General features: G+C 40.8%; 2 protein-coding genes across 2 annotated transcripts; one reads left to right on the top strand and one right to left on the bottom strand.

Moving 5' to 3' along the window:
• Positions 1 to 286,607: 286,607 nt before the first annotated feature.
• KCNN2 (potassium calcium-activated channel subfamily N member 2) lies at positions 286,608 to 573,751 on the bottom strand. Its single transcript, XM_082243717.1, has 8 exons — positions 572,692 to 573,751; positions 570,166 to 570,261; positions 526,627 to 527,045; positions 363,626 to 363,767; positions 317,884 to 317,994; positions 307,336 to 307,463; positions 296,168 to 296,237; positions 286,608 to 287,515 (listed from the first exon to the last, which is right to left on the bottom strand). The coding sequence occupies exons 1-8, from the start codon at positions 573,715 to 573,717 to the stop codon at positions 287,228 to 287,230; spliced, it is 2,280 nt and encodes a 759-aa protein (XP_082099843.1). The 5' UTR covers positions 573,718 to 573,751; the 3' UTR covers positions 286,608 to 287,227.
• Positions 311,014 to 311,823, top strand: LOC309555938 (high affinity copper uptake protein 1-like). Its single transcript, XM_082258147.1, has 2 exons — positions 311,014 to 311,032; positions 311,082 to 311,823. The coding sequence occupies exon 2, from the start codon at positions 311,135 to 311,137 to the stop codon at positions 311,693 to 311,695; it is 561 nt and encodes a 186-aa protein (XP_082114273.1). The 5' UTR covers positions 311,014 to 311,032; positions 311,082 to 311,134; the 3' UTR covers positions 311,696 to 311,823.
• Positions 573,752 to 576,716: the final 2,965 nt, after the last annotated feature.

Genomic DNA, 576,716 nt, shown 5'->3' with positions numbered 1-576,716 from the left:
ACTTTTTTATGCGTGAAACACATTTTGTCTGATGATGCATATTTTGTGGTCTGTAAGAGCGCTGCACATTTTTGTTTTCATTTGTGTATTGTATGTAAGTGAAACACATTACCGTGCTTATTGTCTATTTATGCTGAGGGATAAAAGCACTATATATTATACTGTAATTGCAAGTGTGTGTTATCACAGAAGAGACTGCCACAAATCAACAGCAGAAATGACCAGATGTAAGTGGCTACACTCAGGAAATTGGGACCAGACTATGTGTGCTTTAAGTTAAATTTATTTACAGTGAAACAAATTTCTTCCAAACACCAGCACACAGCAAACATGAAAATAACAAACAGAAGTCTAACTAACAACTAACTTTATACAATATATACAAAATGGGGAACACAGAATAGCAGGGGGAATCTGAAGGTGCTGGGAGCAGAAGGAAAGGGGAAACAAAACTGGGATTAGAGTAGGTACAAGGCAGCAGGATACAGGGTCTAGTGAACAGGGCAGGAGCAGGAACAGTAACAGGATAATGGCTAGCAGTATCTGGCAGCAAGCAAAACACTGGAGCGAGAGGCACTTAGTAGGGGATAACCTAAATATCCTCCCAGCAGCCAGCATTAAAATGAACATCTTTGTAGTATTGGAAGACATGACTAGGCTCATCACCTAAGTACATGGAGAAAACCTGCTGGACTGGGAGTGGTTATGTACCTGGGATAGGGCCAGTTACTGTTTCTCTGTGAGTGTCAGTGTTCATTCACCTGTAGGTGGCAGTGTATAACCCAGCAGTAATGGTTAGAAAGCCCTGTGTTCTTTGATATATAATATAACATACTGTATATAAGATTTCAGCTTTAATCTGCTGTTTTTTTTCTATACATTCTTAGAGGAAATAAAAAAAAATATATATGCTCCAGTCACTCAGATGAATGCTACCTTTGATGTTGGAGCTAAAGCATAGATGTATGGGAAAAGTTTCTAGGACCTTTGTCTCAGAATAGCATTTATACATTCAGAAATGCCTACTGTGGTGGTTCATTTTGAGCAATTTTTATATGCAAAATGTGAAAAAGCTAAAATATATCAATCGGAAATAGAGTATTATTAGTACATAAAGAGGAACTGTGGTTGTCCACCATTTTGCTTTGTTAAAAACACGAACAAACACACAGCATTTTTTTTCTCTTTCATTCAATGTGTTTAAGTATATGTAATTGAATTATTCATCGCTTTTGTTAAAAATTACAATAGCTGCACCAACTGTATTATACAAGAGACATCTTTTCAGTCATATTGGTTAAGTAACAATTAAAATGTCATTTTGACTAATGTGTGGGTAGAAAATTTTCCATGGAATTTAAAGTGCCCAGCAAAGGCAGAATCGTCACTTCTTTATAAAGCAAAATTAAGCCAAAATAAAATAGTATGAGACAATACAAATCTAAATAATTAAGGGAAAAAAATTGCAATGTAAAAGAAGCCATACTTACCTTTTCACTTATTAAGCAGAATTTAAGCCAAAATAACAAGATAAAAATAAATAGTCAATTAAAAGATACAATAACAAAACCAGCTTTTAAAGCAATATTCAGCTTCCATCAGAATTTTCATTTGCAGTATTTTTTCTGCCACTAAATGCCCTCAGTCCGATGGCCATCATCATTCAACCCATTTCCTCTGATCCCAGGTTGTCTTGAACCTGTCTCAATCTGTTACTAGACAGTTCAACCCCATTTACACCGACTGTACTGGACTGAGCTTTTTATCCGTGGGGCCATATAATTGCGTATCTCCCTTTGTGCTGGTAGGTGCTGGGTCACCTGATTGCTGTGATAGCCTCTGATTGGCTATCACAGTGATTGATCACTGTGAAGCCTGCCCCCATGTTTTCTGTTTCTGTGAATGGATGAGACAGATACATTGTATCTTTCTCTGTCCTTGCAGAGATAGAGAAAAAAAGTGTGTGCAGAAAAAAATAAAATAAATAATAATAATAAATAAATAAATACCTAGATCAAGGTATAATTTAGGTCAGCCCCAGGGTTAGTGTTTGGGTCAAGGTCAGGGTCAAAGGTCAAGGTCAGAGTCAAAGGTGAGGGGGTTAGTATTTTAAATTAGTATCAGTTAGCGTCAGTGTGTTTTAAGCAGAATAGAAAAAAAAGCAAAATGCGCACTATTGTTTCTGGGCTGTATTACGGGTACAAACAACAACTAACATACACATAGGGCTGGCCCAAGGCATCGTGCTGCCTGGGTCCAAGAATAAAATGCTGCCCCCCCCCCCACAAAAAAAAATAAAAAACAAATAAATCACGCCAACCAAAATGTGTGAGACTATTACACAGCCTGGCCAGTTACAGAGGCCCAACATGCAAGGAGCACCAGCATGTGTAATAGGAGCATAAATTACACATATAATTTCCTGACTACCTATTACATTTTTGAAGGCCCTGGAGCACCAGGACAATGAAAACGCTCACAAAATGACCCCATTTTGTAATATAAACACCCCAACATGTATTCTAGGAGGCATAATGAGTCTTTTGAACATGTCATTTTTTCCACAAGTTTTTGGAAAATGTGGAAAGAAAATGAAAACGCATTTTAATGCCTTTTTACACATTTTTACAGCACTGGCGGGCGCTGATGAGGATCAACTGATAGGGTGGCACTGATGAGCATTTACTGATGTGCATGGTAGTGACACTGATGGCACTGTGGTGGCACCGATGGGGCACTGATTAGCACTATAGTGACGCTGATGGCACTGATGGGGCACTGTGATGGCACTGTGATTGCACTGATGGGGCACTGTATTGCCACTGATGGGGCACAATGATGACACTGATGGGTCACTGTAATAACACTGATGGGCACTGTGATGGCGCACTGTATTGCCACTGATGGGACACTGTGATGACACTGTTGGCACTGTGATGGCACTGATGGAGCACTGTATTGACACTGATGGGGCACTGTGATTGCACTGATGGAACTCTGATTGCACTGTTGGTACTGTGATGGCGCACGTTATTGCCACTTATGGGTCACTGTGATGACACTGATGGGGCACTGTGATGGGGCACTGAATTGCCAATGATGGGGCACTGTGATGACACACATGGGGCACTGTGATGACACTAATGGGGCACTGATGAAGCACTGTATTGACACTGATGGAACTCCGATTGCACTGACGAGGCACTGTATTGACACTGAGATCACACTTAATGGCACTGTAGGAGCACTGATGGCACAAAGGATCGTGCCAGCTCCTGCTGCTGCAGGGGGTTTCTCTCTCCTCTCACACAGATGCAACGTGAGAGGAGAGAGACACCGCAGCAGCGTGAGCTGAACCAGCAATTACGCTGGTTTGTTGAAAAGTGACCGCTCCATCAGTGGACGGAGCGATCATGCGACTGTGATCGCTTGTCAAGAAACTGGCATCATTGCCAGTTCAGCTCACGCTGCTGCGGTGTCTCTCTCTCCTCTCGTGCTGCATTGGTGGTAAAGGGCCGCTGTCATTGCCCTCTACCTGGATTCGTGATGCGCTAGGTCCTGCAGACCCAGCCATCACGGACACTTCCACGCGCATGAACGGGGGGCCGGGCCGCTATATGATGGCAATTTCCTCAAATCACAATATTTTCCTCAAATCACAATATTTCCCTCACATCACAATATTTTCCTCACATCACAATATTGCCTCATTATTAATTAGTGGCGTGAGTGGTTTTTATCATTTAATTTATCTATTACACTCACCAGCAAAGTCTTTCCTTCTTACAGCACTGTGGTAACTGGTAAGCGGGTTCTTGTGCTGTGCTGCTGCCTGCCTCCTGCCTAGAAAGCTGCTCCGCTCTCTTGCTCTGGCTCCGCCCCACAAGCCCGCCCACAGCCTGCCCACCCACACTGCTCCAAACAAATTATTAGATAATAAAAATAAAATAAATCAGGAGATATCCATTACCATTTACCACCAAATGAAAATGCCCAATTTGTCCTGAACAAAAACAAGGCATAATCCACCTAAATTCACAAAGTAGTGATGATATGTAGAGGTTTACTAACACATGTCAAAGTTGCAGAATTGGGCTTAGGCATTAAGATTTATTTTACCCTTAGGTGCAAAGGGGTTAAGAAGACAGATGAGTGACTTTTTGAAACAAAGGATTATAACTTGAAATTTTATCTAGTAATGTGTTTTATTGGAATGCTAAATATAAATAGTTAGGGAAAATAATTTTTACTAGCATCTCTGGTTGGCATTATAGAAGAACTATCCACAGAGTAAACACAGAAAGAATAGGAAAGCATATACTGTGAGAAAAGATCATCCCCCTTTTATTTACTCATTAATGGCTGGCTTTTAGTACAGAACTGTGCTTTCACATTTTACACCATGCTACATTTTATTATTGTCAAACATGGCGCTGACAGAGCTTGAGCTCAGTGATTGACAAGTATGCAGAGTTACAGTGTGTAATTACTAATTTTAGAGGTACTCCTGAGAAAACACATAGCTCCAACCATTAAAAATTTCCTCAGCAAGCTACGAAGAGTGTTACAGATTTTATACACTCAATCTCTTTAATAACTGAATACTCCTTTAAACTTAAATAATCAGGGTGATCTGGGGAGAAGCTGGATTGTGCAAATTGGTCTGCTCATCTCAAATAAATAGCAACTTACAGTAGTCGCATCAATAAACCGACAGATAGCACAGCTATGCTACAAAAAATGAAACATACATGGTTATCAGATCAATAAAGACATTAGAGAGACTGGATTAGGTAGTTTGTGTTACACTGACCTATAAGACCCAGCTATAGCATTACATTTACCTGATACAATTTTCACATAATAGATTCCCTTTAAATCAAGCTAGCTGTCAGGAACAGTTGTTTGTTTTGTGTTATGTGTACCTACCAATATAAGTCTTCTTGTTTCCCATAGGCATTAATCTGCTTTTAAGATTAGAATTCGCTGGGCTTTATCTGTATGATTGTTTTCTTTTGTCAATTGATGAATCTGCTGCCTATTAATTAGTCTCTGGAGGAGAGGATATTCTACTGATAAAGTCATGTATGGTGAACTATAGCACACTAATCTATTATATAGGTGGTCCTAAACACCATGGTAAAAAGTACATCCAACATGCAAACTATTTAAATGTGACAAAAAGCTGTCATTTACCTTTTTGTGAAAAATGTTCTCCCTAAACAAGTGACAAACATTCAGAATCAGAATTGGTGGAATTAAGCAAAACGATATCACCCAAAAGTCCTGTGGCTAAAGCAGACACAAGTCGGTGTCTACAGTTCAGTAGGGCCTGCTGATATGATCCCAGGCAGAGGCCCTTTAGAAGCATTTACCTTGGCCAACACATATTTATTTTCTTTGTTAATAGACAGGGTAGACAAAGACATTTATTGGGGACAATACTGATAACCCACCCACTTCCTACATTCTCATGCACCATTGTAGTGCAGGATGACAATGCTTCCACTAACTTGACAGCAGTAGCAGGAGTGTTGTCACCCTGACAAAGAACATGAGAAATCAATTGATCAAATGGCAGAATAACTAGGTATTAAAAAATATTGCAATGGGGGCATTCAAAAACAAATGTGCTTCAGTAATGTTTTGCATTAACTGCAACATACATGAAACTTTGAATTTGGACCAATCTTACTTTAAATTTTGCTTTAAAGTTTTTAAAGAAGTACCCTAAATTTGTCTCCAAATTCACACATCTGGAGAAGACTTAGAATGTGTTTTGTTATCTTCAGGTGATCCCAGTAATTCAAGGCCCATGTATGGTTTGAAGTTCTGTATATCTGAACTCAATCAATAAAATCATATTGTGCACCTTTCAATGAAATAATACCTGGAAGGCCATGTGTATCTATCTCCATAATATACCCTTCTTTGAACAAACTAAAGGCATACTAATTAGAAAAATTAAATATAAAGAAATGGGCACTGGACTTCCCAACTGAAAATAGAGTTAAGTTACGATACCATACTATCTGCCGAGTCTTTATTATTGAATCATGGAGAGAAATTCAGTACAAAATTTTACAAAATTTCATTCCAACTACAGCAACCAGATTTAGACTCGGAAAACTCTTGCCTTAAGTATAAGAAATTTTAAGATTTGTGCCTGAGTAGGTTGTAATGCATTTTACTCCATTTACTAAGCTAAAAGAACATTTCAAATCGGAAATGTCCCTTAAATTTGCCCCACTGACTCATAACAGGTATCTAATTTCTTCTGTACCAGAGTACCATAGTATACTGCATAATCCAATATATCATCGAAATGTGGGGCTACACCATACCTTGTTATTCATATTTATTGAGAGTATATCCAAAAATTAACATAAAAAGGACTGGGTACACATTTGCCTTTTAACAGCCAGAGTTGCATAATACAAGAATGGCTCTCTCCTGGCCCTCTGGCCCTCCAACAATAGCGAAAATACAACATGATCTTAAAAATCTGCTTTACTCCCAAAAAGCTAGCAATGGAGGGAGGTATAAATACTCTCAAACTAAACTATGGCAATGGTTTATTGACAGAACATTCCAGTCTTCAGAAAAACAAACAATTCTCTCAAAGTTCAGGTACACTGGTCAATAAGCAAAACAAGTCCTAAAGGGAACTATAACTTTCTTTTAAATTTCAGAGATATACAAGAAAATCATCTCCTCTGGTTTTGCCAGGGCAACACAATTGAGTCACTCAAAAATCATCTAATGTTTCATTACTTCATTGTTACTGTTAATGAGCTAACATTGCTTATTGTAAATTATTTGAGGTCTTACCTTCTACTTTTTGCTTCATTAATGGAATAAACTTAATGAAATGTTTGAAAAAAAATAATTCCACACAATCAAATTCTTGACCTTGATCGCTCTCTGCTTTCTCTCTGACTAAGCAGATCATGTATTGGCAAGAAGCATGCTGATAGCAAGAGAAAGCAGAGTGACAGAGAGATGATCTCATCACTGTGATGCTGTGGGGTGTGCCACGTCCTGTACGGTGAGGCTGCCGTTACTATTGGTATTATTGCCCAGAACGGACTTCCGGGAGCCAATCGTCATCCGCCGATGACGTCATCTGTCACCGCCGCTCAGGACATCTGAAGCGAGGAGACGCCGTTGTGCTGTGGACTTGCGGCCGGTTCGGTTCACGGGGGGTTGTGCTTGCTCCCCCCCCCTTCCTTACCCTCAGGCTCCGTCATCCCTCTTGTGCAGCTGCCCCTGAGGCTCCTTTACCATCAGAGAAGCTGGAGAGACGTTTCCACTTATTCCCTTGGCTCCCACAACAGGTACTGCCTCACTGCTTGGATGCACCCTGCTCAACAGTGTTTTTACCAATTTTAATAAATGTGACATTCATCTATTGTGATCATCGATTTTTCATCTGTGACCTCAGTGCCCTCCGGTCATTACTTTGGGGAGCGCTTACTAACCCATCTATTTGTTGTGTCATGCCTAGGGAGGCATGTCAAGTGATCTGCAGCTATGTGAGAGGCCCTCCACTATCAGAATCAGCATGTGGGCAGCTGGACTGGAGCCTAATTGCACATAGCTTCTCCTGAAGACTCGGCTTCTGTAGGGATTCCCACCTCTAGTGCTACTAGAGTACTTCAGTTTAATTGGGGGAGGTTCTTTACCCTTAGGCCTTGGATCCCTCTAGCTGTTCATCTGTGTTATTAGAGCTACAGTGGACGTCATTGTGAGGGGTGCTTTTTATAAGGAAAATTACAAGTTGCTGTGCTCTGACCTGTTTTATCAAAATGATTCTCAGATTGACTCTATTATTATAGAGTCTCATGGAGACTATACTAAGCAGCCACATGTTACACTGAATGAGTCACAGAGACATTGTTGTATAGTGTCCATTTTCTTTGCCATCCCAAACCTTTTTTTCATGATTCTGAAATGTATGCATGTTCTTGAATTGTACCTACGTTAATGAATTAACCAATTGTGCTAGCAAAAGTCTTGCTTTTTTAAATTCCCTAGCATATGACTAGTAATTCAAAGTTAATACCTATTTTACAGGGCTTTTTTTCAGCTGGAATGTGCTAGACCTCTGTACTGGCACCACCTGCCATCTGCCATCTACCTGAGCAACATTGAGCTATAACAGAAAGGCTGGCCAGCCAATTACATGCAAGCAGCCAGACCAGCCAAGGGCAGTGGAGCAGGGGGAGCAACCTTTGTGTTGAGAGAGCTGTTACTATATTGGAAATGATTGAGGAAAGGGGAAAGATAGTGCTGGACCCATGTAGTTATCATAATGGTATTATTGTTATCCTAAGGTGTTGATGTTGGTGAAAAAGATCTGATTCTTCAGCAGACAGCTTCTACACCTCTCAGGATCTCCACAGCAGTGGCGGAGCCAGAGGGTTAGCTGGGGTGGCAATTGTCACCCCAGAAGAAGTCCTTGCCACCCCTGTTGCCACCCCAATCCTGGGCGGGTGGCCGGGTGCATGGCAGCGGAGGAATCACAGGGCAGGGGATCGCCGTACGGCCGGGAGCTGCGGAGGGAGGCGGATGGAGAGCAGGGAAGACCGGACTCCTGCTACTTACACAGCCAGTGGTGTCGGCAGGGGGGGCTGAACGGAGCTTCAGCCCCGAGTGTGCCAACCAAAAAGTCCCGGGTCTCGTGTGTGGATCGTCATCGTTTTAAGTTATTTGCCTGCCCCCGCCCCGAGTGTCAAATATGCCATTGCATTGCTCCTACTTTCTTCGGCTCTCAGCTGAGCTGAGCAGCGCTGCATCCAGAAGACGGAGGGGGTGGAGGCGGAGCCAATGCTAGGCGGCAAGGAGAGGAATTTGAAATCCTCCTCCGCTCCGAGAACCTCTTCTGCTGTCACATGACGAGCGGAGGAGGATTTCAAATTCCTCCCCTTGCCGCCTAGCATTGGCTCCGCCTCCACCCCCTCCATCTTCTTCTGGCCGCAGCGCTGCTCAGCTCAGCTGAGAGCCGAAGGAAGAAGAATGTGAGTGCCCGAGGGGGGGGGGGGGGAATGTGAGTGCCTGAGGGGGAGGGAGGAGGAAGAATGTGAGTGCCCGAGGGGGGGGGGGAGAATGTGAGTGCCTGAGGGGGAGGGAGGAGGAAGAAGGTGAGTGCCCGAGGGGGGGGAGGAAGAAAGTGAGTGCCTGATGGGGGGGGGAGGAAGAAGAAGAAGGTGAGTGCCTGATGGGGGGGAGGAAGAAGAAGGTGAGTGCCTGATGGGGGGGGGAGGAGTAAGAAGGTGAGTGCCTGAGAGGGGGGGGAAGAAGAAGGTGAGTGCCCGAGGGGGGGGGGAAGGAGGAGGAAGAAGGTTAGTGCCTGAGGGGGGGGGCGGAAGAAGGTTAGTGCCTGAGGGGGGAGGAGGAAGAAGGTTAGTGCCTGAGGGGGGCGCAGGGGTGCCGCCCCCCCATCCATGCGTCCAGCCCCCTAATCTGCATGCAGGGGCGTTCAATGGGATTTTTTTTTTTTTGCATCACCTGATTAGAGCCAGAGGCTCTAATAGGGCGATGCAAAGGGTGGACCTGGGGCGCAGAGCAGTGCATCCCGAGCCCACCCATTGCGTGACAATAGCGAATGAATATTCGCTATTGTCACACCGATCCAACTCCTGGCCAATCAGGAAGCGCTTCCGATACGCGCTCCTTGATTGGCCACAAGACAAACCCCTTGCCATTAGCCGAGGAGGAGGCGGAAGGACTCGTGGAGACGCGCCGCCGGTCACCGGTACTCAGAAGAAGCCGCTGCTGCTGGAAGGACTCGTGGAGACGCACCGCCGGTCACCGGGACTGAGAAGAAGCCGCCCGCTGCCGCTCCAGGTAGGTAAGGGGGCACGCACGCTGATCTCTGCATTGGGGGCATGTACGCTGGTCACTGCATTGGGGGCATGTATGCTGGTCACTGCATTGGGGGCATGTATGCTGGTCTCTGCATTGGGGGCATGTACGCTGATCTCTGCATTGAAGGGGGAATGTACGCTGGTCACTGCATTGAAGGGGGCATGTACGCTGGTAACTGCATTGAAGGGGGAATGTACGCTGGTCACTGCATTGAAGGGGGCATGTACGCTGATCTCTGCATTGAAGGGGGCATGTACGCTGATCTCTGCATTGAAGGGGGCATGTACGCTGATCTCTGCATTGAAGGGGGAATGTACGCTGGTCACTGCATTGAAGGGGGCATGTACGCTGGTCACTGCATTGGGGGCATGTATGCTGGTCTCTGCATTGGGGGCATGTATGCTGGTCACTGCATTCAGGGCATGTATGCTGATCTCTGCATTGAAGGGGGCATATACACTGATCTCTGCATTGAAGGGGGCATATACGCTGATCTCTGCATTGAAGGGGGCATGTACGCTGGTCTCTGCATTGAAGGGGGCATGTACGCTGGTCACTGCATTGAAGGGGGCATGTACGCTGGTCACTGCATTGAAGGGGGCATGTACGCTGGTCACTGCATTGAAGGGGGCATGTACGCTGGTCACTGCATTGAAGGGGGCATGTACGCTGGTCACTGCATTGAAGGGGGCATGTACGCTGGTCACTGCATTGAAGGGGGCATGTACGCTGGTCACTGCATTGAAGGGGGCACGCTGGTCACTCTGCATTGAAGGGGGCACGCTGGTCACTCTGCATTGAAGGGGGCACATACCTTAATTACTGAAGGCCCGTTTCTCACTTTAGCGACCTCAAAGTCACGCAATTTTTTACAGCGTTTTTTGCCGCAAAGCAATGCCTATTACATTTTTCTGTTTGCGCCCCCCTAACATTTTTGAGCACCAGCCGCCACTGTCCCCAATATACCTAGAACATTGTGCACATATTAATCTGCAAGTGTTCACAGATATTTATAGGTCAGAGTGTTTAACTGACAAAGAATGATGTGCCATAGAACTGCTGATGTGGATGTATTTTTCTGCTCTGTATCTAATAAATGCATACTTTACACCCCCCCTTTCCAGTACCCCCCAGAGCTCTTCAGGCCCCCCCCCCACCAGTGCTCTTTAGTCCCCCCCCCTCCCCCAGGACTCTTCAGCTCCCCACAGTGCTTTAGAGCCCCCCCCTATTTTCATAGATTTAGGCTAATATGTATTCTGCCACATATTTTTTGTAAAAGTGTATTTTGATTGGTTTGCAAAAAAGTTATTACATCTACAAACTGGAACTTTTTATTTTTTAATTGTTTTTACTAGTAATGGCAGCGATCAGCGATTATTAGAGGGACTGCGACATTGCGGTGGACAAATCTGACACTAAATGACACTTTATATATTGACCCCCCAAAATAATACCTTGCCCCCCCTTTGCCACCCCTGTTTTAAAAGTCTAGCTCCGCCACTGCTCCACAGTCTCATTGGCTTGTAGTGTAATTAAAACCAAATAGTCAGTCATAAAGGGATTGTCAAAATTAATATACCAAAATGAGAACTCGAGTGCAGAACTATATCATTTAAAAAAAGAAAGAAGAGGAGAGAAAAAATAATAATAACAATAATTATCACTATTATTAAAATTATACATTATGGGTGCGATGTTAACCTAATCAGAATAATAAAAAAAAAGGATAAAATATATCTCAAAACAGCTATATGTATAACTTCAACCCTACATTATATAATCTGATTGTACAATTGAAAAAAAAAATAATAATAATAATAACATAATCATATTGTTAATAATCATATTCACTATTATTAAACTTACACATTCTCAGTAAGAAATCAACTTAATAAGAATAAATGTAAAAAAAATGAATAAAATGTTATATGTATACCTTGAACCATACATCATAAAATCAGATTGTACAATTGTAAAAAAAATAAAAAAAAAATAACAATAATAATAGCAATAATAATCACTATCATAAAATTGATACATCCTCAATAAAAACTGACCTAAATCCTAACATATTAAATGTATTAAATAAGAGTAAAATGTGTATACATTGAACCATACATTATACAATCTGTACAATCATAAAAAGATGCAAAAAAAAATACAATACAATAAAGATACAAAAAAAAATAATATTAATAATACTAGTGATAATAATAATAATAATAATAATAATAATAATGATACTTATTCTAAAATAATACATTCAGTTTAGAATTTTTGACCTAGTGAGAACTGTGCAACCATATTATCCACACTGTGCACCCACATTACCATGTACCAACACTATCCACACCAAATACCCACGCTACTTTCAGCATGTACTCGTACTACCCACACCATGCACCCACACTACTCACATTGTGCACTTGTACTGCATTTTCTAAGTTATACATTATAAATTACCATTGCACTATATACTCTATGTTGTACATTATGCCCCTGACCCCTGAAATGCATTTGCTATATTGTACATTATACTCTTGATCCCCGCACTATATATACAATATTGTACATTTTTCTTCTGACCCTGCACTGTATACGCTATGTTGTACATTATACTCCTGACCTCTGCAGTTTATATTTTGTTGCATATTATACTCCTGACCACTGCAGTGCATCCTGTCCCTTGCACTGTACACGCTGTGTTGTGCAATATACCGCTGTCCCTTGCACTGTTGCACTTGCAAAATTGTATATGTTGTACTTTATGCTCCTTAACCCTGCACTCTATACACTATGGTATATATGTATAGTAACTCCTTTACGACCGCCCGCCGCAGATGTACTGCGGCAGGCAGCCGCTCCTGGGCGAATCGCCGTACATGTACGGCGCTCGCTCACGAAAGTCTAGGGGGCGAGCGCGCTCCCACTCCCGCTCGTCAGTGGGGAAGCCGATGCCTGTGTCAGGTGGCTCTGATTGCCGCCTGACACCCGCGATCATTCCCTGCTGAGAGAGAAGGACGGTGGACTGTTGTAAACACAGCCGACCGTCCTTCTCCCTGGGAAGATCGCAGAGCCCATGTGATCCTGCTATATAGGATCACATGTCTCTATGGTCATCTCAGAAGCCACACTCCCCCACAGTTAGAATCACTACCCTAGGGTCACATTTAACCCCTTGATCACCTATACTGTTAACCCCTTCCCTGCCAGTGTCATTATTACAGTAACAGTGCATATTTTTAGCACTGATTACTGTAGTAATATCACTGGTACCCCCAAAAGTGTCAAAAATGTCAGTTAGGGGTCCGATCTGTCCACTGCAATGTCGCACTCCTGCAAAAATCGCAGATCCCCGCTTTTACTAGTAAAAAAAAAAACAATAAAAATGACATAAATCTTTCCCGTAGTTAGTAGATGTGATAACTTTTTTGCAAACCAATCGAAAAAATTTTTTTGGAATGTCATATAGCAGAATGTGAAAAATATTGTTTTATTTTCAAAATTGTCGCTCTTTTTTTGTTTATAGCGCAAAAAATAAAAATCGCACCGGTGATCAAATACCACCAAAAGAAAGCTCTATTTGTGGGAAAAAAAGTACGTAAATTTTGTTTGGGTACAGCGTCGCACGACCGCGTAATTGTCCATTAAATTAACGCAGTGCCGAATCACAATTCCTGGTCAGGAAGGGGGTAAAATCGCCTGGGGCTGAAGTGGTTAAGCTGGACAACAGACTCCTAACTATTTTTTTTACACAAGATTTTTGTCACTTACAAAAACCTTCAACCCATCTGCAGTACTGGCATTGCAATACCCAGCAGAACAGTGAGACAGACACCCAGACTGTACAGACTAAAGCCCCGTACACACGTACCGATTGTCGGCCGAACGATCGGCCGTCTTTTGTCCGGTGCTGTCCTGTCGGTTGAAAAGTGCTAAAGACTGCACACGAATTTTGTCGGCCAACAACAGCCGACTGCAGAAGTGATATCATGTGATGGTTAACTTTCCGTGTGTTTTTTCTTCTCTGAGCATGCCCAGTCTTGCTCATCTGCTGTTTGTCAGCCAAATTCTGTACTGACTGAGGAACAATCGGCCGTTCTGGTGTTGGCCAACAAACATTTTATAGCCTGCACACCAGATTCTGTTCAGCCGAAAATTCGCAGTCGGTTGTCGGAAGCATCATACTAACAAGCCGAAAATCGGCCGAATATTTACAGCTGACAATCGCTACGTGTGTACAGGCCTTATAAGTTGCATCTAGCTAAACAAATATCTTCTTGGCTGTGTTATTGTCCTTAATATGATAAATCCCCCAGTGCCAGGTGAGATTATTATCAAAGTGGATGCAGGTACATATTTAACCACTTTAGCCCTGGAGATTTTGGCTGCTCAAAGACCAGGCCCTATTTTGCGATTCGGCACTGCGTGAATTTAACTGACAATTGCACGGTCGTGCAATGCTGTACCCAAATGAAATTGATGTCCTTTTTTTCCCACAAACAGAACTTTCTTTTAGAGATATTTGATCACCTGTGCGATTTTTATTTTTCGCGCTATAATCAAAAAAAGATCGACAATTTTGGAAAAATAACAATATTTTTCACATTTTTTATATGAAATTTAAAAAAAAAATATAAAAATTCTAAATTTTTTAACATTTTAGGCCAATTTGTTTTCTGCTACATATTTTTGGTAAAAAAAATCACAATAAGCGTATTTTGATTGGTTTGCGCAAAAGTTATTGCGTTTACTAAATACGGGAAAAATTTATGCAATTTTTATTGTTTTTTTTTGTTTTAACTAGTAATGGCGGTGATCTGCGATTTTTTTTGCAGGATTGCAACATTGCGGCGGACATATCGGACCCCTGACTGACATTTCTGACACTTTTGGGGGTACCAATGACATTACTAGAGTAATCAGTGCTATAAATATGCACTGTTACTGTAAAAATGACACTGGCAGGGAAGGGATTAACCTTATTGGTGATCAAGGGGTTAAGTGTGTCCCTAGGGGCGTGATTATAACTGTTAGGGGGCGTGGCTAGTGAAGTAATCACAGAGACATACGATCCTACATAGCAGGATCGCATAGCCTCTGTCGTTACTTCAGGGAGAATGACAGACGGCTGTGTTTACATCAGCCGTCTGTCTTTCTCTCTCTCCTGCAGAAGATCGCGAGTGGCCGGCGGACATCAGTCACTCGCGCTAGGTCCCCAGGGAACAAGCGGGGGCGGGAGCGCACCGCCGGCGGCGCACACTCGCCCCCTACAGGCTCGTGGGCGAGCGACATAGGTCTACGTCGCTTTGCCCAGCAGCGGCAGACTGCTGCAGTAAATCCATGTTTGGCGGTCGGCAAGTGGTTAAACCACATCCCCACAATTGTGCCCACTTTTATGCTATGCTTATGCTATGCTATGAATGTCGAATTTCACCCCCTAAAGTTTTTCGTACTTTATCAAGTTCAAAGATTGAGAGATATGTGTGTGTGTGTATCCAGCCTGTAGTCACTACCACTGTAAACATACATCATTCACTAATTTTTGAAATGTATAACTAAACTACTTTGTTCTCTTCACACTTTATTCAAATGGATGATTCGCTCAGTAAATTTGCTGAAAGTGAAAATATACTCCATATTCATGGCTCCCAAGTGTCCCTGATATCGAGGGACTGTGCCTGATTCGAAAAAATGTCCCTCTGTCCCTATTTTCCCCTTATTAGTCCCTCATTTTGGTCTGATCTATTTAATTTTACATAAAATGCACTATTTATCTTTCAAAAAGCGTTTCCCAGTGCTAAACCTTTCATCAAATTTATAAATTGCTGCATTTGTAAATTTCAAAAGCCAACATAAAGTATCAGTAGTGATAAAAAAAAAAAACACGTGTGGGTTTAACTAATCATTGTTTTTTTTTGTATAATTCTCCTTTAATAGGGTGTGGCAGGGGTTGTGTCTTATGCCTATATACTTTTGCTAATAGGTGTCCCTCAATCCCATCTCGAAAAGTTGGGAGGTATGCCATATTTGTACTGTGGCCATTTCATAGTATTGCACAATTTTCATAGTGTGCTTTGTAGTGACCAATCTGTATTTTCTGTCTTACAATGCTGTATTGTAAAAGGGACATTTTAAAACAGCTTATGAGCAAGGTGCTTTTTCCCTTTAGTGTCTCTTTTGTATTAACACCTGCATATTAATTTGAATCCTTTTCTTTAAAAAAAAAAAAAAAAAAAAAGTGGACACTACTAAGCAGTCCAGTTCACAACAATGGGTTGCAGTGCACTGTCTTTGAAAAAAGTATTTTGTGCACATTGCCCCAAAATGTGTCTTTCATGCAGGTCAGGATTGCATTGGTAACATGATAATAGTTTAATTGAATGGATTTATTCATATTGTTATGCCTGTCCTCTTCAATGTCTTGACTCAGAAATTGTAATGGACAGATCTTCATTTTGTTATTTTGTATGTCATGTTCAATAAAACAATATGCACATTACATCACAAATATAATATCATATGACTTAATTTGTAATTGCACAATCATGTTAAACTTGTTTCTTTATTTCTTCTCAAATAAAGGGTGAAGAAAAAAACTGTATATTAATTAAAACAGATGTCAATGTAATGTGCATTAGTAATTGCATTTTAGCAATATTGCAGCCTACGATTTTCTAAAAGAAAATTTAATATTTGTTTCATTTTGAATGGGAAAATTAGATTTTTGAGTGCACAATGAACTGGTGCAAAAACCTTCTAGAATCTAGAGCATTGTTTCTTAAAACCAAGTTGGGACTAGAACATGTGTGTGGTGGGTCCCTGCATGACTGTGTATTAAATGTAGTCTAGTTTGTCCCAGTGGAAAATGCAGCGGTGAGTGATATAGCACACTTCTATGGTTTAAAACGTAACTCCACTTTTGTTGAGAAAAAAATATTCCCCTCTGGGTGATCCATGTACATTGCAGAGATTTTAACAAACTTTGTTGCAGATTCCAACCTTTTGTTATGCTGAAGAAATCCCTGTTTGTTCCTCTGTGCCTCTGTGCTGAGTGGGTTAAATGGGAGTGGTTTCATAATTATATATCAGCTGTGGCAGCTGCAGGGCTCTAATGAGGAAAGCCGCTGGGCCTGCATCCCTTTAGACGTGTTCCTATTGGGAGTATCTCACCAAAAATTTAGTTTTTGTTGCAGGGGATGCCTGAAATCTGACTTGTATCTTAAGCAGACTTCTGGGAAAATTTGTGAGCCAATCACACAAGCAGAAAATTATGTTTCTAGGGTGTGGTCAGTACACATTCTGTGTACAGAATAGCTCCAGGTAACCATATTGCATTGTATTTTCACAAAATTACAACAGCTTCAGATTGAAAAGGAAAGGTCATTTTTAATAACATTCAATTACAATATGATTTGTGTCGCAGTTGTATACGCTATATTGTTTTTTCTTTATTTGCTGATTTTTTTCCCCACAAAAGTGGCGTTACCCATTAGATGATATACTCCCACATACTGAGACATTGCCTTAGGTCGTGTTTGTTTCTATGGAATGAAAACATAATAAATATTCTCATGCACAACACCATCATCTAAAAACCTGTAAAACAATAAAACTCATATGGTTAACACAATTTGGGGACTACAGGGTATGCGTTGTAGGTGTAGGATATAGAAAATTACAAAATTGTGAGGGTTAGAAGGAACATTCGTTGAAAAAAAAAATATATATATATATATATATATATATATATATATATATATATGTGTGTATATATACTGCTCCAAAAAAAGAAAACACCACATCAGATCTCAATGGGTAAAAATATCGTGCTGGATATCTATACTGATATGGACTGGGTAATGTGTTAGGAACTAAAGGATGCCACATCGTTTGATGGAAATGAAAATGATCAATCTACAGAGGGCTGAATTCAAAGACACCCCAAAATCAAAGTGAAAAAATTATTCAGCAGGCTAGTCCATTTTTCTGAAATTTAATCCAGCATCTCTCAATGGTACTCAGTAGTTTGAACAGCCCCCATGTGCTTGTATGTATGCCTGACAACGTCGGGGCATGCTTCTAATGAGACGGAGGATGGTGTCCTGGGGTATTTCCTCCCAGATCTGGACAGGGCATAACTGAGCTCCTGAACAGACTGAGGAGCAACCTGGTGGCGTTGGATTGACCAAAACATAATGTCCCAGAGGTGTCCTATTGGATTTAGGTCAGCTGAGTGTGGGGGCTATTAAATGGTATCAATTCCTTCATCCTCCACAAACTACCTACATACTCTTGCCACATGAGGCCGGGCATTTTCTTGCACTGGGAGGAACCCAGGACCCACTGCACCAGCATAGGGTGTGACAATGGGTCCAAGAATTTTATTCTGATACCTAATGGCAGTCAGGGTGCCATTGTCTAGCCTGTAGAGGTCCCTCCAGGGATATGCCACCCCAGACCATCACTGACCCACCACCAAACCGGTCATGCTAAACAATGTTACAGGCAGCACAGCGTTCTCCATGGCTTCTCCGGACCCTTCCACGTCTGTCACAAGTGCTCAGGGTAAACCTGCTCTCATCTGTGAAAAGCACAGGGTGCAGGTGGCGGACCTGCCAATTCTGGTGTTTAATGGCAAATGCCAATCAAGCTCCATGGTCCCAGGCAGTGGGCACAGGGCCCACTAGAGGATATGGGGCCCTCAGGCCACCGTCATGAGATCTGTTTCAGATTGTTTGGTCAAAGACATTCACACCAGTGGCCCACTGGAGGTAATTTTGTAAGGCTCTGGCAGTGCTCATCCTGTTCCTCCTTGCGTAAAGGAGCAGATACTGTATTGATCCTGCTGATGGATTAAGGACCTTCTACGGCCCTGTCCAGCTCTCCTAGAGTAACTGCCAGTCTCCTGGAATCTTCTGGAATGACCCTAGCCAAATGCAAAACTAATGAAAAACAGTCATAAAAGCGAAGTAGGGAAAAAAATGTCATTGACCTCCACCCGTGAAATCATTCCTGTTTTGGAGGTCATCCCATTGTTGCCCATCTAGTGCACCTGTTGTTAATTTAATTAATCACCAAAGCAGCTGAAACTGATTAACAACCCCCTCTGCTACTTAACTGATCAGCTCAATATCCCAGGAGTTCAATTGACTTGATGCTATACTCTGATCAAATAGTGTTACTTTCGTTTTTTTGAGCTGTTTCAGTGCTGTGAAAAAGCATTTGCCCCCTTCCTGATTTTTTTATTTTATTGCATATTTGTTGCACTTAAATGATTCAGATTATCAAAATTATTTTAATATTACACAAAGATAATATAAAGAAAATACAAAATGCAGTTTTTAAATAATACTTTAATTTATTAGGGTGAAAAGCTGTCCAAACCTGCCTGGCCCTATCAGAAAAAGTACTTGCCCCGAAACCTAATAACTGCTTGTGCGATCAAGCGTTTGAGATAACTGCCAATTAGTCTTTTCCATCGATGTGGAAGAATTTTGGCACACTCTGCAGAATTGTTTTAATTCAGTCACATTGAAGGTTTTCTAGCATATACGGCCTTTTTAAGGTCATGCCACAGCATCTCAATCAGATTTAGGTCCAGACTTTGACTCGGCCACTCCAAAACCTTTTTTTTCTTTCAGGGAGGGACCTGTTGGTATGTTTTGTATCGTTTTCTTGCTGCATAACCAAAGCGTGCTTGAGCTTGAGGTCACAAACTGATGGCCGGACATTCTCCTTCAGGATTTTCTGGTAGAGCACAGAATTCATGGTTCCATCAATTATGGCAAGTCGTCCAGGTCCTGAAGCTGCAAAGCAGCCCCAGACCATCATACTACCAACACCATGTTTGACTGTAGGTATGATGTTCTTTTTTTGAAATGTTGTGTTAGTTTTACGCTAGATGTGACAAAACGCACACTCCTGGGAAGATTCATCACAGTACAAAGCTTTCTACATTTGTGGATAATGGCTCTCACAATGGTACGTTGGAGTCCCAAAGCCTTATAAATGTATTTGTTACCCTTTCTAGACTATTCTAGACTTATTCATGTTTCTCATATGTCCTTGAATTTTTTTAGATGATGTGTTGCTTTTTTAGAACATTTAGTGTGTTTTACCTTGTCAGGCAGCTTCTATTTAAGTGATTTCTTGGTTAAACAGGTCTGGCAGTAGTCAGGCCTGGGTGTGGCAAGTGAAATGTAATTCTGCTTTCCAAAAAATGTGGTTAATTACAGTGATTGGCCCTGTCTGTACTATGAGATCACTGTGACCAATCACAGTGATCAACACAATAGTACACAATGAATGTCTATGAATGGAAACCATTTATTGTGTACAATTGTCATGTGATCTGCCGTGATTGGTCACTGCAATCACATGGTACTGGAAGTGGCCGGTACACTGATCTGTCATATGCTGTGTCTGGCTGGTGAGAGATCCTGAGCCACAGCCTGGGAGGATGTCATATGATGTCCACCCAGGATGGTAGAGCTCCCACTTGGCTGTCATTTTACAATAGGTCAGGTAGGAAGTAGGTAAAAGAAAACAAATATTAGTTTTGGTTTTTGCTTCATTGTCATGTGATGGCACCCAATTCTAAATGAATAGGCTCCATAACCCATTGTATATTACCACTGCAGCAGAAAAACACAGTGTGAAGGAGGCCTTAACTACCTTGTTTTCTTTTTAGCTGCTTTATTAATTTCCATTTATTTATACTTTTAGAACACCATGTAGCTGCTGCATTGGTGTGAATAAGACAAAAGTCTGGCAAGGCATGCTGGAAATTGCCAGTGATCAATATTATTCCAGAAGAAATTCTAAGCCGGTGTATACCTGACATTTCTTTTTATGTATCATTTAGTTGCTTCATCAAACACTACACATCTTGCAAAAAGAAACTAAATGTGTGTGATAACTCAAAGTATGCTATGTCCAAATCCTCTGGCAGAAAAACAGATGGTGCAATTACAAGATAAATCGTTTGCATCTTGGCTTTAAGCAAAGCATTAGGTTTCTGAAGAAGGGACATAGAACAGTGTCAAATTAGTGTTGGCTTAGTTTTTAACATACATCTTTGCCACGTGCATTATGTTTAACAGGGACTTGGCTTGTCCGGCATCAGCAAGAAAAATTGTGTTTGTAAATGACAAATAGAAAAATGTATTTCAGTGCAAATTCAAACCCAGCACAATATGAATTTAAATACAATGCATCAAAGTAATAAAGGTGGCTCAAATATTACAGTTTACATGAATTACTGTTCCTAACAGCTTTGTTTTCATGATTTAAAAGGTAAATAACTTATAGCAGTCAACTTTTTAAAAACCATAAATGCTGGTCAAAACTTTGTTTTTAAATTTATACCTGTAAAATAGATTCGATTTATTATTTTTTTTAATTAATAGGTTGCAAAATACAACTCTTATTGGAGTGCATATGCGGCACACCGTAGTGTGAACCCCAGCAAGGCTGTGTTCTAAAACATGCTTACATCACTGTCAAACCCCTTAAAGGCTAAGTTCACCATTTTTTTAACTAAAATTCAGGTCCCCTATGTATCATTTTACTATTTATGTACCTTGGTTGCAGAAAAATAAAAGCTTTCTTTGATTTTGAGAACAAGGCCTTACCTTAGCCCTTGCTGTATTTCGTAGAAAGCTTCATCACTGCGATCTGAGCCCACCCAGTTGTGTGACAATAGCGAATGAGTATTCGCTATTATCACACTGATTCTCCTCCTGGCCTATCAGGAAGCGGTCCTGAGACCTGTTTCCCAATTGGCCGAAAGGAGAAGGCATCCTATTGGCCAAGAAGGAGGGACGAGACAGCTGCCAAGAGGGAACATGGAGAGTGAGGGGTAGCCACCCCCGCTGCTTGTCAGTCCCGTGGAGCAAGGTAGGTAAACTGGCACGAAGGGGGATATGATGGTGTGGGCTGGAGTGATTGGGGGGGTCCGTCTGCCGCCCGCCCCCCCCTGACTGATGGAGCCCCAGGCGCCACTGATTGCCATGTTTTTCAGAAACGCTGCAAATGTGCATCATACTTGTGTTGTCATTACATGTTAAAGGCTCCCCAAATGCAGCAAATGCACCAAAAACTGTCGCAACGAACCATGCTCCACTCCCAAAAAAGTTCTGGAGCTTCTCTGGGGCAATTTTCATGCGTAGGGCTTTTATAAAGATGGCCATACACTATGCAATCTGATTGTACAATCTCTGTACAGTTTCCTTTAGATTTACCAGAGCTATGGAATAGGAGGACCCACGTGACCAATACATTCAATTTGTTTCAAATCAGGCAGGCCCTTGTATTACATAGTTGATGGGCAATCTAAATGAGATTGTGCAATCAGATTGTATAGGAAGTAGGTGGAAGGTGATATTGTAATGTGGAAGGTGTGGTCCAGAGTGGTGAACACACCCTATCACACCTTCCTCTGTGATGCAACAAGGGAGTGAAGGCTTCTGGACGATGACCTACATGAAGTGAATGCTGAGAAAGTGATGGAATCTGAAAATCCTTTTAAAAATGTAAATAAACTGACAAGATTTTAAACCTCCTGTGGATAAGGTAAGTGAGAGAAAAAATTTATGACAGTTTGAGGTTGACATAGAAAAAGCCTCAAGTTAAATGTTTGGAAGATGCATTTGTCAAGTATGTTCTCATGAATAGCATCAGCAACCCCATATTCTGGAGTCACATTATGTGCATATGTGTATCATATTTTTTTAACATTTACATTATTCCTTGACTTACATTCAGCAGTTTGGAAAAAAAAAGTAATTTTAGGTACTTTTTGCTGCAACACCTTATTTTTAATCTAGCAGTAATAGGCCAGAAAAAGGTAGTGTAGAAAGCAGACACAAAAGATCCACAAGCTATTGGAAGGTTTACACTTACAAAAAAAAAAAAAAAAAAATTAAGCTTAAGCCCTCAATGTCACACCAATTTCCAGTGGCAAACATTTTCTTACCATTATCTTCTTTTTGTGTAATACCAGACTGTTTTGTCTACTTATAAAATGTCAATACAGGGGTATGTGGTGTGGCAGAGCATGGGATGAGATGTAACCCTTCCCTTTATCCTGAGGCTTTCATCCCATTCCAAAAGCAATACCTTGAATTATCTGAGTGATTTTCTTCATCCATGACCCTTCATATTGCCTCCAAAGTATGCTTATGTAGTCTCTGGCCAGAAGGACATTCACCGTCACTGGAAGTGAAAAACAGATACTTAATGGTTTGAATTGCTTCAGAGTGGACAGTAATATTTGTCAGCAATATCTTCATATAGAAATATGAAGATTTATTCCCACTTTACACTGAGAGACTTAAACTGTTATAAACCATTGCCATGAAGTCTGCCTCCTAGATAATGTGTATTCTGTGTGCTTGTCTGTGAGACACACAGACTGTCATTTGCAGACTTCCCTATTGTTTGTGTATTGAAATGGAATGTGGATTGTGCCTGTCCCATTGTTAAATGTTAATGACCTCACATTGTTATGTCCAGATGGCTAGATAATTCGTTTAGGTTAATTCTGTTCCTGTATACACTTTCATCTGCATATAATACTGTAATCAGCCAGAGGGGGGGGGGGGGGTTGTTTACACTATATGGGAATGACTGAGTGTAAAACCCTGTTTCTATTGGATTGTGAATGTCATGTCCTGTCCCCAACATGGTCCACCTGGGCGGTAACCTTGTGGGGAAAACTGTATAAAAGAGCAGCTGTACCACTGTACCACCTCAATCCTAGAGTCCTGTCTCTCATTGGAGGAAGCTGCTACAAGGAATTGCTATGCTCTTCATACTCCCTTGGATAATCACTAAGCTCTTGTAAGAGCTTGTGTAAGAGCTTTTTCCTGCTTCACTCTCGGGGGAAAGAGAGGGTGTAAGAAGAGGTTTGCTGTTCACATGCAAAGACATGCTCCTGTTAGAACTCGCAGAGACTTGGCGAAGGCAAATGCGCATGCGCGAACTCGCGCACATACGTTCGCGAGTACGAAACGTGCGATAGATTCTGGCGCCAAATGGGCTATTTAAACCCAGTCTGTGCTCAGCTCCAGTGCTGCATTGTCTTCAGCCTTGGTTCCTGTTACCTGCAAACCTGTATCCTGTTTCCAAGTTCCAGACCCGGCTTGTCCTGACCATCCTCTGCTCTCCGCCTGCCCGGAATCTCGGCTTGTCCTGTGACCTCTGCATCTGTCAGCTCCCACTGGCTCCTATATTACCGATTGGCTCCTGACCTGCCTTGTCTTACCACGCTCTTGTCTTCCCCAGATCCGTCCATCCTGCCTAAGAAGGTTCACCCAGCTTCTCCTGTTATTCTGACTACAGTCTCCAGCACCCACTGCCTGCTCATCATCCTGCTCATCGGACTCCCCTGGCAATCCCTGCCTGTGGCCACCTGTCCGCTTCCAGAAACCTTCAGGCTACTCTCCACTCCAGGGCCTCCTGTCTGCACTATCAGGGACCCTGAGTCAGAAGCGTAAGAGAGGCCTTCCTCACCATATCAGACTCACCTCCAGGTACAGTACATGATAGAGGGTCACCCATGGGAACCTGGAGCCTTGTTGTAGATCCAGGGTGGGTATGAGATGGTGAGACCCCAACCAAGCTGCGGCGGTTTGTGGGGTCTGAGGTGGTTATGGTGTCTGGTGGAGTGCTTGGAGCCCTGGGGGAGCACTAGGAGCATCCATCAATGGAGGTACCCAGTCAGGGTGCCAGTTGATCCATTACATTGGTGGGGTGGCGTCCTAGTGCGAGGAGAAGCAGCTTTTGGAGACACCGGTAACGTTATGGAGTGAGCTAACACCTGTGCAGTGTCCCCATATGAGGAGGAGATTCTCTGGAGGTTGCAGCAACACTTGGCCCAACAGGATGGGCCTGTATCAGAGGAAGGCATACTGGACTGGAGAGATGTCACTCGAAAGGAAATGTGGTATGAGGCCTAAGAGGATGTGCATTGGAGGCAGAGAGAGAGCCTTCCCAATGAAGAACAGCGGTTCCAGGTATACGTTGCCCTGCGGTTAACTTTCCTAGGAGAGCAACCCCTGGATGAGTGGGAGATGGAGCTGTGGGACCTGATTTGGAAGGAGATGTGGCTGGATGAAGCGTACTGGATACTGAAGTGGTACGCCACCCGGCGTGACCACTGGATGGCTGACGACAATGTGCCGGAAGGTGAGGACTATAGTGGCCCGGGCTTGCTGTGGGAGGCCTTTGAGGAGAGCAATGACTTTGGATGTCCAGCAGAGTTTTGGCGCTGGGAAATCCATGACACCAGGGAAGCCCTACTGGGTCTCCCAAGAGCAAATGACCTGGGGTCAGACCTGATTCATCTGGTCAGAATGGAGTGGGAACTGGGGAAGGACTACCAACGCCTGCTCTGCTCCATTCCGCCCCAATCTACCCTGCAAGCAGAGCCAGAGTGCTGCATGGCAGATCCAGACCTACAATCCTTCAGTTGGAGAGACATTACAGGCTGGTGGTACTGAGAAGACCCACCGATGGCAGGTGGAGATGGGACCGAGGTCTCTCTACCGGCCCCACAGGGAGGCTGGGCAGCCAGCCCAGATCCCCAGCTAAAGCAGGAGTTACTGGGAATAGAGACAGTCGGTTCTACTCCCCAGCGGCAGACAGAGTCAAAGGGAGCCGAAGGTATCAACCTTCCTCACCAGCGGCAGTATGTGTTACAGGGAACTGAAGGAGTCGTCCTTCCTCCCCAGTGGCAGTGTACCTTCCACGGAGAGGGGACAACTGATCCTTCTCCCCAACCACATGGAGACAACAGCCCTGACTCCAATGGCGCAGATGGGACCGCAGTCTCTGCACCAGACCTACAGGGATGCTGGATGGCCGGTCCAGATCCCCTACCTACCCCGCAGGAATACCAGGAGGAGGAGGTAGGCGATCCTTCCTCTCTACAGCAGACCCCCAACCAGGTCCTGGGGGTAGTATTCACCGACCCCAACCCAGCAGAAGTGCTGGCAACAGGCAGAGCGCTACCAACCTCTGCCCAGCACCCGCAAAAGCTACAGAGTTCCAGGAAACTGGGGAAATCGGCCCCTTGCCCCAGCAACAAGCTGATGAAGTAAAGCTTCTACACCCAGCTGAAGCACTGGCAGCTGGACCGAGAGTCAACGACCTCTGCCCCACACCTGTGGCAGTTCCGGAGGCCCAGGGTGAGAAGGGAGAGGAGGTTGCTAGCCTCCTTCCCCAACAGTCAGTCAGAGCGGAGGAAACTATCTTCCCTCCCCAGCCAGGATCTGTGCATCTGGGAGACAGTACCAGAGAAAGGTTGTCCCAGCCGCCAGATGAGGGTAGGGAAGATGGAGCAGCTGACTACCCTTACCAGCAGCAGTTTGTGCCCCAAAAGGATGACACCAACTCAGCGGAAGAGCTGGCAACAGAGCAGAGTGTGGTTGGCCTCTGCCCTCAACGTACAAAAGATGGAGTTCCTGTGGTAGTGGATGGGACTGCAGTCTTCACGTTTATATCCCAGGGATGCTGGACAGTCAGCCTAGATCCCCAATGGCCTGATGAAGTGAGCCCCACCACCCTGTCTTCTCTCCAGCGGCTGAAAGGACTCCAAGGAGGAGGGCCAGTCACGCTTATCCCCAGTGGCGGGTATGTTCTACGAGAGAGGCAGAGGTTGGCTGGGTGAGTAACGCTGTTTTCTGGATGGTTTGTTTGGGGTACTGGGTGGGTGCAGACATTAGGACCACTAGGCCCCTCTTATGTCTAAGTCACCCTGTGTCTATTAGGGACACAGGGTGCCCAAGAAGCCCAGTCTGGCATGCCCAAACCAGATTTCCACAGACTGATCGGCTATGAGAGCTCCATGCGCCTTGCCAGGACAAACTTGCAAACTATGTGGAACTTTGTCAAGGAAGCCGCCATGATGGATTGACTCTTTGGGACTTGTTACCCGACTAACTCAGGCACAGACCAGGTGACCCACCAGGGATATAGACATTATACCTTTTCAAAACACCACTGTGGCAGTTTTTCAAGACTTCTGTACAGAAACAAACAAGCAAGGAGCTAAATATAGTGAGACCAAACAAAACAAAATCAATGTCAAAAGTCCAATACTGTACTCTGCCCAGATGTGGGTCACTGATGGTGACAATACACTTTTTTTTTACACTCTGGGATGTATTTAACTGATACAAGCATCGATAGGCTGGCTCCTGAATGATTTATGCTTATAATACTGAAAGATGAGACATTAGGAGTAGAGTTAACATGATCTCTTCTCCCCTTTTTTCCTGTACCTTCTTTTCTCCTGATCTTGGGCTGCCATCTACTGGTTGACCATTCCCTGGTATTACTCGCTCTTCCTGCTCATTACTTGCATAGGTTTACTCCTAGATGGTTTAATCTCTTACTTTGTCTTCATTGCTCATATCATTCACACTCACATTCTAGAAACGAGACAGTTGCTATGCTGCAATAAAAAATACTGTGTCATATTTCAGAGACAATACCCCGATATACTGTATAGCGCAGTGTCTGGAGAGAATGTAAGCAGCTTGTTTCAGCTGCAATATAAGAGGGAGAGACAAGACAGTTTTATCAAGAAATAAAAAATAGGTACATGATTTTAGAGAAAGCAACCAAATTTTACAGACTTGCTGCATATTACCTAAGCAGTTTTTCTAGGTCAGAATGTAAGATGGAGAGACAAGACACATTTTATTGTGAAATAAAGATGTTATTTATGAGACAAAGGTCAGTAATATTTTACAAACTTCATAGTCAGCATTGGAGCAGTCTGAAGCAGTTAAAGTTGATACAGCAGCATTTTAGACATAAAGCATTCAGTTTTTCATCCCAAAAATCCGCATGCATGTGTATATAATGTATATCACAGAAAATCAAAGAAAAATATCAAAAGAACATCAAAGAAAAATCATACAGACAATAAAGACAACATTGCAGCAGTTGGAGTGTGGTGACATTTAAAACTGATACAATGCATGCAGCTGTTTAGGCCACATATTATAAACATTTTTATACAAAAAAAGGAAGACATTTTATGTGCACTGCATAGGCATTTTTTCTACAATTTCCTGTGGGACTGAACCACCTGCGTTATTTAGCTTTTGAGGACTACAAATGAAAGGTTATTTCCAGATTGAAGTAGAAGTGTCAGGGTAGTGGCTGCACTTACGTGGGTCCTCTAGCTACACTGTAAAGGATAGCCATAGACAGATTTAGCCAAGAAGCAGCCTGCTTTATTTACATAAGCAAGTGGCTCTCCTGTCAGTTTCTGTGAAGATTGTGGGAGGCCGGCGGCAATGGTGCCCACTCCTTCCATGGTCTGGCTCCCACTGTGCCTAAGCCGCATGCACATAATCACATAGCTCTACGTGATTATGCGCAGCCGAGCCACCCTGCCGAAGTAAATCTGTGTGGGGCAGTTAGCAAGTGGTTAAATAGACAAGGCAAGAGATGAACGTCTTCCTAATTGGCTGTAGCCCAACAGAAGGAGAAGAGTGCCACTCTGATTGACTGTAGTGTGACTAAGACCTGACAGCTGAGCCTGGAGTAGCCGTATAGATGAATATATTCATGTAGGGATCCACTGCCCTACTTTTAGCTGCTAATGTCACAGTTTTATGTATAATTATTTACTTTACATCCTGCCCCTGTTGTCATAGCTTGGAAACCAGTAAGTAGGAAGTAAAGGGCGAGAGAGAACATGTCTGGTCCATGCTAATCCTGGACAAGGAGAGACTATTATACACTACTATGTAGGGACTAAAGTGCAGAGTTGATAGACTGACTCTGATGCCCCATACACACGTGCAGATTATCTGCAGACTTTTGTCTGCAGACTTACCAAAACCATATAATATGAGGTCAAACCTAAACACTTTCAATTTGTATGCAATCCGGCAGGCCCTTGCACTACATAAAAAAGGTACGTCTGCAGACAAAAGTCTGCAGATAATCTGCACGTGTGTATGGGGCATGAGTTACAGTGCCACAACATAGTTTCTGCTGATTAGAAATTCCTTTCCAACCTGGTAAGACAACAGTTCAGGGATACATCTTTGACCACTGCTTCATTCTCAGGGGCCATTTACAATAGGACTTTGCTGCAACTTTCATTTGGATAAATCTCTTTTTTACCTGGGTATATGGGCCAAAATCTGTTTGTATATTGGATGTATGTACTATTATTAATCTCTTCCTATATAAAGCTTGTATTATTTTTGTCTGCGTGGGCATCTACATGCTTATAGTTAATGTTATATGCTGGTTTCAGTAGTTCCTCAAGCTACTATTTAGATTACTGGCTAATTTCCCAGGAAGGGGACCCTCTCTGTTTACAGGGGCCCTGTCCTGTGTGAAGGCACTCCCAACTGTATTATTAGTCTTACTCTTCCACTTAGTGAAGGTTTGGTTCTCCAAGTTACCTACAGGTTTGGTACAATATCCTATTTGGAGAGGGCCACTTCTAATAACCCCACACCACAAGAGGATTACATTAATTAGCAGGTGATACTGGCTGATGCCTAAAGCACTCAATCATGTGCAGGAACAAAGTAAGAGAAGAACACATGTTTAAAGAATTACAAGAATCTGAAGAGCTTTTCATATTTGACCTGTGAAACTACAAGTAGCATATCTACTTACATTCTGGTCTGTAGAACTACATGTAATAGCTTGCCTGTGGAAGCACATGTAACAGATTGTAAAAAATGAGTGGGGGGTGACCAGCGCTATGAAGTGATAAGAAAATGTTTTTGCAGGTATAGAAGCTGCCACCAACCAACCCCTAAGGATTAGGAGCCAGAGATGTGTAGGAAAGAATAAAACGCTTGGAATCCGCGCTACCTGGTATATATAATGTTCCAAGGTACTATAAAGTAAATGTATTCCCAAATCGCAAATCAATATATAAATGTATAGAATAAGTACAGGCTAAAGTGAAAGTGCAAAAGTGCAAAATGGCAAAGACAGTATCTGGGCTAAATGTATAAGCCCTGTGAAGTGCTTAAAGTGCTATAAAAGATATGCAAACTGATAACACAAAGTACGGATAAATAATTTATTGTGAGGTGCAAGAAATAAATACCTTTAAAAATGTGCACCAGGATCTCAAAAAACCTGAGTGGTAAAAAAATATGAAACCAGTGACAGAGAGATATATGGTGATGTAAAAAAAGGGGGGAGATCCCCTGTACGGACAACTGTGCTTGAATAAATGTCCATAATGGGTGAGATAAAATAAAGGTGAGTAAGGTGGAACACAGGTGCCTGTACCTATAGTGTCCACTAGATGTCACACTCACCCTTTTCCTCCACTTTAGAATCACAATGCAATAAAATCACAGTGGATGGAATTCCAAATGGGTAAATGGGGTCCGATCTGTGACTGTTGAGCCAGGTTCCAGATAATCCTCACGGATAAGCGGGTCACATCTAGGTGCTCAAACACAGAGACACCCCCATGGTGTAGTATATACTGTGAACATTTTATAACAGATAGTAGTGACTCACGGTTCAGGCTGATCGATTCAGTGTGTAAGCTGCAGCGCCGGCATGCTTCCGCGTTCCAACAACGGCAAACTGCAAACCGGAAGTGACGTTGACTCAGAGTACCGCCCTACGCATTTCATCATTGGACATCTACTGAATTGATCAGCCTGAACCGTGAGTCACTACTATCTGTTATAAAATGTTCACAGTATATACTACACCATGCGGATGTCTCGGTGTTTGAGCACCTAGATGGGACCCGTTTATCCGTGAGGATTATCTGGAACCTGGCTCAACAGTCACAGATCGGACCCCATTCACCCATTTGGAATTCCATCCACTTTGATTATATTGCATTGTGATTCTAAAGTGGAGGAAAAGGGTGAGTGCGACATCTAGTGGACACTATAGTTACAGGCACCTGTGTTCCACCTTACTCACCTTTATTTTATCTCACCCATTACGGACATTTATTCAAGCACAGTTGTCTGTACAGGGGATCTCCCCCCTTTTTTACATCACCATATATCTCTCTGTCACTGGTTTCATATTTTTTTACCACTCAGGTTTTTTAAGATCCTGGTGCACATTTTTAAAGGTATTTATTTCTTGCACCTCACAATAAATTATTTATCTGCACTTTGTGTTATCAGTTTGCATATCTTTTATAGCACTTTAAGCACTTCACAGGGCTTATACATTTAGCCCAGATACTATCTTTGACATTTTGCACTTTCACTTTAGCCTGCACTTTATCTATACATTTATATATTGATTTGCGATTTGGGAATACATTTACTCTATAGTACCTTGGAACATTATATATACCAGGTAGCACCGATTCCAAGCGTTTTATTCTTTCCTACACATGTAACAGATTAGCAGCAGTTTTTTGGGCTAAACCACAACCCTAATTTAGTTTTAAAAACCAAAAATTAAATTACATTTTATATTTTTCAGATAGAAATTGAAGTAATATGATGCACACAACATATAGTATTTTTACAATTTATTGTAGGCCAAAATGGCTAAACAGCATTTCTCATTTATCTATGGATTTCAAAGAAAACAAAAAGGATTATTTTTTTCAGATTAACTACTTGAAGACCAGGCTAATATAAAAAAAAAAATTTCCATGTAAAAATCTATATTTTTTTGCTAGAAATGTACTTAGAACCCCCAAACATTATAAATATATTTGTTAGCAGAGGCCCTAGAGAATAAAATGGTATTTGCGCAGAGATTTGTCAAATGCAATTAAATAAAAAATAAAAAATACACTTTAATACATTTTAATGCAAAAAAAACAGAATATATAACTAAATTTTCTGGTAATCTATAAAATATGATTTTACACCAAGTAAATAGATACCTAACATGTCAAGCTTTAAAATTGTGCACGTTCGTGGAATAGTGACAAACCACAATACTTAAAAATCTCCACAGGCGAAGCTTTATATTTTTTTTACTGTGCACTCAAACCATAACCTTAGTCATTAAATCACTACATGAAGCCATTAAGGAAGAGGTGACTGATCTGCCATCATCATCAAGTTTCAGGACACAGGACTCCCAGGGTATGTTCCATCCTGCATCCTTGCTGTCTGCAAATTTACAAAGTGGCCATAAAAGAAATGTAACGTCCCTGCCCATGCTTGCTGAACCATGTGTCTGTGGTCATGTAGACCCTGTTGCTGACTGGAGGGTCCAGCAACATGGATATATCACCTTCCACAAGCTAGTGGAGGGCAGGAACAGCCTTCTGGGTAAAACATGGTTGCTGATAACCAGTCTCTGTGTTGCAACACAAGCTACAAAGCTGTGGAAGGTGACAAATTCCATCAGCTGGAATTGGGGCAGCTGTAAAGTCTGCAATTTTGCAAAACTGTAAATATGATACTCTGGGTAGGAGTGATTTGGTGACTTTTTTTTATTTTGTTCCAGTAGCACGGGAGGAAACAGCTGGGGAAGGTTGGGTGGATTAGAAGACCTATGGAGAGGTTGAAGTCTACATTGGGCTAAACTCTGCATGGCCACATGCTGACACACTTCCCTGAATATATAACCTGCTTGCCCATCACTAGCTGCATGTGAAGGCTCTTTGCCTCTCCCTTTAGGCCTTCCAGCATGAATACAAGAGATTTCATAATTTTATTAGCAGCTATGACAATAGGGGGATTGAGGATGTAGTGCTTGGGTGCGTTTCACAACGTGGTGATTTGATGCACTTAGCTGTACCACACTGGTATATGATAATGTGAAGCTAACAAAGTGCAGCTTTACCCATATCAGCACCGTGTTTACACTGCTTACCACAAAAAAATACATTAAGGGTCCTTTCACATGGCCGCTCCGTGTGTCCGCAAATCATCCTATTTTTTTGCGGATGATTTGCGGACATAATGTAAGTGAATGGCACTGCGGATGTCAGCGGAATACCATCCGCTGACATCCGATTTTCCTCCTTTCAGTTCTGTTCCGTTTTTTCGAATGGAACAGAACCCTATTTTTTCTTCCGTGTAAAAAACGGAAAGGAAGGAAAATCGGATGTCAGCGGTGTCATCCGCTGACATCCGCAGTGCCATATACTTTATGTCCGCATATCATCCGCAAACGGATGGGATGATATGCGGGCACACGGAGCGGATGACAGAAATGTCATCCGCTCCGTGGAAAAAAAAAAAAAAGTCCCGCAGCGGACCTTTCACACGGCGGCTGTGTGAAAGAAGCCTTAAATTAAAAGGCCCTAGCAAAATGATATAGAAATAAACTATACCTCCTTTAAAAACATATACCTAAAACACTAAGCCCCAAACAACAGCCCTACAACACTAAAACTCAAAACTACATATTATAGATCAGAATCAACAAAACATCCTAAAAAATGCAAAAGGACCCAACAGCTAAACAGCAGTTGAGCTGCAGTTTGTTGCCAACACCCATAAAACGGTAGTCCTTAAAAGGACTGTAGGATTGAATAACTGTAAATACAAAGTGATAATATGTAACCAGCAACAATGCAATTAACAGTAATGTAGCTGTCAGGATCTGGGTCTTAACCTGCGACTTCTGCCTGTGACTATTTTTTGGACAACTGTGCCAAATATATAATTAGAATTGTAGTGCACACACAAGAGAACTGTTTTTCAGAGGGTATCGAAAATTTATAAGTCATACTACTATTCCATTGTAAATGTGTCTCAAACAACTTCAAACAACTCTCTCAAGTTGGTAAAATTTTTAAGGGGTTTTTCTTTTTAGTTTTTTTTTTGCATTCAAACTCCCTGTTTAATTTTTCCACTTGACTATATTGCTATGTACCACAGCACTTCCCCTTGTTATGCTCTGCTTTCTAAATGCTTCTGGCACCTCCTGTCTCTCATTCTTTTGAGTATTACGTGTTAATTACTATCAGAATATTCATCACAGACAATGTAGATGTGCGTGTATATTTTCCAGCCCTAAATTCTCTCCTGAACAGTCAATTTATTAATTCCCATTGGAAAAAGCAGGGATAGACCATGCTAATGCCAGGACATTAATCATCCCATTTAGCTTGGGGTAGAGTAGCAAGTTTACCAAGTTTGGGTATAGATGGAATGGGTACTACGTGATCTGCTAGTGTGACTTTGTATTTCCAGTGAATGGTCCCTCCTAAAACATTTGTAAGATTTCTGTAAAAACACTGTACATTGCTTGAGGGGTTAAATCATTGCCATGGGTCAAACATATTGCATTTCTAATAATAGATGAAATAAGTAAAGGTTGTTATTTCTCTGCTTTCTGTTGCCAGGTCGCTGCAATCTGCTCATTTGCCACAGCATTCAGTAAATTCAGCAACCACTATCCAAGGAAAAGGTCTCTTCAGATCTGATACATACTGACATGATCTGCCCAGATGATCATATGATTTGCTTATATGTGACAGATGTTTTCCTAATTTGTTATTTTCATTTCTGAGAGCTGAACTTCAAATTAACGTTTTACCCTGTGGTATCACTGCAAGTTTGTCACTAATTAGAAACCTAATATGACTGCAATGTTCATAATGACCAGCATTGCAAATATAGGGCACTAATATAATCTTTTTATAATAGGGGTATTTTTTCAAAGCGACATTTCAAAAATGTGAATGATGTATTCTATGAAGTCCAACAGAATGTGTTCTTGGCGGAGGAAAGCTGCCTTCTGTCTGTACGGATTTTATTTATAAAGGGAATTTACGCTGTCTCCTTTCCTGACATTGCTTGTAAAGTGTAAAAACTACAAGTGGGTTTTATAAAGCTGATCTTATGCGTGTAGGTTTATGTGCATTCGGTTTATGCAAGGGGATGGGATGTGGTAAAATCACTGACCAAATATGGACATGACAATGTTTGATCTATGACCATGGCTATATTTTTTCAGTGATGTCACCACCACCCCTCCATTTTGCATACATGGCTGGGAATCCCAGGGGCCATTGATTCCACTGATTGTTAAGGACTTAGCAGGGCCAGCACCTGCCGGAATCCTTAAAAGCCATTGACAGCAAGAAGCTGCCCTGGTAGTCCTTTAGTCTCTGCTTGCCTTTTTTGGCATAGTTTCCTCAGTACAGGTCCTCTTTTAAATTTGGACATACACCCCCAGTGCAAATCTACCTGGCAAAGTAAATGTATCACTCCACATGGGTTTATATAATTCGTCTTTTCTTTTTTAATGTAGATAGAAATTGGTTAAATAGAACTTTTTGAACTTTTATCAGTTAGTAATAGTAGGTTGTTAAGTTAATTCATTTTTGAACAGACTATTTGTATCAATTATTATGGAATATGAATGACTGGTTGAACTCTGCACCAACCACCATCATTATTTAAAAATCACTAAATGCGATAATAATTGCTGCACAAAGCATTGTCTTTGAGCCTACTAATGTTAGCAGGCTAATGATCTGATCATTCCCAAATGTGATTATGCGGTAAAATATACAAAGAAAGGTTCAGGGACATATCCTAGGTCTAAATATCATTCTAGTCCCTTGATCAATGGCAGAGGCACAGCAGAGGTGATGATATTTTCAAAGTGAACTATATTGAACAAAAGCTTGTTCAGATTAAAAGTACGCATAAGTGATTTTCGAACAATCTCCTTCTAAATGGGAAAATTACTTCTCAATGTCTGATAAGTAACACATCTCATGTTTTAAATATCCAAGATGGAAAGTAAGTTAATAACACAATGACATCTATCAGTATACTTGTTTTTTAAACCGTTTCTTCTGTAGAATGTGCTAAATAACTGACGACTGAAAATAATATTTCTATTAATGTATTTTCAGTATCAAAATCTAACCAATTCATATAGTTAGTTAGTTAGTCAGGTTGAAAAAAGACACAAGTCCATGCGGTTCAACCAAAAAAAAAAAAACAGTATTGAAAACCCAAACATATAATCCAATATACACAATCCTATACCCGCTGTTGGTCCAGAAGAAGGCGAAAATAAACCCCAGCAAAGCATGATTCAATTTGCTACAGCAGGGGAAAAAAATTCCTTCCTGATCCCCCGAGAGGCAATCGGATATTCCCTGGATAAACTTTACCTAAAAAAATTTTTAGTACCCATTTATATTATGTACACCTAGGAAAGAATCCAGGCCTTTTTTTTAAAGCAATCTAGTGAGATAGCCAGAACCACCTCTGGAGGGAGTCTATTCCACATTTTCACAGCTCTTACGGTGAAGAAACCTTTCCGTATTTGGAGACTAAATCTGTTTTCCTCTAGACGTAAAGAGTGCCCTCTTGTCCTCTGTGTTGACCTTAAATGGACCCCTATGTATTTATACATATTGATCATATCCCCCCTTAATCTCCTCTTCTCAAGAGGGAATAAATTCAGTTCCTATAATCTTTTCTTATAGCTGAGGTCCTCCATGCCTCTTATCAGTTTGGTTGCTCTTCTCTGCCCTTTCTCCAGTTCCCCGATATCCTTTTTAAGAATTGGTGCCCAAAACTGAACTGCATATTCCAGATGAGGTTTTAATAATGATTTGTACAGGGGCAAAATGATATCTCTCTCTCTGGAGTCCATGCCTCTGTTAATACAAGAAAGGACTTTGCTTGCTTTGGAAACAGCAGCTTGGCATTGCATGCTATTATTAAGCTTATGATCTACCAGAACATGAGATCCTTCTCCGCTATGGATTCCCCCAGTTCTACTCCACCTAGTATGTATGATGCATGCATATTCTTAGCCTCCAAGTGCATAACTTTGCATTTATCAACATTAAACCTCATTTGTCATATTTTTGCCCAATGAAACATGTGCATTGAGGTCAGCTTGTAAGTTGGAGACATCCTGTAAAGAAGTTATTCCACTGCAAAGCTTGGTGTCATCTGCAAAGACTGAAATGCCACTTTTAATCCCAGACCCTATATCATTTATAAAGTACACCAGCGATAACTTTAGACCATTCAGAGTAAGAATCATTAACCACTACTCTCTGAATTCTATCTTTTAGCCAATTTTCTATCCAATTACAAACCGATCTTTCCAAGCCAGAAGACTTTACCTTACACATTAGCCATGTGTGGGGAACTATGTCAAAAGCTTTTGCAAAATCCAAGTATACTACGTCCATAGCCTCCCCTCTGTCCAAGGTTTTACTTACCTCCTCATAAAAAGAAATCAGGTTTTTTTTTACAACTTCTGTCTCTTATGAATCCATGCTGTCTGTTGCTTAAAATATTTTTTTCCAGCAAAAACTCATCTATGTGGTCTTTTATTAAACTCTCCAATATCTTCCCAACTATAGAAGTTAAACTAACAGGTCTATAGTTACTTGGCAAAGACTTTAATCCCTTTTTAAATATAGGCACCACATTGGTCCTACACCAATCCAGTGGTACTATTCCAGTCCTTAACGAGTCCCTAAGAATTAGAAACAAAGGCTTAGAAATTACAGTGCTCAATTATTTTAGGATGCGTGGGTGGCCATCTGGTCCAGGCGCTTTATCCACCCTTATTCTGTCTAAATATTTCTGGACCATATCACTTTTGAGCCATTGTGGATCATTTGGGGCTGTGTCAATACCGTCTTCATTATGGTCATGAGCTCCCCCCCCATGCTCCTTTGTATATACAGAGCTGAAGAAAGTATTTAATAAATTTAAAATGTCCATATAAGTGTCCATATAATGAATTTTTTTTGTTTTTTTTCATGAATCTCAATGTACCATGGTCCTCTGAGAGTCTTCATTGCACTTCGTTTGAGGCTTCCAGGCTTTCATCTCCATTGGGACATCTTGAATTCTATTGGCACTATTAACGTAGCTTTTTGGTAAGCCCATTACCATAGGGATTCCAGCGTGGACATCTTTACTCAATTTTAATTTTTCACTTGAATTTAACACTATTATATGGACACTTATATGGACATTTAATTTAGTTCATTTGTCATACTTTTTTAGCACGACTTAATTTACATATATTGCTTCTGGGTGCGGTCACACTTGAAGTTACTGCTATTTTTTCACTAGCGCAGTTATTCTTCTGGTTTTTTCTATTTAATAAATTTGCCTTCTCTTTGTCCCCAGTCACCCACTCCAGATTATTTTGTAAAGGGCCTACATGCTCAGACCTAACCTTTTTACTGTTAAAATATTTGAAGTATTTTTGGGGGTTTGTCCTACTATCTTTTTCAATCTGTCGTTCATTTTGAATTTTTGCGTCCCTGATTTCCTTTTTACATATTCTGTTATATTCTTTGTAACAATTAAACAATGATAGTGTTCCCTCATTTTTATATTTTTCAAAAGCTCTTTTCTTTTTATCTATAGCTTTTTTAACTTTTGCCGTGAGCCACATAGGTTTTATTTTTAGCCTTTTAAACTTATTAACCATGGGAATATACTTTGCAGTGAGTTTGTATTAAGTCTTTTTGAAAAATTCCCATTTCTGTTCTGTACTTATCGATGCCAAGATTCCCTCCCAGTCTAAATCCTGGAGAGCAGCCCTCATTCTTAGAAAATTTGCGCTAAAGTTAAGTGTTTTTGTATTTCCTTTATCCGTTTTTTGCTTACAGCTAACATTAAATTAAATCATGGTATGGTCACTGCTACCCAGATGTTCTTTTATATGAACATTGTTAATAAGCTCTGCATGGTTTGAGATTACCAGGTCCAACAGCTCATCATTTCTAGTGGGGGCCTCAATAAACTGCACCATAAAATTGTCTTGTAATAGGTTTATAAATTGTTGCCCTTTAACTGTTCCAGCAGTGCCATTACTCCAGTCAATGTCTGGGTAGTTAAAATCCCCCATTATTAACACTGTCCCATCCCTTGCAGCCCTTTCTATCTGTGCCAGGAGCTGAGGCTCCACCTCCTCATTAATACTGGGAGGTCTATAACAAACTCCAATGATAATCTTTGTTTTACGCACACCTAAGTACATTTCAACCCATACTGCTTCAATTTCAGCATACTCTCCATCAACTAGGTCATCTTTTACACTCACTTTGAGATCACTTCTCACTTAGAGACAAACACCACCACCCCTCCGTTTTACCCTGTCTTTCCGAAAGAGAGCATAGCCAGGAATATTAATAGCCCAGTCATATGAAGAATGAAGCCAAGATTCAGCAATACCAATTAAGTCATAGTTCTCCTCGTGCACCAGAGCTTCCAGCTCACCTATTTTGCTTGGCAGACTTCTGGCATTGGTGAACAAACACTTTAAATCATTGTCCCATTTTGCACACTTATTTTGAAGGTTTTAATTTTGGTACAAATAGTACCATTTCCAATGGTTGTTTGTAACATGGGAACCTTCTTATCCTCTGCCATAACTCTCCCCCCATCTTTTTCCATTCCACCCACCAATAGGGGCTGACCCCTGTCTGCCCCATTATAATCTAATTCACCCTCCCTCCTCAATCCTAGTTTAAAAACTCCTCCAGCCTTCCCATAAAACTCTCCCCCAACACAACAGACCCCCTTCCATTTAGGTGCAAACCATCTTTAGCATATAGGTTGCACCCCAATGAAAAGTTAGCCCAGTGCTCTAAAAAACCAAATCCCTCCTTCTAGGTATCAGGTATTTAGCCATGCATTCAGCTCTCTAATCTCCCCCTGCCTTTCCTGTGTTGCGCATGGCACAGGCAATATTTCAGAGAATATCACCTTGGAGGTCCTTCCCTTCAACTTGCAGCCTAGTTCATTAAATTGGTAATATTCTGTCATTGGTTCCAATGTGGACCAAGACAGCTGGGTCATGCCCAGCCCCTCCCAGTAATTTATCAACCCGGTCCACCACATGCCGAACCCTGGCACCAGGCAGACAGCAAACCATTCAGTTGAGGTGATCCTGACGACAAATTATTCTATCAGTCCTTCTGATTATAGAATCCCCAATTACCACCAACTGTCTATGCCTACCTACAGTCCCCTCACCACCTCTACTAGACGGACTGCTCTCCCGGCAGTTAGGGACAGCAGTGACATCTAGGGCTGCTACCTCTGAGTTTGCCACCCCCACATCTTCACGAACATGGCAAATCTGTTAGGGTGCTCAAACCCAGGTCTGGCCTTCCTTTTCTGTGAGCCCCTACCACTCCCTCTGACTGTATTAACCCATCTTCCTACCTGATAAACCGGACTTACCCCTCCACCCGCCCCATTAACCCCACTAGCCACCTGCTCAGTGAGCAGAGGACCCCCTTCAAGGTTGTCAGTTCTGCCCAGTGTTTCAATTTTCTCCTCCAGATCTCTAATGCGAGCTTCCAGAAGGACAACCTGCTCATATCTGTTGCAGCGGTATCCATCCTGGAGCGGTTGCTCCGTTATTGTATACATGCGGCACACTTTGCACTGCCCAAAACCTTCAATCTTGCTAGCACACATTTTCCCAGTTACAACAATAATACAACTAACAGAAAATTTCAAATGTTACCTACAGGTCTAAAGACTCCTGTTCAAATCTCCTGTTTTAAACTCTGGTTTTTAACTCACCACTTAGTCAAGTTCCACTTGTCAGAGTTCCAGCAAGCAAAAAGGTGACAAGCTAAAGGACACACTTATATAAAGTACTCGAAACCCATACTTGAGTAAAAGTACAAGTGCTCAATCAAAAAGTGACTTGAGTAGAAGTGGAAGTGCGCTATAAAAAAGTGACTTGAGTAGAATTACTTAAGTATTCAACATTTTTTGTACTTTGACGCAGTAGTGGGCTTGAGCACGATATGGCCATATGGTGGGACCAAACCCCCATTTTTATTTATGGACTCTCTTCAGATTTGGTATTAATTTCTTTTGCATTTGCGCGCTATTCTTTTTTAATATACATGTCTTTTGGTTCATAGCTGCAGCAGCTTTGGAAATACATGGGTATGCTCCCCCAAATTTTTTGCCTGTTTATTATGTATTCGGTCTGACCAGACTATCGAGGTTGAGCAGCCCTCCCCACCCCCCACATACACCTGTACTCAATCAGTGTCCACCATCAAGTGGATATAGGAGGAGTCCCCTGTAGTGCATTTGCACATTTTTCCCAGCAAGGAGTATTATCTCCAAGGGTTAGAAAGGCTGGATTCATCTCTTTTTCATGGATAGTGTAGGACCCACTGATAATGGGGTACTTTGACGCAGTAGTGGGCTTGAGCACGATATGGCCATATGGTGGGACCAAACCACCATTTTTATTTATGGACTCTCTTCAGATTTGGTATTAATTTCTTTTGCATTTGCGCGCTATTCTTTTTTAATATACATGTCTTTTGGTTCATAGCTGCAGCAGCTTTGGAAATACATGGGTATGCTCCCCCAAATTTTTTGCCTGTTTATTATGTATTCGGTCTGACCAGACTATCGAGGTTGAGCAGCCCTCCCCACCCCCCACATACACCTGTACTCAATCAGTGTCCACCATCAAGTGGATATAGGAGGAGTCCCCTGTAGTGCATTTGCACATTTTTCCCAGCAAGGAGTATTATCTCCAAGGGTTAGAAAGGCTGGATTCATCTCTTTTTCATGGATAGTGTAGGACCCACTGATAATGGGGTACTTTGACGCAGTAGTGGGCTTGAGCACGATAAGGCCATATGGTGGGACCAAACCCCCATTTTTATTTATGGACTCTCTTCAGATTTGGTATTAATTTCTTTTGCATTTGCGCGCTATTCTTTTTTAATATACATGTCTTTTGGTTCATAGCTGCAGCAGCTTTGGAAATACATGGGTATGCTCCCCCAAATTTTTTGCCTGTTTATTATGTATTCGGTCTGACCAGACTATCGAGGTTGAGCAGCCCTCCCCACCCCCCACATACACCTGTACTCAATCAGTGTCCACCATCAAGTGGATATAGGAGGAGTCCCCTGTAGTGCATTTGCACATTTTTCCCAGCAAGGAGTATTATCTCCAAGGGTTAGAAAGGCTGGATTCATCTCTTTTTCATGGATAGTGTAGGACCCACTGATAATGGGGTACTTTGACGCAGTAGTGGGCTTGAGCACAATATGGCCATATGGTGGGACCAAACCCCCATTTTTATTTATGGATTCTCTTCAGATTTGGTATTAATTTCTTTTGCATTTGCGCGCTATTCTTTTTTAATATACATGTCTTTTGGTTCATAGCTGCAGCAGCTTTGGAAATACATGGGTATGCTCCCCCAAATTTTTTGCCTGTTTATTATGTATTCGGTCTGACCAGACTATCGAGGTTGAGCAGCCCTCCCCACCCCCCACATACACCTGTACTCAATCAGTGTCCACCATCAAGTGGATATAGGAGGAGTCCCCTGTAGTGCATTTGCACATTTTTCCCAGCAAGGAGTATTATCTCCAAGGGTTAGAAAGGCTGGATTCATCTCTTTTTCATGGATAGTGTAGGACCCACTGATAATGGGGTACTTTGACGCAGTAGTGGGCTTGAGCACAATATGGCCATATGGTGGGACCAAACCCCCATTTTTATTTATGGACTCTCTTCAGATTTGGTATTAATTTCTTTTGCATTTGCGCGCTATTCTTTTTTAATATACATGTCTTTTGGTTCATAGCTGCAGCAGCTTTGGAAATACATGGTATGCTCCCCCAAATTTTTTGCCTGTTTATTATGTATTCGGTCTGACCAGACTATCGGGGTTGAGCAGCCCTCCCCACCCCCCACATACACCTGTACTCAATCAGTGTCCACCATCAAGTGGATATAGGAGGAGTCCCCTGTAGTGCATTTGCACATTTTTCCCAGCAAGGAGTATTATCTCCAAGGGTTAGAAAGGCTGGATTCATCTCTTTTTCATGGATAGTGTAGGACCCACTGATAATGGGGTACTTTGACGCAGTAGTGGGCTTGAGCACGATATGGCCATATGGTGGGACCAAACCCCCATTTTTATTTATGGACTCTCTTCAGATTTGGTATTAATTTCTTTTGCATTTGCGCGCTATTCTTTTTTAATATACATGTCTTTTGGTTCATAGCTGCAGCAGCTTTGGAAATACATGGGTATGCTCCCCCAAATTTTTTGCCTGTTTATTATGTATTCGGTCTGACCAGACTATCGAGGTTGAGCAGCCCTCCCCACCCCCCACATACACCTGTACTCAATCAGTGTCCACCATCAAGTGGATATAGGAGGAGTCCCCTGTAGTGCATTTGCACATTTTTCCCAGCAAGGAGTATTATCTCCAAGGGTTAGAAAGGCTGGATTCATCTCTTTTTCATGGATAGTGTAGGACCCACTGATAATGGGGTACTTTGACGCAGTAGTGGGCTTGAGCACGATATGGCCATATGGTGGGACCAAACCCCCATTTTTATTTATGGACTCTCTTCAGATTTGGTATTAATTTCTTTTGCATTTGCGCGCTATTCTTTTTTAATATACATGTCTTTTGGTTCATAGCTGCAGCAGCTTTGGAAATACATGGGTATGCTCCCCCAAATTTTTTGCCTGTTTATTATGTATTCGGTCTGACCAGACTATCGGGGTTGAGCAGCCCTCCCCACCCCCCACATACACCTGTACTCAATCAGTGTCCACCATCAAGTGGATATAGGAGGAGTCCCCTGTAGTGCATTTGCACATTTTTCCCAGCAAGGAGTATTATCTCCAAGGGTTAGAAAGGCTGGATTCATCTCTTTTTCATGGATAGTGTAGGACCCACTGATAATGGGGTACTTTGACGCAGTAGTGGGCTTGAGCACGATATGGCCATATGGTGGGACCAAACCCCCATTTTTATTTATGGACTCTCTTCAGATTTGGTATTAATTTCTTTTGCATTTGCGCGCTATTCTTTTTTAATATACATGTCTTTTGATTCATAGCTGCAGCAGCTTTGGAAATACATGGGTATGCTCCCCCAAATTTTTTGCCTGTTTATTATGTATTCGGTCTGACCAGACTATCAGGGTTGAGCAGCCCTCCCCACCCCCCACATACACCTGTACTCAATCAGTGTCCACCATCAAGTGGATATAGGAGGAGTCCCCTGTAGTGCATTTGCACATTTTTCCCAGCAAGGAGTATTATCTCCAAGGGTTAGAAAGGCTGGATTCATCTCTTTTTCATGGATAGTGTAGGACCCACTGATAATGGAGTACTTTGACGCAGTAGTGGGCTTGAGCACGATATGGCCATATGGTGGGACCAAACCCCCATTTTTATTTATGGACTCTCTTCAGATTTGGTATTAATTTCTTTTGCATTTGCGCGCTATTCTTTTTTAATATACATGTCTTTTGGTTCATAGCTGCAGCAGCTTTGGAAATACATGGGTATGCTCCCCCAAATTTTTTGCCTGTTTATTCAACATTTTTTGTACTTAAGTATTGCAAGTAGTTTTTTTTTTACATTTTGCCACTCAAGTACTGAAAGTAAAAGTACCAGTAGTTTTTTAAAAAATTGCTACTCAAGTACTGAAAGTAAAAGTACAAGTACTGTGTTATGTAGTTATTAAAGAAAGAAGTCAAAAGTTTGAACATCATATTGTTTTTTATTATTTCAAATGATTAACCTAAAGGACAATCACAATTCCTTTGGCTGTAACTTTTTGTAAACAAAAACAGATAAAGTATGTCCCTCCCTTTCTCCTTTAAAGCATCCCTCCTTCTCTTCCCTGCATGTTTTTTTTTTTCTCCACAGCTGATTGTTGCGCAAAATCATATATAAACCAATGTGATATACAACAATATATTCCAATAATGAAATAAAGGAAGAGTGTATGAAATCAAAGTCAATAAACAAGTCCATATATATAATGCCATAATGCCATAATACCATATATATGTGACAAAACAAGATGAATATATTTTCAAAGGTGCAGGAATCAAACAGGTGCTATTCCACATAATAGGTGCAGGCTTCCACCACCTTGTGGATTTCCCCCTTACCCGGCGGATGAAGGTAAGTGCAAAATAACATCCAAATAGACTCTTCCAACCTGTGCTCTCAACTTCCAGTGAAAAAAGCAAAATCAGCCTCTTACCAGAAAAAAGGTCTATGTACACTTGTGACTCTCCTTGGTTGGGGGAGGTTCTCTTTCCCCTTAACAGCAGATATGTAGACCATTTTATTTATACATATAGTAGCATTTATTTTCGTATGCGCTGATTTACACATGACATTATACACATTTTTTTGAACTTCATGAAACCTGCCATCTACTGTTCTGGCAGTGGTAATTTTTATAATTGTAACGAGTAACTATGCAGCACAAAAAACAATTTCAGAGTAGAAGTATTGAAATCTTCGAAAAAATTAAGTGAAGTAAAAGTGGAAGTAGGAGAAAAAAATTCTACTCCAGGAAAGTACAGATACCGCCTTTCGGTACTTAAGTACAGTAGTGTAGTAGTTCTACTTAGTTACTATACATCTCAAATGAGTCCAGCAGAAATTCAAATAGCACCTGAAGCACCTGTGACCAATAACGACTCCCCTTAATTAGTAGTCTGAAGGAAGGAAAGAAAGTAAGAGAAAAATAAAAAAGGCTATTTAAAAAAAGTGACAGAAAAAAAAAAGAGTAACAAAAAAAGGGAAAAAAAAAACAAAAAACTGCAAGGAAAGAGCCCCTTAAAATGCAAACAGTCACCAGCAGTCAAAATCAAAACTGTTTATCACTCTCCACTCAAATTTCCCACTCTTCAGCCTCCAAACAGCAAATCCGCTAATTCAGAATAGCTTTTAAAGCAACTTTCAGTAAGCGTTTTATAGCATTTTAAAAAAATATTTACATATGCAAATGTCTTCATCATGAAGAAAATTTGCACCTGAAATGACCACTAGCTTCTAGCTGAGAAAACATAGTCAGACATTTAGCTCATGACTCCTGGGAAGTGTTTCACCTAAACAAGAGCTTTCTTGTTGTATAAGAGCCCTTGTTTAACTATGGAGAAAAACCCTCATAATGGGACTTTTAACAGCAACAAATACTGTAGTCTTGCACAGAAAATTGTGACCTTGAGTGTAATATTGAAAATCATACAAAATCTTTATTGTTATTAAAAAAATATAAAAGGTATATACATTACTCAGTATTAAAATAATTATTGCCAAATTCCTAGATATTTTATAGTACACTCGAATTTCCAGTTGATATCACCAATGATGAACACACAACACGTTTCAAAATTGTATTTATTTTTCTTTTCCTCTTCAGGGGTGTATGACGCATATTAGGAAAATTAGTTACTTTCTAAAATAAGAACATAACAATTAGAGATATTACATACAGTATATATATATATATATACAGTGCCTTGCGAAAGTATTCGGCCCCCTTGAACTTTGCGACCTTTTGCCACATTTCAGGCTTCAAACATAAAGATATAAAACTGTAATTTTTTGTGAAGAATCAACAACAAGTGGGACACAATCATGAAGTGGAACGAAATTTCTTGGATATTTCAAAATTTTTTAACAAAAAAACTGAAAAATTGGGTGTGCTAAATTATTCAGCCCCCTTAAGTTAATACTTTGTAGCGCCACTTTTTGATGCGATTACAGCTGTAAGTCGCTTGGGGTATATCTCTATCAGTTTTGCACACGAGAGACTGAATTTTTTGCCCATTCCTCCTTGCAAAACAGCTTGAGCTCAGTGAGGTTGGATGGAGAGCGTTTGTGAACAGCAGTTTTCAGTTCATTCCACAGATTCTTGATTGGATTCAGGTCTGGACTTTGACTTGGCCATTCTAACACCTGGATATGTTTATTTGTGAACCATTCCATTGTAGATTTTGCTTTATGTTTTGGATCATTGTCTTGTTGGAAGACAAATCTCCGTCCCAGTCTCAGGTCTTTTGCAGACTCCATCAGGTTTTCTTCCAGAATGGTCCTGTATTTGGCTCCATCCATCTTCCCATCAATTTTAACCATCTTCCCTGTCCCTGCTGAAGAAAAGCAGGCCCAAACCACGATGCTGCCACCAACATGTTTGACAGTGGGGATGGTGTGTTTAGGGTGATGAGCTGTGTTGCTTTTACGCCAAACATAACGTTTTGCATTGTTGCCAAAAAGTTTGATTTTGGTTTCATCTGACTAGAGCACCTTCTTCCACATGTTTGGTGTGTCTCCCAGGTGGCTTGTGGCAAACTTTAAACGACACTTTTTATGGATATCTTTAAGAAATGGCTTTCTTTATGCCACTCTTCCATAAAGGCCAGATTTGTACAGTATACGACTGATTGTTGTCCTATGGACAGAGTCTCCCACCTCAGCTGTAGATCTCTGCAGTTCATCCAGAGTGATCATGGTCCTCTTGGCTGCATCTCTGATCAGTCTTCTCCTTGTATGAGCTGAAAGTTAAGAGGGACGGCCAGGTCTTCGTAGATTTGCAGTGGTCTGATACTCCTTCCATTTCAATATTATCGCTTGCACAGTGCTCCTTGGGATGTTTAAAGCTTGGGAAATAATTTTGTATCCAAATCCGGCTTTAAACTTCTCCACAACAGTATCTCAGACCTGCCTGGTGTGTTCCTTGTTCTTCATGATGCTCTCTGTGCTTTAAATGGACCTCTGAGACTATGACAGTGCAGGTGCATTTATACGGAGACTTGATTACACACAGGTGGATTCTATTTATCATCATTAGTCATTTAGGTCAACATTGGATCATTCAGAGATCCTCACTGGACTTCTGGAGAGAGTTTGCTGCACTGAAAGTAAAGGGGCTGAATAATTTTGCACGCCCAATTTTTCAGTTTTTTATTTGTTAACAAAGTTTGAAATATCCAATAAATTTCGTTCCACTTCATGATTGTGTCCCACTTGTTGTTGATTCTTCACAAAATGATGTGTGTGTGTGACCGGGAATCCAATACACTTGAAGGTGACAGATGTTGAAGATTCTTCTCTAGCAGTAGCTCTTCAACAGGACAGGTACATTGTATGTCTTTTCTTTGCAGTGTAATGTTTGGGGGTTATTTAGCTGATTGTAGAGCCTACCAGTGAGCAGAGTGCTTGCCAGTTGTGCCGTTTAACCGCTTGCCGACCGCCGCAAGTAGATTTACTGCGGCGGTCAGCCCCTGCCAGGCAGAGTGACGTTAATTAATGTCACTAGCCTGGGAGGGTCTGGGGAGCGAGCGCGTGCCCGCGGAGGCGCGCTCCCGTTCCCGCGCAGTCACGGACCCCCCCCCCGTGCGTGTGACTGGCGGACCCGATGTCCGCCGGTCACTCGGCGATCGTCGGGGGAGAGGGAGAAAGTCAGGCGGCTTGTGTAAACAAGCTGCCTGTCATTCTCCTCGGTGTAAAAACACTGATCACACGGATCTACTATGTAGATCCGTTGATCAGTGTCCTTACAGCTCAAGCCACAGCCAATCACAGTAGAAAGCACGCCCCTAGGGACACACACAGCCCCTCCCTCCCAAATAAAGTTAACCCCTTCACTACCAGTGTATTTTTACAGTAACAGTGCATATGTATAGCACTGATTACTGTAGAAATGTCACTGGCAACCCCAAAAGTTTCAAAAATGTCAGTCAAGGGTCCGATCTGTCCGCCCCAATGTCGCAGTACCGCAAAGAAATCGCAGATCGCCGCCATTACGCGTTAAAAAAAAAACAACAAAAATGACAAAAATCTTTCCCTTTGTTAGTAAACGCGATAACTTTTGCGCAAACCAATCAAAATACGCTTTTTGCGATTTTTTTTACCAAACATAGGTAGCATAAAACAAATTGGCTGAAAATGTTAAAAAATTTTGATTTTTACATTTTTTTGGGGGGGAATTTCATATTAAAAAATGTGAAAAAATATTGCTATTTTTGCAAAATTGACGCTCTTTTTTTGTTTATAGCGCGTGATCAAAAAATCGCACAGGTGATCAAATACCACCAAAAGAAAGCTCTGTTTGTGGGAAAAAAAGGACATCAAATTCGTTAAGGTACAGCGTCTCACGACCGCGCAATTGTCCGTTAAAGTCACGCAGTGCCGAATCGCAAAATACCCCCTGGTCTTTTAGCAGGCAAATTCTCCGGGGCTTAAGTGGTTAAGGGCTTATCGGCCTATTTTTATTAAAGGAAAATAAAAACAAGTCAAATAACTAACAGAACAGTTCATTCAGGATTCCCACGCAGGGGTTTCAACACAACAATAATGTTAACTAAAAAATATAAAGCCACCTGGTTCTCTGGTCAGCACTCCTTCTCAGGCTTTGGCCTCTGTCCTCTTGACCCTGTAAGAGAGTCCCTGTTCTGTACACACTCGGTACCTCTGCTGTCACTCTCTTACAGCTTCCTTGCTGCTCCAGCCCACAGGCTTGGACCCTCTGTCTGCTGTCAGAATGTACCATGCAGACATGCACGCTTCTTCCTTGTACACCAGGACTCCTCGGGAGTGTAGAGCCCAGAACCCTGGTCCTGACTCTGCCATTAGCCTAGGACCCACCTGCTCAATCAAACTCCTGGTTGTTCCCAAAACCCAGTCCCAGGATTGGAGATTTCCTCCCACCCAGATCACTGCGAAATCTCCAGGCTCCAGGTCCCCAACAGGACTTTACAAACCACAGAGGAAACTGAACACACAGTCTCCTCCAAATTAAACAATAGTCCTGGAGCCCCTCAACCTGCCTGGTTAAAAATCCTGTGTGAAATACCCCATGACAGGGAACCGTACTGCCACAGCAGGCATAACTTTAAAAAACAAAAGGGATGGGGGAATCTGTCTAATAGGAACACAGGGAGCAATAAAACAGTGACAAAGGTACTAAAACATTCTCCTTTCTCGATAACATTTTTTTTTTTCTGTTCATGTACTCATGCAAAATTTCTCCTCATTTTCAGTTTTTTCTGACACCCATCAAACTAATATAAAGTGAGGGAAAAGTCTCCCAAATGTTGAAACAAACATCAATACAACATAGAAAGAAGTTTATACGCTTTCATAAACTATCCAAAACAGAAAACAAGTTTAAACTGGAGTAGGGCTTTAACCACTTTACCACTAGAGTATTTTACTGTCTTACGTCTGGGCCACTTTTTGCGATTCGGCGCTGTGCGACTTTAACTGGCAATTGCGCAGTCGTGCGACGCAATACCCAAATGAAATGTACGTCCTTTTTTTCCCACAAACAGAGCTTTCTTTTGGTGGTATTTGATCACCTGTGCGATTTTTACTTTTTGCGCTATAAACAAAAAAAGAGCGTAAATTTTGAAAAAACAACAATATTTTTCACATTTTTTATATGAAATTCTGTAAAAATCAAATTTTTTTTAAATTTTTGGCCAATTTGTTTTCTGCTACCTATGTTTGGTAAAAAAATTCACAATAAGCGTATTTTGATTGGTTTGCGCAAAAGTTATTGCGTTTACTAACAAAGGGAAAGATTTTTACCGCGTAATGGCAGCGATCTGCGATTTTTTTTGCGGGACTGCGACATTGCGGCGGACAGATCGGACCCTTAACTGACATTTTTGACAATTTTGGGGGTACCAGTGACATTACTGCAGTAATCAGTGCTATATATATGCACTGTTACTGTAAAAATGACACTGGCAGGGAAGGGGTTAATTTTATTGGAGAGGGAGGGGTTAATGTATGCCTGGTGCTTACTGACGTGTGTGGGGGGAGGTGACTGAGTGACACAAGGACAGATCCAGGGTTCAGCTGAACCCTGCAATCTGACCCTGCCTGTCACTTGGGAGATCCGCCCGCTTGTGTTTACACAAGCAGGCGGATCTCCACACTAGATCCCCGATGATCGGGGAAGAGCGGCGGCGATCGCCGCTGCTCCTCCCCTGGCCCGACTCCCGCTGTGACTAAATACAGCAGGAGCGAGCCTCCGCGAGGGGAGTGTCTGACGACGTAGTACTACGTTGTCAGACGATAACGAGCCACTTTGCCGCAGTAGTACTACGGTACTCAGACGGCAAGTGGTTAAAGTGGAATTTTAGGCTGAAAATGTAGTCCCGCTAGACCACCTATGGCTGGTCCCTTTTGCACGTGTAGCTATGTAAAACATTAAAAATAAGTGCATATACTGTTTAAAATCCAGTAAAACATTGAATCACCCAGAATTACTGTTGCTTGTGGGCTCTGGGCTTCAGCAGAATGGCAGCCTGCAGCAAGAAGAAATTGAGAATGTATGTTCCTTGTTCAAGCACATTACTTTTTATCAAGTTGTTATGGGTAAAGTTCTGCTTTAATATAACAGATCATAGGGAGTTGGCATAGGCATCCACAGAACTTTTTTCAGGAAAGGCATTATTTTAAAGTCACCCATGCTCTGCCCCTTTTTGCCCCTTTAGAGCAGGCCATGGTCCCCCGTAGATCCCCATTTGAGCAGGGTCCCCATAGATTCCCCTTTAGAGCAGGCCAGGCAAGGGTCCCCCATAGATCCCCCTTTAGAGCAGGGTCCCCATAGATTCCTCTCTTAGAGCAGGCCAGCAAATTTCCAGGGGGGGGCACTTGCCCCCCTTGCGGAAGCCCATGGGAGTGAGCTTACCTTGGTTATCCTCATTCAATGCAAAAAGTGCCCAGGATATCAAATCAGGTCATATGGCTAAGTACTGGTAATGCATGGAAAGTGCCTAAACATCTGGACTATAGCTTCATGCACAAATTAAATCTGAATGTATCTGTTCACACTCTAAATCACAATAGCTGCTTTTTTTGTATTGTCCTAAAATCTATCAGTGAAAGTGCCCACTTTAGTCTCAACTACACACACTTTAAAACAGAAAAGTACAGTCCTGCATTGCCTTTGAAAAACACTGTACATTTTTGAATAATTCAGCGGTTAAGAATTAATGATACAGTGGCCATGTAGAGTGGGATTCCCAAAATGCATTAACGGTTCACCAGTTCATTTTAATTCATGCATGGTGTTGTTAACAGGTGTCTGATTGGACAGCTATCCACAGCATTTACATCATGTATGGTTTGAAAATGAATATCTTCAAGAATGTAGATAAAATAACAGGTGCACTGTGTTTTCAAATGTTTCTAATCTAGGGTTAAATGTGCAAGAGGAATGTCCCAAATCACAATTACATAATGAAATTAAGCTCCTGCATTGTTTTCTAGGATGGATTAATGCCTTAGAATTTCTAAGGTAATTAAAAATGAACATAATGTCAATTAGCACAATTCCCCACTGCTCTGAAATTCTGTAGAGGATGAATGTATAGAGGTAGGGAAAGCTGTAGGCCACCAAAGGAAATGTGGGATTATTGTGAGCACAGTAGGTGCCTGAGTGAATTATACAAATACAAAGATTTCAGCTGCTCAGCGTTAATGATCCATAAATTCAAGGATTTAGCAGAAATACAGTACAAGGATATACGTATATAAGAAAAGCAGTATTATTTATGTGCAGTAATGTAAAGACATGTAAACACTAGATAGACAGAGAATAGGCTTGGCAATTAGGTTATTAATCAGACATACGGTATGGCTATGTTTTTTTCATTATTCAATCAGAGACACAGGGTAGAAGTAATTCTGGGAATTTTGGTTTATTTTACCTACTAGAGAGTAGTCACTGGCAAACAAAGCTGTTAGTCAGTCAGGATAACCCCTACCACTCCATACCATCATGCCTCAGATTTTGCTTGTGTCCTAGGAGAATGGATATCTTCTATCCTCAGAGAAAAGCAAACAATTTCAGTAGACATTTTTTCCTGTTTTTAATAATATATTTTCTTCAATTAGGCTTCTTCATATACTAGAGAGCCAAGAGTGCTCTTTAATGTATTTTTTTCCTAGATAGGGCAGTACTGGATTCTTGTCTGGACATTTTCTATTTCTTATTCCATCACAAACACTGGGGTTGTTTAACCACTTGCCGACCGCTTACTATATATATATACAGCGGCAGGGTGGCTCTTACAGGCAAAACAACGTATGGATACGTTGTTTGCTTGGTGGCAACTAGGGGGTGAGCGCGCAACGCGACGTGCTCCCGCCCCGATCGTCAGCGGGGAAGCTGATGCATGTGTCAGGCAGCTCCGATTGCTGCCTGACACCCGCAATCCCCGTTGAGAGAGAAGGACGGTCGGCTGTTGTAAACACAACCGACCGTTCTTCTCCCTGGAATGGTCATAGAGCCCATGTTATCCTTCTATATATAGGATCACGTGCCTCTATGGTCATTTCAGAAGTGACGCCCCGCCCACAGTTATAATCACTCCCCTAGGCTCACATTTAACCCCTTGATCACCCACAGGGTTAACCCCTTCCCTGCCAGTGTCATTATTACAGTAACAGTGCATATTTTTAGCACTGATTACTGTAGTAATGTCACTGGTACCCCCAAAAGTGTCAAAAATGTCAGTTAGGGGTCTGATCTGTCTGCCGCAATGTTGCAGTCCCACAAAAAATCACAGATTTAAAATTATTAGGGCGGAACAGTGGTGTAGTGGTTAGCACTTTCACCTAGCAGCAAGAGGGTCGCTGGTTCGAATCCCAACCACGACACTGCCTGCCTGGAGTTTGCATGTTCTCCTGTGCCTGCGTGGGTTTCCTCCGGGTACTCTGGTTTCCTCCCACACTCCAAAGACATGCTGGTAGGTTAATTGGATCCTGTATAAAAAAAATTGGCCCTACTATGTATGTATGTATGAATGTGAGTTAGGGACCTTAGATTGTAAGCTCCGTGAGGGTAGGGACTGATGTGAATGTGCAATGTATATGTAAAGCGCTGCATAAATTGACAGCGCTATATAAGTACCTGAAATAAATATATATATATATATATATATATATATATAAAAATGACATAAATCTTTCCCGTAGTTAGTAGACGCAAAAACTTTTGCACAAACCAATCAAAATACGCTTATTGCAATTTTTTTTACCAAAAATATGTAGCAGAAAACAAATTGGCCTAAAATGTTAAAAATTTAGATTTTTAATTGTTCGCTCTTTTTTTGTTTATAGTGTAAAAAATAAAAATCGCCCAGGTGATCAAATACCACCAAAAGAAAGCTCTATTTGTGGTAAAAAAAAGACGTCAATTTTATTTGTGTACAGAGTCGCACGACTGCGCAATTGTCCGTTAAATTAATGCAGTGCCGAATCGCAAAATAGGGCCTGGTCATTAAGGGGGCAAACACTTCCGGTCTTAAAGTGGTTAATAAAATGGGAGAGTGCAAAACCTGGTGCAGCTGTGCATGGTAGCCAATCAGCTTCTAACCTCACCTTGTTCAATTAAGCTTTGACAATAAAAAACCTGTAAACTGATTGGTGTGATGAGCTGAACACCCCCCCCCCCCCCCCCGGTACGGTTCGCACTAGAACACCGCAAACAGAATAAAAGTTTGGTCGAACAAACCCTATTGAAGTCTATGGGACTCGAACCTCGAAAATCAAATGGCCTCATTTTGAATGCTTAAATGCAATTTTTGCCCCAAAAAAGGGTATGGGGATCCGGGTACTGACCTGGGGAACATATAGCAATGAAAAAAATAAATAAAAACAATCGTTTTTAAAGGAGCAGTGATTTACTGATTTTAATGAGGCTTAAATGTAACTATAAAAATAAAAAAATCCTTAAAATATCGTGCCTGGGGGGTCCCCTGAATGTTTCTGTAAAGTAGTGCATCTCTACGATGTATGTAGCCTGCTGCAGCAATACTGACATTTCTAAAGCAAAAAATGTCATATACAAATATACATACAAATTTCAAAGGGCATGTACTTAACATACAGGTGCAGAAAAATTGGTCCTTGTTTGTTGGTGGTGCCTGAACACCGTAACCCCTCACAGTTACTCTTGCTGGGCGCAGGAACAGGCCCTGCTGATAAAAAAATCCATACAAATTTGAAATCGCATGTACTTGTCATACAGGTGCAGAAAAACTGGGCTTTGTTTGTTGGTGGTGCCTGAACACCTCAACCCCTCGCAGTTACTCTTGCTGGGCGCAGGAATGGGACCTGCTGGTAAGAATTCCATACAAATTTGAAAATGCATGTACTTGTCAGTTGTCATAGAGGTGCAGAAAAATTGGGGCTTGGGTGTTAGTGGAGCCTGAACACCACAACCCTCACAGTTACTCTTTCTGGGCGCAGGAATGGGCCCTGCTGGTAAAAATTCCATACCAATTTGAAATTGGCAAAGATCACGTGTTGTATTTGTTCTTATCTGTGATCTACTGGTGGCACTGTGTTGTCATCTGACCTGGCCAAGGTTGGGTGGCGGCTATGCAAACTGGCTGGAGCGATGGGGACCTGGAAGGTTAGTATTGGCAGGAACTAAAAACTGAAATTGGGCCTTGGTTGTTTGTGGTGCCTGAACACCGCAACCCCTTGCAGTTACTATTGCTGGGCACAGGAATGGGACACGCTGGTAAGTCATACAGGTGCCAAAAACTGGGCCTTTGCTGTTGGTGTTGTTTGAACACTGTAACCTCTCACAGTTACTCTTTCTGTGCGCAGGAACGGTACCTGCTGGTAAGAATTCCATACAAATTTTAAATTGCATGTACTGTACAGGTGCCAAAAATTGGGCCTTTGGTGTTGGTGGTGCCTGAACACCTTAATCAACCCCTGACAGTTACTCTTGCTGTTCGCAGGAATGGGACCTGCTGGTAAGAATTCCATACAAATTTGAAATCCAATGTACTTACATACAGGTGCAAAAATATTGGGCCTTTGGTGTTGGTGGTGCCTGAACACCCTAACCCCTCACAGTTAGCAGGGCACAGGGACAGGGACTGCTGTTAAAAATTACATATGAAATTTAAATTGTATGCACCTGTCATACAAGTGCAGAAAAGTTAGGCCTCGGGGGTTTGTAATGACCTTAACCAAAAACATTGTTGGAAGCTAGCAGAATCAAGGTAGAGGAATAGGATAGGCAGCATATGCAGTCTTCAAGGGTAGGCAGACCCCTAGCAAATTCAATCAGTTACATCAGTATCAGGGGCTTATTAGCTCTTATTGATCCACGACTGGTTCATTTTGATAAAAGTCAGCTGGTCAACAGAGTCTGTGGACTGACGCACTCTTTTTGTCCATCACAAAACCTCCAGCATCACTGAATGTCCATTCGGAAAGCACACTGGAAGCAGGACAGGCCAGTAGCTCCATTGGATATTGAGCAAGTTCTGGCCAGTGGTCCATCCTCAAGACCCAGTAAGCCAGTGGATGCTCAGCTGGAATGGGTCTCCAAGTCTGCTGTTGTGCCTAGATAATCATACTTGCACCATATGATGGAGACGCTGACGATGGTTGCCTAAACCTAACAGCCCTGGGTGCTGCTGAGAACTGTTTAAAGGCATTGGTCAGCCGGCCACCTTCTCCACCGCTCCTCCTTTGGCTAAACAATGCCTCGTCAACACGTCCAGTGTCTGGAAAGGTGGTACACAAATTTTTTTAAGGCCTCCTCAAAATGTTTCATCCTCTGCTCCCTCTGCAAAGGCAGGATGAGCTCTGCAACTTTACCCTTGTAACGTGGATCAAGAAGGGTTGCCAAACAGTAATTATCTCTCTCCTTGATGGAACAAATCCTCGGGTCCTTTTGAAGGCTTCACAGAATCAGGAAGCCCATGCAACGTAAGTTGGAGGAGGCATGAGCTTCTGAGTCCTCTGGGTCACTAAGGATGACATTGTCAGGACCAACCTCTCTCCAACCACGTGCAACTCCTGGGGTTTCTGGGGAATCAAAACCATCCCCCTGAAGACTGCTATATGCTATCCTTTACATCCATGCTGCCGAAATCCTCCTCTTCCTTTTCCTCCTGTGTGTTTTGTGGCCCTACAGGAATGATATTTGCATAAAGGGGGCCTTGTGAGAAAAGGAAGTCCTCCTCTTCCTCCCACTGTTCTGCCTCAAGTGCCCTGTCCATGATTCAACACAGCGTGCGCTCCAGAAAGTAGACTAGAGGGATAGTGTCACTGATGCATGCATCGTCCCGGCTCACCATACTTGTTGCCTCCTCAAATGGTGACAGGACAGTACATGCATCCTTTATCAAAAGCCACTGGCGTTGCAAAAAAAAAAAAAGCCAAGCTCCCCTGACCCTGTCCTTGTGCCATACTCACACAGGTACTTATTGATGGTCCTCTTCTTTGTATGCAGCCCCTGCAGCATTGCCAACATTGAGTTCCACCTGGTGGGCATGTCACAAATGAGGCGGTTGGTGGGCAGGTTGAATTCCCGTTGAATGTCAGATAAGTAATAACTGGCATTGTACGAATGGCAGAAATGGCCACAGACTTTTCTGGCCTGCCTCAGAAAATCTTGGAAGCCCGGGTATCTGGTCAAGAAATGCTGCACCACCAGATTCAGAACATGTGCCAAGCATGGAACATGTGTCAAGTGTCCCTGTTGGAGGGCGGAGAAAAGGTTGGTGCCATTGTCGCATACAACCATTCCTGGCTCAAGCTGTCATGGCGTCAACCATCTCTGAGCTTGCCCCTGCAAAGCTGACAGAATCCTCTAGACAGACCAATTGAAGCACGGCATGGCATCTTTTAGCCTGACTGCTTGCATAGCCCCTTGAACGCTTAGGGAGCACTGCTGCTTCAGAGGACAATTGAGCAGAAGAGGACATGGAGGAGTAGGAGGAGAAGGAAGAGGTGATGGTGGAGTAGCCAGATGTGGCAAAACCAGCACCAGCTTTTTGGAGGCATGGTGGCAAAACAAGCTGCAACACCGAACCCTGTCCTGCATTCTTCTCAGCTGCCAGCAGAGTTACCCAGTGTGCCGTGAATGAAGTGTAACCTCCCTGTCCATGCCTGCTGGACCAAAGAGTCAGCAGCAATGTGCACCTTCCTGCTGATTGATCTGTCCAACGAGGCCAAAACACTACCTTCCACATGACGGTAGAGAGCCGGAATGGCCTTATGTGAAAAGAAATGCCTGGGACAGTATTTCTTTCTACAGTTCAGCAACTGGGCTAGTGAAATTTGCCTGCTGCTCAAATCAAGCGGTGGTGTACTGCTAGCAGATTGGGTGCAAGTTTTTGTGGCACTCATTGCTATACTATCATCCCTCTCAATGCTTGTATTTGAAAAGGCATGAGGTATAGTAGGGTTAGAGATCACAGATGAGGAGTAAGGTGATGTATGCTTGTTTTGATCTGGTGGCTCTTTCAGGTGCTGTTGCCAATGGACTGCATGGCAGGTCGCCATATGCCTTGTCAAGCATGTGGTGCCCAAGCGGCTGGTGTTCTGGCCACGCTTCAGACATATGTTGCAAACAGCAGTGCTGCGGTCTACTGCACATTTGCTGAAAAAAGCCCACACTAGTGAACTTTTGTGAGTCCGTGGGGAGTTTGCAGCTCCCTGCACCTGTGGAGCTCCGTGCTGTGACGCAATAGGTTAGGTACTTCTATGCCGGCCCCTGGAGAACTGACACTATGATCGAATAGTTCAGATGACTCCTCCGTGCATAATGGTGGGGCGACATAAGGATTAGCTATGGTAAAGGAGCCTGTGGAACGGGCCGCTTTGGCAGCTGCAGTGGAAGGAAAACTACTGAGTGTGGGTGTCAGATGAGGACGGCTTATTTATCCACTCCACCAACTCTTCCACATGTTGTTGCTGAATAAGACTGGCAGCATCAGAAATAAAGGACGGACGTGCCCCGCCTGCAGAGGATGCACTATGTCGACTGTGACCACTACTTTTCACAGTGGACACAGAGGCTATTTGACCTCTTTTCGTGGCCTGTGATCATCCACCTCTCCTTGTCGGCCTTTCGGACATGATGTTGATAGAGATCAATATAGGGTATATGCAAGTGACGATAGATACTCAATCACCTGATATGATGTAATCGGTAGCCCTATATATAGATAGAGATGTGATGGATATAGGGTCTACGCAAGTGACCGATAAAGTACTCAATCAATCGATATGATGTAATCGATAGCCTTATATATATATATAGATAGAGATGTGCTGGGTATAGGGTATACGTAAGTGACCGATAAAGTACTTAATCTCCTGATATGATGTAATCAATGGCCCTATATATAGATAGAGATGTGATGAGTATAGGGTATACACAAGTGACCGATAAAGTACTTAATCTCCTGATATGATGTAATCGATAGCCCTATATATAGATAGAGATGTGATGGGTATAGGGTATACGCAAGTGACCAATAAAGTACTTAATCACCTGATATGATGTAATCGATAGCTCAATATATAGATAGAGATGTGTTGGGTATAGGGTATACGCAAGTGACCGATAAAGTACTTAATCACCTGATATGATGTAATCGATAGCCCTATATATAGATAGAGATGCGATGGATATACAGTATACGCAAGTGACCGATAAAATACGCATTGACCTGATATGATGTAATCAATAGCCCTATACATGGATAGGGATGTGATGGATATACAGTATACGCAAGTGACCGATAAAGTACGCAATGACCTGATATGATGTAATCGATAGCCCTATATATAGATAGAGATCTATGTATGGTATATGGTGTATAGTAAGTACTACTGAATATACTTCACTATCTGATCTCTGAACTTGTAAAAAGCACACATCTCTCTCCCTCCCTACACTGCTAGCAAATGTCTCACTGCACTGTTTGACAAACTGCAAAAAAACAATTCTCTCCCTGCCTCAAACACGTTCCTCTCCCTACACTGCTGGGAATGTCTCACTGCACTGTCTGACAAACTGCAAAGAAACGATTCTCTCTCTGCCTCAAACACGTTCCAATCCCTCCCTGCAAGGAATGTCTCACTGAACTGTTTGACAAATTGCAAAGAAATGGTTCTCTCCCTGCCTCAAACACGTTCCTTTCCCTCCTTGCTAGGAGTGTCTCCCTGCACTGTCTGACACACTTCAAAAAACCTATTCTTTCCCTGCCTCAAACACGTTCCTCTCCCTGTCTCCTCGCCCGCACAATCACACTACACACTGCGGCTGTGCTAGCAGCCTTTATGTAGTGTGGGGCATGTACTTAGCCCCTGAGCCATGATTGGCTAAAGGCAGCCTGCCTTTTGTCCAATCATGGCAGAAATCATTTGATTGGCCAAAGCATGAGGTCAGGGTGCATGCTTTGGCCAATCTCATAACGTGCTGCATGCGCCGCTCGCGCAGTGCATTATGGGATTTCGAATTTCCAGCGAAGAAGCACATTTGATCGTCATTCGAGGAACGATCGAACGATCGATGTTCGAGTCAAATTTAGCTTCGACTCAAACTCGAAGCTCATCCCTATTGATGGGTTTCTTTGCAGAGCTACGCCAGATTTTGCACTCCCCAGTATTAGTAAATCAACCACATTGTGCCCTGTGTTAGTTAGCTGCAGAGCACTTTACAAGTCCATGCCCATGACTCTGGTCTGGCCACATCTGCAGTATTCAGTCCAGTTCTGGGCACCGGTCATCAGAAAGGATGTGCTGGAACTGGAGAGAGTCCAGAGAAGGGCAACAAAAAAAATTAGGGGAATGGAGGACATCAGCTATGAGGAAAGACTACAAGCACTGAACGTATTCTCTCTGGAGAAGAGACGCTTGAGGATATGATATCAATGTACAAATACAGTACTGGTGATGACCCTAGCACAAGGAACAACATTTTCAGAGAAAGGGAATACAATAAGACACATTGCCAGTGCCACTCACTAAAACTAGAGGAAAAAGGGTTTAACCTTAAAATACGTAAGGGGTTCTTTACTGTCAGAGCAGTAAGGGTGTGGAATTCTCTTCCACAAGCAGTAGTATCAGCAGGGAGCATCGATAGTTTCAAAAAACTATTAGATGGGCACCTTAACCACTTGCCTACAGTGCACTTTCATCCCCTTCCTGCCCAGACCGATTTTCAGCTTTCAGCGCTCTCACACTTTGACTGAGAATTACTCAGTCATGCAACACTGTACCCATACAAAAATTGTGTCCTTTTTTTCACACAAATAGAGCTTTCTTTTGATGGTATTTGATCAATACTGGGTTTTTTATTTTTTGTGCTATAAATAAAAAAAGAGTGAAAATATTGTGAAAAAACACATTTTTGTTTGTTTCGGTCATAAAATTTTGCAAATTAGTCATTTTTCTTCACAAATTTTGGCCAAAATGTATACTGCTACTTATCTTTGGTAAAAATAACCCAAGTAAGTGTATATTATTTGGTCTTTGTGAAAGTTATGGTGCGAATCATTGAAAATTGATCACACTTGATCACACCTGATGTACTGAAGGCCTATCTCATTTCTTGAGACACTAAAAAGTCAGGAAAGTACAAATACCCCCCAAATGACCCCTTTTTGGAAAGTAGACATTCCAAGGTATTTAATAAGGGGCATGGTGAGTTTTTTGAAGTTGTAATTTTTTCCCACAATGCTTTGCAAAATGAATATTTTTTTTTTTTTTTTTTTACAAATTGCCGTATTAACAGGTTATTTCTCTCACACAGCACATGTATACTTGCAACTACACCCCAAAACACATTCTACTACTCCTCCTGAGTATGGCGATACCACATGTGTGAGACTTTTTCACAGCCTGGCCACATACAGAGGCCTAACATCCAAGTAGCAGCGTCCGGCATTCCAGGAGCACAAATTACACATATAATTTCCTGACAACCTATCGCACTTTTGAAGGCCCTGGAGCACCAGGACAATGGAAACCCCCATAAAATGACCCCATTTTGGAAAGCAAACAGCCCAACGTATAATTTTTGAGGCATAATGAGTCTTTTGAATATGTCATTTTTTTCCACAAGTTTTTGGAAAATGTGGAAAGAAAATGAAAACACATTTTTTTTACACAAAGCTGTCCATTTATGCAATATTTCTAACACATAGCATGTACATAGCAAAAATTGCACCCCAAAATACATTCTGCTATTCCTCCTGAGTATGGCGATACCACATGTGTAACACTTTTACACAGCCTAGCCACATACATAGGCCTAACATCCAAGTAGCGCTTTACACAAAGTTGTCCATTTATCCACTTTAAGACTGGGCCTATTTTTGACACTTGGTGTTTACAAGCTAAAATAATTTATTTTGCTAGAAAACTACTTGGAACCCCCAAACATTATATATTTTTTTTTTAGCAGAGACCCTAGAGAATAAAATGGAGATCATTGCAATATTTTTTATCACACCATACCCAATTTTTTTCCATAATGTGAAAGATAATGTTACGCCGAGTAATTAGATACCCAACATGTCATGCTTCAAAATTGCGCATGCTCACACAATGGCGCCAAACATTGGTACTTAAAAATCCCCATAGGCAACATTTTAAAAATTTCTGCAGGTTACTAGCTTAGAGTTACAGAGGAGGTCTAGGCGATACCTCACATGTATGGTTTGAACACCGTTTACATATGTGGGCGGGACTTGCGTATGCGTTTGCTTCTGCGCGCGAGCTAACGGGGACAGGGCGCTTTAATTTTTAATTTTTTTTCCTATTTATTTTATTTATTATTTTTTTATTTTTACACAGTTTAAAAAAAAAATGTTTTGATCATTTTTATTCCTATTACAAGGAATGTAAACATCCCTTGTAATAGAAATAGGCATGACAGGTCCTCTTTATTGTGAGATCTGGGGTCAAAAAGACCTCACACCTCACAACTACACTAAAAAAGAAAAAAAAAATTGTTGAAAGAGGAAAAAAAAAAAGAAAAAAAAAAAAGCGGCCCTTTAAACCGGTTGCTAGGCAACGTCTTTTGACGTAGCTCCGGTCCTCCAAGACCATAGAGTCGAGTGAGGGCCATCTTGCCCTCACTCGACTTCCTGTCTCTGAGGATCCGGGACCGGATAGTTTTCCCCGCTGCCGGCGGGTCCGGTAAGCTGGGAAAACGTCTGGGACGCGTCAGGAGGGGGAGGGGCACCTCTTCCCCTGCACCGTAAGGGTAATTCCGCGGCAAATCCGCCACTGGGACCACCCTTATGTGAAAGCTGACCACCCGCCGTTTCAAAAAATACCGGGGTTATGGGGGCTATCTGCTGCCATAACCCCAGTATTTAGCTTTTAATGGCCGACGCATATAGTCGTTAGGCGGTCAGTAAGTGATTGCATGCATATGGCAAACAGGTGACGATGACTGATGGGGTGACAGGTGACGATGACTGATGGGGTGACAGGTGACAATGACTGATGGGGTGACAGGTGACGATGACTGATGGGGTGACAGGTGACGATGACTGATGGGGTGACAGGTGACGATGATTGATGAGGTGACAGGTGACGATGATTGATGAGGTGACAGGTGATGATGATTGATGAGGTGACAGGTGACGATGATTGATGAGGTGACAAGTGACGATGATTGATGGGGTGACAGATGACAATCACTGACGGGGTGACATGTGACGATGATTGATGGGGTGACAAGTGACGATCACTGATGGGGTGTCAAGTGACGATGATTGATAGGGTGACAGATGACGATGACTGATGGGGTGACAGGTGACGGTGATTGATGGGGTGACAGGTGACGGGCGATGGTCACTGATGGGTGACAGGTGACGGGCGATGGTGCACGGCGGTACTGATGGCAGTCTCTGGTGACCGGTGAACTTTAGGCTACGTTCACATGAGAGCGTAGCGATCATGGGCAGAATCACTGCGATTCTGCCCGCAATCCAGAAATCATTGCAAATTGGGGGGCGCCTGTGCGTTGCCTGTGATTTGCAATAGCACCCCAAAAGCTGTGCAATGTTGCTGCGATTTCCGCCTGCCGAATCGCGGTAACATCGCGCAAACAAGGCATGACGCCCCAAAGAAACTCTTGTACCTTTTTTGGGCGTCATGCGTTGTTTGCGCGATGTTACCGCAATTCGGCAGGTGGAAATGGCGGAAACATCGCACAGTGTTTGGGGTGCTATTGCAAATCACGGGCAACGCACAGGCGTCCCGTGATTTGCAATGATTTCCGGATCGCGGGCAGAATCGCGGTGATTCTGCCCACGATCGCTGCGCTCACATGTGAATGTTATGGGTGTCAATTTCTGGGCACTGATGAGGTGACTGTTGGGTGACAGGTGACATTGGGGGGGGGGCTGAGGACTGTGTGGGGACATTTATTTCTGTGCTTTTACTTTTTACAGGTGTACAGAGCAGTAACTCACTGTTTCTAGCTCTGCTCTCCTCACACTGAAAGCTGTATGAGGAGAGAAGAGCTAGTAACAGTCAGTTACTGCTCTTTGTTTACATTTTGTGATCGGCTGTGAATGGATTCACATCCGATCACATAGTAAACAGTCACTGTCAGTGACTGTTTACTACCGCCGGTGACAGCTGTGTTCCTACGGAACACAGTGCCACCGACATGACCGCGCTGCGCGCTCCCGATCGCGCATGCGCGGTCATCTTGCGATCGCGCGCCTGCCCTGCTTAAAGTGCCGCCATCATATGACGGCGGCCCAGGATAATGGTCGCTCCGCCGTCATATGACAACATAAAGGGGTATACAATGTACGGTTAACAGCGAACACACACACATTATAGGTTGAACTGGATGGACTGATGTCTTTTTTCAACCTCACAAACTATGTAACTATGTAACATGATACATCTGCTAGTGGAATCCTGTCCCTGAAGACTACTTTGAGAGTATGACCAGAGGAGAAAAGCTGTCTGGTATGTACATGTTTCATTAGGTCCTGCTTAGGCACTTTCTTGTACTAGGAGAGAAAGATCAACCCCACGCCTAGGTACAAAGTATGTGACAAATAAAATTGTGTGTGACAACAAAAATTAGTGATATTACAGCAGAAGCTATAGGAAAGGGTAAGATATCAGAAAAAATAGTCGAAAAGGACTATCTACAGCGCTTGCTGATGGCCTAAATATGATAAATAAATATAAATATATACTTGTTGTAAATAAATGGAAATATAGAAGTATTAATAAGTACTAGTGCAGTAAAAGTACATCAAGGTTAAATTGGTGATAATGGTAGTAATAAATAAATAAGCAATAGTGCAAAATTAATGTGTAAACATTAAGTTCATCAAAGTGACAAGAAAAAGTATTTTTCAAGATCTAAATCAAAGTGCAGGTGCTTTGTGCTCAAATATCCAAAAGTTTGTGACTTTTCGTGGCGTGGGTTCCTTTTCCAGTGAATGTGGTAAAGGTGGATCACTTACCAGAGATATTGGGTCTTATGTGCTGTATAGCACTAAGACCACACTCGCTTGTGGGCCTGCCAGGCCGGAGGTACTGGGTTCCCTGTGTACTCCTAGTGGGGGTGATGATGGTTGGATTCCTCCTCACCTACTCTCCACTCCTCGGGGTATAGGGGCCAGGTTTATGTAAAAAAGCAAATGCTCCAAAATAGTGTAGAAGGTTTTTAAAAAATGTATTTCCGGCATGGGGTAAAAACATATCCAATTGTAAACTCTAAATGACGAACAGCCACTGACATGCAGAGTGGCGAGCGGAGTGTTCCGGCTTGCTTTTCAATGTGCGATGCATCACGATATGCGTTCCAATAACTGACGCGTTTCATCACTTCCTGTGACACTATCATAGGTAGGAAGGCACTATGGACTGGGCTTGCATATATGACATAGACGCCGCCCCTCACTCCGCCCTAATTAAAATCTTGGTACTCATAGACTACAAGTGTGTTGTCGTAACAAAAACAAACAACCTACTATGAGTCCCCATTATTACCTCATATGCTCCATATTATTTAAATATTTAAATATTCAATGTATGGGTTTTCAGCATTACAGTAGTACATATATAAACATGTATAAAACGTATAGTCACAAATTCATTCTAAATCGTTCTAATGATAATAAGAGCCTTAAACATATCACGAGGGTATATTATAGATTAAAAATATGTACAATTTTATTAAATTCCTAATATCATATCTTTTTTAAAAAATATTTTTAAAATTACCCCTTGGTTATTCTAGTGGACCTATTTAAATAAATAAATGTGGAATATCCATGATTAATTTAATTGGTGAGTAAAACTGTTATTATTAATAACCGAGAGTAAAATGTATATAAATTAAAATTAATTGTGTATAGTAAATCTATATGTAGTGAGTCACTCCTAATATTGCGAACTGCAGAGTAGTGTTAAATTCTTATCAAGTGAAAAAAAATGACAGTGATTTATTATGTCATAGTGGATCACTTTTTATAGTATTACACTTCAGAGGGGAAAAAAAATTATTATTTATGTTTAAAATTATTTTTATTTTTATATTTTTAACTTTTGTCCTACAAAAAGGTTATGTATGTGGGAAAACTAGCAAAATGTTTGGGTAAGTATATTCTATTAGTGTAAACCTTTGCTCCAGTATAGGCCCCGATAAATACTACATTAGTGTCATGGATTGGATATAAAGCAATTCATGTCCATGTCTATATTCATTTCCCTAGGTTGGAGGGTCGAGAGTTCATACATCCACCTGGATTCATTCTTTGAAACTGCGATTCGCATATTCTTTCCCCTCCAATTTGGTTCAATTTTATCAATTACCGCAGAAACACATCTGGCTGGCATCTCTGTTGTGCATCAATCAGAAATGGTTAGATAAACTATGGTATTTAAAACCTTTTTTGATATTATCGATATGTTCACCCAAACGGGTTCTAAGTTGTCTCGTGGTACGTCCTTCATATTGTAGGTTGCAAGGGCAGGTTAAAAGATACACTAGTGTGTGCTTTGGCACGTTATCAAACGTTTTATCTTATATGTTTTCCCAGTTGTGTTGGATTGAAAATCCAGAGTTTTCCGTTTCCTATTTCTCGTGGTCCTACATAATTTACACCTACCACACGTGTAAAAACCTTTCTGGTCCAAAAAAGTAGATCGTTTTTGTGGGGGGTCTGGAATGTTTTTAACTAACTTATCTCTAAGGTTTGGTCCCCGCCGGTATACAAATTTTGGGCGATCTGGTAAAAGTTCTTTCAGTTGTTTATCCCTGAGGAAGATAGGCCAATGTTTTTGTACAATACGATCAATGTCTTTATATCGGGTGTTAAAAATGGAGATAAATGTTAAAATCTGTTCTTTATATCATGTTCGAGAAGAGATTTAAATGTATCCACAAAGTGATTTGTGCTGCATTTTGTATTGAAGACTGATTTGTTTCGCAGCCCACTATGTTTGTATTCATTATCTGGTTGCGTATTTACAGGATTATGGAACAAACATGAAGTGAATTTTTTGGACCTTACTGTCCAACAAACAAGTACAGGCCTATCCACTAAAACCCATTTCAAAAACACTGATAGAAATAGCTACATTCCTACCCTCAATGGCCATCATCCAAATTGGATTAAGGGGATACCCAAAGGCCAATTGATGCGTATCAAACGAAACTGCAGCAACCAAGAGACATTTGAAACACAAAGTAGCATCTTGATAAAAAGGTTCCAGGACAAGGGATACAAACCTAGAATATTGGAAAAAGTGAAGGAAGAGGTACAGAACATGGATAGGAAGAAACTGCTGGAAGAAAAACAAAAAGAAAATAAAGAACAGATTTTAACAGTTATCTCAATTTTTAACACCCAAAATAAATACATTGAACATATTGTACAAAAACATTGGCCTATCTTACTCAGGGATGAACAACTGAAAGAACTTTTACCAGATCGCCCAAAATTTGTATACCGGCGGGGACCCAACCTTAGAGATAAGTTAGTTAAAAACATTCGAGACCCCCCACAAAAACGATCTACTTTTTTGGACCAGAAAGGTTTTTACACGTGTGGTAGGTGTAAACCATGTAGGACCACGAGAAATAGTAAATGAAAAACTATGGATTTTCAATCCAACACAACTGGGAAAACATATAAGATAAAAAGTTTGATAACGTGCCAAAGCACACACGTAACGTATCTTTTAACCTGCCCTTGCAACCTACGATATGTAGGACGTACCACGAGACAACTTATTTGGGTGAACATATCGATAATATCAAAAAAAGGTTTTAAATACCATAGTTTATCTAACCATTTCCGATTGATGCACAACAGAGATGCCAGCCTGATGTCTTTCTGCGGAATTGATAAAATTGAACCCAATTGGAGGGGAAAGAATATGCGAATTGCAGTTTCAAAGAATGAATCCAGGTGGATTTATGAACTCTCGACCCTCCAACTTAGGGGAATGAATATAGACATGGACATAAATTGCTTTATATCCAATCCATGACACTAATGTAGTATTTATCGGGGCCTATACTGGAGCGAAGGTTTACACTAATAGAATATACTTCCCCAAACATTTTGCTAGTTTTCAACATACATAATCTTTTTGTAGGACAAAAGATGAAAATATAAAAATAAAAATAATTTTAAACATAAATAATAATTTTTTTCCCCTGTGAAGTGTAATACTATGACAAGCATCCACTATGACATAATATATCACTGTAATTTTTTTTCACTTGATAAGAATTTAACAGTACTCTGTAGTTCGCAATATTAGGAGTGACTCACTACATATAGATTTACTATACACAATTAATTTTAATTTATATACATTTTACTCTTGGTTATTAATAATAATAATTTTACTCACCAATTAAATTAATCTTGGATATTCCACATTTATTTATTTAAATAGGTCCACTAGAATAAACAAGGGGTGATTTTACAAATATTTTTTAAAAAAGATATGATATTAGGAATTTAATAAAATTGTACATATTTTTAATCTATAATATATCCTCATGATATGTTTAAGGCTCTTATTATCGTTAGAACGTTTTAGAATGAATTTGTGACTATACGTTTTATACATGTACTACTGTAACGCTGAAAACCCATACATTGAATATTTAAATATATAAATAATATGGAGCATACAAGGTAATAATGGGGACTCATAGTAGGTTGTTTGTTTTTTACGGCAAAACACTTATAGTCTATGAGTACCAAGATTGTAATTAGGGCGGAGTGAGGGGCGGCATCTACCGCATATATGCGAGCCAAGTCCATAGTGCCTTCCTACCTTTGAAAACGTCACAGGAAGTGACGAAACGCATCAGTATTGGAACGCACGTCGTGATGCACCGCGCATTGAAATGCAAGCCGGAACACTCCGCTCACCACTCTGCATGTCAGCGGCTGTTTGTCATTTGGAGTTTACCTTTGGATATGTTTTTACCCCATGCAGGAAATAAATTTTAAATACCTTCTACACTATTTTGGAGCATTTGCTTTTTTACATAAACATGGCCCCTATACCCCGAGGAGTGGAGAGTAGGTGAGGAGGAATCCAGCCATCACCACCCCCACTAGGAGTACACAGGGAACCCAGTACCTCCGGCCTGGCAGGCCTACAAGCGAGTGTGGTCTTAGTGCTATAGAGCACATAAGACCCAATATCTCTGGTAAGTGATCCACCTTTACCACATTCACTGGAAAAGGAACCCACGCCATGAAAAGTCACAAACTTTTGATTATTTGAGCACAAAGCACCTGCACTTTGATTTAGATCTTGAAAAATACTTTTTCTTGTCACTTTAATGGACTTCATGTTTACACATTCATTTTGCACTATTGGTTATTTAGTTATTACTACCATTATCACCAATTTAACCTTGATGTACTTTTACTGCACTAGTACTTATTAATACTTCTATATTTCCATTTATTTACAACAAGTATATATTTATATTTATTTATCATATTTAGGCCATCAGCAAGAGCTGTAGATAGTCCTTTTCGACAATTTTTTCTACTTTATTGTACTGTTTGTCTCCTACAGGATGACATCCAGACCATCACTGGGGAAAATAGGGCTTTGCTATGTCTCTCTTCAGGCTTAACTTGGAGCCCTATGAGCTACCACACATTCACGTGCAAGGAAAGCAGTCCTGTGGATCTTTCCATCTCATGAACCACTTGCAGTCCCAGAGTGGCTTTAGTGTTCCTCCTAAAGGGCTTGACACCAATAGCTCAGATTACTGTTTCCTGCTTGAGTCCCCATGTTCCATGGAATCTAGATTAGCTCCCCGAGATTAAGCTCTCTCCTCTTATTTACCCAGGGGGTAATTTTTCTCCAATGTTTCAGGATTTGTGCAATTTGAGCAAAATCTCACCTAAGATAGCTGATTCAGAACAAGTGTATTTATACAGGAGTTACAAGCGTATTTATACACCTTCTCCTTCAGAGTCCATCTTTGATTTTCCTACAATTGCAGCTACTTCTGTAAAACCAGCTGAGAATGAATATGTACCTAAGAAGATTCAGTCAGCTGACATAACTCATAAGCTTAATGATACTATCTTGGTTCTTATACGTGCAGTGCACACATTTCTAATACTGGAACAACCTGTTTCTAAATTCACTACAATTACCAGTCTTGGATCCCTTAAAAGCCCCCAATCTGTTAAAACTTTTCAAGTGCACTTGCTACCGCAACCTGTTTTGGTGACTCGTCTAATTCAAACAAACTATTTACTCCAACCAAGCATTTTGCTCAGCAATACACTGTTGAGGAGGAGTTCCTTATTAAGATAGCTTTTACTGTTGTGGATCCAGCCATTTCCTCTCTTAACACAACAATGACTGTTTGTTTTGGGAACATCCCAGTGTTTAAAAACCTTGTGAATTAAGTTCTTTCCAGGGCTTTCCTCTTCCTAGCAGGGCCTGCTGTCACCAAAGCTGTTTAAAAACCTTGTGGATTAGGTTCTTTCCATGGCTTTCCTCTTCCTAGCAGAGCCTACTATCACCAAAGCTGTTTAAAAACCTTGTGGATTAAGTTCTTTTCAGGGCTTTCCTCTTCCTAGCAGGCCCTGCCATCACCAAAGCTGTACTTTGGTGGCATGGTCCAAGGATATGTCTAGTACTCTCGGATTAATCCTAACTGATCATTTATTTCTCGAACAACTGATAAATCATGCCTGTTGCCTTGAAATAGTGTGTTGACAGGCTTGTGAATACCATACATACACTTGATATCCTGAATGGGTCTCCTATCTGTACACATGTGAAGGAATTTTTGTCATAAATGCTGGTATGCAGAACTTCAATGCAATAATCCTTTTTGCTTATGTCCCTTGATAGTGGATGCTTCTTTGATGCATACTAAAAATAAAAATAAGTCTGCACTAATAGTTAAAAGAGGAAGACAGCTAACAGATCAATACATACAATCCTAATAATAATAAATATAATAATAATAATAATATTTAAATGGTAGTACCGTATATATTTCTGATGACAAAGTGCAAAGTACTAACTGCAAGAAACTTCAAACTTAATTGTGCAAAAAGCACAACCATTAATGGATCACTGAACAAATACTGACAAAGTGCTCAATCTGTAAACATGCAAAAAAAAAAAAAAAAATATATATATATATATATATATATATATATATATATATAGCAAATGTCCTTCACATATAAGTTGTAAATCCCAGTGAAGTGCTTTTCAAATAGCACTGCTTCACCACAGTGTGCTGAGCCTAGGTTATTCTAGGCTGAATCAGCAAGAGTTCATTAACAATTAACAATGGGACAGACAGGCTTAACAGAATACACATCGTACCTCAATACACAGGCAATAGGAAGGGACCACCAGTGACAGCCTGTCCGTCTCTGACATTGAAGTACAATACACATTATCAGAAGTGTAAACACAGAACCCCCAGTAGATAACAGGTAAGTAAATCAGCATATTCAACAATGTGTAGAAGACAGGTGGTTGAGCTGATGATATTAGCATCTGATATGAGTCTAACTGTGTGAAGCAGTCTTCACATGTTTATTGAGATACATGGTTGGCAAATATCACTGTCCCATTTGAAGCAATCCAAACCATATTCTCATTGTCCATTAGGTATCTGTCTTTCACTCCCAGTGATGGTGAGTACCATCACAGAGCCGATGACGAAGCTCTTTACCCATGTGATCAGCTGTGTCCAATCACACGTGTAAACAAGCAAATGCCAGTTATCGGCTTTCCTCTCCTCACATTGACAGTGAATGATAAGCGGAATTTTCGAACAGGGGAGACTGGCACAAATAATCAGGGCACCAATCATCAGTGCAGCCTATCAGTGCCCATCAGTGCAGCCTCCTCAGTGTACATCAGTGAAGGAGAAAAATTACTTATTTACAACATTTTCCAACGGTAACTAAGAAAACCTTTTTTTTTTTCAAAATTTTCGGTGATTTTTAGTTTTTTTTTGTTGCAAAAAATAAAAAACCCAGTGGTGATTAAATGACACCAAAAGAAAGCTCTATATGTCTAAAAAATGATAAAAATGTAATTTGGGTACAGAGTTGCATGACCACGCAATTGTCATTCAAAGTGCAACAGCGCTGAAAGCTGAAAATTGGCCTGGGCAGGAAAGGGGTGCCTAGTATTGAAGTTGTTAAACCATGCAGTCTTTGTTGATCAAGGGCTGCAGCTTATTATGATGCTCCAATCTTCAAATGTATTTTTAAAGCAATGTTAATATACTAATTTCATTTATATATTTAAACATGGGTTTAATTAGTTTTGAGGACTGTGGGGAGACTGTTTAATCCCTTCTCATCTATATGAAAGAAAGTGTTTGCTATAATTTTTATATTTTACCCCTGAGATAGCTAAGAAAAAAAACTTTGCCTCATTCTTTGTTTACTGTATACATAAAAAGGGTATTTTGTATCATTATATCCAGCCAGGCTGAGATTAGAAGTTGATCAAGGCCTTTTGTTATCCTTTGATACTTCATCCTTCACATGTATTTATAAAGCAATGGTAATATTCTAATGAATAGAGTTATACTTTTTAATATGTTTGGAGAACGTGGCGAGGCTGTGTTCTGCTATTAAGACTGGAAATTCTGAGTTACGGTATCTCACAAAAGTGAGTACACCCCTCACTTTTTTGTAAATATTTTATTATAGCTTTTCATGTGACAGCACTGAAGAAATTACACTTTGCTACAATGTAAAGTAGTGAGTGTACAGCTTGTATAACAGTGTACATTTGCTGTCCCCTCAAAATAACTCAGCACACAGCCATTAATGTCTAAAACTTTGGCAACAAAAGCGAGTACACCCCTAAGTGACAATGTCCAGTTTGGGCCCAAAGTGTCAGTATTTTGTGTGGCCACCATTATTTTCAAGCACTGTCTTAACCTCTTGGGCATGGAGTTCACCAGAGCTTCACAGGTTGCCACTGGAGTCCTCTTCCACTCCTCCATGACGACATCCCAGAGCTGGTGGATTTTAGAGACCTTTCTCCACCTTCTGTTTTAGAATGGCCCACAGATGCTCAAAAGGGTTTGGTTTGGAGATATGCTTGGCCAGTCCATCACCTTTACCCTCAGCTTCTTCAGCAAGGCAGTGGTCGTCTTGGAGGTGTGTTTGGGGTCATTATCATGTTGGAATACTGCCCTGCGGCCCAGACTCCAAAGGGAGGGGATCATGCCCTGCTTCAGTTTGTCACCATACATGTTGGCATTAATGTTTCCCTCAATTAACTGTAGCTCCCCAGTGCCGACAGCCCCAGACCGTGACACTCCCACCACCATGCTTGACTGTAGGCAAGACACACTTGTCTTTGTACTCCTCACCTGGTTGCCGCCACACACGCTTGACACCATCTGAACCAAATACGTTTATCTTGGTCTCATCAGACCCCAGGACATGGTTCCAGTAATCCATGTCCTTAGTCTGCTTGTCTTCAGCAAACTGTTTGCAGGCTTTCTTGTGCATCATCTTTAGAAGAGGCTTCCTTCTGGGATGACAGCCATGCAGACAAATTTGATGCAGTGTGCGGCATATGGTCTGAGCACTGACAGCCTGACCCCCCACCCCTTCAACCTCTGCAGCTATGCTGGCAGCACTCACACGTCTATTTCCCAAAAACAACCTCTGGATTTGACGCTGAGTACATGCACTCGACTTCTTTGCTCGACCATGATGAGACCTGTTCTGAGTGGAACCTGTCCTGTTAAGCCGCTATATGGTCTTGGCCACCGTGCTGCAGCTCAGTTTCAGGGTCTTGGCAATCTTCTTATAGCCTAGGCCATCTTTATGTAGAGCAACAATTCTTTTTTTCAGATCCTCAGAGAGTTCTTTGCCATGAGGTGCCATGTTGAACTGCCAGTGACCAGTATGAGAGAGTGAGAGCGATAACACCAAATTTAACACACTTTCTCCACATTCACACCTGAGACCTCGTAACACTAACGTGTCACATGACATCGGGGAGGGAAAATGGCTAATTGGGCCCACTTTGGACATTGTCACTTAGGGGTGTACTCACTTTTGTTGCCAGCGGTTTAGACATTAATGGCTGTGTGTTGAGTTATTTTGAGGGTACAGCAAATTTACACTGTTATACATATACTTATAGCAAAGTGTAATTTCTTCAGTGTTGTCACATGAAAAGATATAATAAAATATAAACAAAAATGTGAGGGGTGTTCTGACTTTTGTGAGATACTGTATATTAGGAGAATTGAGATTGAAGATTAATGTACTTGGAAGCTGAAAAGAGATTCAGATGGTTTCTTGATATGATTTATTTGTCAAAAAAGATATGTTGTCTTTTCTTTGCATAGGCGAGTAGATATACTACACATATTTAAGATTCACTAATTGATATTGAGATGAACTTTATATCTAAATATATGTGGACACCTCCCCAAGTCTAAGAGTTCAGCTGTTTTGACTGAAGTTTTCTCTTTACCGGTATTTCAATTTTGGAAGCAAAATTTGAGAAAACCCCTCTGTGTATGTTATTTGTTCCATTCATAAGGCATACTAAGAAAAAATAAAAAATAAAAGTCTTACATTTTAGATGTTTATAAAAAGAGTAGGAGCCATGGCTGATTCTAACAATTTCTGGAAATCTTAAGCTGGCCATAGATGCATTGAAAATCGACTGGTTCAGCTAGAACTGGCTGATGTTTGATTCATTTTTTGCTCTTCCTGCTGAAGAGAAGTCAATTTAACAATCGACTTCTATCAAATGGAAATGTTGGAAGTTTTTCAATTAATTAGTGCTACAGCCATTTAGCTCACCTCAGTGTATTCTGACAGTGGAGGAGTCCCTGCTGTCAGAATACAATAGCACGATAGCACAGTGAGAATGATTCCTTCATCGAAATTTCTTGTGTGAATAGAGGTATCGGTTCAGTTTGTATTTATTTTTTTTAACAAGCCCATCGGCTAATAAAAAAAATAAATAAATAAAAAAAAAATTGTCTCTGTGGCCAGCTTTACATACAGACTAGACTATACCTTATTAACATACAATGCAGGAGTGAGGTGTCTAAATTTTGAACCCTTTGTTGGGACAGACAATGCTTAGATCTACTTTACAGCTGATAATGAAGAACTGCAAACACAATACAGGATTATTATGTTAAACATTATTCCTCAGCCCCATTCTAATGCCTGGTACACACCACCATTTTTTTTTTTTTCCTTCAATCCAGCGGGTTGAAGGGAAAAAAACTGACAGCTACATTCGGAGCCATTGTACCAATGATCTGAAGTTAGTACATCGATCTACCCTGCTTTTCTCTTGTGTTCTGACAGGGAGAATGCCCCCCCCCCCCACCATAACACTTCTGATCGGGTGTCGGTCAGCAGCTGGTTTGCCAGCGTGCTCGTCCGACAGAAGCCGGCCAAACGGCCAGCTTCTGTGGGACCAGCTGCCTTACACATGGGCCGAATGTTGGCTGGTTTTTATTGAACCGGCCAATGTTGTCCGACATTCAGCTCATATGTACAGGGCTTAAACCTTACAAAGCAGGGAGAGCATCTAAGGATCAAACCTTTCAATACATCAAGGGGACATTTCCTCAAATTGGAGGAAAGTTCAAAACTAATCTTAGAAAGTATTAATTTATTGAAAGGGTGCTTGGAATAAACTACCAGCAGTGGTAGTGAAACAGTCAACAGTAAATGGCCCTAAAACATGCTTGGGACAAACACTGAACTATACTCAGACAATAACATACCAGACATAACAGTCAAGAGTCACGAAACAAAAAAAAGGCACGCTGGATGGACTACTTGGTCTTTTTCTGCCATCACCTTTCTATGTTTCTATGAGACTGCTCATGCTCTTGAGACTGTGCTGGGAGACACAGCAAACCTTCTGGCAATGGCACATAGTGCCATCCTGGAGGAGTTGGACTGCATGTGCAACCTCTATAGGGTCCAGGTATTGCCTCATGCTACCAGTAGTGACAGTGACCCTAGCCAAATGCAAAACTAGTGAAAAACAGTCAGAAAAGATTAGGGGAAAAAAAATGTCAGTGGCCTCCACGTGTAAAACCATTCCTGTTTTGTTGTTGTCACATTGTTGCCCATCTAGTGCACCGGTTGTTATTTATTAAAGAAAAAATGTACAATGTTTTTATTGTTTTCAAAAATAAATCAGACAGACAATGCAAAACATTTTAACATTCAAAATTACATTCAGAGGATGGTTACATGAAATATGAAGAAGATTCTGTAAATGACGGTACCTAGGTGGAAAAATGTACAAAAGGTCAGATCTATTGTACACAAGGAGTATAAGGAAATTGCATTTTGATATATGTTATCATAAGACGTTGACGTAATATTTACTGTCCGTCCAGGATTTCCACAACTTGTTGAATTTTACACTTTGTGATATCGTATAGGAATACATTTTTCATAGAAGAACTGTGTGTTTTTTGGGGGCTATTACTTCTGAATAGTTGGGTGTTGAAGCACTAGTCCAGTGTCTTGCTATCACTGTTTTAAGTGCTACTAAAATGTGTATTATTACTGTTCGCAGACTGTGATGTATGTTGTCTATCACCTGTTGTTAATTTCATTAACACCAAAGCAGCTAAACCTGATTAGCAACCCCCTCTGCTACTTACTTGACCAGATCAATATCCCAGGAGTTTAATTGACTTGATGCTATGCGCTGAATAAAAAGTGTTCCTTTAACTTTTTTGAACAGTGTAAATTAGGTGTTTTTAGCTTTGGAAATACTCAAAGACATTTTAGACCATTGTGCACTTCTACTCTTGCTAACCTTGCCAATCATGGAAATAGTTTTAGCGTGACTGCGCACAAAGCCAGCAGCTTTAAACCAATAGCCAATAGCCAACACAGCTTTATACCAATTGATACAGACTTTCTAAAATTGATGTTTAAATAAAGGTTTCTATTGTACTTAACCTAAATTAGTTTTAGTCCTTTTTCAGAACCAATAATATGAAATGTGATTAAACACCATCCTTGAATAAAGGTTCCTAATCCTGATGGGCTAACTTAAAATTTATGAGACACCATTGAATGAGTTTATGCTTTTAAGCTGTTAGCTTAATTCTTTTTTCATGTTAGATGAGCCTTTTGCAAATGATTTTAGATCAGGCTTTCATTTATATGATTCCTGTCGGAAAAAAATTCCAACTGCTGCCAATTTAACATATGGTTTCACTTTTTAACTGCAATAATAAAATCATAACAGGTATTCCTGACAGTAACCTTACAGTAGATGTAAAATCAATGATTAAAATCTCATATAATCTTTCATATTCAGTTAATACCAAAAATAATTTGCAATCTTTTGACTTTGCAGATTTTATTAAAATGATACCTGATGGTCCTGTCACAAACAGGAAGTGCAATGTTCAGGCATTTCCTGTTATAGGGTGACAATGCTCTGTCCCATTCTCACAATTGCTCTACTGCATTGTCACCCTGTCACATGTGCTTTTAGTGAAAATTAAATAGGTAGTTGTGCTAATGCTCAATACAAATACATGTTCTGCAGTTGTGACCATCATTAAATCCTCCAAGAACAATGACATGCAGTTGCTCTGTAACATATGTGTGTTAACAGGAAGTAGCTTCAAAGAGGACATAAGAGATCAGCAGCACTGAGATGCAAAAACAAAAGATGGAAAAAAAGTGAAAACAATTATTTGATGATTTCTGTGAAGCTAATCAGATATGGAGCTTTGGTAATTGCACAATTTAGATATTTCCTCACTGTCATCTTTGCATCTGTTGGCCTATTGGTGCACAGTACTCACATATCCACAGTCATCACCACAAACAGCTTACATACAGTATCTCACAAAAGTTAGTACACCCCTCTTTTTTTTTGTAAATATTTTATTATATCTTTTCATGTGACAACACTGAAGATATTACACTTTGCTACAATGTAAAGTAGTAAATGTACAGCTTGTATAACAGTGTAAATTTGCTGTCCCCTTAAAATAATTCAACACACAGTCATTAATGTCTAAATCACTGGCAACAAAAATGAGTACACCAATAAGTGAAAATGTCCTAATCGGCACAATTAGACATTTACCCTCTCCAGTGTCATGTGACTCGTTAGGGTTACAAGGTCTCAGGTGTGAATGGGGGGTAGGTGTGTTAAATTTGGTGTTATCACTCTCACTCTCTCATACTGGTCACTGGAAATTCAACATGGCTCCTCATGGCAAAGAACTCTCTAAGGATCTGTAAAAAAGGAATTGTTGCTCTACATAAAGATGGCCTAGGATATAAGAAGATTGCCAAGACACTGAAACTGAGATGCAGCACGGTGGCCGAGACCATACAGCGGTTTAACAGGACAGGTTCCACTCAGAACAGGCCACGCCATGATCAACCAAAGGAATTGAGTGTACGTGCTCAGCGTCAGATCCAGAGGTTGTCTTTGGTAAATAGACGTATGAGTGTATGAGTGCTGCCAGCATTGCTGCAGAAATTGAAGGGGTGGGGGGTCAGCCTTTCAGTGCTCAGACCATACGCCGCACACTGCATCAAATTGGTCTGCGTGGCTGTCGACCCAGAAGGAAGCCGCTTCTAAAGATGATGCACAAGAATGCCCCAAACATTTGCTGAAGACAAGCAGACTAAGGACATGGATTACTGGAACCATGTCATATGGTCTGATGAGACCAAGATAAACGTATTTGGTTCAGATGGTTTCAAGCGTGTGTGGCGGCAACCAGGTGAGGAGTACAAAGACAAGTGTGTCTTGCCTACAGTCAAGCATGGTGGAGGGAGTGTCATTGTCTGGGGCTGCATGAGTGCTGCTGGCACTGGGGAGCTACAGTTCATTGAGGGAACCATGAATGCAAACATGTAATGTGGCATACTAAAGCAGAGCATGATCCCCTCCTTTCGGAGACTGGGCCGCAGGGCAGTATTCCAACATGATAGCAAACCCAAACACACCTCCAAGATGACCACTGACTTCCTAAAGAAGCTGAGGGTAAAGGTGATGGACTGGCCAAGCATGTCTCCAGACCTAAACCCTATTGAACATCTGTGGGGCATCCTCAAACGGAAGGTGGAGGAGCGCAAGGTCTCTAACATCCACCAGCTCTGTGATGTCGTCATGGAGGAGTGGAAGAAGACTCTAGTGGCATCCTGTGAAGCTCTGGTGAACTTCATTCCCAAGATGGTTAAGGCAGTGCTGGAAAATAATGGTGACCACACAAAATATTGACACTTTGGGCCCAATTTGGACATTTTTTAACTTGGAGATGTGAAACTCGCTTTTGTTGCCAGTGCTTTAGACATTAATGACTATGTGTTGAGTTATTTTGAGGGGTTATACAAGCTGTATACTCACTACTTTACATTGAAGCAAAGTGTGATTTCTTCAGTGTTGTCACATGAAAAGGTTTAATAAAATATTTACAAAAATATGAGGTGTTTACTCACTTTTGTGAAATACTGTATGTTAGTGAATTACCTTTGGAGCAATACATTCTGCCACCAGGAAAGAAATAGCAATTTCTTAAATCACCTGGTGCCGACTGAAGTGTTAAGCCCCGTACATACGCACCGATTGTCGGCCGAACGATCGGCCGTCTTTTGTCCAGTGCTGTCGTGTTGGTTGAAAAGTGCTCAAGACTGCACACGAATTTTGTCGGCCAACAACAGCCAACTTCAGAAGTGATGCCATGTGATGGTTAACTTTCTGTGTTTTTTCTTCTCTGAGCATGCCCAATCTTGCTCATCTGGCTTTTGTCGGCCGAAATCTGTACTGACTGACGAACAATCGGCCGTTCTTTGTTGGCCAACAAAAATTTTATAGCCTGCACACCATATTTTGTTCTGCCTGAAAAGTCGCAGTTGGTTGTCAGAAGCATCATACTAACAAGCCGACAATCGGCCGATCAGACGTTGGCTGAATATTTACGGCTGACAATCTGTACGTGTGTACGGGCCTTTAGAGGACAACTTACACAAGTTGTCTATATTTATTGCATATCAATGCCACTATTTGTAGATGCGATATGAATATGGCTGCATTACTTTTCTTTCGACCCTTGTATTCTCATTTTTTTAATAAATTGCATTTAATCCTTTTGTGAGACAGTTTTGAATAATTCAAAGGTCTCAAACAGACTAATAAGCTAAACTAGCAGTGGCGGCTGGTGAAGTTTTAAGATGGGGGGGCGCAAGACCCCGCCCTTCTATTTTGACCCCTCCCATTTCTCAGAAGCCCCACCCCTTATAGACGCCACCCGTTTTGTCCCCTGTATTTTGCTTGTGTGAACAAATTCTCCCAATATATCACATATTAAGGGGTCTCTCCGTACTAGTATATCCCATAATAGGGAGCAGGGGCCCTATTATGGGATATACTGTGAGAGACACCCTATTATGGGATACACTGACTGAGAGTGGCACAAACCCCACAGTACAGACCCCCTAGCACAAACCCCACAGTACAGACCCCCTAGCACAAACACCACAGTACAGGCCCCCTAGCACTAATCCCACAGTACAGGCCCCCTAGCACTAATCCCACAGTACAGGCCCCCTAGCACAAACCCCACAGTACAGACCCCCTAGCACAAACCCCACAGTACAGGCCCCCTAGCACAAATCCCACAGTACAGGCCCCCTAGCACAAACCCCACAGTACAGACCCCCTAGCACAAACCCCACAGTACAGACCCCCTAGCACAAACCCCACAGTACAGACCCCCTAGCACAAACCCCAGAGTACAGACACCCTAGCACAAACCCCACAGTACAGGCCCCCTAGCACTAATCCCACAGTACAGCCCCCCTAGCACAAACCCCACAGTACAGATCCCCTAGCACAAACCCCACAGTACAGGCCCCCTAGCACAAACCCCACAGTACAGACCCCCTAGCACTAATCCCACAGTACAGGCCCCCTTTCAATGCAGTGACCAGCGTACATGCCCCCTTTCAATGCATTGACTAGCATACATGCCCCCTTTCAATGTAGTGACCAGCGTACATGCCCCCTTTCAATGTAGTGACCAGCGTACATGCCCCCTTTCAATGCAGTGACAAGCGTACAGACCCCCTTTCAATGCAGTGAGCAGCGTACAGGCCCCCTTTCAATGTAGTGACCAGCGTACATGCCCCCTTTCAATGCAGTGACAAGCGTACAGGCCCCCTTTCAATGTAGTGACCAGCGTACATGCCCCCTTTCAATGTAGTGACCAGCGTACATGCCCCCTTTCAATGTAGTGACCAGCGTACATGCCCCCTTTCAATGTAGTGACAAGCGTACAGGCCCCCTTTCAATGCAGTGACAAGCGTACAGGCCCCCTTTCAATGCAGGGACCAGCGTACATGCCCCCTTTCAATGCAGTGAACAGCGTACATGCCCCCTTTCAATGTAGTGACCAGCGTACATGCCCCCTTTCAATGTAGTGACAAGCGTACATGCCCCTTTCAATGTAGTGACCAGCGTACAGGCACCCTTTCAATGTAGTGACCAGCATACATGCCCCTTTCATCCATCCATCCATCCATGATGATATATATAATGATATCTGCACACTCTGGTCTGGGCCCGGCCTGGGTAACTTGATATTATTCTTGCACCGTGACCTGCCTGTACCTACCTGTTCTGGCCTGGCCTGGGTCCATCCATCCATCATGGATGGATGGACCCAGGCCAGACCAGAGCAGGTAGGTACAGGCAGGTCACGGTGCAAGATTTATCAAGTTACCCAGGCCGGGCCCAGACCAGAGTGCAGATATCATTATCATCATGGATGGATGGATGGACCCAGGCCAGGGGAAAACAGGTAGGTACAGGCAGGTGAGGTCACGGTGCAAGAATAATATCAAGTTACCCAGGCTGGGCCCAGACCACAGTGTGCAGATATCATTATATATATCATCATGGATGGATGGATGGATGATCCATCCATCCATGATGATATATATAATGATATCTGCACACTCTGGTCTGGGCCCGGCCTGGGTAACTTGATAAATCTTGCACCGTAACCTGCCTATACCTACCTGTTCTGGCCTGGCCTGGGTCCATCCATCCATGATGGATGGATGGATAGACCCAGGCCAGGACAGAACAGGTAGGTACAGGCAGGTCACGGTGCAAGATTTATTAAGATACCCAGGCCGGGCCCAGACCACCAGACTAGTGCTGCTGTGCTTCAGATGAGATGGCATGGCAAATTGGCAATGGCTGCCCAGCATTTTTTTTGGGGACGGAGGCCTGAGGACTGGAGGAGAGGAGGACTGACAGCCTGGAGGACTCACTTACCGTTACCGGGCTGCTTCTGCTGCACACAGAGCTGGAGTCTGGACTCACTTGTCTCGTCTCTCTTCCGAGACCCGACCGTGACCCGCCGACTGGTTCCAGATGACCTCCGCTCCTCCTTACCTCACGCTGCGCGGCCCGTCTGGATCCGGATGGATGCGGTCTCTCTGCAGTCAGTGCCGCCGACGCCGTCCCGTGTAGGCTCGCCGCTGCCCCATCCGACTCGCCGACAGTCCTGGTCTCCGGCTCTCCGCTGTCTCCTCCTGCTCCAGGCTCCTGGACTGGTCCTCCTGGTGGTGAGTGGTGACTCGAGTTGGTCTGCCCAGTGCGGAGTGCAGAGCTGCGGATGGGACATTTTCTCCAACGGCTGCTGCGCGACACACTCGGGCGGGAAGGAAGTTGGAAGGCGTAAGCGGTGATCGTGGCGCCAGGGGGCGGTGCACCGCCCCACGTGTCACGTCCCCAGATGATGTCCTACTGTGATTGGTCTAGGCTGGAGTCTGGACCAATCACAGCCCGGACATCAGAAAAGTTGGGGGTGTCGGGGCGCATTGCTCTGCGCCCCGATGACCCCCTGAAGAGCACCATTCGGCGCCCCTGCTGGCCGAGGGTGGGGTCAAAAACCCCACCCCCCCCCATACCCAGGACACAGTCCAGCGCCCCTAGTGGGCGAAAATTTGACTTTTTTTTTTAATCTTTCTTCTTTCTTTTTTTTTTTGGGGGGGCGGCGCCCCTGCGCCCCCTATCGGCCGGCCGCCACTGTAAACTAGAATAATGTTCCTGTGTGGTAAATATACAGGCATTTCATATCAGATTAGAGGGTAGTGTCCGAGAGTCTCTCCTCATAATCACAATAATCTCTGCCAGTAAGTTCCCCCCAGGATCCAAAATAGCTCTGGCTCACTTTTAACCAGGCGGTATTAATAACCATGAAAAAGTTTAGAAAGTGCTGTGGGCTGAGGATGAAAGGGATGCTGTTTGTCCCAATTGGCCCCCCATTCACAGGGCCCTTGTGTGGATTGGTAGATTATTCTTTAGAACACCACAGCGGCATCCCCTTTTCTCCCCCTTGCTACATGGTTTTGGTGGGAGAGATGAAACATGACTGGGCCTGAGATATCTTCATTGTGTATCAGTCTGGGCTCTCATGATTTCCGTAAAGAGAATAGTTCATATTGACAATATGTTGCTTCTTCATGTTAAGAAGTTTTGCATTCTGATATACAAGTAATGTACACTATTTGTAGTCAATGTACCTGTTGAGTTTTACAATTTTACCAAAAACTTTTACAGAAAACTATTAGAAAAAAAAAAACAGTTTGAAAGGACTTTTTTAAAAGTTCACGTATCAACGTGTAGGTTGAGAATACCAAACTTAGGAATTGAAACGTAGCCTATGCCAGTCTGACTTAACTGCACTGTGCATTTGATGAGATTCACACATTTCTAGGTGTCACTGATTTAGGATGATGCATTTTCAAAATCTAAGATTTACAAGACATTAGAATAGCACCATAGCAATATATGTTTACTGTAAAGTGCTGTAGGCCATATACCTCCTTTTGACCCTTGTCTATTTGTGTCTTTCATGTATTTTTATGGTTTCTAGACTCTGGTATGTGCGGCTTTCATTCTATGGTGTCATGCTATCTTCTTTGCTTTACTATACATATCTCTTGGGAACCTGTAGACTTTATGAGGTCCACCAGGGGTCATTTACAACAGGCAGATGGAGTATCCCAATTTAAATTTTGTAAAATCATGTTTTTACACACTAAGGAGCATATATATATATACAGTGGGTACGGAAAGTATTCAGACCCCCTTAAATTTTTCACTCTTTGTTATATTGCAGCCATTTGCTAAAATCATTTAGGTTCATTCTTCTTCCTCATGAATGTACACATAGCACCCCATACTGACAGAAAAACACAGAATTGTTGACATTGTTGCAGATTTATTAAAAAAGAAAAACTGAAATATCACATGGTCCTAAGTATTCAGACCCTTTGCTCAGTATTTAGTAGAAGCCCCCTTTTGATCTAATACAGCCAGGAGTCTTTTTGGGAAAGATGCAACAAGTCTTTCACACCTGGATTTGGGGATCCTCTGCCATTCCTCCTTGCAGATCCTCTCCAGTTCTGTCAGGTTGGATGGTAAACGTTGGTGGACAGCCATTTTTAGGTCTCTCCAGAGATGCTCAATTGGGTTTAAGTCAGGGCTCTGGCTGGGCCATTCAAGAACAGTCATTGAGTTGTTGTGAAGCCACTCCTTTGTTATTTTAGCTGTGTGCTTAGGGTCACTGTCTTGTTGGAAGGTAAACCTTCGGCCCAGTCTGAGGTCCAGAGCACTCTGGAGAAGTTTTTTGTCCAGGATATCCCTGTACTTGGCCGCATTCATCTTTCCCTCGATTGCAACCAGTCGTCCTGTCCCTGCAGCTGAAAAACACCCCCACAGCATGATGCTGCCACCACCATGCTTCACTGTTGGGACTGTATTGGACAGGTGATGAGCAGTGCCTGGTTTTCTCCACACATACCGCTTAGAATTAAGGCCAAAAAGTTCTATTTTGGTCTCATCGGACCAGAGAATCTTATTTCTCACCATATTGGAGTCCTTCAGGTGTTTTTTAGCAAACTCCATGTGGGCTTTCATGTGTCTTACACTGAGGAGAGGCTTCCATCGGGCCACTCTGCCATAAAGGGCTGCAGTGATGGTTGACTTTCTACAACTTTCTCCCATCTCCTGACTGCATCTCTGGAGCTCAGCCACAGTGATCTTTGGGTTCTTCTTTACCTCTCTCACCAAGGCTCTTCTTCCCCGATAGCTCAGTTTGGCCGGACGGCCAGCTCTAGGAAGGGTTCTGGTCGTCCCAAACGTCTTCCATTTGAGGATTATGGAGGCCAATGTGCTCTTAGGAACCTTAAGTGCAGCATAAATCTTTTTGTAACCTTGGCCAGATCTGTGCCTTGCCACAATTCTGTCTCTGAGCTCTTCAGGCAGTTCCTTTGACCTCATGATTCTCATTTGCTCTGACATGCATTGTGATCTGGAAGGTCTTATATAGACAGGTGTGTGGCTTTCCTAATCAAGTCCAATCAGTATAATCAAACACAGCTGGACTCAAATGAAGGTGTAGAACCATCTCAAGGATGATCAGAAGAAATGGAAAGCACCTGAGTTAAATATATGAGTGTCACAGCAAAGGGTCTGAATACTTAGGACCATGTGATATTTCAGTTTTTCTTTTTTAATAAATCTGCAACAATGTCAACAATTCTGTGTTTTTCTGTCAGTATGGGGTGCTATGTGTACATTCATGAGGAAGAAGAATGAACCTAAATGATTTTAGCAAATGGCTGCAATATAACAAAGAGTGAAAAATTTAAGGGGGTCTGAATACTTTCTGTACCCACTGTATATATATATATATATATATATATATATATATATATATATATATATATATATATATATATAAAGAATTTAATCTGACATTTACCAATTAAAATTTAGAACAATAATGTACTTCGTGAAGCAATGTCTACTTTTTATACGTAGAATATTTAACTGTGTAGTACATACTAAACTACAGAGAACCTCAAATATGTAAAGCCTTCCTCAACCTACTATACCTGCAGTTGAAAATAAATATCCATGACATAGTATTATGTGCAGAAAATATGTGCTAGCATCTGTTTATTAAGGGTTTTATGGGACATTCAATGTAACTATGTTATTAATGGTGCCCACAAAACAAAAGTAATTTTGCTACCTCCTTCCACTGATGGCATTATACTTTACCCCTTTTGACAGATTTAGTTATCAGACTGCTTTGCAACCTAGTATTCATTGACTGTGGAACGCCTGATGACTCTATTCAATGCATCACCAACAAACACACTCATCATAAAATTGCATTTCATGCTGGTGACCTTTATTCTGTTATGTTTTCAACCTGTATCAGTCCCACTTCTATTTGAGGTATTGGAAATTTAGTTATTTTAGGATCAACAACAATATATCTGAAATTTTGAATGTCAACAAGTCTCACCCTCCCCCCCTCCCAAAACACCTTTAGAAATCTTCCCTCTTACAGGTTTATTTCCTGTAAATTGGCAATTATCCTTCATCAAATATCTGGGTAATCAAATCTCTTCCAAACTTTTATTTGTAAAGAAAAAAGCTTCTTAGTGTAGCACTGTCCCCATAGGTCTTGCTGTGTGATGACTTCTCAGACCTCCTCTGATTACCTGCAGACAGTTACTGAGGGACAGTTCATGCATCCATCCCATAATGATACTCAAACTTGGTGACCCCACATCAATGGCCCCTGCCTCCCCCTCACTGGACGAACTGGAGAACTTCAACTTCTGGGACCATTGATGCCTCTCTGCCTCTGTAAATGCTGCTCAGCTCTTACGACTTTTGTGCATGGCACTGACTCTTCTAGCTAAAGGGATGGCCCTCTCAGAACAGGCCCCATGACACAGATCTGTATTCACTGTAGGCAGAATCAGATCCTTTCCAGTGTCTCCTTTCCAGTCAGCTTTGCAGGACCTCTGCGTTTTAGCTCCTCTCTGACTCTCAGGAAATCAGCTGCATTACTACTAACCCCTGCACTGTGCATGGCGCAACATATTTCTACTCAGAGTATCAAAATGGGTGGGGGGTTATGGGTGTGGTTAAAATATGGTAACCTTAGCCTATTGGCAAAACCATAAAATAGTTTGGCTGAGATTTGTTAATGTCTTAAAAATGGACATACAGCATTACCTAACCTTTATATTTATTATAAATAGGGCCAGTTCACTTACATAAATTTACTGATACACCTGATGTAAAATCTCATCCACCATCCTGTCCATCACAGATGTAATTACATTCAATTATAAGATTGAATAAAGTAATCAGGGTAATTTTTAAGATGATGTGCATCTATAGTACCATGAATATAATATAAGGAATCCAAACATTTTTAAAAATATTTTTTCCTTGACTACTTCTTGCAAATTATATGGTTTACAACAGCTATCTGCATTGACCTTAGTTCACCCAACCCAAAACTATGGCCACGTACTGTGCCACTGTTCAGGGAGGGATGCAGCTGTGTGTGCAGCTATGGTATGTTGGTTATTTCGTAGGCAACCAGGAGAGACAGCGCTATGCGGATGTTGGTGTTATCATGGCAGTTCTCAAAGGATGAACAAGCCAGATTATACAATGAACAGTTTATTGAAACAACAAGAAGGGTAACAGTGAATGAAGTAATAAAAGTAAATTGCAAATTCAATGAATTTGCTGATACGATACCGGGCTGGCCTTAATCCAATGGGGATCGGTTAATGGCTGATGGGTCCACTATATGGAACAAACCGGGCTGCTGTGGAAGAATATGTACTCAGAGAAGCCGTGAACAAACAGGAGGCAGGCCAGGCCCGCCGGCACTCCCGCGTGATGTCACTGCGGCTAAAAACCACAGGGCGGAAGTGTCGTTCCCGGAAGCACCAGCCTGGAACGCATGAAGAGAGCATTGTCCACAGCTTCTCTGACTCTGAGTACATCTTCTTCCATCTCATCACCATCAGTCTGCAGAGTGGTCTGAAAGCAAGGCTCAAAGCGCTCGTGGAGAGTAGCGTGGAAGAGATGACGTCGATAGCGGTGAGCAGGATGGTCTACTCTATGTGGACAGCTTTACCCCAGATGCCTGCATACCTAGATGTGCCTGTTTTAATCATTAACCATGTGAATTGCTTAATGTTGTACCCTCACCATATTGCTTCACTTAGAGGCACCTCTCTTCTCTTTTATACTCAGTTGTGACATGATGCTAATTGTATATCAAGACGTCGCTTGTTTATCAAGTCAAAATGTATAAAATATTTTGCTTGTCTAGCAAAATACTCTTACACCAAGTTACTCTCAGTACAAGGTTTTACTGTACAATTAATTACTTAAAGCTATATTATTCAACCAGAATGTATTAATCCCAATTAATGTGAGTGAAGACCTATAGGAAGCTAACATCAGGGCAAAAACGGTGCAATAGAACAGAGCAATGGGCTTCCAAGGGGCCAGTTAGGAAGCCCAGGGGCGACCAATTGGGGAAGTGCAAACTATCCGACTTGTAGAGCCTGTAAATATAATACAATTAATGTAATATATAAAAGAAATATTGTAGGTACAAAGTGTGGCCATATTCTATGAGGCTAATCAGAATAGTAATCTGCATTGAATTCTAATAAATTACTACTAGATACCTGGATTCCAAAAGATTTAAAGAAGGTAAACATAGTAGCCACCTGACAAGGTGCATGTACAATCCACTCCAAACCATCCACCAACTGACCTGCTAATCAGAGACAAATATCGCCAAAATTGCTACACATGTCATCCAAGTTTAACATAACATTATCCAACATCAGGAAAGCACATTATCTGACCCATACACAAGAAGCAGCAATTTACCTCAGTTTGGTAAAAGGAAAGGCAATCCTCACAGCACCTGAACAAGAGATAACATAGCTAGCCCAAGCTTGTGGGATGTATATGACTGCAGGATGGCCGATCCTCCCTGCCCCATGCCAGTTCCCAGAAAATCAAAGTCCAGGACCAGCTGTGTAGATGAATGTGCCACTGTACAAGTTCCGTAATCAATGGCACATGTGCAGTGGTGGTGGGGGTGTGCGAAAGAGCCACCTAAAACTGTCCAGACTTATTTTTTTCCACAGATTGATGCATTGGTATTCTATTAAAAAAAAAATGGATAATGGATATTCTGGCCAATTGCTGTCTGGGCATAAAATAGGCTAGTACTGTGTTGCTGCAACTATTTAATGGTTGAAATAGAGGCTAAGCTGTATGGGTTCAATTGTTTAAAGAGGTAGGTCTGATTAAACATTACTTCCATTTCTTACATATCAAACTTGGCAACTTTTCTGTTGGTGGAGCTCACAAAAATTACCCACTTTGCTGGAGAATCCCTGGAAGTAACATGAACTACTGCCATTGATTTTGCATACTTGTCATTAGTCATATTGCCTAAATGGTTATATCATTTTCAGGACAGTGACATTATTTCTTACAAAATATCTCACTAGTTCACTTGGGTAAGATGAATTATCTAGTACACTAATGCTGTGCCTACTTTCTTTAAGTGATCCATAATTTATTAATAAGGATACATTAAGTATTAGCTCTTTATTCACTTAGCGAGTCAGTAATTTTCCATTCTAATTTAATGTTGCTTGTTAGTACCCATTTACATTTTTTACTGGTTGAAAGTTATTGTTAACTCTGAATTACTTCATATTTCTGAACTAAATACCACTACCTCACTGTGCATACATAGTATAATAATTATCTTTATATCTAACACATTTAATATATTGAAAACTGGTACTATGCTTTAATCAATAAGACTTTTTCAATCTCAAATTATGCATTTACTTTTTCACAGTGCATTTAACCTGGTCAGATTGCTTATGATCTGCAATGACAATTGATCTAAGATGCTAATCAACCCTAGATACTCACTCAGCTAGCAACACCAGGACTTGCAAAACATAAAAAAACACTCACAGGGAATTGAAGTCAATGGGGTTGATTTACTAAAATTGAAGCCTGCAAAATCTGGTGCAGCTATGCATAGAAATCAATCAGCTTTCAGGTTTTTTTTTTTTTTTTGTCAAAGCTTAGCTAAACAAGTTGAAGTTAGCAGCTGATTGGCTAACTGCACCAGATTTTGCACTTTCCAGTTTTAGTAATTCAACCCCAATATGTATAATACTGAGCTGTAAGTGTAAAACACATATAAAAAGTGCAATGCTTTCTGAATGTACTATGAATAATATCGCAACATCAAAAAATCAGCAAAAGGGGGGTGGAGTGACCGCTTATCTATTATGGCCTCATAGAGACTCAGCTCCGCCTGCACTCCGGAGGAATCGCACATTCACAAGCGCCCAGCACCAACATCTCTACTGCACAGGCTTTCTAATACATCCCCGACCCTGCAGTAATGACCAGATGCTGCAAGGATTCGCCAGCCCTCCAGAAATTGTCAGGTTTCTTCCCGATGAAGCCACGCAAGCTACAAAAAAATGTCAGCAGGAACCTGCCTGGAGCAGCCGCCGCTGAACATCTAGTGGATGCTTCCCCACCGCTCTCTGCTAGATGTCTGCTGGACATCTAGTCCGATGCTTCCCCATTGCCAATCTCCTCTCCAAGCTCTGGAAGCCCAGTGAAATCCAGACCCAGGAGAGACTCTGATTCTGCCCCAGTGATGAGACTAGGCATGGAGGTCAGTGCCTCAGAGGGAGAGACAGCCTGTCCAGACCCCTTTGATTCTTTCAAAACCACAGGTCAGCCAGTATCTGACAAAGTCCTCAAAGATATGCTGTGGTCATTAAGTGCATCCCTGCAGTCAGATAAGCTTGCTTTCACAAATGCACAGCAGAGATCTAAGATTTGGGTGACATAGCTAGCCACCTAGAGGATAGTATGAGTTCTTGTGTGACGTCCTTTAACACTATGGTAAATGCTCACGATAAGCATAGCAAAGAGATAGATTGGCTGAAATTTAAAGTAGCTGACCATGAAGACTGCTCAAGGCGTTATAACATAAAAATCAGGGTTATCTCGGAGTCTGTCCTCCGGTCCCTACTACCCCACTATGTCCCACTGAAGATCTTACTATAGTTAGAATCCACAGGGTTCCCAAACCTGCCTTCTTACCACAAGAAATACCCAGAAAGGAAGTGCCGCAGGTCCACTTCTTTCAAGTCAAGGAACGCGATTAGGTGGCATTCCGCAAAAAAAAAAAAAAAAATTGCCAGAACAAGCTGTCCCACTCCAGGTTCTCCCAGATCTGTCAACCCATACTCTACAGAGGTGCAAGAACTTAGCATGTATTACGAAACCCCTATGTGATCATGACATTTCCTATCAAAGAAAATACCTTGCTACACTGAAGATCAATTGAGATGGCCACACTTCCATCCTTAGCTCCATTGGGGACTGTATCAACCCGCTCAAATCATGGAATATAATCCTTGAACATCCGTCTCAAGTGTGGAAAGTGAAGGAGATGCCCCACAGTCAACAAGAATGGCATAAAGTCTCTCACAAGAAATCATCACATCTACAGGCGGTGATGGACCCCTTATTGCTTCATGTGCTCTACATTCCTCCAGAAGAGCCGAAGTCCTGAGTAAGATATTCTGCTTTTGATTACCCCACCATACCAGCAGCTGTACTTCTCCTGGTTCTACATTGAACCTCTACTTTTTAGGTTCCTCTGTGCCCTTTCTTGGAGGCGCGCTCTGTTTTTGTTCCTCCATATGTTGTTCAGACACATCACCTATCGAACACAACATTTACAGCTCATAACCATAGATCCAGGCTACATGCCTACTCATCTCATTTTGGTCCCAAACGCAGTCTACGTAACTATCATGGCAGATACCTTATATATATCTGCGTTTACCTTCTGTTGTCATGACCCTTACAATTGTATCACTGAATACCTGTGGACTTAACCACCCAGCCAAAAGATTCTCTCTATGGAAAAAAGCTATCTCCTCTAAGACGGATGTTCTCATGGCACAGGAAACACATTTTCAAGCCTCTGCAGCCCAGAAATGTCTCCATAAGAACTTCCCCCATATGTTTTCAGCAAACTACCCCTCAAAGAAAAGAGGGGTTCTTATTGCAATAAAAAACTCAGTGTCTTCCCTACACTCTTCAATCATTGATGTTGAAGGTAGATATATTATACTAGTGTGTGATACTAATGGTAACCGCTATACCATCGCTGGTGTTTGTGCTCCTAATACTGACCAGGGAAGGTTTTTCCGTAAGTTGTTTGCTCGTTTACACAAGACCAGAAGTGGTAATCTTATAGTATGTGGTGATTTTAATTTGGTTGTGGATCCGACCCAACCAGCGCTCAATTTAGCTATACAAATAAAAAGTCCCCCCCCCTCCCCTCCCCAAGGTGAATGAAGGCAAAGCCTACATTCTTAGGATGCAATTGCCGATCAAGGGATATTAAGCCCAGCTGTAGTAAAAGACGTTCCCCATCATGAAATGAAGAGAAGCCATGCATTTTGTTCTTGAAAATGAAGGAGAGACAGAAAGGAAAGGACCCCCAGTACTTAATAGACTTCTGGGAAAGAATCTGGAGCACAGGTTTGAGTGCCGTCCTCTTCTGGATAGTGTATGGGGAAAACTTGAACTGGGTAACCTTGGATGGACAGTTGGTCTCTGGTTATGCGCATGACATCCTCCTTCACTCGGTAAAAGTGAGGCTTGACCACTATGTCCCTGGGGAAACCATCAGCCTGGGGTTGCTGGAGTGCTCTGTGAGCCCTGTCCAGCTTCAGGCGATGCTCTGGTAAATCTGGCATGAAATCCTTAATAAACGAGCGAGCTATTAATGGAACATCTTTGAATGACTCAGGGAGTCCTCTGATGCAGAAGTTGTATCACCGAGAACGATTTTCCAAATCGTCTATTTTGGATATAGCTATGTCTTGGTGATCCTGTAGCTCTTGTATACGATCCGTGTTTTGATTGGTTCTGGAAACTGTTCCACTTTATTCTCTATAGCTTCAATTCTGGAGCCTAGATTTTGAATGTCTGCTTGTAAAGTAGTGGTAATTTGGGAAGCTGTTTGCGCTAACCCCATCGATAGCATCTTGAAGAAAGTGTTCATCATAGTGGAGAAGTCCATAGGGGTAGTTGGTGAGGTTTGGCCCAAGATGGCCAACATAGCAGGGCTTGCTGCAGGGTCCCTCTTAGAGGTGAACAGGAGCTTGTCCAGCGTTCTCTCTAAGAGAGATTTAGTGGAGGCTGGGGAGAGTATTGTGGGAAGGAGAGTACTCACAGGGTTAATGTTGATGTCGGACTCGAGAGCTGTCTGTAAAGCTCCTTCTGTGCTTTCCGCGAGAGAGGTCCCTACGGACCGACCCTGATGACATGGGGTTGATCCCGGGTGTCCCAGTGATCAATGTAAGTTGGGGGGGGGGGCTCAGATGAGCTCAGGCTGTTTGAGGCAGTGGGGCTGGACTGGCCGGACAAGGACGGGGCTCCGAGGCTACGCAGCCATACTCAGGAGCTCTGCACAAGTGCCTGCAAATTTAAAACTTTTCTATGAGTTTGTTGAAACTCACATTCAAACTTTTAAACTGATGTTTTGTGTAGCTTTTGTACGATAATATATATACAATCTTTCCTTTACGTATACATAGTTAATACATGACAGGGATTTCCCAGAGCACTGGTTTATCTTAAAGTGGTTGTAAATCTCAGACATGAAATATGAACAAAGTATATCATTCTATGGCGTGAATTTGTCTCAAACCAGGACACTAAATGGGATTTATGTCTGCTGCTTCATTCATCTGCTATCTGCATGAGTGACTTCTGACAGGTTTTCCTCACACCAGGAGAAAAAAAAAAGGGGGGGGAGCTTCAGCACACAGCCTGTGATTAACAGCATTATCTCTGTTCCTGTGTGACAATCTCTATAAATTCTTCACTTTGAATGGCTATACGGAGGAGAATATTGCAGATAAACAGATAACACTGTGACAGGAGTCACTTTGGGCATGGGGGTTGTGGACCCCAAATTCCTTTAAAGAGGTTGGGAGGCACTATGTCCAGCCTTGTGTGGCTTTCTTATGTTTAAGTCACCCTGCATCTGTTATGGATGCAGGGTGACCAGGAGGGTGGTGAACACTGAAAATATGGTTTGGACCACTACAAATGGGACAGTCATATTCAGGGATAATGTCTCCCTTGTAATATGAAGATTTTTGTTCCCATTTGCCATGAGGTCTCTGAACAGGAAGTCAACTCCTAATATGGTCATTACAGGAAGTTCAATGTGGAGACGGGCTGTCTAAACAATGTTGCTTTTGGTCTGAGGTGGCTTTCCATTCACCTATTGTCAGGTGTGCTAATGACCTCACCTGTTGTCTACTAAGGCTAAGTGTCTATTGACACTCAGAGTAATGTGTATTGAGGGCTCGTTAGGGAACCATTGTTCGGTGTCTGACTATTGTGTACATTGATTGCCCCCTGGGGCTTCTGTCTCCTTGCACATGGCAGTCCTTCTGGTCAAGCTATCTGACCAATCACTGCTGACCCATTTTCAAGCCCTCATTTGCATGGCTGGAGAGGACCTTATGGTGAACTGCAGGTACTGTGCAATTGACCAATAAGAAAGCGGTTGTTGGGGGAAGGATGTTCCAAATTCTGTATAAAAGTGTGCTGTGTTCTTCCAATAAATGTTTTTCCTGTTTTACCCTCAACTCGGAGCTTTGTCTCGTTTTTGGAGGGGGATTTATTATACAGAAAGCCGTTCGATTGTTTGGGGCCCTCTTTGGATGATTATTCGTATGCTGGTGTGCTACAGGGGTAATTCGTACATGCTGCAAAGGTGGTACATCCACTAAACGGCGGTTTCATTCCTTTTTACGCGGAGGTTCGTAACAAACACATATGCAGGAGGGCTTGTTTCAACTCACCCAAGGATAGTATTTTAACTGGGTATATGTAAGGGTTTACAACTACTTTAAGAGACATCAAAGTGTCAATGCTTCCTTTTACTGAAATCTTGGACAAAGGCATTTCGATGGAGGGGGGAGAGGGGGTGATGAGTCACTGCGCTGACTGATTTACTTGTGTGTGTACATTTCAGCTTGTGTTACTGCGCTCTGTAAACAGGTCTTTTGGTAAGCAGCTAAACAGAATCTGAAAAAATGATTTATGCTTAGACTTGACCGCCTAGATTACCCTATGTATAACATGATTTGTCTTTGATTTTCTGCCTGGTGCTTTTACTATGGCTGTCACTCAACATTACAGTTTAACACTTGAGGGTCAATTTACCAAAGCTAAAACATCAGGCCAAGTATAACTATCTTCAAAAACATGACAGTTATTTTCATCAATGTGCAATGAGATTTCAAATTTACAGCCACATGGCTAAATTAGGGAGACTTTTCCCTGTGTTAAAGTTTTGTGAGTATAGCCTTTGGTATTATGTGCTGCCTTTCACCTGTCAATACTGTGGCAACCACAAAGGCTGTCATCCAGGAGCTGCCATATAGCCAAGCAGAAAGCAATAACAAAGGTTGGCCACTCCTGAGACTCTGCATCTTTGTGAGAACCATATCATTGGCAAGACAGGAATGATCTTTATCTGTGACACTATTTCAAACTATTTCTGCAATCCGATATATTCCTTTCTAAACAAAGCCGTCATCTCAGAGAGGTCAGCTGTGCAAGAAAACATTGTTAAGCCTAGTACACACAGGCCAAATATCAGGTGTCATCGGCTGGTTCAGTAAAAAAACAAAACGGCATTCGTCCTGCCTGTATGGCAGCTGGTCTGGAAGAAGCTGGTGAGCATCTGTCAGATGAGCATGCTGGAAAACCAGCAGCGACTGGCTCCTCCCAATTAGCACTGAGAGTGCTGACCAGAGTGTTCTGGTGGGGGGGTCGCCCCTCTGTCAGAACACAGTAGCTCAGCAGGGGAGATCGCTGTACTAACATCGCATTGTTAGTACAGTGGCTCCAACTTGAGCTGTCAGGTTTTTTTTCAGTTTAACTCACTAAAAAAAACTAGTGGTGTGTACTAGGCTTTTGGGTGACCATAAAGTACTAGATCCATGCAAGTAATGTCCCAGTTTCACACACTACATAAGTGAGTGCTTCTGACCGCTGGATGTTCTTGTTATCAAACAAATAGATTTTCCAACTTGCTGGGTATGTTCTATGTAATTGGGTGCTGACCCATGTATTGCCACAACACATGCATTACCATTACACAAATCAAGTCCAATCGAGTCAAAAAGCCCACAACAAGGAGGCCCCTAAAAATCTAATGTCATATTTTCTAATGTCATATTTAAAGATATTTATCTACTGTTGTTCTATATAAAAAAGGTTTTTCTTAGGTTTTTACACTTTACTAAATATATCAAAATCCTTAGATATGAATCAAGCCTAATAAGCTGCAGGAAGTAATGTATATCGCTTGGACAAATTTAATGCATAAATGTATCCTTTACATTTCATTTCATATGGTAATGTCAATGAAATAGAAACAGAATTAGAAACGGGGCCCTCTTCACATATGCATTGCTGCTTGACAAAACAACATGGTGTGAAGACATTATTTTTCAAATGCTTGCCACCTGCAGAGACAGCTGCTTTAATGGTAAGTCGTTTAATCCATATAACAGGAATCGAGATTACTCAGCCATGCTGTCATAGGGTTACTCTTACATCCTGCACCGGCTGATATCTACTAAGGAGTGGAAACATTCAATCTCTGTTGCTCAGTGTGTACTAAATTCATAACTATGTGCTTTGACCTTTTGTGTTTTTATGTAGGAGTTGGTGTCCCAGCAGATGTATTGATGTAGCTGCATTTACTGTTTAAATAAGAACCCCAGTCATAGAAATGATCAGAAAACCTTTATAATTAAAGGCTGTGTGCACTTGTCATTTCTTCTCCTGACTGTAAGGATCAGACATATTGTTCCCTGAAAACTGCAAATCCCTTTAGGACACCCTATCCACTAATGTAGGCACATGGATGTGTCAGCTTTATAGAAAATAAGGTGAGGGAACAGACACATGAGGAATCAAACTTCATTGCCAGTAATAGATAGCATGATGCTCAGAAGCCATATATCCAGAATTCTGCCTGGGAAAGCCTTAAACACATTGGGGGGGATTTACTAAAACTGGTGTACACAGAATCTGGTGCAGCTGTGTATTAGTAACCAATCAGCTTCTAATTCTTATTGTCAATGCCTAATTGAATAAGTTGAAGTTAGAAGCTGACTGGTTACTATGCAAAGTTGCACCATATTCTGTGTGCACCAGGTTTAGAAAATCAACCCCAATGTATACTTCCAAAGTTTTTATTGCTTTAACTAGGTATTAGTGTTGTTATATTCATTCACCTAGCTTGTCCCTATTTGTTGTTTTATTTAAAAAACTTTTTGTTCATGCAGTGCCCAATCCATGCCTCTCTACTTCCTCTTTGTTGCCTTACAAATGTGGGAATGCTAATGCAATGAAACACATCTCTTCCCTTCATTGTTCTGTCTGCTTGTCTCTCTTCCAGAATTAAATACAATGCAGTTTTCACCTGCAGAACACTAGATTGAGAGACCCAGGAAATGTGGGGTATATATTTTTTCACAGGAAGTGTCCTTTCTCAGACTACAGACAGCTGCCATGCACTAATCTGTGCTGCAAGGAACTTAAAAATGTTCCCTGCTAAAGGCTGTGCCTACAGGGCAAAAAGGACGCCATGAAACTACATGATCAATGTACATCTTATGCAGGTGAAAAACAAGATGCAGGTAGGAAAGTTTTTAATGTTTTTAATTTTCTTTCAACAAGCAATACAATCTGCCTACTTTAGTGCCCATAATGAGCACTTATGGTAATCAAATAGATACAGTGAAGTTTTGGAAGCCGCTAGGGTGCTACAGTCAGCAGAGCCTGATGAAGGACTCCCTTAGTGGCTCTGAAGCATCACTGTCTCTTTGTGATTAATTAACACACTTATTAAACATTATAGTCTGCTGGTGTCATCGCTTGCTAATCTCATTATGTCATAACTACGCCATCCATTGCTTGGCCACTTCAGAATGTCACCACACCATCGTTCATGGCCATCTGGCCTTAACATACATGATATTAGCTAAATTTAGCTAAATTTACTAATAAAGGCAAAAATTTTATGGAACATTGTTTTTCTTTCTAAGAAAAAAGCAAATGTAGTTTAACAGCTTATCACAAGAAATTAAAATTACAACTGGGTGTTCCAGATTAGGTGCAAAAGATCTTAGAAAGAAGGATGTGGATGATTATGTGATCAACAACGTTCACTAAGTTAAGTGGAAAAGATTTTAAACCACTGCTAATTTTTACGAAACTGGCGGCCCACCGAGTTCCGCCCAATCATTTGATACTAAAAGAAGACTCCAAGAACCCACACTTTTCATTGTGAGATCCACAGGTAACACTTACAACAGTTAGTGTCAAAGTGCATGCATCTATAATCATAAAAATATTGCACTAATTAAACTTGCATAGGAAGTGTGCCTAAAGAAAGCCTTTACTATCCAAAATGAACTTTACAGCAAGACTACAGTTTGCCATTGTTTGCCAAACATCAGGCCTTCTGGAACAATGTGCTGTGGACTAATGAATCAAAGACAGATTTGTTTGGCCATAATTACAGTCGATATTTTTGGCGCAAAATGAATCTCATACCAACTGTGAAGCAAGGTTTTAAGAAATATTATGATTTGGGGTTGCATCACTCCACTAAAATTCTATCGGCTAGGGGGTGTTGTAAAAGGGGCAGTTCATCCAAGGAAATCGACAAGCACTGGTCATTTGAAAGAATTTTGCATTAAGAAGTGATCAAAAATCTCAAAGCTCACAAAATCGATATTAAAGACTGGTGGGCAGTTGTGCAAGGTGCTTGCATTAAGTCAGTTCTTTTAAAAGGGGCTTTATTAGCTACTTAGTCTGAGGGTATGCTTACTTTTTCCACAGTACACCACTGCCTCTATTTATATTTTTGATAAATACATTTTTTCAAGTATATCACTTTAAAGCGGATCTTCACTGCACCAGAGTACAACAAACAGCTCTTTTGGATCTCATATTGAGAGTTGACAGCAACAGATTCCAAATGCAAATAGCACACTTAAAATTAACTCTGGACTTTTTTCTGCTCCTTGTAAATGGGATAATGAGGGAATAACACACACCTGGCCATACATAAAAAAGCTGAGTAGCCAATTGTCCCATTACTTTTGGTCCCTTAAAAAGTGGGAGGCACATAAACAAACTGTTGTAATTCCTACACCTTTCACCTGATTTGGATGTAAATACCCTCAAATTAAAGCTGAAAGTCTGCAGTTAAAGCACATCTTGTTTGTTTCATTTCAAATCCATTGTGGTGGTGTATAGAGCCAAAAAGATTAGAATTGTGTCGATGTCCCAATATTTATGGACCTGGCAGTATATATACCTTGGGTATGTGTATGTGTGTATGTATATATATATATATATATATATATATATATATATATATATATATATACTGTATACAGCTCAGTTTGTCTGAAGTGTTTCACACTGGTCCAATAATAGGGAGGCATATTGGTTAGTGGGAGGAAACCTAACAAATGAGTGCACAGGCATTTAGTACAGCCCTGGTGATTGGCAGAGGAATGTGCCTCGGTGCATGCTAGGATACTGTATAAATGTCAAGGGCACACGTGATCAGGGCCTTTCAGCTGAAGAGTGGGGTCCCTGAGGGAGGGGGTGGCTGCCCATCCTCTGTAGAAGTTGCTATGCAGCCTCAGGTGGTCGACCTGAGGGCCTGAGAGTCAGAGATGAGCTGAACCCAGAGTTCCTGCAGAGCTGGTTGGAAGGGAGACACTGGGCAGGATCTAATTCTGCCTACAGTGAGTACAGATCTGTGTCATGGGGCCTGTCCTGAGAGGGCCATCCCTTCAGCTAGAAGAGTCAGTGTATGGGTGCCAGTCAAGGGGATGCTGGAGAGGGTCCCGAAGATAATGTAGTTGCATCAAGTCTGCTGCTAGAGAGAGCAGGAAGACCTAATTCTTCCATACAAGTGGCAGTATGGTTAAAGCAGTCTGTCTGCTTCCACAAGTAACCTGGTGAGGCAAAGTGAGAGTTGTCCTTATCAACTGTAAATAGTTCAAGTTGGAGTATCCCACTCTTCTCTTCTCCCATCCAAGTTCCACAATAAATATAAAACCAAAACCCCTGGACTGTTTACTGAGTATCGAGCCACTGAGAGTAAGGATGGATATGTGAACTGTCCCTAAGTGACTGTCTGCAGGTAATCAGAGGAGGCCCAAGAAGTCAACACACAGCAAGCCCTACGGGGACAGTGCTACATAAGTAAAAATGCTTTTTCCATCCCCTAGACCAGGGCTTCCCAAACTTTTTTGGGCCGAGACCCACTTCTGAATACAGTTATTTTTCGGGACCCACTTGCTTGTAATCGAATATTGTAAAGCGCTACAGAATTTGTTGGCGCTATATAAATGCAAATAATAATGTATATTTTAAAGGGAGGGGGATGTTAAATTAAAAATATCAAATTTACTACTTTTTCAATTTATTATTGAATACACTTGCCAGATGTTCTAGGTGAGGGGTCAGAAACCTGTGGCATATTATCAGAGTTATAAGTAATCAGCACCCTCATAGACAGTATAAGGCAGGCAGAGGACCAAAATCAACCACCCCAGGACAGTGATCAGGCTATATGGAACTCACCCTCCTTCCTCTTCCAGCGGTCCACAGTGAAGGTGAAGCCCTGGTTTGCCCTCTCTAGGGCCCAGCACACCTCACCATGTCCATGATGAGGAGCTCTATGCTGGTCTTGGTGTCCTGGCTCTTCTCCTTCAGATCCTCTACTGGGGTCACAAAAGCTGCCATGAACTCCTGACACCGTCGGGTAATCTGGTCCTCCTATGTCACCGAGGCTGCCATCTCTGCCCGCTATAGCTGAGAGAATCCCGCTGCCAGTCTAGCCACCACCACTGCCGCCAGCAGGACCGAGGAGCTGGCTCTCACCCCATGAACATATGCTACATAATAGCCCACATACGTATTCACTGATGCGAGTATCCTCCTCGTGGGAAATGCAGACCAGCCTCCATAAACTGCGTGGGCGGGGTCCTGAATCTATCTCAATTTGACTACTCTGGCTCTCTCTAATTTGCGCGGGCTCGCACAGCACAATTTAAGCTGGCCCGCTCTCAGTGATTTCTGGCTCAGCACGACCCACTCAAACGCAGCTCGCTACCCACCAGTGGGTCCCGACCCACAGTTTGGGAACTCCTGCCCTAGACTAAACAGACATTCTGTACAACCGTTGCAGCATGGGCACAGCCCCACCGCAAGGAAGAACTTGTAGGTGTTCCATTTCAATTGTTGCAGTACATCCACAGATGGTCAACAGCTACCCTCAAGTTCTTTGCCATGAGGTGCCATGTTGAACTTCCAGTAACAAATATGAGAGAGTGAGAGTGATAACACCAAATTTAACACATCTGCTCCCCAGTCACACCCAGGACCTTGTAACACTAACGAGTCACATTACATCAGGGAGGGAAAATTGTTAATTGGGCTCATTTTGGACCCACTACTTTACATTGTAGCAAAGTGTAATTTCTTCAGTGTTGTCACATGAAAAGATATAATAAAATATTTACAAAAATGTGAGGGATGTACTCGCTTTTGTGAGATACTGTATATAAACTCACTGGCCACTTTATTAGGTACACCTGTTCAATTGCTTGGTAATACAAATTGCTAATCAGCCAATCACATGGCAGCAACTCAATGCATTTAGGCATCTAGACATGGTGAAGACGACTTGCTGAAGTTCAAGCCGAGCATCAGAATGGGGAAAAAAGGGGATTTAAGTGACTTTGAACGTAGCATGGTTGTTAATGCCAGACGGGATGGTCTGAGTATTTCCAAAACTGCTGATCTGCTGAGATTTTCACGCACACGACTGTCTCTAGGGTTTACAGAGAATGATCCGAAAAAGAGGAAATATCTAGTGAGCGGCAGTTGTGTGGACAAATATGCCTTGTTGATGTCACATGAGAATGGGCAGACTGGTTCAAGATGATAGAAAGACAACAGTAACACAAATAACCACTTGTTACAACCAAGGTATGCATAATACCATCTCTGAACGCGCAACACATCCAACCTTTTAGCAGATGGGTAACAGCAGCAGAAGACCACACTAGGTGCCACTCCTGTCAGATAAGAACAGGAAACTGAGGCTACAATTCGCACAGGCTCACCAAAATTGGGCAATAGGATTTTGGAAAAAACGTTGGCTGGTTTGATGAGTCTTGATTTCAGCTGTGACATTCAGATGGGGTCAGAATTTGGCACAAACAACATTAAAGCATGGATCCATCCTTCTTTGTATCAGGAGTTCAGGCTGGTGGTGTAATGGTGTGGGGGATATTTTCTTGGCACACTATGGGCCCCTTAGTACCAAGTGAGCATGGTTTAAATGCTGTGGCCTACCTGACTGTTGTTGCTGACCATCCCTTTATGACTACAGTGTACCCATCTTCTGATGGCTCCTTCCAGCAGGATAATGTACCATTTCACAAAGCTCAAATCATCTTAAAATGGTTTCTTGGACATGAAAAGGAGTTCACTATACTCCAATGGTCTCCTTAGTCACCAGATTTTAATCCAATAGAGCATCTTTGGGATGTGGTGTAACGGAAGATTCATGGATATGCAGCCGACAATTCTGCAGCAAGAAAGGAGTGCTTAAAGAGATTCTCAAAGGCACCCATCTAATTAATAAAAGCCATGTGTCTCTGCGTCCACTTTCCCTGTGTCCGTGGAAATGCGCTACTGCGCATGTGCCGCACGGACAGCCATTGGGACGCAGAGCCTGGTGCTGGGTGGGCGTGTATATGAGCGGATCCCCGCCCACCTTTCAACATCTGCCTCAGTATTGGAAAGAAACGTACCTATGTGGTGGAGAAGACCACGGCTCCGGTATGGAGAAGACCGCGGCTTCTGTCTGATGTCTGGGGATCTGGATAGAGCCGCTAGAGGCCATGACTGGCCACACACACAATCCGCACACCGACCGACCAAACTCACTGACAACTCCGAGTCCGGGCAAAGAGCAGCAAGACTACAACTACGGAGAGTGGCCTGAGACAAATCATCTCCGCCTGAGGAAACCGTCGCCATCTACTGGCCAACTGTGAGTATTACAACTGGGAATTCACCTCACAGGGCTGAGGACAGAAATCACCTCATCATATATTGTGATATCCTACATACTATACACCCCAATATAATCACCTCATCATGTACTATACACCCCAGTATCATCAGGATATCTGATGAGGTGATGATACTGGGGTGTATAGTATATGATGAGGTGATTATATTGGGGTGTATAGTATATGATGAGATGATAATACTGGGGTGTATGTAGGATATCACAAGATCGCGTGGTTTCCTCAGGCGGAGATGATTTGTCTCCGGCCGCTCTCCGTAGTTGTAGTCTTGCTGCTCTTTGCCCGGACTCGGAGCTGTCAGTGAGTTTGGTCGGTCGGTGTGCGGATTGTGTGTGTGGCCGGTCATGGTCTCTAGCGGGTCTATCCAGATCCCTCGGCGCCTGCCTCTTCTCCTGACCCATGATGGGTGCTCCTGCCCGGCTCCAGCATGCGGGTGAGTGTAGACTTTCCGGGGAATATGGATCTGGTCCGGAGCCACCTGCTCAGAGGAACTTCCCTGAAGAGCACCATTATCTGGGTGACCCCCAACACCCGGGACCCGGCCTCCGACACCGAGGAGCTTCCCATCCTACACAGGTCAGTGTGACATACTTCTGGGGCCCCTGACATGGTGCCCGCCCCCAGTCCCAACCGCTGTCCGTGGGGCACATGCGCAGTAGCGCAATCCCACGGACACAGGGAAAGCGGACACAGAGACACTTGCATATTATTAATATAGATCGATATCCTACATACACCCCAGTCGGGCAGCCGGCCAAAACTCTTCAAGCGGAGGGTGTGTGCGGGCACGTGGCGGGTACGCGCTCGCACGCGAGAGCCGCTCGGTCAGCTCTGCGCGTGTCTCTGTTGCTAGGGCAACAGGGACGCTATGCGCAGAGCTGGCTACGTCATGCGGCTCTCGCGTTGTTAGAAATAAAAGAGATAAGCGAGAGCTGCTCAGTCAGCCATATGTTCTAGCGCCCGTTAATTTAACGGGCTTAATGTCTAGTGTATAATAAACAAGAAGCAAGAAATGCTCTCAAATTGTAAGAGAGCTAGGAATTCTGCAGCAACTGCGTCATGCTATCATGTCAATATGAACCAAAATCTCTGAGGAATGTTTACAACACCTTGTTGAATCAATGCCATGAAGAATTAAGGCATTTCTGAAGGCAAAAGGGGGTCTAACCCGGTACTAGCAAGGTGTACCTAAAAAAGTGGCCGGTGAGTGTATCTGTAATGCTGGAATACAGATACGTATACAATATGTTTGGCAAGGTCTTGCCTTGAGTATAAAGACAACTGAGCCTTGTACCTGACAATCCCTTGGATTAATACACCTGTTGGATTTTTTTGGAATAAAGAAGAGCTTTGAGTGTGCAGTGCAGGTGGATTGATTCTACTAACTTCATCTTTCTTACCAGCTTAAGTATTTACATTTTTTTGTGGTGGGGACATTGGCAGTACCTCCGCCACATTCATCATCTATCAATTCTCCTTTTCGGTAGAATCATAATTAGCAATATTCTGTGTTTGAAAACTAGAATGCATATTTTGCTGACAAACATGGTACTTAACCTCCCTGGCGGTATGATTCTTTGCGATTTTAGGTGCTGAAAGCGGTACAATTATTTTGCTAGTAATTCTTAAGGACGAGCAGCCCAAACCAACTATTTATATATGAGTTTTTTTTTACTGTGCGTTCTTCTTTATAACATCATGGGTATGATAAAGTTTGAAACACAAAATCAAAAATTATAATATAATAAATAACTATAAATAAGTTAAAGTATACACATATATATATATATATATATATATATATATATATATAAATATATATGTGTGTGTATATATATATATATATATATATATATATATAGATATACGTGTGTATATATATATATATACATATATATATATGTACATACACACATTTATATATATTTATACTATATATATATATATATATATATATATATATATATATATATATATATATATATATAGTACAGTAAAACTGCAGGAAAGAGCACTGGGGGGCAAACTAATATCAATTTATTTTATTTTGTAATGAAATCAGTGTGTTTGTGTTTTTTAATTTTCAAATTTGCCGCCAGTTCCACCCCCCTGCAAGCATCATGTCGCAGGAGACGGGGCACGGAGCATCGGCCGGAAGATCCGGCCGCCGTATGCCGAAGGGACACATCGCTGGATCCCGGCGACAAGGTAAGTACCCTCTACAAGGATCCAGCCATGCTCCCTGGCGGTACCCCGAGTGGAATACCACCAGGGGGGTTCAACAGTCAAGACCTAATTTTCCCTCAGATAATATTAGGAAGTCTTTATTAGTCTGACAGTGGAAATAAATTGCCCGTTCCTATGTTCAGCAAGAGTATATTTAACAAGGAAAGCCTCATTTGTTGTTTAAGAAAGTGTAAACAGTTGCCTGACTGTGCAAACTGGTTGTTAGCTTTTCAAAAAGAACAGTATTAAGGTTTTTTAGCACTTCCTCTAATTTTGTGAAATCCTCTTTGTGACAAGGGAGCATCATCCTGCTGGAAGGAGCCATCAGAAGATGAGTACACTGTAGTCATAAAGGGATGGACATGGTCAACAATAATACTCAGGTAGGCGGTGGCATTTAGATGATGCTCAATTGGTACTAAGGGGTCCAAAATGTGCCATGAAAATATCCCCCAAAACATTACACCACCAGTCTGAACCATTGATACAAGGCAGGATGGATTGATTGTTTAATGTTGTTTACGCCAAATTCTGACCTTACAATCTTAATGTCACACGTGAAATCGAGACTCATTAGACCAGGCAACCATTTTTTCAATCTTCTATTGTCCAATTTTGTAGAATTGTAGCCTCAATTTCCTGTTCTTAGCTGACAGGAGTGCTTCAAGGTTCGATGTGTTGTGCATTCAGAGATGGTATTCTGCAAACCTTGGTTGTAACGAGTGTTTTTTTGACTTACTTTATATAATCTCAAACCAGTCTGTCTATTCTCCTCTGACCTCTGACATCAACAAGGCATTTTCATCCACACAACTGCCGCTCACTGGATATTTTCCCTTTTTCTAAACATTCTCTGTAAACCCTAGAGATGGTTGTGTGTGAAAATCCCAGCAGATCAACAGTTTTTTCAATACTCAGAACAGCCTGTCTGGCACCAACAACCATGCCACATTCAAAGCCACTTAAATCTCCTTTTTTCCCTCTTCTGCTCGGTTTGAACTTCAGCCATGTCTAGATGCCTAATTGCATTGTGTTGCTGCAATGCGATTGGCCGATTAGCAATTTGCGTTACCAAGCAATTGAATGGGTGTACCTAATAAAGTGATTGGTGAGTGTATATGGAATATACAGTATATACAGTATTTCTTGTTTTGGAGAGATCTATTTACCATTCAGCAGCACTATTCCTCTACTATCGTCTACCACACACAAACATACAAATATCCTGTTTGTTCCTAAAGTTCTAATTGAACAACTTAGTCAAATTGAGCTGGCTGCACAAAGAGAGAAAAATTTGATTTTTTTTTTCTGAAATACTTTCAGAAAAAAATGTGATTACCAAAACTCACTCCACCAGAAAATTCTTGCCCTCAAGCTGCCCACTGTAGCAAAGTTTTATTTTCAGTTTGATAAAGCATTAACCACTTGGCGCCCATGCTAAAGCCAAAAGACGACTACAGCACGGGCTTAAAATGCCGGGAGGGCATACATGGACATCCTTCTGTTCTCACGCTCCTTTGGACTCGGCTGATAAACAGATCGGGGTAAAGGGCCAATCACAGCGGGCCCTTTACCATGTGACAGCTGTCAGCCAATGACAGCTGATCACAGAAGTAAAAAGAAGCCCGTCATCTGCTTTTTTTTTACCCTCATGCTGTCAGTGTGAAGAAAAGAAGAAAGCCATTAACGGACTTCTGTTAGAGGGACATCAGTCCCCTTAGTGCCCACCAGTGCTGCTAATCAGTGCCCCCCAGTGCTGCTAAATCAGTGCCCACCAGTGCCATCTATCAGTGCCCATCAGTACTGCTAATCAGTGCCCACTAGTGTCACCTATTAGTGCCCATCAGTGCTGCAAACCAGTGCCCATCAGTGCCTCATCATCAGTGTCACTTATCAGTGCTGCCTGTCAGTGCCACCTACCAGTGTCTTTCAGTGCCCCTCAGTGCCACCCATCAGTGCTGCCTATCAGTGCCACTTCTCTGTGCCACCTATCGATACCCATCAATGCCATTAATCAGTGCAGCTTTTTTTGGACACAGATTTTACTATAATATTCACATTTATCGGACTTGTTATTGTTTGAGCGCGGTCTCCCCTTCCTTTTTTTATATCAGCCTCTTCAGTGCCCATCAGAGCTGCCTCATCAGTGCCAATTAGTACAGCCTATCAGTGCCCATCAGTGCCACTATCAGTGAAGCCTCATCAATGCCCACCAGTGTCATCTCATTAGTGCCCATCAGTGCCACCTATCAGTGCCTATTAGTGCCACCTATCAGTGCCCATCAGTGCCATCTACCAGTGCCCATCAGTGCCAATCAGTGCAGCCTATCAGTGTGACAGCACTGAAAGTTGAAAATTGGCCTGGTCAGGAAGGGGGTATAAGTGCCCAGTAAGCAAATGGTTAAGTTAAACAACAAAATAGCATATGCCATACAAAAAGCTCTTAAATGCAGTTACGTATTTATGTAATGGATTTTGAATGTAGCTTGTATAAATGCATGAAATAAACTTGATTTCAGTCTCTTGCAATCCTTTATACAGAATTTAGTCTGACACAAGGAGGGGCAGCATTTTGAGCCAATCAAGCATCCTACATTCACATGTAATGACAAGAAACATGATGACGGGAGCAGAGAGCTGGGAGATGATCTAATCATTATGTCACTGCCTCTTCACTGTCCAAGGTGACCTAGCCGTATTGCTTATCGGCAGAACAGCAAAGTCAGAATGTCTGCTCTGTGGCAGGGCTGTGAAAACAACAGCAGCACATGAAAATCCAAATCCTCTGGTATATACTATATATATATATTATTTTTGTGTTTAGCTATTGCCTTAGAGTTAGCTAGTTTGCTGATTTGTGTCATAAAATGTTGCCAGCTGGGTGGGTTTTGCAAGTAACGACCCACAATTTTATCAGTATTTGCTAATTTCTATTCTTCAGCAAATTAAAAAAAAAATGATTTATTTATCTTGTGTACATTGTAAAGTCAGCATCACATTGGCTCGACTAAGCTGTGCAATGTCTTAATAAACATGTAGAAACATCCATTTGAACAAAATTTTATTGTTTATGTGTGTTGTGGTTCCAATATATAATGCATACAGCTCAGCATTATGCATTAACGAGTTTTGACTATATATCCTACATTTTTTATGTTACAAATGGGTTTTCTTGTCCTGAGGAACACATAATGTGATTTGATAGAATGAAAACCATGGCAGCGGAAAAGAAATTAGAGTGTCAAACTGTATGCAAAAAAATGCTTTAAAACCACAGAAAATATGTGCTCAAACTGTTCTGTGTATCGTTGTGGACTTTATAGTTTTTGGTAGCTGGGACAGGCAAAATATTTATCATTGTTCACTAGCTGCACACTATCACAGTGAAAAATATTCTCTCATAAACCTTGACCACCAATTGCAGAACTGTGCAATCTCTTGGTACTGGGTCCTTGTGATTAGAATGTATTGCTTTACTCCAGGGATCCTCAAACTACGGCCCTCCAGCTGTTGCGGAACTTCACATCCAATGAGGCACTGTAAAACTCTGACATTCACAGACATGACTAGGCATGATGGGAATTACAGTTCCCGAACAACCTGAGGGCCATAGTTTGAAAAACCCTGCTTTACTCATTAAAGCATTTGCCTTAAGCTCCAACTCCTTTCCATAAGGAAGTATAAATTATGAATCAAGGTAGCCAAACATGGCTTGGTTTTTCTCCAGTTCAGCTCATTGACTGAACAAAATAAAATCAATCGATTTCCCCATCCATGCTGTTCGATTCTCTAATGCAGGCAATCGTATTCAGGCAGCCGACGCACCTGTCGTCTAGCAGGTTGCAGCATCTAATAGGATGCAGGGACTGTTTGGCCTATCGTTTTCCACCTGGATCAGTCCATTTTTGAAATGACTTTTGTCAAGCTGGGTGATGCTTGCGAGACCACCCACAGCTGGAATTTTCTTCGGATTTTGGAGGAATCTGCATCAATTTGAACCATTTATAATCAGCCTTAGTTTGCTCTACAATATTGAATTCTTCTTTTCAAGGCTGGGAAATGGCAGATATTACAGCTGGTAACTAGCAGTGCGTTGGGGATGTATTGAATTTATGGGAATGCAAAGCACCTGTCACTGCTCTGGCAATTTGACAGTTTTCATCTGTAAGAGCTTATTCACTCTAATGCACGGTGGTAACACACAGTAATATATATATATATATATATATATATATATATATATATATATATATATATATATATATATATTTTTGGCATGCTTTACTGCAATACATGTGGATTCTTATTACAAAAACCCAACCAGAAAAAAAGTCCTGGGGATGAAAATACCCACTTAGACCTCACACCCAATTCAAGTGAAGTGCATCCAAAATAACAAACATATAGGGGGGCATGGCCTGGCGCGGCATGTAAGAGGACGTGTGTGAGTGGAGCTCCGCCTGACCGATCTCCTATACCGCTGATCCTGTAGCCCAACGGGCACGATAATCCTCCCTATACCTCCCGCACATCCGTGACACTTACCTCCTCATGTCCCCGCCGAAGAAAGGCTCCGAGGCCGCGGCAAAACTGGCTGCATTCCGGCGACAGGAGAAGGAGGCCTCAATCCAAGTTGGCGCCGACTCGACTCCGGAGGTGGGGACAGCTGAGTGCCCTGCAACATCCAGGGTTTTGGAGGCAATTTCTACATGTTAGACCACGCTGACATCCAAAATCGAGGAGGTAAAGGTTGATATTTCTTTAATGAGGCAGGATATGCAGAAGCTGAGGGACACGGTTGCTGAAACTGAACACAGGATCAGTGAGGTGGAAGACTCCCTCCCTCCCTTGCAAAACTCCTCAGACAGGCTGCAGCACCAAGTGAACCTTATACTCCAAAAACAGGATGACATGGAAAATAGGTTGCGCTGCTGTAACCTGCGGTTTATTGGCCTCCCAGAGGGTTCCGAAGGCACAGACCCTTCATCCTATTTGGAGCAATTACTCATTCAGGCATATGGCAGAGAATCCTTTTCACCCCCTTTCGTGGTGGAACAAACATATAGAAAAAGACCCCACCAGGATAAGGCACCTCAAAGGCTACTATTTGGAGTAAAAAATATATTTATTGGACATCAAAAGTACAAAAAACTATAGACCAGGTAAGTCAGCCACCCCAGGCAGGGGGATCCCAAACCCAAACCAGCCCCCCCATAAACATCCCATCAAAGAAACGCCCAACCCAGAGGACCCGCCCCCCCCCCACATCAATATCCCAAATGATGCTCTATCACCTAAACCTCCCTCACAAACCCACTACTCCCCTCCACCGGCCAGTGGAAACCACCATTATAAGTCACTCTAATAGAGGGGCAATATTACCCAAAAACCTGGCCAGGCTAAAAATTTAAAATTTAAAAATAAGCAGACTGATGATAAAGAAAGTGTCATTCATGCAAAAATTATCCAGATCCGCATGGACCGACAATTAATGTGTATTCTTACTTGAAGCTCAATGTGCTTTGTGTATTTCTTCCACTGCTGCTCTTTCTCCTTGGACACCATGAATAGTATTGTATCCACCCCTCTCCTTTGGTTTTCTGCAGGCAGCTTGTAGTGGGTGAACCTTCTGGTTCCCACCCACAGCTTGGTCTTTGTACAGGCTGTGTACAGCACAGTGATGATGTCACTATTACTTTAATAAGGACATAACTGGGTTTGAAAAGACATTTGGTGTACTTATAGGAGATTTATATATTTTGTGACTGAACTTTAGCTTTAAATACATTGTAGTGTTATGGCAGCTTATTCATAAATGAGCTAAAACGGCATATTTAGCATGTGTGGGTTAACACAAGACACTAGGGTCAATGGGCCCTTATCCATAAAAATAATTTTGCTTTATTTTGTTTGTTTCACTTTTTTTTTTTCAAAAGAAGGGTTATATATATTATTCCATATACTGAATATTGCTTTATAAATAATAGGCCAATATATTAGTAGGGTATTGTAATCACACAGAAGCTGCATTCTTGTTATTGTTCAGAAGCTTTTCCTAGCCTGTATCTGGAGATATTCTCCTGTCACATTTACTCTCTGCTTCAAACCAAATGTGTTTTTCTGAACAGTGGAATGAAGCAAAAGCAATGATTTAGCTCCTGTTGTATTGCTACAGGCTAATATAAATAATGCACATAATTCATTCCAGATGGTAAATTTTGCTCATTCTTTTATATCAACATTAGGAATAATCAGCTCCTGCAGAGAACAATAGAAAATAATGTTAATAGGACCACTGCTGCAACTCTTACATCAGACCACATTGTGTTTATTTCATTAGGAACATTAAAATAAGGTAGAATCTAAGGATTAAAATTTCAATAAACAAAAAGAAAATACTATTCATTAAAGGGCATTCAGGATGTCAGACATAGGATTCAGCAATACAAGAAACACACCCTATAATCCGAACATTAACCACTTCTACCCAGGAGGTTTTACCCCCTTAATGACCAGGCCATTTTTTGCGATACGGCACTGCGTTATTTGAACTGACAATTGCGCAGTCGTGCGACGTTGTACCTAAATGGAATTGATGTCCTTTTTTTCCCACAAATAGAGCTTTCTTTTGGTGGTATTTGATCACCTCTGCGGTTTTTATTTTTTGCGCTATAAACAAAAAAAATAGCGACAGTTTTGAAAAAAAAACAATATTTTTTACTTTCTGCTATAAAACAAATCCAATAAAACAATGTAAAAAATCAAGTTTCTTCATCAATTTTGGCCAATATGTATTCTGCTACATATTTACGGTTAAAAAAATCTCAATAAGCGTATATTGATTGGTTTGCACAAAAGTTATCGCGTCTACAAATTTTGGGATATTTTTATGGCATTTTTATTTTTTTTTTTTTTTTACTAGTAATGGCGGAGATCAGCGATTTGTTAGCGGGACTGCGGTGGACAAATCTGACACCTAACTGACACTTTTGACACTTTTTTGGGAACCAGTTGTCAGAATGTTTATACTGCTCTGAATATAACAGTGTCTATTTATGTCAATAAGCAAAGATCTGTGCGGTAGGAGAATCTCCACTTATTTCCACAAATCAATATGTAGCGAATTCTTTTTATTGATTAATTTCTTTTTAAAAGCATATACCAATCTTAGTGAAAACAGTCTACAGTATGGAATATGTAAGAATATTTATTCACGAGACATGTATTCACGATAAATGATCAAACTTGAGATGACACAAAAAGATAACTTTACATAAAATATGAACTTCAAACAATAAATGCAATGTGATGTGTAGCTCAATAATGAAAGTAAAAATAAAGCAAGATTACGTTTTCTCCAGGTATAGTAGAAACCATATTTAAATGTTCTATATAATCAGACCACAATTGTCTGCGCAATGCACAGCCTGATAGTCACTCCACTGCAGATGAAGCGAGAATAGGCTATGCAAAACGTGAGACTAATACGCCAATATGCGCTAAATCTGATATTCATAAAAAATTTATAAAAAGCAAAAATCATCTCTTAGAGAAAAATCTACATATGGTTAATACGGCTGGGATTGTAATCTTGTTACCCTTAAATATGAAATGTAAAACATTTAGGGAGGAAATAAATGATAGTAAATAATATCAAATAAACAGCAAGTATATTTACCATATTTAAAATGGCTGCTAGCTTAAAATGGTCGTTACCAGAGTCCTTAAGATGGCTGCCTTTCCAAGATGATGGCCAGGTAGGGAGGAGTTTCGTTTGGCGTCCCTCAAAGTTTCAGATACATGATGGAGCAAAATGGAGTCTGTGTAGATGAGTCTATGCATGGCTATAGTAGCGTGTGTGTTGTATATGTAAGGTATGTTGTGCAAATGTCTTGTGTCTGTCTCTCATCTGTGTTTTCCTTTTTATATGGTATAGAACAAAGGACTATTCAAATTACCATAAGTTAAACCCAGAAGGAGTGACATTATCCCCATTGGTTGGGACATCTTATTCATTAACTGGTGATGTCATTGGGTGACACCTCTTGGTTGACCAGTATATTGAATATTAAAACTATAGGATTTCTCCATTTAAGAATATCATAAAACAACATAAAATGTATCCATACTCTCATCTATTACATGTCCATTTAATATTCATCATGTATCTAAATAAAGATTAAATCTGGTAACACCATTTTAATATTTAATATATCTTATTTAATATATATATCTATATATATTGGAAATTACTTTTTAACCAAAGACTTCAATTAGTAGTAGTCAGTCACCAGAGATGGCAGTATTGTGTTGCTCTTAGGTTCAGTATGACAGCATTATTTACCTACAAATAAACTTTGAACCTTATATTGACAAAGAGCTTACCATCTCAGACTTTCTAGAGTCTGGCAAGGTTAGAAAAGTTTTATGATTAATTTTTACAGCTTACAAAGGTTTAACATGAAGTCTTTCTAAACAGGCAGTGATGAGTCATCAAAATCAGTTTAACTTTCTTTTAGCAAGGATGAAACAATTATAATATATAACGGTTTTCTACATATCTATGTATGTTAGTTATATATATATTTCATTCTTAATATTCTGTTACATATAAGATTATAACGTATCTGTAAATCTTATTTTTAAATGTATCTAAACACAGAAAATACTGACTAAGGTTTATGGTCCCACACACAGATAAGATTACCTTGGTATAGCGTCTTAGACTTATATCTAAGGAAAGTCAACAGACTATTTATTTATTACCTTAGGTCAACACAGCATGATTGGATTAACCTGTTTAAGAATTTCCTGCTTGAAGGAATTTCCTGCTTGAAGGCAATCTCTCAATAAGTCCTCCGAGCCCTCACAGAGTACAAAGATGTCACCTATAGAGCAGTACCACATAAGTATGTGGTCCACAAATATAGAGAAGCAATTGACCCCAAAAAAGGGTGCATTCCCACTCCCCCAGGTACAGATTGGCGTAGTCCGGGCACAACACGTGCCCATAGCTAAGCCCTGTACCTGAAGGTAGTGGGAAACTGCAAAGGAGAACATGTGTTTCAACATGTATTCCAAAGCTGACAAAATAAACTCATTAAAGGGATGTTCGCGACTGTTTGTCTGGGAAAGTGTAATTTTATTGTCATCAAACCAAGGTCATGGGGTATTGAGCTGTATAATGCTTCCACGTCAATAGTGGTATATATAGTATTAGTAGATACATGTACTCCATCCAACATTTGCACCAGATGAATCCTGCCGTGGACGTAGTATGGTAGACTAACAACAAAGGGCCTCAGATCTTCATCAATGACCCAACTGAGGTTCTCTGTGATAGCTCCATTACCTGAGACAATGGGTCTGCCAGGAAGGTTTTGAATATTTTTGTGGATTTTTGGTAAAGCATAGATCAGAGTAGCTGATAAAAAGAGAAGAACCACCATCTGCTTCTCCAAAAGCCCAGATAAAATTATATGGGACCCAGAAGGCCATTATGTCTTAGTCTAAGGCACACTGGATGGCAGAACAGTCACATTTATTTTTTATTATGCACCCAACCTGGGACAACTACTGTTTTTTTTTATTTTTGTACATTATTCTTTTTTTCAAATTCTTTATAAATAGCAGCAAGGTTGCATACATGTGAGGAGCAAATCAGAATAAGGAATATACAGGGAACATTTAAGACTGACATCAGGCATACATAAGACATATTATTACTTTATGTGGTTGTGTTGCCATAGAACTGAGGTAAGTGGGTGGAGCTTGAATGTAATAATATCAGATGGAGCTTATCAGTTCTCTGACAAAGACAATCTTGTTGATTTAATTTTTCCAATAAACGTAGAGCAAATTAGTTACTTACATTGGAGGGAACAAGACTCTTCTAATTGGACAGGAAAAAGGGAAAATTGGTCTGGAGTGGATTTCTCATTTACATTATAAGTAGCAAAAGTACAAACATACAGTATTCTGTTATTTATTCTAACATACTGAACGAATAGTCCTGACTGTGGGATTACAATAAGTCAATGAGGCCAAAATTTCACCATGCTGTACCAAAGGAAGCGTCTACGTGTTCTTTAAAATCACACTGCACCATGTTGCATTGATTTGAACAGACACTATAGAGATTAATGATTAAATCAATTTCCATTGTCATGCACTGTAGCATCTCTCCGCACTCCATAGTCCTTCTTTTTCATAACCCTGTGTTTCCCCCTAAGGACTCCAACCTCAGCTATTAAAGTAGCAGTTGGAAAAGGGCCTATGTTGTATAGTAAACTTTCTCGACAACAGAGGGATTCCAACTCCGGATATTTTTATTCAAAGATACAAAATGTCCCCCTCAGAGACGTACAGTATCACATGCATAAAAACGTATAATTTCTGAATACTATCAAAAAAGAGTCAGCACACAGCAAGATGAGAATAGACATGTGCAGTTGTTTCATTTTGAATAAATATTAGGTCAAATTTTTCATTATTCCGATATTTTGGAATCCCTTAATTACAGTACAAATTAAATTTACTGAATTCTCAGAATTACTAAACAAAATTTGTCCGAATTTCCAAATTTCAAATTGAAATTCAACTTGAATTTTACATTGAATTCAATTCAAATTCGAATTCGAAGACTGTCTGTGTTATTAGTGTACCATTTCAAAATAATGCAGTTTTTGTTAAGCCAAAGGTGATTTAAAGTCATTGTAATCATTTGATGAGGTTTTTCTTTTGTTCGTTTACTTTGCAAGTGTAAAACTGATAAAAAGAAACCAGTAAAATATAAATATTTAAATGCATTTGTACTTGGCGTTATTTTTTCTCAGCTGGCTAAAACTTCTGTACAGTATTGTGCATAGTAAAATATTGAAAGTAAGATAGTATTTTTATTAATTAGAACACTTGGCATATTTTGAATAAACGTATTATTGATACAAACAAGATCAATGTTGACCAATTGGAAATGTATTGATTTAAATGTTTCAAATCAAGAAAAAAAAAAATTAAATTCACAAAAAAATTGCAAAAATACATAGAAAGAATTCCAAATACAAATTCCAAATATGAATCCTGAATACAAATTGAACGAATCAACCAAATCTAACAAACAAAATAACTAGATTAACAAATCTAAACTAAACAAATTTTTTCGTCATGCACATGTCATGTATGAGAACTGTTTTTGAAAACAGATGCATGCTGGGGTTCAACCAAAATGGTGACATATCTGTATTATATAGAATGCTCTCCACTACCTCCAAAAAATTGCCATATAGGCAAGACTGGATCTCACGTAGAGCTAGGATACACAAAGGTATACAAAATCTGACTCTTGTAGAGGCTAAATACAAGGACCTTTCCTGCTGGTACCTGATACTTACCAGGATTGCCAAGATGTAACCCGAGGCCGATTCTGGCTTGTTTTAGGCTGTAGATGATTGGGAACAGTGCTCCAGTGCCCCAAAATCATATGATATTAAACAAAATAACACACATTGATTTATTTTATTATCAATATCAATATTTCCAAGACTGTTTGCAGAGCCTACTTGAACGAACCAGTTCCTGACATCCTCAGACACTTTTAGACACATTTTGTACATGCTTTTGGCAGTGAAAATGCCCATCGCTAGAGCTCGGGAATCTTCTGTGGCAGATTTTGATATGAAAACTAAGGGAGAAACAGAAGTGAGACAGGCATCTAGCCATTGGAGCCTGAGCACTTAAGTATAAATAGTCATCAAAGTCAAATCTTAGAATCGCAGATGTGACTGTGATTCGAGCAGCGCAAGATTCCTTTAAACCATAAAGTGAATATGTGCTATTGATTGACATAAATAATATACATATTGTGCTAAATATTCACATATACTAATTGTGCCAGATAAAATATTTCATATACAATTAATTGAAATAAAGTGCATATAAATGTAAATGTAAATATTGTGCAAATTAATTGTGCTTTCAGTACTCGTGCAACCTGTAAAACCGTGACCGTTTACTGCAAATAGTGTACACGGCTGGGCAGATCGCTTTATACAGTTTGTATGTACAGCATTTATTCAGCTGGATGATATAAGTATGGTGAAAACTATACTATCAGCACATTGTAAATAACAGGCAGCCATCCAGGAGGTGGCATGCTTCCCTTAAGATATATCTGTTTGTAACCCAACTCATTTTTGAAAGAATATTTTTTTTCCCCTAGAGTTCTTCTTTAGCATTTTAGTGAGGTTTTTTTCCCATAAAGTCTATATCACTGAAAATAAGTATGTATTTTCTTTTGCTGCACCAATAGCCAAGTAGTGATTCTTTGATTCTTGTCCCTTTGAGTTATAGTGATTTCTGTTAAAAGCCAACAAAATGCAACGCTAAACATGTAAAGCCTATAGAAAAGTTTAATGTAGATTCAAACCCTGCCCAATTGCAATTTGTTTCTAAACCTCTGCATATCATAAAGAGTTGTCATTGATAAAAATCAAAAAAAGGCTGATCTCCAAATAATTCACATTAAAAAGACAATGGTAATTCAGATATGATAAAAATCATGAATAAATACACAATAAAAACCATAGTGAATAAAATGGGTCTATAAAATATAAAATATGTAGATATGGGAGCAAAGATAAGAGAGACTGGTCACAGTAAAAAAGAGGGCCATGAATATATGCAGCAAAATGGATGGATATATAAAATAAAAAGATATATATAAAAATATACATATATATTTTGCAAAAAAATATATATATATCCAAAAAATTAAAAGCGGAGTGGTTAACTAGAAGATAAATGGATGAAAGATAATACATTTATTAATAATCTGAGATAAAGCAATTCAAGTCAAACTCGATATTTAATCCTGATGGCGTAAGAGTCTATAGCTCGAAAATCCAACGAGATTCGGCCTGACTCAAAGTTTTAATTTTGTTGCTCCCTCTCCAGTGTGGTTTGTATTTTTCAATTCCTCAAAATAAGAGGGATGAGGGATCTTTTTGATGTACTTCCGTATAATGTTTAGAAACACTATGTTTTGGGAATCCTTTTTGAATGTTTTGTATATGCTCTCTTAATCGTTTCCATAGGGGTCTTTTGGTCCTACATATTGAATGTGGCATGGACATTCTAGCAAATAAACTGCCCCCTCTGTCTTGCAGGATATAAAATCTTTAATAATGTACGATTTTCCCGTCTTAGTTGATTTAAATTCTTCCTTTTGTCTTTCTATTTAATAATGTTCTTTTACAAGCGGAACAATTCTTACATGGATAAAATCCTTTGCCTTCAAAAAAAACTCAATTTATTCTTTTTATGTTGATCTACAATATTTTTAGCTATTAAATTTCTCAGTATTTTACTTCTATAAGTAAAATTGGGATGTTGTGGTAAAAATTCGGCCAAACTTTTATCTGCTAAAATAATTTTCCAGTGTTTTCTTACAATGGTTTCCAATTTTTGTGTTGCATGATGTTGTTGAAAATTAAAGAAGGATTTTGATATCTAGACTCGTGTTTTTCTTTTTTATTAATGTTTTGTAAAAGTTTGTTTCTGTGGATGTTTCCCACTTCCTTTATTTTTTATTTTATAAAAGTATCCTTGTATCCTTTATTTATAAAACAGACTCCTAAAACTTCAGCCTGTTCTTCATAGTCCTTTTTGTCGGTGCAGTTACGTCTTATCCTCATGAGCTGTCCTTTTGGGATATTAACTAACCAGGGCTTGTAATGACAACTGTTCATAGGCAAATAACTACCGGTATTTCTGTCCACTGGTTTGAAAAGGTCTTTGTTTTCAGTATATTGTTTTCTTGTCTTATTTCAAGGTCCAGGAATGTGATTTTTTTCTTCGCTCATTTCCCAAGACAAAACAGTATTTCTATCATTTTGGGATAATGATTCTTCAGGCTCTCTTTGGTTCATGCCCAAAGGATGATAATGTCATCTATAAACCTCTTATACATAAGCAGTTGGTCAGGTTTATTTTCATATATGGATTTCTCTTCCAAAACCAGGGAACTTGCTGGAATTCACTCAGGTGTAGCGCACCCCATGTAGGAGCCACAACTAGAATGGAATCCCCCACCCTGCACAACCAGGCATGGCAAATTTCCACAGGTACATTTGAGACAGGAAACAGTCCAGCACTGTTTTTTGTACTTTATTGAGGCGTTAAAACTTGGATACGGAGTAGGACTATTATGGGCTGCCCACTTGACTTCAAACAAAACTCTTCAGGAACAACTCTTCCTATATACAGCTACATACTGTACACTTTTCCTCCAGCACTAACTTGCTTGCAGAACACCACTGGCACACTTGAAAAAGATGATCCTGCAGATCCTAGAGTCACAGCCTGCAAAAAGGCAGAAATTTGAGGCCCCTTTAAATTTGTAGCAAAAAGTCAGTGTCCACCTTCCATTCCTGTTACTACTGATCCCAGCACCACAGGCACTGCCAGCCTGCCTGGCTGCAAGTGCCCATCTCACTAGCCATCCTAGCTACTTCTCCACATTCCTCCCAAACTGCTTATCACCAGCCCACTCAGCTTTCTCCACTGAAGAACTCCTTGACATGCTGATCTGCTCCTGCTGCCCTCTCCTTGCTTCTGTGCCTACTGGAAGAATTTCCTCTGTGTGTTGTAGAGGGTACCTCCAGCACCCAAGCCCCAGGCATGAGATCGACTCCCCCAGACAGCCTCCTCAGCACACCTTCTCCATCTTCCAACCCACTGTCCCTGCTGGCATGAACAATAAATATTTATGAGGTCCTGTCCCCTGCCAGCACTCTCCACTAGGGATTGCCTGGAGCCGTCATCAATACTCCAAGCAGCTCCTCCTATACTCTACCTTCTGCTTCTGGAAGCTTCTCCAGGGTTCCAGAAAAGCAAGGAGAGTCATCAGAAATGTTTGATCAGTAATCCAGCCTCCCTGAGTCACTCAGCTCTGACCCAGATTCAACAAAGGGCTTGGAATGCCTGAATTTTGTTCATGCTGAGTCATTACCACATCTGTCAAAATCTCTGGGTCGGCCTGTCTGGGAATACTCATAAACAAAACATGCTTGTCAGTCTGCCTGTATTTGCTACCATCTGGAGAGAAAAGAGAAGGAGGGAGGAGAGGAATGAGCAGTGAGCTAAGCACTGAGGGGTGTGGTGTAGTAAGCTGGGAACAGAAGTGGAGGCGGAGCATACAAGGTGATGCAATATGCTTATTGGAAAGACTATAACTGAGCATAATGAGAGGCTTAAGTAGCGATCAGAGCAGTGGAATGCAATGACAAATGTATTTTAGGAGACTTTATAATCTTTCTATTTGGTCTTTTACTTTACAAAATCTATGCTTAGACTAGACTCTTACATAAATATAGGAACTTAAGAAGTTCACTTATGAATTTGCGGTTTATTTTTTTGTAACATTTACAAAATTGCATTCAGATATCAGTTTTATAAGTACATATTCAGTCTGGAAAATAAATGGTAGAGGGAATTATTAGATTTGTGGTTGTCAGGAGTTATAGCTCTGCATTAAGTCCCATGATCGGTATTAATAAAGCAGTGTTATATTCTTATGAGTAGTAAACCTGTGTTCACACTAGCAATAACCTAGAATATGTAGTCAGGTGTGTTATAAATCCTTTCACCTTGCCAGAAGTTCAGCAGTCACAATGAGGTGCCCAAGACTTTATTGAAGTATGGTCTAATGATTTAATAAGGACAGCCAATCTGTCTCATCTGAGACATACCATGAGTCAGTAAGGACAGCAGTTTATTACTCCCATATTGTCATTTACTCAGTTGTTGCCTTTGCATATTTGTAGTTCAAACATTGTCAGAAATTCCTTTTTTTATAAGCAGAACATATTCTATACAATACCATTTTTATACCATTGCTTCCATGCTGGTGCAGAGTACACTGCATGTCGCTATTGGCCCTCCCCTTTTAACACCCCCAACCCTACCCTATCTCATGGTCCACCGACTTTTGAAAGTTTTTTGAAAGTAAGGTATGTTAATGGTATGTTATGTTGATGGGAGCACAGACTGCCACTTTAAAAAAGTTGCTAGCAGGCTTCAATAACCCTCAATCAATAGTAGCAACAATCAATGGGAACCTACTAGCAACTCTTCAAAAATAACAGTTACATCTGCAGGCTAAGCTTTCTCTCTTCCATCCATCCCTCTCTCCCTCACCCCCCATTCACCAACTTAAAAAAAATTACCTTCTGAAGCATCCTGTTTACTCACCCATCTCAGTTATCCATGGCTCTCCCCAGAGCCACTCCTGGGAATGATGGTGGATCTAGTGTGTTGTACAGTATGTGCCCACCCTGACCAATCACCTTTTCGGATACTATCATGTTGCAAATTCTGAGAGGACCTTGTGCCTCTGGATAGCCAATAGGAAGTCACCCAGGTACTGACCTGAATACCCAAAAAAAAAGACAATCCTCCTCTGCAGTGAAGAAGATAGAGGACATAGTACTTGCGGCATCACCTGACTATGAATTTAGCTTTTGGCATTTAGCTTGTGCTGTTTGTGGAAGTAAGAGAGGGGGGGCTATGCTTGGAGTTTAGCTTTAAAAGCTTGAACACAGCTGCTTGAAGCTGGCTGAAAGTTTACCAAGTTCTTTGTAAAAGCTTGCTGTACACTGTTTTATACAAGTTAAAGCCCATGTTTACCAGACGTTACAGGAGTACCTGTACCTTCACAACCGGATCTTTGGGCATTATTTTGTTGAAAGCTAGATATTTCAAAATATTGAAAACTACTTTTAAAATAAAATGAATTTGTTAAAGCATGTACACTATGAGATTTTAGTGATTAGAATTACTTTCACAATCACAGACTGTGTTAATAAACATATTTCTGTTTTTAGACTGTTTGTACATTCAGTTCTTAGTGTTTTCTCTTGCAATACATCTATGATCTTGAAAACCTATGAAAATGAGACACTTAGAGAGCTGAATTGAATCTAAGACAAGCTTCAGCTTTTTTAAGCACTCCATCAACCTAAGAGCTGCATTCTCAGACAAAGAAAACAGTTGATCAGTACTGTACCAGCAGGGCAGCCCCTGTCATTCCTCATCAGCACGCAAGTGAAGTGGTTTTCCATTTTATTAGTACAAGTGGAAAGCACCTCTAAATTTTTCAAAGTATGGAGCCTGCAGGTTTTTGTCTCTTGCTTCTGGATATGATAATCTAAATTCCTAATTCCTATGCCTATGTTAGCTGATGTGTTGTAATGTGCATCTATTAGGTTACAAAAAAAAAAAAAAACAGGATAAGGAATAGTAATAAGGATAAGTAATGAGGGTAAAGTGTAAAAAATCATACCAACCAAATCATAACAACCAACCAATCAGTATAGGTTGGATTCTGTTTGATTGTTGTGAGGTTACTGTGTTCTGCCCCTAGCATTTTGCTCCTTTTTTTATATCAGTGCAACAAAAGCCCTGTGTTGTTATCTTCTACAGAAAGTTAGAAGCACACTCGATTTCTGAAGGATCAGGAAATATTTTTTTTTTGTACTTGCAGAACTTACAGAGTTTTATAGTGTATTGCAAAGATATATTGCATTTTTTTGTTCTTTATTTTGACCTGACATACACTTTAGAAAAAAAAGCAAAAAAAAAAAAATGTTATGGGGTCCCCCCCCTAAAATCCACACCAGAACCTTATTCAAGCATGTGGCGAGTTTAAGGGCGCTGATAAGTGTTGACTAAAACCAATGTGTATCAAATAATAATGTGAAAGGCACCAAATATTCAATAAAATACTAAAAAAATTAATCACAATAAACCATTAAAATATAATCACAATATACATGGGAAGATATGTGAAATAATATGGTGAAGTGACTGTGCAATACCAGTGCTAAAACAAATTATTGCATGACAATGCATGTGCAATACCAGTGCTAAATCAAATTATTGCATGACAAATAAGCAAAATAAAGTGCTGGGTGCAAAATTCAAGTGGAGTAAAATTATGATACTAAAAAGATGGACTGGTTAAAAAGTATTAGTGCAAAATACCCAATGCTAGTGACACTTGTGATCATATGCTAGTGCCTATAAGTGGCTGGTGCAGTTGATCAACATTATAGTGACTATCTAGCGTGCAAGGGGTCACTCAAGTGACATTTCAGTCCATGTAGTGAAGTATCTGAAATGGATAAACAAAATATCCAAGTGGGGATACAAAATATCTGGGTGTTTCCAGCGTGTGATCCTTTTTGAGCTAGGTGACAATATTAAATGCTCACCAGAGGTAGGTGGGTCACACAGACCCGATGGGCTTTTTGGTATATAGAGGTATGGCCACTCCTTCTCCTCCTTCCTCAATTGGAGTTTCTGGATCTTATACTTGGAAATTCCTTAGAGCTTCAGGGGGTTAAAACTTCACTTAATTCCTCCTGGGTCAGTATCTCCAAAAAGGGGGGATCTATACCAGCATCACTATATTGGAGGTATAAGAGACAGGAAGTCAGAAATAGTATAATACCGTTTTATTAAAGTATTGAAAAGCAAGTTTAAAAATGGATCTTTACATTTGGTGGTGCTATCCAAGCACAGATAAGAAGGCTCGATATGCTGTGTGAAAGCCGCTAAGTCTGCCTGCCGACAGAAAAGTTTTTTAGGGCTTCACAATAATTGGAGATGTAGCTGTGGTCGGCGTGCGTTCCAACGTGCATTCCACCGATATCCGGATGGGACGTCGTAGGGTCAGGAAATGAGGCTTAGACCACAATGCATTTTGCAATCAAGTGTGCAAATTGTATTCATTATTATTCAGTAGTGGAATGAAAGTGTTGAGTAGTTCCCTTGGGCCATCCCATAGTGCGAGAATATCATTGATGTACCTGTGCCACTCCCTGCACCTGAAGGTAGTGGGAACCATCTAACAGAAAAAAAAATGGTTTCATAGAATGAATTCCAAGAGTATCAAAACAAACTCAAACTCATTCTACTATTTTTAATTAGTCCTCCTTTCCTGTAAAAATGTGTTAATGACCGAAATTGCTTTGCTGTGTGGTATTTCGCCATATAGTGCCTCCATGTCACTTAATTTCTTGTATTTTCTTTCCTTTTGTTTCATTAGATATTACCGAGCACTGTAACCAGAGCTCATATTTTTAATCCCATGTGGAATAATAACTATTAATGAATTGTTTAATAAAATAATATACTTTTTTACAATAAATGTCCTTTATAGTTATTTGCTGCAAAAAAAACCCCTGGGGGATTTTTTCCTTTTTTCTTCATAAATTATTTTTTCCTTTACTGTCCTTTTTCTAGTATTAGTTGGCACGTCACAGAAAACACTGCTGCAATTTTATATGTTCCACTGAACCAATTTTATATAAAACATTAGTAAAACCTATTGTTCCCTAAACAAAAAACCTAGAACCTCAATTTAAGGACTTTAACGGTACCACCAGAACATAAGTATAAAAATTGAAAATTTTTTAGTGAATTGTTTAATAAAATAATATACTTTTTTCAAAAAAATTCCTTTATAGTTTTTCTGCTGCTAAAAACCCCCCTAGGGGAAATTTGCATTTGTTTCCAAATATAGTTTTGGGGTGTGCAGTCCCTTCTTCTCCAAATGTATTTTTCTATTTTATAAATAATTTATGAAAACCTCTGCCAACCTGGGGATGGCCATCTTTTAGCTTTGGCAACTATCAGATGAATTGGTGCTGGTAAACATATCTTTAGGTTGCACTGCCTACTTCTAAACTGATAGTGGAACAGTGTTAACTGTGGTGCAATAATGAATAATATTAGCAAAAGAAAAGCAAAGAGATAATATGTTAACCACTATCACCTTTGTAGTTAGTGCCAACTTTCCCAATAATGGTCTACTGGCAACTCTACCAAATTCCATAACTGGCTGACTATCCTGAACATAAGTGTGGAATGCTCAGTCTTTGTAACACATCCGGTTTTAATAAAACAGGTTCTCTACAACATGTGAAATGATTCCACTTGGCTTCCTTTTTTTAATATCTTTATTGATTTCTGAATAGTGTAATACAGCTTATGCATTATATATTCACCTGAACCATTGTTATTAAGCCTGAGGCATTGTTATCAATAGGCCAACAGCTATCCAGTAAATTGAATACAACAGTGTTACAGTTATAAGCTATTGACGTTTGTTCTGTGTCTATTATCCTTACATCTCTGTCATTCAAGTCCTATTTTGGTTTTCAATAAAGCTTAGTCATTAAAGTGTTACTAAACCCAGGATCATATAAGGAAAGAAAGGTGCCTGTAAGTGCATTATTAAAAAGATTTATTATTTGGTACAAGGGATTAAAAACACTTACACGATGGTGGAGATAAAAGGCATGTAATAACTGTCCTCTTTTGGTGAAATAAGTTCTTTCTAAATAAATACCACTCCGCACACATCTCACCACGAGGCCTAAGAATACTTAAAGATTGTTCATTCCGGGACATGTCACATGAAAAAGAATGGCTCTCCATTGCAAAATTCTGCACCCAGAAATGGATCCAAATCATTATTTTTTTTTCCAAGATTATTGATCAGAGACAGATCAGTTATGACACCATGATACATCAAGTACAAATCCTTTCAAAGAGATTCTAAGCCTCACAAACCGACTACCGCACCGATGGCTCACTACTTTAAAGAAAAACACCAAATATCTAGAAGTCAAACTCATTAAAACCAAATTGGGAAAATTCAGGTGTGACCTAGATGACTATTACAACAACAAAATCTTCTCCTGGAAACACAGTAATCACGCTACAATATCCTCACTCTTAGATATCAACACTTCTGTCATAACTACTTCTGAGCCCCCCATGCCCACCCATGAAAAACCAACCATCTACCAACCATAACCTCCTACAAAATAAGAACCACCCAGTCTTATCTAAGGCTCACAATTTTGTAACAAAAAAACACGTAACTATAGACCTCCCAATAACAAACGGAATAATATCTCTGCAACAAACCAAAACCTCAACCACAATCCGGTGTATACAGATACTAGTCATTCCAAGCAGATTAGACCACAATCTCCCACTATGGGTCCCCATGTCCCCCATACAGCCACATATCAGAAACCAGATACCCCCACCCAAGACACACTTGACAACCATACCTTTCCACCTGCTATCAAACCCACGAACAACATCCACGCTACCTCCATACCCAATTACCCATCTCCAACAACAGAGAATTCTACAAAGGATAACTCATCCGCAGTGTCTTTTGTAGGACCCAAACTCCTCCAAGCCAGACTCCCCAAAAGAAAACACATCGTAGAGGGTGCATGGGAAGAAGAGGGAAACCCAAATCAATACCAGAAAGCTTGACTACAGTAAATATTTTCAGCGTGTCATCCCACACACTCATCCCACAGGAGACTGCTTTACTTACACGCGGCCTAATGTTCGCACCTACCATACAACGCAACACTTTTTGGCTGTTAAAATATTTAAACAAATTCCTCCGAAATCTAACAACAAACCGCGTATATTAAATATACAAACCACGTATATTCCGCTCCTGCAGAAACCAATATTGCCACCCCCACATGCAACCTTATTATAGAAAAAAAATCACACTGGAGATACTAGACAAGCTCTACCAAGAAGGGACAAGACCCTTTCTCAATCTAGATGACCCAGAACTAGATGCCCTCCTCTTCACCCAACACTTGATCTTCCCCCTCCAGTACAGCATACTACCCTTCAAGCCTCATCTAACTTTTATCCAACACAATCCAAATTGCCATGCTTAGAAACCTTCTACCACATGGTCTATACAGACTTACTTCAGATGTGCCATCACCACCATTACAGACACAACCTTACACAGCCCGAAAGACAAGCTCTTAACCTTCTCAAAACCAACTCCATTACTATAAAACCTGCTAAAAAAAGGTGGTGGCATTGTACTCCAAGATATGAGCGACTATATCAAGGAGGCAGAAAGAATGCTGGGTGACACACACATATCTCAAACTAACTAATGCCCATTACTGGATTTCACCAAGGAAGCGATGTCTCGGTTAAGCAAGCACTCATAGACCACATCATTACCAAAAGGGAAGCGTCATTCCTAGTCAAAAAATATCACTACACACCATACCTCTATCATTCGAAAAAAGTACATAAAAGCACTATCAATCCCCCGGGAAGGCCGATAGTAGCCTCAGTCAAAAGCATTGCCAGTGGGTTCTCTCAGTATGTGGACCATTTCCTACAATGGTTTGTTTTAAATTTACAATCCTACATAAGAGGCGGAATACATCTACTCGAGCTGTTAAGCCCATATCCATGGGAATGCTCATATACTTGGCTTTCCCTAGACATTCAATCCTTGTACACCTCTATCCTTTATGATGTCGGTATGCAGGCCTTACAACATTTCTTGATGGAAGACACATCCATCCATCCCAACCAAATCCAGTTCATTCTAGACGCCACATTATTCTGTTTAACACATAATTACTTCCAGTTCCAAGATCACTACTATCTTCAAACCTATGGCACAGCTATGTTACCAGTTTTGCCCCCTTTATGCGAATCTGTACATGGGTCACTGGGAGTCGCAATACATATGGGCGAACAACCCCTTTCTGCCCAACATCATCTTTTACGGTCACTACATGATGTCATCATCATCTGGGATGGAGACACCAAAGACATAGACAAGTTCGTCTCCCACTGCAATAACAACAATATGAGCCTAACCTTCAATTCTGTACAAGATAACACACACTGATCATTCTTGAATTTAGATCTATATCATGAAAATAGCCTTATCCATGCCAAAAATTACAACAAACCAACCGCAGGAAACTCCTTCTTACATTACAAAAGCTGCCACCATCCTCGCTGGCCCAACAATATTCCCAAGAGCCAATTCTTTTGCCTCAGACATAATTGCAAAAAACAATCTGACTACCAGAGTCAGAGCAAAACACTCAAAAAAAAATTTCTAGAAAAAAGGATACCCATTGCCAATTATTGAAAAAGCATACACTACATATCTAGACCCAGACACCTCAGTTAACAAAAATGAGAAAGTATCCAAAGTCATCTGTTTCACCACCCAGTTCCACAACAAACATAAAAATATGGAACACATAGTAAATAAGCTCTGGCCCACACTAATGCAAGAACCCCATCTGAAAGATAGTATACCCACAAAACTCTAATTTGCCTATAGAAAAGCATATAACAAAAAAGGGAAAATAGACCTAGTAAATTGAAGGTCACCAAGCACCAATCCTCATCTTTAAAATTCTTCTCCATTGTTGGCATGTGTCAGTGTCGCTAACCTTTGTGCCTCACATGCAGTTTTGTCCATCACGGACAAAAATAATTCAGTCAAAAGAAAACATACAAAATACAAGAGCTCTATACGTGATCCACAGAATACGTGATCTACTGCTTATTATGCTCCTGCGACTTATAATATGTGGGCAGAACAATACGTGCCCTATGTAAATGTTTCAGGGAACACACAGGTTCATCAAAGCCAGCAAAGACTGAAACAGTGTCCCCTGAAACTTCGCAGAACATCATCATAAATCCACCACTGGCCTAAAAGTATGGGTCATTGAATATATCCCTGCCAGTTTATCCAAGGCTAAGAGATTCCAATGTCTCTGCCAAAGAAAAACATATTGGATATATGCCTTAGATGTACTCTCTCCAGAGGGTTTGAAATCAACACCATACTTTAGAACTGGACACCGCCCATACACTATATCAACTCAGATATCATCCATTCAATCGTCTTCAAACACATGTACATGCCTTCTATTATTACTCCTAACCCAGCATTAGGTGCACTCTGATCACACATATATGCGTGCTATGATCTCCTCATATATGTATACCATACATCCATATCGTATCTGTACCATCCTCAACAACCTCATATTTAGTTACCTAAAATCTGATCATATGTTTCCCCCATACTCCTCTTATATATTATATATATATATTGTTTCATATTCTCGATATATAATTATTTTCTTTATATCTTGATATCCCTGAGATTCCCTAAGATTCCATGTATCTTTAACAATCTCACCTACCGTGCTACACTTTAATACGACCTGTCATATATACTATCCACGTTACCACAACAATATCTTATTGTGTTGCCCATATCACTACGATGGAACGATCGTATATGTATGCCTGCCTACAGCTGTTTCCAATACGATCCCCATGGTATGACCGTATGTGCATGCCTGCTTACAGCTGTTTTTAATACGATCCTCAGGCAATACACCTCCACAATTATATATGAGCAAGCCCGCTCCCCTCCCCCTTTTCTTGCATTTCCACATACCCTTGTCCCCTTTCTTCTATTTCCGTATACCCTTTTTTTTTTCATCATATCAGTGCCATGGTACGATTGTATGTGTGTTCCTGACAATACACTCCCGTCTCGAGGAAAGATAGAAAGGGGTAAATCTATGCGCTACCACTATGAAAAAGAGGAGGGAATAGAAGAAGCTGGTATACGAAATGGAGCACCCGGACTTTGCTGCTAATTCCTAAGTGTCACCACATAGAAGATATATTAAAATAAAAAGAAGAACCAGCGCAAAAAGTCCCTACTGGATGAACCAAATAAGAAGATAAATACCACAAAAATATCAAATATAAGTGCTCAATGAACTGAGTGATAAACGATGATGTATAATAAAAGGAAATAATGGAAATTGAGAGTGATGTGAAAATTCCAAAATAACGTGCCCGCTGAAGAGTGAACCCTTGTGTCCGCTCTTCAGTAGAAAGTAATAAATAACGTGCCCTCTGACAAGTGGACCCCTTAGAATTAGATAACACTGTGAAAGTGAAATAATAAATAAAGAAATTAAGTGACTGGTCAAGTTGAACGAAGATGAGGGACAATGTCCTCTGAAAAGTGAACCCCTGTCAACGGCGAATGAAAAAGGCGGTGAAGAATAAAAATTGGAATTACTGCCCACCGCCCTCACCTGATGTCACATCGGCCGCGTGCGTTCCAGCTTAGTTCCCGGAACCCAGGCCGCCATTTGCCTCTCTGCTTCCTCGTTCTTCCATGTCACCAGGAAATTCAGACAGCTGCAAGACGGCTCTCTTATCCTCCCCTACCCAGCAGACAGAGGACACACCAAACAAAAAGAGGACAGTTCTTACATGCCCGTTATCTCTGCCATCTTGTAAGTGTTTTAATCCCCTGTACCAAATAGTAAATCCTTTCAATACTGCGCTTAGAGGCACCTTTCTTTCCTTATATGATTCTATAGAGCTGCTTCTTCTCACACAAGTGATGCCCTCAGTGCAACCTCTCCACCGCAAAAAAAGGACCAGACAGCGCCCTCATCTCTCCCTTACTAAACCCAGGAGCCTGCATTCACTATATCTGGTTTCCCACAGTGCACAGAACATGGAAATGCAACAGTTTTAGTAAATATAAACCGCTAAATACCTTTTCTCATCAGCAGTATATGGCAGTCTTGTCAATATCAAGAAAACCAGGTGCTGCTCCTATACTTGATATATGCATTTCTGTGTTCTCTCCATTAAATCAAATGTGTCAATTAAACTCAATAATAAATAAACTAACTCATAAAGTGTCTATATATATATATATACTGTGTCATAGAGAGGCGACCCTGGGTGTTGTGTGTTAGCAATGTACACCTGGTTTTGGTAAAGACAGGCCTGCTAATTGCACATCTGTGGGCTGGGTTTATATTATTCCCAGGGTTAGCACTCAGAGCTCCCACTTGGAGACAGTTGCACCTGGGCAGACAGGAGGTCTGGCCCAGGAGTCAGGAGGACTCCAACCGACAGACACGAGGTCTGTGTATGGGAGTCAGGAGGGCTCCCACCTTCCCTTAGAGAGAGAGAGAGAGGCCACAGTTGGCAGCCAGAATGTACAGGTCTGCAGGAGGCAGATGTATTCCGCAACGATGCAGTATGAAGCAGATCCCAAAGAAGCTACAAGGGAGCTTGACCAAAGGATACTTGTGTTGATCTGAGGATCAGACCTAAGGCCTAGGCGTGAGGCCTGAAGCAGCCGTGTGGCATGTGAGTAAGCCAGGAGGCTGAATTTCACATATATACAGTAATGGGGGAACCCCTGCGAGGGAAAATTGATGTTTTGTGAGCTTTCTTTATGCCTTTAAATAAAAGTGGGTTGCCATGCCCTTAACCACTTAAGCCCCGGAAGATTTTACCCCCTTCCTGACCGATTTTTTACTGCGTGACTTTAACGGACAATTGCACGGTTGTGCGACGCTGTACCTAAACTAATTTGACTTCCTTTTTTTCCCACAAACAGAGCTTTATTTTGGTGGTATTTGATCACCTGTGCGATTTTTTGATCATGCGCTATAAACAAAAAAAGAGCGTAAATTTTGCAAAAATAACAATATTTTTCACATTTTTTTATATGAAATTACCCCCAAAAAAATGTAAAAATCAAAACTTTTTAACATTTTCGGCCAATTTGTTTTATGCTTCATATGTTTGGTAAAAGAAATCACAAAAAGCATATTTTGATTGGTTTGCGCAAAAGTTATCGCGTTTACTAACAAAGGGAAAGATTTTTGTCATTTTTGGTGTTTTTTTTTAACGAGTAATGGCGGAGATCTGCGATTTTTTTGCGGGACTGCAACATTGCGGCGGACAGATCGGACCCTTGACTGACATTTTTGACACTTTTGGGGTTACCAGTGACATTACTGCAGTAATCAGTGCTATACATATGCACTGTTACTGTAAAAATGACACTGGCAGGGAAGGGGTTAACTGTGTTGGAGAGGGAGGGGTTAAGTGTGTCCTAGGGGCATGTTTCTAACTGTGATGGGACATGGCTACTACTGTAAAAACAGAGATCAACGGTCCTACATAGTAGAACCGTCTGATCTCCATTTTTACACAGGGGAGAATGACAGACGGCTTGTTTACATTAGCCGCCTGCCTTTCTCCCTTCCCGGCGAACGATCGCGAGTGACCAGCGGACATCGGGTCCGCCGGTAACACGCACTGACTTCTTAGGGAACAAGCCAGGGCGGGCGCGCGCCTCAGCGGGCGCGCGCTCGCCCGCTATTGGCTCACAAGCCGGTGATAGGCTAGTGACAATGATTTCAATACTTCTACTCCAATATTTTTTTTTTTGTGCTGCATAGTTACTCGTTAAAATTATAAAAAATTACCACTGCCAGAACAGTAGATGGCAGGTTTCATGAAGCTCAAAACATGTGTATGATCAGCACATACGAAAATAAATGCTACTGTATGTATAAATAAAAGCTGCATTTGAAATAATAAAAAACAATATGATGTTCAAACTTTGACTTCTTTCTTTAATAACTACATAACACAGTACTTGTACTTTTACTTTCAGTACTTGAGTAGCAATTTTTTTTCAAAACTACTGGTACTTTTCTTTCAGTACTTGAGTAGCAAAATTTAAAAAAAATACTTGCAATACTTAAGTTCAAAAAATGTTGAATACTTTAGTACTTCTACTCAAGTCACTTTTTGATCGAGCACTTCCACTTCTACTCAAGTCACTTTTTGATCGAGCACTTGTACTTTTACTCAAGTATGGGTTTTGAGTACTTTATACAACTCTGCCGGTACGTCACTTTGCCTGGCCGGGGCTGACCGCCACAGTATATGTACTTGCGGCGGTCAGCAAGTGGTTAAAAATGCAGTCTGTACTGACACTATTTCTTCAAATCACATGCACCACTTGCGCTGAATCGCCCCAAATCGTTACAATATATACATATACAACAAACATTGTGACTTAAAGTGCCAGTGCAACAATTTAAATTCATAAAGTCCATAAGTGCAAATCAAAGGTGCAGATGAATCTTTCAAGTGGGAATTCACTGTGCCCTGCTCCCTGCCTGTATTCCCTACTCAGTATTTTATGAGTGTTATGATTAAGTTGTTATGATGTCTTTTGTGTGGTTTCATATTACATTACATTTTTATATATGTTTTATAAAATAGTTTTTTTTGAATGGTGTTGTGCTGCACCTTTTATTTTAGAATATCTGTCTGGTTTTACATTTCTGTGACAGGGTGTGGCAAGCACAAGAAGTAATAGAATATCTCCCTGATGGGGCAGAGACAGCAACAAAAACATATTTATTTTGAAGAGTGGAATGGATCAAAACATTTGTCATGTTTTGGTGCTCTCAGTGTCTTTCTGCCCTAGTGACACTTGCAGTAGCTTATTTTTTCTCCTAGTGTCATTGGAATTGAAGGTGAGGGTGCATTTTCCAATTGATACAACAATAAAATCTGTAATAATGCACCGCATTGCTTTCGTGTGCTGCCCTTGTACACTTTCTTATTTTTGCTAGTTATAAATTGGTCTCAGTGGCTGTTATTTTTTTTTTTTTTTTTGCTTTATAATTCATGTAAACCCTAAAAATTTACAATATGTTGGGTAAATATACAACTGAAAGTGTTCTGATGTATTTTTCAACATACAAAAGTAATGTGTTAATAGTGCAAAAAATCTTATACGCTGATAACATCCTGTGCTGATTGATACAATGTTTCCATGATATATTGTTTCCAATTCTCACTGTAGACTACAAGGTTATGAAGAAGTGGAGAGGGAGAGGTGTTCTGCAGTCCTGCCCTAAGGTGAAAATGCTGCTTGAAGGATCCCTTTGCTGCTCATGTTCTGTCAAGGGTGCAGTCTAACTTTCTTCCTCTAGGGGGTCTCCATTGTACTCCTAGCTGCAATTACAAAATAGGGGGGCCTGTGGAGCCCAGAGAGTCGGTATTAGTAGTGGGAGAAAGAAGTTATCATTGTGGTGGGAAAGCATTAGGGCCCTCTTGCGAGTACCAGGACCTACACAAAACTGAGAATGTTATTGTCTGTGGAGCAGCCTTTCCCTTTGGGAAAACATTGCCTGTTCTTGTCCTTTTGTCGGATATGCCAAGGAGCTGGAGTACTCTTTGAGAGAATACTCTATGTGGGCAAAGAGATATCAACTAAATGCTATGCAGAATGCTAAACCATGTTATTGTGGAACACTAGAGTCCATGCTCTGGTTGCCTATTGCATAAGTATATGTAAAGTTCCAAAAAGAAGCACACTGAGTCTCTTTTTCAGTAGGGTGATTGTTAAAGTATACCTGGGAACAAGAAATAAGTGTACAGACTGGCTCAGTCAAGGCACTGGTGGTGGTGGTGAAGAAGGAAAGCCAGTCTGCATTATGGTGGTGACAGATATGGACCAGATGGTTGGAAACTCCTGGTGCATTTGGGTGTGTGGTGCAGACCACGATGGACCCAATCTGCAACAATAAGACTGGGGCCCACTTCAGTTGTGAAGTAATTGTGTTGTCCTCCTGACAAAGGCCTGGTGAGGAATGGAGTGTAAACTGGAGCACAGGTCATAGATTTGCAACCAACTTTGCTCAAATGAATTCATGTAATCCCCTAGAATAGGATCTGACTTACCAACTGCCACTAGGGGGGCACTACATGCACCTCCATAGATACAGTACAGCGAGTGAGTGTTTTAACACTAGAATAGAAAGTGTGTTATTGGCAGGACCACCAGGTGAAAATAAAGGGCAAAAAAACATGAAAAAAAAAAAGAAAACGAATGCAGCTACAACATGCAAGAACTGGTAAGCTGCGATATAGTAAATTTGTGATCTTAGCTTTAGATACACTTTAACGATAAAATCCTGACAATCGTTATCTAACCCTATCCCCTCTGTACAAAACTATAAGAGTCTGGTTGGGTTTTATGTGAGATTTCTCCATGTCTTATCAGCCGCTGTTTCTGTGGCTCTTTTGGTACTTCCTCTCTTTAAGCCTGGCTAATTTTGAGACGTGTACAAGTACTGATACCCATGTACTTCAAAGAGAGTCGTGATCTTTATGGCATCATGTTTACATTCTACGGCTTTAAGCACAGAATGTGCAAGAGCTCCTAAGAACAAAAAGAAGCTTAACAATATACTTTGCAATTCATGAATTCAACTAAGCTAAATATTTTCAGACATCTATAAGAATATCATGGAGCAATGTTTTATTCCCAGTTTAAAACCCTACTAAACAATGAGATTAATTATGGTAAATGCTGAGAATGAGATGAGGGCATAATGAAAAATGCATGGAGCATACATAAAAATTGTGAAAAAAACACCACATGTGGTTTTAAATAAAACAAGTGTCAATAGCTCAGAGGGAGACATCAGTAGATGTCAGGAATAGGAATTCTTCTTTGTTGAGATGCAGCAGCTGCTATAGAGTATATATTTAAAAAATGATCATGAAATGTGAGACAACATAGCATTTAACCAAGAAGCAGAATAGCCGGAAAAGAGCAGCTGTGGCTGAGCTCACCATGTCAGCAACAAAATCTCTATATGACACACATTCAAAGAACTAGCACGCAGCATCACAAGTGATTATCTCAACATGTCAGCATGCTTTAAAGGAAACCTGTGTTGAGAGTTACACAGAAGCTGCTATTGCTAACCTATTGAAAATGCTCACCACCTGGCTGTCACACTGATCCTTTGACTTTTTCTGGCTTTAAATGAGTTTGCAGCCAGTGAAGTCAAATGGTTTGACCTGCTTACTTGAAGTGGTTGAGAAGTCAGAAAGCTTTCTATCTTAATGTATTCCATGCATTAAGATAAAACCCTTTCTGTGTGCAGCAGCCCCTAATACTTACCTGAGACCATCTCGATCGAAAAATGTTGCAGGAGAGACTCAGCTACCCGGGACTCTCCCTTCTCATTGGCTGAGACAGCAATGTGGCGCCATTGGCTCTCGCTGCTGTCAATCAAAGTCAATGAGCCAATGAAGAAAAAGAGGGGACAGGATCGAGCCAAGGCTTTGTGTCTGAATGGACACACAGAGCTGTGGCTCAGCTCAGGTGCCCCCATAGCAAACTGCTTGCTGTGGGGGCACTTGGCAGGAGGGAGGGGCTAGGAGCACTGAAGAGGGACCTGAGAAGAGGAAGATCTGGGCTGCACAGAGCAGGTATAACATGTTTGTTATTTTTAAATGAATAAAACTGAAACTGTAGTATCACTTTAAAGGATAAGTTCACCTTTTGTAACACCATATTCAGGGTGTAACATGTTACAAATGCACTGCACCCCCCCCCCCTCGAGTCCCCATTTTGACAGCTAGTGGGGGGATCTTCTCCCCCCCGATGGCTGTCACACACTAAAAAAAAAAATGCCCACCCGGCCGTGTCATTCATTGAAAGTATTCCGTGAATGGGAAAATAATAAGTCTTGACAGACTTTGTGGTTGTCAGCTTGTAGTTCTTAATTTACTACCAGAGCTCTGGTAGTTCATTGAGCTTCCTCTCAGTGTGTAACTGCCTGCCCGTATTGAAAGTACAGTCAGACATCTAGAAAAAAAACAGGACCATGGTCTTATTATCTGCTGATCGTGGGTGCAATGCTTTACAGATCCCTAACAAAAAAATTATAAATGCATATTTTTTACCTGCAAAAAATGTTTATTTTTTTTTGTAAAAGTGAACTTTTTCTTTTATCCTGGTCAGTGACTTGTAAATTACTAAATTGTTTAACACTATGGTAGCCAGGAAGCTAGCCTCATCAAAAGAAGAGCCCAACAGAGGCCGCCAACATGTAGTGGGCCTGGATTGCACAGCAATTTATGCCATGCTGCCTCCTGGTCCTGCCCTGCAACTTCTTAGATAGAGCCACCAGATGTCAGGCTTGGATCCGCCATCTCTACACATTCCTCCCAGCCATAGGCCTGGTCACGACATCCCTGGTGTTTTGTTTAGTAGTAAAATTTCACCTATACTTTTTCTTTTTCTGCTTTTTGGCACACGATTAAATATTTTTACTCTGCTCAGCAAGGAAAGCAATGGTATTAGGCAAACTTTTTTGTCAAAAACCTAAAGCGTTTGTTACCCCAACATTTCATATTCCTGTTATTTGCCTGCTGTACCATGTACTTGTATGAGAAAGTATCCTGTTCTTTGTATTGCTTCCTTTCTGTGAAATCCCTGGTGTTCCTCCCAGTCCCTCTGCTTTCTTGTTAAAAAACTAACCACACTAAGCAGGAGAACACACTGTGGTCAGTTCTCTGGCTATGCTGGGAACTCGGCCTGCTCTCCTCCTTCGAACAGACCTGTCCTGTCATGCCCCCCTGCACAGCCTTTCACTGGAATGCTCAGTGTGCTGCTGCTTCTCCTCCCCCCAGCTCTTATGCAGCTGGGAACAGAGGAAATACGATCACTTATAAAAAAGGTATTTATAATGTTTTTTTTTATTATATGTATATACTGTATATATATATATATATATACATATATATAAATATTTTACAAGGTGATCGTTAACAATCACTTTAAGTTTAATTTGCCTTCTTTGCTTCATCCTTAGCCCATTCATCAAAACCTTTCTGTTTTCGTTACATACCTTATTTTAGATGTAGTGGTGTCATCACTGGGTCTCTGCGCTTTTTTGTGCAATGTTGGCAGATCATGGCTGGTGGGAGGGGCTGAAAATAGTGGACCAATCAATGTAAAGCCCATATGTGATGCTGACTCTTCAGGACTGACATAATAAAAATAGAATAATTGAAAGGGGCAGGTCAGAGACAGTTCCACTGAGGAGTAAAGGACTCCATGTCTGCTATGTATCTTGGGGGTCCTTTGAAAAGCGCTATGTGCCATTTTTTTTTAAAGAAGCAAGCAAGAAAATGTAATTTGCCAATAATTTAACCACTTCCCGCAATAAGAAGTACTGCCTTGGGTTTCAGTGATTATATCAAGATCATGACTGCAACTCTCGCAGAACTCTGATCGAACTGAGACCAGGGCAGTTTGGCTTATCCATAATCATAATCAATTTTTGAGACATATTGTCCTGACTTAATTATAGCCAATACAGAATCTCCTTTTAGACTTTTTTATGCATTTTGTAGCTCTTCTGTACATGACCAATAAAATAATTTTCACAAAATCAAGTCAGAACTGAAAGGCATATATGGTATTCTATATTGTATATCATATCTTGTAACTAAAAGGAATACACTCATTAGCCAAAGGTGAAAACACAGCCTTTGTGCAGTTATTTCATCCAACAAAACATTTTGGCGCAATAATCTTAAAGATATCTGGAGCAGAGAGTATGGTGGCATATTATAACCTATAATGATTTTGCTTGACATGTACTGAACCAAATTTGTACATGTCAAGGAAAAAGTGAATCATCCAAGAGCCTAGAAAGAAGCACCTGTGTAAGGATATCTTTACTTAAACTACCACTGGCTGTCAACATAGCTTTCTCATTGCAAGGCAGAAGGTGGTAGTGCATGATGACAAGCCAATTAATGACCCGGAAGCTACTTCTGTGTAATATGAGCTGGTTGCCCTTTAAGTAAAGGCTGTCACCTTATCTCATGTGAATGTGACGCTTGTGGCTATTTTAGTCTATAAGGAAAGCTGTGCCTCTTCTTTAAATTATCTTTTTTTATGTGTCTTCCCTATGACATTATGCCACAGAGATTAGCATTTGTAATAAAATTAAAGAGCTGGGTTCATATCCAGGTTCAGTGTAATTGGCATCCACGAATGACTAAAGTCTAAATAATTTGTGACATCCATAAACACCAAAGGGAGCAATTGTCTCTGCAGTGGACACGTTCATCCACTGCCTCTAAGAACACTTAGAGCATACCCACTCATAGCCACTGATGGAGGGGGGGGGGGAGGAGGGGGTCTGGAATTTGGTGTGAACCATTTTATAAGTGTTTGTAAGCCTAATGGATCACTGGTAGCATTTAGGTCAATAGTTGCCAGTTTTACAGTGATCCAGTTGGGTAGAAATTACCCTAGAGAATTAAAGCTTAGTTTATTTTTTTTTATTTAGCATAACGATAAGTGGGCACAACTCAAGGGCCCACGGCATGGGATTGTGGCTGCCACAGACTTTACCGTTTTTTAGGTTAGTATAGCTTTAAATCTTGAGGTGCTGGTCACATGTATTTGAAGCGAGAAACAGGTTTCCTTCCGGAATATTTCTGCATGTGTATCTGGGGGGCTACATATGGCCTGCATGACTGAATCTCCCTACAGTTGTCCTGGATCGGCTTAGGGAGCTCCACTAGCTATAATACAAGAGCTATAATACAGGAGCTCACTAGCTGTGACAGGACATGAAGACGCTTGTGAGGAAGGTCCTGGAGAAGTCGGCGTCGGAAGGAGGGGAAGAGTGGCTGCGGCGGTGCCATGGACATGGAAGAATATCGGGTCCCCCCTGAAAGAGTAGAGCTGCAGCCCGAGCAACCCCAAAGTGCAGCACCTACTGCGGTCCAGCATTCCCCAGTGCGCAGGCTTCAGTGGAGCCTCCTGTCGGAACGTCGGGGGGTCCTCTGCAGTGTCAAGTCAGAGGGAAAGGACGCGCCCACCAGAGGAGGAAGAAAGCATCATCAGAGGGGCCTAGTGCGCTGGTGGGCAGCTCATAAAGAGGAGGCAGGATTTCTCGCCATCCCCGATTCACAGCTGTGTGGGACGTGGGCGGCTTCGGTGCTCCCCGCCCTCGGATAGATTGGCTCCTCCTTCTGCAGAGACAGGCTCCAGGCAAGCTTCCCTGGTTTCCATGGCGGTGTCAGCACAGGTATCCAGGCCATCCAGGCTGGATACAGTGGTGTCTCTTCAGCCTTCAGCATCCCCAGCGAGGTCTGCAGTCGGAAATCCGCCCACACAGGGGGAAAACATTCTAGTCATTGCTATCCACTTGGAGCCTATGCAGGCGGGTGAGTCTTCTCAAGGTTTATTAATTACTCAATTGATTAAGTCCTTGACTAAATTTACGGAATCCTTGTCTGCTCAGCAGTTATTGTGTGTCTTCTCCTGCAAATGTGGGGTCTGCTTAGTCTATCCCTGTCTCAGTCTCTAATACTAATCAGATAGTCGAATCAATTAACACTCCGGTTGCTGTTTGTGTTTCTTCTGTCCCTGAGGTCTGTTACAAAGAGGTTTTGCCTTGTGAGATGACCCCATTGGGTTTTCACTTGGCTACCTCTATTAAAGAAAAGATTTGGAAGGGGGAATTTTAGATTTGTTATCATTTCTCCCTAATTCAATAAAAATGATAAAAGAGCTGATGACGGTGCTGAAGAGAATAGGCGCCGTCCGATCACTAGATCTTTTTATAACTGGTTGCAGGCTTTCTGCATCTTTTCAGCAGTCATAGGTGAGAAACACTCTGAAAAATGTAGTGGTCTTCTTGAGGCTTATATTTTGGCAGATTTGGTTGGTTCAATTATGATGAATCCTTCCGCCAAAAAATTGTGATCTATCCCAATCTTAAATGGGGGATGAAGAATGTGTGGTTGTGGTTAAACCTCATCATCCCTCAGAAATCTGTCTTTTCAAAACAGCCAAGGGTAACAAATCCTAATTTTACATCAGTTTATAAAAAGGGTGTATGTTACGCCTATAATGAAACTCAATGTAAATGGTCAACTTCATGCCATTATTGGCATGAATGTTCTTTTTGTTTTGGCACTCGTTCCATATCCAAGTGTTTTTTAAAAGGACTTCACATAATCAAAACCCGAGAGACAATTCCAAAAGCCTGCACACCAGTGAGGCTGGAAAAAAAAATTCCCACAGGTAATGCTATACCCAGACAAGGAGAAGGCCCAGCTTTTAATTAAAGGATTTTCCACAGGTTTTAAGCTTCCTGTTTTTTCTGGTCCTGATTGTAATATGGTCAAGAATTTAAAATCTAATCATAATTGACGGGATAATTCATTATCTGAATGACTTCCTTTTTATTGGTTCTCCGGATTCTCCTATTCCCCTTGCCATGGATAAAACAGTCTTTCCTTTTCCAGTTATTGAATTTTTGGGGATTACCATTGATACTTCTTTGTTCCAGTACCAGCTTCCTTCACTTAGAATTGCTAGGCTGCAACCATTGGTTGCCTTTTTTCTGCAAAGAAGGAAAGTTTTATTGAAAGAGATTAAATCTTTTTAGGTCTCCTGGCTTTTGCAACATGGATAATGCCAATGGGCAGAATTTTTTTAACCACTTAAGCCGCGGAGGATTTGGCTGCTCAAAGACCAGAGCCTATTTTGCGATTCACACTGCGTGACTTTAGCAGGCAATTGCGCGGTTGTGCGACGCTGTACCCAAATGAAATTGACGTCCTTTTTTTCCCACAAACATAGCTTTCTTTTGGTGCTATTTGATCACCTGTGCAATTTTTACTTTTTGGGCTATAAACAAAAAAAAATAAAAATTTTTGAAAAAATAACAATATTTTTCACATTTTTTATATGAAATTCCCCCCCAAAAAATTTAAAAATCGAAATTTTTTAACATTTTAGGCCAATTTGTTTTCTGCTACATATTTTCGGTACAAAAATGGCAATAAGCGTATTTTGATTGGTTTGCGCAAAAGTTATTGCGTTTACTAACTAAGGGAAAGATTTATGTCATTTTTATTGTTTTTTTTAACGAGTAATGGCGGTGATCTGCAATTTTTTTGCGGGACTGCGACATTGCAGTGGACATATCGGACCCCTGACTGACATTTTTGACACTTTTGGGGGTACCAGTGACATTACTACAGTAACCAGTGCTATACATATGCACTGTTACTGTAAAAATTACACTGGCAGGGAATTATTAGTGATCAAGGGGTTAAGTGTGTCCCTAGGGGCGTGTTTCTAACTGTAAAGGGGTGTGGCTTTTGATGTAACCACAGAGACATACGATCCTACGTAGCAGGATCGTATGATCTCTGCTGTTACACCAGGGAGAATGACAGGCGGCTTTTCTTTCTGCCTTTCTCCCTCTCCACCGGGAGATCGCGAGTGACCGGCGGACATCAGGCCCGCTGGTCTCACGCGTGGGAATGCAGGGGAACGAGTGGGGGCGGGAGCGCGCCTCTGGCGGTGCGCGCTCACCCCCTGCAGGCTCCAGGTACTACGTCACTTTGCCCAGGAGGGGCTGACTGCCGCAGTAAATATACTGTGGGCGGTCGGCAAGTGGTTAAGGAGATTGTCATTGGCCATGTCCAGGCATAAATCCCCTTTTTTCGTATATTTGCTATACTTCTGACCTTAAAGACGACCTGTTGGTATGGTCACAATTTTTATCCAATTGCAACGGTCAGTCATTTTTTCAGGAAGACTTTGTTTTTTCTGCAGACCTTGATTTATATACAGATGCCGCCAGATCCTTTGGTTTTGCGGACATTTTTAGTACTCATTGGTGTTGTGGTACGTGGCCTCCAGCCTAACAAAGCCATGAAGAACATAGTTCTGTTAGAGCTTTTCCAGTTGTTAAAGCTTTTGAAAAATTGGGGGGGGAGGGGGAATTATTTTTCAAGTAAAGGGGCTATTATTAATTTAGATAATAAGGGTGTGATTTTTGCCCTGAATTTACTATCTTCCAAATCTATATTCGTTATTAAGCTTTTGCGTCATCTGGATTTGTTATGTTTAAGAATAAATATTTGGGTTAAAGCTAAATTTGTACCAGGGAAGCAGAATTATCGCTGATGCATAATCTCGCTTCCAGAGGGTCTGTTTCAGACAACTTTTGCCAGATGCAGAGACATGGTCGGGTAAAGCCCCGTACACACGTACTGATCGTCGGCCGAACGATCGGCCGTCTTTTGTCCAGGGCTGTCGTGTCTGTTGAAAACTGCAAAAGACTGCACATGAATTTTGTCGGCCAACAACAGCCGACTGCAGAAGTGATATCATGTGATGGTTAACTTTCCTTGTCTTTTTTCTTTTCTGAGCATGCCCAGTCTTGCTAATCTGCTGTCTGTCGGCCGAAATCTGTACTGACTGGTGAACAATCGGCCGTTCTGGTGTTGGCCAACAAAAATTTTAATGCCTGCACGACAGATTCTGTTATGCCGAAAATGCGCTGTTGGCTGTCGGAAGCATCATACTAACAAGCCCATAATCGGCTAATCGGTCGTTGGCCGAATATTTACGGTGGACAATCGGTACGTGTGTACGGGGCTTTAGTCCTTTGTGGAACCTGATCTAATACCAGTTATATCTGCTATAAAAAAATTCATTTGCTCCTAGAACATGGAATGATTATTCAGTTGCATGGCAGAGGTGGCTTATATTTAATAAATATTTAGGCCTTTCCAGTTAGTCACCTACCAAACAATCGATTTTAGCTTTGCTTTGTTCCCTCATGCTACTGCAAATTTTTTTTTATCACAATAATAAAACTTTAGCAGGGGTCTCTTTATTTCCTTAAACTTCATAATTTACCTGCCTGTAAACATTTTTTACAGGCAGTAAAAAATGGTTAGGTAGGCTCTTAAGGGCTGTAAAAAAAGTGAAAGCCAGATGTGCGCAAGCGGATATCCTTTCAGAATATGAAACGTTGCTATTTCATTCAGCTTTTGTTTTGATTTTCTTTGTTGCGCTTCGTATTTCTGAAATGATGCCAAATAAGAGTCGGCCAGATTTAAGGTATGATAAGGTTTTAACTTATGATGATAGGGTTCCTTTTTTTGATTAGGAGATCAAAAACTGATAAAACTGGAAAAGATTATTGGCTTACTTTAAATGCTTGTGGCGACTCCATTATTTGCCCCCTTTCGTTGTTTAAAAAATATCTTTCTTTTAGGCTGTCATGTTTAGGTAATTTTTTAGTACTTTAAGATTTTTCGCCTCTTACAAAATTTTAATTTTCTGCAGTCTTTAAATGCTGTTTCTCTTATTGTAAATATTCCCCTCAATCGTTTCACATTGGAGCCTCCACTAAAGATGCTAATTTGGCCTTGATGATGCTATCACTATGAGGTTAGGTAGATGGGAGTCTCAAAGATGTAATCTTGATGGATGTTCCAACCTATTCTGTCTGATTTTCTAGGTGTCAAGTCTTACATTTGGATAGTTGGACATTCCTATGTCTATTGGGCTCACAAACAAGCTTCTCAGCGTTGTTACGCTTCTAATCTATTCTTACCATCAGATAATTTTCAAGTCTTGTGGAAAGGTATACAGGGTCTACAGTGGACTAATCATTTCTTTCACATTTCTAGTTTTTTTCAGTCATGGCCATCCCCATCTATCTTGATAATTCACTTAGGTGGGAATGACGTGGGTAGACTAAAAACACTAGATTTCATTTTTCTTATCAAAGAGGATTTTCAGCATCCAAAACTCTCTTTTCCCAACACTCGTATTGTATTCTCCAGGATTTTACAAAAAAAAAAAGTTTTGGAGACAAAACTCACTTAATTGTGGCTCCACATTCCTGCAACTATTGTGTACCAATGAAAAAAGAGAAGGATAGTGGTACTTTAGAGGTAGCCACTCATAGACCCCAGGAGAAATAAACTCAAGTGTTTATATGAAAAATATACATTTTATTAGAAAATTGTTAAAAACGTTTAAAATCAATACAAAATGAATACAATATCTCCTAGTGATGCATATAGCAACAGGCTCTCCCCTATATCAAAAGGGAGAGGCCCATGGGGATACCCGTACGGTAGATAATGATAATGATCATATAATTGAAAGTATATTCTCTAAATTCCAGGGGTATCTCCAAAACACACTTGTAGTTTTTTCAGGGGATCCTGTCAACACTAGGGGATGTGATTACATAGGACAATAATTGTCATCATTTTTACAGCTTGAAAACGCCTATGCAACTTACTGCTCCTAAACGCCTATGTGTGCATGAGGCCATAGAATAACATGGAGGAGCGTTTTTAAGCTGCAAAAAAAAATTGTCTGACGCTCCTAAAAGCAGCTGTAAACACACCCTGTGTACATGAGGCTTTAGTGTCCTGTAGCTTTATAAGCATGCCATTGGGATGTTTGTAGTATGGTATGCTGGTGAAAATATTTGCCTGTTATATAGCTACATCTAACGAGCTCCCATTTGCATTTAGAGCTAACAACCAATTCCCAATCCATATACATGCACTCCTAGCTAACCCCTTAGGTTCCACAGTGAGCATAACCAGCATGCTTTACTGCACATACATACATACTGATGTTACTGTTGTGGGTTTAGTAACACTTTAACAGCTTTCCCTGTATGACCTTGAACCACTTGCTAATCATTATGTGTTGTGCAGCTGCCTTCCCTGAGAAATGATCTGTTTTACAATAGTTCTTGCAGACTGCAGGGAGGGTGAAGCATATGATTCATTTCTTTCTAAGTACCGGGTGAATCAAAACAAAAGGTGTGCAATTCTGTTTCTTTAGAAAAAAACAAGAACCTGAGTAAAAAAAAAATAACCCTTGCTCACTCTGTGAAAATCTACAGCACAGTAATCAGCAACATTTACTCCTTGCTGATTGGAGAGCTCTGACTCAGCAGGGGGCATGTCAGAGCTCTGCATAGAGACTACTGCTTCCGCACAGAAAGAAAGCATCCTTCTCTGCAGCATGCTGGCAAGGGACAGTTTTTTTTTTTCTACTTTTGGCTGCAAAGAAGAACTGTAAGGCCTGGTTCATACTTGTGTGATTTCTGATTCCACATGTGTCGCACAGATTCACATGACAATGGAAATCACAATATTCTCTATGGTGCCTGTTCACATCAGTGCAACACAGCATGGCATGTTTTTGTTAAAACTTCCTTAGAATTCAATGGTAAAGAACCAAAAATGCATGTATACCCAGCGTTTTGAGTTAGTTGTTGGGAGCAGGCACCTGAAAGTGAGAGGCCAATTAGAAGGCATCAATGTTATCACATAGGCAAGAAGGAATGAGTCGCATGCACAACTATACCCATGCTCCTAGCAGCTGGAGAGCTTTGTAAGACCAAAGAAAAGGTGAGCGTATTGAAGCATTTTGACTTCTTTCTGGGTTTCTCGATCTGTATACTTGTTCCAGGTCAGTGAAATAGATGAGCAAAATTTAAAGTTTTTTTTATTTCACTGAACATTTTGTAAAAGTTGCGAGATTTTATCGTCTAAGCTAAATATATTACAGTCAAGGAAAAAAGTAAAAGTAGGATTTAAAAAAATATATATTTAAGGTGCAAGGGGCTTTAATAACCAGTAAAGCTTGTCAAATACATACATTTATTTTTTGTTCAGCTCGTGGGCTGAAAGACAAAAAAAATAAAAAATAAAATTTCTCTATGTTCTGCTGCAGCTATTGTATTCTGATAGCTGATGCTGCTAGTTGTCAAAATCCATAAATAGTGCTTGTATCTAATTGGATGGATGCAGACACTGTTCAGCTGACAAATTTGCTTCAGCTCTGATGTCTGGTAGGCAGGCAGGACCACGCACAGAGCGAGTTTCGCCCATTTCACCATGAAGCGACCAAATTTTGTTCTGTGCATGGCCAGTACCTTCTTTTAACTGTCCCAAATGTTCATGCACCCAAAAAAAAAAAACAGTTCCTCATTAGCCTCATTATTTAATTTTTTTATTCCACGGATAAAACAGCACAAAAAAGCAAGATAAAAACTTTAAGTGATAGTATATAAATAACAAAATATACACAAAAAGGAAAAAAAACACAAATACTAAGAATATTAAATTAAGCAAACATATCCTATATACCCCTGCTTCTAGAAAAAAAAAACACTCTCTCTAAATAAAAAAAAAAGATTACACCTAAACAGGTTAATGAGTGATTTAACAGGTTTCTGTTTCGACAAAGGCTCAAAATCTATTTTGCCGAGATTACTCCACTCGTCTGAATTTAATGACACAGAAAGTATTGAAGCTAGAGACTGACAATGTACTTTCACTTCCAGGTCAAGGTCAACAATGGCAGTTGACAAATATCAAAATTCTCTCAATACAAGCGGTCCCCGGGTTACAAACATTCTGACATACAAACGACTCAAACTTACAAACAAAAGGGAGTAAACAGGAAGTGAGGAGAAATCTACCTCTAGGAAGGGAAATTCAATCCTGTAAGAGCTCTCATGGGAAAAAGGTGTCTCCACTGAAGCTTTATCACCAATCCTTGTTTCCATAACAACCCAAAAATTTCAAAATCCAATTGTCACAGGGACAGAAAGTGAGGTGAAATTTTCAGAACAGGGGCACAGACAGCAAAACAAACATAACTTCCCTATGCTATCCATAAACAGTAAAAATTATTATTATTTTTTTTCCCCCCAAAAAAATAAATATATATTTTTTTATATTGAGCTACACTTAAAAAATGTACCTATTCCGACTTACAAACAAATTCAACTTACCGTATATACTCGAGTATAAGCCGACTTTTTCAGCACATTTTTTATGCTGAAAAAGCACCCTTTTGGCTTATACTCGAGTGAGCAAAAAAATGAAAGTGGAGAAATGCCAGGAACGTTTAGGAATGACCGGGAATAACTGTGTATCTCACCCCGACCCTCCCGCCCCGCATCCGCCGCCGTTAATATGATAATTCTGTATGCCGGAAAGACATGACGCGCCGCTTGACTCCTCTGTAGCAGAGGAGCGGAGGAGACAGTCAGCGGAGAGTCAGTGGACGAGCTGCGCCCGCACGTCACACCGTGGGAGGAGCCAGTGCTGGCAGCCGCGCTGCTGAAGAAGTGAAGAAGATGCCCGGGCCGGGAGCGGGAGGCACAGAGGGAACCGTTACCCACACCTGCCACCATCTGCAGATCAGCAGCATCCACCACCCCAAGGTTCCTCAATAATTATATTTATTGGTTTATTTTACAGTATAGATTTTTATTTATTACCGGTACTTATGGTTGACCTGGGTTGAGGGGGGGAGGCCTAATGTGCTGTAATGTACAGTGTAATGTGCTGTGATGTACAGTGTAATGTGCTGTGATGTACAGTGTAATGTGCTGTAATGTACAGTGTAATGTGCTGTGATGTACAGTGTAATGTGCTGTGATGTACAGTGTAATGTGCTGTAATGTGCTGTAATGTACTTTGTAATGTGCCAGTAGCTGCTGCATTTCCCACCCTAGGCTTATACTCGAGTCAATCATTTTTCCCATTTTTTTGTGGTAAAATTAGGGGCCTCGGCTTATATTCGGGTCGGCTTATACTCGAGTATATACGGTAAGCACAAACCTACAGACCCTTTCTTGTTTGTAACCCGGGGACCGCCTGGTACAGGTTTCCTTTAGGAAGTAGAAGGATTATGGAGATGGCAACAGCAACAAATAATAAGCTGGCAGAAGGATAGCCAACGACTCTGAATCAGAATTGGTATAAGCATTGTCACCCTTGTTGCACCATACATGCACACAGCATAGCAGAGATGGTCTGGCCACCAAAGTATATGTTATCTATTACACATTTTATTTTGTAAGTAAAACATTTTATATTCCTGCTTCAAATATTTATTTGGCTGATTGGCTGGATTTGCTCTTTGGATTTAAAGTGAGATCATGTTATACATTTTACTTAGCTGAAGTTGCTGTAGGATCAAATGATGGTAAATTAGAAAGTCTGCCTCTAAAATTATTGCACATCTTTCCCCACTGGGAAAGACAATGACAAAGATACGTGTAAATTAGATAGTACTACTCGGTAACTGTATTGTCATTCTGCAGAGAGAGACAGAAAGGCACCAAATCACAAGAGCTTAATTTACAAGGGAGGGTGACAGCGCGATCAGTCACACAGCACATCACAAGGACATGAGTGTCAATTTACTTCTGTTTCTGCTAATTCCACATCAGATTTTATAACTGGCAGTCACTGAAACACATATGTAAAAAATGTAAACATATTTCTTCCTGGTTTTATTTGTCAGCAGTGACAAGTATTTCCGTTGGCGTGCATATTCATAAATAACCTTGGCACCGCAGACGTCGCTTCCGAGGAATACATTGCTAGTCATAAAAGCTGCCCCTCCAGGCCAACTGCTCTGTAATGTACGGTTGTTTTTGTTTTTCAAAGTACAATGACATCATAACAAAGGCACATTCTGCCTTTACTGCCACAGTGAATATGAAATATAAACATTACAAACACGTAACTCTCATTTTCATCCTTCCAATTTAGTTCTAGCATTCCTGGGAGCATCCTTGAAATGTTACATAGTGCTTGACATGTTGAGAATTTTACAAATATTTGTATTTTAAACTAACCTATTAAAATTGTTTACTAACTTAGGACCTAAAGGGGTTGTAAAGTCAGAAGGTTTTTTTATCTTAATGCTCTTTATGCATTAACCACTTGCCGACCACACGCCATCTGGCGAAGTCCCGTGCATATACGGCGCTCGCCTGGGAGGAGCTAGGGGGCGATCGCGCGCCGCCAGAGGCGCGCTCCCACCTCCGCTCATCAGCGGGGAAGCTAGTGCATGTGACAGGCGGCTCCGATGGCCGCAGGCCCCTCGCGATCTCCCGCCGCTGACAGAGAAGGACAGACGGCTGATGTAAACACAACCGTCCGTACTTCTCCCTGAAGTGATCACAGATGTCATGTGATCCTGCTATATAGGATCACGTGTCTTTGTGATGACTTCACAAGCCACGCCCCCCACAGTTAGAATCATACCCTAGGGTCACATTTAACCCCTTGATCACCCATACTGTTAACCCCTTCCCTGCCAGTGTCATTTTTACAGTAACAGTGCATATTTTAGCACTGATTACTGTAGTAATGTCACTGGTACCCCCAAAAGTTTCAAAAATGTCAGTTAGGGGTCCGATCTGTCGCAGTTCCGCAAAAAATCGCAGATCGCCGCCATTGCTATTAAAAAAAAAAGAAAAATAATAAAAATGTCAAAAATCTTTCCCGCAGTTAGTAAACGCAATAACTTTTGCTCAAACCAATCAAAATACGCTTATTTTTACCAAAAATATGTAGCAGGAAACAAATTGGCCTAAAATGTTAAAAAATTTAGATTTTTACATTTTTATTTTTTGAGAATTTCATATAAAAGAATGTGAAAAATATTGTTATTTTTTCAAAATTGTTGTTCTTTTTTTGTTTTTTTAGCGCAAAAAAAAATATTGCACATGATCAAATACCACCAAAAGAAAGCTATATTTGTGGGTAAAAAAGGACCTCAATTTTGTTTGGGTACAGCATCGCACAACCGCACAATTGTCTGTTAAATTCACGCAGTGCCGAATCGCAAAATAGGGCCTGGTCATTGAGCAGCCAAATCCTCCTGTCTGAAAGTGGTTAAGATACAAAGCCTTCAGTGTGCAGCAGCCCCCCTCAGCCCCCCTAATACTTATCTATTTCCCTTCTCTATCCAGCGATGTCCACAATGTCCTCAGCCATGCGGGACTCTCTCTCCTGATTGGCTGAGACACAGCAGTGGCGCCATTAGCAGCTGCTTATGTCAATCAAAATTGGTTAGCCAATCAGTTGGGCGAGCAGAACAGCAGCCCTTGTCTGAATGGATACACTGAGCTGTAGGTCAGCTCTGGTGCCCCTATAATATGCTGTTTGCTGTGGGGGCAATTTACAGGAGGGAGGAGCCAGGTGTGCAAAAGAGGGGACTCGAGAAGAGGAGGATCTGAGCTGCTCTGTGCAAAACCACTGCACAGAGCAGGTACTGTACGCATAACATATTTGTTATTTTAATAAAAAAAAATGAAACTTTACAATCACTTTAAGTCTGGTACACACTATAATTTTTGTTCATTCAACCCAGCAGGGGTGAATGAAAAAAAACTGACAGCTCAGGAGGAGCCACTGTACTAAGTTTCTCCTCTACTGTGCTATTGTGTTTTGATGACAGAATACCCCCCCCCCCCCCCCACCAGAACACAACAGTCAGCATCAGGAGCCGATCGGCAGACTTTTTTCCAGTCATGCCCCTTCAACAGAAGGCAGCTGGTCAAACCAGCTACAGTACACACATGCTGAATGTCGGCCGATTTCTATTGAACCGGCCAACGCCACCTGACATTCAGCCTGTGTGTACTAGGCTTTAGGCCTCATGCACACAAGGTATTTCCTTTTCTGCTTTCCACCAGTTTTGTGCTGATGGCACTGCTGGGCATTTTCTGATGTCAAAGGGAAGTAAACATGATAGGTCTTTCTTCTGCTACATTAGGTTTCCTTGGCTTACCACTGTGTCTATGGTCCTCAACGATGCTGTATATCTGTGCTTCTTCAAAAGAGCTTGAACAGCACATCTTTAAATTCCAGTCTGCTTTGAAATGTTTGTCTGGGATATTGCTGATGTAGTATAACTACCTTGTGTCTTATTGCTGTGCTCATTCTTGCCTGTGATATTAAATTGTCCTCCACAACCTCACCTTAGTAGCAGAGTTTAGCTGTTCCTCACCCAATTTCAAGCCTCCTACACAGCTGTTTATGTTTCAGATAATGACTGTGTTTCAACCTACACATGGAATTGATGATTTCTTCACAGCCAGATTAACAAATAACGTTCTGTTTTCTTAACAAACATCCGTTTTCTTGTGAAAACATTTCTCAGACACATACCAATTGTTAAATCAAACAGTGTTTGCATAAGTCACAAATTTAGTACAATAGGAAATAGTTTACAATAGGAAAATAGATAATGTTGTAGTATAAGTGGGCAATGTAAACCATTGGTCAAGAAAGTCATAATTTTTAGCTATTCTCATTGGTTTAGAAGAGCTCTTGTCAAACACTAGACCCAAGTTTAAGTATAGTTCTGTGAGTACAAATCAATAAGAGCCTGACCTTTTGACATTTATGGTACTAGACTGCCATTTGGAGTTCAGAGACAGAAACTCATAGAAACCTTTGTAGGAGCCCAATTTAGAAGGGCTTGACTAAGTGGGTATGACTAACACATTTTCCAATATAAAATTCCAGCTAAAAGGAGGAGTCTACTGAGGGACAACACTAAAATTCACAGTACAAAAGAAAGAAAGACTGCCAAGTCCAAGAAAATAACCCATTTACCTGCAATTTCTTGGAATTTCTGGAGTCCAGTTTCTATGAGAATCATGGACCAGGTATAACTGACTCCAAGTGACTTTTAGTGTATATCTTTTGCATACAGACAGTAGATAGAGCAAGAAATGGATTGGTAGTGTGTGCATGTGTGTATGTATTCATGTGTAGCACGATTTAGCAAAACACAAACACAGTTTGCATGTAAAGACACATCTGTCCTTCCAATGTCACTGTCTACTGTATATATCTGAGGCTAATTCATGAGCCGCAGCATGTCCTCTGAAGAGCAGGACAGTTCTGGGCTGTCTTTTTAAGTTAAGCAGTGGGTGGTTGGTTGCTAGGATGCAGAGTAGGCCTAGCAACCAACCTTAAACAGGTTAACAGGAAAATTTGTGCAGCATTTGTGCTCCATTCAGAACTGTACTGCCTCCCGATGTCAGCTCTAGACCTGCTGTACCTCCGGTCCTCCATCCTGTGTAGAGTAGGACAGGCAAGAGGGCTATGTCACTGCTGTGAGGGATGGAGAGAAAGCCAGGGATGTGAAGAGAGGCTAAAGACAAAAATGTAATGTGGGGGAGATATGATGGGGCAGAAGACAGGAATATAAAAGGGATGCTTTGAAGAGGGGCTGAGGACCAAATTTGAAAAGATGTAGGGGGGGTATATGAAGGGGGGCTGAGGACAGTAATGTGAAGGGAGGTGATATGAAGGGGGTGCGAGGACAAGAATGTGAAGAGGAGCTGAGGACAGGAATGTAAAGGGGTATATAATGAAGGGGGGCTGAGAACTAGAATGTAAAAGGAGTGATATGAAGGGGGGGTTGAGGACAGGAATGTGAACATGGTTGAAGACACTGCTGTGAATGAAGAGGAAGTAATGTGAAGGGGGGGTGAAGACAGTACTGTGGGGGGTGTGATGTGATAGGAGAACATTGATGTGAAGTGGGGGACTGTGATGTAAAAGGGAGAACTAAATGTGAAGCGGGATGTGATGTAAAGGGGGGTTGCGATGTGCAGGGGGACTGAGAACACTGATGTAATAACATGATTGTGATGTGAAGGATCTGGGGCTAGATTTACATCATTGCATCCTGCATTCTGTATGTAGGCCCATTCATTTCAATGCACCGAGCCGCATGGTTTGTTGATACGCAGAGGTGAATCAAACATGCGATTCAGACCTATGCTGGAAGAAAATTTTACTGAATGAACCTCTGTGGAGTTTAATTAAATACCACTGACTTAGAGTTTTGGAAATTAGACAATTGAGAAGAAAATAATTTTATGGTAAGCTTGCTCTAAGCCTTGGTAAACAAATGCATTTATATTCCTTTCTAAAGCCCCGTACACACTGGCAGAATGGCTGGCTTCTGTCAGACATGCATGCTGGAAAACCAACAGCCGACCGACTTCTGATCAGCGATCTCAGCCATTGGCGCTGATTGGAGTGTTCTGGCTGTGGGGCGGGCTCTCCCTGTAGGAACATTACATCTCAGTGGGGGGGGGGGGGGGAATTGCTGGACTAACCTTAGTATAGCAGCTCCCAAGCGAAGCTGTCAGGGGTTGCACAAAAAAAGTGGTAGTGTGTACCAGGCTTTAGAGAAGGAAAAATCCTCACACAATGAATTACTTTTAAGGGATTCAATTAACCCTCCTCATTGTTCCTTTGTTTGCACACCATGTTCCATTCTTGGATGTCAGCAGGAGGGATGTACCTGGATTGGATGTGATGCATAGGAATAGAACTTCCACATCCATCAATTAATCTGTTGCAGTGAAAGTATAAATCTGTAAAGGCATAGGGTAGAGGTAGTCCAGTGGTTGAGTCCCCCAGAGATACTGTATAGGAAGCTGGTGGAGAATGATTCTGCACATAGACCCATATCTTTTTTTTTGCATTAATAAACTACAGGGCAGCAGCACATTAGACATAATTAAACTCTCTATGGAGAACCAATGTAAGCAGCATAGGCATCTATGAAAAATGCCAATGTAATGAAGAGGTAAAGAAAAATTCTGTTCTCTGCTTTCTTGTCTTTTTAACAAAATCCATGTTGTGTATTACATCAGAATTCGCCTAACCATACCACTCACACTGTATTAATATTATTATTATTATTATTATTATTATTATTATTATTATCATCATCATCGGCAGCAATAGGATGGAGAAAATTCTGATAAAGATTATGATGTTGATAATGATGTGGGAGAATGCTGTCATTATTGTGCATCAGCTTTTATTATCATCTGTCAATCATCATTATCTTTGAACTCATATACAGTACTGTAAGTCAGAACCATTTCACTGTGTGGTCCAAGAGTGCAATTATTACTCAGGTCAGGAAAAGGTTTAATTGTGTCTTGGCTAAGGTATACCATTTATTTTCTTCTTAAAACCTGTGGAGTGTGCAATTTGTTCAAATGCTTAACATTCCTATTGTTGACTTCCAAATGACACACTAGCACTATCTATTCAGGGTCCACTTTGCTGTTGTATAATTGTACTGTGTGGGTTGCTTTCTTCCTGTTATTGATATCTAGCTTCTAAAATAATCACATTTTTTAAATGGTCCTTTAAATGTTTTTTAGAACAAAAACATTTAAAGGGAAGCACATGTCAAGACTTCTACCATATGCAATTCCTACTTATGCATTCTCTGAAACAGTGCATAATGTTGAAAGGGCCCTTTTTCAAATATAGTTCTCAATCCCCCTTAATATAATATATGCAAAATCAACTTAATTCTAAATACTTCAATTTGTCACATTAAATTGATGGAAAGTGCATTGCATTGTACATGTATATTATTGTGTTCTCATGCAGCATTACGCCCACATAGTAACCTTACTCTGTGTTAAGGTTCTTTGTTGTGGAAAGAAAGGATCTCCCTTTCAGCAGTCTGTCACATATTGGCAAAATGCATGATTAGCTAGTGTTAAAGAATTTCAAGGACAAAACACAATAATAATGCACAGACATCCAGGCGTCTGCAGTCAAATGATTCATGCTGTTTGGAAACCTGCTGGGAGGAATCAGTGCCAATGGTGCCCATCTGTGTCGTAGGAAGAAAAATACTAAAAAAATGGCAATGAAAAAATGGGTAGACCCCAGCGCAACAGATAATAAAGCATTTCTTTTTTGAGATACACAGGTGCTGCTTTGTGTTCATCATGTGTCTCCCTGCAGTGCACATACTGTACAGTGCCTTCACTATGTGCAAATGCTATGATGTTCTCTATGGAAAGAAAATACAACTAGAAGTGTTTCAAGTTCTAGATTTTTGACTACAGATTTCAGCAGGCCCTGCTGGTTGTTGTCTAGCTTCAGAGCAACAATTGAAATTTTCTTTGGCAAAAAGAGATTATTACACACAGTCAAGTCATTCCACTCCCCCATACTTTACATAGAAAACAAAATCACTTTCTAAAAATATTTATGATTTTTTTTTTTTAAATATGACAGAATATGTCACACTCTATACACTTGCATATTTCCCATATTTTACAGGTGTATACCCCGGTATTGTCTTTCTTTTTAAAGATTTGTTGGGCAACACTGCTTGAAATGTAGGAGCACCCCTGGAGTTTAAAAATCAGTTGCCAAGACTTTCTTAGTCACGATCAGTGCCTGTTCATTATACCAGTACTGGCTGTTTACAGAACACCTTGACAAATGATACACAGTTTTCAGGTTCAGTTCACCCAAAAGTAACAGATGTACTCTAATGAACTGCTAACATCTTATATCTTTTGATATATCTAGTGGCAACATCCACCCTTTCATATTTCCTGGCACTGTTCTCACCCATCACTTTAAAGTGGAGTTCCAGCCTAATTTGCAACTTTAGTGATTCCTGGAGTGCTCGCTATAGTGATCAACAATTGGGCATTTTCAATTTTTTTCGGGGGTCCCTTACCTTCTTTTCAGGGCATTTTTGATTGTACTTCCTCCTTCTCCCCCCTCCGTGGCCATGGCCACCGACATCACTTCCGCCTTAGCATTGCATCCTGGGAGCTGTTTGTCATCACTCCCAGGAGGCTGGAATCAGCAAGAACTCCCAGAACACTCCCTGGAATCAGGAAGGACACAGCAGATTACACTGCGGCTTCAGATGCCCACGTCTAAGATGGCCACGCCCAGAAAGCTTTTTTTAAAAGGAAGATTTTGACTAAAATCCAATACTGTACACCTTGTAAGTATGAGAATAGCGGTTTTGTAAAGGGCGATGGATTAGTATTATAGGGATATTTTTAGTTAGAAAAGGTATTTGAGGCCGGAACTCCGCTTTAAGGTCACCCATGCTACGCCCCTTTTTGAAATTGTCATGAATGCGACGTCAGTCACTGTGCGAGCCGTGACTCGCGAGTATTTATTTTTAAAGGGTTAACAGCAGAATTTATTTTTAAAGCGTTTGTTAACCTAAAAAAAATATATTTATCCTGTTCCCTTAAAGGATGTTATACAGCACAGTGCTTGTGCTGTGTAATTTGGCCCCTTCTGTCACCTAAAATACCTGGCTGATCCTGCCTGGCTATGTCCAGCCCCCCTGTAAACTGACCACGAAATACCATGGCTGCTGAGCCCTAAAACCGTGGTCAGTCTACGTGCCTCCATCATCCGCAGCACTCCTGTCCTCCTCTATCCTCTCTCCCCCCTCCCTCCCTCCCTGCCTGTCTGTTACTGTGTCAGTGCCTGCCCCCTCCCCTCCTTCTACTGTAGTTTCATTTAAAGTTTCATCCTGTCTACAGTATAATCCTGTGTGCCCCTGTGTCTGTGTTTTATAAAAATAAGCCATTCTTTACCAGTTTTCAGAGCGCCGATCGCCGCTCACGTGACCAGCCACCTCTCTCCTTCTCTGCCTCTCCTCCTCCCCTCCTTCTCCCCTCTCAACTGATGTCAGCGGGGAATTCTCGGCCCCACCCACTGCAGGGAGCTGTCAGACAGGGTCTAAAATGCCAGAAAACTCAACACCAGATGGGGGAGTTGACTCACATATTTCTTCTCAAAGATAGGATTTTAAATGCTGTGAGGTTGTCATTGATAAGAAAATAACATAATTGTTAAAATACCATCTTTATTTGTTTATCAAAAATAAAAACACAGTATATAAAAAAGTTTTACAACCATAGTTTGGGTATAACTGCCACATCCGTACAATATAGATACAGTGCTCATAGGTCCAAATGGGGCAGCACTTACATGAAGAGGGGCCAATCCAACAAAGGAAAATGGTGGCAGGACCTCAGGCATCAAACATTATATATAAAAGGTAAGTAAATACTTACAAAATATGCCGCTAGTCTGGAACAGAATGGTGGCCCGACCTCAACCGGTGAATAAAGGTAAAACTTAAACAGCTTTTTTGGGAGTTCAGGAGTATAAAGTTTTACATGCAGTAAAAAGCAGTGATTTATATAGCAAAACAAATCATATGTAACACATTTCCGGGGTCAGCTCAGATACAGAACGTCACTTTCAGTCTGGGAGTGACGTCATATCCTGTTTGGCACCATCTTAAGGAAAGGAAAGTTCTATTCATCATATAGGGCCTAATTCAGTATAAGTTTGGAGTAGAGCTGCTCACTTCTCCAGAAATAACTCCAGCCTAAACTCATTGCATCCTAATTAGGTAAGTGGCTGGAGTTAAACCATCAACTAGATGCTTTAATGAATTCGGAATTGGAGTTAACTTAGACTGAATTCGGGTTTGGAGTTAACTTAGGCTGAATTTGAGTTTGGAGTTAACCAAATTCCCTTTGTGTTTTTCATAAAAGGAAATTTGTCTATTCTGAATCACTATTACACAGCAATGTCATTTATTATGGTTTATTTTAATTTTAAGGTATAGTTATGTATCTTATGTGTTTTAACCTTTAGATTTTCTAATAGCAGACTACACAGCTGTCTAATTAGCAGTCTTCATTGCTGAAGACTGCTGATTGTATTCAGCACTTTGGTGTAGTGGGCTAAGCTCACAGCTAAAGATTGCTAGGTCATGAGTTCAAGGCCAGACCATGATAACACCCTGTGTGCCATAATTTTTTTTTGGCCACATAGTAATACATTGGCTACATCACCTAAAATTGCATGTCAATGGCCATGTATATTCAAGAAACAAACATGCATATGTGCAGGGTGCAATTATGCATTTGCCAAGTTTCAGTATTTATTTATAGCTGTCTAAAATTTAAGAAGGTGATGGCACACTTGGGATTTGAACTCATGCTCTCAGTGTTTATAGCCAAAAAAACACTAACCACTAAACCATTGAGCTGAGCATGATTACCCCTGGAATATTTATTCCCATGTTTCAATAGTTAACCACTTCCTTACAGGGCAGTTACACCCCTTCCTGCCCAGGCCAATTTTCAGCTTTTTATACTGTTGCATTTTGAATGACAATTGCGCGGTCATGCAACCCTGTACCTAACACAAATGTATCACAGTATTTTCATAAAAAATAGTGCTTTCTTTTGGTGGTATTTGATCACTGCAAGGTTTTTTTTCTATTGGCAAAAAGAACACCTAAATGTTTGACCCCTAAAATAATGTGTTTTTGTTTATGTAATAAAATTTGGTAAATCAATATGTTTTTTGTTGCACTGACGAGCATTGAAGAGGCTGTGCTGGCAGGCACTGATGAGACACTAATAATATGCAGCACTGATAGACAGATAGGTGGCACTGATATGCAGCATTGATGGGCATTGATAGGTGGCACTGATGGGCACTGGTGGGCAGCACTGAAAGATGGTAATGATGGGCAGCATTGATGAGGAGGGCACTAACAGGTTCCCTGAGCACTGATTGGCATCAATGGTGGCATGGGTGGGCATCCCTGGTGGCATCCCCCAAGGGTCTGCACTGGTAATCAATGCTCTGATTACAAGCACAGACCCCCCCCACACACACACACACACACTTACTTTGCATATGAATGCCATTTCTTCACAGCTGAAAGCGGCCCTCACCATGATTAGCCAGTTGATTGTGACCACTTGCTGGAATGTGTGCAAGCCAATTTCGGTGTCATTTCTGGTCCAGGGCGAACGCCAATGTGCCATTTGCAATTTATTGTAAAGAGATTTTGCTTTATTTTAAAAATGGCGCACACAGACAACTAAAATGTATTGGAAATGTTTTACCTAGGCCAGTGATGGTAACCCTTAACCCCCCCCCCCCCCAAGATGTTTTTGCCCTACATTTCCCAAAATGCTCATGTACTCTGCAGTGTAGGTGAGCATCATGGGAAATGTTACAAAACACCTGTGTTGCCAAGGTTCATCATCACTGACCTAAGCCAACTAAAAAGGCGAGTGAGCGCTGTAGCAATCTTTTATTTAGTAATCATTTTTAGTGATTTTTTTTATTAAATGTTTTGGTTACATTCATCCACAGCGACTGAATGAAAATTTTGTATTATTCCTTAATTTATATATTTTTAGCTAAATATATACATAAACACTTTAATTTTTTCTTACAATTTAGCCCCCCCCACACACCCCCCCCCACACACACACACACCCCCCCCCCCACACACACACACACACACACACCCCCCCCCCCACACACACACACACACACACACACACACCCCCCCCCACACACACCCCCCCCCACACCCCCCCCCACACACACACACACCCCCCACACACACACACACACACACACACACCCCCCCCACACACACACACACACACACACACACACACACACACACCCCCCACACACACACACACACACACCCCCCCCCCACACACACACCCCCCCACACACACACACACACACCCCCCCACACACACACCCCCCCACACACACACACACACCCCCCCCCCACACACACACACACACACACACACACCCCCCCCACACACACACACACCCCCCCCCACACACACACACACACACACACACACACACCCACACACACCCCCCCCACACCCCCCACACACCCCCGCCCATACACACCCATACACACTTCGCTGGAGTAAAGGGAGAAACCCTACCCATGTTCATACTGTACTGCCATTGCACACACACACAAAAAAAAATACAAGAAATGGATTACATTCAATAGACACAAAAAGGTATCTGAATTACATCTAGACAAATATGAAGAAAAGAAAACAAAAAACCAGGAGCTGTGTACAAATGAATAAGCTTTATTGAACATGTATAAAACATCAGTAATCACTCAAGCAAGCATGTGAAATGTGAAATGTCCCCCCCCCCAAAACCCCCAAATCAAGTAATTTTTATTCAAATTACAGTGCAAAAAGATACAACATATGATGGATAGATAGAGCTTACAATATCCAAAAAAGTCAAGCAAAATAAGTTGTAGACACCTTAGTATTAAGTAGTGTTGAGCGAACACGGACTGTATTATTCATGTTCGTACCGAATAATTGGATTTTTTTTACCCGAACACGGACACGGACACTTTACTGTATGTTCGGGTAAAAATCCGTGTTCGGTCGTTTTATTTCCGGGTTTTGCATGCTTTGGCACTCTTTTCATGGCGGGCTTTCAACAGCCAATCAACAATCGTTTAACTGGTGTGCCTTAAGCCATCCCAGCCATGCCTGCAAATGTCTTAGTAGCTGTGATTGGCCGTCTGAAGCATGTGACCAAGTCTTTATAAGTTCGAGGCAGCCGCCGCAGCAGCGTCATTCTGCTGCTTAGCTAAGGGACAGAGCACACATCAATGTGCTGGCTGCTGATTAGGGAAAGATAGGCAGGAAAAAACCATTTGTGTCCGGATAGAATTGAGGGACAGGTCGGAGTGTTTAGGCAGGGCGAGTTGTAGGCATTTTAGGGATAGAGTCTGCTGAATTATAGGGTCAGTGTCTTCTACAAACTACAATCGATATTGCTGTGTGGGGGGTGGGGTGAATCTGCACTCAATCCTGATCTACGATCTCTTCTCAATCCTGTTAGGGACAGAGTCTGCTGAATTTTAGGGAAACTGTGTTCTACAAACTACAATCGATATTGCTGTGTGGTGTGGGATTGGAGATAGGCAGGTGTCAGTGATCCACATCCATTTTTCTGTGTGTGAGCTGCAGTGAACACAATCTTTTTGGGCTGCAGTGAACACAATCTTTTTGGGCTGCAGTGAACACAATCTTTTTGGGCTGCAGTGAACACAATCTTTTTGGGGTGCAGTGAACAAAATCTTTTTGGGGTGCAGTGAACACAATCCTTTTTGGTGTGCAGTGAACACAATCTTTGTGGGGTGCAGTGAACAAAATCCTTTGTGGGGTGCAGTGAACACAATCTTTTTGGGGTGCAGTGAACAAAATCCTTTTTGGGGTGCAGTGAACAACATCCTTTTTGGGGTGCAGTGAACACAATCTTTTTGGGGTGCAGTGAACAAAATCCTTTGTGGGGTGCAGTGAACACAATCTTTTTGGGGTGCAGTGAACACAATCTTTTTGGGGTGGAGTGAACAACATCCTTTTTGGGGTGCAGTGAACAAAATCCTTTTTGGGGTGCAGTGAACAAAATCATTTTTGGGGTGCAGTGAACACAATCTTTTTGGGGTGCAGTGAACACAATCTTTGTGGGGTGCAGTGAACACAATCTTTTTGGGGTGGAGTGAACAACATCCTTTTTGGGGTGCAGTGAACAACATCCTTTTTGGGGTGCAGTGAACACAATCTTTTTGGGGTGCAGTGAACACAATCTTTGTGGGGTACAGTGAACAGAATCTTTGTGGGGTGCAGTGAACACAATCTTTGGGGGGTACAGTGAACACAATCTTTTTGGGGTGCAGTGAACACAATCTTTGTGGGGTGCAGTGAACACAATCTTTTTGGGGTGGAGTGAACAAAATCATTTTTGGGGTGCAGTGAACAACATCCTTTTTGGGGTGCAGTGATCAAAATCCTTTTTGGGGTGCAGTGAACACAATCTTTTTGGGGTGCAGTGAACAAAATCCTTTGTGGGGTGCAGTGAACAGAATCTTTGTGGGGTGCAGTGAACACAATCTTTGGGGGGGTACAGTGAACACAATCTTTTTGGGGTGCAGTGAACACAATCTTTGTGGGGTACAGTGAACAGAATCTTTGTGGGGTGCAGTGAACACAATCTTTGGGGGGTACAGTGAACACAATCTTTTTGGGGTGCAGTGAACACAATCTTTGGGGGGTACAGTGAACACAATCTTTTTGGGGTGCAGTGAACACAATCTTTGTGGGGTGCAGTGAACACAATCTTTGGGGGGGTACAGTGAACACAATCTTTTTGGGGTGCAGTGAACAACATCCTTTTAGGGTGCAGTGAACACAATCTTTGTGGGGTGCAGTGAACAACATCCTTTTAGGGTGCAGTGAACACAATCTTTGTGGGGTACAGTGAACAGAATCTTTGTGGGGTGCAGTGAACACAATCTTTGGGGGGTACAGTGAACACAATCTTTGTGAGGTGCAGTGAACACAATCTTTGTGGGGTGCAGTGAACACAATCATTGTGGGGTGCAGTGAACTCAATCTTTGTGGGGTACAGTGAACACAATCTCATACTTCTGAAGATTTGAGGGTGCTGCCTGTTCCATACTCCCCCTACTCCTCATCTAGCCTTTTAGGGGTACAAACAATAGTAATTGGGGCCTAGTGTGGTTGTGTACGTGTGATATACATACACTTTTTTTGGATCATATTTTCTATTCCGCTATTTAATCAAAAACCTTTGGGGATCAGTTAAATTGGGGGATAGTCTGTGTTGGTACGTGTGAGAGAGATCCACCTTTCCAAGTTGTTGGGGTTCATCTCATACTTCTGAAGGTTTGAGGGTGCTGCCTGTTCCATACTCCCCCTACTCCTAGCCTTTTAGGGGTACAAACAATAGTAATTGGGGCCTAGTGTGGTTGTGTACGTGTGATATACATACACTTTTTTTGGATCATATTTTCTATTCCGCTATTTAATCAAAAACCTTTGGGGATCAGTTAAATTGGGGGATAGTCTGTGTTGGTACGTGTGAGAGAGATCCACCTTTCCAAGTTGTTGGGGTTCATCTCATACTTCTGAAGGTTTGAGGGTGCTGCCTGTTCCATACCCCCCCTACTCCTCATCTAGCCTTTTAGGGGTACAAACAATAGTAATTGGGGCCTAGTGTGGTTGTGTACGTGTGATATACATACACTTTTTTTGGATCATATTTTCTATTCCGCTATTTAATCAAAAACCTTTGGGGATCAGTTAAATTGGGGGATAGTCTGTGTTGGTACGTGTGAGAGAGATCCACCTTTCCAAGTTGTTGGGGTTCATCTCATACTTCTGAAGGTTTGAGGGTGCTGCCTGTTCCATACCCCCCCTACTCCTCATCTAGCCTTTTAGGGGTACAAACAATAGTAATTGGGGCCTAGTGTGGTTGTGTACGTGTGATATACATACACTTTTTTTGGATCATATTTTCTATTCCGCTATTTAATCAAAAACCTTTGGGGATCAGTTAAATTGGGGGATAGTCTGTGTTGGTACGTGTGAGAGAGATCCACCTTTCCAAGTTGTTGGGGTTCATCTCATACTTCTGAAGGTTTGAGGGTGCTGCCTGTTCCATACCCCCCCTACTCCTCATCTAGCCTTTTAGGGGTACAAACAATAGTAATTGGGGCCTAGTGTGGTTGTGTACGTGTGATATACATACACTTTTTTTGGATCATATTTTCTATTCCGCTATTTAATCAAAAACCTTTGGGGATCAGTTAAATTGGGGGATAGTCTGTGTTGGTACGTGTGAGAGAGATCCACCTTTCCAAGTTGTTGGGGTTCATCTCATACTTCTGAAGGTTTGAGGGTGCTGCCTGTTCCATACCCCCCCCTACTCCTCATCTAGCCTTTTAGGGGTACAAACAATAGTAATTGGGGCCTAGTGTGGTTGTGTACGTGTGATATACATACACTTTTTTTGGATCATATTTTCTATTCCGCTATTTAATCAAAAACCTTTGGGGATCAGTTAAATTGGGGGATAGTCTGTGTTGGTACGTGTGAGAGAGATCCACCTTTCCAAGTTGTTGGGGTTCATCTCATACTTCTGAAGGTTTGAGGGTGCTGCCTGTTCCATACTCCCCCTACTCCTCATCTAGCCTTTTAGGGGTACAAACAATAGTAATTGGGGCCCAGTGTGGTTGTGTACGTGTGATATACATACACTTTTTTTGGATCATATTTTCTATTCCGCTATTTAATCAAAAACCTTTGGGGATCAGTTAAATTGGGGGATAGTCTGTGTTGGTACGTGTGAGAGGGATCCACCTTTCCAAGTTGTTGGGGTTCATCTCATACTTCTGAAGGTTTGAGGGTGCTGCCTGTTCCATACTCCCCCTACTCCTAGCCTTTTAGGGGTACAAACAATAGTAATTGGGGCCTAGTGTGGTTGTGTACGTGTGATATACATACACTTTTTTTGGATCATATTTTCTATTCCGCTATTTAATCAAAAACCTTTGGGGATCAGTTAAATTGGGGGATAGTCTGTGTTGGTACGTGTGAGAGAGATCCACCTTTCCAAGTTGTTGGGGTTCATCTCATACTTCTGAAGGTTTGAGGGTGCTGCCTGTTCCATACTCCCCCTACTCCTAGCCTTTTAGGGGTACAAACAATAGTAATTGGGGCCTAGTGTGGTTGTGTACGTGTGATATACATACACTTTTTTTGGATCATATTTTCTATTCCGCTATTTAATCAAAAACCTTTGGGGATCAGTTAAATTGGGGGATAGTCTGTGTTGGTACGTGTGAGAGAGATCCACCTTTCCAAGTTGTTGGGGTTCATCTCATACTTCTGAAGGTTTGAGGGTGCTGCCTGTTCCATACCCCCCCTACTCCTCATCTAGCCTTTTAGGGGTACAAACAATAGTAATTGGGGCCTAGTGTGGTTGTGTACGTGTGATATACATACACTTTTTTTGGATCATATTTTCTATTCCGCTATTTAATCAAAAACCTTTGGGGATCAGTTAAATTGGGGGATAGTCTGTGTTGGTACGTGTGAGAGAGATCCACCTTTCCAAGTTGTTGGGGTTCATCTCATACTTCTGAAGGTTTGAGGGTGCTGCCTGTTCCATACCCCCCCTACTCCTCATCTAGCCTTTTAGGGGTACAAACAATAGTAATTGGGGCCTAGTGTGGTTGTGTACGTGTGATATACATACACTTTTTTTGGATCATATTTTCTATTCCGCTATTTAATCAAAAACCTTTGGGGATCAGTTAAATTGGGGGATAGTCTGTGTTGGTACGTGTGAGAGAGATCCACCTTTCCAAGTTGTTGGGGTTCATCTCATACTTCTGAAGGTTTGAGGGTGCTGCCTGTTCCATACTCCCCCTACTCCTCATCTAGCCTTTTAGGGGTACAAACAATAGTAATTGGGGCCCAGTGTGGTTGTGTACGTGTGATATACATACACTTTTTTTGGATCATATTTTCTATTCCGCTATTTAATCAAAAACCTTTGGGGATCAGTTAAATTGGGGGATAGTCTGTGTTGGTACGTGTGAGAGAGATCCACCTTTCCAAGTTGTTGGGGTTCATCTCATACTTCTGAAGGTTTGAGGGTGCTGCCTGTTCCATACTCCCCCTACTCCTAGCCTTTTAGGGGTACAAACAATAGTAATTGGGGCCTAGTGTGGTTGTGTACGTGTGATATACATACACTTTTTTTGGATCATATTTTCTATTCCGCTATTTAATCAAAAACCTTTGGGGATCAGTTAAATTGGGGGATAGTCTGTGTTGGTACGTGTGAGAGAGATCCACCTTTCCAAGTTGTTGGGGTTCATCTCATACTTCTGAAGGTTTGAGGGTGCTGCCTGTTCCATACTCCCCCTACTCCTAGCCTTTTAGGGGTACAAACAATAGTAATTGGGGCCTAGTGTGGTTGTGTACTTGTGATATACATACACTTTTTTTGGATCATATTTTCTATTCCGCTATTTAATCAAAAACCTTTGGGGATCAGTTAAATTGGGGGATAGTCTGTGTTGGTACGTGTGAGAGAGATCCACCTTTCCAAGTTGTTGGGGTTCATCTCATACTTCTGAAGGTTTGAGGGTGCTGCCTGTTCCATACCCCCCCTACTCCTCATCTAGCCTTTTAGGGGTACAAACAATAGTAATTGGGGCCTAGTGTGGTTGTGTACGTGTGATATACATACACTTTTTTTGGATCATATTTTCTATTCCGCTATTTAATCAAAAACCTTTGGGGATCAGTTAAATTGGGGGATAGTCTGTGTTGGTACGTGTGAGAGAGATCCACCTTTCCAAGTTGTTGGGGTTCATCTCATACTTCTGAAGGTTTGAGGGTGCTGCCTGTTCCATACCCCCCCTACTCCTCATCTAGCCTTTTAGGGGTACAAACAATAGTAATTGGGGCCTAGTGTGGTTGTGTACGTGTGATATACATACACTTTTTTTGGATCATATTTTCTATTCCGCTATTTAATCAAAAACCTTTGGGGATCAGTTAAATTGGGGGATAGTCTGTGTTGGTACGTGTGAGAGAGATCCACCTTTCCAAGTTGTTGGGGTTCATCTCATACTTCTGAAGGTTTGAGGGTGCTGCCTGTTCCATACTCCCCCTACTCCTCATCTAGCCTTTTAGGGGTACAAACAATAGTAATTGGGGCCCAGTGTGGTTGTGTACGTGTGATATACATACACTTTTTTTGGATCATATTTTCTATTCCGCTATTTAATTTAACTGGGCCTCCATGCGAGACCTGTGTGCCTTGTTGCGCTGTTTTGAGTACTCCACCAACATGGCCAGTGGCAATGACGCCGTTCTCAGCTTAACTATCCCACTTCTATGCCTCCTTGAAAAAACAATTCGGGCGATGATGGAAGAGGATGTGGCACAGGATGAGGAGGAGGAGGAGGATGAAGAGGTAACATTTCCAAGGCTTTCAGGGCAGTCATTCGCAAGGGGCTCCGAGGGTGGGTTCCTGCACACGCAAACGCCAGGGACGCAATTGTCCAGCAGGGGCACAGTTCTGGAGGATGAGGAGGATGAGGAGGAGGAGGAGCTGGAGGAGGAGATGGAACCATGTTCACAGCAGGGTGGCACCCAGGCCAGCTCATGGCCATCACTGGTGCGTGGCTGGGGGGATACAGAGGACACGGACGATACACCTCCCACAGAGGACAGCCTTTCGTTGCCTCTGGGCAGCCTGGCACACATGAGCGATTACATGCTGCAGTGTCTCCACAACGACCGCCGAGTTGCCCACATTCTAACTTGTGCTGATTACTGGGTGGCCACGCTGCTGGATCCCCGTTACAAGGACAACGTACCGTCCTTAATTCACTCACTGGAGCGCGATCGCAAGATGCGCGAGTACAAGCGCACGCTGGTAGACGCCATGCTGCTGGCATTCCCATCTGACAGCGGGGCCACAGTGGAAGCACAAGGCAGAGGAGGAGGAGGAGGAGGTCGCCAACGCAACCAGGGCACCGCCAGCACCTCAGAAGGCAGGGTTAGCATGGCCGAAATGTGGAAAAGCTTTGTCAGCACGCCACAACAAACAGCAGCACCAGCAGCTCAGATGGAACGTCTTAGCAGGAGGCAGCATTTTACCAACATGGTGGAGCAGTATGTGTGCACACGCCTACATGTAGTGAATGACGGGTCTGCCCCCTTCAACTTCTGGGTCTCCAAATTGGGCACATGGCCTGAGCTTGCCCTTTACGCCTTGGAGGTGCTGGCGTGCCCTGCAGCCAGTGTATTATCTTAAAGGGTATTTAGCACGGCTGGGGGCGTTATAACAGACAAGCGCAGCCGCCTGTCCAGAGACAATGTGGACAAGCTCACGTTCATTAAAATGAACCAGGCATGGATCCCACGGGACTTTTCCGTACCTTATGCAGAATAGCAATGGATACCGACCTTACCCACCCATTGTTCCATTTTTGCTCTTTCTCACTCTTTTGGGGTGTACCCTCATTTAAAATTTTTGAAAAGAAGCAGTGTTGGCTACCTCGTCCTCCTCCTCAGGGCCAGATTAATGTAGGGGCTATTGGAGCTGCAGCTCCAGGCCCCTACCTTTTATATAGGCCCCGGGTTGGCCATATTCACTGTTACCGCTCTTCTGTCACTTGTAAACACAGAAGTCTGGCTTCTATGCTCGCTTCCCCAGGCAGCACCCTCAGAACCTCCCCACACAGCGTGAAGGCCGGACAAGGAGGGACAGTTGGCGATGCATGGATGTGTTTATGGGCTTCAGAGACAGCATCCCATGTTGAATTAGGCATGCATGGCTGCACCCTTCCTCCTCTGGGTGCATGGCAAGGCACGGCCCTTAAGGCCCTTCAAAATCCTCAGCACCAAGCCCATGATGCTGTTAATCCGGCCCTGGTCCTCCTCCACCGCCGCTTCCACCTACACCGCCCATAGGTGTGCGCAGCCTATTGCATTAAGGTGTGCACCCCAAAGTTGAAATACACATGCATGTGTTTGCCAGCAGGGAGAGTAATGTATCGGGGCCATGTACCTGTAGGCAAGGAGAAATAGAGCAGAGCAGGTCCCAGGGAGATCTTTCCCATCTCCTCACTGGCAATGCTATGTGCCCTAGGTGATTAGGGTGTGCCCAGGCACACCCAGCACACCCTGTGCGCACGCCTATGTCACCGCCACATCCACCACCACCTCAACCTCCCTCCTACTCCATATGGGCCTCGTCCTTCAGAGATGAAGAAGAACATTGTTTTATTTTTCTGTTTTTTTTTGTTGTTTTAAGTTATTTCCCTATCCACATTTGTTTGCAGAGCACTTGCCATGCTCTTAATTACGTTTTGCTGCCATTTGCAGCACTCTAGCCCTTTCCTTTGGTGTTTTAGAGCCATTTTAGTGCCTTAAAGTTCGGGTCCCCATTGACTTCAATGGGGTTCGGTGTCCGGGAAAAGTTCGGTAAAAGTCCGGGACACGGACCCGGACTTTTTTTTTAAAGTTCGGCCGAACCCGTCGAACACGGACATCTAGGTGTCCGCTCAACCCTAGTATTAAGCATAAAACATACCCAACATACTTTTATGTTAATTGTTTGCATGAGCCTGCCTTTTCATTTAAATACCATCAAATCAGTAGAACATACAGCTACACAGAGGCATGAAAATAAAAAAAAAACATGTATAGAGTACATAAAGACACACTTTGCAAAAACTATACCAAACAGTTAGAGCATGAAAAGTATTCATCCAACAGAATACACTTACTGCAATATGGATCATTAGGCATGCCAGCAAACCCCCCCCCCACCCCCAAAAGCAAATTCGGACATAAAGACCTGTGGCCCTTCCACAGGCCAAATGATATGATCTCATACATCCCTTTATATAACCTTGGTTAAACTACAGACCACCCAGTATAAGAAACGCCCAGCAAAGTAATTAATTGGGTCTGTTGGTTCCTAAACCAAAATCACCAGTTCACTAATGAATGAGTGTTTGGCTGGCCATCCATGATCCAAGTTTCTTACAAGTCAACACACATAAGAAATGCTTTCAATAATCTCAGCATGAGCACAAAGTGGCTTTTTCATTTAGACTAATGCCTCGTACACACGTACCGATCGTCGGCCGACCGATCGGCCGTCTTTTGTCCAGGGCTGTCCTGTCTGTTGAAAACTGCAAAAGACTGCACACGAATTTTGTCGGCCAACAACAGACGACTGCAGAAGTGATTTCATGTGATGGTTAACTTTCCGTGTGTTTTTTCTTTTCTGAGCATGCCCAGTCTTGCAAATCTGCTGATTGTCGGCCGAATTCTGTACTGACTGGCGAACAATCGACCACTGGTATAGCCCCTGGTGATATTTATTCCCCGCTGTGCGCCAGCTATTTTATTTTTGCCTTGCACTACATAGAAAAGGTAAATCTGAAGGAAAAAGTCTTCAGAAAACCTTATAGTGTGTATGGCCATACATGATCCAATTTTCTTACAATTTTCTGTCCAATTTTCTTGAAATTTACCTTCAAGTATGTAGTACAAAGGCCTGCCTAATTGGATACAAGTGAATGTGTTTTTTAGCTTTGACCTCACATTATGTGGTTTGTGGTAGATCTACCAGAAAATTGTACAACAAAAGTTGAACATGTATGGCCAGCTTAATGGGCCATACACACTATAATGCCTCGTACACACGTACCGACCTTCGGCCGTAAATATTCGGCCGACGACCGATCGGCCGATTGTAGGCGTGTTAGTATGATGCTTCCGACAGCCGACAGCGCATTTTCGGCCGAACAGAATCTGTCGTGCAGGCATTACAATTTTTATTGGCCAACACCAGAACGGCCGATTGTTCGCCAGTCAGTACAGAATTCGGCCGACAATCGGCTGATTTGCAAGACTGGGCATGCTCAGAAAAGAAAAAACACAGGGAAAGTTAACCATCACATGACATCACTTCTGCAGTCGTCTGTTGTTGGCCGACAAAATTCGTGTGCAGTCTTTTGCAGTTTTCAACAGACAGGACAGCCCTGGACAAAAGACAGCTGATCGTTCGGCCGATGATCAGTACGTGTGTACGGGGCTTAAGATTTTCTGAAGACTTTTTCCTTTAGATTTACCAAAACCAGATAATGTGAGGTCAAACCTAAACACTTTCAATTTGTATGCAATCTTGCAGGCCCTTGCACTACATAGAAAAGGTAAATCTGAAGGAAAAAGTCTTCGGAAAATCTTATAGTGTGTATGGCCATACATGTTAAATTTTTGTTGTACAATTTTCTGATAGATTAACCACAAACCACATAATGTGATGTCAAAGCTAAACAACACTTTCACTTGTATCCAATTAGGCAGGCCTTTGTACTACATACTTGAAGGTAAATTTCAAGAAAATTGGACAGAAAATTGTAAGAAAATTGGATCATGTATGGCCATACACACTATAAGGTTTTCTGAAGACTTTTTCCTTCAGATTTACCTTTTCTATGTAGTGCAAGGCAAAAATAAAATAGCTGGCGCACAGCGGGGAATAAATATCACCAGGGGCTATACCAGTGGTACTAGACACACAAATAACCAGAGTGAATGATAATCAGTAAGAAGGACAAATTAAAAAATCCATGTATGGCAAAGTCCATGGAAAAGTCCATAAAAGTCCATAAAAAGCTCAAGGTGCACTCCTGAGGCAGCTCTAGTGACAAGTAGAAGATATGCTTGGGGCCAACTAGAAGAAAACACAGGCGCCACTCTAAGTGCAGTAACTTGAAACTTTTTTATTGTATAAACCGCTAGATAGGGGGGTACTCACAAAAGGGATGAATAAAACAGCTCATAAAACACACTCCGGTAAGGATCAGGATGGCTCGAGCGGTGACAGGTAGACAGGCTGTAGCGGTGACTGCCGCACTTCCTCGTCACGGGGACACTCAGATGACCGTCTGTCGTCACTTCCGCGAGCGTGATTACGTCATGGCGCCGGCGACGTGTTCTCGGAGCATGCGCTCCTTCCTCAGGCCGATATCGCGCCATTTTGGATGTGGGCTTAAGTAGAGAGGGAGCCAGAGTCTGCCCGGTCCTAGTGCCCGCCTTTAATTCAAATGTTGCGGCGGGTTGTGCTATTCTGATACATATAGCAGCATCTGACTGATATGACTGGAAGATTTTGTATATTAGCAGCAATTCACAAAATGATGATGAAAATTTAAGCAGTGGTTAGAGCCAACAAAGCACAATATTACAGCAACTTTAAGGCAAAAAATCAAAATAAAAAATGAAGTTAAATTAAACAAACAATATGCTTATAATGAGCAATATCATTGACTGTAGAAAATTGTTTTGAACAAATGGAAATTATTGGATTCGAAAAATAAAAATGACAATAAATGAAAAATGAAAAATAAAAAATAAAAATAAAAATAAAAATAAAAATAGATAAAGAAAATATAAATATAATATAGTAAAATAATATATAAATAATGAGGAATATATAAATATAAATAAAAAAACCATGGATTTCCTGATATGATATATGTAAAAAAAAAAAAAATTATTATTATGTGTATGCACATGATATCAATATGATCTTCATGCACATAAAAGCCGCCATGAATAATAAATAGATACAAATATATATTATAATTAAATTTATATTAAAATGTATAGAACAAGGGAATGTGCTAAAAACAACTACATAAATAAAAATACATATACACTCTCTTGTGGTAGTCCATAAATAGGATGTCAACAAGGAAAATTAAAATAAGGGGTGTAGATCCAGTACGCCTCCCTTTGACACAACCGCTTAAAACGCTCAGCTGGTGCAAAGGTGGCTGGTATGGACTCTATGATCCATACTCTCAAGCCAAGGGATGATTGATCATGAAACAGCAGAAAGTGACGTGGAACACTATGCTTATCCTCCCCTGCTTCTACAAATCTGCGGTGTTCCCCAAATCTCTTCCTCAAGGGACGAATAGTTCTTCCTACATAGAACTGTCCACAAGGACATGTCAAACAATATATGACATAGTCCGTGTTCAATGGGGACCCGAACTTTAAGGCACTAAAATGGCTCTAAAACACCAATGGAAAGGGCTAGAGTGCTGCAAATGGCAGCAAAACGTAGTTAAGAGCATGGCAAGTGCTCTGCAAACAAATGTGGATAGGGAAATAACTTAAAACAACAATAAAAAACAGAAAAATAAAACAATGTTCTTCATCTCTGAAGGACGAGGCCCATATGGAGTAGGAGGGAGGTTGAGGTGGTGGTGGATGTGGCGGTGTCATAGGCGTGCGCACAGGGTGTGCCTGGTGTACCTGGGCACACCCTAATCACCTAGGGCACATAGCATTATCGCTCTGTTTGCCAGTGAGGAGATGGGAAAGATCTCCCTCGCACCTGCTCTGCTCTATTTCTCTTTGCCAGCAGGGAGAGTAATGTATCGGGGCCATGTACATGTAGGCAAACACATGCATGTGTATTTCAACTTTGGGGTGCACACCCTAATGCAATAGGCTGCGCACACCTATGGGCGGTGTAGGTGGAAGCGGCGGTGGAGGAGGACCAGGGCCGGATTAAGAGCATCATGGTCTTGGTGCTGAGGATTTTGAAGGGCCTTAAGGGCCGTGCCTTGGCATGCACCCAGAGGAGGAAGGGTGCAGCCATGCATGCCTAATTCAACATGGGATGCTGTCTCTGAAGCCCATAAACACATCCATGCATCGGCAACTGTCCCTCCTTGTCCGGCCTTCGCGCTGTGTGGGGAGGTTCTGAGGGTGCTGCCTGGGGAAGCGAGCATAGAAGCCAGACTTCTGTGTTTACAAGTGACAGAAGAGCGGTCACAGTGAATATGGCCAACCCGGGGCCTATATAAAAGGTAGGGGCCTGCATGGAGCTGCAGCTCCAATAGCCCCTACGTTAATCTGGCCCTGAGGAGGAGGACGAGGTAGCCAACACTGCTTCTTTTCACAAATTTTAAATGAGGGTACACCCCAAAAGAGTGAGAAAGAGCAAAAATGGAACAATGGCTGGGTAAGGTCGGTATCCATTGCTATTCTGCACAAGGTACGGAAAAGTCCTGTGGGATCCATGCCTGGTTCATTTTAATGAACGTGAGCTTGTCCACATTGTCTCTGGACAGGCGGCTGCGCTTGTCTGTTATAACACCCCCAGCCGTGCTAAATACCCGTTCAGATAATACACTGGCTGCAGGGCACGCCAGCACCTCCAAGGCGTAAAGGGCAAGCTCAGGCCATGTGCCCAATTTGGAGACCCATAAGTTGAAGGGGGCAGACCCCTCATTCACTACATGTAGGCATGTGCACACATACTGCTCCACCATGTTGGTAAAATGCTGCCTCCTGCTAAGACGTTCCATCTGAGCTGCTGGTGCTGCTGTTTGTTGTGGCGTGCTGACAAAGCTTTTCCACATTTCGGCCATGCTAACCCTGCCTTCTGAGGTGCTGGCGGTGCCCTGGTTGAGTTGGCGACCTCCTCCTCCTCTGCCTTGTGCTTCCACTGTGGCCCCGCTGTCAGATGGGAATGCCAGCAGCATCGCGTCTACCAGCGTGCGCTTGTACTCGCGCATCTTGCGATCGCGCTCCAGTGAGTGAATTAAGGACGGTACGTTGTCCTTGTAACGGGGATCCAGCAGCGTGGCCACCCAGTAATCAGCACAAGTTAGAATGTGGGCAACTCGGCGGTCGTTGTGGAGACACTGCAGCATGTAATCGCTCATGTGTGCCAGGCTGCCCAGAGGCGACGAAAGGCTGTCCTCTGTGGGAGGTGTATCGTCCGTGTCCTCTGTATCCCCCCAGCCACGCACCAGTGATGGCCATGAGCTGGCCTGGGTGCCACCCTGCTGTGAACATGGTTCCATCTCCTCCTCCAGCTCCTCCTCCTCCTCATCCTCCAGAACTGTGCCCCTGCTGGACAATTGTGTCCCTGGCGTTTGTGTGTGCAGGAACCCACCCTCGGAGCCCCTTGCGAATGACTGCCCTGAAAGCCTTTGAAATGTTACCTCTTCATCCTCCTCCTCCTCATCCTGTGCCACATCCTCTTCCATCATCGCCCGAATTGCTTTTTCAAGGAGGCATAGAAGTGGGATAGTTAAGCTGAGAACGGCGTCATTGCCACTGGCCATGTTGGTGGAGTACTCAAAACAGCGCAACAAGGCACAATATATGCAAATGTCAAATATGCAAACTATGCCGCAATTTAATGTTTTTTACACCAAAAGGGTGTGTATTGAATAGCGGAATAGGATAAAAAACTGTGTATCTCACACGTACAAACACAGACTAGGCCCGATTAAATTTTTTCCTACCCTAAAGGGAGGATGAGGAAGAGGAGTATGGAACAGGCAGCACCCTCAAATCTTCAGAAGTATGAGATGAACCCCAAAAACTTGGAAAGGTGGATCTCACACGTACCGACACAGACTATTCCGCAATTTAATTGAGCCACAAAGGTTTTTATTGAATAGCGGAATAGGAAATATGATCAAAAAAAAGTGTATGTTTTTCACACGTACAGAAGCACACTAGGCCCCAATTACTATTGTTTGTACACCTAAAAGGATGGATGAGGAGGAGGAGGAGGAGGAGTATAGAACAGGCAGCACCCTCAAAGCTTCAGAAGTATGAGATGAACCCCAAAAACTTGGAAAGGTGGATCTCACACGTACCGACACAGACTATTCCGCAATTTAATTGAGCCACAAAGGTTTTTATTGAATAGCGGAATAGGAAATATGATCAAAAAAAAGTGTATGTTTTTCACACGTACAGAAGCACACTAGGCCCCAATTACTATTGTTTGTACACCTAAAAGGATGGATGAGGAGGAGGAGGAGGAGGAGTATAGAACAGGCAGCACCCTCAAAGCTTCAGAAGTATGAGATGAACCCCAAAAACTTGGAAAGGTGGATCTCACACGTACCGACACAGACTATTCCGCAATTTAATTGAGCCCCAAAGGTTTTTATTGAATAGCGGAATAGGAAATATGATAAAAAAAAAGTGTATGTTTTTCACACGTACAGAAGCACACTAGGCCCCAATTACTATTGTTTGTACACCTAAAAGGATGGATGAGGAAGAGGAGGAGGAGGAGTATAGAACAGGCAGCACCCTCAAAGCTTCAGAAGTATGAGATGAACCCCAAAAACTTGGAAAGGTGGATCTCACACGTACCGACACAGACTATTCCGCAATTTAATTGAGCCCCAAAGGTTTTTATTGAATAGCGGAATAGGAAATATGATCAAAAAAAAGTGTATGTTTTTCACACGTACAGAAGCACACTAGGACCCAATTACTATTGCTTGTACACCTAAAAGGATGGATGAGGAGGAGGAGGAGGAGGAGTATAGAACAGGCAGCACCCTCAAAGCTTCAGAAGTATGAGATGAACCCCAAAAACTTGGAAAGGTGCATCTCACACGTACAGACACAGACTATTCCGCAATTTAATTGAGCCCCAAAGGTTTTTATTGAATAGCGGAATAGGAAATATGATAAAAAAAAAGTGTATGTTTTTCACACGTACAGAAGCACACTAGGCCCCAATTACTATTGTTTGTACACCTAAAAGGATGGATGAGGAGGAGGAGGAGGAGGAGGAGTATAGAACAGGCAGCACCCTCAAAGCTTCAGAAGTATGAGATGAACCCCAAAAACTTGGAAAGGTGGATCTCACACGTACCGACACAGACTATTCCGCAATTTAATTGAGCCCCAAAGGTTTTTATTGAATAGCGGAATAGGAAATATGATCAAAAAAAAGTGTATGTTTTTCACACGTACAGAAGCACACTAGGCCCCAATTACTATTGTTTGTACACCTAAAAGGATGGATGAGGAAGAGGAGGAGGAGGAGTATAGAACAGGCAGCACCCTCAAAGCTTCAGAAGTATGAGATGAACCCCAAAAACTTGGAAAGGTGGATCTCACACGTACCGACACAGACTATTCCGCAATTTAATTGAGCCCCAAAGGTTTTTATTGAATAACGGAATAGGAAATATGATCAAAAAAAGTGTATGTTTTTCACACGTACAGAAGCACACTAGGCCCCAATTACTATTGTTTGTACACCTAAAAGGATGGATGAGGAGGAGGAGGAGGAGTATAGAACAGGCAGCACCCTCAAAGCTTCAGAAGTATGAGATTGTGTTCACTGTACCCCACAAAGATTGTGTTCACTGTACCCCACAAAGATTGTGTTCACTGTACCCCACAAAGGTTTTGTTCACTGCACCCCACAAAGATTGTGTTCACTGTACCCCACAAAGGTTTTGTTCACTGCACCCCACAAAGATTGTGTTCACTGTACCCCACAAAGATTGTGTTCACTGCACCCCAAAAGGATTGTCTTCTCTGCACCCCACAAAGATTGTGTTCACTGTACCCCACAAAGGTTTTGTTCACTGCACCCCACAAAGATTGTGTTCACTGCACCCCACAAAGATTGTGTTCACTGTACCCCACAAAGATTGTGTTCACTGCACTCCAAAAGGATTGTCTTCACTGCACCCCACAAAGATTGTGTTCACTGTACCCCACAAAGGTTTTGTTCACTGCACCCCACAAAGATTGTGTTCACTGTACCTCACAAAGGTTTTTTTCACTGCACCCCACAAAGATTGTGTTCACTGTACCCCCCAAAGATTTTGTTCACTGCACCCCACAAGGATTGTCTTCACTGCACCCCACAAGGATTGTCTTTACTGCACCCCACAAGGATTGTCTTCACTGCACCCCACAAAGATTGTGTTCACTGTACCCCACAAAGATTTTGTTCACTGCACCCCACAAAGATTGTGTTCACTGTACCCCACAAAGATTTTGTTCACTGCACTCCAAAAGGATTGTCTTCACTGCACCCCACAAAGATTGTGTTCACTGTACCCCACAAAGGTTTTGTTCACTGCACCCCACAAAGATTGTGTTCACTGTACCCCACAAAGGTTTTGTTCACTGCACCCCACAAAGATTGTGTTCACTGTAGCCCACAAAGATTGTGTTCACTGTACCCCACAAAGGTTTTGTTCACTGCACCCCACAAAGATTGTGTTCACTGTACCCCACAAAGGTTGTGTTCACTGCACCCCACAAAGGTTTTGTTCACTGCACCCCACAAAGATTGTGTTCACTGCACCCCACAAAGATTGTGTTCACTGTACCCCACAAAGGTTTTGTTCACTGCACCCCACAAAGATTGTGTTCACTGTACCCCACAAAGATTGTGTTCACTGCACTCCAAAAGGATTGTCTTCACTGCACCCCACAAAGATTGTGTTCACTGTACCCCACAAAGGTTTTGTTCACTGCACCCCACAAAGATTGTGTTCACTGCACCCCACAAAGGTTTTGTTCACTGCACCCCACAAAGATTGTGTTCACTGTACCCCCCCAAAGATTTTGTTCACTGCACCCCACAAGGATTGTCTTCTCTGCACCCCACAAAGATTGTGTTCACTGTACCCCCCAAAGATTTTGTTCACTGCACCCCACAAGGATTGTCTTCACTGCACCCCACAAGGATTGTCTTCACTGCACCCCACAAAGATTGTGTTCACTGTACCCCCACAAAGGTTTTGTTCACTGCACCCCACAAAGATTGTGTTCACTGTACCCACCAAAGGTTTTTTTCACTGCACCCCACAAAGATTGTGTTCACTGTACCCCCCAAAGATTTTGTTCACTGCACCCCACAAGGATTGTCTTCACTGCACCCCACAAGGATTGTCTTTACTGCACCCCACAAGGATTGTCTTCACTGCACCCCACAAAGATTGTGTTCACTGTACCCCACAAAGATTTTGTTCACTGCACCCCACAAAGATTGTGTTCACTGTACCCCACAAAGATTTTGTTCACTGCACTCCAAAAGGATTGTCTTCACTGCACCCCACAAAGATTGTGTTCACTGCAGCCCACACACAGAAAAATGGATGTGGATCACTGACACCTGCCTATCTCCTATCCCACACCACACAGCAATATCGATTGTAGTTTGTAGAACACACTTTCCCTAAAATTCAGCAGACTCTGTCCCTAACAGGATTGAGAAGAGATCGTAGATCAGGAGAACTAAGTGCAGACCCCACCCCACACAGCAATATCGATTGTAGTTTGTAGAACACACTGACCCTATAATTCAGCAGACTCTATCCCTAAAATGCCTACAACTCGCCCTGCCTAAACACTCCGACCTGTCCCTCAATTCTATCCGGACACAAATGGTTTTTTCCTGCCTATCTTTCCCTAATCAGCAGCCAGCACGTTGATGTGTGCTCTGTCCCTGATCTAAGCAGCATAATGACGCCGCTGCGGCTGCCTCGAACTTATAAAGACTTGGTCACATGCTTCAGACGGCCAATCACAGCTACTGAGACATTTGCAGGCATGGCTGGGATGGCTTAAGGCACACCAGTTAAACGATTGTTGATTGGCTGTTGAAAGCCCGCCATGAAAAGAGCGCCAAAGCATGCAAAACCCGGAAATAAAACAACCGAACACGGATTTTTACCCGAATATACAGTAAAGTGTCCGTGTTCGTGTTCGGGTAACAAAAATCCAATTATTCGGTACGAACACGAATAATACAGTCCGTGTTCGCTCAACACTAGTGCTAACCACTTAGATATTTTGGTCAGTTTATTTAATCAAGCTCAAGCTCAATACATATTTGCAACATTTTTGCAAAACACAATTTACACAAACATAATCACTTTGTTACATTTATTTCATAATATATGCCACTGATAGTTTCTTAGCCTATCAATTTAAGTTTAAAATACGAATTTTTCACAGAAATAAATGTTTTAAACACCTATATATAATTTCCAGCATGCAGGATTATTTTTAAAAATTTGTTGATTTTATACAGTTTCACTAAACTAGGTTAATTATATGGGAATTGTGGTCTCTGAGGTTTTTTTGTTTCTTGTTATCTTTATACCAAGCATACATGCACTGGCACCTTAAGAGCCCATTCACATTGAGGCGACACGACTTCGGGGGGGTGACCTGTGAAGTCGCGTGCACCGCTGTGCACTGCGACTTGCAGAGACTTCACATACTGGAAGTCTATGCAAGTCGCTCCGAGGTCGCCCCAAAGTGGTACAGGACCCTTTTTCTAAGTCGGAGTGACTTGTGTCGCTCCTATTAGAACGGGTCCTGTACTACTCAATGGACCGCGACATACCGCGACTTGTCAGGCTGACAAGTTGCCTGACAAGTCGCGCTAATGTGAATGGGCTCTAAAAATTAATATAGTTTGATTCAATTAGTCCATCAAAAAATTTTAATAAATAAAAATTATTTGAGCTTGAATTGGGTCTAAATAGAATATATATATATATATATATATATATATATATATATATATATATATATATATATATTTTTTTTTTTAAAGTACAAATCACACATGCTTTGAAAAAAATGTCATTAGCTTTAGGTAGTTAAGTGGTTAGCACCGCTGCCTTGCAACAGTGTATTTGGGTGTTCGAATCCCTGAACTACCTACAACTGTATGTTGTTATATATGACAAGCAACACTAATATGGCTTCTCCCCAAAAATGAAACATTGTATATGTGTGAAATTAATATATTTTTGGGGTTGGTTAGATATAGGAAGTAACAATAATATATAGTTTTTTGCATATATATATATATATATATATATATATATACACATATGCAAAAAAACATATATTATTGTTACATTCTATATCTAACCAACCCAAGAATATATTAATTTCACACATATACAATGTTTAATTTTTGGGGAGGAGCCGTGTTAGTGTTCCTTTTCATATATATATATATATATATACACATAGGCAAATCAATAAATAAAACATATATATATATATATATATACATATAATTATTTCTGGGTATCTATCTATCTATCTATCTATCTATCTATCTATCTATCTATCTATCTATCTATCTATATATATACATATATATGTGTGTGTGTTTATATATATATATATATATATATATATATATATATATATATATATATATATATATATATATACACACACATATATATATATATATATTTATGTATAGATATATATTTTTTTGTGATTCATATATATATATATATACATATATATATATATAGACATACATAGATATGTGCAAAAAAAAAATTAAAAAAAAAAAATTTATTAGCGCCGGAATAGCGCCGTTTTACCGCGAATTTGCGGCGGTATTTGCCGCAAATTCAATAAAACTCCCACTTACGTTTTCAAAAACGTTATTTTCAGCCTTGTTTTTGGTTTGGAGCATGCTCACATGGGCTATCTGCCAGAAATTGACTCTGGAGCTATATTTGCATTTTACACTTTTATTAATATCTTTTTTTCTACTTAACATTTTCACACAGTTTAAAAGCAGTTTAGCTCAAAATCATATAACACATCTTTCCCACACATTTTTTATTTTTTTCCTGACATATTTTGTGATTTTGAAAAAATTAGTCCACCTTTTAGCTGGACTGTTTTTAAGTCCAGTCCTGACATTAGTTGATCTTAATGAATCTCACAGTTGGCGTTATTTTCCGCCCGCCGTTCTTTGAATACCAATTTCAGACTTAAAAATTTGCCGGTTCGCAAAATCCCGCTGAAACGCCAATTCGCCGTACTATGAATCAGGCCCATAGTGTCTGACTAAATGGGCACATTTTGGTCCCTTAGGGATCTGGAACATCACTTTTCATTGGGAATGATGTCGTTTCTGGCCCAGTGCCATCTTAAGAAAGGGAAATCCATGGTTATCCAATGGAGAATATCCAAATGGGCAAAATGTAATCAACATAAGCACTGGAACGTCACTTTCGGCCCAGGGATGAAGCCATTTCCAGGTAATCATCATCTTAAAAAAGAGCAATGTCTTGTTTCCTAGACATGGGGAAGAAGGATCTTCTTTTAGAGAGAGTGAAAACAAGGTTTGACATGTAAGTTTATGATGACATTTCATTCAAGAGGAGCAAGAAGTCCCCTACAAACTTTACCTATGGCCCCCCAGGCTTTAAAGGGGATTCTACTGTATGTAAAAAGACAGATTTTTTTGCGGTAATCTGATATGCTTATTACTGTTGCCATACCTTAAAGAAGAATAGCTGAACCCAGGTAGGTACACATGGATAGCAGTATTGAGTGCTGATCACTTTCTGTACTGTTCATGTATTTAAAAAATGACAAGTTTTAATTACCACTTTACTTTTTTTTAAACTTTATACAGTTGCACATCATTAGAACTTCACAAGCACATACGCAAAGGTTCTGGTCTAATTTCCTCTTGTACATTGACATATCCCTTGGGAATTTACTTCTTACACCACTGAGTGTTTGCAATCACATCATTGCTTTGCTGACAAAAATAAATAAATAAACAAGTTGGCAAGGAAAGTTGACCTGCTAAATGGCTTGGCAGTTATGCAGACCTGGGAACAGGTTTGGCCACTAGAGACTTTGGGTGTGATTTATCAAGCTGCAAAATCACTTTTCACATTCTAAAAGTGTTGTATAATGCAATATTAACACACCATAACTGCCCAACTTCTGCAATTAAAGCCTACAACTGGAAACAGGCAGAAATTTATGACTCTGTAAGTCCTTTCCGCTATAAACCCTTTTTCACTTCCTGCTATCATTTTTTTTTTAATAAGTTTGATTGTAGCACATGATTGATGTAGCACTGATTGTAGCACATGAGTACTTCATCTCTTAAATGCTAAGTGTAAAACCTGAGCGCTGGGATATCCATAGCTGACCAATGGAGAGGACTGGCTGAAGACAGAAGATGATCTAGAAGACAGAAGATGAAGACTGAAGACAGAAGACTGAAGACAGAAGATGATCTCCAAAAGGAGACTAGAAGAAGATGACAGCAACAATGACATAGTAAGGAAGGGGAGGGCAGACTTTGCAGCACTCGAGGAGAGCACTCTTGAGGACTGCTATAACACTGTGCATACTTGCACATTTTGAAAAGAGATTTGGAGACCTGCAGCAGCACAGTTTCACTTTAAAGTGTATGTAAAGTTTTTGGTGGTGCCCCATAACAAAATATTTTTGGAACTCCGTAGTGCATTATGCTACCACATACCTGGTAAACTACTTACCTCTAACTTCCAAATGGGCTCTTTTTGGCCTTAATAATTTCACAGGCATTAAAATCTCAAGGGGCTGCAAGCAACTGCTTACTATCATAGCCCTTGTGGCATGGAAGACTATTTCACATAACTGCATCTACCCAGAACCCTCTACTATTTCTTTATTTATAGCTAAAGTATTCTATGTTTTTCACATGGCATGGGTGCAGGCCTCCGTGTATAAGGAATTAAAGGTTCAAAATGTCTTCAACATTTGGGAATCCTTCATTCAAAACTTGTTCATAGAAACTCAACAATCTATAATGCAGAGCTTTCAACATACTCAATGGTATCTACTCAGATTTCTAGACAATGATCCTCCATTTGACATTTCACACCTCTCCTAAATTGAATTACACATGTTATTTTAAAAATTGAGGCCTTACCCTCTCCCCTTTGCTTGCTATTTACGTCCATCCATTCAAATATTTCTTAATGTATATCACAGGACCTAGCACTGCTAGGTCTCTCAACTTATATTAACATACTGTATATTGTCCTTGTTGCAGCCATTGTATTGTTAATTGCATTCTCATAATAAAATGTAATTGAAATAAAAAAAAAAGTTTATGTAAAACCATCTTTTTTTTCTAATAAAAATAGAGTAGTAGTAGAATAGAGTAGGAATGGTTAAGATTTCTTGTACCACAGACAACTGTCATTAGGACCAATAGTGAAGGTAAGACTTCCCAGCAGGGACACTTACAGCAATAAAAACCTGTAAAGGCTTCTAACCCTTCCAGAAAAAAATTACATATATGTTAAAGTCCACCAGAAATAATTGTATTTATTACTGTAATGCAACTAGGCATCGTATACAGTAATGAATATGCTCTTCTTTCTGTGCATTTATATACTAACTGTTGCAGCAAGGGTGAAAATACCCCATGTTGGTAGCACTCTGGAGAGTCAGACGTCTGCTCTCCCAAACAGGCAGTAGCCTGGGTTTTAGACTTGACACTCCCCTTGCACACAGATCCAATCACCAGTGCTCTAGCTCCCTGAGAAGCACTGTTCATTGGAGCAGTGTACTGGGGAGAGTGGTGCTGGAGACTCCGGACATTACTTGAGAGCAACGGTCCAACTCTTCAGCGGCCACTTAGTATTTTACCCTTGCTGCAGCACGAGAGTATGTAGAAATACACAGAATAGATCAGGCATGTCCAACCTGGCCAGGGGGGCCCGGAACCGCAGACAATGCGGCCCACTGCCCCCTGACATTTTTTTTTGCTGGGGAGGAAGGAAGTCGAGTCGGGGCACGGCCCCAGCGGCTTCCAACTAACTGTAGGCAGAGGCTTCCTCGGAGGGGATCAATCCACTAATTGTGTTAAATTAGTGCTGGGGGGGGGGTGGCGCAGCAGTGCGGGACGGGCGTGGTTGCGTTTTTTTACTTATATACCTTAACTAAAGTATATAATTTATATGCGGCCCGAGAAAATTTCTCTACACTCAATGTGGCCCAGAGAAGCCAAAAGGTTGGACACCCATGGAATAGACAGTATTGTATTACTGTATATACAACCTGACTACAAAAATAAGGTGTCGATTGGACTTTAAGGGAGAGCAACATTGCAGACCTCACATTCAGAAAGAACAGACCCGGTAGTCATACAGATCCTCTTATTTCAATATTTGCTTCCCCTGACCTGGAATACGTACACCGATAGGATGACCTTACTCATTTGCTTACATACTGTATATGTCGACCATTCAATTGTATGTGATCATTTTTTTAATCTAGAGCTGAATGAAAGCTTTTAAAATTGTCAAACAAAAATTACCAAAGCATTATTCTCAAATAAGATTTACAGATGAAATTGACCATAGTGCCAGAGACCTGCTATTATCTGCTTGGAATTATACAGATGCTATTTATATGAAGGGCACAGTAAACAGTGCCACCAAGGACATTATTATCTGTTTCTCAATGAAAATTAGGGAGACAGTTGGTCACACGTTGTTGAATAAGCTAGTACTGTTAAGCCTTGCAGAAAGAATACTAGAAGTGTACTCTAAACATAATGAAACATTTCTTTGCCAGATTGTAGAGAAATTCTTTCTGTATAATCAGTATATATGCCATCTGAGTGTTTTTGGCAACATGAAAGAAATTCATCTATATAGTGATATAAATGTGTAGAGGAAGTATCAGCTGTCTCATAAGCAGGATTACAGGCGTGATTACTTGTCAACTCAGCCGAACAATTTAGCTCTTTTCAATATCCTCACTTGTGTTTTTGGATGATGCATGCAACTAGAAACCAGCTTGAACTTTTTTTTTTTTTTTTTGAATTTGATAAGTAGTTTAATCACACGGTTAGAATGATTCCCCACTGAAGCCTGTTAAATGATGTTGTCTGCATTTTTAATATTCAGTGGATTGTAACAAAGTACATTGTGGGGGTAATTATTTAAAATGAATCCAGAAACAAGTAAAAATATTATTATTGCAAAGTAAAATATGAACCAGCAACCACAGATGCAGGCAAAACAGTGACAATGTGTATAGGATTTATTTGCTATATATCCAGAATGAGATATAGGGGTTGATTTACTAGAGACAAATAGGCTGCTCACTTTTCAAGGAACTTTTCCCATGAGTTAAGTGAATGAGGTGAAGCTTTCATGACTCCCATCTTCCAATAATGTGAAAGCAAAAAAAAAAATGTTTTTTCTATTTTGCTTGCATGTAAGTGAGATTTCACCACATGCACTAGGCTCTGGCAAAATTCTCTTGCAAAGTGCAACTTCCTTTGCAAAGTGAACAGTATATATGCCTTTAGCAAATCAACCCAAATCAACAGTTAAAGTACATATACAATGTTTATTGTTCTGCCTCTGCCACACTATACAAAGAGTCACCCTTTCTTTTTCCTGAATCAACTTTACTCCTTTTTTTATCACTGTGCAGATATCTGAATGTACAGTGGGGAAAATAATAATTTAATCCCCTGCAGAATTTGTAAGTTTGCACACTTACAAAGAAATGAAGGGTGTATAATTGTCATCATAGGTGTATTTTAAATTAAAGAGACAGAATGTCAACCAAAAATCACTAAAAAAACACACAATACAAATGTTATAAATTGAGTTGCAGTTCAGTGAGTAAAATAAATATTTGATCCCCAAGCAAAACGTGACTTAGTATTTGGTGAAGAAACCCTTTTTGGCAAGCACAGAGGTAAGACATTTCTTGTAGCAGGTTAACAGGTTTGCACACATCTCAGGAGGGATTTTGGTCCAGCCTTCTTTACAGATCTTCTCTAAATCCTTAAAGTTTTTTGGCTGTCGCTTAGTAAGTCGAAGTTTCAGCTCCCTCCATAAATGTTCTCTAGGATTAAGATCTAGAGACTGCTGGCTGGAGTGACCCTAATGTGCTTCTTCTTGAGCCACTCCTTTGTTGCCTTGGCGGTATGTTTTGTGTCATTGTCTTGCTGGAAGACCCATTCAGAACCCATCTTCTGTGTTCTGGCTGAGAGAAGAAGGTTCTCATCCAAGATTTTACAATACATGGCCCCGTCCATTGGCCCCTCAATGCAGCAAAGTTGGCCAGTACCTTTAGCAGAAAAATAGCCCCAAAGCATAATGTTTCCACCTCCATTCTTAGGGTCATAGTCAGCATTTTTCTTCCTCCAAACATATCAAGTCGAGTTAATGCCAAAGAGCTTAATTTTGGTCTCATCTGACCACAGCACTTTCTCCAAATCCTTCTCTGAATCATTTAGATGTTCATTGGTAAACTTCAGACGGGCCTGTACATGTACCTTCTTGAGGAGGAGGACCTTGCAGGTACTGCAGAATTTCAATCTATGGCAGCTTATTGCGTTACCAATGGTTTGTTTGGTGACTGTGGTCCCAACTGCCTTTAGATCATTCACAAGCTCCTCTTGTGTAGTTCTGGGCTGATCCATCACTTTTAATTTGAATGTTTTTATTCATTTTTTTTAAATAAAATAAAAACATACAAGAAAGGAGATACATATTTGTGGTTGCTGAACATTGACATTGCAATAATATATATATATATACAAAGAAAAAACTAAACATATGCATGTGAAATGAGAAATATCAAACATGTGATTGCAAGCTATATTAAACCTCTATGGGATGAACATCCTAACAGAGGAAGAAAGGGAAGAATTATTAAGAGCCTACTTGGTAGACTTTTGGAACCAATTAATCAAAGGTGCCCAATTTTTGTTGGCAGAGGCTAGATGGCCTTCAGCCGTAGCAAACATAAGTTTATATGACCCATGGGTGTGTACTAAGCATATCATTTCATCTCTAGAAATATGATCAGTAGATTTCCAATGACGGACAATAGTTAGTTTCGCCGCTAGCAGAACGTGAATGGTTATGCAGCGGAGTTGGTAAGGAAGGTTATTTATTCTAATGCTAAGCAAGGCAAATTCTGGAGTTGTGGAGTTGGGTGTATGGGAAAACCAGTGACCTCTGTTAATATATGGAACACTTCTTCTTTTCTCTGGCTATTTTGGTGCATTCCCAAAGCGTGTGATATAAAGTCCCAGAAAATCCACAAATTCTCCAACATGTGGGCTGTATGGATGCATCATATAAATTGAGTTGGGATGGGGTAATATACTATCTGAGGTTAAATTTATAAGTGAGTTCCCACAGGTTGGAGGAATGTGTTGCTTTGTCGTTGAAAAGTAATGCCTCTTGCCATTGGCGGTCAGTGAAAGAACAACCCAGGTCCCTTTCCTATTTTGCCATGGATTGAAGTTTGTCGAAAGAGGATTTGTCTTTTATTAAATTATAAAAAAAGTGAGATGCCTTTGGAGGAGGATTTGCTTTTTGATAGGAATTGCCACACTTTTTCAGGTATAACTTTATGGAATAAGCAATTTGGATGCATTTACCTTACCTTATAGTAAGAGACAGTGCTAAATTCATCTAGTATCTTTTGTACTGAAGCCAGGGAAGAGGCAGGGTTGGTCAGCATGAGGATGACAAAATTTGTGAAAAGGTTGATTTTGTGCTCTGTGGAGCCAATGATGAAGGCTGAAATGTTGAGCTGGGACCTAATTTTTTCATCAAGGAGCTCCATCATCAAGTTAAAGATTAAGGGTTATAAAAGGCATCCCTGTCTCGTGCCTTTCGTTATGTTAAAGGATGTAGAGAGCATGGAGGAACAATATACTTGGGCTGATGGGCATAAGTATAAGGCCATTATTGCTGAGAGGATATGGCCCTGATATCCAAATTTCTCCAAGGTCATAGCCAGGTAGCGACAATGAACCCTGTCAAATGCCTTCTCTGCATCCAGGGAAATAAGCAGAGAAGGCATTCTATGGCTTCCAGCATGATGAATAACATTGATCATCCAGCAGGTAGCGTCGGATGTTTGGTGACCTTTGGTAAAACCAGATTGGTCAGAGTGAATCAGCAGCGGGAGTAAGTCAAGCAATCTATTTGCAATTACTTTGGCGCATAGTTTTGCATCATGGTTGAGCAAAGAGATAGGACCGAAGTTTTGGGGTGAGGTCGTGGCCTCCTTCCCTGGTTTCGGTAGAGTTATAATCAAAGCAGTTAGCATTTTTTGAGAAAAGGAGGCCAAGGAAGCAGCAGCATTGAAGAGGAGTGTAATGTGATCAGCTAGAACGTGTTTAAATTGTTTGAAATACTCTCCTACAAAGCCATCACGGCCTGGAGCTTTATTGTTTGGCATGGTGTTGATGGCTCTACCAACTTCCACTGAAGTGAATGGAGCATTGAGATCCTCTACTCCGGAGTTAGGTGAGTAAAATGGACCGAGTCTAAAAAGGAATGGATATCAGAAACTTTAGATCTGATAGTGGAAATCTCATCTTTTAGGTTGTATAGGGTGCTATAATATTCTATGAACGCATCTGCTATTTCTTGTGGATTGGTCTTTTTGGAATTGGTAATAGGGTGGTAGATAAGGGGGATAGAGGCTTTGGCTTAATAGCCTTTGATTTGGTGGGTAAGCAATTTACCTGCCTTGTTACCAGAGGCATAGAATTGCATTTTAAGACATTTCTGATATTTGTCATAGTTTTCTAGAAGGAGGGATCTTAATTCTAGGCAAAGTGAGAGTAATTTCGGATTTAAGATCAATGTTTAGTTGTTTAAGAGAATTTTCTGCTTCCTTTTGTCCCTAGCTCCCATTTGTATAAAAAGGCCTCTCATAAATGCCTTATGCACAGCCCATACTGTGCTTGGGTAAGTGAAAAATAATTCTCCAGACTGTTGCGGAGAGATTGAGAGAAGGATTCAGATTGTAAAATCCTGGTGTTCAGTCTCCATAGGAATGTAGGGGCAGATTTTGAGTAGGGGAGTGGTCGGACCAGGTAGTGGGGAGAATGGTGGAGGAAGATTCTTTTTGCAGTCCCTATTGGTCTAAAAAAAAAAAAAAAAAAAATCCGCTAATATGAATTGTGGCAAGAGGAGGAAAACGTGTAATCTCGCTCATCAGTGTGTTGGCATCTTCACACATCATACAAGCGGAACGTGTGTCTACCTTTTTTGAGATGAGAGGTGGAATCCAAGATAGGGTAAGGGGTAATTTTCAAATACCCACACAATTTTGTTGATCCTTGCTGTAGCATGTTAACTTTTTTATGCAATTTATGCAGAAAACGTGATTGATGAACATTTGGAACATAGAGTGTTACAATGGTGTATGGTGCATTATTGCTGTTGCAGATTAGGATGAGGTACTGGCCTTCAGGGTCCTTTATGCACTGTTTAAGTTGAAAAGATAGGGAGTTGTTGGTAGGGATCAAAATGCCCCCTTTTTTTTTTTTTTTTTTGCTGGGGCATTGGCTGTGAAGATATTATTAAAGTTCTTGTTGGTGCAGGTGGGAGGGTTAGTTTCTTTGAAGTTTGTATCTTGTGCACATAGGATGTCACAGTGAGTTTGTTTGGCTAGGTTCCACAAGGATGCTCTCTTCGTCGGTTGGTTAAGACCCTTGGCGTTGATGGATATTATGTTGATTGTCATAGTAATGTGTAGACAGCTGGTAGAATCTTTGGAAGGTGTGAAGGATGTAAATTTCACTTACGGTTAGGTGAGGCCTGGGTTTCTGTCAGTTAGGTGTTACAGATGACTTAGCAGGAAGGGTTGCTAGACGATATCAGGAGGGTTGATGTCAGTAATTCAGGGAACCACGTCTTATGTGGCAGCTTAAACAAGAGGGAAAAAATAAAAAAAATAAGGAGAAACAAACAAAGACAGAAACAGACAAAAGTCCTGGAACATTTTCCTAGAAATTTGGCACAACTTGTACCCAGGAAAAAGAACAATGGGGTAGAAAGTTCCAACGGCTGATAAAGGCAACTCACTAGAGGGGTTGACATGAGGTGCTGTTTCCTGTAACAGCTTGTGAATGAGGCCGAAGCTTGTTGGTGCGCTGTGGTAATGGGTGAATTTGATGATTCTCTCCCACACTCTGCTCCATTTGAATAGGTGTAGATGTATCTGGAATATTTTTCCATCTTTGCAGGAGGTTCAGGCCATCTTGGAGTGCAGACACCACTTATTTAGTGCCATTATGTGTAATCAACATTTTCGCAGGTGCAACCCATTGATATTGCATGTGGTGATTGTGTTGAGCTGTCTGCGGCGTTGCAGTGTATGCTGGGAGGGGTCCGCAAAAAAATGTGGTGTGTTTCTGGTGGCCTGCTGTTAAAGGAGAATTCCACCTCTTACAAAGAACGAATATATGTATCCATTTTACCAAAACCGTTCCTCCGGTCTCTGGTTCATACCTAGTATCAATGGACTACAAGTGCAATGATGTCAGTACCCCTGTGCTCCATTGGGAACTACAGTCCTCTGACGCAGAGGCAGATGGGATTTGTTCTTCTTGAATTAACAACTTCATGTGAATGAATGACATGGCACAACCACACAGATTTCAGGTTTCAATCCCATGATCTTTTAAAAAGGGGGAAGTGGTTTGGGCATGGGGGACTGTGCATGCTAATCATCGTTCTTATTATACCCTAAATATGGACGTAGCATAAAACATGGTTAAAAGGGAGGAGTTATCTTTCAAATCTGTAAAATGAGCCAGTATCATTACCTACATTAGGGAAAAGAAATATTTGATCCCCTGCAGGTTTTGTACGTTTGCCCACTATCAAAGAAATTAAGGGTCTATAATTTTTATCATAGTTGTGTTTTAAATGATAGAGACATAATATCAACCAAAAATCCATAAAAAAAACACATGATACAAATGTTATTAATTTAGTTGCAGTAATATAATTTTTTTGATCCCCTACCAACCAACAGTAATTCTGGCTCCCACAGACTGGCTACAGTATGTGCTCATGTGATACACAGATTAGTCCTTTCAATTTAAGAAAGTGCTCCTAACGACAATGACTTTCTTACATTGAAATCACCATTATGGGCAAGCCCAAAGAGCTGTCAAAGGACCTCAGGGGGCAATACTGTAGACCTGCACAAGGCTAGAATGGGCTACATGACCATCAGCAAGAAGCTTGGTGAGAAGAAGACAACTGTGAGAGCGATTATTCTCAAATGGAAGAAATACAAAATAACCATCAATCACCCTTTGTCTGGAGCTCCATGCAAGATTTCACCTCATGGGTAAGGATAATCATGAGAAAAGTGAGGGATCGGGGGGGGGGGGGGGGTTGGCTGGCCAAACAAAAGGGACGTGTAGGTCACAGGCTCCTTCTCGCTGGAAATACAGCATTGTGTCTCTCTGCCTTCCCGGGACCCGTCTGACACATCCAAAACCCGCCCGCATACCCTCTCCTTTCACAGCAGCATGTCACTTAGGAGAAAGAGAGAACACCCTCCCCGAAAGCTGACAGCCTTCATGTTTCAGCCGGCCGGGCAGCGCAATCAAGATGGCACCGAGGCCGCCACAACTGCAGGGACACCAGCGGCTCTCCCTTCCCCAATGCCTGATCTGAGGGCACCCTCTCCTCATGGATCTACGGCTCCTCCACAACCTAGCTCTGGACTCTCATAATTTCCTCCAGGGAAACTATAAATGTCAGCCCAGCTAAAGCAAGGATTAGACTTGATTACCCAGCCTCAGAAAGCCATTAGGGGAGCCAGCAGTTCCTCTTACAGAGCCTCCCAGGGGATCACTCAGACCCCATAAACTCCTATCCCACAATGGGGCAGCCTGTAATGGACACAACTTTAAAGGAGATGCTCATGTCTCTGAGAAGTTCGCTTCAAGCAGACATGCTCTCATTAATGCAAAAGTTTGGGCACAATATCAATGCACTGGAAAATGAAGTATCGCATGTTGAAGGCAATTTAGGAGATAAAGCCACCACAGTCAATGACCTCGTTGATGCCCATGATGATCAGGTAGAAGATCAGAAAAGGATCAAAGAGAAATTAGCGGACATAGAAGATAGATCTCGCTGCAGCAATGTTAAGATCTGCAGTGTCCTTAGAATCCATACAGGCTCCTAAACTACCCGCTTATGTCAGATTCATGTAATTAGATGGATATATTGCGCAGCCAATACAGCAGCAAATAAGGGCGCAATAGTGTTAGAGAACAATGTGCCACATCCTAATTTGTATATCGTACATTGAGAAGAATTAAATGGTGGCTTATCCCCATCCGGGGGAATCGGTCTGCTGTTCATTTGAGTCTACTGCTGTGATGCTTCTCTTCTGAGGGACCCCTCACACTTTGGACATACCTGTGCCATATTTACTTGGCTTTCTGTCTCCAATTGGTTACAGCCATCTGTATCTGTCTTAATTAAACATGTATCTAATTTATCCTGTCTGTAGTGGCACCAGCTGACAGACTCATCCCAGCAGACCCCCCCCCCCCCCGTTATGATTTATATACCTCTCTATTTGACCTGTCTATTGCCCAATACATTGGGCGTAAGGCCATTGTGAATTATTACTCGCCTTCACAAGGAGTCTGTATACCAGTAGCTCCAGAAGAAGCTTGATTCCTCAAGCGAAACATGTAGGGCATCTGGCTACATGAACTATCCCTTACTTTAGGGCCGTATTAACCACACTCGAGGATGTCAATAGCTTTATTTTCCGGCATCGTCTTCGAGCTATGTAGGATGTAATGTATAGTATTCTTACACCACCACGTCTCATGTGTTATGCAATCATTTACTTTACCACTGATGTACATTTATGTCTTACCGCTAAGGTACATTCCGGTGTTTTTTATGTATGTATTGCATGTATAAATAATTATTCCCCTGTGTTAGGGGTTTTCCCCTTGTTTTTATATGTCAATCAATAAAAAAAGTTTTTTACTTCACCCCTATTTGTGCCTATAAAGTCCATTTAATTCTTCTCAATGTCCGAATTGTCAGATTCATGATTAAGGCATTACTCCCAGAACTGAAGAATATAGAATTGGTCATTGATCTAACACATAGACTTCCCAAACTGCTATTTCTGACTGATTCAGCATCAAGGGATGTAATCCTTTGCATTCATTTATTTCACGTGAAAGAAGCAAAAAGCGAGATTTATAGGGAACCTGCCTGACCCATACTCCACACTAAATCCCTCCCCCCGATCCCTCACTTTTCTCATGATTATCCTTACCCATGAGATGAAATGTTGCATGGAGCTCCAGACAAAGGGTGATTGATGGTTATTTTATATTTCTTCCATTTGAGAATAATCGCTCTAACAGTTGTCTTCTTCTCACCAAGCTTCTTGCTGATGGTCATGTAGCCCATTCCAGCCTTGTACAGGTCTAAAGTATTGCCTCTGAGGTCCTTTGACAGCTCTTTGGTCTTGCCTATAATGGTGATTTCAATGTAAAAAAGTGTTTGTCGTCAGGAGCACTTTCCTAAATTGACAGGACTAATCTGTGTGTCACATGAGCACATACTGTAGCCAGTCTGTGGGAGCCAGAATTACTGTTGGTGGTTGGTAGGGGATCAAAAAATTATATTACTGCAACTAAATTAATAACATTTGTATCATGTGTTTTTTTTTTTTATGGATTTTTGGTTGATATTATGTCTCTATCATTTAAAACACAACTATGATAAAAATTATAGACCCTTCATTTCTTTGATAGTGGGCAAACTTACAAAACCTGCAGGGGATCAAATATCTATATTCCCCAATGTAGGTAATGATACTGACTCCTTTGACAGATTTGAAAGATAACTCCTCCCTTTTAACCATGTTTTATGCTACGTCCATATTTAGGGTATAATAGGAACCATGATTAACATGCACAGTCCCCTATGCCCAAACCACTTCCCCCTTTTTAAAAGGTTGAAACCTGAAATCTGTGTGGTTGTGCCATGTCATTCATTCACATGAAGTTGTTAATTCAAGAAGAACAAGTCCCATCTGCCTCTGCGTCAGAGGACTGTATTAGTTTTTTGGTGGAATTCTCCTTTAACAGCAGGACCCCAGAAAATTAAGTAAGCTACTTCTTTTACATGCTAGCTTTGCTTTATTCTCTCACTTTGAAACATTTCACCAAATCCATAAAAAGAATAAATCAAGAAATGTGAGATCCAAAGAGATGGGAAGAGATGAATGGTATTAGATTCCAGAGTTTCCAGGAAAAATGGAAATATCCTCTTTTATTCTAGGAACATTATCACTGTATCTAATCTAGCTACTGATGACTGAAACTGATCTGCTGTTACATTATGTAGCAAATTGCTCAGAGAATTTTGCTGATGTAGTTTCCAAATTCGATAGAGAACTCAGTGCCTAAGTCAATTAAAAAGTTTGAAACTCCAGGTCAGATTGTTCTCATCATTCGAGAATCACCATGAGCTGCAATAAAAAAATTATCCATTTATTTCTGCCAAAAGTAAATAGAACTTTCTTTTATTGGTAACATTGAATATAAATAAAGCGGGCCAATCCAGAAATAATGTGTGCAATTATGACGACATACTGTATATGAATACATAATGGAGGGGATTTACTAACACTGAAGGTATTGTTGTCAAAGCTTAATTGAACAAGCTGAAGTTAGTAGTTACATAGTTACATAGTTAGTCAGGTTGAAAAAAGACACAAGTCCATCTGGTTCAACCAAAAAAAAAAAAAACAGTATTGAAAACCCAACCATACAATCCCATATACACAATTCTATACACGTTATTGATCCAGAGGAAGGCAAAAATAAACCCCAGCAAAGCATGATCCAATTTGCTACAGCAGGGGAAAATTAATTCCTGATCCCCGGAGAGGCAATTGGATATTCCCTGGATCAACTTTACCTAAAAAAAAAATGTTAATACCCATTTATATTATGTACACCTAGGAAAGAATCGAGACCTTTTTAAAGCAATCTAGTGAGCTAGCCAGAACCACCTCTGGAGGGAGTCTATTTCACATTTTCACAGCTCTTACGGTGAAGAAACCTTTCCGTATTTGGAGACTAAATCTGTTTTCCTCTAGACATAAAGAGTGCCCCCTTGTCCTCTGTGTTGACCTTAAAGTGAACAACTCAACACCAAGTTCACTATATGGACCCCTTATGTATTTATACATGTTGATCATATCCCCCCTTAATCTCCTCTTCTCAAGAGAGAATACATTCAGTTCCTCTAATCTTTTCACATAGCTGAGGTCCTCCATGCCTCTTATCAGTTTGGTTGCCCTTCTCTGCACTTTCTCCAGTTCCCCGACATCCTTTTTAAGAACTGGTGCCCAAAACTCTCTCTCTGGAGTCCATGCCTCTGTTAATACAAGAAAGGACTTTGCTTGCTTTGGAAACAGCAGCTTGGCATTGCATGCTATTATTAAGCTTATGATCTACCAGAACACCCAGATCCTTCTCCGCTATGGATTCCACCAGTTCTACTCCACCTAGTATGTATGATGCATGCATATTCTTAGCCCCCAAGTGCATAACTTTACATTTATCAACATTAAACCTCATTTTTCACATGTTGCCCAATGAAACAGTGCATTGAGGTAAGCCTGTAAGGTGGAGACACCCTGTAAAGAAGTTATTCCACTCCAAAGCTTGGTGTCATCTGCAAAGACTGAAATGCTACTTTTAATCCTAGGCCCTATATCATTTATAAAGATATTAAAAAGTAAGGGTCCCAACACTGAACCTTGGGGTACAACACTGAAAACTTTAGACCATTCAGAGTAAGAATCATTAACCACTACTCTCTGAATCCTATCTTTTAGCCAATTTTCTATCCAATTACAAACTGATCTTTCCAAGCCAGTAGACTTTACCTTACACATTAGCCGTGTGTGGGGAACTGTATCGAACGCTTTTGCAAAATCCAAGTATACTACGTCCACAGCCACCCCTCTGTCCAAGGTTTTACTTACCTCCTCATAAAAAAAATCAGGTTTGTTTGACAACTTCTGTCTCTCATGAATCCATGCTGTCTGTTGCTTAAAATATTTTTTTCCAGCAAGAACTCATCTATGTGGTCTTTTATTAAACTCTCCAATATCTTCCCGACTATAGAAGTTAAACTAACAGGTCTATAGTTACTTGGCAAAGACTTTGATCCCTTTTTAAATATAGGCACCACATTGGCCCTACGCCAATCCAGTGGTACTATTCCAGTCCTTAACGAGTCCCTAAAAATTAGAAACAAAGGCTTAGAAATTACAGCGCTCAGTTCTTTTAGGATGGGTGGGTGGATGCCATCTGGTCCAGGCGCTTTATCCACCCTTATTCTGTCTAAATATTTCTGGACCATATCACTTTTGAGCCATTGTGGATCATTTGGGGCTGTGTCAATACCGTCCTCATTATGGTCATGAGCTCCCCTATGCTCCTTTGTATATACCTTCTCTTTGTCCCCAGTCACCCACTCCTGATTATTTTGTAAAGGGCCTACATGCTCAGACCTAACCTTTTTATTGTTAATATATTTTAAGAAATTTTTGGAGTTTGTCCTACTATCTTTTGCAATCTGTCGTTCATTTTGGATTTTTGCGTCCTTGATTTCCTTTTTACATATTCTGTTATATTCTTTGTAACAATTAAACAATGATAGTGTTCCCTCATTTTTATATTTTTTAAAAGCTCCTTTCTTTTTATCTATAGTTTTTTAACTTTTGCCGTGAGCCACATAGGTTTTATTTTTAGCCTTTTAAACTTATTACCCATGGGAATATACTTTACAGTGAGTTTGCATAAAGTCTTTTTGAAAAATTCCCATTTCTGTTCTGTGCTTATCGATGCCAATATTCCCTCCCAGTCTAAATCCTGGAGAGCAGCCCTCATCCTTGAAAAATTTGCTCTCTTAAAGTTAAGTGTTTTTGTATTTCCTGTATGCATTTTTTGCTTACAGCTAACATTAAATGAAATCATGCTATGGTCACTGCTACCCAAATGTCAGGACCCAGACTTGAACCTGGGACCTCCATGGTGTCTGGCAATGACTCTACTCGCTGAGCTACCTGGAATGCTGGAGAGCTCCCCGGAGAAATCCTTGAATGATTCTGCTGTGAATCTTTATTGCCTTAAACCTTGAACCCTTTGCTCCTCCCATGAACTTCCTGTTACAAGCCATGTCTTTGCACTTCCTGGTTGCCAGAATATTGTGCCTTCAACAGCCGATATCTCGCTTGTCTCTCCTACTGCCGTCCGTATCTTTGCTACCATCCGTTATCGACACTTGGCTTGTTCCTTGAATACTCTTCTGCTTGATCCCAACCTGCAACTACTGGTTACCGACCTTTGGCTACTCCTTGACTACGCTTCAGCTTAATCCCTATCTGCTACTGGACTCACTTTCTCACCTCCTGGTGGGGCGATCTTGAGGACTGCGACCTGGTGCTAACACGCAGCAAAATCCATCTCCACCTTCAGGAGCGCTGGTGAAGACCGGTTAGTACTTAGACCCCGCACCTCAGGTGAGCCTGCGTCATTTGCCTGGGTGACCTGCCAGTGTTCCTATCCTGCTGGTTCCTTTGTGACCTGCGACTGCTATAGCTACTGGTCTTCGAGCCTGACCCCGGATCATGACATGTTCTTTTATATGAACATTGTTAATAAGCTCTGCATGGTTTGAGATTACCAGGTCCAACAGAGCATCATTTCTAGTGGGGGCCTCACTAAACTGTATCATAAAATTGTCTTGTAATAGGTTTATAAATGTGTGCCCTTTAACTGTTCCAGCAGTGCCATTACTCCAGTCAATGTCTGGGTAGTTAAAATCCCCCATTATTAACACTATACCAGCCGTTGCAGCCCTTCTATCTGTCCCAGGAGCTGAGTCTCCACCTCCTCATTAATACTGAGAGGCCTATAACAAACTCCAATGATAATCTTTGTTTTATGCACACCCATGTACATTTCAACCCATACTGCTTCAGATTCAGCACACTCTCCATCAACTAGATCCTCTTTAACACTCACTTTGAGATTACTTCTCACATAGAGACAAACACCGCCACCCCTCCGTTTTACCCTGTGTTTCCGAAAGAGAACATAGCCAGGAATATTAACCACTTGCCGACTGCCGCACGACTATTTACGTCGGCAGTCAGCCCCTCACAGGCAGAGCGACGTAGCACTACGTGGCTAGCCTGTGAGGGTCTAGGGAGCGAGCGAGCGCCCCCAGAGGCGCGCTCCCTCTCCCGCGCGGTCACGGACCCCCCCGCGCGTCACTCGGCGATCGTTGGTGCAGAGGGAGAAAGGCAGGCGGCTGATGTAAACAAGCCGCCTGTCATTCTCCCCTGTGTAGGAATAGTGATCATACGGTTCTACTATGTAGGACCGTTGATCACTGTTCCTACACCTCAAGCCACAGCCAATCACAGTTAGAATCATGCCCCTAGGGACACACATAACCCCTCCCTCTCAAAAAAAGTTAACCCCTTCACTGCCAGTGTAATGTTACAGTAACAGTGCATATGTATAGCACTGATTACTGTAGAAATGTCACTGGTAACCCCAAAAGTTTCAAAAATGTCAGTCAAGGGTCCGATCTGTCTGCCGCAATGACGCAGTACCGCAAAAAAATCGCAGATCGTCGCCATTACGCGTTAAAAAAAACAACAAAAATGACAAAAATCTTTCCCTTTGTTAGTAAACGCGATAACTTTTGCGCAAACCAATCAAAATTCGCTTTTTGCGATTTTTTTTTTTACCAAACATATGTAGCATAAAAAAAATTGGCCGAAATTGTTTAAAAAATTTTGATTTTTAAATTTTTTGGGGGGGGAATTTCATATAAAAAAATGTGAAAAATATTGTTATTTTTGCAAAATTGACGCTCTTTTTTTGTTTATAGCGCATGATCAAAAAAGCGCACAGGTGATCAAATACCACAAAAAGAAAGCTCTGTTTGTGGGAAAAAAGGACATCAATTTCATTTGGGCACAGCGGCGCACGACCGCGCAATTGTCCGTTAAAATCACGCAGTGCCGAATCGCAAAATAGGCCCTGGTCAGGAAGGGGGTAAAATCTTCCGGGGCTTAAGTGGTTAATAACCCAGTCATGTGAAGAATAAAGCCAAGATTCAGCAATACCAATTAAGTCATAGTTCTCCTCATGATTGGCTACCATGCACTGTTTCACCAGATTTTGATTGCACCAGTTTTAATTTATCTCAGCCACTGTTTTCTGTGTAGGAAGAGAGGTAGCAAGAAATCATACGGCTCTAAAACTTAGAGCTGTTAAGAAAAGTCAGATTGCATGTATGTATCCATTTACTGGGACATTAGTTTAAAACTTGAACTACACAAGAGATTATCAGTCACTCAATAAATTGAAATATACTTCTTCTTGACAGTCATTTCATTCGCAATATAGGGATTTCAGTATGCTGCAAATGAGACATCTGTCAACAAGGAGATATTGACAAGATAAATACTACAAATCTGTGTGGTTCAAGGTTAAAGGAATTTTCTCATTCTAAAATAAAATGGCTGGCACTCATTCCATTTAAGTGTCTTCTCCAGCACCGATCCCTCTTTTTTATATACTGAATATATAGTGTCAGTGGGCCCCAGAAGGCTTTCGTGTCTTTTAGTCAATGCAATGAGTGAGTTTTAGCTCCTCTCCAACACTGATCTCTCTTTCTTATATATTGGGTTTCTCTTCTTCAGTTGTTATCCATCACCCAGCTAATGTGACCCTAAAACTGATGGAGAGAGGCAGGGGTGGGTCAAACAAGCATGCTATGCAAGCAACTGACATCCTTCTTATTAACTGATGATGTCCTTGGTCGTTAGCTGGTTGGCAGCTAGAAGGTCAAAATGGTTCACAATGGAAATCTGTGGCTTTGTGTAACTAAAAGGCAGGCTTCATCCACCCACCGCCTTGTATACATTTTTTGGGTAATATTTAGCTATTTTGCTGAGGCACTCCTGAAGTATCCTCAAGGCCCCCTGGTTGAAAAAGGCTGGTCTAAACTATGAAGGCATTACCTTGACATGGTCCTCTTTAGCATTAAACTTCCTCCCTATATCCTAGGTTTCCTGTGTTCCTGGGTCCTAGAGGCTTACATACCGATAATCTCTTGTACGGACCCAGGTCTGAACCTGCAAACTTTGCTCTGGCTGGCAACATCTCTTCTTGCTGAGCCACCTAGGATGCTGGACAGCTCCCTGCGCAATTCCTTGAATGATCGTGCCTTAAACCCTGTTTTTCTTGATCCTTGATCTCTTTGCTCCTCCCATGAACTTCTTGATTTAGGACAAGCTTATGCTTATCCCTACCTGCTATGTATGCTACTGGACCCCCGCTTGCCCACCTCCTGGCGGGGTGATCCTGAGGACCGTGACCAGGTACTAAAACTCAGCAAAACTCATCTCCACCACCAGGAGTTCTGGTGAACACCGGTTAATCTCTGCACCTCAGATGAGCCTATGTCATCTGCCAGGGTGATCTGCTTCTGTGCTTATCTAGTTGGCCAGTTGGTGCCTATCTACATCTATAGGTACTGGCCTCCAAACCCGACTCCAGACTGTAGCAAAATAATCCTGCCCAAACATGAAGGCCGCTATAGCAAATGCTGTGGCTCCTCACAGGCAGCAAACTGCAGAGCTGCAAAGGTTTGGTGTTCCCTATCAAGACGAATTTGTCAAACTGGAAAGGAAGATGAAAGGGCAACAGCAAGAAATTCATGCTCCGCAAAAACAATTGTTTATCTTTTGCTCCCGAGTTGATGGTAACACACATATGACTCCACCACTCAAATTCAATGGAGACTATCGCCATTACAGAGGTTTCCTTAATCAGCATCACATATATTTCAAAATGGAAACCAGCTGCATTTACTTCATATTGAAAATTTTCTCTTACAAAATTGCTTTAAAGGTATACAGTTTTTAAAGAAAAATGCTATTCAACTGCAAACGAAAAGCAGTAACCTTGGAAATTGCCAATTGCTGCGACTGATGTTATAGTGCCTGAACAAATAAACTCCATTACCCAGTCTATATCCATAAAGAAAATAAAGTTAGTTCTATCCTGTCTCTTTTTAACATCCCTATTAACCACTTCTGGACCCAAAGGTTTTACCCCCTTAATGACCAGGCCATTTTTTGCGATAGGGCACAATTGCGCAGTCATGCGAGGCTGTACCTAAATAAAATTGATGTCCTTTTTTGTACAAAATAGAGCTTGCTGGTATTTGATCACCTCTGCGGTTTTTATGTTTTGTACTATAAACAAAAAAAGAGCGACAATACTGAAAAAAAAAATATATTTTTTACTTTCTGCTATAAGACACAGACAATAAAAAAAATTAAAAAATAAAATTTTTTCATCAGTTTAGGCCAATGTGTATTCTGCCACATATTTTTGGTAAAAAAATCCCAATACGTGTATATTGATTGGTTTGCGCAAAAGTCATTGCGTTTACAAACTAGGGGATAGATTTATGTCATTTTGATTTATTTATTTTTTACTAATAATGGTGGGGATCAGCGATTTTTAGCAGGACTGCGACATTTCGGGTTGACAGATCAGACACCTAACTGACACTTTTGACACTTTTGAGGGGACCAGTGATATTACTACAGTAATCAGAGCTAAAAATATTCACTGTTACTGTACTAATGACACTGGCAGGGAAGGGGTTAACACCAGGGACGATCAAAGGATTAAGTGCGTCCCTAGGGGATGCTTTCTAACTGTGTGGGGGTTGTACTTACTAGATGAACATAGAGATCCGTGTTCCTAAATAGCAGGAACACAGGATTCCTGTGTTCACCTCCGACAGAACGGAGGTCTGCTTTGTTTTCATAGGCAGACCACCGTTATGTCTTGATGGGGAGCAATCGTGGATGGCCAGGGGACACTGTGTCCGACGGACCCTCTGGTTGGCTCCCCCTCTGGCCAATCAGTGCGCACACGCCCCCCCCCCCGGCTATTACACAAAACTATGTACAGGAACGTCGTTTGGCGTAATAGAGTCGACCTGCCGCATTAAAAGTGTGGTGGCTGGTCGGCAAGTGGTTAAACATATCATTGAAGGGCATGAAATTTCATGCTCTGCTATGCTGGACTCTGGGGGCATGGGGGAACTTAATGGAAATAGAATTCGCCCAAAGCAATACCATCCAAAAAAGAAATAGATCTGTCCCTATTGAGATGGAGACAGTTGATGGTTCACCTTTATCACCAGGACTTGTTATCCATGAAACAGTTCCTCTGGTACTTCAATCTGAGGCTGACCATCATGAGATTATTAACATTCAGCTGATTATGTCACCAGAGTTTTCTTATCATCTTGGGTATTCCTTGGTTTCCAACTTATAATCCCTCTATCAACTTGGGAACACAGACCATCAGCTTTGCATCCCCCCATTACGGGAAACATTTCAGGAAATCTTCCTAGTTCTCCATCGATCAGGGAATCACAAGTGGATGTGGTAACTGCCCAGTCATATGACAGCCTGCCTCCACAATACCATGAGTTCCGGGATGTCTGTGATAAAAAGAATGCTGATCATTTACCTCCTCATCGCCCATATAATTGTCCCATTGAATTGCTTCCAGGGGCAGAAATACCTTTTGGTCGCCTTTACAATCTGCCAGAACCTGAATTAAAGGTGCTCAGGGAATAGCTTGATGAGAATTTAAAAAAAGGCTTCATCGGACATTCAATGTCATCTGCAGGGGCAACTCTGTTCTTTGTTGAAAAGAAGGATTCCACCATGCACCATTGCATCGTTTACAGGGATTTGAATAAAATCACTATTAAAAACCATTATCCACTTCCCTTAATTGCTGAAATGTTAGAAAGACTCCATTCTGCCAAAGTCTTTACAAAACTAGACTTACAGGGGGCATATAACCTTTTCCGCAATCATCTAGGAGATAAATGGAAGACTGCCTTCAGAACCAGATATATGCATTTTGAGTTCCTGGTTATGCCTTTTGGCCATTGCAATGCACCTGGACCTTTTCAATACTTCCTTATTGGCATTTTTTAAGAACTGTTGGACCAGTTTATGACTGCATATCTGGATGACATCTTTTCAGACAATTTGGAGGAACATTGCAAGCATGTTTGCCCTGTCTTTGAAAGATTAAGGAAGAACCTACGTTACATCAAACTGGAGAAATTTAGGTTTGAACTAACTCAGTTCCAGTTCTTTGGATATATTGTTTCTTCAGAAGGAGTTAACATGGATCCCGAGAAGATCAAAGCAGTGGTGGATTGGCTTGCCCTTAGAACTGTTAAGGAAATGCAACAATTTTTAAGATTTGCCAATTTCTACTGGAAATGTATAAGGAACTTCTCTAAGGTGATAGCACCAATTACATAGCTGACAAAGAAAGCAATGCCCTTTAGTAAGCTAAAGACTCTTTTCACTTCTCCACCAATATTGGTACATCCCGATCCTGAACTACCGATTCTGCCGTGGGAGCTATCATTTCTCAACGAAAAGGAGAAAAAACACAGCTTCAACCTTGTGCGTATTTCTCTTGCCTAATGTCTTCAACTGAAAAGATTTATGACTTTGGGAATAAGGAGTTGCTGGCAATTAAGGAAGCTTTTCCCAAATGGAAGCATCTGCTGGAAGGGGCTAATCATCCAGTAACTGTTCTCACTGATCATAAAATTATAGAGTTTATTCATTCTGCCAAGAGATTGTCTTCTAGACAAGCATGTTGGTCACTTTTCCTTTTTACAAGTTACATTTTATTATCTTGTATTGACCTGGGTCAAGGGATGGTAAGGCTGATGCCCTATCAAGGATGTTGTCGGCGCTTCTCTGGGGAAATAACTCTGAATACATGATTCTCCCTCAAAAGAACTTCCTAGGGGTTACAAGTTGTAAGGCATTATTGAATCTCCTCAAAGAGGGGTATAATAATGACCCACTTCTCAATTATCCACCTCAGAACATTAACCTGGCTTAACAGAACAGCTTTTGTATTCAAGCACATTGACTCTTTGTACCTGAATCTGCTTGGGTTAAAGCCCCCAGATTGGTTCCTTAATCCAAACTTGCTGGGCATTTTGGGGTTTCAAAGGCAGAAGAACTTTTATCACGTTCCGTTTGGTGGCCTGGTTACAAGAAAGATGTCAAACGCTATGTGGCCTTGTGTCTAACCTGTGCATGCAATAAAACACCCCAAGCTTCTCCTTTAGGGTTGCTCCAGACACTCCTTTTCCATCAAGACCATGGAAGTAAATTTTTATGGACTTTGTTGTCACATTCTATCTGTTAAATTTGGGCAAAAGTTTGTGGGACCTTTCCAGATTTCTGCTCAAATCAAACCGGTCACCTTTCCCTTAAAACTTCCTGACAGTATGAAGATTCACCCAGTTTTTCATGTATCACTACTCAAACCATTTAACGAAGAAGCTTTTTCTGGAAGAATTCTTCCACCATCTCCACCTGTTGAGGTACAGGGTGAAGAAGAATGTGTGATAGAGAAAATTCTTGATTCCAGGATCTTTAGGAACAAATTACAAAGTCTGGTTCAATTGGAAGGAAATGGGCCAGAAGAAAATTCTTGGGAGCCCAAGGGGAAAAATTGTCCCTAGATTAACAAGTGAATTCCACCAGAGGTTCTCTCACAAACCTGGCCCTAAGACATTCAGGGGACATCCTGGGAGGAGGGGAGTACTGTCAGCACCTGTGAGCTCTACTGTGTCTGGCGATGTCTCTTCTTGCTAAGCCAATCGGGATGCTGGACAGCTCCCTGGAAAATTCCCTGGGATCTTGTCTTGAACCCTGTTTTTCTTAAACCTTGAACTCTTTGCTCTTCCCATGTACTTCCTAATTTAAGAATAAAAATAATGATTCAGCGCTGAAATAAATATACAAATAAAAACGTTCTCAAATAAACAATATATGTTGTAAAACGTCTCTGATGGTCAAAGTTCAATAATTGATGTGACGATATTCAGTGGGTGTGATCCAGTGAACAAATGGAAACAACGATGAAAAGGAAAATGATTTCTCCACCACCAAAAGCGAGTGAAGTGCAAACTCACCAGAGCCAGATGCTGTTTAGGGTATAGGACAGCAATCAAGTGTTGTGCGACCAGTCTCAAGATCTTTAGGACATCAATAAGGTCAGCAACCTCCGGCCTCGTGGATAACCTCCAGTGCGTTGATTGACTCAGCACGTCATGAAAGGGTTAAATTTGCAAAAAAATAGGAGAGGCTCATGGTGTAGTATGAAGTAAAATCAATTTAATAAAAATAAATAAATAAATATAAATAAGTGTGTATCACTGATAACATACAGTGTACATAAAGTGATATAAAAGCAAATATCGGTAAAAAAGAACTCACATATAAAGACACCACTAAAAGGAAAAAGTGATGGCTAAGACCTTAGGTGTTTGAGATAACAAGCTCTACAGCCGTTTCGCGTCCAACGCGTCCTCAGGAGCATAACACTTGATTACTGTCCTATAACCTAGACAGCATTTGGCTCTGGTGAGTTTGCACTTCACTCGCTTTTGGTGGTGGAGAAATCATTTTCCTTTTCATCGTTGTTTTCATTTGTTCACTGGATCACACCCACTGAATATCGTCACATCAATTATTGAACTTTGACCATCAGAGACGTTTTACAACATATATTGTTTATTTGAGAACGTTTTTATTTGTATATTTATTTCAGCGTTGCATCATTCTTTTTATTCTTAAATTAGAAAGTACATGGGAAGAGCAAAGAGTCCAAGGTTTAAGAAAAACAGGATTCAAGGCAAGATCCCAGGGAATTTTCCAGGGAGCTGTCCAGCATCCTAAGTTGCTTAGCAAGAAAAGACATCGCCGTCACATCAATTATTGAACTTTGACCATCAGAGACGTTTTACAACATATATTGTTTATTTGAGAACGTTTTTATTTGTATATTTATTTCAGCGCTGAATCATTCTTTTTATTCTTATACTCTTGTGTATGTATATTTTACATTTCTTTGCTAGCCTCTGTTTTTTATCTTAAGCGCTGATTCACTTTTTTATTATTTAACTTCCTAATTTAAGACATTTCTCTGCACTTCCTGTTCGTCAGATTATTGTGCTCTCTCCAGCAAATATCTCACTCTTGTCACTCCTGCTGCCGTCCATATCTTCGCTACCACTTGTTGCCGACCTTTGGTTTGTTCCTTGACTGTGCTTCTGCTTGATCCCAACCTGAAACCACTTGTTACAAACCTTTGGCTTGCCTAATGACTACACTTCTGCTTATCCCTATCTGACATATCTACTACTGGACCCTGGCTTGCTCAGCTTCTGGTGGGACAATCCTGAGGACCACAACCTGGAACTAACACATAGCAAAACTCATCTCCACCATCAGGAGCTCTGATGAACACCAGTTAGTACTTAGACTCCGCACCTCAGATGAGCCTGCGTCACCTGCCAGGGTGGACTGTTTCTCTACTTATCCAGCTGGTCTTTGTGCCTCACTCCGGATTGTGAAATCCCAACTTTGAATACATTACTTTGAGGTGTCTACTACAGTTCTGATCTTCCTCCTTATATTTTAAGTTTTTTTGACACTGGGCTCCAGAGACTTCTAGGTGTATATTCTTAACTATGAATACTTTTCATTGAGGAGCCTCACCAGCACTGATATCTCTTCCTCTAATTTCATTTGCAGGTTCTCTCTGACCTTGAGCCCTTGAGCATTTATAGCTAAAAATAGTTTTAGCTATTAATGTATTCCATTATGGGGTCCTCTCCAGCACTGATCTTTCAGCCCAAATCGTGGGTCCCCAGTGCTCCTGCGCCCCAGAGGCCTACTATAACTATAAGTCCAACTATAAATGCATTTTAATGAGAGTTCTATTTAGTAGGTTTAAGGGATTCTTTTGTAAAGTCGATACATGGCTATTTTGCAGGAAAATCAAGTTATTAGGTAAAAATGTAAAAAAGATGTATGCAGTTTTTTAAACCCTATTAAATGTTTGCATCACAGCGGTACAAGACTACTTTAATATTTTATCAGTTCTTATATTATTAAGTATTTTGTAATGCAGAGGATTAAACTAAGTTTCTGTGAGCAATGACATTTTTCATGACCTTGATAATAATTTTTTGCTTGGTCAAGAAGAAAAAGTTTAAAAGTGTTTGACACCAAAATAATGTGACTGGAGGAAACTGATTAAAGATTGCCAATCATGATGTCTGTGCTAGGTAAGATATAGGAATCAATTAAAAAAGGTGTGAAGGTCATGCTATAATTAAGTCTAACCGGTATAGCTACTTATCTCTTTTGACTTTTAGAGCACACTTGCAAGTCCTTTATGTTGTCTCATTTTTTTGTTTACTGTGATCCTTTTGTTCATATTAATCATATTTAGTTTTTTTCTCTATTTTATTATCTCATTAAAGCTGAACTCCAGTCATTTAACCACTATTTAAAATAGCTGATTTCCATCTCAATATTAGCTTTCTATAAACCCTTTTAATGGAGAGGGCCAGCCATTCGGGGCTCTTTTGGTTTGCATAATACTGTTGGTCTAACATACTTACAGGAGGGGAAACCCCACCTAATCACTGTGCTGCTCCCACCTTCATTTTCCAGTCGGTGAGGTACAGGCAGGTTTTTGAACAATTTATATGTCTTATGTATACTCAAGACCAAGAACCAGGCTATGTGAATTGGCAAATTGTGAGTGTGTTTTTATGGAGTGCTATTAAATAGCACAACTCATCCAAAGCACCAGTGGAACATTGCTTTTAATATGCAGAATAACATACAGTAAAAAAAAAAAAAGATCAGAGACAGAACACTATTGGATGAGGAGGAGGGGGGTATATTACAGAAGAATGGCATTAGTAATCATCAGCAGATGATAACCAAGGGCCTTTGAGACTAGCTGTTAAATGAGGGCAGAGGCCATATATACTGTTTATAGAAGGATGGGGGAACTGGACAGCACACTCCACATTTTTAATTTAGTGCAGCACAATATGCACCATAAATACACGCACTGCTCCACACTTTTTTCTTCATTACACTTAGCGCAATGCAACATACATCCTATATAGAGTCTGTTACATCTAGCACACCATATCATGCTCCCATAGCACACTCACCACAGTATTAAGGTATATTTCAGCCAAATCTTCCTCATTTTAAATCCCTCATTACAATTGCCCTGCTACTAGCCAATTTTATACTTACATATCCATTGTTTCTCAATGAGAGTTTGATAGAAATTGGCCAGTGGCAGGAGTGTTTTCCATAAACAGGAACAGCCTCACTGAACTAAGAGCAATTTATAACTGCCTGTCAAAACAGGTCTATTACCAATTGATGAAAATCATTTGTTGATGCTAAACAATCTTGGATCAAAGCAGGCACCATGACATTATACATCACTAAGGGGTCAATGGACCCCTGAAGTCTCATGAGCAATTAAATATTAACTGATGGTATAGTGATTAATGTACAAGTGCTTAACTTTGGTTGTGTAGAAAAACACTGTGCCTGCCAGCTCTTTCTCTGCCAACAGACTGATTTTTGCTTAAGCAGAGCTCTGTTACTCCCAATAACTTCTGCTGTGATTGTGCACACCTTTAGCCCCAATAACAAAGGATACTGTTCCAAACTTTCTGATCCTGTGACTATAGTGCTGTCAAATGTCACATTCAAATTCACATCTGCCGGGTAATAAAGGTTGGTCTCCTCTGTGTATTCTCTTTTGGTGCTGGGAACTGGACAATTGTGCCGATATGTATTTACCAGAAATGAGAGTTATCACAGGAGACTGTTCCTTGTGGATGTGAGTTTGTGCAGCTGTCAGCAATGGGAAAGACTACTTGTTCAGCTGCTGGGGCACTTCAGCGGGTCTTCTCCAGTGACAATGGCTTTCATGCTTTATGCATTCCTCTCTGCTATCACATCAGGGGCTCTAACCTTGATACAAATTGGGCAGGCACATAGTCTTCTCTATGCTTTCACTTAGGCTGCATTCACATCTGCTGGTTCTCGGAATGTGTGAAAAATGTGTGAAAAATGCATATCGCACTTGCAAAGCCATTAACATCACATGGTTGCTTTAACATTTCTTAATGATGTAAAAAGCAAATTTCAACTAAAATATGACAGGGTATACAATGGCACACAACTAAAATATGACAGGGTATACAATGGCACAGGTGGAATTGCAACTTATTTTGCTCATTTAGACAGAGATCTAGTGGTATCACTAAGGCACTTGTTCAGACAAGCAAAGTTGTGTAAACTCACTGGCTGCTGTGTGCACAATGATTGCTTTCTTGGAGAGGGCATCACTGGTGTAGGGCACTCGGAGTCTCCAGGAGTGCTGGTGGCAGGCCAGATGCAATATTAGGCAGCTTAAAGTGCAGCTCCACCCAAAAAGGTAGGCTCCACTCGCTTGCTTCCTCCCCCCATCTGCTGCCACATTTGACACCTTTCCGGGGGAGAGGGGGGCGTGTACCTGTTTTAGACAGGTACCTGCTCCCACTTCCTAGGAACTTTGCTGTTTTGAGGTCACCCAGGAGTTTGGCCCCCCTACTCTTTCCCCCACTCTGGGCCATTCACAAAGTGCAGTGTGATTCGCGCATACGCAGTACGGAACCAGCTATGGATGACTGCAAGAAATGGCAGTGGCAGCACCCGAGAGCTTATTAAAAAATCAGCTGGGGTGCCAACATTGTAGGATCCCTGGACAGGTGTCCTAATATTAAAAGTCTGCAGCTTCAGTATTTGTAGATGCTGACGTTTAAGTTTTCGGTGGGGGGCTGGAGCTCTGCTTTAATAACCTGTCAGCTGTCAGACAGGAGTGCCCTGTAAAAGGTAAACCTTCAATCTCCCTACTTACAGGGTACTTAGCCTTAACAATACTCCTGCTCACTTTCTATCAAGCATTGCTGCCAACTTGTAGTTTATTGATTATTTTATTTTAATGGACTGTGCTTATTTTTCTTCTACTTTGCAATCATCCATTCTTTAACTGTGAGTAAAAAAGGGGAAAAATGTTCTCTTCTTTACACCATTACAGCAATACTGATGTGCTGGAACAATCACCACTTTTGTTTTGTAGCTCTGGGATCAGGGTTCCAGTCCCACCATGGGTACTACTGGCATTAAGTCTATCTTATTACACAGTTTGCTACAGTTTTCTGTGGATGCTCCTGCCCCCTCCTACATAAGATATTGGTAATTTGATTAGCTTTTGACAATTGCCCAAATGTTCCCCAACACAGAACAGAATAAATTATTCCAGATTCATCATCTCCCTGCCTATTGCTATTCCCAGATGTCTGCACTGGAATTAAAATCAAATTAGAGGGTCAAACCTAGACTCAAGCTCTTGATGACTATTATGTTGAACCTACTAGTGTATGGCTTTCATCCGAATACCTCTATGTGTCATTATCTTTATTTTGTAAACTTCAGTAAAAACCTATTGAAATGTAAATCAAATTGTAGGAATCTTGTTCTGTTTTAGAGTATTGCGTGGGTGGCAATATATTTTAGTTTTCTGAATATTTGGTGAGATGCTCTCAATATCTATACATTTTGTTAGGTTTCTTGTAATGGGTATTTTTGAAATAGAGGTAATTGTTTTTTCTTTTAAAACTGAAGTTTCACCTTAAATTAATTAGAATACATAATATGTGCGTGTATTTATTGCTATGCAGTTAGCAGAGTAGAAAAAAGGGCTGCTGCTCTCCTTTTTCTTACTAAGGGCTTTCTGATGACAGTGTTAGTATACCACTGATGTAAATATAAAAGGTCATTGCAGTATATTTTGGGCTTTTTACTGAGACAGAGAATAATGATGACCTACAACTTTGCTCACAATGTTAACATATAAAATTAGTTTTATCTCTGTGATAGGTTGATTGGATATTTAAAGTAAATTGCTAAATACAGAAATGAGAAAAGTAGACTCCTTATGAAAATGCTATACAAATCTATCCATCGTACTTCCTTTATGGGCACTGTGTGCAGGGAGATCCAAGTTGCTGGGTAATCAAAAAAACAAAACCACATTTTTTATTTTAGTTGTTAATGAGAAAAAAATATGATTTTATAGAAATTGTGCTTTTTCTCTTCACCAGATACATACAGAGCTGTATTAGGGAAATATATTATACTGTCCATCTATTTTGTTTATTTATGGGGTCTATGTATAAAAACTTTGCTGGATGAATGTCATAAGCATATGATTGAAGAGGTAGGGTCATTCCTGTAAAATCATACCCCAACAAGTTCATTGCTGGGTGTTATGGCTTTTTTCAGTACCCCCTGTAACTCCCTCTTCTCCACCACAATGAACATAGATTTTTATTATAGATTTAACTACAAATGTCTTGAGGTGGTCATCTAAGATTATTATTTTCCAACTGCTGACCCTACTCTGCTGCACAAGTGATCAATAAATGCCTTTTATCCTGTAATTGCCTGAGTAAATGATGAGAGGGCAAACAGAAAATATGATGTAGCTAAACTTTTAATCATTTAGTCCTCTGAGGCTTATACAAGGGGTCCGGGGACACTGGCAGCTTAATTCAATAATTAAGTGCTCATTGTTAAGTGCATTAACCCTGCTTAGCCAAACAGAATTATTCTTCTACACGTCTGACTTAGGAGAAAGTGAATTTTGAGCTAGGAATCATGGAGCCCCATGACATAACTGTGATGGGGTCCACAGCCAACTCTCTCTGTAGCTACTCTGTAGCTCTATCTATCAACTGTGATCAGTATAATTGATCCTAACATAAAGTAGTCCTAATTAAGGAAAGGTAGAAGGAAAGCTGTCAGCCTAGTAAGTACACTACTGGGGACCAGTGTCTTGGATAAAAGTAGTGGTAGTAGTAATAATAATACCATAATTATAGTTTATTTTTTAAAACATTTTGAATGTTTTTGCACATAATTGCTCTATAACCCTAATACAAACCTCTTTATTTACACCCAAGTTTCGTTAACCTCCCTGGCGGTATAATTCTGTCAGGAATTCTGTTCCAAAAGCGGTACAATTCTTTTCATGGAAATTTGGCGTTATGCATTATAGGCCTACAATTCTTAGTAATTACTGACTTAAACCTGACCAAAACAAGTCTCTAGTAGACATCCCAGATGTGATAAATTTGAAACACAAACAAGTGAATTATAATCGAATCAATAATATTATTTTATTATTTAATATATAATATATATAATAAAATTATATTATTGATTAGATTATAATTCATGCGTTATATATTATATATATATATGTGTGTGTATATATATATATATATATATATATATGTGTGTATATAGATATATATATATATGTGTGTGTGTGTATATATATAACACATGAATTATAATCGAATCAATAATATATATATATATATATATATATATATATATATATATATATGTGTGTGTGTGTATATAGGTATATATATATATATATATATATATATATATATATACACATATATACATATGCATATATATATATATATGCATATATATATATATATATATATATATATATATATATATATATATATATATATATGCATATATATATATATATATATATATATATATATATATATATGCATATATATATATATATATATATATATATATATATATATATATATATATATATATGCATATATATATATATATATATATGCATATATATAATATAAAATGTGTTGTGTTTTGTGCAACGTTTTTTTTTTTTTTTTTTAATTTCCCTCCCTAGTTCCGCTCCCACGCAGCATTGCTGCTGCAGGGAACGGAACTAGGAAGTCCTCCTACCGACAGACGAGCGGCGGAGATCTCACTGGCGGTCACAGCAATGAGAGCTCATCGCTGGATCGCCAGGATAAGGTAAGAGAAGCTCCGCTGCGCTGTCTGCACGCTCTGCCCATTGACCCCGAGCGTGACTCGGGGATACCGCTAATAGCAGAAAATTCCTACCCCGAGTCACGCTCGGGGATACCGCTAAGGCGGTTAAACATTTTTTTAGAATTTCAAACCTAAGATGTTCTTAAAGGTTTCAGCAGCTCTTGACTTTGTATGACTGCATTAGGCATACAGGATTGATTTCAGACTGTAGCATATGTTCAGAGGGCAATAATCCTACACTGGTAAGACAGATAAGCACAGAGTAGGTTCTTTGACTAGCGAGGATCCTGAAGTCTAATTTCAGCCCATCTATACTGGAAGCTTTACAATTTAGTTTTCCATAAAAATGTTCCTTAAAGCGGTAATAAAGTCTCCTTTGTAATTTTTACATACAGGTAAGTCTATAAAAAGACTTACCTGTAGGTAAAATGAATACCTACCAAGTGCACCGTTTAGGAGATATTCACCCTGCATGCAGCCAGTGACGTCACCAGTGCATGCGCTCTGAAGAGCTTTGTCCCGGAGCCAAGGGCTCCCGAGTGCATGTGCGGGAGTGATGTCACCACGACTCCGGTCACTCATACAGCTGGAGCCGGCGAACCTGTAAGAAAGACTGGGGCAAGATGGAAGCCCTGTCAGTGCTGACAGCATGCCACTGGAGGCCTTCGTTCTAAGGTAAGTATTTTATAATGTGCTAGTATGTGATGCATAAGTTATGCAATTTCCTTACAGATGTTTTTGTTTTGTTTTTTAACTGTAGCAGTTTACTACCTTTTTAATGGGCCCCCTCTTCTATCCCAAGCCCCATAGCAGCTGTGTGGACTTCTATAGCTATTGTTATGCCACTAGCTAGCATGACACTGATGAAAAAATATTCTTGGTACTGAGAACATTTTGTTGGCTGTCATCTCACATGCTGTACACTGAAATGAAGATAATGCTAATGAGATAACTGTCAGCAAGTGCTTAAATCTCTTACAATCTCCTAAAATCTTGTATCAGAAAGATATAGTCCCCTGTATAGCTTTAGGCTTTAGCATTTAAGCATTAGCATTTAAGAATTAGGAACTCTTTATTTAATAAGGCCAACAAACAAGTGTAGTTGTTCATACACCCTGGGGCATTTATTGGGGGGGGGATATGGTGGTCCAAACCATCACAGAGCATCTGCAGTACAGACGCAGCAGCTACACTAGAAAGCCACCGCAAGCAGATCTACATTTTTTTAGGTTTTTCTCAAATAATTGAAGTAGCTAAGGAGAAAAAGGACTGGGCTGTTGCTCAGCGATCCTAAGTTCTCTTTTCAGATGAAAGTAAATTTTGCATGTCATTTGGAAATCAAGATCCCAGAGTCTGGAGGAAGAGTGCAGAGGCACAGAATCCAAGTTGCATGAAGTCCAATGTGAAGTTTCCACAGTCAGTGATGATTTGGGGAGCCATGTCATCTGCTGGTATCGGTCCACTGTGTTTTTTAAGTCCAAAGTCAGCGCAGCCCTCTACCAGGAAATTCTAGAGCACTCCATGCTTCCCTCTGCTGACCAGCTTTATGGAGATGATGATTTCACTTTCCAGCAGCACTTGGCACCTGCCCACACTGCAAAAAGTACCAATACCAGGTATCACTGTGCTTGATTGGCCAGCAAACTCACCTGACCTAAACCCCATAGAGAATCTGTGGGTGTCAAGTGGAAGATGAGAGACACCAGACCCAACAATGCAGACAAGCTAAAGCCCACTATCATAGCAACCTGGGCTTCCATAACACCTCAGCAGTGCCACAGGCCGATCGCATCCATGCCACGCCATATTGATGCAGTAATTCATGCAAAAGAGCCCCGACCAAGTATGCATACTCTACTGTACGTAGATATACTTTTCAGTGAGCCAACATTACTGTATGAAAAATTCTTTTTTTTTATTGTTCTTACGTAACATTCTAATTTTATGAGATACTGAATTTTGGGGTTTCACTAGCTGTAAGCCATATTCATCAAACTTAAAAGAAAGAATTGGTTGAAATGTATCACTCTGTGTGTAATGAATCTATATAAAATATATGAGTTTCACTTTTTGATTGAATTACTGAAATAAATTAACTTTTTAATGATATTCTCAACTCAAGTCCACTCTTGTCACAATATATTTTAATTATTTTTATTTTGGAATATATGAAATTTATGAAATGTAAGTGTTTATATAGCACATATTAAAATCTGGAAAACCATTAGCCTCTACAGATGCAATTACTACATACACGAGGGTCCTCTACAAATTACCAGTTTGTGGGGGTTTTGGCCTCCTTATTTGCATACTTCAAACCAATAATTAGCTGTTATAAAGCGTTTATGAGCATTTTGTGATTATTTTTTTCTGCTGGGAAAACACTCTCAAAAATTCTACAAAAACAATTTTTTTTTGCTCCAAAACGCTACAGCTTGAAAAATGTGTGCATGGACACATAGGATAACACTATTAGCTTCTTAGCAGAAAAAACAATATGCTTGTATTAGCTTCTAGGCTTCTTAGCTTCTAGGAGCTTACAAAAGCACTAGTGTGGGTGGAGCCTGAAGATTCTACTCCTTAGCTGTTTTGACAATTTTCTTTTTTTTTATTTATTTAAAGCGACAAATTATATTAAAATTAAACAAAACAATTACATTCCTGAATAAAAAAAGAATGCTCATTTATCCAAATATACAATAGATATCTCATGTATACAATATGATTATTGCATTAAAGTGTTACTAAACCTACAACAGTAAAATCAGTTTGTATATGCAGTATGCTTGTTATACTCACTGTGGAACCTAAGGGGTTAATCCTCCTCATTGTGCGCATTGTGTAAAAAGGTTTTTTGATCCTGGCTTCTCTGATCCTCCTCTCCTTACACTGTCCCCTGATAATTTCCTGATAACATAGAGTCTATAGAGTCAGGCTGCACTTGCTCAGTTTGGTGTGTATTGCTAGAGAGGTTTTTTTTTTTTCTTGGGAAGGTGCATGTGATCAGCACAGGGCCAATCAGCACTGTCCAGACAGAGGGTCAGGGGTCTTGCAGTCTCATAGGATAGTCATAAAACTCCTCCTACAAGCTTTAACCAGTGCTTGGTTGGACACTGATAGAAGTCACAAGACTGCTCTAACCACTGTTGAGAAAAGGTATTTATCAGTTTATATTTACTAAAACAATTGCATTTCCATGTTCTGTGTATTGTGGGAGACCAGACATAGTGAATGCAGGCTCCTGGGTTTAGCAACACTTTAATGCATTATTATTACATAATATCAAAAAAATAAAAAATAAAAGATAAAGCAAATGAAGGTATTTATCCAGTGAGTCTGCTCAGTTCAACACCTTAGAACACTTTACAGATGAAAACTGCCATATTTAATTATATTCAGTAGTATAAGGTGTATGTAGCAGGGAGGAATGCAATTGCAGAGCCCCTCAAAAAGTTTTTTCTTCTTTTTTTTTAAGAAGGCACTTAAGAGGGATTAAAGACGGTGTGGAGGGAAAGACAGGGGTGGAGATGGAAGACGGGGGAGGGGTGGAGATGGAAGATGGGGGAGAGGTGGGGGATGGATGAAAGGAGAAAAAAAGAGGAAAAAAAAGTAAAGTTGAATTCAAGGACAAGTCCAAAAAATATGATAGAGTGTTCTTTTGTTTTCCCCACATTGCCAACAGGTGGCGTTGACAGGAGGAAACGCTCTGTGTAGTCTCTATACCATCTAGTCAGGAGTTTATATCCTGATTCCTGCAGTCTCAAAGAAATAGAAGATTTATGTAAAAAATAAAAAACAAACTCTCTTTGGTCCGCAGATAATGTCATGTTTAGATTTATTTCCCATACTGTAACAAAAGCAGGAAAAAAAGGAGTTTGAAAGGGCAATCAAAGCAACGTATGCACTAGGTAATGCCTTAATTGAATAATTTGCCATAACAGAAGGGGTAGTGAGATCATGGATTGAATATCAGCTATAGTTTTCTAACCACCCTCTTCCCTAAAATCTTGCACTCTAAACTTCCCTGCTTCTATAAATTGTAAAAATATAGGATCATGTAGCCCTGGTGGAAAAATCTGGATTTCCAATCACCTGTATCATAGGTGATGGTGACAAGGAATTTTTCACCCTGGGACTATTCCTAAGAGCAATTTTTTAAGTAGTGCCAAGGATAGGCTGATCTTTTACCTGGGCGGGACATCCTATAAGAAGCCATGAAAGAGCCCTAAGTGGTATAGGGGACATATGCTGTTCCAAAGAAATCCAACTCTTTGCCTGATTTTGGTTACACCAATCCAAGATCTGTGCTAAATGTGTGACCTGATTATACCATACTGGATCAGGGAATCCTATGTCCCCACAACATATAGGCAGCATGAGAATATGCACCTTAATCCTGGATGGACAGTCTGCCCATAAAAACTGTAAAAACTGGCCTAGAACGTATTCACCCCAGTATGCGAACAGTGACAATACACATTCTAGTGGCTGCCAAAATAGTGTTAGCAAGACACTGGACTCATGCCCCCTCACCTAATCACTCAGAAGTACTGAATCTCATTAACACACAGTTCTCCTATGAGAAAATGTACTCTTATTCTATTTCACAAAGTGTACAGTTCTACAAACGGTGGAAACCATGGATGGACAGTAGATATTACGCCAAAGTCTTATGATAATTCATGACCCCATACCTTCTGACTAGCTATATACTCAATTAACGCTCTGCCTTTATGTCGGTTCTGAGTTTATTATGTTATCACTACATAGGAACTCTGTTTGAACTGAATGTAGGAATCTTGTAATTGTGGTACAAATGTATACTTGCTTCGCATGTTACTGCTATATGATCCAGCTGTTATTTTCTCCTGTTTGAAAACCAATAAAAATGTATTAAAAAAAAACAAAAAAAACTGTAAAAACGTACATTTAATTTGACGCAAAAATCACTGCTTTTGCCACTGGTATAGTTTGAAGTGGATATAGTAATTGGGGAAGTACATTCATTTTTAAGATGCTATTTCTACCCAACCAGTTATGTGTAAGATGTCGCCAACGCTGGAGATCTCATCTAATACTAGAAAGAAAATGACTCTGGAATATGTCCTCTAAGGCAGCTTTTTTCAACCAGGGTGACCAGGCACCCTAGGGTGCCTTTAGGTTTCTTCAGAGGTGCCCTTTTCAAAATGTCTAAAAATTGCCCAAAAATTGTATACAAGCCAGCAGGTGGACTAAGTCTGCCTTTTAGTTACAAAAAGTCACAGATTTTCATTGCGCACAATTACAACCTTCCAGCCGTCAGTGTCCTAACAATTAATTAAATCATGAATTGATCAGGAGGATATCAGGTGCCTGCATGACAACTTTGTTTGCCCCTCTCCTGTCCCTCTCAATCAGCAATGGGGACACATTAGCTGGGTGAGGGAGAGTAACATTGCAATACTAGTCAGTACCAGTGTGAAAAGACGTATATGCTTTGGAAGAATAAATTACGCTGGGTGTCCTGCATCTTGCTATCTTAAGTAAAACTATTAGTTTAATTTTTTGCATTTTAGAAATGGGGTGCCTCAAGATTGTACATAATTTTAAAGGGTAATATATCAAGTAGTGAAGAAGTGTCCATATAAACTATTAATGGTCAACTAAATGTCCCAAACTCAGAAAATCTTCCAAAATCTTCTACTTGAAATATGAGCCACCAGATGAGTGATCTCCTTACCAGATGGATAAAGAAAAATAGCCCTCAGAACACCAGATGAAGTGGATCTGCAGCCTCGAATCCCAAATTGAATCGGTTCCCGGATATTGTTTGCATGTGGAGAGAAATTAAATATCCATAGCGTGACACTGTATGACAATCTCTCAAACACCCAAAAAGTGAACCTTCATTATGAAAATGAAAGGAATGGCCACCACACCAGTGCAATCAACACTGCCAACGGCCAGGTGATAAGTGAATGAGACAACCCAATAGCCACCAAGAGGATAAGAACCACCACCAAATTCACTGCCTCTTACCAGAGTCTGATTAATACAGGCCAAACAAGCAATCAAAGACTTCGGTATGTGCCAAACACCATATGGAAATGGATGCAGAAATGTGAGGAGACACTCAGAGGTCTGATGATCTAGACCAAAATCACTGCCGCTTACCAGACTGTGACAGGTGACAAGCTAAGGGTCTCAAACAATCCTCTGGATAACGATATCAATTGCTCCAAGTCCAGCCGACCAAACCAGAAAGGGAGACAAAAAGGCACTCCATAGTGTAAAACCAAACAAACTTTAATTCAAAAAAAGGAAAGCAACTTACAAAAATGTAGATGGAAAAAGCGTAGATAGGATGCGAGCCGCCGGCCGGTCGGCTCCTTCGCCCGTCCTCAAACTCAAAGCAGTGACGTCAGCACGCCGCGACCGACGCACGTTTCGTCAGATATGACGTTTTCAAGGTGACCACCTTTTTTTGAATTAAAGGTAAGAGGCAGTGAATTTGGTGGTGGTTCTTATCCTCTGGCTATTGGGTTGTCTCATTCACTTATCACCTGGCCGTTGGCAGTGTTGATTGCACTGGTGTGGTGGCCATTCCTTTCATTTTCATAATGAAGGTTCACTTTTTGGGTGTTTGAGAGATTGTCATACAGTGTCACGCTATGGATATTTAATTTCTCTCCACATGCAAACAATATCCGGGAACCGATTCAATTTGGGATTCGAGGCTGCAGATCCACTTCATCTGGTGTTCTGAGGGCTATTTTTCTTTATCCATCTGGTAAGGAGATCACTCATCTGGTGGCTCATATTTCAAGTAGAAGATTTTGGAAGATTTTCTGAGTTTGGGACATTTAGTTGACCATTAATAGTTTATATGGACACTTCTTCACGATTTATAAGATTTGACATTTATGTAAATATTTGACAACATCATTCATTAGCGCGACTTACCCATTCCATGCTTTTTTGATTGTTTGTCGCAATTTAAGTCGCTGCTTGAACATAATAGTTAGCGCAGTTATATTCTATACCTTATCTAATATATCAAGTAGAAAAAGTGGGGACAAGGAAAAAAGGAGGATAAAAATCCTAAATAGTGGAATGTTTTCTCTGCAATGCCTTCACAAATTTAGTGGGGATCAGCCTAATCAGACAAAACACCATCAAAAAATATTTCCCACCTAAGAGTGGGAAAGAAAGAAGGTTTTTGGCTATACCCTAGATTTAGGCAGAGAGTAATTCTAGGGTATAGCCAAAAACCTTCTTTCTTTCCCATAATTTTAAAGGGTGCCTTGACTGACAAAATGTTCAGAAACACTGCTCTAAGGAATGTGTAAGAAAAAATACTAAGTACTTAAAGAGTAACTCCACTTTCATGGGAAAAAATTGCAAATAAACAAATAATAATAATATGGCTTATACAATTGCGACACAAGTAATTTTCTGATTGAATATTTTTTAACCACTTCTGGACCAGAAGGATTCGCCCCTTTAATGACCAGGCCAGTTTTTGCAATGTGGCACTGCATGACTTTAACTGACAGTTACGCGGTCATGCAATGCTTTTTTTGCCTTTTTTTCCCACAAATAGAGCTTTCTTTCGGCGGTATTTGATCACCTCTGCGGTTTATATTTTTCTGATATAAACAAAAAACGAGCGAACATTTTAAGAAAAAATTACATTTTGAACTTTTTCTTATTAAAAAAAATTCAATAAACTCAATTTTTGTCATACATTTAGGCCAAAATGTATTCAGCCACATGTCTTTGACAAAAAAAATCTCAATGAAGTGTATTTTCATTGGTTTTCGCAAAAGTTATAGTGTCTACAAACTATGGTGTATATACTGGAATTTACACAGCTTTTACTTTCTGACTGCCTATCTCATTTCTTGAAGTGCTAAAATGGCAGGGCAGTACAACCCCCCCCCCAAATTAAGCCTTTTTGGAAAGTAGACACCCCAAGGATTTTCCTGAGAGGCATGTTGAGCCTATTGAATATTTTTTTTTTTTCACAGGTGTTTGAAAAATGACAAAAAAAAAGCAATTTTTTTTCTTTACATAAAGCTGTCATTGAAATGATATATTGCTCATGCATGCCATGGGTATATGTTAAATGACACCCCTGAGTATGGGGATGTCCCATGTGTGAGCCTTTTTTTTTGCAGTCTAGCCACGTACAGGACCCCGAAAACCAATCACCGTCTTCAGGCTTTCTAAGGGTGTAAATTGTTGATTTCATTCCTCACCACCTATCACAGTTTCAGAAGCCATGAAATGGCAAGAAAGCACACTCCCCGCCCCCAAATTACCCCTTTTCGGAAAGTAAACACCCTAAGATATTTGTTGAGAGGCATGTTAAGTCCATAGAATATTTTATATTTCACCACAAGTGTCGAAAAAATGACAATAGGTTTTTTTTGGTTTTTTTTTTACACAAAGATGTCATTTAAATGGTATATTGCTCACACATGTCATGGCTATGTCAGGAGAAGTAGCAGAATGTATTTTGGGGTATAATTTCAAATATATTCATGGCATGTGTGAGCAAACTATCATTTAGTGACAACTTTGTATAAAAAAATTAATAATAATTTTCCCAAAACTTGTGGCAAAATATAAAATATTCTGTGGGCTCACCATGCCTCTCAGCAAATAGCTTGAAGTGTCTACTTTGCAAAATAGGGTCATTTGGGGGGGTTTTGGGCTATCTTGAAATTTCAGGGCCTCCAAAACTGTGATAGGTAGTGAGGAAGTAAAATAAGCAATTTACGCCCTTAGAAAAAGTGAAGGTGGTGATTGGTGTTCAGGGTCCTGTACACAGCTAGGCTACCAAAAAGTCTCACACATGTGGTATCCCTGTACTCAGAAAAAGCAGCAGACTGTATTTTGGGGTGTCATTTCACATATACCCATGGCATGTGTGAGCAATATATCATTTAGTGACAATTTTGTGTAAAAAACAAAACAAAAAAAAAATTGTCTTTTTCCCGAAACTTGTGGCAAAATATAAAATACTCCATGGACACAACATGCCTCTCAGCAAATAGCTTGGGGTGTCCAATTTCCAAAAAGGGGTCATTTGGGGGGTGTTTGGACTGTCCTGATATTTTATGCTCACACATCCTGGCATTTTATGCCACCCATCACCCCCTCTTCTAACCACTTGAAGACCAAGCCTTTTCTGTGACTTTTTGTTTACATGAAAAAACATTTTTTTTTACTAGAAAATTACTTTGAATCCACTTTGAGTACATAGATACCAAACATGACATGCTTTAAAATTGCGCACGCCCATGCAGCAGCAACAAACTACGGAGGGAGGGGGGTGAGTCCCCTCCCACTGTTTTTAAAAGCAATCTAGCGCTTATTATCCCCTAGGATTGCTTTTACATGTAAGCCGACCGCAGGCTGTAAAAAACGATACCAAGACGATGCCTAAATCTGCAGGCATCATCCTGGTATGACCACTCAAAGTCCAGCGACATACCAGTACGTTGCTGGTCCTTGTTGGGCATATATTGTAGGGTTCTTTTTTTCATGCAGCCTATGGGCTGAACGAAAAAAAGAGAAACGAACAGATTCTTCCATTCTCATCAATCGATGTGGATGAAGAAATCTCTGCCAGAAATAGTGTGGTATGCCCACCATTAGACCTCCCAACATCCACCCATTTCTAATGATGGGCATACATGCAATGTTATTTTTTTTCATGCAGCTCATGGGCTGAAGGAAAAAAAGAAAATAGCAGATTCCTCCATTTGCATCGATCGACATGGATGAAGAAATCTCTGCCAAGAAACGTGCTAAAAATATATAAGGCGAAGCATAGGAGAGATCTTCCCTCTGTGCCCACACCCCATCCCTATGCTTCACAATATATGCTTTTTTTAACTGCAGTGATTAATTCACCTCCTATGGCGCTGCCATCATAGATTTCCATATATGCTGAGAGCAAACGCTGTTGCTGTCAGAATATATAAATTAGTGTGGCAGCTGATGGGCGTACCTGCAAGGCAAACAATGGTTAACAATAAAACAGTAACAATAAAACATTACATTATATTAGCAAAGAATGTTGATATCTGAAAAGCAAAAATGGTTAACCACTTTCAGACCGGAGGATTTGGCTGCTCAATGACCATGCCCTATTTTGCAATTCGGCACTGCGTGACTTTAATGGAGAATTGCGCGGTTGTGCGACACTGTACCAAAACGAAATTGGAGTCCTTTTTTCCCACAAATAGAGCTTTCTTTTGGTGGTATTTGATCACCTGTGCGATTTTTATTTTTTGCTCTATAAACAAAAAAAGAGCGACAATTTTGAAAAAATAGCAATATTTTTCACATTCTTTTACATGAAATTAAAAAAAAATGTAAAAATCAACATTTTTTAACATTTTAGGCCAATTTGTTTTCCGCTACATATTTTTGGTAAAAAAAATTGCAATAAGCGTATTTTGATCGTTTTGCACATAAGTTATTGCGTTTACTAACTACGGGAAAGATTTATGTAATTTCTATTGTTTTTTTTTTTTACTAGTAATGGCGGCGATCTGTGATTTTTTGCGGGACTGCGACATTGCGGTGGACAGATCGGACCCCTAACTGACATTTTTTACAGTTTTGGGGGTACCAGTAACATTACTACAGTAATCAGTGCTAAAAATATGCACTGTCACTGTAAAAATTACACTGGCAGGGAAGGGGTTAACAGTACTGGTGATTAAGGGGTTAAATGTGACCCTAGGGGCGTGATTCTAATTGTGGTGGGGCGTGGCTTGTGAAGTCATCACAGAGACATGTGATCCTATATAGCAGGATCACATGACATCTGTGACAACTTCAGTGAGAAGTATGGACGGCTGTGTTTACATCAACCGCCTGTCCTTCTCTGTCAAGGGCGGGAGATCGCGAGTGGCCAGCGGCCATTGGAGCCACCTGCCACATGCACTGGCTTCCTCTCTGACGAGCGGGGGCAGGAGCGCGCCTCCGGCGGTGTGCGATCGCCCCCTAGCTCCTCCTAGGCGAGCACCGTACATGTATGGCGGTTTGCCTGGGAGCGCCAGCCTGCCACAGTACATCTGCGTCGGCTGGGGCTAAAGTGGTTAACAATGAAAAATAGTAGCAATAAAACATTACAGTATTACGCTATATTGTAAAGTACAGTAAAAGTAGAAAGAGTAGAAAAGTAGAGTAAGAACAGAAAATTAACTCGATAAAATGAGAACTATTTTTGGCTTTTTTATTTTATTTATTTTTTTGTAATTTTTTTTTTTTACACTTTTTTTTTGTAACTTCAAAATGTTCCAAGTTAGGGTCTCTCAAAATGCTATCGCCATCTAACATCTTTTGAGACCCTGTGTAAGTGTGCCCTAGACTGTGCCATGCTGTACCCTATACTAAAATTCCACTAGTGTGTGGTAGTGACGGAAACAGTCCCAGATGCAGAGACCAGGTTGGCTAGGACAGGAGGGACAAATAAAGTGGGTGTCACGCCTATATCCGCATTTTTGACAGACCCAACATCTTCTTTGCGGGTGTCTTTGGGTATGGGTACTCCGGAGGATATCCGAAAAATGCCTCTCATGCAGCCGGCTCATTGCATCTGGATTGTGAATTTGGGCCAAAGCACCTCCTGGAAACAGAAGGGCTATGATTATCTCCTCCTTGAATTTCAGGAAGGATCCACTTCATCCTGATGCTTTGTATAGAACATAAGCGTTCAGCAGAGCCAATTGAAATAAGTATACAGGCACTTTTTTGTACCAGCGTCTGGCTTACGGGCAATTAAGTACAACGCCATCATCTGGTCGTTGATATTTTTATGTATATTTTATTTCCTTTTGGTTCCTTTCTCGTACTTTTACTACTACTATGAAAGCATATTTTGTTCTGCTTAATTTTGAAAAACCAATAAAAATAATGCTTAAAATAAATACCTTTCCTTTTCAATCTGCAGCATTGAATTTTCTGTAAATCCAATCCAATATGGCTACCTGGAGGTTTTTTGTATACATAAACATAATTTCCTGCTTGTGTGATTGGCTTACTGATTTTCCCAGAAATCTGCACTAAGACACAAGTCAGATTTCAGGCATCCCCTGCAACAAAAAATGTCATTTTTGGTGAGATACTCCCAGTAGGAAATAACATCTAAAGGGATGCAGACCAAGCAGTTTTCCTCATTAGAGCCCTGCAGGTGCCACAGCTGATTGATAATTATGAAACCACTCCTTTTAGATTCACTTACCACATGGACACAGACAAACACAAAGGGATTTCTTCAGAGTAACAAAAGGTAGAAATCTGCAACAAAGTTTGTTAAAATCCTTGCATTCTACATACGTAGATCACCCAGAGGTGAATGTTTTTTTCTCAATAAAAGTGGAGTTACTTTTTTAAGCTTCCCCATCGCCCACTTGAACGGGAAGCTCAATTTCAAAATAGGTACACTGGTCGCAGGGACTGTGAGATTCAGTACTTCAGATTTAGCAAAGTTTATTTTAGAAATTGACAATTGTGAATAAAAATCCAGTTGTTGGATTACATTGGGTATCAATGTTTCTGGACTGTTAACAAAAAAAAAAAAAAAAACAAGTCACCTGCATATGCAGATACTTTGTTAGAAGTCTTTCCCACTCGTATACCTGTAATGTCTGGATTAAGTCTTATGTGGCATAACAGCGACTCTAGAGTGAGCATAAATATGAAAGATGAAAAACATCCCTGAGGGCAACTGTGACTGTGTAATTAAATCATGTTGTATTCACAAAGTGTATATAAAAGTCTGAAAGTTGGTTCAATAAACTGTTCATTCTGGTTTCACTCCAAAACTTGTACTGTCGAGTTATTGGGGTAACTATAGCCAGAATCACGGATCCCGTGTTCCAGAGCTTAGGAAGCAGGTTACTGGCGGAGATACCCAGTCAGTGGTGTCCTGTTCCGTCACATTGGTGGCAGCAGTGGGATGCTTCCTGCAGTCTGGGACATCCAAACCTCCACCGGGATCCAAGATCGGGATAGCAGACTTTGGTCGCTACAACGGAGATATGGACCTGGCATCAGAGTTCGAAGGGGTGCTGCGGATCACCCTTTCAGTATACCCCAGGACAGTATCTGCAGATCAATACCTGGAGCTCAGGCAGCAGATTCGAGTGGGGCTCTGGATTGGAGCCCTCCAGCTTGCTGGTATATACCAGGGAAAGTGCTTTCCAACCCCAGGGGAACGGGCCAGTGATCAACGGAAGTTGCGGATGGCATTCCTGGGAGAGCGGCCCCAGGAGCAATTGGTATCTGATTTGGACAGGCTGGTCCAGCAGGAGATAGAGCTGGACAATCAGTATCGGGCTCTGCAATGGCACGCAGAGCAGAAATATTTAGGAGAGACATCAGAATGCTCTCCGGAGGGATATGACTTTGGTGGCCCTGGATTGCTGTGGGAGAGCCTTACAGATGCGTTTGTGTTTGGGGATGAAGGGGAACCTACCCTTGAGAACCTGCGAGAATACAGAGAGGCTATGCTCTGTCTTACAGGGGTCTCAGAGCTTGAACCTGATCTAGAACACTTGCTAAGGAAAGAACAGCTTCTGGAAAGGGCATACAGGAAACTGCTAGGACACGTTCAGCAGCATGCCTATGAGTCGGCAGTGGAAACTCTGGAGATTGCTGTTCCCAAAGCTAAAGTGCTGACAACAGGGCAGAGCTCTGCTAGCCTCTGCCCAGCACCAGTAACATCTTCTGGATTCCACAGAAAGGAGATGGTGAACCTCGATCACCAGACACCACCAGAGACTGGGGATTTAATAGACTTTTCTATTGAGGAGGAAAAACCCGGTGAGACTCCTGCATAACAGCTCACTTCAGAGCATTGCGCTGTGGACCCCTGCATACAACAATCAGTGGCCCTGAAGGATTTGTGCAAGGTCACCGATGTTTCAATTTACTTCCCAGTGGAACAGCTGGCAGCTGGGCAGAACGCTACTGGCCTCTGCCCACAACAGTCTCCCCTTGGTTGGAGAGACAGTACAGACTGGGGGTACTGTGAAGACCCACCGATGGCAGGTGGAGATGGGACCGAGGTCTCTCTATCGGCCCTACAGGGAGGCTGGGCAGCCGGCCCAGGTCCCCAGCTACAGCAGGAGTTACAGGGAGCCGAAGGTGTCGTCCTTCCTTCCCAGCAGCAGTGTACCTTCCAGGGAGAGGAGACAACTAATTCTTCTCCCCAACCACAGGGAGACAACAGACCTGACCCCAATGGTGTAGATGGGACCGCGGTCTCTGCACCAGACCTACAGGGATGCTGGAAGGCCGGTCCAGATCCCCAACCTACCCCGCAGGAATACCAAGAGGAGGAGGTAAGCGATCCCTCCTCTCTACAGCAGACCCCCAACCAGGTTCTGGGGGTAGTATTCACCAACCCCAACCCAGCAGAAGGGCTGGCAACAGAGCAGAGCGCTGCTGGCCTCTGCCCTCAACTTACAAAGGATGGATTTCCTACAATTCCCACCTGTATACCCCAGGAATGCTGGGCAGTCGGCCCAGATCCCCAACAGCATGAGGAAGTGAGCCCAGCCACCCTGTCCTCTCTCCAGCAGCTGAAAAGAATCCTGGGAGAAGGGCCAGTTTGTGCTTCTTCCCCACGGAGGGGATGTTCTACAAGAGTGACAGAGGTTGGCTGGGTGAGTGACGTTCTGTCCCGGACAATTTGTTTGGGGTAATTTGTGGGTGCAGACATTGGAGGACTGGAACTACGGACTAACTTTGAAGTAAACCCGTTTGGGGTCTCCTTCTGTGTTAGTCTCCTGCCGAAATGGGAGAAATGTGACAGAAGTCACTTTGGGCATGGGGGTTGTGGACTCCAAATTCCTTTAGAGAGGTTGGGGGGCACAATGCCCAGCCTTATGTGGCTCTCTTATGTTTAAGTCACCCTGCGCCTATTATGGATGCAGGGTGACCAAGAGGGTGGTGAACACTGAGAATATGGTTTGACTACTTCAAATGGGACAATAATATGCATTAACCATATCTCTCAGGAAATATGGAGATCTATCTTATTTCTTTACACTGTCAGGCACAGGAAGTGCAGCTCCTAATTTTGGCGTCCAGGAACTAGGAGAGACATCATGTCTGCTAATCATTGAAGTGCTTTTGTCTAAAATAGGGTCTGAGACAGCTTTTCCATTCACCTATTGTTAAGTGTGCTAATGAGCCCACCTGTCTGTCTGCTAGGGGATTTAATTACATAGAGTAATGTGTATTGGGGATCGTATAGAAACTATTGTGTGATGTGGTGGGTGGATCTGTGTAATTAAATCATGTTGTATTCTCAAAGTGTATATAAAAGTCTGAAAGTTGGTTCAATAAACTGTTCATTCTGGTTTCACTCCGAAACTTGTACTGTCGAGTTATTGGGGTAACTATAGCCAGAATCACGGATCCCGTGTTCCAGAGCTTAGGAAGCAGGTTACTGGCGGAGATACCCAGTCGGTGGTGTCCTGTTCCGTCACAGGAACCATTTGGTAGGATGATATTGGTAGATAGAACACCATTGGCCTTAACAGCTGCTGGGTAGCGCCGCTATCTACTTTGTCGCATTTACGCCAATCCCAAAATGTTGAATTTTGGAAAGAGTACACCTCATAAATCTCCAACTCACCTTATCAAATGCTTTCTCAGCATCTGTAGATAAGAGAAGTACAGGAAGTTAGGTAGATTTGCAAAACTGAGTAAGGTTGAGGATTCTGGTAGTATTATCCTTTGCTTCTCTGCCCGGCATAAAACCAGACTGATTCAGGTGGATAACTTTTTCTAAGTAAGATCAAGACCACATTTAGGAGAGAGATAGGCCTATAGGTGGCGCAAAGTGAAGGATCTTTCCAAGGTTTTGGCAAAACAGTGATATGAACATGTGAAGTGTCCATAGTTCGTGGGTGCCCCTGCAATATGGAAATAAAGGCAGATTCAATTTTATGTGCCAAAATGTGTCGAAATGTCTTATAATAAAGTAATATAAAACCATCAGGGCCTGGCACTTTGCCTAATGGCATATTTTGAGCACCAATTCAAATTCTTCCTCGGAAACAGGTTTATTAAGCATTGTTCTTTTGGCCCCCAATATTTTGGTAAAGTGGAGTCAACGAGGTATTTACCTATGAGATCATCATTTTGAATCAAAGTGAGATGAGACATTGGATCCTAGAGATTATATAACAGACCTGTGAGGCTGGAAAACGAAGAGCTCACGCAAGAAGTCGCCCTGCCTTACTTCCAAATTCATAAAACAGACACCTACTATAAATTAATTTAGTTTTAGCTTTAGATAAAAGAAGATAGTTGGCCTGTTCCCATAGAATGGCCAACTCCACTGCTAACTGCACCACCTGATACTTTTTTATGTTGGGCTTTAATAAAGCGAATACGTGAAATTACTTTTCACGATGCTCCTTTTTTTTTTTTTTTTTTGTCTAGAGCCCAACCTAATAAAAATACCCCGTTTAAAGCACTTGTGTGGTTCCCAAACTAAAAGCGGCCCAATGTCCGTGGACTCATTAAGTTGAGAAAAAAGATGAGAGTTCTGCCTGGAGCTCTGCCTGGGAGCCCTACTCCTGTAGGATGCTCTAAATGAGGCGCCATTGTTTATGTTGAATAGATTGTGAGGAAAAAAGGAGAGACAAAAGTAATAGGGACATGGTCAGAAACTACCATAGGCTCATTAGTAGTCTCCACTACTTCCTCAAGAAATGCATGAGAAACTAAGAAATAATCAATCCTCGAGTAGGATTGATGTACCGAAGAAAAGTATGTCTAATCCCGTGCATTATGATGTTGAAAACGCCATACATCTGCTAGTTGGGCCTCATGTAAATATTTAATGAATCTCCTTAAATAAGGAAATGAAAAATATTTTTTAGACATTTTGTTCCTTCATGTTCACTTTGTTACCCCGTTAGTAAGATACTTCCTGTTCAATACTTACTGCCATGCACATCTATGTAGAGAAGCATTGTCACCTTAGGCCACTTGCTCCCAATTTGGATTAATGGTTAATGTGTCGCTACTTGTATGGTTAGCTTGTGTCCATAGACTATGTTTAAGATGGAGCAGATCCTATGTCATTTGAAGGGAAAGTGCATGCAAAGAATGCTTGTGCATAAACAGGAAGCAGGTTAATAATCAATATGCGGTAAAGTATTAAACCTTAGCCAATAATTTTTTGCTTCCAGTATACTTTAAGGCAAAACAATGTATGCCTGTGATCCAATTGTTTTAATTTTCCTCACCTAATCCATCAGTGGCAACCAGTATCCAGTGGTGGAAACTAACTTTGGAGGAGCTTACATGTGGCTCTGCAAAGAGTTACATGCCACAGTTACAACTTTTTTAGACATATAGTAAAAGAAACAATATTTATAGAATCTCTAAGTCTACCAGCCAATATGTTTAGCAACTCACACCTCAAAAGCAGTAATGTTTTTTCAGGTAATTGGACACATTAATACCCTGTAATAAAATACAAAGTATTTAAGTAATGTCCAGTAAGAAGATGGCATCAATTGCATTAATTACTATGAAGTCACGAGAAAAAAATAACTGCTAAAACTTGGACTTTTCGGAGCAGGTATTAATTCTGGAAATATAATCACTGATGTCCACACTAATGTTTACTGCTTGTTGTCATTTTTTAAATCTAAAATTAAGCCCACTGATGGTGGAAGCTTATTAGCCAATATGCTGTCAGGTAGATGCTATCTTTTTCAGCCTGGACTTTATTTATTATATCAATGTCAATGCTTACGTATTGGTAGTGGCCTGTGTGCAGTTGCCTAAGAAAAGGGAAGTAGTCAAATAAAGCCATGTTTTTAATACTATTTCTAATAATGAGAAATGTAGCTTCAACACACTTGCAGAATTGAATGCAAAATTAAAGCAGAACTAAACTGAATCGGAGCACTACAAACTGAAAACACTATTAAATTCATTTGTAATATAATGCCCCGTACACGCGTGCAGATTATCTGCAGACTTTTGTCTGCAGACTTACCTTTTCTATGTAGTGCAAGGGCCTGCCGGATTGCATACAAATTGAAAGTGTTTAGGTTTGACCTCATATTATATGGTTTTGGTAAGTCTGCAGACAAAAGTCTGCAGATAATCTGCACGTGTGTATGGGGCATTAAAAAGCAAACTCAACCCATCCATTTATGTCTCCACTTTGAAAAACACCCCTCCAGCATTTCTGGCTGTGGCCATCTTAAGTAAGGGCAAGTGATTCAAGTAGCGGTTACTCCCTGAAATCCATCTGCCAGTCCTAGATGGGTGTGCTTAGCTGAGAAATCCCCTCCTCTCCTCCTGAAGACTCTTGGGGTGTGTGAACTCATTTTGCCTAGGTGTGGAAACCAGAAAGTAACTGAAGAAACAAAAAAAAAATAAATAAACTGTTTAAAATAAGTAACTATGATATACTTTCCTATCTATTTACCAGTGCTTGCAACATAAGGATTATTGTGGTTTGAGAGATTTCGCTTTAATGCTGCCATGAACATCAATCAAGGTAAGAGATAATTTTATATTGATGATATATATATATATATATCTGTTTATTCTAAATACATCTTATAATGCTTATTAACCACTTGCCGACCGCCAGCAGTACATATACTGCAGCAGGTCGGTTCTGTCCCGCGAATGTAGTGCAAGGGCTTATCTGATTGGATAGATGGCGTGTCCTCCTTATATAGTTTAGGAAACCTAAAGGAGATCATACAGAGATTGTATAGTGTATGGCCACCTTTATACACCTAAAATTAACTAGTTGCACTTTCGGCCATAAATTGTCAAAGGCACCCCAAATGCAGAAGCAAACAAACATTTTGTCACATAAAAGAACAAGCAACAAACGTAGCAAAGAGCACAGTAGAAAATTTGCAAACTGCAACAAGCCAAAATGTTCCATGAGCTACTTTGCCATGCATAGGACAGCCAATTCCAAACACACAGAAAGCCACAAAGAAAACAAATGCTTTGCAACGTGTTTTTCAAACACACTTGCAATTAAATGTTAATGGCACCCCAACCACGGGTAGCAGGCATGCATTTGCCACAGATACGCAGCCAATGCATCAAAAAGGATTGTAAAAAATGCAAACGCTCTGCTCTAAAAAAAAAAAAGTGGTGGAGCTTCTTTGGGGGGAGTGATACACATAGGGCAGCCCATTCAAGTAAAGCAAAAATGCTCCAAAACACCCCCCCCCCCCAAAAAAAAAATATGTGTGAAGAAATGTGGGTTATGTAGAGATGTAAACAGGGCCTGACAGCTGTGTCTCCATCCACTCCCTCTTATGTACTTGTATAAGGATGACAATACACTATGCAATCCAAATGTACAATTTCTTTTAGATTTACAAAAACTTTGGAATAGAAGGACAGACCTGAACAATCCATTCAATTTTTATCAAATCGTGCAGGCCCTTGCAGTACATCTCTGATGGTAGATCTAAAGGAGATTGTACAATCAGATTGTACAGAAGGTGGGAAGAAATAAAATAAGAGGTGGTATAGTAATGAGGGGAGTGTGGTCCAGAGTGGTACTACGCCCTCTTCTGTGATGTAGCAAGCCAGTGCATGATGGGATTCAAAGCTTCCTGGAAGTCACATGATCTTCAGGAAGTGATAGAAGCAAAAAGCATTTTAAAAACTGAAATAGACAGATGAAATTTCAAAGCTGCTATAAATTAGCTGCTTCTATTTATTATAAAAAGTGAAATTCTGCCCGAAAAGACGAACTTAGCCTTTAACACCATTGCAGTAAAGTTGTTTTTGACATACAGTGTATCAAATACTAATAATAACCATTACCACTTATTTAATTGTATTTTTGTAAACTGCCTTTATATCTGTCTGGGGTTTAGTTTCAATGCCCATGTGTATCAAATTTGCCGATTGTACGGTAACAACAATCTGAATAGTCATACACATAAGAGGCAGATATTAGGTTCATCTTCAGACATAAAGAAATAAATACATTACTATGAAATTGTAAAGCAAGACATAGAATATAATCACAGACGTGTATGGCACGTGTGTGGAAGTAACTGTTTTTGACAAACATATATAAAATAAATAGATTGTATTGTGACTAGCAGTCTCGTAGTAAGGGATAGCATGGCCACTGGAACAAACAAGTCTCTTGCACTATAGTCTTAGCATTTCCCCAGATTCTTGCTTTGTTTCACTGGCTACCACCCCCTGCAGCATTCTATTTCTGTTAAATTAAACCTGTCCTGCTCTTGACCACGTGAATTCAGGTAGCTAAACTAAGACATCTCCTCTCACTACCCTGATTAGAGACCTAGTTGTCATTCAGAATATCGGAGTATATTATGCATATCTTAATACTAGAAAGAGGTGCTGGTCAGCACTTTCAGTCTGCACATAAGAGAAGGAATTGGAATATGGCCATCAGACCCCTGCATTAGTAGTTTGATAGTAACTTTTAACAAATTAGGTAGAGAGTTTTGACACCAATTTCAAAATGGAACATCCAGCAGCACAATACGCCAAGAAACCTAGAACCTCCAGAAAAATGGGTTTAATGTCAGTACTGCACCTTCAACAAAATTACTAAAATATAGTAGTAAAAAGTGGTGATTGATTTTGGTGTGAGCACTTTTGTACAGTTTTCCTGGTCACTGTTAACTAGTTCTTAAGTGTGCATGTTGGTGGATAACTGGACTAGAGAGAAGTCATTTGGATATTGGATATTTTAGTAATAAACAAAATGTGTTTAAAATATTTTTCTACTGAGTATTAATATTATTACTATCAGAACTGACTTACAAGACTAGTGTCTGAATACCAATATAAAAAAAGTAAATATCAATCAATATTGATCACCAAATGGTATAAATACCGTAAGTGGAGCAATTCACATCCTATGAAAAAAAATTAAAAGAATTTCTCAGCATTTAATTCTACTTGCTTGCAAAAGTACCTATTTTAAACCTGATCCAACAATAAAAAAAAACAAGTCTGTGTTGCATCTATATGAAAAAACTATGGTACTATCAGCACTAGGACACGTATCGCAAAAAATAAATTGAGACCAACCCTTTCGGCAGATGACTCCATCCATCATGAATGAACAGAATCCCATAAGAGTTCCCATGTTTTTTACAAAGAACAGAGTAGTACCAAACTTTGCAGATACCGTGACATGGCTTATCATGCCTTCCACATTTATTTGCAAATGTATGTAATGATAACCTTGCTTTTGTATTTAAATGTTAGGAACAGGTCTTAATTAGGCCCCAATGGCTGGTTAGCAGGATGGAGTTATTGGAATTTTTTTTGCACTGTTCATTTTTTGTTAATACAACCATAAGCAATTTTATTGATCATGCTTTTGAGAAAGGGATATGTGAAGGCTTTACACTAGTGACTACATTATTTTATAGGTTCAACTGCAAGACTGAACTCAGTTTAAATACATCAATATCCCATAGACTCTATTTACAGATATTTAAATTGTTTGGGAATTCAAGCTATTCATTTATTTATTTAAATGGACAGGGCAGACAACAGTTGCATGCTTATTGACTCCAAGGGTCAAGGTGAGTCAAAGAGTTAAAGCAGATTTAATGTATCTGTTGAGCTAATGAGCTGGAAAGATGATGGAAAATATCTACCAAACAGTCCTTAAATCAAGTTCCAGTCATTGACTATTTACGTCAGCACGGTGGAGTTATTCCTTTAGAAGTCTCAGGCTGGTGGGTAGCTAACACAATTCAAGCTGATTGAACTGAAATATCAATAAGAAGTAATGAGTACCACTAAAAATCAATGCTCATTTTAACAGAGGATTTCAGCCTATTTCTGCTGTTCCAGAGTGAACCTTTTAGTCTTAAACATTATTACATTGTCAGATGAATGCTAACATAGTGTGGATTCTATTCATATGGCTTCTGTAGTCATTTTATGACATTATTGGTGTGTTTGGAAAAATATAGAAAGCTACATGTCAAAGTTAAAGTCAAACATGCTTTTCTTCATGCCAAAGCACTTCACTTTAAAGTGGAGTTCCACCCTAAATTTATACTTACCTCCATCTTCTCGCTCCGGGTCACCTGAAAAACAAATGGATAATCGCAATTTTTTTTTTTTTTACTTACCTCGTATAGAAGAAAATATACTTACCTTACTTCCTTCTTCCTCCCCTTGGCGGCCACGGCCCGTCGTCACTTCCTGGCTTTGCAATGATTCCTGGGAGCTGAACGTCATCGCTCCCAGGAATCAATGCGCCTGCACCGGCCCCGATGTCAGTTCCGGTGCGCGCGTCATTCCCTTCTAAACAGCTTCTGGGCATGCCCAGAAGCTGTGGAGAGATGACGCGCGCACCGGAAGTGACGGCGGGGCCGGTGCAGTGCATCGTGGGACCGAAGAAGACGGAAGAGGACGCAGAAGAGGATCGCGCTGGCTTCAAGCTGCCCACACCTGAGATGGCAGCGCTGGACAATACTTTTTCAAGGTAAGTATTTCTCCTAAAAGGTAAGTGCAACCCGGGACAGATCAGAGGCTAGCCATTGTGGAATGTACTAGCCCTGACTGTCCCGGGGGTATTTTTATTTAAAAAAGTGGACGACGGGCCGTGGCCGCCGAGGGGAGGAAGAAGGAAGTAAGGTAAGTATATTTTCTTCTATATGAGGTAAGTAAAAAAAAAAAAAATTGCGATTATCCATTTGTTTTTCAGGTGACCCGGAGCAAGAAGATGGAGGTAAGTATAAATTTAGGGTGGAACTCCACTTTAACATTACGGCTTGTATATTGTACATAAAGTAGGTCTTAAAGAAACAGAGTGGGAGCCCTCTTTGAAATCTAAGTGCAACATCAGCCTTATTCCATAATGAGTGCTCAGACTTGAGAGTAGTAACCCATAACAACCAATGATAATTTTTATGGGACCGTAGGCAGAACATTTACTTAACTATATTATTAAATAAATTCATTACTGACACCAAGCCTGGATCGAAAATGCCGCAGCTCTTTATTATAGGCTATAGTGAAAAAAAAATAACTTAATATATTAAATATATATACTGTATAATACCACTTTTACATACATAACCAGCTTCAACTTTTACATATCAATATTAACTCAGCTAACCAAGCTTGAGTTATTAGCAAAATATACAATTCCATCCAAACACCAGGCTCATTCACAATGAGCCTGGCACCCCCACCCGAAGTGCGGCCATCTTGATACAAGACTGAAGATCTAAATACATCCAAGGCAATATTGGACAAATGAACATTGTCAGACTGACAAAAACCTGAGATGCCACCCTCTAAATCTATATGACGGAAAGACAGATCATTCAAAGAAAGCATAAACTTGGCCAAAGCCCTATTAATCCTGTTTTGTATTTTTTTTATGTTTTTTTTTTTTTCTTCTGTATGTTTAAATTCAGGTGAGATAAGCCAACTTAAGCGTGGAACTAAACATGGATCCCACATGAAAATACTGAATTAAGACATAAAATATCTAGTTTCTTCTGTGAAAGAAGATTAATAGTCTTACAATGGCCAATATCATTGCCAGCTAAGTGCAGAACAATAACCTGAGGCGAGGGCCATGACAAACACAGTAAAGATAACGTTTCTCTCAAGTCCAACAATTTCATGCCCCATTTACCATACCACCCAGTGTGATAGTCTGACAATTGGATACCTAAGTTTTGACTATAAACACCTCATTGGTGGTGGGCCCAAAAATAGATTCAGAAAATCACAACTTTGCCGCCTCTGTAGCAGCGCCAATTGGAAAGGAGTGAGATGAAATACAAAGGTGACCAAGATCCAGAAAACATAAACTTTTACACAAGACAGATTGAAACTGATATATTGTCAAAGGAGAACCAGAACCATGCATAAGCAATGCATAAGCCGAACAGACACTAAAGAAACAACACAAATGACAGAATTAGTAACCCACCGAAATGTAATCCATCTGCCTTGGTCCAATTGATCCCTTTTATTGCGATGAAGTAGAAGTTGAAGATAATCAAGTCCCAACAAAGGGTCAGAAAATATTTAACCTGAGGCATCTGTTACATTACGTGGAAGTAATTCTGAAATCTGAAAGGCTCCAAAAAACAGGCTAAAGGCAGTTTTAAACAACAATGATTCATAGGAGAAAAAGCAAACAGATTCTGCTGCCAAATAAATGCAATGTAAAAGATGAGAAGAAATCGTAAGTCTGGAATATGCTGCAAAATGACCCTTACGATAGACTTTCAAGGTTTGTTGAACAGAAAAAAAAACTCTGGCGGGAAGGAAGACCCCTCTAATGCAGAAAAAAAGAAACGCCAGATAAAGTTTTCTGAACATGTGAATATGAATAATTTTTTGACAATAGGAAATTCAAAAATAATAAAACCAGTTCTTCCAAAAAAGAAAGCTGATAAAAGGCCATTATACTTGAGAAAGCAGTACCATAATGACCACACGGCTTTGTAGCTTGCCCACGTGGAAAGGGGCTATTGAATTCCTAATAGCAGAACGTATCAGAGTCAAATGAGGTCGCACAAGAATGTCAGGCAAGAGATATTATCTGGGTCTGCATCTGGCCCCAATGCATGAAACTGATCCATCTTTGAGAGCGACAAAGAGTCAGCAATGATGTTCAATGAACCAGGAACATACTTTCAACTATACATTCAATTCTAAACACTTAAAAAAGAAATGCCGCTAAACAGCAATAACAAGCAAGGACTTTAGAGACAAACAATTAATGTTTTAGACTACACCTTTGTTGTCTGAATGAAGCAGGATGCGATGATTGCAAAATGCCAGACCCCATAATTCAATGGCTATCAATACTGGGAACAGTTCCAATAAAACAATGTTAATAGTGAATCCCTTAGCATTCCATTAACTCGCGGCCATTTACCCGCAGACCAGTGCCCTTGCCAAAATACACCATAACCAAATGCCCCAGAAGCAACAGTATGCAAATTTAGAGCATTAGCCACGCAAAAGGTGCTTTCCATAATGGACAGCCATTAAAAGAATCAAGAAAATCTTTCCAAACAAGCAAGTCTTCACGAATAGCTGCCTTTATATGCAAAAAAAATGCCATGGAGAGGATATGCCTGCAATAGCAAGATACAATCTTTTTGAGAAAACGCTACACATGGGTATACCCTAGATGTAAATGCAAAAAGACCCAATAAGGATTGTATCGTTTTTTTAAACAAACTTTATGTTTGGAATAGATAAAGACACCAAAAAATCAATAGAGGTGAGAGACACCTAAACATTCTAAGCAAGAAGTCAGAGAGACTAATTTTTCAGGCACGAAAGGAACACCAAAAGTTCAGCAGACAACCTGAAATTCTGTAAACATATAGAGGCAATCATCAATTTTCCCTTTTCCAGTAAATAAAAAAATCTTCCAAAAAATGTAATAAATTGTCAGATCCAGTTTGATAGCTAGCAATTCCAAAAAAGTAGAGAAAAACTGAAAATATCGACAGGACAAAGAGCAACCCATGGGCAGACTTTGTTGAAATAAAAAACACCTTAACCTCTTCCATACAGAGCAGTTAGACACCCTTCCTGCCCAGACCAATTTTCAGCTTTCAGCACTCTCACACTTTGAATGACAATTGCTCAGTCATGCTACACTATAACCAAACAAAATTTTTATCATTTTTTTCACACAAATAGAGCTTTCTTTTGGTGGTATTTGATCACAACTGGGGTTTTTTTTTTCGTGATATATGCAAAAAAAAGAGCAATTTTGAAAAAAAAACACTTTTTTTTAGTTTCAATTATGAAATTTTGCAAAAAATACATTTTTCTTCATACATTTGGGCCAAAATGTTTACTGCTACATGTCTCTGGTAAAATTAACCCAAATTAGTGTATATTATTTAGTCTGTGTGAAAGTTATTGAGTCTAGAAGCTATGGTACCAATTACTGAAAATTGATCACACCAGATGTACTGACTGCCTATCTCCTTTCTTGAGGCCCTGAAATGTCAGGACAGTACAAATACCGACCAAATGACCCCTTTTTGTAAAGTAGACAGTCCAAGGTATTTAGTAAGAGGCATGGTGAGTTTTTTGAAGTTGTAATTTTTTCCCACAATTCTTGGGAAAATGAAGAAAAAAATTTTTTTTTCTTTTTTTTCCCACAAAGTTGTCAATTTATAAGCTATTTCTAACACATAGCATGTACACAGCAAAAATTACACCCAAAAATACATTCTGCTACTCCTTCCGAGTATGGCGATACCACATGTGTGAGACTTTTACACAGCCTGGCCACAAAAAGAGACTCCACGTCCAAGAAGCACATTCAGGCGTTCTACGAGCATAAATACACATAAAACTTTCTTACTACCTATCACACTTTTCAAGGCCCTAGAGCACCAATACAATGGAAAAGTCCACAAAATGACCCCATTTTGGAAAGCAAACACTCCAACGTATATTATGGGTCGTTTGAACATATCATTTTTTTCCACAGGTTTTTGGAAAATGTGGGAAAAAAATGAAAACTTTTTTTTTTTACACAAAGTTGTCAATTTATAGGATATTCCTAACACATAGCATGTACACAGCAAAAATGACACCCCAAAATACATTCTGCCACTCCTCCTGAGTATGGCAATACCACACGTGTGAGACTTTTTCACAGCCTAGCCATATAGAGGGGCCTAAACATCCAAGGAGCATCATCATGCATCCTAGCCACTTGCCTAGGCCTATTTTTGACATTTGGTGTTTACAAGCTAAAATCAGTTGTTTTGCTAGAAAACTGCTTAGAACCCCCAAACATTATATATTTTTTTTAGCAGAGACCCTAGAGAATAAAATGGAGATTATTGCAATATTTTTTATCACACCGTATTTGCGTAGCGGTCTTCCAAACGCAATTTTTTTGGAAAAAATTCACTTTTTTTAATTAAAAAATAAGAAACCAGTAAAGTTAGCCCAATTTTTTTCCACAATGTGAAAGATAATGTTACGCCGAGTAAATAGATACCCAACATGTCATGTTTCAAAATTGCGCACGCTCACGGAATGGTGACAAACTTTGGTACTTAAAAATCCCCATAGGCGACAATTTAAAAATTTCTACAGGTTGCCATCTTTGAGTTACAGAGGAGGTCTAGGGCTCAAATTATTCCCCTTGCTCTAACGATCGCGGCGATACCTCACATGTGTGGTTTGAACACCGTTTACATATGTGGGCGGGGTTTCTGTATGCATTCGCTTCTGCGCGCGAGCTAACGGGGACAGGGCGCTTTAATTTTTTTTTTTTTTTTTTTACTATTTATTTTATTTATTATTTTTTATTTTTACACCGTTTAAAAAAAAAAAAAAAAATTGATCATTTTTATTTCTATTAAAAGAAATGTAAATATTCCTCGTAATAGAAATAGGCACGACAGGACCTCTTTTTTGTGAGATCTGGGGTCAAAAAGTCCTCAGATCTCACAAGTACACTAAAAGATAGAAAAAAAAAAAATAATAATTATAATATAAAATGAAAAAAAAAAGAAAAAGGACCTTTAAACCGGTTGCTAGGCAACAACATTTTCCGTAGCTCCGGTCCTCCAAGACCATAGAGTCAAGTGAGGGCAAGCTTGCCCTCACTCGACATCCTGTCTGTGAGGATTCGGGACCAGATCGTTTTCCCCGCTGCCGGCGGGTCCGGTAAGCGGGGAAAAGGACCGGAACGCGTCGGGAGGGGGGGGGGCGCCTCTTCCGCCATCCCGGAAGGGTGATCCCATGGCGAATCCGCCGCTGGGACCACCCTTATCGGAAAGCCAACCGTCCACCGTTTAAAAAAATACCAGGGTTATGGCAGCTATCTGCTGCCATAACACCGGTATTTAGGTTTAAACGGACGACGTATATAAACCTTTTTGGACTTGGACATGGTGGCTGTATGAAGGGTGACAGGTACTCGGGTACTTTGTTGGGCAGGTGACAGGTACTCTGGTACTGATGAGCAGGTGGCAGGTACTCGGGTACTCCGATAGGCAGGTGACAGGTACTCGGGTACTCTGATGGGCAGGTGACAGGCAGGTGATAGGTACTGATGAGTATCACTCACTGACTGATAGGTGATAGGTGATACTGTACTGATGGGTACTGATGATCAGTACTGATACGTGATAGGTACTGATGAGTACTGATGAGTAGTGATGGGTACTGATGAGCAGGCGGCAAGTACTTGGGTACTTCAGGCGTCAGGTACTCTGATGAGCAGGTGGAAGGTACTCGGGTACTCTGATGGGTAGGTGACAGGTACTCAGGTACTCTGATGACGGGTACTCCGTTGACAGGTACTCAAAGTACCCGAGTACCTGTCATCAGAGTACCCGAGTACCTGTCATCAGAGTACCCGAGTACCCGTCATCAGAGTACCCGAGTACCTGTCATCAGAGTACCCGAGTACCTGTCAGAGTACCCGAGTACCCGTCATCAGAGTACCCGAGTACCCGTCATCAGAGTACTCGAGTACCTGTCATCAGAGTACCCGAGTACCCGTCATCAGAGTACCCGAGTACCTGTCATCAGAGTACCCGAGTACCTGTCATCAGAGTACCCGAGTACCTGTCATCAGAGTACCCGAGTACCTGTCATCAGAGTATCCGTCATCAGAGTACCTGAGTACCTGTCATCAGAGTACCCGAATACCTGTCACCAGCCCATCAGAGTACCCGAGTACCTGTCATCTGAGTATCTGATGACAGGTACTCGGGTACTTTGATGGGCTAGTGACAGGTGCTCTTTATTGGGGGGGGGGGGCAATCAGTGTGTTTAGGGTGCACTGTAGTTGGTAACTAGCTGTTACCACAATCTCCTCCTCACACAGGATCAGTGTGTGAGGAGGAGAACACGGTGACAGCTAGTTACCGTGTTCTCTGTTGACATTTGTGACCGGCTGTGATTGGACACAGCCGGTCACGTGGTAAAGAGCCAATTTCATTGGCTCTTTACCTAGATCGGGGATCGACTCTGTCCGAGGGACGAGCCTCGTCCCCGATCGCTGCTCTGCGCGCCCCCGGGGGTGCGCATTGCAGAGAGAACGAGCGGCTCGTGCTGGAGCCGCTCATGTGATCGGCTGTGATTGACACAGCCGATCACGTGGTAAACAGCCAATTTCTATTGGCTGTTTACCTTGATCAGTGATGGGCTATGTCCGAGGGACGAGCCTCATCCCTGATCGCGCCGCTGCGCGCTGCCGGGGGCGCGCAGTAGCAGCTAGAACGGGCCGACGTCATTGACGGCGGCCCGGATCTAGACAACCACTTTGCCGACGTCATTTTACATGACTCGGTATGGAAGTGGTTAAAATAGATGCCTAAAGTAGTTGGATGAATGAGCAATAAGTGAAATGTAGATTTAACATCTGCTTTTGCCAAAAGGACTAGATCACCTACTTGACAAATTTTAACCAAGGAATCATCGAAAGAAGAATAACACACCAAACACAAGTCAGGGTCAATGTTATCATTCAACAAAAGACCTTCTAGGTAAGACAAGTGATGAATTAATCAAAAAGAATAATTCCCAAAGGAGAGATTCTAATAATCTTAGAATGGAAGATAGACAAAAGGGCCTTCCATTCTCCCTTTCGGAAACCTCCTTCATGAGTTTTCACCAAATCACTATGAACAGCAACTGATGATAAATTATCACAAATAGTGCAAGCTTTACCAGAAAAAGATGGCAATGGAAAACCATCTAAAAAACCTCTCATTAAGAATTCACCTATTGATTGGTTTGGGTAAATTTGAAACCAGGGACGCATGCTTTACAGGCTCATGGGTGTCACTGCTTTTAACTTTTGTTTGCACAGCAATACTAGAAGCCAATTTCTTAAAACATCTAGAAGCTGGGTGTGCCCCAGAACAATAAGCACACTCATGTTTATATTTGCAAGTAGATGGCCACTTTAACAGACCATCAAACTAAAGCATAGGCCTTTACGAAACAAACTTTGACCTGCAGACGGGGGTTTTGAAAACTTTTTCTGTAGCAACAGCAAGTTTAATTACAAGCCAACATCTTTAATTTCCTATTTCAGCGATTGATGGACTGATAATTTCTGACTAAATAATTTGTCATAGTAAAACCAGGCCAGCCCATGAAAAGTTTTATAGGCCTTCAATATAATTTCAACGTGCTGAAATAGTATTTTCCACACAAAATGCTCACATTGAGTCAAAAGGCTTGTAGCCAATTATTGATCAAGCGAGGCACTGATTTCTGTTTATCTTTTTCACACTTGCAATCTTTTTTTTTTTGAAACGATTCTGTTTCACCAATGGAAGCAAAGAGTGAATATCAATTTATTCTCCCCTCCAAATGTTTTCTTTACTGGTAGAACTAAGATGAAATCACAAGGATGAGATGGAAAAGACATAGAAGCAGAGACATTGGTATCCAGGGATTGAGTCTGTGAGGCTTTTGAAGAATCAACTCGCTACACAGACTCAATACCATCAGCAGCTGAAAACCAAAGAAGAAGATTTCGAATTTTGCTACTAGCAAAGAAAATTACTGAGCTAAATCACAGTGCATTGCAATATCATCAGACTCACCTGACGCACCTGCAATTGCAAATGTAACAGCCTGCACAGCACGAGGAAACAAAGCCTGCACAGCCGGGACAGGACAAGCACTCTCTTTGGTAGCAACAACATTTACAGCATCATCATTAATATCTGTTTCAGCAAAGTTATTTACCTTTACACTGGCTAAAGGAGACTCCACATGCAAGATGGCAGTGTTTTTTTTCTGAAAGCAGAGCTCCTAGAAACCCTCACCTTATTTCTTTCTCCAAATCCCGAAGAGGAGACCGGGATTCGCCCGCAAACACTTCGGGAATGGGTGCCAAGGCCGAACAGGTGCTGAAGCTGGATGACTGATAGCCGAAGGAGGAAGAGGCTGGTCCAACATGGAAGTAGACGGATAGGGCTCACCCAAAGGAGAAAACAGAGGCATGGAAGGGCCGAGGAAAATACCTAGAGATGCGCCTGAAGATACAGCAGGAACCAGAGGAGTAATATTAGAAACGGTGACTGTAGTCTGTGATCCGGATGGCAAGGAAATTCACTTCTTAATCCATTCATCACCATTTTCTGCTCTGGCCCACTCCATGATCTGGCGCAATAAGGATTTAAATTTCTGCAGCAGCAACAACCTTCTTCTTCCCCAGTCTGCGCCAGCTGTCAACTCTGTGATTCTTCGCTTTTAAACTCTCAAGCACGAGCTTCAGCCATTGAAATGATATGTGACAACTTTAAAATCCAACCAAAAGGTATCTATGCAAATTATAACTTTATGCTAATTAACTACATTTCTAGAAACTTCTTTTGGTCAGTCCCATAGATGGGCAAGCAGGACAGTTTGCCCTACCTCCCACTGTCAGGAAGGGCATGCCTGTAGACAACATGATTCCTCTTCACAGACAACCTGGTTGCTCTTCACAGGCTAATTCATGCTTCCTCTCATAGACATAGGAATTTGGCTAATACTTATGTACATGCCCGCATGCATATTGGCACGTGCATAGGTGCGTGTACATGTGTGCATCAGCATGCTCACGTGCACTTGTGACAGATGTTGGCGCCAAATAAGATATTTAAACTGTGTCAGTGCTCAAATTCAGTGCTGCTTTGTCTTTCAGCCTTGCCCCTATCCTGTAACCCTGTGATTAAGCATTCCTGATTCCAGTTGATGACCCAGCGTGTCTTACCACTCTCTGAACTCCACCTGCACCGACCCTGGCTTGTCCTTGACCTACGCTTCTGTCTGCTCCATTTGCTTTTCTTCCCTGATTGGCTCCTGACCTGGCTTGTACCCAGACCATGCTCTTGCCTGCTCCTCTGTACCTGATCCATCCTGCCAGTGTATGACCAGGCCTGCCTGACTCTAATCTTCCCAAGGTTTCCAGTACTTGCCTTACATCCTGCTGTGCCTGCTGTTCTACTACCAGTGCATGCCTCTCCGCCCGCTGTCACCAGTACCAGCATGCGTCAGTCTGCCATCCATTAGCTGTCTACCATCCGACCTGCCTCACTGAAGATAACTTATGACCTCTCCTGACTGGCATGGATACCTGCTTTGCTACTGGCCAGACCTACAAACACTTGTACCATTCTGCACGCTTGTGCCTTCTGTTCACACTACCAGGAGCCCCAAGTCAGAGGTGCAAGAAAGGCCTTCCTCATCATTTCAGGCTCTGCTACCAGGTACATGATACCCACCTTTTATTCCTATCAAGAATTATATCTAGTGCAGAACAATCTAGGGAATTTGTGTATATCATTTCAGAAAGTCCTCAAAGCATTCAAAAAATAAAGCCACAAAATTATTGTGCATGTGTTTTAGAACTGAATCCAGCATTTTCTAACATGAATCAACCACTTTGAACATCACAGTGTTCTTCAGGTGTGCCCTCACCTCCTTTGATGGACCTCAGTGTTACAGCATAAGTTAAAACCAGACCCCAAAGGACTCATCCACAGTAGCCACATCAACCTCATGTAATTGTTCTCCTTTATCACTGGAAATAGTATAACTCATAGAGGAATACATAGAAAACTCATAGTGATTACTGCTTATTTTATAAAAAAAAATAATTTAATTTAAAATGACACTCACAATTATAGATAGGTAGTAGCAATCTAAAACTAACTGTGTAAGTCACAGTGCATCCTGTGGTTGTCCCGCCCATCTGGTTTAAAAAAATATTGAATGCAGTTCTTTTTATTAGTTAAATGTTTTTTTATTAGAATTTTCACAAGTACAAGTAATGGAACATATTCCGAAGACAATGTACAGAAATCAGAAATAGAGGCAACTACTGTACATCAAATGGATAATTATGGGTAACATATGAAGGTGATATCGGGGGAGAGCATTGTGGACAATTGCTAGTTGACTTTTAGCAAATAAGCAGTAGAGGACATAGGGTTTGTCCAACTTAGGGGTTGTCAGACACCCCATCTGGGAACAAACTGTGCCTGGGGAATAAAACAATCCATTCTATTATACATAGTATTTCCCCCGAATCTTGATGGTTTTACTAGAGCATAAGTAGTAATATTTAACTAAGTTACTAAAGTAGAATCTTAGTGAACCATATTATATACAAAGCAGTACAGTAAACCAACATAATTGTATATTCTATTAAATAACAGCAGGGGAATCTTAGCTAAATGAGGGGTCCTTTCTATTTTGCCATATACCGCATACCTTACTGCATTTTTCGCTTGTCATACTTATTAATGCTATCATGCGTTCAAAGTGATGATTTTGTTCAACCATTCTTTCTACCTCTGAGATATTAGGGATGAGGGATATTTCAAATTTCTTAGGTTTAAGAAGTGTACTGCTCGTAGTATGGGAGAGGTAACTGTCCTTTGCCATTATGGGAAGCAGGATTGGGTTTAGTTATGATTCCAGTAAAGTAGGAAATTAAGCAGAATACCTGGTTCCAGAAGCTAGTAAGGTTAGGGCAGGACCATAGGGAGTGAAGAAGGTTTCTGACTAACCCACAATTGCACCAACACAGAGGGGACTGGGAGGTGGACATTTTAGCTAGCCTATATGGAGTGTAGTACCAGCGATTTGTAATTTTTATAGACAGTTCTCTATGCCCTGAGCAATGAGAAGCCAGGGATACTGAGCGGAATGATGCCTTCCATTGTTCAGGCAAGAAGGATTCTTTGAGGTCTTTTTCCCACCTAAGCATAGTATCTGATTTGCTAAAAAATTTTTTGTTTTGCAACAGGTTATAGAACAGGGAGATAACCTTGGGTTTAAGCTTGGGTGAGAGGAAGAACTCCCATGCTTAAGTGTGTAATTCGAATTTGGGTATGTGGTGTTTCTTCAAGAAATGCAGCAATCTTAAGCAAGAGAATTGCATTTGGGTGGATAGTTGGTATTTGGTGGTCAGTTCTTCCAGACTAAGAGGTGAATTTCCATCTGAAACATCTTCTAGACTAAGAATGCCTTGTGCGGTTAGTGCTTTAGTTGATAAAATAGGAATCAGGTTTATAAAAATTTTGATTTTAGGGGATGTCAGATAAGTGGTGCTGTGGGGAGATCTTAATTTATTGATGTGTCTCCATGCTAGCATAGAGGCCTGGGTAGGGAGTGAGATGTCTTTAAGGGTAGGTTGTTTCCACATGTCAGATAGTAACAGCATGTTTAAATCTCGGCCTGGAACCAGGGCTTCTTCCAACCTTACCCATAGAGGAGAACCAATGTTTAAATTTGTCCAGATGAGCTGCCCAATAATATTTTTTAAGTCTTGTATGCCTGTGCCGCCTAGAGTGGGAACATCTGGTTCACTTGCCTTTTCATAGAAATTTCTTAAGGCCACTTAACAAGGATGTTATATAATAGTTTGGTATGGGGATGGGCAGGAATCTGAAGACATACAGGATTTGTGGAAGGATGAACATTTTAAAAGCAGCAAGTGTACCATACGAACATATCTCATGACGGGTTAGCTGGTCCAGTTCCTTTGTTATCTTGGAGAGGAGAGGTTTGAAGTTAGCCAAGGCTATTGAGTAGGGGGAGGTTGTTAGGGTTATGCCTAGATATGGGATACCGTCATTGCTCCATGAGAAAGGTAAGAGTTTTTTCAGGGAGGATTTTATGTTCTTTCTGACCCCCAAGTTGAGAATTAGAGATTTCGTTGCGTTGACCTTGTAAAATGAAATATTGCCAAACTGAGTTAATGTTTGATGGGCCGGTGGATGACTGGGGATTAGTCAGGAAAAGGTTAATGTCATCGGCAAAAAGGTTAATGTCAACGACCATGCTGCATTACCGTTATTGCAGCATGGTAAGACCAAGTAATGTCCTGGATAGAGGAGGAGGAAATTTTTTTGTAGTAGCCATTTGTCCACCACAAATAAGTCAGTGCGAGAGTATACATGGTGTCTGGAGGAGAAGAAATTTTAGTCTCGCTCGTCAGCATGTTGACACCTCCAAACATTGTACACCTCTTCAGCATGAAACAAACCTTTTAGCGTTTGTGGTCACCTTGGAGTTGGCGAGCTAGTGTCCAGAGTTGGATAAACAATAAAGGTAGAGTCCCCACAAATCAATAACCTTCTATACTTGACCTGAGCGATAAGCTTGGAGAGTCGCCGCAGGAATCACGATTGATGAGCGTTCGGAGCATAAACTGATACCAAAGTATAGGGAGTGTTGTTTAAGTTCCCTGTGATTATGATGTAGCAGCCCTCTTCATCTAGGTAGGAGTTTTTCAGCTGAAAGTTGACTGATTTTCCAATAGCCACCAGAACTCCACGTTTCTTCTCTAGTGCGCTAGCCAGAAATATGTGAGGATAGTCCCTGTGGGAGGTTTTGGGTGTTCTAGCTTCGTGGAAGTGCGCTTCTTGTGCGCAAAAAATATCCGCTTTTGATCTTGACTTTCTTTCCATAATGAAAAGCATTTGGCAGGATGGTATAGACCCTTAACATTAATGGAGATACACTTCAATAACATACTGATAGTTGTGGAGGTTGTAGGCTGTGGGGGATGCAGGTATCAGCATATGTATTCAAAATGGTGACATTCCGTTGGTTCTCCATATGAGGTTGTGGGCAGGAGGTTGTAGTTGGGATATAAGCACTAAGGTGGAACTTTGTATATAGAATCAGGGTTGTACTCTTGGTTGTAATTGTACTGCAGATCTTGGAAGGTATAACGGTAGCTGAATAAAAATAAATTAATATAAATTCACGCTTAAAAAGGAAGAAAACCCATATAGACTCTGCAGTTCAAAAGGACTTCAAGCAGCCAGCTACAATGTATTGACGACACACATTAAAAATAAAAAGTTCAAAAGCAGCGCTTTATAGGAAGATTCCTCCACCACCCTTAGTGTAAAGGCTAGCCCACACCACTGCAATGTAATCTCCCAATCACCTTACCAAAAAGAAGGTAATAAGAGGCTAATAGCATGTGCAGGCAGAGGATCCTCCAAAGTTCAAAGCAATCCCAAATGTAGCATCGTACGATCATCAGGGGTTAAACACTCAAACAGATTCCTCCAGCTCTCCACTCAGGCAACAGTCAAGAGGAAGAAAAGAAATCTCATGTGCAGTATTTCTTAATAGCATCCAGAAATTATTAAAATCGTACTTACAAGAAGCAGATAAAAAACAGACAGTGTGTACTTCAAACTCCCCGGTCATTCAGCATGTGTGTGTCAGCGTGGTCACCTAACCCCTGATGATCGTATGATGCTACTTTTGGGATCGATTTGAACTTTGGAGGATCCTCTGCCTGCACATGCTATATGCCTCTTATTGCCTTCTTTTTGGTAAGGAGATTGGGAGATCACATAACGGTAGCTGAACCATATGAACAAAAACAAAGAACTAATAAAAAGGTGTTCTCCGAAGAGAGACGGGCACAGCAAAGCTGCGTTAAGGACAGATTAGGGAACAACTGGGTAGGAAGCCACATCTAGGCCCCAAGATTAGTTGGACATTTGTAGGTTGTGTCCCGAGCCTCCAGATTGAGATGAGGATTTCTTAGAAGACCTCTTTCTTGAGACCATTTGCTACTCTTGTTCCAGCAGATCTGGGTGGGGAGGAAAAAAGGGCTTTGGCGGTAAATCACAAATTATCCCCCATTGATGAAGGACGGATAGACCCTCTTCCATTGTGAGTGATGAATAAAGTGGCTGGGTGCCTCCATTTGTGACTAATGTTGTGATTGGCCTTCTTTATTGTGGCCAGGTTTCTTCGTATTTGCAGAGTGTGACATGAGAAGTCTGGGAGTAATTGCAAAGCAGAATAGCACTCTGGGAGACGTTCGGTTTGGCGGAAAGCGGTCATGATTCTCTCTTTGTCTGGAAGAAATGCACTCGTAGTAGGACATCTATGGGAGCAACTGCTGAGATGAACAAGGGTTTAGGCAGTCTGTGAATCCTGTAAAAAATGTAAACCCCTTGCTTTTATACCTGCGCACCCTGGATTATTTAAAAAATCACTGTGAAACTTAATTGATACAAAGTGAAGACAAAATGAATACAAAATTAATGAATTAAATAAAAATTTAAACAAAGTGAAGCAGCTGATTTAAAAGCCATATTGGGCCAGCATAAGTGGAAATTGAATATTATTTTTTTATAAACCGCGCTCTCAAACACTGATACTGAATAATTGTTTTCTAAAATTATATGTTATTAATAAAATTAAGAATTTTAGAAAAACATTCAAAAAAAGGGAAAAAAATTGTAAATCAACACCAAAGTGCTCCAAAATGGTGACGTAATCTTAAATAATACTCCAAGTCCTCCAAGGAACCATGAGCAGTGATAAGTGTTCTTCCACCACCAGCAAATTAAATGCCTACTCACCAGAAGTAGAATTTAATCCCTTATCCAATCAATAAGAGGTCTCCCTCATGTCAATAGATACTTCCCACTAGTAGCACTACTCCAGTTGGACTCCCAAGATTTTTACCATAAAGTATAGAGAAGAATAAAAGGCCCTTCATAGTGTAGTATTTCCCGGCTTTTTACTTGCGCATAATAATTAAAAGCACTTACAAGACAGTAGATCCACAAGAACTGATCGTACAGCGGGGATGCCATTCCGCGTTCCACCTGTGTTCCAGAGTAGAGGAAATTACATGTCACGTTGTATTACCCTACACGCGTTTCGTAAATGTGTCCGACGTCATCAGGGGTCACATGACCGAACACTTCGCTTTTTCTATTCATATTAGCACAAAGCCAGGATATCCAATCTCTTGCAATTCTCATAAAACTTTATTAAAAACAATACCATTCAACCACCTGATTGGATTTCCACTTCAAAGGTATATTCTACTGCACATATTGATTAGTACTAAAAACCAATTTAAACCTCAATCCGCTCCCTCTAGAGGTGGCCAAGAGTAAATAAACCTATGGCATATTACATTAATATAATAATCTCACAGAGATTCACCAATAATAATAGCACCACCTAGTGGTTACAATCGATCAATACATGTATATATGGAATTATAATTACAATGGAACCATATATAATATACTGTAATAGCACATAGCATAAAAAAATATATAATATAATGTGGGGTTGATTAGCTCGGTGGCGGGTATGGATGACCCCTTGAGGGGGTTTGTTACACAGGGAGATAGCCGAGAAGTGGTTGCAAACAGTTTGGTTTATTCATGCAATTTTCTTCACCAGACTGCAAGTGTCAAAAACATCAAAATAAAATAAAACACAAAATAAATCCTTGCCACTGTGGGCGGCTACCTTCTCACATACAGGAACCTACCTACAGAGTCTGTCTCCAACCTACTGTTGGGCAAACTTTGCTGATCCTACAGCAGACACTCAATAGTCCATTTATTTTCTCTTCACATAACAAATGTCCATTGAACATGTCCCTTTTCCTCTTCACATTGAACATGTCCCTTTGTTTGTCTCTTCACATAGCAACCATTCCTTTGCTTGTCTCTTCACATAGCAAGCAGTTCATTTATTTCTTCCACATAGAAACAATCCCAGACCTCACCTTGAGTAGTCTTCACACTTTTTACCCTCCTCAGCGCACATCGCTCCAGGAGGTCTTCTCCCATGCTCACACAGGGTCGGGAGGCACACATCTGACTGTCCTCCTCTCCCCAGCTTCACACAGCGTCAGGAGGCAGCAATCCTTCTCCCAGGCTTCACACAGCGTCGGGAGGCACACATCTGACTGTCCTCCTCTCCCCAGCTCACACAGCGTCAGGAGGCAGCAATCCATAGACTTCCTCTGGACAAATTATAGAGGCCTTAACTTCCTCATTCTGAACAGTTGAATGGTTTTCAACTTCTTTACACCTTCCTGCTGCCTTTGCAGCCGACACCCTATAGTAATTGGTGAATTTTCTAAACCAGGTGGAAATGTATCTCCTGTCTGTGACTACATCCACATATTTACCTGACTTCCTGTCACATACACCCCCCCCTCTTGTTTCAACCCTAGGGTTGGGACACAGATTTCCAGGCACGCATGTGTCAGGCACTGCTCTTGACTCTCACTGATAAGCCTCTTAGTATCTTCAAGCTTCAGGATGAAACTGTTTCTGTCATTTTCATTGACAGATTTCTCATAAATGCCACACAGTTTGTCTCTTATCTCATATACATCTTCTTCAACTGCATTTTTGCCATTTCGCTCCTTCTCAAGTTTGTCCTGCATAACCGTCTGTCCTATCCGCCATGGAGGTCCGTGATCCATAGGCAACTCAATTGTGCTAGTCTTTAAGTCTTCAACATTCTTGAGCCGCGTCTCTCTGCAATCAATCAATGATTTCCACAAAACTTTGAGAACCTCTGCTTCACTTGGCTTTGTTCCAAGAAATGCCTTCTTGAGCTTGGCTTGCTCTAAGATGCTGTGCAGAAGGCCTTCCATTTGCGACAACAGGCTGTCACACATTTCTTCCAAGTGACCCCTGTTCATTTTTCCAGCGACCTCATCAACTTTCCTTCCACCATCATATGGGTCAAAGGCAACAACACAGTCTATTACAGGTTTCTTCAATGCACTTTCTACTATTGCACTACTTTTCCCTTGTAGCTCCTTTAGTATTTACTTGCTTTGGTTGAATTGCATCTCTGCTGAACTATTTGACCGCTCATGGTCACCTAGTTCCTTTTCTTTATCTGAACTCCACATGGAATGTATCTCAAGATCACGATCAAACTTCTGCCACCTGTCTTTCACCAGTTCCATTTTGGAAATATTCCCTGAAAGGCACTTATTCATTTGCTTCACGTTTTCACCAACAGCCTTAGTTTTCTCCACTCGGTGGCGTTTGCTTTTTTCTCCAAGCTTTATATCACTTGCTTTAGTTTTCTCCACTAGGTTTTCAGCCTGAACAGAGAAATCATCACATTTCTTACACAACTCCTTTGTTTGCTGAAGTTCTAATGATACATTTTCCAGTGCTTGAAGTTTTTGAAGGAACTGTTTATTCCAGAGGGGTGATTCAAACAACATGTCATCAAATTTCTGATGCTCACTCAGGACAGACCCGAAAACACTGATCCTTTTAAAAACTGCATCAGGCACACTATCCCCTCTTTGGGAAAGATCCTCTTCAAGTTCTTCCAGCTGAATCTTCATTTCTTCTACTTGCTGTTCTACGGCTCGCTTAGACTTTTCTAGCTCCTGAACGCTTTTCCCAACATCATCCTTGGAGCTGACCAAATCTTCTATTTCTGTAAACAGCTGTTTGTTAACTCTTTCTAGTTCAACCTTACACTCTAGAGCTTCCTCCAAAGAGCGAGCCAAGAACAGGGCTTTGCTCTCTTTATCACGCGCCTCCACTTCTGCACGGTCGCGTTCTTCTGCATATTTTGCAGACACAGTCTTCTCCTCACCAAGCATCTGATCAAACTTCTTTTTCACATCTTCAACACTCTCTAATGAACCAACGCTTTCTTTCATGTGTTTTTTCATATCCGCTATCTGAGCTTGCAATGTTGCGACTTGCTCTGATAGGTTGTTCTTTGCTTCCTCCTCCTCTTTTAATTTTTCCAGGACGCCATTTTTCTCATCTTCCATTTGTTTGAGCTTTGTGCTAAAATTCAGCCTTTGACACCTCTCTTCCTGTAAGAGTTCCTGAGTGTCTTGCAGCTGCTATTCCAAGATAGAGAAATCTTTGGCAATTTCTCTAGATTTGCTGTCTGCTTGAGAAAGCTGATTTGTGACATTGTCCAACTCAACCTGCAGTCGGTTTGCCTTCTCTGCCAGCTTAGCACACAATCGGTCACCTTCTGACACCTTGACTTGCGATTCCTGCAGCTGTGCCTCTACTTTTTTTCTCTTGTGTTCAGAATCTCCTTTTCCCTGCATAAGAGCCTTCACCTCATTGGCTAGTTTCTGGGAATGAGAATGTAATTCTGCCACACAGGCTTCTTTCTTCTTTAGCTGCTGCTGGACACGTTGGGCTTCCTCTTTCCAACTTTCACAGTCCATACGTAATTCATCTACCACATTGCTCAAAGTGGTGAGCTCATACACAGTACTCATGCAATTTTCTTCACCAGACTGCAAGCGTCAAAAACATCAAAATAAAATAAAACACAAAATAAATCCTTGCCACTGTGGGCGGCTACCTTCTCACATACAGGAACCTACCTACGGAGTCTGTCTCCAACCTACTGTTGGGCAAACTTTGCTGATCCTACAGTAGACACTCAATAGTCCATCTATTTTCTCTTCACATAACAAATGTCCATTGAACATATCCCTTTTCCTCTTCACATTGAACATGTCCCTTTGTTTGTCTCTTCACATAGCAACAATTCATTTGCTTGTCTCTTTACATAACAAACAGTTCATTTATTTCTTCCACATAGAAACAATCCCAGACCTCACCTTGAGTAGTCTTCACACTTTTTACCCTCCTCAGCGCACATCGCTCCAGGAGGTCTTCTCCCATGCTCACACAGCGTCGGGAGGCACACATCTGACTGTCCTCCTCTCCCCAGCTTCACACAGCATCAGGAGGCAGCAATCCTTCTCCCAGGCTTCACACAGCGTCGGGAGGCACACATCTGACTGTCCTCCTCTCCCCAGCTCACACAGCGTCAGGAGGCAGCAATCCATAGACTTCCTCTGGACAAATTATAGAGGCCTTAACTTCCTCATTCTGAACAGCTGAATGGTTTTCAACTTCTTTACACCTTCCTGCTGCCTTTGCAGCCGACACCCTATAGTAATTGGTGAATTTTCTAAACCAGGTGGAAATGTATCTCCTGTCTGTGACTACATCCACAGATTTACCTGACTTCCTGTCACAATAATAATTAACAAATAAAACTAATTTAAACCACATTTAAAACATATGCATATGGGTAGGTTTGGAAGAAGTTGGAACACCTACACATTAATAATTGGAAATAAAACAATTTAAATGAATATCCACATTCATTCCTGTCAGGCTCAAAGTATACAACTCAAATATCCATTCTGTTTTCCTAGACATTTTCTGTTTCATATTCCCTCCTCTCCAATGGGGTTCAATCTTATCTATCTCATCTATTCCCATAGAAACTTTCTAAACTGGGATCTCTATTATGGTGGATCCCAAAATGATTGGAGAGGCTGTGTTTTGGAAACCACTTTCTGATGTTATTCAAATGCTCATTTAATTCTAGTGGCTAATTTCATAGTTGTTCGCCCTTCATATTGTAACCCACATGGACATTTGATGACATATGTCACATATGTGGAGTCACAAGATATACTCTTAATTTTATATTCTTTCCGTGTTACAAACAACGTAAATTTCTCTATTTTCTTTCTTCCAATTTTAGTAGTTTTACATGCTTTGCACCTCTTACAGTGGTGAAAGCCCTTACTATCCAAAAATGTTACATTATTTTTGGCTGGGTCATAGATATTAGGTGCTATTTTTTCCGGAGATTGGGAGTTTTCTGGTATATTAACCTTGGGACTTTAGGGAATAAGCTGGATAGCGATTTATCCCTTAGCAATACTGGCCAATGTTTATTCACAGTATTTTCAAAGGCCCTACAGTCGGTCAGTTGGTCAGGAAGGATATATCCTCTTTATTAACCTTATATCTAGGTTTATTCTCTAGAAAATCATTCCATCCACCTAGCCCTGCCCCAGATGTGGAAGCGATTGAGTGCACCGATGCACTTATGTCTCAAGATGAGTACATGGGAGGACCATCGCAGCACGTCTCGGATGATGACGAAGCACAGGTGCCAACTGCTGCGGAATTCCGAATTGTGGAGACCGATAAGGAGGGCAGGGGTGAAGACTGGGTGGAAGATGATGTGGAGGACGATGAGGTCCTCGACCCCACATGGAATGAACGTCATGCAGGTGACCTGAGTGGTTTGGAGGAAGAGGCGGTGGTCGCACAGAGCCACCAGCACAGCAGAAGAGGGAGCAGGGTGCCAAAGTGGAGTGGCTGTGCCCTAGACACTACGCCTGCTACTGCCCAATGCAGCAAGGGACCGAGCACACCAAAGCCAGCTCAAAGGAGTTCCCTAGCATGGCAGTTCTTCAGACAATGTGATGATGACAGGACATGAGTGGTTTGCACGCTGTGCAATCACAGCCTGAAGCGAGGCATAAACCTTCTCAACCTGAGCACAACCTGCATGACCAGGCATCTAAGTGCAAAGCACGAGCTGCAGTGGAGTTGACACCTCAAAAACCAAGAAAGGTCTCTGGCTCCTCCTGCTTCCTCTTCTGCTGCTGCAGTCTCGGCCTCTTCATCCACTTCTGTAGTGACAGTGGCACCTGCCACCCCGCAAACAGAGGATCTGCCAGCAACACCACCACCTGGGTCACCAACAACCATCTCCACAATGTCCCGTAGAAGCGTTCAGCTTTCCATCTCCCAAACACAGGAGTGGAAGAGGAAGTACCCACCTACCCACCCGCGATCCCTGGCCCTGAATGCCAGCATTTCAAAATTCCTGGCCTTTGAAATGCTGTCATTCCTTCTGGTGGAGACACAGAGTTTTAAAAGCCTTATGGCGGTTGCTGTCCCACAGTACATCGTGCCCAGCCGCCACTACTTTTCCAGGCAAGCCATCCCTTCCCTGCACAACCAAGTGGGTGACAAAATCAGGTGTGCACTGCGCAATGCCATCTGTGGCAAGGTCCACCTAACTACGGATATGTGGACCAGTAAGCACGGTCAGGGACCTTATATGTCCCTAACAGCACACTGGGTAAATGCAGTGGCGGCTGGGCCTGAGGCGGATAGCAGTTTGGCGCATGTCCTTCCACCACAGAGGATTGCAGGACGCTTCAAATTGCCTCCTGTTCCTAACTCCTCCTACTCCGCTTCCTCATCCTCTACCCCCTCCTCATCCGGTCAGTGTAACACCTTCACCACCAACTTCAGCACAGCCAGGGGTAAACGACAGCAGGCAGTTTTAAAACTTGCCTGTTTGGGGGAAAAAAAACCCACACCGCGCAGGAGTTGTGGAGGAGCATGGAACAGCAGACCGATGAGTGGTTGGTGCTAGTGAGCCTCAAGCCCGGCCTGGTGGTGTGCGTTAATGGGCGAAATCTCGTAGCAGCTCTGGGCCTAGCCGGTTTGACGCACATCCCTTGCCTGATGCATGTGCTGAATTTGGTGGTACAGAGCTTCCTTAAAAAATACCCTGCTATGTAAGAGCTGCTGCAGAAAGTGAGGGCTGTCTGTGCGCACTTTCGGCGTTCTCACCCTGCTGCTTGCCTGTCAGCGCTGCAGCATAACTTCGGCCTTCAGCTCACCGCCTCATATGTGACGTGCCCTCAAGGTGCAACTCCACCTTGCACATGCTGGCCAGACTTGATTGACTTATTTATTGATAAGCAGAATAGAACAACAGTATCCAATGGGTGTATCTCACTGTAACATATGCAGACTAGCCCGCAATTAATTTTTTTTCCCCTAAATGGGTTTTTATTGATAAGCGGAATAGAACAACAGTATCCAATGGGTGTATCTCACTGTAACATATGCAGACTAGCCCGCAATTTTTTTTCCCCCTAAATGGGTTTTTATTGATAAGCGGAATATAACAACAGTATCCAATGGGTGTATCTCACTGTAACATATGCAGACTAGCCCGCAATTAAATTTTTTCCCCCTAAATGGGTTTTTATTGATAAGCGGAATAGAACAACAGTATCCAATGGGTGTATCTCACTGTAACATATGCAGACTAGCCTGCAATTTTTTTTCCCCCTAAATGGGTTTTTATTGATAAGCGGAATATAACAACAGTATCCAATGGGTGTATCTCACTGTAACATATGCAGACTAGCCCGCAATTAATTTTTTTCCCCTAAATGGGTTTTTATTGATAAGCGGAATACAACAACAGTATCCAATGGGTGTATCTCACTGTAATATATGCAGACTAGCCCGCAATTAATTTTTTTCCCCTAAATGGGTTTTTATTGATAAGCGGAATAGAACAACAGTATCCAATGGATGTATCTCACTGTAACATATGCAGACTAGCCCGCAATTTTTTTCCCCCTAAATGGGTTTTTATTGATAAGCGGAATATAACAACAGTATCCAATGGGTGTATCTCACTGTAACATATGCAGACTAGCCCGCAATTAATTTTTTTCCCCCTAAATGGGTTTTTATTGATAAGCGGAATAGAACAACAGTATCCAATGTGTGTATCTCACTGTAACATATGCAGACTAGGCTGCAATTTATTTTTTTCCCCTAACTGGGTTTTTAATGATAAGCGGAATACAACAGCAGTATCCAATGGGTGTATCTCACTGTATCGTATGAATGAAAATTTTTTATTTTCCCCTTTAATTGGTGATTTTTGAAGAGCAGATTTGAACAGCAGTGTCTAAACGCTATATGACAGTGTCACAGTAAAATATGAATGAAAAACTGAAAAATAATTGTCCCCTTAATTGGTGCTTGTTGAATAGCAGATTAGAACTGCAGTGTCTAAACGCTGTAAGTCAGAGTAAAATATAAAGGAAGAAAGTTTTTTTTTTTAAAATCCAGATTAAGCAAACACATATGCACTGAGCTTGCATTACATGGCTGCTACACGCCGCACGCCTAACAGGTTGGATACTGTTGTTGTTCTATTCCGCTATTGAATAAAAAAAAAAACATTTGAATGAAAAACTGAAAAATATTTTTTTTCCCAAAAAACTGAAAAAAAATATTTTCCCCTTAAATTGGTGCCTTTTGAAGAGCAGATTAGAAAATCCAGATTAAGCAGACACATATGCACCGAGCTTGCATTACATGGCCGCTGCACGCCGCACGCCACCCACATAACAGACTGATAAAAGTTTTTTTCTCCCTCCTCCTCACTGGGCTCAGGTCAGGGCAAAAAGATTGTGCACTGCACCCCCACACAATAAAATCAATGTAGATCGCTGTCTGATTAAAGAAGATTCTTCCTATTCTTTTCCTGAAAGCAATCTTCAACCTGCCCCTACAATATTCTCCTATCTCTCCCTCAGCAGCATCAGGAACCTCTCCCTACAGTAGTTAGAGCAGAGTGACGTACTGCGGTATGTGACTCCAGCTTATATAGAGGCTGGGTCACATGCTGCAATGGCCAATCACAGCCATGCCATTAGTAGGCATGGCTGTGATGGCTTCTAAGGGCACACTAGTTAAACGCTTGCTGATTGGCTGCCTTGCAGCTGTTAAAAACCGCGCCAAAACATTTAAACCGTGCCAAAACATGAAATAACATTACCGAATAAGGGACTGTATCCCGAATCCCGAAAATACAGTGAAATGTTTGGGTCCGTGTCCAGGTACCGAATACCCAAAAGTCCGGTACGATCCCGAACAATACAGTCCGGGTTCACTCAACCCTATTAATGAGCATTCAAATAACATCAGAAAGGGGTTTCCTAAACACAGCCTCTCCAATCATTTTGGGATCCACCATAATAGAGATCCCAGTTTAGCAATTTTCTATGGAATAGATGAGGTTAAACTGCATTAGAGAGAAGGGAATATGAAACAGAAAGTGTCTAGGAATTAAACGAAATTGATATTTGAGTTGTGTGCTTTGAGTCTTTGAGTCTGACAGGAATGAATGTGGCTATTGATTTCTAATTATTATGTAAAGGTGTTCCAACTGCTTCCAATTCTACCCATATGCATATGTTTTAAATATGTTTTAAATTTGTTTATTTGTTAATTTTTATTATACATATTTTTTTATGATATGTGCTAATATTACAGCATAATATCTTATATATGGCTTCATTGTAATTATATATATTTACATGTATTGATTGATTGTAACCACTAGGTGGTTCTAATATTATTAGTGAATCTCTATAAGATTGGTATATTAATGTAATATGCCATAGGTGTATTTACTCTTGGCCACCTCTAGAGGGAGCAGACAGTAGAATATACCTTTGAAGTGGAAATCCAATCAGGTGGTTGAATGGTATTGTTTTTAATAAAGTTTTATGGGGATTGCAAGAAATTGGCTATCCTGGCTCGGTGCTAGTATAATTAGAGGAAGCGACGTGTCCGGTCATGTGACCCCTGATGAAGTTGGACACACTCACGAAACACGCATAGGGTAATACAATGTGACACGTCATTTCCTCTACTCTGGAACACAGGTGGAATGTGGAACAGCATTCCTGCTGTACGATCAGTTCTTGTGGATCTACTGTTTTGTAAGCGCAAATAATAAAACAGTGAAATACTACACTATGAAGGGCCTTTTATTCTTCTTTATACTTTATGGTAAAAATCTTGGAGTCCAACTGGAGTAGTGCTACTAGTGGGGAGTATCTATTGGCATGAGGGAGACGTGATTAAATTCTACTTCTGGTGAGTAGGCATTTAATTTACTGGTGGTGGAAGAACACTTATCACTGCTCATGGTTCCTTGGAGGAGTTGGAGTATTATTTATGATTACGTCACCATTTTGAAGCACTTTGGTGTTGATGGACAATGTTTTCCCTTTTTTCTCATTTTTCTCTACATTTTTTAATTTTTATAATACTTTTTATATACACATATAATATTAGAACACAATTATTCAGTATCAGTGTTTGAGAGTGCGGTTTATTAAATAGTAATATTCACTTTTCACTTAGAGCCGGTTTACACATATGCGATGACAGACATCGCATGTGATTCGCAGCGCTCTGCTCTGCAAATCACATGCGATGTCTGTGTGATGCAAATTCAGCCATACAAATACTATGGCTGAATTTGCATTGCATTCAGACACAACTCGCACAAGACCCTTTTTTGGGTCCACACCAAAATCGGATTACATGGGTGCGCGGTTTAGATTTCACGGGACTTCTAGATGAGGAAGAGGAGCTTCCTGAGTATTCCCCACAGCCTGATGGGCTTGCTTGGTGCTGTTGTGGCATTCCACTGGGGCCTTGGAGAGGAACGGGTCCCGCCGCTCGTGTAGGCCGCGTCTCCCAGCTGCAGCCATTTTGTTGGAGACCGCAGCCTATAGGCTTGAAAAAGCCACTAATTTTGCGAGGTATCGGCGGGTCATTCTTTCGGCATGTCATCCATCTTAGTCCCCGGCTCTGATGGGGAGAAGATTGAGGTCCTTTGGGCTGTAATCGACTGGGATGGAGGAGGATTATCTTGGGGCCTGATGGGGCCTCCTCAGAATTTGGCCATCCACGCTTTCGGTCCCCACGCTCCCCCTGGATGCAGTTCTAAGACACACGCACAACTAATTTGGGGATTTTATTCTTTGAGTGCTTAGCAGTGTTAGCTGCTCTGCATTAGATTTTTTTTTTTTTTTTCATTTTTGTTAAGGGTAGTGTGGTTATATCTTACACTATCTAATCCTTCTGCATTCTAAAACTAAATAAAAAGATTTTAAACTTTAACTTTAAAATTTTGAATGCTTGTTACATTATTAAACAAGAGCAGGAAGTATATATTCTAGATAGATGGTGATGTTTCATTCTCACAAACGTTATACAAGGCAGCAGATGGAAAGTCACATGTTCCTTCCTCTACAAGCCACCAGATTAACCAACGGGTCAAACAAAAAAGACCTCTACAAAAAAACGCAGTGATTATTTAGCCCAAAAGTTGAATTAATGTATTTAGGAAGGAGACAACACTTAGGCGACTTGCCAAGTATTGTACTTTTCAGCTTAGCTAAAGAATCCTTTCCTCTACAGTAGTTAAGCCTTGCTGTTCTTTTTTTCTTTTTCTCTGTATGTAGGCCATATATTCCTAAATATTATTACCCACAGCTAAAGGAACACGATCCATCTGCGCATACCATTACTTGATGTGCTTGAAACCCTCAATGTTTCTTTTACAAAAACCTACAAGGGCTTTAGCTTTCTTGAAGTTAATTCCGATCAACAATTTTATTAGAGAAAAGCAGCAGAGATTATATTGCTTCAGCAAAGATCAAGCAACATAATTCTCCGCAAGAAAAAAAAGATTAGTTATGATGCATTGCCAGAGTGAAATCAGAACAAATGTGAGGATTAAATTGATCTGATAACTAAGGAAAGCAAAATATATTGCTTCATTCCATTAAGCCGATTTGAGTGAGTATTTTTACCTCCTGCTGCAGAAATAGGAATTGTTAACAGAGATGTTACAGTACAATCAAAAGAAAATAAAAGTAACAATTACATGAATGATCAGGAAGAAAGAAATGAGAGAAAAAGTAAAAGAAAGAAACTCATTTTCATAACACAACACAGCACATTACAGCGTATACCAAAGAAAATAAGAATGAATCTATAAATGATATGGCCATGATAAGCTACACATATAAAGTATTTTTAGTGTCCAAAAATGTTCATTCTGTGATAGACCTTCTTCCTTCAAAAGTACTCCATGCTCATAAAATAATCAGAAAGTGCTTGAGTGCTTAAAAACATCACAAAGTGAAATGTGGCCCACCCCCCTCTCTTATCCTTACTCACCATGTAAAATGGACCCCAAGCCACTAGGCTTGAAAGTTTAAGAGGCTTGTTCTGGTGAGGGTGTGATTTTTTTCCTCCTGGATATCCCCCCGGACCGATGCAGCTAGCCAATAGTGATATCGTTTTTATAGGGCAATGCACACCATTTCTTGTAATTCCTGCTGCAGGAGTGAACAGGGAAAATGGGTTCCCATTCGCAAGAAAGAATCAACTGCTCCCTGAACAAGCATATTAGACTCTCAAGACTAGCAGCTGGGGGCTCATTTTATCTCGTGAGTAAGGATATGAGAGGGGTGTGGGCTACACTTAACTTTGTATTATTTTGAGCATTCAAGCACGTTCTGATTAATTTATGAGCACAGAACACTTTTTAAGCAAGAAGGTCTATCACGGAATGAACATTTTTGGACACTAAAATAACTTTATATGTGTAGCCAATCATGGCCATATCATTTATAGATTAATTCTTATTTTCTTTGATCTACACTGTAATGCACTGTATTGTATTATGACTGAGCTTTGAGCAGCAGCAACAGTTGTAGTAGTTCACATTTTACAATTTGACTCCTAGCGCAAATTTTTTTATATTGAAAGTAACTGGTAGAAAGAAATGAGACATTAACTTAAATTAATTATTTTAAAAGCCTTTCAAGAATTGTATTTAAATTATACATGGATGCTGGTGGGCTTAATGCCTTGCCAATTTTGTTACATAACTTAGCAGTGATGGCAAACCTTGGCACCCCAGATGTTTTGGAACTACATTTCCCATGATGCTCATGCACTCTGCAGTGTAGTTAGGAATCATGGGAAATGTAGTTCCAAAACACCTGGGGTGCCAAGGTTCGCCATCACTACTACCTTAGGGGTTCCAGTGGCATTATCTCAGCAATAGAGTTTATGGCTCTGCCCTCCCAGTCTTAGACCTCACTCATCCTGTTCTTTTCTGTACTATGTGGTAATTCAAAACTCCAACAGAGAATTTTGGACAACTGTTGAGTAGAGTGCTTACTGTCGATATTATTAATTCTGCTGTTGTCAGCACTAAAGCAGGAACTTAGTTCACAAATCTAGATAGGCCAAATTTGCCTATTTTTTTTATACGTAGAGGGTATTTTGGGGTGCATTTTTAGTCATTTATTTCTTTCATATAGTGTTCTATGCATGTTTTTATTAATTTGTATACTCCCTTTCTTTATTAACTTTCCTTTTTTTAAGTGCTATGTTTTTTTCTTTGACAAAAGTGTAAAATGAGACAATAATGAAGGAACATTTGTCAGCACAAGAAAAGATCCAAGATTCACTGAAAAACCATTTAAAGCTCAATGCATATTTATCCACTTGGGAATTTTAAATGTAAGAGATGGGTTCCAAAAAAACTTAAAATATAACTATAGGCAAAACAGTTTTTTTCATTTTGGATAGGGAAAGAGAGGGTTATAACCCCTGGCAGTTTCCCTTGCCATCCGTGTTCCATTAGGGAGATTTACCTTCACTTCCTGTCCCATGGCCAAAACAGGAAGTGAGAGAAAATCCTTTAGGGCCCCCCAGGTCACCAGAACTAGTGTCCTATTGGAAGATTTGCCCTCTATCACTTTTCTGGGGACAATTCAAACTTTGGGATTTTCAATGACTTTCACTTTCAATGATAATGATAAACAGAACAAATACAGAGGAGGAACCTCCCTAACAAGGGCACAGACAGTAATAAAAAACTAATAGCTACCCAATTTTTTTTGCATTTAGTTATACCTTAACCACTTGCCTACAGTGCACTTTCACCCCCTTCCTGCCCAGACCGATTTTCACCTTTCAGCGCTCTCACAAGTCCACAAGCTATGGTGCTATTCATTGAAAATGGATCACACCTGATGTACTGAAGGCCTATCTCATTTCTTGAGACACTAAAAGGTCAGGAAAGTACAAATACCCCCCAAATGACCCCTTTTTGGAAAGTAGACATTCCAAGGTATTTAATAAGAGGCATGGTGAGTTTTTTCCCACAATTCTTTGCAAAATGAAGATTTTTCTTTTTTTTTTTACAAATTGACGTATTAACGGGTTATTTCTCTCACACAGCATATGTATACTTGGAACTACACCCCAAAACACATTCTACTACTCCTCCTGAGTATGGTGATACCCCATGTGTGAGACTTTTTCACAGCCTGGCCACATACAGAGACCTAACATCCAAGTACTACTGTCCGGCATTCTAGGAGCATAAATTACACATATAATTTCCTGACAACCTATCGCAATTTTGAAGGCCCTGGAGCACCAGGACAATGGAAACCCCCATAAAATGACCCAATTTTGGAAAGCAAACACCCCAACGTATAATTTTTGAGGCATAATGAGTCTTTTGAACGTTTCATTTTTTTCCACAAGTTTTTGGAAAATGTGGAAAGAAAATGAAAATGCATTTTTTTTTACACAAAGTTGTCGATTTATGAAATATTTCCAACACATAGCATGTACATATCAAAAATTGCACCCCAAAATACATTCTGCTATTCCTCCTGAGTATGGCGATACCACATGTGTAACACTTTTACACAGCCTAGCCACATACAGAGTCCTAACATCCAAGTAGCACTTTACATAAAGTTGTCCATTTATCCACTTTAAGACTGGGCCTATTTTTGACACTTGGTGTTTACAAGCTAAAATCATTTTTTTTGCTAGAAAACTACTTAGAACCCCCAAACATTATATATATATTTTTTTTAGCAGAGACCCTAGAGAATAAAATGGAGATCGTTGTAATATTTTTTATCATACCATATTTGCGCAGCAGTCCTCCAAATGCAATTTTTTTGAAAAATATTCACTTTTTTGAATTAAAATATAAGAAAACAGTAAATTTAGCCCAATTTTTTTCCATAATGTGAAAGATAATGTTACGTCGAGTAATTAGATACCCAACATGTCATGCTTCAAAATTGCGCACGCTCACGGAATGGCGCCAAACATTGGTACTTAAAAATCCCCATAGGCAACATTTTAAAAATTTCTACAGGTTACTAACTTAGAGTTACAGAGGAGGTCTAGGGCTCAAATGATTGCTCTCGCTCTAACGATCTCGGCGATACCTCAAATGTGTGGTTTGAACACCGTTTACATATGTGGGCGGGACTTGCATATGCATTCGCTTCTGCGCGCGAGCAAACGGGGACAGGGCGCTTTCATTTTTTTTTCCTATTTATTTTATTTATTTTTTTATTTTACACAGTTTTAAAAAAAAAAATGTTTTGATCATTTTTATTCCTATTACAAGGAATGTAAACATCCCTTGTAATAGAAATAGGCATGACAGGTCCTCTTTATTGTGAGATCTGGGGTCAAAAAGACCTCACACCTCACAACTACACTAAAAAAGAAAAAAAAATTGTTGAAAAAAAAAAAAGCGGCCCTTTAAACCGGTTGCTAGGCAATGACTTTTGACGTAGCTCCGGTCTTCCAAGACCATAGAGTCGAGTGAGGGCCATCTTGCCCTCACTCGACTTCCTGTCTCTGAGGATCCGGGACCGGATAGTTTTCCCCGCTGCCGGAGGGTCCGGTAAGCTGGGAAAACGTCTGGGACGCGGCGGGAGGGGGTACACCTCTTCCCCTGCACCGTAAGGGTAATTCCGCGGCGAATCTGCCACTGGGACCACCCTTATCTGAAAGCCAACCGCCCGCCGTTTAAAAAAATACCAGGGTTATGGCAGCGGTCGGTAAGTGGTTGCATGTATATAGCAAAAATTGCACCCCAAAATACATTCTATAAAGGAAAGTGTACAGGAATAGTCTGAGTCCATCTCCGATGCGCTACTATTAGCCATTTCAAATTCCGAATCGGATTCGGAATTGGATTTGGATACTGATGAGAGCTCCCCGGTGCTCTCATCAGTAATGGAGAGGGCCTGAAGGGCCTCCTCGCTGCTGTACATCCTTTTTGACATGCTGGCTGTGATGGGCTGTGCGACGGGTGACGGTTGACTGCGGATGATCACTGATGGGTGGCAGGTGACTGATAGGTGGCAGGTGACGGCCACTGATGGGTTGACAGTTGACGATGACTGATGGGTTGACAGGTGACGATGACTGATGGGTTGACAGGTGACGATGACTGATAGGGTGACAGGTGACGATGACTGATGGGGTGACAGGTGATGATGACTGATGGGGTGACAGGTGACGATGACTGACGGGGTGACAGGCGACGATGATTGATGGGTTGACAGATGGCGATCACTGATGGGGTGACAGGTGACGATGATTGATGGGGTGAGAGATGACGATCACTGATGGGGTGACAAGTGACGATGATTGATGGGGTGACAGATGACGATCACTGATGGGGTGACAGGTGGCGATGACTGATGGGGTGACAAGTGATGATCACTGATGGGGTGACAGGTGACGATGACTGATGGGGTGACAGGTGACGATGACTGATGGGGTGACAGGTGACGGTGATTGATGGGGTGACAGGTGACGGGTGATGGTCACCGATGGGTGACAGGTGACGGGCGATGGTGCACGGCGGTACTGATGGCAGTCTCTGGTGACAGGTGCACTTTAGGCTATGTTCACATGTGAGAGTAGCGATCATGGGCAGAATCACCGCGATTTTGCCCGCGATCCGGAAATCATTGCAAATCGCGGGGCGCCTGTGCATTGCCCGTGATTTGCAATAGCACCCCAAACGCTGTGCGATGTTGCCGCGATTTCCGCCTGCTGAATCGCGGTAACATCGCGCAAACAACGCATGATGCCCCAAAGAAACTCTTGTACCTTTTTTGGGCGTCATGCGTTGTTTGCGCGATGTTACCGCGATTCGGCAGGATTCAGAATCGCTGTGATTCTGCCCGCGATCGCTACGCTCACATGTGAACGTAGCCTTATGGGTGGCAATTTCTGGGCACTGATGAGGTGACTGTTGGGTGACAGGTGCAATTGGGGGGGGGCTAAGGACTGTGTGGGGACATTTATTTTTGTGATTTTACTTTGTGACAGGTACACAGAGCAGTAACTCACTGTTTCTGGCTCTGCTCTCCTTACACTGGAAACTGTGTGTGAGGGGAGAAGAGCTAGTAACAGTGAGTTACTGCTCTGTGTTTACATTTTGTGATCACATAGTAAACAGTCACTGTCAGTGACTGTTTACTACCGCCGGTGACTAGCTGTGTTCCTAGGGAACACAGAGCCACTGACATGACCGCGCTGCACGCTCCTGATCGCGCATGCGCGGTCATCTTCTGGGCTCCTCTATTGTGATCGGCTGTGTCATTGGAACACAGCCGATCACGTGGGAAACAGCCATGCCCATTGGCTGTTTCCCCCCTGACGGTGATGGGCTGTGTCCCGGGGACACGCCGACACCGGCAGTGCAGGGCGGCGCGCACACGATCGCGCGCCTGCCCTGCCTGAATGTGCCGCCGTCATATGACGGCGGCCCAGAACAATGGTCGCACCGCTCCGCCGTAATATGACGGCGGGCGGGCGGCAAGTGGTTAAGCACAGTTTCCTTTTTTTTTTAAATCAAGAAAAGCTTTATTGAGAAAAATTCACACCATTACATTCAATAAAAGAGACACTATCGGATGGCAGCATCAAACCATAAACATAACATAGTCCACACCATGCCACAGTCAAGCACAGTTTCTAGGATTCAGCTCTTACATCCTGCTCCTCTTTCCCTTCTTTTGCTTCCTACAAGCCACTATAAACTGTAATCACTGGCAGTCAGAATGACAGCAGGGAATTGCTTCATATTTCATAGTAAGAGCACCTGTCAAAATGCAGCCAATCCTCTGTAAAATAACACTTGCAGATAGTTGGCAAATGTCATTGAGTTAATAAAACGTAACAATGCATTGTTGTCTTGTTTTTACTATCTCATTCACATGTGGATCAAATGTCTGACCTTTAATCTGCAGAAGACTTCACTTAAAGAAAGCATACAAGTATAAACCACCTTAATTTTGTCATCACTATTGACTTTAAAGCATTTTGCCAACATCTCCCAATTTTAACCAAAATTTCAGGGAAATTTTCAGTTGTGCTCAAATCTGTTTTATATTCTTTTGATTTAGATGCAGCAAGTGGGTAAATGAGCCATGGGCCATACCTGAGCCATCAATGGATCTTAAAATGTATATAATACTTGTCTAGCCAAAATGATACAATAGAATGATAATTATATGAAAAATGACTTTTCCTGTTTCTGACATTGGCAGCAAAGTGCTCAGGTCTTTAGAGCAGTCATTTCCCTCTGCTAAAGCAAGAATTGACTTGACTTGCTGTCTAATTGACCCAAAGGAATATGCAGGCTGCTTCTAAAATGTTTCTGTGCAGCAAATTAAAGATTTCCATTTAAAACACCATTATCAAGTCAAACTTCCTCATGATGTATTCAAAGAAAAGACCAGTTGAGAAAAGTCTAAAAAAAAAAAAAAAAAAGTAATTTAACATGCTTATGGCACTGATGAGATTTGATGCTTATAAAAGTTAAACAAAATGGGTAAAGCAATTTATATTTTATAAATGTGGTAAATGTAGAACATCTGTGCGGAGATTGATGTAACATGATAAATAATTTCTTCAGTGGAAATTAAGTTAAAAATAGAAAGAACGTCTATAATCTTTTACAGATGAACACAGACTGAGGTAGGTAGACCTTGCCAAGGTTTGGAATAGTGATAAGCGAAATTGAGAGTGTTGATTTCCCTGCAGTTTCAGTGAAACTTGAAGGGTTTCATTGCAATTTTGCCATTGTGGTTAAATGCATTGAAGTTAAAGGTGTAACGAAGGTAGGTTTTAAGAGTGCAACGGGCTTTGAATTGCCCCTGAGCCCCTTTATTTATTTTTTTTTTATTGTTGTTTTATAAACAATACAAAGACAAAAATAAAACAGATATTCAAAATAGCCTGAACTGAGCGACTATTAAAATAACAAACAAAGCTTCAGCACAAAGGCACACAGTACAGCTCAAGGGTTACATGTGAGTAAAGGAACAATACATCTTTCCCATCTTTTATAGGTTTGTATGACATAAATATACTCTGTAATTCCTTATCCTGACATCAGTGGTCTTCTTAAAAAAACGCCAGAATTTTATTCTTTTAAAGTCAGGACAAGGGGACACTTTTTTAACTGGAAGAAAAGTGATTTAACTTTAGCATAAAGAAAATGGAAAATTGGATGAAATACTTACCATAATTTTCCATTCCTGGTACCTACCCATGGCAACATACCAGAGCTCTGCCTCTAACCACTTCCTCAGGACCAGTTAACAGCATAAAAAAACTGGTTAAGGCTTTCAGTAGTCTCTATAACGCCAAAGGTGGGTCTGTATGCTGTCATTGATAGACACCAGGAAAGGAAAAGTATTTGATACAATTTTACATGCAGCATACCTGTGATAAATAACTAGCTGACATAACTAGCTGACAGGGTTGGTAGATGTACCAAAAAGGATGAGACCAAAGCTTGGACAGTTCCCTTTCAAAAATCCCCCGTTGTCTGGACTCCTGGATCCACTTTGTAATTTTGCATTTTTAATGTTTTAATTTAAGCAATACTGAAATCACTGCTCCCCACCTAACAGAATTATGTATTTATTTATTTTGCTTTGATTTATGTTCCCCTAGGACAGTGTCTAGCCTCCCATACCATTTGTTTGACAATCCTCCACCTACAGTATAAGACTATATATTGGCCATTACTGTTTTTTAGCATTCAAATTCCTTTGACTTCAATGGGGTTTGGATTTGACACCTGAACTATTGTGATGCTTGCTAAACCCACCTCGAACCAAGCCCAGATTTACTGTATTTGGCTCATTACAAGAAATCAGCATGCTTTGAAGTCTTTCACTACTCACCCTAAATCCAAACTTTTCCATTTTAAAACACTGTAATCCTTTTATCCGTTGCAATTGTTTTCACATAAGCCCAGTATATCAGGCTGTTAAGATGTATTTGATTATTTTATTTATTTGGTTTATGATTGCTTGTCTTTCTGTTGATTCATGAGATTGTGTTTTTTTTTTTTTAGAAAAAGAGCCAGTGTTGTGCATTTTTGTTTCCTAATGATTCTAAATATGAAAATATTTTTTTTATGGTGCTTACCAGTGAATTAATAAGATAATTGGCTGCAGTTAAAGTAATTGTTATATTGTTTATAATGATTATTACTTTGTTGTTTATAATGAATATGACTTCAATCATGACTCCACAATCATATGTTATGTAATTAATGTGAATAATGAAATATGTAGTTGATAATTAATCTAAATATCTAAATGTATTCCTAAATCAATCTACAATCCTCTCTAAATATATTGAACCATTCATGCCTTAGACACCTAATAGTCATATTTTCAGACAACACAAGATTTGATAGAGGGTGTCCCTAATCTCCCTTTTCAGCAAATAATATGATGGTGATACAAGAAACAGGGTGTTTAACTAGAAACCAGGTTTGGATGATGTTCTGTAACTGTATTATGTTTTTATGATTTATTTATTTATTACAGGTACTTATAAGTGACCAACAATTTACACAGTGCTTTACATATACAGTATATTGTATATTCACATCAGTCCCTGCCCTCAAGGAGCTGCAATCTAAGGGCCGACTGTGCTATAGCCGAATGACAGCTACAGCGTGGCCAGTTAGTTCTGGGAGGGTGTCTATTAATGTCCTCCCATGCACTCGCTTCACACGCACCTCCATGGGACCCAGCACATCACAGATCAGAGTAAAGGGCCAATCACACCGGGTAATGGACCAATTTACATCAGAGTGCACATCAGTACCATTGGAGTGCCACATCAGTGCTATCAGAGTGCCCATCAGTGTCACATCAGTACCATCAGAGTACCCATCAGTGCCATAACAGTGCCACATCAGTGCCCCTACAGTGCCATTAGTGTCACTTCAGTGCCCTACAGTGCCACTATAGTTCCATCAAAGCCACATCACTGCCTTACAGTGCCATCAGTGCTCTACAGTGCCATTAGTGCCACTACAGTGCCATCAGTGCCCTACGGTTCCACGAAAGGGCCCTATTAGTGCTCATCAGTGCCACTACAGTGTCCTATTAGTGCTTATCAGATCCCAATGGTGCTCATCAGTGCCCATCAGATAGTGCTCATCAGTGCCAACATATCAGTGGATTCTCATCAGTGCCCAACAGTGGCTTAAAAATGTGTAAACAATGTGTAAAAAATGCGTAAATGCGTAATGTGTTTTCATTTTCTTTCCGCAATTTCCAAAAACTTGTGAGAGCATGTTCAAAAGACATGTTGTCAAGATTAAAACAGCACTAGCATAAATACAATTCAAAATTAAAATAATGAAATATATAGTGCAAATAAATCATTTAAATCACATGAGTGTATATATGAAGTCCTTTCATTATAGTGATCAAATTCCAAAGTGCTCCCGTGCAAAAAAAACATATAAGGTGCTCCAGGTGATGGTGACCCCTCTCGGTTCCCCACTCACCGCAACAGCAGATAAATATAGCCTGAAATTAATGAAATATTGCACCGAGACTTCTCCTAAGGAATGCCACGTGTTATCAGGTGTTTTCTTAGGTAAAGCTGGTCCGAGTCTCCTCCATGGACCCCAAATTAAAAACAGAAGGACCGCATATGGTGAAGTATGTTTTGAACAATTTATTTCCCAAATGAAGAAAGAAACATACTCACAAGCAAAGATATAAAATAAGCGGTATACAGGTAACAAGTTGTAGTGGACGCCGCTCTTAGCGTGCGTTCCACGGCCGATTCAGGAAGTGCAACCGGAAATGACGATGCGTCAGAGCCGTACCGGAAGTGCGTCAACGCGTTTCGCCCGCCTACTGGGCGTTTTCCCAGTTTATATTTTGGGCCATAAAGCGCAGGTTTTAATTTATATTTTCACATGTTAAAAAGACACATTATGCCACAAAGAATATACATTGGGGTGTATGCTTTCCAAAATGGGGTCATTTTGTGGGCATTTCCATTGTTGTGGTGCTCCAGGGCCTTCAAAAGTGTGATAGGTAGTCAAGAAATTAGATGTGTAAATTATACTCCTAGAACATCTGATGGTGCTCCTTGCATGTTGGACCTCTGTATGTGGCCAGGCTGTGTAAAATTTAATATTTCAATTTTGTGGAAAAAAATCCTAATTTTTCAAAAACTGTGGGAAAAAGTTACAACTTGAAAAAAAACTCACAATGCCTCTTACTAAATACCTTGGAATTTTTACTTTCCAAAAAGGGGTAATTTGGTGTGTTTTTGTATTTTCCTGGCTTGTTAGTGTCTCAAGAAACAAGATAGGCCTTCAGTACATCAGGTGTAATCAAGTGTGATTCGTTTTTAATGATTGGCACCATAGCTTGTAGATTCTATATCCTTCACAAAGAACAAATAATATGCACTGAATTTGGTTATTTTTACCAAAGATATGTAAAAGTATAACTTTTGGCCAAAAATGTTAAAGAACAATTAGTAATTTGCAAAATTATATAAAGAGAAACAAAGAAAAATGCATTGGTGATTAAGTACCACCAAAAGAAAGCTCTATTTGTGTGAAAAAAAAATGACAAAAATGTCATATGGGTACAGCATTGCATGACTGAGTAATTGTTATTCAAAGTGTGAGAGCACTGAAAGCTGAAAATCGGCCTGGTTAGGAAGAAGCACCCAGTGGGCAAGTGGTTAACCCATCAGCATGTCTTTGCAGTGTGGGAGAAAACAGCACAGGGAGAACAAGCAGACTCCAGGCAGGGAGTGACATGGTTGGGCTTAGAACCGATGACCCTAGTGCTGCCAGTTGGAAGTGCTAATCACTTAGCTAAAGCACTTAGATAAAGCAATGCTGTGATGTAACCCATGACAACCAATCTCTTGTTAACTTTCTGCAGATAAAGCAATGGTGTGATGTAACAAATGACAACCAGTCTCTTAAAAGCATTCAGCAGTTATGTGTAGTCCTGCAAATAGAAGCAGGTTTTTAACTGGTTGCCATGGGTTACTGCACATCACTACTCTTTAAAGATTTCAAGAAAAACTGAACAACTCTTTTTTCAAAAGTACCAGTGGAAACAAAATCACCAGAATGTATGTAATTTAAAAACAATATTGTATAAGTGGTATGCCTACGCTGAGAACATTAATATAGGGAACAGGATTTTTTGGACACTATTCAAACTTAATTGAGATTAAGATATAGCATAAACTTCACAAGCAGACCCTTATACGAATTATGAATTCTTAAACATTTTTTTTTTTTTTAAGCCGGTCGCAAGATTGTAGGCTTTAGGAACCCCCAGTAAAAAATAATAGAACTACTACTACATCAAAAACCCCCCAAAAAAATCATAAAAAAAAGCATTTTGAGGAGAGATTCAAAGAAAAATACCCCCAATCAAGTAATGAAGTTATAATATTGTGAATCTCTTTCTGAGAGAGAAAAAGATGCTAAATACGCTAAATGACAATACACTGGGCACTCGTTTCTAGCTTGGGAATACATATAAATGTTTAGAAATGCACTTTACATCTGTTTAAACATTAGTGCTCTGGGCATGTTATCCCTACCATATGGTCAATTATATTTTATCAGGAAAGAAATTGGCTCTTTATTAGTGTATAATGTGACAACATGTCCTCAGCTATATTTTCCTAAAGCCTTTGGATCTAGAGCTGCACTGGAACCAAAGTGTTTGTATGCACACTTTTGAAAGTCTATGTACTGTTTACCTACCTGTGACTATACTGAGATCACAATAGTCCAACTACATGTCCTATATGAGCTTGCCAGGTATTCTGCCCATGGTCAAGGGACATCCTCCAAAAAGTGAGATGATATACAGTAGGTATACAATTTCTACAGTATCATACATTTTTATGTATTTTTAAGTATTGAGGATTCAGCCATTGCTTCTGATAAGTGTTTAGTGCATGAGCAATAAAAAAAAAAGTAATAAGAATCCTTTTAACTAATATACAATCTAGGGGCATGGCTAGCAAGGGTATGTGAGCGGTCACACTTTCACGAGGCTTCCACATCTCACCCTACAGCGATCCTTCCCTCCAGCTGTGACCGGAGACTCACTGCTCCTGCCTGCAGCCCTGTGCTCTGCGAAGCCTCAGGCAGTGTCTCCAGCTCTCCACCACCGCTATGTTGACCCGCAAAGGCAAGTAGATTGCCGTGGCCTCTGCGATTCCCGACAGCCAAGATGGCACCCAGCAGCCTCTTCAGCAACGGATACTCAGTGGAGGAGGAGAAAAGGGGAAGAGTTAGTGGCACTCCTAAACCCCCTAAACATCTTGGGAAAGACCCCCAGAGGGACATTTTATACTATGCACAAAAACTGTCTGCCCCTGCAGGTCAGGCAGCTCAGGAGGACTGTATGCCCCCTCCTTCCCCAGCTCCTGTGCATTACACTGGGGCACCAATGAGTGGGGAGGATGAAATCCTAGGGGGCATGCTGGATTTGGCCCCTGATTAGGAGGAGGTGGGTGCTGAATATCCCCCTTAACCCTCTCTTAGTGATATCCTGCAGACTGTACATAAATGCACGGCATCAGTGGAGGATTTAAAGGAACGGTTCGGTGGTTTGCTCGAGGACTTGCAAAAAATAAGAAAATGCACAACTGCGGCTGAGGGCAGAATTAGTGAAATGAAAGATCAAATTCCACCCTTGCCCGAGATGCCAAAATGGTAGCTCAATAGGTCGCTGCTACCAACAATAAAGCTGATGACATCGAAAACCGTCTCTGCCGCAATAACATGTCCATTGTGGGGCTGTCTGAGAAAGTGGAGGTGTGGTATCCCGCTGCCTTTGTTGAAAATTTACTGCTGGAGCTCTTTGGTAAGGAAGCCTTCCCTCCTGCCTTTGCAGTGGAAAGGCACACTGTACTCCACCTGAGCCTTTACCCCCCTCCCCCCCCCCCCCCGAGAATCAACCTCGCTCCATGCTTGCACATATGTTGAATTACAGGGACCGCAAGATTATTCTGCGGCTGGCCAGATAATAAGCAAATAACCAGTACAATGGTGTGTAGGTTTCCTTCTATCCAGATTTCTTGGCGGAGGTGCAATGCAGGAGGGTGAAATTCCAAGATGTTAAAAAGCAGCTAATACGCCTTCAACTCCCCTACGCCATGTTATATCCTGTGAGGCTGAGAGTTACTGATAGGGCCAGACCCATTTCTTCGAATCTGCTCCTGATGCTGCCTCCTAGTTGAATCAAAATGAACAGAGCTGGAGGAGATGAAGGCTGACATACTATACCCTACTTTGATAAATTAATATACAATCTAATCTAAATAAGTCAGTATTGCATAAAAGATGTCTATAAAAGCTCAGGTGCATAATTGAAACACATCAGGCACAGGTCCCAGGTGGGGACTGTTCACTTTGTCTAAGACAATAAAAATTGTCTGAATTTGAATTCTTCAGACTGCAGCTGGCTTTCTTCTTTTTTGGTCATGTTCAGACTTCTTCTGGCAAATGTAGTAACTAGAATTTCATTTGTTGTAAGCCATTATAGACAAATAATCTAGCGAAATGAGACAAAGCATCTCTCACGCACTATAACAAATAAGCCAATATTGTTTAATCCTGAAGAAAGCAATCATGGCTAAGCCAGGAAAGGTTGGACCCTGGTATCAAAATGAAAGTTAATCAGAAATGTGTGAGAAGCTTTTCTGGCTTCTGCTATGTGCTCTCAGGTGATACCAGCTGCAGTTGCTCCTTTGGTCTTTCTCCAGATTCACAGATCAACAGTTTCCAAGCAATGCCTTCTCCACTTCTTTTGGTCAGTGGAAGCAATCTTATTGGGTGACATCCTTGTTGCTAGGCATTGGGTTGGCTCCATCTGGCTAGACTTCTCCTTTAATTGGCTGGCGGCAATGTGGCGCTATATTTAAACATCACAAGCCCAGGTTTCTGGATTGGTTGTTCCTGTCTGCCCTGACTTTTGCCTGGATAACTAATGCACGACTGATTGTGAATATAGCATTGCACCTCACGTTCTGAGGGCATCTGGTACTGGTAGGCATACCAGCCTCAAGAGAAAGATAGCTGCTATAAGCAAAACTGTGTAAAAGGCTCACTATTTTTGCAGAAAAGAACGTGAATAGGTAAACTTTACATTATCACAAGCCCCACACTGTGGGGAGGAATTATTCACAGGTCGAGTTATTCTCAGGTGAACTCTGCAAACTGATCTGCCAGGTTCATGCACTCTCAGTCCAGTGTTCTCAATTGCACCCAACCCCTTCTTTGATGGCATCTGTGGCCCCTCAATCTAACCTTTAGTAAACTGTTTTGGTAATTACTGGTACTTTTCTAACTTCAAAAACTCTCATAAGTTGAATTTTCTAACTTCACTCCAGGTTGTCAAGTTCCAAACAACAACAATTTAAGACAACAATTTAAGACTGTAATATCACAATTCCGGGGCCTTCATTTTACCATCTCACATCCTGCCCTGGCTTCTGTGGACACATTCTTCAGTGTTTTATGTCAGTTTGTCCATTCCTCTTCAGTTCTGACTCAAAGTCACATGATGCCAATGATAAACTTAAGCAACACCTTAAATAAAAGTCTTGACAAGACAGTGCAAAGCCAAAAGTTTCTGGAATAGAATGAATATAGTAGAAACCTTCCCCTTCAGAGTATTTGGAGCTAGATGCTGTTCTAGACCAGACTGGAGGAAGGCCAGGATGAGAAGAATTGAATATTCCCAGGCGTTGAGGTGTCTGCTTTCGTACCAGCCAAAGTAGGTCCTCTAGACATGATTGTAGATCTTGTGAGAGGTAGATTTTCTCACTTTGAGCAAGGGGAGAATGACAGCTTCAGCAATGCCCTTATTCCTTAGAACCTGGGTTTCAACAGCCAGTGACTGAGAAGCAAGGTAGAACAGAGTGTCTGTGACAGGGGGTCTGGCCTGTCTGGAAGTGGCCAGGGCTTATTCCCTAGAAGTCTGTGTATGTTTGTGTATTAAATTCTCCAGATCCAGATCTGATGTTCCCTATTTCTGACAAAGCATCAGGAGCACTGTAGGGTGTAGGAACCACTCCGCCAAGACCACGTGTTGGCAATTCAAGAAGTTCGCAGGCCAGTTTTCAGTGCCCAGTATGGGAATAGCAGGGATAGTTAGAGTATTCACTCAGAATCAGGCTTGCTTCCTTCAGGGCCGCCCCAACTTTTGGTACTCTTTGGATGGTTTATGTATGGTTTATGTATGTTATAACTATGGCATTGTTCAAGTATACAGCAGCAGAAGAAGAGATCTGTTTTTCCCACATTGTGCATATGTGAATGTTGGAGGACAAAACCGTGTCTGAGCAATGTTTCAGCAAAAGGTTACTTTGGTATCCAGTGACCTGGATGCCCTGAGATCTGAGCAAGGGTAGGAGCTGAGCAAGGCTAGGAGCTGAGAAAGAACTTTTATGAAGACTCTTGGAGCAGAGGAAAATCTAAATACAGGGTGACAAACTGAAATTGCTGGGTTCCCACAGCAAAGCATAGAAAGCTTTGGTGAAGGCGAAAGATGAGTATGTGAAGATAGGCCAATTGGATGTCCACTGATGGCAGACATTTCTTTGATCTGAGAGAAGCGATGAAAGACTCTACACAAAATTAGGGGACACAAAGATTTATGTTTAGGGATTTTAATTCCGAAATTGGGCAAATTGAATAGGTTCAAGTAAACCCTTTGAACTTTTCCTCTGCAAGAACTGGTATTACCACTCTTTGTGCCTGAAGTTGACTCAGAGCGACCCACAAACTTGCCTGTATTTGAGGTGAAGCTGGCGAAATGGGGGGTTAGGAATTGAGTTGAGGGCAGGGATAGAATTTCTATTTTGTACTTCCAAAAAATGACAGATTAGTCCCAGAAGTTTGTGACATATATACTCATAAATACCTACAGATATTGCCCACTCCTCATTGTTAGGAGAGCTTCTGGGTAGGCATGGCAGATTTTTGGGTCCAAGACTTCTGACAAAAAAGATGGGCCCACATTTGACTTGTAAAAGTACTCCTTTCAGTTAGAAGGGGTAGTAGCCCTTTATAGTAGTAGTAAGCTTCAGCTGTCTATAGAGGGGTAAAAGTACTTTCCCACCAGTAACTTCCTTGATACATTTAACAAGGGATTCACCAAGCATGAAAGATTTAATTTGCAAGCAGGTTCAGCAGACTTTAACCACAAAATGCTGGACACATGCACAGAAAGTAGTGTCATCCTAGAGAACTGGCAAAGTACAGGGAATCTAGGGAATCAGCAAAAAACAGCAGTGCCAAAAGGCATGAGCTGCAATTGTTCCAGCATAACAGGGTCCCCAAAGACATGATTGTGTTCTCTATTCATTTATTGAGTCCAGTTAGGAACAGTCTGACAAATGGACATAACTGCAATGGTCAGTTGTAAAGCAGGGCTAGCGAGAGCAAAGGTGCCTTCAATAGGATTTCAAAGCTTCTATCAACAGAATACTAAAAGGTGATGACATCTTCACAGACAACAGTGGGATGTTTTGTTGAGAACAAAAATGGCAGGATTCTCTACCGGGACACACCATTTTTTACTCTGCAAGATGTTTTAAAGGAATGAATACCTTTTTTTTCTCAGTGAAATCTATAGCATGGGTGCTCTTCAACCCTTTGTTTCTAAGTCCCTCTTTGCCTTGCCCCTACTATTGCTGAGTGAGGGGGTCCCCTGTGGGGTATTCATGATATGGATGTGGAATAAGAGGGTATTAGCATGTCCAGGAACGGAGCCATAATAACCAAACCAAAGTCTCTGGAACTAAACACAGCCAGGAGACCAGCAGACATGCTTTCTGCATTCTCAGTGGAAATGGCATGTGAAAGTGCATTAGCCCCAAGGGCATAGAATTATATTATCACCTAGGCAGCAACACCGTTTTAGAAAACCCGCCATATTTAAAAAGGAAAATGTTATAATAATGTTACCTACTGTTAATGTAGTAGAGACATTTAGACAGTAAAAACAGGTCCCGGTCACAATAAAGGAAAACCCGATCTTACCTGCAGGTTCCTGGAGGGGGTCCGAGTACAGTTCCCAAGATTTACATTAGAGTAACTGATCTGGAAACTGCTAGTAAGCCCTGAGGCAATAAGACAGTTGGATCTTGATAGAAATTTAAATTGAAGTCATAAAGAAAAATAAAAAGAATGGTTTAGAAAACTTCTCAATAGGAGATGTCCTTCACCTAATGACACTAACAAAAAAATGGAATCCCACAGAAAGGCTGGGCTATATGAAAACTCACTGTGTCCAATCACCGGAAGGTAGCAGCATATAACCCAAGGTCTATGACTTCCTGTCCTGCATCGTGTTCAGTTTGCGTCTGATTAGTTTCTTTAAGAGCAATTCAGATGAGACAGATCTTCATTCAGAGGCTGCTACCTTTGGAAAAAAAACTTACAGATTAAGTCTCCTGTGGTAATTATGTATATAACTCCTTTACAAGCAGAAAACCAAGTCACACTTCCCTTCAGTATCTTTCACATTCAAGCACAGGTACTTATGAACTGCATATCAGATTTAAAAGTTAACATTACCATATCTTACCTTGTTCACAGTGTTGGTTTTGTGTTTAGATACAATAATGAGAAATATAAAGTTGGCCACACATTTACTAGTCTGGTCATCAAAAAAAACAATAGTTTCAATATCTTAATGGAATCTTGCAACCATCATTTTTTATGATTATTTCAGTTTTTTTCAGTACAGGGCAAAATTATTTCATAATTTTGGTTTACTTTTTCCAATAAACGAATTGGGCTGCAGCAGGTGAATTTACTATTTGCACTGCATTAACTCTATGGTGCATGGTATTTAAACTTACTCAGAAATCACAGCCTACCTTCTTAGATGTATGTTACTAAAACATTTTAGAAGCTTTAGCATATTAATGAAAATTCAAAACAATTGTAATCTTTTTCAGTTAGCAACTTTTGGTACACCTGTTGATCCTACCATGAAGATCTTTGTTTAGGCAACTTCCTGGTATGGACTGACAACTTTCCACCAACTGTGCTTCTGTGTTGCCTCTCTGTTACATGTGCTCCTCCTGGCGGAAACTTCAGGCAGCTGTGCCAAATACACAGCACAGACATGGACCACTATTGTCTACTGTCAGGAAGCTGGTGCAGAACAATGATGTGCAGCTTACACTAGAAGGACAGAAAGTGGCCTAAAGAGGCGAAGGAAGATCAGCAACACTAATACGTAAAAAAGGATTAACCTCCCTGGCGGTATGATTATGTCTGGAATTACATACCAAAAGCGGTACAATTCTTTTCATGGAAATTTGGCGTTATGTATTATAGGCCTACAATTCTTAGTAATTACTGACTTAAACCTGACCAAAACAAGACTCTAGTAGACATCCCAGATGTGATAAATTTGAAACAATAATATTATTTTATTATTTAATATATAATATATATAATAAAATTATATTATTGATTAGATTATAATTCATGCATTATATATTATATATAGATATGTGTGTGTGTGTGTGTATAAATATATATATATATATATATACATATATATATATATATATATATATATATATACACACACACATATATATATATATATATAATATATAACGCATGAATTATAATTGAATCAATAATATAATTTTATATATATGTGTGTGTGTGTGCATATTATATATATATATATATATATATATATATATATATATATATATATGCATGTGTATATATATATATATATCTATATATATATATATATATATATATATGCATATATATATGCATATATATATATATATATATATATATATATGCATATATATATATATAATATAATATAAAGTGTGTTTTGTGTAACGTTTTTTTTTTTTTTTTTGAATTTCCCTCCCTAGTTCCGCTCCCATGCAGCATTGCTGCTGCAGGGAACGGAACTAGGAAGTGATCGTACCGACGGAGGGACGGAGGAGCGGCGGGACTCTCGGCTGGCGGTCACAGCAATGAGAGATCATCGCTGGATCGCCAGGATAAGGTAAGAGAAGCTCCGCTGCGCTCTCTGCAATCCACCCCGAGCGTGACTCGGGGTTACCGCTCCTGCAATGAAAAATCAACCCCGAGTCACGCTCGGGATTACCGCTAAGGCGGTTAAGAAGGTGAAAACAGTAATTTATGGGAAAAATGGCAATTGTTTATAATACACTGTTGTTTATACCTAAATATCGTCTGTTTAGATTTCATATCTACTTAAAGATTTCCTCTTGGCATTCACCTTGGTACACTGACTGACTCACTAAGCTCTTGTGTTCGGGGCCTAGAACGCTAAGGTTTCAAGAAGAAGAAAACCTTTTTCTTAGTCGTAAAATATTTTGGCCCTTTATGAGCATATCAGCAGAAGACAAAAATATATTTTCATTTATACAGTTAATAATTCTTTTATAAAAGGTGTTGAGAAATAAGCAACCTTTGGTCATGGAGCAGCGTATTTAAGAAGTCTAGGATTATGCATAACTGGAAATTCCAGTACAATAGAATTTATCTGGATAATACTGTATGTATTTCATGACCTCTTTAACATTAGACAATTAACACACAGGTTTATATCATTTAGGCATTTATATACCCTCCTGCCCTCAAAGAAAGAAACCCACATAAGCCCGGGAGAACATGCAAACTTCATGCAGACAGTGTACTATCCAGGATTCGAACAAGGACGCCACTGCTGCAAGGCAGAAGTGCTAACCACTAAACCAGTTGTTTTATTTGTTGCAGCTAAAGCTTGACTTGAAGTTCTCAAAGTACCTTAGTAATGCTGTTTACCTTATGTTCACAAATATTGAACACAAACACATTAATTGGATGCGACCTGACTCTGGAGGTATTCTAGTCAAATTTTAGCTAAGACTGAGTTCACACCTAATGTGGATGCGGTTCACAGCAGGGGTCTGGTGCATCCCTGTTCTCCATTTCAGGAACGAATCAGGCCCACATTTTTGCCTGAATTTAGACCTGAAACTGAGGCAACGACGCACAGGAGCCCTGTGCAATCCGCTCCGCAGCAGCCACGGAGATGTGTGAATCGGCTCCATTGAGAGCTGGTCACAATCTTCTGTCTTGCGAAATTGGATGCAGGTTTTCCTGTGTGAACCCAGCCCTAAAGTGGTATTAAACCCAAAATGAAAGACTTATTATATTGCAGCCTATAAATTCTTAGATGTGATTTTTGCAGTAGTTTTCTTTTTCAGGCTTTCTTTTCTTTGTTTTCATGTGGTGATCCTGCCAGTGTGGCTGTTGCTTTTCAACAGAACAAGCTCTTCTACAAAGGTAGCAGTTAGGGTGTGAAGACAAACTGTTTACCACTGAGAGGGGTGCTTACAATGGTCAGCTTTTATTTTATTGCTAAAAATTCTTTATCCTAAAAGAAAAAAAACATCTGTTGCTGTAAATGTTTGTGTAACTCCAGTGTGAGCTGTTAATACATGTGTTAGTGTTTCTAAATCTTCTAGTATATCTAACACTCCCCCCCAAGACTGAAAATGCTGCTGTCCAAAGGTGCCCCTGTGTTCCTTCATCCAGAGTGGGGGCACTCTAATACAGCAGGTGTGTTACTGGCCAGATCAGCAGGTGAAATCAGGGGGGGGGGAGCCTAAAAAAGAAAACTATTACAGCCACCACATCTAAGGATTGGTACACTGCAATATAATACATATTTGGTTTTGGTTTTAATACAGCTCTAAGCTGGCCATGACATACACACATATAGATTTTTCTGTTCAGCCTAACAGATTCCTCCATTCACACTACTGCAGGTAGACAATTCTCCCCTTCTAGTGCTATTGTATTCTGATGGATGGGCACGTCAGCTGTCAAAATACCTAAACAGTGACTGCAACTGATTCAATACAGGCACTGTTCAGCTGACAATTTTCCACCCTGAACTTTTAGTTTTTCAATAGGGGGGTTTCGAGGCAGGGTCACCCACTGAGAGAATTTCAGCTAGTTCATCAGGAACCAGCCAAAATTCACTCTGAGTATGGCCAGCTTTACTGTGCTGTCCAGATGTGCGTTTCAAATGGCTCACTCCCTAACTAAACAGAAAAAAGCTTCCTAGTATGCTTCTTTGTCCGTGGTAGAAACAGTGAAACAAACCCTGTAGTGGAACCTAAAATCATGGACAAGGTGGAGGAAATGGAACAGTGAGGTTGATTTACTACAACTGGTGCACACAGAATTTGGTGCAACTGTGCATAGTAACCAATCAGCTTCTAGGTTTCATTGGCAAAGCTTAATTGAACAAGCTGATGTTAGAAGCTGATTGGTTACTATGCACAGTTGCACCAAATTCTGCATACACCAGTTTTAGTAAATCACCCCCAGTGTGTTCAAGTCTTTCAGAATGTTGTACTATGTTAAATACAAGAGTTTCTATTGCTGACTTCTCCTATTGAATTTTATAGTTGTCTGGCTGTCATGTTAATCAAATTAAAAATGTGTACTAATACTGCACTATGGATGTATGATGTTTACCCTCAATACAGAATGCTGCTGTTCAAAAGTAATAAAAAATTGACAAAAAAGGACACACAGCGCAAATTGGAATATATAGAGTGACTGGTGACAAAATTATTGTGTAGGTGGGTAAAAACTGTGCAATATTGCAAATAAATAAATGAATAGTAAATTAATATATTAAATAATTCATCCTAATCTGAATCATACAGTGCTGTGAAATCAAGTGCAAATACATATGCGTGATAGAAGGCAAACCAATATACCATACAATGGTGCATAAATAATTTAAATATGAATAAATGAATAAATAAATAAATAAATAAAGTTCCAAAAAAGTCCTTAAGCAAGTAGGCAGTGAAGGTGCAATGTGCTTAAGTTCTCTTTATTGTACAAACTGGTGACAATCCGTGCCAAAAAGATAAGGTGCAATGGTGGGTGGGTCCACTCCCCGTGGATAATTCCACTTACCAGACTGCCAGGACCCCTTAGCAATATTGCATGTGGGTCAAACGCACTTAGTCCGTGTGGGTCTTTTCTTTTCCTTTGAGACTAGTCTTGTGGACTCTAATACCAAATCTTTCCTCAATAAGCCCAAGAATGTGGGACCATAGGAGGGAAAAACTCAAGATAGTGTAATCCCGTTTCATTAGCTTTATTAAATAATGCAGAAAAAACTCACATTTCAGGAGTGATAACAAGCCTTCAGTGAAGATACAATCTCCTATGCAGAAAGGACTTCCGGACTTGTGGTGACTGCACGGGTTGCGCTGGTCCTGGCTAGCGTTCCACTGAGACCAGAAGCTTCAAACGTAAGCCGGAAATTTCGTCAACTTTTTTGGAACTTTATTTATTTATTTATTCATATTTAAATTATTTATGCACCATTGTGTGGTATATTGATTTGCCTTCTATCACGCATATGTATTTGCACTTGATTTCACAGCATTATATGATTCAGATTAGGATGAATTATTTAATTTATTAATTTACTATTCGTATATTTATTTGCAATATTGCACAGTTTTCACCCACCAACACAAGAATTTTGGGCACCAGTCACTTTATATATTCCGATTTGCGCTGTGAGTCCTTTTTTGACATGTTAATCAAATTGTTTAAATATTTTCTGAATCCCAACAGCTTTGCAGATCAGATGTCCAGGGCAGTTTCTTAGTATCTGTGTTTTACTCAGTATATACTGAAGACAGAAACAGCCAGGTAAAGAAAGCATTTTGGAAGGTGCACAGCAATGGCAGCTTACATATTTTCCTCAATACAGTTTTTTCTTTTTTTTTACACTCCTCTCTTTGTAATTTAAAGTGTATCTAAAGCCCAAGTTTCATATTTTTAATATGGCTAGAGCATGGAAAGGCTAGAACCCCTTTCAGGGTTCTACTGCTGTGCCACCCCACTGTGGAGATTCACATCTTTATCTGTCCTAGTGAAAAATAGCTGTCACCAGGATTCATTTTCCAAAAGCAAAACTTGTTTGGTGACATCTAAGAAATAATTTCCTTTACTAATAATTTCAGAAACACCAAAAAAGAGAAAATGTCTCTTTAAAGTAAAGTAAAACCTTTTAAAATGGGGCACAAATTGCAAAAAAAGTTCTTTACATTCAACAAGTTGTGAGGTTCTTGGATATTAAAGGTAAACAAGCTCAATATCTTTGTAGACTTTGTAGTTGATTTACCAAAAGCCAAATAGGTTGTTCACTTTGCAAGGGAATTCTTAGCTTTGTGAGTGTGGGGAAAAATATATTTTGCAAAGAATAACGCAATCAAGGAAAAAAAAAATGCTTTTTTGGTTGTACGTGTTTGAATGAAGGAAGTCAGAGCTTCCCTTCCCTTCAAGCTAAGGGCTAAAAATGTCCTTGCAAAGCGAACAATCTATTTGCCTTTCGAAAATGAACCCCTTTGATGTAAACTTTCATTTTCTTATTGAGTGTGTACAAGTTCAAGGACAGTGGGGGATGTGTTCACATGACAGAGAATAAGGTGAAGAGCCCAGCATTAGACTACAGCCTGAGATTTGAATATTACATGAAAGGTCTTTTGTTGGTAAGCTTAATAGCACATCACTTACTGTTAAATACGATACAGAGGAACAAAGACAAAATTAGATAGAAAGGCAATAGCCAACATATCAACTTTATTAAAAAAGGAATAAAAGAAAGAAAAAAGTTGAAAAACATAAGCTTTTATTCGAGCCTGGATAAATCTACAACTGGTAACTATGCTATAATTCTTAAGGCAAAGTCTCATGTTAATATTATATATTTATGCATATATTATATCTGTTCTATATGTATAATTAAAAAAATAACCAAGACCTGGTGGCTGTTTTAATAAGGGTACATACTCACAAGACCTGGGACAACTACGTCTGGAAGCTGTGAGGCCATTTTACATTTAGTACCTTTGGCTCAAGGTGTATGAAATTGCCCAAGCTGGCCATAAAGTAGTTGATGACACTTTGATCAGAGCTGTACAACTTTCTATGTGTATCTAATAGTGACCAAGGTTTGCACTGACAGGCATATCAGTTATCTCTGCAATGGACAATTTCACACACTGGAACTGTAAGTGCTAAACACAGACTTTTTTGGGCATCTCTAGATGCAAAGTCAGAGGATTTGTGAATATAACCCATTTTTCATTTTTAAATTAACAACTAAATAATTTTATAAAAATCACATTGGTACATATCACTCAGTTATTTTCAATAAACTTGCCTAATGTAAGCAGAACCCATTGTATGAACAGAAGTGACCATACAATTATGTTCAGAAATTAAAATTTTATTATACTATATATTAGTAGTAAAGTTTCTTTGAAGTGCATGAATAAAAAGTGAAACAGGAGAAACAATCTATATAGCAATGATAGGTGCATTCACTGTGCATCTGAGAGAAATAAAAGATAGTTCTCAGTCTATTTGGCCTAAAACTTTGTGTTCAGGTTTCCAAGATTCTGATATCAGAACCCAGATAACACTGATTAGAACCATAGGGCTTTACAATAAAAGCTAAAATATTGACCATATGATGGCAAAAAAGTCTTTTTTATTGTTTTTTGGTTAACTTATTTCCTTCTAGCTACTTTCCGATGAAGTTGGAGGTGCTGTGGATGAAGACCGCCGCCTTCTTGACACAGACCGTGATCGCTCGATGCTATACGCAACATGCTTGTCATAATTTTGCAGCTGAGCTTCGATCAAGTCCCTTTGTTGTTGGCTTATTGTCTGACTAATCAGTCCAGGGAGAGCTTGAATGCTACCAATTAATGTCTCTAGCTTCGTCTCTAAGACAACAATCCTCTTCTCAAAGTCTTCACTTCTTTCATTTAGATCCGAGATCATGTCATACATAATGTTTTGAGTCTGGGAGGAAAAGGGAAAAAAATTACAATTTTTTTATATCATTGTGTGTAGTGTCTGAAAGCTATTACCTGACACAATACATAGAGCAAACTTAAAGTATATCTAAACCTGAAAACGAAAATATATATTACAGCTTATAAGCTATTACATGCACTAAGATGCAGCATACTTTTTAATTTTTTTTTTTTTTACAGCTGAGTACCTTTTCTGGAAGAAGAGAAAATGTAGGAATTTTAACATACTGTACCTGTAAATTCCATATCTTGGAGTACAGTACAGGGCACAGGTGTTGATTCCAAGACCATGGGACATCACCAAGCAAAAAATCAAGGGGTAGAACACAAAACAGCAACAATTGCAGCAACAAGCCCACAGGAAGAAAAAGAAGGGTCAACAGACTGCAAGAGATGTTAGCAGAAGACGTTTTTAGCCAAAGCAGGGATCAGCGGGACCTCAAACAACCAACTATCAAGAAACTATTTTAAAAATGTGAATAGAAGAACAGGCTGTGGCCCTGTGACTCTTGAGAAGGACTGATGCTAGATGCTGTAAAGAACCCAAGAACCCCAACCTCTATGGGGAATTGGTGCAGACAGGGATAGAGGGACTTCATTTGAGGACAAAAGCCCTAAAGAAAAGTAAATTAATTACCCATCTGGGTGGAAGAGAAAGGAGGAATCCCATAGAGCAGTGGTCCTCAACCCTGGTCCTCAGGGCCCACTAACAGGCCAGGTTTGCAAGATAACTGAAATACATCACAGGTGATATCGTTTGCTGCTCAGTGATTGCAGTACTCTAGTCTGCATCTCCCCAAGGTAATACTTAAAATCTGGCCTGTTAGTGGGCCCTGAGGACCGGAGTTGAGGACCACTGCCATAGAGGACCGCCCTGTGAGAAATGAAAGAGGGGTCAGTTGACATGGTAGGAAGCCATAAATAATGATCCTGACCCCATCCATAAGACGTATGGTAAGTTTTTGACATTTTCCCACTGAAGTTGACAAAAATACCCCTAAGAAAGAAGGACAGGTTTCCAGGATACTTTGTTCACAATAAAAGGAATGGGATCCCAGGTAGAACACTGGGAGAGCAAAAGCAGGAGTAATGCTGTTGTAGTGGAATTCCAGCTTAAGCCTAACTAGCCTTAAAACTTCCCCCCATCCCCCGGTAACAACTATGTTAACTAACCTGTGTAAGAAAGATGTATTAACTTACCTATTTTCAGGCCCCTCTGTCACATATTCCTTGCACCAGCCAGCACAGATTCCAAAGAGAAAAGAGAATGCTGACAATGAATGGGCCACTGAAGCCTATGGATGAAACCACCACTCCAGGCTTTACTAGCTGTTGTCAGAATGCTCTCTCGGGCAGCTGCTGCTATCTGACACAAGGGAGATCCCATGACAGGACCAGAGTGGCCTGAAAATAGGGAAGTATTGTATATACATCTTTCTTACACAGGCTAGTTAGCATAGGTGTTAGGAGGGGAAGGGAAAAGTTCTTAGGGTAACAGAGAGAAGAATATCCCATTCTTGCTGAGGCCCTTTAATAAGGGATTAGCCACTTTTATCACAAGGGGAGGGCTCTGCATTGGCAAGAATATCTCAGGAAGATCCCACAGGGGCACAGAAAGTTGCAAGGGAGATGAAGAAGAGAAACTTCTTGAAAAAGAGAGTGCACAAGGACAAGGACCCAAAATCTTTTCCAGGGGATATGCAAGGTCCAAACAAGACCTGCTAGGTACCAAGGGCTAGGCATCTTTCATGCTCAACAGAAGAAGTTGCAGAATGAGGAAGGATCAGGTTCTCTATCAACACACCAGGTGAGAACTACTTCACACAAAGTTAGGAGGGAAGTGATCTGCATGCCTCTGGAAGGAATGGCATCCAATTTTAAGATTGCCTCACTGACCAATATATGGGGATTCGAGATGCTAAGAGATCTCTAGGCAAGAGTTTGTGGAGCTGTCACATAATCTAATATGTTTTGTGAGACGGGCAGACAAATATCGAGGTACCTACAACCCCGCATGTGGAGGGAAACAAGCACATAAAGTGGGTACTGAGGATAGGGTCAATGGGAATAGGCTACAGCCCTGGAGCTGTAGAGTACCCTGATACTAACTCACTAGTTGACACAAAAACAAGACATCCAGAATTTGTAACTCACTAGTTGACTTACATGCCAACATGAGTATGGAAGACAAGATCCAGTGCCTGAAGCAACCATTATAGGCCTTCTGTAACAGTGTCCGGGTACAGTTTCCAAGATGTATATCAAGGGAACCTATGCGGAAACTATTAGTGAGCCATAAGGTGATAAGCAGTCAGATCTTGATAGAAGTGTCAGTCAAAAAAGAATGAAAACTGGTGAAAAGAAGAAAAAAAATCGTTTTTTGAATAGAAGAAAGGGCCCAGCACCTAGGGAAACTAGCAAAAAACTGGAGCCTCCTGTAGTGGGTAGGGTTATATAGGTACACTGTATGGTGGTTCCCACCAAAGATTTTGCCAGTGTGCACTCATCTGAATGTAGCAAGATATAACACATGCTCTAAAAATCAACTTCTGTGTCCTGTACTGTACCATTAAGATATACCTTTTTTAAACCAGTCAGAAATCATGTACTCTGTACAGAGATGAACAGAAGTGGTTGTGTATGCTGTCCAAATAAGAATAGCAGACAACAGTGAAAAAACTGCTCCTCCATAGATACAGTGCTCTAAATATGGGTTGTCATCCCTGAAGAGCCTTTGTGTTATTGGCAGAATCGCCAAGTGAAAAAAAAAGCCAAAAGAAAAAAAATCGAATGCAGTCACTGCTATTTTGGACTGATAAACTGCAGTATATAAATATTTGTTCTAGGGTTTAGATAGGCTTTAACACTTTATGACTTTTGAAGGTACATGAACCTCTAGTAAAATGGCAATTAATATTAACACAACAACGTAAAATCCTTCACATTCACTGCACAAAAATTACAGTGTACATTATTCACAAGTGTGTACACATGTGGGTAGAATGGATAACCCCATGTGTTGTTGAATGCATACAAGCTAAGCTTAAATATTTACCCTAAACTGGTTCACACTATTAATGTCTATGATTTTTGTTGACTTTTGAGAAGCAGCCAGGTCATTAAACTCTGTACCGTTTCCAGCTTGTGGAAAGCTGGTGTTCAGGTCATTAGGATCAGTCTACGTAGTGCACTCCTAGTCATCAGAAAGAAATTATTGATGCACCTGCCACCATTGTTGTGTACTAAAAGCTTTACTGGATGTCTGCACACATCTGGTCTATTCAGAGGTCTTCTCAAACCTATTAATATTGTTTTAGTGAACTGAGCAGATGTCCCCTGGTTAGCATTAACAGTCACCAACTAATTTTTATTAACACTGGTTTGATTTTAAAAACAGATCATGTTTGCATACCTTGATAATGTTAACTAGTTTGTCCTTTTAAAACAACAATTTGAACTGTTCTAAAAAAAAAAAAAAAAAAAAAAAAGAATATACAATAAAGACAGCTCCTAAAATGGCCCTCATAAATTATTTAAATAGCTGATCAAATACGTTGACAAAAACACTTTAAAATAGACTTTACTTAAAGTGATTGTAAAGTCTCCTTTTTTCCTATAAAAATAGCAAAAATGTTATACTTACGTGCTATGTTGCAGTGGATTTGCACAGAGCAGCTCAGATCCGTCTCTTCTCGGTAACTCTTCTGGTCCCTCCCTCCTGCTGAGTGCCCCCACAGCAAGCAGCTTGCTATGGGGACACCCGAGCCGAGTCACAGCTCCCTGTGTTCATTTAGACATGGAGCCTTGTCCCAGCCCCACCCCTCTCTCTCCTGATTGGCGCTGCTGTGTCTCAGCCAATCAGGAGGGAGAATCTCGGACGGCTGAGACATTCCTGGACATTGCTGGACAGAGGGAGACCTCAGGTAAGTGTTAGGGGAGCTGCTGCACACAGAAGGCTTTTTATCTTAATGTATCGAATGCATTAAAATAGAAAAACCTTCTGACTTTAAAACCCCTTTAATATAGGTCCCTGTGAGCTATACAGCACAAAATTCTGGGCCTACAATGCTTACGGTTGTGAGGAGATTCAAGGCAGGCATTACATTTTGTACTTTAAGATTGTGATGTTTAAATAAATAGGCCTTTTGTAATGTTAAGGTACAGAGGGACCAAAACAGGAGTGCTGTTCATTAGAAGAACATGAAAGTGCTATAAGGGCATGGAAGTGATGTTAGAAAGAAGGATATGTGAGTGCTTTAGTCAGAAGGACATAGGGGTGCTGTTAAAAAATATGCCTGAGTGCTGTTAGAAGGACATGTGAGAACTGTTATTTAGCATGGCAATAATGTTAGATAGTTGTTGCTGTACCTTTATCCACTTCAATACCGGGCACTTTCACCCCCTTCCTGCCCAAGCCAATTTCCAGCTTTCAGCGCTGTCGCGCTTTGAATGAAAATTGTGAAGTCAGCAACACTGTACCCATATGAATTTTTTATAATTTTTTGTTCACACAAATAGAGCTTTCTTTTGGTGGTATTTATTAACCACTGGGTTATTTATGTATTGCTTTTTTGTTTGTTTCTGTTATAAGATTTATGCAGGCAAATAATGTTTCTTCATAAATTTAGACCAAACTGTACTCTGCTCCATTTCTTTGGTGAAAATAACCCAAATCCGTGTACATTGTAGTAAGGTTAAAGAGTCCTCAAACTATGGTATATATTTCTGAAAATTGATCAATACTGATGTACTGAGGCCCCAAACCACCACGACAGTACAAATATCCCCCAAATTACCCATTTTTGGAAAGTAGATTGTCCAAGCTATTTAGTAAGAGACATGGCAAGTTTTTTGAAGTTCTAATTTTTTGTGACAATTTTTTGTAAAATTAGGAAATGTAAAAAAAGATATATATAAATTCACAATTTTATTTTTTAGATACTGTTAACAGTATGGCGTCATCATATAACCAGGGTGGTGTTGTTCAGGGACATTGACTGGAGACAGTATATGAAAAAAAAATTCACATTTATTACAATTTTTTATTTTGTTTTGCAATTTTTTTTTTACACACTGTAACCAGAGCAATACAGTGTTACCATAGTACCATTGTCCTACTCTGGGGAAGTGGTCAGGATTTTTTTTCTTTTTTATACATTATGATTGCCTATACCAGTGTGATTGACCCTGCCTTTACCATGTGAACACTGTGACCAATCACAGCTAAAAACACAATTGTACACAATAAATGGCATGCATCAAAATCATTTATTGCTTATAATTGTCATGTGACCTGCTGTGATTGGTCCGGTGGACACAGCCAGTGACAGAATGCGCTGCAGCATTCGATGTCCACCGAGAACGACAAAGGTCACGCCCAGCCTATTGTTAAATGATGGCTGGGCAGGACCTTTGTTGTTCTGGGTGAAGGTCATATGAGGTTAAGAAGGAAAGAGCTGCCTTCAAGTAAGCCTGTTCTCTGTTTGTACATTGCTATATATGCCCCAGAGTTGGAAAACTAAGATAGTTTAGAGCTAAGGCTGGTACACATAGGCCGCATATCGACCGGTAATGGCTGCTTCAACAGAAACAGGCCAATATTTGGCCTGTGTGTGGAGTTCCTTGTCCAACAGAAGTTGGTCTCACAACTGGCTTCTGACAAATGAGCATGCTGGAAAACCAGCATCTATCAGCCCTCACAACCAATGGCTGCGAGCGATGATCGGTGTGTTCTGGTTTGGGGGAAATCCACAACACAATAGCACAGCAGGGAGTTCGCCACACTAACATCGGTAGTGTTAGTACGGCGACCTCTCAGTTTTTTTCCGTTCAGCCCACTGGGTTGAAGAAAAAAAAGCTTATTGTGTGTACCTAGCTTTAGGGACCACACTTATCAGAGGTAACTTGACAGCATGGCTTCCACATGTATTTGCAAGGGTATGCAACTAAAACCTCTGATTTTACATGAAATGCTTTTATTTATAAGGATATGGCAGTGCTGTTAGTTAGATAGACATGGGAATGCTGTTATTTAGATGGGCGTAGGAATGATGTTAGTCAAGTGACATGGGTGTGCTGTTAGATAGATGGGCATAGGAGTGATCTTACTTAGAAGGACATTGGTGTGCTGTTAGAAAGACATGGAAGTACTGTTAGAAGGACATGGTAATGCTGTAAGTCAAAAGAACATGAGAGTGCTGTTAAAAGGATGATGGACTGCTGTTAGTTAAAATGACATAGGAATACCTGTTGTGTAATCACCAGTGTTTAAGCAAATATCAAATGTTCAGCACTCTTCTTAATAGCAACCCAATCGCACCACGATTTTGCCACCATTGTCATGTGATAAATCGTGCAGCACTCTATGCAAATCACAAAACATGTGACTCTGCTGTACAAAATACACTCCTGCTTCTTTTTGAGCGACAAGGACATAGAAGTGATATTAACTGGAAGTGCATTGGAGTGATGCTAGTTAAGCAGAGATGGTTGCGCTGTTAGTTAGGTGGATATGGGTGTGCTGGTAACTAGATAGGCTGTTAGTTAGAAGGATATGGCAGTGCTGTTAGTTGGATAGACATGGGAATTCTGTTAGTTGGATGGACATGGGAATTCTGTTAGTTGGATGGACATGGGAATGCTGGTAGTTAGATGGACATGGGATGCTGTTAGTTAAAAGGGTATGGCAGTGCTGTTAGTTGGATAGAAATGGGAATGCTGTTAGTTGGATGGACATGGGAACGCTGGTGGTTAGATGGACATGGGATGCTGTTAGAAGGATATGCCAGAGCTGTTAGTTGGATGGACATGGGAATGCTGGTAGTTAGATGGACATGCGATGCTGTTAGTTAGAAGGATATGGCAATGCTTTTAGTTGGATAGACATGGGAATTCTGTTAGTTGGATGAACATGGGAATGCTGGTAGTTAGATGGACATGGGATGCTGTTAGTTAGAAGGATATGGCAGTGCTGTTAGTTGGATAGACATGGGAATGCTGTTAGTTGGATAGAAATGGGAACGCTGGTAGTTAGATGGACATGGGATGCTGTTAGTTAGAAGGATATGGCAGTGCTGTTAGTTGGATAGACATGGGAATGCTGTTAGTTGGATAGAAATGGGAACGCTGGTAGTTAGATGGACATGGGATGCTGTTAGTTAGAAGGATATGGCAGTGCTGTTAGTTGGATAGACACGGGAATGCTGTTAGGTGGATAGACATGGGAACGCAGGTAGTTAGATGGACATGGGATGCTGTTAGATAGAAGGGTATGGCAGTGCTGTTAGTTAGATAGACATGGGAGTGCTGTTAGTTGGATTGACATGGGAACGCTGGTAGTTAGATGGAGATGGGATGCTGTTAGTTAGAAGGATATGGCAGTGCTGTTAGTTGGATAGACATGGGAATGCTGTTATTTAGATGGGCATAGGAATGCTGTTAGTCAAATGACATGGGTGTGCTGTTAGATAGATGGGCATAGGAGTGCTCTTACTTAGGTGTGATGCTAGAAATACATGGAAGTGCTGTTAGTTAGAAGGACATGGTAATGCTGCTAGTCAAAAGAACATGGGAATGCTGTTAGAAGGATGTCAGAGAGCTGTTAGTTGGAGTGATATAGGAGAACTGTGAATTAGAAGGAAATGAAAATGGAAATGACATTATTTACACATGTAAGTGCTGTTAGTTAGAAGAACATATGAGTGCTGTGAGTTACAATAAAAAAAAATAATTTTATTTAGAAGAATAGGCAGAATTATGAGAAGGAAAAATAAGTAATGTTAATTAGAAAGACCCGGTGGTGCTGTTTGCTAGAAAAACAAGGAAGTGCTATTAATTAAGAGGAGATTTTAGTGATATTAAATGCAAAAAATATTCTTTCTTAATAATTTAATGGGAGCAATGGTAATTACAGACAAATATATATATTTGAAATTGCAAAAAAAAAGTAAAAGAACAGTGAACATCAAACAGAACATAAGGGGGGGGGGGGGGGAGTCCCCACTGTAGAACAAAATTGCAATATAAATAACACATGGAGTAGGGTTAACGTTGCAATACATAGAAAAGAACATCTCAGCTCGAAAACCTGGGTACTCCAAGCTAAAAGAGCAATGGTAATTAGATAGACATGGAAGAGCTGTTAGAACCTTAAAGTGGTTGTAAACTATTACATATACCCAGTGAAGTAACTCGGAGATGAAACAAATTCTCTTACAAAAGTTGTACCTGCTTAACTGTAGTCTTCTCTTCTCTACATCCATTCAATATGCAGGATTTAGAAAGCTTGCCTGAGCTGTCAGAAAAGGTGGGCAGAGAGCTGAAGTTACACTCTGCCGAGCACATTGAGAAGAGCTCTGAGAGCTGATTGGAGGGAAGGGACACATCCTCCTTCACACAGGAACAGAGCTGAGGCTGTCAATTAGCTGGAGGTCCCTCCCCTGTCACCAGTTTTCTCTTGGTGTCAGGTAAACCTGTCAGAAGTGACTCATGCAGATAGCAGTGGAATGAAGCATCAGACAGAAATGGCACTTAGTGCTCTTAATTAAGGCAAGTACACACTATAGAAGGATATGTTTTGTTTATATTTCTTGTCTGAGGTTTACAACCACTTAAAACCTCTTCCACGGTTTCTACTCACCTTTGCTAAATCCACTAAGGTGTTAGCTTGATCATTCAACTTCCTCTGTTCCATTTTAACACTTCGTAACCTGCGAAAGGAGAGTAGCATAAGTATTTTTTACATAACCATAAAAACTCAAGTTAGCATGCATCAGCAGATCATAGGGTATGAGAGATGCCTTGAGAAGTTTGACTGATCAGTTTAGTTATGTGTCTATAGAATGAAATGCATGCTTCTTCAACACAGCAAAGCAGAAAGCAAGGAAGTGTGATGCCCCCAGAGTCATCATGGTTCTAACTGATTACATAATAAAAGAATAAACTATACTCCATGGAATAGAGAAGCAGCAAAGTATCATGACAAACAGACACTGGAAAAACAGCTGCAGTGCAGGGAAGACATTAGCGTGTTATTCCCAGTATCTGCGTGTGCTGATACAGTATTAGGCCTTTTTAGTTTGAGATGGATTGGGTTAGGTGTGTTGATACCTGATGAAAATACAGTGATAAGTGAGAGATTTCACTAAATTCAAACTTTTACTTGACCAGCAGCTAAAAACGATATTATTTTTGGCAAATAAGATCAATGTAAGGTCAGCCAGTTTATTTTGTTTAAAGCAAACTAACTTCATATTTTTCTGCAGTTTCCATAATGACCTCTGTGCCATTTTTATTTAATATAGCCAGCCTTTTAAACAGCTAGTACTGGTACAATCCTTACTTAGCATACCTATCCACTATTCAGTACATGTTGGGTACTCTGCAGGGTTTAAACAAATATCAAACATGCAGCACTCATAGTATAATCCTTAAGAAAGAAATCAAATAATGTGAAATTATAATCTTACCCTATCTACATAAATATCACAAATAAAATCATAACACTAAATTACTCCCTTAAATGCAAACATATAAAACATGATATTGTGCTAAATCACAAATAAATAAATATATGCACAGTATATAGATAGATATCTATATAGATGTCTATCTATATCGATACAGATATATATATCTATAATTAAAGAAACACTTTTTAATCAGAGTAAGGCCCCTTTCACACATGCTGTCCGTTTGTCCGTTTTTCATCCATCCGTTGACAGGTGAAAAACGGACATCAATGTCTCTCTATGTAAAAACAGATGACAACGGATGATCATCAGTTAACATCTGTTTTCATCCGCTTACGTCAATGTCCGTTTTTTTGAACGTATGAATGACCTATTTTTCATCCGTCAAAAAAACGGATCGGACGAAAAACGGATGACAACGGATGAAAAACGGATGACAACGGATGAAAAACGGATGACAACGGATGAAAAACAGATAACTGACGAAAAATGGATGAAAAACGGATAACAACTGACGAAAAACGGATGAAAAACGGATAACAACTGACGAAAAACGGATGAAAAACGGATAACAACTGACGAAAAACGGATGACAACGGATGAAAAACGGATGAAAAACTGATACATTTTGACGTGACTGAACTGATGAACTGAACGGATCGTATGTGTGAAAGGGGCCTTAAGCATCAAGTCAATTAAACTCCTGGGATATTGATCTGGCCAGTTAAGTAGCAGAGGGATTGTTAATCAGTTTCAGCTGCTTTGGTGTTAATGAAATTAACAACAGGTGCACTAGATAGGCAACAATGAGAGATGTTGGGGGAGACAACAATGTTAGTAGTCGGGGAGTGAATGTAGTCCGGCATTCTGGGAGGATATAACGGCGACATGAGCACCCATCTCCTACTTCTTAGTTCTCTATAGCTGGACGGTTACCTGAGCTGGCCATGTCCTCATCCGACAACAGCCGAGAGGGCTATGGATGCTAAACCGAGTGCAAGTGTCAGGAGAAACCTTTCCATCACTTCAAGTACAGGGAAAAAGGAATGATTTAAAACGCTCTTCATTTCTTTATATCCGGTAAGAGGCTGCCTGTTAACTTGGTGGAGGTATTACTGATTCACCCTGAGTTTTGGAGGTGTCATCAGAGATTTCTTGGAAATGATTATCACATATATGCCCTTTTTATCTTTCACTTTGGTAAGAAGTACATTCAAGAGGTGGTGGGAAACTGTCATATCTTGCTGGAATCACTTCATCACCAGTTTTATTTGTCACTATTTCTACACTTTAATTCCCTTTGGAAAGAGATTGGAATTTGTTCAGCACTTCTTTTTGGACACTAATATTTTTATATTTGTTCAGCACTTGTATGGACACTGACCACTTTTTGTTCAGCATTTGTATTCACTTGGTGGATAACATATTTATTGCTTTGTTTACATGTTAATGTTTATTATTATTTATGTAAACATCAGAACACATTGTAGCGCACCAAATTAATATCACAACAATGAGACAACCTCCAAAACAGGAAAGTTTTTACAGGGTGAGGCCAATGACATTTTTTTCCCTACTCATCTTTTCTGACTGGTTTTGGCTAGGGTCTGTGTTACTACTGGTAGCATGAGGCGATACCTGGACCCTATAGAGGTTGCACAGGCAGTGCGAATCCTCCAAGATGGCACATCAATACGTGTCATTGCCAGAAGGTTTGCTGTTTCTCCCAGCACAGGCTCAAGAGCATGGAGGAGATTACAGGTAACAGGCACTTACTCTAGGAGAGCTGGACAGGGCCGTAGAATGTCCTTAACCCATCAGCAGGATCCATACAGTATCAGCTCCTTTGTGCAAGTAGGAACAGGATGAGCACTGCCAGAGCCTTACAAAATGACCTCCAGCAAGACACTGGTGTAAATGCCTCGGACCAATCAGAAACAGACTTCATGAGGGTGGCTTGAGGGCCCGACGTCCTCTAGTGGGCCATGTGATTACTACCCAGCACAATGGAGCTCAATTGGCATTTGCCATTAAACACAAGAATTGTCAGGTCTGCCACTGGTACCCTGTGCTTTTCACAGACGAGAGCAGGTTCACCCTGAGCACATGTGACAGACGTGAAAGGGTCTGGAGAAGCAGTGGAGAATGTTATGCTGCCTGTAACATCATTCAGCATGACTGGTTTGGTGGCGGGTCAGCGATGGCCTGGGGAGGCATATTCATGGAAGGATGCACAGTCCTCTACAGGCTAGACAATGGCACCCTGACTGCCATTTGGTAACGGGATAAAATCCTTAGACCTATTGTCAGACCCTACACTGGTGCAGTGGTTCCTGGGTTCCTCCTGGTGCACGACAATGCCTGGCCTCATGTGGTGAGAGTATGCAGCTAGTTTCTGGAGGATGAAGGAATTTATACCATTTAATGGCTCGCCTGACCTAAACCCACGCCGCCAGGTTGCACCTCAATCTGTACAGGAGCTCAGTGGAATGCCCTGGTCCAGATCTGGGAGGAAATACTCTAGAACACCATCCGTTGTATCATTAGGAGCATGCCCCGACATTGTCAGGCATGCATACAAGCAGGTGGGGGCCATACAAACTAATGAGAACCATTTTGAGCTGCTGCAATGACATTTCAGAAAAATGGACTAGCCTGTTGCATCCTTGAGATGTCTTTGAATTCAGCCCTCTGTAGGTTGATCATTTTCATTTTCACCAAACGATGTGGCATCCTTTAGTTCCTAACACATTACCCAGTCCATATCAGTATAGATATCCAGCATGATAATTTTCCCCATTGAGATCTGATGTGTTTTCAAAGTGTTCCTTTAATTTTTTTGAGCAGTGTGTAAATATATATATATATATATATACTGTATATATATATTATATAGTTTTGATAAATGAAATTTACTGAGATTTAGCACAAAATCACATATGTTATATGTTTGCACTGGAGAGTATATTTGTGATATTTATGTAGATGGAGTACAATTATAATTTCGCTTTATTTGAATTCTCTCTTGAGGTTTATAGGGTGAGTGCTCCACATTTGATATTTATTTAACTTTGTATGTCGGTAAAACACATAATTGGCGCTAACATGCTTTTAGGTAGGGATTTAATTGCCGTACAGTGACATCTTTTTTATTTTTTCTAGTCCACAAGATTTATTCTGGTGACCAGAAATCTATAGGTACAACTGTTTGCACCTCAAACATTGTTAAATTGCAGCAAGAATATTTACAATATAGCATGCAAAATGTGCTGCTGTTGGTTACCTTAAGCCAGCACACGCACCACACACTGCTTCTTAACTGGGCGACTGTGGCTTGCTATTGATGCAAATGTAACAGTGTTCATAATTGGACCAGAAATAATAAGAAGCAATGTAAGCCTAGGGGGAAAACACAATACTGTAACAAACTTGGCAAAAGTGCTCCAACAACTGTACCTGTGTTTGAAAATGAAAAGGCAAGCCTCCCTGCCTTTAGTCAGGGTGAGCGTTTTTAGATATTTAAGGGTGAAAATTCCTTGTTCTCCTGCTGACTATATTGCCCGTTACTATTAAACTCTTGTTTACTTTGACTAAAACTATAACTCAGGCATGGAGCTGCCTCCCCCTAGGGGTAATGGGAAGAATCTAATTAAAATTATTCTACTGCCAAAAAAACTGTACCTCTTGTGGCATGCCCCAGTCTATATCCCACTTACATGCTTTCAACTTATGGACTCTCTTCCTAACCCCTTTGTATGGAGATCCAGTCATCCCAGCTCTCTCACCACTTTTACTTAGATAAGCAAGACAAACAGCGGTACCTAGCCTTGGTTTGCCACCCTTTGCAGGTTATACTATGTGGGGCGTGGGGTACACGGGAACACTATGACAGTTCTAACATAGTCTGCCATAACCTGAAAATCTGGGATGTTATGGTACACATGACCAGGGCACCTTCTTTCCATGCTATATGCCTCTACAGTGTCACTCTGTTACCTGAACTCTTAAAGATACCGTACCACCTCCTTTGGAATTCAAGGGGCATCCTATATTTATGTCAGGGTCTCACTGGAGCTGGAATAAAATCCTTTCAAGAGCTTAAAAATGAGTTTTCCCTTCCCAATTCTATACTCTTCTGATATTTACAACTACGGCATGCCCTAAGCACCCAATTTCCTGGTCCCCCTCCCCAGTTACCGGTCCTCCCCTTCCTGGATGCAATACTAGGCACAGATCCTAACTATTGATTTCAATAGTTTACAATGAACGTCTCACCCCCTCGGCCACTAAGTTTGCCTACCAGCTTAAATCTAGATGCCTGTGGGATATTGGGGATGTGGAGGATGAGGATTGGGACGAAATACTGGATGCTAGTAAAAAGCTGTCTCCTAAGGTCTTAGATTGCCTTACACAGCTTTACATTCTACATAGAGTATACCTGACCTCAGTACAAATTGCCAGATATCACCCCTACATGTCGCAGATGTTCTGACCCCCAGAGGACTTTTTTCCATATGCCGTGGTATTGTCCGGTTAACAACAACTGCTGGTCTCAAGTGGTTCAATTCCTTCATGATAAGACTGGCTCACCTTGACAGTCGACCCAAAGCTCTGTCTGTTAGGTCTCTTATCTAACTCAGAAGATGATAGGTTTGTGATACTTTTTTTTACAGGAAGTGCTTTTTATCAATAGGAACCATTGGATGCAGGCACTTCCTCCCACAGCTCATGCCTGGAGTCATGAAGTCACTTCTTTTTTACCTTATAAGAACTTAGCTATGTACATAGAGGTTGCCCAACCAAGGACAACAAAATCTGGGACCAATTATTGGCTGTCGCGGGTACCTGCCTATAATCACATGTTAATACCAAATGGTGTTTGTTCGTTTTGCTAATCCTTCATGTGGGTTTAAATATGCCTTGCAGTGTGGCCTATGAGGTTCTTTCATTGCTTATATTGTGTAGTTTGTTTTATCACATGATTAATTCTACAGAGCACTCTTGGATCGATGTCTATGCATAATTCAACTGTGACCTTGTCATATTGTACCTATCTATCACAATTGCTTTTGAAAGTAAAAAAAAAAGTAAATAGATGAAGAGGCATTACCCTGATATATGTAGGTTTCATTCTTTGGATGGCATTGGACTTCTGTGTGTCCCAATTTTTAAATTTAATATTTGAAAACATAAGTGCAAAAAGCAAAATAAGTTTATGAATTCACCAAACTAAATATCCAGTTTGGTGAATTCATTGATTATTTTGTGTTTGTTCAAAGTAGCAGCAATTAAGTTTCAAAGTAGCAGCAATTAAGTTTACTTCTATCATTTATTTCTAGTAGATTTATATATCTTCAGTCATTTTTACGTATACTTTTTCTTCCCATTTATGTACAGTGTGTTTTCTGTGGCGCAAAGGCAGGATTGGTGATTTATTCTTCACAAGTCACTTTTTCTTTTTAACAGTACAATAAGTTTGCCTGAAGAAATATTTCTCACCCTACAGTATTCTACTTGGTCATTACAGTTTAGCTGCATTGGTCAACATAAAAGAACATTTTGATAAATTCTATTACACAAAAATCCACAAATGCATTATAATATATATCCCTCAAATGGTAATAAGATTATCTGAAAAAGATTATATTTGGAATCTAAAACCACATAAGCAGCTCTCAACTAAAGGTTGGTGCCCAGTTATGCAACGACAGTGTACAGAAACCAGTTCCTTCATATACAGTATAACGTTTTTGTGTCAGGAAGTGTCTAACAATGCAGAAAACACATTTGATGTGATCCAATGTCTACAAAAAAAAAAACACTCACATTTGCAGCACAAAAGATAAACCACTAATCTTATTATGTATGTATTTATTAGAAAATGTAGTTCCTGGATGATAACTACTAAAATGTGTACCATCCATAAAGTAAAGTAAACCTGTACTTTGGAAGAGGTTTGTTTAAAATGTGTCTCTATGCAAAGTCCTTAGTTTTGGATAGACTTGAAAAGAGTTAGATCTTCTGTGAAGTTTTTATAGTTGCTTGTATCCCCATTTGGAGATGTACTCCCCCTATTTGTATTGGAAAGTGAAGAAAAATCCCAAATTTTAGAGCTGTGTTCAGAGCATGAGATAAAAATAACTCTTCTAATAGGGACACCTGTTACGAGAACAGCTAAGATGGAAATTTGGGATTTCCTCTAACTTCCTGTAGTGTTTCTAGGATAAAGATGAAGCAAAAACTCTTCAGTGGTACACAGACAGCAAAAAAAAAAAAAAAAAAAAATCCCAGTGGGGGTTTTTACCTGTCCTACTGTTTTCAAAATGAAAAACAATTTTGGCTATACATGCCCCGATCTCCAAAACGTTATACATATGTTTCCTTCACTCTCCTGCTGCTCCATTAAGTGCCACTAGCCACAAAAAACTCCTGGTATTTCTAGGTATGGAGGACCTACCTATGTAATAGTGTTGGGCCAATTAGCATTTTCACAGGGGAGTCATCATCTTGTAGGGGCTACTACACCAGTGACTTGTATCTTACCCATTGCTTTCTCTAAAGGTGACTGCAATGTGTGATGGGGAGAATAAAAAGGTAAGTATATGTGTACGTGGAGGTCTACATTCAGTTGAGAATTTAAACCCTCACAAAGTTTATCTGCATACACCAGGAATACCTACATCAGACATTAGTATCTGTTAGATATATGTTCTAGGTGATAGGTTAAGTTGGCAGTAAACAGGATGGTGGTCAAATGCATGGGAAAGATCCAACCTTTGTTTTTTTGTTTTTTTAACTCATTGGTGTATGGTAATTTACACATATCACCTGAGGGAGCACGTTCAAGCCATAGACAGGGAATACATAACACTCCTGGCACAAGCCTTACCTAGCAGAAACAGCAATGATCAACTAAAACAAATCCCAAAGGGTGATAAATCCAGGGTGCCTATAAAATGGATTTCATCTATATTTCAATGAAATTATCTTGGGAGGCAATCAGTTCTACTCAATGTCTAACATTAATGAAACTATTTAAATGAATGCATCAAAAGCAGAACTTCAATTAAAAGCCCTTTCTTAGTTTTAGGAGTTTTAGGAGATGAGAGAAACCTATCAATGGAAACACCTGTTCCAGCAACAACAACAACCCAGGGGGGGTTAACCCCTCATTTTGGGGATATTTCCTCTCACTTCCAGTTGTTCCCTTAGCATAGGGAAAGGGACACACAAGGGGAAGTCGAGTTCCAAACAGAGAGCGGCAGAAAAATTCCACCACTTTTTTCACATAATCTAAGCACCATTTAAGGGATATGAATTAAGAAATGTGGACTTTCAACCTCAGAATTTCACTTATCACAGGTTACAATCATGACTTCGGTTAAGTTTCCATGACAGCAATCATATCAGTAATTGGTATGTGATTGACAGGACAGCAGCCCATCTTGAAGAACTGGCATCCCTTCAAGCATTAAAGAGAAATAATCAGTCCTTGGCATGCAGTAGTAAAGATTCTTCACAAGGTTTTAAATAACAGCCGATACAGTGTGACTTACTTCCGAGCTCTATTTTCATTTGGGTGAACAAAGGAAAACAAAACAAAGGAAAGCCTGTTTAAAAAATACTGTAAAGAGGTATACATGTTATGGGAAATTGAATAAATACACTTTGTTCTTTTGGAAACTGCAACTTTTTTTTATTTTATTGTTAAATGACTATTTCAAAGTTTGAGGTCCTTTATTTCAGCAATTCCATTTAACTGCACTTGTTTTTCATTCTTGCTCATCATAGCAATTGCTAAATGCTTGTGAAATGTTATTACCGAAAGCATGCAACCATTTTTTACGGTCAAAAGAAATTCAATCACTTGTAAACAAAGCCTTATAATTGCACTGTGGTATCTGTACCAAAATAAAAATGTTTTCCATCTCTAAACATACAATATATATTTTAAAGATCATAGTGTAAAAAAACTTAAGGTATTTTATGCCACTTCAATAATTATAGCGCAGAAAATGCTTGGGACATTTTCTCACTTGCTTTTCATTATCTGTTTATCTGAATATTGAGCACATATGTATACAATTCAAAAGCAAAATTCTGCAAGAATTAGAAACACACAGAATTCAGCTTTAATTATGTAAATAAACAGGAAAATTGAGTTTTACATTTACTAGCTCAAGTCCTATTAAACAAAACTTCCCATTTCGACCTCCCCCTTCTAGTTGGCTCTACTATATTCTGACCCTGGAAATCTATAAACAAACATAAACTTCATATACCACTTTTTGTTAGCGAAAAATACTAAATTTTCTTGTGTTCTACCTGGTCCTTCTTATGGGGCAGTGCTTAGGATGAGCAGACAGAATGAGCTACTACTAGGAGGTGGGGGGGAACAGTGAGTCTTTTCATGATGGACCAGGCTCACTGATGCAGTTGTGAACAACTAGTAACCCACATAGGGGAAAGTATCTGACACCAGTGGTAGACCTAATTTAACCACTTTAAGGCTGGAAGGATTTTCCCCCTTAATGACCAGTCCATATTTTGCGATTCGGCACTGCGTTACTTTAATGGACAATTGCACGGTCGTGCGACGTTGTACCTAAATAAAATTGATGTCCTTTTTTCCCACAAATAGTGCTTTCTTTTGGTGGTATTTGATCACCTGTGCAATTTTAATTTTTTTGCGCTATAAACAAAAAAAGAGTGACAATTTTGAAACAAAAAAACATATTTTTCACATTCTGCTATATGACATTCCCCCCCAAAAAAAAAAAATCAACATTTTTTAACATTTTAAGCCAATTGGTTTCTGCTACATATTTTTGGTAAAAAAAATCACAATACGTGTATTTTGATTGGTTTGCGCAAAAGTTATTGTGTCTACTAACTACGGGAAAGATTTATGTCATTTTTATTGTGTTTTTTTTTTTTTTTACTTGTAGTGGCGATTTTTTGCGGGGCTGCGACCTTGCAGCGGACAGATTGGACCCCTGACTGACATTTTTGACACTTTTGGGGGTGCCAGTGACATTACTACAGTAATCAGTGCTAATAATATGCACTGTTACTGTAATAATGCCATTGGCAGGGAAGGGGTTAACCCTGTGGGTGATCAATTGGTTAAATATGAGCCTAGGGGAGTGATTCTAACTTTGGGGGGGGCGTGGCTTCTGAAATGACCATATAGACATGTGATCCTATATAGAAGGATCACATGGGGCTCTATGATCATTCCAGGGAGAAGAACGGTCAGCGGGGAACAATCGCGGGTGTCAGGCGGCAATTGGAGCTGCCTGCCCGCTACTTTGGCTTCTCTGCTGATGAGTGGGGGTGGGAGCACTTGACCCATAGCCTCCTGCTCGCGACCGACGTATACCTACGTTGGTTTGCCCAGGAGCGGCTGCCTGCCGCAGTATCGCTGCGTCGGGCGGTCATAAAAGGTTAACGATAAAGCAGTGGTCACACCTGATTCTGGAAGTAGCACTACCAAAAAAATAAAGCGGCTTTTTGCAGCAAAAGCAACACCAAAAAAATGGAGAGGCAGATTGCAGGCAGTTAGTGTTAAAGTGATCCACTAATAAATAAATCTTTGTGTCTGAAACAATAACAGTTAGGCCCATCTTCAGCTGACATTTGTTTAATGCTAGCTAGTTTAATTATTCACTGGCCTCTTGCACGTCCTGAGGGAACAGTATTGGGAATACAACAGGGCTTCTTGGCCAACAGTTGAAAGAGATTGTTTTTCTCATACTGGGAAGAGCCAGAGACATTGGTAGACTGATCTCCTCATCAAGGTTTCTGCCGAATAAACTAGCTTTATTGGATAATCATGGTTGCAGAATCCTAGTCATTCTTACAGTTCTAAAATACATGATTGGTTAATAGACCTATCACCAAAATAGTCTTGAGTAGTGTCTTTGTTTCTGCTGTAGAAGAAGTTTTAGAGTAAAGACTCCATGTGGTTAGGGGCCAAGTATTTAAAGTTGTGTGTAAAGTTCTGCCTTACATACATTAATGCATAAAACCATCTTTTTAATGTATTTATATCCTTCAGACTTCACTCCCTGGACAAAGGTATACAAAGTCCCTTTCCTCAAGTTACTTTAAATGAACAAAGACTTCTGTTAGTATTTGACCTCAATTACAGATTTCTCCAAACTCATGCTAACAAACAAACAAAGCCATAATTGCTTGCATTGTTGCTTTTGACATAAATGCAGGTAAATGAACAAACACACTACAACCTACTTCACAGAAAATGAACAAATTTTATTGAGATTACTGTAGAAAAAATAATGTTATGTATTGAGTTCCAAAATGTAATACTTACTGATGGATAGCCTGCAAGAATTTGCGCTGATGTTTTCTCACTTTCGCATGGTCTATCTTTTTCACCAGTTTTGTATTTTTATAAATTAACCATGTTTCCCTGAGAACATTAGCTGCTGCATTTTTCACCTGTGGAGAGAATAATTACAACACTAAGTAAAACCCTAAAAGATGTTATAACACACCAACCATTCCTAATATACCCCACTCCAGTCACTGGATACTACAAAACCTCCTATGCCTTCAAAAGATTGACAATATACAGTAGACACCCTTTTTGCAGTCAGTATGGCATGGTGCCTTCTCTTAGCAGCAATAGACCCTTTCACTCTTTTGGAAAGACTTTCCAAAGGATTTTGCAGTCAAGCCTTTACTAAATATATTTTTTTAAAGCCCTGATAACATGTGCTAATTCAGACACTGATACTGGACAATAAGCCTTGCTCACTTTTGGGGTTCTATTTTTTTTTTAAAGGTGTTATTAAGTGTTGTGGACAGGGATATGTGCAGGCCAATCAAGTTTCTACACACAAAACTTGTCACGTCATGTCTTTATGGACCTGGATTTATACACACACACACACAAATACAACACACAACATCCAGGCACACAGATAAAGGTCCAGATGGATTTATTATAAATAACACCAAAGTAAGGACTGCTCTACTCACTCAGTTGAACATTATGAGAATAGTTTATCAGTCGCCAGAATGGGAGAGCTCAGAATCATCAGAACTGGGTGAAAAATAACTTAAAGCCCAGAAGTGATAGGATAAAACATAACATAGTTTTGTCACATAAAAAAAAACTATTTAAAACACGTACAGTGCCAAGGCAGATTGCATTTGGTATAGCTCTGGGCAGGTGGGGTATGTGGGCAGGTCTAGCAGATAACAAATTCCTGAGACCAGTTTGTTAGAATAGGAACAAATACCTTCAGGTACTATAGGATGACGCAATGAATTCATATGTGTATATACAGTATCTCACAAAAGTGAGTACACCCCTCACATTTTTGTAAATATGTTATTATATCTTTTCATGTGACAACACTGAAGAAATGACACTTTGCTACAATGTAAAGTAGTGAGTGTACAGCTTGTATTACAGTATAAATTTGCTGTCCCCTCAAAATAACTCAGCACACAGCCATTAATGTCTAAACCGCTAGCAACAAAAGTGAGTACACCCCTAAGTTAAAATGTCCAAATTGGCCCCAAAGTGTCAATATTTTGTATGGCCACCAATATTTTCCAGCACGGCCTTAACGCTCTTGGGCATGGAGTTTACCAGAGCTTCACAGGTTGCCATTGGAGTCCTCTTCCACTCCTCCATGACGACATCATGGAGCTGGTGTATGTTAGAGACCTTGCGCTCCTCCACCTTCCGTTTGAGGATGGCCCACAGATGCTCAATAGGGTTTAGGTCTGGAGACATTCTTGGCCAGTCCATCACCTTTACCCTCAGCTTCTTTAGCAAGGCAGTGGTCATCTTAGAGGTGTGTTTGGAGTCGTTATGTTGGAATACTGCCCTGCAGCCCAGTCTCCAAAGGAAGGGGATCATACTCTGCTTCAGTATGTCACAGTACATGTTGGCACTCACGGTTGCCTCAATGAACTGTAGCTCTCCAGTGGCGGCAGCACTCATGCAGCCCCAGACCATGACACTCCCACCACCATGCTTAACTGTAGGCAAGACACACTTTTCTTTGTACTCCTCACCTGGTTGCTGCCACACGCTTGACACCATCTGAACCAAATAAGTTTATCTTAGTCTCAGCAAACTGTTTGCGTGCTTTCTTGTGCATCATCTTTAGAAGAGGCTTCCTTCTGGGAAGACAGCCATGCAGACCAATATGATGCAGTGTGCGGCATAAAGTCTGAGCACTGACAGGCTGACCCCCACCCCTTCAACCTCTGCAGCATTGCTGGCAGCACTCATATGTCTATTTCCCAAAGACAACCTCTGGATATGACGCTGAGCATGTGCACTCAATTTCTTTGGTCAACCATGGCGAGGCCTGTTCTGAGTGGAACCTGTCCTGTTAAACCGCTGTATGATCTTGGCCAACATGCTGCAGCTCAGTTTCAGGGTCTTGGCAATCTTCCTATAGCCTAGGCCATCTTTATGTAGAGCAACAATTATTTTTTTCAAATCCTCAGAGAGTTCTTTGCCATGAGGTACCATGCTGAACTTCCAGTGACCAGTATGAGAGAGCGAGAGTGATAACACCAAATTTAACACACCTGCTCCCCATTCACTCCTGAGACCTTGTAACACTAGACACCGGGGAGGGAAAATGGCTAATTGGGCCCAATTTGGACACTTTAACTTAGGGGTGTACTCACTTTTGTTGCCAGCGGTTTAGACATTAATGGCTGTGTGTTGAGTTATTTTGAGGGGACAGCAAATTTACACTGTTTTACAAGCTGTATACTCACTATACATTGTAGCAAAGTGTCATTTCTTTTGTCTTGTCACACGAAAAGATATAATGAAATAATTGCAAAAATGTGAGGGGTGTACTCACTTTTGTGGGATACTGTATTACACATGCAATAGTTTGTTTATAAAAGTTTTGCACCATACTTTGTGTTAAAACTGCCAACTGTAGTCCCTATTTGAACTGCGGGTGACAACAAAAATGAAGTGTCTCATCTAGGATCCTGCTGAAAACCATCACAAGAGTGCAGAACGAACTTTACTCCTGTGATCCACAGAAGTCTAGCCATACAAGATTTGGCTGTACTTCTCCTTTAACACATTAGAGCTTAAATAAGATTTCAATGATTGGGTTTACATCAGCATACAATATTTTGTGGAGTATTATTATCTGCCTTCTGCCTTAATATAAAAATGTGTTTGCCACTTTCTTATAGTGTGCATACTGCACAATTATTTCTATTTAGGTTTGTTTTCTGATGCACTTACAAACATTTTGGAACATTATAAAGTTCATCATATAATACAGTAAGCCTGCTCTTTCTTTCTATATACTGTCTTTCAAAACAGGTTTGCATGCTATATTTCTCAACATTTATAAAAGGTTCAACTGTACAGGAAACTATCAATCTTCTTATACAATCATAGGATATATATATATATTTATTTTTTTTACCAAAATCTTATATCTAAGAGGTCAATAAAGACAAGAAAGAAATAAATAACTAAAATACCTTTGCAAATTTAGGATTGAAAAATATCCTCCAATAGTCACAGTGAGAAGTACTACTATCAACTCAACTTACCCACATAGCAGCTGCTGACAATTGTAAATACAGTATATTTGGGGTCAATTTATATAGAAGGCTGCCAGCTATGGAAATATATAAACACGTAGCAGGGTGTTAAAAGAAAAACTACATTTTAATATTTTTTTTAGGTCTATAAGCTCAGCTGATGTTTTAGCACTCTATTTTATGCATATAAAATGTTTACTTTGCAACCCTGCTGCCTGGAAATTGTAAATAGTGAATATTAATTTCAAATATTTAATACTTACAGTACCTGATGAAAAAACAGGATAACAAATATTTTTAAATGGCATTTTTTTAGTATTGAACATAATAGAGAAAGAAAACATATAAACATAGATTATATTGTACATTTCTTTTAGGTATAATAGTATTTAAAGGTGGGTAGGCGAAGGGGCGGTGCCTATCCCGGCGGATGTGTCAGCAGGAGTCAGTGTGTGTGTGTGCAGACTAGAGCTCCGAGGTGACAGCGGGCAGAGAGTGGGCATAGAGCGGGCGGAAGAGAGTAGAGTTTGCTTGGAATAGCTGTCCTGACCCATTCCACAATGGACCACGTTCATCATATGACCACATCTGATCCTCATGCGGGTCACCATCACCCAACCACAGCTGGACATGACCATGGAGGAGGAGGAGGAGGCGGCTCTTCAATGCATATGATGCATATGAGTTTTTACTTTGGATATGAAAACGTAGAAGTTCTGTTCACCGGATTGGTGATTAATTCAGCAGGAGAAATGGCTGGAGCTTTTGTGGCAGTATTTCTGATGGCCATATTGTATGAGGGGCTTAAAATTGCACGGGAGGCCTTGCTCAGGAGGTCGCAAGTCAGTATCCGTTATAACTCCATGCCAGTGCCAGGACCCAATGGTACCACCCTGATGGAGACTCACAAAACTGTCGGACAGCAGATGCTAAGCTTGCCTCACCTCTTCCAGACTTTCCTTCACATCATCCAGGTGGTAGTCAGCTACTTCCTCATGTTAATATTCATGACGTACAACGCCTACCTGTGCATCGCTGTGGCTGCCGGAGCCGGAACTGGCTACTTCCTCTTCAGCTGGAAAAAGGCTGTGGTGGTCGACATAACTGAACACTGCCATTAATGACTCCTCCCAGGGTTTATGCAATGGGACATCTAGTGGCGCTGAATAATCTCTTATTACTCCTCTTCTTTTTAGGATAAATATTTTTGTAATAAACTCCCATATTGCCTTTTTTTCCTGCCTTTTAAGTAACGTAGTTTGATGTCTGCAACACTGAGAATGTTGCTTTACTCAATGGTTCATTCCTAATCCAGGTACCCAACTCTTGATTACCTACAGGACTTTTTTAAGGTGGTCCTCTGCCACTGTCCCCTAGAATACCAGCTGCCAGACAGGAACTGCATCTGGTTTACATTCCCCACTGGTTGGGGTCTGTATACTGGAGGATATTTACAATCAAATGAATCTAAAAACATAAAAGCAGAACTGGTAGTGTCAAAAGTCATCATGAAATCTGTCACATAAAGGTTCAGACCACCAAAAATGATTAAAGTTTTAGATATATACTGACAATTCTATATATTGGCTTCCAATATAATTTATTGGCTCTTCCACAAGAATCTCTGTGTATTAAATTGGGCTCATTAAAACTCAGGAACTCTGCCGTGTTTGCAGAACCATTAACCTAGTATAGCCAGTATGATGGGCATTGGCATTAAAGGAGAGAAGGAAATTCCAGCAGAGAGATCTAACTGCTGTTGTATCTCACAGATAATAAAAAAAGCCAGTAATTCATTACATTTAAGAGCATCTACCAGTAACTAAAATATTCGCTTTCAGTAGATTGATCCTTCAAAAGATCCGTTGCACCCTGTGATCCTGTTTAGTCATAAATTTGTGCAATCTCTTTTTTCGTTTACTTAAATTGTACATTCACCCATGCTAGCAAGGTCCTCTCTCTCTTTGGCTGGGTTTACATCTGTGCGGGCTGCGTTTTGTCTAGGCACGGCAACCCATTCTTTTGAATGGACTGCCATGCCTTTCTGAAACACAGGGAAAAGGTCCCTGCAGCATTTAAAAAATCGCAGCCCATATGGGAACCGCAATTGCGTATTTCTGTGCAGGTGGTTGCGGCTGTGGAACCGGGTGCGTTTCTGTAGCCGCATTCACCTGCACAGATGTGAACCTAGTCTTACACATTTGCATCAATCCCAAAGTTCCTCACCCTCTTACACACTGGCAGAACTCCCCGACCCTCTTACACACTGGCAGAGCTCCCCCTCTCTCTTACACACTGGCAGGACTCCCCCTCCCTCTTACACATTTGCAGAACGCCCCCTCCCTCTTACACATTTGCAGAACGCCCCCTCCCTCTTACACATTTGCAGAACGCCCCCTCCCTCTTACACATTTGCAAAACTCCCCCTCCCTCTTACACATTTGCAGAACGTCCCCTCCCTCTTACACATTGCCAGAACTCCCCTTCCCTCTAACACTTTTGCAGTACTCCCCCTCCCTCTTACACATTGGCAGAACGCCCCCTCCCTCTTACACACTGGCAGAACTCCCCTTCCCTCTAACACTTTTGCAGTACTCCCCCTCCCTCTTACACATTGGCAGAACGCCCCCTCCCTCTTACACATTGGCAGAACGCCTCCTCCCTCTTACACATTGGCAGAGCTCCCCCTCCCTCTTACACATTGGCAGAGCTCCCCCTCCCTCTTACACATTTGCAGAACTCCCCCTCCCTCTTACACATTGGCAGAACTCCTCCTCCCTCTTACACATTGGCAGAATTCCTCCTCCCTCTTACACATTGGCAGAACTCCACCTCCCTCTTGCACATTGGCAGAACTCCTCCTCCCTCTTACACATTTGTAAAAAAAAAAATGTAAAAAGTAAAAACTTTTCAATTACATTTTTTTTATTTTTTTTTTATTGCTAAATCTTCACCCAAGTGAGGAAGTTGTGGGCCCCCGCACATGTGCAGACAGCATTGGGTCTCGATTTTGAGACAGGGACAAGTATTAAGGATTTTAATTTTCTGGGGGATTAGGTAGGGTAAAGTACCTTCATTTGGGTGCAGTTACCCTCTATTGTAGCTTCCCCCAGCCCTATTCTTGAGGAAAAAGAACATAAATGGAATTTGCTAAACTAAGCAACATCTTTGTCAGTTTATTTGATCATAGTTAGATGTAATTGAAAGAAATCATGATCATATAGTTTAAGGTGTAATAAGTGAAATGTACGGCTTTTTCTACACAGTTGCAGACATGACAATTGCAGCAGGCTTGTCTCTGGAAACAGATGGGAGAGGTGGTCTCTTAAGAGCATACATGGTGAAAACTCCCTTTGGCGATCTGTCGGGGGCAGTTAGACATTTACCAGAATTACAGGAAAAGGGGCTCTGGCAGCCGGAAAAGGGAGAACTTGCACTTGTTTCCATAAATTGTTCAGCTTTAGGCAAAAGAAAACTGCAACTGAAGAGACAATCTGTATAAGTTAATTGTGTAGCTGTTAGCAACAAGTGAAGCAAACCGTTTTCAACTTAAGTTTATTCGTGGACTGCTGTGGGATTTGAGATATACGACCCAAAGAGTGCTTCAGTGCCTCAGAGTCTCAGTCAAGATGACTGTAATTGACCAGAGACCTAGATGCAGTATTCCAATAATCATCTAAATGACGAATTAATATAGATTGCATACATCTCCATTTTTTTTTTCACTTTTTTTATTTAAAATCTTTTCTCTATTTTTAGTTAATTAATGTTAAGCTTTTATGAACTGTATGATTTTTTTTTTTTTTTCAATAGTTAAAAATATGAAGGAAAAAAAAAAGTCAATCTTTTAAATAAAAAAATTGACTGGGAAAAAAAAAAAAAAAAAATAATAGTATTTAAAAATAAATAATGATAATAATACATGGATTGATTGAAAGTGCCTTTATCATGCATGCATGCCTTTCTGCAATGACATATTTGATTATCTCAGGATGGATGGCAATCAGAAAGAACATTCAAAATTGCTCTTCAGGCCACTCCACAGTTACTTAATGAGATGTGATGCATGATTAAACAGGGTCATACCCAAACTCTGCATGGGATTCAACTGTAAGTAAACTCATTATACTTTACCAAGAGAAGGTAGTAATTACCTATTAGTCACTAAGGTTTTTTTCTAATTTTCCTAATTTTGAATGGCAGTCAATAAAACTGCAATGTTTAGAAGCAAAATGTGAGGATAGTATACAGTAGGGATAGACTGATATGTTTTTTCAGGGCTGATACCGATACTGATAATTTGGTCACAACGTATCGGTATCAACCGATAGGGGCCAATATTTTGTACATTTAAAGTTTTGAAAAATAAAGACAATTTTTGACACAAATCTGGTACTGAACATGTTAATTTTTGTTTAATGCTTAATGGCTGGCTGGCACCCTGTGGTGGGTGGCTGGATATCTGGCACCCTGTGGTGGGTGGCTGGCTGTCTGGCACCCTGTGGTGGGTGGGTGGCTGGCTGGCACCCTGTGGTAGGTGCCTGGCTGGCACAGGGGCTGTGGGTGGCTGGCTGGTACAGTGCCTGTGGCTGGCTGGCTGTCTGGCACCCTGTGGTGGGTGGCTGGCTGGCACCCTGTGGTGGCTGGCTGGTAAAGGGCCTGTGGGTGGCTGGCTGGTTGGTACAGGGCCTGTGGATGTGGGTGGCTGGCTGGCACCGGGCTGCTGTGGGTGGGTGTATGGCTGTGAAACACTCCCGTGAGACTAGTCCCGACTCCAGACGAGGCTGTCCAAGGCGAGGGAGGCGGCCTAAGAAGGCAGAATGACGTCACAAAAATATTGGCAATATCGGCCACCGATATTTCGGCCTTGCCGATAATCAGTCTATCCCTAGTATACAGGTATACTGTTGATAGGTATTATTACATCACCCTTGTTTAGATCACAGTGGCTACCCATGGGGATTTGGACTGCAAAAATAGTCTCAGAATTTTAGGATCTGGAAAGTCTTAGATCGGATAGTATATTGAATAGATGTTTTTGGGAATTTATATTTATGAGGATTTCAAAGCAATGACAAGCATAGTGGAGAGTCCCTGAAAATGTGTGTTGATGACCCCTAAGAGATATGGGCAGCAGAGTACATGCACATGATTCCTTTATAATGGTCCATGTAAAGTGTGTAAAATTACTTTTTAAGCCAAATTTGTATTGGCCAGCACACCAGTCATATGAATAGGAAACTATATACTGTATATAAACCACATATACAGTATACCTCAAATAGCTGCTGTAGTGGGCCACTGACACCAAGATTTTTAGGTAGCTACATTAACACCTCTGAACAGCTGAACATAACACCTTAAAAAGGCATCTCACACAAAATGTAGATTACTAGCTGCATACTTGTAGTGTGAGATCATCTAAGGCACTTTGCCTCTTACTACTAGTCCCATCAGCTGCCGGATAAGATTTGATGATGTTACTACTGTGCTGCACACTCTTTTCCTTTCTGGAGAAAATGTAGTACCTATGGCCAGACTAAATGGGGCAGGCCAATTTGCATCTTCAATGCCCCCCTTGGCGCCCTTAGGGGGATTTCCTTGTTTTTTGCTGGGTGAAGATGTCTGGTTTTTCTGCTCCTGGGGGATTGATGGAGATACCTGCTGTGCAAAATGTGCCCCTTGGGATAAACTATCGACCCTTGATGTCCTTCAATCCCTTAATGGAATGTTCCCACTAGCAGACTGAAGATATTGCCAGCTGGCAGACTTTTTTAATAGGCTTGGGCGTGACTCCTTGTCCCCATTTGAATCACTGTGGATGAAGCGCCCAGATTCTAGGAATATCTTCTCCCACATGTACAAGCTTGTATTGAGTGGGCAATCAGTGTCCACTCCCTATTATGTGAGAGAATGGGAAAGGGAGCTGGGTTTGGAGTTTACTTCTTTTCAAATCCAGAAAATGGTTCAGCTGATGCATACCGCCTCCATTAGTACTTGTACTCAGGAATCTTCTTACAAATTCATCACCAGATGGTAAAGAACCCCTTCCCGTGTGGCACAGATATTCCCTGCTATACTGGCCATCGTTGTTGGCAGTGCTGTTACCAGAGGGTCACATTCTTATAGCTTTGGTGGTCATGCCCGAAGAATAAGGCCTTTTGGGAATAAAATAATAAACTAAATAGACTAATAAACTAAATTCTACACCAATAACTGGTACCCCCTTGCAATTTCTTTTCCATAAAAACCTCCTCATCTGTTAAATCCTGTATGAAAAGTGTTATGCCCCACTTGCTTAATGCAGCAAAATCTTTTATTCCATGTTTTTGGAAACAAGCCACCTGTACCTTTTTACTAGATTGGGAGAGAGGTGGATAAGATTATGAAAGCAAAACACTGGGTGTACTTGGTTAAAAACTAGCAGCATGGATTCAAGGATACTTGGGCAGGTTGGATATCAAACTCCACTGAGATACCTGATATCTAAATGTTTATTTGATATGACAGAACCCCATGCTTAATATCCCCACAGACCATTATTGCGGATCTCTAGTAGCACACCCCCCCCCCCCCCGGATTTATTCCTAGTGTAGGTTTTAGTTTCTTAGGATAGGTCTCTTTTGTTGCTTTCTTTTCATTTTCTGGGTGTCACAATACATCCTATATACCTTGCTACTGTCATTACTTTGGCTGCATTGATGACTATGCTCTACTGACAGCATTAATGTTACAATATAATTGATAATGCAGATTGTGTTCTAAGGCAGTGGTCCTCAATCCTGGCCTACAGGGCCCACTAACAGGCCAGATTTGCAAGATAACTGAAATACATCCCAGGTGATATAATTTGCTGCTCAGTGATTGCAGTACTCTAGTCTGCATCTCCCCAAGGTAATACCTAAAATCTGGCCTGTTAGTGGGCCTTTAGGCCAGGGTTGAGGACCACTGTTCTAAGGAACCCTTTATCTCTAGTTGCATACAGCCTACTTCTCACATATGTGACTTCTATGATATTTTGTTTTTTCTCTTTTGTATTGTACAACTTTAATAAAAACTTGAATATAAAAAAAAGAAAACAGAAGTGAAAAATCTAAAGAAAAGAAAACAAATGCAAGTAAGTTGCAATATAACATATTTTTGGTTGTGGTGTAATACTGCTTTTACTAGCAGGCTCAACAGGTATTTGTGGGACTTTGCAGGGGAACGAAGAGAAGTCTGTAGGTGTAGATGAACTTATATTTAAGTGCTGGAAGCACATATTTTTTTTAATATAAACTATTGTTTACGTTGTATATTATACACTTACTCTTTTAGTGAGCTGTGTATCCATCATGAAGTTATGAACATGTTTCTCTGCTTTGGTAAGTTCTAGCTTTCTTGCGACCACAGCTACAACGAGGGCAGTGCAGCCAGCACCCTGCAAACAATAAGAAGAAGAGGTTTTCATACTATGGTTATATAATAAAGAGAATATGTCACAAAAGAGTCTCTGGACTAATAATTTTATAAAATACTAAATATGGTAAAAATCTATCCAAGTATCTCCCATACTGAGGCACATGGAAGGTTAGGTGTAGGAGCCCTTAAAAAAATTCTGAACATTAAGGGCTCTTTCACACATGGAGTCCGTCGGACGGACTCCGTTTTTCTCAGCGGGGGATCGATCCGCCGATCCCCCACTATGCAGGAGGATGACAGCTGTTCTCCGTGCTATGTGCGGAGACACAGCTGTCAGGTCCCCATGCATCTCTAAGGGGGAATCGGTTGGGAACAGACCGTCTGTCCGTTCTCATCCGATCCAATCCGCTGGACGGATGGAAAATAGGGTTTCCATCCATCCAGATTTGACGGATTGGATCGGATCGGATGTCAGAGGACATGTCTCTGCTGACATCTGATGCCCCATAGAGATGTATGGGGTGACCGTTCAGATCCGCCAAAAAAACTGACAGGCGGATCTGAATGGTCCGCCTGTGTGAAAGGGGCCATAGATAAAAGACAGAAACGGGGCAAATTTCCACTGTAAATTACACAGCAATGGCAACATGATTTTAAAAATTGAAAGCAGTTTCTGCAGTGTGTCACTCCCATCCGCGGTTGCCTCTCATGTGGTAGCCTTGCTGAAAAATGACCAAAGAAATTAAACAAGGTACACAAGTTAAAAATAACGAGGCTTTATATTACTGTTTTGCATGGTAAAAAAAAGAAAAAAAAACACAATAAATATAAATATATACATATATATATGTAATCAAAGTGGATGCCAGTCAATAGAGGCAGGTCTTTTCAATGTGTGCCCGGCATTAGGAACTCACTCACTACCCCAGCATGCAGCAAGATCCCTGCTTGGTTCTAAATGTTCTCATTTATTTTAAGGGGCTCTCTAATGTTCTTTTAGATGTATATATAAAATAAATCAGCTTTATGCTAATATTTTTCATGCATACTTCTACGTTTGAAGTGCTTGATACACAAAGATGATACATACATTGTACATGTTTATCTACAGCACTCTCTCCTCTACAGTTGTTCAAAGTACAGAATTCACACGGCAGTTCTCAGTTTTCAAGGTCAGGGGGTGGGGATCTGATGTCACACACTGCACAGCATAGAGCAGGGAGCTGAGTGTAATCTGACACCTGAGTGGTGGGAAAGGACACATCCACCCAGCTGAGGCTGTCAATCGCTGTCTGTGTGCTGGGAGGAAGGGGGGGCATCTCCCAGGATTATTTGGCGTTAGTATATTCTATCAGAAATGACTCATACAGAGGAATGAGAGAGCAGACAGAAATCACACTAGTTGCTTTGAGACAAGTACACACTATAGAAGGATATGCTATGTTTTGTGTTTATCATTTTGAGAGTGTATAACCACTTTCATTTGCAATTAAATTATTAATTAATTATTAGTTATATATAAAAATTTAATTATTATGAATTGGCAATTTTATTTTCTGTTTTCACACACTGGAACGCTGTGAGGTGGACCACCTATTAACCGCTTACCGACCACCCGCCGTAGTTTTACTGCGGCAGGTCGGCTTTGTCCTGCGAAAACGACGTACCTGTATGTCACTTCACAGACACGCTAGCAGGGGCGCGTGTGTGCCACCGGAGTTGTAAACATGGCAGACCGCTTTTCTGTCAGTTATGAACATAGGGATCCTGTGTTCCTCTTATTTAGGAACACAGATCTCTGTGTTCATGCAGGAAGCCCATCCCCCTACAGTTAGAAATTACCCCCTTGGGACACATTTAACCCTTTGAGCGCCCCTGGTTGTTAACTACTTCCCAGCCAGTGTAATTACTACAGATTACTGTAGTAATGTCACTGGTCCCCCAAAAGTCTTAATAATGTCAGTTAGGCGTCTGATCTATCCGTCGCAATGTCACAGTCCCACTAAAAATCGCTGATCACTGCTATTACTAGTAAAAAATAAATAAATAAAAATGACATAAATCTTTCCCCTAGTTTGTAGCCACGATAACTTTTGCACAAACCAATCAATATACACTTACTGGGATTTGTTTTACCAAAAATATGTAGCAGAACACACATTGGCCAAAAATGATGAAAAAATATGATTTTGAATTTTTTTTTATTGGGAATGTTATATAGCAGAAAGTAAAAAATATATATTTTTTTTCAGAATTGTCGTTTCTTTTTTTTTTTTTTGCTTATAGAGCAAAAAATAAAAATCGCACAGGTGATCAAATACCACAAAAATAATGCTCTATTTTTGGGGAAAAAGGACATCAATTTTATTTGGGTACAGTGTCGCAATCACAAAAAATGGTCTGATCATTAAGGGGGTAAATCCTAATCCAGAAGTGGTTAAAAACAATGCACGTCCCGTGTGGCTGATATGTTTTCTCAGCATCTGTTCAGGAAACTGGTACTGAGCAAAATAAGCAAATTGCCACAACTGACTTAAGCTAGCCATAGACAGATCAAGGTTTGTCCAGTTCAGCAGGGACCAGCCAAATTTGTTTTACTGTGTGGCTGTTCCTGTTCAACAGTGTTCAGCTGCTGATCAGCGCCAGATCTTGTTGCTAAAATGCAGTGTCCCAGGGTTTTTTTTGGAGGGGGGGGGGGTATTCTTCCATCCATCACATTTGTGTGGATGAAGTAATCTATTAGGTTTTTTTTTTTTTTCATTCAGCCAGCATGGCATCCTTCCATTGCAAGCTTTACTAATGGAAATGGCTTTACTCTGGTTTATGATACTTTCTGTTTCACTAGCTCAGAAAAAAAACATCCAATGAGTGAAATCAGAATGCTTGATCTACATACATTATATGGCCAAAAGTTTGTGGACACCCCTCCAAATGATTGAGTTCAGGTGTTTCCAGTGAAGGATACTTCAGCGCACAATGACATTTTAGATAATTGTAGGCTTTCAACTTTGTGGCAACAGTTTGAGGAAGACCCTTTCCTGTTTCAGTATTACTGTGCCCTGAAGTCAGGGCCATATTGACATGGTTTGATGAGTTTTAGGTGGGGGAATTTGAGTGGCCTGTACAACGTTCCAATGTCAACCTTCATGAACACCTTTGGGAAGAACTGGAACACTAATTTTGAGCCAGGACATCGTGTCCAACATCAGTATTTGACCTCACAAATGCTCTTGTTGCTGAATGGGAACACATTTTCAGAGAGACACTCTATGTGTGACAAGACTTCTATAAAGAGTGAAGGCTGCAATGGCCAAAAAGGGAGAAAGATGGATTATGGGGAGGCATGACTCCATATTATGGTGTATAGAAGGTACCCCCGCGCTATCATACAAGGGTAGCCAAGGTCTTAGGTGTTGTCCTGGACTCTGAACTCTCCTTCAAACCCCACATCCAATCGCTGTCCAAATCTTGCCGCCTCAGCCTCCGCAACATCTCCAAAATACGCCCCTTTCTAACCAAAGACACAACAAAACTCCTAGTTCACTCCCTGGTCATCTCGCGCCTCGACTACTGCAATTCCCTTCTCATTGGCTTACCTCTACACAGGCTATCCCCCCTTCAATCCATCATGAATGCTGCCGCCAGACTCATCCACCTCACCAATCGCTCAGTGTCCGCCGCTCCTCTCTGTCAAGCCCTCCACTGGCTTCCGCTCACCCAACGAATTAAATTCAAAATACTTACAACATCTTACAAAGCAATCCACAGCCTAGCCCCCAGCTACATCACCAGCCTCATCTCAAAATACCAAACTAATCGCTCTCTTCGTTCTTCTCAAAACCTCCTGCTCTCTAGCTCACTCATCACCTCCTCCCATGCTCGCCTCCAGGACTTTTCCAGAGCCTCTCCAATCCTATGGAACTCCTTACCCTTATCTGTCCGATTATCCCCCACTCTATTAGCTTTTAGGCGATCTCTGAAAACCCTCCTCTTCAGAGAAGCCTATCCTACCAACCCCTAACAAATGTACCTCCTTTTTCTCCATCAACCCATCCCCCACAGTTATTGCCTTTTGTTTCACTTGACCCTCCCTTCTAGATTGTAAGCTCTAACGAGCAGGGCCCTCTAGTTCCTCCTGTTTTGAACTGTATTGTAACTGTATTGTCTTCCTTCACATTGTAAAGTGCTGCGCAAACTGTTGGCGCTATATAAATCCTGTATAATAATAATAATAATAATAATAATAGTCAGATAGTCAACTGCCACATGCACTGATCAGCAGATCTTAAGCTGAAACACAACATATATTAAAGTAATAGTGCTGCGCTGTTGAATGATAACTAATATAGGTTTAAGAAGAATAAATGCAATAGTACATTTAATGGTACAGGAGTGTAAAAACAATTAATGAAAGTAAGTGAACATCAAATAGTATACATCAAAATATATAACGTGCACTAATTGAGTGCAATAAATCAAACAAGGCAATAATGGCAAAAGCGCTTCTGATTCGAGTGATTCTGAATGGCCAGAACTGACACAGAGGGGTTGATTTACCAAAACCACAGAGTGCAAAATTAGGTGCAGCTGTGCATGATAGCCAATCAGCTTCTAACTTCAGCTTGTTCAATTAAGCTTTAAAAATAAAACCTGGATGATGATTGGTTTCTATGCAGAGCTGCACCAGATTTTGCACTCTCCAATTTTAGTAAATCAACCCCAGAGTATCGCTGTGATCTATCCCTGAAGCTCTGTAAAAAGTGGGAGAAGAGCAGGGATTTCAAAGTACCCCCCCCCCCCCCACTATAAGCATAAAATCTGCTATGTCAGGTTAAATAATATTTAAGCTGGAAAATTCAGACTGTCTTACTCATTAATCTCCCTTGTGGTGGATTGGACACGATCAAAGAGAGGTTGTCTATTACATACCTGTCAAATGCTGGGACTACTGTTTGTACTTCTGAGGGCTGCTGTTGGTGTTGAAGTGTCTGGGCTATTCTGTTTAAGAGTATAATAAGAGCAACTGAAGAGACCAAGGGAGCTGTACCTGGCTGGTGTTTTTGAATAAACATAGTTGTGACACCTGATTCTGATGTTGAAAACACTGGGCGATTCCTTAAGTGTAAACTGAAAATAGAGCTGGGGACAATACACAGCGCTTAAACCCCCCTAGGAAGGCCTGCAAGAAGCAAAAACTTACAGGGTCTGCGGGCATAAAAAAATAGTGACAATAGCGGGGAAGGCAGAGAACTGAATTTATAATAATAAACTGGAAATTGAAACATAAACCTCAGACACTGCCGTGTCTAAACCCTGACGGACCAGAGATAAAGGCAAATAGAAAATGAAAAACAAATCAGCAAAAGACGGGGGAGGGAAACTGCCAAAATTAGGTGCAAGCCCAGCATCTATCAAAAAATACATGACCGCGGAGGTCGCAGTAGAAAATAGCGAAAAGCAAATATCAACAAAACCAAAACACAGTAATGAAAGCAACATGAAAACCCGTAACCAGAAAACAGCAGAGAGGGGTGAAGGAAGCAGCCTTGATCAGATAAAAGACAATGTACAGATGGATAAAGGACAGATGGATAAAAACCCTGATTTTTGTGGAGAGGAGGAACGAAGGGATAAAAACCAACTGATTAAGATTTAGGAGTGATCCCACGCAATGGAAGAAAAAAAGGGGGGTTGTATGTAACCAAAACAAGTTTGCTGCCTACCCAGAAACTTTTCACCAGAGTGAGAAGCCAGAATGAGTGTAATATAATGGTATGGGTAAATGGCGCTACTCTGTAAGATATATGCAAATGTAGTGTATATAATATATTCAATTCAGGTGTAAATATAGTATAGTATAAATATGTAAAAATATAAATATACAATATATAAGAAATATAAAAATATAAAACAAAGTGCTAATGTCCACTCGTGACTTAAAAGATTACAGTATATGAACCAGTAAAGTGACATGTGCATCAATGAACTTAGAGCCGTATGAAAGCAAATCAATATGTCAATATATTAACAGTGCAATATAGGTGCAAAGTGCATAAATGATGCCGTATTTTAAAAACGTACCAAATAGTGCAAATAGTGCAAGGAAAACAAGATAAAAATGAATCAAATAAGTGATTATGAAAGTTAAATACTCTCCATCCTGTAGGCCATAATATTGACATAGATTTGAACTGTTTCATTAGCAATCCCTGATACCATCTTGTAAATTCCACCTTCCTCCAATATTTAATACATTTTTAAAAAATGTTTTTATATAATTTTATTGATCTTATTTATGTTTAAATATCCTCTCCCTATATCATAACACACCTTGTTTATAATCTTATCCATCCAAATCACACAGGCTATACTTCCACTCACCTAATATTGGGTTAAATGCAATTTTAGCCCAATGCCATTTTTTAATGTATATGGTTTACATCCTTAATGGTTCCGTATTTATATAAAAAGGTTTTAGGTTTATATAAAAGATATATATTTTTATATATTTTTTATATAATTTTATATACACATATTTTACATCTTTCATAAATATGTCTAAATATATGGACATAGTTTATATCGTATTATGCCCTACATCTTAAAGGCAGATTCCCCCTGATATAATATGCACCTCATAGATTACAAAGACTTCATGAGGAATAAAGTACAGTCTGTATCCCCTTTGTACCCTTACCAATTTTTATAATTTTTACATATTATTTTTTTTTTATATTAATTAAACATATTCTATTTGTATTTTATATGTATTTTCATGTATTTATATAAATTTTTACCTAAATATAGTTATAATTTTTTATATATATATAATGTAATATGCTGGAAATGCAGACTTTGACCAATATACACAGCATCCATAAACTAACCAATCTAGGTTCGATATTTGAGGCTGAACATCCTGAGACTCTTATTAACCACTTCTCCCTGGGTGGACGTCATATGACGTCCGTAAACTTTGCGGGGGTATACCGGGATGATGCCTCTAGCTAGAGGCATCATCCCGGTACCGTGGTTTAGAGCCGACGGTTGGCTTTCCGTCGGTACTGACCGATGCGATCGTTACCCGGGGGGACGGGAGGGGACTTCCCCCCCTCCCGCCGCCTTCCGTGGCTTTTACCGGGGCTCCCGTGCCACCGGGAGCCCCGAGCACCCAGCCGGCGCATCCGCCGGCTGGATGGAGTCCCGATCAATGCCGGAAACGGCTTTGATCGGGTCTCCGATGACGTAACCCGAAGGCGGCATCCATGATGTCACTTCCGGGTTAGTGTGCTGCAAAAAGGCGGCAAATTTGAAAAACGGCTGTATGCAAAAATGCCGTTTTCGGCGTTTTGCATACAGGGAAGTGTATTGGAGGGGTCTAGGGTCTTTTAGACCCTCGATTCCTCCATAAAGTGTACCTGTCACTGCATATTGCTGTCACAAGGGATGTTTACATTGCTTGTGACAGCAATAAAAGTGATCAGATTTTTTTTTTTTAAAAAACTGTAATAAAGTTAAAAAATAAATAAAATAATTGGGAAAAAAAAATTAGCCGCCCCGTCACCGTTAGCTCGCGCACAAAAAAAACGTATACGGAAGTCGAGCCGCAAATTAAATTGCTATTCAAACCACACATGTGAGGTATCGCCGCGATCGCCAGAGCGTGAGCAATAATTAAAAAAAAAGAGCTACACTCTAACTCTATACTGGTAACCGTTAAATAAATTTAAAGCGTCGCCTATTGAGATCTCTATTGACCGTAGTTTGTCGCCATCCCACTGGGGGGCGCAATTTTAAACCGTAACATGTTGGGTATCTATTTACTTGGCGTGACATCATTTTTCACAATATACAAAAAAAAATGGGCTAACTTTACTGTTTAGTATTTTTTAAATGCAGTGAAATGTGATTTTTCAAAATTTTTCCAAAAAAATGGCGTTTTAAAGACCGCTGCGCAAATACCGCGTGACAAAAAATATTGCAATGACCGCCATTTTATTCTCCAGAGTCTTTGCTAAAAAAATATATATAATGTTTGGGGGTTCTAAGTAGTTTTCTAGGAAAAAATACTGATTTTAACTTGTAAACAAAAAGTGTACGAAATAGGCCTGGTGGGTAAGTGGTTAATAAGGCGGGACTTAGGGCAGACACCAAAGTAACTAAACTAAACAATTGGATGATAGACGAGGCTGATCATAGAGGCCGCCTGGAGGATCTGTATATAAATAGCGGAGAGCATACGGAGTGACATAGCTCCTGATGACATCAGCATTGACGAAACCGGTAGGGCTGGACTTCTTGTCGCTCCATCACTTCCGCTAGGTGGTCACAGTCGGCTGGAACGCATCCACACCCAGACATCTGGCGTGGACGCTATACCACCAACGCTTGATTGGAAACTTAAATGTGAGTGGATATAAATTTTCTTGAAATAAATGCTTATACATACTGCACAATGGAATGTCTACCTTGTGTGTTTGGGGCCATTTGATGACCATCCCGAGGCTTTGAGGGCACGCATCTCCTATCACCTGGCAGGACATAACGGACCCAGAGGGAACCCGCAGGACCACCAATTTGGTGTGCAGGCTTGATACCCCTTTTGGGGAGGGCATTGCGGTGAGTGCGTTTCTTAAGGGGCACGATACACCGCACCGAGCACAGCAAAGGCCAAGTATTAATACCACATCAGATACATCACCTGATCTTCACCACATTTCCCCTGCATTTGCATGGGACTTCACGGATTGCACGGATTGGCACTTGCACAGTAGCACTTCTTCAAGTGCTTTGTATAAAGACTGGTTTCACCACACTGATATACTGAAGTATATTTTATAACCAGCATTTATTCCGGATTTTTTAACTTTCATAATCACCTATTTGATTCATTTTTATCTTGTTTTCCTTGCACTATTTGGTACTTTTTTAAAATACTGCATCATTTATGCACTTTGCACCTATATTGCACTGTTAATATATTGACATATTGATTTGCTTTCATACGGCTCTAAGTTCATTGATGCACATGTCACTTTACTGGTTCATATAAACTTTTAAGTCACGAGTGGACATTAGTACATTGTTTTATATTTTTATATTTCTTATAAATTGTATATTTATATTTTTACATATTTATACTATATTTACACCTGGGTTGAATATATTATATACACTACATTTGCATATATCTTACAGAGTAGCGCCATTTACCCATACCATTATATTACACTCATAAAAACCAACTGCCCACAAGAGAGGAAATGAAAGAAATGTTTTCTAACCTGGAACAGTCTATCAAAAAAGACATGGCAATCCTACATGGGGACCTAGGGCATATGGTAAGGAGAGTAGAAGAAGTAGAGGAGATAACGCAACACCAAGGAAAATAATTAAAGACACTTAAAGATGAAATGAAAAGAATGTAAATCGCACAAAGAAATCTACTCTACAAACTAGAGGATCAAGAAAATAGGGACAGAAGGAAAAATCTAAGAATCCGTGGACTCCCAGAAAAGGGACAAGATGAAAATCTAGAAGAAATGTTAGAAATTATTTTTAATCCATTACTAGGAAGAGAAACAACAACAAAATTGGAAATTGAAAGATCTCACAGAATAAGGAAGCCACAAAACGCAGCAAAAGAATCCTCAAGAGATACTATTGTGAGATTTCACAGATATGAAACAAGATCCCAGATCTGGAAAAAATTTAAATGTCGCCCCCTAATAAAATATGAAGGAACAGAGATACAAGTGTATGCCAACTTGTCACAGGAGACATTGGCAAGGAAACAGAAACTTAAACCAATGATTGAAGTGTTGAAACAACACAATATCCAATACTTCTGGGGATACCCAGCATGCTTAGGAGTCAGAAGAGAAGGGAGGACATTAAGATTAAGATTCCCGGAAGAACTGGAGGATTTCTGTGAGAGCCTAAAAATTCCAATACCTGAAATCCCTGGATGGATAGCCATAATGAGAAAAAGAGATGAAGAAAAAGATCAAGAGTGGAATCTGAAGACCAAGAAAAAACCTGATAGAGGCGCGTCGGCGGGAGGGGAGTCGGCGGGAGTTGGCGTGGGGGAGGAGGTATAGGAAAGAGAGAGAAATGAGAGACCCAGAGGGGACACTGGAGGATTGAGCGACTCTTCTCAAATACAGCTCCAGGGGAAGGGGAGAGGAGCTGGGCGTTCAGGCGCAGAGCCCCACCCTAGGGGTAAAGTCGATACAAGGAGGGAGGAAGTTGATTGACAGTAGGGGCCCTAAAGGAAGGGGTCTGATAACCCACCACAATGCAAACAGGGGGTTGTAGGGGGGGTGGGGGGAGGAGGGGGGCATGTGGGGGGGAGGGGATGGAGAGGGGGGGAAGGGTAAACTACAATCTAGTGTATCCACTCCATTGTTACTTGAGACTATTCGGGATAAGTCTGATGGGTAGAGCAAATTACAATTCAAGGTTTTCACTCCATCCCTTCTTTTGTTTTCTTCTCTCCTCTGTGGGCAAGATGGACTTCCCTTTGTTCTCTGGGGAAGAATGCAATGCCTCTCTTTTTTTATAAATGATGACAGAGATTAGTTATGTAACGTATAATATAAGAGGACTAAATTCCCCCGAGAAGAGACAAAAAATCCTGAAGGAGATTAAGAATATGGGAGCTGAAGTAGTTTTCCTACAGGAAACTCACATCCTACATTCCTCTAATATTAGATTGTATTCAAAAGACCATCCCACATGGTATTATTCTGATTCCACAACAAAAAAATCAAAAGGGGTGCCTATTGGGTTCGCCAGAGGAATTCATTTTGTATTAGAGGAAAGGATGGTAGACTACGAGGGAAGATTCCTTTTCCTGAAAGGGAAACTTCATTCCAAGGATGTGACTCTGGTAAACGTGTATTGCCCTAATGACAAACCTATGGGATACCTAGGGAGAATTTTAGATAAGCTAATAGAATTTAGAAAAGGGAGAGTGATATTAGTGGGCGATTTCAATTTTTGTCTTGATCCAGAAATTGACTGTACATCGGCTGTACAGAGGAGTAGAGCAACACATCTGAAAATGATTTAAAAAAAAAGCTATTCCAATGCCAATTACAGGACATTTGGAGGGTGCTCCATCCGAAAGAACGAGATTATACATTCTACTCCTCTGTACATAAAATACACTCGAGGATCAATTATATCATGATAGATCATAGAGGGGTAGAACTAGTGACATAGGCTAAAATAGGGATTAAAACCTGGTCGGATCATGCACCTGTATAGACAAAGCTGAAAATAATAGGGGGATCATTTAAAACAAATACCTGGAGATTAAATGAGGAACTGCTCAGGGAAAAAGATGGGTAGAAGAAATTATAAAAGAATTAGAATTATACTTCCACATGAACGAAAATGAAGAAACCTCAAAAAATATACTCTGGGAGGCGCAAAAAACATACATGAGGGGGATATTAATTTCTAAAGGATCAAAAAGGAAAAAAGAGAGATTAGAACATAGAGAAAAACTGATAAAAGAGATTTATGAGCTAGAACAAAGCCACAAAAATATTCAGTCGGTTGAAACCCAACACCAATTAGTAATAAAAAGAGAAGAACTAAAAGAATTAATAGAACAAGAAATCAGACAGGAAATTAGGAAAGCAACTAAAGATAATTTATTATTTATTAGGGAAAATTATTAAAAAAGAATGAAAGCGATAAATTATATAGAGAAAATGAAAGATACTAAGGGGGAAACGGCATATTCAAAGGCCGATATAGCAAAAGTATTTCAGGAGTACTACGGGAAACTTTATAATATCAAAGAAACAGGAGAAGAGAGGGACCCAACTAAAAGGGAAAAAAATTATAATAATAATATAAAAATAATAATATAAAAATAATAATAATAAATAATATAAATAAATATAAATATTTAAAATAAATAATAATAATAATAAACAATATCTCTGAGAGGTCGAAATTACCTAAAACACAACAAGATAAAATAGATGAACTAGAAACCCAAATCACAGAAGAAGAGATAAGTACAGCCCTTAAAACTACACCTTCAGGAAAGAGTCCCAGACCAGGTGGGTTCTCGGTAAGCTACTATAAAAGACATAAGGATTTGTTGATACCCAACTTAAAAGATTACTTTAATGGCTTGGGGCAAGAATACGGGATGAGCAAGGAAGCCCTCTTGGCATCAATTACGATAATCCTGAAGGAAGGGAAGGATGCGACCATATGTCCAAGCTATAGACCCATCTCGCTTTTAAACATCGATACGAAACTTTTCGCAAAAGTGTTGGCAACTAGAATGAAAAACTTGATGGAAGAATGGGTCCACAGAGATCAAACAGGATTTATAAGAAAACAACAAGAGAAGGGCGCACCGACCTTGTGCGTTACCACTTAAAAGTTTATTAAAATCAAAGAAGGGTAGCGTACAATATACTCACAAACGTAGCATATGAACAAGCATATAGGAAATGGGCACCGCTCGCTTCCAGGACACTTCTCTACTGCTGGATAGCGTGATGGCGTCCTCAAAACCTGATGAGGCTTACGCGTTTCGAGGGAGGACCCTCTTCCTCAGAGCCAAAATCGAGTGGCGATTTTGGCTCTCAGGAAGAGGGTCCTCCCTCGAAACGCGTAAGCCACATCAGGTTTTGAGGATGCCATCACGCTATCCAGCAGTAGAGAAGTGTCCTGGAAGCGAGCGGTGCCCATTTCCTATATGCTTGTTCATATGCTACGTTTGTGAGTATATTGTACGCTACCCTTCTTTGATTTTAATAAACTTTTAAGTGGTAATGCACAAGGTCGGTGCGCCCTTCTCTTGTTGTTTTCTTGTAGTGCCTTTTGGATACCCTTGGTCCTGAGGGGGGCAGCAAGACCACTTCTTTTGTGTCATAAAACCGCCTAGAAGTTTCACCTTCCCGCATACCACTTGAGCTCAGGAGAGATATTGTTGTTTTTTGCAAACAGGATTTATACCTGGGAGACAGGGCTGTGATAACGGTGTAAGAACAATTCTGTTGATGCGGAAGATGGCTAGGAGTGGATCCCAAGGGCTGATTCTGTCGATAGATGCTGAGAAAGCATTCGACAAGGTTAGCTGGGATTTTATGATGGGAACCCTGGAGGAACTGGGAATTGGAAGAAAAATGATGGCATGGATAAAAACACTCTATGGCCAGCCCACTGCCAGGGTGAAAGTCAATGGGGCCCACTCTGAGCCATTTGGGATGTCTAACGGAACAAGGCAGGGATGCCCGTTGTCCCTGTTACTGTTTGTACTTTCATTAGAACCCTTATTAGCGACAATTAGGGAGAACCCAGATGTGAAAGGAATAGAGGTGGGAGATGTGGAGCATAAGATTGCGGATGATCTGTTACTGTACATCACCAGACCGAGGATAACCCTACCAAATGTTTTAGAAAGCTTGAAAAAATACGGAAAACTATCTAACCTAAAAATTAACCATACTAAGTCAGAGATATTAAATACCAATGTAAAAAAACAAGAAGAAAAACTAAAATTGGAATTCCCCTTGGGAAAAAGCTAGGATTAAAATATTTAGCAATCATTCTAACAAAAAAATTCGAAGGACTGTATAAAGAAAATTATATCCCGCTGAATGAAATAAAAAAGAGCTTAACAGGATATCACATAGGCCGCTATCATGGATAGGGAGAATAAATATAATAAAAATGGCAATTCTACCAAAAATAACCTATAAATTTCAAATGTTACCTATTTCGATCCCTCAGACTTGAACTTGAAATCTTTAATAAACAGATTTATCTGGAAAAGATGTAAACCTAGAATACAACATGCAGTATTGATCAAGGGTAAAAATCAAGGGGGCCTAGCAGTACCAGACTTTAAAAAATATTATGATGCAACTATTCTCTAACGAGTGATGAAATGGGGGAAAATAAAAAGTGAAAAAAAACTGGGTAAAAATAGAATGCACAATGAGTCACACCCACTTAGGAAAAATCATATGGATACCTGCACAACACAGAAATTTAAACTTTAATATACACCCAGTCACAACTCAAGCACTTAAAATTTGGGATTTAATTCACAAAAGAAACAAATGGCAATATAATTCACCGTTAATTCCTTTAAAAGACAGTAATTATTTCCCACCAGGGCAAGAAAAAATGGGAGGAAAGTGGATAGGAGATGAGGATGCACGTTTGAGAGACATTATGGACAATGACCAAATATACACATATGAGGAATTAAAACAAAAAAGGAAAGATTGGAGACTCGATGAGTGGCGGTATTGCCAGTTGAGGCACTTTGTGACTTCCTTGCCAAAACTGCTGAGAAGGGGAGAAGATTTGCTCCCTTTTGAGTGGATATGCTCCTCCGAGAAATACGATAATAAAATATCAAATATATATAAAATCCTAGTGGACTTGACGGGACCGGCGGTCCCGCCATTCATCGACAAATGGGAGAGGGAACAGGGCACACGAAGTAGAGACTTTCACTTAGGAAAAATTTTAAAACTAATACATAGTTCCACAGTTGATATAAAAACAGTTGAAATTAATTACAAATGCATTGCAAGATGGTACATTACCCCCGATAAAGCTCATAATTATCAAAAAGAAAAACCAAAAAACTGCTGGAGGGGTTGTTTAGAGGTAGGCACAATGGCGCATTTATGGTGGGACTGCCCAAAGATCAAAAAGTACTGGAAGGAAATTTTGGACCTAATAAAATAATTACGAAAATAGAGATCCCGGAAGATCCCTGGTACTGCCTATTTCACGGTATTAAAAATTCCATTAGGCAATATAAAACAACATTAATACCCCATCTGATGAATGCAGCAAAAGGATTAATCCCGTTATTTTGGCAAAAGGAAGAGGCCCAGACCATGGGAGACTGGGTACAGAGAGTTGAGAGAACAAGAACATTGGAATACATGAGAGATTGGGAAGAAGACGATACAGAGGAATGGGGTGATATATGGGAAAATGTGAGAGAGTTTAAGACAACGAGAGAATACGCTAAATGGAGTGGAGAAAAAGAGAAAGACAATTAGCAACGGATAAGGGGGGGGGGAACAATAGAGGGAAAATAAGGGAAGAGAGAAGTTATATCACTGGAAATTGAAGTTTTTAATGTATGAAATGTATCTGTATGCTCCTTTCTTTTTGAAAACAATAAATAAATTTATAAAAAAAAAAAAAAAAAAGAAGAAGAGTTCACTACACCAAAATGAGGCACAGCATACAGTTTTAAAGGTGAAAAACAAAAAGGTGCAGTTTGTTTACACTATTTACAAAAAAACATATATGGCAACAAAACAGAAAATCAAGAAAACACGAAAATATACCCTTGCCAATTTGGCCACTCACTACACTGGATGTTTCCCTAGCTAGCCACTAGGTGCAGCCTTGTGCTGCCCCTAGCACCTATCTCCCTGTCTATGAGGTCTGCCACACAGGCTGTCTTAATGCACAAGTAGGTCTCAAGCTCCCCAGTTTACACAGGCAACAAACTGGTTCCAGGATGAAGCTCATCTCTAGACATGCTGGGAGTTTTTGTAAAGAACCTAATGAGCCAACTCACCTCAGTTGGCCTCATTAGGCTCTACCACTTGAGAACTCAGTACTTCCTCTTAGTGGAACAACTCCACATACAGTCTAAAACTAGGACATACATATATCCCATCCTGGATGCAACCAGGCGATTTTACCTGTCTGCTGTCACTATATATATATATATATATATATATATATATATATATATATATATATATATATTAATATATATTATATATGTATAAAATATACAGTATATGTGCACAAAGTGTGGATGGTAATACAAGCCCTGAAGGCAGAATTGCATACATAAGTCTGTGGCCACTGTGTGTGTGTAGTAGTAGCACCAGGGTGCATTGATACCCAATGGTACTTCTATTGTACTATGGTACTCTTAAGGTTCAGCTTCTGAGGTCATAGAACAGAGCAGCATAGGATGACAGGAGTTGTATATGCAGCCAGTCAGCAGCGTGGGATAGCAGGACTACTGTATGTTATTAGTTATGGAGTTAATATATTGTTTTCTCATTGTTCTGTGTCCTAATTCCCTGTCAGCTATTGATTTGTCTCCCTTTTCAGCATATGCACTGTTTGCATATCCAGGATACGTATGTTTTGCTATGCTCCAGATATAGCATGTTACATTGCTTGATTGGCAGCTCTTGGGTATTGATGGCAATACAATTGCTTCATATTTGACACTTTTTCTATGTGGATTATAACAGTATTATATTCTGTATATATTTGGTTTCATGGATTCAGATGTCATGATAAAACCTGTATAGGTCTGATGATACCATTGCATGTGATCAGTAAGGTGGACTTATTTAGGGGTCCATATTTTGTGCAGTTAAATTAATTTTTCTTCATAGATAAATCCAGGTAACCACAAATAGTTTCATGTGTCATGTTCACACTAGAAAAAAAATCACATATGATGTGTCTCTGTGTTCCAGAGCTGTGTGATATTATGCAACTTGTTTCCATAGTATCGCACCTCTCTGAATGGCCCTGTATGTATATGCACAGCAAGCGCAGTGCACCGCACTTCAGTGCAGTGACATGAATTAAGTGTCGCTTTGTGTACTTCACATAAAGTTAAAAAAAAAGGGATCTCTGTAATGCGATAAAACACATCACGCCACCCCTTGCCGCACAGAACCGCAGCCCAAAACAGTTGCTTTCCACACCCTAAACAGTTTAGTGTGTGGGTAAGTGTGAATGGGCCCTGAGTATAATATGAGCCTTAAAGTGAAATGTAAGAGATAAAAGGTGAATGTTTTCCTGTCTAATGGGGACTATCTAGAATTCTTAATTGTGCATAACCCGTGAAAAATGTACCTTTTATGTGGAATTTTTCCTGAAAAATATTAGTGCACTTCTTGTGCCATAAAGCTCAAAGCAGGTATATCTAGTCTAGTGTGAATTCATTATATCTTTGCACTGTGCACCAATGAAGAGAGGGTTTTGCACCAAATACTAATGCAGAGTGGGTTTTGCTCTAAAAAACAATGCAAAATGGGTTTGCACTGAAAATCAGTGTAGAGTTGGTTTCACACTTACCCCCAATTCAGCGGTTTGTACTGAGCATGAGCACTAATGCAGAGTGGGTTTTGGACTGAACACCAGTGCAGAATTCTGCCTCCGGCACAATGCTGCTTGGAAACACTCACATTTCTTCTGATTGTAATTGTATCAATAGTACAATGTTGGACCCCATAAAAGTCAGCCTTTACAATAAAAGTTACCTATCCATGGGTTTTACATAGACTGGCCCATTGTGCCTTCTCTGTGGCAAACAACTTTCAAATACAGAAATGGCTCCAACAAAATTGAAAAGACACTTCACTACAAACCACATCTTTCTGGCATCTAAAGGTGCTGATTTTTTTAAACAGCTAGTGGAATGTAAAAACAAGCAAAATACAGCATCTGTTAAAAAAGTAACAGGAAGCTGTTTGGTGGTAGAACTTATTGCCCGAAAAGGAAGGTAGGTGGTGAGAGAATGGTGGCTGCAGGGGTGGTGGGTGGTGAGAGAAGGGTGTTGTAGGTGGCTTACTCAGTGTGTGTTAAGAGATGGGAATGTAGTGTGGTAGTGGAGCGGTGAAAGAATGAAGGTGCAGAAGTAGCGATTTTAAGAGAAATGGGGTACAGGCATGTTTGGGGGGGGGGGGTAAGAGCAGGGAGAGTGCAAGTTTGGTGCCTCATGGAATACCTAATATGCAAGAAGTGCAGTTATAAGGTATAAGTCCATAGTAAGTCCAAAAAAGTCTGAGGCACTAGGGTAGGCTTCTTGGTGGAGTTTAGCAGACTCAGGATATACAAAAACAAAAACAAAAGCAGACAAGCCCCTCTAAGTGCAGTAAGATTACATATTTTATTAAACCCCACAACAGGGCTACTTACAAAAGATAGATAAAAAAATAGGCAAATCAATAAGTGTAGGTCCGGATCGCCAGTTGGAGCGGGCCGCGGGAGCTTCTGGTACCTCCAGGTAGATTTCTGTGCGGAAGGAGATAGCCGGCCGAAGTCCTTCCTGAAGCGGGTGAAGCACAGCATGGAATGCAGCGTCCTGGGCGCCCAGAGGTGGGATGACGCGGGCAGGGCTCAGGACCAGAATGCCACATGTTTCGGAGCATGCGCTGTATCACATAAAGGCATACGCGCTCCCTTCTCAAGCAAATTTCAAGACCTAATGATGTGGTATATATACACACACCAGCAAGCCAGAAGTTTCCTGCCAGCTCGTGGAGAGAACTGAGCAAGGCATGTACAAAAAAATGTAAAACATTGGTAACTCTTTATAATGTAACACATATAAATACTTAATAGATGATAAAGGATATATTAGATAGACATATGTGAATGATAATACCAAGAAATCATTACTTGATAGACATTTTATGGGATAAAAAAAATAAAAACATAAAACTGGACCTTTGTGAAGGGAAGGGAAGAGGGGTTAGACCAGAGAGGGGAAGGTAGAGGTTATATGTAGATATATAAAAAAATATGCTGTGTTCTGGGGCTAAGACCACCCCCAAATGGATAGGGATTACCTATAAATAATTGGACCAACTGTTAATTATTGCTTCAAAGGTGGTAAATACATATTAAAGCTAAGGCAACATCCATGACTGTATCCTATGTAGATTCCATATATGTAGGGAGATGTGATAGTGTCCCCATGTGCATACAATTCTGGGAAACAAGTTTGATGAGCAACAGAGCAGAGGAGCAAAAAACAGGAGAGGGAAGAGGAAAAAAGGACTATGTTATAGGATGGTACTGACATCCAATTCCTCATTGAGACCCCCAGGCGAGAGAGTGTTGAGGATGAATATCCAGTAGGTCTCCCATTGGCAGAGCTGCTGGAAAGTTCTGCCTCAGGGAGACCCCTAGACATAGCTTCAATGATCCCCACTTGCAGACCCTCCGTAGACTGATCATAAAATTCCTGAAAATGAAGATGTTTCCACCTTTGAAGCAATAATTAACAGTGGGTCCAATTAATTAAAGGTAATCCCTATCCATTTGGGGATGGTCCTATTCCCAAAACACCCCATATCTTTATATATATATATTTTTTTTATATAATTATATATATACTTCCTTTCCCTTCCCCCTCCAGTCTAACCCCTCCCCCTTCCCTTCATAAAGGTCCAGTTTTATGTTTTTATTTTTTACCCTATATAATGCCTATCAGGTAATGATTTCTTTGTGTTATTGTTCACACATGCCTATCAAATATATTCTTTATAATTTATTATGTATTTATATGTGTAACACTGTAAAGATTTACCAGTGTTTTTAATGACTATGTACATGCCACTTCAGGAAGGACTTGGGTCGGCTTTCTCCTTCACACAGGGACTCCTGTCACATTCCACCTGGCAGGACCAGCAGCTCCCGCGGCCTGCTCCAACTGGCTTCCGGACCTACACTTATTGATGTGCCTGTTTTTTACCTATCTATTGTAAGTAGCCCTGTTGTGGGGTGTATTAACCACTTGCCGACCGCTCACATTGAGCGTACTGCGGCAAAGTGGCTCATTATCGTCCAACGACGTAGACCTATGTCACTGGACTCCTCCCCTTGTGGGCGGAGCGCACGCCGCCGAAGGCTCGCTCCCACTGTATTCAGACACAGCGGGAGTTGGGCCAGGGGAGGAGAGGCGGTGATCACCGCCACTCTTTCCCGATCGTTGGGGATCGAGTGAGGAGATGTGGTTACACAAGCGGGCGGATCTCCTATGTGACAGGCAGGGACAGATTACAGGATTCAGCATAGCTGAACCTGCAATCTGTGCCTGTGTCACACAGTCCCCCCCCCCCACACGTCAGTAAGCACCAGGCATATATTTAACCCCTTCCCTGCCAGTGTCATTATTACAGTAACAGTGCATATTTACAGCACTGATTACTATAGTAATGTCATTGGTACCCCCAAAAGTGTTAAAAATATCAGTTAGGGGTCCTATCTGTCCGCTGCAATGTCGCAGTCCTGCAAAAAAAATCGCAGATCGCCGCCAGATCGCCGACATTACTAGTTAAAAAAAAAACAATAAAAATTACATAAATTTCCTGTAGTTAGTAGCTGCGATAACTTTTGCGCAAACCAATCAAAATACGCTTATTGCTATTTTTTTTTACCAAACATATGTAGCAGAAAACAAATTGGCCTAAAATGTTAAAAAATTTTGATTTTTACATTTTTTTGGGGGGGAATTTCATATACAAAATGTGAAAAATATTGTTATTTTTTTCAAAATTGTCGCTCTTTTTATGTTTATAGCGCAAAAAGTAAAAATCGCACAGATGATCAAATACCACCAAAAGAAAGCTCTATTTATGGGGAAAAAAAGTACATAAATTTTAGTTTGGGTACAGCGTCGCACGACTGCGCAATTGTCCGCCAAAATAACGCAGTGCCGAATTGCAAAATATGGCCTGGTCAGGAATGGGGTAAAATATTCCGGTCTTAAAGTGGTTAAAAATACGCTCATCGAGAATTTTTTTGTCAAAGATATGTAGCTAAATACATTTTGGCCTAAATATATGACAAACATTTAATATATTGGATATTTTTTAACTGTCAAAGTAGAAAAATATTTTTATTTTTTCAAAATTGAAAATTGGCACTCAAGCACAGCGTTCCATCGGTCGGTTCATATCACAGTCCATAAATGTATCCCATAGTTTGTAGATGCTATAACTTTTGTGCAAACCAATCAATATACACTTATTAGGATTTTTTTACCAAAAATATGTAGCAGAATAAATATTGGCCTAAAAAAAAATGTGATTTTTTTAACTTTTTTATTGGGTATGTTTTATAGCAGAAAGTAAAAAATATTGTTTTTTTTTTTTTTTTTCAAAATTGTGGTTGTTTTTTTGCTGATGGCGCAAAAAATAAAAACGGCAGAGAGGATCAAATACCACTAAAAGAAAGCTGCATTTGTGGGAAAAAAAAGGTATCAATTTTATTTGGGTAAAGCATTGCACAACTGCACAATTGTCAGTTAAAGCAACGCAGTGCCGTATCGCAAAAAAAATGGCCTGGTCAGGAAGGGGGTAAAACCTTCCAGGGCTGAAGTGGTTAAAATGGCCAGAATTTAGCATCAAGATTCCCCAACCCCCAGACTTCAATAGGATTTGAAGCTAAGTTGAAGTTTTGCAAATTTCAAATAGGATTTGATGAACAGGCCACATATCAAACCCATGCAAATTTGTTAATCCTTAGCATCAAGCAGAGTTTTGAGATTTTCCTGTAAAAATCTCGTCGAAGAGGTTATTTCTGTTGTTTGCAAACTTGCTTTTTTTGCTGCTATGCCTTAGATGTATATATAGTATCTTTGTATATAACTTATTGATTGATTGATTATTAAAGACTAAACTAAAAACATACAATTTAAAAAATATATTTTAGTCAGGTAAATCTGAAATATTGGATATTTCATTATTTTCATTCTTACTAGGTGGAACACTAGGATTTTTTCACATATACAAGACTAGTCTTATTTACTTTTCAGAAAAAAAGCATGTTGTTTACAGATCTCTGTAGCTCAAGTTGAACAATGCTTTGCTCCCCCTTCCTTCTACCTCATGCCTGCTCTGTTTAGATTAAGCTTATGAAGTTTCAGTCAGAGAGCTTCTGCTGTGTTCACCCTGTATAAAACCCATAATCCCTTGCAAAACCTGTGTAATGGTTGCAAAGCTATATTTCAAATTTATTTGTAACACGAATACAAAACACAATTGATCTAATGTCATTATACTTTCCCTGTAACAAATAAAATACAACAGATTTAAAAGTTTAAAATTTTAAGTTTTTCTAGGCCATTCACTTTGTTACACTTATTTATATTTTTGAGATTCAGTTTTGTTAAGGATACCGTGGATGCCATGGATGGTATGGAAATACATTAGGAAGAACCCAGTCCACAGAACAGTGGATTTTTCTTCACAACACCCCCAAGACCTTAGCTGGTCCTGTATCGCAGCTGCCTGTGTAGGTACTGTACATGACAAACTCTGACTGACAATTCTTCTGTTTTACCCTTCCTTGCTCTCTTCATAAAGGAAAAGCAGATCTGACCCCAGATAGTACTGCTAAGAATGTCCAAAGAAGCGAGCATGCTTAGAAAAAAAAAAGTTTTTAATGTTTGCAAATTGTTCACTCAGTACTTCTGACAGGGTGCTGTAGAAAGCAAAAGATAATGAACTTCGGTAAAAAATATAAACAGAGCTTAGAGAAAAGTAAAGTTTCTAATCTCAGCTCTTTCTATTTGGATGCATTTATTTTGTAGTTAGACTTATATAAAGACTTGGGGAAGGTGACAGAGGGGCTCTGTAAATAATCTGTTGAATTTAAATACACATCTTGTAACTAAACTGAGCCAACCGCTCTAAGAAGGAAATAGAAGAACGGAAACATTTCTTTTATTTAATTTCGGATAGATTCCCTATGTTACTAATTTTGTTTCGTTGATTCCTTTCAGAATTTGTTTAGTTTATTAATATTCAATTTTGTTTTGTTTATTTGTTTTCTAAAAAATTCCAAATTTTCAGAACAATTCAGTTTCAAATTAATTGAAAAATGATCGACCGATTTATTAAGAATAGCTGGTTGTTAGTTCAATCTTATTTTATTGAAAGAGAAGGGTTTTACAGAGTTAGGGGAGAAGCATGGAGCATGAAACATACAGTAAAATAAGTTGTTCAGGAATGACATAAAGTAAACCGTGAGTAAGTGCATACAACAATCAACATCAATAAGTGCCAATATGGAACCTAAATCGCCAGGTCCATTAGAACCTGGCAGCAGCACAAGAACAAAATAACAGCAACTTGGGGTGTCAGGTGTTAACATAAATAAGAGAAAAATCAAAAGGCCAACACCGGTATAAACACTTTCATGGCTGGCGTCACTAGGGAAGAATGTGGAAAGTGTGGTAGGCATTGTTAAATATCTCGGTTATAGCTGGTTGTTAAAGAGCGGCTGGGAAGCTATTAACAACTGATGACTCATCATGAAAAAAAAAAAAAACCTCCAGCCTCGTCAAAGGCTTCCCGCCGACTGCCTGATCCTCTGTCTGACTTTTCTTAAAGCTAAGGGCAGAGTAACCCGATTACGGGGCATGCTGGGTAGGCAACGTCACAAGGGGGCAGTGTAACCTGTTGGCATTATCGGATAACTCCACCCTTAGCTACTTTAGAAATGTCAGATGGAGGAACAGGCAGTCTGCGGGGAGACTTTGACATATCCTACTATGTACCCCTACTCATTCACATGGGAGGGGCAGGATCTCGGGGCCCCATGTTAAAGGGGGCCCGCAGACCCCCACAACCACAGGGAAGAGGCCCTTATCCCCATTAACATGGGGACAAGGTGCTTTGGGGTAGGGGGCAGACCCCCCTGCCCCAAAGCACCCCCCCATGTTGAGGGCATGTGGCTTAATATGGTTAAGGGGGAGCGTTCCCTCCCCCCCTTCCTAGCCTGCAGGGCTGCATGTTTAAAAAAGAGTCTGGTATGGATATTGGGGGTGGGACCCCATGCCAGTTTGTTTTTACATTTTGTTATGGGGTTCCCTTTAAAATTCATACCAGACCCTAAGGACCCCAGGCTGTTTTTTTCCTGAATTATCTATTGCCAGCATTTTTTTGTTTACATTTCAGCTCTCAGCGGGGAAGGCCACTGACAGTCAATGAGTCATCAGTTGCTAAGGATGCAGTGGACGGCTTCCCAGCCCACGCCTTAACAACCAGCTATTCTTAACACGTTGATCATTTTTCAACTAATCTGAATTCAAATTATTCTGAAAATTTGGAATGTGTTAAAAAACGAATAAGTGAAACCAAATTAAACAAATTTCAATTAAATTTGTTACTATTTCATTCAGAGATTCAGATATATCCAATTTCCGAATAACTAAAAATCTGTTCGAAATTACATGTGGACCAAAACGAACTGCACGTGTATAGATGTGACTGCTGACAAGCAATGAACATGCAGTAAGCAAAGAGACCACATTCTACCGATGTACTGCTCATTTCTTCAGAATAAAAACCACTAACAGCATAGCAATACCTACTGCCTAGAATAAATTGAGAATGGTGCTTCTTCTGTGGTAAACAAAATAAAAAAAAACTCATTTAACAACAGACATAATTCACAGCATGTCCTAGTGGGATGTAAAAGTACAGAATTCATAAGGCTATGTCATTTTAGTGGGATTTAGGTTAAAGTGTTATATAATGTATATTAGATAGCTTGGCAGTAAAAACAACAGAGCAATAAGATATAAAAAACAAAAAAAAAAAAATGTGCAAACTAAGCGACACACCAGAAGTATGATGCACTCTGTTCACATATTGTGCTAGCCATACTGCATAATATACATATTGCTGAATTTATATTGCCAGGCTTTTAAGCTTGGTACTTGAGTATCTCACTTTCACAATTTTGTCAATCATGCTTATTAATCTTTGAATTTTGTTCTCAAATCAAAATGAAATGATTTCCAATTGTTCATACCTTTAGGTATAAACAGATCTTTGCGCATGAGTGGCTGCATGTCCAGGATGTTAAATGACAAAGGATGGCTTTGGTAGGATGAAGGGATAAAATGGTCATGTTTCACAGTGGCATGCTTTGCGTAATGCAATTATTCTTTTCCCTAGTGCCCTAGGGTGCCACAGAGCAATTACATTTCTAGAAATGCCTCATGGCTGGCATTATCATTAACATTTGACAATAAATATCGCATATTCTTTCTTAACAGTTACCATTAATTAAATACATTTGTCACCTTAAAGGCCCTTTCACACCAAATTCAGTTGGCTGCAGTTGGACGCATTTTGAACTGCACTCCAACTGCATAGACGACCCAAAATCAAGGTAATCCTATGGGCATAGTTCACATCATTGCAATGCAGTTCAGCTCAGTTAAAAAGAAATAAAGCATGCTGCATTTTTCCACACCGCTAAACGCAGCGCAAAACGAATGCAAAATTCATTCAAGAGTGTGTCAAGCGCGTGTAAACATGCAGTCAAAAATGCGCAGTTATGTGCAGTTTTTGGTGTGAATGGGCCCTTGGAGTTTGAAAATTGATCTACTCTGTGCAATTATGATTGACAACTGTTGCATTACTTATTTGCACTTCTGTTCTTAGTGTCACAATAAACAGCTTCATTATGGCAACTGCTTCTGCTATTATTGAAATATGAGGGTTTCCAAGTCTAGAGACGCCTTAGGAAAAACAAGTCACATGAACTCCAAACACTTTTAAAGGCCTAAAGTTGATCTAACCTCAAACTGGATGAGGTTTGCTAAAGCGCGATGTGCCATTAACAATTGTAATTTTTTTCATAAAATATTGTTTTCACCTTTCATACTTTTATGGATCTCAGTTCTGATTTCCTCCAGATTTTTCCACCACTTTCTTTCTACATGCACTTGCTCTATCAATGGCTACAAATGTTTGCTCTAACCTGGTTTACTGACAGTGATCAAGGTGGGCAATGTGAATAATGCCTGCAAAATGTGTCAGAACATCTGTTCATAGTCTCATTTAGGGCTATATGTGACATCCTGACAACACAGGAGCACATTTGGGAGACAGTTGTCACCCTGTTATGGGAAGTACCTGAACAAAGACCTTCATGGCAGGATCACCAGTAAAAATGAATACTGTATAACTGAGGAATTATTCTGATTTACAGTGGGTACGGAAAGTATTCAGACCCCCTTAAATTTTTCACTCTTTGTTATATTGCAGCCATTTGCCAAAATCATTTAAGTTCATTCTTCTTCCTCATGAATGTACACATAGCACCCCATACTGACAGAAAAACACAGAATTGTTGACATTGTTGCAGATTTATTAAAAAAGAAAAACTGAAATATCACATGGTCCTTAGTATTCAGACCCTTTGCTGTGACACTCATATATTTAACTCAGGTGCTTTCCATTTCTTCTGATCATCCTTGAGATGGTTCTACACCTTCATTTGAGTCCAGCTGTGTTTGATTATACTGATTGGACTTGATTAGGAAAGCCACACACCTGTCTAAATAAGACCTTCCAGATCACAATGCATGTCAGAGCAAATGAGAATCATGAGGTCAAAGGAACTGCCTGAAGAGCTCACAGACAGAATTGTGGCAAGGCACAGATCTGGCCAAGGTTACAAAAAGATTTCTGCTGCACTAAAGGTTCCTAAGAGCACAGTGGCCTCCATAATCCTCAAATGGAAGATGTTTGGGACGACCAGAACCCTTCCTAGAGCTGGCCGTCCGGCCAAACTGAGCTATCGGGGGAGAAGAGCCTTGGTGAGAGAGGTAAAGAAGAACCCAAAGATCACTGTGGCTCAGCTCCAGAGATGCAGTCAGGAGATGGGAGAAAGTTGTAGAAAGTCAACCATCACTGCAGCCCTCCACCAGTCGGGGCTTTATGGCAGAGTGGCCCGACGGAAGCCTCTCCTCAGTGTAAGACACATGAAAGCCCGCATGGAGTTTGCTAAAAAACACCTGAATGACTCCAAGATGGTGAGAAATAAGATTCTCTGGTCTGACGAGACCAAAATAGAACTTTTTGGCCTTAATTCTAAGCGGTATGTGTGGAGAAAACCAGGCACTGCTCATGACCTGTCCAATACAGTCCCAACAGTGAAGCATGGTGGTGGCAGCATCATGCTGTGGGGGTGTTTTTCAGCTGCAGGGACAGGACGACTGGTTGCAATCGAGGGAAAGATGAATGCGGCCAAGTACAGGGATATCCTGGACAAAAACCTTCTCCAGAGTGCTCTGGACCTCAGACTGGGCCGAAGGTTTACCTTCCAACAAGACAATGACCCTAAGCACACAGCTAAAATAACGAAGGAGTGGCTTCACAACAACTCCGTGACTGTTCTTGAATGGCCCAGCCAGAGCCCTGACTTAAACCCAATTGAGCATCTCTGGAGAGACCTAAAAATGGCTGTCCACCAACGTTTACCATCCAACCTGACAGAACTGGAGAGGATCTGCAAGGAGGAATGGCAGAGGATCCCCAAATCCAGGTGTGAAAGACTTGTTGCATCTTTCCCAAAAAGACTCCTGGCTGTATTAGATCAAAAGGGGGCTTCTACTAAATACTGAGCAAAGGGTCTGAATACTTAGGACCATGTGATATTTCAGTTTTTCTTTTTTAATAAATCTGCAACAATGTCAACAATTCTGTGTTTTTCTGTCAGTATGGGGTGCTATGTGTACATTCATGAGGAAGAAGAATGAACTTAAATGATTTTAGCAAATGGCTGCAATATAACAAAGAGTGAAAAATTTAAGGGGGTCTGAATACTTTCCGTACCCACTGTACCTACATTATCAGTATCCAGTGAAAAACAATTTAACATTTATCTTATTTCAGTTATTATGCTCTCAAATGTATTGCTAATAGCCATATGAGCAATCTACAAAACAACTAAAGCCTGCATTTTATGCAGATTTATTTGTATAAAAGCTTAGTTTTAAAACTACATGCCAGGGTAGGAGCTCCAAAACTAAAGTAACAGTAACTAATGTTTTTAAGTAATAAAACTGTGAAAGAAAAAAAAATATATTTGAATCTGATGTTAGAGACTAGGAAGTGCATAATTACATGTATTAAATATTCAGAGCAGGTTCCTATATAAATGAACACACTATTAACTATTCTAGAGAAACCACAAGGTGTCACACTCCACTGATCAGGCTATTAACATTAGTTATCTATACAAATAGCCATAAGAACCCTGCCACTTTCTACATATCCATTTTAAAGGCACACTCCTCTACATTAACAGAATATAATATTTAAATACTTGGAGATATTACCATATATAAATAAATGAAATATTTATTTATTGCTGTTATTATTTCTATAACACCAATATTCTCAGAAAACACCTATCCCATTGAATTATATAAGTACATTGCATATGTAATGATAACCCAGCAGGTAGGGTTTTTTTTTGGGTCAGTTGTGACCAAAAAGGTCCAGATTCAATGTTCAACCTTTCATCTAAAGCACATCATTTCTGTTCCCTCTAACAATGCAATTTCAACATTTAGGATCTAAGGGACAGGCACAATCATAACTGTTTTAGTCTATCGCTGCTTGGATTAATGCAGAAGTGGCATGAAGTAATTAGTTCACTATCAGTAACTTCTACAGGAGCAAGCAATATGGTTGAAAGAATGGCTTTATCTTTGCAACCTGACAAAAACACACCAAAAAAAATAGCAGTCACCTAACCTAATTTTCTTATAAAATTCTATTTTTTTCATAGAAAATGTTTTTTACCAAAGACCAAAGTAAAAATATTAAAGCAATAAAACGCAATTGGCATGAAACAAGTTTTATGCGGTTGACCAGCGCTTACCATTGCTTACAAATTGGTAAAAGATCTATAGTGTGTAAAGAAATTAAAAACACTTTAAGGAGAGGAGACTTGATGCCCTTTGATGCCCAATGTCACATCTTAGGGAGGACTGGCAGCCTTTAAATTGTTTTTTGCACATGGTAATACTACTGGTAAGCGTAAAACCCCCAATGAAGGCTGAAATGATCAGGGAAACAGTAAAAGGCTTCACATGCACAATTATTTGATGCGCAGATGCCCTTGGCATATGAAAATAAATGAACCCTTTACTAGACCCCAAGACATGATAGAGCTCAATTTCCAGTTCAAATAAATCTTCCTCAACGGTATTGGCCTATCTGAGCAAAGATCTCCCTCTAATAATCCCAAGCATTATTGGAGCTTGTAACTGTGCTCCTGAAATTTACAAATTGGCCAACCCTGATACTGCAACAAGCCCAAAAACCACTCTGAGAAGCATTTTGTTTAAATTATATTGATGTGTTATAACAAATGTAGACAAAAGAGACCTCACATTATTTTTAAAGAGATTGCAGCAGATGGGATGGTACTAAATTTCCATCAAAATAAGTTAAAGCCCACACTGTGGGGCTGGTTTACTAAAATTGGAGAGTGCAAAATCTGGTGCAGCTCTTCACAGAAACCAATCAGCTTCCAGATTTTTTTTTTCGAAGCTTAATTGAACAAGCTGAAGGTAGAAGCTGATTGGCTACCATGCACAGCTGCACCAGATTTTGCACTCACTAGTTTTAGTAAATCAACCCCACAGTGAATAAATACATACAAACAAGACCGTATACTGTAACAATCATACAACAGTTTTACACATCAACTTTTAATCTTTTATATTTTCTTATAAAGGAGGGTTGTGCTGGCTTTTAATATCGGATGACAGAGTTTATAGTCATCTCTGTAACAAATGGTCATATGGGTTTAAGGCAGATGTTATTTCCCTGATGATCCTCTGTCTATACTTTGTATACCTTCTGCTGTCGTGATTTAGATGCCCTTCATTGGGCGGGTGTTGAAATTTGGAGCTCGGAGCTGTCTGCAGTTTGTTTGTATTTAGACATGTTGATTAGTGTTACAGTCCAGAGAGTTCACAGGTTCTAGAATGACTAAAAGCTATAGGAAATATGATAAGGTTGTTTTATGAATACTTGATCTGGGGAGTAAAAAATATCTATCAACACACGATGCGCGTACCATCTCCGCTCTGCTTTCACTATCATTTCCTCTACTTTTCATCCTGCAGCCACATTCTGTAATCCTTATCCTATCTTACACTGCCTGCAATCAACAATGAATGCTTCACTTGTTTCTAATCATATTCTTTTCCTTCCGTCTGGTATAGAGGAATTTCCCAATCAGTACACCAGTATTGTATTTCCCATGAAAAGCAGATCAAATACAGGCAAAATAATGTCATGTACTGAAGCCAATATTTCTTTCAGCTGTTGTGTTGCTGTTAGGTGGCATCTGTCAATGAATGATGTACAAACACGCATCAAGTGTCGCAGTGACTAAGGGCAGGAGTTAATGTAAATACATGCTTCACACTGACACACATAAAGTCACTTGTCATATAATGTTTATAGGGAGTTTTACCAAGTTCCCAAGAGACCCAGGGACCAGCCCTGTAGCCACAGTCTGCACTTATCTGCTAAAATGCACATGGTGTAACATTACAGATGACACTAATAAAAGAGAACATCTTTGCTTTCTAAAAAAAGAAAAAGAAATCCAAATTTCCACTGTACATACCTACAATGTAAAATACATTTCAGGGACAATTTTTTGCTCCGCTTGTCATATGCAGTGTTGTCTTCAGGAGACTCATGAAGCATAAAATGTTAATTTAATACTCAATTATAGCATGATCATTACTTTGAAACATACACTATATTGTCAAAAGTATTGGAACACCTGCCTTTACACACACATTAATTTTAATGGCATCCCAGTCTTAGTCCGTAGGATTCAAAATTGAGCTTGCCCACCCTTTGCAGCTATAACAGCTTCAACTGTTCTGGGAAGGCTGTCCACAAGGTTTAGAAGTGTGTCTATGGGAATGTGTGACAATTCTTCCAGAAACGCATCTGTGAGGTCAGGCACTGATGTTGGACGATAAGGCCTGGCCCGCAGTCTCCACTCTAACTCATCAAAAAGGTGTTCTATCAGGTTGAGGTCAGGACTCTGTGCAGGCCAGTCAAGTTCCTCCACCCCAACCTCGCTCATCTATGTCTTTATGGACCTTGCTTTGTGCACTGGTCCAAATCATTTGGTTGAGGGGGATTATGGTATGGGGTTGTTTTTCAGGGGTAGGGCTTGGCTCCTGAGTTCCAGTGAAGGGAACTCTTAATGTGTGAGCATACCAAGAAATTTTGGACAACATGACTGCCCACCAGTGTACAAAGCAAGGTCCATAAATACATGGATGAGTGAGTTTGGGGTGGAGGAACTTGACTGGCCTGCACAGAGTCCTGACTTCAACATGATCAAACACCTTTGGGATGAATTCGAGCGGAGACTGGGAGCCAAGCTTTTTTATCCAACATCAGTGCCTGATCTCACAAATGCGCTTCTGTAAGCATGGTCAAACTTTCCTATAGACACACTCCTAAACCTTGTGGACAGCCTTCCTAGAAGAGTTGAAGCTGTTATAGCTGCAAAGGGTGGGCCAACTCAATATTGAACCCTGCAGACTAAGACTGAGATGCTATTAAATTTAATGTGTGTGTGTAAAGGCAATACTTTAGACAATATAGTGTATCTTGTTATTTGTTTAATCAGACTTAAAATTAGAACATTTCAAGTCTTCAAGTGTTTCAAGAACAAGTACAAAAAAAATGCCTGTGCCTGGAAATAAGGGACATTTGCAATATTTTGCCCTCTGCAGCCCTTTGGTGCTAACTTTCTGTTTAGCACAGAACTCTAGGCCAAAAGGCCAGACACAGCTTTTAGTGCAATTTGCCTCATAAAGTAGGCCCGTTACAGGTGAAACAAAATAAAATGTTGTACAACATAATAAAAAAGGAGAAGTAATCTACATTTGAAATGCAATGTAACTAAGCAATGTAAAATCAGTTTCTATTTTAGGCCCTAAATACACAGGCATTATTTAAACCAAAACTTCACACAAACATAAAAACAAAGCAAGCAAGCCTATTAAAAGATAAAGTAACAAAGCCACCTTTTGCTGCAATATATAGACTTCAATCCAGGGATTACCCCTCTGGTACTTCATTTCTGCCACTAGATGTCCTCAGTCTGATAGCTAGCATCATTCAAGCCACTTTCTCTGAGCTCAGGTTGTCCTGGACCTGGCCAAGCTTGTGAGTAAATAATGAAAGGAGAAGCAGAACAGTAATAAGCTCAACTTACAGTCACTCTGCCTTCACTTCCTATCAGCAAGTTTCTTGTCAGCAAATGAACTGATTGGCTCTTTGTACTGCTTCTTCCGCTTACATCCAGCCTTTCAATACAGGGACTTCAAGAGGCTGCCATAATTTCTGTCTTTTATATCTGCCTAGAGTGCAGCTTTAATCTTTGCTTGTAAATGCTCATTGAAAAAACATCAATTTTCGCAAGCTCTTACAAAGCATTTGCCAAACTTTGAGCTGCTTTCTTGAAGCCCTAAGCACCCTTCAGAGAGATTAAGGCAGTTTTTGTTTTTTGTTTGTTTTTTTAATAAATTCTTTTTATTGTTTTTCAAGGTACAACAATACAAACATACATCTAAAGAACAATAAGTCATGTTTGTGTTACCCATGCAGGGGTGAATATTGATTGGCATAATTGTAAAACTTGTATGTACGTGAGTAACATCTAGATGAGATAGGTGAAGCTATTAGATAGAATTATACATTACTATAGTATCGTATTTAATAGAAGGATGGCGAATGCTACTCATATGTATCTGACCAATAAAAACGAGGAAAAGAAAATTAACAATAAATTCATCCCACACAATAGGAAACAAAATAAAAGACTAGGGGGCTCAGTTGTGAATGGAGGTCTATTGGATGCCAGAACCGAAGGTCATGGGCTATTATCAGGTGGCAGTGGAAGGATCCGCTAACCACGCACACCATACTTTGTCGTATTTTCCTGGGCAGCCACCATTGGTATAAGTATCTTTGTAGAGTGAAAGACTATTGTGTACTAGTTGTTTCCAATATGAAATAGGAGGGGGGCCCTCTTCTTCCAATGTAAGGTGATAGCCTTTCTAACATAGAAAAGGAGGAGGCCAACCATGGTTTTTACTGCCCTACTGGGGATGAAGTTGTCCATTAGGCCCAGTAAGCAGGCTAATAGGATCGGTGGCTGAGCAAACATAATAATGATGGATAGCACATCTTTCCAGTATTTAGCAATAAGGGGGCAGGTTGAAAACATGTGGGTAAAGTCGCCTGGAGATTGGCCGCATCTCCAGCATTCAGGCAAATAGATAGATTCATCTTGTGTAGCCTAGAAGGAGTGTAGTATGCCCTGTGCCCTATTTTAAATTGGATCATTCTATCACATAAAGAAACCAATGTCTGGAACGGTAGGGCCCAGACATCATCCCAATCATCAGTGTTCAGATGTTAGACGTCTTGTTGCCACCGGGCCCTAACAGACTCCAAAGGAGAGAGAGAAATTAGGGATGGACAGATGGGTGTATATGCGAGAAGTGTGTTTTTTATTACACTCAGTACTGAGCACCTTTTCAAGCTCTGACCGCTGTATCAGAACGGGAGTGCTAGTGAATTGGCCACTGAATGTGTGGGAGAGCTGTAAGTAAAAAAAATAATTATATGCGGGAGGTAGATTGAAGTTAGTGCATAGGTGATGAAAAGAACACAGTGAGCCTTGTTTGCACAATTTGGTAAAGCCACTTTATTTTGTATTTCGTCCATTTGAGAGGATCCAGGTGGCAGATATAGATGCGGTAAGGAAGGGTTCTTCCAAAGGGGCATGTTTGGTGACACTGCTGTACTAGAATATTGTTCACAAGCCAAGCCAGCCCTCCAGGCCCTAATGGTGGTGCACATAGTGGACTCCACGCCGCGGATCGCGCCTTCCGGGTGCTCACTCTCCTCGTACACTCTGACTTGGTTACGCCGCCTGGCCACGCGCCACGCCAGTGAAGTCGTTGAGTGTGCATTACCTTCCCCCCTTCAGAGCACAGTGGTGGTGGTCAAGGTGATCCTTTATTTCTGCACCGATTAGGATTTCTCAAGGGATACATCAGTGTGAATATCGTTATTTGTCATACGTTTTTCAACGCTGCTTTGGTGGACTGATCCATGTTGGGACTATTTTTTATATATTTTTTATATTCATTTCTACAGTCTTTACAAGTTTTCAGTGATTGTGATTGGGGAGTGAGCTTATCATCCTTGTTTGCGCTACTAGAATTTTTTGTATCTACATATTGTTTGTATTTACACATATTCTCCTATTTCATGTTATTTTATTAAGTAGCAGCATCTGTTATCACACTGTATTAGAGGTAGTTATCCTCTCTAAGCGCTTGGTTGCTTGCAAACTAGTGTTGGTTCCGGGTTGTGTGTAAGCAATTTATACATATGTAATTGGAGTTCTAGTTGGGAGGCCTGTAAATGGGTAAGGTTAATGTCACTAGGATTAGTGTTGTAATCTGAAGTGCAATCTCATACTGAGGACTTTGGGGAGCGAGTGGTAGAGTCACAGTTAGATTTTACTGCGGTATTAGAGGAGATATAATGTCCTCTAGTGTAGGCCTTGAAGCCATCCCACGTGACAGGAGGACCTGTTAATTCCCCATTGATGTCCTAGTATTCTGTTAGTCTAGTCGCCACACTGTCTAAAAGATTAGGATGAGAAATCCAGTGGGGAGACATTCGCCACAGAGATACAGTTCAGGAGGATGGGGAACGGATAATTAACTTAAAGGGACTGTGACCTGAAAGGCCGCTAGACAAATAGGAGACATCCAAAACATCCAATAACAATGCAGGGTTACCAAATGCAAGATCAATGCAGGACAAAGTCTTGTGGGAGGTGGAGAAACAGGAGTATGAGCGGGCTAAAGAGTGCTTCCATCTCCAGGCCTCTGTAAGACCTGCAGCCTGTGCCCACTCCCCCAGCTCCCTGGAGAATGGTTTGGGATATACATGTCTGTCCAGGTCTGGTGATTTTATGGCATTAAGGTCGCCCATTATTAATATGTAAAGGGCTAAGTTGCGCTAATATGTACTGAATCGACAAATGATCATCAGATAAAGCACAATAATTGATAAATAGTACACAATGATAACAAATCTGTATCCAAATGGTAGACACAGTCCAAATTCCAAAATCCCAGTGTCAGATGAATAAACCAATGTTCATATCTCCTTACCAGAAAGCGGAATAGAGTTCGCCCAAAAACTCAAATAAAGTAGGTTCAACCAGCCTCCAATCGATATGCTTGGATAATCCTCACATCAACAGATGGTAATCATATATGGGAGAAAAATTGAAATTCCATAGCGTAATACTGTTATATATTCATGGATCACCCTGAGAAGTGCACACCGTCACCAGAAGGCAGATAGTTGAAAGCACCAGCACCCTTAGGTCCCAAATGCTTACCAGATGGCAAATTGTAAGTGATATATAGGGAATAGAAGTGACAAACAAAGACCTCTCCCGACACCACTGCCTCTTACCAGATTATAGTAGGTTCAGGCCAAACAATCCGTCATGCGGTCCTCGGAGCCAATAACTCTAAAAGGATCACTCCAAAACAGGATAGGGTTCACCCACAAACACAGATGGAATAGAGTCGACCAGCCTCAGATGAATGTGCTCAGGTTCGCCTCACATCAGTCAATGGTAGTCATATATGGGAAAAAGTAGACTCCATAGCATAATACTGTTAATGCTTAAAGGTCACCCTGAGAGGTGCACACCATCACCAGAGTCAAATCCCCAGACAGAGCACCAACACCCCTATGACCTAAATGCTTACCAGATAGATTAAGCTTTAAGTGAAAAAAGAGGGAAGAATGTAACACACAGAGGACCTCTCCCAACACCACTGCCGCTTACCAGACTGCAATGGGTTAACAGCCACACTCTCCAAAAGCCGATCCTTAGAGCAGGTGTCACTGGAAAGATTACTCCTGAACTGGCTCGATCATATCCCCAATATAGTGTAAATGGAAAACAAAGGCACTACATAGTGCATTACCACAACACTTTATTGGAAAACAAATAGACAGCAACTTACAGATATGTAGATATAATACAGCGAGGATAAGGCAAGCCGCTGGCCGGTCGGCTCCTCTGCCCCTCCTATCCAATAGCGTCCGCACAAGCAGGTGACGTCAGCACGCCGCGACAGACGCACGTTTCGTCAAATGTGACGTTTTCAAGGTATTAATAGTTTGGCCGGGCAGTAGGAGGCAATTTTTTAATGGGCCACCTGTAACACTGTAATAGAGAAGGGCAGTGGAACATAAACATTCACTTTCACTTATCGGTGGCCCCAGAGCGCAAATACCACAAATACACATTTGCCTAAGGGGTCTGTATGTATTGATTCAATAGCACACAGGGGGGGTTATTGATAAAAAAGAGACCCCACTAGCAAATGTCGAGTACGTGGCATGGTACGCTCCCTGAACCCACGGCTTCTTTAGAGCCAACATTTTGCTGCCCATAAAATGCGTCTCCTGCATTAGCAGTATATGAGGGGTATGCAATTTCAAATAGTTAAATAATAGGGCCTGTTTGAATTTCGAATTTAGCCCCAGAACATTCCACAACAGGACCTTGAGCCCCTCTGAATTAGGTAGTGTCATACAAGAGGCAAGTTAAATGTATGAAGGAATATCAAGGCCTTGGTTTTTATTTTGAATCAAGGTTTTTGGATAATGTCCCTCTTTACATTTTATGGCAAATCGGGAGGGTCCATACTAAAGGATTTTAATTTCAATAATTTTTTATTGGAGTTTTTTAGAAGAAACAAAAAAGGGTGTTTATAGATATGGAACAGCAACATAACAGTCATCATTAAAAAATCAGTACAAAGAATAATGGCGAAAAATTTAGCGACAGGTATAGACACAGGTATCCCAACCGGCATATAACAACACATTTGCATAGGAATTCGAAGCACCGACCCTCAGCCCAGGAAGCCCAAATGGGGTCAAAACTGCCTCTCGGGGGTGAGAGTGCAACGCCTGCATAAATCAGGTGTTAATAATGTGTTGGATTACACAGAGCAAAAAAATATGAAATAACCGTGAAGAAATAAGAAATAAATACCACAGGCATTTGGTACGTTACTTATTAGTAGGCCTAGGAGTGTGGACCTTAAGGATCTAGCTTGTGTTTGGTGTACCAATCCGACCAGGGGCTCCACATATTTTCAGTAAATTCAAGCCTACCTGTGTTTGTGCGAAGTGAGTCTCATAGTTACAATGGAGTTGGGTCATGTTTATGATTTCCTTCAATACTAAAGGATTTTAATATGCAAGCCTCCAGACTCTCCTGACATTATCCATCAACCTTGGTCCAAAACATGTAAAATCAAAGCCTTGAATTCAAATAGAGAAATCTCCTACTTCCTGATCATAAAATAAAAAGAAACCATTCCAAACAAAACTGTTTTTTCATTATCAGATGTAACATCCACTACAATAAGATAAGGGGGACATTATAATCACACTGGCACACTCTTTTGCAAGACCAATATCTAAAAATAACTATACCCATAATATCGAGTTGTACATTCAGACAGGCAAAAAATAATTAAACAATTGTAGATACCCAGTAGACTAAAAACAAACAAAAAAAAAATATAAACTCCACAACAAAACGACTTTCTTGACAACATTCTGATAGAAAGTTATAAATGTAACAAAGCAAGATGCTTTACCTGCAATACAATAACAAATGAACAAAAAAAAATGTGTCTACTACTACTTAAGAAATCTACAAAATTAAATCTTTCTTAACCTGTGATACAGATTATGTAATCTAACTGCTGAAATTCCCATGGTGCTTAAGGTATATGTAAAAAAAACTACACAAAAACACAGAAATGGCCAACATAGATGTAATATTACAAAAGGTTTCATGAAACATGGAGTATCTAAGCACTATACATTGTTTCACGAGAAATCTGAACCTCATTATCACTCTCACATTTCATATTAAAGCCTCAGAAAACAACATGAGTAAAAGCTTGGGAATCTTACTAGATAGTCTCACAAAAAAAAAAAAAAAAAACTCCCCATCTAGATGGCCTCAATGAAATCACATAAACTATAGAAGAATGATTTAGGCCAATCGTTTTAAAGGTCCGTTAAATTCCTTCAAAACCTTCCATACATCAACAGTAAAAAAAAAAAAAAGGTTATACACATACAACAAAAGTATGGGAATTCAAAATATCAGTAATTGGTGTAAAATACAAGTTACTGTAATTTAAATAGACACAAAGACAAAAAATATTTTAGTGTACTTGAAGATTTATTTCTTCTTACACTCAGTCTGTTACTGTCAGGCCTTTAAAATGTAATCCAATGTGCACTCATATTCAGTAAATCGATAGGGCTCATTCAGGTCTACAGGGCCCCATGCAGGGTGTTAAGTACACATATAAATCTGTGTTATGTCCTGTGCTAAGTGCAATGCATTAATGGAGCCCATTCAATTTTTGCATATAGCACCACAACACCTTACTGTGTGCAGCTCAGAGATGCGGCTTGTAAAGAGATAGTACAAAGTGCAGAAGATGATTCTCCACCAAAGAAATATACAGCAAAACTAAGCTTAAAATAATTGTCTCTACTCACTCTGGGTCATAGCCTGTGTGAACAGAAAAGGAAATTCCCCTAGAGGTTGGGACTTTGTAGGCACTTAATAATACACTATTGACATATTTAAATCATGAAAGTTTATTTGTTCAAAAAAGGGAAGGGTTGTGATATAAAAAGGTTTTCACCAGCAAGGTATGTACAAACGAAATGCATAAATGTGGTCATAGCAACACATATGTATACAGATAGTGCATGTTACATGCACTATCTGTATACATATGTGTTGTTATGACCAAGTGTATGCATTTCGTTTGTAAATGTATTTTGTACATACCTTGTTGATGAAAACCTTTTATATCAACCCTTCCCTTTTTTGAACAAATAAGGAACAAACAATAAAATTTAAAAGCTCTGAGGACGTCACCGGAAGTGACAAAACGCGTCAGCTTTGACCGCACAGCGTCATTGCGTCACGGCAGGTGGAGCGCAAGCCGGAAGTGAGTTGTTTTTCAGCGTTATTCCGCGAGGAGAACCGAGAACCGAGCAGCCCGCACCGCTAGCCCACCAGGGACGCCGCTATTTTTAAATTTTATTGTTTGCAAGAAATAAAGACTCTTTAAAGCGATATTACACCATTTGGAGTTCCTTTTTTCCCTCACATATGGCTTGGAAGTGAGCACTTTAGAGGCAGAGAGGTATCCCAGGCATCCCAGGATCCCGGAGGGGCACTCGGAGGAATAACATCCACCAAGCCCAGAGGGCTTCACAAGCTTGAAAGGTTCTGGTGCCATACGGCATACAGAACCCACCCGTTCTGGTAAGTGATTCAATTCACTTATATATAAAAAGGATTTTGCCTGATGAATATATTGCTTACACCTGAAAATTGAGGATACACCTGCCACTAAGGACAATTACCCCTTTTATTATTTTGGAGCACAGGACTCACTCTAATATTTTGTGGATTTATTTGAAGCACACTAGTCACTTTATACTAAATTGGCTTTTTTATGATTACATATTTAATATAAGTTTGTTTTGTGTTTTGTAACACAGAAGTTACCTGCACATTTTTGGAGTATTTAATTTTTATCTATCGGATATATTTATACAGAGAGGTTTCTCACCACACTTTATATACTTCACCATATTTATATGAATTTATATTTATATATTTATACTGTATTTATTTTCGTCACATTTTTTTATATCATATGGATTTATATTTATACATCCATACCTCATTCATTTGCACCATTTTGCACACTTACACTGATTTACAACATTAATGAGAGTATTTTCATGGTCATGTGATGCTTTAATATATTTATTTAGGAATCAGAGTTTTTCAAGCAAGCGCTATATTTGATCCTCTTTTGGGATCATATACAATCAAACCATTCCTTTTATATATAGCGGCTGCTATTTTTATATAAATACTTGTTATTAATTTTATTATCAATTTTATATAAACTAGAGTCTATTTTATACCCCATTTTATTAATATAAACTCCTTGGCGCGAGGAATATACTTTGTATATAACCTTTCAATTTTCTTTTCTGTATCAATATAGGGATGTGGCACTCACTATAGATTATAGACCACCGAGACTACATTCTTCATAGCCTGTGAAATACATGGTGCTGTGTCTGTTCATACTCAGCACTTGAATGTAACAGTTGCAGGCTTGCAGTTTACTTGATATTCTGAGCTTGGATGACACTGGGCATCCTTCAACTTGGAAGAATGACAACCAGAATATACATCTGCAGGAAACAGTGCCAAAGAGGTGGTGGGTAGTGTAGCAAAAGTTTTTTATTTTTTTTATGGGCAAATTTTGAATAGTAAAGCTGGAGTTCCCTTGAAATCTAACTCAGCTATACAGATTAAAACCAAATAACTGGTTGCACAGGGCAAATGTACTAACTAAGTTTTCCTTGATACTTTAATCCCTAATTAGGGGAATGTCCATAAAAGACCAGCATTTTTCGTACACTGTATCAGTACCGCAGTTTTAGGAGCATGATCCAGTGGGCAGAAACATAACATAACAGACTCAATTCATTTGGCTAGAATGTCCTTGGGAAAACGTAAGGACCTACCAAAGGAGCAATTTCCACTGACCGGTTGTCTGCCAGCCTGTGAGAAATGACAGCTGCAATGAATCAAACAGCAAGGTTCCACAGCTCAGGTTAATCGATCAGGCATCTCGGCACTGCAGCCAATCATGAACACAGTGTCAGAACTTTGTGGATTGAATGCAGCTTCCACATGATTGCTTACAGGTTATGTTTGCACATTACACTCCATGAACTATTACACTGTGTAGTAGTTCATTTCAACTGTCATTTCACAGAGATCGGCAGCCAGAAAGAAAATGACCGCCTAGCAGAAGGTCTAGCAGAAGGGAGGATGTAGCCCTTGCAGCGCACTGTGGCTCGGCTAATTAGGCAATGATCAAACCCATAACATCCTATTGAGATCATAAACAGTTACACTGTCAAAACTACAAGACTATACACCTACTATTATTCTGGCATTAAAGTGGAGTTCCACCCATTTTAATAAGTTTAGATGTATGTAATCCCCTTTAAAAATAATTTTACCAATGGAAACTATTTATTTATTTATTTTTTGCAAGGAAATACCTTTTTTTCTTCTTTATTCATCGCACTTCCAGGTCCGGCCGCCTATAGGCGATTACGTCACTCGGCGATACGCAAGGGCTGCTGGTATGTATCCCAGCAGCCCTTGCGAATCGCCTAGTGACAAAATCTTGCATTATTACACCGGCACCAGCTGTACTCGAATGTATTGGATTGAGTCCGTGCTCCACCCTGGAAATTGTTTCCATTGGTAAAAGTATTCTTAAAGGGGATTACGTACATCTAAACTTATTAAAATAGGTGGAACTCCACTTTAACAATGATGAAACCCACTTCTATATATTTATATAGACGTTCATATATACAAACAGATAAAGACACCAAACAAAGGGGTTGATTTACTAAATGTGAATAGACCATTCATTTTGCAAGGGAATTTGCACTTTGCAAAATAATTTCACTTAGCTTATTGAGTAAGATGAACCTCTGCTGACTTCCATTATCAAATAATGTTCAAGCAACCATTTATTTTTTTCTTGAACATATTTGTTTATTCTTTGCAAGGTAAATTCTCATCAACTTCACTAAGAGAAAAATCCCTTTGTAAAGTGAACAGGCTATTTGTCTTTAGTATATCAACCACATTGTATTTTCTCTTTTTATAAACATATTCTATTTTAACAATATATCAATTGTGTATCAACTGTTTATCATAGTGATTTATTGTTATAACATTGATGTTTTTAGTACTGTTTAATATCACCTGTAGGTCATTGTTCATATTTACTCATAATATTTATAATATGATATTATATACAGTAGCTCTCAGTGTATTGAAAATTCGGTATTTATGTTGACTTGCAGTTTTTATTCTATAGTCATAACGTCTCTACTATAATATTTGGTATCTCTCAGTGCATTGTATACTATGCATTTATGTTCTGCTTGCATTTCTTACCCAGTATTGTCCTAAAACACTGTAAAATGTTATAACCTTTAATAAGAAGAGAATTCCCTCTAAAGATAAATATAGTGATGTCTATGATCAGTCACTTAATCCTCTCCCTCTGACTATGCTATCCATGCCAACACATCTCTGCATTCTGTCTTCAGGGTCCCTGTGTGTGCCACTCTACCCTTCTTCCACATATGCATCAGCTGAAATGACAAATGCCAAATACCAAATATCTAGTGAAACACGCCATCTACCCAAATATAGTGCAGGCAGGACAAGCGGTCTCAGAATACTACCAATCACTGGAACAAATTAACCACCATTAGATTAACTCTTCCCACATATATTTATCAGCCTATACCAACCAGAGCTTTTCCATTAAACTTATGTATGAACAATTTCTACCTCTCTATTTACATATTTAAAAGTCATCTGCAGTATTCCTTACTCCTAACCCTTGCATAAATAAATTATTTTGACAATTTATGTATAAATTTAAAATAGCATTATAAATTCATAAACGACCAGCTACTATTATTTCATTCCTATGGTTTAAATATTCATCATAGGCTTTAACCACACAATCACTTCACTAATAGAAAACATTTTTTATAATTTTTTAATACATTTCATATATTATGTACTGAGTTTATTATTCTACATTTCATGTAAACCATGTGCTATTACATTCCAGAGTGAAGTTACAATAATCATCATGGGTCCAATTACTCACAAAATCTTTTTTTATTATCACATAATAGTTTTATTTTTGCATAACAGCATTTATACATTGAATTTGTAACACACGATATCACTTTATCCTTTAATCGACAGTGAATATCCCAAATCTTAAACAGTGACTACTGTACAGTAAATATTAATGATTTTCTTTATGTTATGTACTGTTTATATTATACTTAATTTTTTTTTACTTCATTTTACTTTTATTTTCCTGTATACCAAATCTAAGGAAGTGGCATACTGTGCTAGCAAAGGTATTGATGGAGTCTTACATTGATGTATGATAAATAAATATCTATATGTTTTAGCATCCCCATTCTATATGGATGCCACTGCTAACCTCACATTTATTTTTTTGTTTGGGGAAAAACCTTCTACTCTATTAAGCTATTTGGCAATTTGGTATAATCAGGTAATAATGTTTGTTTAGCTACTTAGGGTTTTAGCCTATCATGCCCAAGAACCAGAATAGCAGAAAAGCCTGTAGCCCTAGGCTCCAAGGAAACACTGCCAAGCAATGGCTCACCTGGTTATTTGTCACTGTCGACAGGCATGCCATACGTTTTACACAAAAGCAAGGGAATCACTGATGAGGAATACAAAACTGCTATTGTTTGCTTTTAAGTGGCAAAAAAAACAATCTACTGAACAAAGAGTTGTTTTGGAATTATTGCTCCCATATTTTGTAGTTTAGCATTCTGCTTCAGCGCTGTCAAGTTTAAACACAGCAGGTGAAAGCTAGCAAAGCTGTCCAAATAAAAATGAAGCTGGCCATACATAAAGGTATCTCATCATTTGTAAATGAACAAACATGTCTTTAGATGAACATTGTATGAGCTTAAATATTAAAAAATGTTATCCTAACACCACCTTGGAATTATAATGACAGATTATAATCAAATTAATGCTCAAGGACTACCATTATATTATAATTGTAACTATTGGTGGTTTTCTGACAATGCAACGTTGATAGGATGTAAAGTGTTCATAAAGAAAATTGTTTTAGCTAGAGTGAGAAAGTGTTAACACCAATGCCAATTTTATTTTGCTCTCTTTTCCCCCACATTCTTTTTGCTTTGGAGACACCCCTTACTGTTGTGTCTCTAAGAAGTGAAGCAAATGGAAAATCTCCCCAATGGCACACATCCAAAAAAAAAACCCAAAAAAGCAAAATAACACATACTTTTTTTCTTAACCATTCCATAATCATAAATCCTAAACTAAGAACATTTTTGTTTTTATACACAGAGTATTTTGCATTATTTTAAAGGATCTATGGAAAAAAACATCAGTTTGGGCATATTAACATATTACTGATATTCACCATTGACTGTAAAAATAGCTCACACTAAACCTATGAACTTTGTAGGCTTGTATCTATAGATAGAGATTACAGCCTTTACTTCCAGTATATTTGTGGAATAAGGATAGTCATGGAAAGCCTCCCCACTGTTGTTCAGTAGTGGAGGATTACAGTAGTAACAACATAATCTTTTGCCTTATGTCCAAGAGAACAATATAGTATCTATAATATAATAATCATATAAACAAGGCATTGATCAAGAGGTAGGTGTCATTGACTGAGACACCAATAGGAGTTTTCTGCACATGTTTCTGACCCCTGTGGACAACTCACTTACACTCTTTGTGCAAAAATAGCATTGCATTAAAAGGCTTGACCCACAAACGTGTTCAGGAAATAGTAACTTAACACTCAGTTAGAATGGATGTAGGCTGTAGCATCTCATGATGTTGGCACTGCATCACCCATTGATTTCTACTGATTTTTATTGAGTTTGTATCCAAAATGTGTGTCAATGAGAACCAATATGGAAATAGAAAACATAAAACAGGTCTCAGGGTTTTTGGGACTGTAGATTGGTGGAAAAAAAAAGAAACAATGCATGCCCTAATGTTCAGTAGGGGGATTTGTTAGTTTTCAGTATGCTCATATATGGAATGGGCTATATGGAAAACTATTATTCAGAGAAACATGAAGTAGGGTTGAACCTGCTTTATGTTTTATTCAAGAACCAGCCAAAGCCTTGAGTCAGCAGACTGAAAAATATGTTTCTTTTAAGGTATAACTACAGCCAAAACATTCCCTTTTGTTTTAGACAGAGTAGGGGTTGGCTGAAACTTGTCAGATTTTTATTATAATCCTTGTCCCATTGGGGGGAATTTCCTACACTTTCTCTACTGGTGAAACAACAGGAAGCCTTTCCAAAGTAAAAAAAAAATCCTAGACAGTTGTCACTAAAACAGGTGTCTGAATTGGAAGAGTCTTCTTCTACTCATGTATTGGCGAAAATGCAAAAATATGGGCACCCATTAATCCACATCTGTCCCACTAAGACAAATAGGCTGATTTTCCAGACAGCTACATTATTACAAACCTGACAGAGGTTCTAATATTTCCACACTCCATCTAATAGTATAAAAAAACAGTTGGCTTTTAATACATTAGAAAAGGCTAAAAATGTTGGTTACCACTTGAAATAATTCTTGGCACACCTAGCACCTAGCTTTTGGGAGGCATCCATCTATGTCACAAAGGTTCAGTCCACCCAAAAGTGAAACTGGGTTAAAATACCCAGCAGTTTCTAATATCCCTTTGATAGGTTCTCCTACTGTGGTCATTATATTTCACTCTTTTACAGCATGCTAAATGCAGCTGGATGCACACAGGTGGGACAGAGGAAAAACAAGAGTGTGCATGTGGGAATTCTCACAACTAGTCCCCAGTAATTTCACCCAACCTATACTAAAAAAATAGCTTTGGATGAACAGGCCCACTGTCCTTTTTCAGTAGAACAACCTGGCAGATCCTCAGTCATTTTCTCAATATTCTTTTTATTATAACAAACATGCAGTTTACATTTTAAAAGCAAAGGGCTAAACAAAAGTCACACTTAGCAAAAATGACTTGGCTAAGGAAAAATCTGAGATCTGGTGCTTACTTTCTGCACCTTCAGTAACTTAAGGCAAAGAGTTGCAGGAAATATACAGTAGAAGAGAACAACCAATCTCATTCATCAATGTTTCATCAATTCTCAATCAAGGTCAACAAAAGTCATAGTGATTAAATGTCTTCTTACCATAATTCCAGTAAGTAAACAAACTCCTTTTCCACAGTATGTGTTCGGTACCATGTCCCCATATCCGATTGATAGAAAAGTAATTGAAATTAACCACATTGCTCCAAGAAAGTTGCTAGTTACATCCTGTTGATCATGGTATCTATAAAAGAAAAAAAAAAAAAGCACAAAGTGCTCAATTAGTTGAATGGTTATGTGTTTGTATCTGTATAGACAGAAATATGAGATTTGAAAAAAAAAGGAAAAGGCTATTCAACATAAAAGTCACTACTATATGCAATAAATCATCATCATCATCTAACTGCAATTTCTACAAATTAAGAGCCTAGTTCAGCTGTCCAGTGAGTATAATTACTAACAGGCATGTTCAAGCAGAAGAGCTATCAATAAATTTGTGCCTATACTGTCTGCACTACTGCTTCTTTTCTACATCCAGTTTTTGTTTTCTATATTTATATTTATAATCTTATATAATTATTTTCTGTTTTTTTTTTTTTCTGTGTAAAGTTTATAATTTTATGGGAGTAGTCTTACTTGCTCATTAAGTACATAGGCTTAGACCAGTGTTTTTCAACCTTTTTTCAGTCAAGGCACCATTTAAAATTCTGCACAATCTTGAGGCCCTCATTCTAAAATATAAAACACGAATCTAATAGTTTTACATATTGCAGCAGCATCCACGTAGGAACCCAAAGTTGGAAGTAATTTATTCCTCCACCTTTGCACATTGGTACAGACTACCATTCAAAACTTTCTCTCCTCCCTCAGTTTCTCCCCCTTCACTCTGCTAATGCAACAAGGATGCCGTCAGGCGCCCAATGTCCTCATTATCAACCTATAGCGTCATCAATTGTTAGGATGCCAGCAGCTGGCCCACATAGTGCTAAAGGTTGTAATTCTATACAACAAAAACCTTTGGCTTTGTGTAAAAGGCAGACTTGATCATCCCACTAATTTGTTGACAATTCCTTTTGGGGCAGTTTTAGGCACCTCTAAAAACCCAGATGGCACCTCAGGGTGCCGTGGATCCCTGTTTGAAAAAGGCTGGCATACTGCAACACAAGAAATTCCTGTTGCCTCTTTATAGGCATTGCCTTGACCTGAATGTGGCACCTCTCCTGGAGAGAGGAGTTTCTTTATTTATGACCTTCTTTATTTATGACATTTTCTCCCAATATTTTTTGGACAATTGGGTGTTTTGCCAAGGCCCTGCTGAAAAACCCAGACGGCACCCCAGGATGCCACGGTACCCTGATTGAAAAAGGCTGGATTAGACATACTGCTTTGTATAGACATACTGTTTTGCAGTACTAAGAGTGGGGTTGATTTACTAAAACCCGAACTTCTAACTTCAGCCTGTTGAATTAAGCTTAGACGGAAACAAAGCTGACTGCTTTTTTTGCAGGACTGCACAAGATTTTGCACTTTCCAGTTTTAGTAAATCAATCTCCGTGGCCTTACTTTGCTGATCTTTCTTACGTTGAAAGTTTAGAGCTGGCCAACTCATTGCAGACATAGCATACCCGGTTGCTGATATCATATCTCAACAGTTGTTAAACAGACAGCTTTTGCAGAGTTATTGCCGTTACTAACAACCTTTCCCTAGTGGCTAATTCATGACTCTTTACATGTATTACTATAATAGGAAAGAATAAGGAAAACCACACATGTAAAAAAACTACTTTTAGATAAATGCTTCAATAATGGGACAAAATAATTGCTTATGGAAAATATACTATAACCAATTACATTTTAACCACATTTTTTGCCTGCAACTTTTATTTACATTCCTCAGCACCATGCCCTGCGCTGAAGGAGGTTCATGAAAGTCCTATGGTAGAACACCTGTGCCCTCCACTTTTTCTGTGATTGCCTTGTATCTGACAGCTGCTAAGATACAGGGATAGGAAACCAGCATTGCTACTAGTCTTATGATCACTATGATAGCCAATCACATAGAACATAATAGGACCAATTTACTAAAACTGGAGAATGTAAAATCTGGTGCAGCTGAGCATGGTAGCCAATCAACGTCTAACTTCAGCTTGTTCAATTAAGCTTTGGCAAAAACAAAGCCTGGAAGTGGATTGGTTTCTTTGCAGAGCTGCACCAGATTTTGCACACTCCAGTTTTAGTAAATAAAACCCATAGGTCTTTTTTACAAAGCCTGTTACCTCAGCTGTCAAACAGGGAATGCCACGTTAACGGATGCAATCAAAAATAAGTAATTTAAAAGTTTTAATGAATAAATTATTAAATGTAAGTTTTTCTCATTTGTTGTCAATTTATGAGCTTAATATTTTAAAAAAACCTGTTCAGTCTATATAATAATTAAAACACAAATGCCAAATAAAAGTATTAAATGTCCTTGAAGTGGATATGAAGACTGAAGGTTTTTTACTGAAATTTATTTTCTGCTGTAAGGTAATAAACCTTCCCCCAGCCCCACTCTCTAACACTTACCTAAATTCTGCATTGATTTTTTTCTCCCCTCTCCATGCTCTCTTAAGCTTGGCTGAGAGCAGCAGGAGCCAGAGTGAGGGAGGGAGTGAGGGGGGGGGGTGAGCCTTGCTGTGTGTGTCTAAAGATGCAAACAGCCTGGCCTGGGTTCGAGCCCACACAAGTGCCCCCATAACAAGCAGCTTACTAAGTGGGGCACTTAAAGAAGAGGAGGAGCCTAAAGTGCCGGAAGAGGAGATTTGATCTACTCTGAAAAAACACTGCACAGAACAGGTAAGTATAACATGTGTAATAAATAATAAAAAGGGGCCTTTGCAATCATTGTAAAAAGAAAAAATGTAAAAATGATGTAGGTAGGCAGATGTATGAATAAGTTATTATGAAGTTAATCAACACATACTGATGGTGCAAAATTTTGCATGGGTATCTAGGCATCAATGACCTCTAATCAGTTTTTTGTCTGCCTGTTTATTTTACATTCATAATCATGAGAAAAAAAGTGTGATCTTTGCATGCAATTTTGAGTACGATTTGGTATGTGTTTGCTTTTAAATAAGTAAGAATCGTGTCCTATGTCATCCCTATAATAATAAGAAACATTTTGGTCAACCCATTTGATAATCTATTCATTTAGCTATATCAACAGCATCTAAATGAACTGTGTGTAGGCATTTACCAATCACTTTTAAAAGATTTTTTGTAAGGTTGACGTTAAAGGGAAGTGTCCATTATGTCAATAGTTTCAATCGTTTTCCAAAAAGTTGAGGGTGTAGGGGTATATTAAACAATTTTTATTCTATCTTTTTGTAGCATACAAAAAAAAAGATCACATTTATTAAAAAGGATTATTAGAACAATTGCAATCATAATTAGAATCTAAGAAAAAATATTTTAAAATAAGATTAAAAATTCCAATTAAAAAACCAAGGCATAATCAATATGTGTATGTGTTTAGAATCAGTTAAAGAGATGCTGAACCTCATGTCAGAAATAGAACTATGCATATAGTCCTGTCTGATGGAGCTTGGGATCCAATAGTGCCAATTGCCAAAATATATTTTTTTTTTTTCGAGGGAATCTGTTATATGACACTACATATGTGCATTCATAAGGTATCAATGGTCTGCTTTAGGGTAAAGGTTTAAGTAATTTCCTAATAATGTCCAACTTACTTAGAGAGAAAATGGCTGGTTGAAAGTCTTTATAGTATAAACCCAATCAGTAAAAAAAAACAAGCACTTTGAAAGTGCGAAACGCGTCTATCTCTGTATCCTGTGTACCTTTGACGTATGTTAATAAAGGATTCATCTTCCTAGCAGCTGGTGATGTGTGGCTCCTTAATTTAATCAGTAAAATATGATATAAACTTTAACATGTTGATGTTATTTCAAAAGTAATTTACGGTCTTTTTACGTCTGCAGCTTTCATTAAAACACCTGGCAGTTGTTCCATGAAGGTCTTTGTTCAGGCATTTCCATTATAGGACAGCATTCTCCCAATTGCTTTCATACATTGTGTCACACTGCCACATGCATTATCAGTGAAGAGTATAATAGGCCATGCCAGCGCTCATTGTGCAGACATGTTCCACCACTGTCACAATCAGGAAGCCTACCGAGTCATGATACGCAGAAAAATACTGTAGTGCATGCATGTAGACAGGAAGTGGCTGCAAAGACACTAGAAGAGAATCAGCTTCCAAAAAAGGATGAAAAATGTAAAAATGTTATTTTAGAAAGAAAATGGCAATTGTTTAGGATGCACTGTGCTTTTGCAAAGCAAATGTCTTCCGTTTTTGGTTTACTTCTACTAAACATTTAAAAGGAATGTGTATAGGTTACCAAGACAAATTTTCCCTTTCCACCACCACTTTCCGAACCACTTTTGCTCCGGAAGGTTTTACCCCCCCCCCCTTAATGACCAAGCCATTTTTTGCGATTTGGCACGGCGTTACTTTAACGAAAAATTGCGTGGTTGTGCAACACTGTACCCAAATACAATTGATGCCCTCTTTTTCCCACAAATAGAGCTTTCTTTTGATGGTATTTGATCACCTCTGCGGTTTTTAGATTTTGCACTATAAACAAAAAAAGAGCGACAATTTTGAAAAAAAAAAACACAATATTTTTTACTTTCTGCTATAAAACATTCCCAATAATTTTTTTTTTTAAATCTAATTTTTTTATCAGTTTAGGCCAATTGGTATTTTGCTACATATTTTTGGTAAAAAAACCCCCAAAAAGCGTACTTTAATTGGTTTGCGCAAAAGTTATAGCGTTTAAAAACTACGGGATAGATTTTTGGACTTTTTTTTGTTTTTATTAGTAATGGTGGCGTTTAGCGATTTTTAGAGGGACTGCGACATTGCCATTTTTTTACACTTTTTGGGGACCAGTGACATTACAGTAATCAGTGCTAAATATTATGCACTGTTACTGTATAAATGACACTGGCAGGGAGGGGGTTAACACTGGGGGTGATCAAAGGGGTTAATTTATGCCTAAATATGCTTATTGACTGTGGGGGGGGGGGGGGAAGGGAAGGGCTCTGTGACAGGCACAGAAAGATCGGGGTTTCAGCTTAACTGAAACTCCTTATCTCTACCTGCCTGTGTGACAGAAGACTCGCCTGCTTTGTTTACATAAGCAGGCAGGTATTCTGTTAGTTTCTCTGACTATCAAAGGAGGCCGACGGCGATCGCCGTTGCTCCTCCCATGGCCCGTAGCCCGCCTCCCGCTGTGTCTAATCATGAAATCAAGTAAATATATGTGATTTTGCGCAGCCGAGCCGCCCTGCCGCAGTATATCTGCAGTGGGCGGTCGGCAACTGGTTAAATTACAAGTTTACAGCTGATTAGTAACAAAAATGTTTTCTTTTATCAGGTTAAAGATTGAATATTCACAGTAAACAAAATTAACGGAACATTTTCTCTCTTTTCTTACATTATTTATAACTGGCATGATGCAGCATATGTGATTCTTAAAAGGATTATTCATTATTTGTATTATTCATAATTATCCTACTCACACTGACTTCAAGCTGTTTTTCTGTTTAATATGCCCATTTTGAAATGGACGTTCACCCTAAAGTATAAGTCATGTTGCCCGGCCTCCTCTACCCTCCCTCTAGAACAGTTGGACAGCATTTTTTTTACTAGTGACATTTATTTGTGCTGCAAAGCAGAACTTCATTTCTTGCCTAGGGGAGAACTACATTTTCTCTACATTTTTACCAAAAATGTAAATAAAATGTTATAGGCAGTATATATGTATATATAGTGGGAATAAGACTTTACATAGAGGCAACAAACACCCAGTTCTTAAAAAAGCAGGCTGCCTATTCCAGCAGAATAAACCGTATTATAAATACAGGCATTCAGCCGCAAAGTTAATGTATGAAGGCAAAACAAGCTTCTGCTCAATTGCGCCTTATTTAAAGAGTATCTATGGTAAAAATGTAAAATTATATATTGATTTCCTCACTGTTTTTCAATTATTTGTAGCCTACTTCTAGTAATCTAAATGATCTTGACGTTTGTAAACTTACTTTGTGAAGATCTACACACATTTACTTCTTTGAATCCTGAGATATGTATTCACTATTAGGGATGATCGAACTTTTGAAAAGTTCGGTTCGACCAGAACACCCGAACTTCCCGAAAGTTTGGGTCCGGATTCCAGAACCCCATTGAAATCAATGGGACCTGAACTTCTGTAATCAAAAAACACAATTTTGAAGCCCTAAACCCCAATAAATGTCCCTAAAAAGTACCTAGGGTTCTGGGTCATGCCCCAGGGACTATTAATCACACAAAAAAACAGTTCTTAAAAATTGTCATTTTTGATAGAGAGCCAATTATTGAAAAAATTATTGAAAACAAAAATGAGATTTCTTTGGATTTAGTGTCTGGGGGGTCAGTGCCTGCCTCCAAAGATGCCCAAAAAATGCACAATAAACACCTGCAACAAAAATGCCCAGGTGTGTTGTTGCAGGCGTTTTTTTGGGCATTTTTTGGGCGTCTTTGGAGGCAGGCATAACATCTGAACTTCAGTATAGGGGTATATATACATAAACACACACATATATGTATATATACACATACACACATATAGGTGTCATAGGAGCGGAGCCACATCCCTGCAAATAATTTCATTAGCACAGGCATAGGGTTCTGCTACTTTCACACCTATATGTGTGTATGCGTATATATACATATATGTGTGTGTGTATATATACCCCTATACAGAAGTTCAGATGTTATGCCTGCCTCCAAAGACACCCAAAAAATGCCCAAAAAAACGCCTGCAACAAAAACGCCCAGGTGTGTTGTTGCAGGCATTTTTTGGGCATTTTTTGGGCGTCTTTGGAGGCAGGCATAACATCTGAACTTCTGTATAGGGGTATATACACACACACACACACACACATATATGTATATATACACATACACACATATAGGTGTGATAGGAGCGGAGCCACATCCCTGCAAATAATTTCATTAGCGCAGGCATAGGGTTCTGCTACTTTCACACCTATATGTGTGTATGTGTATATATACATATATGGGTGTGTGTATATATACCCCTATACAGAGGTTCAGATGTTATGCCTGCCTTCAAAGACGCCCAAAAAATGCCCAAAAAAACGCCTGCAACAAAAACGCCCAGGTGTGTTGTTGCAGGCATTTTTGAGGGCATTTTTTGGGCGTCTTTGGAGGCAGGCATAACATCTGAACTTCTGTATAGGGGTATATATACACACACACATATATGTATATATACACATACACACATATAGGGTGTGATAGGAGCGGAGCCACACCCCTGCAAATAATTTCATTAGCGCAGGAATAGGGTTCCGCTACTTTCACACCTATATGTGTGTATGTGTATATATACATATATGTGTGTGTGTATATATACCCCTACACAGAAGTTCAGATGTCATGCCTGCCTCCAAAGACGTCCACAAAAAAGCCCAATAAACGCCTGCAACAAAAACGGCCAGGTGTGAAAGTAGCGGAGCCCTATCCCTGCTCTACTGCAATTCTAAGACAAATTATCTTTTTTCTATAGCGGTCACCCTGACATGGAAGAGTTTGGTCACCCTGCCATAGCAGTCAGAGTCAGTTCACCCTACACTACACTACGGTCACCCTGACACTTAACACTTTCCCTACAGAAACTAGATTATTGAATCTAACTATAGTGGAAAATAGTACCCTAACTACACTAGATATCCCTTTCCTCACACTAATAATTGCTAAATGACACTTTTGAAGCAGGAGTAACAGAACTGCTTCCACTCTCTTCCACAGCCCCTGTATTACAGTGCTAGAGATTTGGCGGGGCTATGTTATATACTGAGGGGGCGTATTCACTACTGATTGGCCTCTGGACCCCCTAGTCACTCCAATCACATTCCTAGCATTCTCCTGCCCCCTCAATTGGCTTTTACTAATGTTTCTGGTCCAATCACGGGCTTTTAAAGCCCAGTTCCTGTCCCATTTTGGTCGGTTCTGGTTGCCGAATTCCGAACTTTTTCCGCAAAAAGTTCGGAATTCGGCCAAATTTCGAGCAGTCAATGTTCGGGTCGAACCAATGGTCGACCCGAACTGTTCGATCATCCCAATTTACTATGCCCCGTGACGAGGCGCTGCTGTGTCACATAAATCACAGAGCCTGCCTTCTGAACTACAGAGGTGCTAAGGGGAGGAGTTTCAGGAGGCAGAGTTAGTACAGGAATCCCGGTTTGCAGGCAGTAAGGTACCATGGGATATGTAGTCCTTAGAAATTAAAAGTAAACAGCAGAGGAGAAACTGAAAAGCATGCAGGGAATACAGGAAGTTGTGGAGGAAAGAGATTGTCAGCCAACAGGCATCCCTCACAATATGAAAGGACATATTCTTTAGGTAAGCTTCTATTGGATTGTCAAAAATAACTGTTGTTCATATTACCATTACATTGCTGATGTTATAAAATAAAGTACATGCTTTTAAATATTTCCATTCTTTTAATCCATGTGCTGAACAAATCCTTGGTTCCAAGTAATGTTCATCTTTAGGAATAGCAGCAGTCCAGAAAAAGGCTTCTATAGCAATGGCAGTCTTTGTGTTGCAGCATCGAGCTTAATCACTTGCCGCCTGCCGACTGTCAAATGACGGCGGAGTGTTGCGGCTCTTGTTATGGTACGCCGTCATACAACGGTGCACCAGAACGGCCTCTCTGGTGCGCAGTGCGCTGATCGTGGCTGCGCTGTGTTGCTAGGACACGGCGTGACCCCGATCTTGGTAAAGAGTCAATGACTTGGCTCTTTACCCATGTAATTTGCTGTGTCCAATCATAGCCGGTCACATGTAAATGAGGAAGTGCTGTTTATTGGCTCTCCTCGCCTCACACTTTCAGAGTGTGTGGCGAGGAGAGCCGATCAGCGGTTCCTCCTCAAAGGGGAGCATAGGACATGTAATCAGGACACTGATCTTCAGTGCCCTGATTACTGTGAAGTAAAAAAAATGTGCCCAAAAGTCCCCCCAACCAATGCCCATCAGTGCCCACAATGCTCACCATCAGTGCCCACAATCAGTGCCCATATTGCTGCCAGTCAGTGCCCATCAGTGCCTGCTCATCTGTGCTGCCCATCAATGTCCATCAGAGCCGCCCGTCAGTGCCCTGGAGTGCCGTCCGTCAGTGCTTATCAGCGCTGCCCATCAGTGCTGTCCATCAGTGCCAATCAGTGCCGCCCACCAGTGCCCATCAGTGCTGCCCATTAGTGTCGCCTATCCGTGCCCATCAGTTTCTCCTCTCAGTTCCCATCAGTGCCACCTTTCAGTGCCCATCAGTGCCCATCAGTGCAGCATATTGGTACCTCCTCATCAGTGCCACCTCATCAGTGCCCATAAGTGCCCCCTTATCAGTGCCCATAAGTGTCACCTCACCAGTGCCCATCAGTGCAGCCTATTAGCAACCATCAGTGCCGCCTCATCAGCGCACATCAGTGAACTAGAAAAATAACTTTTTTTCAAAGATTTACTCACAGAAAATAAGAAATTTTTTTTTTCAAAATTTCCTTTTTTTGTAAGAAATAAAAAAAAACGGCGGTAATTAAATACCACCAAAAGAAAGCTCTATTTATGTAAAAAAAAATGATAAAAATGTCATATGGGTACAGTGTAGCATGACTGCGTAATTGTCAATCAAAGTGTGACAGCGCTGAAAGCTGAAAATTGACCTGAGCAGGAAGGGGGTGAAAGGGCCAAGTATTGCAGTGGTTAACAGCTCAGCACTGACACACATACATGCTGACCACCACAGTTTGGTCCAACTGAACTTAATCAGCAGACCTATCAGGATTAAAAAGCAAAAAGCAAACATGGTACATGGGATTGGGAATCCACTCCACTCTGCTCATTAGGATTCCCAATGAAACAAGCCCACTTTGTAAATACCAGGTATAGACATGATTTTCTTTGCCACAAGGACTTGCTGACATTACCTTAAAATGAATATATAGATATTGTGACAGGAAGTCAGGTAAATCTGTGGATGTAGTCACAGACAGGAGATACATTTCCACCTGGTTTAGAAAATTCACCAATTACTATAGGGTGTCGGCTGCAAAGGTAGCCAGAACTGTCTAAGGACGTTAAACAGACTTCAGCTGTTCAGAATGAGGAAATGAGGAGGGTAAAAAGTGTGAAGACTACTCAAGGTGAGGTCTTGGACTATTTCTATGTGGAAAGAAATAAATGCACTGTTGGGCAAACTTTGCTGATCCTACAGCAGACACTCAATAGTCCATTTATTTTCTCTTCTCACAGCAAATGTCCATTGAACATGTCCCTTTTCCTCTTCACATTGAACATGTCCCTTTGCTTCACATAGAACACATTCCTTTGTTTGTCTCTTCACATAGCAACCATTCCTTTGCTTGTCTCTTCACATAGCAAACAGTGCATTTATTTCTTTCCACATAGAAATAGTCCAAGACCTCACCTTGAGTAGTCTTCACACTTTTTACCCTCCTCAGCGCACATCGCTTCAGGAGGTCTTCCCCATGCTCACACAGCTTCAGGGGGCACACATCTGACTGTCCTCCTCTCCCCAGCTCACACAGCGTCAGGAGGCAGCAATCCTTCTCCCAGACTTCACACAGCGTCGGTTGGCACACATCTGACTGTCCTCCTCTCCCCAGCTCACACAGCGTCAGAAGGCAGCAATCCTTAGACTTCCTCTGGACAAATTATAGAGGCCTTAATTTCCTCATTCTGAACAGCTGAAGTCTGTTCAACGTCCTTAGACAGTTCTGGCTACCTTTGCAGCCGACACCCTATAGTAATTGGTGAATTTTCTAAACCAGGTGGAAATGTATCTCCTGTCTGTGACTACATCCACAGATTTACCTGACTTCCTGTCACAATATATATATATATATATCTTTATGAAATTGTGTGTGTGTGTATATATATATATATATATATATATATACCTATATACAGTATATAGACAAACACTAGATACAGAACAATTTAAAAACATATCGTTTTTTGGGTTTTTTTGGTTGAACGCAATGGACTTGTGTCTTTTTTCAACCTGACTATGTAACTATGTAAAGTAAATGTAAGAGAAAAAAAAAACTTTGAAAAAAAACTCTTGCAGACTCAAAAAGAGAAGTCAAACAGTAAAAGCATAGTTCATTTACATAGTTATTGGCGTAATTCAAGATACCTGCTTAATTATTGCAAAAAAATTGTTATGCTAGTGGTTTACTAAACATTGCCAAAATGGCCCATGCAAATAGCCATTCACTACCATTGTGACCACTTTGCACCATGTGGGTTGTATTAGAGCTTAATTAAATATATTTCAGTAAAATTTGTTTTAAAAAAGTCAACAGTGCCACGTGCTGCGATCGGCATTTTTGGCACTGCAGTTATCCTACTGGATCCCACAACACACCAGCCACTGAGTTGTAGGAGTACACAGCTTTGGGTGATCTTACTTGTGAAGCATGCATGTCATATTGATTGTTATGTGATTATTCTGATAGATGCCTTTGGTTCTTTTCTCATAAAATACATTTATATACCCAAAATAGACCTGTCAAAAAATATTTAACAGCACAAATTTGGCATAAAAACCTAAAAACTTTTTTTGCCTGAAACTGTGCTATTTTTTCTCAGAATGTAAAACTATTTGGTTAGGTAAGGCTTATCACTTGTGCTTTATACATTATTATTATTACCAATACTGTACTTTTCCATTGAAACACTTAATTTACAAACCCTTTCACTTCGTGAAAAAAATGTAGGTGTTACACATAAGAAGCTGAATCACATTCTCCACCTGTGCATGTGAGATTACCAAAAACATGCACTGTAGGTGAGACAGGAGCACAGGTCCCAAAGTAGACACCTCTCTTCAACTGAATCAGAAGCAATGATTGACATTATCATATATTTTTAAACTGCTCTCAATTTACTGAAATATAATGAAGTGATTGTAAAGGTTATAACCTAAAACAAAAAAAAAATAGTAAGTAGGTTATACTTACCTGCTCTGTGCAATGGTTTGTGCAGCCCCGTTCCTCTTCTTTTTGAGTCCCCCGATGGTGGTCCTGGTTCTTCCCCCCTGCCGAGTGCCCCGAATTGCAAGAATCTTGCTATGGGGGCACTTCAGCAGGCTTGCTCTTGAGCCCCACTCCTGTGAATGGACATTGCCCATTCATACACAAAGCGCAGCTCGGACCTGCCCCCCACTCTCTCCTCACTGGCTTTGATAGACAGAAGCAGGAGCCAATGGCTCCCAGTGGGGTATGAGCAGATGAGGAGAGAAGCTCTAATGCATATCGCTGGATCAAGATGGGGCTCAGGTAAGTATAAGGGGGGAGGGGGAGCTGGGGAGAGCTGTACCCAGAAGGTTTTAATGACCTTAATGCATAGAATGCATTTAGGTAAAAAAAAACTTCTGTCTTTAGAACCACTGTAAAGGTAAATTAGTATGGATATCCTAATTAATTCTGTTGAGTTTTTTTTTTTTTTGTCAAGTGAAAAAGAATCAAGACTCTGCAGACAACACACTGAATCAGATAAATTACTTAGGGGAGATTTAACAAAGAGCTGTGCAAGCAGATGCTTACACAGCTCTCTCAAATTCGGAACATGAAGCAGATGCTGCTCCAAATTAACAAAAGGGGCACAATTACCCCTGAACATAATAAAGAAAATGTATTTTAAATAGTAATACTATTTAGGAAAATTCTTAAAACATCAAAAAGAGAGTTTGATAAAGGTTGGTTTAAAGAGTACCTTTCCTTACAAAAGTAACACAGGAATTGTTTTTGTCAGTTCAGATAGGTGACACTAATGTGCTTTTTCAATGAGTAGAAACAAACTTTTATAAATGCAGTAGTCATTAGAAATTAATCAAAAATTTTTTTTAAAAATGTGAGATAGGTCCATATGGATAATGCTTCTTTCAGGGTCTTTGAATCAACCCATTAAAGTTAAGATTGCAAAGATTGACACACTGTTAAAAAGGGGTTGTGTTTTGTTGAACTGGTTCTGTTGTAAAGCTCTATATCAGATTAGAATACCCATCTTATTGATATGCTCACAAGTTCATTGCTGAGAAGCACTGCATCCCTCACTGTGATGTATTACAACATTACAATGTGTGAAGCATATCTAAGGTTTTGAGTGGCTTTTTGTATGGCACAACATATGTATAAATATATACAAAAGCAGCACCATAAATCTGACAAATAAAAGTGCAAAGAATGCAATATGAAACAGCAAACAATTAAAGGAGTACATCTCATATGGATCACAGGAGTGCAGTTTATTTTGCACTCCTGTGACCTGTTTTCAGCAGAGAGCGGTCTGAAGTCCGCTCTCTGCTGTTGTCACATAGTCGTCCAGGTTTAGGCATCATCACAAATACGGAGTCGGGATCCGCCCACATGCCTGGACTGGCACCTGGCTCAGCCTCTCAGTGAGCCGCTGAGAGCCTGTTTTGGCTGCTCCCACCCCCTCCACAGACCAGAGCTCCAGTGAGTGAGGAGGGGGCCGAGCAGAGAGCTGTGAGAACTGAGCAATCGGCGGTGTTCGATTGCTCGGTTCTCAGTGTTAGAGGTGCCAGGGGACAGATGCAGCCTCTGACTGATGCTGCATCCACCTAGGTAAGTATAATTCTAAAATAAAAAAAAAACACATACATCTCTTTTAAGCATGCATATTAGAATAATTCCTCAAAAATAATGAATTAAAGTGGAGTTCCGGCCACAAAAAAAATTTTCACTGAAAATACCCCCGGGACAGTCAGGGCTAGTACATTCCACAATGGCTAGCCTCTGATCTGTCCCAGTTCGCACTTACCTGCAAGAAGAAATACTCACTTTTAAAATTTCTTCTCCAGCGTTGCCATCTCTGATGTGGGCAGCTGAAGCCAGCGCGATCCTCTTCTGCGTCCTCTTCAGTGTCCTCTTCTCCCAGAATGCGCCTGCATCGGCCCCTCTCATCACTTCCGGTGCGGCATGCCCAGAAGCTGTTTAGCAGGGAATGCGGCGTCGCACCGGAAGTGACGAGCGGGGCCGGTGCCGTCGCATTGATTTGTGGGAGCGATGACGTTCAGCTCCCAGGAATCATTGCAAACCGAAAGTGACGGTGTGGGCCGCGGCCGCCGAGGGAGGAAGTGGAAGAAAGGTGAGTATATCTTTCTACAATAACAAGGTAAGTAAAAAATAAAAAAAATCGTAACTATCCATTTCCTTTTCAGGTGAAGAAAAGCAAGCGGATGGCCACAAAATCGATTGTCGATTTTGTGGCCGGAACTCTGCTTTAACCACTTGCCGACTGCTCACAGTATATTTACTGCGGCAGTCAGCCCCTCACAGGCAGAGCGACGTAGTACTACGTCGCTAGCCTGTGAGGGCTCTGGGGAGCGAGCGCGCGCCGCCGGAGGCGCGCTCCCGCGCGGTCACGGACCCCCCGCGCATGTGACCGGCGGACCCGATGTCCGCCGGTCACTCGGCGATCGTCGGTGGAGAGGGAGAAAGGCAGGCGGCTGATGTAAACAAGCCGCCTGTCATTCTCTCCGGTGTAGAAACAGTGATTATACGGTTCTACTATGTAGGACCGTTGATCACTATTCCTACACCTCAAGCCACAGCCAATCACAGTTAGAATCACGCCCCTAGGGACACACATAACCCCTCCCTCTCAAAAAAAGTTCATCCCTTCACTGCCAGTGTAATTTTACAGTAACAGTGCATATTTATAGCACTGATTACTGTAGAAATGTCACTGGTAACCCCATAAGTGTCAAAAATGTCAGTCAAGGGTCAGATCTGTCCGCCCCAATGTCGCAGTACCGCAAAAAAATCGCAGATCGCCGCCATTACGCGTTAAAAAAAAACAACAAAAATGACAAAAATCTTTCCCTTTGTTAGTAAACACGATAACTTTTGCGCAAACCAATCAAAATATGTTTTTTGCGGGTTTTTTTTACCAAACATAGGTAGCATAAAACAAATTGGCTGAAAATGTTAAAAATTTAGATTTTTACATTTTTTTGGGGGGAATTTCATATAAAAAAATTTGAAAAATATTGTTATTTTTGCAAAATTGTCGCTGTTTTTTTGTTTATAGCGCATGATAAAAAAATCGCACAGGTGATCAAATACCACCAAAAGAAAGCTCTGTTTGTGGGAAAAAAAGGACGTCAAATTAGTTTAGGTACGACCGCGCAATTGTCCGTTAAAGTCACGCAGTGCCGAATCGCAAAATAGGCCCTGGTCGGAATGGGGGTAAAATCTTCCGGGGCTTAAGTGGTTAAAAAGCTGTGACAGTAACAAATTCATGAAAGTACAACTATAAAGATAAAGTGCATGTACTGTAAGTGTCCATGTACCATACATGAAATAAAAAAGCGGGTGTATAGTCCATTGTGAACAGAAAAACATTAACATATGATCTTCCAACTCAAGTGCAAAGAAATCCACCACCGGCTAGTAATGGTCATCAAGCCTTTTACCAGAGCAGATAGGCCAAAGATTATAATGGCCAAAAATGCATGGGATATTACCAGAAGCTGAAAAATCAACAGGGGAGAACAAGAAAAAAAATACACATCTCCATCGTGAAGTCCATAATAAACATCAATATTTATTAAAAGCTTACATAAATCACTGGCAAGCTCATTTTTACAGCAGGATGGATCAGGAGGCTGATAGTTCCAAAGCACAGAACACTAGCAGTGTTTAATGACTATCGGGGACAGACACCGTGAGTGGCCACGCCCTAAGCATTTTGTCAGCATTTGGGGGGATGGGTCATATACCCAGAGTCCATCCGTCACACTGTAAATACACACAGCCAGCCAGGGGGAGGCCACCCAGCTGTAGAAGCTCAAGCAAACACACTCCGTCCACTGTTCAGCCATCTGAACAGTATTTAAAAATAAAACAACAAATGGAACAAAGCTCCCTTGTGGTTAGGAGAGAAAAACACAACTCCAAACCGAGCACCTGGAATTTATCAGCTGCATAAACCCAACAACCAGGTTACACCATCTAGGGGTTAAACAAATTCATAAATAAAAAATATATTTAAACTGCGATTTTATTAAATTTAGATAAAATTAAATACAATTTATTTTAATAACATTGCGGTTTACATATATCATATATATATATATATATATATATATATATATATATATATATATATATATATATACATATATATATATATATGTACCTGTGTTGTCAGATATTTGCTATTAGGTTTATAAATCATGTTTTAAAACACTGCAATACTGTCCACAATGAGGTTGTGTCTAGAAAATCACTCTTATTTCTCTAAGTAGCAAAACCATCTTACATCAGTTGTCTGTCCTGTTGATCGGCAGTCTGTTCTTTGACATTTACTTCTGAATGTTTCGTCGTAGATACCTACAAACCATGGGAAAGCTGGGAATACACAATAAATAGCATTTGACTTATTCTTCATGGTAAACACTTGGAATTTATGATGATAGATCTGAAATGCACTGGAGTGAAGAGTTATGGCATTTCCTTGTGTTTACCATAAAGGTGGCAGAGGCAAAGATCACTCAAAGTGGATGGAGCGAAATGTGAAAGGATTATATCTTGACAGACATTCTCAAATGATCTGTGAATTCTTTTTTGCTTTTCACTTTTCCTCTGGCTCATGTTGTGATGTCATGTTCTAGTTCTGTTCACTCAGTGAAACTAGACTCTTTTCAGGAACACCAAAGCAATACAGAATCCCTAATAACGCAGCTTAAGTCACAACAAGTACAGTCGGTTTCTACCCTTTCAGTGTTTATCTTCTATCTTATAATACCCAATCATCTGCAAGGAAATATAAAGAAAAATCTGCTTGCGCATGATTGGTTAATGAAAGTGGGCAGAGCCTGACCTAATTCACTTAGCTAAGGGTAAATTACTATGCAAAAGGAACAGACTATTTGCACCATTGTCTTTTCTTTGCACTAGATATAATTTAATGAACATTACTGGTGCATTTACTATTGCAAAACCATATCACTCTTTCTTAAACCACTTTTATATGATGTCCTGGATTGGAAGTAGAGATAGCTGGAAAATGTCTGCAGCTACAGGCATCATCCAGATATATTTCTTTTTCGCCAGTGATTTCCTCTATTGTAAAAGCCATCCTAGTGGCTGATTAGCCGCTGGATTGCTTTTACACGCAGCGAGAGGGGACGTCCCTCCCTTCCACCGCTCATCGGCACCTCTTCGGGCTCTCCTGTGTGATCGGAGAGACCAGAATCCAATCCAGGGGTGGTGCCGAGTTACCACAGAGCTGGATGGTCCCTGGCCAACTCTATGATCTGGGAGGCCAGAAGCGGTGTCATGATTTCACTTCCGGCTCTGGCAGATGTAAACACTGACTTTTTTTTCCCTATAAAGCAGAGATCAAAGTTTTTTTTTCTTTTTGATCTGATGCTTTCCTGGGCACAGGAGATATCTGTAGAGGATCTGTCATGCCTTATTTCTATCAAAAGTCATGTTTACGAAAGGAATAAAAGTGGTAGAAAAATAAATAAATAAAAGGAACAGTTAAAAAAAAAAAAGAAAAAAAGCGCAGAAGCATACGCATACGTAGGCAGCGCCCGCGTATGTAAACAGTGTTGGCACCACACATGCGAGGCAAACATTATAGCGAGAGCAATAATTCTAGCGCTAGACCTTCTCTGTAACTCCAAACTGGTAACCTGTAAAAATGTTTAAAGCATCGCCTGTGGAGATTTCTAAGTACCATAGTTTGTCATCATTCCACGAGCATGCGCAATTTTAAAGCGTGACATGTTAGGTACTTACTCGGCATAACATCTTCTTTTATATTGTACCTGAAAATTTGGTTATATATTGTGTTTTTTTGCATTCAAATTTATTAAAGTGTATTCTTTCCCAAAAAATTGCATTTAAAGAATCACTGTGCAAATAATGTGTGACATAAAAAATTGCAATGACAACTATTTTATTCTCTAGTGTCTCTGCTAGGAAAAAAAATATATATTGTTTGGGGGTTTTGGTTCATTTTCTAGTAAAAAAAACTAAATTTTTGTAAAATCTTACCGTAAAATTCCTTTCTCTGAGTCCTCCGACAGTCGCCGCCACTTCATAATCTTCACTAATGGGGTATTGACCTTTGCTCCGTAGGAGTAGCTAGGCAACAAGATTTGTTAATATAAAAGCTTTTAGCATATCACACCCCTAGGGGGCGGTCCCCTCAGTCAATACCTCCCTGCTTCCTGCATTCTCAACTCAGTTTCAGTAGCATAGCAGTAGAGTACATAAACAAACCCCAAAAGAGGGGCGGGGGCGGCGACTGTCGGAGGACTCAGAGAAAGGAATTTTACGGTAAGATTTTACAAAAATTCAGTTTTCTCTTACGTCCTCCGACAGTCGCCGCCACTTCATAATCTTCACTAATGGGGACGTCCCAGAGCAGTGTAGACATGAGGGGTGGGAAAAACGCAGCCGCGCCTAAAGCAACGCAGTACCCACATCAGGGAAAGGAACCTTACCAAAGTAAGAGAACCAACTGGGCAACAGGAAAAAACGTGCTCAACAGGAGCAACAACCCAGGAAGAACAAGTAACCTAGGGGTAAAAACACCCCAACAGCCAAGGACCCAAACAAGGGACCCTAAGGCACTGCCGCACTAAGAACTTTACGGCCAAAGGAAGCATCTGCCGATGCCTGAACATCCACTTTGTAAAATTTGGAGAAGGTGTGAACGGATGACCAAGTCGCTGCCTTACACACCTGGGCCACAGAAGCCTGATGACGATAGGCCCAAGACGTACTCAGAGACCTGGTAGAGTGCGCCTTCACAGGGAAAAGAGGAACCTTCCCCTTCAAAGCATAGGCTTGCACAATGGTCTGTCTGATCCATTTTGCGATGGTCGCAGCCGACGCTGCCATGCCCTTTCCGAGGACCCTCTGGAAGGACAAATAGAGAATCCGACTTGCGAAAGGATTTCGTCGATGAAAGGTAAACCCTGATCGCCCGAACAACATCCAAGGAATGCAAAGCCACCTCCTTTGGATGCTTAGGCTTCGCGCAAAGCGAAGGCAAGACAATGTCCTCATTGAGATGAAATTCCGAGATTCTCTTCGGAAGAAAAGAAGGGTTGGGTCTTAAGACCACCTTATCCAAATGAATCACCAAGTAGGGAGAGCTGCAGGACTAGGCCGCCAGCTCCGACACCCTGCGAGCCGAAGTGATCGCTACCAAAAAAGCAACCTTCTTGGACAACAGAGACAACGAGATCTCCCTGATCTTCTCAAAGGGAGCATGCTGTAACACGGACAGAACAAGGTTCAAGTCCCATGGAGGTAAAGGATCCCTCCGAGGAGGGACCAAGTGACGCACCCCTTGAACAAAGGTGCTAACCAAGGAATTAGACGCCACAGGGCGTTGAAAGAGAACGGCCAGCGCAGAAATCTGACCCTTAATCGTGGCCAACGCCAAACGCTAGTCCACGCCCGTTTGAAGGAAGGCCAACACTCTCGATACCGAGTATGAACGAGGAGAATACCCCCTGGACTCACACCAGGCAAAATACGCCTTCCAAGTACGGTAGTAAATCTTCCCCGAAGAGGCCTTTCTAGCCTTGATCAAAGTGGGAATGACCTCAGGGGAGAGACCCCTATCCTTCAGGACCTGGCTTTCAACAGCCAGGCCGTTAAAGCCAGCGACTGTAAAGTAGGATGGAATATCGGTCCTTGAGACAGGAGATCTTCCCGAAGGGGTAGACGCCACGGAGCGTCGACCGCCAGATTCACGAGGTCTGCGTACCAAGACCGGCGAGGCCAGTCTGGCGCCACCAGAATCACCGCGCGTGGTTCCGAGGCCAACCTGCGAAGGAGCCTGGACAGCAGCTGAATCGGTGGAAAGGCATACATCAGACGATACTGATGCCAGGGCGCCACTAACGCGTCTGAGGCATCTGCCCGAGGATCGCGCGTCCCTGCTACGAACCTTTCCACCTTGTTGTTTAGACGAGACGCGAACAGGTCCACATCTGGGGAACCCCACTTCGCGCACAACATCTGAAAGACATCCGGGTGAAGGGACCATTCTCCCTGGTCCAGGGTCTGACGACTCAGATAATCCGCCTGCCAGTTCTCCACTCTTGGAATGTGAACTGCAGATATCGCTGGGACATGCGTCTCGGCCCAAGACAGAATGTCGGCTACTTCCCGAGCCGCTCGGGCACTCCTGGTGCCCCCTTGGTGGTTGATGTAGGCCACCGCTGTGGCATTGTCCATCTGCACCCGAACCGGACGGCCCTGAAGCCTGTCCGTCCAACGCAGAAGGCAGAGATTTATCGCTCGCAATTCCAGAATGTTGATCGGAAGGGAGGATTCCTCCCCCGACCAAGTACCCTGGGCGGACAGAACGCCCAGAACACCACCCCAGCCCGACAGGCTGGCATCCGTGGTGATCACCGTCCACGACAAAGGACGAAAGGACTTGCCCCCCGACACCGCTGGGGACCGGAGCCACCACAAAAGACCCCTTCGAGTGAGGCGGCTCAACGAAATCCGCAGATCCAGAGATTGCGGACGCCCGTCCCACCTGGCCAGGATCTCCGCCTGAAGATCCCGTGTGTGAAACTGGGCGAAGGGAATCGCCTCGAAAGCCGAGACCATCAATCCCAGACACCTCATACATGTCCTGAGGGACCTGACTTCGTCCTGAAGTGTCCGGAGCTTGTCTTCCGGCAGGAAGACCTTCGCTTGAACAGAGTCCAGTATCATCCCCAGATAGGGAAGACGAACCGACGGACACAGCGTCGACTTTGGAACATTTATCGTCCAACCGAACTCCCGTAGCGTCTGCATCGTGACGGACAGGTCGTTCACCAGGCCCTGACTGGTCGCAGACCGAATCAAGATACCGTCTAGATACCCCAAGACAGAGATGCCCTGGGCTCTCAACAAAGCCAGGACCGGTGCAAGCACCTTGTTGAAAACCCACGGAGCCGAAGCGAGACCGAAGGGCAACGCCACGAATTGGTAATGATCCTCCGCAATGGCGAATCGAAGGTACCTCTGGTGACCCTTGAAAATGGGGATGTAGGAAATAGGAAATTCAAAGCATTTAAACAGGGAAGGGAGGGAGGAGTGAGGAAATTTGTGGCTGCCCGGGGGAACTTACCCATAGGAAATTAAGAACACACTGTGGCGGTAAAACGCCGTGTGTTAGAAGGATTTATAATCCGACCTGTGGAACCCAACCAGGGTGGGCATTGAACTCCCCCTGGAGGGGGGGGGGGCTCCACAGGGAAAGGGAAAGGAGTGAAAGAGAGAAGGAAGGAAGTGTGTGGAGTGAGTGAGAGGGTGAGACTGGGTGGTGAAGAGTGAGTGAGTGAGTTTTTTGTGGAGGGAGTGGTTTCTTTTCTCCCCTTTTTTTTTTTGGACTCTCCCCCCCCCCTGCCCACTCAATATCTGCTTGAGGTAATCAGACAATCTAGCGTAGCCCCATTATGGAAAATATAAAAATAGTCTCCATAAATGTAAAAGGTTTAAATACTCCAGAAAAAAGAAGGATATTACTAGCAGAGCTCAAGCGTGTGAAGGCAAACATAGCGCTAATACAAGAAACGCATTTTAAAACGGACAGGCTACCATATCTGCAAAATAATGCTTACCCATTTATATATCATGCAACATATACACAGTCGAAGTCTAGAGGGGTATCGATACTAATTGATAGTAAAATACCATGGCAGTTTGAGGAAAAAATATGTGATGACAATGGGAGATTTCTCTTCTTAAAAGGAAAAGTGGGGGAAGCCCGGATGACGATAGCAACCCTCTATGCTCCTAATAAACAACAGGATAAGTTTATAACTAAAACATTAAACACGCTTAGAGATTTCTCTCAGGGACAACTGATACTAGGCGGGGACTTTAATATGCCACTGTCTTCCTCGATGGATGTATCCAGAACTAAAATAGTGTCCTCTGAGAGGATAGGTAAACGGATAATAAGGACGTTACATAAGGAGCAATTGATAGATGTGTGGAGACTCCAGCACCCGACTGAAAAAGAATTTACATTTTATTCACACCCACATGGAAGCTATTCGAGATTGGACTTTTTTTTGGTACCTCATGCTTATCTGCAGGCGGTCATTTATACAGGCATAGATAGCATTTCGTGGTCAGACCACGCAATGATCACTATGATATATAGTGCCTCCTCAGCCGAGTCCAGAAAACAAAGATTCTGGAAACTTAATGAAAGCTTGCTTCAGAGAGAGGAAGTAAAAACGGAAGTACAGAAGGAGCTTAAGGACTATTTTAAAAGCAATGACCAACCAGGGTGCACCATTGGCTTACTATGGGAAGCACACAAGACAGTAATAAGAGGAATACTAATTAAGCATGGGGCGAGAATAAATAGGGAAAGGAATAAACAGTTGCAAATACTATTGGACAAACTTAGAGTATTAGAAACGGAACATAAAAAAAAAAAGGCAAACGCAATATTAGGGGAGCTGAGCATAGTAAGAAAACAAATATCAGATATATTACAATACAGAGCGAAGGCTGCGATACAAATATCAAGGAAGACAGCTTATGAGTCAGGGAACAAGTGTGGGAAGATCTTGGCAAGATCTATCCAAAGTCAAAAAGTAAGATCATATATCCCACAGATTGTATCACCAGAGGGAATTAAAAAGGTAATACCAGAACAAATAACGGAAGAATTTAAGAACTTTTATGCTAAGCTCTATAATCTACCAGAAATAGGCAAAACGCAAGAGGAAAGGGAAGAGTACTTAGTTAAATCTGGGTTACCGAAACTTACAGAAGAAGAGAGAGATGATTTAGAGAGCCATATTTCAAGGGAGGAAATAGAACAGACTATAAAGAAGATGAAAAAGGGTAAGGCTCCAGGCCCAGATGGTTTGACACCACAGTACTTCCATGTATTGGCCCCCATATTGGGACCATACATGGAAAGACTGTTCAATCAGAGAGGGGTGGAGGGGGCACTATCAAGAGACACGCTAACGGCATATTTAACATTGATACTAAAAGAGGGAAAAGACCCAGCGAACTTCGGTAGCTATAGGCCTATTTCACTCCTAAATACGGATTTAAAAATCTATACAAAAATCCTAGCAACCAGATTGGCAAAGGTAATGGCAAAAATAATACATTTTGACCAGGTGGGATTCATGGCATCGAGAGAAGCCAGAGATAGTACCACTAGAGTTCTAAACCTGATACATATAGCTACCAAGTCAGGTACCCCGTGTGTTATACTGAGCACCGACGCAGAAAAGGCTTTTGACAGAGTCGAGTGGGCCTTTATGCAGTCGGTGCTCAGACACATAGGAGTAGGGGAAGTGATGCGAGAAAGGATAGCTAGAGTATACTCCAATCCAACAGCAAGGGTAAAGGCAAATGGGACATTATCAGAACCTTTTAGTATTAAAAATGGTACAAGGCAGGGGTGTCCGCTATCCCCCCTGCTCTTTGCATTAATATTAGAACCATTTCTGAATAAGATTCGACTAAACCCAGATATAAAAGGCATCAAGGTAGGGAAAGAACAATACAAGACTGCAGCATATGCGGACGATTTATTGTTCACATTAACAGAACCAGAAATTTCTATACCGGTACTTTTGGAAGAATTTAAACAGTATGGCGAATTATCAAATTTCAAAATAAACTATGGGAAGTCTGAAGCGCTAGGTATAGGAATAGCAGACGTAAAAAAAGCTAGATTAAAGAGCAATTTTAAATTCGCATGGGTAGATAAGGCAGTAAAATATCTAGGAACTCATATAACTGCAGATCTGGCCCAGTTATGTGAACTAAATTTAATCCCCCTAATGGAAGAAACAAAAAAAACATTGGAGCAATGGAGAGGGGGCCTTCAATCTTGGTTTGGTAGAGCAAATTTAATAAAAATGAACATCCTACCAAAATACCTATACATAATGAGGGCTCTTCCAATTAAAATACCAAATAGTTTCTTCAAAATAATAAATGGAGTGTTTGGTAGATATATATGGGCCGGTAAAAAACCACGTATAGCCCGTAACAGTCTGACATTACCAAAAAATATGGGGGGGTTAGCAGTGCCTGACCTCCGCAGATATTACCACGCGATTCATTTGAACCGAATATTAGATTGGTGGCATCAGGTAGATGCAAAAAGATGGGTTCAATTAGAGCAAGCGCAGACATCGGTAGTATTAAAAAGGGCGATTTGGTGTTATAAGACACTCCCTAAAACCCTGAGGACACATCCCTTAATAGGAAATACGCTAAAAATAGGTTACCAGCAGTCCCTGAGACAATGTCTCACCACAGCAGAATCCCCACTGTATCCGATATTGGGGAACCCAGAGTTTGTACCTGGACTAAACATTCAACATTTAAAAAAAAATAAGGGAAACAGGACAAGATGATGTTAAATCATACATAAATCAGCGGAGGTGGCCCTCAATATCTAAGTTAATGGAGAAGGAAGGACCATATGGTCTTTGCCTATGGGAAGCTCTTCAACTTCGACATTTTTTTGAAATTCTACCAGCCCCGGAAAAATTTGAGAGGCCTTTAACATCTTTTGAAAAGCTATGTGTGAAAACAGGAGGAATAGAAAGACCCCTATCTTTACTATATAAAATGATGAATACACCTGTAAATCAACCAAGATTAGGGTGGCTAGAAAAGTGGAAACAAGAACTAAACATAGAAATAACAGAGATCCAAAGACAGAGAATGTTTAGGGCAATATTTAGACCAACAAAATGTACTAAAATTCAAGAAATAAATTACAAGATCCTAACTAGGTGGTATAACACACCAGACAAGTTACATAAATGGTACACGCAGGAATCGGACAGGTGTTGGAGGTGTGAAGAAGGAGAAGGTACATTGTTTCACATATTTTGGACCTGCCCGGAGATAAAAACATATTGGACAGAGATAGGACAAATAGTACATAAAGTAACACGGTATAAAATCGAGGAAGATGCGGCTTATTGTCTATTGCATATATCGGAGGGGCCAGTAGGGAAATATGAAAAAACAGTTTTGCCTCACATGATGAACGCTGCAAGAGCGTGTATACCATCATTTTGGAGAAAAAGACAAGCTCCGTCGGTATCTGATTGGGTTAGAAAGCTAGAATATATCAATAAAATGGAAGATTTAGTGCTTTCGGCACAAAATAAACCGGATCAATATAAAATGATATGGAGAAATTGGAACCTGCTTATGAGCTCAGAGGAGGGGAGGCAAATGTGTAGGTCTCCACCTCAGAATGAGGAAATTATATACTAGACTTGGAGGAGAGGAGGTAGAGGGAAAGGGGGGAGTCCCCATCCCTCCCCCCCCCTTTTTTTTTTTTTTTTGTTGATGGGGAATGACAGTGGAGTATGTTGGAGGAGAAGAATGGGATTGAATGTGGAGTGCTAAAATGAGAGGGGGGGAGGGGGGAAGGGGATTTAGAGGAAAAGGAGAAAAGGGAAGATATGGTGAAGAAGATAAGGGGATGATAGATGGATTTAGGACCTAAGTAGTAATGGAGACAAGAATATAAAGAAGGAAGTTAAGGATAAAATGAATAGGAGTAAAAAGGAGACTTGCTGACTTGATATTGCCTTGCTCCTGGGATAATGTTGGTTAGGTGATAGATTGAAACTTACAGAGGAGTAGAATAGTCCTCTGAGAAAAGCCTAAAGTATATGATGACCTGTTATATGACCAGCCTCTTCCTATGTAATATAATATACATGTATTGATTTCCCTTGAAAATAAAATAAAGAGATAAATATAAAAAAAAAAGAAAATGGGGATGTGAAGGTACGCATCCTTCAAGTCGATGGAGGCCATGAATTCCCCTGGAACCAGGGCAGCCACCACCGAGCGCAGGGATTCCATGCGAAACTTGCGAACCCGCACAAAGCGGTTCAGAGCTTTCAAGTCCAGAATCGGACGTACCTTGCCCTCCTTCCTGGGCACAGTGAACAGATTGGAGTAGAACCCCCGAAATCTGTCCCGATGAGGCACCGGAACCACCACTCCCTGGGCCCGCAGGTCCCGCACCGCCAGGTGCAGATCCTGCAAACGCTCCAGAGACAGTTGAAGATTTGAGGGGAAAAATCTGCTCGCCGGCCGAGAGAGAAACTCGACCTTGTAACCAGATCGAACGATTTCCTGAACCCACCTGTCCCGAATGTGGGCCAACCAGGGTTGAAGAAAACCGAGCAAACGTCCCCCCACCCCAGAGCCGGGTGAGGGCGCCCCTTCAGGCCGAATTGGCATGGGCAGCAGACCCGGACTGGCCGGACTTCTGCTTACCTGCCAACGGCTTCTTCTGGGAGCCTTGGCCCTTGAAGGGCTTGCCCTTGTATTGCGACCTAAAGGCACGAAAGGACCCCTGAGAGGGCCTAAATGAGGTATTCTTCTTACCGCGAACAAACTTATTCTTGTGAGATTGGGGTAAGAGAGTGCTCTTACCCCCGGAAATTCCCTTTATCAGCGTATCCAAGGACTCGCCAAAAAGGCGAGAACCCGCGTAGGGCAAATTAGCTAAAGTCTTGCGAGATGATTGGTCAACCGACCAACATTTCAGCCATATCAGGCGATGGTTCAATACCGCCACACTTGAAAGGCGTGCAGCCAAAGGGACTAAATCCAAGTCTGCATCACACAAATACATGACACCCTGATGAATTTGATCCACCATAGCCAATGTTGTCGGCGGAGCAGAGTCAGCCACCAGGGTGCGCCTGAGCACCTGCGTCCAATTCGCAATAGCCTGGGCTGCCAAAATGGAAGCAAAAATAGGCTTCAGCATAGAACCGGCAACCGTATAAGCATGACGGGCAAGAGACTCCAATCTCCTGTCCGTAGGGTCCCGGAACAACGGGGTATCCTCAGCAGGGATCGCAGTAGATTTATTCAAAACTGCCACCGCGTGATCCACCTGAGGCGGCACACACCAACGCTCATCAGTGGTGGGTGTAAATGGAGAACGCAGCCTGAACTTACTTGGCACAGTAAAAGGCTTCTTCAAATTGCGCCATTGCTCATCAACAGCGCGCTGAAATTCCGCAGGGCAGGGAAAAAGCTGCGCGGTTTTGCGCTTCCTTTGCATCCCATAAGAGGACATCAAAGCAGGGGGACATGGTTCATCCTGCAAACGCAGTGTTTCTTTGATAGAAGCAACCAACTCATCCATGAGTGCAAGCTCTTCAGGCGAGCCAGGGGGGGAATTATCAACCCCTTCTACCTCAGCCTCACCCTCAGACCCCCCAAGGTCCAGAGATGAACGAGACCCTGAGAAGAGCACTCCAGCCATAGCAGCCCCATCGCCCTCTGAATCAGAGGAAATAGACAATCTGGGCCGTTTTGCGGATCGATCAGCCATTAGCATCTGCACCTGAGAAGCCAGGTTCGCCACAATAGCAGCCAGATCAGCCCCCTCGGGGGATGCAGCAGCCCCTTGCCCCCCACCAAGGTGGGAGGAAACTTGCAATCCTGAGAATCCATGCCCCAGCAATAATAGGAAAAAGGAGTACTGCCCCTTTAAGACCGCGGCGAGCGTAGCCCACCGCACACTACAGTATGTACCGACCCCCACAGGGATAAGAACACTGAGAAGGGAAATACAGGATAAGGAAAGGTAAAAACCTGGAGAGACCACACAGGCTGCTGCCACCGATCGCTGTCCCAGAGCAAAAGGAAGTGATGTAATGACTGACCACCCTATAAAGCCTATGCAGGCTACACAAACATGGCCGCTCGGCTGAGGCATATTTGGGCAATGAGAAAATGGCGCCAACATGTGGTTGTACGATCGATCGGCGCCAAAACACCGCGCCCTACCACACAGGGCAGGTCAGCACAATTTTGCGGCAAAAAAATGGCGGACCGCAATAGCGGCCGCCACACAGCATTTCTAAGCCCAGTCTGCCCACACAGTACACATAGCAGAGCGGGAGAACCCCCCCCCCCCCCCGCAGCCCACAGAAAGGCAGCTATTCCACACAGGAATCTGACAGGGAGCTCAGCACATACACAGACATGCAGGGTCACACAGTCACAGACCGACACCCAAAACAGACAGGTCCCCACATAGAATTGCACTTACCAGTCCGGATGGAGTGGGGAGCCTTCTCCAGCGACCAAACCGCTGTACTGAGGACAGGGAGTGTCGCAGCCAGGACGCAGTGAAACTGCGGTGCGAAACCGCAAATGGCGTCCGGTGAGGTAGCCACCTGACAGGCAGCATCCCTGCAGCGAACAGGGATGGGTCGTTCAATATGCCAGGGAAACCTGACTGAACGCTCGATGGCAGGCTGGGGAACCCCTGGCCCTGAGCCCTGGGATCCAGGGTGGCCAGTCCGAGACCCAGCTCCGCATGATCATCTTCATCCGAAAAAACTAAACTAATGCTGAGAAAAAGAACAGCTAGTAAAAGAAAGAGAAAAATACTCAAAATAAAATCAAAAAGAGGATAGAAGGCTGAGACTGAGAGCCCCAGCACAGGATCAGCTAGCTACTCCTAAGCTAGGCATTAGAAACTGAGTTGAGAATGCAGGAAGCATGGAGTTATTGACTGAGGGGACCGCCCCCTAGGGGTGTGATATGCTAAAAGCTTTTATATTAACAAATCTTGTTGCCTAGCTACTCCTACGGAGCAAAGGTCAATACCCCATTAGTAAAGATTATGAAGTGGCGGCGACTGTCGGAGGACGTAAGAGAAATACAGTTTTTTACATGAAGAAGAGAAACGTCAGAATTGGCATGGATGGGAACTGGTTAAAACTAGATATGATAAATATGCAACTAATACTTTCACTACTGTGAAACCCTATCATAATTTCCTTTATCAAATAAGGTACTGTATATATAAGATAACATTTAGGGTATATTATTAGTGCCTTGACTATTATGCAACCATAGCATTTTTTTTCTTTTGCACTAGATATCATATAAGGTTTCACTACTGAGAAACCATATCAATTCCCATACCCATAAAAGCATGGGCACACATCTCTGAGTAAATCTCTTCTGAGCCAATATATAGATACAATATTAAAACTAATAAAATATTAAAACATGAAAAATGGAGTGCAATCATAAGAGTCAAGAAATGCAGAAATATATGGAGTTCCCTGCTAAGTAGAATGTACACTACCTACTTGAAAAGAAATCCATTAATGCTGCATCCATAGCAACACGAAGCTGAAGTATAGGTTATTTGTTGTATTAAAGTTTGTTTACCATTTCCTCTCCATCATATTTTTTATATGATTTTTTTCTACTGTTATAAAGCATTTACACAGAACTACAAATGAATCTGGTTACCTTTTAATTAAAGTGCTTTTTAACAGTCCGTTTTTTATTAATAATAATAAATCAGGTTACATGTGGATGTTAATATGACATTTTCCATTGATAAAAAAAAGTAGTGCTGATGTGAATCTACTGTTTTACTTTTCCCACACCTTTGTTACTGCAGATGCCATTCATGTGTATTTACAAACTACGTTCATTAAAAAGTGAGGATTGCAAACCTGTAGAAATCTGGCAGGGATTTTTTGCATGCTTTAGTCAGTTCAAAGTGGTTTCAATGTGTTAAAAAAAAAAATAAGAAAAAAAAAAACACTAAAAAGCAGGGATGGGAAAGTCAATATTACCCCTGGTGCTAAAACATCTTCTATGCATGTGCCTTATCTGCAAAATGAGATCATAATCACATATAAAACTGCGTGCTGTAGCATTTATATTTGATATTTGGCAATTCAATTTTACATGTTACATCACACTATTTCCAATCACAATCACTTTGCAGTTCTTTTTCAGTTATTTATAAAGCTCTATATTAAAACATTTTGAATGCAATGTCTAAATAACCTATAAAAAGAAATTGCTAGGCTGCCATTGGTGAATTTCCTCTAAAAGTTGCCTAGCTGTCGCTTGTTTCAAAGTTTTTTTTTAGCAAGTGATCTGGAACCTGCTTACAGAAAGTGAACTCAGACCACCTGATAAACATATTTTCTTATTCAGCACTGGCAGCTTTTTTTTTGGGACTCATTCACATTGGTGCTCAGCCTCATACAGTGTGAAGAGCCACTTGTTTCCTTTATACTAGTGCTTCCTTAAGGCCTCTTTCACACATGCTGTCCGTTTGTCCGTTTTTCATCCATCCGTTGATGGATGAAAAACGGACATCAATGTATCTCTATGTAAAAACGGATGACAACGGATGATCATCCGTTACCATCCATTTTCATCCGCTTCCGTCAATGTCCGTTTTTTTGAACGGATGAATGCCCTATTTTTCCTCCGTCAAAAAAACGGATCGGACGAAAAACGGATGACAACGGATGAAAACGGATGAAAAACGGACGAAAATGGATGAAAAACGGATGACAACGGATGAAAAACGGATAACAACTGATGAAAAACGGATGAAAAACGGATAACAACTGATGAAAAACGGATGACAACTGACGAAAAACGGATGAAAAATGGATGAAAAACTGATGAAAAATGGATGAAAAACGGATGGAAAACTGATACATTTGACGTGACTGAACTGATGAACTGAACGGACCGTATGTGTGAAAGGGGTCTTAGGGCTCTTTCACACGGGCAGTCCGATCAGATCCGCCTGTCAGTTTTTTAGGCGGATCTGATCGGATCCTCCATGCAGCTCTATGGGGCAGCGGGTGTCAGCGGAGGTCACCTCCGCTGACACCCGCTGCCATCCGCATCCGATCCTGTGCTGAAATCTGGACGGATGGAAACCCTATTTTTCCATCCGTTCAGTAATCGGAGCGGAGCAGATCTGATGAGAGCGGACAAGCGGTCCGCTCTCCTCCGATCCCCCATAGAGGGCAGCGGGGGCTGAGACACCTCCATCTCCGCTCTGCAAGCGGAGACGGAGCTGTCATCCGCCCGGCTCAGCGGGGATCACGGATCGATCCCCGCTGAGCAACACGGATCCGCCTGCGGAGGCGGACCGTGTGAAAGAAGCCTTAGGCCCCTTTGGGCTCTTTCACACGGGCGTTCCGTATGTCCGATGATCATCCTCTGACATCCGTTTTTTGTCAGTTCAGTTCAGTTCAGTTTTTTTGAACGGAGGAGAACCCTATTTTTTCTTCCTTTCAAAAAACGGAACTGAAGCAAAAACGGATGTCAGTGGTGTCATCCGCAGACATCCGTATTTACATAGACATACATAGACATGGAGGTCCTGCATGTTTAGTACTGCTGGCATGTAAACATTTGTGATAACATTTAAATGCACACAGCACAAATACACTCTAGCCAATTGTCCTTTCTACAGTCACTCGGTCTGGAAGTAATGGGAAACCAGAGTCAGAAATGAAAGCACTTGGTAGATTGTGAATGGGTCAAAACTGTCTGTGTACTCATTAAGGACATTTCCTTCCCATGCTTGTCATAACAAAAAAGGAGAAAAAAGGTGTTTGGAGTTGAACAAATAATTGACATTCAGGAAAAAGTAACAGCTTCACCGCACAACAGGTCTCTGCTGGATCCCTGGGAAAGGCCTGCTACTTACAGGTATTGAGAAACACCCTGCAGGTCCAAAGGTAGACATTAGGGATAAGCAGAAAGTACTGGGTTTGATTTGCCACATTAATCGAAACCCCATTAAAGTCAGTCAGAGCAAAATCATTCAAATCAATTCTGACCATTTTCATAATTAATAGGCAAGGGATTGTCAAACAAACAACATAGGGGATGTGCACTGCATGTTCTAGACATGTACCGATGGAAACATTTTTTTTCATAAAATACAATTTTGCATGCAGCCGCATGTTGTGCTGTGACTAAGGCTTATCGCGGAAACGCGTTAGCCACTACTTTTTTTTTCACTGGGATGTAACAATAAAGAATTTGAAAAAGTATGAAGTTGCCGACTGTCCTTTTCACTCTGACTATTTGCATGCAGCAGCATTTTTAATGTTTTATGAAAAAAAGGCCCAATTCCTTAAAAGAAAATATGTCTAGAGATTCCTTAAAGCAGTAGTAAAATCTATATAAAAGGAAAAAAGTTTCACCCTGCAAGGCAATATCATAATGTGCTAGTATGAATCACATACTAGCACATTATGAAAGACTTACCCTAACATTGTATACTGTATATATATATGGCAGCAAGGTGGCTCTGCTGCACAGAATCACGTACCTAGTATGTGTTCCTGCATTTCCAGGTCTGAGGTGCGCGAGCGTGCGGGCAGCGGCCTGCTACAACTGTGATCAGACTTCGAGTCCGCCGGCACCCACTGATGCTTCGGTACACAGGCAAAATGGTGGTCCTACTATGTAAACAAGGCAGATCGCCATTCTGCTAGTACAGAAGGCATGGATTCAGTGTCTCTGCTAAGCAGGGGCACCAATCTTTGCCTTCCCCTAGTACAGGCACCTCCACCACAGTAGTACAGCAATGGTCAGGCACACATTTAACCCTTTGATCACCACTTTCCAGCCAGTGTCATTAGTACAGTGACAGTGCATATTTTTGTGCACCGATCACTGTATTAGTGTCACTGGTCCTTACAAAAAATGTCAAAAGGGTCAGTTAGTGTCCCGACTGTCCACTGCACTCTTGTTATAAGACGCTGATCAACCGCCATTAATAGAAAAAAAAATCCCATTGTTTTTAGGCGAAGAAATCAAAATACACTTATTGGAATTTTTTTATCCAAAAACATGTAGCAGAATACATATTGGCCTAAACTGGTAAAGAAATTCGACTTTTTTTTCTATTTTCTCATTGGATATGTTGTATAGCAGAAAGTAAAAAATATTGTTTTTTTTTTTTTTTCTTTAATTGTTGGTCTTTTTTAGTTTATAGCACAAAAAAATAAAAAAATAAAAAATGCAGAGGCGATCAAATACCAGCTAAAGAAATCTCTATTTGTGGAGAAAAAAAGGACATACAGGTGCAGCATCGCACAACTGCGTTGTCATTTGAAGTATCACAAAAAATGGCCTGGTCATGAAGGGCAGTAAATCCTCCGGTGGTTAAGTGGTTAAAACAAAGCCCTCCACTGTCACCACTGCAGAGGCTTACATCTTCACACAATCTTCCTTCCCAGTTCGGGGGCTCCGACCGTCTGACTGGCCTTCCTGCAATGACATCACTCCCACATGAGTCTCGGGTGCGGCACACGGCTCTGAAGGAATGGCATGGGTGTGCCATTCCTTCAGAGTGAATATGCTGGTGATGTCACCAACTGCTGCTCACTAAAATATCTGATAATTGGTGCATGTTTAGGAGATATTCATTTTACCTACAGGTAAGCTTTATTATATACTTACCTGTAGGTAAATATTAAAAAAAAAAAACAGAGTTTACTACCACTTTAAACCTGCCTTTGATTTGGCACCAGTAGGATGTATACAATGGGGTTGATTTCCTTTAAATGCAAGAGTTCAACATTTGGTGCAGCCCTTCATAGAAACCGATCAGCTTCCAGATTTTTTTGTCAAAGCCTAATTGAACAAGCTGAAGTTAGAAGCTGATTGGTTGCCACGCACAGTTGCACCATATTTTGCACTCTTCAGTTTTAGTAAATCAACCCCCAATGTATTACAGCTAAACTGACCTTAACAAAGAAAACAATGCAGTTGGATGGGTTTTCCTTGGGACCCCCCTCTCCCCAAATATACATACCACATGTTTGTGAGGGACCTTTGAGAAGTCCCCATGCCACTTTTTTTTAAAGCAAAAAAGGACTTGACAAGGAAATGTAAATTACTGACAATTTTTCTCTAAATTGTCAATTTTACAGTAGTATATCCTACAGCAAGAATGACACAAAACATGCAGTATTGCATTAGTACATGCAGGAGCTCTAAGAATTATTTTCTTCACTTTGATTTGCCCGATGAATCTAGATTTTTTTTTTTTTTTTTAACCACTCAGTGTTAACACATTAATGATGGATTCTCCACCCTTGAAAACATTTTTACCCCATAACCACTATACATTAGAAAAATACAGTTATAAGAACAGTACATACTGATTACCAAAAATCCAAAAATCGACAACTCGTAAAGTAGGTCTCATTTCATTTGAATCAATATGAAAAGGATATAATTTTAAACGGAAATGTATCAGCTTCAATTTAAAGCTACTTGTTTTCTAAGTTTAGTTTTGTAAACTGTTGTTTTACATCTGTTTTTCACTATCCACAGTAATATACAATCTGTTAACAATCAACACATGGCTCTGTACAGAGGGAATGATCTCTCTGTTTCTCATCCCTGCAAAGCAGCCCACATTACACATTGCTAGGCACACATTTAAACCCCTTGATCACCCTACATGTTAACCTCTTCCCAGCCAGTGTCATTAGTACAGTGACTGTGTATATTACAAGGTCATTGTAGCCGTATTAGTGCACTTGCGACCGAGACAATTGAGTACTGTGCACTGTCCGTGCGAGTTACATCCCTGATATCCACCCAGCAAAAGAAAATTTTATACAACCTTTCACCACTGGAGCGAAGAGCTAAACACGATTTGTGCAATAATCAGGCCATCACATCCAACCAGCAGATTAAGGGGGAGCAGTCGTTGTGATGGATACAAACAAATATATACAAGAAGGCCAGATGCAGCTGGCAAATACTACTTACAATAAAAAACTGGATTATGATCCAACCCAGGATTTTACTAAGCAATTAAAAGGTCTCATTAAAACTACACCAACCCACCTACATTCCGAACTTATCAATGCTATTCTGGATAATCCAGAAATTGGGGACTTCTACCTGCTGCCCAAGATTCACAAGCCAGGAAATCCAGGCAGACCCATCATAACAGGTATGAATACACTTACCGAACATATCTCAGGCCTTGTAGAAAATATTTTAAAACCATTAGTCATGAATACTGCGAGTTTCCTTCAAGACACAACTGACTTTCTTAACAAGCTTAACAATATACAACAATTACCACCAAATACATTTCTAGTCACTATGGATGTAGAATCGCTGTATAGTAACATCCCTCACAAGGAAGGATTGGCTGAATGTCACAGATTCTTGTCATCCTCACCAAACCACAAATACAGTGCTGAGAATGTTACACAGCTCATGAAATTCCTTCTTACACACAACTACTTCACTTTCAATAAAGACATCTATCTCCAGTGTATGGGTACTGCTATGGGATGTAAAATGGCACCCCAGTATGCAAACTTATTTATGGCTGATCTTGAGGACGAATTCCTGAACAGCATACAACATAAGCCATACAGATATTATCGCTATATTGATGATATTTTCATCATATGGACAGAAGGTGAGGAAAATCTCAAAAAATGTTTTCATTGATCAACACCTTTCACATATCTATCAAACTTAAAATGGATTATTCTAACAGGCATGTCAACTTCCTAGACACCATAGTATACATCAGGGATGACAAGCTTCATACTTCGATATACAGGAAACCGACTGACCGATGCAGCTATCTCCACAGTTCCAGTTTTCACTCCCAACACACTAAACGGGCCATCATACACAGCCAGGCCATCAGATACCACTGAATATGTTCAGACCCATAAGACAGAGATAAACATCTCAGAACACTAGCAAACTCCTTCCGTAAGAAAGGTTACAAAAACAAAACCATCAACACCAGCATAAACACAGCCTTGAAAACCCAAAGAGAAAATCTTCTCCAATACAAAGAGAAAAAAACAAATAACCGTGTACCTCTAGTCACCACATACAATCCAGCACTAGAAAGGGATAAGAAAGATAATCAAAGATTTACAACCTATCATAACAGAAGATGAAACTCTGAAAGGAATATTCCAACAACCTCCAATACTGGCTTTCAGACAACCACCCAACCTCAGACATAAACTTATCAGCAGAAAACTTCATTCTGATTATGAAGTCACAAATAATGGGAGCAAACCCTGTCATAAAAAACACTGCAAACTGTGCAACCAGATCAATCTGTCTAAAAGTGTCACACACACAAATGGGACCTTCAATATAACAGGATCATACAACTGCACCTCCAGTAATGTTGTGTATCTCATCCAATGCAAAAGATGTAGCAAAGGATCTTATGTAGGCGAAACAGGACAGAAGTTGCAAGCGAGGATGAATTTGCACAGACATACCATCAAGGAACATAAAGAAGATAGTTTCTGCACACCTGTGGGACATCATTTTTCACAACCGGACCACACTATAGAAGACCTCAATGTTTTAGTTCTTAAAGGGAATTTCAGAACTATCCAGGAAAGGAAAACTTTTGAATTAAGAATGATACTTCTTTTTGACACAAAAAATAACGGCTTAAATTTAGATATGGGTTTCCTTACTCATTATCCCACAGTTTTACGACCCCCTCTGTGACTATCTCCCCCCCCCCCACCTTCCCCCCTGTCTTCAGCTCTCCCTCTGTCTTATCTCACTAACTATGCTAGTTTTATTACCATTGCCAGTTAAATTTGTTTACGTTTGTTAGTTTTTTTCTTTTTTTTCCTTTGGCTTAGAGATTTTGTGTTTTTTTTACCATTCTGCTAAACATTTTGTGAATCAGTACTGCTTGGATCTTGAAGAAGGGGACATACCCCGAAAGCTTGTTCTGAAAAATTGTATGTTAGTGCAAATAAAAAAATGTATCACGGACAGTACTCAATTGTCTCTATATTATGAGGGAAGTTCAAGTCAAACTGGGACTTTTAATTTTACAAGTATAATAAGAGAGGCTAGCGTGGGGGTACTACACGTAGTAGTAAGTGTGTCCTATTACTCATAGGCGGCGCACATTTCATGGGCCAGTCCAAGATGGCAGACAACAGTGCATGCATGGAACAGCGTGTGGTGATGAAGTTTATTTAGAATGAAGGCGTAAAACCAGCGGATATCTACAAAAGACTTCAAGCACAGTACAGTGATGAGACGCTCAGCTGCAGTAAGACATATAAATGGTGTGATCGTTTCAAAGATGGCCGTCCGTCCGTCATTGACTATCCTGGTCATAGTGGTTCCCAGCCCACAGCAGTCATTCCTGTGATCATTCAGCATGTGGAACGCCTGATCCTGAATAGTGGATGCATAACCTGTCGTGAAATTGCATAAGAGGCGAATCTTTCTGATGATAAAGTGAAGCAGGCTGTCCTGGAATGGTTCAGGCGTACTGACAAATCTTTCTATGCTGAAGCTTTCTAGGCATTAGTTAAATGCTGGGATAAGTGTATAAATGTAGCAGGGGAGTGTGCCGAAAAATAAATGCAGTTTCCACTCCTTGAAATATGTTCTTTTTTTTTTATATAGTCCGGGTTTGACTTAAACGGCCCTCGTATTAGCACTAATCACTGTATTAGTGCCACTGGTAATGTCAGTGATTCAGTACCCCCCCCCCCCCAGCATCAGTTAGTGTCAGATTGCCCACTGCACTATTGCAGTCTCATTATAAGTCGCTGATCACCACCATTAGTATAAAAAATAAATAAATACAAATTGCTGTATATACACACCGTAGTTTATAGACTCTATAACTTTAACACACACCAATCAATATACACTTATTAGGATTGCTTTTTTTTTATCAAAAGACATTAAGACATGTAGCTAAATTCATTTTGGATATATTCGATTTTTTTATTTTTTGATTGGATATGTTTTACTGCAGAAAGTAAAAAAAAAATATATATATATATATATATATTTTTTTTTTTTTTTTTTTTCAATTTATATTGCAAAAAAAAAAAGTGGTGATCAAATACCACCATAAGACAAACCTATTTGTGTGAAAAAAAATTACGGAAATTTTGCTTGGGTACAGTGTTGCATGATGGCGGAATTACCAGTCAAAATAGAGCAGTGCTAAATAGCAAAAAACGGCCTGGTCATGAAGGGGGTGAAACCTTCGGGAGCTCATGTGGTTAAATAAAAATAGTAATTTTAGAAAATGCCCAACCAGGGTTTTTCAAGCTTTAAAGTGTATGTAGCACAAACACATTTATTTGAGATTTAGAAAGAGGATGCATGGCTCAATCCACTTTCTGATTTTATTGTTATCTGTATTACTGCTGGGAAGATTGACCCTCGCTATTAGTTTTGGTGTACAGAAAGTGATGGGAAATCCAAAATGTTGCAGCTGTCACAAATAAAGAAGGCAAGGGGAAATCTGCCAGCAGGGAACACATGTTCTGGTGCCAGCTGTTCAGCAGGGATATCCTCCAACTTTAGAGAGATCTTTTACTTATTTCCGTGTTTAAGGGATAGAATGTGAAGAGAAATCCCTCTAATGGGCCATATATATATATATATATATATATATATATATATATATATATATATATATATATATATACGGCTTATATATATATATATATATATATATATATATATATGTATATATTATATATATATATATATATATACACAAGAAAGCCCACAAACAATGTGTTGACGACAAGCAGATTGGAAACCATGTCCTGTGGCCTGATGTGTCAATTGTGTCTTGCCTGCAGTCAAGCATGGTGGTGGGAGTTTTATGGTCTGGGGCTGCATGAGTGCTGTTGGCACAGGGGAGCTACAGTTCATTGGGGGAATCATGAATGCCAACTTGTACTGTGACCTACTGATGCAGAGCAGGACAGGACAGTATTCCAACATGATAACGATCACAAATACACCTCCAAGACGGCCACTGCCTTGCTAAAGAAGCTGAGGGTATAGGTGATGGACTGGCCAAGCATGTCTCCAGACCTAAAACCTATTGAGCATCTGTGGGGTATCCTCAAATAGAAGGTGTGGGGTATCCTCAAATAGAAGGTCTATTACATCCACCAGCTCCATGATGCTGCCATGGAGGAGTGGAAGAGGACTCCAGAGTTTACCTATGAAGCTCTGGTGAATTTCCTGCCCAAGAGGGTTAAGGCAGTGCTTAAAAATAATGGTGGCACCCAAAATATTGACACGTTGGGCCCAATTTCAACATTTTCAGGGGTGTACTCACTTTTGTTGCCAGCAGTTTAGAAATTAACGGCTGTGTGTTGTGTTATTTTGAGGGGACAGCAAATTTACACGGTTATACAAGCTGTACACCCACTACTTTACATTGTAGCAAAGTGTCATTTCTTCAGTGTTGTCACAAGAAAAGATATAATAAAATATTTACAAAAATGTGAGGGGTGTACTCACTTTTGTGAGATACTGTACCTACCTGAGTCTAATCTCGAACCAGTGCTACACACAAGAGCAGCAGCTCTCTCCATTCTCTTTTTCCTCAGACAGCTGCCATTGGCCCTGACCCCATGAGCTGCTATGTGCTCCCCCAGCAGCGCTGCTGGCTTCCCTCTTCTCCTCTCCCACCTGCTTTCAGCTGCTGCAGGGGAGAACACCAGTAAGATCAGCTGCAGTAAAAGATCCTTCACCACACCATCACCTCCTCTTCTCCAGGATCCCCTTCCTCTGTAGCCTGGGCCCCCCGTGTGCCCCTTCTGTAACTCTGCCAGCTTTCCCTCCTCTCCCCCCTGCCAGGTACTCACTGTAGTCATAACAATGTCAGTTTATGAATGAACAGGAGCCTCTTCACAGAGCACATCCCGTTCATCCATCTACATTGCAGCTGAGATTGCAATAAAGGGATTGGGATCACTGTCCTCAATTCCTTTCTGCCTCAAAATTGAGACATCAGGGTCTGTTTAGAACACTCCCCCCCAAACAAAGCTGTAAAAATATTTAAACATTTAAAAAAAAAAAAAAGAATTAAAACTTGTAGAAAATTATAAATTGAAAATGTTAGAAATAATAAAAAAATGTAAAAACAATAATAAAAAAATCGTAAAAAATGATTTAAAAAATTATAAAAAAAAAAAATTAAGGATCCATTCACACATTCATTTTTTTGGCCTATAAAGTGTGAAAGAGCAGTTTCACAGTCACTGCTCCCAATTTGACATCCATGTGGGTGTGGGTCCCCAAACACAGATAGTGTAGATGCAGGGACCTATACCCACAGATATCAAATTGGGAGCAGTGACTGTGTCCGTCCAGCATGAGAAGATAACAATTTGTAAAAAAACAGCATTGTGCAGAATCAGATACTGTATGTTAGCAGAGCTTGATTTGGACTTTTTCTCAAGTTTAGTTTAGACAAAAAAATTAGAAATAATTTTGAATTGGCTGTGAAACATTATCAAATCATTTTCTCTGGCTTTTCACAAATGTCAAATGATATCCTACAGAATCTTCCAATTTTAATAGAACAGCAAGTTCTTGCTACAGAAGAGATTTTCTAGATCTAATCTGATAAAAATATATATTTAAAGTGTATCTACTGCTAAAACTGGTGGGGAATACTTAGAATGCGTATTCTTGTTAGGAACAATTACGTTGTTTCATTTATTCTATTTAATTTCTCTAATTTGATCTGTTGAATTTAATTATTTTGATTGAATGTATTTCTCTTGGCCATTGTTACAGAGAAAGTAAGAGATAAGAAAATCACAGAACAGGAGATGAGGGTAAATATTCCAGTAGTGATACTTCTTTTGGTAACAATGTAAGATTTCTTCTTACTTCCTGTTTTTTATTTTGGACAGAAAATAAAGAGATATCTTCTTAATGGTGCACAGTCTACAATCAAAAATGCAAAAATTTAAAAGAAATCTGCAATGCCTGGATTTTGATTTATTTTTTGCACACTTCCGTACAAATGCAGAAAAAGTACAATTTACTGTATGGAAATTTAAAAATTTAGCAAGGGTTAAATGCTTATTCTGTCCAGGGGATACAGTGCTAGTTTTATCCCTTACCTGTCTCCCCGCTTAAGCCAGCACCAGGGATCTGCTCCTATGCCTAAAGCTGCAGCCTGTGGGCAGAGCCTCAGCGATGTCATGCAAAATACACTGACATTAATCTTGTATTATAAGTTGAGGAGTGCAAATGCTGCCAGTCCCAGACCCCCAGCAGTGATGAGGGACCCTGCTGGAGCAGGTCATCTTTATTCTTTTACCCCTAGACATAAGCAGCATTTAACTCTTTCAGTGTGGGATGGGGGAATTTGTTCCCCCATCCCAGTGACTCCATTTCTTTTTACACTACAGCAGAGTTCCACCCGCTTTTTAAACTTTGCGCCCCCCATGTTTGTGATCACATGTAAATTACTTACCGGACCTTTTTTTTTTTTTTTTTATGGCTTTTTACCTTTTTTTGGCAAGCATAAAGTTCCTCTTCCGCATTACCTCGCCACAGCGAGGTACGTCATTTCTGCCCTCCTGGGATTGCAATGTCATCAATCCCAGGAGTCAGTAGGCATTCCCCACACACACACCATGATTCGTTCCCACTGTACATCCGTGAGATCGGGAGGTGCATGCTGGGTAGCCAGCTCCACCTAATCCCAGAAGAGAGTCCCAGCGGGCTTCAGATGCCCAAAGTCAGGAATGCTGCTTCCTGGATCAGAAGTTCCAAGTAAATTCTAAGATGTTTACAAAGACCGGAAACTTAATAATATACAGAACATGCCAATTATAAATGTATATGCGCCAACTGTCACAAAAAAAATAAAACACCTGGAACTCCGCTTTAATATCATCAATAAAATAATATCAATCAATAAAATAATACATAAGCCTTTTGTGATTTAGTGTTAAACATTTGTCAGTTACTGGCACACGTAAAAAACGAGGTTCAGTGGCTGATTAAATGAATGTACATATGTCAGTTATTAAACACATAAGCTAGCAACACAAGAGACATCTCGCTTCTGCTACTTTATCCAAAAGAGGCTTTTCCACCTGAAAGACCAATAATTGCAAAATGTATCAGTAATGTAACAGTAATTATGTATGGAATAATGTGATTCATGTGGTAAATTAGAAAGAAAATCTATTCTAAAGATTAGAGGAAATCCCCCATGACATTTTTTACTATAAAAAGTGCCCTCACTGAATAATCTCAACTCTACTCTGCTGAAAATGATAAAATGTTAACTGTTGTCCTGTGACAAAGAGTGAGGTTAGACCTACCAAACAGGAAATCGGACATCAATACAAACCTGACCTTCCAATCTCCACTCTAGCCAGAATTACAGAAAAAAAGTTTTGGCTGAAGTTACACTTTAAGGTTTTGGCTTTGCTATTTCTTGTAATTCACAAATGCTCTAATCAAATAACACTCAGCAACAAGCAAAGTGCAGTACCCAGAGTAACATATCATAATGCATTTTGTATTGATCTTGCTTTCATAAACTGAATTCTGAATGAATGCTCTGGTTACTGTGCTATGAGCCAAATCATTTGCTTCATACTGTTTATTAACCACTTCTGGACTGGAAGATTTTCCCCCTTAATGACCAGGCCATATTTTGCCATTCGGCACTGGGTTAGATTTAACGGACAATTGCGCAGTCGTGCGACGCTGTACCCAAATAAAATTCATGTCCTTTTTTTCCCACAAATAGAGCTTTCTTTTGGTGGTATTTGATCACCACTTCGATTTTTATTTGTTGCGCTATAAACAAAAAAAAAACAACAATTCTGAAAAAAAAAAAAACAATATTTTTCACATTCTGCTATATAACATTCCCAAAAAAATTTTTAGAAAACACACATTTTTTAACATTTAAGGCCAATTTGTTTCTGCTACATATTTTTGGTAAAAAAAAAATCGCAATAAGCATATTTTGATTGGTTTCTGCAAAAGTTATTGCACCTACTAACTATGGAAAAGATTTATGTCATCTTTATTGTTTTTTTTTTTTACTAGTAATGGCGGTGATCTGCGAATTTTAGCGGGACTGTGACATTGCGGCGGACAGATCAGACCCCTAACTGACATGTTTGACACTTTTGGGGGGGGACTGGTGACATTACCACAGTAATCAGTGCTAAAAATATGCACTGTTACTGTAATAATGAAACTGGCAAGGAAGGAGTTAACACTGTGGGTGTTATGGTGGTTGGGCTTGTGAAATGATCACAGAGACCCGTGATCCTATATAGAAGGATCACAGGAGCTCTGTGATCTTTCCAGAGAGAAGAACGATCAGCTGTGTTTACAACAGCTGACCGTTCTTCTCTCTCAGCGGGGAACAATCGCGGGTGCCAGGCAGCAATAAGAGCCGCCTGCTCCATGCATCGGAGTCCCCACTGCTGAGTGGGGGCGGGAGCACGCCACCGGCAGCGCACGCTAGCCCTCTAGCTGCAGGCACACGACCGATGTAGACCTACGCTGTTTCAGTTAATCTGCAGTGGGCGGTCTAAAAAAAGCCCTAAAAAACTTGCATTGCTAGGTGCAGGCTTGCAGATATTTATAGACAAACGCTACCACACTGCTCCAGTAGGGGGGGGGAGGTTGGTGCAAGGGGGTTTGGGGGTTGTTTTTCATGGTAGGGTTAAGTACTGGCATGTTATGTGTGGTTCCATCAATAAGTTCTCTAGCAATGTATAGGTTCCAACACTTTAAAACCTAGACAAAATTTTAGCTATAATTCTGGTGTGCCAAAGCTACCCTGCACACTGCAATCCATCCATTGTGCTCTTTGTGAACATGAGAATAGGAACAGTTGTGATGAATAAAAATGCAATACTTAGGAGATCTAATTATAAATGTATTTATTAGGGCTTTTACACTATGGCCAGAATTTCCTGTGGAATTTAGAGCTGACTCTGCAAAGTAATCAGTCAACATGGTTCCTGAATCAAATACCTTATACCCCAGAGTAATTGACTAAGGGCCTTCATTTCAATATTTTTCAAACAAACATATTGAACACAGCTATAATTATGGCATTTTAAACTTTTTTAAAACCTTTAGATAATTGTATTTATTAGAAGAAGCGATAGGAACAATGGAATGTAGAAAAACTGCATGTTAAAAAAAAATGTAACCTTATCATTGGCCTCAGCAGCCAAATGTACACAGGTAAAAATACAGATATTTTGACATATATGTTTGTTACAAATAATAAAACAACATATTTCCACTTCACATTTGTAATTCTATTATCTGTCCCTTATGTCCCTACTAAAATATTTCACTGTTTTATTTATATGTAAAAACTTGGACTATTTTTCGTACACACAAACATAGCTAATTGGTTTTGCAGAAAATGTATTTTCCATGCTGTTTCCTTTTTTTAAATATTCTCTGAGAAACTCATTTGAGATTTGTATTTCTTTGCCTTATTACGCTTTAAAAGTCATCTTTGAAATAGAAGCCCTCGTTATTGCTTTCACATAATATTACAGAATCTTGGGGATCATTTACAGAATGTTAAATGAGGATTTGATTAAACCACAGTGAAATGTCAAATCCACAGTTACAATCAAGGGATTCCTGATATAAGGTTAGAGGGGATTTTTATCTAAGGTAATTTAGCAAATAAAAACACAAAAATAACAAAATCTTGTAATTTATTATGTTGCCTCAAAGGTCTCCTGAAATGGAGAGAGTACTGTGTTTTCTAAATTCATTTACAGAAAATTCAACTTCTCCTGGATCCTTAGGATAACAGTAACAGTTAGGGAAACAATATTCAAATCAAGCATTTTCTTTTGGAAGATTGACTTATAACTAAAGGCAAAACCTTTTTTTTTCTTTTTTTTTTTCTTTTTCCACAGAGTAGAGAGGGATTAGAAGATTGTCTTGTTTACTGTTATCACCGAAAGCAAAAAAAAAAAATCACAAATATTGGATTGTCACCAGAACAGAATAGAGTGGAAATCCTTCAATGGATGTCAACCAGGGATTCCCTCACTTTAGAGGGATTTCCTATCCCTTCTTGTTTTGGCTATGGGACAGAAAGTGAAGGGACATATCTGCAATGGGACACAGAAGGCAAAAATAAAATGTAAAAAAAAAAACATTTTTTTATAGGGGTTATAGCTCTATCCAAAATGAGAAAAAAAAGCTTTGCGTTTAGTTCTACTTTAGGTATTTAAACATACTGGGTATTTTATAACCTATGATTCTACCTGAGAAGAAAAGTATGATAGTATTAAAGCGCTTAAGCCTCTAATGTAAGGAAAAAGGAAGATTTATTGAATTTATAATATTAACATTACTATTATTTTTAAAATTACCTGCATGGGACACATTATTCCCATTGTACATTTATAAACAGCATATGATGTACAGATATACATACACATTTGGGAAAGCATGAAAAGCATACAATTATTGTAACTATGAAACTGTGCTCTAGTTGTAATTTAGCAATAAAATATGATACTGTGAAAATTGGACTATGATTAGAATCTATCATCATTGAGCTGAAAGCTTTACTGTACACATGAAAAATCCTCAACAAGAGTTGGGTATGGACACATAAAAGCAGAAAACACCCTACATTTTTTTAAATTTCTATGTTTAATAATGACAAATGACTGGTATAGAGCTTCATTTCAAATATAACATTTTTAAAAACTTTTAAGCAGTGGCATTGTTAACAGGTAAAGAAGCCAAATTACTGTCTTAAGCTGACCATACACTGATTGAAATTCAGAGAGTTTGGAAGGGTTTGATCAACTTCTGTTGAACGGATATGTTACAAAAATTCTCTCCATCAGTGGCTGCAGCCTCTGATCAGTGTAGTCTAACAGCAGCGGGAGCCTACACTGAACTTATTACCCCTTTTTTTTGTTCAGCCTGCTGACTGAATGCAAAAACTAATAGAGTATAGCCATCTATACTTATTTAGTGGGGAGGGGGCAACAACATGCCTGTGCTGTAAGGTGCACATAACTCCCCCCCCCCCCCTGCATTTCTGCACCACCAGCTGAGGACACCAGTTTTTAGAAGGAGGCCTCTTTTTGTAGGGCCTCATCCCTCTTGGAGCACTTGTCTTTTGCTGAAAGTAATACAGGCTGGCATAAGCAATATGAGTAACCTGCCCTATCCTCATAGTTACATAGTCAGGTTAAAAAAAGACCCTAGTCAATCTAGTTCAACCAAAAAAAAAACAACACACGCCCACAGTTGATCCACAGGAAGGCAAAAACATAAAAAACAATATATAAAACAATAAAGCATGGTCCAATTTGTTGCAGTGGGGGAAAAAATCCTTACTGATCCCCCAGAAGGCAATCAGATATTCCCTGGATCAACTATCGCTGGCATTATTGCCTCTAAAATTAGTATTCAGTTATATTTTGTGCATTTAGGAATGCATCCATCTCTTTTTTTAAAACAATCTACTGAGCTGGCCAGAACTAGTTCTTGAGGAAGTCAATTTCATATTTTCACAGCTCTTACTGTGAAGAAGCCTTTCTGTATGTAAAGGTTAAATCTCTTTTCCTTCAGACGTAAAGAGTGTCCCTTTGTCCTCTGTAATGATGATCATTTCACCCATTAATAGCTTCTTCTCAAGAGAGATTCAATTTCAGTTCAGCTAATCTTCCCTCATAGCTGAGCTCCTCCATGCCTCTTAGCAGTTTAGTTGCCCTTCTCTGCACCTTCTCCATTTTTCAAATATTCTTTTTGTGAACAGGTGCCCAAAACTGAACTGCATATTCTAGATGAGCTCTTACTAATGATTTGTACAGGGGGAAAATTATGTCTGTGGAGTCTAAAACTCTTTTAATACAGGAAAGTGTTTGCTAGTTTTAGAAACTGCAACTTAGCATTGCATGCTATTATTAACTCTATGATCTACCAGAACACCCAAATTCTTCTTAACGATTGACTCCCCTAACTGTTCTCCTACAAGTATGTATGATGCATGCATGTTTTTAGCACTTAAATGCTTAACTCCATATTTATCAACATTAACCGCTTGCCGACCGCCGCACGACTATATACTGCGGCGGTCAGCCCCTCACAGGCAGAGTGACGTATCAGTACGTCACTAGCCTGGGAGGGTCTGGGGAGCGGGCACGCGCCGCCGGCGGCGCGCTCCCGCGCGGTCACGGACCCCCCCGCGCGTGTGACCGGCGGACCCGATGTCCGCTGGTCACTCGGCGATCGGCGGAGGAGAGGGAGAAAGGCAGGCAGCTTGTGTAAACAAGCTGCCTGTCAGTTCCCCCTGTGTAGAAACACTTATCATACGGTTCTACTATGTAGAACCGTTGATCAGTGTAACTACACCTCAAGCCACAGCCAATCACAGTTAGAATCACGCCCCTAGGGACACACACAGCCTCTCCCTCTCAAATAAAGTTAACCCCTTCACTGCCAGTGTATTTTTACAGTAACAGTGCATATATATAGCACTGATTACTGTAGAAATGTCACTGGTAACCCCAAAAGTGTCAAAAATGTCAGTCAAGGGTCCGATCTGTCCGCCGCAATGTCGCAGTACCGCAAAAACCAATCAAAATACGCTTTTTGCGATTTTTTTTTACCAAACATATGTAGCATAAAACAAATTGGCCGAAAATTTTAAAAAATTTTGATTTTTACTTTTTTTTTGGGGGGAATTTCATATAAAAAATGTGAAAAATATTGTTATTTTTGCAAAATTGACGCTCTTTTTTTGTTTATAGCGCGTGATCAAAAAATCGCACAGGTGATCAAATACCGCCAAAAGAAAGCTCTGTTTGTGGGAAAAAAAGGATGTCAAATTCGTTTAGGTACAGCGTCGCACGACCGCGCAATTGTCCGTTAAAGTCACGCAGTGCCGAATCGCAAAATACCCCCTGGTCAGGAAGGGGGTAAAATCTTCCGGGGCTTAAGTGGTTAAACCTCATTTGCCACATAGTAGCACAATTTAATAGTTCAATAAGGATGGCTTGTAAATTGGAGAGACTACATCAGGACTGTGTCAGGAAAGAGCTCACCTGCTGGCGGCACTGTAGCTCCCAGATCCATAGGCTGCAGTTCCAGTGTCCACCAGCAGGTGTCTCTCAGTAGTCAGAAGCGAACATCTCATGCAATCAGTCATCACCTGATGCTGGTTTCAGGAAGTATATTTAAACCCTGTGTATGCTTCTTCTCACTGCCTTGGTATTGTCTCCATGTGCGCCTGACCTGCATTCCTGTGTCCCTGTATCCTGATCCTGGACTCTGATCCTGACCCTGACCCTGCAGCCTGATTCCTTCCTTCCTGTTTGCTTACTCCGTCTCCTGCAACCCTCTCTCTGTTCTGTCTTGCTCCCAGCTCCCTCTGCTTGATCTCCCGTGTATGACCCTGTCTCTGTTACTATTACTATTCATTTATCCTGATTTGTATATATTTGGTTTGAGCAGTTGTTTGCTGTGTGTCACTATTGTTTGGTTATCTGGTTGGATTTACACAGTTATAGTTTTCTGGAGGTGCGTTTACATTTGTGTTATTCACTTATTTTTAAATAAATTATATTCTTTACACCTTAATTATGTCTAATGTTCTCTGTGTCAGTCCACACATTTCTGGTCACACCTGTTGCTGACAGACTGATTCATTTTTTAAATATATATTCCATAGTTTTTAGGCTCTATAACTTGCACACAGACTAAATAATATACACTGTTTTCGGTTATTTTTTACCAAAAAATGTAGCAGAACACATTTTGGTCTACATTTATGAAAACTGATTCTTTTTTTGCAAAATGCTATAACAAAAACCAAGAAAAACATTTTCAAAACATTTGGCATTTTCAGCATTTTGTTTTCATATGCCAAAAAAATAAAAAACCCAGTGGTGATTAAATACCACCAAAAGAAAGCTCTATCTGTCTCAAAAAAATTATACAATTTTCCTTTTGGGTACAGTGTTGCAATTGGCATTCAAAGTATGGCAGAGCTGAAAGTTGAAAATTGGTCTGGTCTGGAAAGGGGGGGGGGGGGATGTCTAGACTTAAGGTAGTAAAATGCTCTTTTGTTATTATTTATAGATGTTTTACCTTGGAAGTGAGCCACATGGGTTTTATTTTAAGCCTTTTAAATTTATTCCCCATGAGAAAATATTTTGCATTGTTTTTGCATACATTCGATTTAAAACAGATTTCTGTTCTGTGTTTTTTATGACATTGTTCCCTCTCAGTCTAAAGCTTCGAGAGCAGCCCTCAGCCTTGAAAGATTTGCTCTTTTAAAAGTTAAGTGTTTTTAACTTTCCAGTATGTGTTTGTTGTTTACAGCTTACATTAAATGAAATCATGTTATGGTCACTGCTACCCAGATGTTTTTTTATATGAACATTAGTAATAAGCTCCGCATGGTTTGAAATTAACAGGTCTAGCAGAGCATTATTTCTAGTTGTAGTCTCTATAAATTGTACCATAAAATTGTCTTCTAATAGATTTAAAAATGTCCACACTTTTACTGTTCCAGCAATGCCTTTACTCCAGTTAATTTCAGGATATGTAAAACTCCCTGTTTTTTTAACTGTCCCTGCCCTTGCAGCCCTCTCTACCTGTGCAAGGAGCTGTCTCCACCTCCTCAGCAACACTGGGTGTCCCTCTGTGGCCTGTAACAAACTCCAATAATTACCTTTGAAATGCACACACCCATATGCAGTTCCACCCATAATGCTTCAGCATCTTTACACGCTCCATAAACAAGGTCCTCTTTCACACTCACTTTGAGATCACTTCTCACAAAGAGACAGACACCAGTACCTTTTCTTTTTTACTCTGTCTTTCTGAAAAAGAGCATAGCCAGGAATATTAATAGCCCAGTCATTTGAAGTATGAAGCCAAGATTCAGTAATACCAATTAAATCATAATTCTCTTCCTGCATCAAAGCTTTCAATTTTCCTATTTTGCTTGGAAGACTTCTGTATTGGTGAATTCCAACTTTCCAACCATTGGGACACCAACAAATTTGCCTGCTATGACAGTCTGGTATATTAAAATAAAGTTGCACATAGTTTTTTCACAAACACAAGTTAAACAAAAATATAAAAATTAGTCAGCCTTTAAAAATTACTACCCAGTTGACCTCCCTGGTACAGCAAGGATCAACTGCTCCTTTGGTGTGAGCAAGGTGCCACAAAGCCACTTCTCTTTATTGTTCATGTAGCTGCTCCCACACTGACATCATCATGTAGAATGCAGACCAGCAGGCAATAAAAGTTATTTTTCAAGGCTTACTAGAGTGAATCTTTAAAGCTACCACAAAGTCTGCTACAGGCAGATGGATTGCAGCATCCAGAGACAGCTAAACACTGCATAAAGTTCACATCTGAGGCATATGTCTCAGATGTGCATACAGTCATGTACAGTAACTGTGTATTGCAGTCTGTTATTGATTTTGACAGGCTGCTGGCAGCAGGCTGTATGTGCCTTCTGTGATTGGAAAACTGTGCAAGCAGTATAGCCTTCCGTGTATTGAATTTGCTTGTGAAACTACAAGAACTGGTAATTATAGAATTATCCCTTCTGCTGGAGCTGCTTTTGTGAGAAAGACAGTTTGATTTCTGCCCTGTACAAGCACCCTACATAACCCTACATAACCTGTGTCACACAGATATACTGTAGTTACACTGCTCACTTTTGCAGCAACATATAACAAGTGAGAGCAGCACTAGCTCTGATTACACTGTGATTCAATCCAAAGCAATATATAGCATTTTTGTGCAAAACAAACCAAAATAATGTGTGACTAACCCCGTCGCCCCCTGAAGGCATTGACCTTTTGTGAAAAGGTAATGGCTGATAAGGTGTAAACTGCCTTTGTAAAAAAAAAAAAAGCAGAGATGGAGGCAGAAATTGTAGCAGTAGCTATTTACAAAAAAAGAAATGGAAAGCCTGCAAAGAAAATGTTACCTAGCTACAGCAGAAGCAAGGTTAAGAGTTTTAGAAAAAAACTGCCATTGCAAGTGACTTAGACAGTATCAGCCTTGCCAATTCAGAAAATCTCATGGACCACACTAAGGGCTAAGTCTTAAACTAGAGCAATAGATTTGCAGTTACCTTTGATTTTTGTCAAGATGCTGTTATTACTTTAGAGCATCCGCTTCCCAAACCTACTGTGACTTCTCATAGTGTAACCAGTCTGTTGTTCCTTCTACCAATCAAACTGAATGTTCATGTTTTACTAGAATTACTACATTGCAGAGTACGACAAGAGAGGCTGTTAACTCAGGTGTCAGTGCACAAGCCAAACCACCACTACTACATCAGGTTACTACATCAGGTTAGTGATCTACCTCCCAACAACAGCATTACTCCAAATTCACAGTTTTCCATAGCAATGAGCTACAAACCTGTTCCTGGTTTAAATGCCTTTGCTACTCCATACTTCCCTAATCTACCCTACATGACATGTCAGACTTTGCCAGATACATGGTATGCTTTCTGCTCACAAGCACTGGATTAAAAAAAAAAAATCTGACAACCTGAAAGCTACAGAGAGCAGAAATATACCATTAAGGCCACCATTAGTAACCTGGGTATTCAACCTGTTGAAGAATTTGACCTGGTAATAAAGTTGTTAGATCCCTAAATCCAAGAGTAAGTCATAAGACAAAGAGTTGTTCATGCTAGCAATTTGGTAGATCAGGGTAACAAAAGTCCAGTAGCTATAGAAGATGCCCTGTTCAAAAGGTTGCAAGACTTTCCAAAGAGATCTGGAAAAAAATATTATGTTCTATTTTATAGGATTTATATAGTGTCAGCAGTTTGCACAGTACTTTACAATATAAAACGAGACAGTTCAGATGCAGTACAATTTGACACAAGAGAATAAGAAGGGGCCTACTAGTGGTAGTCTAAAATCTAAAAGGGAGGGGCAAGTGGTAACAAAAGAGTGAGGGATGAGCTGAAAGAGAAGGTAAAAGTACACATTTTAGGCAAAGGATAGGCTTTCCTGAAGAGATGACTTTTCAGAGATCACCTAAATCTGGACAGTTTAAAAGATAGCTGGACAGATTGGAGTAAGGAGTTCCAGAGGATGCGGGAGGCTCTGGAGAGATCCTGGAGGTGAGCATGTGAGGAGGTGATGAGCTGGCAATTGAGCAGGAGGTCTTTGGGAGGGGTTAAGTGAACAGCTGGCTGATATTTCAGCATGAGGCTGGTGATGTAGCAGAAACAGGCTTGCGGATGGCTTTATATGATATTAGTATTTTACATTTTAGTGGAGAGATTGTCAGAGAAGGGTGGCAGCCACAGATCGGTTAGTAAGGTGGATAAGTCTAGCAGTAGCATTCATGACAGACTAAAGTGGAGCCTGTGTAAAGGTAGGCCAACGAAAGGGGAGTTGCAATAGTTGAGGCAAGAAGAAGAAGTGGGAAGTCAGTTAGGAAGAAATGGATTTTGGAAATGTTAGAGAGATTACGGCAGCAAGATTTAGACAATGATTGGATTTGGGGCCCGAAGGAGAGGCCAGAATCTAGGATTACACCTAGCACCCTGGCATGTTTGGAAGGACTGATAGTTGTGCTACTGATCCCGATGGAAAAGTTAGGAAGGGGGATTGAGGGTAAGGAAATATTACAATCTCAGATTTTAAGTAAGTGGTGTGACATCAGTACTAACACGTCAGTCAGTAAATTACCTTCTGGCTGCTGTGGTTCTGCTGGTATCTGTGGTTCTTTAAGTATGCACTTTATTCTTGCTTCCTTGCTGCCCAGAGCTGGTAGCTATGGCTATAATCACCTCACCTGCTGATTAATATACCTTGCTCCATGGCCACTTTCTGCCTCCCAATATTCCTAAATATTTAAGTCACGCTCTGCTCCACTTTCATTATCAGAGCAATAGGTTATACCTAGCACTAGGCCCCTGTTCCAAGAGGTCCAAGTTCCTTGTTCATGTTCCTTGTTCCAATTCAAGATCCTAGTGTCTTCTGTGTGTCAGTTCTTTAAATCTTCTGTGGCTCTCTAACACCTAAAACTTGCCTATTTCATTGTTGGACTGACTTACCGTGTATCAACCTTGACTTTCTCTTTGGATTCGCTTGTCTACTGCCTACCTTGCCCTGGATATTCTTATGTTTTCCTGCTTCAGGCCTGCCAGTACTTCTGTTCCACTTCCATATCCTCTTGCAGGGCTTTGTCTCTGCACTTTGAGCATGGTAATCCTAGCTGTTCGAATCCTGGCTCCAGCACACAGCTAAATCCAAGGAAACATGACATTTACTTCAGACGTTGCGCATCTACAGAGTACCTTGTCAGATACTGCAGAATTACCGGTAAATGCTCAGAATGTAAAAGCAATAGGCATAATACATAACCTTACACTGAAGCCTCTTTAAACAGGATTCTACAAACTCTCAAAAATCACTCAAAAATCTTGTACCAATGTAGAAGAAGTAATCTACAACAATCACATCAAAATTAAGTGAGCTACATCACAAAGGACATTTAGAGAAAACCAAATTATGTTTGGTCAAGGTGTTTCCTTAAGGTCAAAAATACAGTAGAAATCTGTGAAGATGTATGCTGTTTTAGATGACCAAAGCAGTAATTTATCTGCAATGTCACAGTTTTTTTTTCATACATTTCATGTAAAGGGTGAATTAGTGTCCTACACTCTGAGCGTGTGCCGGCACAGTGGAAAGCACAGGAAAAATTGCTCTAGCCGAAGAATTCATCATTTCAGACATAAAAGGAACTGAAAAAAATCACCCTTCTATACTCATTGAGTGTAATCAAAAACACCTACATAGTTACATAGTTACATACATAGTAGGTGAGGTTGAATAAAGACAATAGTCCATCCAGTTCAACCTGTGTAGGTGTGTGTGGCTGTAATCATCTAACATAGCCCTTAATGTCCTGATCCTTGAGATGTAAGTCTAAGAGCCTTTTGAAAGTCTCCATACTACCCACAGAAACCACCTCTTGTGGTAGACAATTCCACAATCTTGTAGCCCTAACAGTAAAGAACCCTCCTTGTTGCCTGAGGTTAAAACGCTTCTCACTAATCGCATTGTATGTCCTCGAGTCCTCATGCATTTCCTTCGAATGAACAGCTTTTTTTCTAAGCTGAGATCCCCATTAAGATATTTATAAATTGCTATCATGTCCCCTCTCAGACGTCTCTTCTCCAGGGAAAATAAATTGAGCGATTGCAGCCGCTCTTCATAGTTAAGGTCCTCCAACCCCCTAATCAGTTTAGTTGCCCTTCTCTGGACTCTCTCCAGCTCCAACACATCCCTCCTGAGGACTGGCGACCAGAACTGGACAGAATACTCCAGATGCGGTCGGACCAGAGTTTTATAAAGTGGAAGGATTATAGTCTTATCTCTGGAATACATCCCTTTCTTTATGCATGCTAATATTCTTTTGTTTTTGGAAGCTGCCGCTTGACATTGCATGCTGTTGCCTAATCTATCATCAACCAAGACTCCCAGATCTTTCTCCATTTTTGATTCCCCCAAGGGTTCCCCTCCTAACGTGTATTGTGTTTTTATGTTTTTAGTCCCCAAGTGCAAAACCTTACACTTCTCCACGTTAAACCTCATTTGCCATGTCGTTGCCCACTCCGTAATTTTGTCCAGGTCATTCTGTAGGATATCTGCTTCATGCTGTGCAGTTATTGCCCTGGCCAATTTTGTGTCATCTGCAAAAACTGATAACGAACTACTGATCCCGTCCTCAATGCTGTTTATGAATAAATTGAACAAGGTTGGTCCCAGGACTGAGCCCTGGGGCACCCCGCTTACTACCTCCGACCAGTCTGAGTATGCGCTGTTTATTACCACCCTTTGGACACGGCCTTTTAGCCAGTTCCGTATCCAAGAGCAAACCCTGCTGTCGATACCTGCAGACCTTATTTTATAAATTAAGCGCTTGTAGGGAACTGTATCAAACGCCTTAGCGAAATCCAAGTACACCACATCCACTGGTCTGCCCCTATCTAGCTCACAGCTCACCTCCTCGTAGAATGCTAAGAGATTGGTTTGACAAGAACACCCATTTGTAAACCCGTGCTGGTTACTGCTGATGATGTTGTTGTCTTTAGCATATTCTACGATATAGTCCCTTATCATCCCCTCCAAAAGTTTACATATTATTGATGTCAAACTGACAGGCCTATAATTTCCCGGGATATGCCTCTGGCCCTTTTTGAATATCGGAATCACGTTAGCCTTCCTCCAATCCCCTGGTACATCTCCTGTCCTAATACTGTCAGCAAAGATCAGGAACAGTGGTCTAGATATAACCTTACTGAGTTCCTTGAGTACTCTCGGATGTACGCCATCCGGACCTGGTGATTTGTTTGTGTTAAGTTTATCCAGTCTTTCCCTAATTTCACCCTCTGTTAGCCATAGTGGCAAGTCCTGTGTATTACTACTAACCATACAGTCATGGTCAGTGTACCCCTCCTTTTCCTGCATAAAGACTGACGAGAAAAAGGCATTCAGCACGGTTGCTTTTTCAGTGTCCTCTGTAACCATCCTCCCATCATCGTTAATTATGTGTGCAATATGCTCTGCCCTAGTTTTTTGCTGTTGATATATTTAAAGAATTTCTTTGGGTTTTTTTTTTTTTACTATCCTCCTCTATTTGTCTCTCAAAGTTGATTTTAGCCATCTTGATTTCTTGTTTACTTTTCTTATTTGCCTCCTTGTATTGCTGGAAGGCCGATACTGTGCCCTCTGATTTATATTTCTTGAAGGCCAATTTTTTTCCCCTAATAAGTTTTTTAACGCTACGGTTTAGCCAGCCAGGTTTGGCTTTGTCTCTTCTAAATGTATTTTCCATAGGAATGCACTGCAAGATGCATTTGCTTAATATGTTCCTAAAGCATTCCCATTTTTCCTCTGTGGTCAGTGATCCCAGGGTTTGGTCCCAGTTTACCCTTTCCATCAATGAGTACAATTTTGGAAAATTTGCCCTTCTGAAGTTTAGGGTTCTTATGTTCCCCACTTGCCTTGTTATATTGTTATTTATACTAAATGTGATCATCCTGTGATCGCTAGAGCCCAGGTTGTCCTGGACTCCTACCTCCGAGATTATGTCTGGGTCATTAGTGATCAATAGATCCAGGACTGCGTTTTCTCTGGTAGGGGAATCCACCAACTGTGACATGTAATTGTCCTGTAAGGTTTCCGTGAATAGACGGGCCTTCTGTGAGTGTGCAGTCCCCTCTTCCCAGTCAATGTCGGGATAATTGAAGTCCCCCAATATGATGACTGATCCCAGTTTTGCCACTTTACCCATTAGTGCTAAAAATTCCAGCTCTACCTCCTCCCCTTGGTTAGGTGGCCTATAGCAAACCCCCACAACTACTTTTCCCTTATCTTCTTCCCTATCAAGTTCAACCCACACAGATTCTAAATCCATGCTCATCCCATCCGTAATGTCACTCCTTTCTATCACCTTTATATTGTTCTTGACATAGAGACATACCCCTCCCCCTCTTTTTCCTACCCTGTCCTTTCCGGTACACAGAATACCCTTGGATATTGGCCAGCCAGTCATGTGAGGGGTCGAACCAAGTCTCTGTTATTCCCACAAGGTCTATGTCATCCTCATGTACTAACATTTCCAACTCATCCATTTTATTAGCTAGGCTCCTGGCATTAGCATATACCCCTCTTAGTTTTACGGAAGTTAAACGTGATTGGCGGTTATGTTTGTTTCTGTTTGGTCTGCGGTTTTCCCGCACAGACCTACCAATTGACGTTGTGGACCTACTGTCGCTGCTGACCCTACAGCTGCCTTCAGTCCTTTGCTCCCTCCTGACTGATTCTACTTCTGAGCCCTCCCCCCCCCGTCTCCTAGTTTAAAAGCCCCTCCAACTTGGTGGCCATCTTTCTCCCCATAAGAGCTGTACCGTCCCCATTAAGGTGCAGCCCATCCTTACTAAAGAGCTGGTAGCCGACTGAGAAGTCAGCCCAGTTCTCCAGGAACCCAAACCCCTCCTTCCTACACCAGAAGATGAACATCATCTATACTTCTTTTGATTTGACTGCTGGACAATGATGACAATCTCCTCCTGGGGAAAGAAACCCAAAGAGCACACAAAATACATAAACAGTTCAATGGTTTTAACAACAGTGCCCAAAGGACCAACTTAGGTTGGGTAACTCTTTCTTGTTTCAGTGAGAAGCAGAATTTTAACAATGTGCATATTTGGAAAACATTTGATAAAGAATTCAAGATACCACATGACTCAGAATTTATGCTATGGGAACTCAAAAGAGATTCTAACCCTGATAATGAGATTTCTTGCAAGCTATTAAGTTTACATGAGATAATCATGTTACAGCAGCATTAGAGAAATAGCATCTCAAACTACTATTGACAGCAGCAAGACTGAACCATCAACTGGTGACCAGAAATCTACTAATACCAAGATCCTGCATAACAATGCTGATGTTAAAAGTTCACGAACTGTACAACTAGTGACTCTCGCTTAGAAAATCTTGATGAGAGATTCAGAGTCTTTAATTCTACAGTCTTGACCTGACGTGCAGAGAGTTTACTGTACGGTATATACCCCAATGCTAAATTTTTGTGGCTAACTTTCTGCTCTTTTTAGTTAACATTAGACAAGTCCTATAATGTTGGGTTTTGTGTTGTGTTTTGTATAGTTTGTAACTAAAAAAAAATATCCTCTTTGCCACTACACAACTGTTCCCCCAGTCAGTCTAAGCTGAGTTTACAAATTTTCTCTGGGCTAATAAACCCCATAGATTACACAAAATCTATAGTCACAGGAGGTATAGGGTTTCCAGACCCTCCTCCCAACACCACAAAATGATTCATATGTCCAGAGTGATTGGTGAACAAACAATGAAACTGAAGGATAATTTAGAATAGAAATGCTCTACAGTACCTTTTTTGCAACCTCCCCTGGATGGCAGAAGAGATCCTGAGTAAACTTAAATCACACCCACTTCGGTGCAACCCTTAAAACTGAACCTAGGACAGCCCTTGTTGATAACTCCATACCAGTGTACTTTACCCCAGTGATAGAACACCCTGGAATTTTACCTGTAGTATCAGATGGAGAATTCTGGTGAATCTCACTGACCAACCAATCTCACTTTTGAAATTGAATAGCCTGCATAGGATTGAGATATTCAATGACTGATAGCTCCTCCTTACCTCCATAGAGCTGCGTCCGAATTCAACATTTTTTGACTAGTCATCAAACTATCAACTCCAAGCACTCAAGCAACATGGGCTATTAACCTATTTTGCCCTATTTTGCCCTCCTAGTAACACTACTGCCTAGCTGTTGGTGTGGGCATAAAGACCCAAGTGTCCTGAACCACGAGACAATATTTTGCTCTATGTTCATAAAGATTAATAGTAAGTGGGATAAAAGAAACCAGATTAAATTACTCTCTCAATGGTATATTTTGCGCTTCAGTGCTGACAAATATATAAGAAATCAGTTTTAAACTACTCTCTCAATGGTACAGAGTACCAGCTCTCCTTCACAATGTATATTCCTAAGCTCTGTCCTATACTGCCATTGCCACCAAGTCACTGGCACGTTTCTGCACATCTTTTAGGATTGCCCCATCTTTAAGCCATTTGAGGATGAAGTAATCTCTATTATGTTTATGCTAACTGATATTGACTTTAAAACAACCCAGACGGCCTTCTCCTCTATTTGATCTTGATTCCAATGATGAGATACAAATGCTCCCTTTTCATACATTTGATAAATGCTGCAAAGGCCTGCATACCTACAATATGTACTGTAAGTTGCCATCCCCTCTAACTGTTGCTCACAAACTTAAACAGATCTATACCTGGTCCCCCAAGTAACTAATGGTATTACCATCTATCAATCAGCAGGTGACTGGTCTAATGTCAGTACTCCCCTCTTTTCTTAACCCCCAGTACAGATCCTCAATATAAACTCCTACCCCAGTAACATCCCCACTTCCAGCCTAACCCCTCAAAATAGCCCTCTTACATACAGACACCTACCAGTATAGAAACCCCTAGTACAGATCCCCCTCAGCACAAATACCCCAAGTATAGATACTCCTCCCAGCCTAACCCCTCAGTACAGACTCCCCTTTAGTGCAGAAGAATCCACTGTTAATCGGTTACAATATGTACAAACAATGTATGATCATATTACCCCCATCCTGGAGTCCTTTCTCTGGCTACCTGTCAGGTTTCGCATAGATTTTAACATCCTCTTGCCCACCTATCAGGCTCTTCATGGCTTAGCACTCCATTATTTGTCTGAACTATGTGTTGTAAATTGCCTCCAGCATTGCTCCTGTTTCTTAGTGCTGGAGACTGCCATTTTGCTGAAGACCTGAACAGCAGTAAATCATAAAACAGAACAAAAACCCTTTGATTTAATGGTTTCAGAAAACAGTTACATTCCTGGAATGCGGGATTGCTAACTGTCACATTTGCTTGTGTCCTCAACCAAACTGTCAAACCATCAAAACCATGGCAGTTGCAGATCAAACAGAAACAGCTTCCTTGGCTTTAAAGAATAGACATGTTGAATTCCATTTTGAAGCTGTCAGCAGATTGGCCTCTACACATTCAGCAGTGCCTAACAGCGCCTAAAAATAGAGACCAACTGAGCATGTGCAGAGCAGGCTGAGCTCATCTCTCTGCTCATTCTGCCTTCTCTTCCTATCAGTATGTTCCTCATCAGCACATATACACCTGACTGGGTTGCAGTCCTGCCCCTCCCTCATAAAGTCAAAGGACAAGTACAAAGGATTGTAAGGGTCTGATACCATATCAAACTTGGTAAAGTGGTGATCCAGTCTCACAAGCTACATATGACATTTCTCAGGCTTTCTAAGAAAAAACAGCTTACAAGTTGCCATAGTTACAAGGAAGCGACAACTGAACTTGGAAGCTTGAAAAAAGCGAAAATAGAGGTTTGGTTTAAGAATTACAATATTTTATAGCTGGCTGTAATCAAACCGTGATAAATGCTAAAACATGCTATATTCACATAACTGCAAATTCATAACCACAAATGCGTCTCGTGAAATCGCAGGTTCTTTTGAGAAAACATTAACTTGACCATCAATCAAATGAACTCTGATTTTTACAAAAAGAGCCACGGGCATTGTCTCCAGGTACAATACAAGGAATGGAGAGGCACTTTTATCTGTCTTCTCTACTGTACATGAGGAGCTGTGAAAATATTACCATGCTGAAATGACTTTACATGCTGAGACAAAATTATCTTCAGGGGCTCTTTCTAAGTTCTTTGAACTCATTTTACTAGTCACTTTTCATTATACAAGTTTAAGTCTGAAATTAAGAAAATGGGTTTCTACATAAATATGTAATTTTAACGTAGAAAAAAATTATACCGGAAAGTTTAGGCAACTTAACTTACCATAAAAAAACAGTTTAAAGTACCATCAGCATACACCTTTTCCTCTCGTTTCGTAAAACACTTCAAAAAAATCAGCAACCCATTGAGATTTTCAGGTATTGCATGTAGATACTATATCTTTCAGAAAGCCAGAAAGTTGAGCTGGGAATTTTCTTTGGTTTTGTTTGAAATGCATTGCCCTTCCATATGCTCCTTGCTGCGAAGGCCAGTTATAGGTGGTGGCAGTGGCCATTTGTTTGTATTGCTATGTGGATGGGAAGTCTGGGGTCTCGTACTGCTGAGCACTGAAATATAACACTCAGTATATACTGACACTTTACAATGCTAGTGCTAGCAAGCAAACTGTTTGCACAATTTTTTTAATGACATGCATGCTTTTAATTTTTTTCTAAAGGCAAACCTTTTTTTCTAGATTTGGATGGTGTGGTTTTGATGGAAGTGGCGGTTAGCATCATTGTCAGCTTTTTATTACTGTCTCTCTAAAGCCCAGTACACACATATCATAATTCAGCTGGTTCAGCAGGAACCAGACACATTTCAGTGTACTGCTGTCTGTTCAGTGCACATGATCGAACAGTAATGCTGAAAAACCAGCATTCGATCAGCACTTTCAGCCAATGACTACAAGCACTCATCAGTGTATTCTGATGGGAGAATACCATACAATAGAACAGAACAGCAGGAGAGAACTCTGCACAGGTGGCAAAGAAAAAAGCTGATAGTGTTTTTAAACCCTTCCCTTCTCTATCCAAAATGATTTTAACTACTTGTGGTGCTTGTAAGTTCATAGCCTTCATATGAATCCCTGCCTCTCTACTCTACTCCTTGGACTCTAAGCACAGGCTTTACTCGAGATAGCACTCCTCCCATCCTGATCCAATTTCTCACTACTGTAATTTAACAGTTAAATGTTTACAGCTTCAGTGGGCAAGTACTGGAACTTGATAGCGGAATGACAGGAAGCTGGCTTGGCACCAGGAAGGGGCAGGGCTTAATCTCATCTGGAAAAGGGAACGTCCTGTGTACAGTTTACTTATGGGGAAAAAAATAAGCTCAAGGGATTTTACTTACATTCAATGTGACATGTTATTTGAGCTGTCGCTAAACCAGCACACAGCAGCACAAGGGACACAAGTATAAAGTGCAGCACTAAGTCTCACAATCATAAAATTAATATCCTATATCAAATACTTGTTAATTATTCACTCAAAATGTATCCACATAAAAATTGAATTCATATACGTACAAAAAGCAAACTCCTATAAATCTGACATAAGTGACTTCCCCTAAATGCATAAGTTGCACAAACATGTGACCCATTCAGTAATGTTAATCAGTTGACAAACAATGCCAACATAAACAATGTCAAATTCTATAAATCAGATAAAATAAAAATAATAGCCTAAAAACAATATGCATCCACACAACTGTGTGTGCATAAAACTGTTACTTTAAGAGTTGAAATAAAGTCATTAAAATGGTAGTAAATGGCCACCTCAAAAAAATAAATAAAAAACATGCAAGACAACGGCATAATGTGCTAGAATGCATTGCATTCTAGCACATTATGAAAGGCTTACCTTAGAACGAAGCCCTCCAGCGGTGCGCTGTCACCACTGACAGGGTTTTCATCTTCACCCAGTCTTCATTCCAGCCGCCTGACTGGCCAAACTGAGATGGTGTCACTTCCACACATGCATGTGGAAGTCACAGCCGCGGCAGAGAGCTCTGAAGGAATGGCAGCGCATGCACTGGTGATGTCACTGGCTGCATCCAGTGTGAATGTCTCCTAAATGGTGCAAGTTGAGGAGATATTCACTGTACCTACAGGAAAGCCTTTAATATAGGCTTACCTGTAGGTACAAGTAAAAAAAATAGCTTTACTCCTGCTTTAAGTGTACATTTCCACAGTCAAAGTAAAAGTAATCTTAGGCAGGTGAAACTTCCATATGAAAATTTTCCATTGTGTCAAAGAAAAAAACTTTAACTGAAATTTACATCACCACGTGATATAAATGTAACGCTTACCAGCATGCCATGACCCCCAAAAACGGAATGGTAATAACATGCATGAGAAGTGTGCAAGGCAGCATAACACAACGAAAGAACAATAATTTTTTTTCCCTTTGACTTCCAATTCATAGAGGTTACATGTAAGTAAGAAAGGAAACATTTCTTTCAACAGTGGTTAAATACATGCATTAAAAATTTGTTAAAACACTCGCATAGCAAAAAAAACCCAGAAAGCACTTATTTGGCTCTGCCCTGTTCGTTTCTTCAAAGTATGACATCATCGGGGGCTCAGATAGACACTGATTAGCTCAGTTATCCATACATTTTTCCATTTTTATAAGTAAATTTAGGTTTTAAGCCCCATATGGCATCCAAATGTGTACTTAGGGATAAAATACTCCAGCAATATTAGTAAATATATATGCAGTACTGTGAAAAAGGTTTAGGTGGGACTGAAGAAATGCTGTAAAGTAAGAATGCTTTCTAAAATATATATTTAAATTGTTTATTTTTATCCATTTACAAAATGCAAAGTGTGCGAACAGTAGAAAATTCTAAGGGTCCTTTCACACGGCCGCTCCGTGTGTCCGCAAATCATCCAATCCGTTTGCGGATGATTTGCGGACATAATGTAAGTGAATGGCACTGCGGATGTCAGCGGAATACCATCCGCTGACATCCGATTTTCCTTCTTTCAGTTCTGTTCCGTTTTTTGGAACGGAACAGAACCCTATTTTTTCATCCGTGTAAAAAACGGAAAGGAAGGAAAATCGGATGTCAGCGGTGTCATCCGCTGACATCCGCAGTGCCATAGACTTACATTAGGTCCGCATATCATCCGCAAACGGATGGGATGATATGCGGGCACATGGAGCGGATGACAGAAATGTCATCCGCTCCGTGGAAAAAAAAAAAAAAAAGTCCCGCACCGGACCTTTCACACGGAGCGGCCGTGTGAAAGGAGCCTTAATCAAATTAATATTTGGTGTGACCACCTTTTGCATTCAAAACAGCATCAATTCTTCTAGGTACACTTGCACACAGTTTTTAAAGGAACTTCGCAGGTAGGTTGTTTCAAACATCTTGGAGAACTAAGCACAAATCTTCTGTGGCTGTAGCCTGCCTCAAATCCTTCAGTCTCTTAATGTAATCCCAGACAGACTTGATGATGTTGAAATCAGGCCTCTATCATATGCCATACCAGGGTTACCCACCATGTGATTGCTGAAACATCCAAAGACTGACACTCTAGTTCCAAAGTTCTTGAGATAAAGCCATTTTACATTTGCATCATACAATAATATCTAATTGCACATAATTTGGTGTGATCGTATAATGGAATAAAACATGGATTTGTCACAAACATGTTCCATTTATAGGGTAGTAAAAAAATGTATTCTCCCTTCCCCTGAATTTTGCCTCCCTAAGTCTTGCACTGTGTGGTTTTACCAGAAACTTGAACCTTCAACTGCATAGAAAGCGCCAAAAACCTTACATTATGACCCAGCATATGAGAAAGCCAAATGCATTCATGGAGGCAACTCAACTGCTAAAGCTTGCTATACAGTATGTAATAGTTGTGAATAATTCACCCGCTGTGCATAGTTTAAGATCCTCACATCTTTTAAACTGGCCTGATTACTACAAAGGCAATTAGTTCTGGGAAGGACACTATGGTGAGGATGATGCAATGGGATGGGGCACTGGTGCATATTAAAAGGCAGAGATTTTTTTTTTTTTAATTTTTTTTTTTGCCTCAAGCTTTAATGTGTGTTAATTACCATGGATTGACTAACTCCTCTTTTTTCAAAGTGAATTGAATAAATAAACATAGGATAACAGCATTAAAAAACAACACTTGTGTCTCCAAATTTACACAGATTTTCGAAGGCTGTGCTTTTATTTTGTGTATTTTTATTGAAAAGGCCAGAAGACATGTTTTATCTGCTAGAGTATTAAACAGAGCATGCAGAATATCGTCCATAATAAAAGAGTACAAAATTTACCTCGGGCAGCAAACCTTGCTTCATTAGTTAAATTCAACTTGAGCAGGATATTGGCTTTTTATGTTGGAAGAATGAAGTACTTACACATTAAAATAAGTGCCCTGCTTCTGCAGCTTTCATAAACGAAGATTCTTTTTTTTTTTTTAGCATGGAAATTATTGTTTCAAAACCGTACAGATCAGCTTGAGTTCGTAAAGGAGTTTGTTAAAATTAATGAATTTAACCTCACAAAAAAATAATAATCAAAAACTGTGTAAGGATAATATGATTTTTACTGATTCCTACATCATAGTGTATGACATTACATTTATAAACACATTTATGATAAAACCTATATAGTATTAATGTTAAAATATAACATAAGTTAGGGTGATATATATACATATCCTAATGTATCTTCTATATTGATTAGTAAAGCTAAAATGGCGCTTGTGAGTTTGTTAAAAACATGTTTTTACTAAGATGTTACCAGGAGAATACCACCATTGGCAATCGTTCCATACCAATATCTTGATGTTCTAAAAAGGAAACCTTATAAAGTGTGATCTAAGCCTGGTCATATCAGAGCATACTGGGCAGCTTTATATGGGTGTGCTCTCAAGTAGCTACGTCTGGTAATAAACCTTTAATTTGGAACTCTCTCAGTCTGAAGGTTCATTTCTTTCAGGTATCCAAAGGCTTGTTTGAGGAACTTGAGTTAAATTCTCCATTCATTTTTGGTGCTGTTCACTCCGATGTGCAACTGGCTGCTGCCTGTCACTGTACCCTCCACGATTCATAACAACAGACAAACGGGGCCCAGATGAGTGCATTCTTAGATTATAAAATACTTTGCCTGTGCTTGGGGGTTGAGGAGGATATAGTGACATGGGGATTGCCTAAAACGCACATTATAAAGAACCCAGACAAGAGAGTGTTTATTCGGTTAAATTGTAATTGTCTTTGTCTATGTCTTGTCTGGTCTGTTTGTGTATGTCAGATGCTGCTTCTTTTTCTCTGAGATCTCTTATCTCTCACACTAACTTGTACTGTGTGAACGGGCTCCTGAGTTGTAGCCACAAGGGTTATTGGCTATAAGTCCTTTGGGGCTCAAGAAGAATTAAGGCTGTTCTAGCTTAACGCCTAGCCAGTCCAACGGAGTGTTTATGAGTGTGAGAGAGTGGAGGCAGGTGTGATTTTGTGGTAAGTGAAACCCCTTGCTGAGCGTGTGAAATTTTATGTGTGTGTAAATAAAAGTAAAGTAAAGTACATTAAGTTAAAAGCAGAGTACTAACCAAAATACTTCTCTCTTAATCTCTCTCTCTCTCTCTCTTTCTCCTACTTTACTGTTGTTTCACTTTCATTTTTTGCATTGATCCTCTGCTGGGTCTTAGAGAATCCAATGTGTGTGTATGACAGCACACCCTGTCCTGAAATGTCTCAGGAAAAAATCATCAAAAGGAGGCTTTAGGAGGCTGACCAGGGAAGGACCGCTGACCACCAATCATTTATCTTTGAAATTGTTCTAAGATAAAGAAAGTGGACACGTCCTCTCTCAGGAACATCTGGAATGATACAGTGCGATGAGACACTGAGACAGATCAATGTCAGTAGGGATACTATCTTAAGCCCGAGCTGGTCTGTTCTATCTAAAAAACACTTTCTGTAAACCTTCATTTCCTATTCTGTTTTCTCTATGTTGACAAACTAACAGCGCTAAGCATCTCCTTGTTGGGCGGATCTGGCCCAGAGCCAGTACCGTGTTGATATGAGGAATGCTGGCTGCTTGCAGGACCAATTTACTAACAAGGCTTAAGTAAAATATTTGAATGTGCTAAAATTTATGTAAGAGTTTTGGAATTTATATGATGCAAAGGTCTTGATTAATATGTTCTATTAATAGGGAAGGTAAGTAGTGAAAGGTATAACCTGAGATAAACTTCAAATAAACAATACATGTGATAGATTGGGAGTAATAATTGACACTGTCCTTATATATTAATGCATTGTATTTGTTTTAATTGTGGTGTTAAAAATTTGGAGGTATAGGCAGGGAGGGTTTGTTATCTGTGATCTCAAATTTCTCATATAGGTGTGAAGTGTAAATCTGTGCCAAATTAGGGAATTTAGAATGTAGGTGCCTAAGTGTTAAAGAGGGCTACCTCCTTATTCTGTGTGATAAACACAGTACCCTAGAAGGGGTAACTGTGAATGCATAAGACTGCCCCAAGTAAGAGGCAGCAGCAGGGGAGGATTAAAATTTCTGGTGAATATAGTCCCCTATCAAGTGAGCAGGTAATATCCAGGTAATCTAAGTAGCCAACCCTTTTAGTTTCACCTTCCGTGGGTTGTGAAGAAGGTGCAAGAGAATTGAGTGTCCTGTCCTGGGGGCAGGAAGGAGACACCTTCTATAGGGAGGGTGTGTTATAAATAAGGTGAGGCTTTTGGCCAAGCTTTTGCCTACTCAATTCTGGGAGAAAAGGGATAAATAAAGTACCCAGGGGTTTCCAAGATGGGAAATCAGTTGGGAGGAGGTGCAAAAATTAAGGGATCACCTTTGACTTCTTGCCAGAAATTGAAAGCACATTATGGCAAGCGGGTGGTTAAGTATTTAAAGAAATGGCACAGATTGACACATATCACAGACTACCCTGGGGAACTGCTTTGCACCACAATTTAAAAGTAAAATGACAGGCCCAAATGAAAAGACAGGCGGCCTGGGCAAGGTGGACAAATGAAATATATTCAAAAACCTCAAATATCCTGTTGTTAGTGTTGCCAAAGGAGTCAGAAGAAGAGGGGGACATTTTAGAAGAGATGTTTCGTCACCCGACAAATCACATTGTCCAGTGACTTGGGGTACTTGTCCCATTTGACCAGAATCTCCTTTGAAGGAGTCTCGTGTAGAACTGTAAAGACAGAACCGCCTCGAAGATGGACACTACCAGGCCCAAACACTCGCATACACACCCGAAGGGACGCCAATTGTGGGCTAACAACAGTTGAATTACAGAATGCAACTTCAGCAACTTTCCCAGAGGAAGGAACACTCTGGCTAGAGCTGAATCCAGAGTCAGCCCGAAATAATCCAATCGCCTGGTCGGAACCAGGGCAGACTTCTGAAATTCAGAAGCCACCCGATCTCCTGAAAAGTCTGGAAAGTAATTTCCACATTGGCCATCAGAGCCAACAGAGACTGTTCACAAGAGGAGATCGTCCAGGTATCCCAGCACAGCAATCCCCCGCTCGCGCAGCAATGCAAAGACCGGGGCCAACACTTTCGTGAGGAACCGTGGGGCAGAAGCTAGACCAAAGGTTAACACCACAAACTGATAGTGCTCCTTCTCAGAGAGAAGCAGAGGAAACGCTGATGCCGGGTGCAAAAAGGAATGTGCAGGTAGACATCCTTGATGTCTAAAGAAGACAGGGAACCCCCTTGATGCAGGACGTCATGAATTATTGCACCCACACAAAATGGTTCAGGGCCTTGAGGTCCAGAATAGGATGAACCTGCCCTTCTTCTTGGGAACCATGAAAGTGTATGAATAAAAACCCTTGAAAATGTTTCAACACTGGAACCAGGATGATCATGCCCTGGGACAACAAGTTCGGCCCTGTCCACAATGGAGCTTGCAGCCGAGGAGGGGGCAGGTGCCCATTGGAAGCAAAGAAGCTTTACGGAGGACAAGAAACGTAATTCCATCTTGGAACTGGATACAATCACCTCATGGGCCCACTGGTCACTGACCCAGGGAGGTCCACGGCCCCAGAACCAGCAAAGACATTCCCCCACCCCAGACATAGATGGGGGCAAACTGTCATGCCAAACAGGTCTTTTTAGAAGGTCTGGAGACGCTTGCTCTCTGATTGCTAGACCAAGGCCACTAGAAACCTCTCGAAGAGGCCTTGAAGGGCTTGGAACCTTCTTCCAAAGTCCCTGATGGAGGAAAAAACTTCTCGCTGGCTAAAATCATCCAGGGTAGCCCGGAACAGACGCTAGCCCTGAAAAGGCAATTCAGTCAGATCCTTCTTGGAGGTGTGATCCGCAGGCCAACACTTCAGCCACAAAATACGCCTAAGCACGACTGCTGAGACAGATAGCTTAGAGACTCACAGAAACAGGCTCCTAAGATGCATCACAGACAAACTGCAGACCCCGGACCAAACGGTCTGCCACTTCGCCATAGGCGGGGGGGGGAAACCAGTCGCCCCCCATGGTCAGACGCAAAAGCATCGCCCATCCCGTCCATGTCTGAGACACCCTAACGGAGGTCAAAACATGCCCCAATAAGGCACCAGCCATAGTAAACATGTAATGGGCTTTAGCGATTTTGCTCGCCTGTCACCCGGGGTCCTAAAAGCCGGGGAGTCTACCACCGAAAACATGGTTGCTTTAGTCAACCTGGAAAATAGGGGCACCCACCGCTGGTGGCAGTGTCCACTCCTTCAGAATCGACTCCTCAAAGGATACCAGACAGCAAAGCGTCTTGGGACCATCAAGGGTCATATTAGACGCACCCAGCACTTATAGACACAATTGTCAAAATAAGCAGGATAAGAGAAAACCATAACCGCACGGGATGGTTTATGGGTGACAAATGGAACAGATATGGATGCAGCAGCGTCGGCTGCATCCTCCAACATAAATGACTCCTGCACTGGAGGAATCATCCTCACTGTCTGACGGTTCAGGGAAACATGAACTCAGACCCCGAAGGGTGGTCTCATCCACAGCGACCAAACCAGATGCAGGATCTGATGAGTCAGAGCCACTGGGGAAGGCGGATGCCCCACAGCACCCTGGCAGCTAAACTCACCAGGGACCCTTTTCTCCCCAACATAAGCCCAACCAGAAGGAAGGCAGCAAAGTAGGCCGCAAAGCCATGGTCTAAATTTTCGGCCACCCAGCCACGTGGGCGCGATCCACGGGGGACCCGCGACCAGCCAGGGAGCAGAGGGGAGACAGATGTCCCGGGGTACAATGGCAGCATTAGCCACCACAACTGGGGCTGCCCCAAAAAAAGGTCCAGCCAGTAGGCCGAAAATCCATGGCCTAACTTTCTGGCCTGCCCGACTGCCTGGTACTCGGACCCGTGGATACCGAGTCACCTGCCCCCCCCCCCCTCGGGCCCACTAGCTGTCCCAAGGGGACCCAAAAAGGCCACCCACCCCATAGAAGGCCCATCGAGGGCGACAGGGGGACAGCACACCCGCAGGCACCAAGGCCAGGGGCACCCACAGCCTGGGCACCAGCCACCCCCATCTCCACCATAAGCTCACCCTTTACCCTTTGATCACCCCTGGGTTAACCCCTTCCCTGCCGGTGTCATTATTACAGTAACAGTGCATATTTTTAGCACTGATTACTGTAGTAATGTCACTGGTCCCCCCAAAGGTGTAAAAAATGTCAGTTAGGGGTCCGATCTGTCCGCCGCAATGTTGCAGTCCCGCTAAAAATTGCAGATCGCCACCATTACTAGTAAAAAAATAAAATAAAATAAAAATGACATAAATCTTTCCCCTAGTTTGTAGACGCAAAAACTTTTGCGCAAACCAATCAAAATATGCTTATTGGGATTTTTTTTACCAAAAATATGTAGTAGAATACAAATTTGATTTTCACCTTTTTTTGTGGGAATGTTATATAGCAGAATGTGAAAAATATTGTTTTTTTTTTTTTTCAGAATTGTTGCTCTTTTTTTCTTTATAGCGCAAAAAATAAAAATCGCCTAGTTGATCAAATACCACCAAAAGAAAGCGCTCTTTGTGGGAAAAAAAGGACAATAATTTTATTTGGGTACAGCGTCGCACGACCGTGCAATTGTCCGTTAAAGTAACGCAGTGCTGAATCACAAAAAATGGCCTGATCATTAGGGGTAAAACCTTCTGGTCCAGAAGTGGTTAACCAGGAGATTAAACAGATGTTAAATCAATGGCAGATGCCACCAAGGGTTACGCTACTACGTTATGTAGACGATCTCTGTTTATGTGCAGATACTTATGAGAAGTGTGAAAAGGCATCTCTAAGTTTCTTACAATTTCTAGCAAAGTAGGGATGTAATATTTTAAAAGAAAAGCTACAATGGTGCCAGGAGAAAGTGGTTTTCCTGGGACATTGTATCTTTAGGGGGGAAAAGCATCTCACATCAGAAAGAAAGGACATGATACAAGCATACCCTCTCCCAAAGAATCAGAAGGCACTCAGGGCATTTTTGGGCCTAGGGCTGTGCCATCTTAAGTGAATTAAAGTGCCCTGGGCAATGCAGTGCACTGGGGCCCTGCCTACACAATCAGCCATGAGGATAAAAATGCAAATTATCGATACGGCTATATTTATTGGTACAGCAGTGCCAGGCTAATGACAGCTTTCACATTCTGCGGCTGGGTCCGGTGAGCACACACACGGACGAAAGTCAGACTGTAGGCTGTCCTGTGTGTGCCTGTTCTGGTGGAGGCAGACAGGCATTCCTGCAGTTGTGGGCTCCCCCTCCATGGCCAAAATGGCCTGACAGCAGCGCAGGGCCAACATACGCTTGCCACCTGCTAAGTTCGGTGGCGGGATGCACACGGGAATCGGGACTAATGCTTGGCTGGGGCTGGGTGCCCATTTGGTAAGATGGCCCTGCCTTGGGGGTCCTGTAGAACCTGGATTCCAAACATTTCACAGATTGCCCAGCCTTAATATACACTGACATCTAGTAAAATTAGACATTTTCAATTAACAGAGGCCAAAAGCAAGTAATAGAAACATTGAAACATACCATTATGTTTAGCCTTGCCTGATTACAAAAAGGATTATTATCTGTTTGTTATGAGGCAAATAATCATCAGGAGTACTGGCACAGAGACATGGGGACAGGTATAAGCTAGTAGGGTACTATTCTCGGCCGTTAGATCCTGTTATCTATGCAGCAGCACCTTGTGTAAAAGCTACAGCTGCTGCAGCAGTGATAGTGGAGAAAACTGCTGAGATAGTATTGGGAAATACCTTGATTTTAATAGTCCCTCATGCAGTGGAACAGGTGCTTAATCACATCAACACTAAGCAATTGTCAGCTGCTAGATTGACCAGATATGAGTTGGCATTACTTACACCATGGGTCTTCAAACTGTGGCCCTCCAGTTGTTCAAGAACTACAATTCCCATCATGCCTGGTCATGTCTGTGAATGTCAGAGTTTTCCAATGCCTCATGGGATTTGTAGTTCCGCAACAGCTGGAGGGCCGTAGTTTGAGGATCCCTGACTTACACCAAGTAAGATAATAATCAAAAGGTGTAATGTGCTGAACCACCAGAGGTGTTGGGGCATGATTGTGGTAATAGTACAGAGGCCTATTATGAATTATCCACAACAGTGACAGATGTTGCTCTTGTGAATCACGATATAGAATTATGGGTAGATGGTTCCCGAATCTATAAAGAGAAGGGTTCACCTGTCACAGGAATGGTTATAGTGGTTTAGGAAAAGATGATAATTCAGAAAGCATTGCCAAGCTGTTGTGTGGCCCAAGTGACCGAGCTAGAAGCATTAACAAAGGCATGTCGAACAGCAGAAGGTCAATCAGTTAATATCTATACCTATTTACACTATGCTTTCGGCGTAGTGCATGATTTTGCCGCGCAGTGGAGAAGTAGAAATTATTTGACATCTCAAGGTAAACCAATAAAAAATCCTGTTCAGATAAAGGCTCTATTGGAAGCTATCATCTTGCCAGCTGCTGTTGCTGTGGTAAAGGTAAAGACTCATACAAAAGGAAGTGATCCTGTCACTATCGGAAACCAGAAAGCAGATAAAGCGGCTAAAGAGGCTGCTCTGTTTCCCTTAGATGAGAGAAGTGAAAAAATGTGTTTCTTAAAGGGGACACTTAAAGAGGAAACATAGGGGAAGTTGCAGGATGCAGCATCCCAATAAAAATGAGTTAATGGAAAATGGCCCGCTGCAGATAGAATAAAAAAGGTATTTGGCATCAAGAGCATGGGAGACTTTGTGCCCCCCACTCTAAATATTTTGCTTTATGCTCTATGGCGCATCTCCCCTCTTATATTGCTAAAGGAGGGATGGTGGATGCAATTCTAAAAATATGGTTTGGACCAGGTATTGAAACAATGTCAATACAATTTTGTCAAGCATGTTTGATTTGTGTACAGTTCAACCCAGGGAAAAACGTACAAACACCATCTGGTCATATCCCAAGACCTTTATACCCTTTTCAGAGATTGTAGATAGACTACATACAGTTGCCAAAGGTGGGAATGTATGAGTATGTTTTAACTTGTGTAGATTGTTTTAGTGGTTGGTTAGAAGCTTTCCCAGTACAGAAGGCTATAGCTACAGCAACAGCTAAGAAATTGATACAGGAAGTAGTATGTAGGTATGGAATTCCAGAAACAATAGAGAGTGATAGGGGAAAGCACTTCACAGGTCAGCTAATGGAAGAGATACTGACTGCTTTTATTATCGAACAGCGCCTACATATACCATATAACCCAGCTGCGAGTGGTAAAGTGGAAAAATATAATGGGCTGTTTAAAGCAGAGTTGGGGCTGAGGTAGGATTAAATTGGCTACAGGGATTATGTATTGCATTGTTCTCTTTGAGAACTACTCCGAAACAGAAAGAAAATATATCTCCCTATGAGATATAGGATCAGTGCCAAAGACAGGTATGTACTGTCCACAGGCCTTAACTAAGTCCTATGGCACACTCACAGAGTATGTGATAGGACTACAAAGACACCACAATCAGTTGCACAATAAAATGTATGCTTCACTTTCAGATCCAGATGGTCTTGAAGGGATACACAAGTTACAACCAGGTGACTGGGTGATGCCTAAGAAGCACCAGAGGAAAGGTATTGAGCCTAGGTGGTCCTCATTGTGTAGTGATGGTGACCTTAACGGCTGTAAAGCTTGAGGGAAGAAAGGTTTGGGTGCATGCATCACACTGTAAACATGTGCATAAATCCATGGTACCTGAGCAATCAGGCTAGCTTAAGGGATGGGGGTCTCGGAGGGGGCCCCAGATCTTGGCAGGTGGTGCTTAGGAAGCACATTAATTGTGTCATTTTAGTTTCTAGAATAAGTCATCTGTGGAGGAGGAAGATAGAAGCATGGCAGGGTGTCCTGATGGTAATAATCCTGGGTCCAATATATGTGGGAAGCCTAACCTTCTTGAACAGGATGATCCAAATGCATGAGGTGATCACTACTTAGTTCAATCTTTCAGAATGTTGGATATGTACTATGATTCCCCCTAGTGTACATCACAAAGCCATAATTGCTATGGCACTAAAGAGTCCAGACCTATACCATGCTTTATTGGTAAACATGTTCAAGAATAGTGTGTTACGGGGCAGCAAGGCAAAATAGTCAAAGTAGAGGATTTATTGATCCAAGGGATATCAAGTAAAGGGATAGGTATTATCCCGAGTGGGACCGTTAAAGTGGGTATCACAGATTATTATCAAGAACTAGGTGAGACCCAGGTTGTTCTGAATGGGTGTTATGATATCTTGAAATAAACAATGTGTTAATGTGAAAATGATTGCTCCAACTGTTTTAATGAAACTTTGAGGCAGTTATCAAGGGCTTTGGATATACCAGATGAGTGCAATGAGACATATATAGATACTGATATAAATAAGTACAATCAATCCGTGAAGGAGTTGGTAGACTCAGAACTAAAAAGTGTTGTAGCAAGAGTCTTGCCTAATCTGTACTATTTTGTGGGTGGACGAAAAGCAAGAAAAAGCCTGCCTCATAAAGCCAATGGTACCTGTAAAATAGCAGAACTTATTTATGCCACTAAGGCCACTAGGCCTGTAAATATGTCGGAATTGTTAAAAGAGCATAGGGGAGGTAGACAAAATAGATCTACAGAGAGCAAGGTCTACTCAATAAAGGCTGCTACAGATGCCATGATGCACATTGCACAGAAGTATACCATAGCAGTACTTGGGGAGGCAATTAAAGCATGGACTTATGCTCCATCCTTTTCTGGATGGGGACATGAGATGGCAAATAGGATTAATAGTTATGCAAATGTGACCAATATCATGTTGGGTCATGTCCTAGCGGCATTGAAAGATGAAGCAGAAGAATTAATAGAAGTAAGAAGACAGGTGATTGCTAACCATATGGGTTTAGACATTCTATTTGCGCCCCAGGGAGGACTACGTACAGTGATAAAGCAGAAATGTTGTACCTATGTGGCTGACAATAGCTATGACATAAATGCCCACCTAACAGCAGCAGAGGAATTGCAAGGTGATGTGCATGACATCCTTAGTCACAATTTAGATTGGAGGAAGAGGTGTACTGTCATGGACATCTTGGTTGAACCCAGCTAATTGATTTAAGAGAATTGGTGAAGTTAAGACATTCCTGATAGGATTACTGAAAATAGGAGGAATTGTATTAGGAGTGATAATATGTTTGCTTTTATGCTATAAACTAAGCTTATGTGCTTGCAAGAAGATCTATAACCATTTTAAGTCTAAGAAAGACTCAGATGTGTTTGTCGCTTCATTTCGAAGGAACAATAGAAAACAGCAGAGAAGAAAGTGAGATGCCTGAACTGTCACCCATTTCTGAGCCATCCCTTGATACACTCATTGATGCATTCTTTGATGCCATGACAGACAATGAAAATTGAAATTAGGACTGAAGAAATTGTGACTGAAATTGCCCAAGACCCTCCAAGAATAAAATCCCTCCCACCACCTCCTGAAAAAACATGGACTGTGCCTGTATTAATTGATTTGCCATCCACTAGTGGAGGACTGAGACAGGACTCTGACTCAACTCATGCTGAAGAGAACTCAGGAGAAGCTCAGCTCCCTCAAGGAGTTAATAAGGGCATTTTGATTGTTTGACATTCATATATTTATATATTGGGTACATTCTAGAGCCAGGTGGTAGAATATGGAACATTTGGGGTTCACTGAACAAGGGATTAAGATCAGGTAGGTGGGGGAAATAGGAATTAATTGGCGACAGCTGAGACAGTTTTTACAGAAAGAAACATTTTAAAGTCCACCGTTTGCCATAATAATACATTTGGGAGGTAATGACATAAGGAGGAAGGGGCAGATGGAACCTCTGATAAAAAGAGTGCAGGAAGATATGTGTTGGATGAGAGGGAAGTTTCTAACTACACACATAGTTGTCTCACTAGTTATATCCCAACCCTTATGGAGACGTGATAGAATTTCACATGCACAAAAGTTTGATTGAGAGTGTTACAAGGCTGTAAGAAAAATGAGTGGATTTGCAGTTCATTTTGAGGGAAATGCACATGACCCACATCCAGGGCTTTTTTTCAGTTGGAACTTGGTGGAACTCAGTTCCATCACCTTTGCCTCAGGTTCTCTGCTCCCTCCTCATCACTATCCCTTGTAAAGACAGAGGTATAGCTTCTGTGTTTACAAGTGACAGCTTGTCTCCCAACAGCTCCCACAGATCTGATCTCCCCAGCGTCTCCTACTGGATTTAGGATGGGGACAAGGGAGATGCAGGTTCCCAGGGTGGAGTGTGGATGCCAACTGCCCCATTGGATGATTTCTCTGCAAGTGAAAGAGGCGGAACCACCTACAGTGTGTGGGGAGGTACTACTGTAGCTGGCTGGAAGCCTAACCTTATCAAAGCAACAAAAGTAAAAAAGTAAGACATGTGGAAGATGATGGAGCTTTTAGGGAGGGGGGATAGGGGCAGTGAAGCGGGGAGTTACACACAGAGGTCTGATCTGAAGAGGGGGGAACATGAGATGCGGATAGGGGATGCAGAAGTAGGCAGCTGTGGAGGGCGGCTATGTGTGTAGAGCACCCTGAACTATGCACTCTGTATGCACCACACCCCTAAACTCTGCACTCTGTGTGTAACACACCAACCACCGCAAACTCTGCAATTTATGCACTCCTAGTATTTAATGCTCCTGTATGACCCTCTCACTGTTAGTAAAATGTGACCACACCAACTATTTGACGCAGTTTGGAAGGTATATGTGTATTGTGGCTGGGGTGGTGGTTGAGTTCATGCACTTATTTTCAGAGAAAAAAAGCCCTGCCCACATCTATTCAGGGGGAATTTAGTACACCTGAATGACAGGGGATGCAATATCTTCCTAGAAGGGTTGCAACAGACAGTTGCTACGTGTCTTAGAACAGGAACTCAGGGGTGACAGGTGGGAAAATAAAAAAAAAAACACTGAGGAATTAATTTTCTATTAGTTAGAGTGTGAAAGCATTGTGACTGTTAAGTGTAAAAATGCAATAATAAAGATGGATGCTTGCTGGTGTGGATGCATAGGGTCAGTGCCTGTTTGTCGGGTTCCTACCCCATTTGGAGGCATTCCTACGACATGTAGATGGGTCTAGCCCACCTATATGTCCCAGTAAGGACAGGGAGTTAGTAAGGAAGTTTTTTGTAACATCTGCTGATGGATAGCTGAGCGGGAAAAGGATGCTGAGAGCTGGAAACCATGCCTGTGAGTAAAAGATATAGGTGTAATTGTAATAAAGGTAAGAGCAGCATCACAGGGTTTGCTGCTAGAAACCATGCTGCAAAGCTCTTCCAGCAGTAGATTAAAATCAAAATGAAGTGGGTTTGGTGATCAGCAGATGATCAGAAGGAGGTAGGAATGTAGAGAATCCTAATATTCTCTACAGCCTTCCTAGTGGTCATGTGAGGGTATATTAACCTACATGTCATGTAATTGAGTTCTGATAGCTAAATACTAATGTGTGATCAATTATGAAGAGAAAAGAAGTAAGAAGAGTTGAGCCTTCCCTGGCACTCTAGTGCAAAGAACGAGATGTATGATTAGTAATGATCAAAAGAGGGAGTTAATGTACAAGGATAATGTGATCTTTACTGATTCCTACATTATAGTGTATGATATTACATTTATAAACACATTTAGGATGAAACCTATATAGTATTAATGTTAAAATATATGACAAGTTAGGGTGATATATATACATATCCTAATGTATCTTCTATATTGATTAGTGAAGCTAAAATGGCACTTGTGAGTTTGTTAAAAACATGTTTTTACTAAGATGTTATCAGGAGAATACCACCATAGGCAATTGCCCCATACCAATGTCTTGATGTTCTGATAAGGAAACCCTATAAACGGTGATCTAAGCCTGGTCATATCAGAGCATACCGGGCGGGTGTGCTCTCACATAGCTACATCTGGTAATAAATCTTTAATTTGGAACTCTCTAAGTCTGAAGGTTGATTTCTTTCTTTCTTTTGGAAGGTTTGAGAAACTTGAGTTAAATTCTCTATTCACAACCAAAATTTAGAAACCAGAGTTCACTGTAATTAAAGTGTTGGTAACCTGAAAAAAAAAAAAAAAAAAGATCCTGTTTCCTTATAGCAAATTTAACAGCACAGTGCTCATGCTGTATAATCTGCCCCTCTCTAAACTGTAAAAAAAACCTGGCTGATCCTGCCACTTCCTGTGTCTCCCTCTGTGTCCTGACCACGATAATCATGGCTGCTGAACACTGATCACTATGGTGTGCCTGCTTGCCTCTGTCATCTGCAACTCCCCTCTGTTCTCCTCTCCCCGCCTCCCTCCCTGCCTGTCAGCTCCTGTTTCTGTGTCACTGTCTCCACCCCATGCCCCCTCCTGCCACTATTGGTAGAAATAATATTTTAGAACTTTCCCTGCCAGCCCCTCTATTGTATCTAGGCATATCACACAGGGTTAGTTTTTTAATAAAACAAAGCTTGTAAATACCTTTTTAGAGCTATCTTCAGGACACGATAGGCATGACATGCAGGGTTAGTGTTTTAATAAAACTAAGCTTGTAAATACCTTTTTAGAGCTATCTCCAGGCCATTCACGTGACTCCCGTCTGGTCTCCTACTCCGATCCAGGGCTACAGCAGGAAAGGCTGAGCAGCAACATGACCTCCTCGGCTGACATCAGAGGGAGCTCTTGGCCCCTCCCGCTGCAGCCTTGGATCGGAGTAGGAGACCGGCTGCAAGTCATGGGACCGGCCTGAAGATAGCTCTAAGAAGGTATTTGCAAGCTTAATTTTAATAAAACATTGCATGTTATGCCTAGATATAATAGAGGGGCTGGCAGGGAATTACATGTTTGTGGTAACAACCACTTTCATTTCTAAAGCTGCCTTTGTATTCATGTTTTTCATCTCCTGATGACTGCAGCCAGGCCTGGATGGGCAACTTGGCCAGTCTGCCTTTCAACAGAAGAACTTTTTGTATAGAGGGAGTATTTTTACACTGAGCTCCTGAGTTCTGCTTGGCCTTAGATTTAACAGCAGCATTCCTGGCTTCCAGAAAAATGGGCAGCACATTTTGGCTTTGATAAATACACACAGACACTATAGTATAGTATGCCCCTCTGAAGATAAATACATTTTGTACTGAAATGTATCACTGAAATAACATTTCGGTAAGAAAAGACATACCACTTTCAAGTGGTTACACTTGGAAATAAGTTTCAGGAAACCTGAAAGAATGGTCATCTGTATTTTTAGAACTTCTTACTGATGTATACTAATTTGTAAGTGCATATTAACCTGTTTTGTAAAATCTACAATTTGCATTGTATTGCACTTCTAGGTTTTGCGATCCTGCATTAATACACAATTCTACTGTGGAAAGACCAGGCTTACTTCCGGAAGGAGATGTACAATAGATATATCAGGAGTTACTATTAATTTAGCAGTTCTGACAGAGATAGAATATTAAATAGCCAGAACAAGCTTTTGCTGGTCATACAACCAATCCCTCCTTTCACACTACACAGCACAGTTGGAAGAATCTCAATCCCATTTTCAGTTGAGGGGTGGGACATGGCTTACAGGGTCACCCACTGAGCAACTATTGGCTGCTTCATCAGGTACTGGACGGAATTTGTTCCACATATCGCTAGCCTTAGGAGTCTTAGGAGCCTAAGACAGCGCATGGCAAATTTTAAGTCCACATTTTATTTTTTTAAAACATTTTGATAAGAATACTAAATTATGCTAAAAATAAATAATCTACTGTGTCATGCATAAGATAACACTCAATATAGCTAAACTAAACAGGAACGTGGGGGACATTTGTATTACATTTACATTCTTGCAAATATACATAACTCCAGAACCACTAGTAGAATAAAAAGGTTCAAAAGACTAGCTCAACAGTAAACTTTTGAGAGTATAGTTTATTTTACAAATTACAAGAAAACATTAAAAAGTCACTATACCAAAAAAAGTTAAAAAGGTAAGAATCAGTGCACTTTGGCCTGTAGCAACTTTTCTTGCTTATTGTATGGCAGCAGAGGTCACCTCTGACATGTTTTGCGCTCAAAGAGGCTTTTGAATGCAAAACATGTCAGGGGTGACCACTGCTGTGATTTGCTAAACAATAAAAACTGCAACAACTCAGAATGCTGTTTTATTCTCTTTCCTGACTAACTTTATGGGGTGCAACAAGCCATTTTTTGTGGAGACAGTGATAAGCCAGTTAGCTTAAGCGAGTAACAATATACAATTTACATGTACACACACAATGTATCATCACATTTGTAAGAGATTATATTCAGGTTTACTTTTTTCTTATTTCCCACTATAGGAGAACAAAACCTTGATCTTCTATTCTGGATGGGTTCAGGGACCACCAATCACTAATGTGAAATGTGTTAAAAAGTGACCATTTACACAACTCAAGGGATTAATATGTGCACAACACAGGAAGTCCTATAGAATGACACCACCAGCTAGTCTTCTTTACAAAGGAATGCATGTTAGGAGTAACATCCAGAATTATTCTTGCTGGTAGAAAATAGTGACTATATACAGAATAGTGTTATTTAGAGAAAGTTATCCCCTGTAACCCACTCCTAATTTATACTCCATATCACTTTACTCTACAAATTCCCTTGAAGTTCAGGGTACAGGGCAACTATACTATCAATACTTCAAATGCAATAGATAGTGTTATTGCTGAATCTGATAAGGTCGGTTAAAAATAGGTGATTTATATAATCGCATAACAGAGAGTCACGTTATTTATAGCAACTCTTTCTTTGCACATTTAAAACTCAAAGTTATCACAAAATGTTTACTGTATCCTGTTCTAAAATGTAAGCTTGGCTTGGTAATTTTTATACTACTAAAATATACAGGGAAGAGCACTTCACAGTCTTGTTTTTCTTTTCCTTTTGTCCAGGGAGCAGAAATCTACTGGAGTGATGCTCTGACATTCTTTGTGCAGTTCATTCCACTTCAGCCATGGTACAGGAAAGTAGTAAGCTCTGTTTTGTAGGTCATGCTAGATGAATACTTGGATGAGCACAAATGACCCTGGAGGGTACTCTGCCCATCTAGAGAATTTGCAGAGTGACAGAAGTACACTTAGCATGATGGGATGAAGAGAAAGGAAGTAGTTTATATTACAATACTTCAAGTTAGATGTGGATGTAAGCATGATTGTCTTATTTCTGGTGGCATGCAGGAGCTTGAAATCTATTTTATTCTATACCACAAAACATATTAGATCATTAGATATCAACATATCCAGGGGTGGACTGGACCGGGGGGCAGAGATGCAATTGCTCCCCCGGGCTGCTCTGGTGAGCTGTACAAAGGCCGCTGTGCCGCAAGCACTGACCTGCACATGTGCAGTTTGGGAGCTACCCGAGTCTATTGCTTGGGTGGTGGCATGGCTGGATTAATGTAGAAATGGGAACATTCCTCCATCCAGTGCTGCGAGCCGGCGATGTAGTGTGTACCTGTAGGGGACCCGGGCACACAGGGGGGAGCCCAACGGCACAGGGAATCAGTGCAGTTGGGCAGAGGGACAATTACAGAAGGCAGGCCTGTGCGACTCTCTGCAGCAGCTGAAAGACAGTTTTACCCCCTCCTGCCAGCTTTCAGCTGCTTCGGGGAGAGACACAGACACAGGGCATTATTCCTGTAATTGCTTCTCCGACACTGATCACCTTCCCTGTTTGCCTGCTTCTGATCCCCCCTCTCCCTGCATGCACCCCTTTCACTGTGCCGCACCCTCCCACACCTCCCAGTCCCTCCCTCCCACAGCGCTGCAGGCTTCCCATGTCCTGTAAAAAAAAATAACAAATTGGAAAAAAAAATAACAAACATGGTAATAAATTATTTTTAAAAAGTTGTAAAATAAAATAATTGTAAAAACATTTAAAAAATAAATTATATATATTTTTTTAAATGTAAAAAATAATTAAAAAGGGCTAATTCCCACAGGTTCTCTGTTATGTTTGTGTCCACTAATTATGGTTAGTGTATTTTTTGTGAAAATATTGTCTTGATATATTCGGGGGAGGTAGACTGTAGGGGGCCCCGTGATTTCTAACAGCAGCCCTGATATCAGATATATACAGAGGTTTGGTTTTGGGTGGAGTAACATGATCTCTTGGCAGTGCATGAAAAAGGTTGTTATTTTATGTACATTGTACAAGGATTATTAGTCATATTGTGGAGTGCATAGTGATAGAACAGGGTTTTATGCCTATATATTGCTAGGTTTATTGATTTAACATTTTTGGTGCTGCACTGTATATCATAACGGATACGCAGGACTTTCAATTTCATTTAGTTAGGGTTTGCATTCCCTCTCCTCCCCTTCTAGTTGTTGACCCAGAAGTTTTGTGTGATGTAATTTCTTTGTCCCCGTTGAGGGATCAGGGCTGGGAAAGAATGTAATGCAGTGCGATGTGCAATGCATTACATTCAGTGGAGCACTGGGGAAACATCCAGGGTCTTTTAGACCCTAGATGTCTCATTAAAGAGAACCTGTCACCAAAAAAAAACATCACACAGGGGACTTTTTGTCCCTTACCTGATAGAAAACGAAAGTTAAGTAAAAAAAAAATATATATATATATATATATATATTATTTTTTAATTGTAAAAAACAGGAACACCCAAGCACATACCCCCCCCACCCCAAAATAAATTAGGCTTCCCTACCCCCACATATATGCACATACATACAAACACAGGCAGTGGGGCACCTACACCTAAAAACGTTGATTGCGATACACAATATATATCAGGGCGCACGTGGGAATGAGAACAATAATTCTAGCACCAGACCTCCTTCAAAACACTAAACTGATGACCTATAGGGTCTCCTATATAGAATCCCAACATGTTTAAGGTTTTAGATGCAATCTATTTACTCGGTGCAAACTCTACTTTTATATTTTACCAAAAAAATGGTTAGTTTATTGCAATTTTGTACCCCCTAAAATCAACTTTTAATGTGATTTGTTACTGACATTTTGTGGTAATGTTGTGTGATGTAAAAAATTGGAACTACCACTATTGTATTCTCTAGGGTGTCTCCTTTCCGAAAATATATAATGTTTGGGGGTTTTATGTAATCTTCAGGCCTAAATCCATAAGATTTTTTACTTACAAAAAAAATGGTTCCTAACTTTTTTAGCTGGCTCCTGGATTCAAAGCAAATATGTTGAGCCCTGGTTTGGAGTATTGTGTGGGTACAAGGACTGTACAAAATATATGTGTGCAGTTTATACAGCGACTATACTTCGCTTCTGTTTAAATTGTCCCCCTTTAAGCCAATCCCACTCTTATGCACAATCCGGTCATCTCCATTGTTGGCCATAACATGCTACATGCATCACAAGACTTGGGCTCTATTATAGCGTCCTCCAGGTCCTTCTTAATCCTAGTCATGCTCCTGTTTTGTCTCATTGTTGATTTTTCATTGTAAGGCAGAGCAGATTACTTGTTACCGGCATTGTTAATATTTACAAATTGTTCATATGCTTTAAATACAAATTATTTTAGCTTCTAATAGGTATTTCTGTCATTTCAGGTTGTCAGTAAAAATAACTAGCTCTGTCAGTAAATTTTCCCTGTTTTGTCAGTAAAAAAAGTTGTGGGAGGTTGGAAACACTATGTTTAATCTAATGTAGTCTAATGTAGAAAAAACAAAACCCAAAGCACGCCTATGTGAGTGAGCTCAGTGTGTGCACACCAATCCCCTCAGTGTCCCATCATCAGATCGGCCAGAGCTCCTAGTTATCAGTGAAGAGTGAATGCCATCCCTCCATGTGATCTTCCCATCATCAACTCCTGGCAGCGCGCTCTGATGCCACCTCTACAGCAGCGCTCCACTCCTTGCATAGAGGACGCATGCCATGCACTGCTGGAGCTCAGCTCTGCCAGAGTAACATGGTGGCAAAGGCAGGCAGGTGGGCACACCTGAGGAATGGAATTGCACTTTGATATATATCTGCACAACTCAGCACATGGCATCCTCGGTGGGGAGGTGTGCAGGAGAAGCAGTGAGCTGGCTCTGGGTAGGGTGGCTGGTGCTGGGCTAAGCCATTGCAAAGCATTGCCCTCTCTGCATAGTAAGCCTGAGCTCACTGATGGGACACTCACACTCAGAACAGATCTCTGCTAATAGCTGCCTATCAGCTCTCAGCTGAAGAGCCAATTCCAGCAGGGCCGTGACATCACACCAGCCAATAACCCTAATGGCAAAGCCTCCATTGTAAGCCTATCACATTCCCTTATAGGCATCAGTCTCCCTGTTATCAGCTAATCGACACCTTCATTTCTGCTTGCACCACAACTACAACTGGGAAATGATGGCATCAAATTTTCAGCATTAGCTGCTCCTGATCTGCTGCTCTTCATGGGGCAAATCCGCCCAAAACTAGCCCCAGCTGCCAAAAAAACAGGCCACACATGGAAAGTAATGGGCCAATAGAGAGAGATATCCCCTGACTGGCCCTGCATTCTTTACGCACCTCCTGGGCCAGGTGGTGGGATTAATAACAGGCGTCAGGCGGGCAGTCCTAACGAAAGTCTGGTATTTGGCTTCCGTAGTGTTGTGTTAGATCTGCATGGCTGCGCCCCCCCACCTAACCTCCATTGCGCAACAAACACAACAATGCAGGGCTTTTATGGAAGCCTGGGGCTTCCATAGCATTGGGGCTGCGCCCTTTCACCTCAGAGCACACACCAAAGCATGACCCCTACAGAAGCTTCATAAATTAAATGCCAGCTTTCCTAGAGTTATGCCTGTGTGGCTGCGCCCTTTCAAGTCTGGGCGCAAGTCGGCACAGGCTCCTTGAAACATGGAAGGGTGGCCCTATATGTCACCCCACTGATCCCATTTATTTATTTTTTTAGTAATATATATACAGTATCTAAAGTATGTAAAGTAGTGAATGTACAGCTTGCATAACAATGTAAATTTGCTGTTCCCTCAAAATAACTCAAAATGTTAATGTTCAAACCGCTGGCAACAAAAGTGATTACCCCCCCTAAATAAAAATGTCCGAATTGGGCCCAATCAGCCATTTTCCCTCCCCAGTGTGATGTGACTTGTTAGTGTTACAAGGTCTCAGGTGTGAATGGGGAGTAGGTGTGTTAAATTTGGTGTTATCGCACTCACTCTCTCATACTAGTCATTGGAAGTTCAACATGGCACCTCATGGCAAAGAAATCTCTGAGGATCTAAAAAAAAGAATTGTTGCTCTACATAAAGATGGCCTAGGCTTTAAGAAGATTGCCAAGGCCCTGAAACTGAGCTGCAGCACGGTGGCCAAGACCATACAGCGGTTTAACAGGACAGGTTCCACTCAGAACAGGCCTTGCCATGGTCGACCAAAGAAGTTGAGTGCACTTTCTCAGTGTCGTATCCAGTGGTTGTATTTGGGAAATAGACGCATGAGTGCTGCCAGCATTGCTGCAGAGGTTGAAGGGGTGGGGGGTCAGCCTGTTAGTGTTTAGACCATACGCCGCACACTGCATCATATTGGTCTGCATGGCTGTCGTCCCAGAGAGAAGACTCCTCTAAGGATGATGCACAAGAAAGCCTGCAGTTTGCTATAGACAAGCAGACTAAAGACATGGATTACTGGAACCATGTTCTGTGGTCTGATGAGACCAAGATAAACGTATTTGGTTCAGATGGTGTCAAGCGTGTGTGGTGGCAACCAGGTGAGGAGTATAAGGACAAGTTTGTCTTGACTACAGTCAAGCATGGTGGTGAGAGTGTCATGGTCTGGGGCTGCATGAGTGATGCTGGCACTGGGGAGATACAGTTCATGGAGGGAAACATGAATGCCAACATGTAATGTGACATACTGAAGCAGAGCATTATCCCCTCCCTTCGAAGACTGGGCCGCAGGGCAGTATTCCAACATGATAACAACCCCAAACATACCTCCAAGGCTACCACTGCTTTGCTAAAAAAGCTAAGGGTAAAGGTGATAGAATGGCCAAGCATGTCTCCAGACCTAAACCCTAATGAGCATCTGTGGGACATCCTCAAACGGAAGGTGGAGGAGCGCAAGGTCTCTAACATCCACCACTTCCATGATGTTGTCATGGAGGAGTGGAAGAGGACTCCAGTAGCAACCTGTGAAGCTTTGGTGAACTCCATGTCCAAGAGGGTTAAGGCAGTGCTGGAATAAAATGGTGGCCACACAAAATATTGACACTTTGGGCCCAATTTGGACATGTTCACTTAGGGGTGTACTCACTTTGGTTGCCAGCGGTTTAGACATTAATGGCTGTGTGTTGAGTTATTTTGAGGGGAAAGCAAATTTACACTGTTATACAAGCTGTGCATTCACTACTTTACATTGTAGCAGTGTCATTTCTTCAGTGTTGTCACATGAAAAGATATAATGAAATATTTACAAAAATGTGAGGGGGGTACTCACTTTTGTGAGATACTGTATATATATATATATATATATATATATATATAAACATATATATATATATATATATATATATAAAAAACAAATATATATATATATTTGTTTTTTATATATACTCATATATATATATATATATTTATTTATTTTCTTTTCATTTTTTTGCAGCATCAGGTTCTGTTGCTGCAATATTAGTACTTCCCCTTCTGTGTTGCAGGTGCTGTTCCTTACGTGTCAGCGGTGATTTTTATTTATTTTTTGGCGCAGCAGCACTAATAATATTTAGGGCATAATTGCTGTTCCCCCTTCTGCGTCACAGGTGCTATTCCTTCTGTGTCAGCTGTTTTTTTTATTTTCCGTGGCACTGCAGCACCGATAATATTTAGGGCATAATTGCTGCCCCCCATCGGCGCCACAGGTGCTATTCCTTCTGCATCAGCAGGGGGTTTTTTTTGTAGCGCAGCAGCACTAATAATATTTAGGGCATAATTGCTGTCCCCCCTTCTGAGTCACAAGTGCTATTCCTTCTGCATCAGCAGTGTGTTTTTTTTTTTCGTTGCACAGCAGCACTAATAATATTTAGAGCATAATTGCTGTCCCCCTTCTGCGTCGCAGGTACTATTCCTTCTGCGTAAGCAGTGTGTTTTTGTTTTCTTTTCATGGCACAGCAGCACTAATAATATTTAGGGCCTAATTGCTGTTCTATTCCTTCTTCATCAGCAAGGGTTTTCATTTTTTTTGGCTTTATTAAATTTTTCTTAAAAAAAATAAAGCTATAATAAAACGGTTTATAGTGCACCAAACACAAAAGTATTGCACCCAAGCACCATATTCCCTTCCCACACTCTATAATAAAAAGTTATAAAAATCCCCCCCAAAAAATAAAAAACAATAATAAAACGGTTTATAGTGCACCGAGCACAAAAGTATTGTACCCAAGGTTTGACATGCATCTATTTACTCAGTGAAAATGTTATAAAAAAAGTTATAAAAGCCCCCCCATAAAATCCCCATCATGTCCAAAAGGCCAACAAGGAGAGGATGATGCTCACAGGTCACTATAAGAGGGCAAGCAGCCTCTGTATCCACATTAAAAATTGGTGGTCTCGGACATGGTGCATCCTCTGCAGGCGGGGCACGCTTGTCCTTTTTTTCTGATGCTGACTATGTTATTGAGCCACAACATTCAGACGAGTTGGTGGAGTGGATAACTAAGCCATCCTCATCCTCTGTCCCCCAGGGTCATAGTAGTTAGCTTTCCACCGGAGCTGCCAAAGCGGCCTATTACACAGGCTCCTTGTCCACAGCTACTCCTTCCATAGCCCCACCATCATGCACAGAGGAGTCACTTGAATTATTTGATCATAGTGTCAGTTACATGATGCTGGAAGATGTGCAGCAATTTGAATGCTCCGATGTTGGCTCCCAGGTTGAAGAAGGGAATACCGTGAGCCTAGAGAGAGGGGGTAACAATAACATGCAAAAAAACTAACAGTCATGTTCTTCCAGCTGCAGCATACTGCCAAGTTTGCTCCAGTGACGAGGAGGGAGGGGACGATGAGGTCACTGACTGTACTTGAGAATAGAGGAGGAAAGTGAGGAGGAAGAGGAGGCACAACTCCAATGAGGCAGGATGTCCTCCAGGGAACGGCCTAGGGGCAGCCACCCTATTGCATCACACCACAGAGCTTCACAGGTGCAGGTGCTGCTAACTCTCCACTGACTTCCAAAAGTTCATTGGTGTGGGGTTTTTTCAACACGTGCAGCAGACTGCAGCATTGCTGTTTGCAATCTCTGTCTGAAGCGGATCAAGCGTGGCCAGAACACCAGCCGTTTGGGCACCACATGCTTGACAAGACATATGATGACCTGCCATGCAGTCCACTGGCAACAGGACTGGGATTATGGTATAGCAATGGGTGCCACAGGCACTTGCACCCTAACTGCTAGCAGTGCACCACTAGGCTAACTTTTTTTCCCCAATTGCTGAACCATAAAAAAAATACTGTCCCAGTCATCAACATGCTCAGCGTCTAAATGCTAGCTTGGCCAAATTGCTAGCACTCCAACTGCTGCCTTTTTATCTGGTAGACTCTGCCCCTTTCATTAATTTGCGGAAATTTCAAAAATACATTTTCATGTAAGGCCCTTCCAGCTCTGTACCATCATGTGGAAGGCACTACTTTAGCCTCGTTGGACATTACTGCTGACTCTTGGCCCAGCAGGCATGGTCAGGGAAGTTACATTTCCTTTATGGTGCACTGGGTAACACTAATGGCAGCTGGAAAGGATGCAGGACAGGTTCAGAGCTGGAGCTTATTCCGCCACCACGCCTCCAAAAAGCTGGTGGTGATTCTGCACATCTGTCTGCTCCACCCCCTCCTCTTCTTCTTCCTCTATGGCCTCTTCTGCCAAATTGTCCTCTGAACCAGCAGTGCTCGCTAAGCGTTTAAGGGGCTATGCAAGCAGTCAGGTTAAAATATGCCGTGCAGTGGTCTTCATTTGGTCTGTCTAGGGGAATTGCGCCACACTGGGGTAGAGATTCTGTCAGCTCTGCAGGGGCAGGCTCAGAGGTGGTTGACGCCATGGCAGCTTGAGCCAGGAATTGGTTGTATGTGAAAATGGCACCAACCTTCTCTCTGCCCTCAGACAGGGACACTTGACACATATTCCATGCTTGGCACATGTCCTGTATTTGGTGGTGCAGCGTTTCTTGAACAGGTACCCGGGCTTACAAGATCTTCTGAGGCAGGCCAGAAAAGTCTGTGGCTATTTCCGGCAGTCATACAATGCCAGTGCTTGGCTGGCTGACAAGTAAGGCACAAGGACAGGCTCAGGGGAACTTCTTTTCGCCATGCCAGTGGCTGCTGATAAAGGATGCATGCATTGTCCTGTCACCATTTTAGGAGGCTACAAGGATGGTGAGCCGTGACGATGCATGCATCAGTGGCACTATCCCTCTAGTCTTCCTGCTGGAGCACACGCTTCATGGAATCATGGACAGGGCACTTGAGGCAGAACAGTGAGAGGAAGAGGAGGACTTACTTTCTTCACAATGCCCCCCTTATGCAGATATCATTCCTGTGGGGCCGCAAAACACATGGAAGGAAGAGGAGGAGGAGGTTTGTGGCAGCATGGATGTAGAGGATAACACCTGTCCAGACACTGGGAGGTTACCATTTCCTGGACAACGTGTTTCTGAGTCTTCATTTGGTCAAAGGAGGAACGGTAGAGAATTCGGCCGGCTGACTGATGCCTTTAAACATTAAAGGTTTAAGCAAATATCGGTAGCGTCTGCATCGTATGGTGCAGGTTTATCTAGGGGTAAGAGCAGACTTGGAGACCTTTCTACCTGAGCATTCACTGGGTTACTGGGTCTTGAGGATGGATCACTGGCCAGAACTTGCTCAATATGCAATTGAGCTACTGGCCTGTCCTGCTTCCAGTGTTGTTTCTGAATGGGCATTCATGGAGGTTTTGTGATGGATAAAAGAGTGCGTCTGTCCACAGACTACGTTGACCGGCTGACATTTATCAAAATGAATCAGTCCTGGATCAACAGCAGCTATCAAGCCCCTGATGCTGATGTAACTGATTGAATTTTCGAGGGATCTGGGATCCCTTGAAGATTGCCTATGCTGCCTATCCTATTTCTGAATCTTAAATATGCTAGCTTCCAACAATGTTTTTGGTTTATGGCACCACCAACACCCAAGGTCCAATTTTTTTGCACCTGTTTGACAGGTGCATGTGTATTCAATTTTTTTTCTAATTCTATACAGCAGGGCCTGTTTCTGTGCTCAGCAAGAGTAACTGTGAGGGGTTACAGTCTTCAGGCACCACCAAAACCCAAGGCCCAATTTTTCTGCACCTGTATGACAGGTGCATGTAATTTCATTTTTTTTTTTTTGTCAAATTTTTACAGCAGGGCCTGTTCCTGCACCCAGCAAAAGCAACAGTGAGGGGTTACAGTGTTCAGGCACCACTAGGGATGGTAGACGTTTGGCCTAAACATCGCCCATTCAGGTACTCGCCTAACACCTGAACTTTCTCAGCACTTAGCGGGATGGTCGCCCGCCAAGCACACAGTCAATAGGTTGTTAAGGCTTCCCTGATAAGAGCTGAACTTAAAATAATTGTAAAAAGAAAATGTAAAGCTTGGGGGACCCTTTGGGTCTGCTATGGATTTAAGGGGGAACTCTATGCTAAAACTAAAAAAAAAAACTGCGTGGGAACCCCCCAAAATCATACCAGACCCTTACCAGAGCATGCAGCCTTGCAGGTCAGGAAAGGGGGAGACGAGTGACCGCTCCCCCCCAAACCACACCAGGCTGCTTGCCCTCAACATGGGGAGAGTGCTTTGGGGTGCTTTTATTGATAGATCATGACCTGGTCAAAGGTTGCAAGCATTAGGCCCTCTAAAGGGCTCTGACTACAAAGGCCCAAAACACTGACCCTCTTCAGAAAAGGTCTTCTGAGCATTATACAATGGAGATGCCAAGAAAAGGCACTAGGTAGCCACAGGGTACATTGCTCAGAGAATTAACTGATTAGCTGATCCCTCCAAAGGACACTAGGCACCTAGGTACATGTTCGGGTAGGAAAAATTAGAAAACATCACTTTATAGTAGAGGGATGCTAAGGGGTACCAGGTATCATGAGGGATTTAACAGTACCCACAAATATACACTAGGCACCTAGGTCTGTGTTCGGGTAGGAAAAATAAGAAAACATCACTTTATAGAAGAGGGATGCTGAGGGGTACCAGGTATCATGAGGGATTTAACAGTACCCACAAATATACCTAGGCTTGCCCTCGCGACGTTACTGACCCAGCATGCATCGGTCCGTGATGTCACAAGGGGCGGGACTACCCGGTGACCTCACTGGCTTGGTTCCCACCCATTCCCTATATGACAACTGTCAAACCGTGAATAGGCAGTCAGCGGGAAGCGTTCACCGAGAGCGGAGCTTTTTTTTTAAAAAAAAATTTTCAATAAAGGATTTGTCAAAAACTGTCCTATGTGTTTATATTTTTGTACACTTTTTGGTGAATGGGTAGGGGTATGCTATATCTGATACCCATTCACATAGGGGGTGAGCCAGGATCTAGGGGCCCCCTTGTTAAAGGAGGCTTCCAGATTCCAATAAGCCCCCCACCCGCAGACCCCAACAACCAAAGCCCAGGGTTGTCAGGAAGAGGCTCTTGTCCCCATCAATACAGGGACAGGGAGCTCAGGGAAGGGGAGGGCCCCAGAGCACCCCCCCCCATGTTGAGGGCATGTGATCTAGTATGGTTCAGGTGAGGGGGTGTTCGCTTGTCCCCCCCCCCTTTCCTGACCTGCCTTGCTGCATGCTCGGATAAGGGTCTGGTATGGATTTTGGGGGGGGCCTATGCCATTTTTTTTTGGCATTAGGTTCCCCTTAAAATTCATACCTGACCTGAAGGGCCATTTTTTTTCTTTTTATTTTTTCTGTATTGCCGGCAGCCTACAATACATTATAGCCGCGAGCAAGTTTAAATGGCATTTTTCCTTTAGACATGTCAGTATTGCTGCAGCAGGCTCTATACATCATACAGATGCGCCACTTTACAGGCACATTAACCAGTTCTGGATCAGAAGGATTTGCCTTCTTAATGACCAGGCCATTTTTTGTGATTCAGCACTGTGGTATTTTCACGAAAAATTGCGCAGTCGTGCAACATTGAGTCGAACTAAAATTGATATCCTTTTTTTTCCCATAAATAGAGCTTTCTTTTGGTGGTATTTGATCACCTGTGTGATTTTAATTTTTTGCGCTATAAACAAAAAAAGAGCGACAATTCTGGAAAAAAAATATATTTTTCACATTCTGCTATATAACATTCCCAATTTAAAATTTAAAATTTTTCATCCTTTTAGGCCAATTTGTATTCTGCTACATATTTTTGGTAAAAAAAATGGCAATAAGCGCATTTTGATTGGTTTTCGCAAAAGTTATTGCGTCTACAAACTAGGGGAAAGATTTATGTCATTTTTATTTTATTTAAATTTTTTTACTAGTAATGGCGGCGATCTGCGATTTTTAGCGGGACTGCAACATTGCGGCAGACAGATCGGACCCCTAACTGATATTTTTGACACTTTTGGGGGGACCAGTGACATTACTACAGTAATCAGTGCTAAAAATATGCACTGTTACTGTAATAATGACATTGGCAGGGAAGGGGTTAACACAGTGGTGATCAAAGGGTTAAGTGTGAGCCTAGGGGAGTTTTTTCTAACTGTGAGGGTATGGGCTTGTGAAATGACCACATAGAACTGTGATCCTATATAGAAGGATCACAGGCGCTCTGTGATCATTTCAGTGTTTACACCAGCTGACCATCCTTCTCTTTCAGCGGGGAGCCATCGTGGGTGCCCGGGGGCAATCGCGGCCGCCGGCCCTGTGGATCGGCATTCCCACTGCTTAGTTAGAGCGCTCGCCCCCACCCACCCCCCCCCCCAGCACTACGTGTGAGACTGGTCGGTTCGCCAGGAGAGCCAGCCTAGGGCAGTAAATGTGCGGCGGATGGTCGGGAATTTTTCATTTATATTGTTTCACTTTAAACATCATTAAAATCACTGCTCCTGTAAAAACAATTGTTTTAAAAAAATGTTTTGCATTGATTCATGTCCCCAGGGCAGTACCCAGATCCCCATATACTTTTTATGGCAATAACTTGCATATAAGCATTTTAAAAAGAGGACTTGATTTTTCATGTTCATGTCCACTAGACTTTAATAGAGTTTCGAGATGTTCTGGTGCGAACCAAACAGGGGGGTGTTCGGCCCATCACTAAATATTGCTTACATGTACACAACCTGATGAAAACATCCATTCAAACATTTCTGTCAATCAAACAATTTCCCAGCCACAGAGTGGTTATTATGGGAGGATTACAAAGCAGAGTGCATCATAAAGGCTAAGCTGACTGCATCAAGAGCTTCTAGGAAAAGCATTCTAATCCTCTGTAAAATATTGAATTGGTTGTTTTAGATGTTACATAAATCGGTTAACTGGAAAGGATTCTATTACCTTACATTTTATGGAAGTGTTTAATCTTTAAAAAATGTGAAAAAACAAACGGCTGCAATGCACATATTCACACCTCCTTCTGCAAATTTCCTTTCTAATGTATCTCACTGACACTTGCTCAATGACCCACACAAAGCTAATTGTGTCTAAAGTGCTATACATAAGTAAAGAGAACCTTACACTATTTATACATGCCAGCTTAAAAAAAAAAAAAAAACATATGTTTGCTGTATTGCTAGTTAAAAAAAAAGCACATCATCATCTAAATCTCTTTGATAATATGAATATAATAATAATATAGCAATAATGGCCTATATTACCCTTATTAAAAGATAATTTAAGGAAACTGTAGAAGGAAAATCAAGAGTGGAACCCCATGCATATTTTTTTATGAAAACGACGTGGGGACCCCCCCAAAATCCATACCAGACCCTTATCCGAGCATGCAGCCTGGCAGGTCAGGAAAGGGGGGGGGGAAGTGAGAACCCCCTCCTCCTGAAACATACCAGGCTGCATTTCCTTAACATGGGGAGTTGCTTTGGGGCAGGAGGGGCTCTGCCCCCTCCCCCCCAAAGCACCTTGTTCCCATGTTGATGGGAATAAGGGCCTCTTCTCCACAATTCTGACTGGTGTAGATCCATTGTGAATCACGCCACATGTGGCCATCGCTGACCCCCAAAAAAAACGGATGAAAGCTCTCGGCATCTGCCAGCTCCTAAATAACTAAGGGGAAGGACCGCCCGGTGATGTCGCCGGATGGCACTACCTTTTTGTGACCTCATTGACTGAGGGCATGCTGCTGGGAGGAGCTGCATGTAAAAGATCTTACAGAGAATGGATGAAGGTTAAAAAAAACTTTTAACTTTACAATTACTTTAATCCAAGCAGGCAACATGGGGCAGGATTTAAAATATAAAATAGCTCCTGAGCTAGGAGAGAAATAAATGCTGTACACATTTCTCAGGGAGCTATTGTTATAGTAGTGCCCTTTGTGAAATAATTAATACCAGCACTATTAAATTGCAAAGTGAAAAATGCCATACTAATGTATACAAATTACCCCTTTTTGGGAAGTAGACAGTCTGAGGTATTTAGTAAGAGGCATGGCGAGTTTTTTGAAGTTGTAATTTTTTGTCACAAATTTTGGGAAAATTAAGAAATTAAATAAGATGTGTTTTTTATTTCATATCTTTTTACATACTGTCACCAGCGCAGTACAGCACCTTCATATGACTGGTGTGGCAGAGATCAGAGATAGGAACTGGTGACCGTATGTAAAAAAATGTAATGTGAGTGGTCGGCAAGTGGTTAAGAAGGTTCAAAAAAACATTATTCAGGTATGCTGTATCGTATCAAGACTGTTCTCTGCTCCTTCCTCTACTATATTCTGCTTTTCTAGGATAACCTCTTCTCTCCTACAACTTTTTTCAACCCTCTCCAGGACTTTTGGATCAGAATGGTCTTATCCTCCAGTCCTCCTGTTAAAGCTCACAAAAGATACAGATCAACAGGGAGTTCTACTACTAATACTACAAATAAACTGTAATATACAGTAACTATGATTTTTCAGAATATATCCAAATGTATCAATTTTTAAGTAGCGCTGTAGCCAAACCTTTGTTTTTTCTTCTAGTTTGGGACTGAATGGTGAAGAGTTACTGTAGACACTTGTAATGTTTTTACTGCTGTCTGTGTCCCTGTTGGGAAGGTCTCTCCTCACTATTTAGCCTAATGAACCTGGCATTATGTTTTATATTGTTTTAAATGTGCATAATAAGGCTAAAGCCTGGTACACATGCACTGAAAATTGGCCCAGGCTATTCTTCTCACCAGTGTCCCTTGCCCTGTGTAATCCAGACCCTTCATCTATGCACATGAAACAAGAGACTTATGCCTGATCTGCTTATTACTTTTGAGAAACATTGCCCTCCATATAGTTTTATGTCCATAAATGGAATGGGGTGCTATGGCAGAATTTGGGTCAGGGATACAAGGACTCGATTACATAAGGCAGGGGACATTGTTGTGTGGAGGAATGGCCAAGCAGGAGGCCCTGAATGTTGTTAGGTGAAATGGGAGGGAGGAGAAACATTAAATGAGCATCAATTTGACAGATGCATAGGCAGGAGGGGGAGGAGGAAGCTCTGAACTGGCAGGATAGGGGACAAACAGGCAGCATTTTGCATATCACAAATCTGCTCATTTCATGCGGCAACACAATAGCGTGGGTGGATCTGATTAACAGTTGGCGTTATTGAGCACTGACTGACTTAATAGTTCTGCCCGCTGTTCATTTTCCACTTACATGATGAGGTCAGCAAAGTCTCCATTCAGACTACAAGGGCCAGTCACCCTGCTGAGCATAAAGCAACCAAAAGTGTTCGTCCCTTTAACAGGAAACCTAAAAGATAAAGCCTTTGAAGGATGACTGAATAATAAGAGATAAGGATAACCTTATGGGATGGTGTGTATCTGCCTAACAGACTACCAAAGATAGATTTAGCCAGAGTGGTGCATTAATCATGTCTTCTCATTAGCTGTAATATAAAAAAAAAGTGAAGTGCAACCATATGTACAAATTCTAACCAGTACAAAAATAAAGTCCAATGTCTATCAGCGAAAAAAGAAAGATCTAAACTGTAGAAATCAGCTCCACATCTGTGAAAAAATTCCAGGTGACTGTTCGACTTAATAATCCAGTGTGTTCAGTGACCACCACCTATAGACAGGCCTGCTCACCTCCCAGTTATGACCCCATGACAGAGTCACAATCGCCTGGTACGCCTGGTATGCCTGATAGTGATGTCTTAATAGGAAGATGTGGGAACACTCCTGTAGAGAACACATTTAAATCTCGTCTTTGTACATCTAAAAACTCGATCATCCATGTATGACCAAATGGAAAACCATAGTGCTCTGTGCTAAAATAATTTATCAAAAACTAGATACAAGAATTACAAACACTCACAGATCACAAGTAAATATCAAGCATGTAATCAGCTCACCATGCTGAAACAAAAGTGCACAATGTCCTGGAAAATGGTTCCTTCCACCTGTACATGTTACGCCCTCTCAGGCTTCTTCTGCAAGTGGGGAGCGGTCATTACACAATTACCTATAGTATTTCACAAAAGTGAGTAAACCGATCACATTTTTGTAAATATTTTATTATATCTTTTTATGTGACAACAATGAAGAAATGACATGGAAGAAATGAAAAAATGACACCCTCCGTTAAAATGTCCAAATTGTGCGCAATTAGCCATTTTCCCTCCCAAGTGTCATGTGACTGGTTGATGTTACAAGGTCTCAGGTGTGAATAGGGAGCAGGTGTGTCATATTTGGTGTTATCGCTCTAACTCTCACTCACTGGAAGTTCAACATGGCACCCCATGGCAAAGAACGACGACCATTGCCTTGCTAAAGAAGCTGAGGGTAAAGGTGATGGACTGGCCAAACATGTCTCCAGACCTAAACCCTACTGAATATTTTTAGGGCATCCTAAAACGAAAGTTGGAGGAGCGCAACGTTTTTTTTTTAATATCCACCGATTTGGTTGTGGTCAGAGTATTCAATAAGGGCGGAATTAGATATAGTTGGCGGTTACGAGTGGGAGCTGACATGTCACTTCCGGTGTTTCCCTTCCCTATATGACAGGTCAGATGACTAAGACGTCACTTCCGGTTAGCGGAGGTTGAACGGAAACGGTCATATGGGTTACGAGCAGTGGGGAGGAAGAGGCGTACCAGGCTATTGTGATTCTGTCATGGGGTCATTACTGGGGGGTGGGCAGGCATTCTGTCTATAGGTGGTGTTCACTAAACACACTAGATTATTGAACAGTCACGTGGAATTTTTTCACAGATGTGGAGCTGATTTCTACAGTTTGAAGTTTTCTTTTGTCACTGCTACACATTGGATTTTTATTTATTTTTGTACTGGTTTGAATTTGCACATATGGTTGTGCTGCATGTTATTTTTATATTACAGCTTTTAAGGTTATAGAGTCACTGGTGAACATGCTCTAATTAGTGTTGACAGCAATCACAGCAGGCCTTAAAGATAGGCCATTATCATTTTAAAGCACTTATTAATTGTTGCACTGCATTTAGGATATATTTGCGCTGATTATATTTTATTATGTCTTCTCATTAACCTCCTCTATAGCCTGATTTGTGGGAACACTGCCTAGCATGTTCTTTCTATTTGTATCCAACCCCAACATTTTAGTGTAGAATTTTCAAACCTTCTTAACATCTTTAATTGCTGAAAGGCCTGTCCAGAGAAGTCTAAGTGCCTGAAAATGTTAAAGTCTTCTTGCACCATCTTCCCAGCCACTTATTTTTTCTTTCTTAATTTTATTTAATAATTTTAATACAAATCAAGATTGCACAAACATAAGTCTTTGTAGTCTTACTTCTGCATCATTCAACATGCATAACAGAAATACAATAAAAATGAATTTAACAGAGGTGGTAAGAAAGACCAACAAGCTGAGTTCCAAAAGGGTGGAGTCCAAGTCTGGGTCCACTATTTTGTTGCATATAAAATGAAAAGGAAACCTAAACCAGTTATTGCTGGGCCACAGATTAAGAGTCCCATCCATAATAAATGTAGTCAATTTTATAATATTGTTTTCGTATTTTTTTGGTTAAGAAGTACATGGGAATGTCAGCAATCGGTTAATTTAGGAGGGTCATGTTGGCATTCGTATTTATTTAACAGGAATAACTATAGTGGTGAGAACACGGTGTGTGTTTTTGTCCAATAGTATTTGATTTTAAGGCAGGGCACCCAGTCTACCCCATGATTGGAGGGTGTACAGCATTTTGAAAGTGAACCTACATCTCTTGGAGCCCCTGATACATTTAAGAATATAAAATTGGAATTTGTTTCAATCAGGAGAGGAGATGTACGGTATATAAAAATGTTGAAATAGTATATCATTTTTGGTAACAAGGATATTTTTATTGTAGTGACTCTACCCATCCACGAAAGAGAGTATATATACCACAGATCCATCTCTTCAGTCACTTTAGAGAAAGAGGGGCGGAGTTTGACTTATAAAGTGCTTATTTAGAGCTAGAACTTTGACTTACAATTGACAAGCTTGCACACATTTACTGCAGTAGAAAGCTCCTCCAGTTCATTAGCTGAGCAAAAAGTACACTAGACAGCATTATCAATTGTAGAGCACACAAAAATTCACTACAAGGGACTGTTAACACTTAGGAGATGTGACTGTAAAATCAGTATGCACATGTTTATTTAATACTTACAGTATAATAAAATTGTGTTGGTTAACATAAAGAAATCATGCTTTTTTAAGTTCTTCACCAAAATGGTATACTATGCTTATAAAGCCCAATAATGCTACCGAGTCTACTGTTCAATAGGAATTCATTTTAGATGACATACATGTGTAATCAAAATGTCTATATACATAAACCCTTAGATTTGATGGATCAAATAATGAGTTCTATGAATCAAAATTGTTCTCAAATTGTTCACAACAAATTATTTTATTCCATTTCCAAAACCTGGGCTGAAAAAATTAAGTTAATTGATGACTACCAACAACTAAAACACAAAGCTCAAAGTGCCAACAGCCAAAAGCACAAATAGAAAAAACAGCACAAGGGACATAACTTACAGTTGTGTCCCTACTGTTGATTCTTCTTGTTTCAGTAGGAATCTTCCTCTATCCCCGTTTTGAAACTTAGGCATGTGTTAATAAAACTGTACATATCATTGCAACTACGGTACTTAGTTTACCCAAGTGAATTATACCTAATTTTTCACAGAACAATTTAAACCTGGATTTGGTTGAAACTGATGATGGATATGTCCTGACTTTTTATTATTATTATTATTATTATTATTATTATTAAAGGAAAACTAGCCCAAAATAATAAAAAAAAATGTTTTTTTTAGTTAAGTTGCATATTTCTTGCCATTACCTACTTCCATGATCTACCTCCAAAGAACAACACAAAACAAATTATCATACTCCTGAAAATCACATTGATGTCACATATGTGTATGTTATTTGTGGTTTGTACCTTTAGTAGAGCCCAGAAAGAATGATGCGCATTTCTTTTCTTTTTTTTTTTTTCTTTTATCCTACCCAGAACACTTTGACATTCATACTAAAATAAAAAAAAAAAAAAAAAACACACATTGTGGTTGATTTCCTTAAACTGGAGAGTGCAAAAATCTCATGAAGCTCTGCATAGAATCTAAGCAGCTTCCAGTTTTGTTTTGTTTTTGTCAGCTGTTTGGCTACCATGCAGCTGCACCAGAGTTTGCACTCTCCAGTTTTAGTAAATCAACCCTAGTATTTTTTATTCCTACATAAACACACTGACCCTGACCCCAATGCTGACTTCGATCAAACCCAAATCTAGCTATTTATCTTTATTTATTTTACAATTTTTTAATATTTTTTTTACAATCATCTTCTTTAGATACAATGTATCTTTTTCTCAAATCAAGAAGCTCACTTTGCATTCTGTAAATTGAGAAAAATAGACAATTAAAATATATATTTTTGAAAGCATTCTTACTTTATAGCATTTCTTCCCACCTGCCTGAAACTTTGACACAGTACTGTGCGTACCTAAATTTTGAATAATTCAATTGGTTTTCAGGACTGTTCCTTGGTTTTTACAATACATATTGGATTTGTTGCTATATATTAGAACCTGAACAATGGTGAGCATTACAAAAACTATCATAGCAATGCAACTTGATATATATATCTTCATGTTGAGACAACAAATATCTCTCAGAAGATTTCTGCAATGCATACATTTCTTCCCAGTAATTTCCTTAAACTTTACGGTCAGATATTTGATTACTCAATTATTCTTAATAGAAAAAGGCCCTGTCTCCTCCTTTAAATTACTTTCTTACTTTTTTTAGACTTCACACCTTTTTTCTTTTCCTTTTGAAGAGAGTGGAAAAGTTAGGTCTTCTGTCAAGTTTTCATTATTGCTGTCAAAGTCCTCATTGTGAAATTGAACTCTCTATTTCTAATCATGACCACTATTAAAGAGAAAGAAAGTAAGGCAAAATCTAAAATAAAGTTGTCCCTAGAACAAGAACTAAGGGTAAATATTCTTAATTAAAGCGGAGTTCCACCCTGAGAATTTTTTTTTTACCTAAAAATACCCCCGGGACAGTCAGGGCTAGTGCATTTAAGCAACGATAGCCTCTGAACTGTCCCCTGTTTCACTTACCTTTTAGAAGAAATACTTACCTTGAAAATGTCTTGTCATCTCAGGTGTGGGCAGCTGAAGCCGGAGCATCCTCTTCAGTGTCCTCTTCGGTTACGTCAGAGTCCCAGAATGCCCTGCACATGCCCAGAAGCTGTTCAGCAGGGAATGACGTGCCTTCACCAGAAGTGACAAGCATGTCCGGTGCAGGCGCATTTGACTCCTGTGATAGTTTACGCTCATCTCCCAGGAGTCAATGCAAGGAGGAAGTAATGGGTTGGGCCATGTCCGCATAGGGAGGAAGAGGAAGGAAGGTAAGTATATTTTCATTAAAAACAAGGTAAGTGAAAAAAAAATTTAATTATCCAATTCTTTTTCAGGTTAATCTTAGCTAGCGGACGGTGAAAAAATTATTTTTAGGGTGGAACTCCGCTTTAAGGCATTTGTTCCAGGGATCCTTATTTTGAGAGATTTCTTCCAACTTCCTATTGTGTCTATGAGACAGGAAGTGAAGGGAAATTTCCCAAATGGTAAAGTAAAAAATAATCTGGTAGGGGTTTTAACCTTTTCCCACTCCATTTAAAATTAAATAATAAATAAATAATAAAATAATAATAAAATAAATGTTTGGCATACAAACACTTTGGGGTGGGATTTACTAAAAAAAACTGGTGCCCACACAAAATCTGGTGTAGCTGTACATAGTAACCAATCAGCTTCTAGATTTTTTTTTTGTCAAAGATTAATTGAACAAGCTGAAGTTACATGCTCATTGTTTATTATGCAGAGCTGGACTATATTCTGTGTGCAACAGTTTTAGTAAATTTCCCTCTTTATGGTAGTCTTATAGGAGGTTGTCTCTCCCACAGCCTGTGACTGGCAAAGAATAAACAGCAGACTGATGAGATCATTTCTCTGTTATCCTACTCTCTCCTACTATGAGCATCCTTTCATTAATTACAACTGATTGGCCTCTTTGTGCTGCTCATCTAAACTTCATTGTGCAGGGGCTGCAAGAAGCTGATATCAGGTAAAATTTAGGTAAATATACTACTTTCACTTAAACCCCCACCGTAGATATACTGCAGCACGGTGATCGCTATGCACCAGATCACGTACCTAGTACATGATCTGACAGGTCTGGGGTGCACGCACTGTTGGTGACCCACTCTCGCTGTGATTGGACACAGCAGGAGCCAATCAGCAGGTCTGGCGGATGCAATGTCCACCAAGACTTGCCGATCGTTCAGGTGAGAGGCAGAACAGCAGTCTGCCTATGTAAACAAAGCAGCTCGCCGTTCTGTAAGAGGGGAATGTGCTGATCCTGTGTTCCTGCTAAGCAGGAACATGGATCTTTACATTCCCCCAGTCAAAGCCCTCCACACAGTTAGTATTCACTCCCAGGGAACACATTTAACCCTTTGATCACCCATGATGTTAACCTGTTCTCTGCCAGTTTCATTGGTACAGTAACAGTGCATTTTTTTTAGCACTGATCACTGTATTAGTGTCACTGGTGCCAATAAAGTGTCAAAAGTGTCAGTTAGGTGTTCAATTTGTCCCCCACATTATTGCTGATCACCGCAATTACTAGTAAAAATAAATAAATAAATAAATAAATAAATAAATAAATAAATAAAAATCTATCATAGTTTGTAGACGCTGTAACTTTTTTGAAAACTAATCAATATATACATATTGGGATTTTTTTTACCATAAATATGTAGCAGAATACATATTGACCTAAATTGATGAAGAAACATGATTTTTTTTATTGGGAATATTTTTAAGCAGAAAGTAAAAAATATAGGTTTTTTCAAAATTGTTGGTCTTTTTTTGTATATAGCGCAAAAAATGAAAACTGCAGAGTTGCTCAAATAGCACCAAAAGAAAGCTCTATTTGTGGGAAACAAAGGACATACATTTTATTTGGGTACAGCGTCACAGGCCCGCGCAATTGTCAGTTAAAATAACAGTGCCGTAACGCAAAAAAAAGGCCTGGTCATGAAGGGGGGGGGGGGTAAACCTTCTGGAGCTGAAATGGTTAAACAAGTAATTGATGTATTTATAATTATTGATATTGCTGTATTTATGATAATAGATTTATGATAGAGCTGCATTAATTTGTGTCTTTTATATCTGCCTGTAGTTGAACTTTATTCATTCTCAAGAAATAGGCTGTGTGTGTGTTTAAAAGCTGTTAACATGTAAGTTGATGCTAAAAATGTCACCGATTACCTGTCATTGGTTTAGTTTAATGTGCTTTTTAATATATCCCAAAACGAATTAATAATAAATGCTTGCGTACAAAGTACTGAATAGCATTTATAGTTTTCGTTATGCTATATTTAACTTTCTGACAAGATTTGTCCGTATGAGTCATAGTAAAACGTATGTGGGGGTTATGGCATTTATCACTGAAATCGCAGGAAATCGAACATGACAGTCATGGTTTCATATGGATTACATCTGGATATTTCATATTATAAAAGTCTAACATTGACTGCATGTGTAGGTGATACCATTTGGATGACCCAGCGCTACTTTAACTCATAAGTCAGGCCAGGGATAAGATCACCGTTTAAGGTCCTCCAACTTTTGAAAAAAAAGTCAACCTTTTTGTATTTCTGAACAAAGATAATCAGGATCACATATCTGAAAGATGATGTTGTCCTCCTTTAACATACAAGTTCCTTTTGCTTGATAAAGCATCTGAGGGCTGACATAAGAGCTGCTTTACACTTTTCAATTACAAGGTGAAATAGTCTCTTATTTAGCCTACATCTAAATGCCTTCTTTCCCCTTTATTAAAATGACCCCAGGATGAATTTTTAAAGATGTTTTAACACACATGAATTTAAAAATGTTGTACAGAGTAGAACATTATGAGAAAAAATATGAGGATAAAGTAATAATGATGTACACGATATTCCCAAACCTGATTATGACCACCACTGTATCTGGGGATATGAAGAATGAAGTTTGGAGATTTCTGTCACATTTAGTGGGATATTATTAACATGTGCCAGCTGTGATGAAATCATTGGGCCCCATGCCTAGGAAAGTGAAGGCATGTTCCACAGCCCTGTAATCTATCCTTCTGCAGCTAATGTTGCCATGTTTTACATAATGAAAGGATACATTATTGTCTTCAAACTGCAGACCTCTTAAAGTGATTGTAAAGCCTCAAGATTTTCCACTTTAATGGATTCTATGCATTAGGGTGAAAAATCTTCTGTGCTGAATCTGCCCCCCCAGACCCCCCCTTTTTCTTACCTGAGCCTGATCCAGCGATGTGCATGAGCGCTCCAGCTCAAGCCCCTGTTTCTCTCCTCATTGGACAGATTGATAGTAGTGGCAGCCATGGGCAACCACTGCTGTCAATAAAATCCAGTGACAAGGGAGTGGGGGGCAGGGCCGAGTCCTGCTGTCTGTGTCAATGGATGTAGCAGCAGGATTCAGGAGCGAGCCCACATGGGTGCCCCCAGGGAAAGCGGTATTCCATGGGGGTACTCGATGAAGAGGAGGGGCCTGGAGCACCAGCAGAGGAAGAGGGTCAAGGCTGCTCTGTGCAGAACCATTGCACAGAGCAGATAAGTCTAAGCATGTTTGTTATTTAAAAAAAACCTTTAAAAAAAAACCCTTTCATTTTCTATTTACTTCTGAATCAGTAGTCTATCCTCACCCAAGGCCAGGGTCAATAGTCTAAATGTTATTTTCTGCTATCCACTTATACCACTTGCTTTTAATTGTCTCAAATAATATGTATGGAGATATGGGCTGACCTTACAGGCAATAGGTATAGAGTGGCTCTATGATACTATGCTAGAGATACATGCCATGTTTGTGTAAAGGGGTTCTTCCATTGCTATAAAAAGTTGTATTAGGGAACTGGAAAGAAATTAGGCATTAGGCCTCATGGTCACAGGACTTTTTTTGAACTCTCCTAGAAGCCAGCAAAAAACGCCTAACACTTGTAAAAGTGTCTAAAGCTTTTACAAGTTTTTTTGGAGCTTTTACAGGCATCAAGCTCTTTATTGGCCATAATAAATAATTTATTCTGGCCATTGAAATGAATTAATACTCAAGATCTAGCTTTTAGGCAAGTTTAGCAGCTTTTAGCCGCTTTCAGCAGCTTTTTGAATCGTCAAGTGGTGCTTCAAACGCACTGGCAGTGGGTTTTTTTCCTGCCTCTAAAAGCTCCTGCCACTAAACGCTGCTAAAAGCCTATGTGTACAAAGAGCAAATGACTCCTGCGCTTAAGGGGTGGCCTTGCGGCTGGTATCCGGAAAATGCGATTCAGGTCAAATTGTAGTAAATTCAGGCTGTGCTACCACTCTCAACGGGTCGTGGTAACCCAAAGAAGATACTGGAAAAGAGAAATGGACAGAGGGCGCACCAGCCTAGCGCATTATCTTTAAAACAATTTATTGTAATAGACATGTATACACATTATACTCACAAAACGATTATGAAACAGGGGCAATAAGCAACGAGGGACCACCAGGGGTCTCCACTGGGCATCCTCAGCTGCCGCAGGGCGTGGAAGGATGTAGACCTCCAAAAAAACACTTACGCGTTTCGGGGTGTTCCCCCTTCATCAGAGCTCAATGAAGCTCTGATGAATGTCCCCTGGTGGTCCCTCATTGCTTATTGCCCGTGTTTCATAATCGTTTTGTGAGTATAATGTGTATACATGTCTATTACAATAAATTGTTTTAAAGATAATGCGCTAGGCTGGTGCGCCCTGTGTCCATTTCTCTTTTCCAGTAAAAGCCTATGTGTGCATGGACACATAGACTAACAACATAGAGGAGAGTTTAGAGGCAGGAAAAAAAAAAAAACACCAGACACCCCTAGAAGCAGCTGAAGGAACGTCCAGTGTGCATGAGGCCTTATGATTGTGTTTGTATAAAAAGTAAAATCAACTAAGAAATAAAATTGGTATTCTGACTAATAATTCTAAACTGCCAAAAACACCACATTTTACAAAGTGTATTATCCTGTAAGAATATATGAACTGTATATCATTGGGCTATTTGTCATTGTTACCTGTAACCTTGGAACCAATGTCTCTTCACACTGCATGGTTATGCCCAGGCAGCCTACTCCATCTGAAATCATTAACTACTGCTTTGTGAGAGATTGCAACAAATCTTCTGTAAAAGTCATGTCCCTCTGTTCCCAAACACCTTTTGCAAGGTGGAGGCGTGGAAGGTACAGACAACTGTCTTAGGAGTAACAGCATTAAAAGTTTGTTTATGGCAAGTGAAAGTAAAACATTTTTTTTTTTTTAACTTTCATATTTACAAAGAAATTGAATAAGTTTAAAGTTAAAGTAAAATACCCTTTAACAGATTTAAGTGCAATTAATAAGGTCAGTTTCAATAACTGGCTTTCACAGCTAGCAAGCATCCATAATTACCATTAAATTGTAGATGAATAAGGAGGTGGACTAGTCCATTTGTACAACCACTTTATATAGTTTATAAAGATGTGTAGGCAGCTGATAGCTGCTCATAGAGGCTGAAACTGACTCAAATAAATTGAAGAGTACCTCCATTTTTGTTGAAAAAAAAACTGTTCCTCTCTGGGTGATCTCTGTACTTTGTTGCAGATTCCTACCTTTTGTTATTATGAAGGGGGTCTTAGCGGTCCCTTAACTGCGTATTGCCGCATTTCTTTAACCATCTGGTAAGAATCAGTTTGTGGTGGCTGGGTCTGTCACATTTACTTCTTATCAAGTACCTGGGTGAAGAATTTGCTGACCCTGTAATCTGCATCCCTCACAACCTGCACTCTATATGGACTAGATATGGTCTTATACTTATTGTTTTGTGTGATATAACTAGCGCTACTCATATGTTTATACAAATCCTTTTAAACCATACAGTGTTTTTGAATTAGCTGCTGGTGTCCTATAGGGGTGCTGGGTATTTTGTTGTTGTATTATGAATAAATAGTTGTTTGTTCCTCTGTGTCTATGTGGAAAGTGAATGTAATGGGAGTGATTTTATAATTATCAGTTACTACATTTGCAGGATTCTAGTGAGGAAAGTGGCAGGGTCTGCATCCCTTTAGACATATTTTCCTTTTTGGGAGTATCTTGCCAAAAATGACAATTTGTCTCAGGGGATGCCCAAAATCTGTCTTAATGCAGACATCTAGGAAAATCAGTCATCCAATCACGCAAACAGGAAATTACATATCTGGAGGGGGGGGGGGGGGCGCTCTTTACATCTTCTGTGTACAAAATGCCTCCAGGTTGCCATATTGCACTTTACATAAAACAACAGTGCTGCAGATTGAAAACGATTGCATGTGGTAAATTATTTATTTTTTTTATTTGCTATTTTTTTGCCAAATAAAGTGGAGCTACCCTTTAAATATACTGTTTATCGGTAAGGACAGTTGTACGTGGCTGTAGCTTTGGCACATTAGGAGCAAATTCTCTTGGCAAACAGCTTTTGATATTATAAAGTGTATAGTCAATGTTTGGCCATATAAAACACTATATAATATTAATTAAGCTGAAATGAATAAAGAAGATGTAACAATTGTCAATATTATAGGTGGCAATGGTGCCATTTGGCATTAATTCAAAGATGATAAAAATCCAGACATGTTGTAGCTTCTATTGACATTCCTGTAAAAAAGGTCTCCTTGGGAAGTTCATTAAAGAGATGGCCTATACATTTTACCTTTAATCTATTTCCCGATAACAAGAATTAACCACTTAAGCCCCGGAAGATTTTACCCCCTTCCTGACCAGGGTTTTTTTTGTGATTTTTTACTGCATGACTTTAATGGACAATTGCGCGGTCGTGCGACGCTGTACCTAAACGAATTTGACGTCCTTTTTTTCCCACAAACAGAGCTTTCTTTTGGTGGTATTTGATCATCTGTGCGATTTTTTGATCATGCGCTATAAACCAAAAAAGAGTGTAAATTTTGCAAAAATAACAATATTTTTCACATTTTTTTATATGAAATTTCCAAAAAAAAATGTAAAAATCAAAATTTTTTAACATTTTCAGCCAATTTGTTTTATGCTACATATGTTTGGTAAAAAAAAATCGCAAAAAGCGTATTTTGATTGGTTTGCGCAAAAGTTATCGCGTTTACTAACAAAGGGAAAGATTTTTGTCATTTTTGATGTTTTTTTTAACGCGTAATGGCGGCGATCTGCAATTTTTTTTGCGGGATTGCGACATTGCGGCGGACAGATCAGACCCTTGACTGACATTTTTGGCACTTTTGGGGTTACCAGTGACATTACTGCAGTAATCAGTGCTATACATATGCACTGTTAAGCCCCGTACACACGTACCGATCGTCGGCCGACCGATCGGCCGTCTTTTGTCCAGGGATGTCCTGTCCGCTGAAAAGTGCCAAAAGACTGCACACGAATTTTGTCGGCCAACAACAGCCGACTGCAGAAGTGATGTCATGTGATGGTTAACTTTCCCTGTGTTTTTTCTTCTCTGAGCATGCCCAGTCTTGCAAATCTGCTGATTGTCGGCCGAATTCTGTACTGACTGGCGAACAATCGGCCGTTCTGGTGTCGGCATACAAAAATTTTAATGCCTGCACAACAGTTTCTGTTCGGCCGAAAATGCGCTGTCGGCTGTCGGAAGCATCATACTAACAAGCCTACAATCGGCCGATCGGTCGTCGGCCGAATATTTACGGCCGACAATCCGTACGTGTGTACGGGCCTTTACTGTAAAAATTACACTGGCAGGGAAGGGGTTAACTGTATTGGAGAGGGAGGGGTTAAGTGTGTCCTAGGGGCGTGCTTCTAACTGTGATGGGACATGTCTACTATTGTAAAAACAGAGATCAATGGTCCTACATAGTAGAACCGTCAGATCTCCATTTTTACACAGGGGAGAATGACAGGCGGCTTGTTTACATTAGCCGCCTGCCTTTCTCCCTTCCCGGCGAACAATTGCGAGTGACATCGGGTCCGCCGGTCACACGCACTGACTTGTTAGGGAACGAGCCGGGGCGGGCGCGCGCCTCAGCGGGCGCGCATTAGCCCCCTATTGGCTCACAAGCCAGTGACAGGCTAGTGACGTACTGGTACGTCACTTTGCCTGGCCGGGGCTGACCGCCGCAGTATATGTACTTGCGGCGGTCGGCAAGTGGTTAAAGTGGTTCTAAACCCACAACAATAAAATCAGTCTGTATATACAGTAAAGCATGCTTGTTATACTCACTGTGGAACCTATGGGGTTAATCCTGCACATTGTGTAAAAAAGGCTGTTTGATCCTATCTTCTCTGATCCTCCCCTTCTTCCACAGTTCCTAATCCCTCTCCTGATAGAACAGAGCTTTGGGGGCACTCTGTACATGCTCAGGTTGGTGTAGATTGGTAAAGAGTTTTTTTTTTTTTTTTGGGGAGGGTGCATGTGATCAGTGCACTGTCCAGACAGAGGGTCAGGGGTCCTGCATCCTTATAGGACAATCAGGGGAGAATGAAAACTCCTCCTATAAGTTTTAGCCAGTGCTCGGCTTGGCACTGATAGAAGTCACAAGACTGCTCTATACTACTGATGAGAAAAGGTATTTAGCAGTTTATTTTTACTAAAATTATTGTTCCATGTTCTGTGTACTATGGGAGACCATATATAGTGAATGCAGGGTCCTGGGTTTCGTAACACTTTAAGGCTTTTCACCTTAATGCATTCTATGTATACCTTCTGTGCTGCATAATCCCCCCCCCCAGCCCCCTTATACTTACCTGAGCCGCATCCGATCCAGCTATGTGCACAAGAGCAGTGGCTCTTGCCACTTTCTCCCTCCTCCCTGGGCAGATTGATAGCAGCAGGAGCCATTGGCTTCCACTTCTGTCAATCAAACGCTGTGCCGAGCGAGTAGGGGGCGGGGCCGAGCTGCCCGCTCTGTTTTAACAGACACAGACAGGATGACTCAAGAGCGAGAACACACGGTTGCACTTGCCGAAGAGGAGGAGCCTGACAAGTAGAGCTGCACAATTCTGGCAAAATTGAGAATCACAATTTTTCTGCTTAGAATGAAGATCACGTATCTCTCACAATTCTCAAAATCTTTTTTATTTTAAATATATATATATATATATTTTTTTCTTAACTATATAAAATAAAGCTGTGACTAGGATTACCCCCTCCTCTGTCATGGATTACCCCCTTCCTCTGTCATTCACGGAGAGGGATGAAGGGTGCAGTGTCCCCGGGGCCTATGTCTGAAGAAGAAATGCCGTACCGCCCATCCACCGCATCAAGTTGTCTCTCAGCTGACGTCAGTTCCTATATCAGCGATATATATGCGTTCCAAGCTGGCTCCTCTGTGGCCAACGGCTTTCCCTCTGGTCCTGGCTACCTTAGCAATCCCACCACAATACCGATGCCAGAATCCCGGGGACGCCCTTGATCCAAGCATCTACACAAATGTGAGCTGAAAATGTTTACTATACAGACATCCCAACCTGCAAAAACTCATTTCAGGGAGGTGGCACTCCGCGCCCCCTTCCCCCACCAATTTACCACAACTAGAGGATGATCAAATACAATGCAATCAGTATACATAGGTTTACTTCTTCTGAGATATATTAAAGGAACACTCTAACTGCCATGACCACTTCAGTGATTTGAAGTGGTCAAGGTGGTAGAAGTCAGAAACACTGCACATGCTGGTATACTTACAATTATGTGCTGGGGGACAGTTGCACCCCTAGCACATGTGACTTACTGCTGGTGGGTACTCCTGGCGGGTACTGCTGGCTGGTACTTCTGGAGGGTACTGCTGGCTGGTACTGCTGGTGGTTACTGCTGGCTGGACTGCTGGTGGGTACTGCTGGCTAGTATTGCTGGCTGGTACTGCTGGCGGTAATTGCTGTGGGTACTGCTGGCTGGTACTGCTGTGGGTACTGCTGGTTGGTACTGCTGTGGGTACTGCTGGCTGGTATTGCTGAGGGTACTGCTGGCGAATACTGCTGCAGGTACTGCTGTGGGTACTGCTGGCTGGTATTGCTGTGGGTACTGCTGGCGAATACTGCTGCAGGTACTGCTGACGAGTACTGCTGTATGTACTGCTGGCTGGTACTGCTGTGGGTACTGCTGGCTGGTATTGCTGTGGGTATTGCTGGCGAATACTGCTGCAGGTACTGCTGGCGGGTACTGCTGGCTGGTACTGCTGTGGGTACTGCTGGTGGGTACTGCTGGCTGGTACTTCTGTGGGTACTGCTGGCTTGTACTTCTGTGGGCACCGCTGCAGGTACTGCTGGCGGGTACTGCTGGCTGGTACTGCTGTGGGTACTGCTGGTGGGTACTGATGGCTGGTACTGCTGTGGGTACTGCTAGCGGGTACTGCTGTGGGTACTTCTGGCTGGTACTGCTGTGGGTACTGCTGGTGGGTACTGCTGGCTGGTACTGCTGTGGGTACTGTTGGAGGGTACTGCTGTGGTTACTGCTGGCTGGTACTGCTGTGGGTACTGCTGGCAGCTACTGCTGCAGGTACTGCTGCGAGTACTGCTGTGGCGAATGCTGGCGAAGAGTGCGTTTGAGGAGCGGCGCAGAGCCGATGCTTCTTGTAGCCCTCCTCAGGTCTGGCAGGTACTGCTGCAGGTACTGCAGTGGGTACTACTGGCGGGTACTGCTGTGGGTACTGCTGGCTGGTACTGCTGGTGGGTACTGCTGGTGGGTACTGCTGGCTGATACTGCTGGTGGGTACTGCTGGAGGTACTGTTGGCTTGTACTGCTGCAGGTACTGCTGTGGGTACTGCTGGCAGGTACTCCTGTGGGTACTGCTGGCAGGTACTCCTGTGGGTACTGCTGGCTGGTACTGCTGTGGGTAAGGCTGACAGATACTGCTGTGAGTACTGCTGCGGGTACTGCTGCAGGAAATGCTGGCAAAGAGAGAGTGTGAGGAGCAGCACAGAGCCGATGCTTCCGGTAGCTCTCCTCGATCTCCTGTCTGACAGAACAGAGCCGGAACTACACAGGAAGCATCGGCTCCATTCTGAAAGCTGAGCACTGACACAGACAGCAGGGATATCGCCCGGGTGTCAGGCAGCCGCAGCCTGGAGACTTGAGATGTCTGCCTATGTGTCATCTTAACCCATCATGACTGCACTGAGAATTGTGGAAATTTAGGATTGATGATTGATTGCGATTTTCATACGATTAATCGTGCAGCTCTACTAACAAGTAGAAAAAAGACATTTTAAATAAAAATAAATGAGCCCCTATTTAACCCATCATTAACCCTATTTAGCCATAAACAACTGCTTCTTTCCCTTAACTATTTCCATGATTCTTTTTTTTCTAACCATTAATAGTCAAGCCTATTTTGTTGGCATTAGGAAAACATAAGTAAAATTGAAAGAAAGGCATTTCTTTCATTATAAATATTTAGAAAAACTTCATATCAGGATCATAATTCTTGTGTCATTTTATACAGGACAAATTTATAATTTTTATCTACAATAACCATCATTGTTTAAACCAACACTGATCCAAGTAGAATTTTTTTTTAAAATATGGTTTATGTTTATGGATACATCACAAATAAAATGATTATAGCAAGACAATTATACCAATAGAAAGCCTTGTTTGTCCTATATGTATTACTTATTATCTCAAGTAATGACAAAGTTATTACCAAATACCAAGCCCCTAGCAGAAATAAAATAATTGCTGTAGTCCTTTGCAAAAGTACAGTTATGAGAGCTAAACTAGTTAAAATCCAAATTAGTCAAAACAAATGTTACAAATTGTATACTCTAAATATGTTGAAAGCATTCCTCTTTAGAAAAAAAACACCAGTCAATTATATATTTTAGCTTGCACTCCAGGTAAAATAAAAAAGGTATCCTTGCTCTTTTTTGGTCTAGAAGGAACATTAAAAGCATTTATAATTGCCCCCCCCCCCCCTCCGCTCTTGCTAATGCTTTTTCTCTCTTCAAATCTCCAAGCTGTGAGCAGGCCCTCTGTTTCCTCCCATACAATGCAGAACTGTTGGTCCTACGTTAGAGTGCCTACGAGCAACAGAGCTGTGAAGAGAAATGACTTTGGGGGACCAGTCGTACAGCCAGGAGCAAGCATGCAAAAGCGAGGGGTATGAAAAATGAAACCACGTTTTCTGTTATCCCTAGACAAAATGAACTAATAATGCCTTCATTGCAGGGGGCCTATTGCAAGCATACTATCCGTTTTTATCAAATAATCAAACAAATATTGAAAAATCACAAAAAATACATTTTAGGAAGTTTGGTTATCTCTGTATTGGTTACAACTCCTACTTGACAGGGGCTCAAACAGGGGTTTACACATACATGTGGAAAGCACCCAAAGCTTCCAATTAAAATCAGTTAAATCCCTTAGGTGTTTACCAATCATCCAGTTCCACTTCGATTGCTATGATTGCCCAGCCACTATTACAGCCAATCCTGGGTGTCACAATGACAGCCAAGACTTGCCTTAAACAGAAATACGATGTAAGCACATCATAATTTCATTTAATTTACTGTTTTTTTTATATGCACATCATGGGATGACTTGTAATCTGTATTCAGTATGACATCAGTTAAAGCAACCTTGATCCTATTTACCTTTTATTACCCTTAGTTAGCCCTAATAAATTAATTATTCTCCTTCTTCCTTTTGCTATTTTCTTCCTCTGACTTTTTTATTGCCATTATTATTTACTGTTAAATCTTTAACATTTTTCATTTTCATTCATTTTGCCCATTAATTCTTTTAAGTTGCAGTTAAAAATGTTGCAAACTTGAAAGAAAATATTATTTTATTTGTAAATAACTTTGAAAAGGCTTTGCACCAGAAATTAGGTTTTAGCCCCGGTTCACACTTATGCGAGTGCGGGAAGGCTGCTCCCGCATCGCACACGCACCCCCGGCAGTTCACACTGCCATATGCGATACACTGGGGGTGTCAATGTAATCTTAACGACACCCCCAGTTTGATCGCATATCGCAGTGCGATCGTGCAGTTCGCACAGGATCGGATCGCACAAGTGTGAACCGCTGTGCGATCCGATCCTGATGCGGCTTCCAAAAAGGGTCCCTGTGCGTGTTTGCTGCGGCTGCGGTGCGAATTTAGCCATACAAAGTGTATGGCTAAACTTGCACCGCACAGCCGATCGCATGTAATGAAGGAGCAGTGCGCTCCGACATTACATGCGAACCCGGCACTCGCACAAGTGTGAACCGGGGCTTAGTGGCATTATAAACAGAACAATTATACAATCAAACTCACACTCTATCTAAATTAACCTCAGTTGTTTAAAAACGAACACTGGAAAAAAAGTGCATCTTTGGCCTCATGTACACTGCTACTTGTAAACGGACGTTTAGGAGCAGTTGGGTGTTTTTTTCAGAAGCCCCTGAACCCTCCTCTATGTTATCTTATCAGTCCATGTACACTGAGTCATTTACAGTCATTTAGAGGCAGTTGAGTTCAGTGTCATTTTTTGGAAAGCAATTATTTGCGTTCAGGAAGTTCAGAACGTGTGTTTACCGGCGTTTCAAACGCAAAACGCGACTGAGCGCGACCGAACGCGACCAGCCGCATTTAGCGCTTGCGTTTTTCCATTTTAAAGGGGAATGATTTTTTTGACCTCTAAAAAAGGATCTGAGCGCAAACGCTTTCCTGTATGACGGGCGACATGTTCAGTCGCCCGTCTTCCGGGATCGCGGCATTCGGCCATCTGATTGGCCGGAGCCGCGGTGACAACGGGAGCCGACGGTCACGGCACGGGGCTCTGAAGGAACGGCACCAGTGGCCGTTCCTTCAGAGCGCATGCACCAATGACTTCACTGGCTGCATGTAAGGTAAATATCTCCTAAACGGTACATGTTTAGGAGATATTTACAGTACCTATAGGTAAGCCTTATCATAGGCTTACCTATAGGTTCAACTTGCAGAGGAGGGTTTACTTCCTCTTTAAGTACACAATGGGACCAGAGCGTGTATGTAAAACGAAAATGTACTTAAAGTGAAGCAATACCTTTTTTCACTTCTCAATGCATGTAACTACATTAGCTCTATAGGAAATCTTGGTCAGCTTGACATGGTACTGCTCCCAAACCATAAGTGACAAGGACACCAAACTTGGGGAGCATGTTAAGGGGAACCAGTACTATGACATGGTAGATTACCTAGGCAAGCTGGCCAATCACAAAATAGGATATGTTGTAGTCCTGGGTCCCCTCTTGATTCTCCCTAAATTTGGTATCCGCCAATGTTAAAAATTGGGAGTAGTGCAATGCCAAGCTCACCAAGCTGTGTCCGTACTCGCGAGTGTATGTAAAGTGAGTGTATGTAAAACGGGGTATGCCTGTATATAATATCAAACTATAAATTGTATAATAAGCAGATTAAAAAGGGAGCAAATAAAAAAGGTTTATTGCTAATGCTGACATATATTTTAAGTACTGACAAAGTTCTTACCACATCAATATCCCATAGTAGAAAAATCAAAACTGCAATGGACAATATGTGGTATAAACTTGCAAAAGTTGGACTTGTAACATGACTAATGGTTAACCAATGACCCCAACAGGGTTTGTATGGTAAGACACAACAAGCAATTTGGATGCTCTGTTCACAATCCAACTATTAACCAATGCAGTTGGTACTGATTAACCCAATTAGGTACCCTGAAGTTATGTGGGTGTATGGGCAACATTATATAAGCTCTTTGCTTTTTCTGTCAGTTTAAATCAAATAGCTGACTTGTTTTTAAAAGGCAGTAGTCAATTTTCTGAATTGCCCCATTCTAATTACTCTCAAGTTGTACATCATTTCACTTAACTATCTAATCTTTCCTTCAATCCACATAATGGACTAATCAGCTGAGTAGTTGAATAAATCAATAAAAGCAAAGTGGTAATATAAGAGATTAAATATATCTATCTTCATAAAATTAGTAAGAATATCATCCAGTTAAGCTTTACATTTTAAAGTTTAACTGTGTAACAGTTCTTACAAAAACTGAACTAATTTATTGCTTTCCCCTGGCCAATATACTGCATTGTAGTTCTAGGACATGTGACCCTCTGAATAGGTTTGACTTCACCATCCAAGAACTAGTTATGTGGCACATGAGTCATAGGTATGGCTGCTCCCTGAACCAGAAAGAAACTTTTTTTTAGGCAGGGTTCCCATAAAACTGCTATCTCTATGCTAAATGCCACCAAGAAATAAAGTCCCTTTTGAAATCGCTATACTAGCAGAGGCATGTGTAAAGAGGAACTACAGTCTGCTCACATAATTGGTAATAAAAACTACTTTGCATATTATTTTATTTATACTGTGATTCTGTACTCGCCAAATATGCTACACAAATCTCCCTCCACTAAGTCTGGCTGCAGCCATTTTAACTGTGGGCAGCTGAAGCTGCTGCCTGTTCACTTCCTGGATTTTACACAGACACACACACACACATACATACAAACCCGATTCCAAAAAAGTTTGGACACTGTACAAATTGTGAATAAAAACAGAATGCAATGATGTGGAAGTTTTGAATTTCAATATTTTTTTCAGAATACAACATAGATGACATATCAAACGTTTAAACTGAGAAAATGTATCATTTCAAGGGGAAAATAAGTTGATATTAAATTTCATGGCATCAACACATCTCAAAAAAGTTAGGACTAGGCCATGTTTACCACTGTGTGGCATCCCCTCTTCTTTTTATAACAGTCTGCAAATGTCTGGGGACTGAGGAGACAAGTTGCTCAAGTTTAGGAATAGGAACGTTGTCCCATTCATGTCTAATATAGGCTTCTAGTTCCTCAACTGTCTTAGGTCTTCTTTGTCGCATCTTCCTCTTTATGATGCGCCAAATGTTTTCTATGGGTGAAAGATCTGGACTGCGGGCTGGCCATTTCAGTACCCGGATCCATATTCTATGCAGCCATGATGTTGTAATTGATGCAGTATTTGGTTTGGCATTGTCATGCTGGAAAATGCAAGGTCTTCCCTGAAATAGGCAACGTCTGGATAGGAGCATATGTTGTTCTAGAACGTGTATATACCTTTCAGCATTGATGGTGCCTTTCTAGATGTGTAAGCTGCCCATGCCACACACACTCATGCAACCCCATACCATCAGAGATGCAGGCTTCTGAACTGAGCGCTGATAACAACTTGGGTTGTCCTTGTCCTCTTGAGTCTGGATGACATGGTGTCAAAGTTTTCAAAATTTTAAATTCGTCTGACCACAGAACAGTTTTCCACTTTGCCACAGTCCATTTTAAATGAGCCTTGGCCCAGAGAAAACGCCTTCGCTTCTGGATCATGTTTAGATATGGCTTCTTTTTTGGCCTATAGAATTTTAGCCAGCAACGGCGAATGGCACGGTGGATTGTGTTCACCAACAATGTTTTCTGGAAGTATTCCTGAGCCCATGTTGTGATTTCCATTACAGTAGCATTCCTGTATATGATGCAGTGCCGTCTAGAGGCCCGAAGATCACGGCATCCAGTATGGTTTTCCGGCCCTTACCCTTATGCACAGAGATTGTTCCAGATTTACTGAATCTTTGGATGATATTATGCACTGTAGATGATGATAACTTCAAACTCTTTGCAATTTTTCTCTGAGAAACTCCTTTCTTAAATTGCTCCACTATTTTTCGCCGCAGCATTGGGGGAATTGGTGATCCTCTGCCCATCTTGACTTCTGAGAAACACTGCCACTCTGAGAGGCTCTTTTTATACCCAGTAATGTTGCCAATTGACCTAATAATTTGCAAATTGGTCCTTCAGCTGTTCCTTATATGTACATTTAACTTTTCCGGCCTCTTATTGCTACCTGCCCCAACTTGTTTGGAAAGTGTAGCTCTCATGAAATCCAAAATGAGCAAATATTTGGCATGACATTTCAAAATGTCTCACTTTCAACATTTGATATGTTATCTATATTATATTGTGAATAAAATATAAGTTTATGAGATATGTAAATTTGTTCATTCTTTTTTACTCACAATTTGTACAGTGTCCCAACTTTTTTGGAATTGGGTTAACACACACACACACATATATACAGACACACACACCCACACCACTGCTTGTCTGCACATTTCTTCTCTCGGGATCAGCCTTTTTCAACCAGGGTGCCTTGAGGTTTCTTCAAGGGTGCCTTGGCAAAATGACTAAAATTTGATCAAAAATTGTATTCAAGCCAGCAGGTGGATCAAGCCGGAATTTTACTTACACAAAGCCTTTCTAGATACTGGCATCCTAACAACCAATGACATCAGTTAATAGGGAGGATGTCTGTTGCCCGTGGGCATGAGAGCATTGGAATTTTTTCTCAGCCAAGACCAAACTATTAATCCAAGACAAGCAGAGTTTGTTATGGAAGCAACTCTGTTTTGTCTAACACATAACTATTTTTTATTCAACGAGGAGTACTACTTGCAAACTACTGGCACTGCTATGGGTGCGAATTTCGCCCCTTCATACGCTAACCTCACGATGGGACACTGGGAAACTCGTTACATTTTTAGTAACAATCCCTATACCTCCCACATTGTATTCTTTGGTCGATACATCAACAATATTATTATCATTTGGGATGGCGAGGTCTCTGAAGTCACTAAATTTGTCACCCACTGTAATGAAAATGACATGGGTCTTAGTTTTACATCTGTAGTGGATCCAGACCATCTGGCCTTCTTGGACTTAGACCTATATCATGAGAACCAAAAAGTGTTAGAAAAAAATTATACTAAACCCACAGCGGGGAATTCCCTGCTGCATTATCAGAGTTGCCACAATCCAAAAAGTCTCTTTCTCCGTCTCTATCCTTTTTTAATATCACTGGCATGTATCAATGCAGAAAACCGTTGTGCTTGACTTGCCAATTTGTCAAACATGGCCAAAAAGAATTTGTTGTCAAGGGGATCAGGGATGGGATAAATGAGTTCCACACCTGCTCTTCGGATTTTGTAGTGTATTGCTTGGTGTGCCCGTGTGGTCTGCATTATGTTGGCAGAACCATACGGGCGCTGCAAGCACGCTTTGGCCAACACAGACGCTATATTCAAGAAGGTAAAGATATACATAGCGTCCCAAGACATTTCCTTCACCATCATGCCAAGTAAACTAGTGGCTTAGGTGTCTGGGTGATAGAGTCCATTCCAAAGGGTCCCCCTGAAGCAGAGAGGTTCAAGCGACTCTGTCAAAGGGAAACATATTGGATATATGCCCTGAATGTTCTCTCACCCGGGGGACTTAATGAAGAATTAGATATTAATACAATTCTGTGAGCCATCTACATCTTTTTTTTATTTTTTAAACTTTTACTAAGCATTATCGTAATTTTAAGTGACATACGGACACTGTTTTATTTTTATTTTTGTTTCTATTTTTGTTCACCCTGCTTCTTCTTCTCTTTTTTCACTTATTATCACTATTATGAGTTATCTCTATTTTTATTCTTATCTTTATTTTTATCTTTGTTTTTGTTTTTATTTTTATTTTTTATTTATTTATTTTTATTATTTTTAATTTTTTAATTTTCATTTTTTTTATTTATTTTTATTTTAATTTTTTTATTTTTATTTATTTATTTATTTTTTTATTCTTATTTACTTTTTTTTTGTCATTTACATAATTTATGCATTCAGTATCAGGGACACTCTGTACATATTCCTTTTTAGATGTGTGTTGATTTTAAGTGCTTTGTAATCACAACTCTATGCCATATTTTCTATATTACATGTGTAATTTTTATTTTAAGGCTATTAGAGTTTGTTGTCCATAGCATAATGACAATTTCCATCTTTGTTTTATTGCCCTTTGACATTCACCATAGTAATTTCCGGTGCATGTCCCCATATAACCGCCGCTGTAGAGTTTTGTTTTCGTCTGATGAAGGAGCCAATTGCGCATGATCTGAAACGCGTTACGTCACTTTCGGAGAGTTTGCGGTCCACCGCGGCCTCCGCTTGAACCAGCTCCTCTGTGAAGCTTCCTGCATCGTCATCACCCCGCTGCGGGCCAGTCGGGACATGGAAGATTGAGCACAGGAAGTGTATACACTATGGAGCATGAACTCAAGAATACTATGATGTGAGTTACTACATTTATTTGTCATGTAATACATTTTTGCTACATTCAGCGGCGCCTGCTTTCCTTCTTTTGTTGCCAGCGGGATTTCCGTTTTTTTGCCTGCCAGAGCTGCCCTGAACTACAGCATCATCAGTGAAGTCTGGTCCGCAACAGCCTTTGACCACCTGGCTGTTTTATACTGGTGCCCACTCTCCTGGTACAAGCGCCCAACATCTCTCTCCTTTGAATTGCATAGCAAAGGAATACTTCCTTGTGTGTCCCTAGCACAGTGAACACATGAGAGAACCTTCTTGCACTATGATCAATATGATTAAGCAATTATTGTGCAAAAAATATAAAGCCTGGTTTTTAATACCAACTTTTGAGAATTAAGTAGCTTTGATAATAGACCTCCCCATTCTTTGAATGTTATCTCTTTTTATCCGTCTACTTTGTTGGATTCTCTCTGTGTGCATCATATCCACTAAATTCTTCTTTAAAAGAGAATGTTCATTTTTATCCATGCCTGGGGTTTTAATGTAATGCAGCTACCATGTTTTGGTACAATAGAACAATAGAATAACATACTGTAAACGTAAAGGAGCATGGTTGCTAAGTGGTTGTCACTCTTGCAATGCAGATTTTATCTGCATTGCGTTTGTGTGTTCTCCCCATACTTATGTTCTGAGTGCTAGAATATCCTCCCATAAACAAAAAAGAATCTTGCAGGACAACTAGCTTTATCCAACATTTTGTTTCTCTACATATGTTTGCAGATTAAATGCACTGTTTGTCTAACAAGTTCTTTTTTTCTGCCTTTTTATGAATGTAGAAAAAAATATGTTTTACATTAGTCAAAGCTTTGGAAGGCATGACAACGTGTATCCATGGATACTGTAACTCTTGACCAACATAAGCGTTTAAAATACTCTGCAACATTGTCTTGTATACCATACATGTTCAATGAATCCAAACTGGTTTCCTTGTTTGGTATATATTCTTTCAAACTTGGCAGCAGAAAAGGGTATTTTTTACATGATGCTTACAGAGCCTCCGTCAAACATTATATTGCTATATGATGTTTGGAACTGAGCAATGGACATTTTGTGACCACAGATCAGGTATGCTTTTCAATGGTTAGCATTAAAATAATGGGTCATGAGCAAAACAAATAAATTCTCGCCTGTTCCATCTCTTCTTTTCTCTGTGGACTTTCTAATCTGTACACTGCTCAACTTCTACCCAAACCTTTAAACATGTTATTAATAAAGGCAAAATAACAGAGGGTAGCTCTTTATACGCTTCAACTACTATGACCAAATTTTTCATGCAGCCGTTACCTGTTCCATGTCAGCAAGGGATCTGCAAAAGTGACATCCATGTTTCCATATATCCTCCATCTTGTGATGAAGAATAAAATGGAACAATGCAATCTCTATAGGTGGGTGGACGTGGACGGATGTGTGTCAATTCACATCAAATCATTTGAACCATCCTGTTCAAGTTAGCAAAAACAGAAAAGGACAGAAAACTTTTCCATTTGTGTTTGTGGACCTAAACAAAATCAAATATGGGTAGAGGTAAGCCGCCAGCCCATAGCGCTACAGTGCTTTCTGTCCTGAACCGTATATAAAAAAAAAACAGACAGACAGAACACTTGCCTGAAAACAGTCTATCAATTAGGGAATAAGGGTGCCAGCTTTCTTAAAAATGAAAAAAAAAAAAAACATTTTACCTCAAACCTTGCTGATTATGACCAGCAGCTTAAAGTCCTGAAATCATCATTTCAAATTTATATAAGTGTGGACTTCTCTGAAGCTGCTGGTTAGGAGTGCAATTAAAGATCAAGAAAAATTTGAGTGGGGGGGGGAGACCAGATGGCTGCAGTTCCCTTAAAGAAGGCAACTATGGCACCCCTTCAAATGTCTCCAATTCTTAAGCTCTGGGGAAATCCCAGGCTTTAATGACTTGCTCCAGGTAATGTCCTTCTCCTTACCCCTGCTTAAATCCCTACTTTCTGCATGTCACAGTCAATTACTTCTATTGATGATATAGCAGATCATTTAGATAATACTAGTTAAAAGAAAATGGCTTTCATAATATACGTATTATAAAAATTACAGATTGTGGGTTGGTAAAGTATAAAATATGAAGTGGTATAAGAACGCAATCAAAGATAGACATATTTCAATCAGTGTAAGTTTGCGTACTTTCACACTGCTCCGTTCAAAAAGTGAGGCAAAAACTTGTTTGGGCTCCTGACTCTAATCATGTGAATCTTGGACATGTGGCTAAAAAGCGCACCGAAAATGCACAACTGTGCATTTATGATGCATGTCTGGTGCGATTTCTATAGAAATCAATGGGAGATGCGTTTTTGGTGTGCTTCTGAAAAGTTCACCAAAGATGTAGAATACAGAACTTTTAAAAACGCCACCCACCTGTAGCCCACTGGTGTGAAAAGTTCCGAAGGGTTTAAAGTGATACATTTTTCATTCATTTTTCTTCCACTTTTTTACCCCCAAAAATATGGATTAGTGTGAAAGGGTCCTTTGTGAAACTCTGGCAATGTTACATCGCTATGGCCATGTTATGCAAAACAGTGCTGAAAGAAACCTGGGAGTTTTTTTTTTTTTTCAAAACACAAATTATTAGTATTCTATTACCTTTTCTATTTTCTTTTTCCTTGTTATTTGTTACATTTTCCATCAGCCTACAAACATTATTTATGTAAAAAATTGTATTATTATTTTTTTATTGCAGTATTGTTTTAAAAAAAGAATCATGCACAATATTTTTAAATAATGTCTTTATTTCATTTGTAAATAACCTCACTAAGGGTTGTTGCAGCATCATTTTAACAGAATACAATTTGCACTTTGTATCTATAGTGATACTAGTTGTTTGGAATCTGTTACAATTTAAAACTGGAAAAAATGTGCTGTTAAAATTGCTAAGAAGCCTTACTTGTTCTAAACAAATACTATACACAATTGTTTTATCATAATCAATGACAAAGCTATTGCCAAATCAACAGGCACATTTCAGATTAGTTATCCCCTCTGCCATGCTTTTATTGCTACCTTTGTCACCAATACCTTTATTTTTGTGCTGATGGCCATTGCCACTGAGACCACAATTTAATTGTAAATCCTACATTTTAGAATAGTCATGAGAGCAAGAAGACATGGAAAATATTCCAATGGGGACAAATGACAGGAAGTGAAGGGAAATCCCTCAAGCATGTACAGCCAGCCAAAAATGTACCTGAAAGAGGTTTTAAACTTCCCATAATGTAATCTATACATACACTTTAAGGCATGTACTTACATTCCAGTATATCCTACATTTACATATTTGTAGATATACTGTACAGTATGCTCAGAATATTCTGTAATAGTTCTTATGTTGATAAGCCAAAAGTATATTTGACGCCAAAATGTCTTTCGTTTTCGATAGAGTGGTGAAACATGAGAACCCCTCTCAAGTATTACCTGCTGCCTGGGTCCCTGTTAGGGTGATTTACTCCCTCTAACTGCCTTGGGGACCACTGTTACCTGGACACAAAAAAAAAAGGAAAATCCAAAATTTTGAGCTGTTGCCAAATCATGAATAAAAGGACTATCTCCCAATAGGGACACATGCTCCAGCTTAAAGGAGAACTATGGGCTAAGCTGTTTTGGCTATATTTCTCCTGTGGATGACAGGAGTGTACTTAGTTCTTGACTCCTGATTCAGCCAACAGGAAGTAAAGGGAAATCTCTACAATGAGACACAGATAAAAAAAAAACTTTGACAGGGGTTTAACCCCTACTTATACTGCCTAAAATGAAAAAGAAAAGACAGTTTGGGCTTGAGATTTAAAGTAGATTAATATAAACAGGGTGCTGTGTTTCCTACTTCCTTGTGACCATGCAGCAAAATGGCTGGTCTTACATTTTTCAGTCATTTTCTCAGTAAACACTGGAGGATTTAGGTCAATCAGTACAACGCCAAAACAAAACTTGGGCAAAGAAAAAAAGTGAAAAATTGTGAAAAGGCTCAGGAAATGTAATTACAAATAATAAGTTAAAGAGCATGTACAGTAAACTTAGATGTGATGCACCAAAAGTACACTTACTTTTTAAGAAGAGCAAAAAGATAAATTAAATATTGAAAATTATATCTTAGTTTATTTTTATTACAGTATATAAAGGCAAAAAAACTATGAATGGCACTAACTAGTAATTATATTTTACTGGTATGACTCTCCTGAGCAGATTGAATACCTAAGGTCTATGTTGTTGGTGTTAAATCTGAACTTCAGACAAACAGCTAAATACACACAGTTGTGTGAATGATTTTACCTGCCAAAGGACTGTAGTTCTGTTATTCCTGTGATTCAGGCACCCCTATCAGCCAGCATAACTAGCCACTGTATCTCTACTGAATTGTTATAGCTTGGTCAAAACATACCTACCCTGCTGATAACAATGAAGGGTCTCTCCTCCTACTGTGCAAGAGATTAAGGGGATATTACACATGTTCAATGTTGTATACAAGTTGCATAACCTGTTATGCTTTTTTTAAATTACTACATACCTGCTTTAATTGGTATTTTTAATATCTGCCTGGAGTTCAGCTTTAAAGTTTAATGCACTTTTCACCATTGTTCATTTCATTGCCTCATTGGATGTTACATGACAATAAGTAATGTAACGATGGATAATTAGATACTGTGACAATAAGTAATGTAACAATGGATAATTAGATACTGTGATAAACACTAGCTGTACTGCTTATTGCTGTATTTGACTCCAAAAGATGCAACAGACACAAGACATTGCACAGGTCATTTTAAAAGTCACTGCTTGTTGTTCTCTCAAGGTTAATTTAGCAAATTCAGCCATTCAGGGGAACTCTAGAGCCTAGAGAGCCAGTAGCTGTTTCCTTCTGAGTGTGGATTCTGTCACATACATATGTGTATTTTTTCAGATAACAGATGATTACTAAATAAGAGGTAAGAAATGGATTCAGGGAAAAACACTTCTGCCATTCTTAGAAGTTGCAATAACAGCAGTGAAGTACTATTAGATGGGAAAGAGCTTTCCACTGAATGTCTGTATCTACGTTTCAGTATTAATATCCATACTTCCTAGCTAAAAATGCTCTCAAGATTTGTAAAAGAGCCATGGGAGTGAACTCTTGTACTTCACCTTACATCTTATAAAAGAATCAAAGAATCTGATTAGACTGAGGATTCTGTAGTATATGAATTCAGAACTATACACTCTACTTTGTTGCCCTGCATTACATTCTGAGTTTAAATAATTACAAACATAATGATAGGAATAGGGGGAGACGGTTTCTATTTCTCCTTTTCCTCATGGGAGAGCGGTCGGAGGAGCGTTTTCAAGTTCCCCCTTGGGCTAGGGCTGTCAGGTGTAGGGCTGGAGGTCACGTGGCTCAGCAGGTGACAGGACTCACCTGCTGGGACATGTGACAGCGGAGGAAGCTTCCAGAACCCCTGGGGGGGACTATATAAGGAGTTCAGTCAGAGCTGGCTAAGTCACCTCAAAAGGCACAGCTGTGGTGTTCTAGGAGCCCGTCTCCACTAAGCAAACAGCACCTTCTGAGGCAAGAAAGTGAGCCTGCTGTGTCGCCTGATCGAGAGAGCAGGAGAAGACGGCGGAGAAGAGGGGATCTGAAGATGCCTGGAGTTACCTCGGTCGTCGGATCAAAAGGCTCCGGTGGGAGCTACACCAGCCGCCGCTAACTCAGGGTTAGTGGCGGCCGAAGAGTCCTGGGATCCCATGCCACCAGCGGAGGAGGAAGAGGAGGAGCTGCATGAAGAGATTCTGAGTCAGCAGCAGGGGAAGCAGCGTCACCTCTGGCCCTGGGGGAAGGCAGGCAAAGAGGAGGCATGTTCCGTGCCAAAGACACTCCTCATCACCGCCGTGGCCACCTCCAGCAAGAAGCGCTGTGCGGACCTCGCTGAGCAGGCTCAGAGCTTCGGGAGGTGTGGCAAGGGGCAGAGCCAGGAATGGAGGCAGGGAGGAAGCCTCCTCACAACACCCGCAGGCATTAATGACGGAAGAGGAGTCACCGCGGCAACATACGACGCCAGAGGAGCTTGGAACAAGGGCAGCTGCATCATGCAGCGAACACAGCAGTATGTTAAGAAGAAATAGCATACCGGTAATAGGTTCTTCACAGCAGCCAATAGATCAACTACAACAGCAATTGGGTCATAGTGAGTTGTCATCACTGCCGATTCTGTCTAATAGTATTGATATTTTGACTAAATTATCTAATGATGTGCATGCTATTCAAAACAAATTCCAGGCTGTCTCAGCTCATGTCACCAAACAATTGGTGACCCTTTGTTATCATCCATCTCTTCTAGCTTTCAATTGGCTAAATCTCAAAATATCCCTGAGACTTGTTTTAAGGAGTCAATGTCATGTGAACTTTCGTGGCTTGGATTTCACTTGTCATTATCTGTTAAAGAGAAGATTTGGCGAGGGAAGTTTGTTGATATTTTGTCTTTACTCCCATCAGCTAAGGAATTTACTTCAAAACCAGAAAGAAAGGATGACAAGGAGAAAAAGGATGATGACAGGAGGAGACCCGACTAAGTCTTTTAATAACTGGCTGCAAGCTTTTTGTATTTTTTCTGCAGTATTATGTGAAAAATTTCCAGAGAAGAGTGCGGGTCGTTTTCAGCATCTTGATATCATTTTAGAAGCTTTCAAAAACGTTGGCGGCTATTTTTGCAATTATTGTAGCCTTAGAAGTTTGGGGACAACATTTTAGAAATAAGAGGATAACGGTTAGAACAGATAATAAGGGTGTGCTCTATGCTATAAACTGTTTAACATGTAAGTCTCCACTAGTCATTGTCCTGTTGCGGCATATGATTTTTAAATGTCTGAGTTTGAATATTTGGTTAAAAGCTAAGCATGTAGCGGGTAAGGACAATGACGTGGCGGATGCATTATCTCGCCAGCAGATGAAGCGTTTCTTCCAGCTGTTGCCAGAACCGGACCAGGTGGGAATACTCTGTTCTCCCAGTCTATGGGCTCTCCTATAGGCTTGATATCTGACTGTATTAGGAATTCGGTTGCTCCTTCCACTTGGGCTGGATATCAATCGGCCTGGTTGATGTGGCTTTCCTTTTAAGAAGCATTGGTTTTGTTATTTTTGGATTCTTTGTTTAAGAAACTGTATTCTTGGGCTCATGTTCAAAAGATTCTGGTGAGGGTTTCGTTTTTTTCTAAAATTAAATAATCTGCCATCTTGTGTACAATTCTTCTCAGTGAAACATGCATTAAAAGGATACAAGAGAAATACATTTGAAACTGACAAGCAGGGACCTATAACTCCCAAGATCCTTTTTAATTTATGTTCAGCAACAGGTAATGTCTGTTTTTCCTCATTTGAGGTGGTCCTTTTTAAGACAGTTTCTTCTGTTACTTTCTTTGCTGCTCTTAGAATTTCAGAGCTGAGTAATTTGCAAGTGGATGAGGTTATGGTATCTAAGGATATGATAAGAATTTTTATTGGTCGTTCTAAGATGGACCAATTAGGTAAAGGTAGATGGGTCCACCTTTATGCTTCCAGTGGCTCACCAATTTGCCCGGTAGGTCTATTATTGAATTATTTACAGTTTAGACCAGCATTGACGTCTGGTTTGTTTTTCATTCATGAGTCTGGTTCCCCTCTTTCTAGATATCAGTTTATAAAAGTTTTTAAAAGGTGTCTTGAAAGCCTGAATTTACATGAATCTCATCTTACATCTCATTCTTTTCGCATTGGGGCAGCCACGGAAGCATTAAGGTTGGTTTTTGATTCGAGCATTATTAAGAAAGTAAATAGGTGGGAATCTGAATGTTACCATTTATATAGTCGGCCTAACTCTTCTGCTTGATTAATTTCAGGTAATACCCGAGTGGTATGGATTATCGGCCATTCTTCCATCTTTTGGGCATATCAGAGAGCAATGCAGAGGGGTTATTCTGAGAATTTAGGCCTGGATCCACAAAATGTTTAAATTTTTTGGAGTGGTTGGAGAGGGATGGTTTGGTCTGACTTATTCTTTGAGTTAGTAGGTTCCATCAGCGTTTTCCCCTGCCAAAGGTACTTATTGTACATTTGGGGGGAAATTATATCAACTAACTAGGTTAATTAGATCTTATCTTTAGAATTAGAAATGATTTGCATAATTTTCAGTTATCTTTTCCTAAAACAGTAGTCATTTTCTATGAGGTGGTGCAAAGGCTGAGGTGGATTAATTCCCCTTCATTTCGGCCCTTGGAGAAAATTTGGAAAAGGATAAATAGAGCAGTCTCTAAGTTGTTACTGAAGCTAGAAATTATTTCCTTCAGGCATCAGGAATTGGAGGGTGGTATAGAAGGTCTATATAGGGATGAAGGTGTTCACTTGTCAGAGATGGGTTTGGATATTTTTTAATGCAGACTTAAACTCTTGTGTTGAAATGGCCATGGTGGGGGGTTTTGGGGAAAGGAGGAGTTATCTCTCATCCATCCCCCCGTCTTTTGGGAGTTATTAAATTCTTTTGAAAAAATATTTATACAACCTGAGACGTAGTGACTAGGTTGTTTTCAGTGTTTGATGATTTTATGTTCTTTTGGATTTATATTATGAATTTTGAAACCAATAATAAACTGCAGCTGCTATTATTTTTCCAAACATGTTGTCTGCATTGTTTATTTTTAAATTAATTACGTTTTTTGGTTGAAGGAACTCCCGCCTGCTGTCCCATGCTGTTTCTACTGTGAATACACAGGTGTAGAACTGTCAGATAATGAAGGAGGTGGCGGAAGCTGTAGATAGCTTGCCCTGAGGTGCAGGACACAGGGAAAAAAAGGCATCCCTAGCATAAAGCAAGTACGATATTCCAGTACTACTGGTAGCTTAGTATTATTTTACAAGCGTGAAACTGTGCTTTTTATACTAGACAACTGCCAAAAAAATAGATTTTTTTTCAGATACACTACCAGCTAAGCTGGATATCCCACATATCTCTGCTTTATTATTAACATCAGCTTCTGGGAGTTGGAAATAGCCTACAGGTATGCATTTAGGTAAACAATATTTCACAATACACAACGTGAAATATTTAAAAATGCACAATGTATTTCAACCTACTGGTACTATTTGTGTGCCCAGCCAATTTTCTTAACCACTTGCCGACCGCCTACTGCATATATACTGCGGCAGTGTGGCTCTCCCAGGCAAACCGAAGGGTTAACCCCTTCCCTGCCAATGGCATTATTACAGAAACAGTTCATATTTTTAGCACTGATTACTGTAGTAATGTCACTGGTACCCCCAAAAGTGTCAAAAATGTCAGTTAGGAGTCCGATTTGTCTGCCACAATGTCGCAAACGCGCAAAAAATCGCAGATCGCCGATATTACTAGTAAAAAAAAAAAAAGTACAAATTACATAAATCTTTCCCGTAGTTAGTAGACGTGATAACTTTTGCGCAAACCAATCAAAATACGATTATTGTGTTTTTTTTTACCAAAAATATGTAGCAGAAAACAAATTAGCCTAAAATGTTAAAAAATTTTGATTCTTAAATTTATTTTTTTGGAATGTCATAGAGCAGTATGTGAAAAATATTGTTTTTTTTTTTTTTTTCAAAATTGTAAATTTTATTTTTTTATAGCGCAAAAAATAAAAATCGCAGAGGTGACCAAAAGAAAGCTCTATTTGTGGGAAAAAAGGACGTAAATTTTGTTTGGGTACAGCGTTACACAACCGTTCAATTGTCCGTTAAAGTAACATAGTGCCGAATGGCAAAATAGGGCCTGGTCAGGAAGGGGGCAAATGCTTCCGGTCTTAAAGTGGTTAAAAAGGTGAACCATGTTAGATCTATGGGCAGGCATATGTAAATGAACATGCATCCATTTCCATCCTTTTAACACTATCATAATTAGGTCTGAAAAAATGAAAAAGGATGCAGACCTTCACTGGTTTGTTTTTTGGATCTATAAGGACTCACACACACATAAATGGAGGCATAATAAGAGTGTAGCGCCCAAAAACAAATATCAGACTATTCAGAAAATCACTTGACTAGAGAAAATAGTCCATAAATATAGTTCAATAAATCAAATAGTAATTAATGGCAAAGGCCACCATTCCAGTGAAAACGATGTAGAGCAATTGTGTCCAATCAAATGAACTGCCACCAACAGAATGATTGCAAACTCATATGACTTAATGGCTGCCGTTACAGCAGCATGGGAACCTCAAACACATATAGAAATCCCTCTGGATGTATTGCAGTAGATCACTTCCGCCAAGGGTTCAATTTAGGGTCCAACTGGGAATAAATAAGTTCACCAGAGACCAAAAGAAGTCTCCTAGTTTAGTAGGTTTATTCCATTGAGAAAAGATGCATAGCAAATACAAAAAAATCAATAAAAACTCACATAGGTAACTGCTGGCGACCTGGAATCTCTCAGCAGCAAGACGTCAGTGCCAAGTATCCTGCCCTTGAAAATGTCCCTTTGGATGAATAGCGTCGGGCGGGATACTTGGCACTGAAGTCTTGCTGCTGAGCGATTCCAGGTCACCAGCAGCTGCCTATGTGAGTTTTTAATGTTTTTTATGTATTTTCAATGCATCTTTAACCCCTTTAGTGGTGAAACTAGAATAAGCAGGATGGTAAAAAAAAAAAAAAGAAATGTCACCCAATATAAAACCTACCCACAGGTTAGATATTTAAATTAACACAATGCAGCAACTTCACTTATAGCCCTCGGGATATAAAAATACATAATGACATAAAAACTAAAACAATTCTAAAATAATACCTAAATTAAAAACATATAATAAAAATACTAAAAGAGACAATTAACTATTGTTAATAAAACAGTTGATGTCCCACTCCACGTTTAACCCATGGGGGACCTATGTTTTCAAACAGTGTATCCAACGTGTCTCCCTTTTAATGTTAGAACCACTCCAATGTGGAGTGAATTTATCGATGGCCACAAATAAGGTACCATTGGGATTTCTGTGATGGCAGAGATCATAATGTTTGGAAACACTGTGACCTGGGAAGCCTCTTTTTATATTCCCTACGTGCTCCCCCAATCTAACTTGTAAGGCTCTAATAGTGCGGCCAACAAACTGCTTACCGCATTTGCATTGTAGCAAATACACCACATTCTTGGTGGAACAGGTAATGAAAGAATTGATAACAACCTCTCTACCCGTTTGTTGGGATCTAAACTTTTCAATCCTTCTCCCCTTTAAAGTGCAAATATTGCATTTACGACAAGGAAAAAAACATATTAGGTCTTGAAAGAAGATAGGTGTCATAGGCCGATCAATAACATTCTGCGCAATAGTATGTCTTAAAGAGGGAACACCTCTGAATATAATTTTGTTTGGGTACAGCGTTACACAACCGTTCAATTGTCCGTTAAAGTAACATAGTGCCGAATGGCAAAATAGGGCCTGGTCAGGAAGGGGGCAAATGCTTCTGGTCTTAAAGTGGTTAAAAAGGTGAACCATGTTAGATCTATGGGCAGGCATATGTAAATGAACATGCATCCATTTCCATCCTTTTAACACTATCATAATTAGGTCTGAAAAAATGAAAAAGGATGCAGACCTTCACTGGTTTGTTTTTTGGATCTATAAGGACTCACACACACATAAATGGAGGCATAATAAGAGTGTAGCGCCCAAAAACAAATATCAGACTATTCAGAAAATCACTTGACTAGAGAAAATAGTCCATAAATATAGTTCAATAAATCAAATAGTAATTAATGGCAAAGGCCACCATTCCAGTGAAAACGATGTAGAGCAATTGTGTCCAATCAAATGAACTGCCACCAACAGAATGATTGCAAACTCATATGACTTAATGGCTGCCGTTACAGCAGCATGGGAACCTCAAACACATATAGAAATCCCTCTGGATGTATTGCAGTAGATCACTTCCGCCAAGGGTTCAATTTAGGGTCCAACTGGGAATAAATAAGTTCACCAGAGACCAAAAGAAATTAGAAACTAGAATAAGCAGGATGGTAAAAAAAAAAAGAAATGTCACCCAATATAAAACCTACCCACAGGTTAGATATTTAAATTAACACAATGCAGCAACTTCACTTATAGCCCTCGGGATATAAAAATACATAATGACATAAAAACTAAAACAATTCTAAAATAATACCTAAATTAAAAACATATAATAAAAATACTGAAAGAGACAATTAACTATTGTTAATAAACAGTTGATGTCCCACTCCACGTTTAACCCATGGGGGACCTATGTTTTCAAACAGTGTATCCAACATGTCTCCCTTTTAATGTTAGAACCACTCCAATGTGGAGTGAATTTATCGATGGCCACAAATAAGGTACCATTGGGATTTCTGTGATGGCAGAGATCATAATGTTTGGAAACACTGTGACCTGGGAAGCCTCTTTTTATATTCCCTACGCGCTCCCCCAATCTAACTTGTAAGGCTCTAATAGTGCGGCCAACAAACTGCTTACCGCATTTGCATTGTAGCAAATACACCACATTCTTGGTGGAACAGGTAATGAAAGAATTGATAACAACCTCTCTACCCGTTTGTTGGGATCTAAACTTTTCAATCCTTCTCCCCTTTAAAGTGCAAATATTGCATTTACGACAAGGAAAGAAACATATTAGGTCTTGAAAGAAGATAGGTGTCATAGGCCGATCAATAACATTCTGCGCAATAGTATGTCTTAAAGAGGGAACACCTCTGAATATAATGCAGGGTTGGTCTGGAAGGGTTGGACCCAATATTCGGTCGTTCTTAATAACAGACCAATGTTTACAGATAATCCTTTTAATCATGGAATGTTGAGTGGAGAACGAGGTGATGAATGAATTTTTATAAGATTCATTATTTTGGCTCTTCATTTCATTTGAAGTTAATAAGGATGTCCTATTTATGTTAGCTACCTCTTTAATGGTTTCATCCAAGGTGTTACTATTATAACCCTTAGCAATGAATCTAGATTTTAGCTCAGAAGCTTGCAAAAGAAAATCATTGAGATGTGTACAGTTGTGTCGTAAACGCATGAATTGACCCTTTGGTACTGCTTTTAACCACGAATCATGATAACAACTATCGACCGGAATAAAACCGTTGCTATCTGTTTTTTTTTTTTAATGTGTGGTGGTGATAATTCGATCTTCACAATCAAGTTGAGATCCAAAAAAGTAAATTGGGAAGTGCTGGTGGTGCATTTCAAACTGATGCCCCTCTCATTTCTATTTAGACCCTGCATGAAGGAATCTAGGGACATCTGGTCCCCATCCCACAGGAGGAGGATGTCATCTATGTACCTCCGCTACAGGATTAACTGTGGCGGACGGTCACTAAAGATGACATCCTCCTCCCATTGGGCCATAAAAAGATTTGCCAGGCTTGGAGCGAATTTTGCTACCATCCCAACACCACGGTTTTGCAAGTAAAACGTGTTGTTGATCCAAAAAAAAGTTATGTGTCATGGCAAATTTCAAAATCCTGAGGATGAAGGATTTTTGTTCCTCTGCCAAAGAACCATCCGCATCCAAAAACAGCTGGCTGCTTCCAGCCCATGGTGGTGGGATATGATTGTATACAGTGATGCAATGTCAGCTGTGGCCATGATATGTCTATCCTTCCATACTATCCCTTGCAAAATGTTGAGAATGTGAGTGGTATTTTTCAGAAATGATGGCATTTTTGATACCAAAGGCTGCAAGAATCCATCAACATATTTGCCAATACGTGAACAAAGGGAGTCAATGCCACTAATGATGGGGCGCCCAGGGGGCTTAACCAGGTTTTTATGCACTTTTGGGAGAAAGTAAATAACAGGTAAGCGCGGGGCTGAGGGGATGAGGTATGTTTTTTCTTTTTTGTTCAAAATACCGTCATCATAGGCTTTGTTAATCAAAATCTGGAGTTCTTTTTTTAATTTAAATGTAGGATTTCCATTCAAAATTTTATATGTCTCTCTGTCGCCCAAGATGGTATTCATCTCAATAGTATGTTATTCATCTCAATAGTATAATCCTTTTTAATTCATTATAACAACTCCACCTTCTTTATCCTCGGGGCGGGTGACTATATATTTTTTATTGCATAACTGTTGTAAGCCTGCTTGAAAAACGTCATTCTTGGGAGATTGATTGAATTTAATGTGGTCTAAATCATTAAGAAGGAGGTCCCTAAACACCTGAAACTTTTATACGATTGGTCTTCAGCAAACTGTTTGCAGGCTTTCTTGTGAATCATCTTTAGAAGAGGCTTTCTTCTGGAATGACAGCCATGCAGACCAATTTGATGCAGTGTGCGGCGTATGATCTGACCACTGACAGGTTGACCCCCCACCCCTTCAACCTCTGCAGCAATGCAATCAGCACTTATATGTCTATTTCCCAAAGGCAACCTCTGGATATGACGCTGAGCACATGCACTTAACTTCTTTGATCGACCATGGCAACGCCTGTTCGGAGTGAAACCTGTCCTGTTAAACTGCTGTATGGTCTTGGCCACTGTGCTGCAGCTCAGTTTTGGGGTCTTGGCATTCTTCTTATAGCCTAGGCCATCTTTATGTAGAGCAAAAGTTCTTTTTTTCAGATCCTCAGGGAGTTCTTTGCCATGAGGTGCCATGTTGAACTTCCAGTGACCAGTATGCGAGAGTGAGAGTGATAACACCAAATTTAACACACCTGCTTCCATTTACACCTGAGACCTTGTAACACTAATGAGTCACATGACACCAGGGAGGGAAAATGGCTAATTGGGCCCAATTTGGGCATTTTCACTTAGGGGTGTACTCACTTTTGTTGCCAGCGGTTTAGACGATAATGGCTGTGTGCTGAGTTTTTTTGAGGAGACAGCAAATTTACACTGTTATACAAGCTGTACACTCACTACTTTACATTGTAGCAAAGTGTCATTTCTTCAGTGTTGTCACATGAAAAGATATAATAAAATATTTACCAAAATTTGAGGGGTGTACTCACTTCTGTGAGATACTGTATGTGTTAGCAGCCTTGGTTGTTTAATACATAGCAAAAGAAAAAAAAAACCCTGATAGGGAATGGGACTTTAACGGCCAAAATAAGACCACAATTGTAAAATTTAAAACATGTTTTTAATGAATAAGCATAAAATCAACTATATGGAAAAAACACATGAAATACAAAACAAAAATCGCAATAAAATACTTGTCATAGTGAGACAAGGATGGAGTAAAGCACAGACTTCCAAAGGGCACCCAACACCCTACGCGTTGCGGGAATACCCTTCATCAGGGGTGTGAGTAATGGAGTTCAGAGTGCTAATGTACATGTATTTCCTGAGAAGATGACCAAGTCAAGATGGAAGAGGGATCCAAAAGAGATGACTAAGAAGAGTAAAGGAATGTCGAAAGTGGAGATGAGAAGATGGCTGAAAAATGTCTCCAAACACAGGTCCCTGTATAGAGAAATTATTCGGCTCAATTGTAACAAATCCCAAATGAATAAGTAAGTGCATATATGAGAAAGTGGAACGTCCTTGTTCAAGCCCACATGCAGGTGGCAATGTTAGATCATGGCACTGGTCAAATGCTGAAGGAAGTACAGGTAATCAAATCCTGAAAGCCCAGGTAAAAAAAACGTGAGCTTTACAGAGGAAGGATGAGAAGAAACGCCATCTGGTGCCATGATAGATAGATTATGCAAATTTTATTTTCCTCCGCAAGTGGTTCCCCCATTAACAGTCAGTGTTGAAGGGGGAATCCCTCCCTGCTGATAGTACAGGGGTCTATTTACTAAAAATCAATAGTGCAAAATCAAGTGCAGCTGTCCATGATAACCAATCAGCTTCTAACTTCAGCTTGTTCAATTAAGTTTGACAAAAAACCTGGAAGCTGATTAGTTTACTATGCAGAGCTGTACCGAATTTTTAAATTCCCCAGTTTTAGTAAATCAACCCCACAATGATAAGTGTTGCCAGCTAAATCCAGCTGCACTAATCGTTCAGGAAAAAAAAGACAGGCTGGGTGTACACATGGCACAGGCAGGGTGCCCATAGATGGATCAGGTTTGGGCGGTCCCTGCTGAACTGGCCGAATTTTGATCCATGTATGGCTGGCTGAACTTCAGAGTCTTTGTTGTTATCATTGAGAATGAATAACTTCTGTTTAAAAGCACCTATAAAGGTCAGTTATGGCTTGTTTTTCAAGGCTTTTGTGGTTTTCAGCGCTATACGCTTTTGTCTTCTGCAGTGCTGTGGTAGCCACTGAAAAGCACTTTCTTTCCTCAAAAACAATAACTCACATGAAAAGCTATATGCCCCAGATTCTTCTTATAGCAGAAAATCAGTGTTTCCTATCACATCACAAAAGAACCTTCTTTTGATGTTCTATACTCACTAAATAGATATTCTATGTAACTTTTGCAATATGAAAAAGACTATAAATTACGAAACTGAACACAATGCATAACATAACTGAGGATATTCTAGCTACTAATAATTTTCTTCAATCCTACACAGCAGGCTGCCATATTAAGACTGTTGCTGCTCTGAATATGTAGAGGGTAACTGACAGCTTGGCAAGCTTGCGTTTTAGCTACTGAAATATGTGTTTATTCATACAGTATGATGCACATGAAATCATTTCATTTTTGTAAGTCAAGATGGGCAATAAACAGTCATTAGTGCTGTGAGATGAGCAGGAGGCTTTGTGCTATAATTATACTAGTCATATTTACTGTCCTTTCATAGTGCTAGATGGGCACATAAAGAAAAGATAAATGGGAGAATGTCAAAACAATGTAATAAAAGTAAAATATGTATGGTATTGCCAAGCTGTCCTTTCACTCCCTCAATCTAACACAAAAAAATAAAAAAATTTAAACTTTACTTCTTCATCACTGCTATTAAACATGTAGATGAAACAAACCAAGAGTCTAAAGCTGGTCACAGATGTATCTAAATTCAACCAGTTCAGCGGGGAGCAGCCAAATTTCAATCCATCCATAGCCATTCCTTTTCAACAGAAGTCAAACTAACAATCAATTTATCAATTATAGATTTAGGAATTATAGATCAATTCAAGGTCTGGATATTATATAGGAATCACTACAAAAAAAAATAGTAGTTCATAAAGAGTCACAATCAAACTGGCATACAACTAAAATATGCTTTCAACAGGCACACAACTTTGAAAAATGCAATGTATACGCAATTTGTTTTCCAATACAGTAGATAAAAAGAAAACACAAACAGAATACTGTGTATTGTACTGACACATGCATAAAGCAAGCATATTAATAAAGTAAAACAACTTGTGTTACGCTACAGAGGCTTTTAAGCGTATTATTTATAAATGATTTAAAAGTGGATTTTAAGCTTCATCTTATTGCAATTAACTTTTACTCATTTGAAACTTTAGTTGGAAGAACTAGCTCACCCTTGATATTCTTTCCCTAACCATAAATCAAGGTGACAGCAAAACAGCTTGATACCTGTCTACATGAATAATTAACATGTACTTTTACAGTAATTGTAGAAACATGATCAGTAGCTGTGTGGCATAAGGGCCTCAATCAATGAGGCCTCAAGCAAATGATCATGAAAATCTTTCCTTTGACCTTAACAGAACAGCCGTCACCAATGCAAAAAGGTTTCAATAAACTTTATTGCAAGTGCACAGAGCTTTCACACATAATGATTAGCAGCAATATTTTAGGTACCTATTAAACTGGGATTTGCTCAATTGAATTTATTCAGATTATTGCAACACTACATTAGGTTAGTAATACAGTAAATTTGAAACTAACAAGTAAAAGAAAATTAGCGATAATACTTTATCTTTAGGATCCGCTTGTAATTTGTGTATACTAAAGGTGTTGTCCATATTGGAACAGCAGTGCTTCTTATTTTATATCTGGCTTTCAAGAGCAGCATGCATGGCAGACTTATGGCATGGCCTTTATCCTCCAACATGTTCCAGATAGGAAAAGACTGAATTGCATTAAAGTGGTAATAAACACAAAACCAAAAGGGAAATATATTACAGCTTGCCAATCCTTAGATTTGGTGGCTGCATTTGTTTTCTTTTTAGGCTCTATTTTCACTTGTTGATCTGGCCAGTAACACACCTCCGATACTAGGGTGCCCCCACTCTGGATTAAAGAGCACAGAGAGGCACCTTTGGGTAGCAGCATTGCCAGTCTGGGAGAAAGGGATTGTTAGATGTACTAGCAGATCTAGATATACTAACAAATTAAAGCCAAACTCCAGCTAACACTTTATAAGCAATTTCAGAAAACAGTTTTTTCCTTTTGGGTAAAGGTTTTACATAAATAAAAGCTGGTCCTTGTAAGCACTCCTGTCAGTAATAAATGGTTTGTCCCATCCCTGTAACTGATACATCTGCAAGAGAGCTTGTTCTGCTTAAACACAGACACACTGGGTGAAAATAAGGGAAAGAAAGTCTAAAAAGAAAATGTTTGCAGCCATCTCATCTAAGAATTGGTAAGCTGCAAAATAATGGGATTTTTGAACTCCCGTAAAATTTATTTCTCTGATGTTCACTGACAGACACAGCTCCTGATTTTCATAACCATTGGGTTATACTGCCCCCTACAGAAGTAGGACACTAGGCAGAAAAAGAATCTGGCTAAACCTATGGGCAGTCCCAGGGGGTATACGCCCTCTCTTTGCTATAGTTACTCAGTTTAGTTACAAGCAGTGTCAGAATAATTACAACTCAAAGCAGAATCAAAATGGATTTTACGGTAAGTTAAAAATCCCATTTTCTCTTTCGTTCATTGACGGACACAGTTCCTCATCTTCAGAACCATTGGGACGTCCCAAAGCAATGTTAAACATGAGGGGTGGGAACAGCAAAAAAATTCCCAAGGCTTAACAGTAGCCAACCAGGTAACAGGAGCTCAACCAACACAACTGGAGCCAGTCTGAAAAAAACAATACTCAAGGAGGATCAGGTCCTCTAAACAGCAGCATGCCAAACCTTGCGGCCAAAAGAAGCATCCACAGATGCCAACACATCCACTTTATAAAACTTTATGAAAGTGTGCACCGATGACCAGGTGGTCGCCTTGCAAAACTGTGTCACTGACGCCTGATGACGGAAGGCCCAGGAGGCACTAAGCGCCCGAGTAGAGTGCGCCTTGACAGGAAAGGAGGAACCTAGCCCCTGATGGAATAGGCCTGATCAACCGTCTGTCTGATCCATCCTTGAGCACAAATAGTGAGTTTGACTCCTAAAAGACTCCATAGCTGCCACGTATACCCTAATTGCCTGGACCACATCCAAGGCATGCAAGCCAATTTCCTTCTGATTTTTAGGCCTGGGACACAGGAAAGGCGACACAATGTCTTCATTCAAATGAAAATCAGAGACAATGCAAGCAAGGGAATCTCCCGAAGATTCTCAAAGGGAGGCTTCTGGAGGACCGAAAAACACCAAATTGAGGTCCCAAGGTGTCAAAGGAGACCGCATTGGAGGAACCGAATGTCGGACACCCTGAAGAAAGGTACGCACCAGGGAGTGTGTGGCCAAAAGTCATTGGAAGAAGACCACCAAAGCCGACACTTGGCCCTTGATGGTACTCAAGGCCAATTTCTGTTCAACCCCTGTTGAAGGAAGGTCAAGATCCAAGCCACCGAGAAGGAGCGAGGATAAACTCCAAGAAACTCACACCATGCAATGTATGTCTTCCACGTACGATGGTAGATCTTTCTAGAAGTAGATTTCCTAGCTTTAACAGAGTAAGAATCACCGACACAGATAAACCTCTATCCTTCAGCACCTGGGGTTCAACAGCCAAGCTGTCAAAGCCAGCGACTGTAAAGCAGGGTGGAGGATTGGTCCTTGGGACAGCAGATCCTTCCTGAGAGGAAGCCTTTCAAGGAACATCGGCGACCAGCCGTACCAGATCGGCGTACCAAGCCCAGTGAGGCCAGTTCAGAGCCACTAAGATGACTGGAATCCCTTCTGCTTTCTGAAGCCTTGGCAGAAGCTTGAGAGGAGAGAAGGCGTAAATCAGATGATACTGACCCCACGAGGCCACCAGCAGGTCTGTGGCATCTATAAGAGGATGCCGCGACTGAACCACAAACCTCTACTTCTTTCTATTAAGCCGAGACCCCAACAGATACACCTTGGGGATGCCCCACCGGAGACAACTGATGAAACACCTCCAACGCCTACCGACTCAAGTAATCCGCCTGCCAGTTTTCCACCACAGGAATGTGTACGGCGGAGAGGGCTAGAATGAACCGTTCTGCCCACCTTAGAATGCCGCCTACCTCCAGAGCTACCAGGACACTTCTTGTGCCCCCCTGGTGATTGACAAAGGCCACGACCCTGGCATTGTCTGATTGAATGCGCACTGGACATCCCTGAAGACGATCTGTCCAATGGTCTAGACACAGTCTGATCGCTCGGAGTTCCAATAGATTGATCGGAAGCCTGGACCCTTCCAGTGTGCAGATCCCGTGAGCAGAATGTTTGCCGAGGACGCCTCCCCAGCTGGACAAGCTGGTATCCATGGTGATCACTGTCCAATACAAGGGGAGGAAGGATTTTTCCAGATGAAGTCCCAGAGAATGAAGCCACCATATGAGGGACTCCTTCATTCCCCAGGTCAGCCAGATCTGATTGTCCAGAGACTGCAGAGTCTTGTCCCATTTGGCCAGAATCTCCCTTTGCAGGGACCTTGTATGGAAATATGCAAACAAAACCGCCTCAAAGGTAGACACCATCAGGTCCAGCACCCGCATGTAAGTCTGGAGGGATGGCGATCTGCTGGACAGCAGGAGATGAATTGTGGCCTGCAATTTCTGTAGTTTGTCCAGAGGAAGGAGCACTCTGGCCAAGGCTGAGTCCAGAGTCAGACCCAGATAGTCCAGCTTTGTGGACGAAACCAGAGCAGAATTCTGAAAATTCAGAGTCCAGCCAAACTCCCGCAGAGTTTGTATGGTGATTTCCAGGTTGTCCACTAGAGCAGTAGGAGACACTGCTCACAGAAGGAGGTCATCCAAGTAGCCCAGTACCGTGATCCCCCATTGGCGTAACAAAGCTTGCACCGGGGGGTAACACTTTTGTGAAGACCGGAGGAGCAGAGGCAAGACCAAAGGGTAATGCTACAAACTGAAAAAGCTCCTCTCCCACGGCAAAGCGGAGGAAGCGCTGGTGATCGACACATATTGGAATGTGAAGGTAAGCATCCTTGATGTCAATAGAGGCAAGAAAATCCCCCTGACACAGCGATGCCACCACTGTGTGAATGGACTCCATTCTGAACTTCTGTACCCACACAAAGCAGTTCAGTGCATTGAAGTCCAGGATTGGACACACTTTGCCTTCCTTCCTGGGAACTGTAAACAGGTTGGAGTAAAAACTCTGGAAACGTTCCGAAGTTGGAACCAGGACAATCTCCCCTTGAAGCAACAAGTCTTATACCACCCCAAAACAGACCCTGTAAGATGTCAAGGGAGAGGCACAAGTTGGAAGGAAAGAACCTTGCCGGGAGACAAGAGTGAAACTCAATCTAGTAACTGGACTGAATGACTTTGTGGACCCACTTGTCTTGTAGCAGGAGAGTCCACGGGTCAGGGAACAAACAAAGACATCCCCCAACCCCTAATACAGGGGAGGGTGCACCTTCATGCTGAAGGAACCTTGCCTGCAGGTCTGGAGAATCCTGCTCTGGGCTTGTTCACTTGGATCCTCCAGAGGAGGCTAAAAAATGCCTTGTCAGTTGACCCTGGGGGATGAAAACTTCTTATGAGCCGAGATGGAGGGCCCACTTCTACAATGAGGTTCCTTGCCCTTAGTAGCCTGCAGAAGAAAGCTGCAGGCATCATCCCGGTACAACCACTTCTCTGAGCTGACGTACAGGTACGTCGATTTGCGGGAAGTGGTTAATTAACACACTGCCAGTGCACCCCCTAAATAAACCTCCTACAATCCCTTAGGGCAGGCATCACTAAATGGCAGGCCGCTGTCCAGATTCAGACCAAGCCACTGTCCCATTGAGACCTGCGGTCACACCTTTTAGGAGCCGCTACTATTCCCCAGCCTCGGCTGCTGTCCTTCTCTGCATGTCGGGAGGTAGGATGGTAATAAGCCGGATGCAGGAGGCCCAGCTCTGCATCGGGGGAAGGGTAATAAGCTGAGTGTGGGTAATAAGCTGAGTTTGAGAAGCACAGCTCTGCATTGGGTGGGAGCGGGAGCTTCCGGCTGTTAACCTTTCATATTACCCAGCAACTGATTGGTGGCTAGGACCGCCCTACATCCTAGCCACTAATAACCTGCTGGTTATTCTTTTAAATCTTTTCCTCCTTCAGCCAATGTGTAGTAATTTTTGCTGTGTACTTTGGGTCATTGTCATGTTGGAAGGTAAACCTTCTTCCCATTGGCGACTTTCTGGCAGAGGGCAGCAGATTTTTCTTAAGAATGTGACGGTATTTTGCCCCATCCATTTACCTTCTATCCTGACAAGTGCTCCAGTCCCTGATGCAGAGAAACACTCCCATATCCCATAACAGGAAATTACCACCTCAATGCTTTATTTTTGGAATGGCGTTGCCAGATATATCGCTTGGTGTTGAGGCCAAATAATTCATCTGACCATAACACCTTTTTCCACGTGGCCTCAGAATCTTCAAGGTGCGTTTTGGCAAAGCTCAGTCATGACTGCATGTGGCCTTTCTTGAGGAGTATATACAGAGACAAAAGCAGAGAGGCACCTCCAAGTGCAGTAAGATGGCGTAGAAGTGCTTTTGTTTTTGTCTGTATATACCCAGAGTCTGCTAAACTCCACCAAGTGCCTTGGACATTTTTGGACCTACTATGGACTTATACCTTATAACTACCTTTCTTGCATATTAGGTATTATGACCAAGCCACTGCGACTATACCCTCTTTTTCTTTTTTGAGGAGTGACTTTTTTCTTGCTCGCCTCCCAAACAAACTGCATTTGTGAAGAATGTGTGATATTGTGGTCACATGCACACAATTTTGTTACAAATTTCTTCAACTGCTTTAGAGTTGCTGTAGGCCTCTTGGTGGCCTCTCTGACCAGTTTCGTCCTGGCTCTTTCATTCAGTTTGAAGCAACGTCCTAATCCAGGGAGGGTCTGTAATGTACCAAATACCTTCCACTTATTAAAAGTAGATTTTACTGAGCTTCTAGGCATTGATAAAGCCTTTGAGTTTTTTTTTGTTTTTTTTTTTTGTATCTATCTCTTTACTTGCTACCCATGGTTGTTTGCCTCTGTTGCACTACCAAGGACTGAAATGCTCCAGGAAAGCTCTTCTTATCCTGGGATAATCAAAATAACCACTGTTGATCACAGCTGAAAGTCATATGGATTTGTGTGCCATTGAGAATGTGATTAGCTACTCCTGATTAGGTCACTTTAAAGCGGAGTTCCGGGCACAAAATCGATCTTTTTTTTTGTGCCCGTCTGCTAGTTCTCCTTCACCTGAAAAGGAATTGGATAGTTAGGTTTTTTTTTTTTTTTTTTTTTTACTCACCTTGTAATTGAAGATCGAAAATACTCACCTCAGTGTACTTCCTCCCTCAGCGCCGTGGCTCCGCCGTCACTTCCTGTCTTGCGATGATTCCTGGGAGCTGAACGTCATCGCTCCCAGGAATCAATGCGACGGCACCGGCCCCGCTCGTCACTTCCGGGGCGACGCCGCATTCCCCTGCTAAACAGCATGCCCAGAAGCTGTGGAGGAATGCGGCGCCGCACCGGAAGTGACGAGAGGGGCCGGTGCAGGCGCATTCTGGGAGAAGAGGACGCGGAAGAAGATGCAGAAGAGGGCCGCGCCGGCTTCAGCTGCCCACAAGAGAGATAGCAACGCTGTGGAAGAAATTTTATAAGTGAGTATTTCGTCTTGCAGGTAAGTGCGAACCGGGACAGATCAGAGGCTAGCCATTGTGGAATGTACTAGCCCTGACTGTCCTGGGGGTATGTTCACTGAAAAATGTTTTCTGTGCCCGGAACTCCACTTTAAGGAGAGGGTGATCCTTTTTCCAACATGTTGGTGTTAAATCTTTCACTTGGATGTTATAAGTTGCACTGAGTAAATACAGCTGGATAAAGCATAAACTGTGTCTGTCTTCATTTCAGGCTACAAAGCAACAAAATGTGATTATTGTAAAGGGGAGTAGATTTATATCTGGGACCAAAACTTGGTGCTCTACATAAGATACATACCGATACACTGATCCCCTGGGATGGAAATTTGGACAGGCGGGTAATAATCCCTATCAAATCAAATTTTCTCATGTGGTTGAAAAAGACGCTGGTATTTCTTGACCTTGAGTCAAGTCATGCTGAAAGTAGGAATATACAATAATGTCTAGAGCAGTGTTTCTCAACCTTTTTTCTAGCCAAGGCACCCTTTAAAATGATTCACAATTCCGAGGAACCCCTAATAGCTCTATATACTGTAACAGCATCCACACATGTACAACACCCAACATTGAGATGATTTACTCTTGCAAAGCAAATACACTTTAGCACACTGGTACTGACTAGTATTCCAGCATCTGTTCTCCCTCATTTTTTTTCTCACTCAGCTAAGGTGAGCCCAGTGCTGACAGAGAGGGGTGGGGGGAGTCAAACAAGGATGCTATGCAGGTGCCAGACATCATTCTTATTAACTGATGATGTCAGCAGGATGCTGGTGGAGGTTGTAATTTTGCACAATAAAAAACCTGTGGCTTTGTTTAACAAAAAGGCAAGCTTGATCCTCTTGCTGGTTTTTACACCATTTTTGTTCAATTTTTAGGCATTTTGTTAAGGTTCCCAGAGAGAACTGAGAAGGCACCCGCTGAAAAAGGCTGATCTAGAACACAGTTTATATGCAACTAGCAGACATCACCCATGGTGGATTAAATGTGTCTGATGGTTAAGGCTGTATGCTGAAGAGAGCAGGTAGCAAGGATGAGAATTATATTCTGCAAAGAGACATTTTAAAATGTAAACGTATTGATAAAGGATACAATGAAGAAGTGATACAAGCTGCCTTTGAGAAACATAAAAAGATACAGAGTAAAAGCAAGTAGAAGGATTATATAGATTATATTCGAGCCAATTGAGTGAGATTTGGGGAGCAAAAAAGAAATGTTTGAATAAGGTTAACAACCATTATGTTCCTAGGCATTTCAGTGACCACCATAAAGGGCTTATGGTTTTTGGTGTTGAATCCATTAAGCCAATAAATGATGAGGGGATTGGATTTAGGAAAATATGTGAATGGGAAATCTATTGTATTTATGCTTTTAACATACTCCTTCCCTCTGGTTTAAATGAAACCCGGGGTCTAGCTCATGTAGTGTAGCTCTAATTAAATAATGAGCAGGGAGTTGTTCTTCTATTCTTTGTAAAAGTCAACCATTTCCTTCATTGTTCTCTTGTAGAGAGGGCAAACACTGCCTTTATCAATTTATTATTATTATTAATATTATTATTAATCATTTCCCCCTGTATTCTATATAGGTCCATTGTTAGGTATAGTTTCTAGTTCCTTCCTGTCCCTGGATTTGATTGCAATAGTTGACCACAGTGGAGTGACTGAAGGTTGTTTCTATATTAGTGTTAGAACCTCTGTCCATTGTTACCTTTGCCATCCACCTCTATATTTAGTTAGTCCTGGTGGTTACTGGTGCATTTGTATACTTATGTACTTTAATTTGACATATTAATTATTCCGTTATAATTTTTATCATATGCATAGCTTTCATAGCTTTCATGCATCCTGGTATGATGCATAGCTGTTGTTATAAATGCAACTATATATTTTTATCTTGTAGCCTTTTGTATGTTGGATCAATTTGCTGCCTTTTTAGTAAAATACCAAGTCGTTTGACTTTGCTTTTATATATGTATGGAGTTGATTTACTAAGACTGAAGTGAAGAGTACAAAATCTGGGGCAGCTGTCAGGAAAGGGCTCATCTGCTGGTGGCACTGTGGCTCCCAGTTCCAGCTTCTACCAGCGGGTGTCTCTCAGCAGCCAGAAGCTCATATTATTAGTCATCACCTGATGCTCATTGCAGGTGCCTTGGTGTTTAGTCTCCCTGTGCCCCTGACCTGCATTCCTGTGTTCCTGCATCCTGATCCTGAACCCTGATCCTGACCCTGCAGCCTGATTCCTTCCTACCTGCTTACTCCATCTCCTGTTACCCTCTGCCTGTCCTGTCTTGTTCCCAGCTCCCTCAGCTTGATCTCCCGTGTATGACCCTGGCTTTGTTACAGTTATGCTTCATATTCCCTGCTTGCTGTATATACTTGGTTTGGGCAGTGGTTTGTTGTGTGTCACTATTGTTGATTATCTGGTTTGATTTAGACAGTTTTAGTTTACTGGAGGTGCATTTACATTTGTGTTATTCACTTATTTTTAAGTCAATTATATTCTTTTACACTATATTTGTGCCTGATATTCTCTGCGGCAGTCCACACATTTCTGGTCACACCTGTTACTGACAGCAGCTTTGCATAGAAACCAATCAACTTCCAGGTTTTTTGTCATTGCCTTATTGAACAAGCTGAAGTTAGAAGCTGTTTGTGATTGGCTACCATGCACAGCTGCACCAGATTTTTCTCTCTTGTAGTAAATCAACCCCTATATGTTTATAGACTCAATACAAATTGTGATATACTCTGACGAAACGCGTAGGGCTGGACAATACGTCGCTCCGTCACTTCCGCTAAAGTGGTTCCCGACTATGGAACGCATCCTCACCCGAACATCCGGCTCGGACGCAACACCACCAGCATATGACATAGCGCTATAACCGTGAGTGGATAATTTGTTTTATGTTTAATAAATACTGAGATATACTGCACTATGGCCTGTCGAACTTCACTATTTGGGGCATGATCTGAGGGATTCGCAATAACATCGGAATGGGCTCCTTGTGCATTTGGAGGCACGCAAATCCATATCCACCAGGACCAGGATACATAGACCCAGAGGGAAACACAGAATCACCCATTTGCTGTGCAAGGCTTACTACCCCTTCAAGGGGAGGGCATTGCGGTGAGTGCATTTTCATTAGGGGCACAGAGCACCGCACTGAGCACAGCAAAGAAAGAGTATAGTACAGCACTGGCATTTACACATCTCTTGTTTCCACCTTTGGCACTATAGAAACACCATCAACTGGATTGCACGTTTGAAACATTCATTTATTTTTGCATAAAGCACCTTTCACAGGTGCAATTTAATGTGACTGATAGGATTGCAATAGAGGAATTCCCTCTGAACTGAGCACTTGCAAAAGTGCACCTTATTGAGACTGAGAAGAAGGACTATTGGTTTATTGTATTGCAATGGCACTAGTGCACTTTACATAATATCGTTTATAATATTTATATAAATCCTATTTTTATTGATTCACTGCACTGAGTCACCTTTATAAACCTATATAGATTCAATTCACTACACTAATGTCACTTATATTGGTGTATTAATTTATACTGTTGTATATGTGATATCCAGGATTTTCACTGGTTGGCCACCAACACCTTTATATTTATATTGTTATTTATTTACATTTTTAAATATTTTAAATATTTTTACATATTTACATAAGGATTTTGTATATGTGTACATCAAATACCTACAAGGCTAATAGTTAGACCCCACATCCAGAGTAGCGCCTCCACCCATACACATTGCATATATATCTTTGACTTCCCAACTAGGTGAGAAGTATTCTGGGTAGGCAGCGTCTCCATCTATATCTTCCCATTGTGCGGGATTCCCCCTTATCTTAATATCTGCTTTAAAAAAAAGGCCTGAATTCATTCCTGGGTTGACTTAATAAAAGTGGGTACTAATATTTATACTTAAAGTTGATCCAGGGAATGTCAGATTGCCTCTCGGGGGATCAGGAAGGAATTTTTTTCCCCTGCTGTAGCAAATTGGATCATGCTTTGCTGGGGTTTTTTTGCCTTCCTCTGGATCAACTGTGGGTATAGTATTGTGTATATGGGATTGTATGGTTGGGTTTTCATTACTGTTTTTTTTTTTAATTGGTTGAGCCAGATGGTCTTGTGTCTTTTTTCAACCAGACTAACTATGTAACTATGTAATATTAAACATTTACAGATATATATCCACGTTTTTCATGTTCTTTAAAGCAAAGTTACGCCTCCCCCTACAAAAATTAAAAGTCAGCAGTTACACATACTGTAGCTGCTGACTTTTAATATTAGGACACTTACCTGTGCTGGAGTCCAGCGATGTCGGACTCCTACCCCTCCGCTGCGCATTCCTTCTGGCTTGGCAGCGGAGGAGGGGGCCGAGCTTCCGAGGGACAGCGCCGCGGCGCCATATCCCAGAAGTAGGGAAGTAGGGAAGTAGGGTCCCCCCTCTCCCCTCAAAGGTGCCAAATGTGGCACCGGAGGGGTGAAGGAAACAAAAGAGCGGAAGTTCCACTTTTGGGTGGAACTCCGCTTTAATTAGGATGGTGCTATGTTTCAATAGAATTTTTTTTTTGCACTAGTATGAAAGTTGTTTTGGGTAGGTTGACAACTAATGGTTGCTCCCCTCAAAATTGTTTTTGAGCTATTTGAATGCTGCAGGCTGTGAGCGCAGATATTGTTGTGGAAGCTTAAGGAGTTATATACTCTGAATATAGCCCAAGTATACCAATTATTCATTTGACTAATTTTCAGATGAGTATTTTAGCTGTTAGATTTCTCCCTGAATTTGAATGTTTGGTATTCTTTTTTTAAATTTTCCAAAGGCAGTATCCCCTAAAGCAGGAGTATTAAAATACATTTTACCAGTAAAATTTTCTTCCAGCAGAGGTCTGAATCGTTTGTGCGAAGACTCCTTTACACCACAGCCCCCCTTATATCAAAATCCTGTTCTTACATCAGTGTTCTCAGGCCCCCTGACATCACAGTCCCCCACTTATTTTCACAGTTTTCCCTTAAGAGTAGTGTTCTCAGGCCCCCTTCACATCACCCCCACCCTCTTCACAGTAGTGTACTGAATCCATTTTACATAACAAACCCCATTTATTCACAGCAGTATCATCACCCCTCTTTCAAATCATCACCCCCCCCATCAGAGTACTGTCCTCTGCTCCCTTCACATCAACCCCCCCCCCCTCCACACACACACACACACACACACACAGCACTGCCCCCTTCACATCACCCACCCCCCCTCACACCAAATATCCCCTCCACAGTAGTATGCTTGACCCTCTTCACATCACCTCCCAAAGCACTGCCCACCTTCACATCACCTGCCCTCCACAGCACTGCCCCCTTTACATTACCTGCCCCCCACCCAGCACTGCCCCCTTCACACCACCTGCCTCCCTAGCACTGGCAACCCTCACCCCCCCCCCAGGACTTCCCCATTCATATCACCTGCCCCCTCCACTTCACCCACTTAAAAAGCTGGGTTCTGAAGGCACAGCTTTGCATTGGGGGGGGGGGGGGCAATGCTTTGTGCACTGGTGTGCAGTCATGTTGGAACAGGAAGGGCTAACCCCAAACTTTTCCCACAAAGTTGGAAGCATGAAATTTTCAAAACGTCTCAGTATGCTGATGCTTTAAGAGTTCCCTTCACTGGAACTAAGGGGGCAAGCCCAACCCCTGAGGAACAACCCTGCACCATAATCCCCCCTCCACCAAATAATTTGGATTAGTGCACAAAGCAAGGTCCATAAATACATAAATGAGCAAGTTTGGGGGTGGAAAAACTTGACTGGCATGCACAGAGTCAACCTAAAAGAACACCTTTGGGATGAAATAGAGCACAGATTGTGAACCAGGCCTTCTCTCCAACATCAGTGCCTGACCTCACAAATGTGCTTCTGGTGGAATAGCCAAACATTCTCATAGACACACTCCTAAACCTTGTGGACAGTCTTCCCAGAAGAATTGAAGCTGTTATAGCTGCAAAGGGTGGGCTAACTCAATATTGAACCCTACTGACTAAGACTGGGTTGCCATTAAAGTTTATGTGCATGTAAAGGCAAGCGTCCCAATACTTTTGGTAATATAGTGTATATGTCAAATGAAAGCAACTCTAACACCAATGGCTGGGGAAAGCGTGGTTTTCCATTTCAGCTGTGATGGGTCTCCCAGGTGGTTTATTTTGGTTCATATAAATCTTTGGAATACGGTAAGGGAGTGATCAGATGTTCAGCTGTCCAGCTTACAGAATGACTAGCTTACACTTTACATTGCAGCAGAGGTTACTCCAGTGGTTTGCAAGTTACTAAGTAATGTGAATGCTGTCCAGTGTATGGTTTTTGCACTACCTGTAGGTGGGAACAAGGAAAGTTCTCAAGTCTCCATGGGCCTTCCTTATGACAAGCTCTGATGAACCCTAGCTACTGGCTCCACCTTCCTGTAACATGGAGGTATAGGTAGCAGTGATTAAACTACAGCAGAGAGTGACTCCACACCTGGAGTGAACTAAACCCATCCATGATATGATAAGCATTCATCATTTATTCATCTTTTGAGTATCTGTCTTGTAGAAATTCATAAATTCTGAGTAATAAAACAGAAAGGTTGTGTGATTAATAGAACTTCAGAAGTCAGGTAGCCAACCTAAAGATTCAGTGTCCAGTCAATAAAGCCCAATAAGGATCGGACCCAGAAAGGTAGAAAGACAAGCAGGAAAACCAGAGACTGTGTTTTGAGAGGAAACATGCAGGTATCCTGTTCCCCCTTACCACCCTTTTCCTTCCATACTCTTCATGCACATGTGAAATAAACCCTTCAAAAATTGAATCAAAATGACTGGCGGTCATCATTCTAACCAACTTGAGGACAAGGACTTCAAGCTTAGAAGAATGTGCCTACTATGACACAGTGTCGAGTGAGTGAGTCTGAGGCATTTATAATGGGTAGCTGAAGAGTCATATTCCTTTAAAATGTGTCCACCTGCTTCTCAATAGTGCTATACAAAATCACTTCTTTTTTCTGGTAGAATCAGATATTTTCTGTAATTTGAGGAAATAACAAAACAAATGCAGCCACCACCTCTAAAGACTGGTAAGACTGGTATATTACATTTTTGTTCTTGGGTTTAGATATAGCTTATTCGATTTACTGAATCTGGGGCTGTGCTGCTAAAAGCTTAGAGAAGAGCATTAAATGAGGCCACAAAACAAAAGGTGGCTAGTTTTATTGACCTTTTTGGGCACATTGGCAGTAATACACTACAGCCCTAATAAGCAATTTGAATGTTAATTCTAGAGATCGACCGATTATCGGCAACACCGATATATCAGGGGCCAATATGCACTTTCCCAGATATATCGGAATCGGCCTTTTGATTTGCCGATACTGCCGATATTTAGGGAAAGTGCTTGTATCGGGGTGATACCTGATGCTAGAGGCATCACCCCAGTACCGGTGTCCATAGCCGATGGTCAGCTGAGTTGTAATGACAACCGATGCGGCTTGCCCCAGGTCTCTCCTCCCACAAAGAGAGCCAGGCATCCTACCTCCACCGCCACCGCCAAAGAGAAGACCCGGGTCTCCGGAAGTGATGGCATTCAAAACAGCCAAACTTTGTGTTTTGAATGCTTTTCGGTGCTGAGGAGGGGTTTAGGGTCTTTCAGACCCCCAGATCCCTCCACAAGGAGTAACATTTTTTTTACATGTGTGAAAATATTGGCAGATATCGGCTGATACCAATATCCGATGACTAAAACATCGTTATCGGTATTGGCATTAGAAAAAAACTATATTGGTCGATCACTAGTTAATTCTACAGCAATATTACAATTATACCACCTATACAGACAATAAAATGTGTGCCCTTGTCAGCTTTTCTTCTTCCAGTCAAAACCCCAGTGTGAGGTGTAAAGATGTTACTTGGATATTTCCTGGAGTGCAGCATCCAGCATAGGAAGACTTGGAGCAATTAGCTGTGGATGAACTTTCCTGATGGCTTGGGATAAGAGGCCTCTCTAATTTCATACAATTTTCTGTGTTGCCCCCAGTTGAGTGTAACAAGCTGCCATTTCCTTTTGCTAGGTCTTGGAAGGGAATGCCTAAGGTTCCCACTGAGATTCAAGCTGAAACTGTCATTCTGGTAGTGCTGCTGGAGGGTGATGTTCCTGGCAGGTGTCTTACTTTAATGAGTCACCAGGAGCTTTGGTTCTTAAAATAACATAAGGTAAAATAAAATTATCACATCTTGATTGCCACAGTAGTTTGCATCTTCTTTCAGATGTATCTTTGCTGTTGTCGCTGGTGTCCATAGCCTGTCTTTCTGTATCCAGCTTTAATAATGTGAAAAAGTAATGACATTTTTTTAATTGTTTTCTTGAGTTTCGCTATTTGTGATGGATATTTGAATTAATGTACAGTATATCAGTGGCTGGCAGGCTATGATTTTCCTCAAATTTTATTAAGTAAAATTGAGCAGATGGCACTAGAGTGTGTAAGATTCCAGTATTTACATGTATTTTGGAGTCTGCTTTCAAAATTAACAAGGCAATTAAAATTGAATTAGAGCCAAAGCTTTTTTTTTTATATAGTGGAAAAGTCAGGACCTCTGCCTGGCTTTTATTGCTATCTGTGTCTTTGGTGGGAAAATCCCCCCCCCCTACACTTTCTGTTTCAGTTGTCACTGGAACAGAAATTGACAGGCGATCTGAATTTTGACAGTTGTTTGATAGTGGTTGACAAATCCTTTTACTTATATTGCCTCACAGAGGAGACATTTCCCCAATGGTAGATAGCAATAAATTCTGTCAAAAATCTGGAAAAAAAATAGCTGGAGTTGCACTTTAAATTTGTGTTCAATAAGTGGAAAAAGTTTTCAAACTATTTTACACTTAGAGGTTTCATTTAATCAATGGCTTTGGAATTACCTTCCCTAACTTAATCAGGTCCTACCTAATTTGTGTCTCACATGCTCCACTTCCTAAGTACTACAGTTTACTGTGGGTGGATTTCAGCAACATTGGCAGAGCCATCAATCCGTAAAAGCAGCGGGCAGGAATAGGTGTTGAGTGAAAATAAGTAAAACAAAATTAGAATAAGATTTATTTTTATAATAATTGGCGTAATCTCCGCTGCCCCGCACACGTGCGCAAACGCAAATGCACGCCCAGGGTGAGCACACACGTATTGAAACCATGGTTGAACCATGTGACAAATCGCAGTGAAAGTCAAAGGGAGAACAATAATTCTAGCATAAGAACTCCTGGGTAACTCTAAAATGATGAGTTGTAAAGGCTTTTAAAGTGTCACCTATGGAGATTTTGGGGTACCATAGGATATTTTATATTTGCGATATCACTAGTGCAAGCAATTTTAGGACTTGGCATGTTTGGTATCTATTTACTAAACACAACCTTATATTTTATATTTTAGAAAAAATAAAAAAAAGGGTATTATATTGTGTGTGTTTGCACTAAAATTCAAATTATTAAGTTCTTTCTAGAAAATTTGCATTTAATAAAGTCAGCTAATGAAAAATTTGCTCTAGAGCTGAACTAGTTAAGCTACATATAGGTAAATTCTGCATGCATTAAGGTAAAAAAAAAAAAAAAAACCTTAGAACCACTTAACCTCCCTGGCGGTATGATTCTTTTGGATTTTAGGTGCTGAAAGCGGTACCATTATTTTGCATGTAATTCTTGTGAATGAGCAGCCCAAACCAACTGTATACATTTATTATATATATTATATATACATATTATATATATATATATATATATATATATATATATATATATATATATATATATATATATATAATGTATACAGTTGGTTTGGGCTGCTCATTCACAAGAATTACGTATATATATATATATATATATATATATATATATATATATATATATATTTACATAAAAAGTACAGTAAAACTGCAGGAAAGGGCACTATGGGGGGGCAATGTAATGTGAATTTTTTTTTATTTTGAATGGTATCAGTGTGTTTGGTGTGTTTTACATTTGAATTTGCCGCCGGTTCCCCCCCCCTGGCGGACGTCACGTCGCCGGAGACGGAAGCCGGGATCCACAGACGATCGGGAGTAAGCTCCGCCGCCGCATACAGCCCGCATTCTTCGCTGGATCCCGGAGAAAAGGTAAGTAAAACCTCTACCAGGATCCAGCGATCTTCCTAGCGCTACCCCGAGTGTGGCTCGGGGTTACCGCTTTTGGCTCTAAAATCTAACCCCCGAGTCATGCTCGGGAATAGCGCTAGGAAGGTTAAGGACCAGGCCTATTTCTGACACCTGGTGTTCACAAGTTAAAATCAGTATTTTTTCTAGAAAATTACTTAGAACCCCCAAACATTATATACTTTATTTTAGCAGAGACCCTAGAGAATAAAATGGAGATTGTTGCAATACTTTATGTCACACCGTATTTTCGCATTGGTCTTACAAACACAATTCTATAATTGTGAAAGAGAATGTTACGCCGAGTAAATTGATGCCTAACATGTTATGCTTCAAAATTGCGCACCCTCGTGGAATGGCGACAAACATTGGTAAGCTTTAAGAATTTCTACAGGTTACCAGTTTGAAGTTACAGAGAAGGTCTAGAACTAGAATTATTACTCTCGCTCCAGCGATCGCGGTGATACCTCACATGTGTGGTTTAAACACCGTTCACATATGTGGGCGCGACTTGCGTATGCGTTCGCTTTTGCGCGGGAGCTCGGAGGGACGGGGTGCTTTAAATTTTTTTATTTTTTCTTATTTATTTTACCTTTTATTTTTTATTTTTACACTGTCCCTTAAAAAAAACATCCCTTGTAATAGAAATAAGCAGGACAAGTCCTCTTTAATGTAAGATCTGGGGTCAAATAGACCTCAGATCTCACATCTACACTTAAAAGCAAAAAAAAAGAAATAAATGTAATTTTTTTTTCAGCAAGAAAACCTATTTAAGGCCGTTGGGCCGAAGTGACGTATGAAGTTGCTCCAGTCCTACAAGGCCATAGAGTCAAGTGGGGGCCATTTTTTCCCAAACATCTTGCCCTCACTCGACTTTCTGCTTGGGACACAGAAGGACTACCGACGCCTCCGGTAAGGAAGCGGCAGGGGTGGGCACCTCTTCCGCCCCCCAGCGACAAATCCGCTGCTAGGATCACTTTTATATGAAAGAGGACCGCCGGCCGTGTAGAAAAATACTGGGGTTATGGCAGCGGGTTTTTAACGTCAAAGTAGCAATGTAAAAACATGGCGGGCGGTCTGGTAAATGCGCTGTTCACATATGTGAAAAAACTCACACTGCTTTTGCAGTGCCATTAATTGATAATAGCACCCCAAACGTAGCAAGCAAACATGCATTTTATCACGAGCCAAAATGCGCAGCAATAATGCAAGATAAAAAAATGTGCAAACCAGAAAGTAGCAAAATGCTCCATGAGCTACTATTCCCGGGTTTGTTGGGCATAGGGCATCCCGTTGATGTCAATGGGCTGCCCTATGCATGTCAAACATAAAAATGTGCAAAAAACGTGCATCCTATTCTAGGAGAGAATGGGGCCTTAAAGTTTAGTCAATTATGGCTAACTGAGGATCATCAGCTCATCAACGCTCTTATAGGCCCTTGAAAGTCTTAGACATAAATTCATTATGGCATATATTAGAGTTGTAAATTCTGGTTCAAGCATCATAAACCTGGTCATGACCAATGTGAATAGTTAATATCACTTGCAAAAACTTACACAAAACATCAACAAAGGATATAGAATACATACTCTGAATACCCACTGTGTGCTATGGTGCCATAGTGTTATTGCAGGCTTTGATGCTGCACCACACATTTCTATCTATGTCAGGCATGTCCAACCTGTGGCCCGAGGGCCGCATGCGGCCCAGAACCGCAGGCAATGCGGCCCACTGCCCCCTGACAATTATTTCTTATTTTTTTTTGTTGGGGAGGAAGGAAGTCGAGTCAGGGGCACGGCCACAGCGACTTCCAATTAACTGTAGGTAGAGGCTGCCTCGGAGGGGGGGGGCGAGCGCTGCCGGTTCACAAACAGAGTGGATATCTCCTGCTTACCCGGCGGCCGCTGTCATACGAAGCCCCGCCTCCTGGACTGGCTCCTATGATAGACAGCACATTGGTGACCTCGATCATTGGAGCCAGTCCAGGAGGCAGGACTGATCCACACTCTGTGTAAACCAGCAGCTTTGTGTAATCCAGCAGCTCTGTGTAATCCAGCAGCTCTGTGTAATCCAGCAGCTCTCCTTTCTCTTCATTGCAGACTGCATTGGATGGGCACTCACTGGTGAGGCTGCATTGGATGAGCATGCACTGGTGAGGCTACATTGGATGGACACTGATCAGGCCGCATTGGATGGGCATGCACTGGTGAAGCTGCATTGGATGGGCACACACTAGTGAGGCTGCATTGGATGGGCACTGTTTAGGCTGCATAGGATGGGCACGTACTAGGCTGCAAGTGCCGTGCCATCTCCCAGCTGCCACGGGAGACTTAGGATGTCTGCAGTCAGTGACAGAGCCGCTGCTTCCTGTATAGTTCTGATTCTGTCACAGGCGGAGTGATATGAAATGCACTCCGCCTGTGACAGGAGCCATACAGGAAGCAGCGGCTCTGCTCTCTACTGCAGCCGCTGCTTCCTCCAGCAGTACCGGAATGACCAGCAGTACCTGCCAGCATTCTGCAAAATAAGTAGAAAAGGTATGTGCATTAGCGTGTGTAAATTGTTGCAATATGTTTTTTAATAACTAGTTGTGTTTTTTCATAATATGTCATGTCCTTCTTCATACATGTATCCCAGCATGTGCCTTGTTTCTGACTCAAATTACTGAAATGGTCATGGTGGTTAGAGTGTTCCTTTAATATCTCTCAGAAGAAGTTAACCTCCGTATACTGATTCCATTTCATTTGATCATCCTCTAGTTGTGTTAAATTAGTGCGGGGGGGGGGGGGTACGACGGCGTTTTATTACTTAAATACATTAACTATAGTATATATTTTATATGTGGCCCGAGAAAATTTCTCTACACTTAATGTGGCCCAGAGAAGCCAAAAGGTTGGACACCCATGATCTATGTCTTCCCCAGGTGGGCCCCTTTCCACTCAATATATTTACCAACATGAGAGAACTGAAACTGAGTATTAAAGCATAAACACTATAAGGCTCCATTCACACCTGAGGGCATTGTTTTGAGGCTTTTTTTGGGGCGTTTTTCAGGCATTTTTTGCAGGTGTTTGGAGGCAAGCATCGACATCTAACAAAAACACCTGTAATCTGCCATAAAAGAATCTCATGGACTTTTTTGAGCTTTAGGCATTTTGCTTCAGGTGACAAAACGCTCATATGTGAACAGGGGCCATTGAAATGAAGGAGTTTTGCTTGTTGGGTGTTTTGAGACTTCAGAGATGAGAGTTTTACGAGCTGAAAAACGCTCAGGTGTAAACAGGGCCTAAATTTAAACCTGCCTCTGTGGAAACTTGTGTTATAAATATCTGCATTTGTGTATACACATAATAACAATAATAATTATTATTATAAATATATTTCTTACTGCAAGGCCCCTTTTACAAGGGCTTTCCAATCCGGTCTGCCTGTCAGTGTTTCAGGCGGACCTGATCGGATGCTCCTTGCAGACATCTCTGCTGACACCTGCTACTATCCGATCCAATCCTGTCTGTGAAATTTGGATGGATGGAAACCCTATTTTCCATCCGTCTGGAGGATCAGATCGGATGAAAACAGACAGGCGGTCCGTTCTCATCAGATCTCCCATAGTGGAGAGCAGGGCTCTGACAGCTCCATCTCTGCAAAGTAAGCAGAGACGGAGCTGTCATCTGCCTGCTCAGCGGGGATCGGCGGATCAATTCCCGCTGAGCAAAACGGAGTCCGTCGGGCGCACCACCCATATAAGAGGACCCTAAGGCTCCATGCACAGCTCCTAGAAGCTGTTATTGGCGTTTTTTTTTTCTGCTCCTAGAAGCAAAATAGTGTTATCATTGTGTGCATGCACAATACTTTAGGCTATTAGTAATTTTTGAGCTTCAGCATCTAGGAGCAGAAAAAAATTGTTTTTGTAGAGTTTCTTGGACCGTTTTTGCAGCAGAAACACTCCTAAACACTACTAATGGTGTTTTGTTTTTCTTTTTATAAAGGAATTGCAAAACCGCTAATAAAACGCTAACGCTCCTAAACGCTCTTAAACGCTCCTACACACTAAAACGCTACTAAAATGCTACTACAAAAAGCTATTACCAGATTTTTTTTTTTTTTGTGTGCATGGAGCCTTTTTCACAAAGGGGAAACACCAGATTTTTTTGTCTTGTATTGCATAAAATCTCATTTTGCTTGTGCCTATATTTAAAAAAAAAATACTGTCAGGTAAAACAGCCTAAAATAACCACTTAATGCATCCTTGGCATTGGCAAAGCTGAATTATTTATACAGTAATATAAGTTAGCAAGTAACACTCATAAGTTAAAAAAAAAAAGTGAAATATGCTGACTCCTGCTGTGTAACCCTGGATAAAGTAATGCTCAGTCCAAAAAGCCCATCAGAGATAAACACAGTTCTTTTTCAAGACTGTTTTAAAATATTTAAAGTGAACCTGTGTCAATTTGAATGTTATACCCAAATCAAAACTAAAATAGAGTCAAGCTCCTAAATACATAAACTAAGGGGGTGTGACCAGACCGTGATAGTGGAGAATCAATAACACTGAGCACTCTTGTTCCTATACACGGCACAATGAACATCAGAACTGCTCACCATCATAGCAAACAGCTATATTCCCATCTGCAGGCACTCAAGACCAGTATGGTGCAGAAAGGTGCAGGATAGTCACACTAAAATCAGACTACAGGAGGAGCAAGAGGGCAGAGTTGTAAAGATTAAAGCAGTTCTTCTTTTCCTCCCCCCTCCTCTGCCATATTTGGAAAATGTTATTTGGGAAGGGGGAGCGATTACCTAGTTTTGACAGGTGCTTATTCCCACTTCCTTTTTGATTGCCTAGGCGAATCAAGGGGCAGTTCTCCCCACCCTGGAACTTTCTGGGACATGTCACAGGTCCCAGAAGGCTGCAGGACCATTCACAAAGCGCAGTGCAGTGGGAAGCCAGCTCTGAAGCGAAAGGAGTCATAGCTGGCTGCCGACAGATAACATGCCAGCACCAGGGACCCAAAGACCAGTGAAGAAATGGATGAGGAAAGTGCTGGATCCTTGAACAGGTGAGTGTCTGTTTTTTAAAAGTCAGCAGCTACAGTGTTTTTAGCTGCTGACTTTTCATTTTTAAAGTAATGACTAAAGAACCATTTTAAGATCAGCCCATAACTGTTGTATGTATATTGTGTAAAAACTCTGAGCCTAACATTAAGATCTGAAAGTGGTGTGTTGGTGAACTTGGAGACATCCCAAGGAGATAATTAAGACCCCCTAAAGGGGAAAGCGCATTGTGACCTATTGTCTTTATAGGTCAGGTTGTTCAGATGAGAGCACAGAGCGAATGGTGGGGGAACTCACGTGGGCAACAATACACAAGGACAGTGACAAGCATATAGTGGAGACATCAATTATCATGCTACACAGATTTAATTGGGAACTGCTATTATTTTGGGGTGCACATAATACTTTAATATGGGTTAGAATATGGCTGGCATGCAAAAGATTTTATTTAATTAATTTGTGTGGCAAAGTTTGTGTGTGTATATATACTATATATATATATATTTATAGGAGAAAAGTGATCTGGCAATTATGTTTGAGCAAGGAAAGTATTTCATATAAGTAAATAGCATAATAGCATATTAGCATAATAGCACTATAGCATAAAATACCATAAATAGGTATAAATGGTTTATAAGCTTGTATATAATACTGTTGAAATAGGCATTTTACTAAACCATCAATTACATCCATTACATATATATATATATATATATATATATATATATATATATATATATATATACAGGCGGTCCCCTAGTTACAAACATCCGACTTACAAACGACTCCTACTTACAAACGGAGGGAGACAACAGGAAGTGAGTAGAAATCTACCTGTAGAAAGGGAAATTCACTCCTGTAAGAGTTATCATGGGAAAAATATGTCTCCACTGAAGCTTTATCACTAATCCTTGTCTCCACAACAACCCAAAATTTTCAAAATCCAATTGTCATTGGGACAGAAAGTGAGGTGAAATCTTCTGAACAGGGGTACAGACAGCAAAACAAATGGCACAGGGGTGTTAACCCTTCCCCATGCTATCCATAATACTTGAAAATGATTTTTTTGGCTGGAGCTAAGCTTAAAAAACATACATGTTCCGACTTACAAACAAATTCGACTTAAGAACAAACCTACAGTCCCTATCTTGTTTGTAACCCGGGGACCGCCTGTATATATATATATATATTATAAAAAGCACAGTGATGGTAATTTGAATAATAGATGAATATGTATTTGGCACAGTAAACAGTACATATAGTATACAGTATATATATTTTTATAGAGAAGGTGTACATTTATAGAAGTGGTGTACATTTCTGTTACATGTGGGAAACACATATCAGTGGAAGCAGTAACTAGGATTTTTTTGTCTATATTTTTCATTTCATTTATTTACATAGACTAAGGTTGTGCAGAGATTTATCTGTATAAAGTGCAGGTTAAAGTTTTGTGAATGCATAAATGGCAAAACAAGCTTCTGCTCAACTGAGCCTTATTTGATCCATATCCTGAGCAGGTACCTTGTTCAATGTCATGTTCCTATTTGGCAGTGAAATCCAAGCCTTACAGACTCAGGCGATTCAGCAGTTACAACAAAAAACCTAATAAACACAGCACCCATCTTAGATCCCTCATGTCCAAACTTGAGGATCAAGAAAACATCTCACTGTAACAATTTTTACATAGGAGGTCTACCTCAAGCTCCCAGAAATCCTGACCTGGAATCTTAAACACAGTCCAGGAAAGACCATCATTACCGAAATTCGCCTTGACAGGGTGCACAGAACATTACAACCCTGTGGCCTACCATTGGAGAAACCATGTGACGTGTTGTCACCTTTACTATTATGAAGAGAAGGAACTGATCCTCCAAAAGACGCAAACCTCAAATTTATTTTTAGGAGGTATACCTCAAGTCTACTTTGATGGAGTCCTGATCACCATCTAAGTAGAGTGGAGATGCAGGGATGCTGGGGAGATAGCTAGATGATGGAGGCATGTAAACTGACCACATTTTCAGAGATCAATAGCCATGATAAACATGGTCAGTTTACAGAGGGAAAGACAGGAACAGGCAGGATCAACTAGGCATTGTATAAAATAGAAAGGAAAAATTTACATGGCAAAAGCACTATGCTATATCTTGTGCATTAAACGAACAAGAGCACGTTTTTTGTTTGTTTTTTTTTTTTGTTATTGTTTTTCTAGGGTAACAACTACTTTAAGCTCACCATTATGTTAAATTCCATACTTTTATGGTCAAATGTTATCTCTTCTCAAAGCCCTGATTGTATCACAATACTCTAAAAATAAAAGTTTAGTGGGTAGCTTAGGAGAAAATTATGCTTGTGACATCACTGAGATCAAAGCTAGTTAAACTGCTAAGATCAAAGCTAGTTAAACTGCTTAAGTATCCTAAAAGTTACGTTGATGTGATAATATCGAAAAGAGAAGATGATGCAGGGTGGTAGATGTGTCTCCCAGAACAATGGGCAGCAAGAAAAGAAAAGGATTATATTCATCATGCAGATGAATTACTACAGGCTGAGATTACACTCTGTGCAATGATGAGCTCTTCTGAAGTGCTAAAGTACTCATTGTCAATTCCTTAGAAAAGTCTGACATGGCCAAATCTCTAACTGATCATTGCATTGGTCAGTCAAAGTGGCGCAGAATATTCTCTGTATGGCTATGAGAAGAAAGTAATGAACCCTGATTTTGTGTATAAACTACAGAAAGGTAACAAAAACTGTTTCCTGTTCATATATTCCCTGCGAAGTGAACAAATGCTTCTGCTACAGCAGACTTTATCATGTTTAGCCGATGTTTTGCATTTCATTATCTTAAGGCTCCTTTCAGACGGCCGCTCCGCTGCTTTAGTCCGCTGCGTGACTTTTTTTTTTTTTTTTCCACGGAGCGGATGACATTTCTGTCATCCGCTCCGTATGCCCGCATATCATCCCATCCGTTTGCGGATGATATGCGGACATAATGTAAGTATATGGCATTGCGGATGTCAGCGGATGACACCGCTGACATCCGATTTTCCTTCCTTTCCGTTTTTTACACGGATGGAAAAATGGGGTTCTGTTCCATTCGTAAAAACGGAACAGAACTGAAAGGAGGAAAATCGGATGTCAGCGGATGGTATTCCGCTGACATCCGCAGTGCCATTCACTTACATTAATGTCCGCAAATCATCCGCAAAAAAATAGGATGATTTGCGGACACACGGAAAGCAGCGGAGCGGCCGTGTGAAAGGAGCCTTCCTCTACTGGCACCAGCAGGAAAAAAAAAAAAACACAACTATTTACATTGCTTGATTTATTCAAAAGTTTATAGATTTACTAATAATTTATGGTGTATTATTTGAAGCTGAATATAGCAGAAGATTAATATGACAAAACAGACTTTTTTTTTTCCTTTTAGCCTGTGTTTTTTTTAAGTTGATGATTACAAACTTAAGCCTTACTAGAAGAAAACCTGACCTGACCTATAAAATAAAGCCCCCTGGATCCTAAGTGCAGGCTGTACACATGGCCTCAGCTTCCAGATCACAGTTAGGACCATTCCCTCCAGAAGGTAGGCACCACCTTTTTTAGCAATTCAACTGTATAATTGGATAGCTCCTTGACAGGTAAAAGTCTCAGTAGTCTCAAAGCAGCAGAGCTTAATCTTGGCTTGGAGAAAAGTTGAGATCACTTATTATACTAACATTAGCACTTTCTATACAAGTACTTGCAGTCACCGCTTCCACATTTTCGGGCCAGGCTTGATTTATTTTAACCTTTATTGTCAATATGAGTCTTTTATTCAGCCAGTTGTATATCAAAGCTGAAACTCAAAATTACAGGCACTGAAAAGGATCAGATGAAATGATGTGCTGAGATGAACATGGTGCCATTCTGAACTCTCCATCTGAAATATTAGACACTTGGTTGCTAATCACCTGACTTCAAAATTCTAGCCTACTGCGCCAGAACAGTCAACAGCCGGAATACAGGAGTTCTGGCTTTACCAAGACTTCACTGAGTGTGTACTGACATTTCTTTTGTTACAGTGTTCCTTGAAATAAAGAATATGCTTTTACTTAAATCAACCCTAGATAATGATGTTTGTTCTATAGAATTTTCTTTATGTCTACCATATGAATATATAACACCTAATGATTTGTTTTGACTATCCGCCTTGGTAACCATGACAGCAAAAGCTTATTCCAATGTATAATTGCCATGTCTATTTAGTTGTCATGAGCAATGCAATATCAAAAAGGATCTCACCTGTGAGGAACTAAATCTAGGCAGTAATTAAATAACCAAGATTTACTGTCCTATCTATGATCATCATTACGGTTCTGCTTTCAAAAGCTTAATTTTGTCTATGCAGAAGACCTTATTCTTGTAAATCCAGACATTCAACCATTATAAAAGATCTACTCCAAAATTAAACTTAGTAAGGTCATCATAATCTCTAGAACGCATACATTTTTAAAAAGCAAACAGTGAATTAAGAAGAAATTAAAAAAAAAAAATGCAAAATAAACTAAAAATCTTACCTTTCACAGGCTCGGACAGTCCATGCAGCAATTATCCATAATGAAATACTAAAAACCAACAGTACTGTTCCGGGGCATATTGTCATTAAAGTCTTCATTACAAAACGTGTGTTAAAGTTTATTTTGTTTAGTGCTCCAATGCTTCGTGAAGAGGCATCAGTAAAAAGTTTACTGTGTAAAAGCATAACTCTGGCAATGAGATATAGTCTTAAGAACATTGGTATAGACAAAATAATATCCACATCTGCTGTAGCTGTGGATGGGGTATAAGAGAAGGCAAGTCGTGCTGTCCATGTAAAAGTGTAATTTCCTGGTATGGGGTGAATTGCGCACACCAGTATTTCCACGCAGATGAAGAAAATGCGCTCATAGGTCATGGCTATTCTCCAGTCATCGGCTCCATTATCCACCATGAATAACTGCAACAAGAAGACATTTAATCAGCAGCTTCTCTTATTTGCGTATCTAAGCCCACTAACATTATACAATTTCATATAAATCAACCCTAAAATATTATTTCAGGCTTAGGTGCACTCTACTGAATATGACCACCCACTGGATTGTTTTATGCAAAGCCTAAAGTTTGGTTTCATCCACCTTGTGATCAATTCTCAAAACATTCCAAACTCAAAGCCAGCAAAGGGCATGTGACTGTAGAACTTGGTATAAACATGTTGTTTTGTCACACTGCGAAATGAGCACAGAGGCTGAAATTTGTAACAGACCGGATCCTAGAGAGTTTTACCAAATCAGCAGATTTAGACTTTTGGACTGCTTTAAAAGTGTAATTAGGTATAGCAGAATATTCAAACACTGATTAATGTAGAGGTGAAGGTAAAAGTATAATTATAGCTCCTGGTTTCAGCAAGAAATAGAAGTATAATTCAAAAATCCATCAATTTTATTATATATAGCAAGGGTTGATTTTCCAGTCATTATGTGAAGTGTTTTTTGCTTTACACGGCATAATTTGCTTATAAAGATTTAAAGAATATGTTATCCCAACATTTCATATTCCTAATATGTGTCTGTTGTAACTTGCACTTGTGTTAAAAAAAAGTCTCCTCTTCTCTTTGCATTGCTTTCTTTGTGTGAATTACCTGGTAATCCTGCCAGTTCCCCTGCTGTCCTATTAACAATTTACCCCGCTAGGCATGAGAGCACACCCATCTCAGCATGGTCAGTTTTCTGGCTGTGTTGGGAGCACGGCCTGCCTGTCCTCCTATGGCCTGTGCTGACATGTCCCACTGCAAAGCCATTCACTGGGAAGATCAGTGTACTGCTCTTTCTCCACCCCTACTTCTCCAAGGTCCTTATGCAGGATTTTGTGATAACTAAAAAAATGTAAAAAAAAGTGGGTTTTGCCTTTTATTTATATTTTAAAAGGAATGGGTTGTTTTATAAGTTAAGGGTTCACGTATACTTTAAGCTACACAAATAGTGAGGCAACATTTTTTGCTGTCATGGTTACGAAAATACTCTTATACTTCTAGGTATGTGTCTAACATTCATAAATAGCAAATCACCTCAAAATATAACTAGGGGTCTCCAGTATACAAACAAAGAAGTTTTTCCTTTAACCAAGTGATTATTTCTTTAACAAAAATTGGCTTGATTAAAACTATACCATGGATGGTCTGTCACAGGAGGGGTGAGGATTGCACTATGCAGGGCTTCCCTAGGGCATAATAATGAGCACTTTAGAACAGATCTGGAAGTGTTTATCACTGCACACAGAGATTTTAGATCTGCCTGACCGAACGGCATAGGAAATGGTAGTGAAATTTCTGACACATTCTTTTGTAACCACACAGTGCAACTACATGTAACATGTACCTCCAGTTTTCTCTTAAAGGGGAAGGACATGATATTTTCAGTGAGAACATGTTTTACTTAATACTGCAGTAGTAATTTTTTTATATGCCTTTCTCATTTTTATAAGATTGCTCAATATAATTACCGTATTATATTAAAAATAGAGGTTTATTAATAGTCACTACAAGTAGCTCTTAGTGGTTTAGTTAAATCATTTGGTCTCTCTCTTTACAACAGTTAGGCCTCATGCACACTGAGCATAAAAAATTATGTTTTTCTGTGCATTTGTCTTTTTTTTTCTAGCCTCCAAACCTCCCTTTATTATAGCCTATGTGGTTATGCACACATATGCATTTACAGGCATATTAGAAGAGAAGCGTTTAGAGGCTGAAATAAAAATCACCTGGGTGTTCAGAAGAGGAATGTCTTGGCAGAAAAATGCTTGACTCGTCTAAATGCCTGGAAAATCATCTAAACGTGCCTAATATACTGTATGTCTTAATTTTCTGACCAGTGGAATGAATGAATGCCCAAATGCTTGACAAGCCTATATGCACCTAAATGCATTTACAAATGTGTTTTTTATCTGCTTTTCTCCAGACAATAAAACAGGCATCGTTTCCACTGAGTGGTACGGTACGGTTCGGTTCGGCAATTTTTGCTGTTTCCATTGTCAAAAGTTGTAAATGGTACCCAAATTCCGAACTGTACCGTACCACTTTTTTGGTACCCTTTCATTGGGGTACCAAGCACATTAGTACCATACCAACAGGGTGGAGCAATACTGTTGAGGTACTGTTGAGCTTAGGTACTGTTGGCATTGGAAATGCAAGCCTGATCAAGGTGTACTGTACCGAACCGTACTGAACTGTACCGAACCGTACCACTCAGTGGAAATGGGGCATAAGGAGCCGGACAAATACCCAGTGTGCATGATGCCTTAAAGCGGGCCTGAACAGTGGAAATTTGCTATTTTATCATGACAATTTGAAAAGGTTATCTGTGTTAAAGCAGTACTTTGAAAAAAATATACCTTTTGCCTGGTATTCCTCTTCAAAAATACTAGAACACTTCCAGTGCCTTGAACATCATAGCTTTATAGCATATCTGCAGTGTAACATCATCAAAGCCACTGCTGGCTGTGACAGCTAGTCTCACAAGATATAGGGTGAAGTTGATTTGGTGATGTCACTACACTGCTTCTCACAGCTGTATTAGTGAAATGTCATGCAAGTCAAATACAGCCTAAATTTGACATTTATGACACTTTACTAACAAAAATGTGAGGATCTTCAATATAGTGCTGGTGATTTTTCATCCTTTTACTGTGATTTTGGACAGCACCATCCAATGTGGTCACCGCTAGCACCATCTTACTATGAGGGGCGTTCTAGTCAAACCAGGACTTTTGAGTTTATTTAATAAAAGAACCAATTTCAAGGAGTGGAAACTCCATTTATTTTTGGCATACTCCCCTGCTACATTTATACACTTATCCCAACGTTTAGGTAATGATTGGAAAGCTTTGGCATAGAAAGATTTGTCAGTATGCCTAAACCATCCTAGGACAGCCTGCTTCACTTTTAGTACTAAAATGCTGACCTCCAAGGAACTCTTTTAAGGGGCTTAAAAGGTAGAAATCACTCAGAGCGAGGTCCGGGGAGATGGGGGGGGGGGGGGATTTGGCAATACCTCCCAGCCAAGTTGTTATGCACGTAGTTCAGTGAGCAGTATGATCTTGTGCGTTGTCAGGGAGAAACTGGATGCCCTCAGTGATCAAACCAGGCCGTTTTTTCCTCAGGTGCGTATGCACATCACTCATAGCATGACATTAATATTCACTGTTAATAGTGGCACCACGGGGTAGAAAATCCACATGAATAACGCCACATTTGTCCCAGAAATCACTTGCCATCACTTTACCTGCAGGCACAATTGTTTGGAATTTTTTTGGTGGTGGTGAGTCCGCATGCTTCCACTGCTTTGATGCTCGTTTTGATTCTGGAGTGAAATTACGTGCCCAGGTTTCATCACATGTATTGATGCGATCCAGAAAATCCTGGCCTTTCCTGTCAAAACACTCCTTCAACACAGTGCAGCCTTCAACTCTTCTGTTGGTACCCAGCATGGGGTAACTTTGTGAAAATGCTAATCTTCATGAATGATTGTGTTCACCCTTCCCACAGAAAGATTTATCTCTTGTGCGCAACATATCAGTAATAGGACACACTTGCCACTTACTACTGCATGTAGTACTGCCATGCTAGCATCACTTTTTATACCTGTAAAATGAAAAGTCCACATTTGCCTTGAACGCCCCTCGTATATTGGTCATATTTATTACACTATTGTGCTTCTCTCTGTTCTCTTGAGGGTTTTCTGCAAAAGCTGAAGGAGCTGCAATGAAAAGTTCCCCTGCATTGGATTCATACATTCTGTATGTCTGAGCTCCCTGCACCTCACCTGCTGCTTCTGGAATATAAACTCACCACTCATCAGTTCAAAAGTCATCAGCTCTAACGTAAGGAAACAAAGCTCTACCAAGATTGCCACCTCCACGTAGAGACACATGGAAGAACATGATTTGTTAATATCAGGAAAAAGCTCTGTTGCAAGAATCCCAAAAGCACTCTTATACAGGAGGTGTTACTGGTCAGATCACTAGGTGAAAACAGAGGGGAAAGGGCCTAAAAAGAAAAGAAAATGAATGCAGCCGCCATATATAAGGATTGGTAAGCTGCATGTATTATTTTTTTAGTTTTGGATTTAATATCATTTTAATTTAATTGATGCAAGGTTGAGAAGACATACAGTATCTCACAAAAGTTAGTACACCCCTCACATTTTTGTAAAACATTTTTTTATATCTTTTCATGTGACAACACTGAAGAAATGACACTTTGATATAATGTAAAGTAGTGAGTGTACAGCTTGTATAATAACAGTGTAAATTTGCTGTCCCCTCAAAATAACTCAACACACAGCCAATAATGTTTAAATCGCTGGCAACAAAAGAGTGAGTACACCCCTAAGTGAAAAAGTCCAAATTGGGCCCAATTAGCCATTTTCCCTTCCTGGTGTCATGTGACTCGTTAGTGTTACAAGGTCTCAAGCGTGAAAGGGGAGCAGGTGTGTTAAATTTGAGGATCTGAAAAAAGAATTGTTGCTCTACATAATGATGGCCTAGGCTAGAAAAAGATTGCCAAGACCCTAAAACTGAGCTCCAGCACGGTGGCCAAGATTATACAGGGGTTTAACAGGACAGGTTTAATTCAGAACAGGCCTAGTCATGGTTGACCAAAGAAGTTGAGTGCACGTGCTCAGCGTCATATCCAAAGGTTGTCTTTGGGAAATAGACGTATGAGTGCTGCCAGCATTGCTGCAGAGGTTGAAGGGGTGGGGGGTCAGCCTGTCAATGCTCAGACCATATGCCGCACACTGCATCAAATTGGTCTGCATGGCTGTCATCCAAGAAGGTAGTTTCTTCTAAAGATGATGCACAAGAAAGCCCGAAAACAGTTTGCTGAAGACAAGCAGACTAAAGACATGGATTACTGGAACCATGTGGTCTGATGTGACCAAGATAAACTTATTTTGTTCAGATGGTGTCAAGCATGTGTAGCGGCAACCAGGTGAGGAGTACAAAGACAAGTGTGTCTTGCCTAGAATCAAACATGGTGGTGGGAGTGTCATGGTCTGGGGTTTAATGAGTGCTGCCGGCACTGGGGAGCTAGAGTTCTTTGAGGGAACCATGAATGCTAACATGTACTGTGACATACTGCAGCAAAGCATGATCCCTCCCTTCAGAGACTGGGCCGCAGGGCAGTATTCCAACATGATAACGACCCCAAACACACCTCCAAGACAACCACTGCCTTTCTAAAGAAGCTGAGGGTAAAGGTGCTGGACTGGTCAAGCATGTCTGCAGACCTAAACCCTATTGAGCATCTGTGGGGCATCCTTAAAGGGTAGATGGAGGAGCTCAAGGTCTCTAACATCCACCAGCTCCATGATGTCATCATGCAGGAGTGGAAGAGGGCTCCAGTGGCAATCTGTGAAGCTCTGGTGAACTCCATGCCCAAGAGGGTTGAGGAAGTGCTGGAAAATAAGCTGGACACACAAAATATTTGACACTTTGGGCCCAATTTGGACATTTTTAACTTAGGGGGGTACTCACTTTTGTTGCAAGCAGTTTAGACATTAATCGTTGTGTGTTAAGTTATTTTGAGGGGACAGCAAATTTACACTGTTAGGGCTCTTTCACACGGACGTTCCGTATGTCCGTAAATCACCCCATCTGTTTGCGGGTGATTTACGGACATAATGAATGTCTATGGGATTGCGGATGTCAGCGGATGACCATCCGCTGACATCCGATTTTCGTCCTTTCAGTTCTGTTCCGTTTTTGGGAACGGAACAGAACCCTATTTTGGTTCAGTTAAAAAAATGGAAAGGAAGCAAAATCGGATGTCAGCGGTGTCATCCGCTGACATCCGCAATGCCCATAGACATACATTATGTCCGTATATCATCCGCAAACGGATGGGATGATATGCGGACATACGGAGCGGATGACACAAGTGTCATCCGCTCCGTGTAAAAAAAAAAAGCACCAGAGCGGAAAAAAAAAACTGAATGGCCGTGTGAAAGAGCCCATATACAAGCTGTACACTCACTACTTTACATTGTAGCAAAGTGTCATTTCTTCAGTGTTGTCACACGAAAAGATATAATAAAATATTTACAAAAATGTGAGGGGTGTACTCACTATTGTGAGATACTGTATAAGAGTGTTGAGTAAAGAAAGAAAAAAGAGCAATCCATAACAACAAATCAGAATTCATCTTTATGTGATTTACTGTGCTTTGCAAATCTTTCTTGCAGTCTATTCCTTTTTTTTTTTTGAAAAAAATATGTTGAAAATGGTTTTATGTATAAGTATCTCAATAAATATCTACGTGTAGTCATAGAAACAGAAGTTTCCTTATTTTTACAGGAAAACCATTATGGGTTTCTGCCAATTACATGTTTTTCATATTTCAAGTATTAAAACGTATGCTTTTTAATACTGTGGTTCCTTAACCACTTTAGCCCCGGAGGATTTTGCTGCTTATTTACCAGGCCCTATTTTACGATTTGGCACTGCGTTAATTTTACGGGCAATTGCGCGGTCGTGCACCGCTGTACCCAAAAAAAATTGACGTCCTTTTTTTCCCACAAATAGAGCTTTCTTTTGGTGGTATTTGATCACCTATGCAATTTTTATTTTTTGCGCTATAAACAAAAAAACTATTTTGAAAAAAAAAAAAAAAACAATATTTTTCACATTCTGCTATATAACATTCCCAAAAAAAATTAAAAATCAAAATTTTTTAACATTTTAGGTCAATTTGTTCTCTGCTACATATTTTTGGTAAGAAAAATCGCAATAAGCGTATTTTGATTGGTTTGCGCAAAAGTTATCGTGTCTACTAACTACGGGAAAACTGTATGTCCTTTTAATTGTTTTTTGTTTTTTTTACTAGTAATGGCGGCGATCTGGGATTTTTTGTGCGGGACTGTGACATTGCGGCAGACATATCGGACCCCTAACTGACATTTTTGACACTTAGGGGGGGACCAGTGACATTACTACAGTAATCAGTGCTAAAAATATGCACTGTTACTGTAAAAATGCCATTGGCAGGGAAGGGGTTAATACCATTAGTGATCAAGGAGTTAAAAGTAAGCCTAAGGGAGTGATTCTAACTGTGAAGGGGCGTGGCTTGTGAGATCATCACTGAGACAAGTGATCCTATATAGCAGGATCACTTCAGGGAGAAGGACAGACGGCTGTGTTTACATCCTCCTCTGTCAGCGGGGGGATCACGAGTGGTCAGCAGCCATCGGAGCCCCCTGTCACACGCACTGGCTCCCCAGCTGATGTGCGGGGGTGGGAGCGCACTTCCGGCGGCGCGTGCTCGCCCCCTACAGTCTTCTGAGCGAGCGAGGTAGTACTACATCGGTTTGCCCAGGAGCGGCCGCCTGCCGCAGTAAATCTACGGTGGGGAGTCGTCAAGTGGTTAATACCACAACTAAACAGCACAAGGCATTCATATTTTCATAGTTCAGTGTTTGCAGAGATTGATGAAATTAAAAATCCATAAGGTACCTTCTCTGTTAGCAGAGAAGGAGGGGAATGTGTTCAACCTCTGAGTCATTCGGTCGTACGTGTATTCTGATATCCTGCTATTCAGATCTTTTTAAAACACATCCAATTACGAAATTACAGCATAGTAGGAATCAGCTTTCTAAAAACCTAGAAAACTAGCCATCTACTTGTCACCTTCAGGCTGCAGGTGGTACACATGAACTACCTATAAACATAATTTATATATATTTATATTAAATGGAAACTATTTAAAAAATGTAAGCTCTATGCAAAATAAAACAAAATCCCATATGGAAACACACTACACCTTCCCTTTAACTTATACTGACTGTTGATGAAGACGTCACCGGAAGTGACGAAACGCGTCAGCTTGGAACGCATAGCGTGGGTACGTTACGTTGGTTGGAGCGCAAGCCGGAAGCCAGTTCCGAGAGGACGTGCAGCCCGCACCACTGACCACCAATGTTAATGTATGCAAGTCATTTTAATGCTGAAAACCCTCTAAAAGGGTAAATAAATTACCATAATCTAGAAATACTACACTATCTGGAGCATTCTTTCTCCCCCATATTAAATTGGATCACATATTACGGGAGCCTGAGGGGCCGTTGCCAGCCCATGGGATAACATCTCGAGGAGATCCACTGAGCCCAGGGGGCTTACAAAGCTTGATCGGTTCTGGTGCCGTATGGCATTCAGTACCCACTTCATTTGGTAAGTGACCAAACTAATTACCCACTTGGGATAAGAAACAGCCGAGATTATATTTATCAAGCCTGAGCACGAGCACTTTTGTATGAACTTTGGACAATCACTCTCACCAAGGACACTTTTTGTTTTTACACTTGATCACCAAGTCACTGTTTTTACTCTGAAATTACTATTTATTCAGTATAACCTTTCAAGATTGATGCACTTTTTTATTCACAGGAAATTGATTTTTTACCTAGTTTATTTATATATTTATATTCAATTTATATCAATATTTGTGTGATTTATAACTTAAATCCAACATTATTGCAATCTATATTCACCAGAATTGATGTTTTAGATTTAATACTATTGTTTACAGCAAGCGCTGTATTTGGTCTGCTAGACCAATCACCTAAAATAATTTATATATATTTAATAAAAAAATAATATATATATATATATTTATATTAAATGGAAACTATTTAAAAATGTAAGCTCTATGCAAAATAAAACAAAATCCCATATGGAAACACACTATATCTTCCCTTTAACTTATACTGACTGTTGATTGTTTTTTACTGATTGGATCAGTTTACATGACACCCACAGAGGTAACTTTTTGCAAATATACAGTGGGGGAAAAAAGTATTTGATCCCCTGCTGATTTTTGACATTTATCCACTGACAAAGAAATGATCAGTCTATAATTTTAATGGTAGATTTATTTTAACAGCAAAAGACAGAATAATAACAAAAATATCCAGAAAATGTATTTTAAAAAAGTTACAAATTGATTTGCATTTTAATGAGTGAAATAAATATTTGATCCCCTATCAATCAGAAAGATTTCTGGCTTCCAGGTGTCTTCTATGCAGGTAACGAGCTGAGATTCGGAGCACTCTTTTAAAGGGAGTGCTCCTAATCTCAGCTTGTTCCTGTATAAAAGACACCTGTCCACAGAAGCAATCAATCAGATTCCAATCTCTCCACCATGGCCAAGACCAAGGATATCAGGGACAAGATTGTAGACCTACACAAGGCTGGAATGAGCTACAAGACCATTGCCAAGCAACTTTGTGAGATGGTGACAACAGTTAGTTCAATTATTCGCAAATGGAAGAAACACCAAAAAACTGTCAATCTCCTTCGGTCTGGAGTTTTATGCAAGATCCCAGCTTGTGGAGTTTCAATGATCATGAGAATGGTGAGGATTCAGCCCAGAACTACATGGGAGAATCTTGTCAATGATCTCAAGGCAGCTGGGACCATAGTTACCAAGAAAACAATTGGTAACACACTATGCCGTGAAGGTCTCAAATCCTGCAGCACCCGCAAGGCCCCCCTGCTCAAAAAAGCACAAATACAGGCCTGTCTGAAGTTTGCTAATGAACATCTGAATGATTAAGAGAACTGGGTGAAAGTGTTGTAGGCAGATGTTTGGAGGAGGGATGCTGCCTATAACCCAAGAACACCATCCCCACGTCAAACATGGAGGTAGAAATATTATGCTTTGGGGGTGTTTTTCTGCTAAGGGGACAGGACAACTTTACAGCATCTAAGGGATGATGGACGGGGCCATGTACCGTAAAATCTTGAGTGAGAACCTCCTTCCCTCAGCCAGGGCACTGAAAATGGGTCGTGGATAGGTATTTCATCATGACAATGACCCAAAACAGGTGGCCAAGGCAACAAAGGAGTGGCTCAAGAAGAAGCACATTTGGTCCTGGAGTGGCCTTGCCAGTCTCCAGACCTTAATCCCACAGAAAATATGTAAAGGGAGCTGAAGGTTTGAGTTACCAAAACATTAGCCTCAAAACCTTAATTATTTGGAGAGGATGTGCAAAGAGGAGTGGGACAAAATCCTCCCTGAGACGTGTGCAAATCTGAGGCCAATTACAAGAACAGTCTGACTGCCAACAAGAGTTTTGCCACCAAGTACTAAGTCATGTTTTGCAAAAGGGGTCAAATATTTATTTCACTCATTAAAAAGCAAATCAATTAATAATTTTTTTAAAATGCCTTTTTCTGGATATTTTTGTTGGTATTCTGTCTCTCACTGTTAAAATAAACCTACCATTAAAATTATAGACTGATCATTTCTTTGTCAATTGGCAAACATACAAAATCAGCAGGGGAGCAAATACTTTTTTCCCTCACTGTATTACTTAAACGGAGTGAGAAACATTTAGGCCCCTTTCACACGGAGCGGACCGTATTTCGATCCGCTCCGGCACTTTTTTTTTTTTTACGGACACGGATGACATTTGTGTCATCCGGTCCATATGTCCGCATATCATCCCATCCATTTGCGGATGATATATGGACATAATGTATGTCTATGGGATTGCGGATGTCAGCGGATGACACCGCTGACATCCGATTTTGCGTCCTTTCCGTTTTTTAAACGGAAGAAAAATAGGGTTCTGTGCCGTTCCAAAAAACGGAACAGAACTGAAAGGACGCAAATCGGATGTCAGCGGACGGTCATCCGTTGACATCCGCAATCCCATTGACATGCATTATGTCCGTATATCACCCGCAAACGGATGGGGTGATATACGGACATACGGAACACCCGTGTGAAAGCGGCCTTACATGAGAGAATATGAGAACATTTAAATTTAGATTTAGAAGTGTTTATACATAAATAAAAAAAGGGTTGGTTATATACTGTAAAAGACCTTCATAAATCAAATGCCAAACTGTAAGATTAAGTAATCACAAAGATGTTTTTACTGAGTAAAGAAGTAACTGAAGTAGTCATCTATCATAATTAAACAATTACAATGTATTAGCCTCTGTGTACGGTATAAAGCAACATGTCATGCTTGCTGAGGGTAAAGTAGTTCTTTATTCGAAACCACTTATCTCAAAGCTCTTCTAAACTACTCATTGAGATTTGAAGATTGTTGTCATGGACACATGTAGTCGTAGGAGGAAAATATCTATGAAAAGGTTTTGGTAAAATACATCCTTTGGACAACCACGTAGAGGATCAAAGAAAAAACACTGTTCCCTCATTATAATGAGAAGTCAGGCCAAATAGTAAGGATGTTGTTATATAGTGACTTTGATTAGGTGCAAGCAGCTCCAAATGGTGGAAAACAAGTTGGAGCAATACACTGTAATAGGACTGAAACAACTAATCGGCATAATCGATTATCAAAATAGTTGTCAACTATTTTGATAATCAATTAGTTGGTCAGCCAATTGGTTGGCCTGCAACAGGAATGCATTATTTGTTTATCGGAAAATACAGTGCATGCACATACAGCTTAGTACACCGTCCATACATGTCAGTATACACAGTGCAACACACATACAGCTCAGTAAACTCAGTACACTGTTCACACATGTCAGTAAGTGCCTGAGAACTTGTAAATGTGTGAGGCGCAATGCCTCATGGGACATGTGGTCATGGGCAGGAGAAGGAAGTGAGTGATTCTAAAGACAGAATTTTTTTTACGTTGCTATAGGGGCATTCAGTACTATGCATTGCAGCTTACTATAGAAGCACCCTGAAGGCAGGAGAGGCCAGTAACGCCGGAAGGGGACCCCAGAAGAGGAGGAACGAGGCTGCTCTGTGCAAAACCATTACACAGAGCAGGTAAGTATGACAAATTTGTGTTTTATAAAAAAAAAAAATCCCTAAGGGCTCTGTGCAGGGAAAATCTGCCTCTGAACCCAATGAAACTGGAGGCTAATAGACTACAGATGATACAAGGCATTACATTTATATTTAAAATAAAAGTTTGCCAGTATTGTGCATTATATTTAAATGATTATTCCCAAAAAAAAAAAAAAAGTCTCAGCCTTTAGTACTACTTTAATATAAAAATATGTTTATCCCCACCCCTCATATAGCTCTTATGTCTGACTACCAGTTTATTATGCCCTGTATATTCTACTTCTTTGTATATCTATTATTATATGTATAATAGAAGTGAGAATATACACTTTACATTTTACAACATGAGGGCAGACAGTATAGTTACAATACAATTCAAAACAGTAGGAATCAGAGGGCCCTGCTCCTTAGAGCTTACAATCTAGGAGGGAGGGACCTTATAATCTAGGAGGGAGCTTCTGCTACTAAATGTCTTATTTGTAAATTAAGTTGCGCTAAGTGTGATAAATGGAGATGTAAAGTCCATAAAGTCCCAATAGTAAATGATGATGACAAAATCCTAGATGTAATCCTGGACCAGACTCCCTTAAGGGTATAGGCTTACCAGATTCAGGTAAGAGAAAAGCAGATGCTCAATGAATCTTGTCACCTTGATAGAAGATCCAGGCCCACGTGAGCGGTAGACTCAATGGTCATTGGATCATGAAAAAAATGTAAAATACGCAATAGCGTAAAACCCAACAAATAGGTAAATATCACCAATGTGACTTGAGAATAACGTGTGTAAAAATTAGACCACCACCAAAGATTCTTATTATCAGTGGGCAAGTGTATATTAAAGAAAATGGTGTGTGTTAAATACCCCTTACCAAATATAAATAAGGGTAGGTGTATATAAACCAATAAATAATTCCAGCTGAAGTTGCCTCTTACCAGACGACTATAATGGATGTGCCAAAGTGAAAAAAACAATGATGAAAGATAGGTGTAGAACCATCACCAGCTAGATGAGCCTCTTACCATGTGAACGAAATCAAAATGTGTAAAATCAGATTCCAATAAGACACCAAGATTCAGTACCGAAAAGGAACCAGTAGGGGTCACCTCTTACCAGATCTTTAGATCAACCACGCTTGTATGATATTAATTGGTTGGGGGTCCGGCAACAGACTCGAGCAACTGATCCTCAGATGTTCCCAATGTTCACCATTCAAAAAGAGAGAGAGAGGCTCCCATAGCGTAAAACAGTAAAATTTATTCCAAAAATAAAAGCAAGAACACTCACAGAAACCAGGATGGAATGAGCAATTGTATACAGCCGCCGGCCGAACGGCTTCGCTCGCCCGCACTCTCTGGTCGCGATCGGATGACGTCAGTACGCCGTGCCCTGACGACGTTTCGTCACAGATGACGTTTTCAAAGGTGCGGACGGCGTACTGACGCCATCTATTTATGCGGGGAGGTAAACAGAGACCGGAAGCGAACGAGCACCGCTCCGCCATCTTGGATGGGGGAAACCAAGAACGGGACGGAAACTCATTCAATATCCAGAGATTGATACCTAAAAAACTATGTATGAAAACAGCATTGAAAGTTTCACATAACCCGCAAATTAATTATACTAAACACATGCTAGTTAACATAATCAAATGTCGAATGGTATACATAAATAACCACATAAATGGATCGAGTATGCCGCCATCTAGAGGTTATGAATAAGTATTGCCAAGCTAAACATCATAGTCACAATATAGCCACAATATCACAATATAGTCACAATAGGACAAGCACTCTTTTTAACCCTCACAATATTATAAAATTATGGAGGGAAAAATTATTGACATTGGTGAGATTTCATCTTATGTCCATTTTTAAGTACAGTAAAACTCAAACATCTGTTGGTTGAAAAACTTAATCTATATGACTATCAATTGGATAAACCAGAACTGTGTAGGGCAATTAAGATACCTCAGATATTAACACTTGCATGCTAATTACATAAATTTGATACTGTTCTCTGACTGTAACAATAAAAAATATTAAAAATATTATAAATAAGAAGGGGAAAAACTAATTATTCTTATCTAATTATTATGATCTTCTATCAAGGTGACAAGATTCATTGAGCATCTGCTTTTCTCTTACCTGAATCTGGTAAGCCTATACCCTTAAGGGAGTCTGGTCCAGGATTACATCTAGGATTTTGTCATCATCATTTACTATTGGGACTTTATGGACTTTACATCTCCATTTATCACACTTAGCGCAACTTAATTTACAAATATTCTACAGGGTGTGGTCACACTTGAAGTTGCTGCTGTTCAATATTATTTTCTTTAAGCGCGGTTAATCCCCCTCTATATACTACTAAATGTCTTATGCTGGCCATACACAAAACGATTTTTGGACAAGAATATTCATATGAAAATTCTTTGTACATTCTTTGTACATTTGATGAATGGACGAATGTTGTTTGGAAATTTCACTTACTTTTAACATTCAATTTTAAAATTAATATAATGTATGTTGAATACCTTCATACCTTTTTTTTATGTTCAGACCTTTATTAACAGATGCTTGCAATTTGTTGACGTTCGAAAAAAATCAGGTGTACGTTTATTACAAATTAAAAATAAGGTTCTTAAAAATCCTTGGTTTGACCAGATTTACAGGTAGATTGCAAAAATATATATTTTTAAAAAATTCTCATTCCCAAAAGGAGACTTTAGATAAAAAATAAATACCCGTCCCTGCAAGAAATCATGCAGGAGGACATTATCTGGTCAACATCAAAAAGCAAGCACTGTCTTAAGGTCTACAGTTCTGATTCTTTGTTCAATTTCTTATTGCTGGAATTTTCAATCTTGACTTTTTGATGACAAAACCGGATGGTGGTAGAGGTGGTAAGGTGGTGAAAATAATTATTAAGTATATATTTTTTTTTTCCTCTATCGCACTCTTAGTTTTATTTTTTCTCTCTTTTTTTTCTCTAGCTCTTTCTATATAAAATACAATGGGAAGTGAATTTAAGAGATAAATATGTAGTAGACATTTTATATTAGTGATGGTTTTTTTTTTTTGTAATTCTCTCTTTTCTTTTGGATTTGAACAAATTGTAAAATATGCTTTGATTTATTGTAAACTTTCCGATTTCTTAACCACTTAAGCCCCGGAGGATTTGGCTGCTCAAATACCAGAGCCTATTTTGCGATTCGGCACTGCGTGAATTTAACGGGCAATTGCGCGGTCGTGCGACGCTGTACCCAAATGAAATTGACATCCTTTTTTTCCCACAAACAGAGCTTTCTTTTGGTGCTATTTTATCACCTGTGCGATTTTTACTTTTTGCGCTATAAACAAAAAAAGAGTGAAAATTTTGAAAAAATAACAATATTTTTCATATTTTTTTTATGAAATTCCCCCCCAAAAAAATGTAAAAATCAAACTTTTTTAACATTTTAGGCCAATTTGTTTTCTGCTACATATTTTTGGTAAAAAAATTTTCGCAATAAGCATATTTTGATTGGTTTGCACAAAAGTTATTGCGTTTACTAAGGGAAAGATTTATGTCATTTTTATTTGTGTTATTTTTATGTTTTTTTTTTAACGAGTAATGGCGGCGATCTGCGATTTGTTTTGCGGGACTGCGACATTGCGGCGGACAGATCGGACCCTTGACTGACATTTTTGACACTTTTGGGGGTACCAGTGACATTACTACATTAATCAGTGCTATACATATGCACTGTTACTGTAAAAATGACACTGGCAGGGAAGGGGTTAACTTTATTAGAGATGCAGGGGTTAAATGTGTCCCTAGGGGCGTGCTTCTAACTGTAAAGGGGTGTGGCTTTGCATGTAACCACAGAGACATATGATCCTACATAGCAGGATCGTATGATCTCTGCTGTTACACGGGGGAGAATGACAGGCGGCTTTGTTTACATTAGCCACCTGCCTTTCTCCCTCTCCACCGGGAGATCGCGAGTGACCGGCGGACCCGCCGGTCACACACGCGGGGATGCAGGGGAACGAGCGGTGCGTGCTCGCCCCCTACAGGCTCCTGGGCTAGCAACGTAGTACTACGTCACTTTGCCCAGGAGGGGCTGACCGCCGCAGTAAATGTACTTGCAGCGGTCGGCAAGTGGTTAATAAAGTTATATTTGAAAAAATATATATATTTTTTGAATGAAAACCACATACACTGTCCGAAAATTCATTCAGTCAAGAAAAGTTTTCTATTCTGCTCCTTCTAATTTTTCTGTCAATGTGATCGAAAACAAAAGTCATTTTGACCCCACCAACAATTAGAAAATCATTGTATTAGATATTTTGTTCTCTAACCATATAGCTGGTTATTTATATTTACCACTGCATATAGCTCAAGAATAAATTGTCTTTTTTTTAAACTTGACATATCAACTAATTTATACATATATTTTTTTTAAGCTTTTTATTCCTATTAATCATAAAAAATAATCAGCCAACTAATCGACTATGAAAATCATTAGTTGCAGCCCTACACTGTAACTCTTTGAAATGGATTCTATTTTTGAAAGACAGTGAGAAAAAAAAACATAGCAAAAAATAAAAATGGGGTGAACATGGACCTGAAGCAACCAGTTTCGAAATTAATTCTAAAACCCAGAGTTCTGATAGCTATGGAAAACAACTACACCTTTGTTCTCATTGTCATAATTTAGTCCTATTTGTATCTAATGACTAAACATATTTTGGGTTTTCAGAAATGGAAATAATAACTAATTTCTATGTAGCTACCAGAAATGAGAGATTTATTACAGAGCATCTTTAGATCTCATGGGGTTGATTTACTAAAACTGGAGAGTGCATATTCTGCTGCAGCTCTGCGTAGAAACCAATCAGCTTCCAGTTTTTCCTTTTTTTTTTTCTGATCTGGGGGTGTCGTTAACTTCGAATTGACACCCCCAGCGTATCGCATATGGCAGTGTGAACTGCCTGTTGTGCGGATGCGATGCGGGAACACGCTGTATATTCGCAGCGTTCCCGCATCGCATAAATGTGAACCGGCACTATAAGATAACTAAACAGTAAAATTAGCCCAATTTTTTTGCATAATGTGAAATGATGTTACGCCGAGAACCATGATCTTTATTCTAAGCAAAGAAATTGTGATTTTCATTTTATCCAGAAACGTGCAACTCTATCTCCAACTGTATTCTATGCAACGTGGATGCTTGAATGATAAAAATTCTGCACTGTGGCCACTAGATAGCAATAGCTACCATGGGAAACAAGCGTGCTCCTCTGTGCCATAATGACACCATAATGTTGTATAGCCACATTCACACATTCAAAATGTTGAGCAAAGAAGATTTGATTTGGAAAAACAAATCACGCAGTAGGAGTTTACATGTAGTTTCAAATGACGAACCGCTATGCAATTTCTTTTTAAATACGCTATTTAGTGTTACTCAGCTGACTGTCAGTTACAGGTGATTCATAAATGCTTATGCTGACTGCCTTGACATGAATACAGGAGGTAAGTTTATTATAGGTTTTATTAAGCCTAAGATTGTTCATGCTGTCTTCAAAATGCTAAGTAAATTAGGAGAAATGAAAAAGAATTACCTCCTAACTAAACACATCTTGAGCCAAAGGCTTCATCTATACCACCTACAACACCTTATGAATACACAGAAACTGCTAACATTTAAAAAACATTCATCTAAACTTTCTAAACTTACTAACAGTATTAACTAAAAAAATGTTGCTACGTATGCTATGGCTAAGCCCCCGTTCACATAGGTGCGCCGCGACCTCGGAGCGGCCGCCACGGACTTCATAACATTGAAGTCTATGGCGGTCGCCTCCTGGTCGCCCCAAAGAAGCTCCGGACCCTTTTTCTAAGTCGGAGCGGCTTGTGTCGCTCCTATTAGAACGGGTCCGCAGCTTCCCTATGGGAGGCGACCTACGGCGACCTGTGAGGCGACCAGGTCGCCTCACAGGTCGCCTTAGTGTGAATGGGGGCTTAATGGGTTAGAGAAAACTGAAAAGAAAAATGATCTACAATATTTTTTTTAATAAATTGTATTACCACAGAGCAACAAACATAACAAATATACATTTCTCTTTCAACAACATTTTATATGTACCTTTACACTCATGTGAGTTTTTACAAAAGAATATATATATATATATATATATATATATATATATATATATATATATATTTTTTTTTTTTTTTTTTTTTTACTTTTTCTCTGTCCTGTACTGTGACCTTGAAAAAGAAACAATCAATGCTTCTATATAATCTGCTGCAGAATAGAAAAGAGAGAACATAGCATTGTAATAATAGAAGGCACATGGCCCATACTGAGAACTAACAGTGTGGAAGCAAATTAATTACAAAAGACTTAAAATAAAAATATTACAGTCATTAAAAATTGATGTCATTTTTTTTCCTTTCTTTTGGTGATATTTGATCACCGCTGCAATGTTTATTTTGTTCCCTATAAACAAAAAAAGAGCGACAATTCTAAAAAGAAAAACATTATTTTTCACTCTCTGCTAAATAAAATTCCCCAAAAAAAATTAAAAATCAAATTTTTTCATCCTTTTAGGCCAAGCATATTCCTATTGGTTTGCGCAAAAGTTATAGCGTTTACAAATGATGGGATAGATTTTTTGACTTTTTATTTATTTTTTTGTTTTTAATAGTAATGGCGGCGATCAGCTATATTTAGCAGGACTGCAACATTGCGGCGGACAGATCGGACCCCTAACTGACATTTTTGACACTTTTTGGGGACCAGTGACAATAATACAGTAATCAGTGCTAAAAAAATATGCACTGTTATTGTATAAATGACACTGGCAGGGAAGGGGTTAAAACTGGGGGTGATCAAAGGGGTTAATGTATGCCTGTTGGTGCTTACTCACTGTGGGGGGGGGGGGGTTCTGTGACAGGCACACAGAGATCGGAGTTTCAGCTTAGCTGAAACTCCTAATCTTTCCCTGCCTGTGTGACAGAAGACTCGCCTGCTTTATTTACATAAGCAGGCGGGTCTTCTGCCAGTTTCTCTGACGATCGCGGGAGGCAGACGGCAATCGCATATTTTGATTGGTTTGCACATAAGTTATCACGTCTAAAACTAGGCGAAAGATTTATGTTATTTTTATTTTTTATGTTATTTTACTAGTAATAGCGTCGATCTGCGATTTTTAGCAGGACTGCGATATTCCGGCGGGTGGATCGGACCCCTAACTGACATTTTTTACACTTTTAGGGGGACCAGTGACATTACTACAGTAATCAGTGCTAAAAATATGCACTGTTACTGTAATAATGACATTGGCAGGGAAGGGATTAACACAGTGGGTGATCAAAGAGTTAAATGCAAGCCTAGGGGAGTGTTTTTAACTGTGGGGGGATGGGCTTTTGAAATGATCCCAGAGACCTGTGACCCTATATATAGAAGGATCACAGGCGCTCTCTGATCATTCCAGAGAGAAGAACAGTCAGCTGTGTTTAGAACAGCTGACCGTTCTTCTTTCTCAGTGGGGAGCGATCTCGGGTGGCCGGCGGCAATCGGAGCCACCGGCCCCGTGCATCGAAATCCCTGCTGATTAGAGTGGGCAGGAGCACGCCGGCGGCGCGCACTCGCCCCCTAGCAGCAGACACGCGACCGACGTAGGGCTACGTCGGTTTGCGCAGTAGGGGCTGCCTGCCGCAGTAAAACTGCGGCGGGCGGTCCTTAAGTGGTTAAATTATGTGTTTTCGTGTATTATTTCATTTTGTATGTTTTGTCCACTACAGCCAGCGTCCTTGGCATTATACTAACTCTTCTGCCACATACTCACGTTCCTAAGACTCTGATAAGAAACTGGCCCGTGTATGCACTGCTTACAATTGTAATATTAACCCCTTGACGCCGACATAACACATATATGCGGCCTACTGGACTAAGCTTTTTTGGCGTGAGGCGCAAATATGCATATCTATGTGCTGGGAGTGCCGGTGTCTTACCGAGGGCCCCTATTCCTGTACTAAGAATCCAGGTACTAAGTGACCAGTTCCAGGTCACCTGATCGCTGTGGTAGCCTCTGATTGGCAACCACAGTGATCAGCCACTGTAAAGCCTGCCCCTGTGTTTCTCTCTCTCTCTGTGGATGGAGAGGAAAGGTACAATGTATCTTTCTCTCTCCTTGCAGAAAAAGAGAAAAAACTGTGTGTAAAATAAATAAATAATAATAATAAAAAATAAATAAAAAATACCTAGACCAAGGTTTGATCTAGGTCATTGCCGGTTAGTGTTTGCCTTAAATAGGGGGTCAAAGGTCAAGGTCAGAATATTTGGGCAGGATTGTTTTTTGTTTTTTTTTAATTAGTATTAGTGTCAGTCAGTGTCAGTGTGTTTTAGGTAGGACAAAAAAATAGCAAAAGGCACACTAATGTTTCTAGGCTATACTGCACGTACAAACAAATAACATACACAGATCTGGTATCGCTGCGATCCTCAGGAGCAGGAAAATCTATTTTGGGTTTTTTTTTTTTGCAGTAGGTTATGGTAGTAACAAGTAATATACAGCTAAATGTAAAAAAAAAAAAAAATATATTTTTTTTTTTCTTATTTTGAGCTAGTTTGCCTTTAATAATAATAAATAAATCAGGAGATATCAATTACCATTTACCACCAAATGAAAGCCCAATGTGTCCTGAAAAAAAGGTATAATCTAACTGGATACACAAATACTGGATACAACCCGTAGTTACAGGAAAGAAATTTGCACCATGTATGGCTGGCCTAAGAGAGTACAGTAGGAAGAGAAAACGTAAAAGATAAAATGGAAGATGAGGCAGTTTAAGCACATTATAAGGATTATAGAACATGGGATGTAAGGGATCTCAGAAAAGAAAACAAGTAAAGCATAATCTGGGGAGTCAAAACCAACTCAAGCAGGGAAATTGTTTATCGTAAAGTATTGTGTAAAAATGCCACGTAACGGCAGAAATGCCACGTAATGGCAAAAATGCCACGTTAATCAGAGAGATAGTGGTGTGTGTAAATATACGCTGATGCTATTAGTCCCACAGAATTTTTTGTGGAAATTAGCTCCCCCCCCCCCGTAGAAAGGAAAGGAATGTGTGTGATGAGACATGAGAATGAAAAACAAGGAGTGATTGCAAGTAATATTCTGATCTATGCATTCCTAAAAATGATTATACTTTTTTGTTTTAGTTTCTTTTAAAGAAAATTATGTAGATGTGCTAGCCTAATTTATATGATAATAAACTCCATGTTACATTTAAGTGAAGGACCCACGTGGTAATAAATTTGATATGATTTCATTAAACATCTTCTATTATTAAAAACACTTAAAAAGAGAAAATGTTTTTAGTAAGTAAAACATTCTCCTTTAAACTGATAGTACCCGTGTAATTGAAAGTAGGGCATGAAATAAAAACTTTCGACTGATATAGTGCTGACCAATTTATTAAGGGCAAATATATTAAAATTGATTCCGGTAAACGTTGATTCTTTAGGAGATAAAACACAGGTTATACAAAAAATTACAACCACTGTAAGCTGGCGATCAATGGATCAAAATTCGGACAGGTCAGGAACCTGCTGGCTGAATGAAAATTACTTATCTATCTATGACCAGCTTAACCCCTGTTAGAATTCCGTTACTATCCATGATGTTAGGGTCAGTTTTGACCCGTGTTTTAAATCAGCCATAAAATACCCTCTGAATAATTATTTATCATCAAATTTGTTTCTTACCTCTTGGTTACCTTGTTAGGCTTCTTTATCCTTGAAAAGATTGGTTTTAATATTTTTGGTGTGACCCCTAGACCTTTCTTTTGATAGCATACCTCTCATTGTCAAATTTAAAAAATGGTAAAATAAAGTCAGCAACTCTGAAATGAATTTGTTCTATGTTTCTTCACTTTATTTAGAGAAGCAGACAAGCAGGAAAAGAGATAGGCCCCTCCCTAACTACAGCTTACAGGGTTGAGAGGGGATTGGCTGTCACTGTTACTAAGCAGAGAGAGTGTTTATGATTTCAGTTTTGGCACTTATTAGTGTCCTAAAATCCTATATTATAACTGGGTCAGAATTGACCCTAACACCATGAACGTCTTAATTTTCACCACAGTATTTTATAATTTAGTGAAAAGGATTATTTTTCTATTACATTGTTTAAATAGAGGTTCCTGACAAAGTAAAAAAATCTTGATGCAATAAACAAATTTATGTGATACTTATAGACATTCAAAACCTGAAAACGGGTCAGTTTTGACCCTAACACAAGAGGAGGGTTAAGAGAAGGTGCTGCTATATCACAACTGCTGCAATACCTAATATAACGCAGCCCATGATTTGAGAGTAATAAATAAAATTATAGTTGTTGACATTCATCCTACCTTTTTTTTTCTGTTCCTCTACATCCAGATTGTTGGTACTTTTTGTTTTTTACTATTTCATTTACTTTTCGATTCAAGCAGTTTGTGTGGACTTTTCAGTTGCTGCAAGGATGTGGCTCTTCCGCCTCTAATACAGTGTTAAGCTCAAGGAAATTTTGTATCAATCAATGGCTCAGCATGACCATACAGTATTTGACCATATGATACCTATTTGGAACCTAGAATTCGGAAGATCAGAGAGACTTTGTATGGGAATTAACCTACATACTCTAATTACAGGGACTTTGGTCCTAAAGAAGTTATTGAAAAGCAGCAGGAACTAAGCAGCACATGAGGTAGTGTGGAATGGTTCAAAGCTGTGAATAAGTGTAGACCCTCTGGAGACTGAGACTTTTTTGCTGAGCTCCTGCAGCTTCTTTTGTACCCCAAAGCAAGTGGGAACCCTAAATTTCAGTGTGAGACCGAGATACTGGTGGTTTTCTTTATACAAGGACTTAGAACCGTTTGCTTTGTTACTGAAGAGAGCTGGTTTGTTTTACTTTTTGAGCAATAAAAGACTACTTTGCATTTTCCAACGTGCTTGGCTGATGATCTGGGGCTCCTCAAGATCACAGTAAGGAGGTTCCAGGTTAAAGGTGATAAATGTTATGGTCAGTGATCAAATGTATAATTTTGAGGGAGATGTGAAATATATTATTTAACTTTGTATATACATGTATTTCTTTTTGTATGTGTTGTCCACTGCTGCAGTCAACATTCTTGGCAATATCTAGTTACATAGGCACAAATGGTCGTACAGCCTATTGCACCCTATAATAGCAATCTCTATAAAAAAAATCTGAGGTGCCCATTTACAAATATTGAACAAACACTGCCTAATATTCCACTTATTTTATAAAAATAAAAAACTATTTCTCCCTTCACATTTGCCTTTAAAACCACACCTTTAGATCATACATCAGACAATTTTATAGCATTAACATAGCCCTGACAGGGCTGGTTTTCAATATGTATTTGAAAACTGTAATTATCATAATATATTATTATACTTTTCCAAGAAAATACAATCTCAACTTTCCAAACTTCAGGGCTAATTCCTGATTCTGGAACTATGCTCCACTGATAGCCACTGCCTAAAGATTTTCTAACACTGTATTCGCTTGACAAATGAGTGAAACATAGTTTTATGGGTGTGAATGAGCCCCAATTTTAGGAAAGGAAAGCTTCAAAAATAAAGTGAAATGAGGAGCAAAAAGTACACAGTGCAAGCTTTTCTAGTTAACAAAATTAATAGCAGGGACAGACTTTTAAGTAAGACCATTACTTTTAAAACCGTAAAAAGGTTAAACCCCAATTAAAGCCTCTGTATTTTTTTTTACTGTAGTGCAGTCAGGTTGCATATACAGTAATGCTGCCATTTTAGTTTCTTCTTTTTTTTTTACCTCCTATGTGCTGTATTGAGATTTGAAAAAAAAAGAAAACCTTGTGCTGGCAGCACCTTGAAGAGTGGAACCACTCCTCTCACACACAAGCAGTGGTCCAGGTTTTCCCCCTAAACCCTGCTCCAATCAACAGCACTGCTTATGCTGTTAACTGGAGCAATGCACAGGGCGAGGGAGGGACAGATCTTGTTAATATGAAAGCATGGGTCAAACATTCGAGGGTGCTGCCAGCACAGTGTTTTTTAACCGGAGACAAAGGGGTTTATTTTCTAAAGGCAAATAGACGGTGCACTTTGCAAAGTACAGTTGCACTCTGCAAGAGCAGTTGCTCCAGAGCTTAATACATGAGCTCTATTGACTTCCATCATCCAATCATGTGCAAAAAAAAAAAAAAAAGAAGTTTAATTTTTTTTATCTCCCTTATTCCTCACGATTGGGTATTCATTGCAAAGTGAAGCTTTACCTCATTTCCTAAGCTCTGGAGCAACTGCACTTACACAGCCTATTTGCCTATTTGCAAGTGCACAGCCTATTTGCCTTTAGTAAATCCACCACATAGAATCCTTTACAGTCTCACTAATCCCAAGGGCCTTCTGTACCGGCTCAGGAAAAAAATGGATTTTTGTAAAAACTTACCGTAAAATCCTATTCTCTGAAGTCCATTGACAGACACAGCAGCTATGGTTCTTTACCAGTGGGTTATGCGCCATCTACAGGAGTAGACTAGGCAGTGAAAAAATTAACTGACACACCTATAGGGGCTGTCCTTCTCGGCATAACCCCGCACACACTGTGCTCTCATATCAGTTTCGTAGCAAGCAGTGAAAAGAAGACACAAACCATCCCCATAACAGAGGGAGGGGTGCTGGGTCTGTCAATGGACTTCAGAGAAAAGGATTTCCCGATAAGTTCTTACAAAAATCCAGTTTTCTCTATCATCCATTGACAGACACAGCAGCTATGCTTCTTTACCATTGGGATGTCCCAAAGCAGTATAGGCATGAGGGGTGGGGAAGAGATGCAACCAACAACAGTTAACGTATTTCCAAGGCTAAAAACTTAGCCAAATGGGTAACAAAAAAGCTCAAGCAGAGACAACAGAAGCTTACCCATGAAGAAAAAAATCAACCTCTTAAAAAGAAAAAAAAAAGTCTCTTTAAACAGCAGCCTGCAAACCTTGCGGCCAAAGGAGGCATCCAAAGATGCCAATAAATCTACCTTGTAGAATTTTGTAAAAGTATGCACGGATGACCAAGTCGCCTCATTACACACTTGAGTAACAGACGCCTGATCGCGAAAAGCCCAAGAGGCACTAAGCACTCTAGTACAATGCACTTTCATAGGGAAAGGCGGAACCTGATCCTTCAAGGAATAGGCCTGAACAACCTTCTGCCTAATCCATCTGGATATGGTCGCAGCAGGCGCAGCCAAACCCTTACGAGATCATTCAGTAGGGACAAAAAGTGAATCCAATTTTCGAAAGGACTCAGTTACCATCAGATAAACCCTCATCGCCCGAACCACATCCAGTGAATGCAAAGTGATTTTCTTTGTGATGCTTAGGAAGAAAAGACGGATTAGATCGGCGAACCGCCTTATCTCTGTGGATGACCAAATAAGGTGAACGACAAGAAAGCGCCGCCATCTCAGAAACTTAGCGGGCAGAAGTAATAGCTACCAAAAAGGCAACCTTCTGAGATAACAAAGGCAGAGATATGTCCCTAATATTCTTAAAAGGAGGCTTTTGAAGAACAGACAAAACCAAATTCAGATCCCACAGAGGCACAGGGGATCTTCTAGGAGAAGCCAGATGACACACCCCTTGAATAAAAGGTGTGTATCAAGGAATTAGAAGCCAACGGGCTTTGGAAGTAGATAACTAAGGCCGAAACCTGGCCATAGATTGTGCCCAAGTCCAACCATTCAACTCCTTTCTGCAAGAAAGTCAAGACCCTCGCAACCGAAAACAAGCGAGGGTGAAACTTATTGCGATTCACACCAGGAAATATACATCTTCCATGTACGATGATAAATCTATCTGGAATTCACTTTCCTAGCCCTCTACAGGGTAGGGATCAGAGACTCAGAGAGACCTCTGTCTTTCACCACCTGGCCTTCAACAGCCATGCTGTTAAAGCCAGCGACCACAAAGCAGGATGGAAGATTGGCCCCTGAGACAGCAGGTCCTCCCTTACAGGCAGCCACCAAGGAGGCTCAACGACCATCTTTACCAACGACGAGGCCAGTCTGGGGCCACCAGAATCACTGGAACATTTTCCACCGCCATCCTGCGGAGAAACCTAGACAACAGCTGTATTGGAGGGAAGGCATAAATCAGCTGATACAGATTCCAAGGAGCTACCAATGTGTCTGTGGCATCGGTCAGAGGATCTCGAGCCCTGGCCACGAACCTTTGCACCTTTTTGTTCAGACGAGATGCAAACAGGTTGACCTCTGGGGTGCCCCACCGGACACACAGGAGATGAAATACCTCTAGATGCAGGGACCATTCCCCTTGGTCCAGAACCTGACGACTCAAGTAATCTGCCTACCAGTTCTCCACTCCTGGAATGTGAACTTGGTAGAAAGCCAGAACATGTTCCTCGGCCTAAGTCAGAATCTCGGCCACCTCCTTGGCCGCCCGGGCACTCTTTGTGCCCCCTTGGTGATTGATGTAGGCCACAGCCGTGGCATTGTCCGATTGAATCCGAACCGGGGAAGCTTGTAGCCGATTCGTCCAGTGGAGCAGGAAAGCTTGATTGCTCTGAGTTCCAGAACATTTATCAGTAAAGAGGACTCCTCTGTCCACCACACTCCCTGGGCACAGAGATTGTCCAGGACTCATCCGTGGTGACCACCATCCACAACAGTAGTAGAAAAGACTTGCCCTGGCTCAGGGCGGGCGACAGGAGCCACCAAGAGAGCGTTGACCTCGTGAGTCGGTTCAAACATATCATTCTGTCTGAGGACTGCGGATCCTTGTTCCCACTTGACAAGAATTTCCTTCTGCAGAGGCCTGGAATGGAAGTGAGCAAATGGGACCACATAGAAGGTTGACACATCATGCAAGTCCGCAGAGATGAGAGATCGTTGTCCATCAACAACCTGATCTCTCCCTGCAACATCTGAAGTTTTTCCCCAGGAAGAAAGACCAGAGAGGAGTCCAAAGTCAGTCCCGGGTAGTTCAGTCGCACCGATGGGATCAGTGCAGCTTTTTTGAAGTTGATGGTCCACCTGAACTCCTTAGGGGCTGAACCGTGATTGACAGGTCACCCAACAAGGCTGAGTGAGAGTTCACTTCTCGGTAGTTTTCAGAGGAAAATGGTCTCCTCTGGCACCCTGTTTATGAAGCGAAGAACTTCACTTCTCACAGGGAGAACAGAAGAGAAGTTTTTCCTCTGAAAACAGCCAATATCTGTGCACAAGTGAAAAGGCTGCCTGAAATCTCAGAAAATCACTGGTGCCCATTTTATAGGCAGTGATAAATTATCACTGCTAAATAAATGTGCATTCTCAGAGGAGACCCCCCATATATATATATATATGTGTGTGTGTGTGTGTGTGTGTGTGTGTGTGTGTGTGATTCCAAAAAAGTTGGGACACTGTACAAATTGCGAATAAAAACAGAATGCAATGATGTGGAAGTTTCAAATTTCAATATTTTATTTAGAATACAACATAGATAACATATCAAATGTTTAAATTGAGAAAATTTATCATTTTAAGGGAAAAATAAGTTCATTTTAAATTTCATGGCATCAACACATCTCAAAAAAGTTGGGACAAGGCCATGTTTACCATTGTGTGGCATCCCCTCTTCTTTTTATAACAGTCTGCAAACATATGGGGACTGAGGAGACAAGTTGCTCAAGTTTAGGAATAGGAATGTTGTCCCATTCTTGTCTAATACAGGCTTCTAGTTGCTCAACTGTCTTAGGTCTTCTTTGTCGCATCTTCCTCTTTATGATGCTCCAAATGTTTTCTATGGGTGAAAGATCTGGACTGAAGGCTGGCCAATTCAGTACCCAGATCCTTCTTCTACACAGCCATGATGTTGTCAGGTCTTCCCTGAAAGAGACGACGTCTGGATGGGAGCATATGTTGTTCTAGAACTTGGATATACCTTTCAGCATTGATGATGCCTTTCCAGATGTGTAAGCTGCCCATGCCACACACACTCATGCAACCCCATACCATCAGAGATACAGGCTTCTGAACTGAGCGCTGATAACAACTTAGGTTGTCCTTGTCCTCATAAGCCTGGATGAAATGGGGTCCGAGTTTTCCAAAAAGAACTTCAAATTTTGATTCGTCTGACCACAGAACAGTTTTCCACTTTGCCACAGTCCATTTTAAATGAGCCTTGGCCCAGAGAAAAAGCCTTCGCTTCTGGATCATGTTTGGATATGGCTTCTTTTTTGGCCTATAGGGTTTTAGCCGGCAACAGCAAATGGCACGGTGTATTGTGTTTACCGACAATGTTTTCAGGAAGGATTCCTGAGCCCATGTTGTGATTTCCATTACAGTAGAATTCCTTTATGTGATGCAGTGCCGTCTAAGGGCCCAAAGATCATGGGCATCCAGTATGGTTTTCCCGGCCTTGACCCTTACGCATAGAGATTGTTCCAGATTCTCTGAATCTTTGGATGATATTATGCACTGTAGATGATGATAACTTCAAACTCTTTGCAATTTTTCTCTGAGAAACTCCTTTCTGATATTGCTCCACTATGTTTCGCCGCAGCATTGGGGGAATTGGTGGTCCTCTGCCCATCTTGACTTCTGAGAGACACTGCCCCTCTGAGAGGCTCTTTTTATACCCAATCATGTTGAATTTACCTAAGTTGCAAATTGGTCCTCCAGCTATTCCTTATATGTACATTTAACTTTTCCAGGCCTCTTATTGCTACCTGTCCCAACTTTTTTGGAATGTGTAGCTCTCATGAAATCCAAAATGAGCCAATATTTGGCATGACATTTCAAAATGTCTCACTTTCAACATTTAATAAGTTATCTATATTATATTGTGAATAAATTATAAGTTTATGAGATTTGTAAATTAGTCCATTCCTTTTTTACTCACAATTTGTAGTGTCCCAACTTTTTTGGAAGTGGGTTTGTATATATATATATATATATATATATATATATATATATATATATACAGTGCCTTGCAAAAGTATTTGGCCCCCTTGAACTTTTCGACCTTTTGCCACATTTCAGGCTTCAAACATAAAGATATAAAACTGTAATTTTTTGTGAAAAATCAACAACAAGTGGGACACAATCATGAAGTGGAACGAAATGTATTGGATATTTCAAACTTTTTTAACAAATAAAAAACTGAAAAATTGGGCGTGCAAAATTATTCAGCCCCCTTAAGTTAATACTTTGTAGCGCCACCTTTTGCTGCGATTACAGGTGTAAGTCGCTTAGGTTATGTCTCTATCATTTTTGCACATCGAGAGACTGAAATTTTTGCCAATTCCTCCTTGCAAAACAGCTCGAGCTCAGTGAGGTTGGATGGAGAGCGTTTGTGAACAGCAGTTTTCAGTTCTTTCCACAAATTCTCAATTGGATTCAGGTCTGGACTTTGACTTGGCCATTCTAACACCTGGATATGTTTATTTGTGAACCATTCCATTGTAGATTTTGCTTTATGTTTTGGATCATTGTCTTGTTGGAAGACAAATCTCCGTCCCAGTCTCAGGTCTTTTGCAGACTCCATCAGGTTTTCTTCCAGAATGGTCCTGTATTTAACTCCATCCATCTTCCCATTAATTTTAACCATCTTCCCTGTCCCTGCTGAAGAAAAGCAGGCCCAAACCATGATGCTGTCACCACCATGTTTGACAGTGGGGATGGTGTGTTCAGGGTGATGAGCTGTGTTGCTTTTACACCAAACATAACGTTTTGCATTGTTGCCAAAAAGTTCTATTTTTAGGGATGCACCGAAATTATCGGCCCGAAAATGAGCCTATTTCGGCCGATAATGGGTTAACATTTCCGAAAATAAATATGGCCGCCGTGGGGAAGGAGGAGGGCGCAGCGCAGGGCAGGTTTTAAAAGTCCCGCCTCTGGCCGGCCGTCCGCCTCTCAATGACGTCCCTACTACGATCTGTGCATTATGAATGGACATACCAGGCGGGGGGGCGGGGTGAACTAATGTGATCCATCCCTGTCAGCTCAGCACGACTATGTGTGAATGAGAACAGACCTGACCTGACACCGGGCGGGGGGGGCGGGGGGAGCGGCCGCTATTAGCTGTAACTATGTGAGAGCTTCATTTACATGTCAGCGGAGATACATGCCTGTCAGGGAAGTGAAGCTCTCACATAGTTACAGCTAATAGCGGCCGCTCCCCCCGCCCCCCCCCCCCCCGCCCGGTGTCAGGTCAGGTCTGTTCTCATTCACACATAGTCGTGCTGAGCTGACAGGGATGGATCACATTAGTTTTCTCTATAGCGGCCGCTCGCCCAGCCCCCCGCCTGGTATGTCCATTCATTAATGCACAGATCGTAGTAGGGACGTCATTGAGAGGTGGTGCCGCCGGCCATAGGCGGGACTTTTGAATGAAGGACACCCGAGGAGGGGGACGCTGAGGCAGTGGGGGGGGATGGGGGGGGAGCTGAGGCAGCTTACCAATGGTATTTGTATTATGAAGCATGAGGGGTTAATGTATTGTCACTGCTGGTCACTCATCTATTAGTGACCGACCAGTGGCAGGTAATTAACCCCTTTGTGTTGCATTAGTGCAACCAGTATCCGTGTTAATTAACACTGGTTGCACTAATACTGGTTGCACTAATGCAGCACAAAGGGCTTAATTACCTGCCACTGGTCGGTCACTAATAGATGAGTGACCAGCAGTGACAATACATTAACCCCTCATGCTTCATAATACAAATACCATTGGTAATTAAATTAACCTCTTGCAAACCCATCACAGTACATATACTGTGACAGGGTGGCAGCGACAGGTGTACGTCACTACCTGTTTTTGGTGTATGCCCCTGTTCTATCCATTTTAAAAAAATTTTGGGGAAAAAGTCATTTTCGGTTTCGGTTTTGGTTTTCGGCCAAGGGCATCCTGCATTTTCGGTTTCGGCCCAAAATTTTAATTTCGGTGCATCCCTATCTATTTTGGTTTCATCGGACCAGAGCACCTTCTTCCACATGTTTGGTGTGTCTCCCAGGTGGCTTGTGGCAAACTTTAAACGACACTTTTTATGGATATCTTTAAGAAACCGTCAAACTACGGCGCTAAAAAAAATTCCCAAACTTTAAACGCCTTTACAGGTTACCAGTTTAGAGTAGCACCGGAGGTCTGGTGCTAGAATTATTGCTCTCACTCTGACGTCCGTGACAATACCTCACATTTAGTGCGATCACCGTTTACATTTTGCACGAAAGCACAGTGGGGCGGGGGCCCTTTTTTTTTATACAAACATTTTTTTTTTTACACTTTTTTTAAATTTCTTTTTGTACTAAATGTATTGCTATCATGCTATCACAAGGGATGAACAACATCCCTTGTGATAGCATGTGTCGTGACAGGTCCTCTTTATGGAGAGCTTTGGGGTCTATTAGACCCCAAATCTCTCCTCTGTCCCCCCATGCAGCCAATCGGAGAGAGATTGGTTTGATTTCCTGCTTCTCTAGCAGCTGGTGGCCAGGTAAACAAAGGGGTGGAACCGGAAGTTATGAATACTCACCGCTCCCGGTTTCCAGGGTTACAGAGAGAGGAGAACAATGTCAGTTCCTCTATGTCTGTCCCGGGCAGCCATCGCTCCCGGCCGCATCACTCCCAGCCTCCGCAATAGGACCGGAGAGCCCAGGAGAGGTGGCGGCGGGAGGGGGTGGGACCCACTTCTGCCACCCACATAAGTGATCAGTTGGCTAATTAGCATCTCAAATCACTTCTGATTTGCAGAGAATCACTGGCTGCAAATAACAGTACCGGGATGATGCCTGTAGGTGCAGGCATCATCCAGGTAAAACCACTCAAACCCAAGGACTGGCAAATCCTTGGGTGGGAAGTGGTTAAAACCAATGAGAACTTAGAAGCTGTTACTGTTTACTGTGCAAATCTTTTCTTGAGACACAGAAACTAATTATAATACATACATACTATAACAAAAAGAAAAATGACACAGCCAATTTAAAGAAAATGTGGATGAGAAATGTGAATATTTTACAACTGAAGCAATTTGAATATATAACTTGACAGATCTTGAACCTGGTGGATTCTAAAGACAATGAAGTAATAGCTGACATATGCACAATTATGTAATTGTGGCTAGCCTCTAATGTAATCTAGAAGAGGCTACACACCATCAGTATATATATATACTATTATTCATCTGAACAATGACAAAAAGCTTTGCTGAATATGTTCAGATTCCTAAAGTTAAAAGAAAAAAAACAGAAAACGCATAAATAATAGATAGAACCAAACCTTTCTTAATCTTATCCTACTGCTATTTATATTCCATTATTACAATTACTGTTTCAAAAGGTAACTGCCTGTCCCCAAAAGCTTAAACTGATCTCAGTTGCCTGCAGCTTTCACACATGAACACATACCTTCTTAATTGTTCTTATATAACACATTACCAGACTTTTATTTAAACTCTCTAGCATGTTCTAATTGAGCATCAGAAGTACCATGCAAAGAAAATAACCAGGACTTTGTAAGAAAAAGAAACCTGAAGAATAAATGTAGCCTAGCTGAGGTTTGCAAAGGACAACATATGTATTACTTTCTATAATTTTATTTGATGAATGTATCAAAACTAAGTAATAACATTGTGTCAGGTAAGCAGACTAAAGTGCTGTAACATGGAAAATATAGGAGTTTCAGTAACAAGCAGTCTAATACCCCTAATAATTATTAAACAAAACCAACTAAAACTAGCATGGTAATAAATAATTCTAATATAATAATGGGAGTACTTTATAGATCCGAAATGTAAACAGGTACGCATAATTTATGACTAAGCCAGCAATGGAACTATGGCTTGTTAAACTTTTTATATGCATATATAAAAACTATACACAATTCAAAATAAATATGGCTAGGGAATGACATGCATCAATGAAACATTTTGAAGTGTAAATGTTATTTTTCATGCTATCTATTTTTAGGCATATCCCTGATGCAATCTTTTACTGTACTGGGAATGAATCTTGCGTTTCTACTAAGTAATCCCCTGGAGACTGAGGAGCTGAATGAGAAGCAGTTCCCATTATGGTAGTGCTTGGAACGGTACACATAATTTTCTTACTCATGGATACTAGAAGGGAGGAAGAAGATATTTACTTAAGCTTTTCTATTTGCACATAGCTGTGTAAGAAGACTAATATATATATATATATATTTATTGGTATTAGTAATATAAATATATATATATATATATATATATATATATATATATATATATATATGTGTGTGTGTGTGTGGAAAGGTTTACAGCTCTACCTTGTAGCCAGTAGCAGTTGTATGCTTTTTCCTGTCACTGATGAAATTACAAATATCTGACTTTAAAATAAAAATATGCTGTTATTAAAAAAGGTATGCAGACCTCCAAATCGGATGCTTGTTTTTTTATGCATACAGTGGCAGAGATCATGTTGCATTACTTGTGATGTGATTTTTTTTAATCATCATCTTCAAGCTCTTGCTGAAGGAATGTGACAAAAAAAAAATGCTTGACAGCTGTGCAAACAGTGAACACCAGCCTATGTTGGCACTGGCCAGCCCACTGTAGCAAGGGAATTTAGTGAGTTGCTGCTACAGATTATATATTTCAGTTATTCTGCAGCGGGAAAGTATATTTTGCCCAGGATTGCTGTTATGTTGCTGCATCTTTAACTTAAGTTAGGCTCCTGGTAGAAGGTTGTGTACAAATATATTTTTAACCTGATTGTTTTTTAAGCTGTTAAATATTGTAATATTGTGTCACAGGTTAAAAATTAGTTCTGTTTTATAGAATATCGGGAAGGGGAATTTCTCTCATGGCAGATCATCAAAATTTAGTTTTATTCTTGTGGTTTAGACAAGATGGCACCTATCTCTCTCTCTCTCTCTCCAGAAAGGGCTTTTCAGAAAGGATAAATCTGGGTGATGCTCTTAGAGGAGACACTGCATTTAAATAATTTCACAAGACACTTAAATTGTACAGAACAGGCAGTAATAAAATGCATTTACAAATGCAGCAGGTTTAAAAGTGTACAACCTATTTAGGCTTCTCTGATGGGTGGGTATAATGCAGATTGGCATAGCTAGACAGAACATGTGTCATTTCTGCAAGGCTAGCAGAAATGCCAAGACATTTTATTAAGATTAACTGTCAATTCCTACTAATGTTACAGATGAATGAAGATACAAAAACAACCTTCATGTTCAACAACATTGCTTGTACCTCTTTTTCTTTACAATAATGACATACTGAATGTCAAAATAATCATCATACTGGTATGTGTCTATGTTATGAAATGAAATATTCCACCCCACAAGGAGCGGGCAAGCAGTAAGGATCACAAGAACATTACACAAAAATGATTACAGTCTGATAAGACAAAGACATGCAGTAAAAGTGTAGTCCCTTTGTAAAAAAAATAAAATAAAAAAGTAACCGCTATTCTTACTCCCAATAGACTGTAACATTTGTAAGGCAATGTGTGCACAGAATGAAGGAGCGACCTATTCATCTGTGGATCTTGAAAAAGATCTTTGCCAAGCAACGTGCTCCCATCCCTCCAGAAATCCATAACAATCGACATGTAAATGTCTCTGCAAAATTAGAAACAAAGGCTGCTCCTCACCCACCCACCCCACCTATACAGCTGCATGGGAGTTCCTGTGCACTCCCCATTCATCCTCTAGGAAGACAGGAACTAGGCAATCATATGGGAATTCCCCCTTGTGTGATATGCACAGTGTATGGAGGATGCTAGGATAGTAAAAGCTTGCAGATAAATAATTCCACACCAGGGTACATTATAAAGAGAGAAGCTTGATGCCCCCCTCCTGTCTGTAGTACTCTGTACAGATGATTAGTAGCAGCTGCCTCCCTCCAGAGCTGCTCTTCCCACGCACTGCGGCGCCGCACATGCGCACTGCCCTCTGCACGGGCAGCCTGGAAGAGCCCGGTGATTCCTTGCCGGGGTAACCCCACAATGCGCCTCTAGGCTCATTAATAATCTGCGGGCTCGCTCGGCGGATGGATGCAGCAGCCGGCTATATATAGCTCCGGAGACATGAATAATGCACGGACTGCTGAGGGGGCAGCTCGGATTGTAGGCAGTGTGCACTGCTAGAGACAGAGGACAGGGAATCCCCTCCGCTGCTGTGCGCCGATCAGAGAGAGAGGGGGGAGGGGGAGGGAAGACACCGGCTCTGCTATGGGAACAGCACCGCTAACCATACGGGATCCCGGACCGGGGAACATTACACGGTATTCTCCGATCTCTCACTGTGTGTGTGTCTACTCCCGGGGAACATTACACGGTATCCTCCGCTCTCTCACTGTGTGTGTGTGTGTGTCTACTCCCGGGGAACCCCACACTCATAGACATTCCGGGGATCCGGGGAGGACTGCTGTACACACATTTCATCACATGTATACATAGATCGGGACAATCCGGGGACAATACTACACACATCATCACAGGTATACCTAGATCGGGACAATACTACACACATCATCACATGTATACCTAGATCGGGACAATCCGGGGACAATACTGCACACATCATCACAGGTATACCTAGATCGGGACAATATACTACACACATCATCACAGGTATACATAGATCAGGACAATATTACACACATTATCACATGTATACCTAGATCGGGACAATATACCACACACATCATCACAGGTATACCTAGATCGGGACAATCCGGGGACAATACTGCACACATCATCACAGGTATACCTAGATCCGGACAATCCGGGGACAATACTGCACACATCATCACATGTATACCTAGATCGGGACAATACTACACACATCATCACATGTATACCTAGATCGGGACAATACTACACACATCATCACAGGTATACCTAGATCGGGACAATACTACACACATCATCACATGTATACCTAGATCGGGACAATCCGGGGACAATACTACACACATCATCACAGGTATACCTAGATCGGGACAATATACTACACACATCATCACAGGTATACATAGATCAGGACAATATTACACACATCATCACATGTATACCTAGATCGGGACAATATTACACACATCATCACATGTATACCTAGATCAGGACAATATTACACACATCATCACAGGTATACCTAGATCGGGACAATACTACACACATCATCACATGTATACCTAGATCGGGACAATATTACACACATCATCACAGGTATACCTAGATCGGGACAATACTACACACATCATCACATGTATACCTAGATCGGGACAATATTACACACATCATCACAGGTATACCTAGATCGGGACAATATTACACACATCATCACAGGTATACCTAGATCGGGACAATATTACACACATCATCACAGGTATACCTAGATCGGGACAATATTACACACATCATCACAGGTATACATAGATTAGGACAATATTACACACATCATCACAGGTATACTTAGATCGGGACAATCCGGGGACAATACTACATACATCATCACATGTATACCTAGATCGGGACAATACTACACACACCATCACAGGTATACCTAGATCGGGACAATACTACACACATCATTACAGGTATACCTAGATCGGGACAATACTACACACATCATAACAGGTATACCTAGATCAGGACAATACTACACACACCATCACATGTATCCTTACATGGGGGCAATCCAGTGACAATACTACACTCATGTCATCATAGCTATACCTAGATCAGAAGCAGAGGAATATATTCTGCACATATATAAAGAAGGTGGATGGGTGTGTATATATGTGCGGTGTGCTCTCCATGGTGCTGAGTAATTTGTACAAAACATGGAAGCTGATGTACATACTACAGTCATGTCATCTTAGGTACACCTAGATAGGGAGTAGAGGAAAGTATTCCATACAAGTGAGTGTGTGTGTGTTGAACAATATGTATTCAGGATCATAGACTGAGCAGTAATGTATATAGTACACCCATGTCATCAGAGGATTACTTATATGAAGTATCATATGAAAATATTCTGGACGATTGTATTACAGCAGAGGGCAGTGAAGGTGGGTGAGTGTGTGTGCCTATAGTGTGCTCTCCATGGTGCACAGCAATCTGTAGTAAACACAGGGGACCACAGATCTGATCACTAATGTATACAGTACAATCATTGCATCCTAGGTATACGTATAGGAGACATTATGAACATATTTTGGAGGAGTGTATCATAACAGAGGGTAGCTTTCGGACAATGGCTGAACAATCTGTACTAGATACAGGTCCAATAAACGATCACTAATATAGACAGTACATTCATGTCATCATAGGTATTATATTATGCATCACATGAACATACTCTGGAGGATTATATGGTAACACACTGAAGGTGTGTATGTGTGTGCATGCACTGTGTGCTCTACATGGTGCTGAGCAATCTTCACCAGACAGAGGAGCTGGAGTCTGAGCACTAACACACAGTACACTCATGTCATCATAGGCATAGGACAATCTGCACCAGACAGAGGAGCTGGGGTCTGAGCACTAACACACAGTACACTCATGTCATCATAGGCATAGGACAATCTGTACTAGACAGACAGAGGAGCTGGGGTCTGAGCACTAACACACAGTACACTCATGTCATCATAGGCATAGGACAATCTGCACCAGACAGAGGAGCTGGGGTCTGAGCACTAACACACAGTACACTCATGTCATCATAGGCATAGGACAATCTGCACCAGACAGAGGAGCTGGAGTCTGAGCACTAACACACAGTACACTCATGTCATCATAGGCATAGGACAATCTGTACTAGACAGACAGAGGAGCTGGGGTCTGAGCACTAACACACAGTACACTCATGTCATCATAGGCATAGGACAATCTGCACCAGACAGAGGAGCTGGAGTCTGAGCACTAACACACAGTACACTCATGTCATCATAGGCATAGGACAATCTGTACTAGACAGAGGAGCTGGGGTCTGAGCACTAACACACAGTACACTCATGTCATCATAGGCATAGGACAATCTGTACTAGACAGACAGAGGAGCTGGGGTCTGAGCACTAACACACAGTACACTCATGTCATCATAGGCATAGGACAATCTGCACCAGACAGAGGAGCTGGAGTCTGAGCACTAACACACAGTACACTCATGTCATCATAGGCATAGGACAATCTGTACTAGACAGACAGAGGAGCTGGGGTCTGAGCACTAACACACAGTACACTCATGTCATCATAGGCATAGGACAATCTGCACCAGACAGAGGAGCTGGAGTCTGAGCACTAACACACAGTACACTCATGTCATCATAGGCATAGGACAATCTGTACTAGACAGACAGAGGAGCTGGGGTCTGAGCACTAACACACAGTACACTCATGTCATCATAGGCATAGGACAATCTGCACCAGACAGAGGAGCTGGAGTCTGAGCACTAACACACAGTACACTCATGTCATCATAGGCATAGGACAATCTGTACTAGACAGAGGAGCTGGGGTCTGAGCACTAACACACAATACACTCATGTCATCATAAACATAGGACAATCTGTACCAGACAGAGGAGCTGGGGTCTGAGCACTAACACACAGTACACTCATGTCATCACACTCATGTCATCATAGGCATAGGACAATCTGCACCAGACAGAGGAGCTGGGGTCTGAGCACTAACACACAGTACACTCATGTCATCACACTCATGTCATCATAGGCATAGGACAATCTGTACCAGACAGAGGAGCTGGGGTCTGAGCAGCACTAACACACAGTACACTCTTGTCATCATAGGTATAGGACAATCTGCACCAGACAGAGGAGCTGGGGTCTGGGCACTAACACACAGTACACTCCTGTCATCATAGGCATAGGACAATCTGTACTAGACAGAGGACAAGGAATGTCAGAGAGGTCACATAAATGCGCACGAATGTACACAGTAAAGTCATGTCATGGGAATAAATATATTTGAAGAAAATATACTGGAGGACTGTACAGTAGCACAATGAAGGTGGGTGAGTGTGATTGTCCATACTATGTGTCCCCCATGATGCTATTTAATCTGCAATAGACACAGGACAAGGTACTGGGCACTAATATACATAGTACACTCGTGTCAAGGGTACACTTATATCAAGCATTATATGAAAATATTCCACAGGAGTGTGTAATATAACACATGGAAGGTAAAATGAGTGTGTTACATTGTGCTGAACGCTGCTCAGTAAACATAGGTCCAGATGCTGAGCACTTATATACACAGTGTCCCCATGGCTAGGGTATACTTATATCAGACTTTATAGGAAAACATCCCAAGTTAGTATATGATGGAAGGTGTGTGCCTGTGCTGGACTTAGTGCTGACCCCACTGAAGGAGACACAGGACAGGAGAATAGGCACCAGTGTGGACAGTATATTTAAGACAAGGGTACACTTCTATCAGGCATCATATTCCAAAAGAAGTGCATGATGTATAGAGGAAAGATGGATAGGTGTGAGGCTGCACTGAGCCCTGGGAGCTATTCATAGTGCTAAACGATCGTTATTATTACACACAGGACAATAGTCTGGGCACTAATGTACACTATACTGTATATGTGTTTACATTCCACGTCCATCAAGATTCAGAAGAAAACACAAAGCAGCGGGTTATTGTGTGTCTGCGCTGTGTGCTCAGAGCTCTCCATGGTGCTGAACGGTCTAATAGCACACACGGGACAGGAGGTCCAGCACTATTGTACCCTGTATATTCATGTCATGGGTACACTTGTGTCAGGCAGTGTATGGGGGTGAGTAATGTAGATGTATATGGGGGGGGTGTAATGTAGATGTATATGGGGGGGGGGGGGTGTAATGTAGATGTATATGGTGGGGGGGGGGGGGTGGTGTAATGTAGAAGAGACAAGCTGTGTGCTCAGAGCTCTCCATGTTGCTACACAGGAGACCGAGCACTGGAGTACACTCATGTCATGCCTTGCCTTTTATTTATAGATGTCATATTAAACCGAGCTGAGAGTCTAGGAAAGCAATCAAAGCAATGCTGTGCAGGCATTCCCACTATTCAACACCAGCTCATCAAAATGTACTTTAATGTGTGACCTTGTGCTCGGCAAATCGTGCTGTAATATAGACCAATATCGGGCAATGTGTGACATTACAGAGGCTCCTTATTCTATATACTGTAATATATACCAATATCGGGCAATGTGATTATAGAGGCTCCTTATTCTATATACTGTAATATATACCAATATCGGGCACTGTGTGCACATTACAGAGGCTCCTTATTCTATATACTGTAATATAGACCAATATAGGGCAATGTGTGCACATTACAGAGGCTCATTATTCTATATACTGTAATATAGACCAATATAGGGCAATGTGTGACATTACAGAGGCTCCTTATTCTATCTGCTATAATATAGACCAATATAGGTCAATGTGTGCACATTACAGAGGCTCCTTATTCTATATACTGTAATATAGACCAATATAGGGCAATGTGTGCACATTACAGAGGCTCCTTATTCTATATACTGTAATATAGACCAATATAGGGCAATGTGTGACATTACAGAGGCTCCCTATTCTATATACTGTAATATAGACCAATATCAGGCAATGTGTGCACATTACAGAGGCTCCTTATTCTATCTGCTATAATATAGACCGATAAAGGGCAATGTGTGACATTACAGAGGCTCCTTATTCTATGTGATCTCAGTGATCTCCGTAGATTATCTCAATGATTTGTGTGCCGGAAAACAAGGTGTCTCCGGATAAACTTCTTCTGGGATTTTAGGAATGCATTTAGCAGCAACAACAATCACCAGGTCATAAGTGCCAGCAGTACAAGGAACCCCACAGACAGGTACACACAAGACTCTCCAGACCCCATTGTAAAAGTCACGCATGTACTTCACTGTCCTACTGTCTTCATTATTAATTATCAATTGATGGGCAATAGAAGAAAAATGCTGCCCCATACATCTTTCGCAATGTGACAGAAGACTGAAACCCAAAATCACTTCTTTTCCGCCTCTACAAATTTACACACTTCGTTCTGTATTCCAGGTTACTTCCACCTCACTCGACCAGATTATATATACACAATGATACATATGTTTGCAATTAAAGAGAATTAGGAACATATATATATATATATAATTCCCAATTCGGAATATACACACACATATATATAATTCCCAATTCGGGCATTATTGTAATCTGCCTCCACCTCATCTATCCATAATGATCAGAATTAAATCCCCACAATGGGGTCACTAAAATCAGCAACAAGACTAACAAGGATCTTACACAAAGCAGATCGATCGATCACACATTAGTATACAACTATTGGTTTGAGAGGACTACCGAGTACATATTCCAATGTATTTGACATTGCCTATGTACTCTTTACAAGCACTGTGTGTGTACTCAGCAGTTGGAATCAGTCAGCAGACTGTAATTTCAGGCTGTAAGTGTGCAGCACGTGGTCAGATCGTTACTCCAGCACACATGTACTATCCCCATCTCAGCGTGCCCTTCATATCTAAGGGATCACATTGCATATACACGTCCAGCCAAGTGATCATATTTTATGCACACATACATATAAATAATCACATTGCTTATACATGTACATCTAAGTGATTGCATTGTATATGTACATGCATCTAAGGAATCAAACCGTATACATAAATACATCTAAATAACCACATTGCATAAACACCTACATCTAAGTGACCACATAATACATACACAATTATCTAAGTGATCACATTTTATTTTATACACCTACATCTAAGGTATCATGTTGTATATATACATCTAAGTTATCACATTCTATATACACACACATCTAAATGGTCACATTGTATATAAATCTAAGTAATCACATTGTATATACACACACATCTTAGTGATCATATTGTAAATATACATGTGAGTGATCACACTGTATATAGATCTAAGTTATAACATTGTGTATACATCTAAGTTATCACATTATATATACATCTATGTGATCACATTGCATATACACACACCTCTTATTGACCATATTGTAAATATACATCTGAGTGACTACATTGTATATATACATTCAAGTAAACACATTGTATATACATCTAAGTGATCACATGGTATATACAGCTAAAGGATCACATTGTATATACAGCTAAATGATCAAATTGTATATACATCTAAGTGATCACATTGTATATACATCTAAGTGATCACATGGTATATACAGCTAAAGGATCACATTGTATATACAGCTAAATGATCAAATTGTATATACATCTAAGTGATCACATTGTATATACATCTAAGTGATCACATTATATATACACACATCTAAATGTCCACACTGTATATACAGCTAAATGATCAAATTGTATATACATCTAAGTGTTCACATTGTATATACAGCTAAGTGATCACATTGTATATACAGCTAAGTGATCACATTGTATATACAGCTAAGTGATCACATTGTATATACAGCTAAGTGATCATATTGTATATACAGCTAAGTGATCACATTGTATATACAGCTAAGTGATCACATTGTATATACAGTTAAGTGATCACATTGTATATACAGCTAAGTGATCACACTGTATATGCACACACCTTTTAGTAACCATATTGTAAATATACATCTGAGTGACCACATTGTGTGTGTGTATATATATATATACACATCTGAGTGATCACATTGTATATATATATACATATATACATCTGAGTGATCACATTGCATATACACACACATCTAGGAGATGCAGATCTACAGCAGCACACGCTTTCAGCCAAGCTCTGAGCTCCAGATACAATGATTCATCTGTCAGATAAATAAGTCTTTCCCCTGAAACAAAGGCGAATTAATGACAGATCGTGCGTGAAAAGTGTTCACCCGGCAGGGAGCGCACACTGCTCGTGGAATCACACAATCTGACGGACTGCGATTTACTAAGCAATCCGCGGTATAAAGGTGATTGAGTGTAAGCTATACATAATGAGCCAAGGCCGCCAGCAGTCACCGTGCTGGGACACAGAACTCGGGGAGGACACACACGTGGAATGTCCTTGATGACACTTTCAGACTATTTCATTGTATCCAATGCCAAGACAATGACTTCCCCTATGAATATACACATTACTAGACAGGGGAGGGGAACAAAGCGCTTTACCTGAATTTCCCTGGCGTGGTATACAATAATGAGACCGAGGAGGATGATCGTGGACAGGCTTATAAGGCATTTTAGGGCTAATGAGTAGAGCGATCCCTGCAACAGAAACACGTGTCAGTATGACAGTGACAAGACACAGCAAGCTGGCAGTGATAGCAAGTTACTATAGTCCCTACAAGAACTTTCTCCTACTTGGGGAATAGATTGCCTGCAGCTGGGACTACCCTCCTGGGGGAATACTGGCAAAGGGCAGCTGTCAGGGTAACTGTATCCCAGGAACATACACACACTTCACACACTGCCTCCTACAAAGAGAGGGACTGATCATAGCTGATCATAGGGCAATCACACTATCAGCACTCTGCTCACATCATATAAAACACACTTTCACTGGCTGCATGCTGGGGGAAATTGTATCAAAGAAACAAGTTCATCCACTGCTAATACTGCCCCATACAAAGTGCTGTCAGAGAGGAATACAGGGTGTGATTGGTCAGAAGGCACTTCATGGGAGCACACTATCAACACTCTATACAGTATATAGACAATAAACTTTCACTGGCTGCATGCTGGTGGCAACTGTATCTAAGAAACAAGTTCAGTCACCCCCCCACACTGCCTCTTACAAAGAGGTGACTGGTTAGATGGCACTGGCAGAGCTTCCTCTACTTCCTGTGGGCACAGTCTGGTACAGCCCCCCTGGATTATATTAAATAAACTTTCACTGGCTGCATGCTGGTGGCAACTGTATCTAAGAAACAAGTTCAGTCACCCCCCACACTGCCTTTTACAAAGTGTTGTCATGTTTTCAAAGATGTAAATACAAAGGGGGTGATTGATCAGAACGGTCTGGAGTCCAACCAGCAAGTCACACTATTCAGATTGTATAATATAGGGTTTCACTGGCTGCATGCTGATGACAGCTGCATCATAGGGAAAACAAAACAAGTCCCACTACTGCTGTACAAAGTGCTGTGTGATCAACCTTCCTGCACTCCAAAGTGTAGTCCGATTGTATAAAATGGGATTTCACTGGCTGCATGCTGGTGATGGTTGTATCACAGGGACTCACTAACAAGTCCCGTGCTGCCCCTTCACAAAGTGCTGTCTGATCAACCCTTCTGCATTCCTTAGTATTAAATACATTGAGGTGATATAAAATAGACTTTCACTGGCTACATGCTGGTGATGGTCGTATTACAGGGACACACCCCTTTACAAAGTGCTGTCTGATCAACCCTTCAGTATCCCTTAGTATAAAATGCATCCAGGTGATAAAAGATAGATTTTCACTGGCTACATGCTGGTGACAGCTGTATCCCAGGGCAATACAAACAAGATCAGTCACTCTTTTTCCATAGTAGCCCAGCCTAGTTCATCCTCATATAAAATGGACTTTCACTGGCTACATGCTAATGATAGCTTTATCACAAGCGCACACACTAAGATCGGTCACTCTTTCCAATGTCAAGTCAGATTTTCCATAGAGGGATAGAGGGGTGGAGGGTGGAGGACTGATCAGGAGTGTCCTGCTTTATCCACACTATCAGCATCCTATAAAATGGACTTTCACTGGCTACATGCTGGTGATGGTCGTATTACAGGAACACACCTGTAATGGGGGGGGGGGGGGCTGATCAGAAGATTCCTGCTTCATCCATACTATCAGCATCCAATAAAATAGACTTTCGCTGGCTACATGCTGGTGATGGTCGTATTACAGGAACACACCAGTAATGGGGGGTGGGGGGGGGGGCTGATCAGAAGATTCCTGCTTCATCCACACTATCAGCATCCAATAAAATAGACTTTCACTGGCTACATGCTGGTAAAAGTTTATCATTTTAACACAAGCGCACACACTAAAAATATGGGTCTTTCTTTACAAAGTCCCCTCCAACTTTCCATAGCGGAATAAAATACAGGGGGGGGGGGGTGACTGATCAGAAGATTCCTGCTTCTTCCACACTATCAGCATCCAATAAAATAGACTTTCACTGGCTACATGCTGGTAAAAGTTTATCACTTTATCACAAGCGCACACACTAACAAAATGGGTCTTACTTTACAAAGTCCCCTCCAACTTTCAATAGCGGAATAAAGTAGACTTTCACTGGCTACATGCTGGTGATAACTTTTTTTACAAGCACACACACTACCAAGATCAGTCATTATTTACAAAGTCCCCTCTAACTTTCCATAGAGGAATAAAGTGGGGAGGGGGGGGGGGGTGACTGATCAGAAGATTCCTGCTTCATCCACACCATCAGCATCCAATAAAATAGGCTTTCACTGGCTCAGAATCAGTCATTCTTTACAAAGTCCCCTGAGATTTTCCATAGAGGAATAAAAGGGTGAAAGAGGGGGGAGGGGGGTGGCTGAGTTCCCTGCTTAATCCACATTGTCAGCATCCTATAAGAAAGACTTTCACTGGCTGCATGCTGGCGGTCGGTCATGGAGGGTGAAGTCCTCATGCAAAGTTGCCCAGCAGGGAGTGATGCCAAGGCCAGGGACACCCCAGCTCACCTTGTCATAGGCTCCCCAGGACAGTTCAGTCTCGATGACCATGACTACGATCCCGAACATGCCGAAGATGAGCGCGTAGTCACTGAGCCTCTTGCGCTTCTCGAAGAGCGCCCTCCGGTGGCCGAGTTTATAGCCGATATTCTGGTTCTTCTTCTTTCCGGACTTGTTGAGCCCCGCGGAGGTGGAGGAGGAAGTCCCAGGCCCGCCCCCGCTGTACGGTACCAGGTTATTAGAGTTGTGCTCGGGTTTGGAGACGACTATCTCGGGTGCAGAGGCGGTGGAGATGGGTTGTAGAGGTTGGGACTCGGAGTCCAGTTCATGAAGGTTCCTGCGGGATGCACTGAGGTTGCTGAGGGGTCTCATAACTCCGCCGTTATACCTGCAGCTGCTCATGGCTATTTCCGTGAAGGGGTTACTCTCCCGGCGCTGCCCGTTACTGCTGCTGGGGCTCGCCTGCTGGCGGCTGTGGCACTGCTGGTAGTGGGGCGGAGGAGGCGGTGCGGGCGGCGGGTGCTGGTGCAGGTGGTGCGGGGCTCTGGACGAACTGGCATGGCTGGAAGGCGTCAACTCGCTCACGTTCAGCTGGCTGCCCTGCCGGGAGGAGGCGGAGGACAGCGGTGAGGTGCGGAAGGCGGGGACGGGGGATGAGGTGCGGAGAAGAGGAAGGTTGTCCCCGCCGTGATACGAGCAGCTGCTACACCGGAGGCACGGACCGTCCTGCTGCTGCTGGAAGAAGAGCTGCTCCTCCGGGCTGTAGCGCTGCTGCTGCTGAGGAGGAGGCGGAGGAGGAGGAGGCGGAGGAGGAGGCGGCTGCTGCTCGGAGAAGAAGCCGTGCTGGAACTGCAGCGATGTTTCCATGTCAGGGCTGTTAAAGCTGCAGGAGGACCGCCAGGCTGACGACCCGGCGCACTGCGCTCTGCCAGGGATGGGGAAGTCCTCCTCAGCTCGGGAGGAACGGCCCATCTCGGCTCCCGTAGAATCCAAGCGAAGCGTCCGATTGGTCGGGCGGACCAAAACAACGGGCATGACGTCAGCGCCTGGGAGGGGACTTGGGATGCAGCTGGTGTGTGAGGAGCGCGGCTGTCTTCAGTGGGATCCGGAGCTGGGACGGGGAGCCGGGGAGGAAACCCAGCACGTGTCTCCCGTACACCCCCCTACAGATCATCTTCTGCCTGCACCTAGGAGCGGGACATGGCGGATCATGGAGGACTCGTATAGCGGGGATTCATAGACTTCACACCTGCAAGAGATCAGACACAGGGGACATTACTACAGGAGACACCGATCATCTACATTTATCCTCACTCTGTCTGACTCTGGGGGGCTTCATACTATATGGATAGGCTTTACATACAATGGGGGCACTGATCAGACCTGCAAGAGATCAGACATAGGGGACATTACTACAGGAGACACCGATCATCATCACATTTATCATCACTCTGTCTGACTGGGGGGCTTCATACTATATGGATAGGCTTTACATACAATGGGGGCACTGATCAGACCTGCAAGAGATCAGACACAGGGGACATTACTACAGGAGACACCGATCATCTACATTTATCATCACTCTGTCTGACTGGGGGGCTTCATACTATATGGATAGGCTTTACATACAATGGGGGCACTGATCAGACCTGCAAGAGATCAGACACAGGGGACATTACTACAGGAGACACTGATCATCTACATTTATCATCACTCTGTCTGACTGGGGGGCTTCATACTACATGGATAGGCTTTACATACAATGGGGGGCATATAATCAGACCTGCATTGACAGAGTTTTATAAACATCCTGATTGCAGTCATACAGATCCCCAATAAAACATACACTTCTATCCATGTGATGGGATCAGAAATACGGTGACATGTCTTTATATAGCAAAGATCCTGATTGCAGCCATACAGATCTCAACTAGAACATACACTACAGATCCATACATGATGTTAAGGGATCAGAAATATGGTGACCTGTCTTTTTATAGCAAAGATCCTGATTGCATTTATACAGATCTCCACCAGAACATACACTTCTGATCTATCCATGTGATGGGATCAGAAATACAGTGACATGTCTTTATATACCTAAGATCCTGATTGCAGATATACAGATCTCCACTAAAACATACACTTCTATCCATGTGATGGGATCAGAAATATGGTGTCAGACATGTCTTTATATACCTAAGATCCTTATTGCAGCCATACAGATCTCCACTAGATCATACACTACATATCCATACATGTGATGGGATCAGAAATAAGGTGACATTTCTTTTTATAGAAAAGATCCTGTTTGCAGCCATACAGATTTCAACTAGAACAAACACTACAGATCCATACATGATGTTAAGGGATCAGAAATATGGTGACCTGTCTTTTTATAGCAAAGATCCTGATTTCATTTATACAGATCTCCACCAGAACATACACTACAGATCCATACATGTGATGGGATTAGAAATACAGTGGCATGTCTATTTTATAGCAAAGATTCTGATTGCATTCATACAGATCTCCACTAAAACATACACTTCTATTCATGTGATGGGATCAGAAATATGGTGACATGTCTTTATATACCTAAGATCCTGATTGCATTCATACAGATCTCCACTAAAACATACAATTCTATCCATGTGATGGGATCAGAAATATGGTGACATGTCTTTATATACCTAAGATCCTGATTGCAGCCGTACAAATCTCAACTAGAACATCCACTACAGATCCATACATGTGATGGGATCTGAAATAGATGTCATGTCTTTTTATACCAAAGATCCTGATTGCAGCCATACACCATACAAATCTCCACTAGATCATACACTACAGATCCATACATGTGATGGGATCAGAAATAAGGTGACATGTCTTTATATACCTAAGATCCTGATTGCATTCATACAGGTCTCCACTACAGCATACACTACAGATCACTACATGTGATGGGATCAGAAATAGGGTGACATGTCTTTTTATAGCAAAGATCCTGATTGCAGCCATACAGCTCTCCACTAGAACATACACTACAGATCCATACATGTGATGGGATTAGAAATACAGTGACCTGTTTTTTTATAGCAAAGATTCTGATTGCATCCACACAGATCTCCACTAGAACTAGATCATACACTACAGATCCATACATGTGATGGGATTAGAAATAGGGTGACAAATAAATTGGTCCCAGATGATAAGTGACATGAAATTGCCATCACCCCAAAGAGTCAGTACAAAAGAAATATAACACTGAGAGTGTTAGTCTCCTCTAAAAAGGGGGGGATTTTTAAGGCAATAAATGCGAAAAAATACAAAAGTATAACAATGGATAAAATTTAGATTATTTATTAATACAATAAAAAATGACAACAAATGTCATTGATTGTTGACATTTAAACTCCATGGCCAAGAGTGGAAAGCCACAAAAGGTCATGGATCACAAAAGCCACAATGGATATACAAACAACCAAAATAAACAATGGATGTGAAGTATGAGGAAACAAGGGATACACCACTCCCGCACCGGGATAACAATCCCAGGGGAGGGAGAGTGTTAAATCCAACGCGTTTCGAACAATATATTGAACTTCTAAGTTCCAATCTTCATCAGGGATATGAGAACTGGTGATCCCTTTATTTTCCTTCCTAGAAAAAGCAAAAAATAACAACAAACAAACACATAAAGAGAAAATTATGAGAAAATATAAGTGCATGGATGCATCAACAAACTTGTCCTATACTTGCAACTATGGATATGAGCATTACGACTGCTGACATATAGGCATAAGCAAATACCCACCCAATCTTCCTGTTCACAATGAATGAATTCAATTGCTGTGAAGATCCAAGCGTCTTAAAAATGATTATTGGATTGTTGGCCCGGAGTGGACCCGGCAAGGCCCAAAGGCTATACCGGATATCCCATTTGGGATGAAAAACTGCCCATCCAGTAGGTTCACGGTGTATGTATGGATAAGGATACCCCCTAATATATGGTGCCTAAGAACAGAAAAAAG

The sequence above is a fragment of the Pelophylax lessonae genome (assembly GCF_965119305.1).
Source record: "Pelophylax lessonae genome assembly, chromosome: 1".
Classification (NCBI taxonomy): domain Eukaryota; kingdom Metazoa; phylum Chordata; class Amphibia; order Anura; family Ranidae; genus Pelophylax; species Pelophylax lessonae.
This window is presented reverse-complemented; position numbering and strand designations above follow the sequence as displayed.

Coding starts and splice junctions, on each gene's coding strand:
- LOC309555938 (XM_082258147.1), top strand. CDS start 311,135: ATGGACCACGTTCATCATATGACCACATCTGATCCTCATGCGGGTCAC.
- KCNN2 (XM_082243717.1), bottom strand. CDS start 573,717: ATGCCCGTTGTTTTGGTCCGCCCGACCAATCGGACGCTTCGCTTGGAT. Junction 363,768..526,626: donor ACTGTCCGAGCCTGTGAAAG/GTAAGATTTTTA, acceptor TTTCTTTTATAG/ATACCATGATCAACAGGATG. Junction 307,464..317,883: donor ATACACAGCTCACTAAAAGA/GTAAGTGTATAA, acceptor TTCTCTCCACAG/GTGAAAAATGCAGCAGCTAA.